This window comes from Hemitrygon akajei, chromosome 14, assembly GCF_048418815.1.
Source record: "Hemitrygon akajei chromosome 14, sHemAka1.3, whole genome shotgun sequence".
NCBI classification, from domain to species: domain Eukaryota; kingdom Metazoa; phylum Chordata; class Chondrichthyes; order Myliobatiformes; family Dasyatidae; genus Hemitrygon; species Hemitrygon akajei.
This window is the reverse complement of record NC_133137.1, coordinates 52,894,398-53,471,113: the sequence shown is the minus strand read 5'-3', so window position 1 is coordinate 53,471,113 and position 576,716 is coordinate 52,894,398. Positions and strand designations below refer to the sequence as shown.

At 42.1% G+C, this 576,716-nt stretch overlaps 1 protein-coding gene across 11 annotated transcripts; it reads right to left on the bottom strand.

The window, feature by feature from the left end:
* Positions 1-152,044: 152,044 nt before the first annotated feature.
* On the bottom strand, positions 152,045-540,237 carry sox5 (SRY-box transcription factor 5). 11 transcript variants are annotated; one of them, XM_073066071.1, is made up of 16 exons: positions 414,677-415,281; positions 414,040-414,098; positions 404,983-405,214; positions 384,659-384,869; positions 315,811-315,897; positions 310,544-310,716; positions 303,212-303,280; positions 271,635-271,764; positions 263,942-264,018; positions 241,653-241,799; positions 228,492-228,672; positions 220,500-220,672; positions 185,844-185,958; positions 177,153-177,326; positions 162,626-162,842; positions 152,045-154,798 (listed from the first exon to the last, which is right to left on the bottom strand). In XM_073066071.1, exons 2-16 carry the CDS (start codon positions 414,075-414,077, stop codon positions 154,492-154,494), a joined length of 2,331 nt encoding a protein of 776 aa, XP_072922172.1. In that variant the 5' UTR covers positions 414,078-414,098; positions 414,677-415,281; the 3' UTR covers positions 152,045-154,491. The 11 variants fall into 11 exon arrangements, with proteins under 11 accessions (XP_072922172.1, XP_072922178.1, XP_072922176.1 ...); XM_073066077.1 differs by lacking the exons at positions 414,040-414,098; positions 414,677-415,281 and adding an exon at positions 540,180-540,237; XM_073066075.1 differs by lacking the exons at positions 414,040-414,098; positions 414,677-415,281 and adding an exon at positions 539,326-539,422.
* Between the last annotated feature and the right edge of the window lie 36,479 nt (positions 540,238-576,716).

The window sequence follows — 576,716 nt, the reverse complement described above, 5'->3', positions numbered from 1 at the left end:
GGAAATATGACGCTATCAGGCAGGAACTTGGAAGCATAAATTGAAAACAGATGTTCTCAGGGAAACATATGGAAGAAATGTGGCAAATGTTCAGGGGATATTTGCGTGGGGTTCTGCATAGGTACGTTCCAATGAGACAGTGAAAGGATGGTAGGGTACAGGAACCATGGTGTACAAAGGCTGTTGTAAATCTAGTCAAGAAGAAAAGAAGAGCTTACGAAAGGTTCAAAAAGCTAGGTAATGATATAGATGCTGCCTGGCCTGCTGTGTTCCACCAGCATTTTGTGTGTGTTGTTTGAATTTCCAGCATCTGCAGATTTCCTCATGCTTAATGATATAGATCTAGAAGATTATAAGGCTAGCAGGAAGGAGTTTAAGAAGGAAATTAGGAGAGCCAAAGGGGCCATGAGAAGGCCTTGGTGGACAGGATCAAAGAAAATCCCAAGGCATTCTACAAGATTGTGAAGAGCAAGAGGATAAGATGTGAGAGAATAGGACCAATCAAGTGTGACAGTGGAAAAGTGTGTATGGAACCAGAGGAGATAACAGAGGTACTTAATGAATACTTTGCTTCAGTATTCACTGTGGAACAGAACCTTGGTGATTGTAGGGATGACTTACAGTGGACTGAAAAGCTTGAGCATGTAAATATGAAGGAAGAAGATGTGCTGGAGGTTTTGGAAGGCATCAAGTTGGATGTCACTGGGACCAGATGGGATGTACCCCAGGCTACTGTAGGGAGCAAGGGAGGAGATTGCTGAGCCTCTGACCATAATACTTCCATCATCAATGAGGATGGGTGAGGTTCCGGAGAATTGGAGGGTTGCAGATGTTGTTCCCTTCTTCAAGAAAGGGAGTAGAGATAGCCAGGGAAGTTATAGACCAGAGAGTCTTACTTCAGTGGTTGGTAAGTTGATGGAGAAGATCCTGAGGGGCAGGATTTATGAACATTTGGAGAGACATTATATGATTAGGAATAGTCAGCATGACTTTGTCAAAGGCAAGTCGTGTCTTACAAGCATGATTGAATTTTTTGAGGATGTGACTAAACACATTGATAAAGGTAGAGCCATAGATGTAGTGTATCTGGATTTTGGGAAGGTATTTGACAAGATACCCCATGCAAGACTTATTGAGAAAGTCAGGAGGCATTGGGATCCAAGGGGACATTGTTTTGTGGATCCAGAACTGGCTTGCCCACAGAAGGCAAAGAGTGGTTGTAGACGGGTCATATTCTGCATGGAGGTCAGTCACCAGTGGTGTGCCTCAGGGATCTGTTCTGGGACCCCTACTCTTTGTGATTTTCATAAATGACCTAGTTGAGGAAGTGGAGGGATGGGTTAGTAAATTTGCTGATGACACAAAGGTTGGGGGTGTTGTGGATAGTGTGGAGGGCTGTCAGAGATTACAACAGGACATTTGATAGGATGCAAAAACTAGGCTGAGAGTGGCAGATGGAGTTCAATCCAGATAAGTGTGAGGTGGTTCATTTTGGTACGTCAAATATGATGTCAGAATATAGTATTAGTGGTAAGACTCTTGGCAGTGTGGAGGATCAGAGGGATTTTGGGGTCTGAGTCCATAGGAACTCAAAGCTGCTACGCAGGTTGATTCTGTGGTTAAGAAAGCATACGGTGTCTTGGCCTTCATCAATCATGGGATTGAGTTTAAAAGCTGAGAGGTAATGTTGCAACTCTATAGAACCCTGGTCATACCCCACTTGGAGTACTGTGCTCAGTTCTGGTCACCTCATTACAGGAAGGATGTGGAAACCATAGAAAGGGTGCAGCGGAGATTTACGAAGATGTTGCCTGGATTGGGGAGCATGCCTTATGAGAATAGATTGAGTGGACTCAGCCTTTTCTCCTTGGAGTGACGGAGGATGAGAGGTGACCTGAGAGAGGTATAGAGGATAACAAGAGGCATTGATCATGTGGATAGTCAAAGGCTTTTTCCTAGGGCTGAAATGGCTAGCACGAGAGGTCATAGTTTTAAGACGCTTGGAAGCAGGTACAGAGTAGATGTCAGGGGTATGCAGAGAGTGGTGAGTGCGTGGAATGGGCTGCTGGCTGCAGTGGTGGAGGCAGAAATGATAGGGCCTGGATAGGTACTTGGAGCTTAGAAAAATAGAGGGCTATGGGTAAGCCTAGGTAGTTCTAAGGTATGGACGTTTTTGGCACTGTTTTGGGGGTCGAAGGGCCTGTATTGTGCTGTAGGTTTTCTATGTTCTATATTTCCTATAATGAGCCAACTAGAACTGAACACAATACTCCGTGTGGTCTAAGAATCTTATAGAGTTTTAAGAAGTGAAGAGTAAAGTTTTGCATAGAACAGTGCTGAATTATTATCCTTATAATTAAAATGGTAGGATTTACAAAAGATGGAAATCAAATTTGTCCTTCAAGTGAATTGTAATAAAATGCATCTTGGTTTTTATGTTCAGTTTGGTCTCTACCCACTAGGTAAAACAACTTGTTCCTTTTCAGAGCTGCCTCCATAATGTGCTGGAGGAACTCAGCAGGTCAAACAGCTTCTACAGAAGGAACTAAACTGTCTACATTTTGCACTGAGAACCTTCGTCAGGACTGAAAAGGAAAGGGGCAGAAGCCAGAAGAGAAAGGTGGGGGAGGAGGAGGAGCTTGAGCTGCCAGGTGACAGGTGAGTGGAGGGTGGGGGAGGGAGGGTGAAAGGGAATGGTGCTTCCAGGGATATCCCTGGTTCCCTTCTTGATTAATGGAGCAACATTAGCTACTTACCAGTCCGCTGGGACCACATCTGTGACTAGAGAGGGCACAAATATATTGGTCAAGGCCCCAGCAATCTCATCTCTTGTCTCTCTCAATATCCTGGGGCATATCCTATCAGACCCTGGGGACTTATCCACCTTAATGTTCTTTAAGAGACATACACTACCTCCTCCTTTACCTTGAAATCTCCTAGCATATCAATATGATCAGCAATGATCTCCTTATCCTCCACATCCTTCTCCTGTAACTGCTGTAAAATACTCATTAAGGACCTCACCCATATCCTCCGCATCCAAGCAAACATCTGCCTTTATCTTTGAGTGGTTCTACCTTCTCCCTAGTTAACCTCTTATTCTTTGTGTACAGTATGTATAGGATCCCTTAGGATTCCCTTTAATCCTACTTCCCAAGGACTTTACAGGGCCCCTCCTGTTTTCCTTATTCCCTTTTTGAGTTCTTTTCTGCCTTCTCTATAATCCTCAAGGGTATTTTTTGATTCCTGCCTCCTAAGCTTTACATACTTCTCCTTTTTCTTCGAGACTAAATTCATCACTTCCCTCAACATCCAAGGTTTTCTTACCTTGCCATCCTTCTCCTTCCTTCTGACTGGAACGTACCTGTCCTATACCCTGTGCAGTTGGTCTTTAAACGTCTTCCACATGTCAGATGTAGACTTGCCCAAAAACAACTGTTTCCAATTAACTCTCCTAAGTTTCTACCTAATAATCTTGTAATTTGTCCTGCTCTGATTTAATACTTTCCTGCAGGGTCTATACTTATACGTACTTATTTATAGCTAGGTATCTTAAAACCTAAAAGTTAAGGAGTTGTGGTCACTCTTCCCTAACTGCTCACTCACTGAAGGTCAGTCACCTGGCCAGGTTCATTACCCAACACCAGGTACAGTACAGCCCCTCCTCTTGTTGGGCTATCTACATATTGAGTTAAGATAGCCTCCTGGATGCACATAACAAATTCTGCTCCATTTAAACCTCTTGCAGTAAGGTGGTCCCAGTTGATATCAGTGAAGTTGAAGTACCCCCCATGACAACACTCGATTGTTTTTGCAGCTTTTCTTAAACTACCGGCATATCTGTTCCTCGGTGTCCAGGTGGCTACTGGGGGTCTGGAGTGCAATACCTTCAGTGTGATTTCACCTATCCTATTGTACAGAAACAGTGGACAAGCCCTCTATTATGTCTCCCCTGAGGGCAATTGTGATATTGTACCTGATTAGTAGGGCAACTCCCCACCTCTTTAACCTCCCTCTCTATCTTTTCTAAATTGTTGAAACCCTGGAACATTAAATACCGATTCCCATCACTCTCTCAAGCAAGTATCTGTAATGGCCACGATGTCATAGTTCCATGTACTGATCCATGCTCTAAGTTCATTATCTTTACCCATAATACTCATATCATTAAAATACACACACTTCAAACTAAACACACCATTGTATCTACTTATTTGTTCCTGCCTGTTGTTACTGGCCCTGACATCTACCTTCCTCTCCATACCTCTACTTTCTGATCTGGTGCAGGTGCACCACAAGGCTGTGTGCTTAGCCCCCTGCTCTACTTGCTTTATACTTATGACTATGAGTATTTTAAGTTTTTAAGTTTGCTGATGACACCACTGTCGTAGGCTGAGTCAAAGGTGGTGATGAATCAGCGTATAGGAGGAAGATTGAAAATCAGGTTGAGTGGGGCATCACAACAACCTCTTATTCAGTGTCAGCAAGATTAAGGAGCTGATTATTGACTTCAGGAGGAGTCAATCCTTATTGGGGGATCAGAGGTGGAGAGGGTCAGAAGCTATAAACTCCTCATTTCAGAGCTGAGTCCTGGGACCAGCACGTAAGTGCCATTATAAAGAAAGCACCACAACACTGCTGTTTTCTGAGAAATTTGCGAAGATTTCGCATGTCATCTAAAACTTTAACAAACTTCTATAGAGGTGTAGTGGAGCTTTATTGAAATGGATAAAGTAGTGTATATGGCCCAGTCCATCACGAGTGAAGCCCACCCCACCATTGAGCACATCCACATGGAGCGCTGTCAAGCAAAGCATCCATCTTCAAGGACTCCCACCCACCCAGGCCATGCTCTCCTCTTGCTGTTACCATCAGGAAGCCTCAGCACTCACTCCACCAGGTTCAAGAACAGTTATCACCCCTCAATCATCAGGCTCTTGAACCACAGGAGATGACTTCACTCACCCCATCACTGAAATGTTCCCACAATCTATGGACTCCCTTTCAAGGACTATTCATCTTCTATTCTTTATATTGATTGTTTACTTATTTATTATTTCTTTTTCTCTTTCTTTTTTTTATTTGCACATATTGTTTTGCACGTTGGTTGTTTGTCCACCTTGCTGGGGCAGTCTTTCATTGATCCTATTACGTTTCTTGTATTTACTGTTAATGCCCACAAGAAATTGAATCTCAGGGTTGTATGTGGTGATATATATGTGCTTTGATAATAAACGTATTATGAACTTTGGTGCTCTGGTTCCTATTACCCTGCCAAACTAATTTAAACCTTCCTGAGTAGCACAAGTAAATCTCTTGGCCAGGACATTGGCTCCCCTCCAGTTCAAGTGCAACCTGTCTCTTTTGTGCAGGTCACCCCTGCCACAGAAGTGGTTTAATGATCTAAGAACCTGAAATCCTGCCCCCTGCACCAGTTATGGAATAATCCTGAGAGTAGCCATCATGATGGGATCGCTCCTGGGAATCTCCATTTTAAAGATTTAACATTGTTATCTGGTGTAGCTCAGATATCAAAAGCAGTATTGCACAAATGTGCAGATGAGCAGAGATTATGATCCAAGAATACATCCAGCTTTTGGTCACCACTTATCCAGCAAATATTAAAGTTTGCTTTCCAAAAAGCAGCTCTTATCTGAAGGAAGAAGTTAGAGCATTGATTGTTCTTTGGAGGATTCTGTGGTTCATGTGTTTCTGGATTCTGGTCATTTTTTTTTGCTATTGTGCATGATTTGATCTGGGCAGAGTTCAGAGCAGACTAGCTCTGCAGGCTGCAGTCCATGAACAGCACAGTTCTAGACTGAACTGATCTGAACAATATTGAACACTTCCAGACTATTTTAAGAGCTCTGCGGTTTCATGTTTAGCATTATGTGTGTTATTCACTTGCGTTTTGCATTTGTGCAATTTGTTCTTTTTTCATGCATTAGGTGTTTGATTTTTTTGAATAGGTTCTATGTTTTGTGGCTGCCTGCAGGAGGATGTATCTCTGGGTTGTATACATACAGTATTTTGATAATGTACTGTACTTTGAATCTTTGAAAGTTTGGCACTATACATGTTCATAGTGCTGCAAGGAATGCACTAAAGCAATTTCGCAATTTTCAGAATTAAATATTTGACTAATGTATGTTCATCAAGATTATATGCGTTCATTGCAGTGAATAAAATGGTAATCAGTGGGGAAATTCGTTTTTGTGCAATCGGTCAGGATTTTGGGTGAGTTCCTATATGACACAGATGGAGTTAATGGCACACTGGTGGATTGCCTGCAATGTTCTGTATTCCTTCTGTCACTCGTGTCTGGCCTCCCCTTGATCCCAGCCTAGAGATATAAAATGCTCAGCACCTTCCTGGCTGATTCCTGGCAGTTTGTGCAGTCGTGGGTTAGTGAGGATTTCAAAGAGAATTTGGGAATGTCCTTAAAGTGTTTCCGTGGCCCCCTGAAGATCTCTTGTGAAGCTGGAGCTCAGACTGTTCATTTGCGGAGTCTGGTGTCAGGTAGATGGAAAATGTGACCTGCCCAGCGGATCATATTGAACATGAAACCAAGGACTCAGGCCTGAGAGAGGGCAGTGCATTGGCTGACTTCTTCAGCCAATCGCTTTGAAGGATTTTGCTGGTGGTGGCAGAGGTCCTTGCTGTCCATAGACCATCGCTTTATCTCATTTTAAGGTCTTGATCTTTGAATATTATTTTCTTTTGTCTGCCAAAGATCTAGAAATAGTGAAAATAATTGTGTTAATAGAATAAAGTAATGAATAAGCCACACCAAATGGTCTCATTAGTTCAATTCATAGAGGAATTTTGATTTCCTAATTGTTGGATCACTCAGACAGTTGAGAAGTTCAGGGGCAATGCACACTGATAGACGAGCAGAAGTAGGAAATTTGGCCTCCTCCACCATTCCATCATGGCTGATTTATTTTTCCTCTCTGCCCCATTCTCCTGCATTCTCCCCGTAACTTTTGGACACACTTAACAATCAAGAATCTATCAACCTCTGCTTTAAATATGCTCAATGACTAGGGCTCCACAGCTGTCTGTAGCAATAAATTCAATAGATTCACTACCCTTCGGCTAAAGAAGCCTCACCTCATCTCTGTTTTAAAGGCATGTCCTTCTATTTTGAGCTGTGCCCCTAATCCTAGACTCTCCCACTATTGGAAACATCCTCTCCACATTCACTCTATCTAGGCTTTCAATATTTTCCTGCATATCTGCCCTCACCCCATCCACCCGCCACCCCACTCGGGATAGGGTTCCCCTTGTCCTCACCTACCACCCCACCAGCCTCCAGGTCCAACGTATAATTCTCCGTAACTTCCGCCACCTCCAACGGGATCCCACTACCAAACACATTTTTCCCTCCCCCCCCCTTCTGCTTTTCACAGGGATCGCTCCCTATGCGACTCCCTTGTCCACTCGTCCCCCCCATCCCTTCCCATCGATCTCCCTCCTGGCACTTATCCTTGTAAATGGAACAAGTGCTACACCTGCCCTTACACTTCCTCCCTCACCATCATTCAGGGCTCCAGAAAGCCCTTCCAGGTGAGGTGACACTGCACCTGTGAGTCGGCTGTTGTGGTATACTGCGTCCGGTGCTCCCGGTGTGGCCTTTTATATATTGGTGAGACCCGACGCAGACTGGGAGACCATTTTGCTGAACACCTACGCTCGGTCCGCTAGAAAAAGCAGGATCTCCCAGTGGCCACACATTTTAATTCCACGTCCCATTCCCATTCTGATATGTCTATCCATGGCCTCCTCTACTGTCAAGATGAAGCCACACTCAGGCTGGAGGAACAACACCTTATATACTGGCTGGGTAGCATCCAACCTGATGGCATGAACATTGACTTCTCTAACTTCCGTTAATGCCCCTCCTCCCCTATTTACCCCATCCCTGACATACTTAGTTGTTTGCCTGTTCTCCATCTACCTCTGGTGCTCCCCCACCTCCTTTCTTTCTCCTGAGGCCTCCCATCCCATGATCCTTTCCCTTCTCCAGCTCTGTATCACTTTCGCCAATTACCTTTCCAGCTCTTAGCTTCATCCCACCCCCTCCGGTCTTCTCCTATCATTACGCATTTCCCCCTCCCCCCACTACTTTCAAATCTCTTACTATCTTTCCTTTTGGTTAATCCTGACGAAGGGTCTCGACCCGAAACGTTGACAGCGCTTCTCCCTATAGATGCTGCCTGGCCTGCTGTGTTCCACCAGCATTTTGTGTGTGTTGTTTTTCAATATTTGCTAGGTTTCCATGAGCTCCTCCCATACTCCTCTGAACTCCAGCAAGTACAGGTCCAGAGCCATCAAATGCTCCTTGTACATTTACTCCTTCACACACGGGATACGTCTTCTAAGCCTCTTCAGGACCCTCTGCAATCCTGGCACATCCTTTCCTAGGTATGTGGCCTAAAACTGCTCACAATATTCCACATGTGGTCAGACCAATGCTTTATAAAGCCTCAGTGTTATGTTCCTGCGTTTGTGTTCGGGTCCTCTGGACATGAGTGCTATAAGTGCATTTGCCTTCCTTACAAATGACTCAATCTGCAAGTTAACCATTGGGGAATTTTGCACTAGGGCTCCATGCCCCTTTACATCTTCACTTGTTAAATTTTCTCTGCGAAGAGCTGCTGCCTCACAGTTCTAGTGACCTGGGTTCAATTCCGACCTCTGGTGCTGCTTTGCACATCTTCCCTGTGACCTGCTCTGATTTCCTCCCACAATACTAAAAAACGTGCAGGTTAATAGGTTAATTTGGCCACTATAAATTGCCCCCATTGTGAATGGAGGACAGATATATTCCAAGGGGGGCTGATGGGAATGCAGGGAGAATAGCAGATAGAATGGAATTATTCTGTGAGTTGGCACGTGCTCTGTGGGCCATAGTGGCATCCTCTATAAGGAAGTAGAGAAACACTCAATAGGTCAGGCAGCATCTGTGGAGAGAGAAGCAGTCTTGCTTTGAAATATTAGTTGTTTCCTTTGATGAGTGCTTTCACTATTTGCTGCTTTTATTTCAGATTTCCATCATCTGCAGTTTTTGATATTGGAATCTCCAGCCTGTTCCTTTATTCCACCACGCACTGCACACCCCTCTCTTCAATGAATCTAATAACATTTTAATTCAATACATTTCAGCAGCAGCTTGGCAAGACAGAAGACATTCCTGAGAACTTAACAATTTGGCTCCAAGAAAACAATCACCAGGAGAGGATTCCAAGTGGCCCATGATGTTGTTCTGATGAGCTTAGATGGCCTAGGTGCCCAGGTGCCATGAAATGCCACCCCTTGTATTTGTTGCAGGTCACCAATCCCTGAGTGCCGATCGTCATTCCCTTGCCTATCCAGCTCCAATTCCAGCAACCATTCCCCAAGCACCACATAACCTCTTCCAGCTCATCACCTGTTCCATTGTCTAGTGTAGTGGTCGCCAACCCGTCGATTGCGATCGACTCGTCGATCTTTGAGACTTTCCCAGTTGATCCCAAAAAAAAATAGACAAATACTGTTGAGAGATTGTTTCCGGGTTGCGGGGTTTTAGTCCCGTTCTTTCTGTCCAGTGTGCATGCGTATAGCTCTCCCGCACTACACAGTGTAATTCACTGGTCCCCAACCACTGGGCTGCGAGGAAATGATATGAGTCAGCTGCACTTTTCCTCATTCCCTGTCACGCCCACTGTTGAACTTGAACCCACGCGAAGTCATCAGTCGCCGAAACGCAGTGATACCCTCGCGCCAGGGATCACCGGTTGGCCTCGGGCGGCCGGCGGGAAGTGCCGTTGCTACTGGCCTGGAGCACTGCCTCTGGACCTGTTTAGCACACCGAATGTTCGTGGGGAACCTGGTGCTAAAATATTCACAGACGACCTAATTCAGACTCAGTGTTTCGTAAGTATCAGAGCAGCTACCGTGCTACGATCTACTGAAACAAACATTTGTCGGCTGATAGATCCTACAAGGGGGGGGGGGGGGCGGACGGGCGCTCTGTCGCACTTCCCGCTCGGTCGGCCGCACTCTTCGGACTGCGACTGCTGCGGCCCTGGTACGGGGACCTCCGGCCCTGAACTTGTCTTCTCACCCCACCCATGAGCAGCCGCACCTGGCCAAGGCATCTGGCGGCGAGCGGGCAGGAAGCTGAGTTCGGGCCCGGAGGCTGTCTAATGAGGCAATGTCTCAAAACTGCTTCAGTACCCTGAGTCCAAGCACCCAGCACTTAAAGACGAACCTGCTAAGTTTTCTCAGCGGAAAAAAACATGAGCAAGCGGGACATAAGCCAAGAGCTGCGAAAACTAGAATAGACTGGATATAAGGAACCTGCTTCGAGTATCGCTGTATTCCGGTTGTGTACAACACCCCCCCCCCCCCGCGCCCCTGTCGGCCGGTCCACAAGAATATTATCAATATTAAACCAGTCCGTGGTGCAAAAAACGGGTGGGTACCCCCCCGGTGTTTATATATTATTTCTACTTCCGGGTTGCGTGGTTTTATTTCCAGTCTTTTCTGCCCTGGTGCGCATGCGTGAAACTAATTGATGTGGGGTTGATCTTGTCTTTTACTGAGGCCGAGGTAGGGGATTTTGGGCTTAAAAAGGTTGGTGACCACTAGTCTAGTGCACTCACACTCAACACATGCACATCATTTTACACACACCTACACATATATACAGTACACACACAGCATACATGCCCATGCAGAAAGACATCCACAAACTCATACACTAATACACACTAACACTAACACTAACACACACACACACACACACACACACACACACACACACACACACACACACACACACACACACACACACACACACACACACACACACACACACACGCACGCAGAGACTGTGGATCATGCATTACGTTTAACTTTTAAGGAGATTGTAATATTTGATGAAGGAGTCCTGATGAAGGTTCTTGGCCCAAATGTCAACTGTTTATTCCTCTCCATAGATGCTGCCTGACCTGCTGATTTCCTCCAGTATTTTGTGTGTTGCTCTGAATTTCCAGTATCTGTAAAAACTGTTGTGTTTATAACATTTGATGATGCTTGCCATTATTTATAAATCTGGTTCAATGTATATCAGTACAGATACAGGGCACTTATGTGTTTTGACTTGTTAAACAGCATTTAATAGTGTCTGTGAAAATATGTTTCCGCTACCTTCAAGCATTTAGCAAACAATGTCATTGAAATGTGAGAGAATGTGGGTTACACTGAACATCTGCAAAACAAACGTATCTACCACCCTGTCCAACTGCACAATACATACACACCACTTGATAATAATGCTCCACATTGACATCACTCCATATCTCAGGAGTCACCATTCAGTGAAGGTAGTCTTCAGCAAGGAAAATCTCAGCTGCTTGCAGTAGGCCACCTTAGCATTTAGCCTTCTGAAGATCAAGACCTTAAACCCAGCAGAAGCCCATTGTCTGCCAGGCAGTAGATATTGGAAGGAGGGGCTACCAACAGCAAGCTCCTCAAAGTGCTAGGGAGATATCTCCAACATTATCTCTGGAAAATCCTCCAAACCTACAAATAGGAAAAGCAAACTTACATTGCCATCCTCTCCCCAGCACTGAGGCTCCAGTTATACTCGTTAGGCTCCATCGGGTATCCATTGGCAAGTTCAACAACAGACTCCAAAACAGACACTTGGTGCTCTGTCACACCGAAGGAATTCCAGACAAAATTCCTCAGCAACTGCTGGCAAATCCAAATCCAGGGAAATTCATTGCCACAGATGTCTGTGGACGTCAAGTCATTGGGTATATTTAAAATAGGTTATTGGTTAGTAAGGGTGTCAGAGGCTACGGGGAGAAAGCAGGCAAATGGAATTGAAAGGGTTAATAAATCAGGCCAAATGGAATGGCAGGGCAGACTCGATGGGCTGAATAGCCTAATTCTGCTCCTATATCTTATGGTCTAATGGTCTTAAGATCATATCAAAGTAGATTGTGAAGGGAGAGGCAATTACAAAGATATTTGATCATGTGGAAAGTTAGAGACATAGCGTGCAACAGAGTAGTAATGGGACAAGAAAAGAGAGTAGGCAAAAAGAGCCAATAATGGGGATTGTGGTAATATTCTCAGTTGTTGCAGTGCTTTTAATCTGAAAGTGTAGCAAACAATAATTGAGCTCTGAATGCTGTGATGTGCCCAGGGAAAGATGAGATGCTGTTCCTTGGGTTTCCATTAAGTTTGATTTGAACAGTGCAGGACAAGGACAGAGAGGTCACAGTAGGAATGATGTGGCAAATTGAAGTGACAGGTAGCTGAAAGATCAGGGTTATGTATGTTGTCTGAGCATCTTGCAAAGCCGTCACCCAATCTGCTTTTGGTCTTGACAGTGTTGATGAGATTACATAGTGGGTAAACTAAACAGAGAGCATCACCATTAATCTCTGTCTCCTTTAGTTGGAAGAGCAGAGGGGTGGGATGAAAATAGCAGTTTAAGAGAAATCATAGGAATTTAAATTTAAAATTTTAATGTTTATATTTTTCCAAGTTTTAGTATATGGCATCACTGGAAATTCAAGTATCTATTGCCCATCATTAATTGCCCCTGGAGGGTGTTGGTAAGTTGCCTCCTAGAACTACAACCGGTCTACAGGTGAGGAGCTCCCACTCTGCTGTTGGAGAGGAAGTTCCAGGATTGTCGCAGAGGCAATGAAGGCAGGTGATATATTTCCAAACGGGGAAGCAGTGGTGACTTGATAGTGGTGTACAAGCTGACAAAAGGCATGGATCAAATGTGTTGTGTATTTAATATTTCAGTAATATTTGAATAATATTTTAAATATATTGTTTGATTAAGCATTCTTTGTTGGTTACATAATTCATTATGGGTTGTATGTAAAAGTATGTGAATGGCATATGTCATTATGCCACTATGTCCTAAGTGAGCACCTTATTAAAATAAAAACTAAGTACACAAGTATCCCTGGGCTCCCATGGTTTTCTTTTGATTCGTTTCTGAAGTTTCAAAAGAAAACAGTGGTGATGAGACAGCTTTAAAATGACCACGAGACAAATACCTACCAGTTGAAGAGCAGCATGTTCTTTGGAATGTGAGAGAGAGAGACAGTCAAGTTAAAAAAAAAGGTGCAATGCATGTTTCTTTGAAAGGGGAGAGAGATGGTAGAGTTAAAAGAAAAAGCAGAAAATGGTTGAGATTCACAGGTTCATAAAGTGAGTGCCAGATGGTAATAATAAATTAAAAAAAGCAGAAATAGTTTGCTGCATCAGAAAGATAGATGTGTTCAATTGCACAGCAGATAACTGGATGATGTATACTGGATGAATTGAGCAGTATTTTAAAGCAAATAGAATAATCGATGAGAAATGAGTATGAGTTTTGCTGAGTGCAATCAGTGAAAAAGCATACAGTTTGCTTCGAAGTTTGTCTAATCCAACCAAAGCTGCTGAAATAAGCTTTGCTGATATTTTGAACAGGTACATTTAGCAGTGAAAACATTGTTCACTGCAGAGCGCTTTAGGTTTCATAAGCGGAATCAAAAGGAAGGAGTGTCCAGTTCAGCTCAATGCAGTTTAAAGGTGAAATTTGCAGTAGGACATAAACAAAGAGCATGCCAGGCAGACAAAGACAAATGGACTACACAGAGAAGAGAAAAAGATAAAAAGTCAAGTTGCACTAATTTGCATGCTATTAATGAAAAACCTGATAATGATGAGAGTGATACAAGACTGAGTAGCCTTGAGATTAACAATGTGTAAACTGACAAGGGACAAACAATATGGCTTACATCAGAAGTGAATGACAAATTAATTAAAATAGAATTGGACACTGGCTTGGCTGTTTCAGTCATTCCACAAAATGAGTTTGAATGGCATTTCAAAGATACTGAGCTGAAGCCTGCAGATATCCAACTAAGAACTTATACTGGACAAAAAACATAGAACACAGAATATAGGACACAGAAATCTACATCACGTTTCAGGCCCTTCGGCCCACAATGTTGTGCCTACCAGGTAACCTACTCTAGAAACTTCCTGGAATTTCCCTACTGCATAGCCCTCTATTTTACTAAACTCCATGTACCTGAGAGTCTCTTAAAAGACCTGATTGTACCACTTCCACCACCATCGTTGGCAGTGCATTCTATGCACCCACCACTCTCTGTGTGAGAAACTTACCCCTGACATACCACCTGTACCTAGTTCCAAACACCTTAAAACTGTGCCCCCTCGTGTTAGCCATTTCAGCCCTGGGAAAAAGCATCTGGATATCCACACAAACAATGCCTCTCATCATCTTATACACCTCTATCAGGTCACCTCTCATCCTCCGTCACTCCAAGGAGAAAAGGCTGAGTTCACTCAACCTATTCTCATAAGGTACATCCTTGTAAATCTCCTCTGCACTCTGTCTGTAGTATCCACATCCTTCCTAGTGAGGTGACCAGAACTGAACACACTACTCCAAGTGGGGTGTGACCAAGATCTTCTATAGCTGTAACATTACCTCACAGTTCTTGAACTCAATCCCATGGTTAATGAATGCCAACAAACCATACGCCTTCTTAACAACACTGTCAACCTGCGCAGCAGTTTTGAGTGCCCTATGGACATGGACCCCAAGATCTCTCTGATCCTCCCCATTGCCAAGAGTCTTACCATTAATATTATATTCTGTCTTCAAATTTGACCTATCCAAATGAACCATTTCACATTTCTCTGGGTTGAACTCCATCTGCCACTTCTCAGCCTTTTTCTACATCCTATTGACGTCCTGCTGTAACCTTTGACAACCCTCCAGACTATCCACAATAACCCCAGCTTTTGTGTCATCAGAAAACTTACTCATCCAGGCCATTTATAAAAATCACAAAGAGGAGGGATCCCAGAACAGATCCCTGCAGAACACCACTTGTCACTGACCTCCAAGCAGAATATGAACCACCTACAACCACCCTTTGCCTTCTGTGGACAAGCCATTTCGGGATTCACAAAGCAAGGTCTCCTTGGATCCAATGTCTCCTTACTTACTGAATGAGCCTTGCATGGGGATCCTTATCAAATGCCTTACTGAAACCATATGAAATCCAAAAAATAATTCCTATGGGAATGGCATTCACAACAGTGAAATGCAGCATCCAAAAAACCACATTGTGCTTGTATGTGGTAAAAACAGAGGGGCCAACATTGGGGGGGTGGGGGGGGTGTGATTGACTGAGACAACTATAACTTGATTGGAGATCCACCTGCTATTTGCATGCCACATCTCCTGCAGTACGGTCAACTGAAAGCAAATTAAGAAAGATTCTGGTTGGTGCCTCAGCAGTGTTCAAGGATATTATTGGAAAACTCAAAGACATCAAGGGTGAAATTACATTGAATAAAAATACCACACCAAATTTTTACAAAGCCCACCTGGTTCCATATACCACCCATGATAAAGTATCCAGAGAGCTAGTTCACATGGAGACTGAAGAGAATTTTTTCCAAGGTTGAATGGAGCCCATGGGCAATTCCAGTGGCCCCAGTAACTAAGAAAGATTGGTCGGACAGGATCTGTGGTGACTTTAACGTCACCACCAACCCAGTACTGAAAGTAGATCAATGCCCTCTGCCCAGGATAGAAGATACCTTTGTAAACCTTTCTGAAGGAAACACTTCAGCAAAGTGGACTTAGCTGAGGCCTACCTCCAGACGGACATGTTTCTCAGTTTAAACACTCACAAAAGGCTTTATCACTATTTGGAGTAGCACCTGCACCTGCACTCTGGCAGAAAGCTATGGACCAGGTGCTGCAAGGCTGCCCGGGCACTCGGTTGTTACCAGTGAGAATGACAAGGAACATCTTCAAAACCTCAAGATAGGTTTAAAATCATTAGAAGATTATGCGTCCAGAGCATGATGCAACAAGTGTGATTTTTTTTTAAACTAAGCATCACTTAATGTAGTTACACTATTGATGCACAAGCTGACACAAGTGTGCTGAGAAAATTTAAGCATCGGTGACTGCCCCAAGGCCAAAGGAAGTGTCACAGTTGTGTTTTTTAGGATTTGTCAATCACTATAACAGGTTTCTGCCAAACCTCACCTCTGTGCTCCACCCCTTGAACTTGTTACTACATGGGGAGGAAATGACAATGGACAAAGCATTGTGAGGTGGCTTTCCAAAAGACAAAGGAAATGGTGACATCAGACACTATACTCAAATGTAATAATCCGCATCGTTCAGTGAAGCTTGCCTGTGTTGCTTTGTCACATGTCACATGTTGTGAGTGATGGAAGGGAACACCCCATAGCCTTTGCATCAAGTTCCCTTACCGCTGCAGAGAAACCTTACACACAGATTGTCAGAGAGGCCTTGAGCCTGGTTTGGGGTGTAAAGCACTTCAACCAGTACTTGTAATGGGAGAGAGTTTACCCCATCAACCACTAGTGTCCATTTTCGATCCACAGAAGGGTGTTCCACTAACAGCGGCAGCATGAATGCGGAGATGGGCTCTGTTTCTTGGAGGATACAGTTACAAAATTGAATTCAAGAGGATAGCTAATCATGGAAATTCTGATGGATTGTCCAACACATCCAGAAGATGCCAAGAGCAGTGCTTCTCCATCCTTGGGAATGACATACATTGCCCTTGCAGAGGATTCAAGTGGATTTTACTGGACCACTCATGGGCACAAATTAGTGGACGCAGCTACAAAGTGGCCAGAAGTGTTCCCAATAGCCTCCACTACAGATTCGCACACTGTTGATGTATTGAGAAGCCTTTTTGCAAGGACTTCTGTTCCAGAACACTTAGTCAGTGACAATGGACAACAGTTTGCTGCAGAACCGTTTCAGCCATTCCTGAAAATGAATAGAATAAGTCATTAAATCTGCACTGTACCAACCAGCTACAAATGGCTTGGTGGAAAGGTTTATCCAGAATTTAAAGAACACATTGTGAGCAATGACAGCAGAACACACAACACTAACATTGCATCAGAAGCTTTCTCTTTTTAGAGATGCTGTCTAACCTGCTGAACATTTCCCATTTTTTAAGTTTGTATTTTTGCTTGATATTATCCCCAAATATTGCAATGGAATTTTTCACTAAATTAATAGGATTACATAAATGCATTTTGTTTTTTCTACCTGCTTCATTATTGTGTATTTCCTCGTTGCCTGTCACGATAAAAATCCTATAATAAGTAATGATTGCAACATATGTTATCATTTGTATTTAGGTCATTCGGTGACTTCAATCAATTTCAAACTGGTTTATGGAATAAAAATCTACATGTAAATGGAATTAGTAAATGGAACTGAAGTCTATGAATTCAACTGTAAGATCTGGAATCTGAATTACACTTTAAGGGGGGAAATCTCACCGATTTGAAACTTCAACTGTGTCAGGTTTCTGATAAGCACAAAGTATATTTATTATCAAAGTATGTGTACACTATACGTATTGAGATTCCTCTCCTTACAGGCAGCCACAAAACAAAGAAACCCAATAGAACCCATAAATAAAAAGAAAATCATCAAAAACCCAATGTGCAGAAAAATAATCAAGTTGTGCAAACAATAAAAGTAAGCAAGTAGCATTCAGAACTGAAGTTCAGGAAAGTGAGTCCACAACCACAAAGCTAGTCATCACTGCAGCCGATCCAGGAGCCCAATAGTTGCAGGCCACAGCTTCAGATCAGCACAGAGATGAGTAAACCTCGTGGAGCAGTGTGCTGAAGTGGCCTGTCTTTCACCTCCAACCCCAACACCCTCACCTTTTCAAACTGGCCCAGCGCTTAAATTGTCCAAACCTCAGATTGTTTCTCACTCTTGGACCTGGGCCCTGTCACTTAGATATGCTCTCGTGTTCTGCCCCTGCCACCCCAATTCAGCCCATACCTGGACCTTTTCAATTTGGTCTGGCATTTAAATTGATTAGACCCAGGTCTTTCCAGATCAGCAGAGATCTGGAATGTCACCCAAAGCCTCTTACTGATTTCTACAGATGCACCCTGGAAGCATTCTAACTATTGCATCACCTCCTTGAATGCATGCTCCAATGCATTGGATTGAAAGAGGCTTTCGAGGATTGTAGGTTTAGCCAGCACCAACACTGGCAAAACACTCATCACTCATCTTCAAAAGGCAGTACCTAAGAAGGTGGTACTATCATTAAGGACCCTCACTTCTAGAACAGGCCTTTTTCTTATTACTGCACACATAGAAGAGGTACAGGAACCTCAAGAATCACTCTCAATGATTTAGAAACAGCTTTTCCTCCACCATCAGAATTCTAAATGGCCCATAACTTCTGAACATTCCTTTCCACTTTTTATATATCTATTTTTATTGCAACTTATCTCAACACCTCGCTCTGTAACTGGATCTTGGACTTCTTGACAGAAAGAGCACAGTCCGCCTGTGTTGGCGCCCCTTCGTGCTGAGCACTGGCGCCCTGCCCCCATGGTTGCATGCTCAGCACACTACTGTTCACGCTGCGGATTCTAGATGCAGTTCACACCAGTTCGTTGATGACACAACAATAGTGAGCCTCATCAACAACAATGACGAGGTGGCGTCCAGCGAGGAGCTAGAGTGGTTTGCAGAAGGCTGTGAGTGCAACAACTTGAGTCTCAATGCGGACAAGACTAAAGAGGTGATTATGGACTTTAGAAAGGTGCAGGATGATCACTTTGCACTGTACATAAATGGCTCTTACATGGAGAGAGTTAGGGGCACCAAGTTTCTTGGAAAGCATATCGTGGATGATATCATCTGGTCTGCCAATACCACCATGTTGGTCAAAAAAGCTCAAAGCATCTCCACTTCCTGAGGAGTCTGATGCAAGTGAGGTGCCCCTACACCATCTATTCATGACCAGATTGTCATGACTAGCTGCATCACTGTCTGGTACAGGAATCGCAAGGCATCTGACTGCGAGACCTTAGAAAGGGTTCTGAAGACTTCTGAGTGGATCATCAGGGTCTTTCTTCCACTCGTCTGAGATATTTATCAGGAGTGTTGCATATGTAGGGCCCTTAGTATTGTCAAGGATCACTCCCATCCATCCTGGAAGTTCTTTAAACCCCTACCATCATGCAGGAGGTAGCACAGCATTAGGATAAGGACTGTAAGGTTGGGAAACAGATTCTTCAGCCAGGCAATGAGACTACTGAACTCCCAGTTGCCACCCAGGCCTCGTCATGTGTGAAATGCCAGTAGCGTTACACTGATTACTTTTTAATTTGTGTCGTAAATGCACCTTTGCTAAATGTCAAACCTCTGAAATATATTTTATTAAATGTTGATTTATTTGTGGTAATACTACTTTATGTGTTGTGTGTGAGTTATGGGTACTGTGTTGTGCACTTTGGTCCAGAGGAATGTTGTTTTGTTTGGCAGTATACAGTACATATACAGTATATGCATTTGAATGACAATGAACTTCAACTTGAACTAGTAATTGTTTTAATATTTTGCATTGTACTGCTACCACTAAACAATTAATTTAATGGCATAAGTGTTTGATAATGAACCTCATTCTGATTCAGTTCAATGTTGAAAACCTCACTGCACATGAATCTTGCAGGTTGTGGTGCTGAAGGAGCTTTACAAAGTACAAAGTGAATTTATTATTGAAGTACCTTTATGTCATCATATACAGCTCTGAGATTCGTCTTATTGCAGGCATATGCAGTAATTCCAAGAAACGTAATAGAATCAATGGAAGACCACACCCAACAGGACGGACAACCAACCAATGTACAGAAGACAACAAACTGTGCAAATTCAAAAGAAAAAAGTAAGCAATAATTATTGAGAACATGAGATGAAGAGTTCTTGAAAGTGAGTGCATAAGTTGTGGGAACATTTAAATGATGGGCAAGTGAAGGTGAATGAAGTTATCCCCCTGGTTAAAGAGCCTGATAGTAATTTACATGCCAGAAGGAAAGAATGAGGGAGGATCTTACAAATGAAAGAGGAGGCACAATTCCTGGCAGGGCAAGGGCACCCAGTAATGCCCATATGGTTGCCTTACTCCCAGTTGGGCCAGCTTTCATTGGCATGGCTCTACTACTTTGGAGATGTCCAAATGATTTTCCAGTCCATCGACTCTCTGATCTTGATTTCATCATCTTGCAGGGTAGTGTTCCTAATGAAATCAGCATTTTCAGTAGGTTCTCCACAGTCTGAGGGAGAAGGAAAGAATATTCATAAACATTTGTCACGGCATTTTCCTGCAAAGTACCTAACTGGTTCTAAAACATTTTTGGATCATGATACAAGCTATACTTGATGGAAGTGTATAAAATTATGAGCGGGATAGACAGTGTAAACAGAGTCTCTTTTCCAAGGTGGAAATGTTAGCTGTGAGAGGAAGTTGCTTTAAGGTGAGGGATGGGGGAGTTTAAGGGAGCTTTATGGGGCAAGTTCTTTTTAGACAGGAGAGTAGTAGGTGACAAGTGGAGTTAATGGAAGCTGATATGACAGTAGCATTTAAGAGGCACTTAGTGAGTCACATGACAGGGAGTGAGCCACATAGAACACATGCAGGAAGAAGAGCATTTTGAATTAGCAGTATGATTGGGCCAGACAAGATGGGCTGAAGGGCCAATTACTGTTCCACGACTGTGTTCTGAACAGGATAAGGCAGAAGGAGATTCAGCCTGCACTGCTATTGGCCAAAGCTAACTTTGGCACAGGCTTAGGAGAGTGTTGTGTGCCCAACTTCATCACCTGTAGTAACATCTGCTACCAATAGATCAAACAGGCAATTGGATGGGACAAAAATGAAAGCATAGCAGAGCTGAAAATGTAAAATATGATGCACTAAAGTGTTTCTTTGAGGAATGGACGCTGCTGACACGCCCAGGTAGCATTTAGATGTATGAACATAACAAAATCCACATACAATGACAACCAGTTTGCAAACCCATGCAGGCATCTGCAGTGATTAATAGACAGAAGCTCCAGTTCTTATTTAAATAGTTATTTAACATTCCATTAATCAGCAAATAATCACAAGCATCTGTTCACACACTCAGTTCCAGCTAGGTTTCTGGAACCATTTGCTTCAAGCGATGTATGCTCTTCCATTCCGAGATAGACACCGTACATAATAAAGATCAAGAACATGATCATTTGCTGGTGAAGCTTTAGGCAGAATTTAGTTGAACCAAGTAAAGGGACGTGAATATTTACACTAGGTATGTAAGAGTGTAGATGATGTGAGTTCACCCTGTTTTTTGGACGCACAGACATGCTGTGCTAATGTAATAACGAGCGAGATAGATATTTGATTGTGTAATTAGCTACAAAACAGATGTTTACCTCAATCTGTTAAGTTTTATGTTTTGTATTACCCGGTGGAGTCAATTCGTCTTCCAAAGCAAAAAAAAATCTGTTGTATTATAATGAAAGCTTGCATGGTGAAGGAAGGGAATGTACTGGGAGTGGTGAGGAGAGGAAATACAGATTAAAGTTGCATTTATATATCTGCAGACCTCACCAGAATGCATCATCTGAATATTCCAAATAAAAGCAGCGTTTTGAATTTTGCACTGTCCTAATAAAAATACATAATTGTTCACACCTGCAGTTTATAAGTTTCCCAAACACTGTCACAATGAATCACTTCCACACCTGCAGTGGATTATCACAGCATTTCCATCACTTTACACTCGCAAATGTCATTTAAAAATGGAATCAGCACTCCAGTCATAATGATTTACTGGCAGGTTTAAGGTGAAACATCAGCTTCATTTCTTTGTCCATAATTCTTTAACCAAATCTATGATTAAAGCAAATCTGAATGGAGGTTGTCATCTCCTTTACCACACCTTGCCATGGTTGAATAGCTCGGCCTTTCCTATAGAAGATCTAATTGTGGAGAATTACACCATACTTTTACTCATGACAGCTGTTCTGCCCACCACCACCAGAAACTGCAGAGAGTTGTGTACACAGCCTAGTCTATCACAAAAACTACCCTCTCCTCCATGGACTCTGTCTAGACTTCTAGCTGCCTCAGGAAGACGGGGAGCATAATCAAGGACCCTTCGTACCCCACTCATTCTCTCTTCTCCACTCTCCAAACGGACAGAAGATACAGAGGCTTGAGAACATATACACCAGGTTCAAGGACAGCTTCTACCCAGCTGACATTGGACTCTTGAATGGCCTGTCATCTACTAAAAGATGAAATCTTGATCTCCTAATCTACCCCAGCATCGCCCTTGCACTTTGGTTGCCTACCTACTCTGCATTTCTCTGCAACTGCAACACTATATTCTGATTTCCGTTTACTACTCTGATGTAAGTATGGACAGCAGGCAAACAAAAGCTTTTCGCTGGATATCAGTACATGTGATATTAGTAAACCAATTCCAAAAAACAAACATATAGTGGTATTGTATTGGATGCCACAAGTGTATGGAGATATGAAGCAGGCAAAATCATGACTCAATGGGAAGGGTAAGGTACATCTTAAGGGAAGAGAGTGAGATGGTGAGGTTTGAGGAGGAATGCCTGGTCAGCAGAAGGTGCGATAGTCATTAGTGAGGTGATGGGATAAGATTAGAGGTCCCTCGATATCTCAGAGGGTTGTAATGTTGCAGGACACTGGCCTGGAGGACTCTGCTACAGCTGAGTCTAGGGCTAACTGCTAAGGCAAATGAGTGATTGAAGTATCACATGAGACCAAGGTCTGTTTCAAGCACCGAGCATTTATTATATAGTGTAAATATGTCTGACTATTGATAATCGATGGAGAGAGAGTCGTCGAAGACCTCAAACTACTAACATACAGAACAAAGGGGAGGATCCTTTACGCTTTTCCAGTTCTTCCCAGTTTTGTTTTACTGATCACTAATAATAACATTTGATTTCATCCATTTTATGCACACCCAACTCTTTCCTTCTCACTCTCTCTCCCTCCTTCCCTCATTTGACTCTCTCTCTTTCTCTCTCTCCTTTTCTACCTCCTTCTCACTCTCTGTATCCCTCCTTCTGTCCCTGCCTCATTACCTCTCCCTCTCTCCCTCATCCCCTCTCTCAGCACTCCTTGTGTAATTCAAAAATTGTATCCCAATGATAACTAGTAATCACAGCCTTCCCTTTCATCACACTGCCTTGCGAGTGTTTGGCGTTCAACTATTTAGCACAATAAATGTGCTTTGTTGGAGGAAATTTTACTTTGAGTTTCCCAACAATCTAAGACTTCTTAATGAACGTTTCCACTAACATTTACACCTGCAAATCTTGCAGTAACCTCATTATTTATGCAATGGCTTGTAACTTTGGTGACACCCTGTAGCTACATTGATGACATCGTCACATGAGTCCAGGTGAAGAGTTTGCTCTTTAAGTAAAGAAAGAACAGATTTCCTCTCCATCTCACAGTCTATTTGAAAAGTTCATGTCTGGCACGGGCTCCACAACAACATGGGTGGGAATTTCAGTCTGTTTATATCTTTTTTTTTGGTTCATTCTTGCTGACCACAGTGACCACTCATGGTTCTGATAATAAGTAGCTGTGTTTGTTTTCTATTTTGTCTGGAAACTTCAAAGATTAGCAAAGTAATAGAGGAACAATGTCATTACAAAATGATCACTCCAGTCAAGGGACTATCCAGAGTCAGTATTCAAGCATCATGGGAAGTGAGTCAATAGTGTGTAGTTACTGTGTGTATGGGTTGTTGACTCTTTAAATGCCAATACTTAATGTTAAACTATATGTTATTTTTCATACACAGCAATTTTACACCTGTATTTCATTTATAATAAATAATGCCAACCCATGTGAGAAGTATGAAATGATCGAAACTCTGGATAAGTGGAATTGTGTCTTAAAAGTAGGAAATGATAAGGGAAGTTTTATAGGATCCTTAAGGTTGTCATAGCCATGGGAAGTAATGGGGATAAGCTCCCACTATCTATTAAATGCTCCCAGCGGCAAATGCTTCAAATAGTCTCCAACAGCCAAGTCTAGCTCCTGGCCTTCATGGGTGACTTAGCTATTAAGCCCAGCAGAACCACTTCTACTGACAGGAGAAGGGGCAAAGGTGCTGATCGCTTTGGGAAGGTGGGGCTCGTCGGCTGTAGTTGACAGCTTATCTAGCAAACAGAAAACTCAGATCTCAAACTCCCGCTACCTTGCAGCTATACCCACTCATGGAGAAGGCTTCAAGAGTAAACCCTGGTACGCAACATTCATAGTCAACCCCGACCAACAGAGGACCACACGTGTATTCAGGGAAACTTCATCTTAGGGGCCAGGCAGCAGAAGCCATGACTGTCATTAGTGAAGCCTACAAAAGCATTATGGATAAATGCATTTTTGCATTTTCTTAATAAGGAACTTTGTATTTTGTTTGTGCAAGAAAATCCCAAATGGATAGAGGAACTCAGTGGGTAAAGCAACATTTAAAAGGAGAGAGGAATTCTCTTATCAGAATCAGATCAGAATCAGGTTTATTATCACTGACATATCTCATGAAATTTGGTGTTTTGTGGCAGAGGTACAGTGCAAGATATTAAAAATTACAGTAAGTCACAGTAATAAATAAATAAACAAACAAATGAACAAATAAACAGTATGAAGGAGGAATAGTGAGATAGCGTTCAAGGCTTCATGAATCATTCAGAAAGTTGTTGGCAGAGGAGAGGAAGCTTTTCCTAAAACATTGAACCTGTGTCCTCAGGCTCCTGTACCTCCTCCCCTATGATAGTAATGAGAAGAGTTGGTGAAGATTCTTAGTGTTGGATATCTCCTTCTTGTGGTACTGCAATTTAAAGATGTAGGGAAACCTGCGCCCCTGATGGAGTTGACTGTGTCTACAACTCTCTGCAACCTCTTTTGATTCTGTGCATTGGGGCCTCCATATTGGGCAGAGATGCAACCAGTCAGAATGTTCTCCATGGTACATCTGTAGAAATTTGCTGGAGTCTTTGATGACTCCTGATCTCCTCAGACTCCTAATCAAGTATAGCCCCTGGCATGCCTTCTTTGTGTTTGCATCGATATGTTGGGCCCAGGATAGCTCCTCTGAGATATTGATATCCAGGAACTAGAAGCTACTCATCCTTCCCAGTGCTGACCCCCCGATGAGGACTGGTGTGTGTTCTCTCGACTTCCTCTTCCTACCGTCCACAACCAATTCCTTGGTCCTGCTGACATTGTGTTTTTTGTCACAAAACCGTTCAACTGACCAATCTATCTTACTCCTTCCTTTATTCCCTGTTTGACCTGATAAGTTCATCTGCAGTCTCCTGTGTCTCATTTTGTTACTCCCTGCTCTGTTTTTGCTATTTGGCTTCTCCATTCGATCCAAACTACATGCCAAAGCCTCTAACATTCTTACAAAAACAATGCACCTTATTAACATTGTAGTCATTGCATCTTTCTATAGTTTTGTTCGTCTTGGAAACTGAATGAAATATTTACTTTTCACTGTGATGATCAATTGATAAATTTGCAGTAACCACAACTTTCTGAAAAAGCTCTTCTGTTTGGAGAATCAAATTATTGGTACTCAACACAGGCCTTGAATACATCTTTAAGAAACTACTGAGCCACAAAACTGATGGTAAATTTGTGATGTTTAAAGATTAGCTTTATTTGTCACACGTACATCCAAACATACAGCGAAATACTCAAAGTTCGAAGTTCAAAGTAAATTTATTATCAAACTACGTATATAGCACCATAAAGTACCCTGAAATTCCTTTTCTTACAGTAAAACAAAGAAATACGATAAAATCAATGAAAAACTTCATTGTTTTGCATCAAATTAAATCAGTGGGGATTATGCTGTGCAGCCTACAAGTATTGTCATGTTTTCAGTAACCACATAGCATACTCGCTGCTCACCAACCCTAGTAACCCTAGTCAACCAATCCATTTGGAATGAGGGTGGAAACTGGAACACCTGGAGGAACATAGAAATCTACAGCACATTACTGGCCCTTCAGCCCACAATGTTGTGCCAACCATGTAATCTACTCTAGAAACTGCCTAGAATTACCCTACCGCATAGCCCTCTATTTTTCTAAGCTCCATGTACGTATTTAAGAGTCTCTTAAAAGACTTAGGCTATGTCCACACTAGACTGGATAATTTTGAAAACGCTGGTTTCGCGTAAAAACGATAGGCGTCCACACCAGGCATATTTGAAAATACCTCCGTCCACATTAAAACAGGTATTTGGGTGAATCTGCTCCTACTGGACATGTGCAGGACACATCTACAGAAAACAAGTGACATGTTTGGTGTCTTCCTTAGTGAAGACAGATCTAAAGTACTTATTAAATTCTTCTGCTTCCCATAACAATTTCACCCAATTCATTCTTCAAGGGCCCAACATTGTTCTTAACTATCTTCTTTCTCTTCACATGCCTAAAAAAGCTTTTGCTATCCTCCTTTATATTCCTGGCTAGCTTGCGTTCGTACCTCATTTTTTCTCCCCATATTGCCTTTTTAGTTAACTTCTGTTGTTCCTTAAAAATTTCCCAATCATCTGTCCTTCCACTCACCTTAGCTCTGTCATACTTCCTTTTTTTTAATGCTATGCAATCTCTGACTTCTTTTGTCAACCACTGTGGCCCCTTTCCCCCCTTTGAATCCTTCCTTCTCCGGGGGATGAACTGATTTTGCACCTTGTGCATTATTCCCAAGAATACCTGCCATTGCTGTTTCACTGTCTTTTCTGCTAGGCTATCCGTCCAGTTAACTTTGGCCAGCTCCTCCCTCATGGCTCCATAGTTTCTCCTGTTTATCTGCAACACTGACACCTCCGAGCTGCCCTTATCCTTCTCAAATTGCAGATAAAAGCTTATCATATTGTGATCACTACCTCCTAATGGCTCCTTTACTGTGAGATCGCTTATCAAATCCTGTTCATTACATAACACTAAATCCAGATTAGTCTTGTCCCTGGTCGGCTCTCGTACAAGCTGTTCCAAGAATGCATCCCGTAGGCACTCTACAAACTCCCTATCCTGTGGTCCAGCACCAACCTGATTCTCCCAGTTCACCTGCATGTTGAAATCCCCCATAACTACTGCGACATTACCTTTGCCACATGCCAATGTTAACTCCCTATTCAACTTGCACCCAATATCCATGCTACTGTTTGGTGGCCTGTAGACAACACCCATTTGGGTCCTTTTGCCCTTACTGTTCCTCAGTTCTAACCACACAGACTCTACCTCTCCTGACCCTATGTCCCCCCTTGCAAAGGACTGAATCTCATTCCTCACCAACAGGGCCACCCCACCCCCTCTGCCCACATTTCTGTCCCTACGATAGCACGTATACCCTTGTACATTCATTTCCCAGGTCTGATCTCCCTGCAGCCATGTCTCCGTTATCCCAACAACATCATAGTTACCCATTCGCACCTGAGCTTCAAGCTCATCCGCCTTATTTCTGACACTTTGTGCATTCAGATATAGAATTTTTAGCCCATTTCTCCTATCTCTGTTTGAATTGCTGCCTATTGTGCTTAACCCAGCTCCCCGAACTCCCATCGGGCTATACGCCCCTAGAATTTTGTTGTCCTTCCTAAATTTACCTATTCTTTCTGCACATTTAACTCCATGTTCCATCAGACCATCCCTCTGTACATGTGTCCTCCTTATCACTTGTTCCGCCTCACCTTTCTCTACTACACACTTAATATTCTGGAACCGTGTAGTCCCCACCTGTCCTTTATTCATCCTCTCACTATCCTCTCTCTCATTCTGGATCCCCGCCCCCTGCAAATTTAGTTTAAACCCCTCCAAGAAGCACTAGCAAACTTCCCTGCAAGAATGTTAGTACCGTTCCAGTTCTGGTGTAAACCATCCCTTCAGAACAGATCCCACCTTCCCTGGAACAAAGCCCAGTTATCTATAAACCTGAAGCCCTCCCTCCTGCACCATCCTCTCAGCCATGTATTAATCTTTATAATCCTCCTGTTCCTTGCCTCACTCGCACGTGGCACAGGTAGCAATCCTGAGATTGTTACCCTGGAGGTCCTGCTCTTCAGCTTCGCACCTAACTCCCTGAACTCCCTATGCAGGACCCCCTCACTCATCCTACCCACATCGTTGGTCCCTACATGGACCACAACATCTGGATTCTTGCCCTCCCTCTCGAGAATAACCTGCACCCAATCTGAGATTTCTCGGACCCCGGCACCAGGGAAGCAACATACCATCCGAGACTCCCGATCTTCCCCACAAAATCTCCTATCCGCCCCACTGACTATAGAATCCCCTATCACTACCAGTCTCTTCTCTTCCCTCCTCCCCTTCCTAGTCGAGGGTCCAACCTCAGTGCCAGAGACAGGACCACTGCAGCTTGTTCCTGGTAGGTCATCCCCACCAACAGTATCCAAAACGGTATACTTATTGTTGATGGGAACGGCCACAGGGGTGCTCTGCTCTCTCTGTCCGCTCCCCCTGCCTCTCTTGACTGTCACCCATTTGCCTACCTCCTGACTTTTCGGTGTGATTACCTCCCGATAACTCTTATCTATCTCTGCCTCTGCCTCCCGAATGATCCGTAGTTCATCCAGCTCCTGCTCCAATTCCCTAACTCGGTCTGATAGGAGCTGCAGCTGGATGCACCTATTGCAGGTGTGGTCATCAGGGACAACTGTGTTGACCCTGACCTCCCACATACTGCATACGGAGCACACCACTGCTCTAAATGTCTCCCCCATTACCTGATCCCAGATTAGTCAGAATAAATGAAAAAAAACCTACTGACCTTACCTTTTTACCTCAGCAAGTACGTACTCAGGCTCACTGATTTCCTCTCACCGAAGTCCTCTTGTGCCGAAGCCCACTGAGCCAAAGCCCAGCACTCTGCTCCTGCGCACTCCGCTGCCCGCACAGACGCTGCCCACTCCTGAAAGTGGGCCTCTTTTTAAAGCCCGCATTTGCTGCTGACGTCATCCGCGCCTGCGCAGTTTTACCTTCCTCCTCAGGTACTCTCCAGGTAGGTCTGAGGGTCTTGGCCTACCTACAACAGCTGATCCTCCGATCCTCCGATCTCCAGTCGTCTGTCGATCACGAGCACTCCTTACTCCCGCTCCGCTGCCCTGACAGCTGTTGGGTCTTGCACAGGAGGACTTAAAACTAAGAAAAAACAAATACTGGAGCGTATGGAGGCAACCGACAGGGAGTTCACGGACTGTATGACCCGGCTGACGACGAACATTGAAAAACTAACTAACCCTGTTGCATTAATAATGCACCTTGTTAAATGTATAAAATATGTCTGCATCAGTGTTATCTTGTATTTCCATTCAATGTTACATTAGGCTGTTACACATCTATTGTCAGAGAGGTACTTGCATAAATAGGTAAACCACCTTCATACGAGCAAGGACAGAAAACAGGGCAAAGTGAGTATACTTATTTATTCAGTAAGTTATGGGTCAAAGTATTTGGTGAGTACATTTCTAACTCTTCTGGCTTCAGTCTCGTTGCTGTCTGTTCTGAAATTGTTAGGTTGTGTGGGGGTTGCGCTCAAGAAAACAATGAAATGCCACGCTGCCACCACAGTCTGTTCCGGCACATCATGACAGCGATTTTAGAAATCTCCGGTTACCCCGTCCACACTGATCTGCCCAATCGGTGTTTTCAAATTTACACACTCTGGAGGGCGTTTTAGAAAAGCTCCATTTTCAGGGGAGGAAAACGCCGTTTCAGTGCGGATGGAGGGTCAAAATGAAGAGAAAAAGCTTCGGTTACGGATTTATCCAGTCTGGTGTGGTCATAGCCATATATATCACCTCCACCCACCACTCTGTATGTGAAAAACTTACCCCTGACTTCCATCTGTACCTACTTCCAAATACCTTAAAACTATTCCCTCTTGTGTTAACCATTTCAGCCCTGGGGTAAAGCCTCTGACTATCCACACAATCAATGCCTTTCATCATCTTATACACCTCTATCAGATCACCTCTCATCCTCCATCACTCCAAGGAGAACAGGCCAAATTCACTCAACCTATTCTCATAAGGCATGCTCTCCAATCCAGGCAACATCCTTGTAAATCTCTTCTGCGCTCTCTCTATAGTATCCATATCCTTCCTGTAGTGAGGTGACCATAAATGAACACAGTACTCCGTGGGGTCTAACCAAGATTTTATATAGCTGTAATATTACCTCATGGCTCTTTAACTCATTTCCATGGTTGATGAATGCCAACACACCATACAACTTCTTAACAACACAGTCAACCTATGCAGCAGCTTTGAGTTTCCTATGGACATGGACCCCAAAATCTCTCCAATCCACCACACTGTCAAGTGCCTTACCATTAATACTATATTCTGTCTTCAAATTTGACCTACCGAAATGAACCACTTCACACTTATCTGGATTGAACGCCATCTGCCTCTTCTCAGTCCGGTTCTGCATTCTATCACTGTCCCACTGCAACTTCTGACAACCCTCCAGACTACCCACAACACCCCCATCCTTTGCATCATCAGAAAACTTACTAACCCACCCTTCTATGTCTTCATCCAGGTCATTTATAAAAATCACAAAGAGGAGGGGTCCCAGAATAGTGTTCCTCCATGCAGAATGGGAACCATCTACAATCACCCTTTGCTTTCAGTGGGCAAGCAATTTTGGATCCAAAAACCAAGGTATCCTTGGATCCCATGTCTCGTTACTTTCTGAATGAGCCTTGCATGGGGAACTTTATCAAATGCCTTACTGAAATCCATTGCACTACAACCACTGCTTTATCTTCATCATTGTGTTTCATTGCATCCTCAAAGAATTCAGTCAGGTTCGTAAGGCAAGACGTGCCTCTGACAAAGCCATGCTGACTATCTCAAATCAGATTATGTCTCTCCAAATGCTCATAAATCCTGCCTCTCAGGATCTTCTCCAACAACTTGCCCACCACTGAAGTAAGACTCACTGGTTTATAATTTCCTGCATTTTCTCTACTCCATTTCTTAAGCAATTTTAAGTAGGAATCCCACATGGTCACGGGAAGAACATACAAACTCCTGTCAAACAGCGGCAAGAACTGAGCCCCGATCTTATAGCTAGTGCTGTAATAGTGTTACACAAACTGCAACAGCACCATGGCATCAGCAAGGTTGTTGGTTCAAGGCATAGAAACATAGAGAATAGGTGCAGGAGTAGGCAATTCGGCCCTTTGAGCCTGCACTGCCATTCAGTATGATCATGGCTGATCATCCAACTCAGAACCCTGTACCTGCTTTCTCTCCATACCCCCTGATCCCTTTAGCCACAAGGGCCATATCTAACTTCCTCTTAAATATAGCCAATGAACCGGCCTCAACTGTTTCCTGTGGCAGAGGATTCCACAGATTCACCACTCTCTGTGTGAAGAAGTTTTTCCTCATCTCGGTCCTAAAAGGCTTCCCCTTTATCCTTAAACTGTGACCCCTCGTTCTGGACTCCCCCAACATCGGAAACAATCTTCCTGCATCTAGTCTGTCCAACCCCTTTAGAATTTTATACGTTTCAATAAGAGCCCCCCTCAATCTTCTAAATTCCAGCAAGTATAAGCCTAGTCGATCCAGTCTTTCTCCATATGAAAGTCCTGCCATCCCAGGAATCAATCTGGTGAACCTTCTTTGTACTCCCTCTATGACAAGAATGTCTTTCCTCAGAATAGGGGACCAAAACTGCACACAATATTCTAGGTCCGGTCTCACCAAGGCCTTGTACAACTGCAGTAGAATCTCCCTGCTCCTGTACTCAAATCCTTTTGCTATGAATGCCAACATACCATTTGCCTTTTTCACCGCCTGCTGTACCTGCATGCCCACTTTCAATGACTGGTGAACAATGACACCCAGGTCTTGTTGCATCTCCCCTTTTCCTAATCGGCCACCGTTCAGATAATAATCTGTTTTCCTGTTCTTGCAACCAAAGTGGATAACCTCACATTTATCCACATTAAATTGCATCTGCCATGAATTTGCCCACTCACCTAACCTATCCAAGTCACCCTGCATCCTCTTAGCATCCTCCTCACAGCTAACACTGCCGACCAGCTTTGTGTCATCCGCAAACTTGGAGATGCTGCATTTAATTCCCTCATCTGAATCATTAATATATATTGTAAACAACTGGGGTCCCAGCACTGAGCCTTGCAGTACCCCACTAGTCACCGCCTGCCAATCTGAAAAGGTCCCGTTTACTCCCACTCTTTGCTTCCTGTTTGCCAACCAATTCTCTATCCACATCAATACCATACCCCCAGTACCATGTGTATTAAGTTTGCACACTAATCTCCTGTGTGGGACCTTGTCAAAAGCCTTTTGAAAATCTAAATATACCACATCCACTGGTTCTCCCCTATCCACTCTACTAGTTACATCCTCAAAAAATTCTGTAAGATTTGTCAGACATGATTTTCCTTTCACAAATCCGTGCTGACTTTGTCCAATGATTTCACCTCTTTCCAAATGTGCTGTTATCACATCTTTGATAATCGACTCTAGCATTTTCCCCACCACCAATGTCAGGCTAACCGGTGTATAATTCCCCAGTTTCTCTCTCCCTCCTTTTTTAAAAAGTGGGGTTACATTAGCCACCCTCCAATCCTCAGGAACTAATCCAGAATCTAAAGAGTTTTGAAAAATTATCACTAATGTATCCACTATTTCTTGGGCTACTTCCTTAAGCACTCTGGGATGCAGACCATCTGGCCCTGGGGATTTATCTGCCTTTGATCCCTTCAATTTACCTAACACCACTTCCCTACTAACATGTATTTCCCTCAGTTCCTCCATCTCACTAGACCCTCGGTCCCCTACTATTTCCGGGAGATTAGTTATGTCCTCCTTAGTGAAGACAGAACCAAAGTAGTTTTGGTCTGCCATGTCCTTGTTCCCCATGATCAATTCACCTGTTCCTGCCTGTAAGGGACCTACATTTGTCTTAACCAATCTTTTTCTTTTCACATATCTATAAAAGCTTTTACAGTCAGTTTTTATGTTCCCTGCCAACTTTCTCTCATAATCTTTTTTCCCTTTCCTAATTAAGCCCTTTGTCCTCCTCTGCTGGACTCTGAATTTCTCCCAGTCCTCAGGTGTGCTGCTTTTTCTGGCTAATTTGTATGTTTCTTCCTTGGACTTGATACTATCCCTAATTTCCCTTGTCAGCCACGGGTGCACTACCTTCCCTGGTTTATTCTTTTGCCAAACTGGGATGAACACTTGTTGTAGTTCATCCATGCTTTAAATGCTTGCCATTGCATATCCACCGTCAACCTTTTAAGTATCATTTGCCAGTCTATCTTAGCTAATTCACGTCTCATACCTTCAAAGTTACCCTTCTTTAAGTTCAGAACCTTTGTTTCTGAATTAACTATGTCACTCTCCATCTTAATGAAGAATTCCACCATATTATGGTCACTCTTATCCAAGGGGCCTCGCACAACAAGATTGCTAACTAACCCTTCCTCATTGCTCAATACCCAATCTAGAATGGCCTGCTCTCTAGTTGGTTCCTCAACATGTTGGTTCAGAAAACCATCCCGTATGCATTCCAAGAAATCCTCTTCCTCAGCACCCTTACCAATTTGGTTCACCCAATCTATATGTAGATTGAAGTCACCCATTATAACTACTGTTCCTTTATTGCACTCATTCCTAATTTCCTGTTTAATGCCATCCCCAACCTCACTACTACTGTTAGGTGGCCTGTACACAACTCCCACCAGCGTTTTCTGCCCCTTAGTGTTATGCAGCTCTACCCAGATCAATTCCACATTCTCCAGGCTAATGTCCCTCCTTTCTATTGCATTAATCTCCTCTCTAACCAGCAACGCTACCCCACCTCCTTTTCTTTCCTGTCTATCCCTCCTGAATATTGAATATCCCTGGATGTTGAGCTCCCATCCTTGGTCACCCTGGAGCCATGTCTCTGTGATCCCAACTATATCATATTCATTAATAACTGTCTGCACATTCAGTTCATCCACCTTGTTACGAATGCTCCTCACATTGACACACAAAGCCTTCAGGCTTGTTTTTACAACACTCTTAGCCCTTATCCAATTATGTTGAAAAGTGGCCCTTTTTGATTTTTGCCCTGGATTTGCCTGCCTGCCACTTTTACTTTTCACCTTACTACTTTTTGCTTCTACCCTCATTTTACACCCCTCTGTCTCTCTGCGCTTGTTCCCATCCCCCTGCCACATTAGTTTAAATCCTCCTGACCAGCAGTAGCAAATGCTCCCCCTAGGACATTGGTTCCAGTCCAGCCCAGGTGCAGACCGTCCTGTTTGTACTGGTCCCACTGTGGTGAACTACATATACCTGTCTGGACACGCCCCTCTGCTGACTGCTCCTGTGGCTCCTCCCACAGACCCCTGTATAAAGGTGGTTGGAGGCACTGCTCCTCCCTCAGTCTCAAGGATGTTGTGTGGTGGTCTCTTGCTGCTGATAATGCTCTCTTCCAGCTAATAAAGCCTATCTCTCGCCTCACGTCTCCGAGAGTTATTGATGGTGCATCACCCACCTCTCCCAGAACTGGTTCCAATGCCCCCGGAATATGAATCGCTCCCCTTTGCACCATTTTTCAAGCCACGTATTCATCTGAAATATCCTCCTATTTCTACTCTGCCTAGCATGTGGCACTGGTAGTAATCCAGAGATTATTACCTTTGTGGTCCTACTTTTAGTTTATCTCCTAACTCCCTAAATTCACCTTGTAGGACCTCATCCCATTTTTTACCTATATCGTTGGTACCTATGTGCACCACGACCACTGGCTGTTCACCCTCCCACTCCAGAATGTCCTGCAGCCACTCAGAGACATCCTTGACCCTTGCACCAGGGAGGCAACATACCATCCTGGAGTCTCGTTTGCGGCCGCAAAAAACGCCTATCTATTCCCCTTACAATTGAATCCCCTATCACTATAGCTCTCCCACTCCTTTTCCTTCCCTCCTGTGCCGCAGAGCCACCCATGGTGCAATGAACTCGGCTGCTGCTGTCTTCTCCCCTGATGAGACATCTCCCCCAACAGTATATCTGTTTAGGAGGGAGATGACCTCAGGGGACTCCTGCACTACCTGCCTACTGCTACGCTGTCTAGTGGCTGTCCCTCGGTGTGGCCAACTCACTGAACGTGCTACTCATGACTTTCTCAGCATCGTGGATGCTCCAGTATGAATCCAATCGCAGCTCCAGACGCTCAATGCGGTCTGCCAGAAGATCCAGTTGGACACACTTCCTGCACACATCGTCGTCAGGGACACTGGAAGTATCCCTGATTTCCCATATGCTGCAGGATGAACAGACCACGGGGCCGATCTCAGCTGACATGACCTACCCAATATGTTGCCTCAACTTTTGAAACGTTCTCTTTTTAAAAGAACTTACCCAGCCTTACCTCACTTGGAGTGAAGCTCGTCCTCAGCCTCTGCTCGTCGAAGGCTCTCGAGACAAAGCCTTCCTACTCTGTCAACTACATAGTTGAGTCTCTGCATCAGTGCAGTGTGTGATCTGTCACAGGCACATAGCTTCATATAAACGGCATTCACAACATAAAACACAAACACAAGTCATACACAAATCTTACCTGGAAGAAAACAATTGGAGCAAAAAGAAACCCACATCCATATGAGGTGATAATGTGAACTGTTGCACTGATTAGGGTTGTGAAGATTGTTTAAGAACCAAATGGTTGAAAGGAACTAGCTGTCCTTGAACCTGGTGGTGTGGTATTTCAGGCTTCTGTATCTCCTGATGGTAGCTGCAAGAACATGGCTTGGACCAGATGGTGGGGATCTTTGATGATGGAGTTGCCTTCTTGAGTGGTTAGTGTAACATTATTACCGTGCCAGAGACTCGTGTTCAATTCTGCTTCTCTTTGTAAGGAGTTTGTGAGTTCTCCTTGTGACTCTGGGTTTCCCCCACATGCTCCGGTTTCCTCCCACGTTCCAAAGACATATGATTAGTAGGTTTATTGATCATACAGGTGTCATTGGGCTGGGAGTACCTGTGACTGTGCAGTATCTCTAAATAGAAATAAAAAGAAATAAATCGAGCTGAGGATAACGGAGAATGCGTGGGCATTAAAAGCATTGCAGTTTTGAGAGAACTGTGGTCGGTGTTTCTGCTGTTGTCTTTCCATTTTGCTACTTGTTTCATTACACTTGGTGCAGAGAATTGATCACCAGAAGGGAAGGATTGCACCTGTGTCCATGAGTCCCTGTGGATTCTTGACCTTTTGTTACAGTGGGAGAGGTGCAGGTAGCGGTGACCTGTAGCAGCACGAGTCTTTTATCTCTACCTATGGAGCATTTCAGTGCAAGTTTACAGAGCATGGAAAGAATCCCTGAGCCATAAGAATGTACAATGTACAAATAGGCCCTTTGGCCCATCATATTCATGCTAACCATTACCCATATACATTGATCATATTTACCAGCTCTTTAGCTTCTAAGCTTTAGCAATTTGTGCCCATCCAGATACATCTTAAATGTTGTGAATGTGCCTTTCTCCAACACTGTCTGGGGCAGTGTATTCCAGAGAGTACAGATGTGGGAATTTCAAGCAGCAAACAAAGTTCTGGAGGAACCCAATAGGTTAAGCAGCAACTGTGGAAGAAAACAGAGAGCTGATGTTTTAGGTCGAGCCCTTTCTTCTGGACTGAAAAACAGAGGGGAAATGGCCTGTATCAACGGGTGGAGGAAAGGAGGTGGAACAATTAATGGCATGATGTCGGGGGAGCAGGTGTTAGATTGTTAGAGGGAGGTGGGAGAGAAGTTAACACCAGAATCTGGAAGATGATAGGTGGAAATAATGAAGGGCTGAAGTTAGTGAAATTTGATAGAAAAGGAAGGTAGAACATGGAATCAAGGGAGGGAAGTGGGAAGGGAACCAGTAGGAAGAATGGGTGGGTGATGGGCTGATAAAGAGGGAGGGGAGGGGGAAAGAGACATGCCAATGGTCCCAGGTAGATTTAGATTTCAATCACAATCTGGCTGAAAACTATTTTCATCAGATTCTCTTTACTTCTCACCTTAAAACTATACTTTCTAATTTCAAGTAGTTCTGTTATCAAAGTCAAAGACAAAGTCAGAGTTTGTTATCCAAAGCACATAGCATTATATCAGCAGCATTCACAAGAAAAACATAAAGATAAATTATAACAATGTTTACAAGAAAAAAAGTGCAATTGTAACTAAAAAGTACACAAAGTCAGTTTTAGTTTTAAGAGGTTGAAGTGGTTTATAGTGTTACTGAACTGCAGTGATTAGACATGTGCTGATTGGTTGAAGAACTGACTGGTTAAAAGGAACCAGCTGTTTTTTTAACTTGGTTGTGTGGACTTCAGGCTTCTGTACCTCCTGCCTGGCTTCCATGTTGCTGACCACAGATTACATAATGCCAAGGGCCGACGTTAAGCAGGCACTTGAGATATTGAGTGCTACCATCAGTAAACAAGAAACAGTTTACTCTGATGCCCTTCAAATCATTGTCAGGGTATTCAATCATTCTTGTTTGAAGAAATTTCTGCCCAATTATCATCATCATATAACCTGCAGCACCAGGGGTCCCAACACACTCAACCATTGCTATGACTACGATTAGAAATGTCCACCATTCCATCCCTCGACCGCATTTCGGAAAATCTGATCACTTAGCTGTCCTCCTCCTACTTGTGTACAAGCAGAGGTTAAAGAGCAAGACTCCAGAGATAAGGACTACAAACAGGTGGTCTTGGGAAGCCCTGGATGAATCCACAATCTGCTAAGGGCCAGATCAATGGCATTCAGGTATGCAACCATCTCATATGCGAAGTGGTAATTCTGGACCAAACTTGATTCAGTGAAGGATGTTCGACAGCTGTGGCAGGGCTGGAATGCTATCACCTCTTTCAAAATGAAACCAAGCGACATAGGTGACTACAAGGCTTTGCTTCTTTGACCATCAAAACATGGAAGAACTTTCAAGTACTTCCTCATCCCCCTGTGCTTTCAGTTTCTGAGGCCAATATAACAGCATCCTTCAAGAGGACGGACCCATGGAAAGCATCCAACCTGGCCAAGTACTAAAGACCTGTTCTGATCAACTGGCTGGAGTGTTCACTGAGATCTTTAACCTCTTGCTTCAGCAGTCTGAGATATCCATCTGCTTCAAACAGGCTTCAGTTATATTAGTGCCTGAGAAGAATGTGGTAACCTACCTCAATAACTATCATCCTGTAGCACTTACTGTACATCCAATGTAATGAAATGCTTTAAAAGGCTTTTGTTGAAACATATCAACTCTTTCCTGAGAAGTGACTTGGATCCCCTTCCATTTGTCCACTGGTGCAACAGGTTCACAGCAAATGCCATCTCATTGGCTTTTCACTCAGCCCTAGAACATCTGGACACCAAAGATGCATACATCAGAATTCTTTTCCTCGACTAGAGCTCAGCATTCAATCCTTTCATTACCTCAAAACTAATCAATAAGCTCCAAGACTCTGGCCTCAATATTTCCTTGTGACACTAGATCCTCAATTTCCTTACTTGCAGATCCCAGGTAGTTTGGATTGGCAACACCATCTCCTCCAAGGCCTCCATCAACACAGGTACACTACAAGGCTGTGTACTTAGTCCCCTGCTCTACTCATTTTACATTTTTGACTGTGAGGCTAAGCACAGCTCCAATGTCATATTTAAGTTTGCTGATGACACCACTGTCGTTGGCCGAAACAAAGATGCTGATAAATCAGCATATAGGAGAGAGGTGGAAAATCTGTCTGAGTGGTATCATAACAACAACCTCTCTTAATGGCAGCAGAACCCATGGGCTGATTATTGACTTCAGGAATGGGAAACTTGAGGTCCATGAGCCAGTCCTGATGGAGGGGATCAGAGACGAAAAGCAGAGATGTAACTCTAAGTTCCTCGATGTTATCATTTCAGAGGATCTGGCCTGGATCCTGGATCTAGCACGTAAGTTGCATGAAAAAGAAAGCACAGCAGCGCCTCTACTTTCTTAGAAGTTTGCAAGGATTCAGTATGACATCTGGAACTTTGACAAACTTCTATAAATGTGTGGTGAAGAGCATATTGACTGGTTGCATCACAACCTGGTATGGAAGCACCAATGTCCTTGAATAGAAAATCCAACATGGTCTACTTTATCACAGATCAAACCCTCCCCACCATTGAGCACACTTACATTGACCGCTGTTGCAGGGAAGCAGTATTCATCAAGGACCCCCACCATCCTAGCCATGCTCTCTTCTCACAACTGCCATCAGGGGGAAGGTACAGGAGCTTCAGGACCCACGTCACCAGATTCAAGTATTGTTATTACACCTCAGCCATCAGGCTCTTGAACCAGAGGGAATAACTTCACTCAACTTCACTTGCCCCATCACTGAACTGTTCCCATGACCTATGGATTCACTTTCAAAGATTCCATCTCATGTTCTTGATATTTATTGCTCATTTATTTATTATTATTTATTTTATTTTGTATTTACAGAATTTGTTGTCTACTGCATATTGGTTGTTTGTCCCGTCTTTCATTATTTTTATTGTGTTTCTTGGATTCACTGTGTATGCCTGCAAGAAAATGAATCTCATGGTTGTATATGGTGGTATATATGTACTTTGATAATAAATTTACTTTGACCTTTGAACTTTGATGGTAGCTGCAAGGAGAGAGCATGGCCCTTTGATGCTGGATATTGCTGTCTCAAATATGCAGTGGTCCTGGCCATTAACATTCAGACTAGTTTGGGCAGAGTGACAGGGAAGATCCACTCCCTTTGGCTAGAGGTTCAATGAAGAAAGTCATTAAATTAAAAATGCAAATTCAAGAGCAGCACAACGTTAGCAGATAGGTGCATTATCCAGAGTGTTGGAGTTTCACATTGGGGAATGATGAGGGAGAGAGTACTGCTGCCCAAGGTGTAATCACTGCCTCTGGAATTGTGTTTTAAGACCATAAGATATAGGAGCAAAAGTAGGCCATTCGACCCACCGAGTCTGCTCCACCATTCTGTTCTTCCAGTCATCCCCACTTCCCTGCCTTGATCCATACCCTTTGAGGCCCTGGCTAATCAAGAGCCTATCTATCTCTGCCTTAAATGCACCTAATAACTTGACCTCCACAGTCTCTCATGGCAACAAGTTCCACAGAATATCACCCTCTGACTAAAGTAATTTCTCCACATCTCTGTTCTAAGTGGACGTCCTTCAATCCTGAAGTTGTGCCCTCTTGTCCTAGACTCCCCAACCATGGGAAATAACTTTGCCATATCTAATGTGTTTAGGCCTTTTAACATTTGGAGTGTTTCTATGAGATCCCCATCTCATTCTCCTGAACTCCAGGGAATACAGCCCAAGAGCTGCCAAATATTCCTCATATGGTAACCCTTTCATTCCTGGAATCATTCTCGTGAATCTTCTCTCAACCCTCTCCAATGTCAGTATATCCTTTCTAAAATAAGGAGCCCAAAACTGCACACAATACTCCAGGCGTGGTCTCACCAGTCCCTTATAGAGCCTCAACATCACATCCCTGCTCTTAAATTCTATACCTCTAGAAATGAATGCTAACATTGCATTTGCCTTTTTCACCACTGACTCAACCTGGAGATTAACCTTTAGGGTATCTTACACAAGGACTCCCAAGTCCCTTTGCATCTCTGCTTTTTGAATTCTCTCCCCATCTAAATAATCGTCTGCCCCTTTATTTCTTCCACCAAAGTGCATGACCATACACTTTCCAACATTGTATTTCATTTGCCACTTCTTTGCCCATTTGCCTAAACTATCCAAGTCTTTCTGCAGGCTTTCTGTTTCCTCAACACTACCTGCTCCTCCACCTGTCTTTGTATCATTGGCAAATTTAGCCACAAATCCATTACTCCCATAGTCCAAATAATTGACATACAGTACATCGTAAAAAGCAGCGGTCCCAACACCGACCCCTGTGGAACTCCACTGGTAACCAGCAGACAGCCAGAATAGGATCCCTTTATTGCCACTCTCAGTTTTCTGCCGATCAGCCAATGCTCCACCCATGCTAGTAACTCCCCTGTAATTCCACGGGCTCTTATCTTGCTAAGCAGCTTCATGTGCGGCACCTTGTCAAAGGCCTTCTGAAAATCCAAGTGCACCACATCTACTGCATCTCCTTTGTCTACTCTGCTTGTAATCAAAAAATTGCAGTAGGTTAGACAGCCAGGATTTTCCTTTCAGGAAACCATGCTGGCTTTGGCCTATCTTGTCATGATCCTCCAGGTACTCGGTAATCTCATCCCTAATAATCGATTCCAACAACTTCCCAACCACTGATATCAGGCTATCAGGTCTATAGTTTCCTTTCTGCTGCCTCCCAACCTCCTTAAATAGCGGACTAACATTTGCAATTTTCCAGTTAGTTTTAAGACCATAAGACATAGGGGCAGAATTAGGCCATTCAGCCCATTGAGCTTGTTCTGCCATTTGATTGTGGATGATTTATTTTTCCTCTCAATCCCATTCCCCTGGCTTCTCCCCATAACACTCAAGGTCCTTACTAATTAAGTACCTAACCACCTTCATTTTAAATTGTATAGCCAATGGCTTGTCTTCCACAGCCATTGGTGGCAATGAATTCCACAGCTTCACCACCTTCTGAAGAAAGAAATTCCTCCTCATCTCTGTTCTAAAGGGACAGAGCCACTGCTCAGAAGTTCACAAACATAAAACATTCAAGGAGATGTGCGTTGCTGAATTGGCCTCACGCCCTCCACTTCTGAAGAATGAGTGAAGAAAGTCCCATGTTCAGGGCTGCATGGTGCTTTCCCAGGGCAATATATGAGCAGAGCGATGGGCAATGAGGGAACTGTTGATCAGTTGATCATTGAAGGGCAGGGTGAGGGTGGGCTACGAGCCCAGTGGGTTTGGGATTGGTAGATGAGGGCTGTCCTTGGCAGTTGTTAGGTTGGGATGGGTGGATGGAGTGTGGGGGATGGTGGAGATTAAAGGGAGTGGCTGAGATAGAAACAGTAACCAGCTTTGGAATTCATAGCTGGAGAGTATGATTGTAGTCACTGAGTTACATAGCACAGAAACAGGTTTTTTGGCCCATCTTTCCAATGCCAGCTTTGGTTGCAGTCTAAGCTAGTCCCCTTTGCTTACCTTTGGTGCATATCCCTCTACTCCTTTCCCATTCATGTACCAGTCCAAATGTCATTAAAACGTTTGTAATTATACCCACCTCCATCACTTCACCTGGAAGTTTGTTCCATATACTCACCATCCTCTGTGTGAAAATTTACCCCTCAGATCTTTTATAAATCATTCTCCTCTTGCCCTAAAACTATGCCCTCTAATTTTTGACCTGCCCAATACTGGGAAAAAGGACTGTGACTACCTATCCTTTTATGAGGTCACTCTTCAGCCTCTTCCACTCCAGGAAAACATCCCAGCCTAACCGGTCTCTCTCCAGAACTCAGGCCCTTCAATTCAGCAACAATCCCATGAGTCTTTTCTGACCACCCACCCCACCTTTCCAGTTCAATCATATCCTTCTTACAGTGATTGATAGATATGTTTTAGTCAGGAAGAGTTTGATGGTCACAGGAATGGATTTGGGATTAGTTTGCAAAAGGTGTGACCAGCTTAGTGGGGTGAGATGTATCCCCAATAGGCCTGGTCACGAGATTCGTACTGCGGGACAGTTTGGACAATAGTCACACGATTAGCCTTCATTTTGAAGGAAAAGGTGATCTTTGGCATATGATCTTTCAAGGAGACCAACTCGTGCCTGATTCTCAAGCTGGTCTGAAACTTATTAGTAAATCTTGAGGAGTTGCCTCTGAAATCCTATCCCTGAGTGATGCACCATCAATAACTCTCGGAGACATGACGCGAGATATAGGCTTTTATTGGCTGGAAGAAAGAACAAGCAGCAAGTGACCACCACACTACATCCTGGAGACTGAGGCCGGGGCTGTGTCTCCAATCGCCTTTATACCGGGGTCCGTGGGAGGAGCCACAGGAGCAGCCAGCGGGGGGGCATGTCCAGACAGGTGTACATAGTTTACCACACTGAGGCTACTGTCTGATGGAGAATAATAGATGGGCAATTTAATAGTTCACAAATGACATCCAAAGTTTCACTGTTCTTTGTAAACAAAAGATATTCGGCAGATGCTGGAAATCCAGAGCAACATACACAAAATGCTGGAGCAATTCAGCATTTCAAGCAGTGCCTCTGGAGGGGAATAATCTTATGGTCCTTCAAACCACGCCACTCAGCAATCCCCTGATTTAATCCTAATCTAATCATGGGACAATTTGCAATGACCAATTAACCTATCAACCAATTTGCCTTTGGACTGTGGGAGGAAACTGGAGCACCCAGAGGAAACCGGAAGAATGTACAAACTCCTTAAAAGCAGCAGCGGGAATTGAACCCAGGTTGCCTGTACTGCAAAGAGTTGTGCTAACCACGAAGCAACCGTGCCGCCCTGTCGATGTTTCAGGCTGAGATCCTTCATCGGGACTGGAATAGAAGAGGGAAGAAGCCAGAATAAGAGAGTAGGGGGAGGGGAAGTACAAGCTGGCAAGCGACAAGTGAAACCTGTTGAGGGGGAAGGTGGGTAGGTGGGGAAGGAGGCATGAAATGAGAAGCTAGGTGGAGCAGACTCAAAAGGCTTAATGCCCTAACCTGCTTCTATATCTTATGGCCTTGCGGTTTTATATTCTGCAAATTCTGAAAATCCAGAGCAGCACACACAGAAGATGCTGGAGAGCAGGATGGGCAGCATCAATGGAGGCGAATAAACAGTCCAGGTATCTGGCCGAGGCTCTTCATCAGGACTGGAAAGGAAGGGGGAAGAAGCCAGAATAAGAAGATTTTGGGAGGGTAGGGACTACAAGCTGACAAAAGAGAAATACAAGAGGCTGCAGATGAAAGTGTACCTGAAACACGTAAGATAGCAAATGGCAAAGGAGATCATTGGAGAACGAAGGGGAAAAGGACAAGAGGAGAGAAGGAGAATGGAGCAGAAAGGAAGCGAAGGCCAGGTAGCAAAGTTCTATAAGATGAGAAGGGGGTGGGTTGGGAAAGTGAAGAAAAAAGAGGAAAGAGAAGGGAAGAAGAAATGAAGAACCTGGTATTGGGCACAAATGTGATGCATTTCTGAAATTTTCTTCAATTGAAATAGTTGGAACTGAATTGCAGACACGGAATCAAACATGTGTCCACAACCACAGAGGAAGAAGAGAGAAAAGAATTTCAGCAAACTGACTAGGACAATGGGAGAGAGCTGTTATTTTGTGAGTCACTTCACAGACTACAACAAGGACTGAGAGTCCTTTTATTCCCTTAGCATTGTTCGAATAGGCTGTGAGAAAATTTAACCCTAAACAAATAAAGACTCAAAGCTTCAAGAATTTTGCCTTAAGCAAGTGAGGTGTTGTAAATCACGGATTGGAATCACAACTACATTTTAAAAAGTGTAGCCAAAACATTAGCATCTGTTATGCTCAATCCTATTAATATTCAGATGAAACTAAAGCTGTGTTAATGCCTGCAGTTGACTACATGGTGTGGTATTTCTACATGCCATCCTTTCTAGTTTGGATTTTTCACTGTGTGCGCTTTGTTAATAGCCCCTAGGATAATCCCTTCCCAGTTTCCCTCTCAGAAACTCCAACAAAGCAACATAATCCTGCTTCAATTAAACTCATCCCCTTTCTTTACCTTACACGTGACTGTGCAACAGTTGTACCTAATTACAAGAAATAATTGCTCATGTTAACATCACAGAAGCCTGTATCTGGCGATAATCTTGCATTCACGTGTGCTGGTCCTTTTTGCCCTCTTTCCTTGTACACCTGCAATCACTGACCTCTGTGTAATATGTTGTTATAATCATTGTACTCTTCAGAGCGCAAACGTACAACATGCAAGAGCTGGATTCCGACCCACAACACCCTGCAATCTACAGAGCTTTCCATACATTGTAGGCATTTTATAAATGCCAAGTGAGCACCCAATCAATTCAACACCCCATTTTGCTTCAAAGGTAGAAAAGGTAGGTATGGTTTTAAATGTCACAGAAGTGTCTTACTTTTGGAAAAAATCCCCTAACATATAAAGGAAGATATGTGCTTCTGACACAGGAATGACACAGTAGAGAGCATCTAAAAGACTACAGAAAATGGTGGACACAGCCCTCTCCCTCACAGGCAAAGCCCTCCCCACCACTGAGCGCACCTACAAGGAGTGTTGCCACCAGAAAGCAGCAGTTATAGATAGATAGATAGATAGATAGATAGATAGATAGATAGATAGATAGATAGATAGATAGATAGATACTTTATTCATCCCCATGGGGAAATTCAACTTTTTTTCCAATGTCCCATACACTTGTTGTAGCAAAACTAATTACATACAATACTTAACAGTAAAAAATATGATATGCATCTAATCACTATCTCAAAAAGCATTAATAATAGCTTTTAAAAAGTTCTTAGGTCCTGGCGGTTGAATTGTAAAGCCTAATGGCATTGGGAGTATTGACCTCTTCATCCTGTCTGAGGAGCATTGCATTGATAGTAACCTGTCGCTGAAACTGCTTCTCTGTCTCTGGATGGTGCTATGTAGAGGATGTTCAGAGTTTTCCATAATTGACCGTAGCCTACTCAGCGCCCTTCGCTCAGCTACCGATGTTAAACTCTCCAGTACTTTGCCCACGACAGAGCCCGCCTTCCTTACCAGCTTATTAAGACGTGAGGCGTCCCTCTTCTTAATGCTTCCTCCCCATCACGCCACCACAAAGAAGAGGGCACTCTCCACAACTGACCTATAGAACATCTTCAGCATCTCACTACAGACATTGAATGACGCCAACCTTCTAAGGAAGTACAGTCGACTCTGTGCCTTCCTGCACAAGGCATCTGTGTTGGCAGTCCAGTCTAGCTTCTCGTCTAGTTATCATCAAGGACGGCCAGTATCCAGGCCACGCTCTTTCTCTTTCTATTACCATTAAGCTAGGAGGTACAGAGGAGCCTTAGGTGTCTCACCACCAGGTTCAGGAATAGTTATTACTCTACAACTATCAGGCTTCTGAAAAGGCAACCTCGCCGAACTCAGCTCTGAACTGATTGCACAACCTACAGACGTACTTTCAAGGACACTACAACTCATGTTCTCAGTAACTTTAATTTGCATAATTTGTCATCATTTGCACATCAGAATCAGGTTCATTGTTTCCGGCATGTGACATGAAATTTGTTAACTTAGCAGCAGCAGTTCAATACAATACATAATCTAGCAGAGAGAAAAAAATAATAAATAAAATAAAAACATTAATAATAATAAATAAACAAGTAAATCAATTACAGTATACGTATATTGAATAGATTTTTAAAACATGCAAAATCTGAAATCCTGTACATTAAAATAAAGTGAGGTAGTGTCCAAAGATTCAATGTCCATTTAGGAATCAGATAGCAGAGGGGAAGAAGCTGTTCCTGAATCACTGAGTGTGTGCCTTCAGGCTTCTGTACCTCCTACCTGATGATAACAGTGAGAAAAGGGCATGCCCTGGGTGCTGGAGGTCCTTAATAATGGACACTGCCTTTCTGAGACACCGCTCCCTGAAGATGTCCTGGGTACTTTGTAGGCTAGTACCCAAGATGGAGCTGACTAGACTTACAACCTTCTGCAGCTTCTTTCGGTCCTGTGCAGTAGCCCCTCCATACCAAACAGTGATGCAGCCTGTCAGAATGCTCTCCACGGTACAACTATAGAAGTTTTTGAGTATATTTGTTGACATGCCAAATCTCTTCAAACTCCTAAAGAAGTATAGCCACTGTTTTGTCTTCTCTATAACTGCATTGATAAGTTGGGACCAGGTTAGATCCTCAGACATCTTGATACCCGAGAACTTGAAACTGCTCACTCTCTCCACTTCTGATCCCCCTATGAGGATTGGTTTGTGTTCCTTCATCTTACCCTTCCTGAAGTCCACAATCAGCTCTTTTGCCTTACTGGCATTGAGTGCCAGGTTGTTGCTATGGCACCACTCTACTAGTTGGCATTCTCACTCCTGCACACCCTCTTGTCACCACCAGAGATTCTACCAACAATGGTTGTATCATCAGCAAATTTATAGATGATATTTGAGCTATGCATAGCCACACAGTCATAAGGATATAGAGAGTAGAGTAGTAGGCTAAAGACACACTCCTGAGGTGCGTCAATGTTGATCGTCAGTGAGGAGTGTATGTTAATACCAATCCGCACAGACTGTGGTCTTCCAGTTAGGAAGTTGAGGATCTAATTGTAGAGGGATGTACAGAGGCCCAGTTTCTGCAACTTCTAAATCCGGATTGTAGGAGTGATGGCAAACATTGGTTGTTTGCTGGTTTCTATTTATGTACAGTTTTTCATAAATTCTATTATAACTCTTTATTTTCATGTAAATGTCTGCAAAAAATGAATCTCAAGGTAGTATATAATAACACAAATATACTTCAATAATCAATTCACTTTTACTTTTTACTTTTAATTTTGTTGTGTCAGGAGGCTTGATAGTTTTGCTGCTTGAACAATTGAACAGTCAATAAAAGATTTTTTACTGAAGGCAGCACTCTTAAATAAAATGTAGTGTCTAGTGCTGTGTGTTTTATACTTCAGTAATAATTGAGTAAACTCGTGTGTGTATATATATATTTACACTCATATACATGTATATTGTTTGATTAAGCATTCTTGTTCATTTAAATCATTCAGTATGGTTTATATGTATAAATGTGTGAATTGCATACACCATCACTATGTATATGCCTCACTCATAGTAAACACAAAGTTAGAACACTTCAGACTCCTGTGTCTGCCTTTGAATTAGTTTAATGTTTTGAAGTTACAAAACTTACCTCCTCGTTGAACTGTGTATGAAAGCTATACCATATAGATAGGTTATGAAGAAGTATGGAGTGTTGGCCTTCATGATTGGGGGTGGGGAGGATTGAGTTCAAGAGCCACAAGACCATCAGACCACAAGATATAGGAGCAGTAGTAGGCCATTCAGCCCATCAATTCTTCTCCACCATTCAGTCATGGGCTGATCCAATTCTTCCAGTCATCCCCATTCCCCTGCCTTCTCCCCATAACCTTTGTTGCCCTGGCTATCCAAGAATCTATCTCTGCATTAAATGCACCCAATGACCTGGCTTCCTCAGACATGCATGGCAACAAATTCCACAGATTTACCACCCTCTAATTTAAGTAATTTCTCTTCACCTCTGTTCTAAATAGACATCCTTCCTGGTTGTCTGGTTCCTGGTTGTCCAGACATCCTGAAGTTGTGCCCACATGTCGTAGACTCCCCTATCATGGGAAATAACTTTGCCATATCTAATCTATTCAGGCATTTTAATATTCGGAATGTTTCTACGAGATCCCCCCTCATTCTCCTGAACTCCAGGGAATACAGCCCAAGAGCTGCCAGACGTTCCTCATATGGTAATCCTTTCATTCCTGGAATCATTCTCGTGAATCTTCTCTCAACCCTCTCCAATGTCAGTATATCCTTTCTAAAATAAGGAGCCCAAAACTGCACACAATACTCCTGGAGGTTAACCTTTAAGGTAACCTGTACAAGGACTCTCAAGTCCCTTTGCATCTCTGCATTTTGAATTCTCTCCCCATCTAAATAATAGTCTGCCCAGTTACTTCTTCCCCCAAAGTACATGACCATACACCTTCTAACATTGCATTTCATTTGCCACTTGTTTGCCCATTCCCTAATCTATCTAAATCTCTCTGCAGGCTCCCTGTGCCCTCAACATTATGCATTCCTCCACTTATCTTTGTATCATTGGCAAATTTAGCCACAGATCCTTTAATCCCATAGTCAAATCATTGACATACATCATAAAAAGCAGCGGTCCCAGCACCAACCCCTGTGGAACTCCACTGGTAACCAGCAGCCAGCCAGAATAGGATGCCTTTATTCCCACACTCTGTTTTCTGCCGATCAGCCAATGCTCCACCCATGCTAGTAACTCCCCTGTAATTCCACGGGCTCTTATCTTGCTAAGTAGCCTCATGTGTGACACCTTGTCAAAGGCCTTCTGAAAATCCAAGTACAGCACATCTACTGCATCCCCTCTGTCTACCCTGCTTGTAATTTCCTCAAAAAACTGCAGTAGGTTTGTCAGGCAGGATTTTCCTTTCAGGAAACCATGCTGGCTTTGGCCTATCTTGTCATGATCCTCCAGGTATTCTGTAATCTCATCCCTAGCAATTGATTCCAACGACTTCCCAACTACTGATGTCAGGCTGCCAGGTCTATAGTTTCCTTTCTGCTGCCTCCCATCCTTCTTAAATAGCAGAATAACATTTACAATTTTCCAGTCATCTGGTACAATGCCAGAGTCTATCGATTCTTAAAAGATCATCGGTAACGCCTCCACAATCTCTCCAGCTACTTCCTTCAGAACCCGAGGGTGCATTCCATCAGGTCCAGGAGATTTATCCACCCTCAGACCATTAAGTTTCCTGAGCACCTTCTCTGTCGTAATTTTCACTGCACGAACTTCACTTCCCTGACACTCTTGAGTGTCCGGTATACTGCAGATGTCTTCCACTGTGAAGACTGATGTAAAATATGCATTCAGTTCCTCTGCCATCTCTGTGTCTCTCATTACATTATATCCAGCATCATTTTGTATTGGCCTTATATGCACCCTCAACTCACTTTTACCCTTTATATACTTAAAAAAAAGGTTTTAATATCTTCTTTGATATTAGTCACCAGCTTCCTTTCATTATTCATCTTTTCTTTCCTAATAACTTTCTTAGTTTCCTTCTGCAAGTTTTAAAAGGCTTCCCAATCCTTTGACTTCCCACTAGCTTTGGCTTTCTTGTATGCCTTCTCTTTTGCTTTTACTTTGGCTCTGATTTCATTTGTCAGCCACAGAAGTGTCTTTCTTCCATTCAAAAATTTCTCCTTATTTGGAATATATCTGTCTTGCACTTCCTTCATTTTTCGCAGAAACTCCAGCCATTGCTGCTCTGCTGTCCTTCCTGCGAGTTTCCCTTTTCAGTCAACCTCAGCCAGTTCCCCTCTCGTGCCATTGTAATTCCCTTTATTCCACTGAAATACCAACACATTGGAATTCAGTTTCTCCTTCTCAAATTTCAAAGTGAATTCGATCATATTGTGATCAGTGATCCCCAAGTGTTCCTTAACCTTAAGCTCTCTTATCACCTCCAGATCATTACACAACACCCAGTCCATTACAGCCAATCCCCTAGCGGGCTCAACAACAAGCTGTTCTAAAATGCCATCCCTTAGACATTCTACAAATTCTCTCCCTTGAGGTCCATATTGGCCTAGTTTACCTAATCAACTTTCCTGTCAATCCCCAATGATTATCATGACATTGTCCTTCTGACACACCTTTTCTATCTCCTGCTGTAACTTGTAATCCACATCCTGGCTGCTGTTTGGAGGCCTGTATACAACTGTCATTAGGGTCCTTTTACATTTCCCATTTCTTAACTCAACCCATAGAGACTCTACACCTTCCAATCTTATGTCAACCCTTTCTAATGATTTAATATTATTTCTTATACACAGACCCACACAACCCCTTCTGCCTACTAACCTATCTTTCTGATATACAGTATATCCTTGGATGTTCAGCTTCCAATTGCAGCCATCCTTTAGCCAAGTTTCAGACATGGTCACAATGTCATTCTTGCCAATCTGTAGCTGAATTTCAAGATCGTCCATTTTATTTCTTATGCTGCGTGCATTCAAATACAACACTTTCAGTCCAGTATTTGTTGCTTTCTGTTTTAACTGCACCACGCCTCTATTGCCCTGTAACTCATGCCACTGGCTGTGATTATGCCTCATCTCCTGCCTGTCCTTTCTATCATCTCTGTTGCACGCTATCATTGATTTAATTCTGTTTACCCCTTCCTCAGCCCTAACACTCTGTTTCCCATCCCCCTGTCAAATTAGCTTAAACCCTCCCTAACAGCTCTATCAAACCTACCTGCTAGGATATTGGACCACTTTGGGTTCAGGTATAACCTGTCCATTTTGTACAGGTAGTACCTCCCCCAGAAGAGGCCCCAGTGATCCAAGAACCTGAAGACCCTACATCAGTCTGTCAGCCATGCATTAATATGCCTGATCATGCTATTCTTGCTCTCGTTAGCACGTGGCACAGGCAGCAATTCTGAGGTTACTACCCTGAAGGTCCTGCTTTTCAGCTTCCTACCCAACTCCCTGAATTCTCTCTTCAGGACCTTCTCCCTTTTTCTACCTATGTCATTGGTACTAACGTGTACCAAGAGGCTGTTCACCCTCTCCCTTCAGAATATTCTGCACCCAATCAGATACATCCCGTACTCTGGCACCTGGGAGGCACACACCATGCAGGTATCCCTATCAGGCTGACAGAACCTCCTGTCTGTTTCCCTCACTATAGAATCCCCTATGACTACCGCATTCCTCATCTTCTTCTCTCCCTTCTGCACCACGGAACCAGGCTCAGTTCCAGAGACCTGATTACTGTGGTTGTCCTCTGTCAGGTCACCCCCCCCCCCAACAGCATCCAAAACGAGATAACGATTACTGTGGATAGCCACAAGGGTGCTCTCTACTATCTGAGCTCTTCCCATCCTTTCTCTGACAGTCACCCACTTATCTAACTCCTGCAGCCTCAGGGTGACTGACTCCTTGTAGCTCCTATCTATCTCCTGCTCACTTTCCCTAATTCCGTAAACTGTAGGTCATCGAGCCGCAGCTCCAGATCCCTAACGCGGCGTCTCAGAAGTTGCATCTCGGTGCACCTAGTGCAAATGTGGCCATCTGGGAGACTGGAAGATTCCCAGGATTCCTGCATCTGTCACCCAGAGCAAAGTACTAACACTACCAACATGCTCAAAGTCACAAGATCATGTTGCAACTCTATAAAACTCTGGCTTAACAACACATGGAATATTGTGTTCAGTTCTGGTCGCCTCATTAGAGGAAGTATGTAAAGGATACAAAGGAGATTTACTATGATGCTATCTGGATTAGAGAGTATGTCTTTTGAGGATAAGTTGAGTGAGCGAGGGCTTTTCTCTTTGGAATGAAGGAGAATGAGAGATGACTTGATAGAGGTGTATACAATGATAAGAGTCATAGATAGAGTGGACATCCAGTGCCTTTTTCCCAGGGTGCAAATAGATAATATGAGGGGGCATAATTTTTAAGTAAATGGTAGAAATTATTGGGGGCAAATTGGAGACTGGATTTTTTCACAAAGAGTGGTGGGTGCATAGAACAAACTGCCAGGGATGGCGGGAGAGGCAAATATATGAGAAACATTTAAGAAACTCTTAGATTGGTACATGGGTAAAATAAAAATAGAGGGCTATGTGAGAGGGAAGCATTGGATTGATCTTAGAGTTGGTGAAAAGGTCAGCACGGCATTGTGGGCTGAAGGTACTATACTGGGCTGTAGACTCCTATGTTCTGCTCATGAGGAAGGATGTGTAGACATTGGGAAGGGTCCAGTAATGATTGATGCCACCATTTCCTTGAATTAAAAAAAGGCGGTGCGGTAGACTTTAACATTGCAACCAGCGAGTTGTTTTTGTTTTGCTGGTCTCCCCTCTCACTGTGTGACTCCTCTCTTCCCCTTGATTAGGGAGAGAGAGAGGCTGTGGCATGTCAAATGGTCGGGTAAACGATTAGCACTGCCGATCATCGTCTCTCTTTGGGGCTTTGCTACTGCTTGCTTGGTGGGTGGAGGGTGCTGAAGCTTTTTGCTGAAATAAGTGGGGGGAAGGCAGTGTTGATGCTTTGCTATTGCTGAGGGGAGAAGGTGTTCAAACATTTTTACTTACTCATTTTTTGGGATACTCTTCTGTTTTTTTGTGGATGTCTGCAAAGAGCAAGAATTTCAGGTTGTAAAATGTATACATTCTCTGATATTAAATGGAACCATTTGAGCGATTTGATTTGATTTGATTTGATAAGGGTCTATAGTTACAAGAATAGATTACAGAGTGTGGGACCGTCTGTGCTGGAGAATAATGTGATTATACAGGAGAGTGCAGAGGAAATTCATGACAGGCCTCAAAAGTGAAGCATTCTGGTAAATTACCTCTAATCCAGGCAGCATCCTGGTAAACCTCCTCTGCACCCTCACTGAAGATTCTACAAGTGCTGTCTAACCAGGCTTTTAAAGAGCAACATTACCTTGTGGCTCTTGAACACAATCCCCTGACTAATATAGGCCATAATGTCATGCAGGTATGCCTTCTGATCAACCCTATCAATTTTTGTGGCATGTTTAGATATCCATGGATGGGGCCTACAAGACCCCTCTGTTCTTCCACACTGCTAAGAATCCCACCATTAATCCCATATTGTGCCTTCGAATTTGACTGTTCAACATCACTTCTCAGCTTCTCAACTCAGCTCTGCATCAGGTTGGAAGTGGTGACTAGTGGAGATTTGTTGAGCTCAGTATTGAGACCACAATGTTGCTGTATACATAAATTTTCTGCAACAAGGAACTTTTGGCACTGTGGCCAAGTTTTCAGATAATACTAAGATAGGTGGAGGAACAGGTAGTATCACAGAGGCAGGGAGTCAGCAGAAGAACTCTGCCTACCAGATGGTTTTTGAGAGAGCTGGTGGTTGAGCTCACTAGAGGAAAGGCTATTCTGGATTGAGTGTTGTGTAATGAACTGGATTTGATTAGGGAGCTTAAGGTAAAGTACGGTTAGAAGACAGTAATCATTATATGATAGACTTCACTCTGCAATTTGAGAGGGAGAAGCCAAAGTCAAAATGTAACAGTTTAACAGTGGAATAAAGAGGATTAAAGAGGCAATGGAGAGGAGCTTGCCAAAGTTGTTTGGAAGCGGACACCAGCAGATTTGACAGCAGAACAGGAATGACTGGAGATTCTGGGAGAAGTTTAGAAGGTGCAGGATAGATACGTTCCAAAGAAGAAAATGTTCTAAAGGCAGGATGGCACAACTGTGGCTGACAAGGGAAGTCAAACACAACATAAAAGCTAAAGATAGCATATATGATAGAGCAAAAATTTGAGGGAAGTTAGAGAATTAGGAAGCTTTTTAAGACCAACAGAAGGCAATTGAGAGGACTAGAATATAAAAGCAAGGATGTAATGTTGAGGCTCCTAAGGCACTGGTGAGGTCTCACTTGGAGTATTGTGAACAGTTTTAAGCTCCCTATCTAAGAAAGGATGTGTTCACATTGGAGAAGGTTCAGAGGAGGGTCGCGAGAATGATTATGGGAATGAAAGGGTTACTGCATGAGCAGCATTTGACAGCTCTGTGCCTATTCTCTCTGGAATTTAGATGACTGAAGGGGGATCTCATTTAAAACTATTGAATGTTGAAAGGCCTAGATAGAGTGGATGGGGATAGGATATTTCCTATGGTGGGTAAGTCTGACCAGAGGACATAGACTCAGAATAGAGGGACGTCCATTTAGAATGGAGATGAGGAGGAATTTTTTTAGCCGGAAAATGGTGAATCTGTGGAATTCATTGCCGCAGGTGGCTGTGAAGGTCAGGTCTTTGGTTGCATTTAAGGTGAATGTTGATAGGTTCTTGATTATTCAAGGGAGAAAGGATGAAAAATGGGGTTGAAAGGGAAAATGGATTAGCCATGATAAAATGGCGGAGCAGGCTCAATGGGCAGAGTTCTGCTTTTGTCTCTTATGGCCTTATTGTCAATCAATTCACCTCTCATCCTCTTTGCCACTAAAGAGAAATGCCTGAGCTCACTCATCCTATCCTCATATGACATACTCTCTTATCCAGGCAGCATCCTGGTAAATCTCCCCTGCACCTTTTTGAAAGCTTCCACATCCTCCCTATAATGATGTGACCAGAAATGAACACAATACAAGGTAAGGAGAATGTTTTTCTTTTGGAGAGTAATGAATCTATGGAATTCATGGCCCCAGATTTCTGTAGGAGACAAGTCATTGGGTGTATCTATGGTAGAGTTTGATAGGTTCTTGATTGGTAAGTGGGGTGAAGATTTACAGGGTAAAGGCAGGAAAACAGGATGGGGATAAATAATCATGCATGGTTGAATAGTAGAATAGAACAGATGCGCCAAATGGTCTAATTCTACTCCTCTGTCTTCTTGTCCCTAAGCTCACCTGTGACAACCATTTCCTAGTAAGAGTCTTTTTACCAGCCACCAACAGTATATTCATTAAATATCTATCTCTTTTCAAACATTCTTGAGGTATATATCCAAAATACATTGTCTTACTCTCTAAGGATATTTCACATTTAAAGATGTCTTGTAGAGCATTGTGTATCCCCCTCCAATAGTTTTTGATAACAGGGCAGTCCCAAAAAATATGATAATGATTTCCATTTTGATTTCCACAATTTCTCCAGTAAACAGGGAGGTTACTATCATAATGGGATTTCTGAGAGGGTGGAATAAAATATCTTATCAAGTTTTTCCATCCAAACTCCCTCCATTTCTGTGAACTGGTACACTTCCATTGATACCTCCATATTATTGTCCATTCTTCCTCAGATATAATTATCCCTCTTTCCTTCTCCCATTTTGTTTTAATGTATGAAGTCAAATGTGTTTTAAGATTTGACAACCCTTATACATGCTCGAAATGATTCTACTACCATTATCTGAATTATATGCTTTTCTAAATAGCTCTATCAAGCATGTATTTGCCTTGGTTACATTTTTAAGTGTCTTATTAACATATTGTCGCATCTGTAAATACCGATAAAAATCTTGTTTTTCTAATAAGTGTTTCTCTTTAAGCATTTCAAAACTGAACAGTGTTCCTTCTTTCATTATGTTGCAAAGAACTGTTATTCCTTTAGCTGTCCAGTCCTTAAATCTAGCATCCAATTTATTTGGTGTAAAATCCGAGTCATATGCACACCATTTAAGAATTGCAATATCTCCCTCTAGATTATATTCTTTTATAGTAGTTTTCCATATTTTAAGAGTCAATTTCACCCATGGGTTATCAATAGTATTTATGTACCTTTGCAGGTTGTTATCAGCCAAAATTGCTTGTATGGGGATGGGAAGTACCCGCTCCTCAATGTTTTTCCATTGAGCATCATATGATGGGTCGCACCAACATATCACAGCTCTCAACTGTGCTGCAAAATAATAATCTCTAAGAGAAGGTAGGCCCCATTCCCCTTTTCCTTTGCTAATTGCAAAATTTTGAGACGAACTCTAGGCCTTTTACCCTGCCAAATATACCTTGATAGCATCTTGTTCCATTCATTGAATTGATTTTGATTAATCTCTATTGGTAGGGTCTGAAAGAGATATAACAGTCTGGGCTGTATATTCATTTTAATAGACTCAATCCTTGAACTGAGACTGAAAAAAGGAATCAGGTTCCATCTTGCCATATCTTCCTTAATTTTTTTTGTATAAAGGCTGATAATTACATTCTGATAATTTTGCCAAATCTTTTGGCATAATGATACCCAAATATTTGAAAGACTCTGTGTGCCATGCCCAGGGATATCTACTTTCAATTTCGCTTGGTGGGCTATAGTAATATGAAAGTAATTGGGTTTTATCTATGTTGATCTTGTATCCTGATAATTGACCATATTGTTCAAAGGATTGCATCAATTTAGGTAAAGAGTATGTTGGTTGCCCTGATATCTTCATTTTGTCTGAATTATTGAGCTAATGGTTCCAGATATAATGCAAAGAGTAGTGGTGACCATGCACAACCCTGTCTCGTGCACCTTTCTAGGGTAAGGCTATTTGATAAATATCCATTAATTTTAATCCTAGCAGTAGGATTTTCATATGGTGTCTGTATAGTTTTAATAAATGTGTCTTGAAAACCAAATCTATGTAAAACTCTGTAAAGAAAATTCCAATTAACCAAATCAAATGCTTTTTCAGCGTCCACGCTTATCACTATTGCTTCGATTTTATTTTTTTGTATATGATCGATTATGTGAAGTTGTCCTTCGTATATTGTCTTGTGTCTGGCATTGTTGTATAAAACCTGTCTGAGCATTACGTATCAGTATGGGTAGAAACTCCTCTAATCGTTTGGCCATGATGGAGGTAAATAACCTATAATCTACATTAAGAACGGACATTGGTCTAAATGATCCGCATTCCATTTTATCCTTGCCTTCTTTCGGTATAGCTGAGATTATCACTTCCTTCCAACTGGGTGGCATTTGTGCTTTTTTTAGAGCCCAGTTCAGTGTGGGGAGTAAAACAGGAATTAACTCATTTTTAAATTCTTTGTACCACTCTGCCGTATACCCATCTGATCCTGGTGACTTGCTTAATTTAAGCCTACTAATTGCAGCTTTTAATCCAACTTCAATTATGTCAGCAGTCATCGTTCTATTTTGTTCTTTGCTTAAAGTGGGTAACTCTAGAGAATTCAAGAAGGTGTCAATTTGGGTTATGCTTCCCCCTGGAACTTTGGAATATAGATTTTTGTAAAACACTTCAAAAGCTTCTTGAATTTCACTTAGCTTATTTTTTTATCATTTTCATTCTTGAGTCCCTAATTCTATGAATTGTATTTTCTGCTATCTTTTTTTTCAGTTTCCACGCCATTATTTTCATAGATTTCAATCCACTTTCATAATGTCTCTGTTTCAGAAACATTAAGTTTTTCCTGATTTCTTGCGTAGCCAAACTATTTATTTCATTCCTAATTCTTTTAATTTCTCCTAATGTATCCTGTGCCAAATTCAATTTGTGTTTTTTCTCTAGTTCCTTCAGCCTATTTTGTAATTCCTCTAATGTTTTATTCTTTATTTGTTTTCTTATATGAAGATATTGCTATAATTTTCCCTCTTAAGACCGTCTTCAGAGTATCCCATAAAATGGGAGGTGAAACCTCTCCATTATGATTAAATTCTAAGTAGAGACCAATTTCTTTTTTAATTTGTTCCTTAAAGTACGGATCATTGAGTAGACTTGAATTTAGTTTCCAAATAGTATTCTTTGGTTGTAGGTCAAAATCAACAGATAAATATATAGGTGTATGGTCACTTACATCTATCGTCCCAATTCCACAGGTGTTTATTTTGTCTTTGTCTTTTCCAAATGTTATGAAATAGTCTATTCTTGTATATACAGAATGGGGAGCAGAATAATGAGTGTAATCCCTTCCGTCAGGGAAAAAGTCCCTCCATATATCAATTAAACCAACATCCTCAAAAAGTGTATTAACTTTCTTATGTAAAGATTTTGTTTCATAGGTTTTTCTATTGGAAGAGTCTAAGTTTGGTTGTAATTGTAAATTTAAGTCTCCTCCACATATCAGGAGACCTTCTGTTTCTGTTACCATAATATCAGGAATTTTCTGAAAGAAACCAATATCACTTCCCGGGGGTGTGTATATATTCAATAGAGTAACTGAATTGCTGTCTATATTCCCCCTTACCAGAATATATCTGCCCTCTTTATCTCCCATTTCTAATACTTTTTCAAAATTTAGTTTACTTGAGATAAGAATAGCAACTCCTCTCCTATGTCCTGATTTATATGAGGAGAAAAAAATTAGTGAAGCCCATTCTCTTTAGTTTTTTATGCTCATTATCACTTAAATGAGTTTCCTGTAAATATACTACACGGCCTTGTTCTTTTTTCATTTTGGATAAAATTCTCTTACGTTTGTTTGGATTTAATAGCCCATTGACATTAAAAGAAATGAATTTTACCTTGTCCTTAGCCATCTGTATTTATCTGTCAATGTATCATTGAAATTAGAATAAAACTTAATCGATCTACTCCCTGAACAAATAAGAACCAAGAACCGCAAATAATAACAAAAATGGCAATGAGCATGTGATTCCAAGGCTGAGGTCTCTAGTAGATGACCCTGCATTGAGCTAGAGGAAATGTCTAGCTGTGGGAGATAACCCCTCCTACTTGTGAGTTGAGGGCCCCCATTGCAGTATTCATAAAAGTCAGTGAACAAATCCATTACACAGAAAAGATTTCCGTGTGTACTCCTCCAATATATACATATATATATATGCACACACACAAATATATATATATACACATGCACACACACACACACACACACACACACACACACACACACACATATATATACACACATATACATACATACAGATTCACACACATATATGCACACATATATATATTCTCATTTTGGTGGGGAAAAAGGAGTAAGTGAGCGAATAAAGAATAACAACTAAGTAATATAAAATCCACATTATAATAAGTATTTCTCAAGATAGGTATATCACCGTGTACTTTTGCTTCCGTTTAGCTTCTCAACATTTTTAAAGTTAGCCAAACCTTATGGCTCTTCTGAAGGGGGTGAGGACTGTCTTTGGGAAACTCTCGGTCTCCTCCTGATATATTTCTCTCGGCCTCTTCCCGTCTCCTGCCTTCTCGTTTCTCGCACTATTTCCCAAGCCGAGCGGGATAATTCCTCAGCCAGGCTTTCCCTCATTTTGGTCACGCTGACGGGCAACCCTCTGGCCTTCATGTCTGTAGTCACCTCTTCCACTGTCTGGTACAACCGCGTCCTGTTGTCATAAAACACTTGAAGTTTATCAGGGTACGGAGTTTGAAATCTAATCTTATTTTGCTTTAATACTCGCTTTACTTCAGAGTATTCTTTGCATATTTGGAGGACCGCGGGGGGTAATCTTGGTCAAAATATATTAATTTATCCTCTAAAAACACTCTCTTCTTACCCCAGGCCCTTCGTAGAATCTCCGCCTTGGTGCTGTACCGAAGGAATTTAATTATTCTTGAGCGTGGCTTTCTATCCCGGGTAGGTTTCGGGATGAGCGCGCGGTGGGCTCTTTCGATTTCCAGCTCCATAGTCGAGGGAAGCTCCAGCACATCCCGCAGTAACTTTCCGACAAACTCCTTTATAGATGAGCCCTCCGCTCCTTCGGGAACGTTGTAGATTCTGATATTTTTCCGCTGTGATCTTCCCTCCAGGTCAAGCAGTTTATCTTCGTGGTGATGTAATATTTTTATTGTCTTACTTAGTATCCGTTCCACATTTTGAACATGATCTTCCACCTTCTCAATTCGAGTCTCTGCCACCGCTATTTTTTGATTGACGCTGGCGAGCTCTGACTTAATATCACGGAGCTGCTGCTTTATTTCTTTCTGGAACTCCATTATCTCTCTCAGGATTTCGAAGATATTCGCCGCTTCGCCTGAACAAGGCCCAGCGTCCGCCTCGCTAGCACGCGGTCGGGTAGGAGAGCCGCTCGCTGCACTCCTCTCGGACGCAGGCTCCGTAGTGTCGCTTTTTTTATTTCCATTCTTTTTCCCCATTCTTGCCTCTCTTTTCAGTTCAAATATTTTTTGAGAAGTATTATATTTGATAGGTTAACGGGGCTTAATACGAGTTTTTCCGGAGGAGCTAGTGACTTAAGCTGCCATTCTTGATGATGACGTCACCGGAAAACCCCCACACATGTTTTATATATAATATTCTCTTCTATTATATACACTTCTTACTGTAATTTATAGTTTTTTATTATCGTGTATTGCAAAGTACTGTCACCACATATACAGTATGCCAGTGATTCAAATTCTGATTCAAATTCTGATTGAACATCCAAGTTGGACTAGTCTTTCATTGATTCTATTATGGTTATTTTTCTAATATGGATTCTTTGAGCATGTCCACAAGAAAATGAATCTCAGGGCTGTAACTACATTCAAACCTACTTTGAACTTTGGTTTGGATGGACCACTGCACAGCGTCGGAAAAAGCTGCAGAGGCTTGTAAATTCAGGCGGCTCTATTATGGGCACTGGCCTCCCCAACATCAAGGACATCTTCAAAAGGCGATGCCTCAAAGAGATGCATTCATCATTAAGGACCCCCACTAACCAGGATGTATAGATGTCCAGCAACAGGCAGCAAATATGAAGAACTGGACATCACCAGGGCCTGATGTGATCCCACACCCATTGGCTGAAGAAATTAACAATATTACATACACGGCTGGCAGCTCAAATGAACCAACTGCACCCACCCTGACTGGCTAACTCAAGGAAAGACAGTACTCATAAAGGAGTACAAAGGAGCAACTCCTTCAAACTACTGGTCTATAACCTGCCTATCAACAACATAGAAGCTCCCATCATAGCCACCAAGCTGAAGGAACATGTGTGTAAATTCCTGAGCCCAGCTCAGAGAGGGATCGGTAATAGAACCAGAGGCTTCAAGTACCAACTACAGGTAGACAAAACAGTCACACGAGACTCCAAGACCAGGCAAACGAACCTGAGCACAGCCTGGATTGACTACCGGAAAGCATACGACTCAAATGCCCCACACATAGATCCTGGAAAGCCTGTATTTGCACAAGGTCAACAAGACATTAACTACCTTCATCAAGAACTCAGTGGGCCATTGGAGGACAATGCTAGAAGTTCGCTCAAAGCCAATAGCAGAAGTGTCCATCAGATATGGAATATACCAGGGTGATGAACTATCCCCACTGCTATTCTGCATAGGCTTGATACCCCCCCCCCCCCCAGCCAGATCATCTCAAAGGGTGGATATGGGTACCGATTCAAGAGTGGAGAGACCATCAGCCATCTCCTGTTCACGGATGACATCAAGCTGTATGCCAGAAATGAGTCAGACATTGACTCACTAATGCACCTGTCAAGGGTGTAGAGCAGAGACATCCTGATGTCATTTGGACAGGAAGAGTGCAGCTGGATGGTAGTGAAAAGAGGCAGATTCATCAATAGATATAGATATAGATGCAAGCAGGATTTTTCCACTGAAGTTGCGTGAGATTAGAAGTAGAGGTGAAAGGTTTTAAGGAGGCATTGGGGGAAGTACTTCACTCAGAGGTGGTGAGAGGGTGGAGCAAGCTGCCAGTGGAAGTAGTGGATGCAGGTTTGATTTCAGAATTTAAGAGAAGCTTGGAAAAGTGTATAGAAGGGAGGGCTATTATCAGGTGCAGGTCAATGGGACTTGGCACGAACTAGATGGGCTGTTTCTGTGCTGCAGTTCTCAATGACTCTATGACTGACTCTATAACTCTTGCCTTATTTCTTTCAGGTAGCTGAGAATTGCAAAAAGAAATAATGCTGCAAACATATGCAGAGTGAAAACCAGAAGTTAATATCTTAGATCAGAGAACCTTTACTGGAACTGGGACAAAGAGAGAGAAAGTTATAGAGTGGGTGTGTGTGGCATGGATGGGATGGATAGGGCAAAGAGAACATCTCCAATAGATTGAGGCTGAGGAGAACAATAATAAAACACTTAGGGATCTGTTGCCATGATATCAAATAGGAGACAAACCACTGTAAATCAACATATAGAAATGTAGCAGGTGGATTCCGTTTTTCCTTTTAGATTTATGTTGAATAATGTATGTGTGTTTATACTGACACACACACGCATTCACACACACACTCACACACACTCACACTCACACACACACACTCACACACACACACACACACACACACACACACACACACACACACACACACACACACACACACACAGACACACACACACACACACACTCACACACACACACACACACACACACACACACACACACACACACACACTCACACACACACACTCACACACACACACACTCACACACACTCACACACACACTCACACACACACTCACACACACACACTCTCACACACACACTCACACACACACTCACACTCACACACACATACACTCACACACACTCACATACACACAATCTAGCATGTATACAAGCACACACACACACATTCACACACAATCACACACACACACGCACACACACAATCTAGCATGTATACATGCACACACACACACACATTCACACACACAATCACACACACACACACGCACACACACAATCTAGCATGCATATATGCACACACACACAATCACACACACACTTACACACACACATAGTCTAGGGTGTATACATGCACACACACACACAATCTAGCATGTATACATGCACACACACACACACACACACAATCTAGCATGTATACATGCACACACACACACACACACACACACGCACACGCACACATATCTCACACAGATAGGCACATAAAATGGTAAAGATTATACATGAATTGCTTTGTAAAGAATTAATATCATGGCTTTTTTTTCCTGTAAGTGCCTGCAAGAAAATGTATCTGGAAGCACACATACTTTGATAATAAATTTACTATATCTTTTTGACTTGGTATGAATGAACTCCCAGCTAAGACTGCATATTCCTCCTTTGACTTGATTCCAGTTGCTGTTATGATGACGTGCCTGGTTTTACAGTAGTCTGTACTCTGTGATATGGCCGATACTATAAGCCTTCCCTTTGGCTGTGTGTTCTGCACAGCGGGCTTTGTTGGAGTGGCGTGAACCCCCGACAGCACTGAAGACCCAGCAGCAATGATCACCGCAGCAGTTGTGACCTCCTTCATCACTGGCCCGAGGACAATAATTTAGCCACCCTGCATCTCCCTCCAGCACAACCACTTCATTTGTGAATGGCGCAGAGCTCAGGGATGTGCAAAGCATCCTGCACTCCAACCCCATGCCCTCTCTGCACCCACTGGCCCATGATTATTTGTATGCCAGCTCAGTTAAGCACTTCATTGAATGCCACATGTTCTTATATACTTGATGAGTGAAGGATTTGTGAGCTCTCCCAGGGACTAGGAAGGGGAGGAGGGAAGAGAAGAGAGCGGTATTGATAGGGGATTCTATAGTCAGGGGGGCGGATAGGAGATTTTGTGGGGAAGATCGGGAGTCTCGGATGGTATGTTGCTTCCCTGGTGCCGGGGTCCGAGACATCTCAGATCGGGTGCAGGCTATTCTCGAGAGGGAGGGCAAGAATCCAGATGTTGTGGTCCATGTAGGGACCAATGACATGGGTAGGATGAGTGAGGGGGTCCTGCGTAGGGAGTTCAGGGAGTTAGGTGCGAAGCTGAAGAGCAGGACCTCCAGGGTAACAATCTCAGGATTGCTATCTGTGCCACGTGCGAGTGAGGCAAGGAACAGGAGGATTATAAAGATTAATACGTGGCTGAGAGGATGGTGCAGGAGGGAGGGCTTCAGGTTTGTAGATAATTGGGCTTTGTTCCAGGGAAGGTGGGATCTGTTCCGAAGGGACGGTTTACACCTGAACTGGAGCGGTACTAACATTCTTGCAGGGAAGTTTGCTAGTGCTTCTTGGGGGGGTTTAAACTAAATTTACAGGGGGCGGGGATCCAGAATGTGAGAGAGGATAGCGAGAGGAAGAATAAAGGACAGGCGGGGACTACACGGTTCCGGAATATTAAGTATGTAGTAGAGGAAGGTGGGGCGGAATAAGTGATAAGGAGGACTCATGTACAGAGGGATGGTCTGACGGAACATGGAGTTAAATGTGTTGAAAGAATAAGTAAATTTAGGAAGGACAACAAAATTCTAGGGGCGTATAGCCCGATGGGAGTTCGGGGAGCTGAGTTAAGCACAATAGGCAGCGATTCAAATAGAGAGAGGAGAAATGGGTTAAAAATTCTATATCTGAATGCACAAAGTGTCAGAAATAAGGCGGATGAGCTTGAAGTCCAGGTGCGAATGGGTAACTATGATGTTGTTGGGATAACGGAGACATGGCTGCAGGGAGATCAGACCTGGGAAATGAATGTACAAGGGTATACGTGCTATCGTAGGGACAGAAATGTGGGCAGAGGGGGTGGGGTGGCCCTGTTGGTGAGGAATGAGATTCAGTCCTTTGCAAGGGGGGACATAGGGTCAGGAGAGGTAGAGTCTGTGTGGTTAGAACTGAGGAACAGTAAGGGCAAAAGGACCCAAATGGGTGTTGTCTACAGGCCACCAAACAGTAGCATGGATATTGGGTGCAAGTTGAATAGGGAGTTAACATTGGCATGTGGCAAAGGTAATGTCGCAGTAGTTATGGGGGATTTCAACATGCAGGTGAACTGGGAGAATCAGGTTGGTGCTGGACCACAGGATAGGGAGTTTGTAGAGTGCCTACGGGATGCATTCTTGGAACAGCTTGTACGAGAGCCGACCAGGGACAAGACTAATCTGGATTTAGTGTTATGTAATGAACAGGATTTGATAAGCGATCTCACAGTAAAGGAGTCATTAGGAGGTAGTGATCACAATATGATAAGCTTTTATCTGCAATTTGAGAAGGATAAGGGCAGCTCGGAGGTGTCAGTGTTGCAGATAAACAGGAGAAACTATGGAGCCATGAGGGAGGAGCTGGCCAAAGTTGACTGGACGGATAGCCTAGCAGAAAAGACAGTGAAACAGCAATGGCAGGTATTCTTGGGAATAATGCACAAGGTGCAAAATCAGTTCATCCCCCAGAGAAGGAAGGATTCAAAGGGGGGAAAGGGGCCTCAGTGGTTGACAAAGGAAGTCAGAGACTGCATAGCATTAAAAAAAAGGAAATATGACAGAGCTAAGGTGAGTGGGAGGACAGATGATTGGGAAGTTTTTAAGGAACAACAGAACTTAACTAAAAAGACAATACGGGGAGAAAAAATGAGGTATGAACGCAAGCTAGCCAGGAATATAAAGGAAGATAGCAAAAGCTTTTTTAGGTATGTGAAGAGAAAGAAGATAGTTAAGAACAATGTTGGGCCCTTGAAGAATGAATTGGGTGAAATTGTTATGGGAAACAGAGAAATGGCAGAAGAATTTAATGAGTACTTTAGATCTGTTTTCACTAAGGAAGACACAAGCAATCTCCCAGATGTATGGATGGGTCAAGGACATAGGGTAACAGAGGAAATGAAACAGATTGACATTCGGAAGGAAACGGTGATGAGAAGACTGATGAGACTGAAGGCTGACAAATCCCCAGGTCCAGATGGTCTGCACCCTAGGGTACTAAAGGAGGTGGCCCTGGAAATTGCGGATGCATTGGTAATCATTTTCCAATGTTCCTTAGATTCAGGATCAGTTCCTGAGGATTGGAGAATGGCTAATGTTATCCCACTTTTTAAGAAAGGAGGGAGGGAGAAAACAGAGAACTATCGACCTGTCAGCCTGACATCGGTGGTGGGAAAGATGCTAGAGTCCATTATTAAGGATGAAATAGTGGCATATCTAGATAGCAGTGATAGGATTGGGCCGAGCCAGCATGGATTTACCAAGGGTAAATCATGCTTGACTAATCTGTTGGAGTTTTTCAAGGATGTAACTAGGAAGTTAGACGGGGAAGATCCAGTGGATGTAGTGTACCTTGATTTTCAGAAGGCATTTGATAAGGTCCCACATAGAAGATTGGTGGGTAAAATCAAAGCTCAGGGCATCGGGGGGAAGGAATTGACATGGATAGAAAACTGGTTGGCAGATAGAAAGCAAAGGGTAGCGGTGAATGGGTGTTTCTCGGAATGGCAGGTGGTGACTAGTGGGGTGCCACAGGGCTCGGTATTGGGACCACAGCTGTTTACCATTAACGATTTGGATGAAGGCATAGAAAATAACATCAGCAAATTTGCTGATGATACTAAGCTGGGTGGCAGTGTGACATGTGATGAGGATGTTAGGAGAATTCAGGGTGACTTGGATAGGCTGGGTGAGTGGACAGATACTTGGCAGATGGCATTTAATGTGAATAAGTGTGAGGTTATCCACTTTGGGAGTAAGAACAGGAAGGCAGATTATTATCTGAACGGTGTAGAGTTGGGTAAGGGAGAAATACAAAGAGATCTCGGAGTTCTTGTTCATCAGTCACTGAAGGTGAATGAGCAAGTGCAGCAGGCAGTGAAGAAGGCTAATGGAATGTTGGCCTTTATTACAAAGGGAATTGAGTACAAGAGCAAGGAAATCCTCTTGCATTTGTACAGAGCCCTGGTGAGACCACACCAGGAGTATTGTGTACAGTTTTGGTCTCCAGGGTTAAGGAAGGACATCCTGGCTGAAGAGGAAGTGCAGCGTAGATTCACGAGGTTAATTCCTGGGATGTCTGGACTGTCTTACGCAGAGAGGTTAGAGAGACTGGGCTTGTACACGCTGGAATTAAGGAGATTGAGAGGGGATCTGATTGAAACATATAAGATTATTAAGGGATTGGACAAGATAGAGGCAGGAAATATGTTCCAGATGCTGGGAGAGTCCAGTACCAGAGGGCATGGTTTGAGAATAAGGGGTAGGTCATTTAGGACAGAGTTAAGGAAAAACTTCTTCTCCCAGAGAGTTGTGGGGGTCTGGAATGCACTGCCTCAGAAGGTAGTGGAGGCCAATTCTCTGGATGCTTTCAAGAAGGAGCTAGATAGGTATCTTATGGATCGGGGAATCAAGGGATATGGGGACAAGGCAGGATCCGGGTATTGATAGGAATTGATCAGCCATGATCTCAAAATGGCGGTGCAGGCTCGAGGGGCCGAATGGTCTACTTCTGCACCTATTGTCTATTGTCTATATCCACGTCGGGCCTCAGCTCTGCCAGTTGTCCTGCCTCCCCTCAATCCTCAGGGTGAAACCTGCTCGTTCAGACCACCCTGTGCATGCGCGAACGTAGTTTTCGTAAGATTTTCAAAACAGGCTCAAATCAGCAGCATGGAGATGCCAGTCGGCAGAATCAATTGAGGAAAGCGAAGGAGTCAGCCTCCACACGCAGCAGCAAAACTGATCAGGGTGGGGGCTGGGTATGGGAGCATTGAGAACGGCTGGGCTACATAAGGAGCAAATTAAATAAAGAAGCCCTCGCACAGCCAGTTCATCATAAAAGCAGGTTGACAAGGTGAAAAGTTAGATGTCATGAAAAATATAACGCAAGGAAATGGCACTTCAGGTGGTCTTACAGTCACCATGCTGACAGCAAGTCATCGAGAGCGATAGCCCCTAATCCAAACTTCGAGTAATTTGTGTCATGCTTTATGGTTAGAGAAAATGACCAGGACTTAAACAGCTTGTTGAAATTGTAAAAATGTTAGGACATGTGCCCCATCTCTGAGGGATTAATCAAATCAGTTAGGAGAAACTGAGAACCAGAAGTAACTGAGTAATGATTCACTTCAACTGTTTCATCCTCGCTTGCAGCTTCGCAAAGGCGGTCCGGCACGAAGATCACTTCACCTTGTATGTCCATGGTTACAGCTTTAATTGGAGCTGCAGCCTCATATCCAAGAAACTTTACATTCATTGTGAAGACCACAGGAGCTTCGTAGAGTGGCAGCTGTAAGTTCAGAGAGGATTTTACTCCTAATTTCTGCAGAGTTCAAAGTCAATTTATTATCAAAGTGCATACACATTACTATATACTACCTGAGGTTTGTTTTCTTGCAGGCATTTACAGAAAAATAAAGAAATACAATAGAAATTATGAAAAACTATCAAGAAGAAAGATGAACCAATGTGCAAAAGAAGACAAAAGTGTAAATAAAATATGCTGAAATATGTCCTGCGGAATGCTCTGCCTCAGAAGGCAGTGGAGGCCAATTCTCTGGATGCATTCAAGAAAGAGTTAGACAGAGCTCTTAAAGATAGCAGAGTCAAGGGATATGGGGAGAAGGCCGGAACGGGGTACTGATTGTGGATGATCAGCCATGATCACATTGAATGGTGGTGCTGGCTCAAAGGGCCAAATGGCCTACTCCTGCACCTATTGTCTATTGTCCTTGAAAGTGAGTCTGCAGGTTGTGGTCAATGAAGTTATCCGTGCTGGTTCAGGAGTCTGATGTTTGAAGGGTAATAGCTGTTCCTGAACCTGGTGGCATGGAATCTGTGCCTCCTCCCAAAGGTAGTAGCAAAAAGAGTGCATGGCCTGGATGATGGATGTTGCTTTTCTGTGGTAGCGCTGCGTGTAAATGTGCTCAATGGCCGGGAGGGTTTTGCCTGTGCTGGTCTGGGCTGGAATATCTAGGAAAATAAAGCCAGTGCTAAAGTAATGTAAGGTAAGCCTGGTAATTAGCCACTGCACCTGAAATATAGTATCTGATATACTCCTTCAGTAGGGAATTCTGGGTACAGAAAATAGGGGCAGGCATAGGTCATTCAGTCCTTTGACCCCATAACTCAATCATTGTGATCACTACTGATCATCCAAACTTAGCACTGTTCCAGCTTTCTGCCCATACTCCTCGATCTCTCCGGCCCTAAGAATGGTATTTAACTCCTTCTTGAGTATATCTATATTTTCAAATATGCCTCTCTCCATAAGCAATGTTTGCAAATTCTATGAGCTATTAGAATCCAAGTTAGACATGAAACAAGCAAATGAAACAGAAATGCCACCGTAATACACCTTCCATCCCTCATCTACCGGACATATTCACCTACGCATTCAATACACAATATATTTGGCATTAATGCATTTATTTGAAGCTTGCTTTCCCTTTTTCAGCTGATGTCAAGGCTGCTCCAGAGGTATCAAGTGCCACCATCTTTCTTTTTGGCCAATATAGAACCGAGATATGGGCAAAAGGGTTTGCAGCAAATGAGAAAATCAGCTCACACTTTCACTGAGCTTTCCACAACATCTGCACAGAGCTAAGATCGTAACAGCCAAGAACTTTTGACGTGTGATCATTGCTAGAAAACTGGAATCATCACAATCCTTCATTCCCTCAAATGGAAATAATTGTTCATTGAAAATGGTTTGATGCTGAATATTTGCAAATCTATTTAACAAATTGATGACAATTTTAAAATAACATACATTAGAACTGTAAGTTGATAACGATGTTAAAATAATTTACATAATTTTAGTGTAAACTAATGGCTGAGTGCAGGGGTAGAGTTATTAAGTGCACTTGAATATATTTCTGAAGGGTTTGTTATATAACTGTCTGCCCCCTACTCTGCGCATTTGAATATATTTCTGAAGGATTTGTTACGTAACTGTGCTTCTATACTCCCACCACTCTGATACCAACCTTTTTGCCCATCATTTATCCACATTAGTTCTGCTTCCTATATATTGCCTATTTAAGTGTCTGTCTAAATATCTCTTAAACATAGTGACTGTATCTCATTTCATCACGTTCTCTGGCAAGAGTTCCAGATATCAATCTCACTTGGTTTGAAAAATTTAATCCCTCAGGCACCCCCCCCCCACTTAAAATTCCTTCCTCTCAACTTTAACTTCTGCCCTCCTGTTTTTAATACCCCTACCATGGGAAAATGATTTTGATTGCCTGCATTATGTAGACCTCTCATAATCTTATGTACATCTTTCTGATACTACCCCCAACCCAGCCTCCTCCATACCAGGGAAAACAAGCACAGTCTTTGCCAATACACCCTATAGCTAAAATCCTCCAATCCAGATACCAGCATGCCCAGAACCTGGTTATTTGCATATCCATTAGGATGGTGAAGGGTGTAAAGTTCTTCACAAAGTAGAGTGGTCATCAATTTGGTGACATTACAGCCTGCAAGTTAAAATATTCTCAGCTTGCTCGTCCACAAAAACAATTCTTTCCTTATCAACCCTTTTTGTTATCTCCTTAAAGCACTTAATCACATTAATAGGAGAGTCCTTAATTAACCACGGATAGTTTATAGCTGCACTCAAAATTTTTCCCATTAACTTGCTCAGCTTTGAAGCTTGGCTAAATGGCCTGTAATACTGGATCTATCACTGCCCCCACTTTTTGTATGATGGTACCACAATAACCCGAAGACACAAGAGACTATAGATACTGGAATCCGGAGCAATAAAGTCTACCAAAGGAACCCGGTGGACCGCACAGCTTCTGTGGGAGGAAAGGAACTGTCAAAGTTTTGGAATTATTGAACTGCAAGCTTCCTCCTGCATCAGTTCCTCCAGCAGACTGATTGTTTCTCCACAATAACTATCTTGGCTTCTAGCTATATGTTATGTTAGGGTCATTAATATGATATGCAGTATTTGAGGAGAACATAGAACATAGAATACTACAGCACCATACAGGCCCTTCAGCCCACAATGTTGTACCGACCTTTTAACCTACTCTAAAATCAATCTAGCCCTTCAGCCCTACATTTTTATATCACCCATGTGTCTAACAAAGGATTTCTTATATGCCTCTAATACACCTGACTCTACAACACCACTAGCAGGGCATTCCACTCACTCACCATTCTCAATGTAAAATACTTACCTCTGCCATCCCCCAGATACTTTCCTCCAATCACCTTCAAATAATGACCCCTGTTATTAGCATTTTCCACCCTGAGAAAAAGGTGTCTGGCTATCCACTCAATCTATGGCTCTTATTATCTTGTACACCTCTTTCAAGGCACTTCTTATTCTCCTTTGCTCTAAAGAGAAAAGTTATAGTTTACTCAATCTATCCTCATCACACATGCTCTCCAATACTGTACAAAAAAGACGGGTTGAACTTAAATCCCAGGGGGACCAATATCCTGGCAGGGAGTTGGGAACCGAACTGAAATGACGGAGGAAAGGAAGGTTGGCTCACAAATAGAGAAAGCTTGGAGACAGTGTGATAGGGAGGATAGCCAGGTGATAGTGAAGAGACGCGCTCAGACCGATGGTTTGAAATGTGTTTATTTTAATGCGAGGAGTATTATGAACAAAGCAGATGAGCTTAGAGCATGGATCAGCACTTGGAGCTATGATGTTGTGGCCATTACAGAGACTTGGATGGTGCAGGGGCAGGAATGGCTACTTCAAGTGCCAGGCTTTAGATGTTTCAGACATGACAGGGAGGGAGGCAAAAGAGGTGGGGGCGTGACACTGTTGATTACAGAGAGTGTCAGGGCTGCAGAAAAGGAGAAAATCTTGGAGGGGTTGTCTGTGGAGTCTCTGTGGGTGGAAGTTAGGATTAGGAAGGGGTCAATAACTCTGGGTGTTTTTTATAGACCACCCAATAGCAACAGGGAAATCGAAGAGCAGATAGGGAGACAGATTCTGCAAAGGAGTAATAATAACAGGGTTGTTGTGGTGGGGAATTTTAATTTCACAAATATTGACTGGCATCTCCCTAGAGTGAGGGGTTTAGATAGGGTGAAGTTTATTAGGGGTGTTCAGGAAGGTTTCTTGACACAACATGTAGATAAGCCTACAAGAGGAGATGCTGTAATTGATTTAGTATTGAGAAATGATCCTGGTCAGGTGTCAGGTCTCTCAATGAGAGAGCATTTTGGAGATAGTGATCACAATTCTATCTCCTTTACCATAGCATTGGAGAGGGATAGGAACAGACAAGTTAGGGAAATGTTTAGTTGTCGTAAGGGGAAATATCAGGCTATCAGGCAGGAACTTGGAAGCATAAATTGGGAACAGATGTTCTCAGGGAAACATACGGAAGAAAAGTGGCAAATGTTCAGGGGATATTTGCGTGGGGTTCTGCATAGAGACAGGGAAAGGATGGTAGGGTACAGAAACCGTGGTGTACAAAGGCTGTTGTAAATCTGATCAAGAAGAAAAGAAGAGCTTACGAAAGGTTCAAAAAACTAGGTAATAATAGAGATCTAGAAGATTATAAGGCTAGCAGGAAGGAGCTTAAGAATGAAATTAGGAGAGCCAGAATGGGCCATGAGAAGGCCTTCGCGGACAGGATTAAGGAAAACCTCAAGGCATTCTACAAGTATGTGAAGAGCAAGAGGATAAAACGTGAGAGAATAGGACTAATCAAGTGTGACAGTGGAAAATTGTGTATGGAACCAGAGGAGAAAACAGAGGTACTTAATGAATACTTTGTTTCAGTATTCACTATGGAAAAGGATCTTGGCTATTGTGGGGATGCCTTGCAGCGGACTGAAAAGATTGAGCATGCAGATATTAAGGAAGAGGATGTGCTGGAGTTTTTGGAAAGCAACAAGTTGGATAAGTCACCGGGACTGGACGGGATGTACGCCAGGCTACTGTGGAAAGCAAGGGAGGAGATTGCTGAGCTTCTGGTGATGATCTTTGCATCATCAATTGGGACGGGAGAGGTTCCAGAGGATTGGAGGGTTGCAGATGTTCTTCCCTTATTCAAGAAAGGGAGTAGAGATAGCCCAGGAAATTATAGACCTGTGAGTCTTACTTTAGTGGTTGGTAAGTTGATGGAGAAGATCCTGAGAGGCAGGATTTATGAACATTTGGAGAGGCATAACATCATTAGGAATAGTCAGCATGACTTTGTCAATGTCAGGTCATGCCTTACGAGAATGATTGAATTTTTTGAGGATGTGACTAAACACATTGATGAAGGTAGAGTAGTAGATGTAGTGTATATGGATTTCAGCAAGGCATTTGATAAGGTACCCCATGCAAGGCTTACTGAGAAAGTAAGGAGGCATGGGATCCAAAAGGAAATTGCTCTGTGGATCCAGAACTGGCTTGCCCACAGAAGGCAAGGGGTGGTTGTAAATTGGTCATATTCTGCATGGAGGTTGGTGACCAGTGGAGTGCCCCAGGGATCTGTTCTGGGACCCTTACGGTTCGTGATTTTTATTAATGACCTGGATGAGGAAGTGGAGGGATGGGTTAGCAAATTTGCTGATGACACAAAGGTTGGGGGTGTTGTGGATAGTGTGGGGGACTGTCAGAGGTTACAGTGGGACATTGATAGGATGCAAAACTGGGCTGAGAAGTGGCAGATGGAGTTCAACCTAGATAAGTGTGAGGTGGTTCATTTTGTTAGGTCATATATGATGGCAGAATATAGCATTAATGGTAAGACTCTTGGCAGTGTGGAGGATCAGATGGATCTTGGGGTCCAAGTCCATAGGACACTCAAAACTGCTACGCAGTTTGAGTCTGTGGTTAAGAAGGCATAAAGTGCACTGGACTTCATCAACTGTGGAATTGAATTTAAAAGCCAAGAGGTAAAGTTGCAGCTATATAGGACCCTGGTCAGACCCCACTTGGAGTACTGTACTCAGTTCTGGTTGCTTCACTGCAAGAAGGATGTGGAAATCATAGAAAGGGTGCAGAGGAGATTTACAAGGAAGTTGCCTGGATTGGGGAGCTTGCCTTATGAGAACAGATTGAGTGAACTCAGCCTTTTCTACTTGGAGTGATGGAGGATGAAAGGTGCCCTGATAGAGGTGTACAAGATAATGAGAGGTATTGATCGTGTGGATAGTCAGAGGCTTTTTTCCAAGGGCTTAAATGGCTAGCACGAGAGGGCACTTTTTAAGGTAGGTACAGAGGAGATGTCAGGGGTAAGTTTTTTACTCAGAGAATGGTGAGTGCATGGAATGGGCTGCCGGTAGCGATAATGGAGGCAGAAACGATAGGGTCTTTTAAGGGCCTCCTGGATAGACACATGGAGCTTAGAAAAATAGGAGGGCTATGGGTAAGCCTAGGTAGTTCTGAGGTAAGGACATGTTTGGCACAGCTTTGTGGGCCAAAAGGCCTGCATTGTGCTGTAGGTTTTCTATGTTTCTATCCAGGCAGCATCCCAGTAAATCTCCTCTGCACCTTCTCTGAAGCTTCCAGATCCTTCCTATAATGAGACGACCAGAATTCAGTACAATACTCCATGTGGTCCAATCAGGGTTTGATAGAGATTGTTAACCACGTCGGTCTGAATCATAGCAGCTGATGTCCACTCCCAGGGAAACAGCTCATTTCCAATGCAGAATGTTTGAACCAGGTGCTATTTAAAGGGACAGTCAAGCACTGTAGAAGGCATCCTACTGGATGTATCACAGCTTGGTATGGTAACTACTCTGTCCAAGGCAGCGAGAAATTGCAGAGAGCAGACCAATCCAAATTTCTCTCCATTGACTCCATCTGTACTTCCTGCTGCCTCAGAAAAGCTTCCAGCATCATCAAGGATGCTTCCTATCCCAGTCATTCTCTTGTTCCCCTCTCCTGTCAGGTAGAAAGTACAAAATCTCAAAATTATATACCATTAGACCACTGGACCTCTTACATGCTAAAAGATGAACTTGTCATGATCCTTCCTCTTGATGTGTCTACCTGTACTCTCTGTCTCTGCCTGATTCCAACAGCACATTCCACATTCTGTTTTCTTTTCACTACCTTGCTGCAATTATGTATGGCATGATCTGTCTGGATGGCATGCAAATAAAAAAATCTTCACTGTCCTGCTGAAGGGTCTCAGCCCGAAACAGCGACTGTACTCTTTTCCATAGATGCTGCCTGTCCTGCTGAGTTCCTCCAGCATTTTGCATGTGTTGCTTGGATTTCCAGCATCTGCAGGCTTTCTTTTGTTTGTTCTCTGTATCTTGGTACATGCACTGATAATTAACCAGCACCACATTGCTGCACAACTCAGCCAAACTGGCCTCAAGCCAACTGACCTGGGCTGTGGTCCTGGTCACTGTACTGCATCTGCATTTAAAGCAAAGCGGCTGGATATGCCAGGAAAGAGCCATGGTTCCGTGTTCGTCAAACGAATAGAAAGCAAGGAAAGGGTTTCTGATCAAATAGACATGTGATCATCAAATAGACAGCAGATGCTGAACACACAAAGCATTGGAGGATCTCAACGGGTCAGGCGGCATCAATGGAGGCTCGGACTGAAACATCGACAGTCCATTTCCTCACAGATGCTGCCTGGCCTGCTGAGTTCCTCACGTATCTTGTGTAGCCTCTGACCAAAAAGCTTTTTGCTTATTGAGATATAAAAAGTGAAGAAACGTGAGCGGCTCTAAGTGCAAAAGTTGAAACTCTTGCACTTTGTCTATATATCTTGCCAGGAACTTATTCTCATGTTTATTCCTCTGAGTCAATTGTTCTGATGTCTGATGCCGGTTCCATATTCCTGGAATCCTTAATGCACTGCCAGAGAAAGGGGTGGAAGAGAGTCTCAGAGGGGTCCAGATGAGCAATTTATTACCCAGGCATTGAGGGCTACAAGCAAGGTGCTGGAATCTGGGATTAATATAGATGGGCAGTCAAAGGTCAGCATGAATAGAGTGGGCCGAATGTCTTTTTTGTATTTGGCGTGACTAAATCTGACTTTGAGTCTATCTACTGGCAATCTCTATAACCTTTACAGTGCTGTAATAGTATGCTTAGGCTCTTTAGTAATCAGTTTATTAAAGTCCCATGTACCAGGATACAGTGAATAATTTAGTTTTGCATGTCACCCATACAGATCATCCCAAAACGTAAGTACATTGTGATAGTACAAAGGGAAAAGCAATAACAAAATGTGGAATAAAGTGTTACATTTGCAGAAAAAAAAGTGGACTGTGGGCAGATAATAAGGTGCAAAGGCCACAATGAGGTAGACTGAAAGACCAAGAGTTCATCTTTACCATGAAAGAGATCCACTCAACAGTCATACCAGCCGCTGGTATGACTGAGCCTGGATGTAGATGCTTTCAAATGTTTGCATCTTCTGCCCAATGGAAGGGGATAGAATGGAGAAGGAACAGGGTGGGCAGGTCTTTGATTATGTTGGCTGCTTTCCTGAGGCAGTAGGAAGTGTGAGTCCATGGAGGGGATGTGATGATCAGGGCCTTGTCCACAACTCTATGCAATTTCTCACAGTCTGGGCAGAGCGGTTGCTATACCAAGCTGAGATGCATCCGGATAGGATGATTTCTCTGGTGCACCTGTAAAAATTGGTGAGAGTCACAAGGTACATGCCAAATTTCAGACAGTGATTATTTTCCCCCTATGTTTCTGAAGTTCCTAGTGCTCCTAGTGGTAGAGGTCCCATACTTGGGAGGTACTGGCGGAGCAGACTAGTTGGGTGACTGCAGAGACAATCTATCTAGCGACAGAAGGATTGGTTACCAGAGGGCACAGTTTGAAATTAATTGCCAAAGAACCAAAGGTGAGGTGAGAATAGTTTTATGAATAAAGCAGAAGCAGGTTCAGTAACAAGAAAATTGGATATTAAAATAGAAAAGAAAAATAGACAGGGATGTGTGGAGAGGCCCGGGAAGTGGGACTAATTAGCTAGCTTTCCAAGCAGCCGGAACAGGATCGAATGACCTCCTTCTGTGTTGCATTATTCCGTGATTCCATGCCAATAATTCATGCAAACTCCTGAACACATATATGGGTAATAACATAATATATTAATATCTTTAATAGTAGACAAACTGAATATGTGCATTGCTTTAATGTACAGAGTACCAAGTTATTAATAACATTTCTACATTCTGAATCTTCAAATTATAATAACCTGTCAAATCACACGCAATGTTTCCCATATTTTTGTTTTGTGCCTCATTGCTTGTCTCATGATTTAAAAAGATAATCCCCCTTCTCAGTAGGAGATAACTGAAGCATATGCTGCAGAATTCATGGAGGTGAAGACTGTGAGTCCTCCTGCTGATGGTAAGGGCTGCAATCAGAAACTGTATCCTGAACACCTTCTCTGGTTTAGCCCCTTTTCTAACTTGTGCATCTCTCCAGGAAGTGTGACTGTATCCAAAAATAATGTGATTTGAAATGCCAACTGCTGATTGTGACTTGCTGGGTTAAATGAGAAGAATTAATGGGCACACTCTGTAACTTGCATTGCCTTTAGACTGGGCTTACATGTCTTAGAGCTGAATGCATGTACGCTTATTTTGCAAGAAGTACATGCAGATTAAAGCCCTCCCCTTCAGCCCCCACTATTTTACAGGGGACTGCATTGAAGAAGTGCAATTGGTGAACTTGGGATTCAGTCAGTTCAGGTGAATTTCTGCTTGTCATCATTTAACACTATTAGGCTGGAGGTAACACTGAATGCTGAGTGCAGAAAGATCTGTGCCAGCTCCACGCTAAAACAAATTCACTCCGGCCCTCACTCTCAGCACCTTCCTCTCAAAGTTTACTTTGCCTGAAGGAGTCCTGATGATCAGCTTTCACATACTTTCAGCCAACGTGTGATTTCAGGGCGAGGATTTGAAAACAGAACAATTCCTGTTGTGTCTGTTTCTGGAGAAGAAGTGGACCAGGAACAGGAACACCAGTCATCCCCTGTATGTCTTATCTCAGCTGCATCGCCAGACCAGTGCTGTTCGGTGCCAAATCATGGGCTGTCTTATGCTGTGTGGAGTTGCATAAACTGGGAATTGAGCCGAGACTGTCCAAGACCATTTGCTCAGGACTCTTAACATCTGTCACAGAGAAGAGACTTTCATTCCATCTGCCTGAGCTGGAGGGAGTCGCAGGTACCTGCCGTGAGCCCAGTGCATTGTTTGCATTCAAACTGCAAAGGGAGGCACATCAGTGATCGGCATTGAGAAGCCAGGTTAAAAATACATTTGTATATCCCTTCAGATGCAAGCAAATTCTCATAGGTGTTCCCTATTCTTCTGCTTTACAAGGGAAATTAGGTTAAAAGCGAGGGACCTACCATCTGAATTCATCCATCCAGAGAAGTGTTAGGCGTGCCTCAAGGGCTAAAGATGGCAGCTATGGGATTTTGTGCCGGGGTGTAGGAAACCAGAAATAAATTGTGATGGTATTGGATTTGCTGACCACAAAGTTTTAAACTCAGATGGAGATTTAAAGCCCTATCGGCTATAAGTAGCCACGTGCTCTCACTAAAGCGATATTATACTATATCTACCCAATCTTCACAGACTAGTTCACTTCCCTGTTTATTCACTGCAGTGAGCTTAGCTGCCAATGCCCCCTATTCGAGTGGTGGGTTCCCTCTCCCTACCAGCAAAAGATACTTCCAGCTAACAAAGCAGCTCAAAACACAGTTCTTTTATTTACAGTGAAACACATTAAAATCCACATAACACTCTTAAAACACAGTTAAAACTCACAGACGATTTCTATCTTAAACATTTTGCAATTACCACCCATTTATAAAACACAAAGCATTTCCAAAGCACATAGCACAAAGATTCTAAAACAGAAAGGATTAAGGATTTCCAAAACACAGGAACAATTCTATAAGCTAAAAAGACATGCCAAAGATGCAGACAAACAAGTTGTCCATCAAGAAACCAAAACTGAAAGAATGGATTCTAGCTCTTCCATGCTTCTTAATGTTCCTTACCCCATTCCTAATAAGCCTGGACTGTTCTCTACATTTATACCTTTTCTAGCCACTTGCATGACTTCATAGCAAGTGACATGTCCTCAGATATCTTTTAACACAACTGGTCAAAAAGCATTTTTAGTGACTTGGATCTTAGCTAGCTACAATGAATGCTGTAAATCAAACTTATGAGTACATAAAACTCTTCCAATTATAAACATATTAGTTATTGATATGCTAAATTATATTATCCATCTCTTCTGCAAGTTTCCTTGAACTAAGCAACTTAAGAGTCAGCTTGTCTATTGGAAACAACCTAAATTAAACAACCCATTGTCTTATACCTTACTCTTGAGCAATCATAATGCAGGTGCAGTGACTCTTTTCAGACGGAACATCTTCAAAATACAGAGTCTATTTGCAAAGCTCTTCTACAAAGACTGCCTATTTATCTTCAAGCTGCTTTCCATTTACATTTTAAGAACTGAAAACTGACTTCTATTTGCAACCAAATGTTAGACAAAGCAATGTAGTTGAAAGTTTACTTACAACTGTTTGTGACCTTTCAAATGGCAGCTGCTATTTAGAAAACAAGCTTAGCAAACATGAGATAGAAGTGAATATCTATCATAAAATCAGGCTGAGGCAATGGCTATACACTGCTTAGAAAGAAAACAGAAAGGTGTGCGCAGCAGTTTGTGAGGAATATCACCTTCTAAACATGATTTACAAGACAAGTGTACACTTCCCACATCTTAATTTTGCGATAATATCAGTACCAGTGGTAAAGAACAAACAGATTGGTCACAGAGGATCTTGGCGTGAAATGTTGACTTTTTATTCCTCTCAATAGATGCTGCCTGACTTGCCAAGTTCCTCCAGCATTTCATGTATGTTACTACAGATTCCTTACCTTGGGATGTCCCAAAGCACTCGGTGGTCAGCTAAGCAATCAATGTGAAATTAGGTGCTGGTGGAAATTATCCCTGAAATTGCATCCCTGAATCACCCAGGCATAGGGATCCAAGTCCAAATATTGATAAATGTAATTAGTTTGGACAGCTACTTGATGGTCAGCCTGGGCATAATGAGCCAAAGGATCACTTTCTGTTTTATATGACTTTTATTACTCTAAAAGCCAAATGCCACCCATTTTTAGCTTGCTCTGTGTGTGGTCCAGGTCTCGCACTGTGTAATTTACATATAGATGAATTGTGGCTTTAAGAACAATGTCCCACCTTCTCAGGAATGGCCACCACATGAGTAGTCACCAACACTGTCTGAAGCTGAAAAGAGGAGCACCAATGGCACTGGATTCTGAGGCACCAAATCATGCCATCAGTGCCTCCCTTCCTCCTTTCATTCTACTTGTTCATTATAAGCAGAAACAAGAAGACATCCAATGATAAATGATAAGGGAAAGTCCTACTCACACAAACTGACTGTGGGTTAACAACCGGCTAAATTTGCTGAAAAATATGCAGTATTCAGTATGTCTAAATGCTTCTATCCCAATTGCACTGGTGGACATTCTGTGCAGGGAATATTCCCAGGAATGGAGCACTATATTGTTGTGGAGGTAAATGCATCAGCTTTGCCTCTAACTTCTACCTTGCCCTCAAACTTACTTGGTCCATCTCTGTTACTTCTCTCCTGTTCCTTAATTTCTTGTCTCCATCTCTGGAGACCAACTATTCACTGACATACTTTTCAAGCCCACTGATGTTCACAGTTATCTTGACTATATTTCTTCCCACCCTATCCCTTGTAGAACTGCTATTCCCTTCTCTCAGTTCCTTTGACTCCACTGGATATGTTCTCAGAATGAGGTTTTCCATTCTAGAACATCAGAAATGTCCTCTTTTTTCAGAGAACAGAGGTTCTCTTCCACCACCATCAGTGCTCCTCTCACCAGCATCTCCTCCATTTCTCATGATCTGCTTTCATTCCATCCTGCCACCATCAAAATAGGGATAGGATTCTCTTTTCCCTTACCTACCATCCTAAGAGCCTTCATATCCAGCACATCATTCTCTTAACTTCTACTATCTCCAAAGGGATCCTACTACTAAACATATCTTTCAATACCCCCCCCCCAAACTTTCCATAGGGATTACTCTCTTTGTGACTCCCTTGTCCACATGTCCCTCCTCAACAATCTTATCTCTGCAAGTGTGACAAGTGCTACACCTACCCATGCAACTCTTCCCTCACCAACATTGAGAGCCCCAAAAAGTCCTTCTAGGTGAGGAAACTCTTTACCTGTGAATCTATTGGAGTCATCTATTGTATCTGGTGCTCCTGGTGTGACATCCTCTACATTGGTCAGACCTAATTAGGGTTGGTGGACTGTTTCACCAAACTCTTAAGCTCTGTCCACTGCAAAAGACACGATCTTCTGGAGACTACCCTTTTCAATTCAACTTCCATTTCCATTCTGAGATGTCTGTCTACGACCTCCACTACTGCCACAAGGATGTCAGACTCAGGCTGGAAGAGCAGCATTTCATATTCCCACTAAATAGCCCCCAACCAGATGGCATGAATGCTGATTTCTCTAACTTCTGGTGAACTCTCCCCCTTTCTTCCTTCTTTTTCCAGTCCCCATTCTGGTTACCCTTTCATCCTTTCTTTTCTCCTCAACTGTTCATCACCTCCCTCTGGTTCCCCTCCTTCCCTTTTTCCATGATACACTGTCCTCTACTAATACATTCCTTCTTCTTCAGCCCTTTACCTCTTCTACATATCCCCTCCCAGCTTTTTACTTCATCCATCTCCTTTACCCATTGACCCCGCCTCCCCCACCTGGTCTCGCCTATCACCTGCCAGCTTGTTATCCTTCTCCTCCTCCACCTTATTTTGGCTTCTGCCCCAATCCTTCCCAGTCCTGAGGAAAGGCCTGAAACATCGATATTGTTCCCCTCTATAGATTTTGAGTTCCTCCAGCATTTTGTCTGTTACTCAAGATTTCCAGCTTCTGCAGAATCTCTTGTGTTTATGATAACATTCGTAAACTCTGCTTGCTCTTCATGGATTTGAAAAATCTTGACACTTGTCTTAAAAATCTGCCTTCCTTATATAGCAAAGGGATATGTAAGATTTCAATTTAAATAAGAAAACTTGGTAAAAATAAATGCTTACACATTGTGGGCTTGTATTCACTTTCACCTCTTCATTCACGGAGACAAGCCAAATAAAATAATCTGAAGGAATGCGGTGGTGCAATGCATTAGTTTAGTATTGACTCATTGACTGCACATTGTTAAGTACACTGAGATGGCAAGCACATAAAAAGTGAAGGAACAAAAGACAAATCATGCTATGGAGCTGTCAGTAATGATAGCAATTCTTGGTCAGAACATGGCACATTATAGTGTCCAACAACTGTCATCTTACTATCAAATTAAAAGTTGTAGCTTCTAAGCAGATGCAGTAATATTTCAGTTAAGTGACAACAGCACGCCTGAAATGCATGGTATCGATGAATAATCATTGCAAATATCACAGGAAGGAGGAATAGTTGTTTCAGGAGCATGCTTTCTTTCAGAGGAAATCAACTAAAGAGATAACGAAAATGTATTTCATTGTTTACCGGATGTTTAAAGCATTGAGTCATTGTGAATGAGCGAGGGTTGATATCAAACTAGCCTTGTAAAATTTGGATGTACATAATTATCAAGTCATTTAGCAAAGCGAGTCGGCAGCACACATGATGTGGCAGAGAGTTTCAGGATTCATAATGCAACCAGTCATAAGGTCAAACAAAATGCAACAGCTTAGAAAGTACCAGGAGTTAGAAGTTGCTTTTTATTTGAAAAAGGAATGTTTGAATCAATAAAGTATAAAGAGCTATAAAATAAATGCACTTGATATTTTACAAGCAGATAAAAAGATTAAGCAAATTATCTCTCAGTGCTGTTGTGTGTTACCAGTACTAATAAATCATCAATTCCACTACCTCGGTGTATAATGGATTTTTACAATGTAATATTTCAATGCATGATGCCTCAAAGAATTTAAGATCAAATTATTTTTTTAATAAAATAGCACTCATTGGAATCCAGGGTAGAATAAGTTATTGCAACAAGTTCACAATGACAATGTTATCTTGTTCAGTTCCTGATTGAGGAAATGTGTTCAGCTGCATGTTGTACAAAAATGTGTGTAGAGGGAGTAAAAGTTTTTAGAAGATGATGCAGAAATTAAACCTTGTCCTTTTCAAGAACAAGAAAGCTGAGGGTTACAGGAGAATGAGCCCTGTGTAGCTGCGGAGCAACTGAGCAGGCTAATGATGATGCATTTAAGAAGAGAGATTAAAGAAAAAGATGAGCTTTATTTGTCACAAGTACATCGAAATATGCAGAGCAATGCGTCAAATGATATCAGCTGGGCAGCCCCCAAGTGTCACCATGCTTCCAGCGCCTACATAGCATCCTCACAACTCACCAACCATAAATGTATGTCTTAGGAATGTGGGAGGAAACCTGAGCTCCCAGAGGAAACCAACATGATCATGGGGGCAGCACTGTAAAATGATTGGGCTAAGCTCTACACTACTGTGCCAGCACTGAAAATGAGACAGTGAATAGAAGCAAGAAGATAAGGGAATGAGAGGCTGTTTTATTCAGCCAAGATGAAGAGGGATGGGAGGATGTTAGTGTGGAGCTTAAGTAGCACCATAGAGTGGAAGAACCACCCGGCCATTTGCTGGACTTCGTTGCCCATTGAGTATTTTGTGACATTATTGGGATACACATTTCGTGTCACTCATTGCAATAAAATTATATTACCATATCACCCAAGGCACATGGTGCCATACTTATATAACCAGGTGGGTGTCAAGGTAACAAGGGGAAGGAGTTGCATTTATATCAAAACCTACAGGAAAAATGTAAATGGTTGAAAGAATGCAGAGAAAAGTTACAAGAATGTGTCATGGCTGGAGGATCTGAGTTAGAAGGAAAGACTGAATAGATTAGGATGTTATTACTTGGAACACAGGGGAGATTTGATAGATGTATACAAAATTATGAGGGGGGTATGGATAGGGTAAAAAGGGAAAAATGGCTTTTTCCATTGAGGTTAGGTGGGGTTACAACTAGAGGTCATGTATTAAGGGTGAAGGGTGAAAAGTTTAAGGGGATCATGAGGGGAAACTTATTCACTCAGAGGGTCATAAGAGTATGGAACAAGCTGCCAGTGCAAGAGCTCTAATTCAATGCTTAAGTGGAGTTTGGATAAGGACATGAATGGTCGGGGTATGGAAGCTATGGTCCCAGTGCAGGTTGATGGGAGTAGACAGTTTAAATGGTTTGGCACAGACAAGTTGGGCCAAAGGGCCTGTTTCTGTTCTATAGCTTTCTATGATTCTTTGACTCTCTGACTAAAATGTGATGGAGGAACTCAGCAGGTCAAGCAAGTACTTCTATATCCCATTCCCATTCTGACATTTCGGTCTATGGCTCCTCTCCTGCTACAATGAAGCTACACTCAGGTAGGAGGAGCAGCACGTCATATACGGGTAACTTCCTACCTGATGTCATGAACATCGACACAAAAGATTCTGCAGATGCTGGAAATCCAGAGCAACACACTCACAAAATGCTGGAGGAACTTAGCAAGTCAGGCAGCATCTATGGAAATAAATTAAACAGCTGACATTTGGGCCAAGACCCTTCTTCAGGACTGGAAAGGAAGGGCGAAGAAGCCAGAATAAGAAGGTGGGGAGAGGGGAAGGAGTACAAACTGGCAGGTGATAGGTGAAGCCAGGCGGGAGGGGGAGGAAGTAAGAAGCAGGAAGGTGAAAGTTGGAAAGGCAAAGGGCTGGAGAAGAAGGAATTTGATAGGAGAGGAGAGTGGACTATAGCAGAAAGGGAAGGAAGGGGGCACCAGGGGGAGTGAAAGGTGGGTCAGGAGAAGAGGAGAAATGAGAGGGGCACTAGAGTGGGGAATGGAAGAAGAGGGAATGGGAGGGGGACATGAACATTGATTTCTTTAACTTCAGATAATTTCTCCCCCTCCTCCTTTTTTTTATTCCTCTTTCTGACTCCCCTCTTACCCCTTCTCTTCTCGACACCTGCTCAGCAGCTCCTTCTGGTGCCCCTCCTCCTTTTCTTTCTACCATGATCCACTCTCCCTTCCTTTCAGATTTCTTCTACTTCAGTGCTTTATCTTTTCCACCTATCGCCTCCCAGTATCTCACTTCATGCCCCCCTCCCATAGCACCTGGCTTCACTATCACCTGAACTCCTTTTCCTTCCCACCACCTTCTTATTCTGGCTTTTCTGCCCTTTCCAGTCCTGACAAAGGGCATTCACTCTTTATTCCTCTCCATAGATGCTGCCCCAACTGCTGAGTTCCTCCTGCAGTTTATGTGTGTTGCTCTGGATTTCCAGCATCTGCAGAAACTCTTGTAGTTATATGAAAAGTTTTGAATCTCGCTGATATTATCAAGGATTCAATAGGAAATTACCCATTTTTGAACGTTCTTCAGTGTCTACCATCAACTCGTCACTCATAGTGGCTCAGCAAAATTCTGTCAGCAGTGAGGGAAATGACTGGATAATTAGCCAACAATACTGCTGGGCAACAGACCCAAGTAGATCATAAATGAACTACCCAGCAGGTGAATGATGCATCTGAATCCTGCTGTTACTAATCTACCCACAGAGGCAATTCCCTGGAGTTAACCGAGAGCTATGGAACGTGTAGCCAGATGTAACTTGGGAAGTTGGCTGGGAATTCTCAGTGAAACTGCTGTGCGCCTAATGGAGGCAAATGGATATCCAATATTATCAAGGGGATTGGATAATTATGTAGATGGTAGAACTGCTGTCTCTTGGCTCTGGTGACCTGCATTCAGTACTGACCTCATGTGCTGTCTGTGTGGAGTTCACATGGAATTCAGGAGAAATGGCTCACTGGAAGCACAATTGGCTTGATGCTGCATAGCAGGAAGTGAGGCTGAAAGGTTAATCAGACTGGAGACCCATGATAAGTGGTGTGCCTCAGCAATTAGAGCTGACCCATTTTTCTTCCATCTTCTCTATCAACAATTTGGATGAGAATGTACGAGGCATGGTTAACAAGTTTACAGATGAGACTAAAATAAGCGGTATAGTGGACAGTGAAGAAGTTTATCAAAAATTACAAGGGAAACTCGATCTGCTGAGTAAGTGGGCCGAGGAATGGCAAATGGAGTGTAATACATTTAAATGCAAGATTTAAATTTTAGAAAGTCAAATTGAGGTGGAAGTTTTACAGTGAATGGTAGGGTCTTAGGGACTGTAATAGAACAGAAGGATCTTGAAGTTCAGGTACCTGGTTCCCAGGTAGTCAAGATAGTGAAGAAGACTTCTTGTATCATTAGTTCATTAGTTCTTCATTAGTCTTCATTAGTTAGAGCACTGAGTACAGGAACCAGGAGGATATGGTGTGGTTGTTTAAGATGCTGGTGTTTTCTGTTCTATTTTTGCCACCCTGCTTTAGGAAAGATGTCAATAAATTGGAGACTGTGCAGATAAAAAATTACAAGAATGTTGCCAGGACTCAACAGACTGAGTTATAGAGAGAGATTGAACAGGCCAAGACTTGTTATACTTTGAGCGTAGGAGACTAAGAGGCGATCTTACAGAAGTATATAAAATCACGAGGGGCATAGATAAGGTGAAGATACAGAGACTTTTTCCCAGGGTTGGGGAATCAAGAGCTAGAAGAATATGTTTAAGGTGAGAAAGAAAAGATTAAAGAAGAACTTGAGTGGCAATTTCTTTTTAAAGTAGAATATATGAAATGAGCTACCAGAGGACGTGGTTAAGTTGTTACAATCACAATTTTTTTTAAAAGACAGTTGGATAGCTACATGGATAGGAAATGCCTAGAAGGTAATGGGCCAAATGAGGAAAAGTGGGATTAACTTAGATGGATATCTTGGTTGGCATGGACAAGTTGGGCCAAAGTGCCTGTTTCCATATTTTCTGCATCATTGTGTGGTCGCCCCAGGCACTCCAGTTTCTTTCCACATACCAAAGCCTTGTGAGTTAACAGGTTAATTAACCATTGCAAATTGACCACCTAACCCGGGTGTGAGGTTGTATCACTCCAACCGCCGAAGTGATTTGGTGAGATCGAGAACAGCTTCGGGCTGGTTGGCCCATTTGCAATGGTGCCTGGGTCCTAGCGTGAGGCATGACCACGTGCTTGGACAACTTGAATGCCGGTCCAGATATGTAAACTGGAAAGCCCGAATGTCAGGGCTGGAGAGGAAAGTTGGACTGATTTTTCTCACTCTCCCGCGATGTTTATTCATCTCTTGGCAGTGAACTGCTGTGCTACTGAGACCAAGGCTTGGGCCTACTCTGGCCGCTCTGGGGAGCAGATCTAAGGATTCAATCTGCTTCAGAACACTGTTGCTTGCTTCTATTGTTTGCATAACTGTGTTTCTTTTTTTCTTTTTCCTTCTCTGTGCAGTGGTTTTGGACTTCCTTTTTTAATTGGGTTCCTCAGGTTTCTTGCTTTGTGGCTGCCTGTAAGCAAACAGATCTCAAGATGTATAATTCGTACATTCTTTTGTAATAAATTGTACTTTGACTTTGTCCCAAGCTTGTAGGTGGGTGGTGGAATCTAGGGGAAGATGAGTGGATTGCGGGGAGAATAAAATGGGAATTGTCTAAATGGGTAGTCAGTATGAACTTGGTGGGCTGAAGGGCCTGATACCAAGCTGTACGATTCTGTGACTCTGAAATGATAACACTCGGAGGAAAAGGGCACAGATCCAGAGGAAAGCGCAATGGGAAACCACAAGTATTAAAGATGTTCAGTTACGACAATGAAGTGCAAGCATGTTTAAATTTACAGCCAGAAAGGTCAAATGCTGCCATTTAAAATCTACATTGTTAAGATTATTGTAGATATATTTCTGGAGTAAAAAATGAAAGTAATTGTTCTTCACTTACTTGTGTGGTCTAGAGACTTTACAGAGCAGCTGGTTAACAGCCTTGCTCCACAGACAGGGGGAACACAGTCTTCCTCTTGTTTAATTTATTTGATGCTACTGACATATTCTCATTGAACAACCACTTTTTAAAATAGTTTTGGATCATTAAGAATAACAGTGCACAGGTTTTATTAATAGCTGCTGGGTTACTGCCAGACATGTCCACATATCTTCTCAGCCATCAGAAGCTATTTTAATTTCACTGTGTACTTTATATATTAGGGAAGGCATTTCAGCTTTGAGGCCAAATGGCAAGAACGGGCTGAATTTCCCAAATATGGTGATCGTGTCACTCTAAAGACACGATTTAGTCTCATGGGAAAACAAAATAAAAACACGAGGCCACATATTTTGCTAATTTTGCTGCTTGGTTTAAAGAAGCTGCTGAGAATTGTTTTTATCCATTGTGAAGACAATGTGTAAGTGCCTTTATCATTATACCTCGCTGGACTGCCATGTCTCCGCTATAAATTCTGCCTAGATTTTGCATACACAATGTTCCAAGTACTTCTCCCTGTATGCACAAGGACAGTGAAAAAGAGATCACAGTAGATGAACACCATCACTGAAATCTTTAAAGTATTTAATTTTAGGGAAAACTCTTGAGTAAATGGATCTACATAGTCAAAGAGTTTCACAGAATGAAACAAAGACCTTTTGGCCCACCACACTCATGTTAACCTCTTTATTCATCTACACTAATCCTATTTTCTTGCATTACATCTATATCCTTCTATCCCACTTCGACTGGTAGGCTAAACAGCTGGCAAGCCTCATACCCTGGTGAAATAGGGGCGTGACCATCCTAACGTGCAAAGTCAACTCCAGCAACTAGGTAGATGAGATCAACAGTGAGATCCAATGGCCAGAAAGGTGGTTCTGCAATGCTTCATGGAGAGTGAAGGGCATGACAAGACTCAGCAGAAGCTATGGCCATCTACTGCAACCAAGACCCCAGTTCTGATAATACCCATAACACTGGACACAAACTTCTGAGCTCCAGATAGTCAAATTTCCTCAGTGCAATGGCTTCTCCACTTTAAAAACTCTCCTGCACAGGTTTCAAAGCTGTCATTATCAGATACAATGGACAACCAAACAATCAAGTGCCTCTTAAACATAGTGATTGCACTATTTGAAAACAATAAAAAAAGTTTTTTTAAAAAAACATAGTGATTGTACTTGATTCCAACACCTCCTCTGGCTGCGTGATCCAGATTTCAACCTCTCTCTCAATTAAAAACATTCCCCTCAAATTCCTTTTCAAGCTCCTTTTGCTCACCTTAAATCTATATCCTCCTGTTTTTGATGCTCCTGTCATGGGAAAAGTATTCCTGCTATCTACTGTATCCATGCCTCTTATAATTTTACATACTGTACCTCTATCAAGAAATTGCTCAGCCTCCTTCATTCCATCCTGATGAATGTCATCTGTACTTTCTCCAGTGCAACCGTGTCCTTTCTATAGTGTGGTGAACAGAATTATAGACAATACTCCAAGTGCAGTCTAACTAGTGTCTTGTAAAAGTAGCAATATAATGACCCAACTTTGGTATTCTGTACCCTGTCCTATGAAGGGAAGCATGGCATATACCTTTTCCTCCTTTGTTGCCACTTTCATGGAACTACAAGCTTGAACCCAGGGTCTCTCTATTCATTGACTTGACACCCTACCATTAAATGTGTATGTCCTACTCCCATTTGACTTCCTAAAATGCATCATGTCACACTTGTCATGATTGAATTTCATCTTCCAGCTCCCTACCCAACTTTCTTCTGATCTATACAAAATTATGAGAGATAAAATGCAAACTTAGACTGGGTGAGACTAGAGCTAGAGAACATAATTTAAGGGTGAAAAGAGAAATATTTAAGGCAAGCCTAAGAGGGAGCTTCTTCACTCAGAGGCTGGTGAGAGAGTGGAATGAGCGGCCAGTGGAAATGCTGGACATGGGTGCAATCTCAACATTTAAAGTAATTTGGATATGCACATGGATGGGAGGTACATGGAGGGCTATGGTCCAGGTGTGGGTTGATGAGACTAAGCAGAATAATAGTTCAGCAAAGACTAGATGGATCAAAAAGCCTGTTTCTGTGCTGTAGTACTCTATGACTCTATACCCTGATGTAGTTTTAGACAAACTTGCTTGTTACCCACAACACTACCAATTTTTGTGTCATCTACAAACCTGTTAATTGTACCTCCTGCATTCACATTCGAGTAGGTAATATTTGTCATAAGCATCACGAGACCCAGCAGTGATCCCTGTGCTATATTAATAGCTACAGCCATCCCATCAGAAAAAAAATTCCTTCCACCACTACCTGCTGTTTCCCAACCCCAATCTGATTTTGGTTGCAATTAGCCAGCTCACCTTTAGCCCCAAGTGCCTTGATTTTCTGGACTAGCCACCATGCAGAATCTTGTCAAATATCACACTAAGTCCATATAGACAAAGTCTACGACACTGCATGCACCAATTTTCTTGTCCTATCCTCAAAAAAACTCGATCAAATTCGTCAGATAGGAATTCCCCTGCATAAGGTCATGCTGACTGTCAGTAATCACCCTGTCTTTACAATTAGGTACAAATCCACCCATGGGGATTTTGTGCAATAACTGATACACAGCTTACTGGCCTATAATTATTCAGCTCACCATTGCTGTCTTTGTTAAATAAAGGAACAACATTAACTATCTTCTGACACATCACCTGTCACTAACAAAGATACAAAAATGTCTGTCAGGACTCCAGCCATCTTGTCTCTTGCCTCCCATAACAATCCTGGGATAGATCTTATCCAGACCCAGGGATTTAATCATCCTTATGTACCCCATAACTTCTAACTCTTCCTCCTTCTTGATTATCCCTGTGCCCCTCTCTGATCTTAATCCTTCTCCCTCAACACCAAGAGTCATTACCAAGAAAGCATGACATTGCCTTTACTTTCTTAGATGTTTGTGCAGATTTGGCATGTTATCTCATACCTTGACAAGCTTCAATGGAAAGTACCCTGACATGTTGCAAACGGCTTAGTATGGAAACACCAATGGCCATAAATGGCCAAGCCTACAAAAATGATAAATGCAGCCATTCCATCACAGAAACAAGGAACCAGAATCCATCATTAAGGACCCCCACCATCGAGGCCATGCTCTCTTCTTGCTACTACCATCAGACAGGAGGTACAGGAACATTAGGTCCCACACCACTAGGTTCAGGAACAGTTAGGACCATAAGATATAGGAGGAGAATTTGCCATTCAGCCTATTGAGTCCATTACTACCCATCAAACATCAGACTCCTAAACCAGCATGAATAGCCTTAACTCTGAACTGCTTTCACAACCTATGGGCTCACTTTCAACTAAGAATTTATTTATTTATTTGTTCTTGTATTTGCACAGTTTGTCTTCTTTTGTTTACTGGTTGTCCGTTAGTCTTGCTTGTGTGTAGTTTTTCATTGATTCTGATGCATTTCTTTGTTCTATAGTGAATGCCTGCAAGAAAATGAATCTCAAGGTAGTATATGGTGACATATATGTACTTTGATAATACATTTACTTTCAATTTTGATGAATAAGGAGAGTTCTTCCTTTAGGACCTAGTACACATTTCCTGGGTCCACACATACTACAGATTATCCCTTCCACCCCTAAGGGCAGTGGCGTATCTAAGGTATGAAGGGGGCGCCACTGAGCAGTTTCTATTAAAGTCAGACAAACCATCCTCGGATAGTGAAAAAAGAATTTTCTTCAGATGTATGAACTGTCTTTGGTTAAATTGGGTGAGAAGCACTAGGATGGCCTTATTTCAGAGCATTGTGTAAGAAGACCATGAAATGTTTCTTCACAAAGAAGAAGGAAAGTGGAGCTGAAGGACGGAAGAGACGAAAGCTGGAGGTGGAAGAAGCCAAGAAGTCGAGTGAGTTCTTCATGCCCTTCTTTGAAAAGCCCGGAACAAGTAGTTTGACACATTCCATGGAGTTGCCTGCACCTGCTACAAGTTTGTTAGAATCCGAAGGTGGATCAAGTACAAATGCTTCACAATCCGAGGAGGAAGTCAAGTCAGATAAATCCGAGTATGACGAGATTAAGAGTGAGGCTGCCACAGAGAACGTGGACGTGATAGGAGGAGAGGAAGATGGTGGTGGTGGTGATGTTGAGTTTATTGACGAGATTGAACCTGACGACACTGAACCGAGTGAACTGGATGGTGTCAAAGAGCCTCGAAATGTGATTGAACAGCATGATATTGGACTTCTGAAGTTTGACAAGGATACTAGAAAAGCAATTCTGCCTGACGCGTTGAGAACAGAAATAATAAAGCTGGGTTCGAAGTACTTCCAGAACAGTGAGGGGCCTTTCCTACCAACAAATAACCGCTCAATGAACAAAACTTGGTTCAAGAGGAAATTCGGAAATGGTCGTGGTGAGGAAGTGACTCGCTCATAGCTGGTCTATTCCCTTTCTAAAAAGTCTGCATTTTGTATCTGTTGTCTTCTCTATTCCCGGTCAGACCATCAATCCTCATTGGAGCAGGAAAGTGGATTCAACCAGTGGATAACACCTGAAAGGATTAGTGTTCTTGAAAATGCTAAAAATCATCGGGAATGCTTCACACAGTGGAAAGAAATTAAAAGAAATTTAGCTGGAAACAGAAGAGTTATTAACGCGGTATTTCAGTCACAGATTGAGAAGGAAAAGCAGATGTGGCGTGATATCTTGACGAGAATCCTTCACTGCATAAAATTCCTTGCGACTCAGAACCTGGCTTTGCGAGGACACAGGGAGTCACTTCAGCTAGACGATGACTCCAATGTGGGAAATTTCCTTGGCTTACTGAAACTACTGGCCATCTTTGACCCTGCAATAAAAGAACACCTCACTCATTTGGAAAGTCACCCTGGATTCACATCTTATCTTTCACCTGTTGTCCAGAACGAATTCATCCACATGATGGCATCCACTGTTCACCAGAGTTTACTGAGAAGCATTCATAAAGTCAAGTACTATGGTCTCATGTTCGACTCAACTCCTGATCAGGCATACAGTGAGCAGATGTCAGAAGTAGTGAGGTATGTGGAAGTTGATTTTGAGAAGAAAACAGTCCATGTTAGATAGTCTTGGTTTTATCTAGATAAGCCAGAAGGATGCTGAGAGCTTTGTTGAAGACATCTTGAAACAGCTTGAGAAGGATGAAATGGAGCTACAAGATTGTCAGTCACAGTGCTATGACAACACTGCTGTGATGGCTGGACACAGAAGTGGTGTTCATCAAAGAATAAGTGAGGAAAACAATCTGGCAGTGTTTGTGAATTGCAACAATCACTCACTCAACTTGGTGAGAGTACATGCAGCCAAGCAGGACACAATGATGGTCACGTTTCTGGAACCATTGAAGCTCTCTACATGTTTTTCTCTCGTTCAACACAGCACTGGGAAAAACTCAAAAACGTCGTGCCTGTGGTTGTTAAGTCGGAGTCCGAAACCAGGTGGAGTGCAAGGACAGGAACAGTGAAGCCCATCAACAAGTACCTTGAGAAGATACTTCAACTTCTCTAGGACATGACAGACAATGAAAACGAGACCAGTGAAACAAGAAGGCAGCTGTACAACCGCACGTTGAATTACAATTTTCTGATTTTGCTAGGATTTTGGAACAAAGTACTCATTCGCATTGATCGTATTCAGAAGAGGCTGCAGGATCCTAACATGAACTTTCACAATGCTGCCCTGGGTTTGAAAGCCCTCCAAGATCATTTTTATGATGAAAGAGAAGTGTTGGTCAGTGAGTCACTCAAAGAAGGAGTCAGTTTCTGTCAAGAATGGAATATTGAAGCTGAAAGACATCAGAGACGAAAGAAACGAATGGCTGATGAGAACTCGAGAGACGCTGGGTTAACAGCTAAGGAGGAAATGGAAAGAGTCATGAGGGGAAGACTTGACTGTCTTCACAGAGAAATGAACGAAAGGTTTGCTCATTTGCACGACACTGACACCAGATTTGTGTTCCTTCTGGATGTCGAGGGACTGTGTTACGATGGCGACAGTAATGACTTAGAGAAGAAATGTGAAAATTTGGGCAAATTGTACAGCTCTGATGTTGATGGACAGCAGCTATATGAAGAAATTTTGGATTGCAGAATGTTGCTATTAAGGTGGGTCAATGTGAAAATATCAAGACCCAAAGAGCTTCTTGAATTTATTGTTCAGTATAGAGATGAGAGCGTCTTCCCCAATCTTCGCATTGCTATTCAGATAATGCTAACCATCGCAGTTTTCATCGCCAGCTGTGAGAGATCATTCAGCAAGTTAAAACTAATACTTTTGTATTTGAGAGCCTCCATGGGTCAAGGCAGACTCTGTGATCTTGCTCTGTTGAGTGTAGAAAGAGAAGACACTGAAAAAACTGACTTTGATCACATCATAGACCAATTTGCATCAGTGAAAGCAAGGAAGGTGCAGTTATAATTTTCATGTAGTGCCATAATTTGTTAATTAAAAGATTAACGAGCTTGGCTTGTACTTTTGAGCTGATATTATGGTAAAGTTATCTAAAAGATGGGTGTCAGATGTTTGGACAGGGGTGCAATATCAGTGCTTGCCATATGTGCTACTTTCCGTAGATACTCCCCTGCCTAAGGGGACTCAATTTTTTGCTGGTTACCCTCTTGCCCCGGATATTCAATAGAATGTCTTGGGTTTCTTCTTAATCCTGTTTAGGTTATTTCATCACCCTTTTTGCCTTCATATTTGCTTTCTTAACTTCTCTGTTACACCCTCTCTATTTCTCAGGAGGTAATCTTGGCCAGGTAGCTGGGTATATTCAAAGCTGGGGTTGATGGGTTCCTGATTAGTAAAGGTTACAGGAAGATGGCAGAGAACAAGGTAAAAAATCAGCCATGATCAAATGGCAGAGCAAATTCGATAGGCTGAAATGCCTAATTGTGGTCTTATATCTTATAGTCTTATGGCCTTGAATCCAGTATTCATAAGCTTCTTATTTTTTTTCCTCATCAAAGTTTCAATGTCCTTTGTCATCCAAGGTTCCCCAATCTTGCCATCATTGTGTTTCACCCTTCTTCAAACATGCTGCCCCTATAGATTAATCAAATCTACTTTTAGATCGCTCAACTCTGGGTCAGTTTTCTCTTAAGAAACAAGATCAAGGATGTTCCCAGAGCCTCTTTGAAGGATGTTGCACCCTCATCAATTGCTGGATATCCTTCTCCCACAACTACTAAAAAGGAAGAGGGAGCAACTGCTGAAGTGTTGGGATCTGGAGTCTGTTCCACTGGGTCTGTGCACTCCCACAGTGATGTGACTTCATTCGTCCAGGGGCTCCACTGATGCTGTCCCGATGCCACTCTGGAAACCCCTCTGGTTACTGGAGCCTCTTCGTTAGCAGTGGTAGACAAGCAAACTTTAACTGTTTAATGACAGTGCTGATAGGTTGCCATTTTATAGAATGAGATCTCACGTGGGTAAGATTTGACATTCACTGGGATTGGGATCTGCACTATCACACATCCAACATGGGTAAAATAGCAGTAGTATGATTCACTGTTAGATTGGGGTGCAGAACTGTCATTTTTCTTGTTATTTTACTTTACTTCGCTTGCTTGTAATTTTATATAACAACCTATATACATGTAATTGTTCTGTGAATTTTCCTGTAATTATGTTTGCAGTTGATTCTGTATTTTTCAAGAAACGTAGTTTTCAGTAGCAGGTGTCACAGTGTTTACAGCCCTCAGAATTTCCTCTCTTGCAGACTCCAGTCAGTTCGGATTGGCAACAACATCTCCCCAGCACAGGTACACCACAAGGCCGTGTGCTCAGCCCCCTGCTCTACTTGCTTTATACTGTGAGGCTAAGCACAGCTCCAATGCCATACTTAAGGTTGTCTGTGGGTGAATCAAAGGTGGTGATGAATCAGCTATTGCGAGGGACATTGAAAATCTGGCTTAGTGCTGCCACAATGAAAATCTCTCACTCAGTGTCAACAAACCAAAAAGATGATTATTGATTACAGGAGGAGGAAGACAGAGGTCCATGAGGCAGTCCTCATCAGGAATCAGAGGTGGAGGGAGCCAGCAACTTTAAATTCCTTGGTGTTACTATTTCATGAGATTTGTCCTGGATCCAACACATAAGTGCTATTACAAAGAAGGCATGGTAGCAAGAATCTGCAAAGATTCGGCAAGTCATCTAAAACTTCGATAAACTTAAATAAGTGCACAGTGGAGACTGGTTGCATCATGGGCCGATATGGAAACATCAATGCCCTTGAATGGAAAATCCTCCATAATGTAATGGATATGGCCCAGTCCATCATGGGTCAAGGCCTTTCCACCATCGAGCACATCTACATGGAGTGCTGTTGCAGGAAAGCAGTACCCATCATCAAGGACACCCACTGTTCCAACAGTGCTCTCCTCTCACTGCTGCCATCAGGAAGGAGGTACAGGACCCTCAGGACTGACACCACCAGATTTAGAAACAGTTATTACCCCTCAACCATCAGGTTCTCGAACCAGAGGAGATAACTTCACTCAACTTCACTCACCTCAACACTGAATTGTTCCCACAACCCGTGGACTCACTTTCAAGGACTCTTCATCTCATGTTCTTGATATTTATTCCTTATTTATTTATTTTTTTTCTTTTTGTATTTACAGTTTGTTGTATTTTGCACATTGGCTATTGCACCATCTTGTGCATGTTTTTTTTTCATTGATTCTATTGTGTTTCTTTGTAATCTCAGAGTAGGACTAAATATGGTAACATATAATAAATTTACTTTGAACTTTAACTTTGAATGTGGCTATTTTGTAGGTAATCGTTGGCACTAGAAGTTTTGGTTATCTCCAATTTGAGTATGACATGACCACGACTATTTTTTCCTTTGTCTTTCTTTGTTCTTTGTTCATGTAACACTTAATAACATTGCTAATAATAAATTTTATCCCTTATTCTTGATTTCCGAAGATCCTCTGGATCACAAAAACATTAAGATCTAATACTACCATTAAACTATCTTGAAGACTGGGGTAATGGGAATGAGAGATTCCTTGCTGCACGTTAAGTCAGACCATCTTTTGATAAAAATTGACCAATTATTAGTATTACTTGGCATTTCTGGGATGAACTGTTACCTGGTGGCTGGTGTGTACTAATGAAAAAACCAGTTTCTGCCTGTACCGAGGTAAACAGGAGCTCAGTTCCCTACACCATACTTGTTGTGGAACAGTAACAGGAAGATCAGGACAGAATGGTAGCTTGCCCTTCTTCTCTCCATTGAAAGGAACTCCCTGGCATTGAGAGGTCTGATTGGGCAGCTTCAGAGCTTTTTGGCGACTGTGAAAACACCTCTAAAATTGACTGTGTGCACTCTGTCTGATAGGGAATGTGTTTCCAACATTTTATGGGCTTCTCCATAGAGTCACTGCTGGAGGTGTTATCTCAGTCCCTGCTTGGTCACACAGTAGTGGGTTGGGGATAGAGGGGAGGAGACACCTGCCAATGGCCCCTCACACACCGTGAGTGGCTGGTTGGCTGTGTAATGACTATTCTGGATGTGGCATCTCCAGATACCCTCTGTTCTCACTCTTTCTGATGAACAACACATTTACCATGTAAGCTTTTCCATATTGATCATCACAGGTGACCTCCCACAGGGAGACCTATGGCCTCACTCGCATTTCTGGGCTCTTCTCTCTAAGGTAACTGCCTCCTTATAGGATCATTCCAGGTGGCCACGGCGGACATCTGCCTTGTCTCGCTGCAGTATCGGTGAGCTCACCCTGGAAATGTACTTGGGCAGAAAGTACTTCCCTTTGAGTTTGATTTCACAGTGAAGCCAGTGATATTCTGCAAGTGTTGCCACACTTCCTGTGCCATCGTAGCATCCCCACAACTTACTAACCCTAACCATATGCTTTTCAAATGTGGGAGGGAACTGGAGCACCTGAAGAAAACCCATGAAGCCCATGGAGAGCATACAAACTCTGTTTACAGACAGCAATGGGAATCGAACCCTGATTTTATAGCTGTTGCTGTATTAGAATGGCGATAATCACGACACCACCTCTTCAGGGAGCAATCATCACTGCTCCAGCTTTAGCACAGACCACATTGCCCTGTTCTCTCGTGGTCCTTACTGCCCGGATAGATAGATAGATCCTGGGAAATGAGGGCTACCCCCTAACATCCAGCATTAGAATTAGAAATGGTTGGAAATAGTTATAATTGTCACATATATCAATGTTAAGTGAAATGCTTTATAATGTATTCACTTGTGAGCTGCCCCAGCATATCCCTAGGTTGTGCTGGTTGTTTACACAAAAGACACCTGTCACTGTATGTTTCAATATAAATCTGAATCCATATAGGTAATTTCATCACAACAGTGCAACCCGAGTTAGTCCCATTTGCCTGAGTTTGGCCCATATCTCAGCAGGTCGAGTAACATCTATGGAGGGAAATAAACAGTTGACATTTCAGGTGGAGACTCTTCATCTCAACTGAAAGATAGAAGGAGATAGTCAGATAGAGAGAAAGGATGGAGCAATCTCTCCTTCAGTCCAGATGAAGGGTTTTCACCTGAAACATCGGCTGTCCATTTGCCCAGATGCTGACTGACCCAATGAGCTTCTCCAGATTAATAAAAATTAGCTTTATTTGTCACATGTACATCAAAACATCGAAACATACAGTGAAATCTGCCATTTGCGCAGAATCAGATCAATGCAGATTGTGCTTGGGGCAGCCCGTGAGCATCAGCACAATTCAACTGACAACACAGCATACCTACAACTCACTAGCCCTAATCGTATGTCTTTAGAATGTGGGAGGAAACACAGATAGTCACAGGGAGAATGTGGAAACTTCTTACAGACAGCGATGGGAATTGAACCCTGAACTTACAGCTGATGGCTGTAAAGCATCTCGCTAACCGCTATGCTACAGTTCTGCCCGCATTGTATTGTATGCTTTGTGTGTTGCTCCTGATACCAGCATCCACAGCCTCTTGTGCTTGCAACTGTGATTGGACCTGCTCATGCAAAGATTGCCCCTTTACTAGGCAGTGAGTGGGAGAAGGTCATGTTTGTTATGTGAAGCACCAATCCCTGGAATGAGTCAGTTTCAGGAGAGCAAAAGGAAAAGAAAAACAAAAGCTGTGAGAAAAAAAGACTGGAATAACTTTTAACACATTGAGAAATAAAAGGAAACCTGCGGTGAAGGAATGGAAATAACTGAAAAAAACAGATTGCAGGGAGTGATTACTCTGCAGGAGAGATCAATGGCAGACATCAGCCAAACAAGCATCTATAGGGAAGGACAAGACAATTTATTCCATCTCCTTATCAGCAATTGGGCATTAACACATATGATAAATGAGAATTCATTCTTGTAATGGAGTCAACGAAAGGTCAACTTGTGCATATCATTTTAATTTTTTATATACTTCACTGGCACAATGTTTATTAGACAAAACTAAATTGAATAGGAGCACTTGCTGCTTTCTCTATAGTTCACGTACTGTGCACTTGTTCCATTCTGTGTACATGTGCAATCGCTTGCACTGTGTAACAGCAGAATGTGTTCTCTCAGACCGGACAGAGAGCCTTGTTTATGTTGTTGGAACCAAAGCATTTTTATTTTTTTCATATTGTAATTGATATAATATTCTGTTGTTGCTTTTTTTGCAGCCTTCTGATTTTAAAATCAGGTTTTTGGATCATTCCTTTAACTTGACTTGATTAGCTGTAACTCCTGATCAAAGATTTTGTTAGAGACAACAAAAAATTGGAGCTCCCTGTTTATCCAGTTACCTTCTGGTGCTTAGGTTTTGTGCTCCAGAGTAGAGAGACAGCAGTGCCTACATACGTAGTTCGTTTGATGGTTTACAATAAGAAATGTCAACATGCCCCAATGACCATCAGCAATTTTTATAGATGTTCTACAGAAAGATTCCTATCTGCATCCATCGCAGCTTGGTATGGCAACTGCTTGTCCCAAGACACCAAGAAGTTGCAGAAAGTTGTCAGCACAGTCGTCAATCTATCAGGAAAAGCAGCCTCACCCCCATTGATCCTGTCTACACTTCCTACTGTCTTAGGAAAGCAGCCACTGTAGTTAAGGACCCTTCCCACCCTGCTTAGTCTCTCTTCTCCCCTTTTCCATTGTGAAAAAGATACAAAAGCTGAAGAACACGTACCACCAGGCTACTATCCCAGTGTTAAAAGGCTCCTCATGTCTTATACAAAAAGATGAACCCTTGATCTCTCAATCTGCGTTGTCACCGCCCTTGCACTTTATTTGTCTACAGTTTCCCTGCAACTGTAAAATTATTCCACATTCTCTTATTGTTACCTTTTGTACTACTTTGATGTGCTTATACATGACATGGTCTGTCAAGGTGGCATGCAGACAATAGCTATTCTCAGCTTTTTACACAGCTGGACAAGTTTTTTTTAAATAATTCTTAAACGTTGCACATCTTTATATAATTCTTTAAAATCACAGAAAGCTGTTTTTTGTTGCACGTTGCACCCTGACCAACACACCACAGCAAATTCCTAATGCTTGTAAATGTTTATGGTAAATAAACATGATCTCTGATCCTTAATGCTTGCATGTCATTGATGATCCTGACATTGATTACCCATCATTAAGGTGCTGTAATCAGAAGGCAATTAAGAGTCAAGTACATTGGTACTGGGACAGCATGCAGGCTATGTACAAATGGTGGACACACTCAGCACCTATGGAAAGAGAAACAAAGTTAACACTTCCTAATGAAGGCCTTATGTCAGAGCTGGGAACTGGTAACTGATGACATCCTCCAGCAGAGTCTCAGACAGGAGCAGTATGTTAGATGAAATATATGGTAAGGGGATACTGTATACTGGACATAGTTCAAAGTAAGTCAATGCAAATTTATTATCATAGTACATATATGTCATCATATACTAGCTTTCATTGGCTTCAGATTCATTTTCTTGCAGACATTTATAGTACAATAAAGAAATGCAATACAATTTGTGAAGATTATATATAAATTATATATAGATAGATATATATGTATTATATATAGATTATATATAAAAATGATTAGCAAATAACCAATGTGCAAAATAAAATAAATTGTGAAAATTATATATGTGTATGTATATATATATATATATAAGTTGTGGAGTAAATTTAGCAATGAGGTGAGTGAAGTTATCCACTCTGTTGCAGGAGCCTACTGGTTGCAGGGTAATAACTGTACTTGAATATGTGAGCAAATGGAAAAGATATTGGAGTGCTTATTTTAATTAAGTATGTATTGACATAAGTGATTGCATACATTAATTCTATTGTTATAAAAAATACTTAAGACACCAGCATTTAATGAAAAACATTCCTTGTTTAGAGCCAAAGGCAGATTAGTTGTGCACCAATATGTCACCCAGGTGTGGCAGCTACTGTCATTATTGCATAAATCCATAAGACCATGTAACACAGCAGCTGAATTAGACTATTTGGCCCATTGTGTCTGCTTTCCTGTTGAATCATGGTTGAATTATTATCCCCCTCAACAACATTCCCCTGCAGTCTTCCTATAACCTTCGATGCCCTTACTAATCAAGAACTTATCAAGCTCCACTTTAAATATACCCAATGACTTGGCCTCCGTAGGTTCACGCCCAATTGGCTAAAGAAATTCTTCCTCATTTCTGTCTAAAGGGCCAACTTTATGCTCTGAGGCTGTTCCCCTTACTCCTAGACTCCCCCACAATTGTAAACATCCTCTGCATGTCCACTCTATGTTGCTATGACTCACCTAGAACTGTTGCTGAAATCACAGATGTAATGGAAGTATGCATGGGTCTGATTGTGTTTTCACACTGAATCATCCATCCCCCTTAAAAATCATAGCATAGTCTGAGTAGACAAAGTGAATGAATGCTAATGCAAGTTCTTCTATATTACTTTGGCAATAAGTATATATATTTGCCTTAGTACTGAAGTTCATTGCCACATAATGATTTTAACTCTGTTGATTTTGCATTATAGTAGATACCTGTGAGATGGGAGTTCTCACTAGAGACAAAGTAATTAGTGGCAAATGACACACTGAGCTGACACATACACTTTCCGTTGTCCCTGCTCTCTGAACACTCCTGTCCAGTTATGTGAGGGATTCAAAGGGGCAGAATCATGTGAAGTAACATTGGTGTAAAGTGAAGACTTGTGCAGAAGCACGTGACACTCAACAATCAAATCCAATGTGTGAGATGATGAGATTTGGGCCTTCTATAACAGTTCAGTCATTTATGGCTATTGTTAATAACAACCAGTTTTGTTTTAATTCCACAAATTGGTGGAGGAATGAAACAAGTCAGGCAGCATCTACAGAGAAGAAGAGTTTTTGGGCATGTTGTTTTGGAGCCGAAAGTGGGCGACACTTGTGAGTTGCCTCAGATTTGATCTGATGTACATGATTCATTTCACTGTACACGTGATAAATAAAGCTCATCTTTATTTTGCTTATAAACGTCCCACCATCAGCAGCTATACAAACAAGAAAAACATTACCCACTAAAAGCTGGAGGAAGTCAGCAGTTCAGCAGCATCTGGAGCAGGAGCTGAACAGTCATTGTTGAGGACCAACCTGACAAAGAGTCTCAGACGCAAACGTTGACAGGTGATTTCCCTTCATTGTTGCCTCCTGACCTGCTATGTTCTTCCAGTACTTTGTATGTGTTGCTCAAGATTTTCATCATCTGCTTGCATCTCCGTAAAGAGGAAGATATCAGATATGGCCTTCACTTAGGACATGATGCAACTTGGATCATTCATTGTTTTTGCTTTTGAGTTAAACGATTATTGTTGAAAATTAAGGGGTCACACATTCATAAGAGTTCAGATGATTTTTTTCCCCAGAGAGTTGTGAGCCTTTGGAACTCTTCCTCAAAAGGCAGTGCAGGCAGAGCCTTGGAATATTTTTGAAATAGGGTAGAGAGATTCTTGATAAGTAATGATGTGAAATGCTTTTGTGGTTGGACAGAAATGGGGAGTTACAATTGTATCAGCCATGATTTTATTGCATGATGGAGCAGTTATGAGAAACTGAAGGGCCTACTTGAGCTCCTAATTCATATTTTCCTTCACAGATGCTGCAAGACCCACTGAGTTCCTCCAGCTTTTAGTGTGTTGCTCCAGATTTGCAGCATCTGTCGTCTCTTCTGTCTGTTAATCCATATGTTTCTGTTTCCACCTGACCCAAATATTGATGGCTGGTCACATCTCCCTAGTTTCCATTGAAGGCTGGGGAATTTGTTTGAATGGAAATTTCTTTTTTTTAAACACCAGCAAGGATGTATTTCGTCTCCTGGGCAAACACAGTTGGAAACTGGATCATCCCATTTAAGACCCCTGTGTAAAAAACTCTTGATTGATAAATTACAACAATATTGCACACTGGCAGTTGATGTTAATCATAGTCTTTTCACCAGTACTCGATGCAATTTAACTTAAATTTGAATAAACAGAGTCCTCGGAAGCCAGGCTGTTGATTGTTTGGCCTTTTGATTAATTGAATGACATCTCTTCAAAGTGTTGGAGTTGCAGTACAAGCTGTAAATTCTACATTTATAAGGTTACATTTGCATTGCCAGACAAAACACATTAAAAAAAGATAAAGGGCAGTCCTATATTCTCACTTGATGCAGTTTAGCCATTTATTGGTTTGTGAAGAACGAGATTATCTTCAGGAATGCTCGTGGATGAGTAAGGATTAGACTTTCTGGGTCTAGCAATTTAGCAATGTACATAAAATATTATCCATTTGGAGGCATTATGGAAAGCTACATATCATGCAGAACAAACTTAAATTGCGTAAATGCTTTCAGACGTGTTTTTTATGTTTAATTATGTCAACTAATAGATGAGAAATGAGTGCTAAGATTAACGTGAAGAGGAGACAATTATTTGATGGTTTGAGAGACAAACTATAAAAATCTATATTTCAGCTTTTGGCTTCAGCAATCAAACACAGTTCATTTGCTCCTTTACTGCTTCCCGTAGTATGTATATAATCATTTTTATGGAGGCAATCAGATTGCAACAGTGTAATATTACTACCAGATAGTATTAGCAAAATTACACTAGCTTATCTAAATATAAGTTTAGATATTTATTCATTTTTTTATTTCTGGAACATCAGTTCTTTACTTTAAGGACATTAAGTGGCAAAACCCCAGGTGCAGTAAAGTCTTTACTTAAAGATAACTTGAATATCAGAATCAGATTCAGAGTCAGGTTCATCTTCACTGACATATGTCGTGAATTTGTTGTTTTTTGGCAATACATAAAATATACTATAAATTACAGTGAGAAATATATATTTAAAAAGTTAAGTAGTGTGAAAAGAGAGCAAAAATAATGAGGTAGTGTTCATTGGATCATTGTCGGAGGGAGGAAGGTGTTTCTAAAGCTTATATTGGGTGATAGGGGGTCCTTAATGATGGATGCTGCCTTCTTGAACCTAACTTAAATATAAGCTGGCATGAAATCAGGTTCATAGTAAAATCTGGGAAAGATGGTATTACTCATCAAGTCAGGTAGTATCTAAGGACAGAGGTGCAAAGTTAATGATTTATGTTGAAAACCTTCCAACGAACTGGAAAAGGTTAGTGGCAGGTCAGATCTTCAGCGCACACAGAAACAGATTATGGCAGGAGGGGAGAAGAGAATAGAGTGGAAGATCGGTATTAGGCTGGAATCCAGGAGAGGTTCAGCGTCAGAAAGGATAGCAGTGAGATGATAACAAAAAATGTTAGTGGGGCAAGCAAGGAACAAAATTTAGGTCAGGGACGTAATCTGTTCAATTGAGTAACTGGTAATTGGAACATTCAGGGGTGATCCAATGGTGTCACAGAGCCACAAAGTCATAGAGCACTACAGCACAGAAACAGGCCCTTTGGCCCATCTAGTTACTCAGCTTAGTCCCATCGACTCCACACCTGGATCATACTCCTCCCATTCAAGTTCTTACCCAAGAGTCAGAGGTAAGTTTTTTACACAGAGTGGTGGATGTGTGGAACGGCCTGCCAAGGATGGTGGTAAAGGAAGATGCATTAGGGCCATTTAAGAAAATCTTAGCAAGGCAGATGGATGACAGAAAAGTGGAGGGATATGTTAGAGGGAACAGTTTAAAGTAGGTTAAAAGGTTGGCACAACTTCGAGGACCGAAAGGCCTGTACGTGCTGCAATGTTCTACGTTCTAAATACTGTCATCAAACCCGCATCCACTGGCAACTTGTTCCACACTCTGGTGCCTCTTAAATATTTCACCTTTCACCCTTAACCTGTGACTTGTCTTTCTCATCTCACCCAATCTCATTGGAAAAAGCCTGCTTGCATTTACCCTATCTATATCCCTCATAATATTATATACCTCTATCAAATCCCGCCTCATTCTCCGATGCTCCAGGGAATAAGGTCCCAACATATTCTTCACTTAAATTTGAAGTTTATAGGGTACAGAGTTTGAAACTACTTACTCTACAGAGGAATGCTGAACCAGCAGATAGTTGATAAAACATAGCTAATGCAAAACTGTACCAAACGTATAGAGAGTCTTGAATTCTCTCCTGCAACAACCGTTTGAGGATGAGGTCAACTGGACATTGAAATCCACGACTGAACATATCTGAGCTGTGAGGATTTAACACAGACAGACTACGGTGGGTAAATGAGCTTCAGGTATTGACCTACCGAGAGCTAAATGGACAGTGGCTCAAGAGTCTTTAATAGTCTCCTCTCAGGCAGTGAAACTAAGCAACATCAGGGACTAAGTGAGATGCATGACAGTTGAGAGTGTCCACAATTATTACCTAATCTGCAACATCAGATCTTTAAATATTTGAGAAAATAACAAACAAAGAGACAGACTTGCCAACATAAACTAATTTATCAGGCAGGGAAGATCTGACATGGCTGGAAGTCAGGCTTGAGTGCACACTCCCTGAAGAGTATGGCAGGCCGCCAAGACAATGCAGCAATGCATCGCTGGAGCTGACCCAGGTGATGCAAACAGGCGTGTGTGAACAGAAAAACAAGCTGAAGTTCATGGAGCTATATTTGTTCTGTGCTTGGATATGGGTTTAAGCAAGGCAGAGCCAGTTATCTTCAAGTTGCAAGGCACATGTCCCTTCTTCTTCATTAAACTTCATGGTAGGTAAAATGCACACTGATGTCACATTATTAATAGCATGCATTTAATATTGTCCTAGATATGTTGGCTTTAAGTAATTACCTGGTTAAGAATAGATTACTCTGATTATGGCATTTTTTTTATCACCAAGCATGTCACAGTTTTCTGACTATTTGCCAGTAATTTTTAGTCTAAGAGGAGATCCAACTCACTTGACAATGCTATATGTTTGTCCAGCATAAACATCAATAAGAGACCAGGAGTTCATTTTTGATATATATTTCCATGTAGCCTAGCACACCACAAGGAGGGATCAACTTTATTCACCATATATATTTACATATATTAGCAATTTGCTGTGGTGTGACATGTAACAAAAATAACTTTCAACAATTATAAAGAATAAACAATTATATATAAGAAGCTAACAAAATTAGAGGTAAAAGGATGGATACAGAATAAAATCTGTATAAATAAATAAATGCCAGCATGTAAACAGCATTTAAGAAGTGACTTAAAGTGTCTACAGTGCAGTGCAGTAAAGGGGGCAATAGATAGAGCGGGGTGGGGGGGGGGGGGGGGGGGACTGACAAGACTGGCCTATCAGATTAACTGCCTAGAGGAAGAAAGTTTTAAAATAGTATGAATTTTTGTTCTAAAAGAATAATTGCTCAAAGCAGGAAACAATGGCCACAGTTTATCAATCAGTCCAAATGAATTCATGATTACTCTGTCCTTTCTATTATCACCCTGTCCTTTCCTTAATCTTCATAAATAGCTGCTCTACCACACGATTTAGATGTACATTTTCTCATGGCTGGTGCCCTTTATAGTTCTGGTGGGGGCTTCATCAACTATAATGATACAAATTCACATTCTGATATTGATTCTTTAATTGAATTTCTTGGGAAAGAGAAACAGAAACTGCTGGAAATATATAAGAGGTCAGACCGCAACTGTGGGAGGAGAAACCGGGCTAACATTTCAGGTCGAAGAAGCAATAGAACCTTGTTAAGCCACAGGAAGGTGGAGAAGGGGGATGTCTTTGAGAGAGGAAAACTGGGATCAAAACGGCTTCCCTTCCCATAGATAAGGCTTCATCTGATGAATATTTTCAGAATTTTCAGTTTTTATTTTTGATTTCTAGCATTTCAAAGTTGAAGTTGAGTTTATTGTTATATGTGCAAGTACACAAATGCACAGTAGTAATGAGAAACTTACTTCCAGCAATATCATAGGCATATAACATCAGATACGGAGCATCATAAGAAAAATATAAATTAAACATAAATTCTACACAATTTTTACAAGAAAGCACACAATTAGAACAAAAAAAGTCTATTTCAGTACAAAGAGATCGAAGTGGTCATAGTGTTGCTCAGCTGTAGTGATTTAGAGTTGTGCTGGTTTATTCAAGAACTGACCGGTTGAAGGGAAGTTGCAGTTTTTTTTTAAACTTTATTATCACTCAACCTATCCTCATAAGAAATGAAGCAGGCCGAATTTTTATTTTAAGTAAATCCAGTATTTACCAGGGTCCACGATTGTGCAGAACTTGGAAGGGAATGTAGTACCAACCATCGAGAAGCAGGATATGTCCATCATGAGACATGGATTAGTAGTGAATCATGATCTGCCTACCTGCAGAGTCTGGGTCATAAATTTAAACCAATTTAAATTTAAATGTAAATTTAAAATGAAACCAACATTTGCCAACTTCTTGTTCTGATCTCCTGTCTTTCCGTCTATTTTACCAGCAACAATTAAAAAAAAGAAATTACACTATGAGGAAGTAATTTCTTTACTAGTTGTAAAAGATCCAACACAGATAGTACTTGTGTGTGCTCTTGAATAATATTATTCCACATTCTGAATGCTTTAAAACAATGAGCTATAACATTAATGCAGGAGACCATAGTGATTGAAACTTTGTGATCTATCCAGTTTAAACTGAACTCTGCAAATCCAAGGAAAAGTAAGCATTTAACCAGTCAACTTAACTCATTGCCACCTCTCCAACCCATGATTTCAATGAACCATTACCTTAGCCCTGATGCAATGCACTGAGGAATCTTGTCTCATCATTTTCCTCCAGGCACTGGGCAAGTCTCTTGTATCAACTGTGCTCCCCAGGAAGACAATTTCCTGCTTCAGGTTAATCTTAATGATGGTTTTTGTGCTGTAGGCTTCTGTGATTTATGATCCAGACTCTGCAGATCATGATTCACCACTAATCCACGTCTCATGATGAACGCCCCGGTGGACATATCCTGCTTCTCAATGGTTAGTATGACACTCCCTTCCAAGTTCTGCAAAATCGTGGACCCTGGATTTATTTAAAATAAAAATTCAGCCTGCTTCATGTCTTATGAGGATAGGTTGAGTGAGCTGGTGACTGGATAGAGGTGTACAAGATGAATCGAGTGGACAGCCAGAGACTTTTTCCCAGTGCGGAAATGGTTCATATGAGGGGGCATAATTCTAAAGCGATTGGAGTATGGCAGAGGTAGATTCTTTGCATAGAGAGTGTGTAGAATACATTGCCAGGTGTGGTGGTGGAGCAATATACATTAGGCCATTTAAGAAACTCTAAGATAGGCACATAGATGATAGAAAAATGAAGGACTATGTAGGAGGGAAGGGTTTGCTTTATCTTGGAGTAGGTTAAGCAGTGAGCACAACGTTGTGGCCTGAAGGTCCTGTACTGCACTTCTCTATGTTCTGCAACTTTGCTCCTCTCACGTACAGAAAAGAACCCGTAGTGTTAACTTGTAAAGCTACATTCAGAATGTTTCCCATCTGTGGTGTGACAGTTATTATTCTCCAGCCAGGATAAAGGTGTCACCAGCATTCGTTGCCTGTCCTGTGAAGATGGACCATCTTGTCTGCTGCAGCCCTTTGGTTAAAGGTCTCTTTCCCCATTAGGGTCTTCCATTATTTAGATCCAGATGAATGACTGTCAAGAGAAATACAGAAGACTGCAAATGCTGGAACCTGGAGCAACAATCTTCTGAAGGAACCCAGAGGCTGAGCAGTGGGGCAGTGGTGGCTGAGAATCATTGATGTTTCATGTTAAAACCCGGCATCAGATTTGGAAGCTATAATGGTCATTGTAGTGCACCAAATAACATTCTGGCGGAATTGATGCAGGGTTTGCACGTATCATCCGTGATCACCAACATCTGGGTCATGTCATTTTCTCATTGCTCCTGTCAGGCAGTAGCTTGAAGCCTGAAGCCCCACACCATCAGGTACAAGGAACAACTATTTTCTTACAAACAACAGTTTCTTGAACCTACTTGCATAACCCTAAGCTGACCACAGTAACAAAACAGTACTGAGCACCTCCTGCACTGCTATGGACTTGTCTCTCATTGTGTTTTATTTGCACAAAGGTCCAGCTTCTAGCCATTTTTCTCTTCATTGCCTTGTATAATTTGGGTGCCATGGTAGTGTCGTGGTTAGCTTAATAGTAGCGACCTGGGTTTAACGTCCTTCACTGGCGTAAAGAGTTCGTATATTCTCTCCATGACCACTTGGGTTTCCTCCGAGTGTTCCAGTTTCCTCCCACATTACAAAGATATATGGGTTAGTAGGTTTAATTGGGACGCAAGCTTGTTGGACTAAGGGGCCTATTACTGTGCTGTATCTCTAAATAAACATTGTGGAAACTGTGTGGTGATTCCTTTTGAACTTATAGTCCTTTAACATCTTTGGACTATTTTTACTGTGCCCATAGTCTGTTTTTTTTTTATCAATTATGCTATTGTTTGCATTGTTGTAACTATGTGGTTTTGTGCAGGTCTTGTAGCTTTAGTTTTTGGTCTTGTTTGTCTGGTGGATTTGGAGCTCCTTTCCGGGGAATGCGCTAAGACGGTAGCGCGATATTAATACGCAGCAGCCTCTCCGGACTCTGGATTGGAGATTGCCAAACGTTATGTGGATTTTCTAGTGTAGTCTGTTTTGTCATATACTTTTGTGATATCATTCTGGAGGAACGTTGTCTCATTTTTTAACTGCATTGCATTTGTGGTTTCTAAATGACAATAAACTGAATCTGAATCTGAACTTATATTCTATGTGGTATCTGAATCTTTGCTTCTGTGACCCTGCCATAAGCAAGCTTTTCAATGTATCTGTACATCTGTAAACTTGTCACTGGCCAATGTGGGGGGAAATCCCAGAGTATTCTATTAGGCTAGGCTAATCTCAGCAAATATTATAGGTTCCCAAAGGTCATCTTCAGCAAAGTTTTCTGTTCCTGGCCTCGGATGGTGTCAGTCACAGTTCCAGTGAAGGGGTCAGACCATGAAATGTGAACCATTTCTCTTTCCACAGATGAGCTCTTAATCTCTCAGTGTAGCTCATCATGGCCCTTGCATTTTACTCATCTACCTGCACTGCACCTTCTCTGTAGCTGTAGCGTTATCATCTGCATTCTGTCATCGTTTCGTTCTGCATTACCTCGAAGAATGATCAGTCAAGATGGAATGCAGAAAAATACTTTTCACTGTATCTCTGTAACAATAATAAACCAATTTCCAATTACCAACATTGATTAGGAATCACGTACTGTACACAAAATGCTGCGGGAACTCAGCAGGCCAGGCAGTACCCATGGAAAAGGTTAAACAACCAACGTTTTGGGCCCAGTCCCTTCATCAGAACTCAAGGAGTACAAACTGGCAGGTGATAGATGAAGACATTTTGGGGGAAGGTCGTGTGTAAGGGACAGGGAATAAAGTGAAATGCTGGGAGGTGATAGATTGAAGATATAAAAGGCTGAAGATGAAGGAATCTAATGGGAAAGGAGAGCAGATTATGGGAGAAGGTGAAGGAAGAAGGGGGAGACCAGAGTAAAGTGATAGGCAAATGAGAAGTAAAGAGGTAAGAGGGAACCCAGAATGGACAATTGAAAAAAAGAAGGGGGAGGGGGATAAAACACAGGTTCATGTCATTTGGTTTGTAGCTACCCAAACAGGATATGGGATGTTGCTCTTCCAACCCAAGAGTGGCCTCATTGTGGGAGTAGAGGAGGAAATGGACCAACATGTCAGAATGGGATTGAGATGTAAAATTAAAATCAGTGGCCACCAGGAAAACCATCTAAGAATGAACTTGTAAATGCTTCTAAAGGCAGTAGTGTTAGATTTGAATGTTTCAGGCTTATAATTCTTTCAATCTATGGAAGTAACAGTTATAACAAAAAAAGAATAGGGCATAGGTGTATAAGATGCCCTTCACAACCTCAGGACTTGGCTAATAATGAAGCACTTTTGAAGTGTAGTGACCATCCAGCAAAGGACTAAACTGAGAACTGGAGCATCTCTTCTCTTTGATCATCCTAAGAATATAGTAAAATAAATTCACTCTGAAGTCACTCCATTCTGCTGAATAAATAACTCCTCCAGGATCTCAAATATATCATATGGCACAACATGTCCATGTATCTACTAGTAAATTCAACATGGCTGACTGTTAACCCACTGGGAAGGGCAGGCCCAGGATAGCTACCATGTAGTTCCATGAGCCTACTTAATATTTTGTAGCAAAAACAAGTCCTTTAAGGATGTCCTGGCCTATTAGGTCCTGCAGGAGATGACGGCCCACCAGTCTTAATATCAGCCTCAGTATTTTGAAAGAGTTTTGCAAGAATGAAGCTGGTGGATTTTGAAACTGGTTATGCAAGACAAACGGCCTAAACAGAAGAGATTCACAAGATGGTGGAAATCCAGAGTAAAACATGCAAAATACTGGAGGAACTCAGCACATTAGGCAGCATCTATGGAAAGAAATAAACAATTGACATTGTGGGCCTGATGAAGGATCTCAGCTAGAAAATCTTCAGCAAAGTTGCCAAACTTGCTCTGAGATTCAATGCTTCCGTACTGGAGGTACACTCAACATTTCAGGAACAGCTTCTTCCCTTCTGCCATCAGATTTGTGAATGGACAATGAACCCATGTACATATATATACTTCACTATACATATATTTTGTTCTTTTTTGCACTACATAATTAATTTGTTTTAATATATTCTTCTTATTGTAATTTATAGTTCTTTTTATTATGTACTACAATGTACTACTGCTACAAAACAATAGTTTTCATGACAAATGTCAGTGATATTAAACCTGATTCTGATTCTGAAGACTTGATAACATAGGCTGAAGACAGCATGGTTTCCTTAAGAGAATATCTTGCCTGACAAATCAATTCGAATTCTTTGAGGAAATAACCAGCCTAGACAAATGATAGTCAGCAGATGCTGTTACTTGGATTTTCAGAAGGCCTTTGACAAAGTGTTGCACATGAAGCTGCTAAACAAGAGTTTATGGTATTACAGGAAAGATACTGGCATGGATAGAAGATTGGTTGAGTGACAAGAGGCGAAGTGTGGTAATAAAGGAGCTTTTTCTGGTTGGCAAGTGGTGTTCTGCACAGGTGTTTGTTATATGTCAAAGAATTGATAGCTTTGTAGGCAAGTTCACAGATGATACGAAGATAGGTAGAGGGGAATGTAATTTTGAGGAAGCAGAGAGTTTGCAGGACTGAGACAGATTAGGAGAATGGGCAAAGAAGTAGCAGATGGAATACAGTGTAGGAAAGTGTATGGCCATGCACTTTGGTAGAAGGATTAAAGGTGCAAACTCTTTTCTCAGCGGAAGGTAAGTTCAGAAAACAGAGTTGCAAAGGGACTTGGGAGTGCTCATGCAAGTTCTAAAGGTTAACTTGCAGGTTGAGTCAATGGTAAGGAAGGCAAGTTCGGTGTTGGCATTCTTTTCGAGAGGACTAGACTAAACGCAAGGATGTAAGGTTGAGGCATTATAAGGCATTGGTCAGACCTCACTTGGGGTATTGTGAGCAGGTTTTGGGCACTGACCTAGGAAAGGATGTGTTGGCATTGGAGTGGATCCAGAGAAGATTCACAAGAATGATCCCAGAAATGACAGGGTTAACATATGAGGAGTTTAGAAGAACAAGGAGGGGTCTCCTTGAAGCATATTGAATATTGAAAGGGCTACAGTGGATGTGGAGTGAACGTTTCCTATAGTTGAGGAGTCCAGGACCAGAAGGAACAGCCGCAGAACATAAGGGCATTTCTTTAGAACAGAGATGAGGAGGAATTACTTTAGCCAGAGAGTGGGGAATTTGTGGAATTCATTATCACAGATGGCTGTGGAGGCCAAGTCAGTGAGTGTATTTAAAGCAGAGGTTGCTAGGTTTCTGATTAGTGAGGGCATCAAAGGCTATGGGGAGAAGGTAGGAGAATGGGGTTAAGAGGGATAATAAGTCAGCCATGAAGGAATGGCAGAGCAGATTCGTTGGACCAAATGGACTAATTCTGCTCCTATGCCCTATTGTCTTATGGTCTAAGCCGACCTTCCCTGGAGGGAGGTTGAAGCCAGGAGGTTGCTTCAGAAGTAGGCAGTAAGGTTATGGTCACAGAGTCATAAAGTCATGCTCTGACCATCAAACAGCTAGTCACTCTAATCCCTACATTCTAAAGGGCGAGGGAGAGCCAGTGGATGTAGTGTACCTGGACTTTCAGAAAGCCTTTGATAAGGTCTCACATAGGAGATTAGTGGGCAAAATTAGAGCACATGGTATTTGGGTAGCATACTGACATGGGTAGAAAATTGGTTGGCAGACAGGAAACAAAGAGTAGGGATTAATGGATCCCTTTCAGAATGGCAGGCAGTGAAGCTCTGCCTCAGAAGGCAGTGGAGGCCAAGTCTCTGGATGCTTTCAAGAGAGAGTTAGATAAAGCTCTTACAGATAGCGGAATCAAAGGATATGGAGAGAAGGCCGGAACAGGGTACTGATTGTGGATGATCAGCCATGATCATAGTGAATGGCGGTGCTGGCTCGAAGGGCCAAATGGCCCTGCACCTATTGTCTATTGTCTATTGCCTAGTATTTTCTGCACATACCTGCCAACTGCATACCATATCTAAACACTATGGTCAATTTACAATGACCTATTTACCCATCAAACCACACTCTTTTAGGATGTGGGATGAAACTAGAGCACTCAGTGGAAACCCACGTGGCCACAGGGAGAACATGCAAACTCCACACAGACTGCAACCAAGGTCAGAATTGAACCTGGGTGTCCGATGTTGTAAGGCAGCAACCCTACTAGCTGCACCACTATGCCGCCTGCAAGTAATTAGGTGGAGAATAGCTATACAATGAACTGTCTTAATTTAAGAGTTGGGATTTGTGTCTTTAATTGCCCATTGATTCCATTGTACAGGCAGAAGGAAGGCAACCCACTCCCTGGAACTATGTGGTGTCAGGACTCGCAGTGCAGATACACACTCCTTGGTGGATTTGTTGACCTACATATCATACTGACACAAAACAAAGGATGGAAAGGAGCACCTCCCCCCTTATCTGGTCTCACTTATCACCTGCCAGCTTGTACTCCTCACCCCATCTCCTTACTCAAGCTTCTGCCCCCTTGCTTTACCTTCCTGATGAAAGGTCTCAGCCCAAAACATCGACCGTTTCTGTCCCTCCACAGATGTTGCCTGACCTGCTGAGTTCTTCCAGCATTTTGTGTGTTGATCGAGATTTGCAGCATCTGCAGAATCCCTAGGGTCTATGGAAAAACTCCTGAGTGCTTACGAAAACTTGGAAACTTTGAAAAGGATTTAGTCTTATTATGGGAAAACATTTGAAAAAATGTAACGTCACTTTCAAAGAATAAAGTTAAAACAAGGGATGATGGAATAGTGCTTTGACAGGTTTTTCCAGCCCTCTCTTCAACATTCTAATATTTATATTTTGCAGATGGTTGCCATTGAACGATTGATGACCAGTTTTTCAGGATAGTAACTGCACTTTAGACCTGAGTTATTCAAAGGCATTTAGATTATTTGTGATCATTATGTTTGTAGAGGCGTCTCCCTGTCTGAGCAAAAACTCATAAACATGAAATAAATTTCTAATACTTACAGCGAATTCCTCTGAGTAAAGCAAGACATGCTAAATGTGGAGAGTGGGAAGATCATGCGAATGTTTTCATCTTTTCCCTCCTTATGTTTCCCCACATTCCATCACAAATTCCTATATTCCAATCAAGTGCCTGCCAATCATCCTCCACCTGTCAGCCATACTACACTTCATAGAACATGGAACAGTACAGTACAGACCCTTTGGCTCACAATATTATGCTGACCTTTTAACTACTTTAAGCTCAATCTAACCCCTCCGCCTACATTGCCCTCTACTTCTCTAAAATCCATGTGCCTATCGAAGAGTTGTATAAATGTCTCTAATGTATCAACCTCCACCTGCACAGGGTGTTCCACATATTTTGTGAAGTATATCCTGTACACAGTTCAGTTTCCCAGTCCTTAGTCTTCATGGTTGGAGAATAGTTGCATAGAACATGTGCCAAACTGATATAAAAAGAAACTGCCAGCTCTTGATCCAAAACATTCTATATGGTTCAGCCTTGCAAAGGTGCAAATGCTGTTTTAGCTCACATTTTCTCTTTTGCCTCTTGACAGTAGCTGGAACCGAGGTGATAACTGTATGTAGCTGTGAGAGGTTAGTGCCTCAGGCAGGCACTTCGCTGTGCTGCTCCGTGGAGATCTGGGTGTTTATTCAGGTCCGCGATTCCACAGACTTTGTGAGATTCCCATCCCAGCTCAGATGTTAAGGGAGGTGCTGAAGAGAGGTGTGATACTCTGCTATGAAGAGGCACGGCACCAATCTGCACCCTTCAATGCAATGTCTAACAGTTGTTAGTTGAGTGCCGTTTGTTGGGGCTCGCAGTGAATAGCCTCGCTGGCCTCTCATTTGGTTGAGGGCACCAACTGTGCAGAGGCTCCAATTGAATTTGAAAGGTTTAAGAACGGAATTAAACTGATGGTGCCTGGAGATATTTTAAACAAAGCAACAAAGAAATAAGTAAAACAGAGAATGCTGGAAACACTCAGAACGCCAGACAGCACCTGCAGAAGAGAAATGGTTATCATTTGCGGTATGACCTGCTTCATCGAAAGTGAGAAAGAGAGACTCAAGGTAGCCTAGAGAGCAAAGAAGCCAGGGACAGTAATGGGTAGAACAATGGAAATTCCTCTGCTAAGACGAAATACTGTGGCTCTTGAGAGGCAGCCAAGCTCCTTTGACTGTTTACTATGTTGCTAATGCTGTTAATTCTGGCTAATGTTGTATTGATGGCCTGTTCGGACATGCCAAGTAAGCCAGACTATATAGAACATGGAACATATCAGCACAGTACAGACCTTTCACTCCACGATGTTATGCTAACCTTTCAACCAACTCTAAGAGCAATCTAAACCTTCCCTCCTATATAGCCCTCCATGTTGCTATTGTCCCTATGTCTATCTATGATTTTCTTAAATATCCCTAATGTATCAACAACCATCCCTGGCAGTGCATTCCACTCACCCACCACTCGGTATAAAATTATAAACTATTTAAATCAAAGTAAAAGAGTGCAGGATAAAAACCAACTATTTCTATTATAAATGTGTGTGCGTGAAAATCACTCTTCTGTAGTCTTTGATAAAGCTGGGTTCACAGCACAGTATTTCAATGCATGCGTGTAGCTTCTAGGCCCTCCATTCTCTGCTCTGCTTTGCTGGGTAGCTAGTTTGCATAATTGGGTGTGTGTGTGTGTTGACTGCTCTGAAGAAATGGTATTCACCCTTCAATACAAGATATGAGATATTGAAGTAGGAATAGTCCTTTTGACTCCTCATGCTTGCTCTGATCTGTTGTTTTAGCACCATTTTCCTGCACTAGCTCGAAATCTATTGGTTCCTTTAATATCTAAGAATCTACAGATCTCTGTTTTGAATATATTTAGGAATTGAACCATCATGGCACTTTTTCAGCAGGTGTGGGTGGGGGTATGGTTAGTCTTTTGTGTGAGGGAGTGGGTGGGGTTTTGGGGTTTGTGAGTTTTGTTTCTTTTTTGTGTAGGTAGGGCGTGATGGCTTTTCTGTTCAACAACTCACATGGTTTCTCTGTATTTCCTGGCCATCTGGAGAAGACGAATATCAGAGTTGCATTGTGCATGCAGACTGACAATAAAATGAACCTTAGAACCTTTGAAAAATGAACTGTGACTCACTGATTGAAGAAAAGGTTTCCCAACACTTTGTTGAATGACTGACTCCTGATTTTTGAGTCTGTGATCCCCTGAAAGAATCAATTTGTCTTTGGCAGGACAGGGAAAATCTATACAAAAGATAAAAAATTCATTAAGTGCAAAATTCTGTATTTAAAGCAGGCAATAGTTGATGAGTTAGTCATGGTGCTCCTTGAACACAGGAGACATTCTCTTCTGTCAAGTCTTAGGAGGGAAATCAAGAGGACTACGAGAGGGTATAAGATGAATTTAGCAGGCAAGATTAAGTTCCAAAAGGTTCCATAGCCACCATTGAGCACATCGCTGCGGAGATGGCCCAGGAAAACAACATCCAACATCAAAAACCCCACCAACAGGCCTTGCCCTCTTTTCACTGCTGCTATGAGTAATGAGTTTTAGCAATGGTCACCAACCTTTTTTGCACTGCAGACCGGTTTAATATTGACAATATACTTGCGGCTAAGTCTATTCCGCAATTTAGTTTTCGAGGCTATCAGCACTTGCTTCTGTCCTGCTTGCTCATGTTTTTTCTGCTCAAAAAACTCAACGGGTTTGTCTTTAAGTGCAGGGTGCTTGGACTCAAGGTACCAATGCAGTTTTGACTCATTAGACAGCCTCCGGGCCCGAACTCCAGCCTTCCGCCCGTCCACCGCCAAACACCTTGGCCAGGTGTGGCTGGTCATGGGTGGGGTGAGAGGACAAGGTAAGGGCTGGAGGTCCCTGCGCCGAGGCCATGGCGGTTGCAGTCCGGAGAGAGAACCCGACCGAGCGAGGAGTGCAACAGGGCGCGCGCCCGCCCACCCTGTAGGTAGGTAGGATCTATCGGCCGACATAAGTTTGTCTGGAGGGATGACTTCCAGTAGATCGCAGCGAGGTAGCTGCTCTGCTACTTATGAAACCCTGAGCCCGAATTAGGTAGTCTGCGAGTATTTTAGCACCAGGTTCCCCACGAACATTTGGTGTGCTAAGCAGGTTTAGAGGTGGCGCCCATCTGTCCGCGCTCCAGGCCAGTAGCAACGGCACTTCTCGCTGGTTGTGCGAGGAGCCCGGTTACCCGAGACCAACCAGTGATCCCTGGCGCGAGGGTATCACTGCGTTCAGGCAACTGATGACCTTGCCTGCGTTCAAGTTCAACAGTGGGTGTGACAGGGAATGAGGAAAGGTGCAGCTGACTCATATCGTCTCATATCACCAAATCATATTGTTTCCTCGTGGCCCAGTAGCACGGCCCAGTGGCTGGGGACCACTGAGTTATAGGAGCCTTAGGTTCAGGAACAGATATTACCCCAGAACCATCAATCTCCGGAAGCAGTGTGGAAAACCTTACTCACTTCAACGTTGAACTGATTCTACACCTATAAACTCACTTTCAAGGATTCAACAACTCGTGATCTCAAGTTGATTTTTTGATTGCTTTATTCATTTCGTATTTGTACATTTTGTCTTCTTTTGCACATTGGATCTTTGCCAATCTTTGTGTGTAGTTTTTCATTGTTTCAATTGTAATTTTTGTTCTACAGTGAATACCTACAAAAAAATGGATCTCAGCATATTAAGGTGGATGAGACCCCAGGGCCTAACTGAGTGCATGCTCAGGTTTTGTAGGAGGGCAAAGAAGAAATTGTGGTGACATTCCCGAAGACCAGGAGGTGGTAAATATGCTTCCATTGTTTAAGAAGGGTAGCAAGGACAAGCCAGAGAATTACAGGCTGGTCATCCTGATGTCAGTAATAGAGAAGCTACTGGAGGGAATTCTGAGGGACAGGATCTACCAGCATTTGGATAGACAGAGTCTGCTTAGAGGTCAGCATTGCTTTGTGAGTCAAAGTTTTATGCTTGATGAAACTTATAGAGATATTTGAAGAATTAATCAAAAATAGAGATGGGATAGAATCGTGGATCTTGTCCATTTGGATTTCAGTAAGGCCTTTTACAAGGTCCCACATGGAGGGTGGAAGATTAGGTCCCAATGGAATCTAGTAGAGCTAGTTAGGTGGCTTCAAAATTGACTCGGAGGTAGGAAGCAAACAGTGGTGGTTGTAGGTTATTTCTTGGAGTAGAGGCCTGTGCTGCAGAGATCAGTGTTGGGACATTTGACTTTTTTTTATTAATGTAAATGATTTGGATGATAGGGTAGATGTGGAGAGGATGTTTCCTATAGAGAGGGAGTCTACCACCAGGGAGAACAACCTAGGAATAGAGGGACATCCTTTCAGAACATACATGAGGAGGAATTTCTTTAGCCAGAGAGTGGTGAACCTGTGGACTTCATTGCCACAAATGGCGGTGTGATTGGGTATATTTAAAGCAAGGTTTGTTAGATTCTTGATTAGTCAAAGGTTACAAGGAGCAGAGGTCTTTGATTAGGAAGGGTATTAAAGGTTTTGGGGAGAAGGCAGGAGATTGTTTCTAATATTGGTTATTGCACAGAAAGGCCACTTTAACAAGTGTTAGAGGGATGTTTGGGTTTTGCACATACTGTATAGCAAATAACTTCAGCCATTAATCTTCAAATCTGAATATAGATTGTAGATTAGTCTTAAAATGCAGCTCTGAACAATAGGTTCCAAAAAACCTTGAATCTCAGACCAGACAATGCTGATTAAAATTTCATTTAGATGTCTGTGCTGTGGGTGCAAATTGGGAGGTGTGACATTTATGTGTAGTTTTAAAGAGAGCATTGTGGATGCATTGTAAACATGGAATTGTCCTTTGATGTTTAGCACGTAATATTTCAGTAGCATAGGGCCAGGTAGACCATTTTCCAAATGAAAGGGTCTCCATATGATGCCTGCTATATCTTGTTTTGTTGACAAAGAGGCTGCTTCTTATCTACTAATACTTTTCTCCAGTGACTTCATTCACGCAACAGCATTTGGTGTCGGGAGTGGAATACGTTTGTGTGGCCAGTGATTTTAGCAGTCTAAGTGGGTGAATATTTTTTAAAGTGGCACTTACACTCGGACCTGTTTGGGTGGGTGGTACACGGGGCGCGAAGCGTCATGAACGTGGAGAGCTGAACAAGTAGATATAAAAGTGGTGTGTGTGCATGCATGTGTGCTTATGTAAGAGATAAAGCTTTGTACAGGTCCACAATTCCTTATCTGAAATCCTTGGGGCCAGTTGCATTTCGGAATTCAGAATTTTTCGGATTTCAGACCCATCCCCCCACCCCGGATACCAAAAAGCATGTATGCTCAAGTCTCTTATTTAACCTGTCTCAGTGCAGTGGACTGTAGCACCCAGTGGAGCTCCAAACCTACGCACATCCTCCTGTATACTTTAAATCAATTCTAGATTGCCTATAATACCTAATACAATGTAAGTGCTATGTAAATAGTTGCTATACTGTATTGTTTAGGGAATAATGACAAGAAAAAAAATTATTTCCAACAAAAACATTCAATAAAACATAAAAATATACAGCTTCAAACAAACCAAATCAAACACATGGTAAATGACTTACTGGAATAAATGTAGAACATCACTGTCACTATAAAACTTCCGTAACTTGTCTTTCTGTTTCCTTAAATCATATACAGTGGTAGTTCCGACACCATATTCTTCAGTAAGACGCCGCGTAGACACACCATTATCAAGCTTCTGCAATAACTCCACTTTCTGCGTTATTGATAATGATAGATGCTTCCTTCTCTTTTTCTCATTGTTACCCATAGGGGTATCTGCAGCTCTTTTTGACATTTTCACAGTGAAATTAAACACAAAGTCAACAGTGAACACAAAATATCAGCGAACAGCAAATGCACGTGTAACCAGTACGAGCGCTGAGCCACAACTGACGTCTGGCGGCCTCTGCTAGTGCCGCCACGTCACACCTGAGTGACGTCAGCTGTTGGCGAAAAAAACTTCGGTTTTCGGAGATTTTTGGATTTCAGAATTTCGGATAAAGGAATGTGCACCTGTATATCAACTTGGTGCAGGGTGGTTACTGAAGGTTCAAAATGTCAATGGGGACATGTATGAGCTGCATTTTAGTGTATGTGTTTTGCGAGCATGATGTAAAGGAATACAGCAGGCATCATGAGTTTAGATGCACATAAGTGGCAGATTTCAGAGTGACTTCAGATCTCAGCAGTTTTAAGTGTGTACAGCTTAACTTGTATTTGTTATTTACATTTGACATTGTGTGGGAATTGGTGTGGGAATATTTCAGGGAGAGCTTTTACCCAGATGTATTTGTCAGGATGGCACCTATTGAAGTCATACTATGTCAGTTTGAGAACGCTAATGATCTGAGCCAGTCCTTGACTCTGATTATGACCATTCATAAGCCCATTACCCCCAGGGAGAAACAGAGCATTTTCTCAGAGTTGTCCTCACTTAAAGTCGCATGTGGGAATTCAGAATTCTGTCGCAAGCTCAAGGAATTGGTTGAAATTCACCAGATGCACTCTAAAGGTATAGAAGTGTTGGTAAAAATGAAGTGATCAAAGAATATGCAGGACAATATGGTCCAGGGGTGCGGGATGGTACATGGGCAGCTACTAGGAATGCCTGCATTGAAGAAAGATATCGCTCTTTTAAAGGGGAAGTGGGGCAGTGACTGGGGAGAGTAACTTGGGAATGATATGGCACTGATTCAAAGAGCTGATGAGACAGCCATGGATTATGCTGAACATAAATATTGAGTGTATGAGGAGTATTCAGGGTTGGATAATCCAGGGAGCGATACCTAGTCTTCCTGAAAATGCTGAATGAAGGCTGAGCTTAGCCTACCAGGAAGTTTTAAATTTAGGGATAGAGGTGGGTTGGACCTACTCTGCAACAGTTTTATGGGCTAGAGAGGTAGGCCAAAGAAAGTGCAAGGGAAATTGTAAAGCGGCTTCAGTGGGTGTACCTGCTGTGACCCACAGAGGGTTTGCTATGTGTGCCAGCAACCAGGGTACCTAGCAAAGGACTGCTGGACCAGGCATAAAGCAGTAAACAAGTTGATATGCTACAGCTGTGGCCAATCGGGACATGGCTGGAAGCAATCTCCAAATAAGAAGAAAGAAAAAAAGAGGTGAAAGTCATGGGAGACACGTAATTTCTCACCCCATTAGTGCCCAGTCTGAGCAAACTGAATGTTGATCAGATCATGGAGCTGGTGAAGATGACTTCTAGGTCAGGAAAAGAGGTGGTGGTGGCCCCCACTGCCGGCACTGGTGGCCCGCGGGTGTACACAACAGCTTTGTTAGGGAACCAGCGATGCAATATGTTAGTTGTCACATCGGTATTGATAACTGACCATCCCTTACCAACAGGCTATTTATATCACAGGTGTAAGAGAAAAAACAGAGAAAGCAGAAAGGAGAGAATCACAGATACTCGAAATTGGTGGGGTATTCCAGTGTATTTGACCAAATAATGAGGGTGCTATCCTTGGACTAGACATCCAAAGGGAAGCAGGGCCGAAGGAGAGAGAGAAATAATAGGGAAAAGCCAGGAGCAGTGAACAGGGACAACCAACAGAGTGCACAGCATAGACAGCGTAGCTGCAGCAGTTCTAATGATCAGAGACTGGAGCCAGGTCATTGTCCATAGGTTACTTTGTCAGCAGATCCCAGTGGTGTGGACCAGACACAAGCAAGACTGTGGTCAAATAGAGATAAAACCCAAAAATGAGGGGGCCTGCATAAACCCCATAAGCAATACCCCGTAAAAACTGACACCCAGACAGGTGTTCACAAGACAGTAACGATAGTTACGGACACCGGAATGAATCCCGTGAGCACATTCCGAACAGAGGCGAGGGCATACGAGTGCCACATGGAAGTAGAGCAGGAAGAAGATGTCCTCTGGAAGGGGCAGCAGAGGAAGTTTTACAGATGGATCTCAGACATTCATAGACGGGAAGCCACGGACTGGGGGGGCCATGGTGAAGAATCAGCTTCAGAAGCACTGCTAGGGAATTGCTCAGCTCAGGTGGAGGAACCGGTGGCCCTGATAGAAACACTGTGCTACAGTGAAGGCAGGTGAGCAAATATATATACAGACAGCGGTATGCCCTTGGGGTGGTGCATGATTATCTGATCGCATCGACACGACGAGGATCTGTAACCTCAGCGGGTACAGGTATTTAGCATGGGCACCTAAGTCAAGAACTACTGGAAGCAGTGAATCTGCCAGCAGCGTTGGCAGTAATTAAACTAAAAGCTTACCAGAAAGGGGAGAGTAAGGAGCAGAAAGAAAATGGGTGGACAGACATCAGTGTGAGGAAAACAGCAGAGGAACAAGAGGGAATTGAAATTGCAAGCGTGCAGAAGTGACTAAAGCCAATCTAGTATAATTATGTGAAGAGGTGGAGGCAGAAGCGAAGGAGAAAGGGAGGAAAGGAAACCCTCCTAAGGTGGGGAAGCCGGATCAAGGAGCACATTTCACAGGAAATGTGTCGACGGTTAGGGATTCGACAATGGTTCCACATACCCTACCATCCTACGAATTCAGGAATGGTAGAAAGGATGAGCCAAACAATCAAGAACGCCTTTTCCAAAGCTATGACTAAGTTGGGGAAGACATGGATTGATGTATTACCAGGGATCCTGATGAGATTGCGGACAACCACACGCTGCACGCTGGGTCTCAGCCCCTACGAGTTATTGATGGGGGCGAGCAATACAACTACCTTGTGAGGTAATTACGGGTTGTGGTGAGCCTGGGATTTACAGGGACAGTATGTGAAAGACCTTTGTAGCCAACTTAAAGTGCTACGGGACTGAGCAAAGCAACAGCAGCACATTGCTGATCAGAGAGAGCCCGAGGGAAAGGAGATAGTCCTTCCACAGCCGGGTGACCACGTCTTGGTGAAGGTGCTGCCTGAAAGGGCAGGGGTTTCTCCCAGATGGATAGGACCACAGATGGTGCTTTTAACAAATGAACTTGCAGACTCAGCGAGGCAGCCGGTGGAAACACTGGACTCAGGTTAAACCGTACAACTCAGCTTCTTGTTGCTCCCACAGACATAATGGGATATCAAGTGTACCCAATGACCACGTAAGTGCAGAGAATCTAAGAGAGGAACACAAGCCGGCCACACCAGAACTGACCACAGTTGATGGAAACACACCCACAGCAAATGTGAATGCTAAAGTGTGATCGTGAAGGTACTCTGTAATGAAGACTGGTTGCTGAAGGTAGATGATTAGTTGAATAGCATAGAATAAAAAAGATATTGGGGAAAAAGATGGGGAGCAATTTAAGTTAAAGTAGAGGAATCAGGTTCCACAACTTCAACAGCATGGCAGACCGAGAAACCCTCAGCCTGAATGGGGAGTGAATACAAATGAGCTGGGCCCTTTCAGTGGTTGGGGCAAAGACCAACTGGACCATTCAGAAGTGTGGTGCCCGCAGGGAGAGGTCCTTGCAGTCATTCAAATAGAGACTAACCCAACCCTTTCCTGTACATTGATGAGAGGGCCTGTGAGCCTCATGCACTTACCTTGCTGGTGCCCCTGGAAAGAGAGCTTTAACGACCAGAGAATGAAGGGGTGAAGACAAAGAATGTGAGTAAGCTGCATTCGGCCAGCAGGGAAAGCGCCAACAGGAATACAAACTAAGATGCATTTCTAAAGACAATTATTCAAATTTCTAGACCTATCTCTCTGCTCATCATTTTGTATGCAGCAATTAGGAATGATAGGGCAGATGTAGGTGTAGAGGCACATAAAGTAATGGGGGGTGGGATTCTGAAGCAGGACATTTCTGCTGCCCAATTTGAGTAGATCCTCCTTAAGGTTGGCCTTTCCTGGTACAAATTTGTTTTTGTCCAGGAGGGACAAGAGGAGGGACTGTTAGATCAATTTTTGTGTTTAACACATATAGTAAATAACTTCAGCTACCAATCTTCAAATCTGAATATAGATTGTAGATTAAATTTAAAAAGCAGCTCTGAACAATAGGTTCCTAAAAACCCTGAATCACACATCAGATAATGCTAATTAAAATTCATTTAGGTGGCTGTAGTGAGGGTGCAAATTGGGAGGTGTGAAGTATGTTTATAGTTTCAAAGAAAGCATTGTGGATGCACTGTAAATATGGAATTGTCCTTTGATGTTTAGTCGGGTAGTGATGGGCCAGCCAGAAGTTTTTATAACCAAAAGGGACTCCATATGATGCCGTACCTTGTTTTGTTTAAAAAGAGGCTGTCTCATAGCTACCAGTACTTTTCATTCACACAAGAACAACAAAGTTCTGTTGTCTCAGTTCTGTAACAGTTCCTCAAATCCTAAAATCCTTACTGCAAATAAACAGCAGAATATCAGATATATTGTTTAAGTATCAGATGTATAAGTTGTATATCAAGCCTTACAATCATGCATTGTAATTTACAATTTTCACAAATAAAAGACTTCAGTTCTAATCATCCCAGCCAGGTGTGCAATCATCAGCCATATATAGATTCAACTTAGAGTCATATAGTTACCAAGCAATACAGATCCTTCAGCCCAACTAGTTGATGCTACCCACAACATCCTCACTGCCCATTCTAGTTGCCCACATTTGACTTTCCCAGCCCCACCCCTTCATATAGAAGGTGTTTCCACATATGACGGTTTTCAAAATGAGTGAGACAGCTGGTTCACTAATGTCCTTCCTGATTTACTCTGGCCTATATTTGACTCTTGACCCACTAAAATGATTGATTCCTAAATGCCCTCTGGAATGATCCAGGAGGCTACATAGTATTTCATGACTGTTATATTGAAACATAGTATGAGTAACACCAAATGTACTTCCAGCATTTCAGACCCAGTGGTCTTTTCCAACCTGGTTGTCCTTCCAAAGTCCACCATGCATGGTAGAGAGGTGCCGAGCACAACACTTCACACTACCGGTGATCTATATTCAATTTCTACCTGCTGCCTGTATGGAGTGTGTACATTCTTCCTGTGACCAAGCAGGTTTCCTTCTGGTGCTCCAGTTTCCTCCCAAACCAAAAGAAGTACTGATTTGTAGGTTAATTGGTCATTGTAAATTGTCCTGTGATTAGGCTAGGATTAAATCAGGGGGTTGCTGGGTGGCACAGCTTAAAGGGCTGGAAAGGACTGTTTTATGCTGTATATTACTAAGAGTAAAATGAAAATGCAAATATCTGGAAGCTATGTTGATAGAGAGGTGCCACCAACTCATCTAACAATGTTGTGTGCGTTGCTTTGGATTTCTAGCATCTGCAGACTTTCCCATGATTTAACATTATAGTACTGTCTAGGCACTAGGACAGATCCAGAGAGAAGAAAGAACAGGACTGGGATTTCTCAGCATTGACTCCACAGTCTATTTATTCCCAAGATTTTCATCCCTCAACACTCCTCCATGTTGAGTAACACTTGGAAGCAATACTGAAAGAGGTAAGGGCTAACAACATACTCTGGATGGAGAGACTTCTATGTCAATCATTGACAGTGGCTCTGTAACACCACCATGACAAACAAGCTGGATAACAGAGAACATTTCCTCCACTTTGTGAGCGGACCAACACAAGAGATAAACTTACTTGCCCTTGCCTTTGCTTTCAATATTCTGTGTGGCAGATGTGTCTGTCTATAATAATTTTGGTAGGTTATTTTTACACAGTTTTAAGGCCATAAGAGCATGAGATATAGGAAGAGAATCAGACCTTTTGGCACTTCTAGTCTGCTCCACCATTCCATGATGCTGATTTATTATCACCGTCAACACTGTCCTCCTGCCTTCTCCCCATAGCCTTTGATACCTTTGCTAATCAAGAACCTATCAGCCTCCACTTTAAATATACTCAATGACTTGACATCCAGAATTGTCTGTGGGAATGAAATCCACAGGTTCACCACCCTCTGGCTAAAGAGGTTCCTCCTGATCTTTGTTCTAAAGGAACGTCCTATTCTAACACTGTGCCCTCTGGTCCTAGACAACCACACAGTAGGAAACAATCTCTCCACATCCACTCTCTCTGGGCCTTTCGATATTCTGCCCTCATTCTTCTAAACTCCAGTGAATACAGACCCAGAGGTATGAAATGCTCCTCATATATTAACCCTTTCATTTCTGGGATAATTCTTATGACCCTCTTTTGGACTCTCTCAAATGCCAGAACAATGTTTCTTGGATCAGAGGCCCATAAACTGTCATGATGGCATCAGCACCACATGCATCTAATAACATGGTACCAGCCAGATGGAGTTGAAATACAAAACTTCATGTGTTCTCAACAACAAAAGTCGGCATACAATAGACATTGCCAACCACAACCAAATCAATAGATCAAACTCTGCAGAATCTCTAGAGATAAGTTGGGGGATTGAGTTCAAGAGCTACAAGGTAATGTTGCAGCTCTATAAAACCCAGATTAGACTACGTAGGAATATTATGTTTAGACTTGGTCATCTCATTATAGGAAGGACGTGGAAGCTTTAGAGAGGGTGTACAGGAGATTTATTAGGATGCTGCTTGGATTATAGAACATGTATTATGAGGAAAGGTTGAGTAAGCTAGAGATTTTCTCTTTGGACTGAAGGAGGATGAGAGACAACTTGAGAGATGTGTACAAAATGAAAAAAGGCACAGATTGAGTGGCTATCCAGAATCTTATTCCCAGAGCAGAAATTACCAATATGAGAGTCATAATGTTAAGGAGTTTGGAGGAGCGTACACAGGAGAATGTCAGAATTATTTTTTTTTACATTGAGAATGGTGAGTGTGTGGAAAACCCTCCCGGGGTGGTGGCAGAGGCAGACGCATTAGGGACATTTTAGAAACTCTTTCTAAAGATAGATGATAGAAAAGTGGAGGAATATGCAGGAAAGAAAGGAAAAGTTGATCTTAGAGTAGGGTATAAGGTCAGCAAACATCATGGCAAAAGGTCAGTATTGTGCTGTGATGTTCTATGTTCTAAATGATGATGGACAGTTAAGCAGCCAATGAGAGGAGATGGTTCCTTGGGCAGCATGTGAGTGCTAAGGATGAAGGTGAAGCATTCACAGTTGTATTTAGTCAGAAGAACCAATGAGATGAGTCATGTCAGCTTCCTCCTGAAATCCACACTCTTACCGGAGCTGGTCTGATTCACTCCACATGATATAAAGAAACTGTTGAGATCAATGAAAATAGTAAAGGACAGAGGACCAGTCAACATCCAAGATGTAATACTTTGCACAGCTAGCTGTGCCTCTAACCAAGTTGTTCCAGTAATTCTGCAACACTGCCATCAACCTGACAATGTAGAAGATGCCCAGGTATGCCCCATTCAACACTGCCATCAACCTGACAATGTAGAAGATGCCCAGGTGTGCCCCATTCAACACTGCCATCAACCTGACAATGTAGAAGATGCCCAGGTGTGCCCCATTCAACACTGCCATCAACCTGACAATGTAGAAGATGCCCAGGTGTGCCCCATTCAACACTGCCATCAACCTGACGATGTAGAAGATGCCCAGGTAAAGCCTATTCACAAAAAGCAAGGCTAATCAGCACTCATCAGTCACAATCATCAGCAAGTGATGGTACTGATCTAAGGGATCGAACCTGCTCACCGATGCCTAGCTTTGATTGTGTCATGTTCATGCTGATCCTGGAGGCATCCCAGCCTTGGTTGAACCATGGAGCAAAGGGCTGAATTGCAGAGGTGATGCAGAAGTGAGTGCCCTTTACATCAAGGCAGCATTTGACCAAGTCTGGCATCAGGAATCTGCAACATTCCTCAGGTTGGTGCCCCAGGCCCAGCCATTTTCTGTTCATAATTCTCCTTCCATCACTAAGTTAAAAAGTTGTGTCAGTTCTGATGAGAGATCAGTGACCTGAAATAGTAACTTTGTGTCTCCTGAACATTTCCTGGGCCTTCTCGTTTTAGTTCAGAAGTGGGGATATACAGTATGCTGATGTTTGCCTAATGTTCAAATCTGTTTGCATCTCTTCATCAAAAGAAATGGCAACAGAATCTAGGCAGCATACCAGCACGGGCTGATGTGGCACATTTTTCTCTCTGCCAGAGAAATACCTGATAATGAATCAGCAGTAAGAGAATATCTAAATAGGAACCTTAAAGCAGGCCAGTTGCCTCTTCAAGTATGTCTGACCTCAGAGCAATCTCATGTCCTTTCCCTGATTTATTTCCCTGTAACGTATTCTCTGTCCCATGTCTATTAACATGTTCCTGATTCTTCCTCCGGCGACCTGACCTAATAACTGCTGTAGTTTTTACCCTCCTTTTCCACAGGTTTATTCATTCATTACACCATCACATTGTTACAATACTATGATATTCCACTTGCAGATTCAAATTATAACACACTCATCTCTATTCAGATTGAATTCAAGCCCGTTTAGTGCACATCGATCCCAGAAAGTGCCCAGTTTACCCATGGACATCATGTGCTCCTTCTCCAGGGACATGTGGGCATGGACATAACCCTGGAAGAGAGATAGGCAATCAGCTTGGGCAGAACGCACGACTGCCACCTAGATACACGGATGGCCACCTTCCCCAGGCCCAGGAACAAACCAACCAGGAGATTCCTCAGCAGCCCACCACAACCCCACACTTCTGGGTGACAAAAGATTAGGAGAGGTGTGCTGAAGGGCAGCCAAATAATTGCTGCTGTTGACATTTAATGACACTCCAATGCCAAGTCCCTGGCCTTCCTGCCGTTATGCAGTAAGGTAGACATGCAAGATTATACAAAGAGTAGTGGAGCCTGGAGCAGGTAGGGGCAGTGGTGAATACAGATACAATCATGGCACTTATGATGCTGGTAGACATACACATGAATATGCAGGAGATGGAGGGTTAAGTACAGTACAGGCAGAAGAGCTTTAGCTTAATTTGAAATTACGTTCAGCACAGACATTGTGAGCCAAAGGTTCTGTTCCTGTGCTATATTATTCTATGTTCTAGGTGTCCCCTAAACCCTTGGCTTCTTTAGCTAAGGAGGAGAATTTCATGAAACACCACCATCTGCAGATTCCTTTTCAAATCACACCAGGTCTTCACTTGGAAATATATTGCTAGTCCTTTATTATCTCTGGGTCTAAATCCTGGAACCCCATTCCCAGTAACACTGTGAGAGCACCTATACCAGGACAACAGCTCATCCCAGTCTTCTCAGGGGCAATTATCCGCGCCCTTGCCAAAGATGTCAAAATCCTCAAAGGAACAAGAGGTCAATGTGTCACTAATAGATCCAATAAAGAAACAACTCACCTAGAGAATGTAGAACATAGAACATTATAGCACAGAACAGGCCCTTTGGCCCACAATGTTGTCCCAACATTTTAACCCACTCTAAGATAACCCTTCCCTCCCACATAGCCCTCCATTTTTCTATCATGTATGTGCTTATCTAAGAGTGTCTTAGATGTCCCTGATGTATCTCTGGCCATGCACCCACCGCTCTCTGTGTCAAAAACTTTTCTCTGATAACCTGCCTATACTTTTTGCCAATCACCTTAAATCTTTAGAATAGGGGGGGAAATTGCAAGCCTAGCTACCACAGCGACTGGTTGAAGTAATTAACTCAACTGTATTTGAAAGGGAAGTGAGATTAACTCTTGAGGGAAGGCTCTGTTGTTTAGTTAGATCAGGATGAGAGGGGGTTCATGTGGTGCCTTTGCACCATGTGGATAATTAGGTTGAATTTCTGCACTGCAAAATTCTGTGTAATGAGTTAAGAAAGTGATCTCTCAGCAGGTGTGCTGTATTAGTTCCCTCTCTGGATGGTTAGGAGCCGTATCTCTACAATGCAAAGACAGGTAGGAAGGAATGCCTCTGGTCTGATCAGGTAGTATCAGTAATGCTTGCACTCTTGGGGAAACAAAGTGGCTGCGCCAACATCACAGTGAAAGAGTTAATTAGAAACAACAGGAAGTAATATTTGGCTGTTGGACTACCACAGAGTCTGGGATAAATTAATTTGAGGAAAATTGCGTTAAAGAAGAACTGATGGATAAGCAGTCATGGGAAATCTGTCTACAGGGAGGACAAATGAGAATAACTTGACTTTCATGTGACCCTTAATCTATTTATAGGAGGAAGAATCAGGAAATGAAGTACCTATCAACAGCAGTTTAAGTCAACAACTAAAATTAATTGCCTTTACTTTCAAACTCTTTTCCAGGCCACTGCAGGCTTCACGTGAAGTTTCACACCCTATCTGTTTTACCCCATTCACCACCCACCTATCCCAACTGGATGCACATGTTTCTAATATAATAAGCAAAGGTTTCCAAACCAAACCGTTTGCCCTCTAATAGGCATATTAAGGAAGCAATTAACAAGGGGACCCACTGATACACAAAGAAGTTTGGAATTCCATGCAACAAACAACTAAATCCATCAGTTGTGAGATTTTAATGTAGCTCAATGTCTATAGACACCTGAGTGCAATGGATAAGAAGGCAATTGACAGAAGAAATGGGAGTGGTGGGATGATTTTCTCTAAATCCTGTTATTTTATATCACAGGGTGAATGAGCTTCAATAGAGGAACATCAGGTGACTACAGAACAGAGACTAGGGCTCACTGATATCACTAACTGTAGGCTGCACTTGAATGAGGAAAACATTGCCCACTGTATCATTATGTGGGGCCTGTATAATGCCTTAATTGTAGGCCTTTAAATGTGGATGGTGTCGGACTGGTTGTTTCCGAGGAGACTCGATGTACAAAATTGGCGTTCCTTTGGTCTCTTTTTAAGTGTCACATCATGTTCTGTGGTGTGTTATTTTGAAACAAAAACCTAAACCCTTCATTGCACCACATGTCTGTGACGGAGTCTAGTGCATTGTCTCATAGCCAGTTCTTACACTGCATTATGTTTTTAAAACACTGCGTTCAGTCTCAAGATTTGGGCTTAGTTGGAATTTATTATTGTTCTCGAGAAGTGGTGGTTGGTGATCTTGCTTGAGTATTATCAGGTTAACAATTCCAGGATTCTGACCCAGCCATAATGAACAAACTGACCAGTAGATGATACATCATCTTTAGTCATCTGAGATATGCACTTATTCGGGTTTCAGTCTATCCCAATGCTACAGCACTTGGATTCCAAAAAGTCTTTCAAGTGGGAACTGGGTAGGCTCTTAAATAGGGCCATGGGGAAAGATCGGGGAATGGGACTGGAGTATTGCTGCTCTAGGAGTTGACAAAGCCTGAATGGGCCATATTACCTATTGCTGCTATTTATGAGAACGTGCAAGAATTGGCAAATGGACATTCTACATTATAGCAGTGTGCTGCAGTAGCTGTAAAACATGTTGGAACATCCTAAAATCATTAGAAGTAGTATAGAAAAGTCAAAATCAAAGTCAAATCAAAGACAAATTTATTGTCATATGTACAAGTTCATGTATACATAGGTGCAATATACAGGTCTATGTATACATGATGAATGAAAAGCTTACCTGCAAAAGCATCACAGACACATAGCATCAGATGTACAAGGTTGACAAGAATATACATACATTATGCAAGAAAGAACAGAAAAGCCAAAGTCCGCTTCAGTGTCAAGTATCAAACTGGGCATAGCGTAGCTACTGAGGCGGTGACTAGAGCACAACAGCAGGCGCTTCAGCCCATCTAGTCCATGCAGAACTATTATTCTGCTTAACCCCGTCACCTTGCACATGCACCAAAGCTCTCCATACCCCTCCATTCCATGTATTTATCCAAACTTCCCTTAATTGTTGAAATCGAACCCACATCCACCATCTCCGCTGGCAGCTTGTTCCACACTCTCACCACCCTCTGAGTGAAGAACCTCCCCCACATGTTCCCCTTAAATATTTTGCCTTTTGTCCTTAATCTATAAGCACTAGTTCTAATCTTAGGGTTGTGCAGGTTGGCTCAAGAAAATCAGGAAGTCTGTTAAATTTTGAAATGAAGTAAATCCTGGCTGTGAGTCCAGAAACTGGAGGGATGGAGTTATATCACGTATTGGCCATGGTTGAATTGAATGGCACAGCAAGGGAAAGCAGTAGGGATCATGCGTCATTTCTGGGCCCTATGACAATGGAGAAAATGGGAGAAGTTAAAGTTATAGAGCCTTAATGGTTCTTACAGGGCAAAATTGCCTACTCACATTTTCATGTCCTGTGTTAGAAAAAGACCCTTTGATCTACCCAGCAATTCTCACATAATTTGTCATTCACAAGGAGAAAATATATATATATTAAGGAAATACTTCTCCAAACCTTTCGGGTAATTAAAACTAATTCAGGAGATCAATTTGAACTGGAGTTGGTTTGTAAGGGGTTGAGATTTGTTGCACGGATTTATCTCCACAAAACCCAATCACACCTTTTTTAATGGGGTTGATTTTCCTTAGACGTGCATCAGAATGGCAAGGATTCGGGTGAATCCAATTGAATTCAGCTTGATTCAAGATCACTTTGATCCCTTCCTTACAAAGAACAATAAACATCTGGTGTAAGGGCAAAGAAATAGATGGGCAATGAGAACAAATAAATCTGTAAATGATTAGAGACAATGTCTTATGAGGATAGCTTCAGTGAGCTGGGGCTTTTCTCTTTGGAGAGAAGGAAGAGGAGAAGTGATTTGATAGAGGTATACAAGATGATAAAAGGCATAGATCAAGTGGTCAGCCAGAGACTTTTTCCCAGGGCAGAAATGGCTAATATGAGGGGGCATCACTTTAAGATAATTGAAAGAAAGGATGAGGATAATACCAGAAGTAAGTTTTAACAGAGAGAGTAGTGAGTGTATGTAATGTCCTGCTGGGGGTGGTTTGTGGAGGCAAATACATTGGAGGCATTTAAGAGTCTCTTAAATAAGCTCACGGATGATAGAATTAATGGAGGACTATGTAGATGGTTAGTTTGATCTTAGAGTTGGTTGATGGGTTGGCACAACATTGTGAACCAAAGAGTCTGTAATGTTTTATGTTCTATTTTCTATGTAAGTGAAACAGTCAGACAGAATTAAAGGGACATCCTGAATCTCAGTAATGTCCATTTAAGACTCTGTACCTTTACTTTCTCCAGAGTACCCTATTGTTAGAGGTCTGGAGATGCTACATGTTGCGTACTCTCACAGTACTGGTTATAAGGCTAAGTATTAACCAACAACAGGATTTTTGTAACAGCAATAAGTTACTCTGACTAACAATCCACTTACTCTCCTTCCCAGTACTCATGGAATTCATTTTCCTTTCAAGCATTTATCTAATTATTGTTTGAAACCATGGCTAAGTTGGCTTTCACTAGCCTTTAAGTCATTGATGATGGCTACTCACTGAATGAAGAATTCTCTCCTTCTCAAATTTTGTGTTTGCAAGTTTGCAGGTGACACCAATACTGGGGGTTCAGTGGGCAGTGAAGACGCTATTATGGCTTGCAGTGGGATCAGGACCAGCTGGACTTTAATGCAGACATGTGTGAGGTGTGGCACTTCAATAGGACCAAGCAGAGCAGGTCTTCCACAATGAACGGTAGGGCACTGAGGAGTGTGGTAGAACAAAATGATCTGTGAATACAGGTCCATAATTCATTGAAAGTGGATTCGTTGGTAGATAGGGTTGTAAAGAAAGCTTTTAGCACATTGACCTTCATGAACAGAAGTACTGAGTACAGGAGATGGGAAGTTATGTTGAAGTTGTTTAAAATATCGCAGAGCTCTAATTTGGAGTATTGTGTGCAGTTTTGATCACCTACCTACAGGAAAGATGTAAATAGATTGAACAAATACAGAGAAAATTTACAAGAATGTTGCTGGGTCTGGAAGATCTGAGTTATAAGAAAAGATTGAATAGGTTAGGACTTTAATCCTTGGAACATAGGGATTAAGAGGAGATTTGATAGAGGTATACAAGATAATGAGGGGTGTAGTTAGGGTAAATGCAAGCAGGAATGAGGTTGCATGCGACTACAACCAGAGGCTGTGGAGTAAAGGTGAATGGTGAAAAGTTTATGAGGAATATGAGGAGAATCTTCTTCACCCAGAGGGTCATGTGAATGTGGAACAAGCTGTTAGCACAAGTGGTGCATGCAAGCTCCGTTTCAATGTTTAAGAGACACTTCAATAGGTACAATGATGGGATGGGTATGGAGAGCTATGGTCCCAGTGCAGGTCGATGGGAGTAGGCAGTTTAAATGGTTTCAGCATAGATGAGATGGGTTACAGGGCCTGTTACTGCGCTGTACTTTTCTAGGTCTCTATGACTTCCAATATTGGTTGGCATATACTATACTTGCAGGCATCTACAGGAAATAAAGAAATTGAATAAGATTTATGAACAAAAACCATATATAAACAAAGGGACAAACAACTAATATGCAAAAGTAGACAAAGTGTGTGAACAAAAAATAATTCTAAGAACATGAGATGTAATGGAGTCTTGAAAGTGAATATGTGGATTGTGAAATCATTTCAGAGTTGTGGCGAGTGAAGTTATCCACACCAGTTCAGGATCCTGATAGATATAGGGTAATAACCATTCCTGAACCTGATAATGTGGGACTGTACATCCTGCCCAATAGTAGCAGCCTGTGATGAATATCAGGGTTTATGCTGGCATAGATAATTGTGTTGGAGACAGGAAACAAAGAGAAATTAATCTGCTGACACTTTAAATCTCTGTTTTCTAGATCTGTTTTGTTTTGCCACTGAGAACAGATTCTCTTTATTCATTCTATCCAGGTCATTGGCTATCTAGAAAATTTCCGTCAAAACTCCTCTCAACCTTCCATAGTCTAAGGAATACAAGTCCATCTTCTCTAGTCTATTAATATGACTGATGTCCTACATCCCTGGGATCACTCCCTCAAATGTTTCCTGCACCCCCACTCTGGACTTCAGGTGCCATGTCGAGAGACAGACACTTTGCTTTAGATGCCACTGTGCCTCTGTTTTATAGGGGTTTGTTTTGTGGGATCACAGCATAGCTCACAAAGCCAGTGTAGACTGCCCATTCCACACCCTTCTTCTACGGAGTGGCATGCTAGTCTACCTCAAAGTTAACCACCTGGAGTGGGTCTGGAATTATTTACATGCCCCCCCATGTGAGGATGGCAAATTTCCTTCCCTACCAGGTGAATCTGATGAACAATTTGGTGGTGATTCTTATTTATAGCAATATTTCTTTCCTCTGAATTCCTGATCATTAATCTGAATCAAATTTTCACAGCGGCAGTGGGGAGATTTGAACTCAGGTCTCTTGATTGCTGGTACAGACCTCTTGTTCTGTAAATTACTTACTATAGCTCAGCTTTATGCTTCTTTCCTCTAAATATGAAGCCCAGGATTCCTAATACTTTCTCAAACAGTCCTGCAAAGAATTGTGCATATACACCTGGTGCTTCCACTCCTGCGCTCACTTCCGAAAAATGCACTTGACATTTCATCTCCTCGTTCTGCCTTAATAAAATTAATCACTTTGCACTTTTTGGCTTTAATTTCATCACATGTTTGCTCAGTTCACCAGTCTGTGTTCAATTATGAACTGTTTATTAACTTTCAACTAGCCAGACTCTCCAGAACTAGCTTCATTCATTCCAATACAGGTAGAGTAATGGCATTGCCCAACCATGTGGAAAATGGTTTCATACAGTCACACAGAACAGAAGCAAGCTCTTCAACCCACTATGTGCATGTTGACATCATACCTTTCTATGCTAATTGCATTTTCCAGTATTTGGGCGGGAGCCCATAGACTAGGCTCACTGCCTCAACAAAGCAGCCAACATAATCAAAAACCCCAGTCATCCTGGACACTCTCTCCTCTCCTCACTCCGTCAGCTAGAAAATGCAAAAGCCTGAAAGTATATACCACTAGCTTCAAGGACAGCTTTCTATCATGATGTTATAAGACTATTGAATGATGCCCTAGTATGATAAGATGGACTCTTAACCTTACAATCTTCCTCATTATTGTCGGGCCTGTCCAGTCTCCACCCAGCTAACAGGAATAATCACCACTCAATTCCAACTCATCACCTGCGGCCTATTTAAATCCAGCTATCATCCATGGTCCTTTATTCACCCATTGTACCAGCCAGCCTCAACCGGTTACTCTTAGTCAGTTACCTTCTTGCCTTGCCTCACTAAGTAACTGTTCTCTCTTGTTTTGTGGCCCCTCGTGGCTTGTTGTTTTACAATTTATTAGGGAGATAACATTTACTGATAATTCGTCTCCACTGCTCTGCTTTTAGGTTGAGCTTCCTCTATATTTCCTGACAATTATAGTCTTGCAGCTTAGTGCCTACCTTCACTGTACACTTTCTGTAAAATTTTATTCTGTTGTTGATTTTCCCTTGTACTACCTCAGTGCACTGATGTGATGAAATGATCTTTATGGGGTGGCATGTCAAACAAAGTTCTTTCATTGTAACTCAGTATTTGTGACAATAATAAACCAATTTACTATCTGGCCTTCACTCCCATGGTGATTCAAATACTTATTACACATCATGAGAGCCTTTGCCTCAACTGACTCCTCACGAGGTGTGTTTCTGGTTTGAATGAGAAACATCTTCTGGAGATCTTCTGTAACTCCTCCACCTTTCACCTTTGGATTTAGATAGCTCTGCTATGGGAAATATTTTCCTGCTATCTTTGCCCCTCATAACTTAGTGTACCTCTGTCAGGACTCCCTTAGCCTCTGTCACTGGGAAAAAAACTGAATCCAGCCTAAAAGATCTTTCCTCATAACTGGAAGCTCCATCCAAGGCAAAATCCTGATAGGTCTCTTCCGCACCATCTCCAGTGCAATCAAAACCTTCCTAGGGGAGAGGAAAACAAACTGCTGGAGGAATTCAGTGGGTTGAACGACATCAGTGGAAGCAAAGAGATGTTCAATGTTTTGAGTGGACACCCTGTTATCAGGACTGAATGGGAGGGGATGGTAAGCTATAGGTGGAAGTAGATGAGATGGGGGATGAGGGGCAGATGAAGCTGGGGGGGAGTGTGATGAGTGCAATTGGTAACCATCCTTCCAATGGTTTAGTGACCAGATCTGTGCAGAAGAATCCAGCGTGGACAAAGAAACACACACAAAATGCTAGAAGAACGCATCAGGTCAGGCAGCATCTATGGAGAAAAATAAATGTTGATGTTTTGGGCCAAGAACTTTCATCAGGACTGGTCAAAGCTTGTGGCCAAAGTAAAGTTTCATGCAATTCTAATAAAATCTCCCTTCTCTTGAAGACAAGTTTATTTATTGCATAAATACAACTATACACAGGTGCAATGAAAAACAGCATTACAGGCACATAAGCAGTGTTCACAAGATAACCCTAAAGGTTACTTAAACAGATTTTTACAAGATGGAGCACAATTAGAAATAAAGGGAAACAAGGTTCATTGCAGTGCAAGGTGGTTATCGTGCTGCTATACTAAGTTGGTGATATGGCTTGTGCAGATTGCTTCGAGAACTAAATAGTTGAAGGGAAATAGCTATTCTTGAATCAGGTAGAGTGGAACTTCAGTCTTCTGGATCTCATGCCTGACAGTAGCTGCAAGAAGGTGGCATGCCCTGGATTGAGGGATCGGTATCTTATGGTCTCGCCAATGCAGACAAGAATCTAGAAGACGTACTTAACCACCTTATCTAGTCTAGGGAATATGTTTACAAAATATCCAAGGATAAAGAAAGCAACTACACACCAATGGATTTAATCTTGGACTAGGTATTGAGAATGATAATGTGGAATTGAATATCAGTCACTTGGAGAATGTAGAACATAGAACATTACACCACAGTACAAGTCCTTTGTCCCATGAAGTTGTACCAAACTTTCAATTTATTCTAACATCTATCTAATCCTTACCTCTTTTATAGCCCTCTATTTTTCCATCATCCATGTGCCTATCAAAGAGTTTCTTAAATCTCCTACTGTATCTGCCTTTATCACCATCCCTGGCAGGATGTTCCAGTACTCACCACTCTCTGTGCAAAAAAGTCTACCTCTGACATCCCCCTATACTTTTCTCCAATCACTATACAATTATGCACCATTGTATTAGCCATTTCTGCCCTAGGAAAAAATCTCTGGCTATCCAATCGATCTATGCCTCTTAACATCTCGTACATCTCTATCAAGGTGACTTAAGTGTTGGTTAACAACCATGTCTGCTGAATGTAAATTGTTTTATAGCATAGGGGTACGTGACACTGCCTCTTCTAAGCTGATGTGAGAGTCTTTATGAAAGACCTGTAGGAAATAGGAAAGACTCAATCAAGCGGATGGATCCTGGGAGTTTATGAGTCTTGTACAGACTAATCTTCCCAGCTCTCCTTCCAGATAGAACCAAAAGATAAACATCAAGAGACACTTTGCTTCTTTAAACACAGGTTGCGTTAACAAGGTAGAAAATCTTCCTGCTGAGAAGTGGACCACAGTGATACATTCAAAGTAAATACACCTTATCGAGAGCAGACAAAACTGGACGATCTTGCTTTAATTTGATGATCTTTCCCTCTTCCTTTGATAATGGCAGTAACGATCTACAGTATGCTGGGGTTTCAGGGAAGAGGACTTCTGGGATTTTCCATTTTCTGTGCCAATATTATCACTACGTTTCTTGAACGGGAAGCCCAGCCAAGTTTCTGCTAAAAAGGTGTCAAGGGAAATGTGCAGACTGCTGGTTGTATCAATGCCAATTGCCACCAGACGGAATACTGTACCATGGTTATTAAAGGTACAATCAGCAAAGTTTAAACCATTCGCGTATGATCAATGAATATTGAAGAAAGTTCCAAGTTCACTGCTCATTGTGTCAATAGGGAGATTTGGTTCAAAAAGTGTGATGTACTGGTCCAAGAAGATTTCAGAGGAAGAATAGTGTTGTACTGTGTTTCACATCACAGAGGGAGTGAAAAAATGTCAAGATTCAAACAGCACTTCCATCCAAGCAGCTGTCACACAGAATATGTTATCAGTGATCCAGAGTATGTTCAGAACTACAAATGTTGTCATAGAGCTGAAGAGCCAGAAAAGGCCTTGGGTGGTGTCAGAGGGCAGGGGAGTTGTCAGAAACTACATGCAGAGTTTTCTCATGAACGGAGGTATTTGGTGTATTGTCTGAAAGCTGAAGGATTGGCAGAGATCTGGAAGGCTACTGGGAAAATGGCGTTGCTTTATTGCTCATATGTAGTACGTGGACACCCACAATGCAATAAAATAGAAGTTTATTGTCAATGCTCAAGACAATGAGATTGTGGTGCTACTCCATTCCTTGCAAAACAGATATTTACAATGCAGCTTAATTAAAAAGACCCATATTTACATGCAACAAGTGATGTTGATAATCCATAAGACTCAAAGGCCATCAGCAAGCCAGGGTGAAGCATTATTCACAAAGTACACTGCAGATGCTGTGGTCAAATCAAGACATACAAACAAGCTGGATGAACTCAGCAGGTCGGGCAGCATCCGTTGAAATGAGCAGTCAACGTTTCGGGTCGAAACCCTTCGTCAGGACCGAAGAAGGAAAGGGCAGGGGCCCTATAAAGAAGGTGGGGGGAGGGTGGAAGGTGCCAGGTGAAAAACCAATCAGAGGAAAGATCAAGGGGTGGGGGAGGGGAAGCAGGGAGGGGATATGCCGAAGAGGTGAAGCAGGAATGAAAGGGGAAAGCACTATGGGTAGTAGAAGGAGGCAGAATCATGAGAGAGGTGATAGGCAGCTAGAAGAGGAGGCAGAGTAAAAGTGGAATGGTGGAAGGGAGAGGGAGGGAATTACCGGAAGTTGGAGAATTCGATGTTCATACCAAGGGGCTGGAGACTACCCAGATGATATATGAGGTGTTGCTCCTCCAACCTGAGTTTGGCCTCATCATGGCAGTAGAGGAGGCCATGTATGGACATATCTGAATGGGAATGTGAAGCAGAGTTGAAGTGGGTGGCAACCGGGAGATCCTGTCTGTTGTGGCGGACGGAGCAGAGGTGCTCAATGAAGCGGTCCCCCAATCTGCGTCCGGTCTCACCGATGTAGAGGAGGCCGCACCGGGAGCACCGGATGCAATAGATGACCCCAACAGACTCACAAGTGAAGTGTTGCCTCACCTAGAAGGACTGTTTGGGGCCCTGAATGGTGGTAAGAGAGGAAGTGTAGGGACAGGTGTAGCACTTATGCTTGCAAGGATAAGTACCAGGTGGGAGATCTGTGGGGAGAGACGTGTGGACCAGGCAGTCGCGGAGGGAACGATCCCTGCGAAAAGCAGAGAGGGGTAGAGAGGGAAAGATGTGCTTAGTGGTGGGGTCCTGTTGAAGGTGGCGGAATTGTGGAGGATAATATGCTGGATCCGGAGGCTGGTGGGGTGGTAGGTGAGGATAAGGGGAACACGGTCCCTGTTGTGGTGATGGGAGGATGGGGTGAGGGCTGAAGTGCGGGAAATGGAGGAGATGCGGGTGAGGGCATCGTTGATGACGGCAGAAGGGAAAGCACGATTCTTAAAGAAAGAGGACATTTGAGATGTCCTGGAACGGAAAGCCTCATCCTGGGAGCAGATGCGGCGGAGACGGAGGAACTGGGAATAGGGAATAGCATTTTTACATTGGGCAGGGTGGGAAGAGGTATAATCGATGTAGTTATGGGAGTCAGTGGGTTTATAGAAGATGTCAGTGGACAGTCTGTCTCCAGAGATGGAGACCGGGAGATCAAGAAAGGGGAGAGAAGTGTCCGAGATGGACCAAGTGAATTTGAGGGCTGGGTGAAAGTTAGAGGCAAAGTCGATGAAATTGACTACCTCAGCTGCTCCCTGCACCCATGCTGAGTTCATCCAGCTTGTTTGTAGCATTATTCAGCTGCACAACAGCCACATGGAAACAAGCTGTTTTTTAGCCTTGGCTAAGCTGTTTCTGTATCTCCTACCAGAGGGCAAGAGATTGAACAGACAGTGTGACAGTGTCTGGGATGGGATGGGTCTTTAATGGTACCTTATTGAGGCCTCTCTTCATAGTACAACCCTTTAATCCAAGGAATTAATTTCTCTCCACTAACTCTAATGTTAGTACATCTTCTTTCTATAGGGAAACGGAAATGTATGCAGTACTCTTGATGTGGTTACAGTAAAGATGCATCAAAACTTCCCTACTTGTATACTCAAAATCACTTGTAATAGTGGCCAACATTTCATGAGTTTTTACCATATTTTTTGTTCTATGTGCTAACTCTTTGCTGGTCATGTACTAGAACCCTTAAATCCCTATGTACCACAGAATATTTCAATCCCAATCTATTTAAGTAATAAGTTGCTTTTTACTTTTGCCATCCAAGATGGATTATCTTGCATTTTCCACCCTATACACCATTTTTGTCAGTAACTTTAAATTCCTTGCATCGGAGGATCTGTCCTGGGACCAACACGTAAGAGCCTTCACATAGATGACAAGACAGCACCTCTTCTTTCTTAGAAGCTTGCATAGATTAGGCATGTTATTGAAAACGTTAACAAAATTTTACAGATGTACAGTGGAAAGTACACTGACTGGCTGCATCACAGTCTGCTATGGAAACGCCAATGCCCAGGAAAGGAAATTTTTACAGAAAGTGGTGGATACAGCCCAGTCCATCTCAGGCAAAACCTTCCCACCTTTGAGCACATTTACAAGAAGTGCTGCAGGAAAAAGCAGCGTCTATCATCAAAAAACCCCAACATCCAGGCCATGCTCTCTTCTCACTGCTACCATTGGGTATGAGGTACCGGAACCCTAGATCCCACACTACCAGGTTCAGCAACATTTCTTATTCTGCAACCAACAGCATTCTGAACCAGCATGAATAACTTCACTCACCTCAACTCTGAAATGATTCCACAATTTATAGACTCATTTTCAAGGACTCATGTTCTCAGTATTATTTTATATTATTCACCTTCTTTTGCATATTGACCATTTGTCAGTCTTAGTTTACGTATAGTCTTCATAAATTCTGTTGGTTTTTTTGTTTTTCCTGGTAATGCCTGCTAGAAAATGAATCTCAAGGTAGTAAATGGTGACATATATGTACTTTGATAATAAATTGACCTATTTTGACTTTGCCTTGATTTGCTAGCTTCTTGCATATTCACTTAACCCATCCACATCTTTTTGCTGGCTCTTTGGATAAGCCAGGCACAGATTGGGTGACTACTTTGCTAAAGTGTTTTATGGTTTTCTGTCCATTCAAGTGGAAGTGACCATTCCCTCCCTGACATCACTTACACTGTGCAATGAAGTTTAATGAAAGCTTAAGAAAGAGTACCTCTCCTTCCATTTGGACACACTGTAGTCCTGCGGTCTTCACACTGATTTCAGCTAGTCAGCCTTTCCCGTTTGTATCCGAATCGGCTTTTTAAAGATTTGCTTTATGTGTCACACGTACATTGAAACATTTTGTGAAATGCATCTTTTGCATAATCTTTGCAATGTTCTAGGGGTAGCCAACAAATGTTGTCATGCTTCCTTTGCCAAGATAGCATGTCCACTACTCAACCCTAACCGGACATCATTGGAAGGTGGGAGGAAACAGGAGCACTTGAAGGAAACCCACACGGTCATGAGGAGAACGTACAAACTTGTTACAGACAGGGAAAGGAAATAAACCTCAATCAGATGTGTTGTAAATTGATTGCACTAACCACTACGCTACTGTGCTGCTTGATCAGATGAAAAGGCATTTTTCCAAAGCTGTTGATGCTGCCTGGTCTGCTGGGCATTTAAGGTATTCTCATTTATTCCAGACTTCCTTTGAAAGCCAAAACCATATTGATTGCTATTTTACACTTTCAATGTTTCTGTTTACTCTCTCTCCTCTGTGTCATTCATCTCCTTCTGTTTACACCTCCATGAGACAGTTTAGCTGTGATTAACACACATCCAACACCCTCTGTCAGTCAGCATTCAAGTCTTTAATGGCCTCTTCCCTCTTGATTTCCATTATCCCCCCCTCCGCTTCTCCGCTATAGTCGTTTCTAATTTTACCCCTTTTCTGATGAATGCACCTGATCTAAAACCATATCTGGGTTTGTCTCTCCACAGATGTTGCCTGATCTGTTGAGAACTTCCAACAAAAGAAGGTCTAACCACTCATCCTTGTGAGTTATCATCACAAAATCCACTGCATAAACATCCTTGGAGTTGCTACTTATTTGGACATAAGCACTTTGACCTCAGAAAGGGGTTAGAGTTGGGTACCCTCTGTCAGATGACTCGTCACCTGACACCCAAGAATCTGCCCATCATCTCTAAGGCTTTTCAGAGTGGGATGGAGTACTCTGTACATACCTGGAAGAATGTAGCTCCAATAAAGTCAAAGTCAAGTTTATTGTCATGTGAACAAATACATGTTTGCAGAAGTGCAATGAAAACCTTGTCTGCAGCAGCATCACAGCACATATGCAGAATTCACTAGAAAAACATAAACATAACCTACACACAGTTTTTGCAAGAGAAACACAATTAGAATAAAAACAACAACACACACAAAATGCTGGTAGAACACAGCAGACTAGGCAGCATCTATAGGGAGAAGCGCTGTCGACGTTTCGGGCCGAGACCCTTCGTCAGGGCAGGCCGAAACGTCGACAGCGCTTCTCCCTATAGATGCTGCCTGGCCTGCTGTGTTCCACCAGCATTTTGTGTGTGTTGTTGTTTGAATTTCTAGCATCTGCAGATTTCCTCGTGTTTGCTATTAGAATAAAAAGAAGTCTTTGAGAGCAATGTGATGGAAATGGTCATAGTTTTGACTAGAGTGGTACCAATTGGTCCAAGAACTAAATGGTTGAAGGGAAGTAGCTGTTCTTGAGCTTGTTGGTGGCCAGAAGTCCTACACCACCAAATTAAAGAACAGCTACTTTCCTACAACTATTCATTTCTTGAACCCTATTCACTACCTTAGTATAGCAACTCTGACCATTTTGTAATACAGGGATTTACTTTCTAATTGTGCTCTTCATTGTTTAGTTTTTAAAAGTATGTCTTTTTGTGAATGTTATGCTTTTAAAGCCATGTGCCTGTGATGCTCCTGCAAGTAAGTTTATCATTGCACCTGTTCATACAGGTACTTGTGCATAAAACAATAAACAAGACTTTGATATAATTCATTGGTTAACTACAATGAGGAAGCCTTCCTCCTGGAGCATTGACTTGCCATTTTGCTAGAGAGGCAACCAAACACGCATGTCTACATTTCTCAATCCAAGCCTGTACCTGATAGAATCAAAGGTTGCTAGAATATCCACCATACTATTACCCAGCAGGCTCCTGAACTGGTGTGGATAACTTCACTCATCACAACTCCAAACTGATTCCACAACCTACAGACTCACTTTTAAGGACTACAAATTATGTTCTCAGTATTATTTATTTTTATTTGCACAATTTGTCTTCTTTTGTACATTGATTTCTGTCAGTCTTTATGTATAGTTTTTCATAAATGTTATTGTATTTCTTTATTTTTCTGTAAATGCCTGCAAGAAAATGAATCTCAGGATAGTATAGAATACTTTGACAATAAACTTATTTTGACTTCAGCTGACCAGCACCTAATCCACTCTGTTATCTCAATCAAACAGACCTATAACCATGGCGATTCTCTGCAAAGGAAAAAAGAAGATCAACATTGAAGGTCTGTGGAATCAGCAAGGATGACTCTTCTCAAACGCTCATCCTGAGCACCAACAGGAAAATTTCTGCGATCACATTGTCACCTCATCAGTCACCTCAGGACCAATAGAACCAGAAAGCAGCAGACATATCAAATTTATATTTAACAATAATATACACGATGTTACAATGATCCAAATAGGATTTGGGATGAAGAAGAAATCATGTACAGTCATAGAACTTCTGCTGAAAAACCACTATAGTTTTAATATGTCTGAAGATCTATCCCATGCCCAACATATTAATACAGTTACAAAGCAGACAAGCCAGCGGCTTCATTTCATTAGGAATTTGAGGAGATTTGGCACATCACCAAAATCCCTTTCAAATTCTACAAATGTACCATGGTGGCATCACTGTCGGGTATGGAGGTGCCACTACACAGGATTGGAAAAAAGTTACAGAAGGTTGTAAAGTCAGTCAGCAACCTCATGGGGACAGTTTTCCCCACTATCAAGGAAATCTTCAAAAGGCGATGACTCAACAAGGCAGCATTAATCATTAAGGACCCTTACCACCCAGGAACACCCTCTTCTCACTGCTACCATCAGGGAGGAGGTACTGGAACCATACACTCAAAGCTTCAGCTTCTTCTGCAGGAAATGTGGAGGACGCTTGACCCAAAAGCACAGCAGCAGAGACGATTTAGCAGTGAATGATATTTTATTAATAAACTGCAAAATTACAAGTTACGAGGGGCCACAAAACAGGAGCGAACAGATACCTAACACAACATGGTAACTGAAGGCTAGGAGCTACTGGTTGACACTGGCTGATTCAATGGATGAAAAAATAACCGTGGATGAGAGCTGGGTTTAAGTAGGCTGCAGACCCCATCTATGATGATGTGAGTCCATCATCCAGAGAATTGTGTACACTGGACCACTTTCAACCATCCTTGGTTCCAGAAGTGCAGGCTCAGATGGGTTGAATGATCCATGGACAATAGATTTAAGGCAGGATATGTGGAAGATAGACATGGATCACTGTGGCCTCATCAGAAGGTGGCAAACCCATGAGAAAATCATGTGTTGGACTACCAGTAGGGCCTGCAAGAGCCCAGAGGGCTGCTGGTTGGAGGAACTGGGCTATGCACATTGATGGTAGACAGTGACAAACTGACGTACATCTGCAGTCATGGCAGGCCACAGAACAAACGACACAGAAAATCCAGAGTCCATTGTGTGCCTTGATGGCTGGAGATGGGTGAAGAGTGGGTCCACTGGAGCGCCTCAGATTTCATAGCTGCTGGTACATACATATGGTTGTCAGGTGTGTCAGCTGGAGTAGACTCATGCTGTAGGGCCTGGCAGATCTGGTTCTCAAGATCCCAGATGATTGGGATGAGGATCTGTGAGGATGGAATGATGGGCTGAGGGTTGATCTCCCTTTCAGCTGAGTTGAACTGTTGTGGCAGGGTGTCCACCTTAAAGTTCTTGGGGCCGGGTTGGTAAGAGATGGTGAAGTTGAATTGCTTGAAGAGAGGGCTCAGTAAGCTTGATGTTGGTTGAGTTGGCAGGTCTGTTGTATGGATATGAGGTTCTGGTTGGCAGCCCGGGTCAGGAAAGGGTCAGTGTTTCCCATCAACCAAAGTCTCTATTCCTCCAAAACCCATTTATTGGTTCCATCTCCTACTCCATAATGACAATGTGTATGGTTGAACTTGTGCGAGAAGAAGGCACAAGGCTGTGTCCTCCCATTCTGGTCCTCAGGGGAGATATGCTCCCAGATCCCATGTCAGATGTGTCCACCTCAACCACAGAAGGTCTGGAGGGGCTTGGATGGCAGAGAATGGGAACGGTGGTGAAGCGTCTCCTGAGCTCCTTGAAAGTGTGGTCCATGGCAGCAGACAAAGTTATCCGTGAGTTAGGCGATTTGATGAGAGAGGTAAGAGGAGTGGTGATTTGGCTGTAGTTCCTGATGAACTGGCTGTAGTTTCTGAAGAAGCCCAAGAAGCACTGTAGCTGCGTGAGGGAGCTTGGTAGAAGGACGGAACCCAAGAAGAAAAGAGCTGGGGTGTGGAACTGGCATTTTTCTAAAATGCAGTGCAGCTGGTTTTCAAGGAGATGGTGAAGGACTGAACGGACATGACAGAAGTGGTCTTGGGGTTCTTGGAGAAGTTGAGGATGTCAGTCAGGTAAACATAACTGTGTAGCTTGTCTCGGCGGATTGCTTTGATGACGGTTGTACTGTTGGAAAGTCCAAAAGGCATCACCAAGTATTAGTAATGGCCAATAGGTGTTATAAACACAATCTTATATTCATCTGCCTGGCAATACAGATCAGCTTGTAAATGCTCCATAGATCCAGTTTGGTGAAGATCTGGGCCCTATGGAGTGATTTGAATACTCTATCCGTTAAAGAGGTCCACAGTGGTCAATGCCGGGGTGAAGATCCCCATCTTGCTTTTTGACAAAGGAGAATCCTTGACTGGCTGAGGACTGGGATGGTCAAATGAATCCATACTGTACTGCTTTGGTGATGTAGTCATTCAATGGCTTGGCTCTTGGTAGGAGAAATGGAAATCAGACAACCTCAGGGAGGAGTGATGCCTGCAGGAAGATGAATGCACAGTCATGTGGTCTTTGAAGCAGCAGTTTCTGGCTTCTCCTTTACAAAAGACGTGGGCTATGTCGTGGTATTTTTGTGGAAGTTTGGTGACGTTAAGGGTTTCCTCCGACTCCATGAATTTATGGGCTGAGATCAATTGAGGTAGTAGGTTTGTGGTCCGACATGTGGATCTGCAACTCAGTGGTGAACTGGATGACCAGGTGAAGTGAGGGTTGTGCATGGAGAGCCAGGGGTAACCTGAGATGAGAGGAGTGTTGGGTAAGTTGATTAGGAGGAATTGGATAAACTCACAGTGCTCTCCAATGCTCATATGCAGGCTCTGACCATCCCAGACTCCACGGGACATCCATCAGTGGCCGTGCTGTAGAAGGGATGAGACGTAGGCTCAGTGGGGAGTCCAAGATGCACACACAGAGTCTGGCCCAGAAAGTTGCCTGCTGTGCTAGAATCTACCAGAGCCTCCTGTGTGTGCGTAGTGCCATCTTGGTATGGAAGCTGACAGAGAGAGTGAGTCAGGCTATGGAGTTGTAATGAGAGGCCAGGGGGAGTTTACCAGATAGAAGACCCCTTGCCTCTACCTGGTGGTGCTATTTCCCAGACGTAATAGGTGCTTGATGCATTAATGATCTACAGCTCCACAGTAAGCGCACAAGTTGTTTCTGACACTCTCGCTCTTGGGCAGTTAAGGGAACTTTCTCTACTTACGTGAGTTGTGGAAGCATTGATGATGAAGATCCAGTAGCCAGAAATGGTTCTGGGAACAGAACTGGGTTTCTGGCTAATGATCTAGAGGGCCGTTCCATAAGACGCTTGTCAATTCCGAGGACCAGAATGATGAGGCCTTTGAGATCAGTGGGCATTTCCCAGGTAGACTGCTCATCATTCAAGTGCTCCAAGAGGTTGTGATTGTCCCATGGAATAAAGAGCTGGCTGGAGCTCGAAGTGTAAGATGCACTGGGAAAGGAAGATGTAGTATCGGGTTGGGGATGTATTGAAGCACTCAGGCACTGGAATCTGGGGTCCGAGAGAGGTGACTAGCACAGAGTTGCTGTATCGAGGTGGAGAGTTGGTTGAGAGTTGCAAGCAGATGGTCAACTGTTTCCTGCTGCTTCGGGATCATGTGCCCCTATTGATGGATGACTTCCTTGAGATGAGTATACTCTGCTGGGTCAATCATCCCATCAAGAACTGTAGAGGAGGCTTGACCTAAAAGCAGAGCAGTGGAGACATTTTAGCAGCAAATGATAGTTTACTAATAAACTGCAAAATAACAAGGCATGAGGGGCCACATAATGAGAGAGAGCAAATATTTAACATAGCATGGCAGCAAGGTAACTGAAGGCTGGAAGCAGCTGAGTGATGCTGGCCGATTTGATGGGTGAACAAAGGACTGTGGATGAGAGCTGGGTTTAAATAGGCTGCAGGTGATGAGTTGGATTTGAGTGGTTGGTGACTCCTGGTAGATGGGTGGAGAAGGGTGCCTACCTGTGCAGGCCTGACATCTTCCCTTCCACCACCAAATTTCTAAATGGTCCATGAACCCATGAACAATACCTCACTCTTTTTGTACCAGTTATTCTTCCATAGATTTCTTATTGTAACTTAAAGTAATTATTTTATGTATTACACTGCACTGCCGCACAAAACAAGAAATTTAATGACATATAAGCGATAATAAATCTGATTCTGATTCACAGTGCTGTCTGAAAGATTTGGACAAAGGGTCTCTCACCTGAAACATGATTCTCACTTCTCTTTCCATGGATGCTACCTGACCTGCACTTTCCAATATTTTATGTTCTTTCAGAATCTCTTTCTCTTCCTCTCTAGTTGCCCCTGTTAATTATCAAGGGGATTATCTGTTTATATATATATATATATTTCTTAATGTAAGTTATAGTCTATTTTATGTGTAGTGCTGCCAGAAAAATAAATTTCATGATATATATCAGTGATAATAAACATAATTCTCATTCTGACTTCACTGTTGGCCTATCTGACACCCCTGCACCCTTCTGTCCAAAAAAAAGGGAGAATAAAACAGGGATAATGTGGATTAGTGTAAATGGGTGATTGATGAGCAGAGTAGACCTGGTGGGACAAAAGGCCTGATTCCATACTGTACCTTTCGGTGGCCTCTAAGCTGATCAGGGCATGTACCTCATCGTTCTCCATTGCTCACCTTTACCAACACTGGAGGATTACATTGTTGAGGAAGATCCTGCTTTATTACCACATTACCTCTTGGGTTAATGACCACACTCAGCCAACTGTGAATAGGCAGTATAAGCTTCTGTAGAGTCCTTCAGCTCAACTTTACTATGTTGACCAAGATGTCTACCTGAGCTAGTCCCATTTGTCTAAATTTGACCCATATCCCTCTTTCCTATCCATATATCTGTTTAAATGTCTTTTAAACATCGCAGTTGTACCTGCCATTACAGCTCCCATTGAAGCCTCATTCCTTATACCAAATGGTTTCTGTGAGGAAAGTTGCCCCTTAAGTCTTTCCTCTCTCACCTTTGCCCCACCCTACCCTGCCAAAAATATTGTGACCATTGACCTTAACTATGCCCTCATAATTTTATAAATCTCTATAAAGTCCCCCTTATAAAGCCTCATATGCTCATGGGAAAGAAGACCCCTCCAATCTCTCCGTACAGCTCCAGCTCTAGTAACATCTTCATGATACTTTAGTAATCAATTTACTTTGAACTTTGAACCTTTTCTGCACTCTTTCCTTCGCATTGACATTCTTTCTACAGCTGGGTGACCGGAAATGTACACAATACTTCAAGTATGGTCTCATGATCGTCCCAACTCTTGTATTCAGTGTTTCGTCCAATGAAGGAAAGCGGATCAAATGTTTTCTTTCCCATAATGTCACCCTGTGTCTCAGGTAACTGGCTACTGGACCACTTCGTCTACCTGTTCTATAATCCTCTCCAGGGTCCTGCCATTTAAACATTGTAATTGTATCTGCCTCTACAGCTTCTTTTGATGGTTCATTCCACATACCCAACAGCTTTTGTGTGGAAAGTTTGTCCATCAGGTCCCTTTTAAATCTTTCCTCTCTCACACTGTAGAAAGAAGAAAGATTGCTCTCTCTATGCCCTACCCTACCCTGGTTGTTGCTCCATGCTTGAAGGCTAGTGATGTGGATGTGTGACAGAGGACATCCTGGATTAGATGTCCATGCAAGCAGAGGGACAAGGGCCAGTGAATCAGTGGGCTTAGGGTTCAGGATCCCACCATTGGCTAGTCTGGGGGACAATACAAAGGCTAGAGCCCAAAGGTCAACTGAAAATCTGATGGTTGAAGCCCGATGGTCGAAGACAGGAAACTAGAGGCCTGCAGTTGGACTGTCCATGTGTGTGGGAGGGAGGAAAGGAGTTTGTTTTGCAGTTATGTTGCTTGTTGTCTGCATTGTTCTGCTGAGCATTGTGGGCATGCTACGTTGGGGTAGAATGTGAGGCACACTTGCAGACTGCCCCCCAACACATTCTTGGGTGTGTTGGTTGTTCGCATTAATGCATCTTAATATATCTTTTGATGTTGATGTGATAATTAAATGAATGTGAATCTGAATTCACTATGTAAGTCCATCCTGGTTTAATTCACCAAAGTGTACAAGGTTTCTCTGTCTCAGAAACAACACAGAAGCAGATCCTGTTAACACTTGTCTGTTTTTTCAGAGTACGAGTACTCTTGCTTTTATTATGGCATGAATGATAACATAAACAAAAAAACATGAAAATATACAACTTATATTACACTATGTGTTATGAACAAAATATAAATCTATAATTCTATGTTATATTTACATATCTTTCTTTAAATTTCAAGTGAGATGGTAGATTCAGTTTACTTTGTTTTAAGCTCCACTCGATTTGATTGTCTTCCTGAACACAATCTGTGTCAAATACATTTTAGAGCCGTGATGGCCAATAAATACATTTTCTTTAAAAAAAACAGTACAGCATCATAAGAATTGAGTAGTCTGAGATTTGGAATTGCAGAATGCAAAAATGTCAGTGAAATGAGAACTCTGCGCAAAAAAAAGGAATAAAATCAGGAGCAAAAATAAAAGAAAAATCTCCGACACAGTTTCCGTTGTTGGCATATAAATCACAAATAGTTCACAGCCATGAAGTCATGGTGGAACCTTATTGGAGCTAAAACAAAGTACTCTTGTAGTCCAGAGTCACATAAATAAACAGGGAGCCAAAAAAAATGGTGAAAAAGGCCAGCCAATGTGAGGCTAAATGCCTCACAACAGTCAGAAATTTGTTCACACAGTCAAGGAAAAGAAAACAAAAAAACTGGTTTCACATTTTACATAAAGTGATATAAAACACTTGTTTTTTTCTGCATTTTTTCTTTTTCAGTTACAGAGTGCTTCAGCGAATCAGCTCTAAATGACCATGACAATTAAATAGAAATGAGATTATGAGAGAATGGTCTCATTTCTGTCCCAACAAACAGTCGAATTATTTTCACGCCTGCCGATTAAACATCATAACATGACATCACTAGGACTTAAAGAACATAAAAAGAAAAAACTGTTTATAGCTAAAATACCAGGCTTAAATATCTACAGCTACAGAATGCTGCATTGAGAATCAATTAGTTAGAATGGAGGAAATAAATTATACATAACTTACTAACTGGGGACTAGCTGACCATCATTGTACACTATTAAGAGGCAGTTAAAATTGAAAAATACAGTCAAAAAATACAAATTAAACACTGACATGCAGTATATGATCAGCTAATCCACCTATAACAACAAAGCCATTTTACTTTCACGTATCCGAAATTGTATTTTGTGGTGGGTAGGGTCATAAATTCAGACTCCCAAAGTCCATTGGAGGTACTGTAGCCATCTCACAAAACCAAGCAGAAGCCATCTTAGAGCCAACTCGCCCTCGAATGAGAGAAACTCTGTCAGAGGCAGGCTTTGCCCTGGATTTGTTTGTTTAGTCACGCTCCCCCTTAAGCGTATGTGGGTGTGGAATTTTTGTTTCCATAAGTGCTACAAATTTGGATCTTTTAAAAAATAAGGTGTGTGAAGGTAGGAGAAAGTGACTGCCTCGGTGAGGCTGCTGGGAAACGGGGAGGAAATGGCAGGCTTCATGGCAAAGGGAGTGGGAACGAGTATTGAGTACAGGGACTTTTTCATCCCCCACGCTACTTTGCTGTCACTACCTCTGACACCCTATAAAGTACCATAATACCCTCTCTTTATGTATCTCTCTCGCTCTCACTCACATACATGCACACACACAAATCACACACAAAGCACACACACACACACACACACACACACACACACCTACGCACAACCACACAAAATTCACGTAATAAAAAGTTTCTCATGTCTTCAGTTTTCTCCCCTTTCACCTGAGAACTGCCCCTATAGTTTCCCCACAGCTGCTGGTATGGAAAGGTGTCTGGGATTGTCTAAGACCCAACAATATCCCTAGCTTAAGACTGTAGGAAAACGCATGAACTAATTCCAACAATTACAAATTTTGGCACTTACTCGGAGTTGCATTTTGAAATGGTGTGCAACAACAACAAAAAAACACAAGTACTCGATGAGGGTGCAACAGTATCTTAATATTCAAGAAAATAGATTCCTTTGAAACAAAGGTAACTTGAAAGCAACAAAAAAACATTTTTTTTCCTTAGTCCATCCAAAAACAAGAACAAAACAAAAGAAGAAACACCTTTTATTGTGGCACAAAATAAACAAAACACATTCACAAGCCACTTGTTGGCACTTTGTACCTGAGTGAGAATTTTATAGAATCTTCTAGAACGACAGTCGCAAGTCTAGACAAAGCTCAGGAGGGTAAGTCTTCAGTGCTTGGGAATAGCAGCTGATTTTACTGGCATCGTTTTACCCATAGCTTATCATTTTTCCCATGCCTGTACCATAGGCCGAGAGGTCTAGTAGTCAGTAGAGTTCTGACTATTTCTTGTTTATTAAGACTAAATAGTTTTAAATAACAGTCAGTGTATCGGATAGTCAAAATGTGCTTGGCCCCTGGTAGGATGAATCAGTCTGGCTGACGTTAACTAGTTGGTGGAGACTCCTAGCCATTCCCCTCAGTCAGCATGAGCCACCACATGATTTTCCTCATCACTGCCATAATCTGCATCAGGATCATCCTCATCCTCATCCTCGTACTCGTCGAACACGCCTCCGTTCATGTCGCCGACCCGCAGGTCGTCCCTCGCTCGGCCCTCCTCGGATTTGAGGCTGTAAGTGCTCTGGATGACAGGCATGCTGGGCTCCGGGCTGCTGGACATGCTGGAGTGCTCGGAGGGGATTCGAGGCGATGGAATTCCTGCCATGGCAATGGCACCAGGGTACACCACTCCAGCTGTGGTAATGGGGATCTGGCCTTGCTGCCTGCCAACACCAAGACAAACACGTATTGATAATGGAAAGTGATCTGTTCCAACTCACTTTCTCTAGAAAACTTTATATTCTACATAGAACTTAGAATACTACAGTAAAGAACACCCCCTTTGGCTCACGACATTATGCCAACCTTACAACCTACTCTAAGATCGATTTAACCCTTCCCTCCGACATAGCCCTCCATTTTTCTATCATCCATGTGCCTATATAAGAGTTTCTTAAATGCCCCTAATGTATCTGCATCTACCTACCAAACAGCATACGGCATGCTTGCCTTTATTAGTTGAGACATCGAGTTCAATAATTGGGAAGTCACGGTGCGGCTTTATAAAGCTCTGGTCAGGCCACATGAGAGAAATAAATTCATTTTTAGGTCAGCCTCTCCTCCATATAAGAATGCTGTGGAGGTGTTGGAGAGGGTGAGGAAGCCATTTACTAGGATGCATGTTCTCAAAAGAGATATTAGATACACCAGTTCTGTCTTCTTTGCAGTAGCGGAGGCTGGGGAAGACCCATCAGAAAGCTTTGCATTATGAGAGGCATAGATAGAGCAGACATTTTGTGTCTTTTTCCCAGGAATAAAATGTCTGTTACTAGAGGACATGCATTTAACGTGAGAAGGGGAAAGCTTAAAGGAAGGTGTCTGGGTAGTTTTTTTTACACAAGTTAATAGGTGTCTTGAATGCACTTCCTGGGATAGTAGTGAGGAAAATATGATGAAGACATTGAAGAGATTCTTCGACAGGGAAGAATGGAGGGAACTGGGCATGAGTAAACAGAAGGGATTTTAGTTTTGCTGGGCTGGTTGAATTAGTTCAGCAGAGTTTTGTGTGCGGAAGGGCCTATTCTTGTGCAGTACTGTACTATGTTCTATTAGCATCATGGATATATCCACACCTCAAGGACTGAGGGATGGGAACTCAGTATTACATTCTCAACAGCATCTTGGGATGGACAATTAAATGCTGGCTAAGCCTGCAAAGCCCATATCCCTTGAATGAATATAAAAAAAACAAAATGCCTTTATAAGTGTTTTAATTGCACTGTTACATTACTGGTGACTTTAGGGCCATTGGTTCCCCTGGCATTCTAGGTTAGGCCCATCATGCTGGCTGGCTTCAGATACATCATTGCTATTAACTCCTTGTTAGACCAAACTTCTGGTTCTCTTTTTTTTTCCCAGCCACAGAAAGTTCTCTTTTCCAAGTGCATTTTCAATTCCCATTAGAAAGTTACGATTGAATCTGCTAATGGATTCCAGATCACAACCATATGCTATGATTCATAATTAAATTAGAAAATTAGAGAACCTCAATATGGTGCTGAAAATTTTGGGAAAAAATCCACTAGAGAATTCAGTACTGTTACCAGAATTGGCCCAAACTTTCCATTTGCTTCTCCCAGAAATATTGACAAAAACTCAACTATTTAAAAAAGCAAGCCAACATGTCCCCTCCATCTGTATTGGTACACCAGTGACTGGGATACGTGCTGAAGTACATATCTGTATTATGCATAAAGATTGGGTAAGGTCAGTGCTTGGTTGCTGTGTAATATTGTCAATAAACAGCCTGAAAGGCAGATGGGCCTCAGTTAATTGTGAATATTGGCAGCACATCATTTCCATCAGCCAACAGTGTCCTTACGATGAGTCACTCCAAGAACTGTCACAGCCTTCAGCTTTGTCGTTCAAAGCCATTTCCAAGAGGGATGGTTTCCACCACCTAGAAGGACAATGCAGGACAATACTTGGAGACACCATCATCTCTGAATTCCACTTGCCGCCTTGGGCTATCTCGGCCTTCCCTCCATGATTTCTGGGCCAAAATCATGGGACTCCCTACTTAACAGCACTGGGAGCAATAATTTCATTTTTCAGATTGTGGTTCCACGATTTAAGGACAGTTAAGGAATAATGGACTCACTCTTGAGAATAAAGAGAGAAAAACTTTCTGTTCTGCCCAGGATCAGTAAGATCTTAGACATATGCATGGGGTGTATAATATTAATTGACAATAGTAATAGTTGTTTTAAGGCTGTCATCCTTAGGGATTGTCCACTCTCTGCTAGGAAGTTCATGAAGAAACCACACATACATCTTGTTTGAGCTTCCAGTCCTTATCTTCTGTACTGAGATACATCAAAAACTGAGACATTACTGAGCATGTGTAGCTCACAACATGACTTTTGCATTTTCATTCTATGAAACATATTGTCATAACACCACCAGGTTCAGGAACAGCTATTTCCCTTTAACCATTCAGATCTTGAACTCATCCAACACAACTCTAAGTATTCCTCAGTATAACAACATAATGACCACTTTGCACTACAATGGGCTTTTGCATTTTTGTCCAACTTGCTTTCTTTCTTCTAAAATTTACTTAATTTATTTTTTCTTGGGAATGTTGTGTTTCTGACGGTCTGTTGCAAATAAGCTTTTCATTGCACCTGTGCACGCATGCATTTGTGTATATCACAATAAGCTCAGTTCTGAGCATTGCTAAAGTTGGTGAATGTAGAGGCGTAATGTATATTATATATGCATAAGCTTTTTTTGGTTATTGCTGTACTTCTGAAGTTTTAGAAAAGAGTTGGAAGCTATCCAACGGCACTGATGACCAAGGCTAAATTCAATATCTGGGCAATGATATATCTGGTAGAACTACTCCATGTTCATCAAAATGGCTCCAGTTTGAGGCTTTGGTGAGGGATGGTTCTCTTTATCCAACCTCAGTGAGCTGTCCTTGATTGCCACCGTGATACCTGTTCCTTCTTGGAATGGTAGCTCTTTCCCTAGAATCAGCTCCTGGTCTGTGGCACTCCAGCCCTAGAAATACTCCGCTAGACAGTTAAATCCTGGCCATGGGCTTGTTGGCTGTCCACCATTCAAAAGAACTTGAATGTCCCTAATTTAATCATCCAATATCAATTAAAATTGAACCAAGAAATAATCATCCTTATAGAAAATTTTAAAAACTTAAAATCGTAAAAATCAAAATGATTAAGTGTACTTAAAATTGTTTAAGCCATTAATTAATTCCATTTAACATAACTCAATTAATTAAAATGTAAATCAAAAAAACTACAGATGGTGGAAATTTGAAACTAAAACAGAAAATTCTGGAGACATTCAAAAGTTCTGGCAGAATCTGCGGAGAGAGAATCTGAGTTAATGCTTCAGGGAAGGTTGTGACGAAGAGCTTCCAACCTGAAACATTCTCCAGATGCTGCCTGACCTGCTGAGCGCTTCCAGCATGATAATTTCTGCAGTATCTGAAATAAATCTGTCTCTCTTGGAGTCGTTCCTCTCAATTGAAACAAGTGAACTGGTTTGATCTTGCATCAGGTTTAGGTTCAGTGGGCAGATTTTCCTGTACTCACTCTGATGGACAGTGAGATACAGGTAGGTCACTAAACCCGGCCGGAGAGAACCATGCCTCACTATGGAGGGCACCTGAGTTTCGAGCTGTAATCTTTTTGGCGAGCATGGCCATTTAGATAGAAAATTAACTTAGCCTTCATCATCAACACTGTGAACAGTGGCTTTCATGTTGAGTCATTGAGAACAACCTTCCAAAATTTCAAGAAGAAAAAAATACAATCTCCTCCGGTAGTTGAATCAAGCCAAGGAGAGAGAGGTGATCTGAAAATTGTTGCCAGGTAAGGGACACAGTTTATCTCAGAAAGGATGGGGGACTCTCCCAAATACCCATGGCTGCTAGGATAACTAAGAATCTTCAACCTGCCACCAGAGTAAAGGGTTCCCTGTAACTTTCATACATTATTCCAAAAAACTTAAACTGATCACTGAAGAATTCTTATCTTCTTATGTGACATCTGAAAATGAGCAGAAGAGAAATGAGGTACATTGAAATTTCTTCTGGAATATTTTGAATGGACAATGAACCCATGATCACCATCTCACTATTTTATTTTTTATTTTTCACTACTTATTTAACTTTTTTATATATACTATATACTTATTCTAATTTATAGTTTAATGATTATAATGTTTTGGACAGTACTGCTGCATCTAAACAACAAATTTCATGAGATATGCCGGTGATATTAGGTCTGATTCAAATTCTAAATATATATGGGTTTTTGAAAGATTGTGGAACTGAGAGCAACAGTGATTTGGAGCAGAGAAGGAGTTGAGGTCGGGGATAGTTTAACCATGATCTAATTTAATGGCAAAAGAGGCTAGAAGGACAATGTGGCTGAGCCCTGTTCTTATTTCATAGAAACATAGAAAACCTACAGCACAATACAGGCCCTTTGGCCCACAAAGCTGTGCTGAACATGTCCTTACCTGAGAACTACCTAGGCTTTACACATAGTCCTTTATTTTTCTAAGGTCCAAGTACCCATCCAGGTACATCCTTAAAAGACCCGATCGTTTCCGCCTCCACCACCACCACCACTGGCAGCCCATTCCACGTACTCACCACTCTCTGCGTAAAAAACATTACCACTAACCTGTCCTCTGTACCTACTTCCAAGCACCTTAAAATTGTGCCCTCTCGTGCTAGCCATTTCAGCCCTGGGGAAAAAGCCTCTATCTACATGATCAATGCCTCTCATCATTTTATACACTACTATCAGGTCACCTCTCATCCTCCGTCACTCCAAGGAGAAAAGGCCAAGTTCACTCAACCCATTCTAATAAGGCATGCTCCCCAATCCAGGCAACATCCTTGTAAATTTCCTCTGCACCTTTTCTATGGTTTCCACATCCTTCCTATAGTGAGGCGACCAGAACTGAGCACAGTACTCCAGGTGGGGTCTGACCAGGGTCCCATATAGCTGCAACATTACCTCTTGGCTCTTAAACTCAGTCCCACGATTGATGAAGGCCAATGAACCGTATGCTTTCTTAACCACAGAGTCAATCTGCGTAGCAGCTTTGAGTGTCCTATGGACTCGGACACCAAGATCCCTCTGATCCTCCACATTGCCAAAAGTCTTACCATTAATGCTATATTCTGCCGTCATATTTGACCTACCAAAATGAACCAGGTCACACTTATCTGGGTTGAACCCCATCTGTCACTTCTCAGCCCAGTTTTGCATCCTATCACTGTCCCATTGTAACCTCTGACAGCCCTCCACACTATCCACAACATCTCCAACCTTTGTGTCATCAGCAAATTTACTAACCCATCCCTCCACTTCCTCATCCAGGTCATTTATAAAAATCACAAAGAGTAGGGGTCCCAGAACAGATCCCTGAGGCACACCACTGGTGGTCACAGACCTCCATGCAGAATATGACCCATCTACAAGCACTCTTTGCCTTCTGTGGGCAAGCCAGTTCTGGATCCACAAAGCAATGCCCCCTTGGATCCCATGCCTCCTTACTTTCTCAATAAGCCTTGCATGGGGTACCTTATCAAATGCCTTGCTGAAATCCATATACACTACATCTACTGCTTTTCCTTCATCAAAGTATTTTGTCACATCCTCAAAAAATTCAATCAGGCTCCTAAGGCACGACCTGCTCTTGAAAAAGCTATGCTGACTAGTCCTAATCATATTATACCTCTCCAAATGTTCATAAATCCTACCTCTCAGGATCTCCCCCATCAACTAACCAACCACTGAAGTAAAACTCACTGGTCTATAATTTCCTGGGCTATCTCTACTCCCTTTCTTGAATAAGGGAACAACATATGCAACCCTCCAATCCTCTGGAACCTCTCCTGTCCCCATTGATGATGCAAAGATCATCGCCAGAGGCTCAGCAATCTCTTCCCTCGCCTCCCACAGTAGCCTGGGGTATATCTCATCCGGTCCTGGCGACTTATCCAACTTGATGCTTTCCAAAAGCTCTAGCACATCCTCTTTCTTAATATCTACATGCTCAATCTTTTCAATCTGCTGCAAGTCATCACTACAATAGCCAAGATCCTTTTCCATGGTGAATACTGAAGAAAAGTATTCATTATGTACCACTGCTATTTCCTCTGGTTCCATACACACTTTCCCACTGCCACACTTGATAGGTCTTATTCTTTCACGTCTTATCCTCTTGTTCTTCACATACTTGCAGAATGCCTTGGGGTTTTCCTTAATCCTGCCCACCAAGACCTTCTCATGGCCCCTTCTGGCTCCCCTAATTCCCTTCTTAAGCTCCTTGCTGTTAGCCTTATAATCTTCTAGATCTCTAACATTGCCTAGCTCTCTGAACCTTTCATAAGCTTTTCTTTTCTTCTTGACTAGATTTACTACAGCCTTTGTACACCACAGTTCCTGTACCCCACCATAACTTCCCTGTCTCATTGGAACATACCTATGCAGAACTCCACACAAATATCCCCAAACGTTTGCCACTTTTCTTCAGTACCTTTCCCTGAGAACATCTGTTCCCAATTTAAGCTTCCAAGTTCCTGCCTGATAGCCTCATAATTCCCCTTACTCCAATTAGATGCTTTTCTAAATTGTCTGTTCCTGTCTCTCTCCAATGCTATTGTAAAGGAGATAGAATTATGATCACTATCTCCAAAATGCTCTCCCACTGAGAGATCTGACACCTGACCAGGTTCATCTCCCAATACCAAATCAAGTACAGCCTCTCCTCTTGTAGGCTTGTTTACATATTGTGTCAAGAAACCTTCCTGAACACATCTAACAAACTCCACCCCATCTAAACCCCTTGCTTTAGGGAGATGTCAATTGATATTTGGGAAATGAATATCTCCCACCACGACAACTCTGTTATTATTACACCTTTCCAGGATCTGTTCTCTATCTGCTCCTCGATATCCCTGTTACTATTGGGCAGCCTGTAAAAAACACCCAGTAGAGTTATTGACCCCTTCCTGTTCCTAACCTCCACCCATACAGACTGCGTAGACAATCCCTCCATGATGTCCACCTTTTCTGCAGCCGTGACACTATCTGTGATCAACAGTGCCACGCCCCCACCTCTTTTGTCTCCCTCCCTGTCTGTTAGAAACATCTAAAACCTGGCACTTTAAGTTACTATTCCTGTCTCTGAGCCATCCAAGTCTCTGTAATGGCCACCACATCATATCTCCAAGAACTGATCCACGCTCTAAGCTCATCTGCTTTGTTCACAATACTCCTTGCGTTAAAATAAACATATCTCAAACCTTCAGTCTGAGTGTGTCCCTTCTCTATCACCTGCCCATCCTCCCTCACACACTGTCTCCTAGCTTTCTCTATTTGTGAACTAACCTCCTCTTCCCCATTTTCTTCAGTTCAGTTCCAACTGCCCAACAATTCTGGTTTAAACTCTCTCTACTTGCCTTAGCAAACCTCCCCGCCAGGATATTGGTCCCCCTGGGATTCAAGTGCAACCTGTCCTTTTTGTACTGGTCACACCTGCCCCAAAAGAGGTCCCAATGATCCAGAAATCTGAATCCCTGCCCCCTGCTCCATTCCCTCAGCCACGCATTTATCCTCCACCTCATTCTATTCCTGTACTCACTGTCATGTGGCACAGGCAGTAATCCCAAGATTATCACCTTTAGGGTACTGCTTCTCAACTTCCTTCCTAACTTCCTGTAGTCTGTTTTCAGTACCTCCTCCCTTTTCCTACCTATGTCATTGGTACCAATATGTACCACGACCTCTGGCTGTTCTCCCTCCCACTGCAGGATATCATGGACATGATCTGAAACATTTCCTTCTGTTCTTGTGATGAATTTTTATTGGAGTGCATTAAAGGATATTAAACAAATATAAAAATGTTAAGTTGAGGAACTGTTTGACCTTGATCCTATTAGGCAAAGTCTATAATGGAGGCTGTATGGCCACAAATGCAAATGGAACTGTGACATTTCTTACCCAACAGTGAAGAACTGCCGCATTTCTTGACGCCTGTTGCGCATCAAAGCTTTATATTCTCCAATCCTCAGCTTCTTGCCATCTACCACACAAGTACGCTTTGGTCGTGGCTTGTACTTGTAGTCTGGGTACCTCTCCAGGTGCTGCTTGCTGAGTCTTGCTTGTTCTTCGTAGTACGGCTGCTTCTCCAGGTTCGTCATGGCCTTCCAGCGGGAGCCTGTGGAAATAGAAGACTTTGGAATCGGTAGGTCATGGCAAAGACAGATTACCGTCGTGAACACCAGAAAAGCACTCGCTTGCACAGTTTGCTTTCCTTCATGGTCAAACTGCACTACCTGAACAGCAACAGCAAAGGAACACCGCTAGGCAACTTGGGAGTTGCCCTCCAAGCCACACAATACCCTGACATGCAAATACATCAGAGTCGGGATCATTTAAATACTGCATGTCATGAAAGCTGTGATCTTACACCAGGGGCACAGTGCAAAACAGAATTTTTAAAAATCACTCTAAGTTACAATAAGAAATACATTGAAATAAATAAATGTGAAAAGAGCAAAACTGTGAGGTAATGGGTCCATTGACCATTCTGAAATCTGATTGTGGAAGGGAAGAAGCTGTTCCTAAAACATTGAGTGTGGGTCTTCAGGCTCCTGTACCTCCTCAATGATGGCAGCAATGCGAAGAGAGTGTGTCCCGCATGGCGAGGGCTCTCAATGATAGGTACTGCCCTCTTGAGGCATTGCCTTTTGAAAATGTCCTCAATGATGGGAATGTACATCTCTGTTCCTTCAACATTGCTGGATCAAAGTCCTGGAATCCTCGCTAACAGCATAGGTATACCCCGCACCTCAGGGAATGCAGTGTTTCAAAATGACAGCTCAGCACCTTCTACTCAGAATCGCAATCAGAATCAGGTTTTATATCACTGTTGTAAAATTCATTGTTTTTTGTGGCAGCAGTACTGTATAATACTGTATAATAATAAAAAAATTAATTATAATAAGAAAAATATATATATTGAAATAAATAGGTAGTGCAAAAAAGCACAAAATGCAACTAGGGATGGGCAATTATATGCTGGCTTAGATTGCAAAGGCCACATCCCTTGAATAAATATTGAAAAATGACCAACAACCCAACAATGCAACACACACAAATTGCTGGAGGAACGCAGCATCTACAGAAATGAAAGAGGTTGAAGCCAGAATAAGAAGGTGAGGGGAGGAGAATGAGTATAAGCTAGAAGGTGATAGATGAAGCCAGGTGGCCATGAAATGAGACACTAGGAGGTGATTGGTGGAAAAGGTAAAGGGCTCCAGAAGAAGGAATCTGATAGGAGATGAGATTCGACCATGGGAGAAAGGGAAGGGGGAGGAGCACCACGGGAGATGATAGGCAGCTGAGAAGAGAAGAGGTTAAGAGGTGCCAGAATAGGCAATTGAAGAGAGGTGAGGGAAAATTAGCAGAATCTGAAGAAATTGATGTTCATGTTATCAGTTTGGAGGCTACCAATATGGAATATGAGGTATTGCTCCTCCAACCAGAGACTGGCTGTACCGTGGCACTAGAGGAAGCCATGGACTGATATGTTAGAATGGGACTGGGGACTGGAATTAAAATGGTTGGACATCGGGAAACCCTGCTTCTGCAGATGGAGCAAGGGCGCTCGACAAAGCAGTCCCCCGGTCTACGTCCATTCCACCAGGCTGCATTGGTAGCACTGGATACAGCAGATGACCTCAACTGATTCGAGGGGAAGTGTTGCCTTACCTTGGGCCCTGCATGTAGGTGAGGGAGGAGGTGAATGCCAGAGGTAGCACTCTTCCTGCTTGCAGGGGTAAGTGCCAGAAAGGAGATCAGTGGGGTGAAACAAATGGTAAGGGAATCACAGAGGGAGGGATCTTCATGGTGAGCAGTGGGGGGGGGGGGGGAGGGAGAGGTAAAGATGTGTAGGGTGGTGGGATCCTGTTGAAGATAGTGGAAGCTGGAGAGAATGATATGCCGGATGCAGAGGCTCATGGAGTGGTGGGTGAGGACAAGATAAAGTCCATCCCTGTTAAGGCAGCAGGAAGTTGGGGTGAGGGTGGATGTCCGGGAAATAGAGGAGATGTGGGTGAGGGCAGCATCTATGATGGAGAAAGGGAAACCCTGTTCTTTGAAGCAAGAGGACATTTCTAATATCCCAGAAAAGAAAGCCTTGTCCTGGGAGTGGATGTAAAAGGGACACAGGACCTGAGAAAAGTGAATGGCATTTTTGCAAGAGTAAGAGTGGGAAGAGCTATAGTTGAGATAGCCATTAGAGTCAACAGGTTTATAAAATATATCAGTAGACAGTTTTTCTTTGGCGACATAGAGATTGAGAAAAGGGAGAGAGGAGTCAGAAATGGACCAAGTGAATTTAAGGGTAGGGTGGAAGCTGGAGGCAAAATTAATGAAATTAACAAGGTCGGCGTGGATGCACGAAGCAGCACCAGTGCAGTTGTCAATGTAGCAGAGTTTAAGATGGGGAGCATCACAGGGAAGACTTGGATCATGGACTGTTCCATGTAGCCAACAAAAAGGCAGGCACAGCTGGGGCCCATGTGGGTGTCCATGGCCATTCTTTGGGTTTGGAGAAAGTAAGAGGAGCTGAAAAAGAAATGATTGAGTTTGAAGACCAGTTGGAGGAGGGAAACTGGTCTGTTACTGTCTCAACAATGCAAAGCAACTTACCACTTGGCTGGTTCTGAAGAAGATCTGGATTCAGGAGACTGCCTGCACCTTAAGTTGGAGCTTTGAGTAGTTTTTTACTCAAGGAAATACAGAGGCACAGGACACAGAAACAGACCTTTCAGACTATCATGTCCACACTAGCCACCCGCCTACACTATCTCCACTCGCCAACATTTAATCCGTATACCTTGGAAATTCAAGCTCTCACACAGAAAATGTGTGGCTACCCTTCTCACCCACCTTTTCAGGAAACACATTCCAAATTGTAACAGTCATCTGAATGAAAATTACTACACCTCACCTTAAATCTATGTACTCTGTCTTAGACATCTCTGACATGGGGAAGGGCTTCTATCCTCAATGGAGGGAAATAAACAGTCGAAGTTTTGGGCCGAGACCCTCCTGCAGTATTTTCTGTGTGTTTCTAAAGATTTGCAGCATCTGCAAAATCTAGTGTCTTTTTTTATTTGACTGAGATATACAGCATGAGCAACAGGCTCCTCTGTCCCAACAAGAACACGCCGCCCAATTACACCCATGTGACCAACTAACCTTCCAAATTGTACATCCTTGGAATGTGGGAGGAAACTGGAATGCCCACGGGAAACCCACACAGTCACAGGGAGAATGTACAAATTCCTTACAGACTGGTCTTTTAATCATCAATCTTGTCTTTGCCTTGCATTTTATTCCTGACTATCAGATTCCCCTCAGCCTCCTCTGCTCTCAGGAAAACACACCCTTCTTAGTTGTATCTAATAAATAAAGGGTGCACAAGTCACCAGGGGCAGGGATTTGCCCATGACCTCTCCCTCTCATACACTTCATGGCAACAACAAACAGGGTCCAAACAGCATGAGGTATCAGGAGCTGCTTCAAAGCTGTGCAAGGCTGCCTTTTAGCAGTCGCTTGGTGACATCCTTGCGTCACGACACACTATGTGGCTTGGCTGGGCTCTGTTAGCAGAGCAGCCTGCCGCTTGAGAAACTGTTGATTACACCAGGGTACCACCTGCTCCCACCTCCTTTCTGCAACTCCAGGGTGACACCTGCTAGACTTCCTTCCACTTCATTCTTGGCTGTCCCTGTGGTATTCTTGGGTCAGCTTCAAGTGGCTAAACCTCCGCAGCTCTGAGCCATGCTACCTCTTTCTCACAACACCCCACACTCTCTCCTTTAGCTTCCTTGTTTCTCTACCATTGCCCATTGGTTTTTCACCATTTGAAGCCTGCAACATAAGCTAAGATTTGCATGTTTATTTGCAGAAGATTTTCTCCTTGATGACCATTTCCACTCAATGTGGACTAGTGAGTCTCCTCCAGACTTCCCCGTCCATCATTTGTTCCTTTATCTTGATCTTACTGATGTTGAATGCAAGGTTGTTGTTGCTACTCAACCAGCCGATCTCTCTCACCTCTGTATGTCTCCCTGTCGCCGTCTGAGATTTTGCCAACATGGTGAATGTATAGATGGTGCTTGGTCTGTGCTTAGCCACACAGTCACGTGTGGAGAGTAGGGCAGTGGACAAAGCACACATTTTGATGTGCACTGTGTTGATTGTCAGTGAGGAGATGTTGTTATCTCTCTCATTGAGGAAACCAAGGATCCAGTTGTAGATAGAGGTACAGCAGACCAGGTTTTGAGGCTTGTGTTGTGGGGTGATGGTGTTGAATGCTGACTGTGATCAATAAATAGCAGCCTGACATAGGTCTTGCTGATATCCATGTTATTCAAGGCCGAGTGGAGAGCCAGTGAGGTTGCATCCTCTGTAGGCAAATGGCAGTGGGTTCAGGTCATTGCTCGGGCAGGAGTTAATTCTAGCCATGACCAACTCAGCCATTTGGTCTCAGTCCATAAGATATAGGAGCAGAATTAGGCTAGTTGGCCTATTGAATCTGCTCCACCATGGCTGATCCAATTTTTCTCTCAGCTTCAATTTCCAATCTTCTCCCTTTAGGGAATCTTGCACAAGGACTCCCAAGTCCCTTTGTGCCTCAGTTTTTTGTATTTTCTCTCCAGTTATAAAACAGTCAACACCTTAATTTCTTCTACCAAAGGGCACTTCCTGACACTGTATTTCATCTGTCATTTCTTTGCCCATTCTCCTAATCTGTTTAACTCCTTCTGTAGCATCTCTACTTCCTCAAAACTACCTGCCCCTCCACGTATCTTTCGCAATAAAGCCATCAATTCCACTATCCAAATCATTGACATATCACGTAAAAAGAATTGGTCCCAACACAGACCCCTGTGGAACACCAGTAGTCATCACAGTCAACCAGAAAAGGCTCCCTTATTCCCACTCTTCACTGCCTGCCAATCAGCCACTGCTTTATTATTGCTAGAATCTTTCCTGAAATACCGTGTGCTTCTAGCTTGTTAAACAGCCTCATGACTGGCACCTTGCCAAAGGCCGTCTGAAAATCCAAGTAGTCAACATCAACTGATTCTTCTTTGTCTATCCCGCATGTTATTTCTTCAAAGAATTCCGACAGATTTGTTAGGCAAGATTTTGCCTTGAGGAAACCATGCTGACTATGGCCTACTTTATCATGTGTCTCCAAATACTCTGAGACCTCATTCTTTTTTTTTAATAAACTTTTTTTTTATTGAGTTTTCAAATAATTGCAGAAATAAAAGAAAATATATGAAAAAATATATATACCCTTCCCCCTTCCCCTTAACCCCTCCCCCCAACATCCCTATAGAAAAAAGAAAGAAAGAAAGAAAAAAAAGAAAGAGTGCCTGGATATCGGAAGATCCCCACATGCTCCATGGAGTTCGTAATAACTTTAGTATATATATTTATTTCTTTCCCCAAATAACCAATTATTTCATCTTCGGAGCACCTATATATTTAATCCTGTCTTTTGTAAATAAGGGCGCCAAATTTTCAAAAATGTTTCATATTTATCTCTTAAATTATAAGTAATTTTTTCAAATGGAATACAGCTATAAATTTCCTTCTTCCAACGATCTATACTTAAATATGTATCCGATTTCCAAGTAACTGCAATAGTCTTTTTGGCTACTGCCAGTGCAATTTTTATAAATTCTTTCTGATATTTATTCAATTTGGGTTTCGGTTTTATCCCTTCAATATCACCTAGTAAAAATAATATTGGATTATGTGGAAGTTGTGTTCCAATAATTTGTTCCAATAAAATTCTTAAATTTGTCCAAAAAGGTTGAATTTTAGAACAAGACCAAGTAGAATGTAAAAAAGTACCGATTTCTTAGTTACATCGGAAACACTGATCGGATAAATTTGGGTTTAATTTATTTATTTTTTGTGATGTAATATATAATTGATGTAAAAAATTATATTGCACTAATCTTAACCGGACATTTATTGTATTTGTCATACTATCAAGACATAGTCTTGACCAATTTGTTTCTTCAGTTATAATATTCAAGTCACTTTCCCATTTTTGTCTTGACTAATGGACTCCTTGTTTAATTGCCTGTTTTTGAATCAAGTTATACATACAAGAAATAAATTTTTTAATCTTTCCTTTTTGAATTAAAGTTTCTATTTCATTAGATTTCGGCAATAACATTGTTTGACCTAATTTTTCTCTTAAATAAGCCCTTAGTTGAAAGTAACAAAAAAGAGTGTTGTTTGATACTTTATATTTATTCTTTAATTGATCAAATGACATTAATATACCTCCTTCAAAACAATCTCCTATATATCTAATCCCTTTCTGAAACCAATTATATAAAAGTTGATTATCCATTGTAAAAGGAATAAGTCTATTTTGAATTAAAGATCTCTTTGCTAATAAAGATTTCTTTGTCTCATCATCAACATTTATCTTATTCCATAAGTCAATCAAATGTTTTAATATAGGAGATTCTTTCTTTTCCCGTATCCATTTAGATTCCCATTTATATATAAAATCTTCTGGTGTATTTTCTCCTATTTTATCTAGTTCTATTCTAATCCATGCCGGTCTATCTTTCTCAAAAAAGAGACCTTATTCTTAATCATCAACTCCAACATCTTCCCAGCCACTGAGCTCAGACTAACTGGCCTGTAGTTTCCTTCCTTCTGCCTCTCTCCCTTCTTGAAGAGTGGAGTGACATTTGCAATTTTCCAGTCTTCCAGAACCATCCCAGAATCTAGTGAATCTTGAAAGAGGAATAGTGAAAATCTTGTCCTGCATTACCATCAATACAGATCATTTCACTACAACAGTGCATTGAGGTGGTATAAGGGAAAACAACAACAGAGTGTGGAATTAAGTGTTACGGAAACAGAGAGAATGCAATGCAGGTAGACAATAAGGTGCTGGTTGATTGTAAGGGCAAGAGTCCATCATACTGTACAAGCAGACAGTTGTACAACAGTGGGATAGAAGCTGCCCTTGAGCCTGGTGATACATGTTTTCTGGCTTTTGTATCTTCGCCCCAATGGGAGGGGAGAGAAGCACACATGTGCACACATTCACAGACCCACTCACATACACAGGGCTAATGCATGTGCAAATTCGATCCACTCAAACACACATCAAACACATCAACCCACATCCCTCCACACACACGACCTCCCACACAGTCAAACCCATTTTGCAGTGAAGGGCTAGCAGTGTAATGCCAGTCAGGTTCAATGCTAGTGTGGTTAAACGTCCTTTGTGGCCAGATCATGAATCCCTCTGTAAGTGATGACCCTTCTATATGCATTAACAGGTTTGAGTTTACATATCTCTCTGATGAGGGACAGCACTCATCCTCATTTGGGAGTTGCTTTAATATCTGTTGTTGGTGCTTTTAAAGTTGCAGATTGGTTAATTTTGGTGAATTCAATTGCTGTGGATACTTCCAGTAGTTATTGGTTATTGTGTGTTTTAGTACTCACACTAAAAGTAGGTGGTAAACCTACAGCCAGATAAGCAGATTACAACAAAAGTGCTGGATTCCTAAGGTGCTCTCAGTTACCTCAGGAGTGTGGTCAGAAATCAGAATGGTGCTCAACTAAACTGGGAGATACCAGATTTAGTCACCAAAAGTTTGGTCGGAGGGGAAGGTGTAATGGATGATTTAAAGGAAGAGAAAGACTGGAGGAAAGAATTCAAGAGATTAGGGCAATTGCAATTGAGAGACACACGGAACTACAGATGCTGGAGGAACTCAGAGGGTCAGGCAGCATCTTTGGAGGGAAATGGACAGTTGATATTTTGAGCTGAAACCCTTGTCAGGACTGGAGAGAATGAGGGGAGATTGCCAGTGTAAAAGGGAGGGAGGAAGGGAGTGGGATAGTTGTCAGGTGATAGGTGATGTGGAGGAGGTGAGAATGGGGATGACAATGCAGGCTGGGAGGTGACGGGTGGAAGTGTCAAAAGTCTTAAAATGATGGAATCTGATAGAGAAGAATTTGGAACATGAGGGATGGAAGAAGGGGTGGGGGGCAGATGGGAGTAGTGAGGGTGGGGACCCAGTGGGAAATGAGCAGATGAAAGAGAGGAAAAGAGAAAGGGGGATGGAGTCCAGGGAGATTGGGAGGAAAGGGGAAAGGTTTGGAGGAGAAACATTTTACAGGAAGTTGGAGAGTTCAGCGCCTCTGCTACTGGGTTGTAAACTACCCTGGAGGAAAAGGAAGTGCTGTTCTTCTAGTTCCTCTCCACTCCATGGGAGGGTAAAATGAGAGGGAGGCAGGAAAGTAGAAATAGCAACTAGACAGAAGTATCATTGCCAAATGCAGGACATGTCATCAACTTGGACAATGGGAGAATTGAACTATCTGGTTATTTGGATTGTCATTCAGCTTCTTCACACCCTTCTCCAGAGCTGACCAATTTCACAAGTGCCAAAAAAAAGGCATGGTTAGAAGGAATTTAAAAAATGACATTGGTTAAAAAAATTAACCACTGGTAATCCCTTATAATAAATCATTTTGGGGGCAATCAGTGATTAAAATTAGCTGGGGAAAAGGCTGGGAGTGATTATGCCACACTGCTTTAACACAAAAGATGTCAAATACACACTCTCCATATCCCTCACAATCTGGAAAATGAAAAGACAGCAGAACAGAATTATTTCTCAGCCACTCTACAATTTAAAATTGCAGCTCTCATGAACTGCAGCCAGTCTTTCTCTTTCAGGCTTTAGTGGATGCCTGCAAGCAGCACAACTAGGCCTCAATGAGATCACTGCCTCCAAAAATCTTGTTGACGAGGGGCCGCACTTGTAAACTCACAGCTGTCCGCGTCTTACTGTCCAAACTGCCAGTTACAACAGTTACCCTTTTGTTTCACCCTGCTCACTTCCTGTTTCATACCCACTAAATAAAGGAGGAAAGAACAAATGAACCCACACTGATTTGTGTTCCCCAAAATAAAAGTATTGATTGTGACTGTTGAATTCAAAAGATTTCTCCTATATAAACTTAGCCTTTGAGTTTAGTATTTGGAATAGCTCTTCCAGTTTTTCCGCATGATAGTTTTCCGAATTTCCAGTGAATAAAGATACAATTTTTTAAAAATCAAGTTTCATTTGAACTTGAGAGGTGAAAGTCAGTCAGTATTGGCTGATACAATGCACTGGTAAGAAAAAGGCTGACATAATCAGAATAGATAGGCTAAATTGGGCAACTTTGCTGATGTGGACTGTATCAACAAGTTTCTTTCACGACTATTTGAGTTGATACTGTTTCTTGTCATTGTTTATTTGTGGTAGCAGTTCTCTTCTCGTTTTGGAATATAACATCACATTGTTCTGTGTTGGGAAGTTACAGAGTTATAAAGCACAGAAACAAGCCATTTGGTTCAACAGGTCCACCTGTTTCCAGTAATCCTGCACTCACACCCATCGTTCACATTCAGATTTATCTACCACACGTATTATGGAAGCATACAGTGAAATGCATCATTCATGTTAACCACAAACACACCTGAAGACGTGTTGGGGGCAGCCTACAAGCATTGCCACACATTCTGGCGCCAACAGTGCATGTCCACAACGCTTGAAGAACTCAGAACACAACAAAACAGAATATAACAAACAACGACTGCAAAACAAATCCCTTTCCTCCCTCTCACCCACACACGCAGACAGCCCATTCACAAACAAGAGAAAATCTGCAGATGCTGGAAATTCAAGCAACACGCACAAAATGCTGGTGGAACACAGCAGGCCAGGCAGCATCTATAGAGAGAAGCACTGTCGACGTTTTGGGCCGAGACCCTTCGTCTGGACTAACTGAAAGGAAAGATAGTAAGAGATTTGAAAGTAGGAGGGGGAGGGGAAAATGCAAAATGATAGGAGAAGACCAGAGGGGGTGGGGTGAAGCTGAGAGCCAGAAAGATGATTGGCGAAAGGGATACAGAGCTAGAGAAGGGAAAGGATCATGGGATGGGAGGCCTAGGGAGAAAGAAAGGGGGAGGGGAGCACCAGAGGGAGATGGAGAACAGGCAGAGTGATGAGCAGAAAGAGAGAAAGAAAAAAGAGGGGGAAAAAAAGCTAAATATATCAGGGATGGGGTAAGAAGGGGCGGAGGGGCATAACAAAATTTAGAGAAGTCAATGTTGATGCTGGGAAGTTGATTGATGACAGAGATAAAGGGCTGGAATAGGGGGAATCTGATATGAGAGGACAGAAGGCCATGGAGGAAAGGGGGGGTACAACACCAGAGGGAGGTGATGGGCAAGTAGGAGATAAGGAGAGAGAGGGAAATGGGAATGGTGAAGGAGAAGAGGCGGGGGCAGTTACCGGAAGTTTGAGAAATCGATGTTCATGCCATCAGATTGGAGACTACCCAGACGGAATATAAGGTGATGCTCCTCCAATCTGAGTGTGGCCTCATTGCAGCAGTAGGGGAGATGATGGATTGATGTGTCAGAATGGGAATGGGAAGTGGAATTAAAATGGGTGGCCACTGGGAGATTCCACTTTTTCTGGCAGATGGAGCATAAGTGCAAGTGAAGCAGTCTCCCAATTTATGCCAAGTCTCACTGACTTACAGGAGGTTACACCAGGAGAACCAGATAGAGTAGATGACCCCAATAGACTCACAGGTCATGTGTCACCTCACTGGGAAGGACTGTTTGGGGCCCTGGATGATAGCGAGGGATGAGGTGTAGGGGCAGGTATAGCACTTGTTTCGCTTGCAAGGGTAAGTGCCAGGAGAGAGATCAATGGCATGGGATGAATGGACAAGTCCTCCAACTTCAGAAGAGACCTCCAGTCTTTAATGATCGGTGTTCAACTTCAGGACTTCCAATTGACCATCAGACTTTGATTTCAATCTCTCTGCATTCTCACCAATACCTCCCTCAAATTTTGCCACCCACACATGCACAGTAGGGGCAAATAACTGAAACCAATTAAGCTCATGGTCACATTTTTCAGATGTACAAGGAATCTGGAGCACTCAGTTGAAGCCCGTGTGGGCACAGGGAAAGCATGCAAACTTCACACAAACAGCATTGGAGAGCAGGACTGAACCCATCCAGAGCTGAGAGGCAGCAATTCTACTAGGTGCACCTCTAAGCTGCTACAAAACTAAAACTTTTTCTTATCAGAAGACCTTTAATAAAGCAAGAAGTCCTTTTGAATCAGTCTCCAAATGACATAGGGAGATATTTGAAAGATGACACAGCTTGGCCAAAGAAAAGCATCTGAAAGGAGAAGAAAGGAAGAGATTCCAGAACTGAGCATGAAGCCATAGTTCTCAATGTTGGGTAAAGGAATAGTCCAGAGCTAGAAGAATGATTGCTTGTAAACCTCAAGGAGATTTAAGAGTTTCTATTTGTGATCTTTATAGCCATTTTATAGGCTTACACAGTAACACAAACAAGTGTTGGAGATACTCAGCAGATCATGAAGCATCTATGGAGAGGAATAAACAGTCAACGTTTTTAGCCAAGATCCTTCATCAGTCTCAGCTGACTGATTTCCAGCATCTACAGAATCTCTTGTGTTTTTATGGGCTTATAGTAACTCTCAAGCACGGTCACTCCACATTATCAATCCAGCATTGAGTTTTAACTCAAGCACAGTGGCTTAAAGATCTGTAATCTTTGCCTACTGAAAGAAGTGTTGAAACATCAGATGTATTGTCTGGCCAAGAAGCATCACAGAGCAATGTGTGAAGCTGAGAGTTTGTTTGTGTACTAAGAGAGCCTTAGAAGCTCTCTAAAATGTCAGCTGAAACCTCGGGAGTCTGGTGAAATGTCAGACCGTGCATTCCACAATAAGCCAGCTTTCCTCTCAATTGTTCTTTTCGAGACGAGTTGCAGTTTGTTGTGTTCTAATGTTACCTTTGGAAAGTGCTTAGTTGTATCCTTGGGCCAATACAGCTATTTCGAAAATGGAACTACCTCTTCTTGATGTGGCACTTCCTTCACACATTACTCAAAGAGAATACTGAGCCCTCTAAATCAATGTATTGTGTAATTATCTGATCTCTACAAGAACAAGAGTTTCACTGAATCTCTGTACATGTGACAATAATAAATCAATTCCAATTCCAATTCCTAGAAGCAGTGCATTTGGTCCTCTAAACAGTTATTTAGTCAAATAGGTCCTGTCTTGCACAGATGATCAGCAGCACATGTTTTCTATGTGAGGAAATTATCCTCAAAATAGCAAAGCTTCTCATGGATTTGTTTGTTTGATTAGCTAAATCATTGAAAGGCTGCACCCTCTTTCCTGCTAATTGCCCAGGGGTCTTCACTAAGTGTGGAGGGTCAAATTGAGCACAGATGCTTGCCTTCGTTGAAAAGAACTCAAGGCAGCGGCTTGTAGAGAACTTCTGAACAAGTTTCCTGGACCACCCTGGGGTCCAACTGAAAAGAAAGCCCCTGCGTTTCAGTGTTGGGAGCTCACCATGGGGCATGGGCAGTGGAAACAGTAGCCCCATTGTTCATTGTTTCCTGCTGGATTCAGAAGTCAGTTGTAATGCACTAGTTTATTCAGACCAGCTGCATAATTACAATGGGGGGGAGGGTGGGGGTGGGGCATCAAAGACTGGATATCCTGTATTGAGTGATTCACTCAAAGCCAGCAGTGTGATAGGGCAACATGGAAAGTGCATTCATGGACGTCAGGCTGGCAAGCACCGTGGACTGAGACCAGAGGGAATGCAGGTCAGTGAGTCCCAGAGTCACATGTCCATGTGGGCTGCGTCTCTGGAGGGGAAGAAACAGTCGCGGCTTTGGGCCGAGACCCCTCATCAGGATGTCTCGGCTATGCTGCCATGCCACCCTTTTCTCCATCTCAATGCCATATTCCTTCTCTCTGCTGACTTTTGGCCTGGAAATGTTTCTTCTTCTCCAGGAGTCAGTAACTATACTCCACTGCCTTCTGAGGTGGAGAATCCCACAGGTTCGTTATCGACTGGTGAGTATGTTTCCCTTCAACTTTAGTCCTAAATCGCTCACCCTGTATCCTGAGACACTCACTTTAGACCCATACTGTCTAGCTAGTGGAAACAATCAGTGTGTTAAATACCATCAAAAACTGTAGACAAGATCATTCTCCTTCACTAAAGTGAACTGGTTCAGTTCTCAAATAGAAATAAAAGATTATGGCACCCTCAGTGCTAAGCCTCCAAATGCACCTGCAATAATGCAGCCATATTTGCACAGGAATATCAAGCCGTAGTAATATTTCCTGAGGAGGGTCATTGGAAGTAGGAAAAGGTGGGGTGGGCGGGGGGAGGTTAGAGAGAGAAGGGAGAAAGAGGGGAGGAGAGACAGAGATGGGGTAGTAGAGAGAGAGCGAAAGGGTTAGGGAGAGGGACTGAGAGAAGGAAAGGGATAGACGGAGATGGAGGGAGGGAGAGAAAATGAGAGAGAAACAGAAAGACAGAGAGAGGGGGATGAGAGAGGGAGGGATGGAGAAAGAAAGAGAGATTTGAGATCAGTCTGCACTCTCATAAGCTGCCATATGCCATGTTCTAGTCTCAGCTGTCCTGACTTGCTGGGTTCAGGCCAATCACTTTCCACACAGTGAAGGTGGCAAAACCAGAAGGGAGAGTCAACCAGACATCCTTCCTCGTGATTGCATAAAAATGGCAATGGCACAAGCCTGAGCCTGGTTCAGCTGCCCGGGCCCTCTGCACATCGAGCAGGCTGCCCAACAACGCAGGCACCTCACAAAGAGAGAGCACAGTGCTCAAAACTCTGCCAGCTATGGAGATCCATTGTAGTCTTCAGATTCTGAGCTGCTATACATTTGTAAATGTGTGCAAAAACGAGCACTGGAGCCCCCACCATTCCAACTAACTCCCCTCACTACCGACTACCTTCCCTCCCTTTACCTACATCACAATACGCCAGAAAATTTGAATTAAAACACCCGTTTGAAATATAAAAGGAAGTAATTAAAATGAACCTCACCTACCGCTCTGTGGCTGTGAGCATGTTTTCACTATTTTGACATTAAGGAGGCTATTTCTTACTGAAAAATTGTAATTCAATTTGGCAAAGTCAAAGAATAAGTAGCTCACAAAAAGAATTACATGGTTGTTATCTGTCAGGCTGTCAGGAAGAATTACACGGATATTATCATCTTAACGATTCAGACTGCCTTTTGTCTTCTGAAGAATGTTGTTTCTACCCTCACTTATTAATTAATCACATCTGCACACAGCTTCCATTCTCCCACCTGACAACTAAACTTCAGGCTCAGTGTTGTTAAGCATTGTATTTAATTACAAACTATTAAGCATAAATGGTCATGATCTTTGGGATGTTACTGGTGTCCTTGTTTGATCAAATGCTGGCAAGGATATAAACAATTGTGCTTTCTATTAAGAGGAATAATAAGATAATCACCCAAGATGGCAGCTATTATAGGTGAGCGCTTACCTAGAATTTTGCTGATGTTGGAGTTGTGCATGTCGGGAAAAGCCTGAAGGATCTTCCGCCTCTCGTCCTTGGCCCAGACCATGAAGGCGTTCATCGGCCGCTTTATGTGTGGTTCGTTACTGCTCCGACCTCGGGCTTCCCGATAAATTCTGGGCTCCGATACTCCAGCATTTCCTGCCGGTAACAACAGAGCACGGAACAGTTAGCAGATGATCTCGGAACTGCGATGAGATTGCATAAGGCCACTCAGCCCCTTGGGTAGAGCAATCCCATCAATTCCATTTCCCTGTTCTGTTCCTGAAACCTTGCAGATTATTCTCTCTCCTTGTAGCTTCCAAAAGCTTTAATTTTCCCAGTCCTACAAGCCAGGTGTTCCAAAGTCTGCATCATAATCTGCATTAAAATGTTTTTGTCCTCATAGCCCTCTTTGCTTTCTTTGTGCTGAGAATTTTAAATCTGTACAGCTGGCCCTTGAGCCATCTGCAATGAACTCAGTCATGGCCTATCCCTCTTCTGGCAATCCTCCTCTCAATCTTCTTTGATCTAAGAACAACCCCAAGCCTTCCAGTCTAAGTTCACAGCTGTAAAGCTCTGTCCTTGCCGTGTTTCTTCATTTTTCTCATTGCTCTAACTGAGGGGCGGCATGGTAGCGTAGTGATTAGCACAACACTTTACAGTACCAGTGTCCTGGGTTCAATTCCTGCCGCTGCCTGTATGTCCTTCCCATGTGGGTTTCCTCACACAGTCCGAAGGTTGGGAAGGTTAATTGGTCGTTGTAAATTGTGCTGTGATTAGTTTAGGGTTAAATGGGGGTTGCTGGACAGCGCCACTCGAAGGGCTGGAAAGCTCTACCCCACACTGTATCGCAATAAAATTAAAACTTGGTTCACACACACACACACACACACACACACGTTGGGGGAGCTCAGCAGGTCAAGCCACATGTACGGTGGGAAATACACAGTCGTTGTCTTGTGCCGAGATCCCTCCTCAGAACTGGAAAGGATGGGGACAAAAGCCAGAATAAAAGGGCGGGGGGGGAGGAGCAGGAGCTGACAGATGATAGGTGAATCCAGGTGAGGGGAGGGGATGATGTGAGAAGCTGAAAGGTGATTGGTGGAAGAGACAAAGGGCTGAAGAAGAAGGAAGAGGGTGAAGGTGATGGCCAGGTTGTGTGGGTGGCTAAGAGGAAAGAGAAGGGGGGATATGTCACAGTGAGAGATGCTCTCACAGAACTCTCAAAGAGAGGAGGAAAACTTCTTCAGGGAGGACGTACCTCGAAGAGACTTCGCAGTGGAGCAGCAAAACGGATACACCAGGGAGACTGCAGATGGTGTAACTTGGTTGCAGCATTTGCAATAACAACCATAATAACTCAAGTACACAGCACTGTTAACATTGGAACAATGTTCAAGGCATTTTGCACAAGTGTTGTTAGAAAATATCTGGCATAGAAGGAACTATTAGGAAGTCAAGGGAACAGGTTTTAAAGAGCAAAGGAAGGGAGGAGGCAAAACGAAATGATTGGGGAGGTTTAGGGAGGGGAAACACAGACTTGGGTCTCAGCCCAGCAGAAGGCAGACTAGTAATAGTGAAGGAAGTCCTACACAACAGCAACAATTAAACTTTGAAGGCTTATTTCATTGACTGTGGAGTGCTTTGTGATATTCCAAGAATGTACATGCTATGAAAGTAAGGCTCTAAATGAAACTGTCAACTGGCTTTCACGTGAATAATTCGATCTCTAATTATTTGTCCAATCTGGCAATACGGATAAATCTTTATTTATTTAGAGATACAGCATGGAACAGCCCCTTCTGGCCCAAAGAGCTGCACTGCCCAGCAACCCGCCTATTTATACTAGCCGAATCACAGGACAACGTATAATGACCATTTAACGTACTGAACAGTACATCTTTGGACTGTGGGAGAAAAGCCACGCAGACATGGGGCAAACTCCTTACAGGCAGTGGCAGAACTGAACTCTGAACTCTGAACCTAGCGAATTGTAATAGTGTTGCACTAAATGCTATACACTACCAGGGTGCCCCCATCTTGAGACTTAAGACAATGTTTTTGGACCCAAATGCACATAAAGTGAGATCTTTTCCATATTTCAAATGTATAGTAGTACCATTTGGGAGCTAAGTAAAGAGCATTATTTATATCAAGTCCTACTGGAATGTGAAAAATATCCTCAACATCTTATTCTCATAATTTGTCAAATATTAATGTATTTTCATCTTTCTGCATTAATGTGATTAAATGCTCCTGAGGCATTCCACTAATTTGTAAAGAGAGAAGGTAGAATGTGTAGAAGGAGTGACATGATGTAACTGAAGAGACAAGTCGCTAAGCGTATTGAGGAGGTGGGGAGAGAGGATGGGGCAGGGTTGGAGATACAGCAGCTTCCGGCTCGAACAATGAGGGACAGCTGCCAGTGGTAGGGAGGAGCAAGGACACTGTCGTTTGAGTGTCGGTGTTCACTGAACATACACACTGACGTCTCACAGGCTGGCAACTAATCCCTCTGAAGTTATGATTCATTATGAATAATAAGCAGCCTTGGCTGGGTCAGTGTTGTAGATCTCAACACTGCTGTGGGAGCACAGGAATGGCAGGGATTTAAGGAATAGACTTGTAACCACCCAGCGAAGGAAATTAATTTTATTTCTTACTCATGTCATCCGTGTCTCAAGGAGAAAGAATAATCCCATCAGTGCTGATTCTTACACAGGCACTGCGACTGCTCATCCTGGCTCAGTTATTTCAAAGTAGTAACATGGAAAACATTGCCTGGTTTACCCTGAGGTCAGGGAGAGAGCTGGGGACATGGTGTGAGAACATGAACTCCCCTTCTGCCCGCCCTGATCCACAGGCTCTGCCTAGCACCAGGTCCCAGGCACTTGGGGCCAGACTGGATTGGCATGTCTCTAGCTGCCACTAACTGCAGTTTGGAAGAAAGCCCTTTGACAAAATTGCCTCAGGAACGGTGGCTGTTAGATTTGTTGCATCATCATCTCTGCCCCAGCTTTTCTCCCAGCTTCACTCTTGTTAGTAACAGGCACACGTACGAGAACTTGAGGGATTTCCGGATTTGGCTGGTGCCACAAAGGCCAGTAGTTTTTTTGACGGTGGAGAGGAAAAAGTGAACATTCCCCTGACCTTGGTGAGTGGGAAATGAGATTAAAGTGTGATCAGCCATCCTTTTTGGAAAAAAAAAACCTCTAGCTGCTTTGTTTATGAAGGCTAAAGTGTTGCTTTTAGAGTTTAATCGTCAGGTTTCAGCACAGGGGAACTGAAAATTTCTGTATTGTGTTTCCTTTCTCTTATTAAACACAACACTGGCAACCTTACCTCAGACATAGATACACACACCCACGTGGTGTAGACACACATCCGCACAAAATAACTGATGGTTATGGACGGCTACAAACATGTGTTGCACTGTAAAGCAATACACTTGATTCTGTCCTGTTATTCAGAGATTGAAATAGAGATTCTGGGAAGACATTGTGCTTTGTCTGAATTTGGAAAACTGGCTTTTTGTGTTATTTGTGTGGTTGACTTGGACAATGGACACTTCAGACTTCTCGAAAAATCTAAACTCGGGTAGAGGATCATCCTGTATATTGGAGGAAATCTAAGGCACCATCTTTCCCAGACAATTCATCAGATACCAGTGATTACTCTGTAGTCAGCTTGTTCTATTCCCAGTTCCAGTGTTCAGGTAGTGCCTTTCAATCCTAATTCATGTGACCTGATAATTGAAGCAATGGTGTGTAAGGTTTACCCATCACACAAGAAAAACATAAGGCTGGTGATTCTAATGACTTGTGATAACTCAGGTCTGCGTGTTGTTCAGCAACCTTCCACTCAAAGAGCTGATTGTGGACTTCAGAAAGGGTAAGACTATGGAACACAAACCAACTCTCGTAGAGGGATCAGAAGTGGCGAGAGTAAGCTCCTGAATGTCCATATCTCCGAGGATCTAACCTGGTCCCAACATATCAATGCAGCTACTGTATAACAAAGGCAAGACAGCAGCTATTAGGAGTTTGAGGAGCTTTGGCTTGTCACCTAAAACACTTGAAAATTTCTACTGATGTACCGTGGAGAGCATTCTGACAGGCTGCATCATTGCCTGGTATGAGGGGGGGGGGGGGGGTAGGCGCTACTGCACAGGATCAAAGTAAGCTGCAGAGGGTTGTAAACTTAGTCAGCTCCATCATTGGCACAAGCCTCTGTAGTATCCAAAACATCTTAAAGGAGCGGTGCCTCAGAAATGTGACGTCCATCATTAAGGACTCCCACCACACAGGACATGCCCTCTTCTCACTGTTACCATCAGGAAGGAGGTACAGGAGCCGGAAGGCACACACTCAGCGACTCAGGAACAGCTTCTTCCCCATGAACACTACCACACTACCTTTTTTCAATTTCTGTTTTTGCACTACTTATTTAACTACTTAATATACATATATATACTTTCTGTAATTCAGTTTTTTCTATATATCTATCATGTATTGCATTGTATTGCTGCTGCAAAGTTAACAAATTTTGCAACATATGCCGGTGATAATAAACCCAATTCTGATTCTGTTTAAGTAACACAACCTAGTCCTAAAAAAGGTGGATTCTAAACACGTGACCCCTATTTCCAGAAGGACCAAGGGCTAGAGGGACATAGGATGACCAGTACAAGCACATTCCTTCTCTAATTTGTACACTGCCCTGACTTGGAAACGTATCATTGTCCTTTAGTTATCACAGGGTCTGAATAGTAGGATATTCTACCTATGACCAGGAATTTGAAGGAGTGGTTCACTATCACATTCTCGGGGACAATTTGGAGTAAATGCAGGCTCCCACACCCTGGAGAGCAATAAGTGAAAAAGACTGTCTACTGGGTGGCCAGTGAGACCTTGACAGAGGAAACGTTGGCAAGAAACAAGCAAACAAATGCTTGAATTGGACAATGGCATCAACAAACTACAAGTGAGAGAACAGCTGTACTACAGAAGTCAATTGAAGATCACAGCAGCACACCATTAGTATATTAGATGGTTCTGGGATGATTAAAAATAGTTCTCACTAAAGTCAACTCATGATGGAGGTAAGAGCACCCATCTAAAATATTCAGTTCAAATCACTGAAAGGTTTCCCATTCTTTTCCAAACTCTATATCATACAATTACATAGAATATACAATTCTGCAAACTATTTTTACCTCACACGAGCTTTTTCTCACCGTCCTCACCGTTAGTCACAGCACAGAAATAAGCCATTTGACCCATCCATTATACACTGTATACATTGTATTCCATTATACACTGGAATTTAGAAGGATGAGAGGGGATCTGATTGAAACATATAAGATTATTAAGGGATTCGACACGCTAGAGGCAGGAAACATGTTCCCAATGTTGGGGGAGTCCAGAACCAGAGGCCACAGTTTAAGAATAAGAGGTAGGCCATTTAGAACAGAGCTGAGGAAAAACTTTTTCACCCAGTGAGTTGTGGATCTATGGAATGCTCTGCCTCAGAAGGAAGTGGAGGCCAATTCTCTGGATGCTTTCAAGAGAGAGTTAGATAGAGCTCTTAAAGATAGTGGTGTCAAGGGATATGGGGAGAAAGCAGGAACGGGGTACTGATTGTGGATGATCACATTGAACGGCGGTGCTGGCTCGAAGGGCCGAATGGCCTACTCCTGCATCTATTGTCTATTATCTAGTCCATGCTGTACTGTTTTTCTCCCATTGATCTGCACCTGGACCACAACCCTCCATACCCCTCCCATCCATGTACTTAACCAAACTTCTTTTAAATTTGGAGATTGAACCTGCATGCATCATTTCCATTGGCAGCTCATTCCACACTCTCACCATTCTCTGTGAAGAAGATCCCCCTCAGACTCCCCTAAGATATTTCACCTTTCCTTCTCAACTTATGACCTCTGGTTGTAGTCCCATCCAACCTCAGTGGAAAAGGCCTGCTTACATTTACCCTAGCTATATCTTTCATAATTTTGTATACCTCCATCAAATCTCCCCTTATCCTCCTACACTCTTGGGAATAAAGTCCTAACCTATTCAACCTTTCCCTTCAACTCAAGTCAACAGCTTGGTCAGCATAACCCTTCCCTCGATCGTGCCCAGCTCATTTATTTTTCCAGCTTCCTTAAATGTTTGATCCCCTTTAACATACCATGCAAGAGTAAGCTACACATTTTTGTATTTTTCTAATAAATAATTTTGTTACGTCCCCTATCTGATCCAGGTTCTGATACCTTCCATTTTTACTACTTCCCATTCTCTGAAAGCATTTAATATTTGTATGGTTTCTGTTAGGTTATTCCTTGACCTATCTTTTCAAGAAAACATGCAACATCTGTTCTTCATCCATTTCCTGGTAGGAATAGCCTTTTTCTTTACCCACATTCTCATAAATAGTTTCCAAAGGAAGCTCACCTCCAGCTTCACACCCAGTGCAAATTTGCTAAATCCTGTTTAGTATCCACTTCTAAAGCTTGAACTTGACAAGACATGGTTGATATTCCATATTTGCTTTCTTCGTGTCTAAAGAACAAAAACAATTTCTACCCATCACCTGTCAACTCTTGCTCCAGCCCTTCACCCTGTCTTCTTACAGCAATATATCCCCTCTTGAACTCATTCCCCTCCCTCTCACCCACCTTCTTATTCTGGCTTCTTCTCTCTTACTTTCCAGTCCTGATAAAGAGTCTCAGTCCAAAATGTTGACTGTTTATTTATTCCCTTTCATAGCTGCTGAGTTCCTCCAGCACATAGTGTGTATATCATCCCTCTTCCCTTCCAGTCCAGATGGAGGGCCTCAATCTGAAACGTCGAGAGTCCATTTCCCTCCACGATGCTGCCTGGCCAGCTGAGTTCCACAGGTGCTTTAGGTGTTGTTCCTTCTCCTATTGCTACCTGTCGTGAGTCATGGAGCCTCTATTCTGGCAAAGAGTATGCTGCTAACTGATTGCATGAAACCTCAGAGAGGCCTGGTCAATTATCACGGACAAGGGGAAATCTGCAGATGCTGGAAACACAAGCAACACACACACACACACACGCAAAATGCTGGCCAGACAACATCAATGGAAAAGAGCAGAGTCGGCAGTTTGGGCCAAGACCCTTCAGCAGGACTGTAGACAAAAGAGGAGCAGTTGGGGGGGGGGGGGAGGGGAGGAAGAAACACAAGAGGGGGAGGGCTGAAGTTAAGAACTAGGAAGTTGATTGGTGAAAGAGATACATGGCTGGAGAAGGAGAAATCTAATAGGAGAGGACAGAAGGCCATAGTAGAAAGGAAAGGGGAAGAACACCAGAGAGAAGTGATGGGGAGGCTAGGAGATAATGTGAGAGAAGGAAAAGGGGATGGGGAATGGTGAAGATGGGGGGGCATTATTGGAAGTTTGAGAAATCGATATTCAAGTCATCAGGTTGGAGGCTACCCAGAAGGAATATAAGGTGTTGTTCCTCCAACCTCCTCATCACGACAGTAGAGGAGGCAATGGATAGACATATCGGAATGAGAATGAGATTACATGAGGCCACACCGGCAAAACTGGACACGGTACATGACCCCAACAGACTCACAAGTGAAGTGTCGCCTCACCTGGAAGGACTGTTTGGGGCCCTGAATGATAGTGTGAGAGGAGATGTAGGGGCAGGTGTAGCACCTATTCTGCTTGCAAGAATATCACTAAAAAGGGACGAATAGACAAGGGAGTCGCATGGGGAGTGAGGAAAAGATGAGCCTGGTGGTGGCATCCCATTGGAGATGCCCTGTATGTCTTTTCCCAGCTCTCTACTTCATCTTCCCCCTTCCTGGTTTCACCTATTACTTCCCCCCACCTTTTAAATCTACTCCTCATCTTTCTTCTCCAGTCCTGCTGAAGGGTCTCGGCCCGAAACGTTGACTGTACTCTTTTCCACAGATGCTGCTGGGTCTGCTGAATTCCTCTAGAATTTGTGTGTGTGTTACCTAGTCAATTATCACTTGCTTTTGATTCAAAAGACAAAGTGTGTTGTATATTTCTTTACTTTTCCAGGGCAGTTTCATATATCTGCCTATTTGTGGTAGCTTTCTGAATTAGTACTGAGTCATGAAGCTGTATAGATGGCCTTATGTTCTTGATATTTATTGTTTATTAATTTATTGTATTTTTTCTTTCTTTCTTTTTGTATTTGCACAGATTGTTATCTTTTACACACTGGTTGTATGCCCTGTCGTTGCGGTCTTACATCGATTCGATTATGGTTATTGAATTTATTGAGTATGCCCACAAGAAAATGAATTTCAGGGTTGTATGCAGTGACATATATGTACTTTGATAATAAATGTACTTCGAACTTTGAACTTTTTGAAGTACAGTACTTCATTATGGTTCAGATCACTTTTTTTCTCATCATTTGCCATTCTCCCCTCGTTTTCATATATACAGATGTATAATGAAGCTTAGAGCTTCCCTTAAAACAACTATTTTGTCATTTTGTCTAATTGGAGCAACCTCACCTCTTCATAAATTACTAAAATAAGCACATTTTCCATTTTGCAAGTCTCAACAAAATGATTGTAGCATAAAATCTGTATCTTCCAGGCAAAATTGAAACTGAAGTGGTAAGATCCCCAGTTAGAATAAGTTCACATACATTAAAAAGTACTAACCATCCGATTCTCCACCCATGTTAAAATCCACCATTGCATGTCCAAATTTCCCGTCTTCTGGTCGTTTCTCGGACAAATGTTGAGCCAAATTTTCCATTGAAGTTTTCTCGTGCACCTGTAAATCAGAAGCAACCACTTAAAACCAAAAGACACCTTCTCAAGATCACAGAGAAATTATTGAGACCCAAAACCCTTCTGTTGAGACTGAATTTTCTCTCCTCTTTGGTTTGCAGTAACTCACATCTTGAAAACTAAAACAGGACAGGTGACATGAGTAGCTTTACCAAGAACAACCCTATGCCCCATCTCCTGTTGCCCTGGAAATTGCATGGCTTGCTAAGAGTTAAGAGTCAAACTTTTTTAGGAGATAAAGATGGCAGATATTAGTGAACCAGACCCAAATGTACAACAACCCTGTAGCTTGCCTTTAATATAGTCCCAGCCTACAGAATACATATATGTCAAACCAAGAACACAGGCAAGTGGGATTAGCTCAGGTAGGCAACTTGACCAGCATGAATGAGTTGGGCTGAAGGGCTGGATTCCATGTTGTATAGGTCAATAACTCTAAAGAAATACTGTACAGTGCAAAAAAGTTTGAAATTCAAGGAGAATTCTAATTGCTCACAGTATTCATTTGGTTTTCAATGCTTTCAATTCAAACAAACAAACCAGCAAAATGCCTTTTAATTTTTTTGCTGTGTCTTACTTCTTAGCAAATGTTATCAATACAATCATCACAGCAAGTCCACAGAAATAACAAGCATGTGTTGAATTTCATTGCTCAAAGAGCTCTTTGATAACATTTAATCTTTACCTTGGTGCTTTAAACATCATGACTTCAAATGATTATCAAAGATTCTGGGGGGATTTTTGTCAAGACATCTCTCTCTTTTTTTCTCTATCTCGCTCTCTATCTCTCTCAACCTCTGCCTCTCTCTCCCCTTTTTCCCTGCTCTCTCTCTCCTTCCCTCTCCCCCCTCCCCTCAATGCAGTGCTATTAGATGAAAAAACTAGGCCTTGATGTTCATGATCACTAAAGCAGGCGAAAGCCAAAAAAGCAATATGCAGAAGCTCTGTTCACAATATTAGCAGACTCCTCCCTGAAACAAGCAGAAATACGAGTTCAGAAAAGCATTCCGTGGTGCTTCAGACTAGTTGACATTGAACCATGAATAAAGATATTTGGGCAAATGGCTAAGCTTGGAACCACCAAAGAAGGTGGGAAATAGAGGGGTTATGACCTTTACAGAGTAGTTTTCAGAGGTGAAGAGTTGAAAGTACAGTTAACCTCAAAGGAAAATTGAAAACTCAGAAAACAAAAGGAGCCAAGCTAAGGAGCACTTCAAGAGAGATTAGCTTTATTTGTCATTTGTGCATTGAAACATGCAGTGAAATGTATTGCTTCTGTCGAATCAGTGAGGATTGTGCTGAGGCAGCCCACAAATATCACCATGCCCCTGGTACCAACATACCACCAACCTTAATCATACGTCTTTGAAATGTGGGAGGAAACCGGAGCATCTGGAAGAAACAGTGTCACAGCGATAACTTACACGTATATTCCTTACATACAGTGGTGGGAATTGAACACTGGTTGCTCAGTGATCGCTGGCACTGTAAAGCGATTCCACGAACCGTTATGCTATCGAGCCACCCATTCATAAGCAGTGCTGTTTTTCATCTATTGTACGCAGTGTAAAACTTCTGGCACAAGGGTTTGACACCTGATTTAGTTTTCCATTAAAGTCAAAGAGGAATATTATAGGGCAGAGTTTAAATCCAGTTATGTTATCCAATAAAAATACAGCCAAAGCCCCTTCATCAGAACTTTGATCCTTGACCTCAAATGTTAACTCTTTCACTTCCACAGATGCTGCCTGACCTGCTGAGTTTTTTTTCTGGTATATGTATTTCATATTTCCAGCATCTGCAAGAATACTTTTTTTATTCCGTGCTATCAAGTTAACATTGACAGGGATCTCATGCTTAACACACTGTGTGAATCATGGTGGAATTTATCGGGGTCTGGTGAGGTAGTTCTGCAATGTGACCAATATTATGGTGAGGAGAACACAACAGGCAAGGTTCTGTAAACCACAATGTAATAATAATGACAGAATCTGGTTAGTGATATGGCCCAGAACACCTAGGATAGCCTTCCAGCTCTTCATTGAAGTAGCTCCATGGGATTATTATACATCCACCTTAAGGAGATTATGGCCTTGGTTTAAGGGCTCTGCCATAGGACAGCAGTTCCCAGCACAGCACTCCCTTGGGTCCTGCTCTGGAGGACCTGCTTAGGATTTTGTGCTTGTGTTGTTACTTCAATCCACTACTTTGAGAGAAAGTCCAAGCAATAGAGTCATAGCTGACATGGCTAACCAAATTCAAGGCAACAAAATGCCACTTTCACTTAAATCCTGCGACACTTAATCACCATTGGGTATTTACAGAAACAATCACAGACACTGGCTATGTGGCTGAAATTCAGATTCCAGCAGCGGCACTCTAATTCAACGGAATGAAGGGAAATTAACATTAATACCTGAGGAAAGAAAAATCCTGTTGCAGAATTGAAGCTTACACATGCTTTCAGATAACATGCTTTTAATGATCCCACCCTGCCAGATGGCAGGCAAATAAATGGAGAGACAAGAGCGATAAAAATAAATGTTTTCTTTTTTAATGGACAGTACAAAATGATCTGTGCATATTGCAAGGGGAAGTGACAAGTGCTGTCAGAACAGGGAAGATGATAAACATTTCATTAATATGCAGTTCATCGTGTTTTATTTATAAAGCCAGGTTATTTAAAAAAAAACATAGATCTTTATAAGCATTATGTAGTGATTCTCAGAGTCCTTCCAGCTACTAGTCAAATGGAATTATGTTCTATCTAACAAAAAAACTCACTCTTCTTTTACCAACTAGGGCCAGTATGGTAAATCTATTCTGTTGCAAAAGATATTCTTTTCTAAAATAATTTGCAATAAAAGGGTTAAAAAATTGACAGCAATTTATGGCTGCATCAATTATTCAAGGATGCCTTAATAATTTAAAATAACAGATACAGGTTGTCTTAAAATATTTATATGGGTCTACTTCTTTTAAAAAAAAAGAAATAAAGAAAATTTAGCCTTAAATTATCAAATGCATTCAGGCTATTAGCATTGTATTGATGTATAAATATCAAGGCAGGCAGGAACTCAGAGAGAGGGAATAATACAATATCTGATTTTATGTAGGCTGATTATATGCACAAATAGGGAACAGAGGAGCTTGCAAATTTGCAAAGTATCTTATCACAACTCTCAAGATACCTCAAAGTACTTACTGGCAATTAATTACCTCAAATGCAAACATGGCAATCAATTTGCAGTAAACAGCATCTTACAACTGGCAATGAGGTAGATAATCTGATAACCTGTATTTAGAAATACTGATTGATAAATGCTGGATAGAACACTGGGCAAGATCCCTCCTCCTTTCATCTTTTATCTTGGAAGGTTAAGGAAATTTGGCAAGCCTTCGAACACTAAGAGATTTCTACAGGTATACTGTTGAAAGTATCCTATCAGGTTGCATCATAGTCTGGTATATCAATTCAAAAGCGCAGGAATTTAAGAAACTGTAAAGAATAGTGGATACAATCCAGTACATCATGGGTACATCCCGCTTCACCATTGGTAGTATCTACAGGAGGCATTGCCTCAAAAAAGCAACATCTGTCATCAAAGATATCCACCATCTGGGCCATGTAATCTTCTCACAGCTAGCATTGGGTAGGAGGTACAGAAGCCTGAAGTCCCACACCACCAGGTTCAACAGCTAATTTCCATCAACCAACTTGTTCTTCAACCAACCAGTGCAAGCTTAATTACTACAATTTAGCACTATGACCATTTTGATCTTTTTGTAAGAAAATGTTTTTTTTTTGTTCTATTGGGTTCCATCTCATAAAGAAGTGCATAATTTATGTTTAATTTGTATTTTTCTTGTGAATGCTGCTTATCTAATGGCATGTGCCTGTGATGCAGCTACAGGTTTTTCATTGCACCTGTGCATACATGTACTTGCACACTGATTGTTTGTCAATCTTTGTGTAAGTTCATCACTGATTCTGTTGTCTTTCTTTGTTCTACAAATACGTACTTTGATAATAAATTTACTTTGAAATTTTCACTTTGAACTTTGTGCATATGACAACAAACTTGACTTTGAACTTTGGAATTTGAAAAGGAGTTTGAAAAAATATTTTGTTGGTGGTTATTTTAAAAGCTATTGTCCGGATGACTGTTGGATAGGAAAAGACATTGCCTGTCCTGCTTTGGCCAAGTAAATTTCATGGTGAGCTGTAAGGTGTACATCCCTTATTCATATATTAAACTGGCTCCACTGCATTTACACTTACTCATACAATAGTGAGCACCCACTTACACTAATCCCATTTTATTCTATCTTATTCTCCCCACATTTCCGTCAACTGCCCCTAAATTCTACCACACACGAATTCTCCAACACCAAGAGCAATTTGCAGTGGCCACTTAACCTACCAATTTAGTCTGCAGAGATCTGGGCTCGTATTTAGTTGCACACCAACAGTTGTCACCAGTACTTTAGCTTTCCCCATGTAATGGCCAGGTCAACAATAACTTCAGACCTCAGTAACAATTGAACAAAGTAGTACTCAGAATTAAAAATGTTTAAAAATTAATTTGAAAAGAATAATTAATGTTTAAATGGAACCATGATATTGCATGAACAGTTTAGAAGTGAGCAGAGAATATTTACTTACTGACATTTTTAGATTTGAGATTTTGTTTCTTTTTAACCTGAGTTTTTTTTCCGCCTTTTTTTTGAAAGGGTGACCCTCCTAAAACTTAATCTGTATATGTGAATGAACAAACTGAGTAAACATTAGGAGGGTCACCAGCTTAACAAAGAACATTAATTAATTTTCTGAAAATAAAACAAAATCCGCATTCTTTAAAAAAATCTATTGAAATATTTATAGCAGATGAGCTTGCACCATTAGCAATCGAAGAACATGGATTTGTGCCCTTCTTTCTGGAAGAAATCTAATATTACTGGATGTTGTGTCATAGCCCACCAGAAGATTCATTCACAACTTTGTTATCTACCATTGATCATCTGTATGCCAGTATTCCAAACACTTGTAGTCTACGCTTCCACTCAAGGTATTGATTTTGGTATGATGTGACGGGGACAACATGGTGCAAATATCTCAGCACCTTCTCTCTATCAGAGAGTTACCATGACCATAGACACTGAAACAGCTCACCAAGGGTTACCTGGAGGAAGGAATCCTTGGCCTTCACAGCCATCTGTAGCAATGAATTCCACAGATTCACCACCCTCTAGATAAAGATCCTCCTTATCTCTGTCCTATAGGGATGTTCTTGTATTCTGAGGCTGCACCTTCTGGTCCTAGACTACTCCACTATTGGAAACACCCACCCCACCCAACCTCCACTCTACCTAGGCCTTTCAATATTTGATAGGTTTCAGTGAGATCTCTCTCACTCTTCTAAACTCCAATGAGTACAGGCCCAGAGCCATCAAATCCTCATCATACATTAACCCTTTCATTTCTGGGATAAAGTCATGAACCTCCCCGGACCCTCTTCAATGCCAGCACATCCTTTCTTAGATAAAGGGTCCAAAATTGTTCACAATATTCTAAATGTGGTCTGACCAATGCGTTATAAAGCCTCAGCATTACATCCTTTGGGCACATTTACACAGATCACTGGAACTCTTTGCCTAATATTACTGAGAGGTAATCTTTACCTTATTTTCTGAAGCAGTTAAGAAATCACCATTTACTCTAAGTAATTTATGAAGGGAACTGAATATTGATCTAGGTAGCATTGCATCTTGGGGATGTATGAAAACACGCACACAATAATATTTGGCCTCATCATTCCTTCATCCAAATGAAACAAATGATTTCTATTAATGCTTATCACATATGTATAATTTGCACATCAGTAATTGAGAAGTCTACTAGCCTCATTATGGGTCACTTCCTTTACCATGCACACTACCTATACACACGTATGTGTCGCAAATTACGTATGTGAATTCTTCTATAATTAAGTATTTTAATTAAAATGCCAAGAGCCTTTCCCAACAATTTGCTAATTCCGGGTCAATCCCAACCCTATAATTTAACTTAGATGTGGCAGCTTTGTGTAAATGGGTTATCAAACTAACGAGAAGGCAATCAGGATGTCATAATGATAGACTTTCAATCAACAGTGTGTTCCATTGTTAGGAACCCCATGCACATCATAGCAGACCACAGAACAGATAAATGTAACTTTCATCTGTCCTGCATTAAGACTGAATTATACAGAAACCATTTTTGACAAGCTTTACAGGGGGTGCAGAGATTTACTGGGATGCTGCCTGGACTTAAGGGCATAATTTCTGAGGTTAGGTTGAGTGAGCTGGGGCTTTTCTCTCTGGAGCAAAGGAGGTGACCTGACAGAGGTGTGCAAGATGATATGAGGCATAGAGGGGGATGTCAGAGTTTTTTTTTATTAACACAGAGAGTGATGGGTGTGTGGAATGCCCTGCCAGGGATAGTGGAAGAGGCAAATACATTAGGGCCATTTAAGAAACTCTTAGATTGGCACATGGATGCAAAAAGAAAATGGAGGGCTATGTCAGAGGGAAGGGTTAGATTGATCTTGGAGTACTTTAAAAGATCGGCACAGCATCATGGACTGAAGGGCCTGTACTGCGTTGTAATGTTCTATGGTCTACAATATATTCTCGTTAAAGAATGCCCAAAGCTATTGCACACAAGTGAAACCTTACTAGCTTTTAATCCACCGAAAAGGAATCTATTCTTGCTACAATCAGCCCGAAAAGGAATCACTAATCCAGATATTGATGATGTATCGCTCTACCTAATCCATGCATAATGATGGCCTCCATCCTGCACCAGAGATCAGGAAGAAAATCCACCTCAGTTCATTGTGCTAAAATGAAGGATTTGAGCCAATCTTATACTTCAGTTCACTTTATAGTGTGGGCTGAGGGAGTGTTATGTTGTTGAAAGATGTATCCTTCCAATGGAGGTCCAGCTGGCCTGTGCAGTTAAATAATCTATGGTGCTATTTCACTGAGAATCACTGGACAGCACTTGCCTATGTCCCTGTCTTAAATGTCTCTGAGCCAATAACAATGAGAGGATGCATAACTAATATCTGGTACAGGTAGCACTTCTAAATTTTCAGGAAGCAAGGAAGTTGTTCAATAGTGAAAGATGCAAGGAGGTTGGAGCAATATGTTAGTGTGGGTAGAGATTTAATTAGAAAATACATATAACGAGAATACTCAGTGGGTCTCTTGCATCTGGGCAGAGTGAGAGGCCACAGAATCAGTATTGTCATCAACAATTTACATGAATACTTCGATGGAAAGACGAAATGTAATTCATCCAAGTTTGTTGATATTGCTAAGCTGTTTGGCAAAGTAAACTGTGAATAGAACATGGGGCAACCAAAGGATATAGACAGGTTATGCGGGTGGGCAACAAACAAGCTGTATCCAGTATGTGGGTGAGCAGTAGACTCAGGGATGAGTTGATGGGAATGTGAGAATAAAAAAATGGTATTAATGTAAGTGGGTGCCTGAAGGTTGGCATAAACTTGGTGGGTCAATTAGCTTTTTCAATGCTGTATGGCTCTGTGATTGTAAAATAAAGAAAAGGGTGGGCTAGGACTCCCAGACAGAAGGGAGGCCTGCTGAGTAAAACAATCTTGATTGTCTCTTTGATCTGGCTAATGCTAGACAGAATCTGGCTTCATGCATCATATTCTATAAAGAGACGAGGACTATTTGTCCTGTCCTTCTGAGGGCCTTGCATCTGATGGACTACCCTATTGCCTGAAACAACTGACTCAGAGAAAATATATCAGAGCTTGGCTGGCATTCAGACTGAATCCTCCGAGGGAGTCATGTTGAGTTTGTTAGTATCATGTATAGTCAGATTTACTTTTATGGTGCATGGATGTGCACTGACTTAAATTAACCCCAAGTCACTGAGGGAATGTTTATGCGTGCTTTTAATTACAATCTGCTTGGCAGATCACAGGTCAGGTAAACAGTGGGCCAAAAATCCCAACAGTCCTGTTGGAATACACTGATTATTCATGGAGTATGTCAGGATGTTTATTTTCTTTTGGTGGGGGAGGGGGAGTATGGGAGCTGATGGAGGAGGGGAAGGGGGAATCAATCTAGTTTTGCTCAGACCTGCCTCTAATATTAGGGAATTTGGACGAAGATGACACTAAAAGTGAAGACCAAATCAAACGGTTCAGGGCAGGTAGGAGAATAGGAAGTGACAATATTTATTACGTATTGTGAGTGAATTTCATCATCTAACCAGTATCCATTATCTTTAACAAAGAAAGGCTTACAATTCTACAAAGCATTCCAAACCTCAGACATTACAAAATTCCTTACAGCCAACAAAGTAGTATTGATGTGAAGTCATGGTCATAATGTCAGAAAGACAGCGCTCAACATTTAGGAACAGATTCTTCCCCTCCACCATCAGACTTCTGAATGAACAATGAATCCATGAACACTACTTCACTATTTTTGCTCTCTTTAAGAAATACTTATTTCTCTGTATACCATGTCTATCTATCTATAAATATATAGATATGGTATACAGTGGACTTTTACCGCTGTACCATTGAGAGCATACTCACCAACTGCATCTCAGTGTGGTATGGCAATTGTCCTGTATCGGACCACAAAGCACTCCAGCGTGTGGTGAAAACTGCCCAGCGGATTGTCGGCAGCCAATTGCCCACCATTAAGAACATCTACCATAAACACTGCTTGGGCAGGGTGAAAAGCATTATCAAGGATGCATCTGACCCTAACCATGGACTTTTTACTCTCCTCCCATCCGGTAGGTGCTACAGGAGCCTCCGCTCCCACACCAGCAGGCACAGGAAGAGCTTCTTCCCTGAGGCTGTGACACTGCTGAACCTCACATCACAGCACTAAGCAGTATTGCACCCATATTGTACTGTCTCAGTATGTTTATATTTGTGTGCTGTAACACTTTTTATTCGTAGTTTTTTTGTAAATAACACTATTCTTTGCATTTCTGGTTAGATGCTAACTGCATTTCATTGGCTTTGTATCTGTACTCGGCACAATAACAATAAAGTTGAATCTAATCTAATCTAATATCTATCATTTATTCTATCTATATCTCCATCTCAATCTCTCTTTCTCTCTCTCTCTCTATATATATATCTCTTTTAATTTATCTTTTTCTGACACTGATCAACAGAAAAAGACTTTCATCTCAAGGTGAAAACAGATCTCTACAAAGTGATCTAAATTAATTACAAATATAAAACACAAAATAATTGATTTCAACACACACAAAATGCTGGAGGAACTCAGCAGGTCAGGCAGCATCTATGGAAAAGAGTACAGTCAATGTTTCAGGCCGAGACCCTTCATCAATAATTGATCGCATAACTATTCACCCCCTTTAATATGACACACCAAATCATCACTGGTACAGCCAATTGATTTTAGAAGTTACATAATTAGTTAAATGGAGATCTGTGTGCAGTCAAGGTGTTTCAATTGATTGTAGTAAAAATACACCTGTATCTGGAAGGTCCAACAGCTGGTGAGTCAGTGTCCTGTCAAAAACTACACCATGCAGACAAAAGAACACTCTAAGCAACTCCACAAAAAGGTTATTGAAAAGCACAAGTCAGGAGATGGACAGAAGAAAATTTCCAATTCACTGAATATCCCTTGGAATACAGTTGTCAGTTATCAAGGCATGGAAAGAATATGGCACAGCTGTAAATCTGTCCAAGGCTGGCCATCCTCAAAAACTGAGAGACTGTGCAAGAAGGGGACTAGTGAGGGAGGCCACCAAGAGACCTATGAAGACTCTGGAGGAATTATAAGCTTCAGTGGCTGAGATGGGAGAGACTGTGCATACACCAACTGTTGCCCAGGTGCTCCACCAGTTATTGCTTTATGGGAGAGTGGCAAAGAGAAAGCCACTGTTGAGAAAACTCAGATGAAATCTCAGCTGAAGTTAGCCAGAAGGCATACAAGAGGCTCTGAAGTCAGCTGGAAGAAGGTTCTACGGTCTGATGAAACCAAAATTCAGCTTTTTGGCCATTAGATTAAGTGCTATGTTTGGCATAAGCCAAACACCACACACCATCAAAAACTCACCATCCCTTCCAGGAAGCATGGTAGTGGCTACACCATGCTGTGGGAATGTGTCACTGCAGCAGACTTGTGAAGGTTGAGGGCAAAATGCATGGAAATCCTGGGGGAAAACTTGATGCAGTCTGCAAGAGAACTCTGACTTAGGAGATTTGTTTTCCACCAAGTCAATGACCCCAAGCATAAAGGCAAAGCTACATAGCAATGGCTTAAAAACAGCTAATTTAATGTCCTGGAGTGGCCAAGTCAGAGTCCAGACCTCAATCCAATTGAGAATTTGTGGCTGGACTTGAAAAGCACTGTTCATTCACAGTCCCCATGCAATCTGACTGAGCTTGAGCAGTTTTGTAAAGAAGAATGGGGAAAAATTGCAGTCCAGATGTGCAAAGCTGATAGAGACCTATCCACACAGACTCAAGGCTGTAATTGCTGCCAAAAGTGCATTTACTAAATACTGACTTGAAGGGGGTGAATACTTATCCCATCAATTATTTTATGTTTTATATTTGTAGTTAATCTAGGTCACTTTGTAGAGATCTGTTTTCACTTTAAAAGAGTCTGTTTCTATTGATCAGGGACAAAGAAAACCAAATTAAATCCATTGTGATTCAATGTTGTAAAACAATAAAATGTGAAAACTTCCAAGGGATGAATTCTTTTTATAGGAAGTGTGTGTGTGTGTGTGTGTGTGTGTGTGTGTGTGTGTGTGTGTGTGTGTGTGTGTGTGTGTGTGTGTGTGTGTGTGTGTGTGTGTGTGTGTGTGTGTGTGTGTGTGTGTGTGTGTGTGTGTGTGTGTGTGTGTGTTACACATTTACACACACATGCACACACAGTATATTTCTTATTATAATTTATAGCATATTGCACTGCACTACTGTCTCAAAACCACAAATTTCATGGCATGCTGTATGTCAATGATAATAAAATTGAATCTAAATCTGATTGGGAATCTAACCTTTCTTTACTTTCTAAATATTGCATCCAAAAGACAACTCGTCTAACTGTCCAATGCCCTATTACTACAGCTTGACGATATGTTGTCTAATTCCATGCCATGGTAACTGAGTATCAACCTTATATGCATTGGTCAGTCCTAGCTGATACCTCAACAAAAGACTCCAATGTCAAAATTGGTGAGTCATTAATTTAGTTGGAGGTTCTTTGCTATGATGCATTCTATTATATAAAGCGGTCTTGTTGTGCTGCTCCTAGTTTTGACAAAGAAAATATTCTACCTGCTCCTTTTTTAACTTCAACCATCAAGCAGGAGGTATAGAAGTCTGAAATTTCACATCAACAGGTTCAGGATCTGCTTCTTTCATACCACCATCAAATTCTTGAAGCAACCTGCTAATCTCTAACCCTACCTCAGCAACAGAACACATGTGGACCACCACTTGCACTACCATGAACTTGTGGTTTTTCCCTACACTAAATGTCTTGATTTGCACAGTGTTTTTTTCTCCACTGTCCTGTATAATTTATGCATAACTTATGTGTTGTGTATTGCCGTCTGAATCTGTGTACCTGTGCTGCAAGCAAATTTTTCATTCTACTTGCAACTCACTTCGGCATGTGACAATGAATTCAAGGCGCTTTGTAAAGCATGGAGTGGTTTTGTGAAATAGGACACCTGTAGAAAGTGAGCCTTACAGAGTTGGAGAATCTAAGTGACTTTCACTTAAAATTCACTTAATCCATTCTGCTTGACTCAAGCTGACAAGATGCTATATTGATATCCAAGATGTTATTTAATATTCCATTATCAACGGTGACATTTTTCCGAATGCATGTAATTTAATAAAGCTTATTGTAAAGTTTGTGCGTTAAAGCTGTTACTTCAGCTTCAGTGCTGAAATGGGAACTAAACAATGGGTAAGGATTCTGTCTCTTTAAGCAAATGAGATTGCTTTAGGCTTGACTTTTCAAGACAAAATATTATTTAAGTCTTAGTTATGATACTGTAGGACTGACATCTCATCGGAAAGTGCAGCACTCTTTCAAATAGATGGCTCTTCTGTTGCCTGCTCTGGTAGCCCTGTCACTTTTGAGCTGGAGAGGTCATGGGTTCAAATTCCACACCAGTTCCTGAGCATTAAGCTAAACTGGTTCTGTAGGGCTATCAACAAAGTGCTGAACTGTTAAGATACTCTGTTAGAACAAGTCCTTGTATCATCACGGAGGTGAAGGTGACAGAATGTCATGTCACTAAACAAAATCCTGGGACAATCAGGCAGGAGAAGACTATTCAAATCCTTGAGGTCGTTTCACCTGTCAAGGTCATGGCTTAATCTATATCTAAAATTCATCTGTCCACATGTATGTTTACAACCAGTAAGTCCCTAGCTATCAAAAATCAACCAGGCTCAGATTTTAAATTTCATTTCACTGCTGGCTCCAACAGTCTGGGAATATTCCAAGGCGGAACCCTGGTGCAGCAGTTAGTGCTGCTGCCTGACAGCTTCGGTGTTTGCTCCTGACTTCTTGCCCTCTCTGTATTGAGTATGAATGCTCGCACTGTGACCACGTGATTTCCCCTGGGTACTCCAGTTTCCTCCACATCCCAAAGACGTGCTGGTAGGTAGGTTATTGTTGAACCATGTCAGATCAGTTGTGAGAATGTGACAAGAGCATACGCAGCTGACTAACTGTGCGATGAATCAATTGGGCCTCCTACACGCGGGAGGCCCTCTCTTTCAAGCGAGCATGCTTTTCATCTTGGTAGCCCCAGTTCCTCACTCACGTACTGTGAATTGCCCAGCGTATACACTGGCTGGCATGACTCAGTAGAGATGGTGAATCCTACTCCTCTGACGGCGTTCCTGTTTTGCGCATGCCTAGCAATTTTCCTTCTGTAAATTGTCCCTGGTGTGTAGGGGACCAGCAAAAGGATGAACGGGGAGTTGGTGGGTGTGTTAGAGAGAATAATTTGCAGGGTACAGGCAAATCAGCAGAGGGAAAATGGGACTGATGGGAGTGTTCTTCTTGGAGTTAGTATGGATGCATGGGCCATATGGCCTCCCTCTATCTCAATAAGTAATTAAAACTGGCTTTTGGAAAATAAATTTTCCTTTCATACATGGAGGAATACCAGCCAGAGTTAATTATCTCTCATACAAAAACAAATCAGAATCAGCTTTATCATCACTGATGTGAAATGTATTGCTCTGTGGCAGCTGCTTGGTGCAAAGATATAAAAATTAATATAAATAACAAAACTAAATAAATAATGCAATTTATCTGAATGCTGCCTGTGGAGCTTGCTGTGTGGATAGATATTCACCTTCACTGTCTGAACAAGAATCTGGTAGAATGGACCATTCACTAATCCACAGACTATCCATTGATCGGAATGGAATGGGGAACTGCCGGTTCTAGAAAGCGTATGCACATGTGCCACAAAGTAAAACTGGGCAGGTGAAGAGAAAGTATTTATCTGATGCATTAACTGCTTTGGAATAGCCTGTGATCTGGTTTACAAATTTATTCAGAGCACTAAATGAACTTCATCCATCAGGTCAATGGATTTGTGGAAATGGGCATGTGATCTTTTCATCTCTGCTTTCAACCATATTTCTACAGTCTAGCAACCTCTCTTAAAGAGGAAATATCAACAAGTCAGATACCTGTCAATATGTTCTGTTTTAATTTCAGAACTCCAGCAGCTACAGTCTTTTGCTTTCAGATAGCATTTCTTTCTTGCTTTACACTAATCCCTGAAGAACTTATGATGATTTAGTATGTCACAGTCTCCCAGTGCTCGTCAATGTTATGTTTACTACTATTATGCAATTACTGTTGCAATGCTGAGAACACAGGAGCCAAGCTGTACACATATGCTTCTGCAATGAAATAATAACCATATAATCTGTGTTAGTGATATTGACTAAGGGATACATGCTAGACAAGAGTCAATTCCCTTATTCAAAATAGTGCCATTTGAAATCCTTACATGCCAACTAAGAAACAGTACTTCCGATGATGCAGTACTGCATCAATAATGGAGTGCAGAGATTAAGAGCTCAAGTTCCTGGAGAAGGACGTTAGCACTCTGACTCAGGTGAGAGTACTTCTTCTGAACTCAGCCTAGGAAAATGAAGCCAACACAGAATCCACAAGTCAGAAAATACATGAGGAAAAATCACTTGATGTGGTAACCTAACCTCCATATTGATTGTAATGAATGGCTTCAAAACACATCACTGATCAGAAACAGCAATTACTGAAAGGAGAAAGAGAGATGGGGGAGAGTGAGAGAGAGAGAGAAAGGGAGAAAGAGGGAGGGAGAGAGTGAGTGAGAGGGAAAAGGAGAGAGAGAGAAGGAATGAGAGGGAACTAGAGGGAGTGGGAGGGAAAGGAAGGGATGGGAGGGAGATGGATAAGGAGAAAGAGGGAGTGAGAACATGAGAGAAAGATCACAAGTGAGAGGGAGGTAGGGAGAGGGAAAAAGGAGGAAAGAGAGGGAGACAGATGAAGAGAGAGGGAATGAGAGGGAACAAGAGGGAGTGAGAAGGCAGGGGAGGGTGAGGGATAAGAAGGATGGGGGAGACAATAGGTGCAGGAGTAGGCCATTCAGCCCTTCAGGCCAGCACCACCATTCAATGTGATCATGGCTGATCATCCACAATCAGTACCCCGTTCCTGCCTTCTCCCCAGATCCCTTGACTCTGCTATCTTTAAGAGCTCTATCTAACTCTTTCTTGAAAGCATCCAGAGAATTGGCCTCCACTGCCTTCTGAGGCAGAGCATTCCATAGATCCACAACTCTCTGGGTGAAAAAGTGAGAGCATGAGAGAAAGATCTAGAGAGAGAGAGAGGGAGGTAGGGAGGGAGTCATAGGAGGAGAGAGAGTGGGGAAAGAGAGAGAGAGGAAGGGAGGGAGAGAGAGGGTGAGGGAGAGACAGAGAGAGGGATAGGAAGAGAAAGGGAGAAGGGAAAGAATGGAAGAAAGAGATGGATGAAGAGAGGGTGGAAACTAGTTTTGTGGCAGGAATCAACATTATCCACATATGTGTGGGACTGAATTAAATAATATTATGGGAGCTTGTTCTATGTACAGGAGACCATAAATTGAGCATTTGTAACCTGAGAACAACTTGTAGATTAGTGACGTACTTCCTTGGCTGGTCACCTTGAGATTGTGAAAGGTAAAAAATTACTGTGCAGTCTTATTTACTAAGGAACAAATATTAGTGGCTTAGTAGAACTGTTGCATCCAGGCAAGATGATTTCTACTCTCCATTTCACCGCACAGATAGTGGGGATGGGAAGATGTTCAGCATATTGCATGTGCATAGATCTAGACCTTTGCAGTGGTAAATGTTGACAGAGATTCAGCAGCCAACTTTACATCTCTCCCTGATTTATTTCCACTGACGTTAATGGCAGAGCCATAAAGTGGGCTGCGGAAATGCTTTTGCTTGTCAGATAAAATCAAGACCAGCCTGGGTGTGATGACAGACTCAGAATTATACTGTTTTATAGAGTCAGATTGTTCCCTGCGTATTATAATATCTGACAGATTTGGATCTGACTTGTGTACGTTGACTGATTTTTCACAGTTTACGTAGTATCTTTTCAATGGGGACAAGTGAAAATCACAGCTTGTGAAATGCCTGTCAGTGACTTAAAAACTATCGGAGGCAGTTTGCTTTCAGTTCAATCCACGTTACTGTGCATTACAGCACCGTATCCGACATTCCTCTGTGAAAGTTCACCAGAAAGCTTGTTTAACAGCAAAGCTGATCTGAGGGATTGAAAGGCCTCTCCCTGATTTTCATTATCGTTATTTATGTCAAACACACTGGCACAACATAGATATAAAGATGAGATCTTAGAAACCACTCAGGTGGTGGAGCTCTTAGTGGAATTCAGCACACCTTCTGTTCACAAAGCAATTCTCCCAAGCCACTGAGTTTGGCAGCTTGTCTCATGCTATTGGTATACGCAAATACTATAGTTTATGATAGGTTCAACCAAGCTTAACGAGGACATCAGCAATAGTAACCTATCATCCGGGTTTGAGCATAGATGCTCACAGTTTCAGATGTCAGCTGCTCCCACTCCAGATGCTTGCCTCATTTCTAGCCACCTTGATTTTTATATCATCCCACTGCTCACTGACTCACTGACATTGTCTGCGCAATAATCATAAGTCATAGGAGCAGAATTAGGCTTTCGGCCCGTCAATCACGGCTGATTTATTAACCCTCTCAACCACGTACTCCTGCCTTCTCCCCATAATCTTTAATGCCTTTACTAATTGATACCCTTACTAATTAAGAACCTGTCTTGGTCTCCACAGCTGTTTGTGACCATGAATTCAATATATTCACCACTCTCTGGCTAAAGAAACTCCTCCTCATCTCTGTTTTAATAGGAATTTCTATTCCGAGGCTGAACCTCTGGTCCCAGACTCTTCCACTACAGGAAACATTCTCTCCACGTCCACTCTAGATAGGCCTTTTCATTGGTAGATTTCATTGAGATTCTTTTAAACTCCAGCGAGTTCAGGACCAGAACCATTGAATGCTCCTCATATACATATTAACCCTTTCATTCAGAGGATCATTCTCTTAAATCTTCTCTGCACTCTCTCCAATGCCAGCACATCCTTTCTTAGGCATGGAGCCCCAAAATAACCCTACTGAAACAATTAAAACTTCTATGAAACTTTTACTATCTTTTATGAAATATGTATTGAACCTCCTAGTTATCAAGGGTCTCGGCCCAAAATGTCAACTGTACTTCTTTCTATAGATGGTGCCTAGCCTGCTGCATTCCACCACCATTTTGTGTGTGTTGCTCGAATTTCCAGCATCTGCAGATTTCCTCGTGTTTGCATTGACTTGATTTATTATAAGTTAGAGCAGGACATTATTTAACTCTTTTAGCCTGTTCCTACATTCAATTAGATTCAATATCAGTCTAGTTACTTGCCTTAACACCCCAAAACAAATCTATGCAGACACAAAAGAGACCGCAGGTGCTGGAATCTAGAGCAACACACAAAGTGCTGGAGGAACTCAGTGGGTCAGACAGCATCTATGAAGTGAAATTGACAGGTGATATTTTGAGTCAAGAACCTTCATCTGAAGGGAAGATAGCCAGTATAAAATGGTGAAGGGAAATGGTGGAAGAAGAGCAGGCAGATGATAGGTGGATCCAAGTGAGAGAGCTGGCATGAAGATGGCCAAAGTGGAAGAGTGGGAATGATATCAGAAGCTGGGAGGTGATGTGGAAGTGAGAGATGGCTGAAGAATTTGGAATCTGATAGGAGAAGAAGGTGGAGCATAGGATAAGGGATGGCTGGTGGGGTGGGGAACCAGTGGGAGAGAGTAGAGGGTTGGCAAGATATAGGATGATGGGGACCAAGTGCAGCAGGAAGATAGAGAAAAAAAAAGGGAGCGGGGGAAGAGAGAGTGAGGAGCAGTTACCAGAAGTGTGGGAATTCAGTGTACATGGCATCAGGTTGGAGACAGCCCTGGTGGAATATGCGGTGCTGTTCCACCAAAAACAAGTCTATGAATCTTAGCATTAAAGGTTTCTGTTGACCTCCCTCATCTTCAGCCTTTGCACATGCTCACCTCGGGGCATTCCAAAGTTCAGAGTTCAATTCCGGCACCATCTGCATGATGGAACGGAGTTTCTACTTTCTCCCTGCGATCACGTGGGTTTCCTCCAGGTGCTCCGGTTTCCTCCTCAGGTCCAAAGACCTGACTGGGATTGTTCCCATGTGCTGTCTGCCCTTGTCCTTGGTTGAGATATCCAAGTAGCCTACGGAATCAAAACCTAAATCCATCAGCAAATGATGTCACCATTCAGGGCCTAAGGGTTTACAAGGCAAAATGATGCAAATTCTTCACGTGATTTAACCCTTGAAGCCCTGAATCTGTTGGACTAAGAGAACCAAACCAAAAATAGAAAATTGTTGAAAATGAATCACTTCCTGGCTCCCACCCAATTGTTCACCCTCACGCCTCTTTCTTCCCATCATCTTTTGCTCCTGATGTGTTCCTGCCAGATCTGATGGGCCCAGGATTTTATTATCATCCTAAATTCTACTCCAAGCCACAGAAGCACACTGCAGACATGTATAAATAAAGCAGAATTCAGGTTGGATATGGTGTAACCGGGTTTTTGGTGGCCAGTGTGGACTTGATGGGCCGAACTGCCTGCTTCCGTGCTGTATGATTAATGAGCCAGAAAGTTACTGTATTATCATAAAAACCCATCTGACTCAGTAATCTTCTTCAGCATGGGAAGTTGCCTGTCAGTGCAGGCCCATCCCATGAGGTTGGCTCTCTCAAACCTCACAAACCACTCGATTCGGGGACAAGTGGAGTGGGTAATAAATATAGACTGTGCCCGTGGCAATCAAATCCCGAAAAAATTGAAGAAGTAGAAAAGTGGACGCAGGTAGTTTAAGGCACCAGCCTGCAGTAATCATTACGTACCATCCAGGACGACAGTCTATAAACTGGAGGGTTAATCTCTGCCACCTCATCCGTCAATGAGCTACCAGTGCATCAAGCTGATGATGGATGTGAACTTATTACAGGGCTGTCACTGAGGTACTTACTGCCATTTGTAACTAGCTCTGGAACTGACATGCGTTTTATTAAACATCCACATTAAGTCAACTCTGGTCACTGTCAGACTGAATTCAGAATCCATGCTGAAGGAAGTACTCAGAAGAAGTATCATACCCAACACCGAAGTGAAACACCAAGGGGCCTTCAGTTACGATACTGGAATAAATATTGTTACAAATAAACCCTTTGTTAAACCACAAGATGCAAATTCCTGCACAGAGCTCTAGGGGTGAAAAAAGGAAGTGTCTGATTGATTTAACAGTTTGAATATATGAAGCCTGCAAACTGCTTATAGCCATTTTTTTTTGCAAGGGAAATACAGGCAAGTTTCACAGTTACTAAAAGGTGTGAATTTACAGCTTCCTAACCGACAGTGTCAAGCTAACCAGCTGCAGATAAAATAATTCTGATACCAGTCTAAATGAGCCACGTTCTTTTACTCTGTGTCGTTTGCCGCTTGCCTTCAAGTAAGTACACATTAGGAAAATAAGAAGTTCCGAATATCCGACTAAATCCCTGCAGACAGCAAGGTACAGAGCAACATTTTCTTTGAACCAAAGGCGGGGTGTGCCCTTGCAAACATTTGTCTATGTTAGGGAATGCTAAATTCGACTTTCTGACTCCAGGGCTTAAAGCTTCCATAAGAAAGTCCAATGAGCTTCTGAATCTTAATTTTGCTTTCCACCTTATATTTGTATCACAGTGTAACAAGGCCGCAAGTCAGTATCTATGCATTAAACTAGAACAAAAGCTTATTAATTGTAGACAAATACGTTTTATCACTGCGCATTTCTTACTACCACACCTCGTCCAATGCAACATCCAACCTTGGTACCAAGCACATTTCACAGACCCGTGATATCATGCTAATGAGGGAGTGGAATCAGTCCATCTCCCTCCCCCTCACCATCAACCCTCTTCGCCTGTTTCCCTTTCAGTGGAGATCCCCTTCAATTATTGCTAAAAACAGGAAACACTGTAAGAATAATGTCATCATCAAAATTAGCTGAACAGCTTGTATTTTTAGCAAATATGCAAAAAGGCCCATTTTCCCTCATTCATTGCACTGTCACATATGGGGCCAGCTTCCCATGAGCCACCTCACAACTCAAGTTCATTGTTTCAAAAGCACACCTAAAAACAGCATCAAATGTCAAACTTCACCAGTCTTTATACATTACAACATGATCCTGTCTTTCAAAAGAAAAACAAACAGCCATTACGACATTGGGAATTCCATGCATAATTCAACTGTCCGTGTACAATTTCTCTGCTACACTCTCATACAGCGTCCTTTCCATAGATGGGTGGAATTATTTGTCTGATTTTCTCTACCATTCAAACTCAGCTAAAACCTCTTAAAATTCTGGCTCATTTTTATCAGCATGCTTGAAATTTAACTTCTTATAAATGTAAATATGCACAACATTGGTATCAGGGGCAAGCATCTGCCAAATTAACATGGACTCCTTTTCCCAACTGCAATATGGCATACATTTAAAAGACATAATATAAGGCCACTCCTTCACTTTTCAAAAATCACAAATTATAAAAACATATCAGAAGCAATCAGCAGATCAGGCAACATCTGAGGAGAGAGAAATAGTTAATGGCTCAGGTTGAAGCGCCTTCAGGACTATCCCGATAAGAGACTTTGGCTGAAATGTTAGCTGGTCCCTTCCCACAGATGCTGCCTGATCTGCTGAGTGTTTGCAGCATTTTCTGTTTTATTTCAGATTTCCAGCATCTGAGGTTTTTTTTAAATATTTGCATCACAAGTTCGCCTATTGTAATTCACAAAAATGGTAACATGGGCAAAACTACAAGCTGAATTTTAAAGACTAATAGCTTAGCGGCAGTCTGACACAAAGGTTGGAATTATGTTTACCGATAGAATTAAAACAAAAGTCTGCTGAAGAAATTTACGCTCTGATCAGTGAGATAATTTTTTTACAATTGCAACACTAGCCGAGAAGAGATTAAAAAGAAAATCATTTAAATTAATTAAAATTCTGCATCAGTATTGAATTACAAGTGCATTTCACGTCAGCATCAGTGGACCTGATTTGATTCTAGTCCTTCACAAGCTGAAGGTGTGGTTTACGTGGGTGGGTAGAGAGTTCAATATTCAGTAAGTAATAGCATAACATAATCTCAGCTCATTAAATATACCAGTAATACATATGTTGTTTTCAGCTGCACAAAGCTGAGCAGAAAATTCATTACCAACCTGCTGAAATAATAAATATTCTTAAATTAAGTTAATATTAAATCTAGTGGTTGGTCGTGCTAGAGAACCAGTTAATTTTACAAAATAAGTCTAAAGCAAGGTAGAAAAATAAAAGTTCTGGCTCAGAAAGTACAATATGGAAACTTCTCTTAAACATACTTAAAGAAGCGAGTGAGAATCACACTTTAGTTTAAGAATAAACTACATTTGTTATATATAAATTGTCTGCCATGCTTTCTACATTACAACTGCCTACACAGCAAAGTCACTTAATTGGCTGTAAAAGCTCTTTGAAGAACACTGTGAATGATGTGCAGGGCATTATATAAATGTAAATCTGTGAGGTAGCTCACATGCCCAGCCACCATCAAATCTTCCACAGCATCCTCTGCCTGGGATGAGCAGTGCTGGGAGTTAGCAGGAAGCCCGTAGCACGTGCAGGATTTAAAATAGCCTGAACTCAAAAGAGTTGCACCATAAGCTGAAACAAAAAAAAATGCACATGAAATCTCTTTTTTTTGCAAATAGAAGCATAAAGTACAAAGAAATGGGGAAGTTAAGGTAAAATTACAAAAAAACAGTTGCTGGACATTTACTGGTACATTGTTTCCACATCTGAACACCCAACATTCTTAAAATGTAAAGTCTTGATGGGTTTCAGAAATGAAAAAAGGATGTGTAACTAATTGAATTGCTTATTCAATGAGCTAGTATGGGAAAGACAGGCTGATAATCCACATTAGTTTATGATTCCAGCTATGAAAATTTGAGCTTCAATTCCAACCTCACCCATCTCACTTCAAACAAAAGTAAAACTTCTGTATGTCCTATCCAATGGTGCATAAGATTCAAGATTCAAAGTACACTTATTATCAAAGAATGCATAAATTATACACTGGGATTTGCTTACAGGCAGACAGAAAGCAAGAAACACGAATAGCCCAATTTAAAGAAAAGAAAGACCACAACCACTGCGCCGAGAAAGGGGAAAACCACGTACAACATGCAAACAATAGGAGCAAATAACAGCACCATTCAAATCCTGATTGGGTTAAAGTCAGCGGGCTTGAAATTCTATAACACACAGCAATGTAAAAAAATGGAGTTCAATGGCAAATCTTATTGGATTTAGTGTTTGGATCCTTTGTGCATAGGATGTCCACAACTGAGGATTTGTCTATAATCCGCTGGGCAGGGACATTTCAATATCATGCATTGAAATACAGGTAAATGTACTGTATATGGTGAATAAAGTTGATCCTTGATGCTTAAGACATTAAAGTCCATTGTGGTGTAAAGTGATTATACTGTTTCTATACTAAAGCAGTGATTAGGGTTGGGCATGTTGGTTTCAGGAACCAATTGGTTGAAGGAAAGTAACTGTTCTTGAACATTGCGGTGTGGAACTTCAGGCTTTCGTACCTCCTGTTCAATAGTAACTACAAGAGGATGATACAGTCCCTGAAATGATGACATGACCCCTGAGATACTCACAGCATCATAGACCTCAAATTGATGGCTAAGTCTTGTTCTGGCGTTAGTTAAAAGGACCACGCTTACCTGGTTCCCTACTGCAGGGTCTGTGCTGTTAGTCACCTGGAGGTAGGACCTCTTTGGGTATTTTACTTCCTGTTCATGCCCATCCCTTGCTAGCTGCCAGCATTAGGGTAGCATCACGGCACAGCTAGGAGAGCCACTGTCTCGCAGTAAACCACGTTCAATCCTGACCTCAGCTGCTCTCTGTCTGGAGTCTGCAACCTTTGTAAAATTTAAAGGAAGATTGATATGCCACCAAACACTCTAACTAGCTTCTACAGATGTACTGTTGGAAGTGTCCTGACTGGTTGCATCGTGGTTTGGTACAGCAGTTTGAATGCGCAGGAATGCATAATGCTGCAGTGAGTAACAGTCTCATCACAGACACAACCCTCCCCACCAACAAAACTATCAACATGAGGCACTGCCTCAGAAAGGTAACATCTACCATCAAAGACCCCACCTTTCGGGCCATGTCATCTTCTTGCAACTACCATTGGACAGGAGGCACAGAAGCCTGAATTTCCACACCAACAAGTTCAAGAACAGCTACTTTCCTTCAACAATTTGTTTCCTGGAACCAACATGCACACCTGAATCACTACTTCAGTTCAGAAGCACTATGACCACTTTACACTATGACAGACTTCTGTTTCTTTTTGTTCTGTTTGTCTTCTATCTTGTATAATTTTGTGTAATTTATGTGTAATTTAGGTTTTTCTTATGAAAGTTGTGTTTCCATGTACCTGTGATGCTGCGGCAAGTAAGATTTTCATTGCACCTATGCGTACATGTACTTGTGATTAAACAATAAACGTGACCATGACTTTGACTGCTTGCATTTTCCCCAGATGCACTGGTTTCCACCACATTAAAGACTTGGGAGTTGGAAGATTGATCAGGCACCTTAAAGTACTCTTTGTGTGTAGTGAGAGGTAGAATCTGGGGAGGGAGGTTTGATGGAAATGTATTAGGAATAAAGTGGGATTACTACTAATGGTTGCAAAATGCCTGATATGTATGCTATACTGCTAGATGTGGGGTGATATGGTACAGCACCAACAATCACGGATCAGGATTCGATTTTGATCACTGCTGTACATTCTCCCAGTGACCACCTGGGTTTCCTCTCAGTACTCCGGTTTCCTCCCATATTCCAAAGGCGCCCAGTTAGAGTTCAGGTTAGTACATCGTGAACTTGCTACTTTTGATACTAAGGACATGGCAATAACTGTGGGCTACCCCCCAACACATTTGTTGCTGATTTGATTTGATGCAAACAACACATTTCACTGTATGTTTCCATGTGTCAATGTACATGTGACTAATAAAGCTAAACTTAGCTTAATATCCTGTTGCTCAATTATGTATCAAACCTATAACATTCCTTCCATAAATGCTCCTCCCTTAATGCCCCTTCCAACCTCTCACTAATGCCACTTCTAGCATGCCTTCAGGCCCAATCCTCCCAGACCACCTCATTCAATTTTCCCTCTCTGTCTCCCCTCCTCCCCACACCCCACCAACCAATTGCAAAACCTTCCAGATTCCTTCACTAAATCTAGAGTGGTGGACATAAGGAGGGGAAGATACTGGTGCAGGTTTTCTCAAGGCAGGCCCGAGTCTAGCATCCAACAGATCGAGCCTAGGATCTGAGGGCACAGCCTTGGAATAAAGGGACATCCCTTCAAAACTGAGGTGAGGAGGAATTTCTTCAGCCAGAGGGTGGCAAATCTGTAGAATCTGTTGCAAAGAAGGGCAGCCATTGGCAGGTTCTTGATTGGTAAGAGAGTTAAGCATTATGGAAGAAGCGAGAGACTGGGGTTGATTTTTAAAAATCATCCATGATTGAATGAGAGATTCGACTCGGTGGACTGACTGTCCTAATTCTGTTCCTATATCTTATTGTCTTCTGGTGCACTGGAGCTTATATACAGCAGAGCATTACCACTAGGACATCTGGTACAATACTGGTGCGTATACCCCTCCCCTGCACTGCATTAATGCAGCTTTCCCGGTACAGAAAATGTCTTTGTTACAGCCTCTGGATAATGGCAATGTTACTCTGCATGAGGAGAGTGATACTGTGGGGCAGCGGAGAGTGCTGCTGCTTTACTGCTCCACGGTTAATTTAGTTGATAAGCCCATCACCCCTAATGGGGCATTGGCACCTGACAGCAGCTTGCCAGAGTCCTCTGTCCTGGGCTGTTCACTCAAGTGTCTCCAGGTGTAGCCCATCTTTTTGGTGTCAGCTTCAAGGTCATGGTGCCAGGTATTATTTGGGCACTTTTCCTGGTGATTCCATGTTAGCATTTGCCTGGTGATATTGGCACAGCTCCGTAGTCATGGGTTCAATCAGGAGCTCGGGTGCCATTTCTGTGGAGTCTGTATGTTCATCCTGTGATGGTGCTGGTTTCTCTGGGGTACTCTGGTTACTTCCCACATCCCAAAAACAGGTTAATAGATTGTCACTGGTGTACATAAGTGACAAAAGAATTAAAGAGGAGTAAATGGGCATATGAGAGAAAATACATTTCTATACTACAGGAAATAAGGATGATGTCACAGGTAGACAGGGTTATAAAGAGAGCATTTGGCACACTGGCCTTATAAATCAAAGTATTGAGTACCAGAGATGGGATGTTAAGTTGAAGATGGAGTATTGTGTAGAGTTCTGGTCACCTACCTGCAGAAAAGATATCAATAAGATTGAATGAGACTAAAGAAAATTTACAAGGATGTTGCTGGGACTTGAAGACCTTGATTATAGGGAAAGGTTGAATAGGTTTGGACTTTATACCCGAGAGCATAGGAGAATGAGGGGAGATTTGATAGAAGTATACAAAATTGTAAGCAGTATAGATAGGGTAAATGCCAGCATATAGGGAAAGGTTGAATAGGTTTGGACTTTATACCCGAGAGCATAGGAGAATAAGGGGAGATTTGATAGAGGTATACAAAATTACAAGGGGTATTGATAGGGTAAATGCCAGCAGGCTTTTTCCACTGAGGTTGGGTGAGACTAGATCTAGAGGTCATGGGTTAAGAGTGAAAGGTGAAATGTTTAAAAAGATCATGAGGGAGAACTGCTTCACTCAGATGGTGGTGAGAGCTGCCAGTGGGAGTGGTAAATGTGAGTTTATTTCAACACTTAAGGAAAATTTGGACAAGTGCATGGATGGGAGGAGTTTGAAAGGCTATGGTTTGGGTATAGGTCAATGGGACTAGGAAGATTAGTAGTTTTGCCATGGTTGAGATTGGTCAAAAGACCTGTTTCTGTGTTGTAGTGCTCTATGATTCTACAAAGATAGGGGGAATGGGACTGATGGCATTGCTCTGCCAGGAGCCATCATTGACCAATGGACTGAATGGCCTTCGGTTATGTTACAAATCAGTAACTTCAATTCCCATCATCAATGACACCAAAGAAAGACGTATTAGCTGTAAATAACATAGAATATAATTGTGTTCTTTGTAGCTTGTTGGCATAGATACAGCAAATAGGATAGACACAGAAAACTTATCTGAATACCAAACATAGCTACAGTCCTGCTCATTAAGTACAATAGGAGGCACTGTTTCATTAACTGGCCATGAGCATTGGTGGTTGTGCAGGCAGACAGTCAGGTCACCACAATGCAAGAGCTAGCGATGCATTACCTACTGATTAAAAACAGAGGCAATTCAGCCCATCAGTCCCATTCCCCCTTTCTCTCCAACTAAGAATCACAGAACCATAGAAGTCATACAGTACAGAACCAGGCCCTTCAACCCAAATGGTCCATGCTGACCAAGGTTTCCATCTAAGCTCATTCCATTTGCCTATGTTTGGCTGATAACCCACTAAATTTCCTGTCCTTCTACATGTCAAGTACCTTTTAAATATTGTTAAAATACCTGCCTCAGCCATTTCCCCTAGCAACTCATTCCATTTACGGACCACGCTCTGGGTGAAAAAGTTTTCCCTCAGGTTCCTATTAAATCTTTCTCCTCTCCCTATAAACCTATGCCCCACATCCTTGATTCCCCATCCCTGAGAGAAAGGCTATGCACGTTGACTGTATACCCCTCGTGATTTTATACATCTCTTAAAGTGATCACCATTCATTGTCTTGTGCAACAATGGAAAAAAAATACCAACCTGCTCATCTTCTCTCCAATACTCATTCCGTCAAGTCCCACAAAAGATACACAAGCTTGAATCCACATACAACCAGGGCAGCTTCTATCCCACTGCTATAAGATTATTGAATGGTCCCCTAGTATGCTAAGATGGACTCCTGATCTCACAATCCATATCAGAAGAGCTTTCACCTGATTGACTGCCTGATCTTCAATTTCCCTGTTGTTCTGCACTCTCTTACTGTTTCCCCTCGTACTGTCTCCAATCACCATCGCAATGAATGAACAGCATGCAAAACGAAGATTTTCACTGTACCATGAAACATGCGACAATGACAATATAACACACCAATCTACCTCCTCACAAATCTCTTCTGCACGCTTTCCAGCTTAAAGGCATCTTTCCTATGGGTTAACAAAACTGAATGTAATATTCTAAATTTGGCCTCACCAACATTTTGTACAACTCCAATGTAACAGAGCAACTTTGATACTCAGTCTGATGAAGGCCAACTGGCCAAAAGCTTATCCTCTCTTACACGCCCATGAAATCTGCTTTGATTCTTCTGCCAGCAAACGACACCAGCCCGAGTACCGTGGGGAATCCACGGCAGGAGATGTGCCGACTGCGTGGGTTGAATGCGGGAATCCAAGGTTCCTGGAGCTGTGCAGCATTAGATAAGGGAAAGCCTTGGTTGATAACAATTCAATTGATCATCACACATGAATGCTATTTGTGCTTGTTCACAGCACTACAAAAGCTGGAATCCAACGTTCATATGAAGATACCCCCAATCCGAGTAGCTGGACCAGTTCAGAAAGTGATAAGCGATCAACAACTGTGGTGAGTCTGGAGCTACTAATCAGCAAGGGGGTTAACAAACTTCCTCCCTTGATATTGTGAACCAGATGGCTTTATGTCTCATAGTTGAACTGTACTGGATCGATTGCAAGAATGTGGCAAGAGCACATGTGGCTGATTGATTGCGCAGTGAATCAATTGGCCTACGAAAAGCTGAAGGCCCTTGGGCTTTCGAGCGCACATGTTTTTTGTCTTGGCAGGTCTGGTTCGTTGCTCCCACTTTGCAAGTTGTTCGGCGTGTACCGTGGTTAACATACGGTTAGTGCAACGCTATTACAGCTTGGGGCATCGGACTTCAGACTTTAGTCCTGCATCCTCTCGTCAGGAGTCTCTACCTTCCCCTCTGTGTGGCTTTTCTCCAGATGCTCTGGTTTTCTCCACAGTCCAACTCCGTACCAGTTAGTAGGCTCATTGGTCATTGCAAATTGTCCTTTGATGAGGTTCAGGTTAAATCTGAGGGGTTGTCAGGGTTTCTGGGTGGCATGTTTCAAAGGGGCTGATGGGCCCACGCTGCACTGAGCCTCTAAATAAATAAATAAAACATTTAATCCAGCTTCTTGCTCTGTGCATGCATAACAATGGCCACTAACACCAATACTATATTGAATACTAGGTTTAGTGCTGCTGCCTCGCAGCCCCAAGGTCGCGGGCTGAATCCTGACCTCTGGTGCTGTCTGTGTGGAGTTTGCACATCTTCCTGGTTGGCACTCCGGTTCCAGCCCACATCCCTAAGATGCACCAGGACGTTAATTGGACACTCTTAATTAGTGTGGATCACAGTGGAGTTGACAAGAAATGAGAATAGGTTACAGAGATAAATCAGCTTCCTTTGAAAGACTATAAGACATTGGAGTGGAATTAGGCCATTCAGCCCACAGAGTCTCTGGCTGATTTATAATCCCTCTCAAATCCATTCTCCTGCCTTCTCCCCTTAACCTTACTAATCAAGAACCTATCAATCTTTGCTCTAAACATAAACAATAACTTGGTATCCACAGCCACCTGCAGCAATAAATTCCGCAGACTCACCACCCTCTGGCTAAAGAAATTCTTCCTCATCTCTATTCTAAAGGGATATCCTTCTGAGGCTGTGTCTTCTGGTGCCAGACTCCACCACTATAGGAAACAGCTTCTCCACGTCCACTCTGTCTAGGCCTTTCAATATTCAATAGGTTTCAATGAGACCCCCCTCATTCTTTAAACTACAGTGTCATCAAACTTACTTCTACATTAGACCCAAACTATTGGCATTGTTGAACAGGAGAAGCATATTTTTAGCAATACTGCTTTCTGCTGCAGCTTTAGAATGTCAGCATTTTCTTCCTTTATTTTTACAGTTGCATTAACATGACTGGGGAACTCCCACATGTCTTGGCAGCACTGAACTTAACCAAACCAGATACTGTACCAATGGAGACATTTCAAATGCTCATTGGGGTGTCCCTGTGTGTCGATGCTTCCTGTTGCACTGGGATTTCTAGGCCTCCCACTTGTCCAACAGACATTGTAAATACAATGAGACACAGCAGCTCAAAATGCATTAACTTATCATACCCAAAACTAGCCTATCCCACTGCCTTGACATCCTCCACTTAATGAGCAGCCCATGCATTCACTGTTGGTAACACTGTGATACAGCACCATTCACCGTCTCAAGTCATCCAATGGCGTGAAGCCAGGGCTGTTATGTAGGCAATCGGACAGGTAATTTGTGCATCTGAGGTGATAACAACCAATCAATGTATTGTGTGTTCCTCATACAAACACACACAGAAAAGAAAAAATCATAGAACTCATGGATATTCACAAGTCACAGACACTCATCTAACCCATACTTATTTTTAAAGTGCATTTCGGTGGGAACAGTTGTTCAGTGCCCTCTCCTCATCTTTCTCTGAGGATTGCCATCTTGTCAAGGCGGAGAGGTTTCTGATTTTCTGGGATCCTGAGGGCAGGCGATGCTGTCTGGCGTTTAGTCAAAGAGGAGATACCAGACAAAGAATGATCCAACCAAGACCTGGCAGAGGCTGAAGATGCATCACAAGGGCAGGAGGAAGGGTCCCCAGTCATCTTGCGTTCCATGACACTGGACACTGATGCCAAGGACCACGTGGTTGCTGCCCATGCATTAGCCTCCCCATATTAAACAAAGTGACACACAACCATTCTCATTTTAGGGGATCCACCCCCTCTCTCCTCATCCCTATGCTTCCCCTTTCATGAGCTTATTTACTTCCCTTCAGAAAGCCTCGTTCCTACCAGTTTTCCCCTAGGTCCTTTTGCCATTCTCCTTAAACTGGGATCACCTGGTTCTAGACCCTGCTGACCAGGGTAACAGTTTATCTCAATGGTCGGGAATCTGTCAAACCATTCTCACTATCCACAGACCAATTAACCACAGAGCTGACAATACCTAACAGGTTAAGCAACTTCAGTGAAGATGAAAATACCTCTGAATAGAAAGAATCAGGTTTATTAGCAGTGACAAGAGATTCTGAAGATGTTGGAAATCTTGAGCAACACACATAAAATGCTGGAGGAACTCAGGAGGTCAGGCAGCATCTATGGAGGGGAATAAACGGATGACATTTCAAGACGAGACCCTTCATCAGGGCTCAGGTGCTGCCTGCTTTGCTGAGTTCCTCTGACATCCTGTGTGGGTGTGTCGTTCAGGTTTGTTATCACTGATATATGTAATGAAATTCTTGGGACAAGCGACCTGTGAGTTAACTCTTTCTCTCTCCATGGAGTCTCTCTGACCTGCTGACTACATCCGGAATATTTTGCTGAACTGGTGTGTGTGTGTGTGTGTGTGTGTGTGTGTGTGTGTGTGTGTGTGTGTGTGTGTGTGTGTGTGTGTGTGTGTGTGTGTGTGTGTGTGTGTGTGTGTGTGTGTGTGTGTGTGTGTGTGTGTGTGTGGTAGCCAATGTGTGAGGATGTGACACGGTGGACAGCCACATTTAATTAGGCTTGACTAGCCATATCAAAACTTTCAGGACAATCTTGGAAATAAGTGCAACAGAAACAGAGCGGCAGAGAAGTGATTGAATGAGAAAGATGTGAAGGCAGATGGTTGTACTTTTGTAACTTAATCAAAACACTGTGAATAGTCGCCTGGCTCTGCCTGAAGTCATGTGGGAGAGTAACAGCTGATCTGTATTAAAGAAGATTAACTTGCACTGCCAAGACTAAGGGGTTGGATTATTTTAATACAGTGCATTGCGATACAAGCAGTCAGGACAATTACTGCCATTAGTTTTGAATGACTGATCTGTAACTACAACCTACAACCTACAATGCATTCGTGCTGGCGACTTCATGAAGAGGAATCTCCATACCATCAAAGACATTTTCATGGGCTCCAAATCAAAACCGCAGAGTCTGGTTTGCGAGTACATAAAGCTATAAATGAAGGCTTTCTGTCCAAAAGTATTTTGTTGGTTGTCATTTGACAATTCCCAGCTGGTAGCACATGGGAATGCAGAATACATCCATGCCTCTTTTTTTTAGAAACCAAGTACAGATGCTTTCTCAACTTGCCAACTGCTGTATCTACAGCTGACTTGAATATACTTAACAAATAACTGCAATTTACTGGAGCTTCCAAGGAACATTTTAAGTCACTTTTTATTAGCGTCTCTTGCCATGTCTTATTCCCCCTCTCCTACCACAGCTGGTGCGGGAAGAGGTTAAGAACCTTTTTCTGATTACAAGTGCTCCCTACAACAATTATGCATGATGCTCACTAATAGAGGGTTAACACTCTGATTAAAGAGAAGATTTTCCTTCACGTAACATGATGGAAATCCAGATTCTTTAAGGAAATCTTCTAAAAATAAAATAGCCTTTACTTTGATATATTAAATATGTTCTCAGAATGACTGACTATTACTCTAAAGCTATTAATAGGAGATACAAAGATTAATGATAATTAATCCTGATGAAAGGTCTCAGTCTGAAACATGGACTGTTTTTTCCTCTTCATAGATGCTGCCTGAGTTCCCCCTGTATATTGTGTTAGTTGCTTGTTGCATCTACAGAATCTCTTGTGATTAATCATTATTATATTTTAACACTCTCCCAGATACTGTTAGATACTGTACGACACAGTTGAAATTCAGCTCTTGGAATCAGAAAGTGGTCCTCCTTAACGAAACAGCCAAGGCAGAATAAGATGCAGCAAGACACACAAATAAGGGGCAACTTAGTCCTGTCACAGAGGGTTACCCTGCAGGACTGGATTGCTTAAAATGCTCTGAGAAGGAAAGGTAGCAAGTTGCTGGATACGCCATACTAGGGCTGAGCCTATATTAGGCCACACTTGGAATACTGTGTGTAGTTCTGGTCAACATGCTATAGATAGGCCGCGACTGTGCTGGAGAGCATGCAGGATTTTGCCTGGAACAGCGGACTTTAGCTCAGGGGAGAGACCGAAGAGGCTAGGATGGTTTCCCCCTGCAGCAAAGGGGGCTGGGTGGTGACTTGGCATAAATGTGTAAGATTATGAGAAGGCAGACAGGCAGAATTTTTTCCTTGTGGTATAGGTATCAAAAACATGAGGTCAGGTGTAAAGGTGAGAGGTAAGAGAATTAAAGGGGATCCGAGGAGTACATTGATTTTTTTTTAAACACAGAGTTATGGATGTTATCTAGAATGTACTGCCAGCAAAGTTAGAGGAATCAGGGGCAATAAGTAGCATTTAGACATAACACACTTAAACTGGCAAGGCACAGAAGGATATGGTCCAAACGTGGGCAAATGGGATTTGTATAGATAGACAAAGAGAATGGAAAGGGTGTGATGGGCTGAATGGCCTGCTTCTGTGCTGTACAAACTTTTAACTTTGTGACATGGATAGCAACAGTTGTAGCAGCCAGCTTCTCACTCAGAGGTAGCTGGAGATGCACCAAGCATGCCAGTCTTGTCACTGGCTCCCAGGTCCAACAGTGTGCATTGCAGTACATTCAGCGTGCAGTGTGATCAGCCAGGTTTCCTTCCAACGATGGTTGCCTAGGGAGCTGTTTTCGAGTGTATATGTCTGTGGACATGTACCTCTACAGTCAAGGGTTGGCTGTGATGCTGTCAATGATCAAATATCTGGCCTTACAAGTGAAGAACAATACTGAGCCCAGAGCACACTGTGCCCCTTGAGATTCAGCATGGGGGAACAGCTGAGGGTAGCTGAGGAAAAATACAAAATTAAAATGCATGGATTTACTACAAGAAATGTTGAGCAAGAGATGTCAGCCTTTAAATTGGCAGGGTATTGCATTTTAAGGTAGAGATGTGCAGCAGGGAACGTTGCTGGGCACAGAAGCATGAGACAGGGGCTCTAGTGCCTTTGGCTGGGAAATCTCAGAAATGCTGTATGCCCGTTGGCAAATGGTTCCTCAACATCGCCAGCTGAAAATGGCAGACTCCTTGCTCAACAGCGCTGCCCATCCTAGATATTCCCATCCAACCCAGTCATCCAATGAGCAGATAACAGGATCTGATATTGCTCACTGACCAATCTCAGTGCTATATAATCTACAGAATGTATGTAGCTTCTGTATATGTTGGGAGTACATGAGCCTCCCCAGTTCCACAGACCCCAGAAGAGAAGAGCAAAGCGGCCCTTCAGCCCACTATGATGACATCTTCATTTTCATCTACACCTACATACTTCTCCCTCAGGTACTTATTGAGCATCGCCTTAAGCTTATCTATGCTAAATGTTGTAATTAGCTGATTTATTTCTCCACAGTATATCCAAAGACTCTAGCAAATTTCTACAGATGTACTGAGGACAGCATTCTAACTAGTTGCATCACTGTATGGAGGGGTCACTGGACAAGATTTTGAAAAAAAACTACAGAGGGTTGTAAACTCAGCCAGCTCCATCATGGGCTTTACTGCAAAATATAAGACCCAGTGGTTCACCAGCTTCCTTTGGGGAAGAAACTCTTTGATCTTTGGCCAGTTTGGTCATTATGTGTTTCCACTTTCCCGTCATAATTCACTTTTACCTACCCACAAAAGCCTCTCGGACCCCTAAAAAATGAATGTATTGTGGGGACACACTTGCCATAGGAAACTCCCCTCAGGTCGCACAGCTTTCATGGTTACTGCCCTTTGATTGCTGCAGCTGGGGAATGTGTCCCAGGACACCGTCCCCTTCCTGAAGAGGTTCATGGTGGCAGCAAGAACCAACACTTCAAGGAGAACTAAGGAGGGTCAATAACTTCCCTGCTGGTAATGTTCACGCCTTCAGAGTCCGTACTTAAAATACTTTGCAGAAGCACAAATGACAATCTGATTCCCTTTATTGTTACATCATTTGTTTCCAGCAATCTTCATTTCACTCTGACAGCTCATTACCTAAATGACATTTCCCGAATCTCACAGTCACATCCAGTAAGCTGCCATCTGTGTCCTTTTGCCCATTCTTTCACTTTCTTAAAACAAACAGCCAAAGCCTTATTGAAATCTCATTCACCAATAGGTCAAAAATTATATAAATACATTATTAGCATGTCACTTCTAGATTTTAAATGGGATCACGGTATAGAGGGCAGCTGTGGCAGTCACTGAGATTTCTATTTGTTTGTCTCTGCTTAAAAATACACATTACTTAAAAGAAAAGTCTCAGGATTGCAAAAATAGCAGCAACAATATGTTTTACAGGCTAATGCATGCTTTACAAAATCTCTTTCTGGGCTGTAAATAATAATGCTATTTGGTGCAAAGCATGAACAAATTTAATTAGTAAGTCCAAACTAAATTAGGCAATATCTTCTCTCAAATATGTAAACAAAGTTGATGCTAGCTCTTTTGAATTCCACTTATTTCTGAAGCCTTTGTACTAAAAATAGCACATCCCAGTCTGAATCAGATGTTAAATTTCATTAAGTGTGATCAAGTGGGGAGGAGTTGTGAACCTTGGGACTGTGCTTGGTTCTCTTCATAAAAAGAGGCATTGTTACAGCAAATACAACCAAGCAGCAATAAAATGAACAGGACTTCCGATGAAAATGAATCACACTCTATGATGCCCAGACATTCACACTGACCTTTTCCATTCTGCAGTTATTTAGGCCGAGGGTGTTAATGACTGCAACCTTCCCGTCAAGTGCCTGCTGCTCTCTACGAAGCTGTTCCTTCATTTGTCGTGCTTCTTGGATCGCTTTTGCCATGGCGTCATGGTCGTTCAAGTAACCCGAGGAGGTGATGGAGGAGAGGATGTCTGGAACGTGGTGGAAGAGAAAGACGGGATAGCTGACTTGGGTGAACAAGCAAGAGAACATGCCAAGCATCTGAAGTTTTAGAAAATTAATTTCAGGAGACACATTTAAAATAAAGACTCTCAGTCTTCCCTAATTCCATAAACAGAATTACCAACATTTTAGGACAAACAGCAAAAAAGACATAAGAGTAAAATCCATTCAAGCCTTTTAATTCACCCCATCACTGACTATAACCATGGCTGATCCTGTGTCTCTACATCATATTCTTGTTCTTTTGCCGTTCATCTTTTATGCCTTCTATAGAATCATACAGTGATAGATCCCTTCATTCTACCTTGTGCAAGCTGACCGAAGGTCCATCTAAGTCAATCCCGATTTGCCACATTTGGCTCCTATCCCTCTAAACCCCTCCTATCCGTGTACAGATACAAATACCTTTTGAATATCATTATTGTACCTGATTCAGCCACTTCCTCTGGCAGCTCATTCCGTATACACATGAAGAAGTTGCCTGCCAGCACTATTTTAAATCTTTCATGCTTCACTTCAAGTTTTTAGTGTCCCTTCCATGGATAAAACTCTGCGTATATTACCCTACCTATACCCTTCATACACATCCAAAGGGTCACCCCTCAATCTCCCATGCTCCAAGGAATTAAGTCAAGTTTCCCCAACTTCTTCCTATAACTCAAACCTGCAAGTTCTGGCAGTATCCTCCTAAATCTTTTCTTCACTTTTTCCATTTTAATAATGTCTTTTCAAACTTCAAAGTAAATTTTATTATTAAAGTACACTTATGTCACAATATACAACCCTGAGATTCATTTTCTTGCGGGCATACTCAGTAAATCCTTAGAATAATAAGCATAATAGAATCAATGAAAGACCACACCAACTTCAGCATTCAACCAGCGTGCAAAGGTCAACAAACTGCGCAAATACAAAAAGTAATAATAATAAATAAATAAGCAATAAATATCAAGAACGTGAGATGAAAAGTCCTTGAAAGTGAGTCCACTGGTTGTGGGAACGTTTCAATGATGGAGGAAGTGTAGATGAATGAAGTTATCTCCTGTGGTTCAAGAGTTTGATGGTTGAGGAGTAGTAACTGTTCCTGAACCTGGTGGTGTGAGTCCTAAGGTTAACAGGATAAACTAAACACAGTACTCCAAATGTGATCTCATCAATGTCTTGTACAATTGAAATGGAACAACATAACTCCTATACTGATGAAAGTCAGCGTGCCAAATACCTTCTTCCCTATCCAGCCTATCACCAACACCATATCCAGTAAATTATGGACTTGTACTCCTAAATCCTTCTGCTCAGCAACTGTTTTCTTTATACAGGCCATCTTCCCACTTCATACTCAGCCCTGATGCAGGGTTTTGACCCAAAACATTGATAATTTCTTTAGTCTGACAGATGCTGCTTGATCGGCTGAGTTCCTCTCGCAGATTATTTGTCATTCTGGTAAGAATGTTGTTAGTTTCAACTTGATTCTTTCTCGTTCTTCTAAACTTTAGTGAATACAAACTGTGAATAATCATTAGTGGAGCCTATCTTCTCCCAAAGGTTTGAAATTTCTGTGTTACCTAGTCCTCAGTCACTGTTTTCTCCTTGTCAAACTGCACAGCAGTTTCTATAACTGTACAATATCCAGGCCCATCTAACAATCTCCATCAAATGAAATCACTTCGCTGCAGAAAATGCTAGGTTTACTCAGTGGATTGAGAAAGAACTAACTCTTAAGTTCCAACGAAGGGTCAAAAACCTAAAACATTAACTCTTTCTCTTTCCACAGATGCTGCCTGACCCTCTGTGTACTTCCAACAAACTTGGCCTTTATTTCAGATTTCCAGCACCTGCGATTTTTTAGGGGTTTTTTTTGGTTTACTTATTAGGAGGTTCTGTTGGGCACAAAGCGGGTTACTGGCCTCCCCTTTGCTGCCTCAAAAGTGAAGTTCAGTCCCCAAGTGTAACTCAGTGCAAAACAGTAAATAAATTAGGGACGTAAAAAAAAAAACATCTTCATAAATGACCTTAAAAAGATCTTGGATTTCAGAAGTCTTCTATGGTGCAGACTCCTGATAATCCTTCAGAGCATTTTCCAAATTACATAGAAAAATTGGGAACCAGTTTTCCACACAGTAAATTCCTACAAACTGCAACAAGTCTCTCTGTTTTTCTGAGAGATAGCCATGGGTTCCATTGCTTCCTTTCCTTCGCCCTTTTGGCCACTTAATTGCATCTGGGGGGCTTCAGTTTATCAGCTAAGACATCAGACTATGAGGCACAATATGACTTTAATGCCAGCCAGCAAGTATTAGCCCGAGTTGCATGTGCAACTCTCTGCATTAGAACTTGAACCCACAGCCTACAGTTGAGCCAACAGTGTAGATTCCTGACATTTTCAAAATTCCAACAAAACCCAATGAACGAATAGACAAATCCCTCACCCTGTTATCGAAAGGAGCAATGTACAATTCTTCCAACTGCATGCTAATTATTAAATTTACAAATTGGCTAAAAGTGAGACATGATTTGAAAGAGAGTCTATACTCTATCCCAAACCTATTCTTCATTAGTTTTGGAAGATACTAAAATGCTCAGATGATTCTGATGCACTTTCTGGCATAAAAAAGAAGTCTTTTATTTTATTGGTCATAAGGTATTTTGAGCAAAATTCATTCATGGATCACTGGGTTGTTGTCACTATCCCACACCAGAATCCTGACCCCACTAATCAAAGTCATTCTAAATGCAGCATGCACCATAGGCATAGGTCTCTGGCTCAACCAACCTATATAGGCTTATGCTCCAAACACGAGGAAATCTCCACTCAACCCTCCTGCCCATCTTTCCTCATCAAAATCTCTCAGCTTTATCCCCTTCTTCATCACAGGCTTGCTCAGCCTCACCTTAACTACATCCATACCATTTGCCTTGGCCACTCTCCATGAAGACAATTTCTATACTAACACTTCTCACTGGCAAAGAAGTTTCACTAACTCTTATTGGATTTCTTGATGACCATCTAGAGCAATGACCTCTCTCTCACAGCCAGAAGCAACCTTTCTACATCCACTCTATCAAAAGCCTTCATCAAGTCTGCAATGCCTGTGACTTTGGAAAGTCGAATTTGAAAGCAGAATATAGGGATAATGACAGGATTCTTAGCAGTGTGGAGGAACAGAAGATATTAGGGTCCACGTCCACAGATCCCTCAGTTGCCATGCAAGTTGATAGGGTTGTTAACCCTACATTAGCCTACATTAGTCAGGAGATTCAGTTCAAGAGCCAGGAGGTAATTTTGCCGCTCTATAAAACCCTGGTTCAACCAAACTTGGAAAATTATCTTTGGTTCTGATAGCCTCATCCTAGGAAAGATGTGGAAGCTTTTAGAGAGCGCAGAGGAGATTTACTAGTATCCTGTCCGGATTAGAGAGCATGTCTTATGAGGATGGGTTAAGCAAGCTAGGGTTCCTCACTTTGGAGCAAAGGGGGATAAGAGGTGACTAGGTAGAGGCACACAAGATGATAAGAGGAAAGATTGAGTTGATAGCCAGAAACTTTTTCCCAGGTGGAAATGGCTAATGCGTGGGGTGGGGGGGGGGGGGGGCATAATTTTAACTTGACTGGAGGAAAGGGTAGGGTGAATGACAAAAGTATGTTTTTGACGGAGAATGTGTGTGCGTGGAACAAGCTGCCAGGGGTGTGGCAGAGATTCATTAGGGACATTTAACAGTCTCTTAGATAGTAAAATAAAGAGTGATGTGGGAGGGAAGGTTTAGATTGATCTTAGGTAGGATTAGAAAGTTGGCACCATATTGTGGGTTGAAGGGCCTGTATAGTGTTGTAGTGTTTTATTACTTTAAAGACCTCCACCTCAAGGTAAAAGAAACTCAGTCAGTTGTTGTCCTGGTACGTTCATCTTTGTGCCTTTTTTTAGTATCATTCTTGTAAACCTTCTCTCTTTGCAGAACTTCCACCATGGAGGGAGTATTGTGCTGACAGAGATGATAATTTTCAGTTGTGATGTTGAGCTAGTGTGTAAACTCTCACAGAAACCCCAACGACCCATGGTTCCATTTAATTATCCTCAGTTCCCCAGCTGATACTTAGCCCCAACCAACATCAATAAGAACATCACAGTTATTTGTTGCCCGTCCAGCACTGCCGAGTGGAGACCAACGTTGTATTGTTTTTCTCACTATGGGGTAAAACCCATTGGGAAGGAGTTTTACAAAGATATTGCTAGGATTTGGGATCATGAGTTCTGTGAGAAGCTGTGCAGTCTCGGACTTTTTTGCTTGAAACCTACAAGATTGAGTGTGATGTTATAGAGGTGTTCAAAAGCTTGAGAGGTTTACAGAGGGTGAAGTCACATAGTCCTTTTCCCAGGGAAAGGGCACTAAAAATTAGAAGACATCATTTTAAGGTGCAAGGTGAAAGATTTAGAAGGGAGCTAAGGGTGAATTTCTTCACTCACAGGGTTGTGTCTATATCATGTGCAGGCAGATACAATAATATTTTAAAAGATAGTTGGATAATACACAGATAGGAGGGGTTTAGAGGGATATGGGCCAAGTGCTGGCAAATAGGACTAGCTTGGTGGGCACCGTGGCCAGCATAGACAAGATGGGCTGAAGGGCCTATTTCACGCTGCATTACTCTATGATGCTTTGGTAATAATAACTACACATTACTAAGCAATCCCACAAAGGAAATTTTCCCTCTGCTTTTATACCAATGCCACTTCATTCTCTTTCACATCAACTCCTCTCTGATACTTTTGGATGTTACCTTCCACTATGAGGTAGTTTCCAAAGGTCATTGAACCAGTCAAAAAACCTTTAAGATAAGGGAGTAAACAGCGAGATGTCATAGAGGGAAGTGCAGACACCACACAGACAATACCAGGAGACAGGAACCGGGGTCACCGGAGACAGCAGACCATAAAACACAAGAGCAGAATTAGCCATTCAGCCCATTGAGTCTGATCAGCCATTCTATCAAGGCTGATTTATTATCCCCCTTAATCCATTCTCTTGCCTTTTCCCCTTAGTCTTTGACACCCTTAAAAATCAAAAGTCTATCAATCTCCACTTGTAATATACCCAATGATGGCCACTGCCATCTGTAGCAATGAGTTCCATGGATTCTCCACCCTCTGGCTAAAGAAATTCCTCTGCATCTCTGTTCTGAAAGGACATCCCTTTATTCTGACACTGTCCCCTCTGGTCCTAGACTCTCCAACTATAGGAAACATCTCCACGTCCACTCTATGTCTCAATATTTGACAGGTTTCAATGAGATGACCCCTTATTCTTCTAAAGGGGTAGCCTGGAGCTCTGAGCCATTAGCTCTATGCCTGTGCCATTTTGCTGCTCTATGTAAGTTCAAACTCTTAGCATTTCACTCTGTCTCACACAAAAGTATCAACAGCACCGTAACTGATAATAATATGTTCCTAATCTATGCTGTGACCTTTTAGTCTGAAAATGCTTCTACCCTGTAGAGCTGTGGGAAAAGTCATAAATGAGTTACAGTGAACAATAATCACCTACATTCCTTCACCTTTATTCTGCATGCCTGTCTGCAAGTTTTTACAAGTACAAGAAAAAGTGAACAAAACAAAAGTAAATAGCAGCTGCTGTAACATCACGGGAAAAGAATTGACCTGGATTTTCTCCCAACATGCTACTTCATGCCCCAACATCGTTAAAGTCAGGATTCATATCGTAAAATGCGACTCAATTGTGAGTGGAACCTCCTGCCCTTTCACTGCATTGTCAGGTTTACATAGAACATAGACAATCTACAGTACATTACAGGCCCTTCGGCCCACAATGTTGTGCCGACCGTATAACCTACTCCAGAAGCTGCCTAGAATTTCCCTACCACATAGCCCTCTGCTTTTCTAAGCTCCGTGTACCTACCTAAGAGTCTCTTAAAATACCCTATTGTATCCACCTCTACTACCTTCACTGGCAATGTATTCCACACACCTACCACTCTGTTTGAAAAACTTACTTCTGACATCCCCCTTGTACCTACTTCCAAACACCTTAAAACTATGCCCTCTCGTGTCAGCCATTTCAACCCTGCGGAAAAGCCTCTGGTTATCCACACGATCAATGCATCTCATCATCTTATACATCTCTACTTGACACGACCGCGGTTTGCTGCTAGCAGCTGAATCTGGCAGTGTGCAGCAGTGGAGAGGTCAAGGTGAAGGCTGATTCATTATCAAAGTACGTATACAGTGCGTCACCATATACTACCTAGAGATTCATTTTCTTGCAGGCATTCACAGGAAAATAAATAAATACAATAGAATTTGTGAAAATCTTGGCATGAATAAATACTGGCAAACAACCAATGTGGAAACAAGACAGATAATTTAAAAAAGATCAATAAGCAATACTGAGAACACTAGTTGAACGTGAGCCTGTAGGCTGTGGAATCAGTTCAGAGTTGAGGTGAGTGAAGTTATCCGTGTTGGTTCAGGAGCCTGATGATTGTAGGATAATAGCTGTGCTTGAATTGAATCTGGTGGTTTGGGACCTAAGGCTCCCTTACCTCCATCCTTAGGTGGGAGGGAAGAGTTGAGAAAGGGGTCCAGGCTATTTGGCCAATTAAGTTTACACTGACAATTAAGCACTCATTTACACCAATTCTATCTTACCACGCCTGCATCCCAATCAAACACTTCCTGCCTCCAACAGGATTTTATCACTAACTCACAGACCAGGGGCCATTTACTAAGACCAATTAACCTATCGACCAGAGTCACAAGGGACTGTAGACACTGGAATCGGGAGCAACAGTCTGCTGAAAGAACTCAGTGGGTTGAGCAGCATGTGTGAAGGTAAAGAAACGGTTGGCATTTCAGGTCAAAAATCTGTATCAGGTCCCAGTGCAGGGTTTTGACCCAAAACAGTGATAAATCCTTTCCTCCCACAGAGGCTGCTCAGCTCGCGAGACTCCCCTGTAGCTTGCTGTAGATTATTCACCAGCCTGTCTTTGGGATATGGGAGGAAATTGGAGCACCCAGGGGAAGCCCTGCCACCACACGAAGACAGCACCCCAGGTCACTATCAAACCCAGGAAGTTCGTAGGTGTGAGACAGCAGCTCTAATAGAGTGTAGCGATTCTGAGGAAGGCAGGGAAATAGTAAAGCATGAGACACAGTTGCCATGCAGACTGAATGATGCGATACGGTGGCGTGTGAGAAAGAGATAGGGTGCTGGGGCAGGGAGAGAGATCATGGTTCTTGGGTGAGTACCAGGAACTACCAGGGGTACATTCACTGACGGTGATTGTGATGTTGGGCAGAGCGAACCACTAAGGCGGAGGAAAGAACGGGATACAGGGGGTGGTTGTCAGTGACACAAAATAAGTGATTTTGTCTGATGTGCAGATCACTGGAAGCAATGCACAGCTGGGCCATCTTTGGAATGCAAAGCATCTGGCTTGTAAATCCATTCAGCACTCTGTGAGAAATAAACATATACAAACACACACACTTGCACAACACACACATACGTGCATGCATACACACACGCAACACGCACATACGTATACACCCATGCGCAAGCACATACACACACAAAACACACCCACGTACGTACACACAAACACAGATATACACATCCACACTACCACACAGATGCACACACAAAGACCACACACGCACTCATGTGCAAAAAGTGCACACAGAGACATATACATAATGCATGAACATACAACACCCACATAAACAGAGACATGCCCAAACACACAGTGCACGAACTAACCGGATGGATGACGTACCTATTGAAGTCATTCGACCAGGAGTGCCGCTTAATGTGGTGGAGATGGCGGGCTTGAGGTGGCCAGGACCTGTGCTGGCTTTCAGAGTGGGGATTGGTGGGGAGCTCGGTGACACTGGTGACTTGGTGGGATCAAAAGTTTTCGGCTTGGCTGAGAGGTTCAATGGCTGCGTCGCCTCATCCTAAAACAAACACAAAGTAAAATCCCATACAGTCAGTGTGGAAGGAACAGCCAGAGCTCATCACAAAGAATGCAAGTATTTATTAACTGATGTGGCTTATGGCTCAAAAAACCAATAAACAAGAAGATTTGGCAGCCTTCTTCATAAATACTAATTTTGCCACTATCAGTGTGCATAATGAGAATCAAAGAGGTACATTCAGTTGCAAAAACATGCTTTATAAATTAATCAGTCTGCTGATATCATTCTCTTGATGAAATAATTGCATCAAATTAAGATGTGGCTTTCACATGACGGAGCAACTGAATCAGATAAAGCTCCTCTGGCAGCTGTACCGAAACACTCCTGGACTGATTAATAAGATGGCAATTAGTTCATCGAGAGGGTGGGGGTGGAGTGCAACTAGAAGCAACGTGTTGTCCTGATGGCCCACTTGTTACCGTGTGGAATCAGCAAGGTTCTTGGAATGTAGGACAGTTGGTACCAGAAGAATGGAAAAGAGCAATTTATCCCATTGTCCAATCGTTCCATTAGATAATGGCTGATCTCTATCCTAAAATTACTCACCTCCATTTACCACAACCTTCAATGCTTCAGTGCCATTTCTGTTAGTTTTCGTTGTCCATCCCTCAAGATCTAATCACACAAGGGATCCAATTTTCCGAACAATGGCTTTCCATTGGAAATAATTAATACCTTTCTAATCTGCCTTTCACTTCACTTTCATGATACCCTGAATGGCTTCTTGTCTAATGACACACGTTTTTGCACTGCTGCCTCTTTAGTCACTTAAGAAATGCAGCAGCCACTTTGTGCACAGAAAGCTCCTGCAAACTGCATGTGATAATGATCAAGTCATTTGCTTTAGTAATGTTATTTGGGGATAAATACACAGCAGGATAATTCCTCCAGTCTTTTTTGAGATTACGCAATAGAATCATTTACAAGAACTGAATTTCATTAGGAGTTTGAGGTGATGCAGTAGATCACCAAAAACTCTACCAAGTTTCTACAGATGCACCATGGTGATCATTCTAAATGGTTGTGTCACCATCTGGTCCGGAAAGGGCACTGCACAAGATGGGAAAAAGCTGCAGAGGGTTGCAGACTCAGTCAGCTCCATCATGGGCACTAGCATCCCCCCGCACACCATCAAGGATATTGTCAAAAGGTTATACCTCAAAAAGGCGCATCATCATTAAGGACCCCCATCTCCTGGGACATGCCCTCTTCTTGTTACTATCATTGGAGAGGAAGTACAGGAGCCTGAAGACACACACTCATTGTTTAAGGATCAGCTTCTTCCCCTCCGGCATCAGATTTCTGAATCGATAATGAATCACCCATGATCATTAACTCACTAATTTTGCTTTTTACACTACTTTAACTACATTTTTAATATTTTATTGTAATTTATAGCATTTTGTTTGTATTGCACTGTACTGCTGCTGCAAAACACCAAATTTCACGACATACTGTACGTCAAGTGATATGAAACCCGATTCTGATTCCCAAGTGCTTGAAAGAGTGATCTGGCTCTTGGTTGGTGCCTCTTTGAAACATGGACTCCCCGAGAGGCAGCATGTCCTCAGCACAGCAGTGGAGCCATGGTCTGCGCTCTGGATCGGTGCTCTAAATTGGGAGCTGGAATCTGAACACAGCTGGTGGGGAGCTTCAACTTAAAGAATTAACTAATTCCTGAATGGAAAATAACAACAAAACTGCATAATGATAACTGCAAAATAACCATACTTGTTCATTAAGGACGAAAAAGGCTGTAGTTGACTTTCAGCTGTCTCCAAAGTTTAAAGGAAATCAGGGGTGAACAGTACATTTTGGCATCCGATGAACAAATAAATTTCTATAAAGTCTCACAAGTGTCATGCTGAACTTTTATGATCAAGTTCCTTAAACTTAACACACAATTTTTGACCCACAAAAACTCTGAGGATAGATTAGGACTTCAGATTTTCAGTTGAGAATAACTTGCTTTCTTTCAGCATCCAAGGCCTTTGCAAGTTCCTACAGCTGGGTTATTGGGCATTCATGTCAAATTGGTGTTTGTGTGGTGAAGGTCACAGATTTCCAAGGGGTCACTTGTCCCATGAATCGCTGAATAATTTCTAATCTTTCATCAGCATCTAAGGAAACAAGCATAGCAGCTGAATCTTATGTGCTTAAACGTTCAAGATGTTCTAATGGAATCCCAAACTTATCAATTTCAAGTAACATCATAATTGTTGAGTAAACCTACACTAACTCTTATTATTCTGTGCTATTTAGGTGATGCTATATTTGAAGGACAATCCAGTCTTTTTCTTATTGCATTCCATTTTTGCTCGATAGTCATCATGTCTCCTTGCCATTGAAATCCAGAAATCGTGTCCCAGTAACCATGTGGATTTTGGGAGAATTGGAGAGTCAAAACTGAACAGAAGAATGAAGAGTAGATAGGAGGAGAAGTCAGCCGTAATGTTCTTTAACTTCACTCTTTCATTCAAAAATTAATGGATGAGATCTTGGACTTTTATAGTGGACCTGGTAGGCCTGGTCTCTTCTGTTCCTTCAAGCTTAATATCCTTAAAATGGATTGGCTACTACAAGCCAATAACCCTTTGGGTCTTCCTTATAGAAATAGCCCAATAAGAAAGGTTAAATCATTGAAAGAGATCCAAAAAGTTAACATGTTCACACAAAGGAAATGGGTGAGACTGTCAAGCCTAAAGCTCCCAGTGACATGGTGCAGAGAGAACTGGTAAATTGTTTTATTACTATCCCATGTACTGAGGCACAGTAAAAAACATGTCTTGCATACCATTCATACAGATCAATTCATTACAACAGTGCATTGAGAGATAACAATGGAAAATAATAACATAATTCAGAATAAAGTGTTACAGAGGAAGGTACAAGCCAACAACAATGTGTAAGGTAGCTGTGAGGTCAGAAGTCCATCTTATCGTCCTAGGAAACCATTCAATAGTCTTATTAGAATGGAATACAAACTGTCCTTGAGCCTGGTGGTATATCTTTCTAGGCTTTTGTATCTTAGGAAGAGGAGTGGGAGAAGAGAAAATATCTAGGGTGGGTAGAAGCTTTGGTTATGTTGGCTGTTTTACCAAGGCAGCGAGAAGTATAGACCGAATTCACAGAGTGGAGGCAGGTTTCCATTGGTAAGAAAAATCTAAAGATTTTTCACAAATACATAAACAACAAGAGAATAAGAAAGGAAATGTTAGGAACAACAAAGAAGATGCTGGAGAAACTCAGTGGGTCAGGAAGAAACTATGGAGGGAAATGGAGTGTTGTCCTTTTTCCTCCACAGACCCTCCTTGAGTGGCTGAGCTCCTCCAGCAGATTGATGCTACATATTTCAGCATCTGCAGTCTCTTTGTTCTCCAAGGAAATACTAGAGCCTTCAAGGACCAGAAAGATAACTTGTGTATGGAAGCAAATGTGGGTAAGGTTCTGAATGAATACTTTGTGACTGTCTCCATAAAATAGGTTGATGCTTAATGTGAGATAACGGATGGGATAAACATCATAGAAGAGGTATTAAGTTTTAGCATCTTCGAAAGTGGATAGATCACCAAAGCCAGATTAAATATAACCCAGTCTATTTGAAGTAAAAGGGGAAACTGAAGAGACTGTAACCACCATTGTCAACCCTGTCTGTTTACAGGATTGGTGCCAAAGGCTCAGACAACCGTTTATAGCATTGTTTTTAAAAAGAGGGAGGGATGAACAGGGTTCTTACAGTCCAGTTAATCCATCTTCATAGGTGGGCAAATTATTGGGATCAATTCTGGGGGACAGCATGAACCATTTAGAAAAGCACAGATTAATCTGGATCAGGAAGCATGGATTTGATAAGGGAAGCCCATGTTTATCAAGTAACTATATCTCCTTGAGGAGGGCAGGGTGTTTGATATAGTCTGCATCTGCAGACTGGCCGAAAGGTAAAGTCATTGTGAGAGCCGAGAGTTGTAAATTGGGTCTAAATCACTGACAAGGGAGAGGAAGACTAACTGCAGGGCTAGGAACTTGGTCTCCTGCTTTTTAGTAATGACATAGATTTCAATGTAGGAAGCAGTTTGCAGATGATATAAAAATTGCTGAGTGGTTGACATAGGGAAAATGACCCATGGAATTTGAACTGGAGAAAAGTGAGGTGATGCATTTGGTGACATGTACAAGGCAAGGGAACCTGTTGAGTAGTGTGGGAGAATGTAGGGGCCTTCAGTTGTTATCTGCAGATCTTTAAAGGTACAAAGACAGTTCGATAAGGTCCTGTTTTATCTTATCAGCCCAGATGACAGCCTTATAAGAGCAAGGACACGAAAGGGGATTGGATGCAATACTAATTAGACAATGGTCTGAATACTCTGTCCAATTCTGGTTACTGTATTACCAGAAAGCCGGTATTGCACTGGAGTCATAGAGTCATGGAGAAGTACAGTACAGAAGCAGGCTCTTCGGCCCATCTAGACCATGCCAAAGCCATTTAGACTGCCTACTCCCATCGCCCTGCAGCAGGACCATAGCCCTCCATACCCCTACCATCCATGTACCTATCCAAACTTCACTTAAACACTGAAGTCAAGCTCACATGCACCACTTTTGGCCTTCTGAGTGAAGAAGTTTCCTTATGTCTTCCCCTTAAGTTTCTCTTCCTTTTACCCTTAACCCATGACTTCTGGTTGAAGTCCCTTCCAACCTCAGTGGAAAAGAACTGCTGGCATTTACCCTATTTATACCTCTCATAATTTTGTATACCTCTATCAAATCTCCTCTCAATCTTCTACGTCCTAACCTATTCAATCTTTCCTTACAACTCAGGTCCTCCAGACCCAGCAACAGTTCAGTTAATTTTCTCTGTACTGTTTGGGTGTTTGCGGAGGAAACAGGACTGGGTGTCAGGTTTATTATCACTGACATATGTCATGAAATTGGTTGTTCTGCAGCAGCAGTGCAATGCCATACATAATAACACATAGGATGTTGCCTGGCCCAGAAAATTATAACCATGAGGAACAATGGGAAAATGTTGGATAGTGTTATTTTGCAGAGAGAAGACTGAAAGGAGACTTAATTGAGGTGGCAACAAAAATAGAAAGGATCCATTTTGCTTAGCAACAATGTTAATAACCAAGGCGCAGAGATTTAAAGAAATTTGTAAAAGAATTTGAGAGCAAATGTGAAAAAAAAAGAATTCTTTTCACCCAGAAGACACGCTGGGATCGGGAACTTCAATCTGAAAAAGAAAGAATTCCTCACCACCTTTGATCAGTATCATGGAGGCACAAGAATCTTCAGATGCCGGGATCTGGAGTGGGAACAGACTGCTGGAGGTGGTCTTGGGTCCAGATAGAAGTTTCAACCTGAAATGTTGACTGCTTCTCCGATCACTGATGCCACCTAAATGACTTCCTCGAGCAGCACATTTAAACAGTATTTGGATATGCACTTGATGGAGCCTTGACCTGTAGACCAATGGAGGGTAGGAGTAGGCTGGATGACTCTTTTACTGACCGACTCCGACAGGATGGGCTGAATGGTCTCTGACCATGGCATATAAAAGCCACAATTCAGTGGCTTTACATCCTTTACATTTATCTCTGCCTTTGACTCCCTTTATCCATCGTTCTAGAACTGCTCTCATCTCTTGACCTCTCCTTTAAGATGTTCCCTGAAACCTCACCCATTGACCAAGTTTGGCCTTATACTTCTCTGAGTGACTTAGTACGGAAATATGGTTTCAGTTGCTGTTCTGAAATGCCTTGAAGCAGTTAGTTACATTAAAGATCCAATCAACATCATTGTTGGTCTTTATTACATCCACTGATCTGTTTCAAGAGTTTTTGTGACTATTTTATATACATTTCTTCTCTCCAGATGAAAATCAATAGAGCTCTGCATGGATCTCATCACCTATCAATCTTCAATTTATAATTTCTTCTTTGTTGAAGCAGCAAAATCGATGTTTGGCATCACAGCACACTCACGCTGACAAATCTTTAAGTGCTGTGAAAAGCTACAGAGCTAAGAGGGCTCCAGCTTCCTAAGTCACAAAGGGTATTCCTCAGTTATGGCTTTAATACAGTTTTACAACAAAGGAAAGCCTATTAGTGCAGCAATCCATCATAAATTAACATAATTATTAGGGAGAAAATAGCTACAATTGCGTGACTAATGTTGTGGTGGACAAGCCAATTCGACTTCATTGCAATTCCTGGCAAACCAGGCATGTGTTGGAATTTGCTGCCTTTAGAACAGCATCTCAAACAGACAGATATGTGGGCGAGCCAGAGGTCAGAATAGGGTTTAGGGACAGCGATATGGAGGAGTCAGAGTTCAGGCTTCCGCTTCACGCTCCGCGTTTGAAGTTCAGTGACTTCGCTGCTCCACTCTGTGCACGTAGGCCAATGATATGAACATAGGAGTGAAGGACAGCCCGAGCCTACACCTTCACTCTGCACTCAAAGATCAATGAGGTTTGGGTGGATGTCGGGTTGTCCCAGGTTCAGATATGTTCATAGGAGCAGGAGACACAAGGACCAGTTAGTTGGCGCATCTGGAGTTTGGGTCACACCAACAGCTAGTCTGGAGCTACTACTGAAGATCAGAGCTCAAAGGTCGATCAGAAGTCCAGAAGTTGAGGAGGCTGGAGGTCTTTGAATTAGAGGACTGTCAGTGTGTGTGTGGGTGGCTGGGAGAGAGGGAAGGGGTTTTTTTTTGTTTTTGTTGCTGGTTTTGTTGCATTCTGTGTTGTTAGACCAAGCACTGTGGGCATGCTATGTTGATGCCAGAATGTGTGACAACACTTGGTGGCTGCCCCCAGCACACCCCTATGTGAGCTGATTGTTAATGCAAACGATGCACTTCATTGGAATCTTAAAGTGAACATTGTTGCTGTGCCTTGAATCACAGACACCTTTTGCCAGTGAGGTAGTAGGAGTAAAACTCCAACAATCTGGCAAATGAAATCCTGATAGTCCAGCATCTGACTCTTGCCCTCGACAGTGCACAGGGTAAGTTGGGAATCCGGAGGGCAAGGAGGGTGTGCAGTCAGAGCTGCGGTGCTGAGTGTGATGGGGTCTGACTGTAGCAAGGGCTGGAGTGAGTGTCAGGAACACCAGAGATCAGTAACCTCGTATGGAGCCAGGATCTGGAATATATTTCTCACTCCTTTAAACACACCTGGCTGACATAAAAACTGATTGAACTCATGTACAACATGTGAAAAAAGTGAAACTAATGTGTGTGTTTGCATATTAAAGGCGTAACATCCTGGCAAATTGACTACTCCAGTCACAGGAATGCTGGATTGTGAGAGTTTTACTGATTTTGTCTAAGTGCAGTTTCAGTTTCCAGTTACATTGTCTGATGTGACCCATAGGCATTACAGTCTGCTGTTCAAATATACTTAGATTCCTCAGTGACCCCTAGTCAGTCCAAGGTCTAGTGATGGGTCTTCACTCCATCAAACTGCTCAGTATGAATACACACTAAAGGGCAGCGGGAAGATTTCAAAAAACGAGAAAGGAGTAATAGAAAACTTGTGCTGTTGAGGTACAATGGAGATTTAAACAACCAAATTGATCAACACCTGGAAAATGATTGAAAATTGATGCTATATTTTAACTCTGGGCAAAATATCCCAGATACCACAGTTTTAGTAAAGGGGATCTGTTGTATGAAAGTTTAGTGTAAATTTATTGTCAAAGTACATACATGTCACCATATATTACCCTGAGATTCACTTCCTTACAGACATTCACTGGAAAACAAAAAAATACAATAGAATGAATGAAAAATACGGATGGACAAAGTGCAATAGAATAAAAATTGCAAATAAAAATAAATATTATTGAAAACACGAGTTGTGGGGACCTTAAAAGTGAGTCGATAGTTAGTGGGAGCATTTCAGAGAAGTGGTACCACACAGCGATACAGCACGCTAGGATGCTCGCCACTGTAGAGTATTGTGAGTGAAGGTTATGGTAGGGTTAACACATTAACCTTATTTTCCTGTAAATGCCTGCAAGAAAATGGATCTGAGGGTAGTATATGGTGACATGCAGTATATGGTCACATGACCCTGGTGGAAATAGGCTTATGGCAAAATATATGTCCAGCAAGTTTTTATACAAACTGTACTAGGAATGGTGCGATAGTCTTTAAATACAATGGCTGGGTATTCTTCCCCCCTGCCATCCAATTCCTAAATAGATACTGAACCCATGAATACTACTCCAGGTAGACCCATTGTCTCAGCTTGCTCCTGCCCCACCGAACTCATTTCTGTATACCTTGACACTGTTTTATCCCCCCTTGTTCAATCTCTTCCCACCTATGTTCGTGACACTTCTCACACTTTGAATTTTTTCAATGATTTTAAGTTCCCTGGCCTCCACCGCCTTATTTTCACCATGGACGTCCAATCTCTATATACCTCCATCCCACACCGAGATGGTCTCGAAGCTCTTCGCTTCATTTTGGATTCCAGACCTAGCTAATTCCCCTCTACCATCACTCTCCTCCATCTAGCGGAATTAGTTCTTACTCTCAATAATTTCTCCTTTGGCTCCTCCCACTTCCTCCAAACCAAAGGTGTAGCCATGGGCACCCGTATGGGTCCCAGTTATGCCTGCCTTTTTGTTGGCTTTGTGGAACAGTCCATGTTCCAAGTCTATACAGGTATCCATCCCCCTCTTTTCCTTCGCTACATCGACAACTGCATTGGCGCTGCCTCCTGCACGCATGCTGAGCTCGTTGACTTCATTAACTTTGCCTCCAACTTTCACCCTGCCCTCAAATTTACCTGGTCTATTTCTGACACCTCCCTCCCCTTTCTTGATCTTTCTGTCTCCATCTCTGGAGACGGCCTATCTACTGATATCTACTATAAGCCTACAGACTCTCACAGCTACCTGGACTATTCCTTTTCCCACCCTGTCTCTTGCAAAAATGCTATCCCCTTCTCACAATTCCTCTGTCTCCGCCGCATTTGCTCTCAGGATGAGGCTTTTCATTCCAGGACGAAGGAGATGTCTTCCTTTTTTAAGCAAAGGGGCTTCCCTTCTTCCACCATCAACTCTGCTCTCAAACGCATCTCTCCCATTTCCCGCACATCTGCCCTCACCCCATCCGCCCGCCAACCCACTCGAGATAGGGTTCCCCTTGTCCTCACCTACCACCCCACCAGTCTCCTGATCCAACGTATAATTCTCCGTAACTTCCACCACCTCCAATGGGATCCCACTACCAAGCACATCTTCCCCTCCCCCACTCTTTCTGCATTCTGCAGGGATTGCTCCCTACGCGACTCCCCTGTCCATTCATCCCCCCCATCCCTTCCCACCGATCTCCCTCCTGGCACTTATCCTTGTAAATGGAACAAGTGCTACACCTGCCCTTACACTTCCTCCCTCACCACCATTCAGGGCCCTAGACAGTCCTTCCAGGTGAGGTGACACTTCACCAGTGAGTCGGCTGGTGTGGTATACTGCGTCCGGTGCTCCCGGTGTGGCCTTTTATATATGAAGACCATGGAGCGGCTGATAATACAGAATCTGAGGCCACAAACCAGGCACGCCCAGGATCCTCTTCAGTTTGCGTATAAGGAGAAGGTGGGAGTGGAGGATGCTATCACGTATTTGCTGCACAAATCACTCTCTCACCTAGAGGGGGTCAGTTGTGCTGTGAGGATTACATTCCTTGACTTCTCTAGTGCCTTTAACACCATCCAGCCCAAGATCTTAAGGCACAAACTAATGGAGATGGGAGTAGACTCTCACATGGTGGATTGGATAGTGGACTACTTGACAGATAGACCTCAGTATGTGCGGTTGGGAGACTGTAGGTCTGACACGGTGGTCAGCAGCACAGGGGCGCCGCAGGGAACCGTACTCTCTCCGGTCCTGTTCACCCTGTACACATCAGATTTCCAATATAACTCGGAGTCCTGCCATGTGCAGAAGTTCGCTGATGACACGGCCATAGTGGGGTGTGTCAGGAATGGACAGGAGGAGGAGGAAAGGAAACTGATACAGGACTTTGTGATATGGTGCAACTCAAACTACCTGCGTCTCAATATCACCAAGACCAAGGAGATGGTGGTGGACTTTAGGAGATCTAGGCCTCATATGGAGCCAGTGATCATTAATGGAGAATGTGTGGAGCAGGTTAAGACCTACAAGTATCTGGGAGTACAGTTAGACGAGAAGCTAGACTGGACTGCCAACACAGATGCCTTGTGCAGGAAGGCACAGAGTCGACTGTACTTCCTAAGAAGGTTGGCGTCATTCAATGTCTGTAGTGAGATGCTGAAGATGTTCTATAGGTCAGTTGTGGAGAGCGCCCTCTTCTTTGTGGTGGCGTGTTGGGGAGGAAGCATTAAGAAGAGGGACGCCTCACGTCTTAATAAGCTGGTAAGGAAGGCGGGCTCTGTCGTGGGCAAAGTACTGGAGAGTTTAACATCGGTAGCTGAGCGAAGGGCGCTGAGTAGGCTACGGTCAATTATGGATAACTCTGAACATCCTCTACATAGCACCATCCAGAGACAGAGAAGCAGTTTCAGCGACAGGTTACTATCGATGCAATGCTCCTCAGACAGGATGAAGAGGTCAATACTCCCCAATGCCATTAGGCTTTACAATTCTACCGCCAGGACAAGAACTTTTTAAAAGCTATTATTAATGCTTTTTGAGATAGTGATTTAGATGCATATCATATTTTTTACTGAGTTAAGTATTGTATGTAATTAGTTTTGCTACAACAAGTGTATGGGACATTGGAAAAAAAGTTGAATTTCCCCATGGGGATGAATAAAGTATCTATCTATCTATCATCTATCTATTGGTGAGACCCGACGCAGACCGGGGACCGTTTCGCTGAACACCTATGCTCTGTCCGCCAGAGAAAGCAGGATCTCCCAGTGGCCACACATTTTAATTCCATGTCCCATTCCCATTCTGATATGTCCATCCATGGCCTCCTCTACTGTCAAGATGAAGCCACACTCAGGCTGGAGGAACAAGACCTTATATACCGGCTGGGTAGCCTCCAACCTGATGGCATGAACATTGACTTCTCTAACTTCCGTTAATGCTTCTCCTCCCCTTCTTACCCCATCCCTGATATATTTAGTTTTTTTTCTCTCTCTCTGCCCATCACTCTGCCTGTTCTCCATCTCCCTCTGGTGCTCCCCTCCACCTTTCTTTCTCCCTAGGCCTCACGTCCCATGATCCTTTCTCTTCTCTAGCTCTGTGTCCCTTTTGCCAGTCACCTTTCCGGCTCTCAGCTTCACCCCCCCTCTCCGGTCTTCTCCTATCATTTTGCATTTTCCCCTCCCCCTCCTACTTTCAAATCTCTTACTATCTTTCCTTTCAGTTAGTCCTGACAAAGGGTCTCGGTCTGAAACGTCAACGGTGCTTCTCCTTATAGGTGCTGCCTAGCCTGCTGCATTTCACCAGCATTTTGTGTGTGTTGCTTGAATTTCCAGCATCTGCAGATTTCCTTGTGTTTGCCTTTCAAATACTACCCCAATACTTCTTTTATTTCTGTTGTTTGCACTACTTATTTTAATTTAACTATTTATATATAACTATTTATATATATAGTAATTCAGTGCTTTTCTATATCTATCATGTATTACATTGCACTGCTGCCGCAAAATTAACAAATTTCACAACATATGCCAGTGATATTAAATCCAAGTCTGATTCTGACAAGCAACCTATGTGGAAAAGGAGACAAATTTTGCAAATAACAAATAAATAGTGCTGAGATCATGAGTTGTAGAGTCCTTGAAGGTGCGTCTGTAGATTATGGAATCAGTTCAAACTTGAAGTGAGTGAAGTTATCATGCTGTTTCGGGAGCATAATAGTTGTAGACTTCTACCACAAACTTCAATCTAGAAGGGCTCTTTATTTTAACGTTTATATTGCAAACTGTGACTCCCACATCTATCTGTCCCCACCCCATCTACTTATTCCTGATCCTTTCTCTCTGGTTTATACCTTCATTCTTTCCAAGAGCCCGATCATCTCACAATCAGTTATTTGTAAAATTTCTATTACAAGGAGAAACAATGCTCCCAGATTAAACACAAGATGCTGTCAATGGAAAATGAGTTGTTTGCTGGTGTTGCATGGGGAATGAATGCTAGCAAGGGGAAATTCCCAGCTCCCCATTGAATAATGCAATGGGATCTCCTGAAGTTCCCAAACTGGTAAGGGATTCTCAGTTTTTCGAGGGTCTCTTCAGAAAATAAAACAGATGTAAAACAATTAATTGGCTTGGAGATTTATATTTATTCATCTTTCAGGATCAGGGCATCAATGGATTCCACCTTCTTCAGCCCTTTACCTTTTCCACATCACTTCACAGCCTCTTGCCTCACTCCCCCCCGCCCGCCACAGTCCCCTTCTCCTGGCTTCATGTATCAAGTGTCAGCTTGTATTCTTTTTCCTCCCTCCACCATCTTTTTCCGGCTTCTTCCCCGTTCCTTTCCAGTCCTGATGAAGGGTCACTGCCTGAAACATTGGCAGTTTATTCCCCACCATAGATGCTGCCTGACTTGCTGAGTTCCTCCAGAATCCTGTGTGTGTTGGTCTGTATCAGTGGAAGGGTCAGCATTCATTGCCCATCCTGAACTATCTGCAGCAGAGCCACAATTAAGGATCAATCACATTGGTGGACACATGCTGAACGTGGTAAGGACAGATTTCCTTCCTGAAGAACATTAAATCTTAATCCAGGACCAGTGTTTCTTTAATCCCAGATCAGTTAAATCCAGGTGTCTGGATCACTAATCTAACAATTTAACCAGTGTACCACCATGAAACTACTCCACTCCCCCTCCATTTTGGATAGACGCTTGTAAAGGATCAGACTGCAGGCAAAAGGACATCCCATTAACGGTGCTGAACAGTTAGTTGAAAGTTATTATGCTCTGAAAAAATTATCACAGTACCTTGCTTTTGGGTGGGGGGCTGTTCCTGCCTTTCTCTCCCTGGATGTTGTTGGGTGACAGTGTGTTGCTTAGACTGGACTGCGACATACTGTGTAACTTGGCTCCAGGAGACACCTGCATGGCTGCCAGTTGGGCTGCATACAACTGCTGTGAAGGGAGCAATGGACATCACTTAGACACACTCTCACAGTAAAGTAACTTCCATGCTTTTCATTATTGAGAATGACTTCACTGTGGGCCGGACACCACTCATGTCATGTTGCTTTACGCCAAGAACCACATTCTCGCAAACACGAAGTCAAGGGCAAGCTATTGACAAGTCATAAATTGACGTTGAACAGGGTATCCATAGCAATTTTCTTTTCTAAGTTAGATCCTGAATTACAGTAGCATTTATTAACTAGTTAAATTTCAATTCAATTCATTAGTGTCACATTCTTAACTGGATCACCCAATGGTAACCGTAACTGCAACAAGGTCCAAACATTTTCTGAATGGCAGTCGTCAACTAGATAACCCTGAGTGACTGAAGTACAATTGAATACAATCCAGAGATTGTGGGTAGAGCTTGCAAAAGCAGCATTAAGATCAAGGTTTGATCAACCATCATTGTAAACGGTCAAGCAGGGTCAAGTGGCAAGTGACCTATTCCTGCTCCCATTTCTCTGTTTCTGTTTTTGTTTGAATGTGTAAGGGGTGTGACAGCTGCACCTGAGAACAGTGAGAAATCTCACCCAAAAAGCAGTGGCTCCAGTGGATTCTCCTGGCATGCTATTGGACCTTTACTCTGGCTTGAGAGTCAGAACAGACCCACAATCTTGCAAAGCAGAGCCCAGAGAGCACACTTGGAATATTGTGAACAGTTTGAGGCCCCTTACCTAAGAAGAATTTTCTGGCATTGGAGGTGTTCCAGAGGAGATTCCCAAGAATGATCCCAAGGAATGAAACATATGAAGAGTATTTGATGGCTTTGGGCCTGTACTCACTGGAGTTTAGAAGAATGAGGGAGATTTCTCATTGAAGCATATTGAATATTGAAAGGCCTAGATAGCGTGGATGTGGGGAGGATGTTTCCTATAGTGGGGGGTTCCAGGACCAGAGCGCACAACCTCACAATACAAGGACATTCTACTAGAACAGAGGTGAGGAGGAATCTCCTTAGCCAGAAGACAGTGAATCTGTGGAATTCAATGCCACAGAAGGTTGTGGAGGCCTACTTGCTGGGTATCTTTAAAGTGGAAATGGATAGTTTCTTGAATAGTGAGGGTGTCAAAGGTTATGGGGAGAAGGCAGGAGAATAAGACCATAAGACATAGAAGCAGAATTAGGCCCTTTGTCCCCCAGTGAGGTTGCGAGGTATAATAAATCATCCATGATGGGAGAGTGGAGTAGACTCAATGGGCCGAATGGCTTAATTCTGCTCCTATATCTTAGGATGTTATGGTCTCATGGACCGGATGAGATTTAGAGAAGTGGGGAGTGGGGGAACCACCGCTGACGACTACCCACAGGATCCATATTCCTGATTGCTAACCAAAACAAGCATAGGCCCAGGTGATCCCACAACTCTGAGCTGCCAATGGAGTTAATGGCCACATTTTAACATGCAGCATACAAATGAGAGAACATGTTTCTTAACCTCACCCTTTAAACTGAGGAAGGAAATGTCAGCCACCTCGGCTGCTTATTCTTTTGCTGTGCAATACTTTCTATATTTAAACACGATTAAACAATGACCAGCACTGTTTTATTTTCTGCCTGGCTTTCTTTTTTTTGCTTCATCAGTGATATCAAGCAGCTGAGAACTTCTGTCTCCTCTGCTATAATTTCCCCACCCACTAATTCTTAATAGGAAGTCAGAGGGGGGAAATAGCCCACTCGAGGCACTTCCTTTCATGTTGCAACACACCGTGTCATTCTCCAAATAATGGCAAATATAATGCTCACCACGAAGGAAGTTTACTTGGAAATGGCAATGTGATTTTAGGTAATTTCAGTCCAATTACACCCAGTTTGTCCTTCTGATTGCTTCAGTGTGTGCACAAGAATAAACATGCTCCTCGGTGAGCTGGTGCATACTAAATTGCTGACATCTTGTTGTATCCAGTCCACTGATTCAAAGCTTATTTGCTGTTTGAATTGAGTTCCATTACAGAGGCCAATAACCATCATTCAGCACCATCAATGGAGGCAGCAATGGCCTGACAGCCACTTTACCAGCACACTAAACATTCGGAGGCAGCAAAACTCCACAGTGACTCGGGGGAGATGCAAGGCCATCACCGTGCGAAGATAAAGGATGTGACACATCCGCCCCCTAGGTCAGCCAAGGGGGGCACACGGCCACAAGAAACCAGAGGGGGCAAAGATAAGAAGGAAACTGCGAGAGCAGAAAAATAATAATCTGGGTCACGACGAAATGGAGGAATTGTTTAAACATGCATTTTCCCCAGAGTAAGGCTGGGAGCTGGGCGATGAGGACTTGCTTGTTAAATCAAACACAGATAAAGAACATTAATACCTAGTGACAGCACGATTTTTCCTTTACCATCCGCCTCTATGGTGCCACAGTAGTGTAGCAGTTAGTGCGACGTTATTATAGCTCAGGGTGCTGGCGCTTGGAGTTCAATTCTGATGTCAGGTGTACGTCCTCCCGATATTCCGGGTGCTCCGGTTTCCTCCCGCGGTCTAACGATGTACTGGTCCGTAGGCTAATTGGTCATTGTAAATTGTCCTGTGATCCGGCTAGGGTTAAATCGGGAGTTGCTGGATGGCATTGCTGGAAGGGCTGGAAGGGCCTATTCTGTGCTGTTCCTCAAAAAATAACAAAATCTACCAACACACACATACACATTTAAACAGACAGGAGCGCACACAACATATACCTGCACACACACACACACACATACATGCACAAACATATGCGAACATACATAAACAGGCACACAAGTACACACTCATAACTAGGTGTGCACATACCAGTATAGCCATACATTCAGACATACATACATGCACAGATGCACATGTATTACCACACATACACACAAGGACATACATATGCACATAAATACCCACACACACACACACCCCGAAACGTGTACACACATAAACATACATGCAAGCACACACTCATAAGCAGACGCACACACACTCACATGCACAGAGATATAGCATGCACACATACATATACACAGATATAAATACACTGACATACACACACAAGACAAATACTAGCATATACATACGCAGATATGTACAAACACTGACATACATTTACACACACACACACACACACACACACACACACACACACACACACACACACACACACACACACACACACACACACACACACACACACACACACACACACACACACACACAACTTCGTCAATTTGGTTTCGGATGATTCACTTCCAATCTAACTAAAACATCTGTAAAGCCATTCAAAGGAATGGCAGCTCCAATATAAATGAAGACAGCAAGCAAACACCGGCAACCTGCCATTACCCTGAGTGCTTTTGTCACTTTGAGTAAAGCAGAAGAGCTGAACTTGTCACCTGTAACAATGAAAGTAGCACAGCTGTTGAGTTTGTGGCAGCCTGGGCCAGACAGCTGCCTATTCTCCATTAACACACTCACATATTAAACCAAGCTGAATGAAGGCCCACTCAGCACCTCAATTGACAGCTGTGTGACGTGCACTTCAGTCTATTGTGGCTGTATTAAGAATGGCACATCATGAAAAGGGAATTTTTTAAAACCTGCAGGTGCTAGAAATCTGGAATAAAAGTGGAAATTGCTGGTCAGCAAGTCAGGCAGCACTCATGGGTAGAGATAAAACAGTTAACATTTTCAGGCTGAGAGCCTTCATCAGAACTGGGAAAGAGAAACAAATTAATCCAGGTAGCACGGAAGGTGAGGAAGGGGGAAGTCAGAAGGGATTCTACAGTTGTAGAAAATCTAGAATAACATACACAAAATGCTGGAGGAACTCAGCAGGACATGCATCATGAATGGAGGGGAATAAAGAGTCAACATTTCGGGACTCAGGAGCCCTGGTGAAAGGTCTCGGCCCAAAACGTCAACTCTCTATTCTGCTCCATAGATGTTGCCTGACCTGCTGAGTTCCTCTTGCAGTTTATGTGAAGTCAGACTTTCAAGACTGGCAATGGATCATAATTTCTAAAGAAGCAATCTGTGGTTCACCCTTGACCTTTATAGAAAAGTCAAAGCCCCACCTTACAGAGCTGAACACAAAATCCAGGCTGACATTTCCATTCAGCTCAGAGAATTCTGACCCTCAAAGGCGTTGATGCACAAAGCTCTAACTGTAAACGAAGTTCACCTGGTGCCCTGGCCAGCGTCTATCTGCTGATTCATTACTAAAGCAAACTGTCAAATTATCATCTTTCCATCTGTGGAATCGTGCTGTGTACACACTGATAGCATCTTTCTTAAATTACAACAGGAATCACACTTTACTGGCTGCGAAGCACTTTGACATGTTCCTAGGAATGGAATGGTACGTCATGAATGCAGGATTGATACATTGAAACCCATATTTCCACAGGTGACAAGCCACCATTTAATCACACACCCAACAGAAAATATTTCTGACAATCTAAAATCTATTTAAGCAAATAGTTATTTTGGCTGAATCTGTTCAACCCTTACAAGATTATAATGGATGTCAACTGACATCTTGAGAGATACAGATAATTATCTGATAAATCTATTCATTCATGTGCACCTTGGCACAGGAACATTAATAGAATAATTTAAGAATGTAAATGTGTAACCATCAGTGTATAATTTGCTTTCATTGTTGTACTTAAGAGATTGGGAACTCGCGGAGCTATCAAACTACCAGGGCTAATCAAAGCACAATGTCCAAGTATTCCACATTAACCCACAAACTCTATGATCTCGATGGGAGGCTCCCTTATGACTGTTCCATTCTGACATGCATTATCAAGTCATGGTTGCCAAACGAACAGTTTCAGCGATGTCATTAGTACAAACATGGACCGATAGCACATAACTTAGAGGCACAGAGAGATACAATACAGAAAAAGGCCCTTTGGTCCATCTAGACTGCACTGACCATTATCCATCCATTTGCACTAACCCATTTAACTCTCATCATGCACTCCTCAGAATGTGCCACTCAATGAGACACAAGGAGCAATTTTCAGAAGTCTTTTAACCAACCGACCTTTGGGATGTAGGAGGCAACCCGGAGGAAAACCATGCAGTCACAGGAGGAACATGCCAACTCCCCACGGACGGCACCTGAGGTCAGGATTGAACACAAGTGTCTGGCGCTGTGAGGTAGCAGCTCTACCAGCTGCGTTAATGTTCCACTCCTGCTTGCGGTGTTGGGGGCAATAGGGAGCACTGCACATTAGTGAGGAAGAATTCAGCCTAAACACTGACTGCGACTTTCTTGCAATTGGCAAGAAATGAGACAACAAGATTCACTAGGTGCAATAGGAATCGCTTCACGATGGCGAAGAGTCACTGGTCTTGCTCTGCAAAGTCTGCTTTCGATAGGGCTAATATGAGAGAGCATAATGTTAACATGATTGGAGGAAAGTATGGGGGGATGTCAGAGGTAAGTTCCTTTTTAGACATAGAGTGGCGAACAGCTTGGCAAGAGTGGTGGAACAGCTTGCTGGGAGTGGTGGTAGTAACAGATACATTAGGCAGATAGGCACATGTAAGATAGAAAACTGGAGAGTTATGCAGGAGAGAAGGATCAGATTGATCTTAGAGTAGGTTAAAACGTTGGCACAACATGTTCTATGTTCTGAAGTCAAAGGTAATTGATAACTATAAAGTAAAGGTGATCATACAATCATTTTGATTTTTGTTTGTGTTTGCTTATCACTTTTTAAAACCCAATAACAAGTTTTACAGGGCTAAGTACACTTGGTTGAAGGAAGTGCACATCAATTGTTGTCTCACGGGGAAGGGCTGCTTAGGCTCCTGGATGGTGCTGAAGCAGATGGTGTAAGGGCAAATCTGATATCTCCTGTGACTGCAGGGGATCCCGGTTCAGGGTTCCAGTGTTAAACATCGACAAGTCCTTTCTTCCCACAGATGCTGCTTGACTCGATGAGATCTTCCAGCAGATTGCTTGCTGCAACAATTAGTATGAGTAAACTCTCCAGGTTATGACAGGGTTCACAGAGTCACAGAGCACTATATCACAGAAACAGGCTCTTCAGCCCATCTAGTCAATGCCGAGCTATCATTCTACCTAGTCCCATTGACCTGCACCTGGACCATAGCTCTCCATACCCCTCCCATCCACATACTTATCCAAACTTCTCCCAAATGTTGCAATCCACCACCTCCACTGACAGCTTGTTCCACACTCGCACCACCTTCTGAGTGCAAGGTGAGACAGAAACATTCAAACAGAACCTCAGGAGGCAGCTTCTCCATGCAGACAGTGGTGTTTAGATTAAACGGGACACCAGAGAAGGTGGTTGAGGCTAGTGTAATAACAATATGTAAAAGACTGGCATCCTGGCTGGCTGTATCACTGCCTGGTGCAGGAATTGCACCAACCTTGACCGTTGGGCACTGCTGAGAGTGGTAAGGACAGTCCAGCACATCTGTGGATGTGAACTTCCCTCTATTGAGGACATTTACAGCAGGAGGTGTGTAAAGAAGGCTTGGAAGATCATCGGGAACGCCAGTCACTCCAACCATAAACTGTTCCAGCTGCTTCTGTCTGGCAAACACTTCCGCAGCATTAAAGCCAGGACCAACAGGCTACGGGACAGCTTCTTTCTATAAGCCATCACACTTATAAATTCAGATATCTGCACATTACAATGGAGTCATAACGGAAAGATTTTTACTTCCTCGTGTTGTGGGATGGATGTAAGATTTAAGTAAATTCATTCATTAAATTAACTTTAGTCAAGTACATGGGTAGAGTCATAGAACACCACAGCACAGAAATAGGCCCTTCGGCCCATCTAGTCCATGTTGTACTATTGTTCTTTCAAGTTCCATTAACCCATACCGGAACCATTGCCCTCCATACCCCACACATCCGTGTATTCCTTGTGAAATGACCGTGTTTGTAAGTCGGAAATGTGGCCAGAAACTGAAGTTCTATCAGTGCAGAAGATACCTGCAGCTCTGCAGCAACAAGAAAATCCACCCAACTGGTCTCCCAAAAGCTCATTCTTATGCACAGCTGTACGTAAGTCAAGCGTTCATAACCTGGGGAGGAGCAGAACCTACATTGTAGTAAGACTTTTCAGGATGCTTCACAGAAGAAGCTAAGGGACGGCCAAAGTCGAAAGTGGTGGGCTTTAAATGAACATGTTAGAGGTCGGGGGGGAGAGGGTGGATACCATAAGGTTTGGTGAGGGTATTCCAGAACTCAGTCTTCACACAGATTCTAATGGTCCAACATACCAGTTGGTTTTCACATAAACATCGCTCTCTCTCCTACTTCTGAACCTCAGCATCACAAATGTTTATCAAGGTGATAATCCAGAAGAAATAAAGAAAATCATATATTTATTTTAAGTGTTGCTTATATTGACTCTGGCAGATTGAGGGTCAGACATGACAAAAATGGGCCATGATGCAGAGTAATTTTCAGTAGTCCTGCTGTTATAATCAGAATGGCGATCTCCTTTAATTAATGCATCAAGTGTCCGCAGATGAATGCCTACTCAGATGAGGTGAGCAAGCTGTGTTATTACAGAAAATTTCAGCTTTGTCAGGCGCCTAAAATTGGAATTTGTCAGACGCCTTAAAATGTGATTGCCACTGGGTGGGCCAAAGCTTTACCACTCATTCTTCACACCTCTGAGGCCTTAGTACATCCAGACCAGGCCACTGGGTGGAATTCTTCCATCCCTGCTGTTTCCACTCATTGATGATGAGGTGAGAAAGTGAGGTCCAGCTCAAATGAGGCATTGAAAGTGAGAATAAACACTCAGAGACAACTTTATTAGGTGCACCTGTATACCCGCTCACTAATGCCACCAATTACATAGCAACACTCAATGCATAAAAGCATGCAGACATGGTCGAGTAGCTTAGTTGCTGTTCAGACCAAATATCAGAATGCTAAAGAAATGTGATCTAAGTGACTTTGACTGTGGATTGATTGTAGTTGCTAGATGGGGTGGTTTGAGTATCTCAGAATCTGCTGATCTCCTGGGATTTTCATGCACAACAGTTTCTGGAGTTTACAGAGAATAGTGTGACAAACAGAAACCATCCAGTGAGTGGCAGTTCAGTGGGCAAAAGCTCTTTGTTAATGGGAGAGGGAGGAGGGGAATGGCCAGACTGGCTCAAACTCATGGCAGCTGACAGTAACTCAGACCACCAAGTGTTACAACAGTGGTGTGCAGAAGACTATCTCTGAATGGAAAACAAGTTGAACCTTGAAGTGGATGTACTACAGCAGTAGAAGACCATGAACATGCATTGAATGACCACTTTATTAGGTACAGGAGTTACCTACTAAAATGGCCACTGAGTGTAGATATTTGTTGTGCTTGGCATCGGAGGAGGATGGTAGACAGAAGCCTAATGCAGTTGGTGGAACGTTTATGATGCATGATGGACTGCAATGACTTGGTGCAGAAAAGTGGTTCTTCATGAACAGGAATTGGAGAAAGGTAGCAATCTAGTTTTAGGGTTTAAAGAGGTTACAAAGTAGGGAGAGTGTCTTTTTCTGCTTCATATAACAACCTTAATGGCAATAACCATAATGCCGATTTAAGCTGCACATGGTCTACACCTCCCCACTCCATGCCTGTCCATGTGTCTGTCTAAATGCCTCTTAAACATTGTTATCAGATCTGCTTCCACTGCTTCCCCTAGCAGCTGTTTAAAGTTACTTTCCAGTGCTTCAGTTCCTCGCCTCCTCTTGTATCATTTTCCTATCTCAGAATCGATTAGGATGGCGTTAGTTTGGGAAGAGAGTGCAGAGTTGTAGTCACACGATTACATTGCTCAGAGACAGAAAGAAAATGTGTCATTATAATATCTCTGATTCTTCTTCAAAACCCTGAGCTCTACAACTTTGCAGCTGCTCTCTTTCACAAACAAGAGAAAATCTGTAGATGCAGGAAATCCAAGTAGCACACGCAAAATGCTGGAGGAATTCAGCAGGTCAGGCAGCTTCTATGGAAAAGAGTACAGCCAACATTCTGGGCCGAGACCCTTCATCAGCTCCTCTCTTTAATGTTTTCTATGTTTATTGTCACTCCTGTGCCTCATTGGTCAGACTGGGCAGTACTTGCACCAGAACTTCATGACTAACTTTGATTTCTAAGCTATTGTTTTGGCCTTATCTCAATTAAATAATCATTGCTTCATGCTGATTTGCCCATGAACTTATTGTCACTCATTGAAAGCCGTCGTTAATTATTTCATCCCCACTCTCTTCCATTAAATTACATCAAGCTCAAGCAGCACCCCAATCACATGTATGTGTTGTCCATTTGATTCTGTGATTTGTTAGTTGTGGCAAGCCAATCCACTTTTCCTGATTGGCCAGGCTGTATCAAGTTTCTGAACACAGAATACTGGTATCCCACCTGGAACTCTCAAGCCAGCATCACATTCCACCACCCCGGACATTCTCTCTTCCATTGGGCAGAAGGTACAAATGCCTGAAAGTACATACCACCAGACTCATGGACATCTGTTGTTATATGACTATCAAATGGTTCCCTTGTATATTAGGATGTCTTGACCTTATCATGCGGTTACACTTTATTATCTGCAGGCACTGCACTTTTCCTGTAACTAACACTTTACTCTGCTTTCTGTTACTGCTTTCCCTTATACTCCTTCAATGCACTGAAGTGATGAAATGTTCTGTACAGAGGGCACTACCCCTTGGTAGATGTGACAAGAATAAACCGATTTATCAGTTTAACAATCACCCCCATTCGTAAGTTGCCAGTCCCACCAGTAACCTGAAAATTAACTCTCATAAAAAACCAAAATGCTGGAGGAACACAGCGGGCCAGACAGCGTCTACGAAAGGAAGTGGACATTTGATGTTTTGAGTTAAAACCCCTTGTACTTTCAAGATAATTCCGCATTTTTTTTTTGTTTTTTTAATGTATCAAAATCATTTTCTGCTCAACTTTCAATGCCATTGCTTACTTAGAAACTCTTTGTTCCAAAAATAATGTACCAAATGCTCATGATAAGAAGCCCCTGTGTAAAATGAAACAGGAAGACTACAACTTGCAGTGTGCTGTACGACAACATAACCCAAGGAACAACATGCGGGCTGCAGTGAGTAGGTAATGCAGGCTCACTGGTCTGGTTAGTGGGATATTACAGGCTATCTTATGAAGGGTAATGGAAGAGAATGGGCCTGTCCCCTAGAGTTTAGAAAGATGAGAGGAAGACAATAGTGCTGAAACCTATTTGGAGGCCTTGATAGAGCAGATGCTGAGAGACTGTCTCCCCAGCTACAGTGAGTTGTATAAGGGTCAGCAGTTCAGGCCAGGCGGAGAACAAATTACTTCTTCACTCAGAAAAAAAAGAACATTTTTAGCAATATCCACTCTGAGGATTGCGAATCCAAGAATGAGACTGATAGATTTTTGGCTTCGAAGGAAACCAAGGGATTACATGGGAATAGAGTGAGAAAGTGCAGCTGATATATAAACTCAGTTGTCGTTGTGTCAAATGGCTCAAGGAGATGTAGAACCACCTCTTGCTCCTGGTTGGTGTGTTCCGTGGCTTTGGGAATGAGGTGTCGGGTTGTGACATCCAGTGAGTGACACCTAGGGTGCGACATTAAGCGTGAAAAGTCTGGAATGTGACATCTGGAGTGTAGAACTGAAGTGTAAGGCGTTTGCATCTGTCAACAAATCATTTGCAGCCTTGCTCTCAGTAAATAGAAGGAGCCCATTGTTTCATAATGACGGGAACATTACACCACACATTGTATTGACTCCAGTGACACCAATCACAGGGAGAAGGTCACTGAACTCCACTGCCACAGCCATTCGGAGGGAAGGCAAGAGTCGGGTGAGTTACTTCAGTTCTTCAAGGCCAAGCAGCAAAAGAACTGAGGACGAATGCAGGGAATGCAGAGGAATTAAAGTACTGATGGAAATTTTTAAAATGAACCAATAAAAAAATTGAACTTAACTTTTAACTATCTGTTAAAAGAAACACATCGAAACATAGAGAGAAATGGGCCGCTTGCTTCAAATCAAATCAGTGGGGATTGAGCTGGGGGGATGCCCGCAAGCATTGCCACACTTCAGGAGACAACATAGCAGGCCCACAACTCACTAACCCTAACCGTACATCTTTGGAATGTGGGAGGAAACCGCAGCACCAGGAAGAAAGCCGCAAGGTCACAGGGAGAACGTACAAACTCCTTACAGACAGCGGTGGGAGTCATGCTGGTGTACTGTAAACCATTGCACAAACAGCTACTCAACCGAACCACCCCAACTGTTAACCAACACGACCCGGCTGTTTCTCACGGCAGCTTACATCATCTTAGAAGAATTTATGGAGGGGTCTTTTTTTAACGTCAATTTAATCTTTTCTTTTTTGAAAAGAAAACTTCTGAAAAATAGCAGTGCAGTTGCTGTTTCACAGCTCCAGAGAGCCTGGGTGCATTCCTGAACTCCGTTGCTGTTTGTGAAGAGTTTGCACGTTCTCTGTTCAGATGTCCTCAGGGTGCTCCAATTTCCTTTCATGTCAGATAAGTGGGAGTAGGTAGGTCGGAGGGCCACTGCGTGTAGGTGATGTGTAGAATCCGGCAGGGGTGGGGGTGGGGGAGAGTTGATGGGAAAGTGGTGAAGAGTATAATAGAATTAATATAAAATTGCAGTAAGTGTGTGCTTAATGGTCAGCACTAATTCAATGGGCCAAAGGGCCTGTTTCTCTGCTGTATGTGTCTATGATACACATAAAAAGTCAGAGGAAGCCAGGCTGAAACAGAGGTGATCAAATCATGGGCTGAATGAAAATTTAACATCCCCTTTTCATTTGGCATTTTAAATGTAACACCTTTGTAATGCTTCAAAGGGCTGACCTTTGAACGTTGATGGTTAAGCTGCCTTCCTTTTGTTCCATTTGGCTTCACGTAGTGCCAGATGTGATTTATACAGTTCCTAATTGCCCAGGCAGAATGATGGATGATTTATAAAAAAGAACTACTGGCGGAAAAGGTATTTTAAAAAAAAAGCAGCTTGGAGCGTCCCCTCCAAAACAGCCAAAATTTCAAACATCGTACCCAAGTAACTGACTATTGTACAGAATTCAGGGGCTTGTACAGATTCAAAGCTCGATACAACAGTGCGACACTGAGAGCTTGCCAAAGCCTTCAGAGGTACCGTCATCCAGACAATAAACCAAGGACCATCTGCCCCTTCAGGCAGTTGTAAATGACTTTGAAGCTCTGATCCAGCAAGTGCAGAAGATATTCTCCCCAGGGCCCTGGCCAATATTTATCGCTCAAATATCATCAGAAGATAGATTATCTTGTCATAATCACATTGGTGTTTCTGAGACCTAGCTGCACTCAAATTAACTGTCGCAATTTCTATATTGTTACCATGCCCTTTTTAAGTACTTTTTTTAAGTACTATTTTTTTTGTTCATCAATCGCTTTGGGATACACTGAGCCTGGGTGAACTCTGTAGAATCACAGGCAGATTCTTCAAAAATAAGAATCAGGTAGTGAGTAATCTGTATCAGAACATCCCATAAATATTTTGGGCTCACTTACAAATAACATCTTCAATAATCCAGGTTTAAAGATCAGCTTTATTTGTCACATGTACTGTGCATCTAAACATACAATGAAACGCGTAGTTTGCATTGATTCAAGTCGGCGAGGATCCTGCTGTAGCCTGCCAGGCTTCCCGTGCCAACAAAGCATCACCGCAACTCACTAACTTAACCCTAACCCGTGCGTCTTTAGGTCGTGGGAGGAAACCGGAAGACCCGTAGGAAACCCAGACAGTAACAGGCGGAAACGTACGGGCTCCTTACAGACAGTGGTGGGAGTCAAACCCCAATCATACGGCTGGCATTGTAACAGCATTGCACTAAGGGCTACGCTGCAGATTTCTTTCATGAGCTGGAAGTGCAACTATGTTATTAAAGTTGATTATAAAATGCCACTTATTTCCTCAGGACAATGGCTAATGGAATCTCAGCACTGGGCTTCCGGTTTCATAAAGGGTTAAGGCTCTGTTTCAAAATACCAGCTAGGCATCCAGTTCCAGCTCCCCACCTTGCTTTTGCTCTGCCCATTCACTGCAGCGGAGGCCACATCACAGATCACGGCAACAAAAGCACGTCCAGATGCTGCTGTTGAGGTAAATTCATTACATTCCTCGACTCGAGTGAAAGTATTAAGCACCGGCTGATCAGCTCTTCACAAGCCAATCCACGCACAGAAGAGTAATCCATTACAATATGTTCCAACATCTGCCTCCCCATATGATGCATGACCTCTTCAATTGACCCTCTTTATACAGCGCCAGCATTTCTGTTCATTACAGAAGGAGGATGTACAGGGTGCTCGTCTCATCTTCAGGTCATCAGCCAGTAAATACATCTCCATTCAAAACCGGACTTGCACTGTCTGAATCTCTTTCAGTCTCAAGCATAATATTCTCATCATTTATTTTCCAATAGCCTTGCCATTAATTGGTTGGTTTCTCCCACTCTCCCTCCTCTTTCACATATATTTCTCTCCCTCTCTTTCTTCCTATTTTATGAGCTCAGTGGGTGAGGACCTGTCATTTACCACATCAGCCGGAGATGTACGGTACTTGTAAACACTGACCTGCTCTCCGCATGTGACAGGATTCTTAGGGCAGCTTCCTAAACAGTGGCCCCTGTGATAGTCAGCACTCCTGGCGAGGTGTATCTACAGCTAATTTATTATCAATAAGGCACCTGCCACAGTAAACACTTCTGGGCTTCTAGTAATCAAATCCTAGTATAATAGGGTAGGGCTTCTTCAGTCTACTGCTAGTTCAAAGATCTTTATGTTTGTAAAGAGAGGCCATAAACTTCAGGGCTTTTCTCTTAATAAAGAGATAACTTCAAAACTACATCTTTCAATATTGCCGTGCGTTTTCCAACATTTTGTTGAATAATGACTTGTGTTTTTACATTCTGTGTACCTCTCTACAAACACATGCAAATGGTCGACAATCCCACAGAAGCTGCAGAGAGTAGTGGACTCATTCCAATACATCATGGGCACATCCCTCCCCACTATTGGTCATATCTACAGGAGGCACTCCCTCCAGCAGACAGACAATAGACAATAGGTGCAGAGGTAGACCATTCGGCCCTTCGAGCCTGCACCGCCATTCTGAGATCATGGCTGATCATCTACTATCAATACCCGGTTCCTGCCTTGTCCCCATATCCCTTGATTCCCCGTATCCATAGGATACCTATCTAGCTCCTTCTTGACTGGCCAAGACACTTCATCAGGACTGCCCCCTCAACAGTCCTCTTGAAGGGTCTTGGCCCAAAATGTCAACTGTTTACTCTTTTCCATAGATGCTGCCTGGCCTGCTGAGTTCCTCCAGCATTTTGTGTGTGTCCCTTCAAACACTGGTTCTTAAACTGACCTGCACAATCCTAATCACTACCACAGTATATATTATGACTGCACTGCTATGAACTTTGGGTTCCATTTGTTGTGTTCTTTCTTGTAAAACTTGTTATAATTTACATTTGTGATTTTCTTGTGAATGTTGTTGTGCCTGTGACAGATCACACACTGCACTGATGCAGAGAATCAATTGAGCCTTTGAACCAACAACCTTGCTGGCATCTCAGGATAGCAACACTATGACCAGTTTACACTACAATGGACTTCTGTTCTAATTGACTTCTTTCTTGCACTTTTTGTACAATTTATATTTAATTAGTGTTTCTCTTGTAAATGCTGCTTATCTGATGTGATGCTGCTGCAAGTAAGTTTTTCACTTCAGCTGTGCAGACGACAACAGCCTTAACTTTGACTTTGCAGGCTGGGCAGCATCTACTGCACTGATGCTGATTCTCCCTGGTCCTATGTACTGGAATCAGCGAAGGCCAGTCTCTTCACCCAGCAGAAAACACATCCTCTAGTAGATGCAAAAGCAGCACACACTTCCCAGGATCGAATGAACAGGGCAGGTTTGTCCACTGATCTGGAAACTGCGCATTAAAAAAATGCTGACAGAAAATAAGCCTAAAACTCCTCACAAGGTTTGCTGTTGGTCATGTTTTTGGAAATTTTGTCACTATATTTCTGACTACTTCACCTGATCTTTCCGTTTTCATTGACTGAAGCCTTTCCACATCAATCAGAAACTAAATAGACTGCATTAAACAAATGGTCACAGGCGAGTTAGAATTACACTCCTCTAAGGTACCAAAGAAATTATTTTAAATGCCACAATTATTTTCTTTTGAATTCTTTACAGCAGGGTCCTAGACATTTATCTTTATACCTGGTGACCACAGGCAGATTGTCACAACTAGAAACTGGATGAGAAACTCAGAGTGGAGCAAGCAAGTTGCAGTCAGTTAAGGACCTGATTTAATTATTTTTAAAGAAATGCTCTATTTTGTCTCCTTTCTTGTTCTTAACTCCTGATTTGGTTTATTTTACTTTATATATTATTTATTTAGAAAGACAGTGTAAATCAGGCTCTCCCGGCCCAATGAGACACATCGCTAAGCATCCCACCAATTTAGTACTAGCCTAATCATGGGATAATTTTACAATGACAAATTAACCTACTAAATGGTACATCTTTGGAACGTGTGAGGGAACCATGACATGTGGAGGAAACCCATGTATTCACATTCAAACTCCTTACAGATGGAGTTGGAATCTATCTCCAAACTCCGACGCCCCGAGCTGTAATAACGTCATGCTAATTGCTACACTGCCATGGTGCTTGTTTAGTCTATTCTAGATCATTGGAAAAAAATTATTGCACATTTACAAACTATTAAGTGGTTCCCTGTACCATACAATGGACACTTGACATCACTATCTACCATAGCTTGATATGATCTTCTATCTGATTGTTTACCTGCACTACACTTTCTTTGTGGCTGTTACATTTTATTCTGCATTGTTATTGTTTTACCTTGTTCTACCTCAGTGCACTGTGTAATGATTTGATCTATATGGACACTTATGCAAGACAAGCTTTTCACTGTATCTTGTTACATATGACAATAATAAACCAATTCCAATTCCAATTATACCAGACTGAGACAAAATCAAAACCTTTCAGTTTTTTTGTTAGTCTGGTGATGGTTACGGCCCATTATAAAAGCAGATGCATCTCACAGTCACAGTATTACACTGAGCTTTGGGTATGGGGAATTAGAACGGGCAACATAGTGAAGAAAAGAAACACAGCGGATTCTGGTTCATTGGGATGCATCAGGGCCAATACATTTTGGCCCAACAAAGTAGCTACCCAAATTAGCCAAAGTTTCATGGAAATAGTTAAAAAGATATTAAAAAAACAAACTACCATTTGACTAAGTAACAAATTATGTATTTAAATGAAATATAGAACAAAATAGAACACTGCCAGTACTATAAAGTACTATAAAACTGTGTATTAGTTTGTGATAGTTATTGATGGGGGAATTCATCCAATGTATGCTGCCATGTTCTTTTGCTTGACTGTAAATGAAGAAATTCAGTGCCGACATCTAGTGCAGATAATGAACTGCCTTCAAACAATGCTTTCCATGACTGCATCCTCCAAATCTTCATTTTCATTGTAGCATTCAAGATGATAGTCGATAACTTTAAGCTCTTCGATGGTCCTAACATGAAGTCATGAAATCTTCACTTCAGGCCATTTCTGGCAGTTCTGAATTGTCTTACTGTGTATTTCTCGCTGACTATCAGTGACAAAAACCACTGCTCTTTGAACACGAACAATGCAACCGACCATATTTAAAAACTGTTCATTCTAAGCATGGTGTAGTGTCTAATGGCTGCACAAGAGCATGCAATTGACTCTAGTTACAAACTGTTCAGCAGCAGCTTTCTTTCCCAAGTGTCCCAAATAAATTAAGGGGATTGTGACTATTTTCTCTATTAGTTTTTTGTCTTTAAGAGTTGACCCAAATAAGTGGCTGTCCCAATTAACCAATGGCATAATTAACCAGAATCAGTTGTGCTAAAAAAAAAACCAAGATACACCGTTCCCAATAATTTCTGTGGTATAGATGGTTGAGTGAGCCATTTTTACTTTGGCTGATGTTGCAACCTTCTCTGCACATTTCCTGTCCATCCCTTTTATTGAAAAACAATTGCATTTCCATTCTCAGCCTTTCTTTTTGTTTCTATTAGAACTAGATATTGTGGCATATTAACTCTGTAGTCTGGCCAGTTGAGTCTCACTATTAACAGCACAATACACAGACAAAGAAGTAAAATGTACTGCTTCTTCTACAATAACTTCATCACATATTTGGTATCACCCTACCGGGCATATTCCTTAAGATCTACCCATTACTTTCTCTGCGGCTAAAATTTACCTCGTTTGTCTCTATCCCAGCTCTGGCAAAGAATCCCAGACCTGAAATCTAACTGTTTCTCTCTCCATTGATCGTGCCCGTGCTGCTGAGTGCTTCCAGTACATTTCTGCTCATTGTGCACTTCTGTGACACAGCTTGAGCTCTAGACATCTAAAATGAATTCTCCTGAAATTCACAAAGTACGTAGTAAAAAAAAACAGAGAATAGACAAAAGACGCAGATGCTGGTATCGAGCAACACACTAAAAAAGTGGAGCAGCTTGGCAGGTAAGTAAATAAATAAATGAATAATTATAAAAAAACAAAATCTACTGAACTATGGATTGTCTTTAAAATCTGCTAAATGGCTTCATAAACACAGATTATCAGGATATTCATCATAAAAGCCTATCAAAGGAAAAAGAGAGGGAGGAAATGCTTATGTAGGAAATTCCGGAGATAGGTGGACTTTAGAATACATTTAAAATATAGTCACCGTTAAGCATGAAACAAGCAAACTAAGTTGCATACTGTATCTACTCTACATGGAAAAATATAGGTTATGAATTTTCCTACCTTCTTTGAGAAATTCCTCCTCATCTTCATTCTAAAAGGACCACCCCTTTATTCTGAGGCTGTGTTCTCTGGTCGTAGACACTCACACCATAGGAAACCACTCGATCAAGGCTTTTCACCATACGATAGGTTTCAACTTGGTCACCCCTTATTCTTCTGAATTCTAGCGAATATAGGCCCAGAGCCATCAAATGATATTCATATGACAAGCTGTTTAATCCTGGAATCATTTCGTGACCCCCCTTTGAATCCTCTCCAGTTTCTGCACATCCTTTCTAAGATAAGGAACCCAAAACTGCTCACAATACTCCAAGTGAGGCTTCACCAGTACTTTATAATGTCTCAACATTACATCCTTGCTTTTATATTCTAGTCCTCTTGAAATGAATGCTAACATCACATTTGCCTTCCTCATGACAGACTCAACCTGCAAATTAACCTTTAGAAAATCCTGGACAAGGACTCCCAAGTCCCTTTGCACCTCAGTTGTTTGTATTTTCTCTCCATTTAGAAAATAGTCAACCCCTTCAGTTCCTGGCACTGTATTCCATCTGCCACGTCTTTGCCCTTTCTCCCAATCTGTCTAAGTACTTGTGTAGCCTCTCTATTTCCTCAAAACTACCTGCCCCTCCACCTATCTATGTATCATTTGCAAACTTTGCAATAAAGCCATCAATTCCATCATCCAAATTATTGACATATATTGTAAAAAGTATCGGTCCCAACACAGACCCCTGTGAACGCCATTAGTCACTGGCAGCCAACCAGAAAAGGCTCCCTTTTTTCCCCACACTTTGCCTCCTGTCAATCAGCCACCGCTTTATCTATGTTAGAATCTTTCCTGTAATACCACAAGCTCCTAACTTGTTAAGCAGCCTCATGTGTGGTACCTTGTTACAGTCGTTTTGAAAAGCCAAGTTCACAACATCCATCAATTCTCCTAGTTATTTCTTCAAAGAATTCCAACAGATTTGTCAGGCAAGGTTTTCCCTTGAGGAAACCATGCTGATTACAGCCTATTTTACCACGTGCCTCCAAATACCCCGAAACCACTTCCTTAACAATCAACTCCAACATCTTCCCAACCACTGAGATCAGACTAACTGCCCTGTAATTTCCTTTCTTCTGCCTCTCTCCCTTCTTGAATTTTCCAGTCTTCTGGAACTATTCCAGAATCTAGTGATTCTTGAAAGATCATTACTAATGCCTCCACAATCTCTTCAGCCACCTCTTTCAAAATTCAGGGGTGTATACCATCTGGTCCTGGTGACTTATCTACCTTCAGACCTTTCAGTTTACTAAGAACCTTCTCTCATACCATCCGGGTGTCTTTATTGGGCCCATAGAACCTCGGCTCTGTTCCTCTGACTAAAGAATCTCCTATCAACACTGCAGTCCTCTTGTCCTCTCTGCTCTTCTGAGCCAAAGTGCCAGAGACCCGGTCACTGTAGCTCCCTCCAGTAGGTCATCCCACCTCAACAGTATCTAAAGTTATATACTTATTATTGAAGGAACCAGCCACAGTTATACTCTGCATTGCTTGTGCATTTCCCCTCCTTCTCCTGACAGAGTCGACAGTTCATTCGATATTGTCCATCATCTTGCAGAGACAGTGCACATAGGTACTCCTCCATAGGACAATAAACTCAACTTTGAATTTCGACTTTAACTTCAGAGAGAGGAGGATGTCTCAAGGAAATTAAGCACTAAAATAAGAACTTAGAACTGAGTGTATTGGAAGTTGGGACACACAAATATAGTTCAACATCAAGTGTGGTAAAGGATGAGAAAGCAAGGCCAAACAGAATACACTTGGTAAATCTCTAGTTGCACTAAGGTGTATCAAAGATTGATCTGGGCCAGGAAACATTTGTAATAGTTAAGTGTTCAAAGCACAACCCTGGTTGAAACTCTCATTCAAAAGTAGGCTGAGGCAAGAGTACAGACAAGCAAATGAAGTGAGGTAAAATTACCTCTTAGTCACTCAAGGAGCCCCAGAAATACCTGTGCTCAGAATGTTAGTGAAAATGAAGACCGTGTCCATCCTGATCCAAATACAGCAATAAACTGGAATACAAGTCCCTCAATAATTAAATTTAGTACCAAAGCTTTCTAGATATGCATTGGAACTTCTCTAAACACTCAGTGTAAAGCCATGCCTCATGGTACCAGACATTGGGGTTCAATCCTGACCCCAGCTGCTGTCTGTGCGCAGATTGCACATGTTCCTTGTGACCAAGGGATCCTTCTGGGTGCTCCAGTTCCCTCCTACATCTCAAGGTCGTACAGGTTGGTAGGTTAATTGGCTGCTGTGGATTGCCACAGTGTGTAGATGAGTGGTAGAATCTGACTGGAGTTTAAGGGAATTTAAGAGAATATTGGGAGACTAAAACAATGGGATGAATGTAGGAATTAGTGTAAAATGTAAGGTCAGTGCAGACCTGATGGGCTGAAGGGCCTGTTCCCTTGCTGTATAAATGTTGAATTCTACCCTTACCATGACTATTAGCAAATATGTGATTCTGTACACGTCTTACTTTTGATTAATTTATCTTGCGTACTACATGTCAAATCCAGGAACACTTTACTGAACATGATCTGGAAAGAAAGAACTTGTATTTCTATCTCATATTTCATATCCTTAGGTCACTCCAAAATGGTTCACAGCCACTGAAGTATTTCTGATGTGCAGTTATTGCTTGATGAGTAAAGAAATATATCAGCAAAAGTAAAAACTGCACAGTACCGTAAGAGTTAGTACAGCACTTCACAACACAGCAGCTGTAAGAGCAGGGTTTGCCTCAAGTCACTATCCATTAGGAGATTGTACGTTCTCCCCATGACCACGTGTTTTTCCTCTATGTGCACCATTTTCAACGACATACTGTACGGATTAGTGTTAGTGAGTTGTGGGCATGCTATGTTGATGCCAGAAGAGTGGTGACACTTGTGGGTTTCCCAGCACAAACTTCATTGATCTGATCTGATACAAATCACGCATTTCACTCTATGTTTCGATGTACATGTGCCAAATAAAGCCCCACAGACAGACAAATGACAACACAGTCTGTTAGTTAATGCTGCTTGGTTGGAGATAAACCTCGATTGGCAGGAATCCTTTGCTGTTTTGCAAATGCTCTCAGGGGATTGCCTTTGTCCGACCAAGCAGGTTGAAAGAGCCACGTCCAAAAGTTACATCCACAAAGGTGTGAATCTAGTCCTTGTTCATGCAACCTTCTGAGTCAAAAGTGAGAGAGTATTGAAAATGTTACTGAAACCAAAAAACGCCTGATGAAATTATAAGCTAACTGTACAATGCTGTGTTTCGTACTGTCGGTATGGAAAGTTTGGATGGATTTGCTTGATTTTGCCATTCCCAGGGTTCCTATCCTCAGCATAGATACTCGTCTATCTGTGTACCTTCTCATAAACAGATGACTGGACTTTATTGATTTCAATGAGTTACCTGTCATGCATCTGTGCAACAGGTAGAAGATGCAAAGCCTGTAAGTACTAGGCTCAAGGACAGCTTCTCTCCCACTGCAATCAGACTATTGAATGTATGGTAAGATGGACTTCTGACTTCACAATCTACCTGGTTATGATCTTGCACTTTATCGTTTACCTGCACTGCACTTTCTCCGTACCTGTTACTCTTTATTCTGCGTTGTTATTGCTTTATCTGCTTCTGCATCAATGCGCTGTGTAATGACCTGATTTGTGTGAACAGTATGCAAGACAAGCTCTTCACTGTATCTCAGTGCATGTGACAATAATAAACCCATACTAATACACTGGGTTTGGAATGAAGAATTGTGCATGATTTTGCTGGATAAACAGTGGTATATAATACACATGAATGAATGAATTGGAAAGTAATGCTTTAAAGTGTGAATCTGGACAGCTTGCAAAATCAGTGGGAATTTTTTGGCAAGAATCTTCCATTTCTCTCACTTTTTCAACTCAGTCCTGAGAGAGTCCAAACTCAAAAAGCCATTCCTGTTGAGTTAGTTGCTTTTGGCTACTGCATGTTCAGATCTCTCAACCATCAGGATGCTTTTGTTAAGCATTTGTTTATCAAATGTCAAGTTTTCTATTAACCACTTTTTCCTAAGCATCTCCTTCAATGAACTGCCCCTGATCTTTACGTTCTTCAGCCTGTCTTACCTGCAACTGGAGTTGGCCAAGACCTGGTGTTGCTGCCGCCATCGTCGTGGGGATAAGCTGAAGCGGGTATGGCTCATCTGCAAAAGTGAACAATGCATGTTTTAGAACACCCCATGTACACTCCGCTGACCAATCCCCAATAGCAGCTGTAACCTCACCACCCCTTTCACAGTGCTTCCCAAGGTGATGTCGGCCTGGATAGGACGGTTGGCTTTGGCTTCCAGCTCTCAAAATGAAAAACTGGCAATAGATTTGACAAGGTACATCAAGAACTAAATGTAATGAACGGTCTTTGCCGTTATTTCATGTTGCCATACAAGCTGAATTTACAGTGGTTCAAAATTCATCATCCTCCGTAGGTAGTCGTCACTCCCCACTGAGTTCAGTACAATGGGACCATTCCAACATAACATGTGTTGAATATATTTACAAGCCCCTTGTCTCAGAGTGACGTGGCACCCAATAAATACCAGCCTAGACTGACACTTCCTCTGGACCTAATCCATATTATGCAGATCTTGTACGATTTAATCCTCTTGTAGCTGAATGTAATAGCAACATTTTAATATAAATTAATCTACAAATTATCCTGTGCCAAATAGTCATAAATCCTGAAATATGACAATTTTATGAGTCCAATGATTTTCCAGCTGATGATTTAAAATATCTACCCTGCCAACAGTCTGTGATTTTGTACACCTCTCTTTTGTACGTCTCTCTTAATTCTGTTCAGTGGTTGTTTCTTTATACAGTTCCTGTCACCTGGTTATCACTGCAGAACGAAGTTAAGATGTAACTCTACAGTTAAAAAATACAGCATTTGCACTTAGTTTATGCTGATAAAAGGAATAATTGTAATTTAAATGAACCAGTAACTCAACTCTTTTCATTTGCTTCAACATGAGTGAATGTATTCTAGTACTCAAAAAGGATGGTGTTGTCAGGAGGACCAACCTGTCATAACACACACAAAATGCTGGAGTAACTCAGCAGGTCAGGCAGCATCTCTGGGAAGGAATAAAAAGTCAGGGTTTTGGGACCTGATGAAGGGTCTCGGCCCGAAAAGTCGACTCTTTATTCAGCATCTGCAGAGTCACTTGTGTTCAACCTGTAATACCATAAACACGAGAAAGTCCACGGACGCTGGAAATCCAAGCAACACACACATCGATGGAAATGAATGAACAGTCGACATTTCGGGCTGAGACCCTTCTTCAAGAAATGTAATAATATACATTTTTAGCATTTTACTTTGAATATTCTTAACATAGGAGCAATGAACTGTGAGCTTGTCCCATACTGTAATTAGATTTCATTCAAGCCTTGACTATAATGAACGTCTCAGCACTCACACACACTTGGATAATGAATTCCATAAAGCTTACTGTCTACAGAGTGAAGAAATTTCTTCACATCTCAGTCCTAAATGATTAATTCCTTACATAATGATAGTGCGTCTTAGTTTTAAACTCCCCAGCCAGGGAAATACTCTCCAAATCTACCATCATTCCCTTAGAAGACACAAGAAACTACAAATAATGGAAAGTCTGTTAAAAAAAAAACACAACAAACTGCTGGAGGAGTTTGGCAGGTCAGGCAGCGTCTATGGAGGGAAATGGACAGTTAGCATTTCGGTTAGAGGTCCTTCATTAGGGTCTGAATGAAGGGTCTCAATTCAAAGTGTTGATTCTCCATTTCCCTCCTGGCCCATTGAGTTCATCCAACAGTTTTATCATCCTCTCTGATATGTTTCAGTCAGATTTTCCCTCTCCCTCTCCTTTCCGATGTATGGAGACTAAAACTGTACGCTGGGTGTGGAAACACCAAAACACTGTTTATCTGTTAACCACTTTTCCCTAAATATCTCCTTCAATCATCTATCCCTGATCTTTAAGGTGCTCAGTCAAAGTCAGTCCTACTGCAAATGGAGTAATTTGAGCAATATTTCCTCCCTAAAACCCAAATACCTTTGCACCAATGGCCAGTGTATACTTGAATTTATATTGATTACAATGACTGCATGCTAAGCTTTGCCATCATATGAACCAGCAAATATATCTTTGTGTGGCCATCAACATTTCATATTTACTCACCATTTCAAAACAAAATATTCTATTTCATTTCTTGTCAAAACCTTATGCCATAATGAGGCCATTCTTGGGTTAGAGGAGCATCACCTCATACCCTGCCTAGGTGGCCTGCAGCCTGATGATATGAACATCAATTTGTCATATCAAGTAAATTCTCAACCCTCCTCCTTCTCTCTTTTTCCATTCCCAATTCTGGCTCCCATCTTACCCCTTCTCTTTTCTTCACCTGCTCATCACTTCCCTCTGGTGCCCTTCTGCCTTCCCTTTCTCCCATGGTCCACTCTCCTCTCCTATCACATTTCTTCTTCACCCCTTTACCTCCGCCATCTATCACCTCCCAGATTCTCACTTCATAGTCCCTCACACACTCACCTAAATTCCTCCTCACCTGGTCTCACCTATCACCTGCTATCTTTACTCCTTCCCCTCCCCTCATCTTCTTACTCGGACTTCTTCTCCCTTCCTTTTTCAGTCCTGATCAGTTCCTCCAGAATTTTGTGTGCTTTGCTCCACATTTTCAGTGTCTGCAAGATCTCAAGTTCATGAAGAGCCTTGTATCTCTCTACAATATCCTTCATCTGCCATCTTGTCACCCACTTATTTAGTTTGTCAATATTCCTTTGCCTCTAACTCACAGGTAGTTTTCTCTCATAGCTTGAAACATATATCTGTCATTGATGTAGACTGCAGATAGCCGAGCCCTCACTTCGATTCTTTACTACACTTTGAGAATGACTAATCATCCCAAACTCTGTCTCTTGTCCCTTAACTAATCCTCAACCCAAATGTATATTGGCCACTAACAATGTGATCCCTTATAGTACACAACGCTTTTGGAGGCACTTTTTGAAAATCAATTAAATGATTTCCTACCCTTAAGAAAAGTAGATTTCTTAATCAATTTTTCACTTTCAAAATCCAAGTGTTGAAAGTTTTGCTTCCATCTTCATGTGATTGAAGCAACCCATAAAATGCTAGAGGAACTCAGCAAGCCAGGCAGCATCTATGGAGGAGAATAAACAGTCAACATTTCAGGCCCGAAACATTGACTATTTCATCCCCTCCATATATGCTGCCTGAACTGCTGAGTTCCTCCAGTAATTTGTGCGAGTTGACCTGGATTTTCAGCATCTGCAGGATCTCTTGTGTCCATTTAAATGAAGTTCAACATTTGGGTAAACATGCCCTCCAAAGCTTAACCTATCTTACTAAAATGTGCTATGCAGAATGGGAAGAAACATTGGAAGTGATTTATAATGTTGAGCATGACTTCCTTACCTTTGTTCTGTAACGTCCTAGTACACAGATGTATACAAAAAGAGCTTTGCGATTATCATGAGATACAGCGCCATTGGTCTTCAAGATACTCCCTTAAAATTTTGGTTCAATTAACGCACAGCTGGTCACAATGGAATTCTGCCTGTGCAAACTCGAGCATGCTTAAACACAACTTGCCTGTTCCAGGAACTAATGTCAACACAAAAGGCTTATCTAGACTCAATGCATGACAGGAATCTCAATGAATCAAATCCATTAACCATGCGTTAAATGGGGATCCTGGGGATGCAGCTTACAAGTGCCCCAGATCCAATAACAGAATTATACTAATCAGTAATATTTATTCAGCTGCAAATTAATTTACAATAACCATCAAACGTTCCAGATGAGCAGAATGATAAAGTTTAAATGGCTTAATCATTCCTCAAAAATCTAAAGTCCTCAAATCCCTGGATGTCTAACATATCGTGCAATACAGTTCGACCAGGTAGAAAGAACATTGTCACTTGGTGCACTCAGAAAATATCAATCACACTTTTTTTTATAAGGTATGTTGCTTTAGGTATGAATCTCAAGGTAGTATATGGTGACATACACATACCTTAATAATAAATTTACTTTGACTTGGATGGAAAGTAATGTTTCCCCTGAGTAAACATGCGCATTAGATGGAAAGAGATCATTCCTTGTGAAACATTCCTTTTAGAGATTGACCTTGTTATCCTGGGACTGCTTATTTTTAATACTTAGAAAACCTCCAAAAAAGCCAAGCCTATTTCCATGCTTTTTCCTGACAATTCAAAGATTAGTAGGTACGTCCAAATTCAAATGGTCCATGTGAATTTGAAAAGGTGAATGTTGGTAGCAAAAGTGATAAAATTAGTGAATTCTGCACAGCACCAATGCAGTGCTATTTCAATGTCCCCTTTGCTCCTTTAGATACATGTTAAACCACAAAATGAAGCATTGAATTTTCTTCATCACCTACAGCCACAGAAATGCATCAACATGACAAAGTATATCCAAGCACCTTGTGGGAGCAACATTGGATGTAATTCACTGCCAATCCATGTAAACAAATTAAAAACGGATTGATCAAAGGTGCTGGCTTTAAAAATCCAAAGGAGGGGAGCGAGTGGGAAGATTTATAGAAGAAATTTCACAGCTTTGGAAGCTGGTAGCTTAGGACACAGCAGCCAATGGAATTGAATATGGGATGCCAGGTTTAGCTGGGCAAAATAGAACATGAGTGGAGATAGTTCCAGGGATTGTCAGGGGGTAAGGGCACCGAGAGAATTGAACACTAGAACAGGAATTATATATCCGAGCCCTTGCTGGGGTATGAGCCAGAGTAGGCTGGTGAGTATCCAGCTATTGTCTCAACATTGCTCTGTACTACTGCAGCAAGACTGCCCTACTTATATACTCCATAGCCTTTGCAATAAAGGCCAATGTTCCTGATTACTTACTACATCTACATGTTCACTTCCTGCGTATCAAAGACATTGTAGGAAATTGAATTGCTCTGTGAGCTAGAAGGACTCAATGAGCTGAAGCAGCCTCCTGTTACCTTATAAGGAAACTTGGAAAGATATGGATGGATGCCTTGATCCCTCTTTACTGTGCATTCTATAGCTTCCCTCCAATTAAACCATTGTAATTCTATTCATCCTACCAACTGGAAAACTCATTTTTCCCAGTGAAGACAGATTTGTTCAAAGTCTGCTCTTTTCCCATTTCTTATTAGATATTCAATTACCATTCTTTAAGATACACTTGCAGAAATTTATACTGTTTTTTTTACTGTCATAATCTTTTTTCTCCCTCATCAATAGTCATTATGCTTTTTCAGTTTATAAACTATTTTTGTGCTATCACCAATATTTGAAACAATGCTTACATTTCTCTTAACTTGATACCAATCTTAACTAATTTAATAAAACATGCATAAATCAATTCTCTTCAATGGAATATATATTGAGAATCATGAAGTATCTCTTTAAATGTCTGACTCCACTTATCTACCTTTATATTTTTAATCTGTCTTCCCTGTTCAATTCAGCCAATACTGCCTCATACTTTTGTAATTATCTTTACTTAATTTTTAAAAACTTAGATTTCCAGGGCAAGTTTCTCTCTCTCTGATTTAATGTGCATTCTATGTAATGATCATTCTTTCCCAGAGGATCTCTATGAGATGATTAATCGCCATTTACATTTGTGAGGTCTAATTATAAATGGCCCCTCTGTTACACAACTGATCTGGCCAAACGTTATGAATCCCCAGGAAGTCGACTCCAATAGCTTTAAAGTAATATTATTGCCATTTTAGAACATACAACACCAGAGTGGACTCTTTGGCCCTGAATTTCATGCCAGACTAACTAAACCAGCAATTGAAAGCCTAACTAAACTAGCTCCTTCTTCCTACACAAATCTGAATTTCTCCATTCTCTGCATATTCATGTGCCCATCTAAGAGTCCTTTAAATGCCTCCATCATGTTTGCCTGCATGACCACCCCTCACAGTACACACCAGACACCTACCACCTCCTGAATGAAAATCATTCTTTAAAACTTACCCCCTCATCCTTAAATTCATGTCCTCTTTGAAAAACAATGCTGGCTATCTACTCCATCTAAGACCCTCATAACATAAAATTGTATCAGGTCTACCCCCAGCCTCTGACACCCCAGAGAAAACCTTAGCTTGTCCAACCGCTCCTTGTAGCATATGTCCTCTCATCCAGGCAGCATCCTGGTAGGCCTTTCTACACCATCTCCAAAGCCTCCACATCCTTCCTATAATGGGGCCACCAGAATTGAATGCACTGCTCCCGATGTGACCTAACTAGAGTTTTATAAAGCTGAATTTCATGACCTTTGAGCTCTTTGCTTCTATTAATACAGTAAAGTATGCCATAAGGTCTGTCTTCTTTACTACCCTATCAATCTGTGCAGCTACTTCCAGGGATCGATTGATGTGGAGAGTAAGATTCAACATCTTGACTCCATCAGTTCAAGAAAGTAAGCTAACTCAGACTTCTCGAGGACAAACTATATTAGCTGTCAAAACACCGAACTTACTACGAACATCTATATCCCAAGAATGAACACTAACAATTCTCCCTTGACTGGTTGGGGTGGTGTCTAGGACCAGCGAGCACAGCCTCTGAGTAGAAGGATGACCGTTTAGGACAGAGGTGAGGAGGAATTTCTTTAGCCAGAGGGCCATGGATTGTTGTGAAGGTGAACTCATTGTACATATTTAAAGTGCAGGTTGATAGGTTTTTGATTAGTAAGGGCTTCAAAGGTTATGAGTAGGAGAAGGCAGGAGATTTGGGGTTGGGCGGGACAATAAATCAGCCATGATCAAGTGGCAGAGCACTTGATGGGCTGAATGGCCTATTCCGCTCCTATGTTTTACGGTCTAAAATGGATACAACTGCTCTCTTTGAAAACAATGGAGTATAGACCTATGTAAATGACTCAAGACTTGCTCAAGTTTACAATGCGTATGGATTTAGGTCTTAAAAAGCAAGATAAAGAAAACTAAGGCAAAAGTCTGATGTTAAACTTTCGCAAATCATTTATTGGACCACAGTGAGAAATTATTTTCTGTTTAGTTTAAGAAGGGTACCAAAAATATGGGGAGGGTACAGCAATGATTTGATAATAACGACAAGACGGAGGATCTTTTAAAAAAGTGAAGTAAAGAAGTGAGCTGCTACAACAATGTTCAAAGTTATGAGAACATATGACAAAATAGGGCAAGGAAAATGGTTTCCACAAGTTGCTAAGTCAATAACTAGTTAGATCAGCTTTAACGTTATCAGCTATCTAATTAATACTTCATTAATTCCCCTTACAGTTTGCTATGTTTTTCGAACATAATCCATTACTGACTCATTAGTGATTGTTAAGGCTCAGAATCCATCAGAATATACAGAGGTACAGATTATTAATGTGCCACTTCTAATTGACTATTACATTAAATGTCAAATTACAAAGTGACACAAAGACAACAATAACTGGTTTTATGTTATCAGGAAAGACAAACCAAGCGCTTTACCCTGCATGATACACGTTGCCTGTCAAATATGTAGCTAAGGAATAAAAAGTAGCAGATTTGGCCCTCTGCAATAGCTTTACTCGGCAGCAGAATACAGCAGCTACGCTAGATTACTTCAACATCCTTGTCTTACTCATCCGAGGTCTTCCAGCCTATATGCTGACAGACTTTAATGACATGTGGCATTTGCCAGGATTGTTAAGCAATAACCCTGCTGCAACAGAGAGCTTGGCCAAGTCTCCCAAACACTTACTGCATCCTCCAGGTTTGTACGAGAATCCAGGAGGCAGGAGGAATCCTTGCTGAGCTGCCGCAGCTGCCAGGGTTCGCTGATCCGGTGGAAACACTGGGATCATCAACGGAGGCAACTGACCTTGAACCTGCTGAAGATTAAACACAAATCAACAAAATCGCAAGGCATCTTTGCTTAGGAGAGAGATGATCACTTTTAATGAAATTAGCATTAACCATTTGCAAAACTCAAAATTACAACACACAGAAAATGCTGGAGGAACGTAAAGGAATAAAGAGACAACATTTCAGATCAAGATACTTCATCAGAAGGGTCTCGGCCCGAAACAACACCTCTTTATTGCTTCCCATCGATGCTGCTTGACCTGCTGAGTTCCTCCAACATTTTGTGTGCATCATTCTGGATTTCCAGCATTTACAGAATCCCTTGCATTTACACATTTCCCAATTTTCTGGTGACATAATAAGCTAGTCTAGTGGTTACAGTAGTAAACCCAGGGGACAGGAGTTCAAATGTGATCATTAAACTTGGCAGAAAATATCAAGCCAGACAGTTGCATGAACACAAGTTGTTCACCCATAGTCTTTGATGGGGAGGGAAGGAGAGACGGAGCAAAAAACACCCACACAGGGCTCATGTCTCCAAAATCTTAACATGGTTAGATATCAGGACAATAGAATTGAGAAAATTATCATTTTATGCCTTTCATAATCTCCAGACTGAGTCCTAGAGTACTGCAGCACAGAATCTGGCCCTTCAGCCCATCTAGTCCATGCCAAAGAAACTTCACAAAGAACTCTACAGCCAACTAAATGCTTTTTGCAACAGGGAATAATCATAAATTAAAAAACACAGCAAGACCCTGCAGGCACCAACAAAGTAATTCCCTTTTCTACTGTGGTGAAGGGCAATATTGGCCAGACTACTGGAATAAGTTCTCCAATTTTGGCTCGACATCTTTTACGTCGACTTGAAGGAAGAGTCTTGCTTTACTTTATTATCCCACTTTACTTTGGTGGTGTCGAAACAGGCATGGCGATCTTCTTAACAACACTGTACATGCCTCTGCAAATATTTCTGAGACATGCACGCATCCAGGCAGGAAAGCTTGAATGTATGTATGCTAAGGGGACATGAGGCAAATAATTTGATTTAGCAGTTAAGCCCATTGAAAGGATGTTGTACTATGCAATTGGACTTCCCAGCCTGTATCTCTGAGACAACAACTGCATTCTGCAATAGCATATTAACGCCAGCCTAGTTTACACTCAAATCTATGAAGTGAGATATGACAGCTTGCCCTCCTGATTCACAGACAAGTGGAACCATACTGCAATATCAATCAAAGCACCAGAATACCTGTCATGAGAGCTGGATATTGAGGAGAACTGCTAACATGATATATAAAGTCACTTTGTAAATGATCAGTTACAGCTCAATTATCACAGAAAAATACTGAAAAGTGGTATGGCATCCAATAATAAATAGGCAGCCAAATAGATTTAAAAAAAAGCATTGTGACTAGGCTTGTGTTCAATCTTAGATATTTGTAAGTATTAAGTTCAGGATAGCTTGGAAATAATAATATGGTCTTTTTAACGGATGTGGGGGTAGGGTTTGGTTAATTTGGTTCTCACCAGTTAAGCCACCCACTTTTAGGGAAGAGAATATTTTCCACTTCATGCGCTCAATACAAAGATCAAACTGTGCAATTCATACAGAAAGAAGCTTTTTTTAGAGCCAAGGTAAAATACTGAAAAATTCTAAAAATCTTAAAATAAAATCAGAGGCTTCTGGAAACCCTCAGCAGGTCAAGTATCATCTGAGAAGCAAGAGGCAAGACACACAAAATGCTGGAGAAACTCAACAGCAGGTCAGGCAGCATCTATGTAAAGGAATAAACAATCAACATTTCAGGCCAAGACACTTCATGAGGGCTGTCAATGAATCAGGCTGAGACCCTTCATCGGGACTCTGGTGTTTCTATTTTGTCTCCAAACTGAATCTTCACCACCTGCTGAGCATTTCCAGTACTGTTTGGTTTTATTCATCCTGATCTGACTTGATAATATGTTGTAACCCCTAGTGCACCATATATAAGATTTTTGATATCCCTACATTGGCAATCTTTACTCATTTTCAGAATAATATATGCAGGGGAATTTTTATTTATGCAGAGAGTGGTGGGAGTGTGAAATGAGCTGCGAGGAAAGGTGGTGGAGATAGATATGATAGTCATTTCAGAGACTCTTAAATGAAATGCAGAGACTGGAGGGATGTGGACATGGTGCAGGCCTAAGGATTAGTTTAATTAGGCATTGTTAGCTGAATTAGTTCAGCACAACATCATGGGCCAAAGGGCCTGTCCTGTGATGTATTATTTTACATTCTACAACGGCAAATTTGTGGCTGTCAAATAAGTTGGGTGGGAGCACAAACTCATCTTACGTTGCACTTCTAAAGCACACAGAAATGGCCATTTCTCCCATTGGCACCAGTATCCAGAAAAGGGAAGTCTGCCTTCATCAATAATGCCTTTGTTATTATTAACAAAGTTGCACCTGGATAATAAAACATTTCCTTTGCTAATTTCTACATGGAGCTTAAAGCCAGAAGTTCATTATTTTTATTTTTGAGGGTTTCTGTTAAAGTCATGGCAAACGCCTTGGATAATTCTCACAGAAAATGTGTGTCATGGTAGAGTAGCAGTTAGCATAATGCTATTTCAGCTCGGTGTATCAGACTTCAGAGTTCAACCCCACAGCTTCCCTGTGGAACATGTGGGCTTTCTCTGGGTCCTCCAGTTTCCTCCCACAGTCCAAAGACGACCCAGATAGGTAAACTGGTGACTGTAAATTGTTCCATGATTAGGTTAGAGCTAAAACTGAGGCTGTCAGGGGTTGCTGGATGGTGCAGGTTGACGGGTCTATTTCACACCGTATCTCTAAATAAATGAAATAAGTAAATAGACCTTCCTCTGAGACTATGATTATTGCAAGCCAGAGATTCCTAAAAGGCTCCCCATGGTTCTCAAAGTTTCTGTCTCTTTCAATAAATGCCTGCCTTCTTCAGTCAATAATTCACTCAATAATTCAACTGATTATTCGCCTGTGTTGTTTTTCCCTTCTTGATTGAAACCAGTTTCTTTTTCACACACCACCACTTTTCAATAATAATATAAAATCGTAGTTAAATGTAATGTACATCTCAAATCCGCAAAAATATGCCTTCAGCATTATCACTGAAACAATTCCCCTATCCACAGACAATGTTCCTGATATACAATGCACCCTCATCAATCTTCCCTCCCTTAAAATACCTACTTATAGAGAGGGGAATGTTCAGAATGTAAATGACACATTAGTGTGGGAGAGCAGGAGACAATTATCCTTAGGTTGAGTTAAGCTATGTTATTCAGCATGTGTAGGTGGAGCCATGCTTGCCTTGTTAGATGATATCTAACCTCAGCATGTTCATTCAAAGCTAAATGAGAACTGGTTCTTATTCCCTGCACGGTCATCATTTACCAAGATCTGAAAGGGTGCTTTATGACCATAAAAGCGTTTGGTTGGGGCTTGGTTTCTATCTGTGAAGAAAACCCAAAAACAGGGATCATAAAAATGAAATGGTCACTAATAATCCAGCAGAGAAGTCCACTCTAAGTTCTTTATCCAAAGAGTGTTTGGAATATGGAGTTTGCCACCAGAAGGAAACTAATCGCTCATATGCATTTAAAGAGAAAATGGAGAAGAAATAAAAATTTGTGCTTTAAAATTATTATCGGATTAGGAGGAAGCTTAAGGGAAATGTAAACATTGGTGTGATCCAGATGTGACAAATGCCCCGTTTCAATGCTGCAAATTTCTACGCTTGCTGAAGGCTGACATACGAAGCTCTCCTATGACATACAAGTGGGGGTCACACAATAATACCTTGGTAAAGTCAGATTCAGTTATCAGATACAGGGCCTGACAATAAAAATATTCTTTCTACCCTTCATCTTCTGTTGCTTCTCAACAAAGCCCGACTGTGTTGTCTTTTCTGCAGAGGCGCACTGACTATATTTGGATTACCAATCGTCTCAAATAAAATAAAACAAACAGCTGTGCAGAATATTTTACACAGACGAGATCGGCAGGAAGCCCCAGAACTTCTAAAGGTTCTGGAGATAAAAGTGACTTTGCCAAACATGAAGATTCAGAACAACGCATTGAAAACAGAGTGACAGATGGTCCTACCAGGAACTACAGTGCCAAGAAAAAGAAGAAAAAAAAGTGATGTTATTGAAAATGACTAGAAAGTTCTCAGATGAATTCAACATTCCCAACCCTTTGCAAGTGCTAGTCTGCCTTAAGGGCTAATAAAGAAAAAAACATAACCTGTCAATACAGAGATTACAATGTAACACAAGTCAGCACTTGAACCTGACTGCACACTCAACAGGGAGTAGAGCATCTCACAGAAGCATTTGCTAACAAACCCACCAGGAAAATTCTCATTTCGACGAGACAAGTTGTCAGATGATACCACCCAAGGTCATTTGACTTTAGCTAATAAAATGTGTGAGTTAAGGAATGAACTTTGAACAAAATCTTGGCAGCTTGGAGATGCAGCTTTGGCATGGGTTGGGTGTGCATCTGATCTGCTACGTATCTTGGTTATCCCTCTCGATCAAATGTATGCCTGCACTGCACCAGTGATGAAGTGGAGAACTGGCTGCTGTAATCGGCTGGTTAATGGGGCATTATTAAAGGACAGCAGGGAAGGATGAATGGGCAGGGAATGGCTACGGCAGAGGTGTATGGGTAAACTTACTGTAATAAATCAATGCATTGTCTTTATGTACGGCAGAACAAAATAAGATTCATTTAATTCTCAGTTGGGATTGCTAAGCAGCTCAGTACATCCATCTTAATGGGTGAGTGCTGCATTTTTGTCCCACTGATAGTAGGCAATGTTCAGCACGGGTTGAACAACGTCACTGATTCACTTCTGTATTGGTCAACTCTCAGCACCTTACTCTCACCGGATGCCGCTCTCGTTTCCCTAGTGGGACGTGCTTGGTAAAGTATCGCTGGGGTGTAACAGTAAAACCGACAGTTACAGTCTAGCCTCTCCCCCCCCCCTCCCCACCAGACCTAACACATGATATGAACTTGGAGCTCACATCACGGTACACACCATAGCTTGCCCTCACCCACGGTGGAGTGAGCTGTCACTGAATGAGGCTCAGCATGGATTTTGTAAAGCCTCTCTTGGCCAGAATGGCCACCATTTCTAAGTTCAAAGCTCAAGTTAAATGTATTATCTAAGCATGTATAAATCACTACATACTGCCCTGATATTCATTTCCTTGCAGGCATTTACAGTAGAACAAAGAGATACAATAGAATCTATGAGAAACTTCACACAAAGACTGCATTATTCAAATCTCAAACAAGAGAAAATCTGCAGGTGCTGGAAATCCAAACAACACACACAAAATGCTGGAAGAACTCAGGCCAGGCAGTATCTACAGAAAAGAGTACAGTCGATGTTTTGGGCTGAGACCCTTCAGCAGGACTGGTCTTGCTGAAGGGTCTCGGCCCAAAATGTCAACTGTACTCTTTTCCATAGATGCTGCCTGGCCTGCTTATTCAAATCTCACTAGGTCTCCTCCCTATTACAGATCCCTTCCCCTTCTCTGCAAACTAAAACAATAGACTCATGGATGCAAGAAAGCAGAGGGTTATGGGCTATGGAGGACGGAAGAATTAGATTGCCTGGTGTAGGTTTATATAGGACATAATCATGGGTAGAAGAGTGCACTGCAATGTACTGGTCTATGTTCTACGTTCTAATCTGATTTTTCTATTCCCAATAAGAGATCATTGATCTGAAATACTAAGTCCGTATCACTCTCCATGGATATAGCCTAATCCACAGAACTTTTCCATTATAGTTATTTCTGTTGCTTTCCCCCTCAGGTATGATGCACGTACAAATCTCTGATTCAATCAATTAACTCAATAAACTCATGATCAACACAAACACAATAAAGACCCAGGCTACCTGGTGGAGAGCATTCTGACAGGCTGCATTACCGTCTGGTATGAGAGGGGTTACTGCATAGAATCAATAGAAGATACAGAAAACGTAAAACTAGTCAGCTCCATCATGGGTACTAGCCTCCATAGTACCCAAGACACCTTCAAGGAGTGGTGTTCAGAAAGGTGGTATCCATTATTAAGGACCCCCATCACCCAGGACATGCCCTCTTCTCATTGCTACCATCTAGAAGGAGGTACAGAAGACTGAAGATGCACACTCAGTGTTTCAAGAACAGCTTCTTCCCTTCTGCCATCCAACTTCTAGATGGACACTGAATCCATGAACACTACCTCCCTTTTTTCATTTCTGTTTTTGCATTATTTGTAACTATTTAACATACATATTACAGCAATTGATTTATTTTTTGTTCTATATTTGTCATGTATTACATTGCACTGCTGCCACTAGGTTAACAAATTTCATGACATATGCCAGTGATATTAACAACACACACAAAATGCTGTTGGAACACAGCAGGCCAGGCAGCATCTATAGGGAGAAGCGCAGTCGACGTTTCGGGCCGAGACCCTTCGCTGCTCCCCATCCATAATTCCTTTGGCCCTTCAACTTTTCGATCATATTTTGACCCAGACCCGCTATTACAGCCATAATAGCTGTTCCTTGGAATGTGTCTCCGCCGCCAACTGACTCCAGTTGGCTTCAGGATCCGTTTTCGAGCTTCTCAATTTGGACCTTCTGAGGATCCCAAAAAAGTCCTGACGAAGGGTCTCGGCCCGAAACGTCAACAGCGCTTCTCCCTATAGATGCTGCCTGGCCTGCTGTGTTCCACCAGCATTTTGTGTGTGTTGTTTGAATTTCCAGCATCTGCAGATTTCCTCGTGTTTGCCAGTGATTTTAAACCTGATTCTGATTCTGATTTGGAATAAATCTTTTCCCAACGGACACTCATTTGAGTTCTATTTCTCATCCCCATTCTGAGACGTTGAGTCCACTGTCAGATTGGAGGAGCAACACCTCATATTGCATCTGGGTGGCCTCCAACCTGACAAAATGAACATCGTTTTCTCAAACTTCCAGTAATGACTCCCCCTTCCCCCTTCTCTCTTTTTCAACTGTGTATTCTGGTTCCCTGGTTGGTGGGTGGAGATATGTCTCTACCAAAGGAGGTGCTTCTTCCCTCCGCTAGCCTGCAGGTCACCCTTGAGCAATGTGCAGCACCTGCTTAGCACCCGTCCACCCCCCCATCTTGTAAAGACACTGCCAAGAAGGCAGCCATTGCAAATTTGCCAAAAACAATCATTGTCATGGGACCATGATCGCCCACATCATATGACATGGCACATAATGATGATGATGATGACAACTCTGGCTCCTTTTTTACCCCTCACCTGCCCTTCACCTCCCTCTTATGTCCTTACCCTTTCGCTTTCTCCCATAGTCCACTCTTCTCTGCTATTCGATTCCTTCTTCTTCAATCCTTTACCTTGTCCACCTATCATCTCCCAGCTTGTCACTTCATCACCCCTCTCTCACCCACTCAGCTTTACCCTCACCAGGCTTCACCAATCACCTGCCAGCATGTATTCCATCCCCTCTGCCCCCACCTTCTTATTCTGGTTTCTTCCCCCTTCCTTTCCAGTCGAGATGTAGGGTCTCGCTCTGAAACATTGACTGTGTATTCCTCTCTACAGTCCGACCTGCCGAGTCTGTCCAGCATTTTGTGTGTGCTGCTCTGAAAAAAAACATTCTGACTTCAGTTTTAAGCTTGCATTTTCTTGGATTACTGGGATCCGATGGCCTCTTTTACTGCCAAAGCTAGAATGTTTTTTGGGCAACTGACCCTCAGCCTCATTCCTGACTGTGACCAATCAGGAAACAGTGGGAATGAAGCATTTGATTATTGTGCAAAGTACTGGAATGCTTATTTTCTAAAGTCGAGTCAAGATAAACATTAACATCTTAACTACTTGTTTCTTTTCATACTTTAAAAGTACACCAAGTTTAGGGCACAGCAACTTGCGTTTTGGAGTGTTTTTAATGGAAAAAAAGAAATTCCAAAGTGCACACCAGAAGCAACATCAAACAAAGATTTGTTGCTGAGCCACAAAGGAGTAACCAATATAACCGTGCTGTGTTAGAGCTGGAAGCGTGCGGGCACTTGCAGGCTGCCCAACACAACCCTCGCTGGTTCAATTTGATGAAAAATAATGCATTTCCCTGTATGTTTTGATGGACGTACATGTGACAAATAAGGCTATTCTTTAAAAGCTTGCTTAAAGTGGATCTCGCCAGGGAGTAACAGTGAGAGTGGGAGAGTGCACTGGGGAATTCTGAGTGAGAATGTGAGAGATTGAATGAGAGTATGAGAATGAGAGTCAAGTGAATGAGAGTAGAAATGAGGGTGAGATTGAGTGTGTGGGTGAATGATTGTGTGAGAGATTATGCGAGAGGGTGATTGGGAGGTAAGCGTGAGTGAGCAAGTGACGGTAAGAATAAGGAAGTGACAATGTGAGTGAGTGTGTGGGAACACAAATGGAAGTGTGAGAGGGGAGAGAGGGTTTCCCATTGTTTATTGATCTACAGTCAGAAGGTATAGAGTTAGGGAAAGGAGGCCAAGCAGAAGGGCAATGCAGAGCCGTGTTAAAGAAGTACAGAGACAATGATTGCTCAGAAGGATTTAAACACAGGTTGAAAACTTCAGGAGAAAGGCATAAGCTGATTTCTAGTCAGCACAGGTCACTCTGCACTACAGAGGTAATTTTATTTTACATTCAGGGAGACAGCTCAGAACAGGCCCACTTTGGCCCACAGAGTCAAAGTCCAGCAACCCACCTATCTAACCCTAACCTAAAGGCAGGACAATTTACAATGACCAATGAACCCACTAATGATACAATTCTGGACTGTGGGAGGAAACCTACACGCTCATGGAAGAACATACAAACTCCTTACAGACTGTGAGTGGTGAAGGCTCCACATAAGTGAGAGCTTCAGGTGAGATGAGTGTCTTAAAGGGTAGAAGACTGGAAACCAGCCAAGAAAACATTCAAGCCCACACAGGCGCAACAGCAATAGTTCAAATTACTCAGCTTTGCCTTTTTTTTGAAAAGAAGAAAAATCCTCCAGTGCACAAAATAATCAAAAGAAGCTGAAACATTTCCTGTAGGTTAGTCAAGAATTGATGTGAATTCTGGTTGAAAATCTATTGCAGTGGGGTTAAGTGGAGAAGTTGGGGAGTTATTATTTCAGCCTGTTTAAAAATAATAATAGAATTATTGCAATGCTGATTTTTTGCAAACTCCATTTGTATTAAAATGCAAACGGAGTTTAGTCTTTGATACAGAAGCCGGAGAAAAAAAAAGTGATATTAGCTTCCTGCATCACTATCTACTAATAAAACAGGTTAGAAATATGAGATAGCATTCCTTGAGTAAGCATTTGCATCCAAGCAAATTGACAGGCTTAACCTTTAGACCTGTGCAAATCTCAAAGTCCACTCGAGTTGTGTGCATAGGTGCCCAAGGGTTAGTATGTATTGTCCAATCTCAAAGGCGGACTCCCATCACTATAGTTATTGCTCATTCTGTAGCACCTGAGCCCGTATCAATTGCAATGTGTAATTTAAAATTAAGTAATTAGCCATTTCCCCCGCAGTGTTTTGTTTAAACGCTTTCTGCAAAAGAATAACTCAACCCAGTGGAACTGCTAAGGGATAAATGGTGCAATGCAGGAAGACTGGCTTCACAGTGCGAAGATATCATTTTTGTTTCAGTAGAAGAGACAGTTCTTTTTTTCTTTAGCTTCTTGCCACACTGAAGTATTTTGTTTAACAGTCTGTCTGTCCCGTTTAGTTTCTACTTATACCTTCAGAGGCGGACTGGGCCGACAGCCCGCTTGCAGCCACTTACCGCAGAACAACAGCAGGGGCAAGAAAGATAAAACAATAATAATGGCTTGATCTAAGCTCTTAATGGTTTGGTTGGGAAACGCTGAAACAGCTGCGTTCCCACAATACATATCACACGACATCTAAAGCTGGAGTCCATTTACACTTATCCAACACAGGACAATGTCAGTCCGCAGAATTTACTAAACAAGAGGATTTTTCAATCAATTCACGCTGATCATCCCTTTAAGTTTCAGCTCTGCCCTGGAATACTGTGCACAATAGTATTGGATCCATCTGTGCTCCACGTTAAACCATTCTAATCCCACATATAACAGCTGTGTACTCCAGCATACTTAACTTCCCCTTCCTTTACTCTGTGGTTGGGTTCAACCCGTGTTGGGAGCAAGCACGGCACAACTCAAGTTGCCCCCTCTCAATACTCAGATAACTTGACAATTAAAACATCTGTCAAACTTCGGAACAATTCCCAAAAGGCAACAAACAAACTCCTTTGTAAAACTGAGCCTTGAATTATTTTATATCATAACGTGGGCCTGATGAGAACTAATCTCCAAGTGTGTAAATGCGCTGGTTACAGGTAAAAAGCACCGAGACCAAACTCTATGTGGCTTCCGTGAACAAGATACAGCCACTAATAATTAAAATGAACACATCTGTTGGTCCCCGGAATATGCAGTCTGATAAAGCATTAACCCATTAGCGAATATCGACGTCAGGTAGCATTGCACATTTTTTGAGCCCAGCTTTAGAAAAGTTTTTTTTTGTTTGATTCCGAGTTGCTTGTGCATATTCTTGGCGTGTGCAGTCCATTATTAGCGACGCAATGTCCTGCCCGAAAATTCTGACCAGAAAGAGCTTTTTGTTCCTCCTTCCAGAGTTCCTTCACACTGTCAGCTGTCGTCTGATCACATGGCATCTGCTCGTCAGCGCGGCAGAACCGATCGCTGTCTGGACCTCCGCCCGCCAATGCTCAACTTTGAATCCTCTTCATTATTTCTGCAAAACCACTCCGCTAACATCCCGTGGACCTGTGGTTGGTTAAACTTCTCAGACAATTACAAATGCCCAAACCGCCTTTCCAGTGGTAAGTGTCGAGGGTTTGCCCAAGACTTCACAGTACAGTGTCAGACATGATGACGTTGGATTACCTTACTTCGGTCATATTTATCATTCAGGGGCATTGAGCCTTCTCTTATTGGTTTTTGATTCAAGAATGAGTAATCCTGGATTTTAGATGTACACAAACCAACTGCCTAAGTGTATAATGCATAAATACAGGGAAAGGATACTTAACCAGTTCAGTTCATTTGTGACCCGAGTCCCATACCTAATATTAGTTCTAGAGCCAGAGTAATACAGCACGGTTACAAACCCTTCCAACCCACCTTGACTGTTTAACCAAGATGTCCATATAATCTAGCCCAATTTGCCGGTGTTTTATTCATAGCCCTCTAAACCTTTCCATGTCCTTCAGGTTCAAATTTATTCATCATATGTATGTACATTGAAACATGGGGTGTCCAGGGAGGTTGTCACCTTGTCATGCTCCGCCCAGGGGCAGCTCGTCCACCTTTGGTCACCATTGCCACTCAGCTCTCCCCTGTGGCTCCAAGTAGCTGTTTGCAGGTGACAGAGGGCACACCCTGGTACACCGCTTTGACAGGCGGGCTAAACCAGGTGAGGGTAGCCGGGAACCTCCAACCCCGGAGAGACACGAAGCCAGTTCTGGTGGACTGGGCGGATGAGATCAGCCAGGAAGGCAGTGCTGCAACACTTTGTGGAGTGTGAAGGGCATGACAAGGCACAGAAGGTGTCATGGCTGTCCACTGCAATTGAGGAAGTCTCCAGTTGTGAGGATTTTTTTGTACCGTTAGACCAAGATTCTTGAGGCTAAGAGAATGGAACAGCCCCAGTGCAATGGCTTTTTTTTACTATAAAACTCCTCCCACATGTGTCATCATTGAAAAAAAATAGACAACAAACAGGTTGAAACATACAGTGAAACGTAGTGTTTGTGTTAACACCCAACCAACACACCCAGGGACGTGTTGGGGGCAGCCCGCAAGTGTTGCCAGATACTCCCATGCCAACATTGCATGCCTACAATGCTCGGCAGAACAACACTGACCACAACAAGCATCAAAGCAACAACAGTAAAAGAAGCCTTGCTCCTCCCTCCCACCCACCCGGCCACGCAGGGCAGACCTTCTTCAGCCTCCAGTGGACTCAAGACTCACAGCCAGTAGGCCTTGGACTTGCCCAGCAGACTCTCAGAGTTCTGAGGGTTTGGGGCTCCGGCATCAACTTCCAGACTTCTGATCGACGTTCGGGCTACGATCTTTGGTATCAACCCCAGGACTTGCCGTTGATGATGAATGAGGAACCTGAATATTTGTCCTCAAATTCTGGTCTTGATCTCTGTCCAGTGCTTTTTATATGTTGATATTACCACTGGTAACTCATTCCACATATGTATCAAACTCTATGAAAACATTGATCTTCAAATTCCTATTAAATCCTCCTCCTCTCACTTTAAACCTATACCGTCTAGTTCTTGATTCCCCAGCCTTGGGGAAAAGACTGTGTGCATTCACCCTATGCCCCTCATGATTTCTTACATCTCTATAAGATCTGTATCTGCATCCCAGAGTGCTTAAGGAAGTAGCCCAAGAAATAGTGGATGCATTAGTGATAATTTTTCAAAACTCCTTAGATTCTGGATTAGTTCCTGAGGATTGGAGGTTGGCTAATGTAACCCCACTTTTTAAAAAAGGAGGGAGAGAGAAACCGGGGAATTATAGACCAGTTAGTCTGACATCGGTGGTGGGGAAAATGCTAGAGTCGGTTATCAAAGATGTGATAACAGCACATTTGGAAAGAGATGAAATCATCGGACAAAGTCAGCATGGATTTGTGAAAGGAAAATCATGTCTGACGAATCTTATAGAATTTTTTGAAGATGTATCCTAGTAGAGTGGATAGGGGAGAGCCAGTGGATGCAGTATATTTAGATTTTCAAAAGGCTTTTGACAAGGTCCCACACAGGAGATTAGTGTGCAAACTTAAAGCACACGGTATTGGGGGTATGGTATTGATGTGGATAGAGAATTGGTTGGCAGACAGGAAGCAAAGAGTGGGAGTAAACGGGACCTTTTCAGAATGGCAGGCAGTGACTAGTGGGGTACCGCAAGGCTCAGTGCTGGGACCCCAGTTGTTTACAATATATATTAATGATTTAGGCGAGGGAATTAAATGCAGCATCTCCAAGTTTGCGGATGTCATGAAGCTGGGCGGCGGTGTTAGCTGTGAGGAGGATGCTAAGAGGATGCAGGGTGAATTGGATAGGTTAGGTGAGTGGGCAAATTCATGGCAGATGCAATTTAATGTGGATAAATGTGAGGTTATCCACTTTGGTTGCAAGAACATGAAAACAGATTATTATCTGAATGGTGGCCAATTAGGAAAAGGGGAGGTGCAACGTGACCTGGGTGTCATATGAAGAAAGACTGGATCGACTAGGCTTATACTCACTAGAATTTAGAAGATTGAGGGGGAATCTTATTGAAACGTATAAAATTCTAAAGGGATTGGACAGGCTAGATGCAGGAAGATTGTTTCCGATGTTGGGGAAGTACAGAACGAGGGGTCACAGTTTAAGGATAAAGGGGAAGCCTTTTAGGACCGAGATGAGGAAAAACTTCTTCACACAGAGAGTGGTGAATCTGTGGAATTCTCTGCCACAGGAAACATTTGAGGCCGGTTCATTGGCTATATTTAAGAGGAAGTTAGATATGGTCCTTGTGGCTAAAGGGATCGGGGGTATGGAGAGAAAGCAGGTACAGGGTTCTGAGTTGGATGATCAGCCATGATCATACTGAATGGCAGTGCAGGCTCGAAGGGCCGAAGGGCCTACTCCTGCACCTATTTTCTATGTTTCTATCAACCCTCAGTCTTCTACATTCCAAATAATAAATTCCCAGCTTGTCCAACCTCTCCTTATAAAGTTTACTTTCTTGTAAACTTTTCTGCAATCCTTTCATCTTAACGATGAATTTCTATCTTGAACAATCTATCCACTGCTTTCCACCACCACCTCTGGCAGTGCATTCCAGGTACCACCACCCTCTGTGTGTAAAAAAACATCTGGCCTAAACATTTGTGACCATATCCTTTCTCACCTTAATGCAAGCTCTCAAGTATTAGATATTTTGATCCTGGGACAAAGATACCAGCTGTCTACTCTGTCTATACCTCTCATTACATTATAAACCTCTGTCAGGACTGCCTTCAGCCTCTGCTGCTCCAGAGGATAAGACCCAACTTTATCCAACTTAGAGATAGATATTGAACAGAGTGCATCCCAGAAGCAAGAAATCTCACAGAGGAGAGATCACACAAGGTAAGGGGATTCAGGTCAGGATCTTGTAGGTTCATGATCGACTCCAAATCCTTGAGAGCTTAATCAATACTGTCATTTCAGTGCAGCATCAAGAGAAGGCCACATTGGCAGAGATCACGTATTAGTCCCGTGGATTAGTTGCATGTAAAGACATGCAACTGTCTGAAGGAGAATGAAATTATTTCCTCAGTGTATGCAACAGCATTTATCCCTAAAAGAGAGATTATCTGTTCACTGTCAAATCAGATAAAGCTGGAAAGACACTGCTGGTCAGGAGCAAGAAACATTGTTTGAGAACAAGACTTTTTGATTCTCTAGTTATTATCTCATTGTGGCCTATGTGGTCTTGATGTGTGGAGACTGGCTGTTGTATTTTCCACATAACAACAGGGATAAAAGAGTTTTCCAGTATGGAAAAAGGCCCTTCTGCCCAACTCACCCAAGTCATCTGTGTGAGTTAGTCCCACTTCCCTGCATTTGACCCATATCCCTCTGAACCTTTCCTGTCCCTATAGCTGCCTAAATATCGCTTAACCATTGTATTGGTACCTCTCAAAGTCCAACCCTACGTTCCTGTCTATGGACTACAAATTATGTCTTTTTCACCGTTCTTTCTTGGGTTTTTTGTGCAGGGGAGGGGCATTTGGGGACGTCGATGTTCTTGTGACGTGTTGTGCGGAGGAGGGGGTCCTGGGGTTCGATGTGCTTGTTGTGTTTTTTTTTGTTATTTCTCTGCGTAGGGGGAGGGGTATTTGGAGGCCGGTGTGCTTTTTGCAGTTCGTACAGAGGAGAGGGATTGGGGGCCAATGTTCTTGTTGTGTATTTGTTCGTTTTTTTGTGTGAGGAGAGGGGTATTTGGGGACCCTTGTTCCTGTTGTGTTTTGTGTGGGGGAGAGGTTTTGGGGTTAATGATCATGTTGCCATTCTTTTTGTTTCTTGGTTTCATGGATATGTGGAGAAGAAGAATCTCAGAATTGGGTACTTTGGTAATAAATGAATCACGAGAGATGCAAATGATTAAGGTTTGCCAACAGGGCTCTAGTAAAGCTGTACAGGCCACCCTCCTGTGCAGCGGATTACAGAGACATTGATGGAAACACTGTTGACTTATGCTCCATTGGGTGCTAAGGCCCCAGGAAGAAGAAGAACTACATATGTGTGTAGCAGTTTCTCCAGCAGCTATACTCAGTTGCATTTACCCACTGCCCTCTGTGTGAAAAACATGTCCCTTGGATCTCCTTGTAAATCTTCCCCCTCTTGCCTTGAACCTAGGCCTTCTATTTCTAGACTGCCCTTCCTTGAGAAAGAGCCGTTGACTATTCACCTTATCTACATCTTATATAATCTATAAGGTTACCCTCTCGGCATCCTACACTCCAGGGAAAACAGTCCCAGCCTATGCAGTCTCTTCTTATAGCTTGAGCTCTCCAGTCCTGGTAACATCCTCATGAATTTTTATTCTGCAGCTTTTTCCAGCTTAATGATATCCTTCCTACGACTAGGTGACCAGAAGGCATTTGATGAGATCTCTCATGATAGGCTGATCCAGAAGATTAAGATGTATGGGATCCATTGTGACCTGGTAATTTGGACTCAGAAGTAGCCTGCTCATAGAAGATGACAACGAGTGGTGGAGGGGCTTAAGGACCACAACCATTTCTGTGAACAGTGGGCCTCTCAAGGGCTCAACTGTGCTATAATATTCATAATTTAATTTTAAATTGTAAATAGTCATATATATGACTTGATTATATATAGTGTTTTTGTTAGAAGATAAATTTCTGTAAAACAAAAGAACTCTAACTAGTGCCATTCCACAGAAATCTGCTCTGGGTCCTCTGTTATTTGTGATTAATATTCATTTCTAAATTGATTGATTTTTAAGACTATTAAATAGTTCCCTACTCTGATAAGATGAACACTTGACTGTGCAGTCTACCTCATTATGATCTTGCATTTTATTGTTTATCTGTAGCTGTTACACTTTAGTCTGCACGACTAATGTTTTACCTTGTTCAATGCACTGTAATGAATTGATCTGGAAAAGCAGTATGCAACACAAGCTTTTCACTCTATCTTGGTACATCTGGCAATAATAAACCAAATCCAATCTCTGAAATTTTAAAGTTATGAAAGATACATTACATTGAAAGCCTGTCATTCTGTTATTTAAACTCAATGTTAAGTGGTATACCAGTTTGACTGTAACATCTGTTAAAAACGTCCTGGAATATATATATACAATTGAATATTTGTTGTAAAAACATATAGGTACTATTATCCCAGAGATACCATGATTGTTAATTTAAAAAATAATATACACTGAAGGAATATTCTATTGTGCTTTTCTCAACAAAGAGTTGACACATTACTGAGATGCTTTCATTAAGAGACTTGTACTGTGCTGAAACATTACAGCCAAGAATCTACGAAGAGCTAAAACAGGGCTGCCATTAGAATTTCTTCGCTGCCTTGCTAGTACAGGAGTGATTTCAGATTAATACTGATCCAAGTATTCTGAACTGCCCATCACATGAGCGTTTCCCTCTGGACAAGTTTAGAAAAGAAAAGGTTTGCATTCTTTCATGACACAAACTGCTTTACACCAAAGTGAAGTGTTTTTGAAGTGGAGACAATATTGTAATGGAGAACGCATGAGAATTTATATAAAAGGCTCCCACAAACCACAATGATACATTTGTAGGTTTTACTGACATTAGATGTAGGATTAATATTTGAGGGAAAGATAGAAAGTCAAAGAGAATCGAAGAAATTCTGACCTCTCAATGTGCCTAACTGGATCTCCTTCCCAGACAAAATATTATCACAATTAGCCTACACTGTTCTTATCCAAGTGAAGAAAAGGGCTTTAGAGTTGGGGAAAAAATAACAATGGAAATGTGTTAGAAACTGCAGCAAAATGCTAAGTGTTTTGATTAATTAAGCTTGGCACTATTTTCAAATGCGAGAATATTGGGAATGAACAAAAAATATCTTTACACCATCATCTCACATTCTCAAGATATCAAAAAAAGCAATGTCTAGAATAAACATAACTTGCTGTACAACAAGCTTCTCTCTCAACACCAAGTTTATGCTACAGGGTTTCTTTTAATCAGAAAATAAGACTGACTTCAAATTTGAAAGCTTCAAAAGCCTTTATGAGAGTCCCCATTAAATACAGGAATTCTCTCTCAGTAACCTCTAAATGTCTCATTCCACGACAATAACTCTATTTGTAATAGGCGTGAATAATTCCTGGGAAATTTCTGCTCGATAAAGACAAGGGAAAGCCCACCGATGATAATCCCTTCTCTCTTGCGGGGTATTTTACAAGACAATTGGGGCTTTGTCCAAATATTTTATTAGCAGCCACTATTGTAAGGGAGAAACATGTTGCATCCTTTTTTATTAGCAGTCTATTAGGCGGCAGATAAGTCTTTACGTCAAGACTACCTGTGGGTGGGCAGAGCTTTGTGGCCATATGTTGGTGTGTGAATATCCTGAAATAGCTGCTATTAAATGGGAAACATAAGTTGTTCCAGAGCTACTGCTTCCGTCTGTTGTTATGTGTGAGTGGGTTATGTAACCAGGCTTTAACTCGTCGAAAGCAGGTTCCTCATATGTCTGGGGAGAGTCGATGAATTAGCAGCTGGAACTGGATGGCTCATTGTATCTGACCCTGTGTAGGTGTGTTTCCTGCTGACATTTCACACGTCTTAAGCAGAGCCCAAATTAAATAAACTTGATATTGCGAGAAAGGGGATAATCACCAAAGCAAATGCTCTTTCTTCAAATATTCCACCCATCCCTATTCCAAATAAAATAGAAAGTATGAGAACATCTCTTGACGTTCTTCCTTGATCTCAGAAGTGTTCCGATACTTGAGATGGCATGATTCCCTAGTGTTATTTCCAGTTGACAGACAGTGAATCAGAACATTGCCGGTACCACTGCTCTGAACATTTTCAGCTCTTTGTTAATGAACATCGCATTGGAACGTTGAATTTTAAGTACACACACACACACACACACACACACAAAAATCAAAAATAGCTGTCCCAAATTATCTCTGATAGATTATTAGACCATTCATTACCATGGGCTGAACTGGTCAAAATATTTGAAAAGAACATTTGGAGTCCTAAGGTTTATTTAATGCTTATTTTCCCCATTTAGGATAGCACTTGACTTAGAACAGGTGCATACTTTTCTGTTGCTTATATGCTGGCCAAACTAAGAAGATTTCTCATATGGAAATTTAGAACTTAGCCGAGTAGAAAGTGATTTTTTTCCTTACTTTCCCAAAAAGATTATTAGCTTTCTGTACTACAACATCTTAAAATTCCTAAAATTGAATTGCTTTACTTGCACCTTGAAGGTCATGTGAGCAAATATGTGTTGTTTGATTCCCCAAAGACTTGATGTTTTCCCTCCCTAATTGCATTGTAGATGAAGACACTTATTAGTAGGAATCAGATATTAATCACATCAACATTACACAGCTGAAGGTTCAGAGATGACTGGAAGGATGTGTTTTTTTTCTCTCTTTTTTTTCTAATTTTATCCTCAATTGGACTGCCCAATCTTTCTTTTTCTTTCGTTTTTTTTCTCTTCCTCTTTTTTTTTGTTTTAGTTTAGTTAGTGGGGTTTTTTTTCCTTATCAATAAAATTTCCAATCTTTTTTTTAATGATTGCTATGAGGAGTTGTAGTTTTTTTTACCATTGTATATATAACAGCATAATATTTTACCTATTTGATTTTGACATTATACACTTTCTGTTCTTACTATTGCTGTTTATATGTCTTTTATATTATCTACTTATTAAACTCCTCTTCCAATTTGTATATTCTTTATTTGGAAATCAATAAAAAAGATTGAAATGAAAAAACATTACACAGCAACCAGAGAACAAAATTGTGGAAACATAAAGGCAAATTTTTAAAAATTTTCTTAGACAACCTTCATTTAAGAGTTAGGAATGTCAGATATAGTGAAAATAGACTATTTACTGGAAAAGCAGTAAGATAAAGAAGTTTGTTAGTTCCCCGTTTGGTGTGGTCAGGCAGGTGGTAGAGGTACAGGTAGAACAACAGGGCAGAGGAGAGTACAGGAAGGGGTTGTGCATGAAGTTTTATGTTCAATAATCCAGAAGGAGGGCAAACCTCTACCAGTCTACACCATTGGATTGGTGGTGGAAAGGGTCTCAGCTTTAAATTCCTGAGCACTTTCATATTACCTGTCCTGGATCTTGAACGTAGATGCAATCACAGGGAAGGCAAACCAGCGTCATTACTGTCTTGGAAGATTAAGGAGGTTCAGATTGTCACTGAACACTGACTAACTTCTACAGATTTCCTGTTGAAAGTATCCAGACTGTTTGCATTATGGCCAGGTACAACAATTCGAATGTGCAGGAATGCAAAAGGCTGCAGAGGGTAGTGGACCCAATCCAATATGTCACGGGCACTTCCCACCCTACCATGGGATGTATCTACACAAGGCCTCAAGAAGGCAATATCTAACATCAAAAATCCCCACCATCCGAGCCATGCCATCTTCTTGCATCTACCATTAGGCAGGAGATTCAAAAGCCTGAAGTCCCATAACACCAGGTTCAAAACCAGCTACTTCCCTTCAACTATTCAAAAAGGGCCGAAGTATATTTGCAAAGGCCATTTATTAAGAAGTGGTTATCAACAGCGTCTAACAGTATGGGGTGAACTCCCAAAGGGATTAATTAGAATTTTCATTCAAACTCTAACTTTTTAATTACAGTTCCTAACACTGATGAGGGGTTAGGAAATTATTAGTTATTCCCAACAAAACAGTGATTTATCAAATGGCTACCCATAATTACCAATTGGAATTAAGAATTAAATGGAGTTTATCTTAAGGAGAGATATGATCAGGCTGCATCCACAAGGTATGTTATTGGTAAGGGACATGGATGTAGATGTTTTGACATTGAAGCCAGATAAAATACTTTGTTCACCCCAAGTATGGCACTGGGCAAGAGTGGGGCAGATTCCCCACTTTCTATGAGGCACTCATAATCAGAGTCTGAAAATCTACCCTAAAATGATGCAGATTAAGAGAAAACCTGAATAAGTCATGAACATAGATAATCATTGGTGTGAGTGTAGCTGGAGAGTACAAAATTAAGAAATTAGAAGGGGCTTTACCTCACAAATCACCACAGTATCACAATGACGGTACAGCAACGCTTTAACATAGACCTCAGAATGGAACTGATAGTAATGACAACAAATATAGATAGGATTGAGTTAACTAAATATGGAACGTGATTGTGTGTAACATGTCATTCGAAGGAAACAAAGTGAAAAAGATAGAAAGTCTTGTTAGATACCTTGGAACTTATCAACAACTGTGGCAGTCATTCAGGACATCATATAATGTTGGCGAGCAAATGTGCTTCTCTGTTAAACCCTGTCCCTTTTTCTCAGTTGTTGATTTTATTTGATAGTGTTGCACTTCCAATATCCTTTCAGAGAGGCAGGGCTTTTGCCTGATTTACTGGCAAGACAATGAGGATTTCTACAAAACCTTGTCCAAAAGGTTTATGACCGACTTTGTGAATGAATGGATTATATTAGATATATAGAATGGTCAAGGTTGTCTCATCAGATGGTCTTACATTTCAGAGGCTCTAACAACACCAGACTCTCTGTTCAGTTAAGGTTCTTAAAAATATGTAGAATGACTACTTGCATTTTTATGGTTTCTCTAATGCAGTAGAGCACATCAAGATACTTCACAGAAAAAATATAGTGTTTTCAGATTAGGTGAGTTAATTGAAGGAGGCACTGTAAGTTTTATGAATTCTCTTGAAGGATGAGTGAGACAAAAATTTGAGTAAAATAAACCCAGAACTTTAGAGTGAGATATCATGGACATAGTTGTAAAGCTGCTGCTTTAGAGCTCCTCAAGCCAGATTCTGTTCCAATCTCTAATGCTGATATGTGTGGAGTTTACATCTTTTCCCCTTGACTACATGGATTTCCTTTAAACCCTCCTGATCCAAAGACGTACATGTTTGTCCACTCTAAAACTCTCCTATTGTGTAGGTCAATGGTGAAATCCAGGGGGCATTTGATGGGAAAGTAGGGTGAATGGGTAACATGGAAAATTAGTGGGGGTGTTGGGAATGCTCTACAAGCTGGCCTGGATTCAATGGGTTGAATGCCCTCCCTTGACATTGCAAGGAAGTATTTAAGACAATTAAATTTTGGTGCATATTATCTTTTAAGCATAAGACGGTGAAAATGAAGAGATTTAGTGAAAGAGATCTAAAATTTAGGATCAAGGCAAGTAACGAAATGCTGGATCAATGAAAACTCAAGATGCAAAACAAAATCAGCAAGCTCTTATATTAATTAAGCACCTCAGGTAAAACAAATCATATTCACTGGGCTATTATAAGGTACATATTTGACCCTGAACCACATATGGAGGTACTAGATAGGTTGGCAAAAAAGTTGGTGGTAGGGGTGGGCTTTTATGGAACGTCCAGCAGGATGAAGAAGAATGGGATGGCATGTCGTATAGTAGTTAGTGTATCGCTTTACAGCGCTAGCAACTGGGTTCAATTCCCGCCTCTGTCCATACGGAGTTTGCATTTTCTTCCCATGATCACATGGATTTCCTGTGGGTACTCACACATTCCAAAGACATACTGGTTAGTAGGTTAATTGGTCACATGGGTGTAATTTGGTATTGTAGATTCATTGGGTCAGATTGCCATTCTGTATCCCTAAATAAATAAAGGTAGGAGAGTTAATTCTTGAATCCAAAGCCTTGGATTTGGGGGCTTTACCACCAATTAAGGGGCAATTAAATTCAGAGGAGATGGTGGAACCTGGATTGAAAGAGCTAGAGATTGTGGAAAAAGGCAGGAGTTTGAAAAAAAAGTGGGAATTTTAAAAATTGAAACATTGCTTGTTCAAAAGGTTGAAAGAGGAGGGGCACAGAGATCTCAGAGGGGTTGTGTGGAGAGGGAGGGACAAAGATGAAACAGCCTTTGAAACAAAGCCAGAATTTCTCCAACTTCATTCTCATGAGGTGAACAATATTTAGAAGTGTTTCCTAGTGCTGTTAAATGACTTGAGTTAAAGCAGATTTTGTATAGTTGCTTCAGGGTTGCTAATATTTTTTGCTCAGCCTAGTATTTCCAAATCAGTGTAAAATTTACTTAATAAGAAGCACTGTTACAACACCCGGAAACTACTTCTGAGATGTGCAACACAGTCCAGTTCATATTTAAAATTCATGCAGCTCCTAAAATGCAGAAGTGAAATCATATTTCTGCAATAACTATCTCATAATATCTCACTGCCATCATCCTCCAGTTTCCCACCTAAAAATAGTTTCAAGAACAAATGAAGTGCAGGCCTTGAAATAAAGAGACTTCAGTTGAAATCAATGGTTGAAAGATCTCCAATGTCTGAAAATACATCCGGAAAAATGTGCCTGTGTCTCATGAACAACTAGTTGAAATGTAAGCTACATGACTCTAGTTATCCCAAGCATAAATCCACAATAAGGGATTTGGAGAGCAACTACATTTTTCAGTCCACTTGCTAATGGGAAATGTATTTGAGGAACTCTGAAACATTAAGAGGCTGAGGTTTTACCCCTGCTGAGGACAATATATTAGCTGATTATCCAAGTTCGAGTCCTACACCTCCTGTTTCCATAGCATATCAGGTGTTCCTTCAAAAATGTCAACTAAATAGAGTGGCAAGCATTGAAACTCTTGGATTGATGAAGGAAGGAAATAAATTGGATGCCGTTCAATGTGATAAATAAGTAATGCAGAAATTCCAAAGTGTAGTTCCACAATACACCATCAAGAAACAATTACCTCACTGATGTTTGTGGGAATTAGCTATCTCTTCTCCTATATTACTATAGAGGATATATCAAAAAGTACATCTTTGGTTGTAAAAAACACCATGGGATGCCCCAAAATTATAAAAAGCACCATAAATAAAACATTGCAGCAAAATATGGACTCTTTGGCCCATGATGTAATGCCGATGTTTAAACCTACTCTAAGATCAATCTAATGCTTCCTCCCTACACACCCCTCCATTTTACTACCATCCACGTGCCTATCTAATAGTTTCCTAAAGTATCTGCCTCTACCACCACCTTTGGCAAATTATTTCATGCACAAACCACACAATATAGAAAAACTTACATCTGCCATCCACACTATTCTTTCCTCCAATCACCTTACAACTATGCCCCCCAGATATTAGCCATTTCAGCCCTTAGAAAATGTCTCTGGCTATCCACTCGATCTATGCCTCTTATCATCTTGTACACCTTTATCAAGTCACCTCTCATCCTCCTTCACTCCAAAGAGAAAATCCCTCACTTGCTCAACCTATCCTCATAAGACATGCTCCCTAATCCAGGCAGCATCCTGTTAAATCTCCTCTGCACCATCCCTAAAGCTTCCACACCATTCCTACAATGGCAAGTTCCTATAATGTGCAAGTTATGCAACATTTTTGAGCATATGAACATTCAGGCAAACAACTTCCAGATATACACTCAGTGGCCACTTTATTAGGTACACCTGTACTTCTGCTCATTAATGCAAATATATAATCAGCCAATCATGTAGCAGCAACTTAATATATTAAAGTATGCAGACATCATCAAGAGGTTAAATTGCTGGTCCAACTAAACATTAGAATAGGGAAGAAATGTGATCTAAGTGACTTTGACCGTGAAATGATTGTTGGTGCCAGACAGGGTGGTTTGAGTATCTCAGCAACTGCTGATCTCCTGGGATTTTCACGCAGTCAAGTGTTTACAGACAATGGTGCGAGAAACAAAAAAAAATCCAGAGAGCAGCAGTTCTGTGGGTGAAAATGCCTTGTTAATGAGAGAGGCCAGAGGAGAATGACCAGATTGGTTCAAGCTGACAGGAAGGCAGCAATGACTCTAATAACAACAGTGTGTCAATGAACACACGAAATGTTAAACTTTGAAGTGGATGTGCTAGAGCAGTAGAAGACCATGAACATACACTCAGAGGCCGCCATTAGGTACAGAAGGCCTCTAATAAAGTGGCCACTGAGTACATTAAGTATTTTTAACAGATTCAAACACTGTAAAGTCCTTCATGATAGGTTATCTTTTAAAGGGTTTGATACCAAGTTGCTTAAGGTGATACTGGGGCAATATAACAAATTAGGGAAGGGACTTATAAAGCTGGAGAGGGTAACTTCCAAAGATAATGGTCTTGGTTGCTGAGCACTTTATAGAAGAATATCCAGAAGCAGAGGAATATGGCCATCTCAGGGCATCCCAAGGCTGGAGGTGACAGATTCTTAGGAATGTGACTATTGCATTAAGACAGAACTACCTCTAATGCAGATCAGGAAATCCAAGGCTTATGAGGAAGCAGAACTTCACAAGAGTCAGGATAAAGGTTAACAGATCATTGGTTAATAAAGGAATCCAGAGGTATGGGGATCCTGCAGGAAGTGCTGAGGTAAGAGTTCAGCTGGGCTGTTCTTTTATCTCAGCTATATCCAATTCTTTGCATATAGTTGGAGAAAGAAAAGAAGAACCCGATTAGACCACACGTGGAGTATTGTGTTCAGTTCTGGTTACCTCATTATTGGAAGGATGTGGCAACTTTTGAGAGGGTGCAGAGGAGACTTTCCAAATGCTGCTTAGATTAGAGAACATGTCTTATGATGAAAAGATGAGCAAGCTAGGGCTTTTCCCTTTGGAGCAGAGGAGGATGAGAGGTGACTTGACAGAGGTGTACAAGAGGCTTAGATTGAGTGGTCAGAGACATTTTCCCAGGGCAGAAGTGGCTAATACCAGGGAGCATAATTTTAATGTGATTGGGGGTAAGTATAGGGGGAGGGGATGTTAGTGGTAAATTCTTTTCACAGAGAATGGGGGACACGTGGAATGCCCGGCCAGGGGTGGTAGTCGAGGCATATATGTTAGGGACATTTAACATACTCTTAGATAGGCACATGGATGATACAAAAATAGAGGACTATGTTGGAGGGACAGTTTAGATTGATCTTAGAGTAGGTTAGCAGGTCAGCACAACATGGAGGGGCCAAAGGGCCTGTAATGTTCTATGTTCTATATTCTATGAACCAGATGAATACTGCTGAATATAATTGAATAGAGAGGTGTTTGTATAGACCATCCATGTGAATTATTTTGTCCCAGCAAAGGTGTTAGAACATTCAGAGGCATCTACCATTTTAGATATGTTAGTCAATGGAAGCATTGCCAGACTCAAAATATTGAAGTAAACAATGTAATTGAGGCGGTTGAAATTGTATTGAATCGCCTGGTGTTGCCATCGTTCTTAAGGGTATAAAAATGTGATGTGCTTAGAGTTTGAGAGACTCTACCGGGATGGTCTCAGGGAGAATGCCAGCTTGTTGTGATTAATCAAGACCAATATTCACTCTCATTTGTAATGACCAGTGTACACAAAAATCTTGAGCTGTGCAATTTTTTAACCAGTGACAACAACACGTGCACGCTGAATTTTTCTTCAATAAAAACAGTATAAATAAGCCTGTTCTAAAATCTGTAGACAAATCATCACAAGCTCCACATTGTCAATACCATTTGCATCAGAAACCGGAAAAGGAAATGTGATTATGTACGATCATGAAATATACTTAACATGCCAACAAGGTAGAGGGTGACAGCCTTTTGTGCGCATTTGAAATTCCTTTGTGTGCTAGTAGCAAACATGAGTGTGTGTGCACATGCACACACCGCAGAGGGAATATTGATAAAGACCATTTACATCACCAGCTTCAGGGTCTCTTGAGACTCTCCTGGCACCAGATTTGGATTAATTTACTTATCACATGTACATCAAAACATACAGTGAAATGTGTCACAGCCTAAGGATGTGCTGGGGCAGCCTGCAAGTCCTGCAGATGAAGCACAAGGAGTAAAGAGGGTCAAGCCTGGAGCGGCAGAAAGGGGGCGACGGTTAAGAACATGGTGGGTTGGGCTGGTAGATGGCAGGGATGAGGGCTTGTATTGAGGTCAGTAGAGAAGTGGGAGTTGATCTCCAGCCAGGTATAGTGGTGAGGGTAATAGGGGTGAAGACCAAAGATTAGCCTTACAGAAAGAGCTGGCTGCAAAATGATGGACGCCTTGAACTCTAAGGCAGGGGATTAGGCATGTCAATAAAGCAGGGTTTAACTCTTCAGTACAGAATTGCTAATGTGTGAGTTCCCACACTATTCAAGAATCTCTGCTGCAGAGAGGAATGTTGTGTAGGTAATGTTAATGTATATTTAAAGTAAGCTATTTGGCATCACTCTGTATGACATCACAGCATTTGGCTGCCATTTTAATTAATTTATTTAAAGATACAACATGGTAATAGACTCTAGCGGCTGATTAGTTCACACTGCCCAATTACACCCATGTGACCATTTAACCAACCTTAATCCGTTTATCTTTGGAATGTGGGAGGAAAGTGGAGCACCCAGAAGAAACTCATGCAGTCACAGAGAGCATGTACAAACTCCTTACAGATAGCAGCGGGCATTGAGCCTGGCATTATGCTAACCACTACACCACCATGCACCCACCCCCCAAAATTATACTGTTTGACATTAAACATTCCTTCTTTGATATCACTATTTGACAACAGATCCCATTGGGCACTCGTTACGTCACATTGTTGCACTTTGTGTGGAAGTGTGCCAAAACACTGAGGTCATAGGTCAAATTTGCATAAATGTACTATCGCACACAAAGACATTAATTGTACTTGGGCAGCAAGGTGACACAACTGGTAGAGTTGTTGCCGCTTAGCTGAAGAGGGCATGGTTCAATCCAGATCTCTGGCAGTATCTGGCGGCGAAGTCTGCATCTTCTCCCAGTGACCGTGTGGGTTTCTTCCAAATGCTTGTGTTTCTTCCCACATCCCACAGACATGCGAGCTGGCAGATTAATTGGCTGTTGCAAAGAGCCCCTGCGGGGAGTTGATGCAAGGAAGAATAGGTTGGAGGTTTAAAAAGTGGGGAGTGGGATTGGTCTGAGACAGATGGGCTGAAATGGTGTCCTTCTAAGTTATACGGAAATATGGAAATATAGTGATCCAGCACCCATTCCACATGCAAAAATGCCAGGTGAACCACGTTTGCAAGGCCTGAGTGTTTACTGAGGCTTGGAGAATGCTCAGTCTTCAGAGTCACACCCTAAACCTTCCTTAACCCACCCCAACTACCCTGGTTTGCTGTTTTTAAAGTGGCAGGTCCTGCTAATCTTTGAAACTTGAAGTAGAATTGTAGCACTCACTTGAGCTTCTCGTTCCCAGGGAATTATCTGCAGACCCTGGGTGGGGTCCCAGTGCAGTAAATGATAGGACATCAACTGCAATGGCTTCTGTGAGAAGCAATTGTTGTGCTGCAAGCCCGAAATCTCAGTTGTTTGCAAAAAAGGTTGCAAAGTCATGGGAAACACATGCTTGCTTTTTTTTTGAACTGGGCTGCTTCAGTGAATGTGAGTCAACATTTCAAATTTTATGGAAACAGCTGCTGTTGACATTCAATGATTTACCACAGGAACATCTCACAGCAGCAGGGCTGCTGCTGTCTCCATTTCAGTCCTCTGTACTGCTGCCCAGCCACACCAAACACCACGTGAATTCAAAGTCTCTTCAGCTGTATCACAAATAGCCTTAGCCTATCGATCACAGTTTAAATAGTGCACCCTGTGAATGGCAGATGCAGCCGACTCCACATATTTGCACAGGCAACTCTGTGCCAAAGGAGTGCTGTTTCACCGATGTGGTCTCAAACAGAGCACCTTACCTGACTTTGGCGTTGGAGATCTCCTGGTGTTACAGAGCCAGAGAATACTACAGCACGGAAACTGGCCTTTCTGCCCCATTTGTCCATGCCATCCAAGGCCGTTTCACTTGCCTGAACTTGGACTATAAATCTTTCCTAGTCATTATTTCAAAGGACAACAATAATCCATTATCTGACCATTGTCTTGATGCATTTTAATGGCATCCTGTTGTGCACATGCTGGCTGCTTTTCCCACAAGTCATGACTGCAGTATACCGCAGAAAGTACCTTGGGATGTTGTGACCAGAAATGTTTCTGGCCTTCCCCGATGCATAACGAGTACCTTGCAGCTTGACTCAGCCTTCCATTGCCATCCATGATCAGCTTGACTTTTGAGGTCAGTGGTTGAGACTGACCAGTTTACATAGTCATCTTGCCTGGTGTTTTTGCTGTCACTGTTGACTGTTTGGAGGAGCCATGATTTACTGAGAAATGCAGATGCTCACTGTTAGACTGACCACTTGACAATTGCCCCTTCACCATTCATGAAGCTCCTCCTCGCCTCCATTTTCCAGTTCATCCCTTGATTCCTTTAATGCACAGAAATACCCAGGAACTCTGACCTGAGCCTCCAGGGTACAGAATTCTAAAGATCTGCCACCCTCCAATGAAGAAAATTCTCCTAATTTCCATTCCAAATGGCCAAACTCTTATTCTGAAACTTTAGCCCTTGACTGAGAACATTTGCTCATAAGGAAGATTCTCGACATATTGACCCTTTGGTGCCTGCTAAAGCTTTTGTATGTTTGAATGAGATCACCTCATTCTTATAAACACTAGTGAATACAGGTGTTGTCTAATGAAGCTCTTCCCATGAAGTAAACCTACCTTCTCAGGAACTAGTCTGGTGCATCTTTCTTGCACTCGCTCTTAAAGTGACTTTTGGTTGAGATAAGGGGTCCCAAAGCTGTATACTGTACATTTCTCCAGATTTGGTCTCACCTAGGCCCTACATAATTGCTTTCCCTCTGGTCATGGATGAGTGACCAGTCTCAATGTGCTCAACTTTGAGTCAATTGCTGGTCAGAGCTGAGGAGACAGTGATGTTGGTGATATTGGAGCTCTAAACAAGAAGCATATACAAAATGGTCTTCAACACCTCACAAGCAGCAATGGAATATCTAATCTGGGTGAAATTCTAATGTAATCAACACAGCCATCATGGCAAAACAAGAAGACACCACAATCGGAAGTGGGTAACATAATTTATACATTTGTTTTAGGGTTAAATAAATGTGAAAACTCCAGGGAAGTTGCCCTCCTGTTCTTTAAAGAATAATACAGTTCCTTAAAGAATAATTTAGCCAAACTCATCCATGCCAGTTAAGGTGTCCACCTACAATAATCCCATTTGCTTGTCCCATCAGATAGTGTTATGACTGTTAGACAAGGGGACAGTCAGAACCACAGATTAAATGCGTGATCTGAAAGATTGCCCTTCCAGCAATGCAGTGCTTCCTCTGCACAGCATTGGAGTCACAGCCGAGGGAGTCTTTTCCTAGTTCTTGTAGGCAGGGGGTTGAGCTAGAAAAGAGTTAGCATTGCTGAGTGCAGAAGGGAAAAAAGGAAACCTGACCACAGTTTGAATGTAGAAGGAAGGAGCATCCCACAAAACCTCCTGCCATGGGAAGGGACAGTTCCTCAGGTCCAGTCTCCATATCAGGTAGCGGGCTACCGGCAGTGGGATACTGCGAGCTCCCCTGGTTAAAGAGTGGAGGAAACTAAGCACTTTATTGGAACAAATAGTTATGGGGATAATTCCTGCAGTCAAATATCCCTTCAGACCTGGCTGCCTAGACTTGCTGATGGATAGTGGTAAAATCTGAGTAAGGTTAAATACGTGCATATAGAAATTAGCATGAAGAGGAAAGGCATGAAGTATGAGAGGGTGTGGAGAAACCACTGCAGTCTTGAATGAGATCATCTCATTCTACCTTTTACAATTTATATAATCTTTTACATTTTTTACAACTGGTGCCAGAAGGTATAGCGATACCAGTACATCCTTGGGTATGTTGGTTGTTAAAACAAACAACAAGTTTCACTGTGTATTTCAATGTACATGAGATAAATAAATCTGAAACTGAATTAGAAACTAAACTCTAGAAAGTACTAGCTTTGTCCAATTAATCTCTCTCCCAGGAACCAGTCTAGAGAATCTTTACTGTACTCTCTCTAAGGCAAAGGCACTTTGTTTAAGGTAAGCAAATCCAAAGCAGGTATACATTTCTCTATGCAAACACAAGGAAATCTGCAGATGCTGGAAATTCAAGCAACACACACAAAATGCTGGTGGAACACAGCAGGCCAGGCAGCATCTATAGGAAGAAGCACTGTCGACGTTTCAGGCCGAGACCCTTCGTCAGTCCTGAAATGTCGACTGTACTTCTTCCTATAGATGCTGTCTGGCCTGCTGCGTTCCACCAGCATTTTGTGTGTGTTGCTTACATTTCTCTATGTGTGGTTTCACCCTGTCCAACATAATTGCTCTACCCTTGAGTGGCCAGTCTTGGTGTGCCAAGGTCCAGATCAAACCCTGATTAGAGCTGAAGAGAAAACAAGGGTCAGGATAATCAGGATGACGTGTACAAAAACTTGCTAAAGCAGTTGCAAACTCAGTACTATGCCTAGCACTGATACGTTGCATGTCCAGATGGATGTAATAAATGCCAAGAGAAGATCGCCATGGTTTCCAAAGACACAAGTATATTTTGGTTTCAAATGAGCTGACATCAAAACATAGAACAATGCACAGTACAGCATAATACAACCCCTTCGACCCACAATGTTGAACCAACTTTTAATCTACTCTTAGGTCAATTTAACCCTTCCATCCTATATAGCCCTCCATTTTTCTATCATGTTCTAGGAATTTCTTAAATACCCCTCATGCATCTGCCTCTACCACCACCCCGGCATGGGCATTCCACACACCCACCATTCTCTGTGTAAAAAAAACTTAGCTCTGATGTCCCCCCCCCCCCCCCAAACCTTCTTCCGATCACCTTAAAATGATGCCTCCTCATATTAGCCACTTCTGCCCCTGGGAAAAAGTCTCTGGCTGTCCACTCAGTCTATGTCTCTAATTACCTTGTACAGCTCTATCAAGTCACTTCTCATCTACCTTCACTTGAAGATAAAAAGCCCTATCTTCATAAAAGTTGTACAAGCTGGTCTTCCCCAAACCCAGCACCCAACACTGCCCCACAACCCTAACACACACAATCACTGAGTCATCTTCCAAAAAACATCTCTCTCCAAGCTGGAGGTGAGACAAAACATCGATAACAATACAAGCCTGAGGCTGGACTCTGACCTGGATCTGCTGCTGAAGGAGGTTGATCTTGTGTTGTTGCTGTAACAACTGCTGCTGTTGCCTTGCGATCTGTAAGGGAGGGAATGAAATGAGGCCGATTTAGCATCAATTAAAAGCTAATGCATCGTTACTCAGGATTATTCTCATTTTATTTCCCATTCCCATCTCCAATTGTCATCTACCTGCATACCTTTCCCATCAAAGAATTGTACTGCATTTCCTGCCCAGCTCCTCGGAGAAACAAGAGATTCTGGAAACCTGGGGCAACATAGACGCTATCTGTCCTCCAGTATTTTGTGTAAGTTGCCGACCATGATACTAATCTCTTTTGCTTGCATTAGATCCTTATCTCTTGTGCCTTTCCTATCCAAGTTCATGTCCAGATGCTTTTACGCATAAGTGGGTCTGCCTCCACCATCTCCTTGGGCATCTCATTTGCAGATATTCACTGCCCTCTTTGTGAAAAACACAGCCCTCAGATATCCTTTAAATTGATCCTCTCTTATTCATGCCCCCTCCCCTGTCCTTTTATACTCCCTGCCCTGGGAAAATGACTATCTATCACTGACTATCAATGTCCAACATAATTTAATAAAATTCTATAAGATCACTCCTCAGCCTCCTACTCCTACACTCTAATGAGAATAAAGTCAGCCTATCCAGCCTCTCTTGATAACCACAGCTCTCCATTCCAGGCAACCACTCCATGACCCTGCTTTTTGTTTTAACCTCTCGTCCATTCCCATGCCTTACCTCCCTCCAACACTTGTTCCTCTGGCTCTCTCTTTGATTAAAAACTGCTTGCCATTGAAACATTAACTTAGTTGGTCCTGCCCCCGATCCTGCCTGATCTGTTTCCTGAGTATCATAGAATTGTTATAGTACTAACAGAGCCCATCTAGCTCATTGAGTCTGCACTGGCACTTAGTAAAGTAATCGCATCATTCCCTTTTCCTTCTGCTTTCATTTTAACAGGGCCAGGATGTGTCGATGAGCTGAGCGGTCGACAGCCCACAGCTGCAAATATCCTAGATTGCTACCTGGTGCTTGAGATGCACTGTGAGCACACTGTATACAAAAGGCAAGTGGTGCAAGTTAGGACCCCTGCTGCAAGAGTTTAGAAATGTGTAGAAAGTTACTCAGAGATAACTTCTCTGCCTTCATCTGCAGGCTACTTGTTCACCTATTCTGGGTATTCTTGTTTTTGGGCTTAAATTGAGGGACCATTTTCTCTTTTCCAGGACAACCAGTGACCTCACAACAGACTCCAGCCTGGACACAAATAAGTCAACACAGATGTGACCTGATCTGCTCTTGTGTCTCTACCCAACAGGGAAAATCTCCTTCCTCCAATGAAAACACTTTTAATTAAAACATATGCACACTGTATTTTTGTTTTAATGTACCTGCAAAAATCACTTCTAAAACACCTCTTCTGCTGAAGTTATACAAGAAATGTTCTGTTTAGTGTGTCTAGGGGAGACACATGTTCAAAGGCATCACACAAATTAAACTGGAAATACAACTTAATTAGATTAACAATGAGCTAAGCAAGCCACATTGGAAGATTAGTTGCAGCACACAGTTCTGACTTGCCGACAGATTGCAATTCAGAAGTTGATTGCTAGTTCATCAAAAACAAAAGCTGGCAACCCAACCAAAGGATACAAAGTGAAGTGACACTATACTAATTAAATGAAGTGATTTTATTGTTTACCAGCACAGTTGTTACACTCTCTGCAATTCTGCTTTTTTTGCAGATTGCAACAGATTATTTCAAGGTAAGACTGGCTTTTAATTACAGCGCAATTAAAATAGAAAACAGGCAAATGAGCGAGCTCATATATTGTGCTCCTGCTAATAACAAACCTTTGACATTTGCATATGTACAATGAACGGCGATCTGTGATAGGGAACCAGCTCTTTATTATTAGGGCAAGGAATTTATTGTCTATCAGGACAATAGAGTATTCACACTTTGGACTTTGACCATTTTTAAACAAGTCACCTGCAGCATGTTTTATCACTTTAAAGGCAAATTGTTTATCCTTCAGCAGGATTAAGATAAATGCAGTTTAAATTTGTTCTTTTTTATTCAATCATGGTAGATTTGTCAACTCTAAACTGAAAGGTCAGAGTTTAAGTTCTGGCATAGAACATAAAACAGAACTGTACAGCATGGGATCAGACCCTATGGCCAACAGTGTTGTGCTGAAACTAATTAAATAAGTAATCGAATGATCAACTAACCAATCCCTTCAGCTTGCACAATGTCCATATCCTTGCATTCTGTGCCTATAATGTCTCTGCCTCTACATTAGGAGTTTTTATAAAATATTTATATAGGTACATGAATATGAGGGAAATGTAAGGATATAGACATTGTGCAGGCAGAAGACCATAAAATAACAAGACATGGGAGGAGAATTAGGCCATTCGGCCCATCAAGTCTGCTCCGCCATTCCATCATGGCTGATTTATTATCCCCTTCTACCAATTCTCCTGCCTTCTCCCTGTAACATGTGACACCCTGACGAATCAAGAACTTATTAACCTTCACTTGAAATACACTCAATGACTTGGCCTCCACAGCCATCTGTGGCAATGGGATTACTTTAATTGGCCATTTGATTACTAATTTAATTATTTTCAGCACAACAATGTGGGCTGAAGGGCCTGTTCCTGTGCTGTATTGTTCTATGTTCTACAACAGACCTCATGTTCACAATCCAGGAAAACATTCCCAATATGGCACTAGAGGAGTACCACACTGTCAGTAGGATTGTCTTTGGGGTAAGTAACTAAACCAAGGTCAGCTCTGCTCCTTGACTGGTAACAGAGTGGGCACCATCAGAGAAAGGTGACAAGAGTTTTCCTGCTATCCTAACTACCACAATTCAATAGCAGCTAACCTAGTTAATTTACACAAAATGCTGGTTTCAGCCCAGACTATCAGCTGTTTATTCCCCTCCATAGATGCTGCCTGACCTGCTGAGTCCCACTGGCTTTTTTGTGTGCTGTTCAAGATCTCAAGCATCGCTTGTGTTGTTAACTCAGCTTTTGTCGAGATCTTGCCATGCACCAACCAACCGGCCACATCTCCAACACATCAAGTGTAGTTGTGAGATACAAGAGACTGCAGATGCTGGGACCTTAGCACCACACAAGCGCAGGAGTAAGTCAGCAGATTGGGCAGCATCTGTGGCGGGAAAGGGATAGTCAATGTTTCGGGTACAGTCTCTTTATCAGGGCGGAGTGTAAAGTGGAGATAGCCAGTATAAAGAGGTGAAGGGGAAGGATGGGTAGAATCTGCAAGTGAAATACAGGTAAGGAGGGTTTAATGGACGGACAGAACCAGGTGGGGAAGGGTGGAGATTGTGACTTTAGTCAAGTGTATTTAATTAGCTTGACAATCTATTGCAATATCCTCAGGCTGTGAAGAACAGAATAGAAATACATGTTTTTGGTTTTATCTAATTGTTTGTCAAATTCTAGTTCACAGTTTATAAGTGCAAGTCAGTGGAAAATAATTGTGCCTTAAGCAGGGACTTGTTTTTATATGAAAAATTATCTCACGACCCATCAAACCAAGTGGGTCTTTAGGATGTTGACCAAACTCTGTGTCAATGAGACAGTGCTGACGACGGGTTGAAGGGAGCTTCAGGATAAAAAGACTGACGGTGGTTGAAATCACAGTTGCCAATGATATAGCAAAGGAGTTGAGACTGCATGAGAAACCAGAATTGGGGGAATGAAAAGTTTGAAGGCTTGGAGGAATGTGAAAAGGTGAGAAGGACTCAATCCACTGAGGATCTGAACACAAAGTTGAGGACTTTAAATTCAAGGTCACAGAGTCATACAGAATTGAAAGAGGCCTTTTGGACCATCTGGCCCATAATCAGCAAAATTCCCATTTGTCTGCGATTGGCTCATATCCTTTTAAACTTTTCTTAACCATGTACCTCCCCAACAGATTTTTAAATGTTGTTAACGTACCTACCTCAACCACTTCCTCTGTCTGACAGCGCATTCATATAATAAGGGTCATGCTCTGGATGAAAAAGTTGGCCCTCCATTTCCTATCAAATTTCTCCACTCTCACCCTAAACCCAAGTCTTCTAGTTCTTGATGCCTCAACCTGAGAAAAGTACTGAGGGAGTTCATTCTGTCTATGCATTTCCTGATTTTATATACTTCAATAAGATCACTCCTCATTCTCCTGCGCTCTAAAGAATAAAGCCCTAGCCTTCTCAACCTCTCTCCATAACTCAGTCCCTCAAGGCCCAGCAATATCTTGGTACATCTCATCTGGTGCCTTTCTTATAGCAGGGTGATCAAAAGTGAACAAATACGGCCTTAGCAATGTCTGAGTACAATGCAACTTCTATTCTCAATGCCTGACTGAAGATGGCCAGTTTGCCAAAAGCCATTTTCACCACTATGACCAATCGCCACTATTACCTATGACACCACTTTCATGGAACCATGTACTTGCAAGGTATTCTTGAACTAGAAAGCAAGGGAAGTCAGAGAGGATGGGAATTATGGCCAGGGTAAGGTTTGGGATGAGCTAAACATTGCGAACCAGGAAGGATAAGTGGCCTCTTCTCTAGTGATCTATCACTCTGATTATACTGCCTACCTGGGACTCTGTATGTCAAATAGCATTTTCTAACAGGAACCTGGCTTCACTTATCTCCTTCCCCACCTTCTTATTCTGGCTTCTTCCCCCTTCCTTTCCAATTCTGATGAAGGGTCTCAGTACAAAACGTCAACTGTTTTTCCTCTCCAAAGCGGCTATCTGACCTGCTCAATTCCTCCAGCATTTTGTGTATGTCGCCTCATTTTTTTAACCTTATTGCCTCTTTTTCGCACAGACCCCTTATCCCTTGATGCCTTGATATTAAATATGGTATTGTCTAAGTCTCTGATTTAATTAAAGGCAGGTTTAGAGTGACTGAGATGCTTAAGGAAAGCTTGTTTTATTAAATTTGGTTTCACAGCAAACTCGATGTGCACTCCAGCCAGTGAGAACCATTGCCAAGCAACCTGCTCCAGGCATCATTTTGCCTTGAGATACACTGCATTCTGACTCATGTTACAACTTCAGCATAAATTGAAATAAAGTGAAAGCTACCTGAATATATTCCACATCAGGCATCCGACTGAACCACCCTGAAGGTAGCAAGTGTCAGATTTAATCAACAATCCACGAGGTGTTAAGGTAGGCCAATTGGTTTTCACATTCCTGATACTTTTTATGCCATGACTGTTAACACTGAGATATGAGTTGTTACCTCAAACTTGATCAGTGCCACTTTTTATTTGCTTTGTCAGTGCAGGCAGCGTGGTTTCTTCTCAAAAAGGGCTATGTTCCACGCTCTTTACTGTCATGGACTTGCGGGTAGATTGCACATTGTCAGTCATGTTACCAAACCAAATGTACAGGCTTTTATTTTCCCTTGTTGGGACACTTGATGACTTTTTAAATTAAGAAAACAGTTTGCAAGTGGCAATCAGAAGGTGCTAGTTAGCTGCTGCTGGATTGGATAACTGACTGATGGCATTAAAAAATCTGCAGATGGTAGAAATCTGAAATAAAACCAAAAATGGTGGCTGCCTGGACTGCTGGGAGTTTCCAGAGTTGTTAAAATGGCTCCCCTCTTCCCTTCTGAAGCATGACTGAAATGGCTGAATTCAACAGATGGAATGTGGCATCAAATTATAAGATAGGTGTGGACTACGGCACAGCTCCTGATCACTCTCCAATAGTCCTCTCATTGATGAGATCTGGAAATGTTTGAGTTCAGCTGCTTGTGGTATGGATTTTCAGATAAGTGAAGACTACTGTAATATGACTCAGTCCCATTGTAATTAGAAAAGAAGGGTAGGGGCAGGAAGAGAGAACTGGGGGAAGGCAGAAAAACATTGTACAAAGAGATCCAACAAGCCAATATTGCTTGCCTTAAGGAATTAATAATGGAGAGATTACATAGAGGTATTTTGATGCAGTGATTTAGGAGAAATACCTTCTGTGGGGGAAATAATGGCCTATGTATATTCTTCAGTATCTGGGGTCCCCAATCTATTTTATGCCATGGACAAATACCATTAAGAAAGAGGTCCGTGGACGCCAGGTTGGAGACCCCTGTTCAGTTAATGGCAGGAACATTAACAGCACTGATTTACAGATGGATCTTGAGGTCCAAATCCATAAATCCCTGAAAGTGACAACACAAGTAGATAGAGTGGTAAAGAAAACATGTGGCATGCTTGCCTTCATTAGTTGGGCCATTGAATGTAAGAGTCACAAAGTCTTGTTGCATCGGTATAACTCTCTGCAGGCCACACCTGGAACACTGTCTGCAGCTCTGGTTGCCCCCATTACAGGAAGGGTGTGGGGACTTTGGAGAGGGTGCAAAAGAGGTTCACCGAGATACTGCCGGGCTGGAAAGGTTGGACAAGTTTAGATTTTTTTCTCTACAGTGCTGGAGATTGAAGACTGAAGTTTATAAAATTATGAGGCAAAGAGTCGGCGGTCAGAATCATTTCACCAGGATGGAAATGTCAAATACCAGAAGGCATCACTTGAGAGGGGAAAGTTTAAGGGAGATGTATTTTTTACATAGAGAGTGGTTGGTAGAAATCTAAAATGTACTGATGGTGGAAGCAGATATGACAGTGTTGCTTAAGAGGCTTTTAGATACGCAGGGAATGGAGGGATATGGATCATGTGCTGGCAGAAAGAATTAGTTGACTTTGGCATCATGTTTGAACTATCAAGAACTCAAGGGACAGGTCATTTGAAGTACTTTCTGTGCTTTAGGACTGAATGGATGATGATTCATTGGTAATTTTTAAAGGGCGTTTGATACAAACTTGCAAAATTTTTTTTAAAAACTGGTCCATGGGTAAAGAGTGGGATTTTTGATAGAGACAGTATCAGGTACAGGTACATTGCCTCCTCCATTTGTAATGGATAATTCTTCAATGCTCTGAATCAGTGACAATTTACACACTTATAGTTCGAGGCCACAGCATGGTTTGTGTGCACTTTAGACAAATTACTAACAATTTTATATTGCGTTTTAGTTCACTTCTACAGTCATAAAGATCCAGGCAATTAAGAATTAATGGCAAGAATATAAGTCACAGTGCAAAAAACCCTCTGATGCTCAGAGCAAGTGACACAAAATGATTCTTTTATAAAGCTATGGATGTTTTCTTGTAAATTTTTCCATCATGGTCTGTTAACTTGGTGGCTATAGCATGTTACTGCTGAACTTTCCCCGATTCCCCGTCAACTGGATTCATCCATTCAGTTGCACTCACTTGTTCCTGTTGCTGCTTTGCGAGTTCCATTTGCTGCCGTTGCTTCTCGATCTGCGAGGCTGCCAGCTTTTTCTGTTCATCATGAGCTGCCAGCAACTGCTCACGCAGACTTGTCAACTGGTTGATCATCGCCATGAGCTGCCGTTCCTTCTCCGCCAAGCTCTCAGGCGTCCCTGTCACCAGTGGAAGGGGTGGGATGGTTTGGGGTGTGGAGGGCAGAAAATAGAAAGAGGGAGAAAAGTTTAACTTCTCCTGAGTTTCATAGGTCATGGGAGTTCAGTAAGTGGGGGAGCGAGAAGCAGCGATCACAAGGAATTAGGAAGGAGAGTCAACCCCGGCCAATCAATTTATCTTTCCAAGACATCCAGCATAATACTTCTATGGTCACAGAGAGCTACAGTACAAAAATAGTCCCTTTAGTCCATCCAGTCCATGCCGAACTGTTACTCTGCCTAGTCCCATTGACCTGCTCCTGGACAATAGCCCTTCATACCCCTGCCATCCAAGTACTTACCCAAATTCTCTTAAGTGTGGCAATCAAACCTGTACCCACCACTTCCGCTGGAAGCTTGTTCCACACTCTCACCACCCTCTGCGTGAAGAAGATTTCTGCCTTAAATATTTCACTTTTCACCCTTAACCTATGACCTCTAATTCGAGTCCTTGGTGGAAAAAGCCTGCATTGAGGCAGCTTAATTGGATGCGTTAGGATCGGTTTACCTATCTTGGTTGTAATTTGGCAAAAGTGATTCTACAGGAAGGGCAGAGGACTCTTTGCTACAACTCATGCTAACATCAAATGGTGAAGTAAATGTCATTCTACTAAAGAGTAGAGTAATTTTTAGTAAAAAAATAAGAATAATATGCAATCAGTTTGTTGATCTTATTCTGATTGCCAATTTTCCAACCCAAGTACCTTGGACTCCTGCAACTTCCCCACATTTCAGAATACTAACAATTAGTCTGTTTAATCTACAGGGACCTAGGTTCCATCTGGTTACAGTATTCTGCTCCCGTTCCCTGCAACATTTGGTGCTGGTCGGTTAACGGGAGAGTGTAAATCACCTGACAGTTTGCATACTTGTAATGGATCGGGAAATTAGTGCTTACTTTTGTTTGTCAAAGAGAGGTGACTATTTTGAGGCAAAGATGGGCTAAGAGCACTCACACATTCCTGGAGAATCTCTAGAAATATTTTATATTTCTTTTTCTTTGGTCACGTCTCTACCCGTCACCAGTCCTGAGTGTACGTTTGTTTAGCTATCATTTCCGAACCAGTAAAGAGTTCCCTGGCTTATGATGGCAAGTGTATCAAATGGAGGCTCATTCTCTGGAGTTACAGAGATGCCATAGGCTACAAGAAATTATTTTGTGCTGTCTTCCAGGTCATTCCAGGGCAGCACAGTGACACTGCTTCACATCTACAGAGATCTGGGCTTTGATCGTGACCTTTGGTGCTGTCTGTGTGGAGTTTGCCCATTCACCTCTCGTGCTCTAGTTTCTCCCCACAATTGGTGGGGCTGGGCTAATTGGTGACTGCAAATTACCCCATAGTGTGCACAAATGGTAGACAGATCAAAGGAGAGGGGATAGGTTGGTGAGGGATAATAAAATGCAGGACTACAGGGAAAACAGGAAAAGGGAAAGTGAGATGGGTGGGTTGGCTTGGTCTAGGGCTGTCAAGGACCTGATGGATCAAATGGCCATCATTTATATGGGTTTTTCAAAGAGACTCAGGCACTTTTGTAGTCCAGTCACTAATGGAAAGTAGCAAACATAGCAACAAATTTGTATGCAGGTCCATTCAATGAAAACCAATGGAAAACATGAGCCAAATAATGATGGCTCTTCTGTTCATCCACTGTTTCTCTCTGGTTTTCCTCCACCAAAGCTGTGGGAGAGAAATCTCTGAGGAAGTTCACACCTCATCTGGTGTAGGAGTCAACAAAGGGATAAATGGCTGGCTTCAAGAAGATCTATGAATGGTGCTCAAAGACCATTTACAACTACATAAGGGCAGTGGCATAATAATGCATCTGAATAAGACAAGAGTAGCAGCCAAGCTTCAAGTCTTTGGGGTGTCAAAAGCAAGGGGACACCACCAGGTCAAGGTGACTACTTAATCAGTGGTGTAGCAGAACTGTTGGACTCAGAGAGCACTTTGACATACTGGCAATTATGTAGAACTACAGCATGGTAGCAAGCCCCTCGGCCCATCAAGCCTGCACCACCCAATTATACTCATGTGGCCAATTAACCTACCAACCTGGACATCTTTGGAATGTGGGAGTAAACAGGATCACCTGGAGGAAACCCCCGTGGGTCACAGGGAGAATGTACAAACTCCTTACAGACAGCAGCTTCATTATCGATGGTAACAATGATTGATTTTTCATAATTGTTATCTACAGAAACGAAAGAAACTCCACAGCTTATTGTGTGGGCAACTGAAGGCCTATTTAATATAAACTGAAAAATGTTAGAAAAATCAGGAGAAGGCCATTCATTTGTCCCCTTAAGCCTGCTCTGCCATTTGATGTGACTTACACCATTTAATTCTCTTGATTCCCTTAAAAATCTTTAGTGGAACTGCTAAGAGAACTGTGGTGCATAGGAGGCCAAAGTCTAGACAAAAGAGAGATGTTGAGAGTTAATAGGACCAAAGACTGAATGCATAAAATCTTAAAGACAGCATGGAACAGGGGATCAGCGCTAGTTAGTATGGTTGTTGGGCGCACTTACACTGCCGGAGAGTTGGCAAAAATAGGTTCAAAGTGCACCTCAAAGGTAGCCAAATCCCATTCTGGTCTTTGAACCCAGGAGGCCACTGAGTTCAGATGGGGTTCTGGGACGGTCATAACAGCACACCACTGACGAGGCCAAAATCACCTTGCAGCCTATTGCAATGTAGTAATCACTGCTCAGTGCATAAGATATAGGAGAAAAATTAGGCCATTGACTGCTCTGCCATTCGAGCATGGTTGACTTATTTTCCCTCTCAACGCCTTCCCCTATTTTCTTTGATGCCCTGACTAATCAAAATTTCACAACAATGCTTTAAATTTACCCAATTTCAACAATCAAAGGGCTGAAATGAAGGAAGGTAGATCTAAGATAGTAATAAAATACTTTGAGGTGAGAAAACATTTTATTGTCATAGAATCATAGAAAACAGAAATAGGCCCTTTGGCCCAACTGGTCCGTACCGACCAAGACACCCATCTTGTCCTATTTGACTGCGTTTGACCCAAATCTTTCAGAACCTTTCTGGGAAGGTTGGTCAAATCTCACCCTCAGTGGAGAAAAATTGTATATTCTGTTTGTCTTGTCGTTCCACGTTTTTTTTTAAAAAGCTCCAAAGTGAGAAGTAATTGTGCCTGTGCTCAATGTATTTTTGAAACTGATTTACATGCGTGTGCACAAACACATAACCACAAAGTCCCATCTTCCGAGTCAGAAATTCCAGACGACAATAGTTTTTTTGTGATCTCTTTACATTTCAGTTTACATTCCTGCTTTGCCTCAGCAGCCTATCAAACGATCTCTTGCTCTATTCTTCCCATGGCTCCAGCTTCATGAGGCACCATGCTGGACTCTTGGGCAGAAAGCAGTCGGCCCATTTGACCTCACAAGAAGGTGCGAGTGAGATTCATTTGGCCCCGGAGGGCAGCTTTCCCAACAATAGACAATAATTGCAACTGTCACGGCAGTCTGCAGGAGAAATAAACCGGTGGCTGTTTTAACAACTCACTGTGGAGCCTGGCCCTTTAGATGTGTGTTTGAAGGGACTGCAAAACAGAAAAGATCTTCTGTTAAAATGTCAAAGCAGAAAAGAAACCCTCCTTTCATGACAGGCTGGCAGGAATGTCGATTGTCTTCTTTCTCCAGACCATAGAAGTTAGTCCAGTGTTTTATGCTCAGTCCACACAAGAGCGATAGGTAATGATCGTCAGCGGCACATTATAAAGATGCAAGAGATCTGCTGCCACACTGTCTTTTCAAATTTACCATAAAAATTAAAGGCACAGATTTTACAGGCTGAACGATTAACTGAATAGGCGCCGTCAAATGGTCTTAATACATTTGACGGAAATGGTTCAAGAATGTTAAGCTTCAGGAGACTAATAAACTGCAGTAACCCACATTTATATGTATCTGTTCCATATTTTAAAACGACTCAGAACTACCTATGGTTCACTAGTGGCATTTGACATAAGTTGAAAACAGTACACAAGTTAAAATGCTAGCTCAACACTGCACTGATTCCACAAACTATGGACTCACTTTCAAGGACTTTACAGCCCAGTATGTTTTTTTGTGTATGTGTGTGTGTGTGTGTATATTTATTTATTATTGTTTGTTTTTTTGCATTTGCGCAGTTCGTCTTCTTTTGCTGTTTGTCAATCTTCGTGTGTAGTTTTTCATTGATTCTATTGTATGTCTTTGTTCTACTGTGAATGCCTGCAAGAAAATGAATCCCAGGGTGGTATATGATGACATATACGTACTTTGATAATAAAATTACTTTGAACGAAACACTTTGAGCTGTGGACAGCAGTCAATAGGAGTTTAACTTTAAATGAGAATTCTGGTATATTTAAGGAGCTGTTGTCTAGACTGGAATATCCTCATCTCTTTTTGTTCCACTGACATTATGTTGAGGTCAGACATGGCAGAATAAACAGGACATACAATCTCAAAGCTCTGCATTATTAAACATATTTATAAACAGTAACTGTGTCTTCTTTTAGAGACGATTACTGGAATTGCCACTTTGCATGCTGTAATGAACGTGGACAAGCAGAAACCATATCAGTCCTGGATTCCATATAAAACCCCTGACTTCTCATCAAAACTGCTGAACAAGACTAAATCTTTTCCCATACATGACATGAGGCAGCCTTGTTAAATTGCTAAAATAAATTAGAAGGCTTGACAAAAATATCTATTCAAAGTTATTTTCAGTAGGCTGCATCCTGTTAGTTTTGCAGTTAGTTGCCTTCTTTAAACACACACACACACACACACACACACACACACACACACACACACACACACACACACACACACACACACACACACACACACACACACACACACACACACACACACACACACACACACACACACACACACACACACACACACACACACACACACACACACACACACACACACACACACACCATTTTCAACCAACCACGAATGTAAAAAAGCAGAAGCAGGGAAAGTGTGCAAGGACAAATTGAATTGATCATTTACCCAACCTTTAATCTCCCCGATGTTTCCTGATCCCATGGCAAGAAGCTTGTCCTTCCAGTCTTTTGATAGCAGCTTCTCGATACTAGGAGTTTCTGAGGAAATGCAAAGAGAGAATTTGTTTTTAGAAAGCTTTAATCTCTCACTAAAGCCCTTGCAAAGTTCAACTGCAGACTAAGGCATCACTCCCCATCTTGCTGATTCATTTATATGTTTAATCGCAAAACAGATAAGAATTATTTAATCATCTGCTCTTTGAGAATCATTACCCTGACCTCAAACAATGAAATGACTGTTATGTGGCACAATTGTCTGGCTTTCTGGAGAGAGGGGAAAGGAGCCGATCAACAGTTCAACAATTCTGCAGGATAGCCGTCCGGTCAATGAAACAACAAAACAGCACAGAGTCAAAGTTGGATAAAAAGCCACCTTGGTTTAGTTTATTCCTGTTGATCAAAGGACTGAAAGACTACAAGTGGTTAAACTCTGTGAAACAGCAACTGTAATCAGGAACACTGAAAAGTAAGATAGACCCTGGGGTGTATCAAACACAGTCTTGATGGAAAGGGGAGTCACGTACTTGCCCTGTACTGGGGCTTCCACTGTTACAGGCCTCTGAGTGTTCACCTTCCCAGCCGTCACACAGCATACAATCCTCTCATGACTTCTCTCCTTGCTGCATATGGCTAGAATGAGGACTCTCATCATTTACTTGGGACCGCTGGTTAGAGGGGGTCTTAATGCAGCTGTAGTCCACTGACATGAGTGAACCAGTCACTGGAGGCTGTTCACAGCTGTCCCCTGCCAACCTGCCTCCATTCCAACAGATGCTATTCACACCGAACAATGGTTGAAGCTCTTAAGGCAAGTTCTGACATTTAAATTGAACAGCAAATGGCTGGGGACAACACATTCACCCCAATTTTGTGTCATGTGTGCACAGTATTAGGAATTACTTTTACTCATTAACAGGCTGTGCTGTTCAAATTATTTTTACTTTAAAAGATTCCACTCAAACTTGTGCTGTGCCATTTTACAAATAAAGCGGGTGCCCTCATCGATGGTCTGAGCAAAAGTATTTCTGGTTCTCTCTGAGTGTGATACCACCCCATTTTTGTGCCTAGACGAGGAATGAAAGTCAAGCAATGTTCTCTGATTACTGGGGAGCCCTGTTATTAGAAGTTAAAAGGTCAAAAATTAAAATTCCAGAACAAAGGTCTTTATTCGGCTACTTTTAGGAGGGAAATGTAAAACAGCTTAATCCTGATATATCAGGGGAGAGATTAAAGATCTGTCTGCCAGTGAATCAGCGTCACCTTGCCTTCAATTAAATGTCATATCAAAATCACTTTATATAATTATCAAAGCATACTTCAAAAGGTCCAACTATACACTGCCAAAGCCAGGCAGATCATGCAACTTCATGTCAGAAGATCGATTGGCCCAGTTTTGACCAGGTACCCTGTAACTCCTCTCAACACGGGCTCAGTTTGCAGAAATTTTGGAGAGCTAATGAACTATAAAGGTGATTGCAACATAAAGTGGTTTATACTTTCAGCTGGGGAGAAGAACGAATGCAAAATAAAATTAAAATAGATGCAATTGTTATCCAATCCAAAAACACGTAGGGTTAAATATTTTCCATTGACTGGTTAGGGTGTTATAACGATATAAACACGGTTTGCAATTCCACCAGTATAAAAGGTCAGCGGTATCGTGGAACATTCCCTTACCCCTCCAAGCCCCTTCTCCCCCAGCTATTATCTCATATTTGTGGAGCTGGTAGTAGGCATTTAGCAGATCAGAATAAGTCAGGCCCATGTAACAAAGGGCTACTGTCATGTAGCCAGTCTCAGACATGGTGAAAAGGAGCCCACAGGAAAAAGGCAGGCTCCAATTTTTTAAGTTTTTTTTCTGCTGAGCACAGTCACCACATTCACTTCACTTGGCAAGGTCAGCTCAGTGTTCCTGGCTTGAGCTGTGAACAGGGCTCGGGATTGAATAACCAATTATACAACCACTGGCTGAGTTTATCCAAGGTTTTGCAAATTGTAATAATAGTACAGTATTCCCAAAACGTTTCATCCACTTCCAGACATGGTGTCATATCCCATCACGCTTAATTTACATTTTACAACATAATATACGTTGAATATCTCACAGCAACATAATACAATCACTTATTTTTGCTGAACGAGTGTAAGTAACAGTGAGGTTTAGTCTTGGGTCCATTTAAGACCACATTAATTCAATATTATATTTCCTGTTCATTCCCTTGTTAGTTTAAACTGTAACCTGTGTTAACTGGAGGAAATGCATCACCAGCTCTAATTCTTACACTTCACCAGTGTCTCAAGGAATATAAATTGTTGCAAGAATCCTTTTACTTGTTCATGACATTTAATGTTTTATAATTTTTTTTATTTGAGGCATTAAAAATGTCACAAGTCCAAAAATAAAAAGGATTGTCATTGTAATGGATCTGAGGCTAAAGAGAAATTCTCTCACTCAGATCAGTAACTGTCAGCTGCGGTCTTTGAGAATCGTGGTTTCAGAACAAATGCTTCAGTTTTGTCACAGAAGGAAGACCTCTGCCATGTGCCAGTCTGACAGTGCACACAAGGTATCTTCAGCAGACTTGGAGCCATTGAATCTTGCAATAGCTGAAGGCCTGCTTGCCTCAGCCAGATCGCTAAAGGAGCTGTTCTGTTTAGTGCTAAATCTTAGCTTTCTCCCAAAACCTTCTAAATTAATTCCCTTAAAATACTTAGGTTCTGTAAAATCTGATCCAACACCCTTTAGGGAACATGTTTCATTTTAAAGCAGCACTCCATGGGGGAAAGGAGAGTCTGCAAAAAAAAAAACAGAAACTGTTGGAAATACTCAGAAAACCAGGTGACATCTGCGGAGGGAGAAACAGATTCAATGACCTTTCACAGAACTCTCTGTTCTCCTCAGTTGAACCCTGGCCCTTTTGCCAAGTGAGTTCATGACCTCTGTTCACTGGCCCACTCACCACAGGAAACAAGTTCTCCCTCTAATTATTCTGAGTGCCTCTGGTAGGTCTCTCCACATGCCAAGGATAGCAATCTGAACAGTCCTTTATCCCCTAGAATTAATTATTCTGGTACAACTTCTCTGTAGCCTCGCCAAAAACTAGACAAACTTGCTGAAGTGCAGTGCCCAAGACTGTTCCCAGTGCTCAAGCTAAGCTCAACAAGTAACTTGTCAATATTTGATATGTCTTCCTTTTGTTTCTATTCAGTCACCCTATTAACAAAACTGAGAATCTCACATGCTTCCTTAACTGCCTGTTCACTTACCACATTAACTTACTCTGACAGCTTCAAACCACTTGTGAATCTCTCACTTCCTTTGCCCTTTCACATCTTTCAAGGTATTATATTCCCTCTCTATGTTGTCCCTCTCAAAATGCAGCACTTCGCATTTATCTAGGTAAACTGCTAAGGATCTTGGGTTTCAATAACAAACATGCATTTTTCAGGTCAGGCAGCATCTATGGAGGGGAACAGACATTTTGGACTGGGATCCTTCATGAAGAGGCTTGGCCAAAAATGTTGACTGTTTATTGCCCTCCATAGATGCTGCCTGACCTGCTGAGTTCCTCCTGCATTGTGTGTGTGTTACTCTGCAATTCCAGTATCCGCAGAATCTCTGTGTTTAGACCTTCCGGACTGATCACCCCTTCAAATGCAACTCTCACCAAACGGGATAATAAAGCAACATAAAGATGGAGTTTATATTTGCATAGCTTCAATTATCTCCCAAAAATATCCTTAAGCACGTTACATAAAATTGGGTACATTCTGACATGAAGCCAGTGCTGCAATGGAGTGCAAGCAGTAAGCTGTCTGTGCACAGCAATGTCCATGGAGTCGCATTAAGCGGAATACTTCTGTAATGTTAGTTCAAGACCTCCAAGAGGACCACTGCCTTGTTGTGGTTTAGAGGCTTGCTGCCTCAATGACCTGGAGAGCTATGCTGGCTGGAGTCAGGGCTTCATACTTTCACTCTTGCTAGGGTCACCACTGCAAAGCGTAGAGGCCAGACTAAGAGTGGTCCATGAGTCCCCAGGTTTGGGGGTTTAGCTCAGGGCTAACAACCCTGAATGGTAAAACAAAATTGTTATGGAAACAGCAATGAAGAATCCTTCTACATCTGAGTGGTCAAGGACAAACAGATAAAAGTTCAGGTAAATAATTTCATCTAAGGTTCTGCAAGAACCTTTCTGCTCATGGGGAGACAAGGTACAGAAACAGCACCCTCAGCTCACCAAGTCCCTGCTGAAATAAATAGCACAAAAGAGAATACAAAGGCTGTGCTCATGGATTCATGGACCGTTGAGAAACCTGAAGATGGAGGGGAAGAAGCTGTTCCTAAAACATTGAATATGTATCTTTAGGCTCCGATACCTGCTCCCTGATGGTAGTAATGAAAAGAGGGTGTGTCCTGAGTGGTGAGGGTCCTTAATGGTGGATGGAGTCGTTTGAAAGTTTTCCTCAATGGTGTGGAGGCTAGCGCCCATCTTGGAGCTGACTAAGTGTGCAGGCCTCTGCAGCTTTTTCTGATCCTGTGTTTTAGCCCCTTCATTCCAGAGAGTGACGTAACCAGTTTGAATGCTCTCCTCGGTAATCTATACCACCCTCCCGCCACTCACCTACAAATATGTTGAAATTTAGCGACCAGTTAAACTGCCAAGCTCTCAATATCAAACCAAGTTTTTTTACATCCATCCCGGGAGGCAGCTGGCACTTCAGTTTAATGCCTCACTCAAAAGTTGTCAGCCCAGCTCTCGCTCAGTATGGAGCTGGAGTACTCAACTGGATGTTGCCCTTGAACATGTGACAAGAAACATGAGTGGGAAGGCAGCACAGCATGGACTTCACTCTGCAACTTTGTCCCTATAGGTCAGGAGATAAAACTGATAGAAGGGTAGGAGGTACTCCACAGCTCAGTCCCAGATCTGCCACAAGCAGGGAAGTTTATAGTCAGCAGAGGGGATTAAACTGCATGAAAGTAGTGGATGAAAGCAGACCTCGTTTCCTTCTTGAAAGCTAAAGAGATAAATCATTTGAAATCCAGAATTCTCTCTATTTAGCAGAATCTCTCACCATCCTGATTCCAGTGGGACCTCTCCCCTGACCCAAACATAGAAATACTTTCTTTTTCACTTTTCCACCTCTCACCTCCATGCTTCTCACTTCATCCTCGCATCCTCACCTACCACTTTCCAGCTTGTACTCCTTCACCTCCCCTACCCACTTCCTCATTCTGGTTTCTTTCCAGTCCTGATGAAGGGTCTCGGTCCTAAACATTGACACTTTAATTCTTTCCAATAGATACTGCCTGAGCTGCTTATGTTCTTCCAGCAGTTTGTGGGTGTTACTATAAAGATACAGTCCCCAGAAACTTTGCAGGTCATAGGGGCAAGTGTGGATGCAGAGCTAGACAGAAAGGGGTTGGAGGACAGTTTTGAGGTAGAGCAAGAGTAGGGTGAAGACCCAGAAGAGGCAATTCCAAAATACATAGACGAGGTTGTTGGTTGTGTAAGAGACCAGAGGCTAAGATCACGAAGAATGCTTCCATAACAAGCAAGCTGTTTGAGAGGGTCCCAAGCAGAGCAGCATGGCCGCCTAGCAGTTAGAATAACGCTTTACAGCACCGGTGGTAATTGGAGTTCAATTCCCACCACTGTCTGTAGCAGTTTGTATGTTCTCACTTGGGTTTCCTCCAGGTGCTCCAGTTTCCTCCCACATTCCAAAGACGTACGAGCTAGTGAGTTGTGAGCTTGCTATATTAGCGGCGGAAGCTGGCCGACACTTCTGAGCTGGTCAGCACAATCCTCACTGATTTGATTTAACATAAACAATATATTTCATTTTGTGCTTCAAAGTATATGGGACAGAGCTGGCAGGTGAGATATACCGAGACATCCAACACAAGTAGAGATAAAGTGAATTTTAGAACACATAGAATAGGAATCCTAGAAGATACTTGCTTTTGTGATATGAAACTACATACAACATCAAACTGAAGGGGGAATCACCTTTCCCCAAGCAGCAATCAAGCTTAGTATTTCTACTAAGAGGCTCCCCGATGATGGAGAAAAGAGGAACAGACCTGTTCTATGAAAACCAAGAAAGACTTGTGCAGTGAAATGCCCATGTATCACACTGTTTTAAATTGGCTTTGTATTGCTGCTGATTATGTGTTTCTCTTTTCCTGTTGCTTCTGTCAAGGAAATTTTGACAGAAAATTGTAGATATATTTAATCGGCATTCAGGCAGAAACTCAATGTACATCAACAGAACAGTTTAATGCAGAGCATCAAACATCTTTCTAAAAACATTGTTAAAATATTCTCAGTGGCCACTTTATTAGGTATCTCCTGTGCCTAATAAAGTGGTCATTTGAGTGTATGTATGTGGTCTTCTGCTGCTGTAGCCCATCCACTTCAAGATTTGACATGTTGTGCATTCAAAGATGCATTTCTGCACACCACTGTTATAACGCGTGTGGTTATTTGAGGTACTGTCGCCTTCCTGTCAGCTTGAATCTGCCTGTCTTGAACCTCCTTTAACCTCGCTCATAACAAGCTGTTTTCATCCACAGAACTGCCACTCACCGGATGATTTTCATTTCTCGTACCATTCTCCGTAAATTCTAGAGACTATTGTATATGAAAATTCTAGGAGATCAGCAATTTCTGACATACTCAAACCACCCCATCTGACACCAACAATCATTCCACCATCAGTCAATTAAATCACTTCCCCATCCTGATGTTTGGTCTGAACAACAGCTGAACCTCTTGACAATGTCTGCACACTTTTATGCTTTAAGTTGCTGCAACATGATTGGTTGATTAGATATTTGCATTAATGATCAGGTGTACATGTGTACCTTATAATTGACTGTATATGCAAATAATATAACAGAAGGAAATCAAAGGTGCAAGTTACCCCTGCCATATGCACTAAATGGCATGCTTGCTTCTAGATCCCAGAGATGTCAAGAGCTCTTTTTCATCCTAGTGGTTTAATTATCACAACAGATATGGCACCTGACCCTAACCAATGCTGACTGCAAGGACCTTTACAATTTTTGAGAGCGTACTGCCTTAAATATATTTTTATTACATGTTAGAGGCTATTTTACCCTGTAGGTCCCCAGTGAATTAAACAGGACAAACCTGCAAGCTTCCCTCTTGCTTCCACTCGCAGGAAAACAGAATGTAGCAGTGGATTGTAAAATACAACACTGGAGTTGATATCCATAAAGGACACATAAAATATAACTTGCATTATCTAGCATCTCTGTCATGCCATAACATTCCCAGGAGCATGCTCAGGAAACAAAAATGATACCGAGCCTTTTAGAGAGACACTAGGATAAGTAACCAGCTGAAGACATAACTGCCAAGCGTGGAGTGAAGGAAGTGGAGGATGTAAAGGCTGCCAGACTCTGAGGCACCCATTGGCACTAATTGAAGGTCACCAATGTATTATTTTGAACATAGTGCCTTTTCAGCCAAATGCATACTGAATAGTAATACTCTCTGTGTTGTGATCTACATGTAATGCTGTAATGTGCAGAGGTGTTCATCTGTGACCTATAGGTCATATGTAGTCAATGGGCCTTGGCTATCCAACTCATGAAGTTCAAGTCACTTTCTCCTCTTGTATTTATTTCTCTTGTACTCTTTTGAATTACTTTTGTCTGCAGATTTCTTTAATCACTATGTTCAAAATTTAAAGAAGGAACCTCCATAATACTGTCATAGAGAGGGTCCAGAGGACGTTCATGTGACTGATCCCAGGAATGAAAGGGTTAACGTATGAGGAGTGTTTGACTCTCTGGGCCTGTCCTCACTGGAGCTGAGAAGAATGAGGGAGAATCTCATTGAAACCTATTGCATATTGAAAGGCCTAGATATAGTGGATGTGGAGAGGATGTTTCTTATAGTGGGGAAGTCTGGGACCAAAGACTATAGCCTCAAAATTGAGGGACATCCATTTAGAATAGAGATGAGTAAAATGTTCTTTAGCCAGAGGGAGGCGAATCTGTGGAATTCATTTTCATAGACAGCTGCGCAGGCCACATGGAAGTTGTTTGGATGTCAAGGATTATGGGGAGACAGCAGGAGAATGGAGTTGAGAAGGATAATAAATCAGCCATGATGGAACGGCAGAACAGACTCATAAAACTATAAGATATAGGAGCAGAATTAGACCATTTGGCCCATCGAGTCTGTTCCAACATTTCATCATGGGTGATCCAATTTTTCTCTCAGTCCCAATCTCTGCCTTCTCCCTGTATCCCTTCATGCCTGAACCAATCAAGAATCTCTCAATATACATGAGACTTGGCCTCCACAGCTGCCTGTGGCAAAGGATTCCACAGATTCACCATCCTCTGGCTAAAGAAATTCCTCCTTATCTCCATTCTAAAAGGATGCCCCTCTATTCTGAGGTTGTATCCTCTGGTCTTAGACTCTCCCACCACAGGAAACATCTTCTTCATATCCACTCTGTCAATGCCTTTCACCATTCAATAGGTGAATGACTCAATGGGCTCAATGGTCTAATTCTGCTCCTACTGTATGTTTTATGGTCTTACAGTCTTAAATTCATTAAATATGTGGTGACAGTACATGGAAATTAATAAACAAATATTGATATCCATATATTCAATTTCATCTCCAAGTTACATGCCATGCTGATTTGATGAAACACATTCCCATTCCATAGTCTTCTGATTAGTGTGAGAGGAAGTACAGGATTGTAGGTAATGGACTAAGAGCAGGAGTGCAAAAAGGCAGAACAGTTCAAGGTCATAGAAGAGGTAGTGAAGCCTTAGGTAATGCATCCATTCAGTACTGGCAACCCCATTTTAAAGGAGTGCCCGATCAGAGTTAACAACTGTCTTAAAAGAACACTTAACAGAAGTTAGTAACTTCATCTTAAAGGAGCACCGAATCAGAGATGGCAACTCTGTCTTAGAGGAGCACCGAATCAGAGATGGCAACTCTGTCTTTGAGGAGCACCCAATCAGAGATGGCAACTCTGTCTTAACAACTTGATCTTAAAGGAAAGTAAATTTGAAATTAGATTAGGAAAAACAATGTTTCATTCAATCCGTGGTGAAATTATGGAACAAGATCTCTTTGGGCAAAGATGGGGAGGCTGGGTTGGTTCATTTAAAAACAAATTAGCCAACATCCTTCCAAAAAGTTTCCATTTTTTGGTTATAAGATGCGAGTAACTTGAGATGCAACATGTGATGAATGTTTTGGAGGAATGGATAACTTGGATTTACCTCATCTCATATCTGAATTTTTTGTAGAGAAGTTCATAAAGTTAGATTTATTTTTTATTTGTTTATGGGGATGTTGTCATTGATAGCAAACCCAACGTTTATCACCTAACCATGGCTGTCTTTTAGAGGTAAACTTACTACTTGGATTATTGGAATTCATAAGGTGAACATGCTTCCATTGAATTGTATTAGGCTGGGTATTCAGTTGACCCAGAGGGAATGAGGATATATTTCCAAGTCAGCATGTTGCACATCTTTGAAGAAGAACTTGTAAGTAGAGGTTTTCATTTACAACTGCGGCCCTTGTCTTTTGGAAAAATGAAACTTAATTAGTAAACTAAATTGGGTTAAGTTGCTGTCATGCTTTTTGTAGATGGTGTACTCTAAAGTTTAGTTATTTTCAGTTATTTTGGCTACTCCTAAGCTTTAAGCCAATGATTGGAAGTGGATTCCCAACATTTAAACAGGATATTCCATAGACTACCTTTCACAGGCTGTCCACCTTAAGCGACTTGAACAAGATGTACAGAACCTTGGATAAGTAACACTATAACCTTTAAGAAATATCTGGACAATCCCTTGAACTAGCAAAGTCCAGAAGGCTATGGATCAAATGCAGATAAATGGGACTTGTACGATTGTCAGTGCAGACACGGTGGGCCAAAGGGCTTGTTTCTATGCCATATGATGTAAAACCCATCCATAGTTCATCTTTGACTAAAGGATTGAATGTTTAGGATGGTGGATGGAGTGACAATTAAGAACTTCGTAAGTGATGTTGAAACTTCAGGTGGAGGGAATTCTATCACACTCCTGACTTGTACCTAGTAGGTAATAGAAAACTTGGGGAGTCAAAGAGTGGATCAGATCATTTGCTTCAGAATACTTCTTTGATTGTCATTTACATCCACTTCAATTTATGTGGTTTATTCACTTAATTTTCTGGTTGATGAGAAACCCCCAAGCTATTGATGATGGCATACTCAGCACCAGTTGTGGTTGCTTTGAAAGTTATGGTTACCCTCATTCTTAACTTGCACTCGCAGAGAACAATCGTTGCTAGTTCAGTGCTTAAGGGTGTGGACTGCTGCAAATGGAATTCAACATTGTTCAATGTTTATTGAACGTACCACTTCTGACCCAAGGATGATGATCCTTGATGGTCACTGATGAAGCAACCAAAGACGGTTGGTCCTAAGATACAGTTCTAAAGTATCCCTGCAGCAGTGCCCCAGGCAGAACTGATGGCCTCCAGCAATCAACACCACCCTCCTTAGAGCTAAGAACACTTCCAGCTGGTGGGGATTTTTTCTCCTTGTTCTCTTTTTCCAAGGTTTCTTTCATGTTACTGGTGCCTTGATATTTGTGTTCACCTCTGGAACTCTGGATGTCAATATGTCTTTGGATGAAGATTGCAATGATTCTTGGGATAGAGTGGTCTAATGACCATCTAAGATTCCATTACACTGCACATTGTGTTTACCTGGATTTTAGTAAAAGCTAACTAGATGATCCCATTTATTTTCAGTAGGTACTTCCTACAAAGTTTGGAATATCTTGGCTTTAGCTTCTTTTACACTCCCTTTTTTGACTGGTTTAGTTAAACCTTCTTGCACTAACAAACCATCTGAGATACAATCATGTTTACTTACCATATATATGAGGCCATTCAGTCCACCGAGTCAGCGCAGCTTTAGAGAAATCCTATTCTCCCATTTTTTCCCCGTAACCCTTTCTCCTACATCTCCCCCACTCCCCACCAATACTCATTACTCTTACTACTCTTCACGTTAAGAGTAATTGACAGCAGTCAATTAACCTACCAACCAGCAAATCTTTGCAGTGGGGAAGGAAACCAGAACATTTGGGGGGGGGGGGGAACCCACAGGGAGAACATGCTAACTCCACACTGAGGTCAGAATCGAACCGTGTTACTGAAGCTGTGGGGCAGGGGCACTAACTGCAGCATCAGTAAGTAGCAGTCTGCCTTTCTCTGACAAGAAGAAGGAAAATAAACCTCATAGGATGCTTGCTAAAGCATAAAGACAAAGCCTGTTATCCACTCTTGGATATTCCCATGAAATTAAATAAGAATAAAATGTGTCAGCTATGGTACAGTAATATAACTCCTACACTGTTCCAAGAGAATCCTTTCTCTCTTGGAGTTACACCACACCTACATCTGATTATCACACGTGTCATAGTTACACAAACATACAACTCAACAAGTTGGTGCCTGCACTCTTTCAAAGATTTTAAACACAAGAGAGTCTTTAGATGCTGGAAATCTTGAGCAATGCTCACAAAACGCTAGGGAAATTCAGCAAGTCAGGCAGCACATACCTGACGAAATCAGATGCTGTCTGACTTTCAAAAGCTTCAGTCATTTTCAGCTACTTTGGCTTCACCTCAGTTTTGAGCCAATGACTAAAAGCGGGTTCCCAACATTTAAGCAGGATTTTCCACAGAGTCTCTTTTACAGGCTGTACAAGATGTACAGAATCTCAGATCTAAGTAACTCCTATAAACTTTAAGAAATACCTGGACAAGCATTGAACTGGGAAAGCACAGAAGGCTAAAGATCAAGTACAGGTATATAGGTCAAGTACAATGATCAGTTTAGACATGGTGGGCTGAAGACTTGTTTCTATTCTGTATGACTCTATAACTCCATGACTCCATTGATAGGTCAACCTCATTTACCCAATCATCCCACCAGCTACAGGAGAACAAGTTTCAAATCTGCTTGACACTTTAGGTTCAAAATTCAAAGTAAATTCAATATCAAAGTACAAATATGACACCATATATTACGCTGAGATTCATTTTCTTGCAGTCATTCATGATAGAATGAAAAAAATACAATACAATCAATGAAAACCTACACACAAAGACTCACAAACAACCGATGTGTAAAAGAAGTCAAACTGTGTAAATGCAAAAAAAAACAAATAATAATAATAAATAAATAGATAAGTAATACAGAGTCCTTGAAAGTGTCCCAGAGTCCTTGTAGAGTCCTTGAAAGTGAATCAATAGGTTGTAGAATCAGTTCAGTGTTGAGTGAAGTTATCAATCCTGCTTCAGGAGCCTGACGGTTGAAAGGTAATAATTGTTCCTGAACCTGGTGCAGTAGGACCTAAAGCTCCTGTGCCTTCTTACTGATGGCAGAAGCAAGAAGAGAGCATGGTCTTGATGGTGGGGGACCCTGATGATGGATGCTGCTTTCTTGTGGCAGCGCAGGATGTCTTTGTCTCAGTCCTAAATGTTCCAGCTCTATGGCTATGTTCTGGCTTTCCTCATCAGAAGAAACAGTTGCTTCGACCCTACCAATTTCTTTTAATAAAATAACTTCCAAGTTAGCATCCCTTCTTAAAACACATTACTGTACTTACGCTTTGACCTCAAAGAGTCTTAACCAGCTCAGATGGGTTTATATCCCATCTAAATCCACAAAACTTTTGATTTCAAACTAATGAGCATCTATATTTGTTGTGTTTCAGTAACACCATTGGTAACCCCAAGATATCCAAAATGCTTTAAAGCCAATGAAGTGTTTGATGTGTTGAGATTGTTTCATTGTAAGAACACAAAGCAATTAAAATGTACCCAGCAAAGACTGCGATAAATAATCAAACAGCTTTTACCTTTTTTAGTGGTGCTAGTTTGGTGGTAAGTATTGGCAGAACTTAATTGCTATGTATACTTGCACGTACTTTAATAATAAATTTACTTTGAACTTTGCGTTTCTTTAAATAATTCTGCAGCGTTCTTTTACATCTTTCAGTTTAATGACCCATCCGATAGCTGGTGGACCCTCAGGAGTGCACTGAGATGCCATCCTAGAACCTGCCTCAGACCTCTGCCGCTAAGTTGAACCCATGACCCACTGACTCAGTGGCAAAACTTTGAGCATCGAGCCAAGAATGACAGCAGTCTCTGATTGACTTTCCTCCTATTGTGGAGCCAGACACTGTTATTGTACTTGGAGATTTACACCATGGCGCTAATTAAACTAAAGTTGGCAAAAAAAAGGATCGGCATATGGCACTTAAAATGGCATGCCTCAGGTTTAGTTCTATGTGTGATTATTTGACATCCTTATACCACCATGCTTGCTGCCAAAACAAAATGTCTCTGAATTTGATTGTCCAAGACGGATGATTGTTCAGTGTAGCTAGACTCTGACTAATAGCGGACTGATGCAATACTAGAGGGGGGAAAGAATTGACAATTACTACATGTCTTCATTCCTGACAATGAAATATTTATTCAAAACATGAAAAGCTGCATCTAAATCAAAGAATGCAGGTTCAGTGTATATTATCTATATTAAAACTATATATAAGGGCAACTTCCAGTGTTGTTTGACACTGAAGTCACCACAATGGCTGTCTAGAAAGACATGAGCTGTGGCAATGTATTAAAATATAAATAAATATTTTTAGACATTGTTTCGAAATATTCAGCTGTTCTTTGGAGGAATTCTGTCTGTCAGTAGGAAACAAGTACTTTTCATTTTAAAGAACAAGTTATTGACATGAATCTAATGGCTACCTTGGTGCTTCAACATCTTTCAACTACATTCTACTTTAATCACTTCTGTGTAACACATGCAACAATTGAGTTATGTTTTAATTGCTCATTATTTTTTCAAAACACTGTGTTGAAGTCTTGATTAATCCTAGATACATACAGCAGAAGGCAGTTATTAGTTGAGAAATTGAAATGGAAACTATGGGCCTCTCCACTGCAGTTGTTAGGAATATACAACTCTTTGAACAAGAATTCACCTTTTACAAACAGGGGAAAATCTGCAGTTGCTGGAAATTCAAGCCAACACACACAAAATGCTGGAGGAACTCAGCAGGCCAGGCAGCATCTATGGAAAAGAGTAAGCAGTCGATGTTTCAGGGTCTTGGTCTGAAACGTCGACTGTTTACTCTGTTCTGTAGATGCTGCCTGGCCTGCTGAGTTCCTTCACCTTATACAAATACTGTCCCTTCCCACCTTGAGGAAATAGCCCCTGCAAAAATATATGAAAAGGCTTGTGGCTTGGACTATATAACTTGCTAATTTGAATCACAGAATCAGACAGGACAGAAATGGACTCTTCAACCCATTATATCCATCCTAACTTTTTTGCCCATCTACACATTAGGTCCATATTCGTCTAAGCACCGGCTATTCAAGTGCTTGTCTAAATGCCCCTGAAATAAGATTGTATCCATCTTAGCACTTCCTCTGGCAGTGTGATCCAGCTATCAACCAAACTCTCTGTAAAAAAAAGATTCCCTTTAAAATTCATTCTTCCCTCTTTAAACCAATATCCTCTTTTTTGTGATACTTCTATCATGGGAAAAAGACTCCATCCTGCCTATATACTGCACGTGTCTTACAATTTTATATACCTTAGTCAGGCAGGGAGCTCCATCACAGCTGGCAGCTTGTATAGAAGACAGTGAGTTTAAAACATCTTATAAAGATTTAAGATCCACCACTATGTACTGAGATATTGTTAATGCAATGGAGCTACTGTAAAGAGTGTATGGGGCAAGGCTACAGTTCAAGGCCATCTTACACTGAGAATCAGTGTTAAAACCCTCTGAATGGTTTGCATGAGTTACAACATAGCATATGCCAGGTTAAAGTTGGATAATTGAAATAACATGATATGATCAATATTTTGACTTGAATGTTCCATATTATACACATGTGAAATTTTCATGAAAAGCTGTATATTTTGAAAATAAATATGTGAAAAAGTTTGTGGCAGTGTATGTGTTAGAATCCACACAATATGGCTTTCAGGAGAATAGTTAGTGTGAAAATACAGCAACTAAATTAAGTTTTCATTCTTACAACAAGGAGCAGAACCGACTCTAGCTCTGCAATCAATGCACAAATCAGTTTATGAATCACTTATCCTTATTTCTTCTAGGTTGCTCAAGTTTATAATAGCCTTTAGACTTAAGAAAGTTAACCTCCCCAAGGCCACTTTAATGTACTTGATCACATGGACCATCAAATTCAACATACTGTCAGTGAAGAGGCTGTGCATGAGAATGATCAGGTTTGTCTATAAGGTAGGGAAATTATTAATGTGGAGAAAAGGAAGGGTTCGTGTGGAATTAAGGAAACAAGAATTCCCTTTTGAACTCATGAACTTTGCACCAAATTAACTACTTATTGAAGTGTTGTAAAAAAAAGTCAGCCTATTAATGCACAGCAAGATCCAAAAAAGATGAAAGAAAGAGCAGACCTTTGGCTTTAGGAATAGGTGTAAATTGGATGAATCATCCTTCTCTCCTCTCTCATCAGGCACAAGATACAAAAGCACTTATCACCAGGCTCAAGAACAGTTTCTATCCAACTGCTATCAGATTCTTGAATGGACCTCTTGGGCGATAAGATGACATCCTGATACCACAACCTAACTCGTTATAATCTACATCGTTATTATAAAATGCTGATCCCAAACCTCCGCTGCCCTGCTGTTAAACCCACTCACGAGGCAGGCTTCGGGTGTAATCCCCAAGGAAAAATCTAGAGCTGTAGTCACTCAGGCAGCACTACTTTGAGTTCAGCTCTGACTGACAACTCCTGTGACACCACTGGATCAGGTTCTGCCGTTCTTTTCGATCATCAGCTGCGTGGGCATCAGCTTGCTCTCCATATCATACTGTCCAGGCTTGCGTATTGACTGAACGTAAACAGCTAGGATGCAACATCCAAGGTTGACCCAGACCAACAGAGGACCTCCTGACTATAAGACTATTTAATAGTTCCTTAGTACAATTAGTTGGGCACTTGACCTCATTATCATCTAATACTTTATTGTTTACCTGTACTGCACTTTCTCTGTAGCTTTAACACTTTATTCGGCATTGTTATTGTTTTACCTTGCTCTAATCAATGCACTGTGTAATTATTTGATCTCTATGAACAGTATACAAGACGAGCTTTTAATATGACAACAATAAACCAATACCAATATCTGCCCCATACATTTGGAGCAGAATTACCACCCGCCAAATTTTATTCAATGTCTTTTCCTGAAGTAGCACTTCTTTGGACATTGGGTGAGCTATGAGGACTGGTGCAGGCCCGGTTCATTGCTTCATTAACAATGCTTGAAGGGTTAAGGCCAGTCAAGATACTGCAATGGACTACCCACTCTTTGTAATCTTATCATGGGATGTTTTAAGTCAATAATTTAATGATGAATCCAAATGTGATTTGACAAGAGCACTTTCAAATGAATTTTGAGATTGGATGACATGAGTGCAGTTGACCAGTTGGTTAATTAAAAAGGTAGGCTTTAAAAGGAGAAGGGAATGCTGTAGAGACAAAAATTGGTGTTCTGGTCTTGTGCTGGGCTATGGAACTCTGAAGCCACTGCCTTTATGTCAAATGTGAGAATACAGTTGGTCTTCAATTTACGAAAGGGATGTGTTGCTGGAAAATGCTTTCTTAAAATAAAATCCCATAAATTGATGACCCTGAACAGATTTCATGGAAATTTTCCGACAATATGCATGGTGCTCACCCACTACATCTCCTCCAAAGTGTTAAAGCTGCACACAAATGCACAATCAGGTGCAGACACTCGCACATGTGTGAAGGAGGATGAAAGGAGATTTGATAGATGTGTAAAAGACGATAAGAGGTATAGGTCAAGTGGAGAGCCAGAGAGATTTTCCCAGGGCAGAAGTGACTAATACCAGTGTACACAATTTTAAGGTGATGGGAGGAAAGTATTGGAATTATGTCGGAGGTAGGGTTTTTTACACATAGAGTGGTGGGTACATAGAACTTGGTGTGGTGGTAGAGGCAGACACATCAGGGATATTCACGAAACTCTTACATAAGCACGTGGACAATAAAAAAACAGAGGGCTATGTAGGAGGCAAGGGTTAGATTTATCTTAGAGTAGATTAAAAGTCAACACAACATCGTGGGCCAAAAGATCTGTGTTGAGCTGTAGTGTTCTATGTCTATGTAGACATACAAAACTGTGCAAACAGTATACACACACACAGACACACACACACAAACTTCTATACGACTGTTAAGCTTTGAAGTTTGCAATCTGTAATTAGCAACAGTGCTGGGAGTATCTGAAAATGAAAAGGGATTTCTTTTGTCTGAAAAGAACTGTGTAACCACTGCTTCAATTCACTGCCTTTAATCCTGGCCTTTATGAACCATCAGAAACAAAATAAATGTCAATTTATTATTTTCACTAAGTAGCAACCTCTTTCATTATTGATAGCGAGGCAGACAGACCAGCAAAGCTTAGTTGTGTTGCACTGTGGGAAGGAAGGTCAGAAATAAAGAATGAAAGGCTGAAAGAACAACAAAACAAGCAAAAGCACAGCAAGATGATCAAAAGAACAAAAGAGCAAACCTGAATTTAGATAGCACCTTCACACGATTTCGGGACAAACAAAAGCGTTCTGCTCTCGAGTGGAGAAATTGTGTGATAAGATGCATAGCTTGAGTGGATACCCAGAGACAGTTACCCAGGGCAGAAATGGTGAGTATGAAGACGAATAAATTGAGGGTGATTGGAGGGAAGTGTAGGGACGGTGTCACAGGTTAAGTCTTTTACACAGAGTGATGGGTGTTTGGAACACGCTGCCAGGGGTGCTGGTAGAGGTAGGTACATTAGTGGCATTTAAGAAACTCTTAGATAGGAACATGGATGATAGGAAAATGGAGGGCAATGTAGGAGGGAAGGGTTAGTCTGAGTTTTGAGTACATTGGAAGGTTGGCACAACATAGTAGGCCAAAAGGCCGGTACTATTCTATGAACTCGATAAATACTGCCCTACACAGTTGAATAGAGAGGTTTTCGCTGAGGGTGGTGGGTCAACCATGTCAAATAATTCACAAGATCGAGGACCAGTGATTTATCATTATCAGATACCCAAAAGACTTTCGTCAGAAAGATTCAGCCTTCAGTCAGGTCAGAAATGGCTAATACCGGGGGGGGGGGGGAGGGGCATAATTTAAAACTGATTGGAGGAAAGTATAGGAAGGATGTCACAGATATTTTTTATTACACAGAGACTGATGGGTGTGTGGGATGTGGCGGTAGAGGCAGACACATTAGGGATATTCAAGAAACTCTTTGGTAAGTACCTGGCTGGTAAAAAACTGGAGGGAAGGGTTAGAATGATCTTAGTGTAGGCTAAAGGGTCAGCACAACACCATTGGCTGAAAGGCCTGTACTGTGCTTTAGTGTTCTATGTTCTCTGTTCCATGTGACTGCCATCTCGTTGCATGAAGGGCTTCCTCTGTCAGTCTCTCCTTGCCTTTGACAGAAGAGTTTTGTTCCTGGAATAAACTCTTGTTTTCTGCTTCCACTGATACTACCTCGTCTGCTGAGTGTTTCCAGCAGGTCTTGGTTGTAATTTTCCAGAGCCTCGTCTCCTCCAAGCTTCGGGAGTATTTCAATTCAGCTCATAGATGTTGCATAAATCAACAGAATACTCATTTACTGGTCCTGCTGTCATGTAACTGCTACAAGTCATGCTGCTTCTGTGCCTTTGGCTATAGTGTAATGTGTTAGGAATACTTAAGCCTCTCAGTTGCTGTCACTCTCCCCTGGCCGACAGTAGGAAGGCAGGGAAGACCATTAACGGCTCATTTTATTAATCAGATTATCAGGTATCTCTGAGCGCTGCCCTTTCTGTGATAAGACTAAAAGCATCTCACATGCTAATCTCCATATTAGTAGAGTACTGTTCCCAGATACAGGCACAATATGGACACTGAGAGCAATTAAAGGTAATGAGGCCAACCTCTTCCCAACTATGACACTGAGGACTTCACTCCATCACTTGGAAGTGTGGAGGAGCAGAGGGATCTGGGGGTACATGTCCATAGATCCCTGAAAGTTGCCTCACAGGTAGATAAGGTAGTTAAGAAATCTTATGAAGTGTTAGCTTTCATAAATCGAGGGATAGAGTTTAAGAGTCGCAGGATAATGATGCTGCTCTATAAAACTTTGGTTAGGCCACGTTTGGAGTACTGTGTCCAGTTCTGGTCGCCTCACTATAGGAAGGATGTGGAAGCATTGGAAAGGGTACAGAGGAGATTTACCAGGATGCTGCCTGGTTTAGAGAGTGTGTAGTATGATCAGAGATTAAGGGAGCTAGGACTTTACTCTCTGGAGAGAAGGAGGATGAGAGGAGACATGATAGAGGTATGCAAGATATTAAGAGGAATAGATAGAGTGGACAGCCAGTGCCTCTTCCCCAGGGCACCACTGCTCAATACAAGAGGACATGACTTTAAGGTAAGGGGTAGGAAGTTCAAGGGGGATATTAGAGGAAGGTTTTTTACTCAGAGAGTGGTTGGTGCGTGGAATGCACTGCCTGAGTCAGTGGTGGAGGCAGATACACTAGTGAAATTTAAGAGACTAGTAGACAGGTATAAGGAGGAATTTAAGGTGGAGGGTTATATGGGAGGCAGGGTTTAACGGTCGGCACAACATTGTGGGCCGAAGGGCCTGGACTGAGCTGTATTGTTCTATGTTTCTATTATATCACCACTCAGGCGGCCCTCTCACCTCCTCTCCTCCCGTCCCAATCTTTATGACCTGCCCATCACCTTCCTCTGGTTCCCCACCTACCTCCCCCCTCTCGCCTGACAGCTGGTACTACTCACCCTCCTCTAACTATTTATTCTGGCTTCAGTCCCCTTCCTTTCCATTTCTGATGAAGGGGCTTCCAGAAGCATCTACTATTTATTCCTCTCCATAGATGCTACCTGACCTGGTGAATTCCTCCAGCATTTTGTGTGTGTTGCTCTGGATTTCCAACATCTGCAGAATCTCTTGTGTCCTCTGTCCTAACTACTCCAATACTGTACAATACTGGCATCCATTAGCAATGTGAATGATTGCCAGGTTTGCCTCATCCACAAAAAGCTATACCAATCCATTCCAGATAATAACCAACTTGTCAGTCTTCTATCAATCATCAGCTAAGTGATGGAAGCTGCCTTTGGCCAGCAAGTGGCACTTACTCACCAATAACCTGTTCGCTGATGCTCGGTTTCATTGGAGGCCATTTGAATGCAGTCCTCATTACAGTACTGCCCTGGTGCAAGCATGAAATAAGCTGGGTCCTACAGACACGCTGAGGGTGGCAGCTCTTGGCATCAGGTAATGTTCGGAAAACTGAGGTCAATGACAATGCTCACTAATATTTATCAATGTGCCATTGAAAGCATACTATCTGGATCTACCCTGGCTTAGTGTGGCAATTGCTCTGAACATGACTGCAAGAAACAGGAAAGAATTGAGGACACAGCGCAGCGTGTCATAGAAACTTGCCTCCCCTCTGTAGCAACACACAAAATGCTGGAGAAACTCAGCAGGTCTAGCAGCATCTGTGGAAAAGAGTACGGTCGGCGTTTCAGGCTGAGACTCTTTGGCAGGACTGGAGAAAAAAAGCTGAGGAAGAGATTTAAAAGGGGGGGAGGGGAGGGAGAAACACAAGGTGAAATGGGGTAGGGAGGGATGGAGTAAAGAACTGGGAAGTTGATTGGTGAAGACAAGAGGAACCCCATTGTGGTATTGTGGCTGGAGGATGGGGTGACAGCAGACATGCATGAATTGGAAGAGATGCAGTTGAGGACAGCATTAATGGTGGAGGAAGGGAAGCCTCTTTCTTTGAAACAGGACGACATCTCCTCTGTTCTGGAATGAAAAGCCTCATCCTGAGAGCAGATGCGGTGGAGGTGGAGGAATTGAGAGAAGGGGGTGGCATTTTTACAAGTAACAGAGTGGGAGGAGGTATAGTCCAGGTAGCTGTGAGAGTCAGTGGGTTTATAATAGACATCATTGGATAAGCTGTCTCCAGAGATAGAGACAGAGAGATCAAGAAAGGGGAGGCAGGTGTCGGAAATGGACCAGGTAGATTTGAGGGCAGGGTGGAAGTTGGGGGCAAAGTGGATGAAGTGGACGAGTTCCAGATGGGATCAGAAAGCAGAACCAATGCAGTCGTCAAAGTAGTGTAGGAAAAGTGCAGGATGGCCACCAGTATAGGCTTGGAAAATAGACTGTTCCACACAGCTGACAAAAAGGCAGGCATAGCTGGGACCCATGCGAGTGCCCATGACTACACCGTTTGTTTGAAATTAGTAGGAGGAGCCAAAGGAGAAATTAATGAGAGTGAGGACAAGTTCTACTAGATGGAGGAGAGTGGTGGTGGAGGGGAACTGGTTGGGTCTGGTTTGAAACGGAGAGCTTTGAGGTCTTCCTGGTGGGGAATGGAGGTATATAGGAATTGGACATCCATAGTGAACATAGGATGATGGGGGCCAGGGAACATAAAATCATTAAAAAGATCCAGAGTGTGTGAAATGTCATGGAGGGAGGGAGGGACTGAATGTAGGAAGGGACTGAACTGGGGGGATAAAACTGAGTCAAAGAATGCAGATATGAGTTCAGTGGGGCAGGAACAAGCTGAAACAATGGGTCGACTTGGACAAGTCGGTTTGTGGATCTTGGATAGGAGGTAGAAACGGGAGGTGTGGGGCATGGGAACTATGAGGTTGTTGGCAGTGGATGGGAGATCCCCAGAATTAATAAGATTGGGATGCTGTGGGAGACAATGGCCCAGTGGTCCTTAGTGGGGTCCTGTTCTCCTCTTCTCTGGAGACTCTGTCTACACTGCTCCCTGCCTTGGTAAAGCAGCAAATGTAATCAAAGACACAACACACCCAGACATTCTCTCCTCTCCCCCACCCTCCCCACATTCGCATTGGACAGAAGATTACAAAACCTGAAAGTACCACGGTCGAGAACAGCATTCACCAAGCCATTATAAAGCTACTGAATAGACCCTAGCACAATGGCATGGTAAGGCAGAAGTTAGTAAAACACTATTACAGCCCCAGCAGCCCAGGTTCAATTCCAGCCGCTGTCTGTAAGAAGCTTATCTGCTCTCTCTGTGACCATGCGGGTTTCCTCCAGGTGGTCCGGTTTCCTCCTACGTTCCAAAGCCAAAACAGTTAGTAGGTTAATTGGTTACATGGGTACAATTGGGAGGTGCAGGCTTGTTAGGCCGGGAAGGCCTGTTACTGTGGTGTATCGCTAAATAAAAATAAATTCAGCAAGATGCACTCTTGATCTCACAGTCCATCTCTCTGTGACCTTGCACCATGTTATCTGCCTGCACTGCACTTTCTCAATAATTGTAACACCTTATTCTGCATTCTCTTAATGCACTACCTCGATGTACTTATGCAATGAAATTATCTGTGTTAATGGTATGCAAAAATAAAGTTTATCACGTGTATTTCAATACATGTGACAACAATGAACCATTTACTGACTTACAATTTCAACTGGCTGAAAATCACATGGACGGAAAAGGAGATGGTTATGATTACTGAAGGCCAGACATCACAGTCCTGGTGCAAAATTAGTTTGGGCCTTGTTCTAAGGTTTGACTATCTTGGTTTACTTCATCAATGTTCACTCCATCATAAGGTGCACACTTTTCATCTCCATTCAAGCCCTGGATGGTTTTCAGGTACTGGCTGATAATTGTGAGGTCATATTCAACCAAGCAATTAAACAAGAGAGGATTTAACCAACAACCTTGACATTCAATGGAGGACCGTTGCTGAGTCATCCACCATTATGCTTAACTGGCGGGAGAACATGAAAACCACTATGCTCATTCTTTGAAGCACACTTATCCTGTGCCTTCTCGTCAAGATGGTGCCATATTGATGCAATTACGAAAAGGCATGCCAGCAGCTATATTTCATTAGGAGTTAGTGATCTGGTATGTCAGCAAAGATTCTAACAAATTTCTATAGACCACTATTTCTACATATCAGTCTAAATACATCATTGTGCAACTTCCTAACGAATAGATCTCAGTCAGGATGCACAACCGTTCCTTCCTGCTCGTCATCTTCAACAAGGGTGTCCCCCAGGGCTGTGTGCTGAGCCCATTGCTGCACACTGTGCTCACACATGACTGTACAGCCAAACACCCGGGTGATCACGTTGTTAGGATTGCCGATGATACGACAGTGGTTGGGATCATCACCAATGAAGAGGTGGAAGAGCTCAATGTTAGTGCCAGGCAAATAACCTCTTCCTTAATGTCAACAAGACAAAGGAGATAGTTATTGGCTTCAGGCAACCTCACACCCTTCACACCCCTCTTTTTATTGAAGACACAGCAATGGAAACTGCAAGCCGTTTCAAATTCCTGGGAGTGCACAACCTCTCATGGTCCTATAACACATTTACCAGCACCTCTTCTTTCTGAGGAAGCTGACAAGAGTTGGACTTTGCACATGTATACTCACGTCATCCTACAGATGTGCAGTTGAGAGCATGCTAACAAGCTGCATCGCTGCTTGGTATGTATGGAATTTGCACTGCAGCAGACAGGAAGGCTCAACAACGGGTAATCAAAACTCCCCAATGCATCACTGGCACCAGCCTGCCCACCATCTAGGTGCTGGAAAAGAGCCAGTAGCGCCATGAAGGATCCCACAAACCTTGCTCATGGACTGTTTGTCCCACTCCCGTCAGGGAGGAGGCTATGCAACATCCACACCAGGACCACAGACTCATAAACAGCTACTTTCCCTAAGCAGTAACACTGATCAACACCTCCACCCACTAACACTACCACTACTTTATTATTTTCTGTTAGTCACTGCCTAGCATCACTTTAATGGACATATAATCAATCTGTGTACAGAAACTACAGGATATAATGTATTTGCATTTATTGTATTTCTATCATCATTGTGCTCTTTATCTTCTGTGTTTTTTTACGCTGCATCAGACCTGGAGTAATAATTATTTCATTCTCCTTGCACTTGTGTACAGGAAATGACATTAAGCGATTGTGAATCTTGAATCTTGACGTACCTTGTGGAGCATTCTGATTGATTGCATCATCGTTTGGTGTGGAGGCGTCAATGCACAGGATCGGCAAAAGCTCCAGAGGGTTGTAAACTCATCCATCATTAGCCTACCCACCAGTGAAGGTACCTTCAAGAGGTGGTGCCTTAAGAAGGCGGCATCCATCATTAAGGACCCTCACCATCCAGGACATGCCCTCTTTTTGCTACCATCAGGTAGGAAGTACAGGTGCCTGTAGCCAAACACTCAACATTTTAGGAACAGCTTCTTCCCCTCCGCCATCTAATTTCTGAATGGTCCATAAACTCTTCTTTTTTTGTTCTCTTTTTGCACTATTTATTTATTTTTAACTATTTCTTATTGCAATTTATATTTTTTTATGTATTGCACCACACTGCTGCTGCAAAACAACAAATTTCATGACATAAGTCATTGCTAATAAACCTGATCCGGATTATGATCTCCCATTTTGCAAATCTTATGATCCAAAATCAACGCGGAGGTATGTGTGGTCGAACGTTCGCCTGGCACTTCCAGGAATACTAAGTGTCAGATATCAGGTCTCAAATAAACCTAAAATATATCATCAAACCATTCTGAAAACAGGCAGGGCATTCTTACTGGTGGTGTAGCTGGTATTTATTCTCCAATGTAAATCAGGTTACTTGATGATTATTGATAATTGCCATGTATAAATTTTCACATTACTGTACAACAGTAACTACCCTTCAAAAAAACTTCGCTGACTGAAAAAATGTTCCGGGCGAGCATAAGTTCTAAGATGCACTATTGTAATGTATATTTTCATTTCCTTTACGAGAGGTTGAGTGAGGTTAATTTTCAAGATGAAAAAGCAGCAGAAGGAAGAGTGTTAGCAACGAGAGTTACATCCTTTCATATTCTGTACCGAACCGTCAACAATCTGCCATCAAACAACACAAAAACTCACACACAGCATGTGGAGTCATGTGCCTTAGGTTTCACCTTTCTTCAGTTTACTTGGCTACATTTATTAGAATGAATCATAGAATTTCACAGCACAAAAGGAGACTATTCAGCCCACAATTCTAGTGCTGTATCTTGAAAGAGCTACCCAATCAGTCCTACTTCTGAGCTCTTTCTGTGTATATTCCTGAATCCTTTTCCACCATGAGCCCAGATATTATATCCTGAAGTATCAAAGTGTTATAGAAGTGCAGTCTTGATTAGCAAATAGCCGAGATTGTATGCATTTATACGTTATATAATGGTGACACAGTGGTGCAGCTTGTGGAGTTGCTGCCTCATAGCAGCAGGGAGCTGGGATCAATCCTGACCTTGGGTGCTGTCTATAAAGAGTCTGCAGGTTCTCTTTGTGTTTACGTTGATTTTCCCAGCTGCTCTCGTTTCCTCTCACATCCCAAAGACATCCCGGTTGGAAGATTAATTTAAATTCAGTTTGGAGAACCAGCATGGTCATGGGTCCTTCCAGTCCAATAATTCCACACTGCCCAATTCTGCCCAAGTGATTAACTAAACTGCTCACCCACACGTCTTTGGAATCTGGGAGGAAACTAGAGCACCTGGAGGAAACCCACGTGGTAATGGAAGAATATTCAAATTGCTTACAAACGGTGGTGGGAATTGAATCCGGTTTGTTGGTGGCATTATAGCATTTTGCAAACTGCTGCCCTGCCAGTCCATCCCTTGGGACTGTAAATTGCTCCCCACTGTGAAGGTGAGTAGAGATGTGCTAAATGTAGGATTAGTGCACTGGGTGGTCAGTGTGGGTTGGATGGGCTGAAGAACTGGAAACTTGCTGTATCTCTTTAAGTCTCGAGCACTCTAAATTCACCAAGTGGATAATAAGCAAAAGATCTTCATTGCATTACATAGTTAAGTCCTTAGTTGAAGAAACACTGCTTTAAACTTAAAGCTGCACATTTCAGTTTACACAGATTGATCTCCAGAAAGATGGACAACTAACGGACCACCATTCACAATGGAAAAATAGATTGCAAATCTGTACCCCTGACAGAAAATGATCCATGATTCTGCTGTTAAAGGTACACACATTCATGAAAATGAATGGTACAATGTCAGCTTAAGAAAAAAAAAACACTAACAGGTGTACACTTCAATGGAATAAACTATATTAAGAAACAGGTGTAATTACTTAAATGAACTTGATTAAATAGGAGTAACTGCAGACGATTATGAAACAACATTAGTAGGTGTACGTGCTGTCTTATACAATAAACAGGGACAATGTAGCATATCATAACTCTCAGAGAGTAAATTCATACTGATAGACTCAATTGCACGTGGGGGCACTTCCTTAAGTAATAATGGACAAAACAGGTATAATAAATGAGCCATTTCTAATACACACACTGGAATTCTAAGATTTTTGTAATTGTCTTAATAGACAGAATAAAATAGCTTTGATACTAATACAAAGCCTTACATTTGCACAGTGCCCTTTGCAGTCTATGAAAATCTCAAAGCATTAAACCAATGACGTACAGTTGAAATGCAGCAGATAACTCCCATTCCAACAAACAGTGGTGTGTTGGTGAGCAGATTATCTGTATTTAATGGTGTTCTTTGAAGGATCTGTGTTAACTGACACACATTCCCTGCTCTCCCAGGGAGCAGTGCCATGGGACATTTCTCTGACAGGAGAGAGAATAGAGAAGGTTGTGGACTAACACCTCATCCAGAAATCAATGATTTGAAAATTGAACAGTGCATGGAAATGTATGTCTAACAGGTGATGCCTGGAAGCCAGCATATGCTTTGACAGTAGGCACTTTGCTGTAAAACTCTCTACCCCAGGAGCTTCCAAGTAACACAGAGAGTCACCACTGAGTCTTGCCCACTTTGGGTACTCTAAGGTCTTTCCTTTGCATCCTTTGCAAAGTAATTCCTAACTTTGGGAAGGGAGGAGAGGGTAGGGCAGAGAATTAAACCCTCCACATCAGGCCATGTCTGGTCAAGTCATCAATCATTTGGGGTAAAAGTTAGTGGGTTGAATGGGTAGGCTGGAAATCTGGGGAGTGGGAAGAGATTGGGAATTGGGGAGAAGTGATTCTTGAACCCAACAGATAACTCCTCAGTCAACCCTGTACTTTCGTTAAAGTTGTTCACAGTTCTTGTCTCCGTAACCCAACACATATTCAGATACCATAAACACTAGAGATTTTGCAGAATCTGGAAACCCAGAGTAACATGCACAAGGTGATGGAGAAACTCAGTTGGTCAGGCAGCCTACATGGAAGGGAATAAACAGTCGTCGTTTCGGGCCAAGATCCTTCTTTAAGACGTAATGTAGAAGTTTGCTGCAACTGAACCATCCACACACAGGGCACAATCATGGAATGGGCATCCAGATCTGCACTGTAATTCGCTGAATGGCAATACATACACCCATGCCTGCCCTGCACTGGGCACTACAGCAGACCAGAAAGGACCTAATGTAAATCACAGTGAGTCCCTGATTTCCCCTCATGTTGGGAGACCGAGTCACACAGCAAACGTAAGTACTGTCGAATGCAAGCCAAGTTGAAGGACAATGCATCCAGCAGTACATTGCTTTTGAGGATACCATCCTGAACTGTATGCTTAACCCCTGCAAACCAAAACCAGAGGCAAGAATATTTATTAATAAGCAACAACATCCCAACACAGTGGCACTGAAGATGTAATCATTATTGTAAGATAAGCAAGCACTGCAACCAAGCTGATCAGGTAAATGGTCAAAACAAAGGGGGGGCAAGATGAGAAAAAAGAGTTTTTTAAAAACCAGCAGTTTACAGGCTGTCTCCAAATTAAAAACAAGTTCTATCCTTAAATCAGGCAAAATAATTCAATGTGGTAACCATACAATGAATATTGTTGATGAAGGCCAATTAACATTAAGCAGAATGACAGAATTAGCAGAATCGATTGTCTTCCCCTGCCTAGATACAGCATAATGATACAGAATCACGATGCCCCACACTCAATGGCAGTTCTTGCATAGGCTTTAGGTATCAGTAGCTTATACAGTATCTAATGGAATATCATTACAGAGATCTCAGTGTAAGTGATTGTTGGTCAGTCTCCAGAGCAACTCTCATAAGTGACCTCCTGCCATGAAACTGGCAGCCTGTGCTTTTATGAGACCACACTGTCTAATTACTGTAGGGAGGCTGTGCAGGACTCCTTGATTGCTTCTCCTCTGAAGTTAAACTCCTTCATATGTATGGGATGCCCATAAGTTAGGCATTTGTAACCCAGGGAAGGCCTGTATTAAGATTTGGAACATGTTGTAGAAACATAGAAACATAGAAAACCTACAGCGTAATACAGGCCCTTCGGCCCACAATGCTATGCCGAACATGGACTTACTTTAGAAATTACCTAGGGTTACCCATAGCCCTCTATTATTCTAAGCTCCATGTACCTATCCAGGAGTCTCTTAAAAGACCTTATTGAATCCATCTCCACCACCGTTGCTGGCAGCCTATTCTATGCACTCACCACTCTCCGAATAAAAAACTTACCACTGACATCTCCTCTGTACCTTCTTCCAAGCACCTAAAATGTGTGCCCTCTCATGTTAGCCATTTCAGCCCTGGGAAAAAGCCTCTGACTATCCACACGATCAATGCCTCTCATCATCTTATACACCTCTATTAGGTCACCTCTCATCCTCCGTCACTCCAAAGAGAAAAGGCCGAGTTCACTCAAGCTATTCTCATAAGACATGTTCCCCAATCCAGGCAACATCCTTGTAAATCTCCTCTGCACCCTTTCTATAGTTTCCACATTCTTCCTGCAGTGAGGCAACCAGAACTAAGCACAGTACTCCAAGTGGGGTCTGACCAGGGCTTCTATATAGCTGAAACATTACCTCTTGGCTCTTAAATTCAACCCCACGGTTGATGAAGGCCAATGCACTGTATGCCTTCTTAACCACAGAATCAACCTGCATACCAGCTTTGAGTGTCCTATGGACTCAGACACCAAGATCCCTCTGACCCTCCACACTGCCAAGAGTCTAACCATTAATGCTATATTCTGCCATCATATTTGACCTACCAAAATGAACCACCTCATAGTTATCTGGGTTAAACTCCATCCGCCACTTCTCAGCCCAGTTTTGCATCCTATCGAAGTCCCACTGTAACCTCTGATGACCCTCCAAACTATCCACAACACCCCCAACCTTTGTGTCAACTGCAAATTTACTAGCCCATCCCTCCACTTCCTCATCCAGGTCATTTATAAAAATCTTGAAGAGAAGGGGTCCCAGAACAGATCCCCGAGGCACACCACTGGTCACCGACCTCCATGCAGAATATGACCCATCTACAACCAATCTTTGCCTTCTGTGGGCAAACCAGTTCTGGATCCACAAAGCAAGGTCCCCTTAGATCCCATACCTCCATACTTTCTCAATAAGCCTTGCATGGGGTACCTGATCAAATGTCTTGCTGAAATCCATATACACTACATCTACTGCTCTACCTTCATCAACGTGTTTAGTCACGTCCTCAAAGAATTCAATCAGGCTCATAAGGCATGACCTGCCTTTGACAAAGCCATGCTGACTATTCCTAATCATATTATACCTCTCCAAATGTTCATAAATCCCGCCTCTCAGGATCTTTTCCATCAATTTACCAACCACTGAAGTAAGAATCACTGTCTATAATTTCCTGGGCAATCTCTACTCCCTTTCTTGAATAAGCGAAAAATATCTGCAACCCTCCAATCCTCTGGGACCTCTCCTGTCCCCATTGATGATGCAAAGATCATCGCCAGAGGCTCAGCATTCTCCTCCCCCAGTAGCCTGGGGTACATCCCGTTCAGTTCCAGAGACTTATCCAGCTTGATGCTTTCCTAAAGCTCCAGCACATTCTCTTTCTTAATGTCTATATGCTCAAGCTTTTCAGTCCACTGGAAGTTATCTCTACAATCGCCAAGATCCTTTTCTGTAGTGAATACTGAAGCAAAGTATTCATTAAGTACTTCTGCTATTTCCTCCAGTTTCATACACACTTTTTCACTGTCACACTTGATTGTCTCATGTCTTATCCTCTTGCTCTTCACATACTTATAGAATGCCTTGGTGTTTTCTGTAAACCTGCTCACCAAGGCCTTCTCATCACCCCTTCTGGCTCTCCTAATTTCATCCTTAAGCTCCTTCCCGATAGCTTATAATCTTCTAGATCTCTACATTATCTAGTTTTTGAACCTTTTGTAAGTTTTTCTTTTCTTCTTGACTAGATTTTCAACAGCCTTTGTACACCATGGTTCCTGTACCCTACCATCTTTTCCCTGTCTCACTGGAACATACCTATGCAGAACGCCACACAAATATCCCCTGAGCATTTGCCACATTTCTGCCGTACATTTCCCTGAGAATATCTGTTCCCAGTTTATGCTTTCAAGTTCCTGCTTGATAGTTTCATAATTCCCCTTACTCCAATTAAATGCTTTCCTAACTTGTCCGTTCCTATCCCTCTCCTGGTAAAGGAGTTAGAATTGTGATCACTATCTCCAAAAGCTCTCCCACTGAGAGACCTGACACCTGACCAGATTTATTTCCCAATACCAGATCAAGAACAGCCTCTCCTCTTGTAGATTTATCTACATATTGTCTCAGGAACTCTTCCTGAACACACCTAACAAACTCCACCCCGTCTAAATCCCTTGCTCTAGGGAGATGCCAATCAATATTTGGGAAATTAAAATCTCCCACCACGACAACTCTTTTATTAATACACCTTTCCAGAATCTGTCTCCCTATCTGCTCCTCGATGTCCCTATTACTATTGGGTGGTCTATAAAAAACACCCAGTAGAGTTATTGACCCCTTCCTGTTTCTAACTTGCACCCACTGAGACTCAGTAGACTATCCCTCCATGTCTTCCTCCTTTTCTGAAGCCTTGACACTATCTCTGATATCAGCAGTTCCATGTCCCCACCTTCTTTATCTCCCTCCCTGTCCTTTCTGAAACATCTAAAGCTTGGCATTCGAAGTAACCATTCCTGCCCCTGAGCCAGCCAAGTCTCTGTAATGGCCACTCTATTGTCTATTGTCTATAACATCATAACTCCAAGTACTGATCCACGCTCTAAGCTCATCCGCTTTGTTCATGATGCTTCTTGCATTAAAATAGACACATCTCAAACCATCAGTCTAAGCATTTCCCTTCTCTATCACCTGCCTATCCTCTGTCTCGCACTGAGCTTTCTCTGTTTTTGAGCCAACCGCACCTTCCTCCATCTCTTCAGTTTGGTTCCCAACCCTCAGCAATTCTAGTTTAAACACTCCCCAATAGCCTAAGCAAACCACTCTGCCAGGATATTGGTCCCCCTCAGACTCAAGTACAATCCTTCCTTTTTGTACAGGTCACACCTGCCCCAAAAGAGGTCCCAATGATCCAGAAAGCTGAATCCCTGCCCCACTGCTCCAATCCCTCAGCCACGCATTTATCCTCCATCTCACTCTATTCCTATTCTCACTTTCGCGTGGCACAGGCAGTAAGCCCGAGATTACTACCTTTGAGGTCCTGCTTCTTAACTTCCTTCCTAACTCCCTGTAGTCTGTTTTCAGGACCTCCTCCCTTTTCCTACCAATATGTACCTATGACATTGGTTTCTTGGTTGAAACCAATTCAACAGTAACTTTCAAATTAAGTATTTGAAGGGGAAGTCTTCATGACTGTGAGGAAAGCAGGAGAAGGGAACAAACGTATTCTTCTAACAAAGAGCCAGCATAGTCATAATGGACTGATTGGCCTTCTTCAGTGCTGCTTCACTCATTGACTCTAATATGAAAGATCAGCTAATTAGTGATGTCAAAATCAAATTTATTTGCATATGCACAAGTACATTTCTGCACAGGTGCAATGAAAATCTTACTTGCACACAGCATCAGAGACTTGGTGTTCACAAGATTTTGTTAACAGAGGTTGAGACTCAAGGATCTGAGGTAACCTCTGTATATTTTATTTAACCGGGCCACCTACAAATTCAGATGGAGCCGATACTTGTTATCTCATTCAAAACATACCAGGACCGGTGGCAAACCCCAGCTTGAAACCCATGTTCAAAAGCCATGACTCTCCGAGAAGGACTGTCAGCACGGACTCATGTATCCTCACCGCACAGCAAAGGGAAACAAATGCTGAGAATTGAAACTTTCAAAAGATGGCAAATGCTAGAAATATGGAATTAAAGCAGATACTCAGCAGGTCATGCAGCATCTATGGAGAGAGAAACAGAGTTAATGTATGAGGATCATTTCAAGCATCTGTAGGCTTTTACCTTTCAGTGTTTGTGGGTTGAAGTTCTCGTCCAAAGGCTTGTAACATAATCTAGACAGGAGGTGACGGAACTGCGCTGACACCCTGAAGTGCCTTCTTTTGCCGTGACCTAGAATGTCAACCCTGTTACTGTATCTTTTCCAACAAATGTTACCTGACCTGCTATGTTCTTTAACAACTTCTGTTTATCGACCAAATGTGAATTAAAAAAATAAGCAAATTGGAATGCAAGTTCCCTTGTCAGTTACCAATGGCAAAACTGAGTTTTGGAAGAAATTGTGACGTATTTTGTTAAAAACAACATGCTTGGCAGTGGGCGAATAAAACACTTCCCACCTTGCAACCAAGAAAATGCTTTGGACACCCTCCAGATCACACCAGCTATCCAATGGGGTCTCTGTTAGAAGACTGTATACACTGTAGCTTGAGGAATCTATGGCCGGCAGTAGTTGGTTTGGGACCACCCACATATAGGTGGAATTCATACGGACCCTGGCAGAGAGAGAAGATTGTCATCAGTCTGGGCTGGAAATGTTCTGATCTTGGGGTTAAAGGCTTGTTGGGCAAGCATTTCTCCCTTGCAGTTCCCACTTTAAACATTCCAGCATCCAAAAATCCTCTAAATTATCAAAGAACTGCACTGAATTTAGATCCTACATTCTTTCAAACCACAATCACTGTTGCATCAGCTGGAGCAGTGGTTGACTAGGTGGAGGTATGGATAGCAATTTATTATCTTTGGTTTCAGGGTTCCCAGTCCAGGAAGGACAGTGAAAGCACAGTTAGCTTGGACTCCTTGTTTCTCCCTCCACAGCTGCTGCCTGACTTGCTGAGTGTTCCCAGCAGTGCCTTCATAAGGCAGCAGTGTAGTCTCTGATATGCTGCCTCTGCGCCATATCGACAGCATCAACTGATGCATTATGACTGGTTCCCTTTTGGACACATGAAGGTGGATAGTTGGTAAAAATCATTTAAAAAAATCTGAAACTATTCTTTGTTGACTCAGATTCTGGTGACGCCTCAAAACTTTATGAAAGCCATTCATTAATTCGAATACTTACAGACTTCCTCCATATCTTTTCTGCTCTAGAGGAGAGAAAAATAAGCTTCTCTGGTCTCTGCTCGTAAGTAATGCCTCTCACTCCATGAACATGGCATTTGAATGGCTCCTTTTAGCTGGACAGTGGAAGGAGGGAGGATACTATTATGCCCTTTGTTTTCCTGTCGCTCCCCTATAAACGTTTGACTGACACGCAATTAGCAAATCATCTGCCTCTCACTCCTTTCTAAAGCCTGTCTGTCCAAATGGTTCAAACGTCAGCAAGTGATTTGCCCAAAAGACTCGACAAATTGTTGTTACTTTATAATTACAAGCAGAAATGGATATTGCATAGAACACCAGCACTTTAACCGTGCACTAATAATTCTAGCTGACAGATTAATTTTCAGTTTCCCCTATGTTTATATTTTCTACAATTAAAGATGTAGTACAGCTCTTAATTGGCTTACTTAGACTAGATTTCATGGGTATGACAAACTGTAGAATGTTCCCATGTATGTCTCTCTCATATAGACACAGATATACCAGGAAAAAACACATCTGGTCAAAATGATAGGGTTTAAAAGGATGTTTAGCTCTATGCCTTCTTGGCTTTAATATACACCATGAATGTGCTTCATAAGATTTAGCTATTTAGCTTATCTTTGTTTACAGGTATTACATTCAGTTTAGTACAATTTCCTGATGAATTTTTATTTTGTCAGTGCATACGTAAGCTGTCTTTGAAAGACGATGGCTGACAATAATGCACAAATGAAAGATTTCTTTCAGTGCAATCCTGTCGCCTGTGGTTGGTCATCAGAAGTCGTTGCCACTGCCCACCCTACTCTAACCTTTAAAACATCTGAAGGAATTGGTAAATAACCAGACAGCCTGTTTCTGCCAATGGAAGAGCCTTGCACCAATATGTGACTTCAGTTGAGGAGATTTTAGATTTATTGAACTGTTTTCTTGTATCTCATATTACCTTATGAAAGACATTGAGGCCTTTCAGTCTATCAAGTCTATGCTATCTCTCATGCCAGTCTCAAAATGCCATTCCCTCTCTGATCTTCCTATAACCTGTTTTTTCACAGTGGGGAGAGCCCAGAACAGTTCTTATTGGGGGCTCAGTGGTGGAAAGGGTGAACAGCTTCAAGCTCTTGGGCCCAACACATTGATACAATCATGCCGGTGGCTATATTTCATTAGAATTTTGAGGAGACACGGTATGTCACCAAAGACTCCAGTAAATTTCTACAGATGTGTAATGGAAAGCATTCTGACTGGTTGCATCACTGCCTGGTATGGAGGCTGCAATGCACACAATCTTCACAGAGTGGTAGACCTAGCCAACTCCATCACGGGCAAAACCCTCCCCAAGAAGGCAGCATCCATCATTAAGGACTCTCCTCATCGGAGACATATCCTCTTCTCATTGTCACCATCAGGGAGTTGAAGACATCTTAATGATGTTTCTTCCCCTCAGCTATCAGATTTCAGAACAATTGATAAACCCATGAATACTTCCTCACTATTTTCTTTTTGCTCCAATATTTATTTATTTAATTTGTAACTTTTTGTAATTTTTAATGCCTTGCACTGCACCGCTGCCACAAAACAACAAAGTCCACAACAGTAGCAATTGGTCCAGTCAATTGAACAAAACAGCCTGACGGTTGAATCATTTAATCAGGAGAGGGTGCAGAAGAGGTTTGCCAGGGCGTATGTGCTATAAGGAGCGGTTGGACAAACCTGGGGTTGTTCTCTCTGGAGTGTCACAGGCTGAGGAGAGACCTGACGCAGGTTTAAAGTTATTAGATGTACCTGCTACTTTGAGACAGCAACACTAAATGGGCAAAAAGCATTGACGAGAGCCTGACAAGGGAGCGGGGAAGATTCTTTTACTGAATAAGCTGAGCCGTTATGATCGTCAGTGCACTCTCTGTGGAAGCAGCCCTAATCACAACCTCAGGACAGCAACATCAGGACCATTTTACACCATAATGGCCTTAGCAATGTTTTCATTCTGATTGTGTTCTTTCTTGTCTAATTTAGTTTAATTTTCTCGTGAACATTGTGTATCTGCCGCTCTGTGACTGGGATGCTGCTGCAGGTAGGGTTTTTCATTGCACCTGTGCATATGACAATAAACTCGACATTCACTTGGTCAAACTGTGTCCAGACTGGTCAAGCTAACTCTGCTTCCCAGCCCCTGTTCTGCAGGAAGCAAAGGCAACTTTAAAAAGGATATGGATTATATAGTTGAAGAAGAAAACCTTTGGAGAAAGGTTAGATGTGTAGGACTAGTCACTCCTGTGGGCATAAGCATGTCATCTCCTTGTGGCCTGTACAATAAGCCAATTCTTTTCTAGAGCTCCAGATTGCAAACCCTGGTCAAATCTATGCAGGAGGTGCAAACCACCCAAACCACTTTAATAGCAGAAAGAGATCATTTAAATTCATTTATTCATCACAGGATGTGGGTGTCACGGATAATGCCAGCATTTATTGTCTCCCCCCACCCTAATTGCCCATTGACTGTGGGCAAAGCTAAGAATCAGCCACAATGCTGGGGCTGCAGTCAAACATAGACTAGACCAGATAAAGAGGCAGATTATCTTCCCAAAGAGCATGAGTGAACCAGATGGGATTTTACCACAATCTAGTAATTTCATTGTTACTGCTACTATGTTTTATAACTTCCAGATTTATTTAATTACTTGAATTGAAATTCCCCAGTCGTCACAGTGGGATTCAAACTCACATCTCTGCAATAATGGCCCAGGCCTCTGGCTACTAATCCAGTAACTTAACCACTGCCTTATCGTACCCATATCTATCTGTCTGCAGAGAGATGCTAATGCATGCAGAAACTGAAAGATTGGACACATCCAGATCACATTCTCTAAGGAAACAAGTGCTAAATTAATTCTAATTTGAAGTAGAATTACATTTCACAAAATTAAACCCTCAGGTTGACCTATCTCGACTCCTGTACACGAGGGCTGATCATCTGTTGCCTCTTGTGGGAGAGATTGTATGTAAAATTTTTGCTTCTGTTTTATCAAAGTGACATCCATATCTTATAATGATACAGTAAGCCATTCATTGTCATTTACAAATTATACAGTCAATCCTTAAATTAAATCTGTACACTTTATTGCACTAGCTTAAATCTTGCAAGCCCAATTAAGTTTTCCTTCCCATGAATAATAAAGTTCTACAAAGCACTCTTGATTAGGAGATATGAGTGTGTTTAATGCTGGGATCACATGAAATAAAAAGCCTCCAGGCCAGTTCCAGTCCATAGAGTGTAATCAAGTCTCAGTCAAAGTATAATTGTTTCACAAACAACTTTAGGAAGCAGGGTCACAGGGTGAGGCAGGATTGTATTTTTTCATATTTATAAACAGAATTATTGCTTTTTAATGGCTCCAAATCTTCTGACAGGATTTCTAGTGCAAATTTCTTCCTTAAATTGAATTTTTATTAATCCTCCTGAACACAGGTTATTTAATTAATTGCATACTGTATAGTAGCAGGGCAGGAGCATACAAATTAATCTTTATTACTGTCCCATCAAGGAACTTGGCAAAGTTAATCTGAGCGGGAGAGAGGAATGTGGAACCCTAACTAGAATAACAGAGTAACCAGCATGGTATATATATAAAAAAACCAAAGGCCCATATAAAGAGACAAGTACCCCTTTCTCTGCCTTAACTAGGGCCATTATTCACTTCTGTCATTAAAACAAACACAACAACTTGTCTCATGGTTTTAGGTTAAAAATACACATTTAAAAGATGCTTTTCATTTTATTTCAACTCCTAATTTGAACAGGCAAAGAGGGTCACCAGCACTCTGCTGGTCCTTTATTCAGTTAAACATCTCCTCCAACTCAAACTATCACTCTGGTGCTGCAAAACTCTTTTCCTTTCCCATGCCCGTCCATATGTTTCTGCTCTGGGATAAATTCTGTTTTGACTTTGCTACAGAGATCACAGAACGACATTGGTGGGTTAATGTGGTACAGCTCAAAAGTTCCAAGACTGGATTAGGTTAGTCCCATTAACAACTGTTAGTGAGGGTACAAGTGTGACCTACTGGTAGTAGCTTGCGTTTCGTATTCAACTGCTAAGTCATGGAAATCATATCTCTCCAAATCACCGAAGTACAGATTTTCTTCATAAATCCTATTCTGCAGATTTTTTTTTTGGATGGATTGAACGACGAGATTGAAGGATAAAAGCCAGAATACCTCATAGATGACCAGATCAGTAGTTTATGTTCTCAATATTTCCTTGAGGAAGCTTAGAGGGAAATGGAACGAGATTCATTTATTAGGCCCTTCCTTTGTCCCACAACATCCAGAGCTTCCCAGACAGTCTAAGATTGGCCAGAGCAAAGCCAGCATGCTGAAGAGTGAAATGACACACTTTCCCATTCTCAGAGTAATTGACTTGAACAGTAATTTACACATCCTCTGCAGAGTGATATCCACCTGTTGCTCAGGTGTCCAGAGGGAGAGGGATCATCACTGCCATTGCTGGACAGGAGTCTGAAAGTCCAGAGATCAGATACGGCTCTAGTCATTCCTGGCAACTCAGTCAAGGCATTTGCAGCCGTCAGGATGTAAATCAAGCCAAGGGAAACTGACAAGAACATGCAAGTTTTCTGGCCCATCCTGACACAGTTATTGTGACCCTCGTTCAGTTCCACAAGAAATGAAGACATCTTACCAATCTGGAAAATAACTAACTTTCACCGTGAGACTGAGCCATCATTGTCCCGGTTTCTTTGAGCACTGAAAATGATTACAGATGAGCAAAATAAGCAGTTTTATTGACAGTCAAGATTAGTCCAGCTGAGTATGAAGAACCTGCCACCTCAGCTGGTGGGTTGAGTTTGGGAGGGGGAAAGGGGAGTGATTTCAGGCAGGAGTTGCTTGATAAGACCTCTAGCAACACACAAAAGCAGAGCTGGCAACCCGAGAGCTGGAGCAGAGCCATGCACTTCAGTCACCCTGTGCCTTGGCACAGTGGGTGGTAGGCGGGAGTTGGATGATGGAAGCCACCCCACAATGCTTTCGACCTGCTAGACATTGACAACACTGGGTACTGGAGGCAAGCAGCAGTCAAACACAGCTGCACCATGCCAACACAGAAATGACAAGATACTTGGGTCGAGGCCAGGAGCAGGAAGTGAGAATCTTACTGAACGTCAATGCTGATGGTTGCAGTGACTCTCACAGACATCAAGTTGGTTGCAAAACCTGTACATATGGGAATGGTTCTGTGCTGATGATCAGTGAAACCAAGGACAAAGGAGGCATGAGTAGGTGTCTTTAGCTTGTAGACAATTACACCAATCCTACATAACTAAACCATCATATGGCCTTCTGGGGCCAAGAATTTCAAAAATCCATAATCCTCTGAGTGAACACAATATAAAAGAGTAGGCCATTCAGTAATCTGTGTCCCAAATACATCCCCCACCTTAGCACCCCTTGTAAACAAAGCACCATCAGCTTTGGATCTAAATTTAACCAACTGGCATCAAGTAGTATTTGCAAATGAAAATGTTAATCTTGTACTGATCTCTGAATGTGGAAGTGCTGCTGGCATCATAAGTAAAATACCTGGCTATACTATTTTGTAATATAGCCTCCAGTCCAATTCTTGTAACCTGTAGAGGTATGGTCAGTAGAGAGAAGATATCAATTCTCCTTATTGTCTTGAATACTTTAATCCAGGTTTGTTGGAATGGTTTGGGGGATAGAGAGGGGAGTTAGGGGTTAGGTAGGGTTTAGAGATAGAGATATGGGGGAATTAGAGGACAGGCCAAATTCTAAGCACCTACTCCACGTTCAAAGGCCAGTGTCAAGGGTATGGTCAATACTGGACTGCCCCCAGCACATCCTTGGTTGTTAACACAAATGCCACATTTCACTATAAGTTTCAATGTATGCGTGATAAATAAGTTTAAATCTAGCTCTGAAATCTAAATCACTCTTTAATCTGCTAATGTTCCAATGAATTGAAACCTTTTGGTGTAATCTCTGCTCGTAATTTAACCACTTATCGTTCTGCCTATACTGTCCCACGCAGATGTCACTGTCCACCTTTTCCACCTTCAAGGTGTAGCTTGTATTGGGGATGGGGGGAGAAACAAGAAGAGGCATGACCTCCTAATCATCACAAGAACAAGAAGGCCTTTGAGACAAAAAGATGTGGGTGTATGTTTAATATGTGTGTCCCCCTCCAAAAGCAAATCTAAATTTCTCTTCTTGTGCTTGCTTTGTATATCTGCAAAATAACATCGACTTCCTTGCCTTCTACCCTGCGGATATAAATGCAAGCATTCCATTAGCTTTTTTGATTATTTTTTCATACCTTTCCACAACATTTTAATGGTCTATGTATGTAGATCATGAAAATATTGTTTCTGGTGTCTCTTCAAACCCATCAGGGTTTGTATTAAGTTTTATATTTTTGTATGTTTTATTTTGTACTTTACCTCTTTAGTTGATCGTTTTATTGTTGACTTCAAGATAAAAGCTAGTTCTGTATCACGTTAAATTCCTTGTGAACACCTTTCACTATTGTTTTAACCCTTCAATAGACTTCCCACTTCACAGTGAACAATCCTTGAATGTAAGTTGGCCTAAATCAAGGAGTTTATTGAACGCGACCATATTATGATTGCTATTAATGTTCATACATGGTTGGGCTCATTACTTACTAACAAATGTAACATGACCTATTTTATTTCACAAAACATTTTAAAAGCTAAACAAACATACTAATTCAGAGGAAGATAAAAGGGTTACAGATTAAATGGAGCCTTTTATATTGTGTTCAATGGACTGCTCTTAGAAAGGAAAATTGAAACAAATTAAATATTTTGTTAGCAATGGAGAGAGATTTTAATGTGAGCATCTTACCCACCAGGACAGCACTACAAAGTATAAAGAATTGTGAACACTTACAGGGTTTAATCAGACAAGAATTTGATGCCGAGGTAACTTGGTGAAAAAACAGTGCAGGATAGAACTGCAGACACAGCCATCAGTATTTTTTGTTTAGCTTTGCTTATGGACGGGAGGAGGCTACACAGCACCATTGTAGGACCACTAGACTCAAAAACAGTTACTGTCAAGTCAGGCTGATCATCACCCTCCACCCATTAACCCACCACATCACCTAGCAGCACTTTATGTACACACAATCAGTCCGGATATATATCAGTTACTTGTACATTGTGTTTTATAGGATTGTTTTATACTTATATTTTTTGTTTTTGTTGTGTTTTTATGCTGCATCGGATCTGGAGTAACAAACATTTTGTTCTACTTTACACTCACGTACTGAAGAATGATAATGAACAATCCTGAATCTTGAAGGGACTTAGCTTTGCAAGCTGAGCCAGCGTTTAAGTGCCTGCCCCTAAATGCCCCTGAGAACGTGGTGGAGAACTGCCTTCTTCAAGTGCTGCAGTCCCTGAGGTGTGGGTCTACCCACAATGACATTAAGGAGCGAGTTCCAGGCCCTGGCCCAGCAACATTGAAGGAGCAGTGAAATATTTTCAAGTCAGAAAAGAGTGAGGCTTGGGAGACAACTTTCAAGTAGTGATATTTGCATGTTTCTGCTGCCCTTGTAGAGGTCACTGGCTTGGAAGGTGTTGATTAAGGACTGAGGCGAAAAGAGTCAGATATGTTCAAGAACTTGAGAGTCCCATTCATCCCTGTGCACTGTGATTTAGACTGAGATTGGGGAGGACTGTAGTGCAGTGGGGGGGGGGGGGGAGAGCTTTGAAGATTTGTGGCAGTTTGACGCCAAGGAAGGATTTAAATGCACATGAGGAAGTTCAATTTCAAGGTATTGCTAAGCCAAGCTGCACAGGGATGAATGGGAACTTTGTGTGTGAATGGCAACAGAGTGTTTCATTGAGGTGTTCAACTTTGCAAAGAGAGGAAAACAGGAATGAAGATCTGCTAACTTAAGCTTATAAATAAATCTTCAGCAAATATGAATATTCTTGTCTGTGCTGACCTGGTTGTCGAAATGCCCTTTTGGATCACTATGCAGCAATTTCTAGACATATGTGTTGCATTGAACAGGAATAAAGAGAAAATGAAATAAGATCACATTAATAATATAGTCAAACCCTGCAGTACAAAATCCTACACTAGTCACTTCAGAAGCAAAGTATGTTTAGAAGCCAGCAACCTGTATAAGATCCAGTAGAAAATTGCGAACAGCTGGAGATGACAGTTGTTTTAACAGCTGAGCTGACAGGATTAATTTAAATGCACTGAAATCAAAAGTAGATAACACCTGTTTAGTCTTGAAGGGGCATCCTGCGAGGTACAGTCTGTGTATGTGTTGCAGAGACCGTGTGATTTCAAAGCCAGAATTACTGAGCACAAACCATCCCTTGGGTCTGAGGACCTGGTGCCTCCAGTAACAGATGTTGAATTTTAAGAGCTTGGTCACCTTCTATCTCTGAACATCTGGTTCACATATGAGCCACTTCTTTATAAAGCAGAGGTCCTAACACTACACAGTGATCAGAACATTTCAAAGCAACTTACATCCAATCCTCCTGGGCAGAATAATACATTCTCTTTGTGTTTCAGAGACGGGCGATCATTTCTCTTTATTTTCGTTCCTTACTATCTTGCCAAGACTTGCATTAAATAATGCGTGTGAGTGCAACCAACATTTTTGTAAAACAATTTCAACTGCTTTTCTTAAAGACCCATTACCTAGAGAGAGTGAAGGATTGGCAGATGAAATCCACAGGATCAGAATCAAATCGTAATCAGTAAAGGGTTTGTTATCGCTGGCATCCTGAAATATGTTGCTTTACAACAGCAGTACAATGAAATAAATAAAACATACAATAAATTATAATAAGAAATACACACATTAAAAAATTGGATAAGTAGTGCAAAAAGAGTGAAAAAATAGTGAAGTTGTGTTCAGGTTACATTGTCCGCTCAGAAGTCTACGGCAGAGGAACAGAAGTTGTAGAGCATGGGTCTTAAGGCTATTGTACCTCCTCTCTGATGGGAGCAATGAGAAGAGTTTATGTGCAGTTTTAGCATTCCAAGGCACTTCACTATCTAAATGTTAAAAGATATTGAAAATATCTCTTGAATGATAAGATGGTCCCTTGCCTTTACAAATTACCTCACTGCGACCTTGCACCCTATTATCTACCTGTGCTGCACTCTCTGTGTGACTGTAACACTTTATAATCCACTCTCAGATTACTTTTCCACAGTATAGCCTCAATGTACGGATGTGATGAATTGATCTGTATGGGTGGCATGCCAAACCAAAGTTTCTCGTCGTACCCCCGGTACGCACAACAATAAGAAACCGATTTATCAATTTAAAAAGATGAAGCGAATAATTGACAGGAAGCAGGAAACGGACAAAGGGACAGACGTACAAGCCCTATAAAAGCATGATGTATTGCTCCAGCGTCTAAAATATTTACTTTATATTTGTAATGGCCTCAGAGGAAAACAGCAATAGTTGAAGGGGATCAAGCAGTTATAAAGAATTTGCACTTTAAAATTCATGACAATAAAGGTTCTGGCTTGCTCTGATTTTCCCATCCATCTCTTTAAGACTTCTTGCATTTGTTCTCTCTCTCTCTCTCTCTCTCTCTCTCTCTCTCTCTCTCCCTCCCCCTCCCTCTCCCTCTCCTTTCTCACCCATTACACGAAGGGAACAACCACTGCAACCCACCACATCCACACCAACCTTGAAGCACGCATTTTCATCCTAACCCTACCCTAACCCATTTTATTCTCCCCTACATTCTCAGCAGCTCCATCACATTCTGCCACTGAATTGTACACTACATTTACAGCTGCTAGCTAATCCTACCAGCCCACCTGTCTTTGGGATACAGGATGAGAGAAACGTGGTCGTGAAGAGAATGTACAGACTCCACATGGACAGTAGACCATAAGACCATTAGACATATGAGCAGACTTAAGCCATTTAACCTACTGAGTCTGCACCATTATAAGGCTGACTTATTATCCTTCTCAACCCCATTCCCCTGACTTCTCCCTGTAACCTTTGATACCCTAACTAATCAAGAGCCCATCAACCTCTGCCTTAAAGATATCCAATGACTTGGCCTCCACAGCCATCTGTAGCGATGAATTCCACATTCATCACCCTCTAGCTAAAGAAATTCCTCCTCATCTCTGTTCTAAAAGGATGTTCTTTATGTTCAGGCTGTGCCCTCTGGTCCTAGACTCCCCAATTATTCGAATCATTCTCTCCATATCCTCTCTATCTAAGCCTTTCAATATTCTGCAGGTTTCAATGAGATTCCCCATTCTCATTCTTCTGTATTCCAGCGAGCACAGGACTAGAGCCATCAAACACCCCTCATACTTACAGTACCCAAGGCCAGGACTGAACCTGGATCCCTGGAAATACAGTACTACCACCTGTGCCACTGTGCAACTACTGTCCCTTGGAACAGAATTCAGAGCACATCCTCAGACCTAGAGTTTGGCAACAGAGGCTGGCTGAGTGAATTCCGGTGGAGGGAAGCACTGGATTTGATCAAAACCCAACAAGAAGGGTTCCATGCACAGAGGCAACATGAGGGACCTGTAGACTGCTTGATGGCACAGGGGATTTGGCCTGAGCTCTGAGGCAAAGTGCCGGCTATAAGTGGCCTGTGGAAGGCAGAATAAAATTTCTTAGAAAACTCCAGCAGCATGATTAATGAGTTAAAAAATTAACACCATCATTGGTTTTCACACTAACTGCGGGTGTTAACATCAATTAATTAACAACCCTAGCTTTTATTAGTGTTGAGGAATATGGGGTATATTTGATTAAGAAAAGCACCCAAGAGGTGCAACAACTCTACAAAGCACAAGGAAATCAAAATCATCCTGGGCAACCCACACATTGGGGAAGGGAAGGGGATCTGCCTTCTTAGAAAAAGATCTATTTTGTCGTTTTCCGTAATGTGGAGCCATATCATCTGAATGGCAGGAGCATCTTCATTCAATCAAGTCAAGAAGTATAAGTTGAAACTAAGACATGTTTATTCAATGGAGATACAAGAGAGTGCAGATGCTGGAATTGGGAACAACAGACAAAACAATTAACTGTGCTGCAAAAGAGAGCAAGAGGGGAAACATAGAGACATGGCCAGCCCCCAATCCTGAGTCCTGTTAATCTCTTCTGATCAACCGGACAATGAATAAGAGAGATAACAGGGAGAGGTCCCACTTCTAAAAAGCTAGCAGCATGGAATAGCCACTTTCTCAGAACTTATTTAGATCCAGCCTGATTGCGGAGTGAGGTATATCAGATAATGCAACCTGACATGAGATAATATACACACTGGAGGAACTCAATGGGTCAGGTGGCATATACGGAGGGAGGTGAATAGTCAACATTTCGATTCAACAACCTTTTATTTATTTGTTTTACTTTTTTTCCCACATAAATTATGTGAGAATAGATTTTATCTCAAATTTTGGTGCAGTGATTGGTGAATTTTTAAAAAGCAAATTTCTTGGATGAAAAAATGATGGGCTATATGGGAGGGAAGTGTTGGATTGATCTTGGAAGAGGTTAAAATGTCAGTTCAACACATGGGCTGAAGGGCCTGTACAATGCTATAATGTTCTATTTCAATCTAACCTTCATGGTCTGTGTTGCCCTGATGATGCTGAATGCTGTGAGTGCAGATGTTATTCTGTATCTCAAATCTTTGCATAGTGAGTCGTGAATTTGTTGAAAGAAAATTTCTTATACTTGAATAGCCATAACACAGGGGTCCTGTAATAATGATTACAGAAGAGATAAGGCTTGAACAGTATTAGTTCTGTAGCAAACTCTTCTCTGCCTTTATTGCAAGCACCTCGTGTCTTTTACCCGCAACCCCCCCCCCCCCCCACCTCAACCTGCCTGCAGTCTTCCACAAATAGATAGGTCCATGGTCCATATGAGCACTTTCAAAGCAACATGTAGCATTTTTAGGGCAAAATGGGTTACACTATAAGTTCTGAATAGCTGATGCTTATTGTCAGCTAGAAGCTCTATCAGTGTAAATGAAGTAATTTTTTGGGTGGACGTTTGGAGAAACATTTTTATTCTTTTGTTGGTTAATACAGAGAAGTTCAAGCACACAGTATCTAGGGGTGACACGCAGATGCTTTGGTGTGACTATCAGTGCTGCTGTTTCACAGCACCACTGACCAGGGTTCAATCTTGACCTCAAGTGGGGTTTGTAACTTCCGCTTGAGACTGTGCTGCCTTGCAGCTATATACACTCATGGGGGAGGCTTTGGGAGTAAAACCGAAGGATAAATCCAGAGCTGGAATCCCTAGGGAAGTCCTATGTTGCATTCAACGCTGACTGGCAACTCCTGTGGCATCTCTGGTGCCAAACTGTATTGGTCTCTGCTGTCCTTTTGAATTCATTGGCTGAATGAAGAAGGGGAGCCTGCTGCATAGGCAACAGCTTTCTCTCGATACCACACTGCCCTGACCTGAGTACTGGCTGGTTATCGCGTAGACAGCTAGGACGCAACATCCATGGTTGACCTCAACAACAGAGGGCCTCAGTGGTCAGCATATGGCTCTGACTCCATTAAAGGATTGTTAGACTGTGGTCCTTCTGCTATGGGGATCAAGCCGAAGAATAAAGACAACAGATTCTGCAGATGCTGGAAATACAGAGCATCACACATAAAATGCTGGAGGAACTCAGCAGGTCAGGCAGAAGTTCAGCCTTAAACGTCAATTGTTTATTCCTCTCCATAGATACTGCCTGACCTGCTGAATTTCTCCAGCATTTTACCTCAGGCAGAAAAATCGTATGTTCAGCTCTTGCTGAATGGAAGAGTAGGTTCAAAGGGACATGTCACTTGTTACCTGTGGCTCTTGGGAACAAAGCAATTGCACAGGCTCTTTGGCCTCCTAATTCTGTTCTTCTGCTCAGTTACACCATGACAATACCTATTTCAACTCAGTTCTTCTCAAATGTCCTTGATATCTTTACCCAACAATCATCAGTCAATCTGAATCTTTAGAAGGTAAAGTTTCTTACATTCTTTGTGCATAGTTTTGACTCTACCAGCACCAATAAATTATGCTGTGCTTAAGATCATTCCCCTTTTGTTTTTGACTTGCTTGTATAAATCCTTCTCTTTTTATCTACCTGAATCAAATATTTTAAACACCATGGAGAAATAAATATGAATAAATATTTGAACTGCACGAGCCAAGTCAATGCCTCTTGTCAATATTCGATAATGATGAAATCCTGCCATCCAAATCATATTTCTTGTGCTTAAGAGCAGGCACGTAGATCGCAAACACAGGATAAAAACTGCAACAGAAGGTAGGAGACAACAGCAGAAAGCACTCCAGGTGGGGGTCATCGGGATTCAATTTTGGCAGAAGGGTTTGCAAGGTGTGAGGTCTTCGGAGCTTGGAGGAGTTACAGAACTTGCAGTCTGCACCAGACTGTCCAGGTATTCTAGTCACACGGCATGTTCCACAAGCGTGTCTGCACGCAGTAAAAGATGCAGCGCAGAGAAGCAGTACAACGCCCGTAAAAATGAGTGTGCTTATTTACTCATAACGCGCCATCTGCTCTCTTAAAATACTGAAGGAGAAAGCTGCCTTGCTTCAACAGAGCCAAAGGAGCTATCATCAACTCTGCTACCACCATCAACACACAGATCTGTATGAGTTGGGAGTATCAGACTCCAAGGTTGTAGGGAGTATAACGCAGTTTTGGCTAACGAGGTAACAGCTAATGGAAGATGGGTGGGTGGCTGGGGGGGAAGGGAGGTGCAAAGGTGATTCTCTGCACAGATTGCCCATCTCAGTTTGCAGCACCTTGGAACAGCTAGGTGGCCTGGTTTGAATGGGAAGTCAATGCAACTGCAGATGCAGCGTGACTGGTTTTAGCTCCTGCTATACACAACTGTGCATAGAGTAGAGGAGACATGGACAAAGTCAGAGGACACAGCTTCCCTGCCAGTGAACTCTGGTCTTCCGTAGCAGGTTCAACAATACACTCAGTGGGCACTTAATTAAATACCATGTGTACCTAATAAAATGGCTATTAAGCGCGTATTTGTGGTCTTCTGTGGCTGTAGCCCATTCACTTCATGGTTCCGAGTAGGTGTGTTCAGAGGTGCACTTCTGCACTCCACTGTTGTAACAGTATGTGAGTTACTGTTGCCTTCCTGTCAGTTTGAACCAGTCGCTCTCATTGACGAGGTGTTTCACCCCCAGAACTGAATGGTTTTTTTTGTTTTTCCGCACCATTCTCTGTGAGATTACTATGCATGAAATTCCCAGGAGGGCAGTAGTTTCTGAGATATTCAAACCACGCAGATCACATTTCTTCCCCATCCTGATGTTTGGTCTGAACAACAACTGAACCTTTTGACCATGTCTGCATGCTTTTATGCATTGAGTTACTGCCACGTGATTGACTGATTAGATATCCGTATTAACGAACAGGAGTACAGGTGTATCTAATAAAGTGGCCACTGAGTGATCACAGTGGGACAAATTCTCCTTGCTTCCTATGTTGCTTTAATAGTATTTTCAAGGCTTGGAATTGTACCCAACAGAGAACTCTTGAAGCAAAGTCTACATACTCCTTGGCAAATTTGTCTTTTTGTCCAAGTGCTTTCCATAAAATGTACAAATTTCCATAAAATACAGTTTCCTTCTACCCTCTACTTACAGAACTATGGTCATTAGCTAAGCAACTATTTACATAAAGTACCTGCTGCAGTTCTAATGAGTGCTGATGGACTGCTACACTGTGTGAGGTTCTCTCCAATTGATTTTGAAGGTGTTTGACACACTGGCCTTCATCAGTCACGGCACTGGGTATAGGAGTTGGAAAGTTATGCTGCAGTTGGTGAAGCCTCATTTACCATGAGCACCCTACCACCCAGACAACATTATTTATGACAGCACCAGTAGGGTTATACTGCTGTATACACCTAAATGAAACAATGTTCCTCTGGGACCAAGGTGCAACACACACTACATATATCACAGACAGAATATAAAATAATATTCACACAATAATATCAACAGATAATAAAAAATGTTCTCCAGGTATACAAGTTGACATAATGTGCATATACAATGTAGAGTTTAATATGAGGGATGATTGTTAAGTTCGTGCCCTAAAGTAGAAGGAGTCAATTTTAGAAAACCTAGCATTTATTTTTCCTACATTTACACACTTAGTCCAGCGGTTGTGGAGCATACGGATCCCTTCTTTGTAGAATTCAGCATCTTGGACCTCCAGAAGTGGTCCACAGCTGGGGTGATTGATAAGTTTGTGGCCTAAGGTAGAAGGAGATGAGTTATTAACTTCAAACTTTCTGCATTTTCACTCAAAGAGTTGAACTGCATGTGCATGTAACCAGAGCTGTATAACTCATGTCCTTCTACCTTAGGCCAAGAACTTATCAATCACCCCTGCTGTGGACCACTTCTGGAGATCCAAGACGCCGACTTCTACAAAGAAGGGATCCGTATGCTCCACGACCACTGGACTAAGTGTGTAAATGTAGGAAAATTAAATGTGCTAGGTTTTCTAAAATTGACTCCTTCTACCTTAGGCCACAAACTTATGAATCACCCGTCGTATATAACAGTATAACCCTACAGGTGTACAGTTGAAAAAGAAAATAAATTTAGATATTCCATGCACCATTTTAGTCAACCTGTTGTAGGAAAGATATTGTTAACACTTATGTCCTCATAACCTAATCTCTCTCACATTCCTCTAACCCTGTCAAATATCTCTGAACCATCTATACTAGGGATAACTTACAGTGACCAGCTAACCTACCAACCAGCGCATCAACAGGTGTCAGAGCACCCCAAGGAAACCCACAATGTCACAGGGAGAACGTGCAAAGCCCATGCAGAGGACAGAGGACACCTGAGGCCAGGACTGCAGTAGCCTCATTGGAGTATTTTGACATCAGCACCACCCACTGTTACTTAGTTCTTCATGTAATATTGGTGAAGACTGATCACAGGACAAGCAAATCAACAGAAGTAACACAAAAAAAGGCAGCTTTGATTTTTAGAAAACCTATATGATTGGCTACCATTCAGCAACAGCTCCTGAAACTGGATACACCTTTGCTAAGTACAAGGTGTATGCTTTATGTCGTACTTAAACCAACATCAGGTATCCCAGTACGTTTCATATCTATTTACTGCCCCAGGAGCTTCTGGAGTAAATCAACTCTTAACTTTCCACTTCTGCAATTGGTCGTCTTCTGTTTTTTATGTGCTGAGTCTGCCAATTTTCAAGTGCTTTAAGGTAAAAAATAATCAAACGTGCTTTTTGTCTCTTCAAAAAGATTGTCTGATTCTTTTATTCCTTCAGAAGTATTTAGATTTGGGGAAAATAATTGCAAATAGTGCCTGAAGTATACTCTACTCTATGTTAATTTATTCAATAAACTAATTACGACCAAATGGTAAAAATCACATGTGGATGTCTCCCACGCTAACATTGGATCAACAAACCATCTGCTACCACATCAGGATTGTTGAAGTGACAATTGTTTCAGATTCTTCAGGTTATACAGCTTGGCAGTTAGATTTCCAACCTCAGAGTCTATGAGGTTATAAGGAACCCTGCTGTCCGTTACTCAGCTTCAGAAATTCACATGCATTACAAAAGTATATCTATTCTCATGGTTCAGCTTGCTTCAAATGGGCTGCAACAAATCGTACCTACCCAATAAAAGGCTTAATCATTGAGAGTGTGCGGAAAATTCAACAACACATTGCAACATGTTTACAACCTTAAAAGTTAATGCCTCTGGTAAACATCCTGCATGTACGACATATGTGTATATGTATGCAAGTATACAGTGTATGTGTCATAGGTGTATCTGTGCAAATATGTGTGTGCCTGTATCTGTATGTGCACGTGGATGTAACTGTAAGTGTGAATTTTGTGCACATGTGTTTGTCCATGTGTCTTTGTGTGTGCAAGTACATGCCTATCTGTGGGTGTGCGTACCATCAGTGGCCACTTTATTAGGTACCTCCCGTACCTAATAAACTGGCCACTGAGTGTATGATCATGGTCTTCTGTTGCTGTAGCCCATCGACTTCAATGTTTAATATTGTGCATTCAGGTATACTCTTCTGCACCACTGTTGTAACACATGGCGATTTGAGTGACTATTGCCTTCTTGTCACCCTGAACCAGTCTGGCCATTCTCCTCTGACCTCTCTCATTAACAAGGCATTTTCATTTACTGGATATATTTTTGTCTTTTGCAACATTCTCTGTAAACTCTAGTGGCTGTTGTGCATGAATATCCCAGGAGATTAGCAGTTTCTCAGATATTCAAACCACTTCATCTGCCACCAACAGGCATTCCACGGTCAAAGTCACTTAGATCATGTTTTCTCCATTCTGATGTTTGGTCTGAACAACAACTGAACCTCTTGACCATGTCTGCATGCTTTTATTCATTGAGTTGCTTCAACATGATTGGTTGATTGGATACATGCATTAACAAGCAGTTGTACAGGTGTACCTCACAAACTAGGCACTGAGTATAGATGTGTGTGTGTGTGTGTGTGTGTGTGTGTGTGTGTGTGTGTGTGTGTGTGTGTGTGTGTGTGTGTGTGTGTGTGTGTGTGTGTGTGTGTGTGTGGACATTTACACTTTGGTTCATTCAGAGCAGTTTATGCTCTGGGACTCCTGCGAGGTTTCATGGGATGGGAGGTAGAAAGTGACACTGACCCACAGAGCAACCTCAAGTCAAATGGTGGCAGTGTGCTAGAGATCCCCATCTTGGGCGAGGAAGGTCTGAGCTAGGTCGATATCTGTTTACCGTGCTACCCCCTGGTGGTCTGATGCCCATTCTGGGGTGTGACACAGCCGATTGGAGCACTGCTCCTAGTGGGTGGATGTCAATGGGAACCCAGCGTTTTATCAATCCGGCCTTTCTTCCTGTGCCATTCACCACAGTGACAGGGTGAGAATGGACTCCAACAGTGAGTGGATATAAACATCAGCAAACCAGATGCTCAATTTCTACGCTGTCTTTTCAGTTATTTGAAATGAAAAGCGAATACAAAGCAACATGCCAGTTCACCACACTTCTTTTAGATTTACAACCCTCCACACCCACAGACTACTCATCCAGGATGCCACCACAGTCAAACTGGGGCCTACTCGCAACTCAAAGCAAAGGTCAACAAACGTGCTCTTGGAGGAAGCTCGAGGTTCAGGCTGAGCAAGCTCCCCCCTTGCAGCCTGACCCACTGAATTCTTCCAGCAGCTCATTTATTTGATCCACATTCCAGCATAGGCAGACTTCTGTGTCTCAAAATGAATGTCAACAGGTAGTAGTGATCTAGAGCTAAGTTGCCTTTTGCACTCTCACCTGACTCCAATGGCTGAGCTGCACCTTCCTGCCACACTGCTCACTGAGAAACCAACAGCTACCTCACCACATCGTGCCTCGTTTCCAGCAGCACCAACAAACTCAGTTAACAGAGCGTTGGACACTACAGCACAGTGCAGGCCTTCGGCCCACAATGCTGTACCAACCTTTAAATTTACTCTAAGATTAATCTAACCCTTCCTCCTACATAGCTCTCCATTTTTCTATCAGTCATCGTCCTTCATATGAGTTCCTTAAACGTCCTCTACCACCACCTTCAGAAGGGTGTTCCACGTACCCAGCCTTTTCAGTGTAAGAAAACTTACTCTCTGACATACCCTCTAAATTTACGTCCAATCATCTTATTATTATGATCCCTTGTATTAACTATTTCAGCCCTGGAAAAAAACTTCTGTCTATTCACTCGATCTATGTCTCTGATAATCTTGTACACCTCTTCCCAAGTCACTTCTCATCCTCCTTTGTCCCAACTGAGCCCTAGCTCACTCAACCTATCCTCATAAGGCACCCCTCTCTAATCCAGACAACATCCTGGTATGCTCTCTAAATCCTTCCTATAACGAGGCAAACAGAACTAAGCTCAATATTCCACGTGTGGTCTAACCAGAGTTTTATGGAGCTGCAACATCACCTCACAGCTCTTGAACTCAATCCCCCAACTAATGAAAGCCAACACATCATACACCTCCTTAACAACCCTAATGGTAGATCATTAATGACAGCAATTCATATTTGGATTCAATTATCTGCAGTAAATCGCTTCTCCCTATAGATGCTGCCTAGCCTGCTGTGTTCTACCAGCATTTTGTGTGTGTTGTTGTCTTAATCTTTTCTATAAGCTTTGATTCAACCCACTTTGCACACTCAACCAAAGTATTTCTAAAGCTGTTACACAGATAAGCTGTTTACCATCAGAGCACCAAGCAGAATTTGGACTTGCAAAAAGAAAACTCATCAATTAGTTTTAACTTCAGTAAAACTCCCCTTGCCTTATGTTATTCCTTTTCCTCAGCAGGGCATCATAGAAAACAGAAACAAGCCCTTAGACCAAGTGACCAAGATACCCATCTAAGATGGTCCTATTTGACCATGTTTACCCCACATCCCTCTGAGTCTTTCCTATCTATGTACCTGTCCAAGTGTTTTTGAAACATTGTTAAGGCATCAGCCTCAACCAATTCCTCTGGCAAATCATTCTGTATACTGACCACACTCTGGGTGAAAAAGTTGTCACTCAGTTTCCTACTAAGTTACAACTAACCCACCCTTAAATCTATGTCCCCCTGTTCTTGAATCCCCAACCCTGGGAGAAAGACTATGCATGCTCACCCTATCTATGCCCCTCTATAGATCACTGCTCATTCTCCTATGCTCCAGTCCTGGCAACATCCTCATAAATCTCCGCTTTCCATCTTAGTGGCTTCCTTCCAGTAAGCTGCTATAATTTTAAATAACCTATATGATTTACAGAGGAGTTTTACAAGGATGTTGCCTGGATTGGAGGGCGTACCTTATGACAATAGGTTGAGTGAACTTGGCCTTTTCTCCTTGGACCGACGGAGGATGAGAGGTGACCTGATAGCGGTATGTAAGATGATGAGGGGCATTGATCGTGTGGATAGCCAGAGGCTTTTTCCCAGGGCTGAAATGGCTAACATGAGGGCATAATTTTAATGTGCTTGAAAACAGGCACTGAGGGGATGTCAGGGGTAAGTTTTTTAAGCAGAGAGTGGTGAGTGCATGGAATGGGCTGCCGGCAATGGTGGTGGACGCGGATACAATACAATAGGGTATTTTAAGAGACTCTTAGATAGGTACATGGAGCTTAGAAAAATAGAGGGCTATGTGCTAGGGAAATTCTATGCAGCTTCTCGAGTGGGTTACATGATCGGCACAACATTGTGGGCCGAAGGACCTGTAATGTGCTGTAGATTTCTATGTTCTGTGTTCTATGATTTGAAGCTGGAAGCTGTTTCAATAGCAACTTTCAGATCAGAACTGGTTAAATTGTGGACATGGAGAAAATTGCAATGCACCAAAAGTGATAAAGGAATAGCTTCACCGAAGAATAAGACAGGAATGAAAGGCTCAATGGTATGGTAGTGATTATATAAGAAAATAAATCACTTTCTAAGTGTTAAAAACACTCAAAGAATTCCAGGAATAAACAATGATACTGACCCCAGTTCTAGATGGTAAAAAACAAAACAGGGTATCACCTTTAGAATGCGTACATTTTAATCTATAAAATGCCACATTACTAATTCTGACACGAGGTGGAGGGGAGAGGTTGTGGAGGCAGAGGGAATGGAGAGCAGTGGGAAAGATTCAGCCAACTTCTGGTTGTGAGAGAGAAAGTGGAAAGTGGAAAAAAGAATTGACAGTGGTGTGCCTTAATGATTGCAATGGACAGGCTGAGAAAATGATAAGCACAAGAGATTTTGCAGATGCTGGAAATTTTGAGCAATGCAGACAAAATGCTGGAGGAACTTAGCAGGCCAGGCAACATTTATGGAGGAAAGTTAACCAGTTGGCATTTTAAATCCAGATTTAGATTTATTTATCACGTATACATCAAAACACACAGTGAAATGTGTCATTTGTGCCAACAACCAACACACCCAAGGATGTGCTGGGGGCAGTCCACAAGTGTTGCCACACATCTGGTACCAACATAGCCTGCCAGTATGGGTAAAACGGCCTGGCCCAAAACATTGGCTGTTTAATTTCCCTCCATAGACGCTGACTGGCCTGCTGAGGTCAGCATTTTGTGTGTGTTGCTTGAGAAAACAATGCACTTTCAGATCACCAACTGGAACTGGGGTCGGTGTCACTATTGGTTCCAGAATGGGTAGGAAAACAACAAGATTCCAATCCTTATTTGGAACATTGTGAGGACAAGTAATCAAGTCAAACAATCAGTCCAAATGAAATAAATTATGCTCCAAGTTTGGAGAGAAATGTTGAGGATGGAGCAATTGACACCGATAATAAATGGAAGCCACACTTGGCATGCACAAACAAAACCTATGTCCAAAAACAATAGCTGAGGAGCTTGCACTCCTTATTTTGTGAATAGGTCATTAGTCTTGATGTGTGACTTAACAGCAGGACCAGAACTTAGCAGAGGTTTCAGAATAAACAGCACCTTCAATTGTCTACTATTTCCAACTGCTGAGGTAGTCAGTAATTACACTGCATGATGCATTTTGCATAGACGATACATTAGTTTGTTGTGGTCTAAGCTGCCAAACAAATTAACATGAAGTTAAATATTTCATTGAACCCTCCAGACATGGTACATGGTGGGACACTGCAGATATTTTCTCCCTGCAAGGCACGAGATTCCAAAGATCTCAAATGTTTGTCTTTTAGCAATCTTTCCAAATTTAAGAATAATTCATTTCATCTTATTTTTCAACTAATTTCAGATCAGACAAAATATGTTCCTTTCTCTTCCAATGCTGTCTAATAATAAACTTAGAAAACCAAAACATTCAGCCCATCGTTCTTTTGCTAGCTCTTTGAAAGGACAACCCAGTGATTTTCACTTTGCTTTTCTCTACCAAAATACTTCTTTACGAGCATGTATTCAAATGTTTATTCAAAGTTATTAGTGTCTATTCCTCCACCATCCTTTCAGGCAGTGCGGTTTAGATCATAATTTGCTGCCTTAAGGCAGTTCTGAACACCTCCCTTGTTCATTTAGAAACACAAGAGACTGCAGATACTGGAATCAAACTGTTGGAGGAACTCAGTGGGCCAGGCAGCATCAGTGAAGGGAAATGTTTCCAGTTGAGACCCTTCATCTGGACTCAACAAACCATGGAGTCATTAAGGCATCAAGTACAGAAACACACCCTTCAACCTGCCCTGTCCATGCCAAGTTGGTTGTCCACCTACAATAATCCCATTTGCCCACACTAGGACAATATTTTCAACACACAAGTGATTCTGAAAATGCTGGAATTCCAGAGTAGCACACACAAAATGCTGGAGAAAGTCAGCATGTCAGGATATTTTGAACCAAGACCCTTCATCAGAATTTCCCTATCTTGCCTATTTAAGTGTCTACCTAAATGCCTCTTAATTGTACCTGATTCCACCAACTCCGCTGGAAGTACATTCCAGGTATCAACAGCTGTTTGCATGAAACTCTTACCCCTCAAATCTCTTTCTTTCCTACTCCTCATCATAAACCTATGCCCTCTTGTTTTTGATACCCAAGAATATCTGTGAGGGAAAGACAAAGTTGATGTTTCAGGTCAAAGACATTTTGCCTGAACATAAGCTATGTCCTACAGATTGCTAAAATGTCATAAGGCATGAGATAATTATCCAGAGGGCATCCTCCCCCACCACAAGGCCAGTTTTAATGTCCCAGCTCACAGCATCAGGAGCTAATTTCACTCTGGAGACTATGCCAAGTGACCCTGCTCCAGTCCTTTCCTATTGTACCTCTGGCTAGTTAGACAGCAATCAGAACTGAACCACTTTGTCTCCCAGCAGATTGAAGGGAATAAACCACTTGTAGTAATTCTCTCTGCCACTTTAGTTGAGATCAGCTAAGGCAGGGAAGACCAAAGGCCAGCTGCAGAAGCTGAATGGATAATTACATGTCATTCATTTGTTCTTGTGTCTTTTCAAGTTTTGTTCTTTTTTTTAAGCTTTTCTTCTAATCATGGTTTACAGATTCCTCACAAGACTCTCCTGTCTGAAAACTTGGCAGTCTAAAGTATTGGCAGACTATATAACACAACCCACATTTGCTCGGGTGGGCATTGCATTAGGAGAGAGGATTGGAGCTGGATTCTCTGCCAGTGTAGGTGGAAGGATAACAGACACCTGGACACAACACAGGAAAACAGACCGGGGGCTGTCTTCTTGCAAAGGTTCATCAAGAACTGAGCAAGATGCTAGTCATTCTCAGCTGATCCTGACTTCAAAGAAAATTCACTCAAAGCCTACTACCAACAAGATTAATGAGGAATGAATATCCTGGCTCTTTTCCCTTCTATACCCAGCATGTCAAGCAACACCTGTGACTCCAGTTTCAATGTCCCTCCAATTTTCTCACAGACTGATCAAGTTTGCGATGTTTCTGAATGGTATCACTAGTGAATACAACTCTCTCCTTGAAGTCAGAAAATCGTGAGTTCAAATCCTACACCTGGGAACTAAGTAAGCACTCACTGTCAATGCATGAGGCAGCATTTGAAAGAATGCCATGAAGTCAGAAAGTGCATTATAATGGCTTGTTGAGGCAGGAGAGGCAAATATAAAAATCAGAAGAAAATAAAATTAAAGATACAAGAGATTCTGCAGATGCAGGAAGTATTGAGCAACACACACAGAATGCTGGATGAACTCAGCATCGATGGATGGAGATAGTCAACGATTCCAGCCGAGATCCTTCATCAGGGCTATCCAGTCAGTTCTCTATTGACCTGACGAAGCGTCTCAGCTCAAAACGTTGACTGTTCATTTCTCTCCATAGGTGCTGCTTGGCATGCTGAGATACTCCAGCATTCTGTGCACGTTGCTCAAAGTAAAATTAAAGGCACTGGGGTCTGAACAGTCTGGTTTAAATTCCACGGTGTCTAAACCAACTTTTTTTCTTTTTTTTTGTTGTTTTGTTAATTGTCAGACTTACATATGTTAGTGTTTAGTCCTCATTCTAGTTGAAGTAAATTGCGGCCCGAAGCAGCTCAAACAACCATTGTACTCATCAATAACTCTATTCACTAAGTCTCCTGATCCTCGGAGCATCAGGTAAAGGCAACTAAATTACAGAAGCCGGTTTGTATTCAGAAGCTCTGAGCTTGACCCAGCTATGACTAGCATATCAATTGGGCTGCCACTATAAGTGAGTTTGTTTTTCCCCAGACCTCCTAGATTAAGGGTCTTATGCCAATGGAGTGGTTGATTGAGAGGGGGAAGGGTGTTGATTGGAGAACTCAGGCTAAGACACTTTAATACATAAGCGTATGTAGTATAGTATTCCATCCACACTGCTTCTTTCAATGGTTCAGGGTAATTAAAGTGGGGCCCTGTAAATCCATTTAAAGACATAGTCCAGGCTATCATTTTCCATATGAAAAATGAAACCTGTGGTAAGTCTGAGTGTGCCAATTACAATACCACCAACATTTATGATCTGAATTTGATTCAGGTCACCCACGTAAAAACATGCCTGGTCACGAGCTGATATCTTATTTGAGTGATCACATTTAATATGATTGTCCTTTAGTTTGGCTAACTTCATCTTAGTGTTAGTATGTTTCTGTTCACATGATTTTTATACAAGAAGGCAGATAGCCATTATAATCTTAATTGTTCTGTAAGCGTTAAGCTTTTTGCCTGGTTACATCACTACTGAACCATTAGTGTGCTGATCTGAAATTATCAAAGCCAAAGGCCTTTGGTATGGGCTGGAGTCAATGAGTTTAGTCTACTACCTGCTGGGCAGGTAATTTATTGCCCTTACCCTTGATGCTAGCTAGGTCAATCTCTTATCCTTTTACAAACCATCCAATAATCTATCTAATTGACAAACATGTCTACTCACTCAGATTAAAAATACTTTTAAGGTATTGAGACAGTTCATCTGAGATGAAACAAGATGTTGTAAGTTAGTCAGGTGTTTCTTTAAAACTCCTGTGATAACGTTACAACATTTAGCAAAACTGAAAAAACAGAAATGTTGTTACTTTTTTAATCTAGGTAGTTAAGCAGTAGAAGTCCAATATTAATAAGTTAGTTATCCAAAACTATTGGGGGTTGTTGAACCACGGCAGGTAATTGGAGTGAGGAGAGAGACCAACAATTACCTAATTAAATTGGGATCCTACAAATCCATTTAAAGGCATATTGAGGTTATAAAGGGTAGGATAGACTTAATGAGGTGAATGGCCTATTATGTGCTTGGCTTTACAAACAAATTTGACCTCATCACATCCACAAGGTAACTGGAAGAGTGTATGCAGTTTTAATGGGTATAGCTGGTATGTCTAAAAATGGCAGCCAATGTGTGAATAGTAAGACACTACCAAATGCAAGTGATAACTGGTCTGATTGTGGATCAGTACACTGGAAATGTCTAGTCCTCTTGCAGTGAAGCCATGGGATGTTCTATGCTTACTTGAGCAGACAAAAAGAACTTTGTTTTGTATCTCAGCTGAAAGGGTACATCTCCAATGATGTGGTATTTTCTTGATACAAAGCCAGTCTACATTATTAGCTCATGTTGAGGATGGGGCTTTAGACGTACAACCTTCATAATGCAAAGGTAAAAATGTCATCAGCTGAGCCAAGCTGAGAGAAGAGTGGGAAGAGAAACTGAGTACAAATGCATGACCTGCTTGTTACCAATAGTGCACAGTTTGATTTTAGCTTCATTGTTCATGTACACAGTCAGTGCTAAGCAGCATTCCAAATTGAAATGTGTTTGGTTCAGTGATAGTCTTCCATAATTAATACTGTATACTGAATGATATTGTTTTAAAAAGGGAAAATGCAGAATTAAATTGTGTTAAATGAAAGCAAGCTCCATAAGACAATACAGTGCATGCATTAGACAATAAAGTTACAAGATAGAAAAAGAACAATAAGTTAGAAGTATAGCTCCAAAAAAGGAAATGAATGGGGAATAGAACTCAGCATGAAAAAGGAAGCTGCTTTAAAAGACTTCTCTTAAGAGCAGTTACAAGCTAACAATCCAAAGACACACTGTTGTCATTGGCCAAACTAAAACATTTATACATAATGAAAATTTAAAAAATAAGCCCTTTTTTTTCTTTGCCATCTTTTGCACTACTATTATTATAGTGCCTCATGAATTTTCATACTGTAAGCCATTCAGTTTTGAGTGGGCCTTGATCGATAAAGTCTGCCTGGCCATCTTAATTAAACCTTAAGTCTCAGTTCACTTACTACCCAGCACCACTCAAGACCTGTTCTCCTTATTAAGCTCACAAACCCTCCCCTGAGTACTCAAATAAAAAGAGAGTTGGAAGCAACAGCAGCAGTGTCAGAGGTTTGAGTCCCACAGCCTCAGGTGGTAAAGATCTCTTAGAGAAAATTCTCCAAAAATACTCTTGTGTAAAGCGTGTCTGGTATGCTTGCTCTTGCTATTAAAAATAGCAATGAATGCCCACTCAGAGAAATCCCTCACACCACGCCCCTCCTCACCAAAATGGGGTCTCTTTTCATTTCAGTGAATGCTTGATACACAGCTTCTCCACATCAGCATGACAGGAACAAAGCAGAGATGAAGTGGTGGGCTTGTTGATTAAATTCAATATGCATAGTCATGACAAGCCTCTTGTACATGAAATTACTGAGCAGCCAATATTATCACTGATAAACACTTCAAATATTTAGATAGGTTGGCCATTTTGAGTGATCTTTGGTCTGAAGGACAGTGAAGACGGGGTGCTCAAACATCTGGAACACAGGCTCCAATAAGCAGCTGTTCCAAATCCACTCATCTGACCATTAATGCCCAGTGTCATTTCCTATGCCGTTCTAGATTTGAGTCAACAGTGTTGTTCAGTGATTCAGATCCTGAAGGAAAGTTTAAAAATCACAATTTCAAAAAAAAGGACGAGATCAACATGAAAACAGTAGCGATAGGAGCAACAAGTGCCGTTTATAAATGAAGAAAGCCAAAAAACAAATGAAAATAAGTAACTGGTAGACATGAAGAAGATGACATCCCCATATCACAACAAAATATCGTGTTGCTAAAATGGATTCAGGAATAGAAACCTGGCAAAATGAATATAAGCTGAGTAACTGTTGTAATGTAGAGAAGAAATGGTACTCAGGCAGAGTAAATCTTCTGAGAGCATGGACGATGTTGCCAGTCTGAGTTATGGGGCAAGTTTGGCCAGTATAGGACTTCATTCCTTGGAACATAGGAGAATGAAAGACAAAATTATAGAAATATTTAAAATTAGGACAGGCATAGATAAAATAAAAAGGTTGGTAATTTGCATACCAGGATGTTAAGCCGGTAATTTTACAAATGCCCAAACTAAAATTTACAAGTGTGACTGATTCATTTACTTAGATTGGAATTTGCCAGTCCATTGTTAAAGGGAAATGAATCAGGAAAGCACTGACTAATTAGACTAACCATGATTGTCAGAAAACTACCGCATTTTATAACCAAGGACAAACAGTTGATCGTGGAGAATCAAAGTTGATTTGTAAAAGGTAGGTTGTGTTTGATTATTACTTTTTAAAGAAATACCTAGTGGGCAAGGAAATGCCATTTACCTATTTATAGGCCATGGACAATGATCATGGCATAATCATCTAGATTTCATGCCTATTTATAACAAGAGCAATAATAACAGGTGGGTTCTTTATCATAATACTATTCAAATGAACTTTCAGCAGGCATTTGATAAAACTGAAACTTGTAGAATTGAAAATAATTCAAGATGTTTTATATACTACACCAAGGAACTGGAGACTGAGGATAGGGAGAAATGGTCAGGTTTCCTTTATGTTGGTGTTTCATTCAACTTATTTATAATGGGCTTAAATGATTGCATAGAAATCATGTCCAAGTTTGTCAATAATACAAAGGTAGATGGAAATGCATGTAAATCAAATGGAAGCACTAAATTACTACCATCAATAGATTGAATGTTACTGTAAAATTCTGACAAATAGTCTTCAAAGAAAGCAAGTGAGTGGTTGTACAATATAGCACAAGCAATATTACTGAGTAATTTCCAAATGATAAAAAGCTGCAAGGAGTAAAAGTCTAAAGAGACTTTGAGGTTTACTTATGAGTATTATTATAATATCATGGACAAAAGACAGAACGTAACTGAAGGAGTCAATGGATTATATCTAGACTGGAGCACAAAGAAGGAGAAATTATGCTGTAGTCAGATAAAGCTATGCTTACACCACACCTGAGTAAAACACTATAAGGAAGGAAACACTGCCCTCAACGTGAGCGCAGTGTAGATTTACCGGAATGGAACCTGGACTTAAATTAAAAGGGAAGGTTAAAGAAATAATAACTGTACTCTCTGAAAATGGAAGGACGGGAATAATTTGACAGGTTATTATGATTATCAGCTGGCAGAATAAATGGGAACTAGGTGACTTACTACTCAACACTCAGTGCAACTTGCTATTCACTTCTCTGCAAGTGGAGTCATTGGTAAGGTGAAGAAGGCCTTTGGCACGCCAGCCTTCACCAATCAGGACGATCAGTATAGAAGTTGGGAGGTTATTTTGCAGTTAAACTTTCTTCAGCTTTTGTCTTCTTTCTCTCAGAGAGATGCCAATACTCTGGAAAGAGTGCAGGAAGGATTTGCGAGAATGTTGCCAGGATTCAAAGGACTGAGTTCTAGGGAGAATTGGGTGACTAGGACTTTATTTCTTGGAGCATGGGAGACTGAAGGGTGATGTTACAGAGGCACAGAAATCACGTGGGGCATTCATAGGGCAAATGCACAGTTTCTTTCCTCCAGCCCCCCAGCTTAGCGGATCAAGAACTAGAGAGAGCAAAGGTTTAAGGTGACGGGAAAGATTTAATAGGAACTTGAGAGGCAGTTTTATTTTTTTACACAGAGGGTGGTATATATATGGTAATGAGCTGCCAAAATAAGTGATTGAGGTGGGTACATTAACAACATTTAAAAGGTACCTGGACAAATACACAGATAGGAATGGTTATAAGTTTTATTTGTCACATGTACATCAAAAACATGAAGCATATGGGGAAATCCACCATTTGTGTCAACAGCCAACACAATCTAAGAATGTGCTGGGGATAGCTCGCAAGTGTGGTCCTGCCTCTGGTGCTTTTAGAGATTGTGCTAACTGCTATGCTACCGTGCCAATGATATGGGTCAAATGTGGGCCCATGGGACCAGTTTAGATGGGCATCTTGTTTGGCATGACTGAGTTGGACTGGTTATCATGATAGAAAGTAGAGAGTCCAGGGCTGCTGAATGTAGTCCTTATTTGGATCCAGCACCCTTTTACCTAAGGGTAATTAATGATTTGGAGAAAGGGCAGGTACATGGAGAAAAGGTCACGCATAGTTATCTACTGATGAACTTTGCAGACTGTCCATGTTCCAATGTTCCTATCCTACAGAAATCTTTAAAGTATGAAGAATTGAAGCAACAGAGTGGTACTAAATAATATAAAGACAATAGTCCTTACAATATCATTTAACAGGCTGATTCCCCTCTTACAAGATACACGGCATAAAGTTGTCAAGAAAATCATGAATCTACAAATACATTACAATGTCCTGTTTACTTGCATAATTTAAATTCCGGTATCAAGAAATATGAATGAGACTCTTCATGATGTGGAGGTTTGTTCTGGTACACGGTAATCCTATGTTAAAACATCAACAAACCAAACATGCTCTGTTGATACCAAATATATATGGAACTTTAAAGGGTTTCTTGTTGGAGCGAATGAAAAGATGAGACAGACGTTATGCAAGTTTCAAAGATTGATCGTAACAGTACGCAGTCTTGAAGTACAGTATGTCTGTTTTATGACACACATGCGTCATTCTACAGAATCACTTCCTTTTCAGTAATCCAAAAGGAGAGACTTGACATAAATGAAGATGCATCACCCAGAAAACATGAGATTTGGGGTTATCCTTTAAACCCTCACTAATCTCTTTATTTCTCTAATTCTGAATGCTGTCACTCTACTATCGGAGGAGCAGTGGGGGAGGGAAAGGAGCACAAGGTGGCAGGTGACAGGTGAAGCCAGGTGAGGGGGGAAATGTGGGTGTGTGGGGTGAAGTGAGAAGCTGGGAGGTGATAGGTGGGAAAGGTGAAGGGCTGAGGAAGGAGGAATCTGATAGGAGAGGAGAGTGAACCACAAGAGAAAGGGAAGGAGGATGGGCACAAGATGGAGGTGATGGGCAAGTGAGGAGGGGGGAAGGGGAAAAAGGGGAGCAAGAATGGGGAATAGATAAAGAGAGAAGGAGGAGGGACAAAAATTATGGGAAGCTAGAGAGATCAATGCTCATGCCATCAGGTTGGAGGCTACCCAGACAGAATAAGAGGTGATGTATAAATAGAGGTCCCCACTGGTATTCAGTCTGCATGTCATCAGCCTGTTACTTGTAGGTCTTCTGTGTGCTGTTTTGACTATTGAGGAATGGTAGGACTTAACAGAAACACAGGTGGTGCATTCAAAAGGCGTTCAGTGACCTACCTCCATAATATTAACCACTCCTGTGCTAAATTCCCACTTTTGAAGAAATATCTATCATATTAGATCTACTTAAAAATAGCAATATAAGGATATAAGAAATAGAAGCAGAACTCTTTGCCCCTAGTTCCTGCCCCACTACGTAATAAGAACATGGCTGATCTTGTCTCTTAACAACTTTCCTTCACTGACTCAATGCTATTGAGCATAGAACACTATAGCACTGTACAAACCCTTCAGCCCACAATGTTGTGTCGACCTTATAAGATCAATCTAGCCCTTCCTTCCTACATAGCCCTCCATTTTTCTGTTTTTCTCTATTCTTCTATCATCCATGTGCTTGATTCCCTTAATACCTAAATATCTATCAATCAATATACTGGATGACAAGCCTCACCAGCTCCCTTGGACTGAGGTGGAAGCACACTCTGTGGATAAAGGAACTGTTTTTCTCCTCAGTGCTGAATAGCTGTTCTTTTATTTGGAGACCTTCTGGACAGTGGAAACACCATAACCACGTCTATCTAGTCAAGCCCTGCTGGTTGCAATGAGATCATCACTCATTCTTGTACATTTAGTGCAGCAAAAGCCTAGAATGCAAAGGACAAACCCATCATCCCAAGAATCAAGCCTTCAATTAGAGTACCCTACCTCACAACCTTTGTGGCCAATACAATAAATCAGTGAATGGAATAACCAAACCTCTGGGGTGATCCACAGTAAAACAGGACAGGGATGGAAGTGCATTTAGTAGATAGATGTTCCAGTCTGTTATTTCCTTAATATTTCTTGAGCTTGCAAATAGTAAAATCACTGAAAGGCAGCACTGCACACACTCTTCAGAAATACCTGCACAAGTTTTTAAAGTATGCCTTTCCACAGACTATCAAACATAGAATTTATTGTGGCCACATTGGTAACCATAATCCTTTAATAAGGATTTTATTCAAACTCTACTCTTCTTGATAAGCTCCTTTTATTCATTTATTGCTAATTAAGAAGGTTTGGTTGATGTTCTGCAGAATTCCAACTAATGTCCTGCAAACTGAACATTCCACTTTACATAATCACTTCAAAAATAACAACGAAATGTTTGCACATGCCTTAAAGATAATGGGAGCATCACACCCTTTAAAACTTCAGGGAAACTCCCCTCAGTTTGAAATGATAGAACATTTTCAATTCTTCCTATGCATTGCAAGTTTCCGGTAGTACAAGCATAGACTTGACACATCAAGAGAACTGGACTTCATGGCAATCCAGTGGGGAGTCTGGTGACGCTATTAGGAGGCACGAGATTTAAGGGCACACAGCGTCTACCCAGTTTCTTCAAGTCTGTGCATTAGCTTTCAACTTATTAATTCTTCTCAAAACGCATATGAAGGAAAAGAGCCAAAATGTACCACTTCACTGTGATTTAACTATGCCTTAATTAAATTTTCATCACAACCTGCCATTCTATTTAATAGCCTTACAGGAAATAAAAGAACAATGACTGTGGGGTATAAAAGATTTTCTGCTATGTACATCTCAGTAAGCTTTGCTCGCTCTCATTTAAGAAGCTTGGTGCTTTTTGTTTGTCCATTTAACAGCACCAATAATGTGTGGGCCTCTGTATCAATGTTAATATATATCTCCAGCCTTCACTAATGCAGTCTCAAGAGCTTGCCCGCTCCACACTACAGATACAATATTGTTCAGTGTTTGCATGTTCTTCTCAATGTGGAGTGACATGCTGAAAACATTAACAGTTATTTGTGTAATCATTTGTGGCAAACTTGCACAAAACAGAAATACACTGTGAAGGGCATTTAACTGAGGAGTGAGAGAGAAACAAAAAAAAGAGCAGGATAAAATCTCCAACCCTGTAATAACACAACAGAATGTGTAACAAATATGCAAAATACAAGGCCTGGAAAACATGAGATACAATGAAGCTAAGTAGTGATTTTATCAGTATTATGAGGTGGTAATTTCATCACAGAGTTGCTCAATCCATTAGTGAGACTCAAACCAACTGCTTCACTCAAAGCTGCTGAAAATATAAACTGCATTGATTGAAGCTCTTTTAAAGCACCACAGGGCCTTTTAAAATATTCCGTAAAGACCCATGCTAAGCTTCCTGGCACCTCCCCACCCTCCATTGCTTGCTTTAGTGTATCCCCCAACCCTTTGCTCCACCACTGGTGGCTAGGCCTATCTAAACACAGGAAACACTAGATAATCACAGCAGGTCAGACCATAAGACATAGAAGCAGAATTAGGCCATTCGGTCCATCAGGTCTGCCCCACCATTCCATCATGACTGATTTAATTTCCCTCTCAAACCCATTCTCCTGCCTTCTTCTCGTAACCTTTGATACCCTTACTAATCAATAACCTATCAACCTCCGCTTTAAATATACCTAATGACTTGGCCACATCTGTGGGAACTGAACCAGAGCGAATGTTCCTGGTTGAAGGCCCTTTGTCTGAACCAGATGAGTATTTCTAGCATTTTCTTTTTTTTATTTTAAATTTCCACCAGCTGTAGCTTTTTTAAAATTTACATCCACTTCAAAATGTGTAGATCAGTCCTCCTAAAAACTTTATCCCTTTTGCTCTTCTCCTTCAAAATCTTCCTTAAATCAACCTTCGCAACTAGGCTCCACGATCAAGACCATCACCTCAACTAGTTTGTCCTAACATCTACTTTAGGTTGTTACTAACTTTTGTCTGATTATGTGCTTTTGAAGTAACAGGAGACATTAATATGGGCCAAGTACATTTATTAGAACATAGACAGTACAGGCATTGTGGCCCACCTTGTTTTTGCCAACCACAAGTCCAATTTAAACAGCACATCTGGCTGCACATAGTCTATATCCCTCACTCCCTGCCTATTCATGTGTCTAGCTAAATGCCTCTTAACTGTTGTATCTGCGGCTAGCACCTCTCCTGACAGCGCAATCCCAGCAGCTGTGTAAAATAAGCTTGCCTTGTAAATCTCTTTTAATCTTTCCTCTCACTCACCTTAAAGATTTGGCTTCTAATATTTGATATTACCATCCTAGGAAAAGGACTATCTTCCCTATCTTCCATTAGGTATAGCTGATTTCTTGATCTTTGGATATTCCAAAACTGTTTGAGAACCAGTTCAATACTTTGTAGAAAAACGTTTTCCAATATTCTTTTCTCTCCCTCAAACTTTGGTGAACCTGCCGAAAGTGCTGACCACAGTGAGGAAAGGGGGAGAGTCAACAGTGCGAGTCAAAAGGGAGAAGAGTCTCCGGTCATGAGATGAGAGTGGAGCTGCATGGACTGCTCTTGTTACAACAGACATTAGGAGATTGAACTGAGATGCTCCAAACCAAAAGAAGCTTGGACAAAGTAGATAACGAGAATTTGTTTCCAATGAAAGGTCAGAGTACAGATCTAATATACATGAGCAAATGAACCAAAAGGAGGAGAAATTTTGTTGGGAGGGAGTTCCTCTGGGATTATAATGACCAAAGAGGCAAAGGACTCCAATTCAATTATAACTCTCAGAAGGAATTCCACCATCACAGGGAAAACATCACGCTCTGAATAACTCATTGTGCTATCAACTCTCTCAAGACAGGAGGGATAGAAAATGGTAAACTTGTCTTGGATTTGAATAAAGGAACCATAAGTTCTTCGAAACAGGAATCACCAGTATACGGAGTTTTAAAATAAGTTGAATGATGGCATTTTGTTGCTGTTTGATAGTCTCTTTAAAAACAGACATTTTGTTATATCAGGAAGAACTACAACCCACCATCTTGCCACCAACAACTTCCCCTTACCTCATCGACCCGCACACAAAGATAATTGGGCAAATCGATCTACAATACAACATGGGTCATTTTAGCCTAACCTGCCAATCAGAGACTGCCTGGGTCAGGTCAAAGGTCGGTTTCACACACGCTCAATTTTACTTCCCATTGATTGGGTTCGGCCAGGGTTTGACCTGATCCCATCAGTTTCTTGCCAAACAGGTTAGGTTAAAATGACCCTCCAAGGTAATAAATAAAGCAGGTCGGAGTGGGGACTATTAACCAGTTCAAATAGCCAGTTTTGAACCAATAATTACTTAACACAGTCCAGTTTCCATCGGTGCACTAAGAGCAATGAAAACAATGAGCCCTTCACCCCAATCCGTCAAAGGCAGATCATATAACCTACAACACATTTATCCTTTGCAACACACTTACTCATTGCAAACCTAAATGCAACTAAAGTAAGAGAACACTCTGTGAAGAAATCTGGGTATTAACACCTCCTTACACAGTACACTGTATCAAATACAGCTTCTGTTTGTCCGCTGAGCACAGTTTATTTGAACAGTTTTCAACTAGAGGCTAAAAGCACAAAGGTGATTCCAATTATTACTCTACCTGGTGAAGGATAGAAACCAGTGACGACCTACAATTACCACAGAACGCTCCTCAGTTTAGGTAAAGTTTTTAGGTAAACTTGCAAAGAAGCTGAAATTTATTAATAAACTGTTTTCCTCCCAACAGCCCAATGAAAGAAAAACCCTTCTCCCTACCTTCGGGTTCACTTTTGATCAGTTCCTCCATTTTCTTTTGCTTCAGTGTGTCCACCACATCAGCCAGGCTACCCTTGCGCCTCTCTGGGGTACCCAGTGCCGTCCCGGGTCCTGACTCACTGCTCAGTCGAGCCCCTTCTTCAGTCTTCAGAGGTGAGGTAGATGAGTTGTGTGTAGAGAACAGAGAGGCTGCTTTATTCTCATCGTGATCCTGATTAGGGCAGTGGGTTGGGGGTGTGCGGGGAAGGGAAAACAGAAATATTTTGGTTATTTTGGGAAACAAGTTTGAGTCAGTTGATAAATTGCCGGAGCTCAGGGTTAGTTTCGCTGGACCTAATTATAAAAACAGTGCTGGTACTTACAGAACAAGTCAATAATCCGCCTTTGTTAATCATTACTAATCCTGACCTAATCTATTGTCATTATCATTTCTTTGGCATTAGAAGGTGAATTGCTTTGAGGGCTCACCAATTCCCAGTAAATAAATTTGAGAGAAATAAAATAAAAAAAATTTCCAAAGTATCACAGTAAAAATTAAGGCAAAATCTTGCTTGATTGAGTGCAGCAACAAAAACATCAGCGATTCCAATACCAGCCAGCATTAACCAGTAGGTGTTACTGGGAGTCTTTCTGTCAGTTAAACCTTGATACTGCCACAGCTACACCACAGCCTCTGTTGTCAATTGTAGAGTTTACCAAGAACAGGTTCGGCACAGCTTTGTGGGCCAAAGGGCTTGTATTGTGCTGTAGGTTTTCTATGTTTCTATAGTTCTATTTCTTTAGTATTCACCTAGTACAAACCCAATGCTACAGATATTGTTTATTTCCATTTAAATCCCACATCCCAATTCACACTTTATCAGTGTCCCTTTATGATTACAAGATCAAAAGTGGTATTAATATTGGTTTACTAATATCACTTGTATATTAGGTAGTGTGAAAAGCTTTTGTTTTACATGCCATCCACACAGATCATACCATACACAAGTACCATAAATACATGACACAGGAGCAGAATTAAGCCATTCAGCCCATCGAGTCTGCTCTGTCATTCTATCATAGCTGATTTATTATCCCCCTCAACCCCATTCTGCTTTCTCCTCGTAATCTTTGACACTCTTGCTAATCAAGAATCTATCAACCTCTTCTTTAGATAGAGCCAATGACTTAGCCTCCACAGCAGTGCTTGGTAAAGTGTTGCACTGAGATAGTATAAAGGAAAGCAGAATACAGTATTGCAGTTACGGAGAAGGTGCAGAGCAAGCAGACAAATCAAGTAAGGGCTGAGAATAGACAAGATAGACTGAGAATTCAAGAGTTCACCTCTTAGTGTATTGGAATCTGATAACTGTAGGATCTCAGCTGTCCTGCAATCTGGTGGTACACATCCTCCAACTATTGTATCTTCTAGCAACAGGCGAAGGGAGAAGAGAGAATGACCAGACTGAAAGGAGGCCTTGATTATACTGGCTGCTTTCCCGAGACAGCAGGAAGTGCAAACAGAGTCAATAAAGGGGAAGCTGTTTTGTGTCATATCTCTACAGCTCCTCATTCAACAACCCAGCAAAAACTAGAAATGGGAAATCAGCGAATTAGGGAAAGAATGCTGCTCTTGCCAGCCATTCACTGATCCGAGGGGAACGTAAGAATAATATGAGTTATTTTATAGATTTAAGAAAAATGGAGGGTTATGGGCTCTGTAGGAGGAATTGACAGTGGAGTAGATTTATATTAGAACATAGAACACTACAGCACAGTACAGACCCTTCGGTCCATGATGTTGTGCCGACCTTTGAGCCTACTCTGCAATTGATCCAATGCTTCTCTCCTGCATAGCCCTTCTTTTCTCTTCCATCCATTTGCCTATCTAAGAGTTTCTCAGACGTCCCTAATGTATCTGCCTCTGCCCCCACCCTCTGGCAGGGTGCTCTGTAACCCCATGCACTCTCGGTGTGAAAACTTACTGCAGACACTGCCCCCTCATACTTTCCCCAAATCACTTTAAAATTATGTCCCCTGGTATTAGCTATTTCTGCCCTGGGAAAAAGTCTCTCACTGCCCACTCCCATCTATGCCTCCCATCATCTTGTACACTTCTTTCAATTTGCCTCTCATCCTCCTTCACTCCAGAGAGGAAAGCCCTCGCTTGCTCAACCTATCTTCAGAAGACATGTCTCTAGCCCAGGCAGCCTTCTGGTAAACCTCCTCTGTTGGTTTGGAAGAACTTATTCACAGATTGTATGTGTCCCCTTAAAAGAGAAATGGCATAAAAGGAATGGCTCTCCGCAAACATTCAACTTCACATCCAAGTAACTTGGAGACAATATTGGTCTGCTGATTTCTCTCCTTAATGCTCTTACCAATCAGATCAACCGCCAATCATAGAATGCCTTGGTGTTGCCAGCACTGTGACCACTATCCAAACCTAAAAGGAATGTGAAATGAGCTCTCACTAGTGACTGCGTGAACCCACACAACAAATGGAAGCTGGGTGAGCTGTCAAAAGAGACAAGCTGATGGTGTTCGGTGAAGGGAGTGGAGATGCATAACACTTACTTAAACTAGCTAGGCACAACAGCCTGGCCTTGTGCTGTGTCTCCTATATAACTCATGCAATCTGACATTTGTCTAGGTGGCTGGAGGGTCATTCTACCTCTGAGTTTTGTGATCTGAGCTCCTGGATTAATCCCACACCTGCCATCATAGAAACAGAGAAAATCTACAGCACAATACAGGCCCCGCAACCCACAAATTTGTGCCGAACATGTCCCTACCTTGGAAATTACTAGGCTTACCGAGAGCTCTCTATTTTACTAAGCTCCATGCACCTATCTAAAAGCCTCTTAAAAGACCCTATCATATCCACCTCCACCACCGTTGCCAGCAGCCCATTCCACTTACTCACCACTCTCTGAGTAAAAAACTTACCCCTGACATCTCCTCTGTACCTACTCCCCAGCACCTTAAACCTGTGTCCTCTTGTGGCAACCATTTCAACCCTGGGAAAAAGCCTCTGACTATCCACATGATCAATGCCTTTCATCATCTTATACACCTCTGTCAGGTCACCTCTCATCCTCCATCGCTCCAAGGAGAAAAGGCTGAGTTCACTCAACCTATTCTCATAAGGCATGCTCCCCAATCCAGGCAACATCCTTGTAAATCTCCTCTGCACCCTTTCTATGGCTTCCACATCCTTCCTGTAGTGAGGTGACCAGAACTGAGCACAGTACTCCAAGTGGGGTCTGACCAGGGCTTCTATATAGCTGCAACATTACCTCTCGGCTCCTGAATTCAATTCCACAATTTATCAATGAGAGTTGTGAATGTTGAAGGAGTTTTGTTCCTAATTGTGTAGTGACTACAGTGCAAATACAGTATATATATACTCAGTGATAATTGCCTTTAAGTTCACAATGTGGCTGAATGATTCATCAGCTGCAGGATCAGTGTTTGATGGCTCTGAGCATGTTCTTGTTGGAATTCAGAAAGACGAGGGCAGAACTCATTGAAATCTACAGAATATTGAAAGGAATAGATAAAGTGGCCTTGGAGAAGATGTTTCCAATAGTAGGAGAGTCTAAGACCGGGGGCACAGTCTCAGAATAGAAGGACACCTCTTTGGAATAGAGATGAGGAGGAATTTAGTTAGCCAGAGGGTGGAGAGTCTATGGAATTCATTGCTACAGACAGCTATTGAGGCCAAGTCATTGGGTATATTTAAAGTTGAAGTTGATTGGTTCTTAATGAGTAAGGGTGTCAAAGGATACAAGGAGAAGACAGGACAATGGGAATGAGAAGGAAAAAAATCTGCCATGATCAAATGGCAGGGCAGACTCAATGGGCTGAATGAACTAATTCTGCTCCTATGTCTAACGGTCTTACACTTGATCAAGTCTATACAACAAACAGCAGAGAGCTTCTGTTGTGCAAGTGTGATCTAAGCTGACAGAATGGTGACTACCAGGAACAAGTCAGTTTAGGTATCAAAACTTAGCTAAGTGCCTCCCTAGGACTTACTCAAGAGATACAGATTCTTCAGGAAACTCAGACTCAACTCTCCCACAAACACTGGTACCAGGACATTTTTCTGCTTGATGTGAATCCTGGCCCCACTTTCCCAGACATATTGGTGCATTTTGAGGATGCTGTGACTTTCTGCATCAGCTCCAGGTCTCATTGCAGAAGGGTGAATGCGCTGAAAGCTTCACACCGCCACTGGTCGACCCAAACGCATGCGACCGGCTGGGGGTGAGGCTGAGATGGGGAGAATCCAAGCCTGCCCACCCCTTGCAACAACAACACCAAATGATAAAAGAAAACACGCGGTCCCTTTAAAGTTGGGAATCGTTCAAATTCTAAAGCGCACTATAAATTATAAAAGGGAATATTTGCACAGCATTAATGTTTTATAGCCTACCCAATAAAAAAGGCAATTCCTAGCAAATCCTCAGGAACACAAAGAAAAAAAAAGCATAACTATCAAAACACATTATTTTTAATGGCCTACATAATAAAGCTGTTCCATTTAGTAATTAGGTGCCAAAAAGTGACTTGGAGGCTAAAGGGGGTTTAGGCCCTTTACTAATTTCATATTATGGCTATAAATGTGAATTGCCTTATTCCAGGTCTTTCAAGAATAACTTATTTGTCTGTATTTCTTTATAATTATACTAAATTTCCCATTCTGTTCCTATTTCTTCTGTGTTCCAATTAATTTCCACTTATTCGGTCCTGAATAGCCTTCTGCAACTACTCAAATGCAACAGACATCCCTGAATATATTTGCTTTTATCTTTTTTTGTTTAATGTATGAGTTTAATATGTAATGGAAATTGTTGCTTCTGTCTCCTGTGGTACATTTGTATGAAAGGAAGGATATGTATAGATCCTACAAGAGTTTTTTTCTGCAGCTTTTATCATAGATTTGAAATGAATGACCTCCAAACCTTATAGAGTGGGTCCTTTTTTTCCCAATTTAGGAGTGCCGGGTGTGGAGGTTGAAAGGCTGTCTCCTGTCTACAGCATTCGGTGGGAACTGACTGCACTGAACTGGCAAGCAGATTGAACTCCACAATTCACAGCAAGAAGCCTGGGCAGGTAGTTATAATGAAGATGAAAGAGAGTACTGTTCATATAGCTGGTGGCATTCAATGTTAATTTAATTAATGAAGAAAAGATCTGAAAGTAGTGTCAAATTGTTAAAATGATGGGCCTAATTTTCAGAAGTGCTTCAAGGGGAAAAAAAATCTTGCAGCAAGCTCATCTCCTGCTTTCAATGAGAACCTGGCCCTGAAAGATTGCAAGATTATTTCCTTCTTTCTTTTGCCAATGAAGCAACAAGCAAGCTGAAGGTGTGTTGGGGATGGGGTGGGGGCTATTTACTGGGGTTGGGATAGAGGTTGTGATTGTGGGGAGTGGCGGAGGAAGAGAGAGGGATCAAAATTAAGAAGCACTGATACTGAACCTTGTGGCAGGGTGACTACTGTACCCACTTCTCGTTTGTAATAACTGGTATGGAGGGGCCAATGCACAGGATCGGTTAAAAACTGCAGAGGGTTGTAAACTCAGCCAGCTCCATCATGGGTAAAAGCCGGCCAGCATCTTCAAAAGGCCATGCCTCAAAAATGCAGCATCCATCATTAAAGACCACCATCGCACAGGACATGCCCTCTTCTCAGTCATCAGAGAGGAGGTGCAGAAGCCTGAAGACACACACTCAACATTTTAGGAACAGCTTCTTCCCCTCTGACATCAGATTTCTGAACAGACAATGAATCCAATGAACAGCATTTACTATTTATATACCTATAAATATACAGTTATATACAGTGGATTCCGGTTTGGGACGAGTACATTTTGGTCCAGTGAAGTGGCTGCCCCAACTAGCCAAAGTTACATGGAAATAGTTAAACAGGTATAAAAAAGACACATTACTTTTTAAATGAGTAACAAATTATGTATTTAAATGAAATACAGAATAAATAAGAACACTACGAAAATTACTACAGCAATATAAAACTGTGTATTAGTTCCTGTTAGTAATCAATGGAGGAATTCACTCAATGTATACTGTTATGTTCTTTTGGTTGACTGTAAGTGAACAAAATCAGTGTAAACTGCAGTGTAGTGCAGATAACAGACTGGCTTCTAACAGTCTTTTCAATGGTTGCATCCTCCAAATCTTCCTTTTAATTGTAACATCCAAGATGATTGTCGATACCTTCAAATTCTTCGTAGTTCCTAACTTGTTGAAGTAGTGAAATTATTTCATTTTCATTCGTCGTTATTTCTTGCATCTCCAAGCCTGAATGCTTGAACAGTGAGCATAATAGTCTGAATTGCCTTACTTATTTACCAAGTATTAATGACAAAAGTCACTGCCTTTTGAACACAAACACGCAAGAAACTCTATTTAAAACTGTTCACTCTAAGCACATGACTTGACACCAGCAGGAAAGTATTTGGTGATAGTCTCCTGCCCCAATTAAGCAGCATAGTGTCCTAAATAAATGGAGGGAATTCCAGCTATTTTCTCAATTTGTTTTTTTCTCTTTAAGTATTGTCCCAATAAGCCGTTGCCTGATTATCTGATGGCCCAGTTAACTGGAATCCACTGTACACAGATATATATATATACATACATACATACATTATATATATAAGTGTGTGTGTGTGTGTGTGTGTATATATATATATATAAATGTATAGTGTATTTTATGTATTGTACTGTACTACTACCACAAAACAACAAATTACATGACATATGTCAGCGACAGTAAACCTAAGTCTGATTCTCTTTCTGATTCTGATAATATGGAAAGGGAAGACAGCACAGCAGCAGTTGTCATTTCCCAACATTATCTGTATGTAATCCAATGTTTCAGAGTTTTCCTTAACACCGTAGATAAATGCCTGTAAATCTCAAAGCAAAGATGCTATCGTAACCATTAGCTTAACACTATTACAGCACCAACGACCTGGGTTCAATTCCACCATTGTCTGTAAGGAGTTTGCACATTCTCTCTGTGACTGCTCCGTGTTTCCTCAGGGTGCTCCAATTTGCTCCCACATTCCAAAGATATACAGATTAGTAGGTTAGCTGGTCTTACGGGTGTAAATGGATGGGCTCATTGGGCTGAAAGGCCTGTTATTATGTTGTATCACAAAATAAAATAAAATAAATATAATCCTAAAAACACTGGTGGCTTTCATTGCATGTTCACGATTAGAACTAGGGTTGGATTTTGGTGTGGAGGTATTTCTAAGGTATGGCTTGAACAACCCACCCTCCCAGGAGATGCACCTTCTAATCTTCAGCATAAAACAGATTTGGAAATATATCATGTTAAAGATATTTGAACAGTGAAATGGAAGGGAAGAGTTTAGAGAGGTATGGACCAAATGCAGGCAAATGGAACCAACTCAATTAGCCATCCTGCTCAGCAAGGATAAGCTGGGACAAAGGGCCTATATAATTCTGTGATTCCATCTCAACCCTACTTTAGAACAATCAGAATTATCAGGACTCCAGTCCTGATGAAGTGACTTGGTCCAAAACTTTGACTATTTGTTCCCTTTCATAGACGCTACCTGACCTGCTGAGTTTCTCCAGCACTTTGTGTTGGGTGGCGCTCTACATAACTGAACATTACCCGGTCCCCTTTCTTCCAGCATAAACAAATCAGATGGGGACAAGAACAAATTCCATTCCATTGACCTAGCTACACACAATCAAGGCAAATCCAGGACATATATATATAAGAACAGAAATGGCAGTGTCAACAACAGCTAGGAAGGACACCAAGCCCAATGGTCATAAACCATAACCCAAAACATCAGTAAACATCATACAGTAGATGAAAACAACTGAATCACGGATAATCTCTCAAACACAATTCATGGAACACTAAAGTGGCTTTAAATGATTCTGACAAATGAGAATGCCTTGAGAAGTACCTCCAAAAACAAATTAGGAATGAAAGCATTGCCCAAATTTAAATCATATTTGAGAAAGTGTTTAACAAACATAGTATTCAATAAAGGCAGTGGTCCAACCAATTGTTTATTGAAATACGTATTTTCTTTCAACATCCATAATTTCCACACATGTTTAATATTTTAGTAGGCATTTTTTATTTCACACAAACATTCCTTAGAGACCCTCCCTTAAAGTGATTCCACATTAGTGGGCCAATTTACTTCTGCACTGACAATTGTCTTGCCACAAAAAGAACATACTCTTGTGTGTCAAGATTTAAATTGTTACCATTGTTTAAGTGATAATGCAAGACTGGAAATGATTAGGTAGTTGCTCTGTCAATCAAGTATACTTTCTGCGCCACTCTAAATGATTTTATGCACATAACTTTTACGTCATTATCCTCCACTCTCTGCATTTTTCTGCAAGGTGACCTTGCTTCATTTGGGAAAACTTACTGCAGTTCTTGTTTCCTTTGCTCGGTTTACGTAGGGCTTATTTTCTGAGTAAGTTCACATTTTTTTGCCTCACAATGGAATGTGTGAGATACATTACACAGCGCAGGCTCCCTTCGATTCATTAACTAATTTAGTGTTTTCAAGAAGTAAACTATTTTATATCTGAGGCATAGTACACATAGTACACACATAAATGGTTTGAATCAACTCTTGACAGCAACTTCTGCAAGCGAGGTCATGTTTGACAAAGCCATTGGTTTCTCTAAGTTGCAAGCAACAGAACAGAAAAGGCTGAGAGAGATGTGTTATGATATTTGGATTTTCAGAGGGTGTGCAAAAAAGTTATCACACTGGAAGTTATTAAACAAGAGTGCAGATTATGGAGATGATATTAGGGTATATTGAGTGTCCAAGAAAGGTAGCTTCTCTGAAGGGGCTTGTCATGTCCATTCTGGGGTAGCTCGCTCAACTTTGATCTCCAATTGACACTCAGCTCGCAACTGTGGCTCCAAGTAGCTGTTTGCATGTGAGAGCAGCCACACCCCGGTATACTGCTTTGACAGGCAGGCTAAACCAGGTGAGGGTAGCCGGCGGGCCTCATACCCCGGTGCAATAGGACATGGCTGTCCTAGCATGAGAAGTCAGCTCTGTTGGACTGGGTGGATGAGATCAACAGTGAGATCCAAAGGCTGGAAAGGCAGTTCAGCAGTGCTTCATGGAGAGTGAAGGGCCTGACGAGCACAGAAGGAGGAAGTCATGGTCCTCCACTGTAATCAAGGAAGATCCCAGATGTAATGACCTCTAGTACCACTGTACCCGGACCTTTAAGGTCAAGAGAGTGGAACTGCACCAGGGCGACGGCTTTTCCAGTTAAAAAACCCCTCCAACACAGGTTTCTGTCATTTTGGATACAACGGGCAACCATTCATCAATCATTCCAGTGTGAATTGCTTAATGGACAGAAAAGGTGAATAACTGGTTAATTTTCCTGTTGTGAAGTTGTGTCTAATATGCGTCACAGGGTCCGGTGCTGGGGCCTTAAATATTCACAATCCACAGCAATGATTTGGATGAGGGAATCAAGTGTAAGATATCTGCCGATGATACAAAGCCAGACAACAGCACATGGTGTGACAAAGCTACAAAGACATTTCTGGGGGATAGAGACAGGTTCGGTAATGAGCATGGAAATGACAGATGAATATAAAATAAAAAATGTGAGGTAGTTAAAACAGAAAGGTAGAGCAATCTGAGGGAATGAGATGTCTTTGTACATGAACCATTGAAGAGTTATCATGGAATTGAGGTAGAAAATGTGTTGCCTCTGTTGCAAGAGGGTTCAATACAGGAATTTAGAGAGCTTGCTTTAATAAAAGAAAAAGGCCCTGGTAAGCCTGCATCTGAAGTATGGTGCATAGGTGAGCCTCCTGAGGAGAGACATGTTTGAATAGGAGAGGGGGCAACTTCATTCCTGGGGTACGGGGATGAGGGTAGTTAAGTATTCCAGGCCTACACTCCCTTGGGTTAAGCGAAACAACAGGCAGTCTCACAAAAATGCACAAATTTCTACAGGCTTGACAGGATAGATGAGAAAATGCCCAATGCGTAGAATCAAGAGTCATGTTACTAAATTAAGAAGATAGCTTTGCAGGATCATGATAAGCAGATTCATCAGTCAGAAGTATGGGAATATTTGGAATTACTATCCAAGGGAACTGTGAAGGCACAGTAACTGGATATTTTATGGCAGGATTGGATAGATATTTGGATGTTAAGAGAATGAAGATATATAGTGTTTGCATACAAAAGTGTTAAGAGATGTAGAGACAGAATCTACAGCCATGGAAACAGGCCCTCTAACTCATCCATGCTGACCAATATGACTATCTAAGCCAGTCCCATTTGCCTGTGCTTGACTCATATTGACCTAGACCTCCAAAATGTCAGAGGTACTCAGCATATTACGTGGCATCTCCAGAAGGAAATGGAAGTCAATGTCCATTTCTGGCATCTACAACCTCAGGTGTCTCCCTCTAAAACTTTCCTTTCCTGTTGCTGAGGTAAAAGATCGGCCATATTATTGAGTAGCAATGCAGGCAAGACAAGCCAGATGACCTGCTCCTGCTCTGTTTCTTTTCAATTTTCAGCACTTAGCTACACACATATGTGCTCCCAGCTCTCTTCTCCTAACCCAATCAGCGTACTCATCTATTTTGTTCTCTCCTATATCTGGCTTACTCCTAAATGCACCTACATTAATTGTTTCAACTACTCCATGTTCAGAGTTTTCCAGAAAAAGCGGTTCTCTTGAAGCCCTGATTGATTTATTAGTAATTGCCTTATATTAATGTCCCCTAATTCTGCTCAAAGTGGGCTGATTAAACTCCATACGGATATACTGCCAGTGATTTTCTTCCATCTCTTCCCAAGCACACTGCTGCTTTGGAACTCAGAAACAACCTGCTGTTAAACAAAAAATTAAATACCATCACTGCCTCATCTTCTTGTTGCTGCGATTCTCAAAGATGAACAGGTCACCAGTGTTTAATGGTTTTCCAGTGCGCTAATTCAGTATGACAAGATAAAGCAGTAATCTGCGCTCTGAGAGGCTGTAAGCCCCTGCTCTATCTGGGGACACGCAAGTAGATTTACGCTGTTTATCACTTTATACATTTGCTGTGACAAAGCCCTTGAGTTCTCTTGATTCTCTAATGTAAATCTCTCTAAACTTCTCTGCCAGTCAGAATGGATTTGGTTGTAGGTAATCTATGCAAACTTAATATCTTACATATGTGAATGGGCACAATCCTCGGAGAGGATGTTTTAGATCTTAAATAATCCATTGATCCTGCCTCAACAACAGCAGTTTTTTCTCTCTCTATAGCCTCACATTAAACAAGCGGCTGGGTGGATGTCATTCTAACCAGAGCAAGCGATTAAGCCACAGTTTATGTTCAGAGATTTGCTTCTCCTTTAATGAAAGCTTATACAGTGTCTGATTGGTTGGGATTCAAAGATTATCCAGAAAGGATGATTTGACAGACATAGAAACAAAAAAAAGCAAATAGGAACTTCACTGCAGCTGTGAGTGTTATGCCAACACTCTCAACTTGGGAGATGTCTTTATATTAGTGTTATTTTAATTGGAATTCGTTGGCCGCTGTGATTCAGATTCTGACATTTAGACCGCTCAGTCCACCTCTTACCCGCGTTGCAGCTCCACTGATCTATAACGGATGGTATACATATGCCTAGTGCCGGGAAAAGGGAGCTGGACTTAACAGAGGAAACTGCTTCCTTCCAGAATCTGTTTATCCAGTGTTCCAGGAGTTTTCTCAGCTCTCCAAGGAAGGAGTATTAATTCTCACAGCTACCTGGACTAAACCTCGTACCACCCTGTCACTTGTAAAAATGCCAAACCCCCCCACCTTCTTAGTTCCTCCGTCTCTGCCGCATCTGCTCTCAGGATGAGGCTTTTTATTCCAGAGCTAATGAGATATCCTTCCTTCTTCAAAGAAAGGGGCTTTCCTACCTCCACCATCAATTCTGCCCTCCATTTTGCACATGCCCACCACATCTGGGATAGGGTTCCTCTTATCCTCACCTATCACCGCATCAGCCTTCGCATCCAACAAATAACTCTCCGTCACATCTGCCATTTCCAGTGGGATCCCACCACCAAGCACATCTTTCCCTGCCCCTCACTTACTGCTTTCCACAGGGATCGCTCCCAATGCGACTCCCTTGTCCATTCATCCTGCCCCACTGATCTCCCTCCTGGTACTCAACCTTGCAAGCGGAATAAGTGCTCTCACTACCACGCAGGACCCCAAACAGTCCTTCCAGGTGAGGTGACACTTCACTTGAGAGTCTGTTGGGGTCATGTACTATATCCAGCGCTTCTGGTGTGGCCTCCTGTATATCAGTGAGACCTGGCGTAGGTTTGGAGACTGCCAGAAAAAGGAGGATTATCAATTTCTCGAACTTCTGGTAACTGCCCTCCCCCCTAGTCCTTCACCTTTCCCCTGTTCCTGTTTCCATCTCTCACATTTTCTTCCCTTTCTCAGCTTATCTGCCTATCACCTCCCTCCAGCGCTCCTCTTCCATGGTCCCTGCCCTCTCCTATCAGATTCCCCCTTTTCGCACCCTTTATCTCTTTTGACAATCTACTTCCCAGCTCTTTACTCCACCCCTCCCCCTCTCCCACTTTCACCTATCAGCTACCACTTTATCCTTCTTCTTCCTTCCCTCCCTCCACCTTCTTGCTCTGACTTCTCATCTTCTTTTCCTGTCTGGATGAAGGGTCTCAGCCTAAAACGTCGACTGTTTATTCTTTCCCATTGATGCTGCCTGGCCTGCCGAGTTCCTCCAGCATTTTGCGTGTGGTGCCAGGATTAATCTGCTGAGCGCTGTAGCATGGAATTCTAGGTGCACCAAAAATAAATTATTTTTCTCTTGATATTTGGAAACTTCTTACTCACAGGTGCAAAAATATTGGGGGCAAGTGAAAGTTACTGATTGTCAAGAATTGTTTAAGCGAGGGTAATTGTGCTTGTTTCCCCTTAAATGGCCATGGTAAGTTGTGCATCACAGCCATTCCAGTGAGTGGTGGTAGAAGTTCAGGGAGCAGTGGTCATGTAATAAAAACCTCCAATTAAGGTCAACAGCTGTACACAAATCACTAAAAATGCTGGAAAGGCAGTGGCAGAGAGGATAGCGTACTTGGTGCTGAATATCTTATGGTCTCATCACCTTGGCTACAATGGGAAGAAAGGACAATTATAGTCACTTAAATTTAGGTACTGTACAAACTTTACCATTTTTCTCTTCCCTCCCATCTTCTTCTATACTTCACTCTGGCCTCTCACCTCTTCTTGCCTGCCTATCACCTCCCGCACCAAGGACCCACCCCTCCTTCTTCACTTTCTCCTATGGTCCACTCTCCACTGCTATTAGATTTCTTCCTCTCCAGCCCTTGGCCTTTCCCACCTGCCTGTTTCCACATATCACCTTCTAGCTATTCTTCTTCTCGTACCCCTCCTTTTTATTTTAGAGTCTTGCCCTTTCCTTCCCAATTCTTCCAGAAGGGTCTCGGCCCAAAACGTTGACTGTTTGTTCGGTTGCATGGATGCTGCCTGACCTGCTGATTTGCTCCAGCATTTTTTTGAGTGTTACTGTACAAACATAGCATTTTGCAGAAGGAACAGGCCACTCTGCCCCTCTAGCTTGCTCTGCCATCCAATGTGATCCTGGATAATCCCATTATAACCCCAACCACTTATTTCCATCTATCCCTGGCTACCTGATTCTGGAGGGGCAGAAAATGCCCTGAAAAGCCATGAGATGATCCACAACCTCACAACATATATATTTACTGCTTTCAATTATTATTTTGGGATGATTTCCTTCTCAACTAGTGCTTGCTCTTGTTCCTTTGACCTTTTTACATCCCTTGTCTCCAACCCAGGCACAGAGCTTGCCTCAGTCCTGAGACACACAGTAAAGATCTGCCAATTTTGACTGGATGAATTCCAGGCGACCTTAGCACCTGACCTCCTATTGGCTTGTACCCCACCTTCTTACCATTGGTTACTCAATGTGTCCATCTTTGCCAATGGCATCACACATCACCACATTATCCAACAGGCTGATGTCTGACCCTGTCAATCATCTGCCTTGTCCCAAATAGATGCCTACTGAAACCCTAGAACAGTTTGCTCACTGCAGCACCAATTATAACCAGATAATGTTCCTTTTAGAGAGTGGCTACGAGGTGGAATGTCATAGGGGACATTGGCACAGTGGCAGAGCAAGATGGAAGGATGTCTACCCTATCAATAATTCCCACTCTACTTGGCAAAGTGTTTGACAAACAGTGGAGTCTGCTCTCATTCTTATTTGGGTAAACACAAACTAGGTGAGAAATTTTTAAACAATCAAGTAACCCTCCTCTCTATGTGTGCTGTATTTATGATAATTACACTGTGATATTTATTCTAAGCTTGTAACCGTTACCTTCCAGGAGAATAGGCGACACTACAATAATTAACCAGGTGACAAGGTCCTATAACAAAGTTGGGAACATAAAAGGTAACTGGGAGTTGGACTTTGATATTAATACAATTCTTTCCAAAAACTGTTAGAAGCTGCTTTGACATGGTACAATAGAAATAAAAGCAGAAACTGCTGGAAACGTCCAGCAAGTCAGCAATATTTGCAGGGGAAAAAAATTCAGCTTGATGGAAAAATTAGAAAACTAGTGTGTTTGAAGTTACAGCAAAGGGTGGTAGAACAAAGGCAACTGATTTGGAAAAGGGAGGGGAAGAGTCAAGGATAGATTTATGAAAGTGATAAAAGGTGGAAACTGATATTAAAGGTGAGGCAACTTTCAAACTGTGGAAGGCAGGAGAAACTAATTTAGTCACCATTGTAATGGAGAAAGAGGTGAGGCAAAACCGCTGAGAGGTCTGATTAGGTACAGTATAGCTTGGAGCATGTGGTTTCCAATAGCTACTCAGATTTCTGACTTAGATTTATTTATCACATATGCATTGAGACATACAGTGAAATATGTCATTTGCATTACCAACCAACGCACCCAAGGATGTATTAGGGGTAGCCCATAAGTGTTGCCACATATTCTGCCGCCAACATAGCATATGCCCAAAATGCTTGCAGAACACAGCAAAGCAGAACATACCAAACAACAAATCGACAGTAGCAAAACAAGCTCTATTCCTCCCTCCCTCAAATACAGAGTCCTCTAACCCCAGGACAGGCCACCTTCATCAGCCTTCAGCCTCCAGTGGATTTGTGGCTTTGCGGACACTTGGCCCCAACTTCCCCAGTGTACTTTTTTCTTTTTTGGAGAGTGCATGGGTTCAACATAATATGTGCAGCCAGAAGAATGATGTTAGTGGTAAAGTGGCTGGTCACTGTCCAGGCCTGCTTTCAACAAGGAAGACAGGAGTCTTCCAACCATCTTAGTGCAGAGGGTTTCTTTCCCATTTACTTATTATAGAGTGAGACTGTTTGGCCCATCAGATGCAAACCAGCTTCCACACCCTTCTTTTCTCCCTGTCTCCTTGCCACTTATTCTCCCTCACATACCCATTAACTCCCATTTGTTTCTTTTGCCACTTAAGGGTTATTCATCACTGCCAATTAATCTATCTGCAGCACTCAGAAGAGACCTTCTCATCACGGGAGTATGGACCAACTTCCCCACAGACAGCAGCCGAGGTCAGGACAGAACCTGAGTTGCTCGAGACATGACACATCAGAACTATCCACTGCTGCGTCATACCATCATTGGGAATACAAGGAGAGGATGGAAGAGGTTGGGGCCAGGACACAGAAAATATCAATGTGGCAGAAGGCATCAGGTATAATTAGGTAGAGAATGGACAAAGATAAATGAAATGCATTCAGTCACTCTCTAGGAGACAGTGGTGACGTGATGTTCCAGAGGGAGGTATGAGGAGATGTCAGAGAGACTGGCATTTAGTCTCTGCAAGGTAGCTGTGTGGAAGCAACGTTGTTACTTGGCCCCATCACACAACAGGAAAATATGTTGCATTACTGTCTGAATAAGTTTCCGTAGCCTCTGCATAGCTCACCCACCTCAGCAGCTCAAGGTTAATAGCAATTGATTGATGGAACCAAAGCAGGTAATGATGGCATAAATGTAGGGCAGCAATGATCTTTTACAAATGGCAGCTCAACCTGGCCTGTTCCTCTATTTCAATGCACAGCTAGTGTTCTACTCTGCATATCTGGAGAGTAGGTTCAAAATGCAGCCATTGACTGAAACACCTGATACCTTGTCTCAACTGCACATCTAATTTGACATCTAATTCTATGTCCAGACTGTATATTGGGCCTGTAGAAACAACTAAATTGCTTCTGCTTTTAGATTGTTCATTCCTGTTGTAGTTCCTTGGGAATATGACATAGTGGAAATGTGTGTAGTACCGTCTTTCTCCCTCTCTTCTGTTTTTTAATCAACCTCATACCAAGGTAATGTAGCCCTCCAACCTGACGGTATGTATATCTATTTCTCTAACTTCCTATAATTTCTTTCACTTCCCCTTCCTCTCTTTTACCATTCCCTATTCTGGCTCCTCTCATCCCTTCTCTATGCCTGCCCATCACCTCTCTCTGATGTCCCTCCTCTTTCTATTTCTCCCATGGTCCACTCTCCTCTCCTATCAGCTCCATCCTCCTTCAGCCTTCAACTTTTTCACCAATTGCTTCCCAGCTTCTCATTTCATCCCTGCTCCGCCAGCCACCCATCTTCTCCCTCACCTGACTCTACCAATTACCTACCAGTTTGTACTCCCTCCTTACCCTCCTCCCCACACACACTTATTCCTATTTTGCCTTCTTTCTCATTCCTCGACAGTCCTAATGAAGGGCCCCAAATGTTGACTGTTTATTCCTCTCCATACATGCTGGTTTGCCAGGTAAGTTCCTCCTGCAATTTTTGTGTGTTACTCTGAGATGAAAGGATTCCCTTTCCAGTAACACTTGCAATTAAATGCATGGAGAATCCAAACACGCTTCCAAATAAATGTAAGGCAACAGTGTTTGCACACTAACATAAATTACCTCCTGATTTTTTGGTGTAACTCAGTGGCAGGCTACTGGAAATGGAATTGTCACTGTCTACATGGCAGGGATTATGTAGAGGTGTCTAGGGTCACAGTACATTGCTAAGGAACACCAAGGGCCTAGGGTGTAGTGGGGAAGCAGTGAATGAATCTCTGTATTTGGGGTTAGGATAGACAGTGAAAGGGAGCTACGAGCCTGTTAGAAGAGATTTTTGGGATTGATGAGGTTGAGTTTGCAAGAGGAGAGGAATCCAGGAATTTGCAGGGAGCAAAGAGAATCAAGACGGTAGGAGACAAGCAGATGAGTAGTGGAATATTGAAAGCTGTCAGCTTGTTGTTAGAGTGTCAGGGTCAAGACAGAAGGGGAGACATGAAACTGGGAGGACTGGAGAATGGCAGGGTCAGGGGTCTTATATCAGGGTTTCACAGGCAGTGGCCCATTGATTAGAGGATGGAGATTATTCTCTGTTGTACTTGTCCAACCTCCTGGTTCTGTAGGGAAAGCTACATATGTCAAGAATTCCTAACAACAGGTGCACCAGCACAATGCAGTTCAAATTCCGCTAAAATGCTACAAAGAAATTATGCGGCAATTGCAAGGATGATTGACAACAGGAAGTACCCTGTGGAATTTTTCTAGTAAAGCCAAATGACCAGGAAATAGTCAATATTGTGCTTCAGTCCAAAGAAAATCGATTCTCAGTCGTGTAATGCTGATAAAAACAGTGTTATGCAATTAAAGTTTCAGGAAAGGGAGTCTTACCCAACATTTAACCCATGCTCCACCTGCAGTAATATTAACAAACAGAAAGTACACCATCCTCAGATCAATGCACTCTATCCCAGTCACAGGTTTCAGAAGACATACCGGGATTAAGAAGCAGTTCCTTATTTAAACTCTTTCTAATAAAGATTAGTTTTATTTGTCACATGTACCTCAAAACATACAGTGAAATGCATTGTTTGCATCAAATCAAATCAGCAAGCATTGTGCTGGGCGGCCCGCAAGTGCCACCACACTTCCGGCGACAACACCGCACGCCCGAAACTCACCAGCTCAAACCTGTAAACCTTTGGAATGTGGGAGGAAACCAACACGGTCACAGGGAGAACGTACAAACTCCTTACAGACAGCGGTGGGAATTGAACCTCAATCGCTAGCGCTAAAATAGTTACACTAACCGCCACACTGTATTGCCCCAAGTAGTTTGTTACTTTAAATAGAATATTTGCATTGTTTATTGTAACAGCTGCTCTCCCTTTATTCATAGTTGATAGTTTATTCATATTTTATTTCTTTATAAAGCCCTTTTTTCCCCCCCTCTTACAGCGTGGCCATCTTTTACAGATGCTTATTAATCTAGTCCAAAACTATGTTGCCACAAAGCTACAAAGCTTGTTTCTTTTATTTTATTTCTTTTATCTTTCTCACACTCAATTTGGTTAAAATTAATTGGGAATACAGGTGACCATTATCATCAAAAGTGTCATTCCGAATTTAAACTGACCGTGGATATCATCCTCATTCAGCCACCTTTTGAACAAGCTAAATACTATTTATTATTTGCTTAAAATGGTTAAAATGTCCAACTTTGCTCCCTACATCTCAGATCTGGAGCCTACAGTTGCAGATCCTGCAGAAACAGCCTGGTGTATCCAAGAGTTACAGGTGATTCTTTTGCATGTCACTCTTAGCTGCTCCCCAGTGCAAATCATAAAGGCATTATAAAAACAGTCTGTGTTTTGTTTTTGCCATTTTCTTTCAGCGTTCATTCATTGTTGGTAAATTTGTTGAAGACAGGCATTTACTGTGTGGGACAACACACAGACAATGCTGGAGGAACTCAGCAGGTCAGGTAGCAGCAACGGAGGGGGGGAATAAGCAGTTAATGTTTCGGGCTGAGACCCTTTGTCATGACTGTAAAGGAAGAGGGAAGAAGCCAGAATAAGAAGGTGGGGGCAGGAGGTGTATGAGCTGCCAGGTGCTAGGTGAAGCCAAGTGAGGAGGTTAATGAAGTGAGAAGCTGAGGGGTGATAGGTGGAAGAGCTGAAGGTCTGAAGAAGAAGAAGAAGAAGAAGAAGAAGGAATCTGACAGGAGAGAAGAATGGAGAAAAAGATAGAGGAGAAGCACCAGAGGGTGGTGATAGGCAAGTGAGGAGAAGGGAAGGGGTAAGAGGGGAGTCAGAATGGGGAATGGAAAAAGAGAGAAGGGAGCATTTGGAATGAAATGTCCTTTGATGACGTCTTTGGAAACATATGAATATGTCCAATGAGTTTGCCATAAAGTGTCAAAAAATAGCAGGCTATAGGCTCCAAGTAAGGAGCAAGAGATTTGAAGGAGTTCTAAGAAAGCATTTATTCTTCCCAAGTGTGACTGGAATCTGGAAAACAATACCTGAGAAGGTATAGAGGCAGCTTCTCACAACCTTTAAGTATTTAGAAGAGCACTTGAATAAGCAAGACATTGAAGGCTACAGACTAGCTGCAGGGGAGTGGAATAAGCACAGCTGGGTACTTTAGGGCACACATGAATATGGTGGGCCGAAACATCTGTTCTGAGCTGTATGACTCTATATCTCTAAATGAGGGCAATTGTACCAGGATATGCTTGGAGCACAAATATTCTCAGTGGCCACTTTTTTAGGTTCACCTGTACACCTGCTCGTTAATGCAAATATCTAATCAGTCAATCATACCTCAATGAACAAAAGCATGCAGATATGGTCAAGAGGTTCAGTTGTTGTTCAGACCAAACATCAGAATGGAGAAAAACATGATCTAAGTGACTTTGACTGCGGAGCGATTGTTGATGCCAGATGGGGTTGTTTGAATATCTCGAAAACTGCTGATCTCCTGGAATTTTCACACATAACAGTCTCTGGAGTTTACAGAGAATGGTGTGAAAAAATATCCAGGGAACAGCAGTTCTGTGGGCGAAGATGACTTGTTAATGAGAGAGGTCAGAGGAGAATGGCCAGCCTGGTTCAAGCTGACAGGAAAGCAACATTAACTCAAATAATCATGCATTACAACAATGGCTTGCAGAAAAGCTTCTCTGAAAGCACAACACATCGGACCTTGAAGTAGATGGACTACAGCAGAAATCCATGTACACCAGAGGCCACTTCATTAGGTACAGCAGATGTTGAATGTACATCCTTTGTATTTAAGCATCATCAATGTCTTTCCCCAAAGCACCACCTTTATCATGCTGAGCCAACACGATGTGGCTTGCCTACTCAGTACAGACACAGTAATGAAGTTAAACATACCGGCGTGTCCTGCAGAGATGTCGGACTCTCACAACACGAAGTCTCTCTGGTCATTGTGGACGCAGTATGTTCTTCCTCTGTGTGTAGATTGTTTGAGAAGTTTGGGGGAAGAGTCAGGTGAAAAGCAGAGTGCCCATCACTTTCACCCTCTTCTATTTTCTGTCTGTTTGTCGCATTGGTTACCTCTCCATCTGTTTCTGCATACGGAGAGGCCGGTCTCTTGGAAGACATCCTTCAGAAAACAAGACAAAAAGAAGCAATGTAATACCGGCACGCAGCAGCTGTACCACTCAGCACGGCGAAGATTGTTCAATTTTCAACTATTGTCTGCATGGGTTCAAATATGGCATGGGAGTTGGAGAATATGAACTTAATTAAAAATTGGAAACTATAAATCAGTCAAACGAGTGACAAAAGAACTTCTGAATTATCGTAAATACTACAATGCTCATCACAGTTCTTTAAAATCATATACAGTAGTCCTTATCCAGACAAGAAGTAGTTAATAAATGTCCAACATTGACTCCAGAGGAGTGCTTTTGAAGTTCAGTGAGACTAACTCCTACATAGTTACAATACTCCACAGAAGTTCATCTTTGCCGGGTGGCAGCTGTTACTGGCAAGTTTGGCATATATTGTCTATCCCCTGCGAAGATGATGGTGGGCTTGATTCAAGAGCCAATACAAAGGATTTGATAGAAGTGATTGTAATGCAGGTCCAGTCACAAAAACCCTTTCAAATCACCACTGATGGTATCAGATTAGAACCATAATATGACCAAGCCAATTACAAACAATAAGGATCTTTTCCTAAAGAACATTTGTCAAGCTGTTGGAGTTTCTCTTTGTTATTCCAACAGCTTTATGATTGTTTTTCATTTAGAAAAACTAAAATCATTTTTTTTCAGTTAAGTCTATTTCAAAGTAGGTTCGCTACTACAATGCATTTGAACTCATGTTCCCCAGATTATTATGAGGTGATAGAACAAGAGGCCTGATGACATTGCTCCAGAAATTGATTATGCCATCTGATCTCATGAAGCAAATCAGAAGCTAGACTGGCTAATGGTCTGTACAGCATTCAGAATCAGAATCAGGTTTAATATCACTGTCATGTCATGAAATTTGTTGACTTAGCTGCAGCAGTACAATGCAATACATAATAATATTGATAAATAAGTAAATCAATTACAGTAAGGTAATCATAGCCAAAGGGTGGTAGTAGGGACAAGCTCCCACTGCTAAACAAATGCTCTTCATGGCGTGCGTCTCAAACAGCCTCTGACAACCAAGTCCAACTCCTGGCCTTCACGTGTGGCATGGTTCGGATGCCCGGCGGAGCTGTTCTCACTGACAGGAGAAGGGACAAAGGAGGGCCACTGGCACCATAAAACCAGTTGCTCCAGGCAGATGGGGCCCGTTAACCATGGATGGTAGCTCATCTAGGAGAGGGAAAACTCCAATTTCAAGCCTCCGCTGTCTTCCGGCTATACCCGCTCACGGGAAAGGCTTCAGGAGTAAACCCTGAGGAAAAATCCGGAGTCAGAGTCCTGAAAGCGGCTGACTGCTGTACCCAGCACCAGCACGGCAACTCCTGCGATGCTGCTGGCACCAAACTGTATCGACTTTCGTCGTTCCTTTGGACCTGTCATCAGCATGGGGGGGGGGGGGGGGTCCCACTGCATGGGCAACAGACAGATCTCCATATTAACTTTGCCCTGGCTTGCGCCCTGAAAGACTCTACAAGAGGCGCAGTACCCATGATCGACCGCGACCAACGGAGGCCACACACACATATGTATATTAAATTGTTAAATTAAAAATAGTGCAAAAACAGAAATAATATAAAAAGTTAGGTAGTATTCATGGGTTCAATGTCCATTTAGGAATCAGATGGCAGAGGGGCAGAAGTTATTCCTGAATTGCTAAGTGTGCAGTACCAATGAAAAGATGGCATGTCCTGGGTAACGGCATCCTTTGGACGATGACTTTCTGATGCCCCCCCTCATACCAGACAGTGATGCAGCGTGTCAGAATGCTCTCCACACTACATCTGTAAAAGTTTTCGAGTGTTTTAGGTGACAAAGCAAATCTCCTCAAACTCCTAATGAAATATATCCGCTGTCTTGCCTTTATAACTGCATCAATATGTTGGGACCAGAGATCCTTAGAGATCTTGACACTCGGGAACTGCACAAGAATGCGAGAAGCTGCAGGGAGTAATGGACTCAGCCCGATACATAATAGCATATCCCTCCCCACCATCTACAGGACGTGCTGCTTCAAGGTAACATCCACCATCAAAGATCCCCACCATCCAGCCCATGCCATTTTCTTGCAGATACCATCAGGCAGAAGCTACAGAAGTCTTTAATTGATGCTAATTTTATGTTTATCTTGTGAATACTGCTTACATGATACAACATGCCTGTGATTCATCTGTGAATAACTTTTTTTAAATTCACCTGTGTAATAATGCTCTTCTCCATATAAACTTGACTTTGACTTTACTTGGATGCAAAACAGTCAGAGTGTCAGTAGTTTTGACCCATAGGGTTATACAGCACAGAAGCACTCATAGAAACAGGCCCTTCAACCGAACTGGACCATTCTGACCAAGACACCCATCTAAGCTAGTCCTGCTTGCAAGCATTCAGCCCATAGCCCTCTAAACCTTTCCTCTCCATGTACCCAACAAAGTGCCTTCCCAATATTTTTGGTGGTACTATCATTAAACTGTAACATTAAGTTACTGCACATTTGCCCACTTATGTGTAATAATTTAACCAAAAGCAGCAAAGTTTTCCCATTGGTAAACATTTGCCCTCATCTAGCTCATCTGATCATCAATGCTCGCACTTTTTAAGAGGTTTTGCTGTGCAAAAATTAGGGTCGTCTATTTCCTAGCTTACAAAAGTAAATGACCTTGAGGCTTTTTGAGTTGTATTGTGGTCACTAACTTCACTGGATAACTGAAAACACTTACTTCACTTTCTCAAAGTGGTCACACATTTCAAAGAAAAGATTGAAAATTAACTTTACTTGTCACATGCACACTGAAATATAGTGAAATGAACATTTGTGTCATATCAAATCAGCAAGGATTCTGCAAGTGTCACCACACTAGCAGCATGCCCACAACTTACTAAACCCAACCGCAAGTCTTTAGAATGCGGAAGGAAACCAAAGCACATGGAGGAAGCTCAAGTGGTCACAGAGAGAACGTACAAACTCCTTACAGGCATGAATCAAAGTCTGATAGATGATTGCTGTAGAGTAATTGTGCTAACCACTATACTACCACGCTACTCCAGTATAATACGTTGTTTATTTTGTTGTTCATTTTCCACCAGTATATTATTCACATTGGTGCAAAGCAGGATGTATCAATGCAGAAAGAAAACAGAAAAATGCTGAAAACGCCTAGCAATTCAGGCAGCATCTTTAGAAAGATAACTTGGTGAGCATTTCCAGCATTATCTGTTTTTATTTCAGACTTCAGCATCTGTAAGTCTTATTTTTACATTTTATTCTGTCAATGCACGTTTCACACAGAATTAAATTTTGTTTTCCTCTGGAGCTAATCAAAAGTAGAATCACAAGAGATTTCCTGCAGGTAGAACAGGTTAAAATTGTCTGAAACACTTAGGATATTGCCAGTGTGGCTGGTAAACACCAAAAGGAGAAATACTATATACCTTTAATGTGTTAACACTGTAGCCTTTATTAACAAGACTAAAACTACATTGACATTCATGCCTAAGGGTATGAACCAGCGTTAGAGCACATTTTACTGGAACAAGACTCTGACCAACAGTAGGGGGGATAGTATTCCGGCACAAAATTAAAAATGTTGCTTATGCATGGCATGCTGACTGACCACTGAGCTTCAGATCTGCTGAGATATTCCTGCTCAGGAAAAATAACTCAATCACGTTATTGTTTAATTAGGGCTGGTGGTAATGATTGAGTTCCATATGTAGTCTGCATCTAAAACAGATGCAAACTCTACACCCATCCTGTGCTGTTTACTGGTCCTGCAGACAAATGCAATCTAAACTGACTGCTTTGATTCATATCATCGCTGGACTCCACTAACCCACAGCAGGAAGATAGGATGCCTCCTTGGCAATTGTCACGATTACCCTGAGACCGTTTTCGTGAGATGAAATGCACTGGGGGTGGGGTCTGCATGGCCACTACTGTAATAAAAAGACAAACACATCTAAAAGGAATGGGTTTATGATGTGGCTGTCCTTAATGACCTGATCAAAATTTTCCATACTCTCCATCATTCAGCAATTAATCTTCTACGATCATAGCAAGGATCTCAAAAACTTATCACTCTATCACATATGGATACACAATTTCATTAGTCCATTGTAAATAAGGAAGTTGCACTAAAGTACATAGTGGGGCAAGGAAATTCACCTACAAGAAGCGATGAAGGTGTTGCTCACATTGGAGAAAAAAGGACATGCTACTTAATAGCAGTTTTCAAAATTATGAGGATGTTTGCTTTAATAAATAGATCTATTTTCAGTACGTAGAAAGAGGCTGAAGACAGATTTGCAATAATTAGCAGGAGAACCAGAGGGAAAAAAGTTATTTTTTTTTTTACACAGTGAGTTGTTTTGACTTGGAAAGAGTTGCCTTAAAGAATTCCAATGATAAATTACAGAGTTATAGGGATAGTAGAACTAATTAATTCAGAGACCTTGCATAGGGCCGAATGACCTCTTCTGTGCTGTGATCCCTTAATTACAATCCATTTGCTCACACAAATAAACATCCCACTTTGTTTCATCTCTCCATTCTCCTATTCCTCCCCATATCACCACCACCAAGCTTCCCCTTAAGTGCATTAACATAATTTTTAAAAGGTTTTCATTTTTAAAAACTATTGACTTCTCAAATGCACATGACAAAAGGTCACTGTTGAATTGGCAATTCCTAATGGTAAAAAGTTATCCATTCCTGATGGTGAGATCAGTAAGGGTGCAGCATTTGGCTTAGAGATGGTAAAATCAGTCAACATTTCCACCCTTCATCACTCTTCACCCTTGATAGTGTTGCCTGTATGTGTGTGTATATGTATACCAGAGTGAGGAAGCACTTGGTTTGGGTGATTGTAATGCACTCCCCTAATGAATATTCCCTCATATAACCTCAGGGCATATTCTGCACAGGACATGCCCTCTTATTGATTGATTTATTGATTTATTTATTTATTGAGATACAACGCTGAATAGGCCCTTCCCGTCCTTCAATCTGCGCCGCCTAGCAACCCCTGATTTAACCCTAGCCTATCGTGGGACTATTCACAACAACCAATTAACCTACCAACCAGTACATCTTTGGTCTGTGGGAGGAAACCAGAGCACCCAGAGGAAACCCATGCAGTCACAGAGAGAATGTAGAAACTCCTGCCAGACAGAAGTGGGAATTGAACCCAGGTCACTGGTACTGTAGAACATTGTGCTAACCATACTGCCTCTTCTCATCACTGCCTTCACAGAGGAGGTACAGGAGCCTGAATGTGAACACACTCAACAGTTTAGGAACAGTTCTTCCCCTCCGCTATCAGATTTCTAAATGGACAGTGAAACAACCCATGCACACGACCTCACTATCTTTTGTCTCTCTTTTTGCATTGCTTATAATAATGTAACTTAGCGATTTTAATGTATTGCAAAAACAGCAAGTTTCACAACGTATGCCAGTGAATCAGTTCAATGTACCTGATTCAGATTCAGATTCTGAATTTGTTGGCATCATACATTTCACAAAAATAAAGGTTGTTTTGTGTATAATTGAGTGGGCAATCTGAAGTTGTGAAGCTAAAAGGAGACAACTACTTCTGAAGGGGGGGTGGGGTTAAAAGACAATTACAGTGAGAAAGGAGCCAAGAAAGCAGGAAGAGGGAAAAGTATGGGTAGGAGAATGGTTGGAAAAAGAAAGGAGTGTAGAAGAATGAGGGGAACATGCGCTAAAACTAGAGGAGGAAAAAAATTAAGGTGGGGTACATTTAAGAAACTGTAACAACTGAATCACAAGGCAAACGCTCCAGACACCAAGAGAGGATGGGGAAGAGGAGCTTTAATAACAGTTTATCGTTTAAACCGAATGCGTGTGAAAATCGGATGAATTTCTCTTTAGTGTGAGAGGTGGAGGAGGATGGGCTGGAGAGACGGAAGGGATGAATTTCAGATGTCATGTCCCCCCCAGTAGAATTTAATTCTGCTCTTGAATGGGGTAGTTGCCCGTTCTCGATTATGTCAATCACAAACAGGAGGAAATCTGCAGATGCTGGAAATCTAAGCAACACACACAAAATGCTGGAGGAACTCGGCCCGAAACGTCGACTGTACATTTTCCCATTGAAGCTGCCTGGCCTTTTGAGTTCCTCCAGCATTTTGTGTCGATTATGTCAACCTTTGTTAGAACAGCAGCACTGGAATAATTAACTTACAAAATACAAAATTAAAAGGAGCAACTTTAAAAAGATGCTTAAAGTTTGATCTTTTATCGTACCATTTGGCATGGATAAAGGCAATTTTGTAATTCAGTAATAAATATATCAAAAATATTTAGTAAGAAAAATCAATCGGAAATAATTGCAGAAAGTTGGGCATTGTTAAGTCTCTTTCCCAATATTATGTCCGGAGCCACCTGCTACTCCCCCCCACCACCACCACCACCACCACCTCCCAACCTCCTCAATATTGTCGCAATCCCTCTCTCCCCACCCTTCCACCGTGGTGGGCTGAGGAACCCAAGCCGAACCGGTGATGCTCTGTCTCTGTAGATGACTCGTACCAAAGCACGTTCGCGCGCACAATTTGCTTCGGGATCACCCTGCCTTTACGCTTTGCCTGTTACGAGACCGAAACATCCTGAACATTCATTGCGGAACCAGGAGAAAAAGTTTACGCACAAGCACCCGTCTACAGTCAAGCGGCCGCTGACAATACTTTCACACGACTTTATAGAATGTGTCAGCTCGATGCACCCCAGACTCAGCTTCACAGAGCCAACAAAAAAAAATTCCCTTTTGAACATTACAAGAATCTTGTCTGCCTTTGCATTCCCGCACTCAGATGTCGAGATTGTTTCCAGTAACTGTGGAAGGCGTTCCGCATACATCGGGTTAATATCCCATTGCCCCCCTGGGAGCTTAACTTTATTTTCATCCTCGGAGACAGTGTTAACGCTTGAATATGTATAACGTATACACACAGTATTGTATCTGACTGTCCTATACAAAAAAACTATCCCCAAGCTTAAGATCCCAAAAGATATTCAATACCTAGAGTTAAATAGCAGTCAATTACTCAAGTTTAATAATTTCGCAGTATTTTTGCAAATATTTGCTTTTAAAGCTCCTGCTTCGAGATGCACGTGCTGGAATTATATTATTATTAATCATTCTCTCCTTGCAATTGTCACTCTATCTATATCCCTGACACTAGTCCTATAGCTAACTGCTCTGAATACAACAGTGGAAATACTTCATTCTCCATTCAGTTGAGCGTACTTGAAAACAGTGGTAATTCTAAGCACCATTTGATCGCTCAAAGGGTAGACCGAAGATTTTGACACTCAGTAGTTCATTTCATCTTTGTTACAATCTGTATGAATTAAAATTCAGTGACAGTCCAGCTGAATAAACTGTTGTTCTCCAAACGCGCCGAGCGCATGCCAATAATTCTGTTACTGGGGGGATGCCTACAAGGAGATCTGCAAATCGCCATTCCAATTTGTTTATTTTACTTTAACATAATAGAAACGTTTGTTGCAGTCCCAGCCAATAAAAAAAATGAGAGTGTTTTTTGTAGGTGTAAAGAAAACTGTTGCTACTCTGTATTGTTAAGTTTTAGGTTTGCAATATCCGCATTCAACGAAAAGAAGATTTTAAACACAATTTTGCCCATTCTACTCGGTGCATCTACATCAGTTTTGGGAAGCAGTTTGCTTGTGGAGGGGAGGATCGATGCATCTCTAAATTTACAAATCGTGACACGCGATCAGTTCGGATTTAGTTGTTTTTTTTTAAATCACAGAAGTCTTGGTGAACTACTTCTCGTCGTTTCAGCCGAAGCTTCAAAGTGAGATGAAATGAAGCAAATTGTTTCTCAAAAGCCCGCTCTTGTCAAAAGGAGCCACGGGCAACTTGGGGGGGAAACACTGCAGATGTATGTGTAATTATATTAGGTTAAACAAGGGCCTGACGGGAGAAAATAAAATCCTTCTTTATCATAACATAACCCATCACCCATCCTGCGCCGTTCTCCCTGAGACAAACCAAAGCAATCTTTGTGCTCCCTTTGCCTCAGAGCGGAGGCTGCCAGAACGGCTTCCTGTCCACAAGAAGACAAGAACAAAGTCCTTAATGTCATACTGCCATCAATTATCAATAGTACATTAGGAAACACACAGGAAGATGAAGAACTTTCTTTGGGCTTTGAGGCATTCTGACCAACATTAACTCCTCAAATACGGTGTGGCAACATTGGCCCAATCTCAAGTCACGTGACAGCACCGAGGGGGTCTCACGGGCAATCGAGTTCTTGGACGCCTGGTTCTATTTTCTTGTAAAACGGGACATGGTCATTCACCGCCGACCCTTCACTATCAACATAGTGGCAAGTTTAAGTGCGTTGAGGCGCTCCCTTTCCCATCGGAGCTGAAATCGCTAAAGCAACCACCAATAACACTGAAAATAAAGTCTGCCGTGAACTAATCTTAAAACAAATGCGGGAAAGCAGGCAAATGACACAGGAGAACTGGCTAGTTCCTTCAAAGCGCTGGCACGCCCTCAATGGGCCGACTGGACTCATTTTGTATTGCAATGCTTACAAGTCAATGATTACAAAAACAAAACAGCAAAATACATACATCTCAAAATCCGGCAGCTTGGAATAAAGAAATTCAACACGTCGTTAACTTTCGTTTCTGCTTCCATTACATATTTAAAATACTCGAAATTAGCGAGAGAAAAAGGAGAGAGGTCATCCCTTCAGAAAAGTTACTTCGCTTCTCTCGAGCTTAACTCACCTTTTGAATTCCTGAGGCAATCCGGGACCGCTGAGCATGCTGAATGCGGGAACTTGCCTCTGTCAAAACAAGTACCAACAATTGTTTCAAACTAAATCTATCAATCTTTGCATACCGCTGATGCAACTGATCCTGCGACTGAAATCCCTGTTAACAAACAACAAAAAAGGCAAGGAAACACAACAAACAACAGAAAAAAAAATTAAGAGTCGCCGGAATGTCTTAAAGAAAAAGCCGTCTCGTGGACTTTAACTGCCGCGGGTCCCGACATGATCAGACTGCCGCTCGATTCAGCCACTTTCCCTGCTCGCCACTGCCACCGTGACAGACGAGCTCGCTGGATGGCTGCCTCTTCATTGTCCAAAAATGCTTATTTGCCAAGCAACAGAGGAGCTTTGTGGCATCAAAAAAAGCTCGCAATTGATGGTAAGTTATGGCTTCTTTGTGAGCGCTTTGCAAAGAAAAACAAGAGATAGGAATTTGGCAGCAAAAATATAGCACCGCATTCTCTTGCGTTTGGAACCTATATTCTCCGCAAAAACAATCGAGCATTGTTAGAGGGAAGAAAGGGCAACTTTGACATATGAAATACAGCAGAGGCCCCGTCTAGGAAACCTGTAAACAACATGTCACTCACCCGATCGGTCTCTCTGTTATTTCTTGGGAGGACTAGGTTCACCAGAATGGTGCAAATTTACTGGTAAGATTTTTTTAAGTCATCAGATCAAGTTTAAACCCGACCTCCATGGAAACGTGAGGAGTCCCTGAGCCAAGATTTAACAGTTAACTGTGCGGCGAAGGCGAGAGGGAACATAGAACTACAGCGAGCCCCCAATCCTGAGTCTCTTTAATCTCTTCTGACCAACTGGGCTGCAAGTAAGAGAAAGATAACAAGGGAGAAGTCCCACTTTTTAAAAAGCTAACAGCGTGGAATAGCCATAATACCGGAATTTATCTAGATCCAGTCTGATTGGGGACTGAGGTAATCAGGTAATGGGACCTGACATAGATGATATACACACTGAGACTAAGCTAGCCAATGCACTTCAGCATCTGGTTAAAAGTCTATACAAAGCTGTACACATAACACACAACACACAGACCCAACTATCCACTCCTACTGGGAGGGTTCACGCCGCACAAAAGGCTACAGTATATAGCCCGCCCAAAATAAAAGGCCTTTTATTGTTGGATTCTGCAGGTCAGTTGATTAGATTTTCTGCAGAGAATTCCGTGAGGAAATTCCCTTTAAAGCCAAAATGATTAACTGGTCTATTCTGGGAAGTGAAGTAGACAATGCTTAAACAGTCTCTATAACCCATGTCCATGCTGGCACAGTGCGCACTAAAAATAAAACCCAGACTTTTTGCCTTGCAGCTGGGTAACATTAAGGGTCTTGAGACCACAGGCCAAAACCGCAGTCAATTGCCCCAGCCCAGTTGTGGCAGCAGTCAGACAAGACTTCCAGTTTGCATCTTGATGATCAGCAGTCATCCCTTGTATACCTTCTGCCGCATGTTTATCAGGAAAATATTTATTAAAACATTCCTTCCTTTTTCGTTTGTGCTCCATTAGTCGAACCAGCCATTACAAAGTGCATAAGTGGAATCTTTTCCAATTACAGGGAAGGATTCGACAAATATTGACCATTCTTGGTCAGTGGGGCTACGGTTACCATTGCCAACACAGATAAAAGCTTTCATTGTGCTTTGACGGCATTCTCCAGGGTAACTCAAATACCAAAAAGTAAATAAATCTACACAAGCGCGCGCACATACACACTCGCACACATATATACAAGCTCACTCAACGTATATACACGTGCATGCACTTATATTATCGAGCTTACACACTCTGTATGTTAAGACTAAATACATTTAACATTTCCCCACTAAATCTACAACAGTGGAGACAATCAGACGTTTAAACCGTTCCTGGGACCTTTAACTCTGCTACATATAGAACACAGATTTTATTTGTTTTACAACTCAGAGATTATTCAGGTTAGTATTGCACTCTGGAAAATCTCTTTCTCTACCGCAGGTAAAACTAAATGTTAATATGCCTATTACTGGCTCTAACGATTCTATACATTCGCGGGGACCGGTGATTGACGAATTTAACAGACCAAAGCGACTCAAATCTTAAATTCAGCGGTGGAAAGACTACGCACACTGACTTATTGTATTTAAATTCGATCGCGAGAAAAAATAACAGGAACTCGGCCGAATACCAAGATAAACTCTTTCCTCTGCATTTAGGCGGCACTGTGGGGGGGGGGGGGGTGCACCTCTCCCAGTGCAGGTAGGAGGAAGGGCAGACAATGGCTTCATTGAGTTTCCCCAGCTGTGCATGTGCGATGCCCAGTTGTGACTGCAAGTGTAAAGGTATTAATGGAAAGTAAATTTGTACTTTTTTTTGGATGCAGTTCTTAAAACAAAATACGAATGGAAACGAATCCATCCTTATTTCACTGACAATGCAATTAGGTTGATCCCTTCGATTAAACCCGTTATGCACAGCACAACAATCTAATCGAAAGATCCCGTGCCATCTGGCGTTGTGACTTCTCCGCATGTCTCCCACATGTTCTAGGGTGGATTGCAGTCTGGAAACGAGATGGTTAAGGCCACCTAGACAGCCTGTCAAGGAATATTTGTTGGGCTTCAGATGGCGAGAGAAACGGCGAAGCAAGGATAAAAAGTTGGTTAAAAAAAACTAAAAGCGAACCATGAAAAGTTACTTTCAACGCAAGTCAGTCAGTGGACTGGCAAATGCTGGAGATTCAGACACTGAATGAAGCGTGTCTTTAGTTTAAAATGAAAGTTAGTCGTCATATTTAAAATAATCCTACTGTAAAGGTTTCAACCTTAATGAGGCACATCAAAATATAGGACTCTTGCTTTTAATAAAGACTACAAGGTGTCCAAATCCACAGTATATTATTTCATTAAGAGCTTTTCTTTCAGAAGGGATTTGGGAGTAAAAAAAACTGCTAGCTTTGTGCAGCAAGGTCACGACCTTTGACAGCGCTCAGGGTATTTTCTTTCATCTTCCCATTCCCTCCAGAGCCTAACTTGCAGTGAAATTGCACCCGGTAAACCCGGCAGACAGAATTCAGCATTGTTGTAGAGGCCACGTTTTTTTCTAAACAAAACAGATTTGAACTGAGCCAAGGAAACAAAAATGTATTGTTCTTCACAGATGGAAGCGAGGGTTGCCAAGGTAACCAGATTAATCTCCTTTTTCTACTCCTTCCTCTCTTGTAGTGTGGTAATCTGTGTGTTCCTTTCAAAAAAGCAGGCTCAAAGCCCGTGCTCTAACTAGGTTCCTAATTAGCTGCAATTTACAATGAAGACAACATGATGAGATAATAGAAATTTGCAAAATAATGACATACCTCAGCAAAATATTCCTCCTCCCAAGATTCATTTTTGTACAAAAAACAATAAAGAGGGCCCTTCTAAAGCAGAGCTTGCAAATGGTGGTCTATTATGTGGCACAGAAGTTTATTGTTCTCTTCTCGTCCCTCCAATCAACAGCCTATTGTTTGACATCTTAAATAAAAATTACTCAAATACAGGACCACATAATGATCTCAGTTCTACTTATGTATACAGAGTAGTCAAAAATGTATCAGCACCGAATCCTGTACCCTGACTCCTGATAGAGTAGTGGACCTGAAAGGTAATTTACAATACAATGAACGTGGAAAGTAGCATTATTTCTGGCCTAATCACGCGTCTTCCACAGATTGAGGCTTGGAAGTACTTAGTAATGAAGGACAGCTAAGCAGGGCTGCTAATGAAATATGATGTAGTGCATTTGTTTTCATCTGGTTAACGCAAATTAACCAGCCTTTAGAGTGTTAGACAACATTTTTCTCTTTTATCACATCAAACAGCACCACTGGGGGATGGTAAAATAAAGAGGTAGCGTGATGGGGGGGGGGGGAGGAGGGAGAGGGTTTTTTTTAATAAACGACTGAGGCCTCGAAATGCACTGACCTCCAAAGCCATTAGAGGATGTTACTGAACTACAGTGACTGCGCTCGCTGCTCGATCTGCCACAGCCTGGAATTAGCATGTTCACTCACAGCCTTTATTTAAAAGGAAGCAGAAAACAATTAAGTGGAACCTTGGACTAATCTCATCCTGCCCATTTAGCCTTTCCCTCTGTGATGAGCAAAGAAGCCAACATCAGCATGCTATCATTCTGCCTTAATTAAAAAAGACACAAACAGTAGGGCTGTGAATTAGAAATGTAACAACGCATCACCCTGATTAATTCGAAGCTCATGTTGGATTAATAACTGCAACAAAGAACAAAAGGAAATTGTTATGCGAATTGCAACCTCTCAGGCCAGGCAAAGGTCAAATCGAAGGATTTGAATTTCATCCGGACTCACTTAATCAATTCCTTAGAAGGAAGGCCATATGTAGGTTTTGAAAGCTGCCCATTGTAACTTGGTGATCAAACCTGGAAGATTGCACAGTGTTAATTTCTAACAGATTTTTTTTAACCTAACTTCATGTAGAAACTTAATTAGCGCAGATGACGAATGGATAATGGAAGATATTCCCTGCAGACTTTCAACCAAAAATAATGTTTTTAAATAATGAGCTTCTCCGTCCAGGAATGCTTGGGAGCCTTTGATTCTGAAATCGATGATTGGGGGGGGGGGGGAATGGTGGTTGAGGGGTTGCTGATGGTGGCGAAAAGGACCGGTTGAAAAGCAAGTAGGAAAGAAAGTTTGTCTCTGTTAATTGTGAGAAAGTGCAAGTCGGAAAAGCGGGGAGGAGTTTCCCAGGTAATATCAGAGCTGCGAAGTTTGGTTTGCGATAGCTGACAGGAGCAGGCATTTCACCTGAATATTGAGCCACTTCCCGTGAAGGTAGTCAATTAAATTTACTGCTACTAAGTGCAGTGCCCACATTCCCAGTGAAACCCACCCATCCCGTTTCGAACGCTCCACTCGGAAGAAGCGCAAGTTGATGAATCCTTATTTCATATTGTCGAAGATTGAATCACATTTTAATTGTTAATTTGATCTGTTTCCCGGTCTCGTGGGATGACATAATTACAATTTAAAATGTAGATTAATTAACATTATCCATCTTCTTCCCTGGCTTTAATTGATCTGCGCTGCTCGTTTTTATTTTAGTTTTGTTCCCGTTCGGAAAATTCAAAAGAATCGTCGCTGTTTTCCAGGGTTGGAAGACGGAGGCATCCTCGAAGGCTACGACCAGTCGATCTTCAGAACAACGTCAGAAAACAAAGGAAGATTATTACTTAAGATCTGCCCAGTCCCTTTTCCGTGGATGCATCTGGCGTCCACGTGTGCGAAGCGCTAATGAAGAGTTTCCTGAGTGAACTGGGTTCCGACTGATGTTCCAGCTCTCCCATGTAGTTTCGGAAAACAAATGCTTCCTTTTATTTTGCGAAACAATTCCAGCATTCCCACCAGCCCGGGGAAACGCAGCCCCGTCGCGGGAGTTGGGGCGTGAGGCGGGTGGGGACAGAGATTCTTTATGTACTAAAATTCCCCGACAGATAGAGATCGGAGACGTGACAAGTGCTAACAAGGGAAACAGTTAGCATTTTTGCCTCTTAGCATGACAATAAGTGTCGCCACAAAGTTAATACGATTGGAAGGCCTAACACTTGATAAACTTGCTCAGGAGGTAGGTAACTCAGAGCAAATCAACTCAGACCAGCATCGGTTGCTCTTCTAGCGGGATTACAGAAAGGTTATAGCGCGAAAGGAGGCCATACGGCCCGTCTCCACTGGAGAAATACAGCGTTCCCAATCCCGCCCCCATAGCTTTTTTGGGAGTATATCCAGTTCCCCTATGAGTCCTATAACTGGGATAACTTCGATTACTCCTGCACTCAACCTGCATTCCAGATGCTAACCATCCACTGCATATATAAAAAAATCCTCGTGTTGCTTTTGCTTCTTTGACCAATCATATCCATTCCTTCTCTAGTTTTCGTACCCTCCACCAATGAGAACGGTCTCTATGCATCCGCTCTCTGCACGCCAAGAAGATCTGGCCATTGCGAGATACCAGCGAATGTTACACATAATGAAGCAAGTAATTATGGAGTGAGTAATAACGCTCCCGACTAAAGGAAGAAGTCGGATTAATTCGACCTCATTGGTAGGTACAAGGGTTTGCGAAATCCAGAGCACCAAAACTCACTGGTTCCAGCAGCATCTGTGAAATGAAATAAATCGTCGACGTTTCAGGTGGATCAGGACTGAGACGCAGAGGTTCGACTCGAATCGTCGACAATTCTTTTAGAAACATAGAAAACCTACAGCATAATACAGGCCCTTTGGCCCACAAAGTTGCGCCGAACATGTCCTTACCTTAGAAATGACTAGGCTTACCCATAGCCCTCTATTTTTCTAGGCTCCATGTACCTATCCAGAAGTCTCTTAAAAGACCCGATCGTATCCGCAGACCCTATCGTTTTCTCCTCACGGATGCTGCTCGACCTGCTGGTAGATTGTTGCAAACTTTTATGGAACTGGTTTCAAATGTATCTTGCAGTTGCAAATCAAGAGTGATTTAGTTTGAAAGTTCGAGGAATCACTCACAATTTCTCACATTAAAGCTATTTAATTCTGCCACGGGACAGTTAAACAGGATGGCCAACGTTGTAAGCATGAAGTGCCATCAGCTGCCAACCTTCCCATTGTTCCTTCGGCAGCATGTTGAGCAATGATGTGGGCTTGAACCTCAAGATTTAAAAATCATTACCGTGACAACGGGCAAAGCAGAGCAGAGTGCTTCGCAATTTACGACTTGTCAGAATTAAAAAAGCAACGTGTGAATAGCATTTCAAATTGATTGCAAAGGGATTGACTGAACTCTCAAAGTCAATTGCATGGGCCCTACTCTTTACAAGATGCTGGAGTCACTTAAGAGTAACTACAACTTCTTAGCCCACCAATCATCAGCTCGCTGGTTTGTGGCTTCAGCTAACTTTGATCCTCAGACAGCGATAACAAGCAAACAGTCATGAGAACTACGATTTGCCTTACAATTGAGCTGGCGTGAATGACACCCGATGGAACAAGATTCTGATGCGGTTATGGTATCAAGGAAAACAAAGATTTTCTTTGATAGAACACCATTAGATCCCGTTTTAACGCCGACTGCGGGATGGGGGACATTTTCCGTGCAGTATCTCTGTCTCTCGGCCAATGAAATGTCACCCCCGTTGAAAAATAGGGAATGCAGTAACCAATTGTGAAGAGCAAGATGGAGGCACAAGAGCCTGCAGATTCCCGAATCTGGAGCAACACGGACGGTGCTGGGGAAACTTAGCTGGATGGGCAGCAGTTGAGACTTTTCATTTCGATTGACAGACCGCAAGACATGGGAACAGAATTAGGCCATTTGGCCCGTCGAGTCTGCTCCGCCATTCCTGCCTTCTCCCGTAACCTCTGGCACCTTTACTAATCAAGAACCTATCAACATTTGTGACAAATATACCCAATGACTCCGCCTCCACAGCCGTCTGTGCTATAGGTTCAGCAACTCTTCATCTGTCCTAAAGGGATGAGGTAAATAACCTGAGGAAAAAGGTGAAAGGAAGAGCTGGAGCAAAAGCTAGTAGGCCATAGGTGTGGAGGGATGATAGGCAGATGTGCGAGGAAAGAGTAGAAGGTTCCACTTCTTCCCTTACTGGCTATCTTCCCTCTATCATTCAGTCCAAATGAAGGGTCTCCACCTGAACTATGGGGTGTTTATTTTGCATTGTTTCTTTCTTGTATATACAATTATGGATAAAGGTTATTTATGAAATATAAAATAAATCTACTTGACTGGCTGAATTTCCCAGCAGCTAGTGTTGCTGTGGATGGCAAGATGCCACACAGTACAATGGTCTAATGGTGTGTCCTGATAACATTGAGTAAACATTAAAACAGCATTGACATACAAGATGTGTTTTTTTAGGCCTTAGTGTTGTCAATGATCCCTCCCATCCACCCAACAATCTTGTTGACTGCTACCATCAGGCAGGAGGTACCAGAGCATTAGGACAAGAACTGTTAGGATGGGGAACAGGTTCTTCTTCCAGGCCATGAGACTACTGAATTTCCTGTCACCACCAAGGTTTCACGGCATATGAAACGCCAGTAGCATTGTACTGTTTACTTTTCTCTTTGTGTTGTAAATAAATGCACCTTATTAATTTATTTGTAGTAATATTACTTTATGTGTTGTGTGTGAGTACAAGTATATGTACTGTGTTGTGCACCTTGGTCCAGAGGAACATTGTTTCATTTGGCAGTATACATGAAAATGGTTGAAATAACAATAAACTTGGACTTTTTCGTATATGTTGGGAAGATGTCAGTGCTAATCATTCCAGAAACTTGAGTGTAAAACAGTCAGGACTTGAGTGCAGGACTGAGGAATTTTGCCAGAGGTGTCCCTATCACATGATAGGCAAGTAATTTTTTACACAGGGGGCAGAATGCACCTGGAATATGCTGCCTTGCGTGCTGGTGGACACATACCATTGGGGCATTCAAAAACCTCTTAGATATGCGCATGTATATGCAGGAACTGGAAGGATATAGACATTATGTAGGCTGAAGGGATTGGTTTGATTGGGCACTTGATTCCTAATTTAACTGGTTTGACACAGCATTGTGGGCCAAAGGGCCTCTTCTCTGTTAGGAGTACCTTGAGATGTTAAACCTAGGTTGTCACAGGTGGATGTGAAAGATCCCATTGCAACATTTTAATAAAGTGTTCTCCTGGTTGAAAAATGTCAGACTGATTCAGCTCAGCTGCTCTGCTTTAGACTGACCGAGCCCCTTTGATTTGGTTCAGTGTTCTCAGTTGCTCCAATTTGGAATTGATTCAGCTCATTAGATCTGATTCCAACTGATCGTAAAATCATTACAACAGGAGACCATTCTACCTATGGTGTCTGATCCATCTCCAATCTAGCCTGCTCTCCACAGCCCTACCAGCTCTTTCCTTTCAGACGCCTATCTAGCTCCATTTCCAGTGCTATCCAGAAACCGACTACTTTCTGTATATATAAAAAAGTTATTCATTATGTAATTTTGGTCATTTGCCTTCATTTTATGACCCCAGTTCTTTAACCACCCAACTTCTGAATACTGGCTGCAACCTCTCTCTTGCTATTTTATGATTTTAAATTCCTTTATCAGATCTCCTTGCACCCTCTTCTGATTCAAGAATTACACCTCCAGTCTGCCCCTAGAGGTGAAGTCCCTCATCTATGTAATTATAATTGTAAATACCTTCTGCACCCTCCCCAGATCCTTTACATACATCCTGAACTGTGGCACCCAGAACTGCATTCAGTACCTCAGAGTTTGGAGTTTTGGCTATATTGATCCCATGTGCTTGTTTAATCATTTTCCCAACCTCTCCTCCCAATGTTAATGCGATTTTGCCCATATATATTCCCAGATCGTTCTGGTCTGGTTCTCCTTTTAGAATTGTGCACTCTAACTAATATTGCCTCTTCTCATTCTTCCCATCATTACTCTTCCTATATCTTGACATTAAAAATTCATTTGTACCTGTCTCTCAATATCTCTTGACAGTCTATTAATGTTTCCCTTAAATGTTGCAGTATTACAAAATTTAGTGTGGCCTACAAATTTGGAAATTGTGCCCTGTATACCGTCAGAATTATACGCTCTTTAGATTACCCCTTCTCCTGCCCTGTATCTCTTTTACGTCAACTTCCCAGCTCTTTACCTCAGCTCTACCCGCTGTTTCACCTATCGCCTTGTGTTTCTTCCTCCCCTCCTCCACCTTCTAACTCTGACATCTCATCTTTTTTCTCCAGTCCTGCTGAAGGGTCTCAGCCCAAAATGTCGACTGTACTCTTTTCCCTAGATGTTGCCTGGCCTGCTGAGTTCCTCCAGCATTTTGTGTGTGTTGCTCAGTTCCTTAAGGTTGTTATAGCTGGGGGTGGTAATGGGGAACAAACTCCCACTACCTATTAAATGCTCCCTTTATGGCATGCACCTCAAATAGCCTCTGACAACCAAGTTCAGCTCCTGGCCTTCACATGTGGCTTAGCTAATAAGCCTGGCAGACCACTGTCAAGAGAAGGTGCAAAGGTGGGTTAGTGGTGCTTTAAAACCAGTCACTTCAGGCAAATGGGTACCATTAGATGAGGTTGACAGCTCATCTAGGAGATGGAAAATTCTGATCTCAAACCTCCGGGGCCTGCGGCTATTCCCACTCATGGGAAACACTTTGGGAGTAAACCAAGGGAAAAATCCGGAGCTGGAGTCCCTGAGGCAGTCCTACATTGAGTTCAATGCTGACTGCCAAGTTCCGCGAAGCTGCTGGTACCAAACTGTATTGGTCTCTGTTGTTCCTATGGGTTCATCAGATACACGGAGAGGGGGAGCTTGCTACATGGGCACCAGCTTGCTCTCCATATCGTACTGCCCAGGCTTGTGTACCTAGACAGCTAGGATGCAATATTCATGATTAACTCTGACCAATGGTAGCCCTCACTCACCTCACACTCAGTAGTCATTTTGTTATGGATCTAACAGAGTGGCCACTGGGTGTAAATTCATGGTCTTCTGCTGCTGTAGCCTATCCACTTCAAGGTTCGACGTGTTGTGCATTCAGAGATGCAATTCTGTACAACTCTGTTGTAATGAATGGTTATTCGAGTTGCTGCCACCTTCCTTTCACTTTGAACCAGTCTGGTTCAAATTGGTCAGAGTCTCCTCCGACCAATCTGATTAAAAAAGCATTTTTTTCCGGTAGAACTACTGTTCACTGGATGTTTTCTGTTTTTGACACTATTCTCTTTAAACTCCGGAGACTGTTTTACATGAAAATTCCAGAACAATTTTTAAGAAACTCAAACCACCCCCGTCTGGCACCGTTAATCATTCCACTGTCAATGTCACTTAGATCACATTTCTTCCCCATTCTGATGTCTGGTCTGAACAACAGCTGAACCTCTTGACCATGTCTGCATGCTTCTATGCATTCAGTTGCAGCCACTCGATTGGATTTGCAGTAACGAGGTGTACAGATATACCTAATAAACTGGCCACTGTGTTATATAGACAGACACTCCACTTCATACTTCTTTGCTCTGAATGAACTCAGTTGGATCTAATTTGTATGGACATACCTCTCCTAGTTGCAGTAAACATTGTATCTGATGCCATCCACTGATAGGGGAAAAAATGCCAAATGAACAAAATTGTGGATCAGGCAATTTGCAACTAGTCAGAGTTAAATATGGATTTTCAGCAATTGCTTGGAATCACAGAACACTTCCCCAAGAAGTTCAGGAATACAGCAGGAGATTGAGGATGTGCGCTAGGCAGGCTAAGTCAGAGCAAAATAACTTTTCCAGCTTTTATTGATACATTGGTAAAATATTTTTTCTAATGATTTCAGGTCTTTGTACTCTGGCGTTGATCAGCCAAGATAAACACCAGCAAGGACATCTTCAAAAGGCGATATCTCAAAACGCAGCATCCATTGTTAAGGAGCGTCATCATTGAGGACATGCCCTCATCTTGTCCCAGCCATCAGTGAAGAGGTACTGAAGCCCAAAGGCACACACTCAATATTTTAAAAACAGCTTCTTCCCCTCCACCACCACACCATCAGATTTTTGAATGGTCAATGAACCCATGAACACTACCTCAATTTTTGCTCTCTTTTTGAACTACCCAATATATATACACACACACATTCTATATATCTTGTAAGTTATAGTTACTTTATGTATTGCACTGTACTAATGTGGTAAAACAATGAAATTCACTATGTATGTCAATAATAATAAACCTGATTCTGATCCTGAAAGAGAAGCTCAATATCTTGCAGCAAGGGGTTCTGAACTATGATCTAATCTCAGTTAGGTGCCAGCTTTAAAACTTGTACACATTTGGGGAAAGTTTTTTAAGAGCTTAATAACAAGCAAGCTAGTAAACTCTCACCATTTTGAGGTTGCATGTTTAATGTTCGGCAGCTGAGAAATCAGACCAAGCCAGAACGCACAGCTGCAGTGTGAATGGGGCTTTAGAGAGAGTTCACGTCAGTCAGGATCTCACATCCAAACAGTAACTCCACTGGAAATGTTTTCAATGGATTTTAATGAAAAGTGCGTTTCAGTTAACTCCAGACCACATTTGTTTTAGGAAAGAAGGAAGATTACACAGGCCGGCACCTTGGATTTGAAAGGGGCTACAGTATGTGCTTGAATTAAATGCAGTCACCGACAAAGCAGGCTGAGATGCTTATATATCTGCAAAGTACAATTGATATTTATATTCATCAATGTATGTAAAGAATGCAAAGACTGGTCAGACAAGATTTTAAATGGGATGTAGTAAAAGACTAAACAAACAGCTTGAAGCCCCAAATCTGCTTTCCTTTGTCCCAGTCAAGTAACACCTTCTAATCCTGTCATACAAACTTGCTCGCGGTATCCAAATGAATTAATCCACATGGTCATACAATTTCTTTAGATTTTATATAATGCCCATAAGCTACTTCTACTCTCAGATTTACCTGCTCGAGGAATTCAAACACAATGATTTTTAGTCAAAGTAGTAAACTGGACCACACTGCTCTGATTTAGTTGAACCAATTGCATAAATATTGGATTATGCAAATCCTGTACGCTTTGGTCAATTGGTGGATACTTTAAAGTAAAGGCAAGAAAGGACTTGACTTTGCACTCAAATTCAAAGGCTACACAATAAGAATAATAAGACAAACTTGGTTTACAACCATACTGCACAATGCATTCTGTTTACACATGTATGGGTGAATTTAAATATAATCATTCTTTTTGTATTTGTATTTTCATTGTTTAATTGGACATTCATGAAAGGAGTTATTACTAAGATGTCCATTATGTCTGGCACTCCATCTGTTACTAGTTTCAAATGCTTTAAGTAAACAATTTGCTTGAAAGCTTACCTTATGAAAGCTGACTCAATGCACAATGGTGCTATTGATTTGGAGAGTGCTCAGTTAATTTCTAACAATTACAATTAAGTTTTACGTCAAACAACAGCGTGCAGTGTATCAATAGCTGTTGGACAGCTAATAGCTGTGGGACACATCTGGCTGTGACTGCAGTTGGAAGGTATAGACATGAAGAGGAGAATGATAGGAGGAAAAATACAACAAATTAAGGGAGATAAATCATAGAAGTCGACCAGAGGATCAAACAAGAAAGCAGGAAAGGATATTTAGAGTGGCAAATATCCAGTGTGACGATTAAGAGAAAAACTCTGTTCCTGGTGTTCGTTGAACTAGCAATGAAATGCACTAATGTCATAAAGTGCAAATGGCAATACACACATAGTCATAGAATAATCCAGCACAGATACAGGGCCCTCAGCCAAACCAGTCCATGCTGTCCTGTGTGTCTACCCAGCTAGTCCCAATTTTTGGTTTAACCTGTCGTTTTGGTTCAGACAAAGCTTTATCAGAATGTTTGTTCCCAGGGGCTTGTACTTATGCACGGTGAGAATGAGGAAAACAACATGGAGACCTCGGGTAAACTGGCAGAATTCCTTGGCTTAGACATGAATATCAGTTCAACTATAATAGGTCATGCAAGTTGACAGATAGTTGGTCAACCTGTTAAGGATTGGGACTGGTGAGTTCAATAGTATGTGCATAGTTAAATTCAGTGATGCTCCAACCTATGCTGCAACAGCAGTTACTCTGGTGACAGAAGACATACAGGAATTAGTTGAGTGGTATCACAACAACAACGTCAGTAAGACCAAGGAATTTATTGTGGGACTTGAAGAAGGGGACGTCGAGGGAACATATGCCAGTCCTCATTGAGAGATCAGCAGTGGAAAGGGTAGGCAGTTTCATGTTCCTGGGTGTCAACATTTCTGAAGATCTATCCTGGGCCCAGCATATTGATGCAATTACAAAGAAGGCACGACCATGGCTGTATTTCAATAGGAGTTTGAGGAGACTTGGTATGTCACCAAAGACTCTTGCAAGTTTCTACAGATGTACCATGGAAAGCATTCTAACTGGAAGGGCCACTGTACAGGATTGAAAAAAAGCTGCTTAATGTTTCAAACTGAGCCAAGTCCATTATGGGCTTTAGCTTCCTGTACCAAGAACATCTTCAAAAGGCGATACCTGAAAGAGATGGCATTCATAATTAAGGACCCCAACCACCCAGGACATGTCCTCTTCTCATTGCTACCATCAAGGCAGAGGTACAGGAGCCTGAAGACACTCACTCAATCTTTTAGGAACAGCTTCTTCCCCTCCACCATCAGATTTTTTAATGAACATTGAAGAAACTACCACACTATCTCACCGGATTTTTTTCTCTGCACTAATTGATTATTTATATTATATATATTTCTTACTGTAATATATATTTCAACATTATGTATTACATTGACCTGTTGCAACAAAACAACATATTTCATGACACATGCCAGTGATGTTAAACCTGATTCTGATTATTTCGAACTGTTCCTTCCCAAGGCACCAGCACATCGTGGGGGAATGATACTCCCCTGTATATTACCCAAGTGTTCAATAACACATGAAATTCAGATTCATTAAGACTTGTATCATATCCATCTAGATTTGATTACAAACAACCTCACAAGACAACATCAATCCCGTTCTTGGCTGATATGCAAATATGTAGAACTAGCAGTGTTCATTTTAGAGTAATCAAGAATCCGGTTTGTTATCACTGGCAAAGTGAAATTTGTTAGTTGCGGCAGCTGTACAGTGCAAGACTTTAAAAAATGCTGTAAGTTACAATATGGAATATGTAAAAAATAAGTAGTGCAATAGAGAGCCAATAATGAGGTAATATTCATGGGTTCATAGATTGATGATGGAGGGAAGAAACTCTTCCTAAAACATTGCATGTGTGTCTTCAGGCTCCTGTACATCCTCTCTGAAGGTAGCAATGAGAAGGGGCATATCCTGGGTGGTGAGGGATGTTGGATGCCTTTCTGATGCTTCAGCCTTTCAAGGTTTCCTTCGTGGTGGGAGGGCGGGAGCTAGTGCCCATGATGGAGCTGGCCAAGTCTACATCTCTCTGCTGCTTTTGCTGATCCTGTGAAAGGCACCTCCATAGCAAACAGTGATACAATGAGTTAGAATGCTCTCCACAGTACATCTGTAACAATATGCTAGTCTTCAGTGACATCCAAATCTCCTCTAACACCTCATGAAATATAGCCTCTAGTGTGCCTTCTTTGTAATTGCATCAGTATATTGGGACAAGGATAAATCTTCAGAGACACTGACTCCCAGAAACATGAAAATGTTCACCTTTTCCATTGCTGACTCTTCAATTAGGACTGCTGTGTGTTCCTTCGATTTTCCCCTTCCTGAAGTCCATAATCAATTCCTTGGTCTTCCTGACATGGAGTCCAAGGTGGTTGTTGTGACACCACTCAACAGCTGATCTATCTCACTTCTGTACACCTCCTCATCACCATCTGTGATTCTGCTGAAAACAGTTGTATCATTGACGAATTTATAGATAGTGTTTGAACTGAGCATAGCCACATAGTCATCGGTGTAGAGAGAGTAGAGTAATCAAGAATTGGAACCCCGGACGGCTTTCGTTGCCCTGGCTCAGTGACCCAGTTGCAACTTCCCAATATTCCTTGGTTCACCAAAACAGCAAGAACCCCTGTAGTTTACCTTCCTCAATGTTGAATCATCCAGAGATACACATGGTATGACAGTCTTTAAATACAATGATTGGGTTTTGGAATCAGCAGTGAAAAAATGGGGCTTGTTGCAAAGTTAAAGTAAAATTTATTATCAAAGTATATATTGATAATATATTATCAATTACATTATATATATATATATATAGTGCTTTACTGTATATTTCCTTAAAATTCACTTTCTTGCATGTATGACAGGAAAATAAAGAAATACAATAGGAAACGTTGTACATAAACAGAAACTGACAAACAACCACTTTGCAAAAACGACAAACTGCAAATAAAAAATAAATAATACCAAGATCATGAGCTGTAGAGTCCTTGAAAATGAGTCAGTAGGTTGTTGAATCAGTTCAGCATTGAGGTGAGTGAAATTATCCGCGGCAGTTCAGGAGCCTGATTGGTGCAGGGTAATAATACATCCTGAAAACAGTGGAGTGGGTGCTAAGGCTCCTGTACTGTTAGTATTGAGAAGAGTGCAACATGTCGTGTTGCTCAGAGATTTTAATGTTTTGTGGCTATTAGGGAGTCAAAACATCCCTGTGTTACTACAAAGGATGTGGATCCTAAGGAGGGAAAGCAGTAGCTAATTTCATTAATTAAGCAGACCAGGACAAGACCACAAGACTTAGGGGCAGAATCAGGCCATTTGGCGCTTTGAGTCTGCTCTGCCATCCCATCATGTCTAATTTATTATTCCTCTCAACTCCATTCTTGTGCCTTTTCCTCGTGATGCCTTATTAAAATCAAGTCAAGTCAACTTTTATTGTCAATTCAACCATAACTGCTGGTACAGTGCATAGTAAAAATGAGATGTTTTTCAGGACCATGGTGTTACATGACACAGTACAAAAAACTAGACTGAACTACGTAATTAAAAAAAACACAGAGAAAGCTACACTAGACTACAGACCTACACTGGACTGCATAAAGTGCACAAAAACAGTGCAGGCATTACAGTAAATAATAAACAGGACAGTAGGGCAAGGTGTCAGTCCAGGCTTCGGGTATTGAGGAGTCTGATAGCTTGGGGGAAGAAACTGTTACATAGTCTGGTCGTGAGAGCCCGAATGCTTTGGAGCCTTTTCCCAGACGGCAGGAGGGAGAAGAGATTGTATGAGGGGTGCATGGGGTCCTTCATAATGCTGTTTCCTTTGCGGATGCAACGTGTAGTGTAAATGTCTGTGATGGCAGGAAGAGAGACCCCGATGATCTTCTCAGCTGACCTCACTATCCACTGCAGAGTCTTGCGATCTGAGATGGTGCAATTTCCAAACCAGGCAGTGATGCAGTTGCTCAGGATGCTCTCAATACAACCCCTGTAGAATGTGATGAGGATGAGGGGTGGGAGATGGACTTTCCTCAACCTTCACAAAAAGTAGAGGTGTTGCTGGGCTTTCTTTGCTATGGAGTTGGTGTTGAGGAACCAGGTGAGATTCTTTGTCAGGTGAACACCAAGAAATTTGGTGCTGTTTACGATCTCTACCAAGGAGCCGTCGATGTTCAGCGGGGAGTGGTCGCTCTGTGCCCTCCTGAAGTCAACAACCATCTCTTTTGTTTTGTTCACATTAAGAGACAGGTTGTGGGCTCTGCACCAGTTCGTTAGCCGCTGCACCTCCTCTCTGTAAGCTGACTCATCGTTCTTGCTGATGAGACCCACCATGGTCGTGTCATTGGCGAACTTGGTGATATGGCTCGAGCTGTGTGTTGCAGCACAGTCATGGGTCAGCAGAGTGAATAGCAGTGGACTGAGCACACAGCCCTGGGGGCTCCCGTGTTCAGTGTGATGGTGTTGGAGATGCTGCCTCTGATCCGGACTGACTGAGGTCTCCCAGTCAGGAAGTCTAGGATCCAGTTGCAGAGGGAGGTGTTCAGGCCCAGTAGGCTCAGCTTTCCAATCAGTTTCTGAGGGATAATTGTGTTAAATGCTGAACTGAAGTCTATGAACAGCATCCGAACATATGTGTCTTTTTTGTCCAGGTGGGTTAGGGCCAGGTGGAGGGTGGTGGGAATGGCGTCATCTGTCGAGCGGTTGGGATGGTACGCAAACTGCAGGGGGTCCAGTGAGGGGGGCACTTAAGAACGTAACAACCACCACTTTAAGTATACCCATTTCAAGTAAAAGTCAGCTTGGGAACAAAGGAAGGCTAATGTGAGATGGTAATAAAATATTTAGAGGTGAGAAACAGTTTTGTATGTAGTATCATAGAGTCATAGTCAACAGAAACAGGCCCTTTGGCCCAACTGGTCCATGATGACAAGACACCCATCTAAATTAGTCTCATTTGATCGTGTTTACTTAACTGCCCCGAGTCTTTTCTATCGATGTACCGTACCTGTCCTTATGTCTTTTAAATAACATCCAGAAATAGAGAGGACTACATTAAATTCAAATATTTAATTCAATCCCAAATGATGTACCAAAAACAAAATTAAAAAGATATTACCAGAGAGATAAACGTGATTTTTAAAAATTTTTTGATATAACGCCAACAATCATGAAGGTCTAAAATAATTAGACTCACTCTAATAAAAAACGTGCCAGAGCAACTAAGATTTAACATGTCACCATGATTTAATATGTTTGAATGGAAAAATGTTAACTTTTTCTGAGCTATTCACAGATTATTTGAGGGCTAGGACTTTGCCCCTGCCATATGCTGAGCACTTAGTTCAGTTCCGTTGCTTCAGAATCAGAGCAACTTTGAAACAATTTCCAAGAGATTTTTAATTGTGCAGTTAGCATCCTGGAATGATTACAACCCAACTTATTTCTTAATCATAGTGAGCATGGACAGCTGACCATTATCCTTACTACAAAATTAGGGCTCCTGACAGTATTCCTTCAGATGGTTTTCCAGATTACTAACTCCTTTGATTTAAGAGCAACAGAGTGGTGCTGCAGTTAGTGGCACTGCCTCACTGCTCCAGTACCAGGGCTCGATACCATGCAATCTGTGTGGAGTTTGCGCACTCCCCTGTGACCATTTGGTCTTTCTCCAGGTATCCAGTTTCCTCCCAGGTCCCAAATACATGGGGGGAGGTTAATCAGTGATTGTAAGTTATCCCAAAGATAGGTACAGTAAATGGCAGGTGATTTAGATTGAAGCTAATGGGCATGCGGGAGAGAATTGGCTATCAGAAAATACGTGGGTGGGGGTTGGGATTGCTCTGACTGCCAGCAAAGACTTGATGAGCCAAATGGCCGCCTCTTATTTATAATAAAAAGAGGAAAATAAAAGCCTTTCCATTTTCATTCTCCTCGTGATTTCAAAGCTCTACTCTTTACTTTGTTTCCTTCAGTTCCCATTGAATGAGAACACACGTAAGTTGAGACCCATAATTATCCACAAACCGTTCCAGTGCTGCCACGGCTGTACACATTCACTTAGATCTTTCCTTCAAACCATTTGGGACCATTCTTCATCCTTACCTCACAGGTGTGAAGAGGGGTCTCTGAACTGAGTGTCTTATCATTGTGCATTAAAATACAGATTCAGGGTCGGCCACTGTCAGCTCAGCTGACTGATATAAATGTAATGATTTATAAAACAACGTTATTGAACTCTGCTGAAAATAATAGGTCTCCACTACTATTAAATAAAACATTGGAAAATGCCTCAGCCATTCAAGACAAAGTAAATTTATTTATTACCAAATATGTATCTGTCACTGTTTACCACCTTGAGATTCATTTCCTTGCAGGCATTTACAGGAAGATAAAGAAATATAATAGAACGTATGAACAACTATTCACAAAGATTAACAACAACTAATGTGCAAAAGAAATTGTGAAAATGAAAAAAATAATACTGAGAACGTGTGCTGGAAAGTCCTTGAAAGTGAGTCTGTAGATTGTGTTTCAATTCAGAGCTGAGGCAAGTGAAATCACCCACGCCGGTTCAGGAGCCTGATGGCTTTAGGGTAATAACTGTTCTTCAACCTAGTGATGGGTCCTAATGCTCCTATACATCCTTTGTGATGGCAGAGTGAGAAGAGAGCAAGGCCTGGATTGTGGGGATCCTTGATGATGGATGCTGCTTTCTTGTGGCATGTTGCTTGTAAGTATCCTTGATGGGTCTTCAAGTTCACTCTGCTATTCAATTAATTCAGTTGTGGATGATCTCCACACCAGTTCCATTTCTCACCATTGCTTATCATCCTGCGAGACCCTTATCTCATAAGAATCAGTCAATTGCAGTGTTCAAAGCCCTAGTTGCCGAGCATTCATAAATACATTAATAAATGATCTCAGAACACACCTCCTGTTCCATTTAGGGCATTGGCAACAGGAGCATATATTCCTCTGTGAGTCTGGTTGTTCCACTTATCCTTGGTGATTTTACTATCAGAATTAAACACACGTTCATCTTATTGTCTAATGCCAACAAACTATTGAGAGCAGAGGGAAAAGTACTAAAGTGCCTAATCAGATAGCTAAATGAAAAGAGTTTGAGAAGATTTGGTATGTCACAAATTTCAATCGGTGTACATCGAGAGCGTTCTGACCAGTTCCATCACAACCTGATACGGAATCTCCAACGCACAGGATCACAAGAAAGTTGTAGATGTGGCCAGCTCCATCATGTTGAGGAATGCTTCAAGGGGTGGTGCCTCAAGAAAGCAGCATCCTTCACGTAGGAGCCTCGACCAATCAGGGAGAGGTATAAGAGCCCTAAGAGCCATGCTCGACAATTCAGAAACAGCTTCCACTCCACCATCAGACTTTTGTGTAATCCATGAAGCCATGGACACTACCTCATTGTTCCTTTTTAACTCGATTTATTTACAAATTGCATTTGATTGTCAGTGATAATGGACCTGATTATGATTCTGTACAGTAATATGCTTTTGCTGTAAGATTGAGCAGGAGGAGAAGATCAGAGTTCCATGAGCCAGTCCTCTTTAGGGGATCAGAGATGGAGAGAGTCAGTAACATCAGAGGATCTGCCCTGGAGCCAACATGGAAGTGCCATTACAAAGAAGGCACTTTGTTAGAAGTTTGCACAGATTCAGCATACTCGGTAGATTGCGTCACGGCCTGGTCTGAATACTCCAATGCCCTGGAATGGAAAAGCCTACAGAAAGTGGGGGACACAGCCTAGTCCATCTCAAGCAAAACCCTCTCCATTACTGAGCATGTTTACGAGGAGCATTGCCACAAGAAAGCAGCATTCATCATCCAGAACCCCCACCATCCAGGCCGTGCTCTTTTCGCACTACCATTGGCAGGAGGTACAGGAGCCTTAGGTTCCAGGCCATCAGGTTCAGGAGTAGTTGTTACCCTTTATGCTTCTGAACCGGCATGGATAACTTCACTCGCCACAACTCTGAACTGATTCAACAATGTACTGACTCACTTTCAAGGACTCTACAATTCATGTGCTCAATATCACTGAGTGTTGATTTGCACAATGTGTCTTCTTCTGTGCAGAGGATGTTTGTTGGTCTTTGCTTCTATATAGTTTTTCATAAACTCGATTGTATTTCCTTATTTTCCTGCAAATCCCTGCAGGAAAATGAATCCCAAGGTGTGATATAGTAACATACTGTATATGTAGTTTGATAATAAACTTACTTTGACTTTAACTTTCCAAGCAGGCTTTATTTCTTATATAAAGAATGCATTGAGAAGTTTGCCATGATTGTGAGGGGCAATGTTTTGTTTAAAGACAACCTGTCCTGTGGTTGGAGGCTTGTGTGTGTGAGGGTGGGAAAGGAGTTTTTTTTGCTTTTGTTGTTTTGTTCTCTTAAACACTTCTATCATACCCGCCTGCATCACCACATCAGATGCTCATTCCACACACCTATCACTCACAGTAAAAAAACTTGCCCCACATCTCATTTAAACTTATTTCTTTCACCTTACATGCATGACTTCTCTTATTAGACATTTCAGCCCTGGGAAAAGGCTAAAAACTGTCTGCTTTATCAATGCCTTCCTTTATTTTATATACATCAGACAGTTCTCCCCTTGACTTCCACTGCTCCATAGAAAGCAAGTTTATCCAACCTCTCCTTTTTAGAACATGCCCTCTAATCTGGGCAACATCCATGTAAACCTGATCTGCACCCTCCCCAAAGCCTCCACACCCTTTCAGAAATGAATATGATACTCTAGATGTGGCCTAACCCTCTTTTATAATGACACAGAAAGAGACCATTCAGCCCATCAATGCCATACCAGTTTCCAGGGAAGCAATTCAGCTTTCCATTTTATGTTGCCCTGTATATCTGCCACTTATTACACTTGTCTCCTTTTTGTTTTTTTCCACTTACCTACAGTAAGAGGTCACTTCCAATGGCCAATTAACCTAGCACATCTCATTGTTGGATGTGTGAGGAAATTGGAGCATCCAGAGGAAATGTGGCTGGTCATGGAGAAGGCACACACTTCACACAGGCAACGCCAGAGGTTGGACTCGAACCTAGATCCCCGAAGCTGTTAGGCAGTAACACTACCCGCTGCAGCGCCCACCAGAAGAAGAAGAACTAAGCTGTGGTAGTTTCCTTACAAAGTGCTTCAGAATACATCAGCATTTTACCACTGACCATTTTACTCAGTTGTTGGAATCCGGGCAAGGCCAGCATTCATTGCCCATCCATGATGGCCCTTGAATGGCTGTGAGCTACCTTCTTGAACTGCTGCAGTCCTGGTGAAGGTGTCACTGGGGAGGGAGTTCCAGGATTTAGACGATGAAGGAAGGACAAAATATTTTTTGTCTGGAGGTGGTGATGCTCCCAAGTGCTGAAGCCTTAGTCTTCTCCAGTGGTAGATGTGGCAGGATTGGTAGTTGCTACTGGGGTGGCAATGCACTGTCATTGTACCAGAGGGTTTAAATGAAACTTGGGAGGGTAAATTCTAGTTCAACCCAAAAGAAACAGACATTTCGCCAACACTGCACTGCAGAAGGGAGTGGAGGAGCAAGACTTTGTCATCTTCAAATCAAGTGTCTCAAAATACCCTTTCAAGTAAAATATTCCATAGTATTAATTAAAGAAGGTTTACACAATCTTCTGTTGTACTGACCAACATGAATCCCTAAAACCACGAAACAGAAAGAGATTACCTATTTATATATCTTTTCATGTTTGGTGGAGTCTTGCTGAGCTCAGATTGGCCTACATGTCCTCCATTCTAGCAATGACAATGATTATGTGGAATGTGCTGTGACTTTCCAAGGCTGTGGAAAAACTGTCCTCTTTCTTTTCTCGATTTCCTCCTCATCAGGTCTGCAGGCTGGTAAAGTGAGGTCTGCACATTAATCGCCAGGGCACTGATGCCTACTGGCAGTTCCATGATAAAGGCTGTTCAAGTGTTTATAGACAGTGTCAGAGTGGGAGCAGCCCCACAAAAGTATGTATGCTAATTATCATACTGAGCTGTCATTCCCGACTGTATTGTTTCCTTACAAAGTGCTTCAGAATACACCAGCATTTTATCACTGACTCACGTCTAATCCGCTCCGATAATAATTGGTGTTTTTGAGGAAGTGCGCCTTCCCCTTTCAACCGCCTGAAGTTAAAGCAGTCAGAAACAGTACAGAAAGAGAGATGATTGACAGTCCTGTCACCTGGCACGCCCCCCACCACCCAGTCTAAGCTCGATTTCAAAAACTTTCTGGATGACATTTGTTACATCGCAAACCAACTGTTTGTTATTTTCCTGTTAAGGTAAAGCAATGCTTGACACCATTGTAATGATGAAGTGGGAATCACAGAATGGCCATTTGCATACAGTATAATCAACAGTGAATAAGTGCATTGTAACATAAATGCATCCTTGCCAACCTTTTCATTATAGAAACAGGTAGGAGTACTTAATGCCATTCTAAAACGTCCAGTTACATAGTACATGACATCTCTGTATCCAGAGAGTTATTTCTAGAGGTATTAAAGAGGCGACAGTATGCTAAGTAAGAATTGGCATTTATGCAGCAGCTTTCCGCAATATCGGAATATATCAGAAGTGCTTTAGAGTCAATAAAGTTATATTGCTGATTTGCTTCAGAATTATGCAGTCAAAGTTGTTCCCAGGTTTCAAACACCCGATTTGCAGACACCCCGCACAAGTGTGTATGAGATGGGTGGGACGGATTTTCCAGCTCCTGCGGGGCTGTAGGCACACTCTGAATCAGAACCAGGGTTATTATCACTGACATATGTTGCAAAATGTGTTGCTTTGCAGCAGCAGTACAGTGCAATACATAAATATACCAAAAGTTACAAAAAGAAATATGTTAAATCATTTAAAAGTCGTTCTAAAAGGGAGCAAAATACCGAGGAAGTTTGCCTGGGTTCATTATCTGTTCAGAAATCGGATGACGGGGGGAAGAGGCTGTTTGTAAAATGTTGAGTGTGTGTCTTCAGGCTCCAGTACCTCCTTCCTGATGGTAGTATTGAGAAGGGGGCATGTCCTGAATGGTGGGCGCCCTAAATGATGGATGCTGCCTTTTTGAGGCATTGCATTTTGAAGAGTCAGCGTCTGCCTGCTGAGGCTGGGGCTGTTGCGCGAGCCTTCTCCTCTCATCCCAGCCTTCTCTTCTCATCCCAGCCTTCCCTTCTCATCCCAGCCTTCTCCTCTCATCCCAACCTTCTCTTCTCATCCCAGCCTTCCCTTCTCATCCCAGCCTTCTCCTCTCATCCCAACCTTCTCTTCTCATCCCAGCCTTCTCTTCTCATCCCAGCCTTCCCTTCTCATCCCAGCCTTCTCCTCTCATCCCAGCCTTCTCTTCTCATCCCAGCCTTCTCCTCTCATCCCAGCCTTCTCTTCTCATCCCAGCCTTCTCCTCTCATCCCAACCTTCCCTTCTCATCCCAGCCTTCTCCTCTCATCCCAACCTTCTCTTCTCATCCCAGCCTTCTCCTCTCATCCCAGCCTTCTCTTCTCATCCCAGCCTTCTCTTCTCATCCCAGCCTTCTCTTCTCATCCCAGCCTTCCCTTCTCATCCCAGCCTTCCCTTCTCATCCCAGCCTTCTCCTCTCATCCCAACCTTCTCTTCTCATCCCAGCCTTCTCCTCTCATCCCAGCCTTCTCTTCTCATCCCAGCCTTCCCTTCTCATCCCAGCCTTCTCTTCTTATCCCAGCCTTCCCTTCTCATCCCAGCCTTCCCTTCTCATCCCAGCCTTCTCCTCTCATCCCAACCTTCTCTTCTCATCCCAGCCTTCTCTTCTCATCCCAGCCTTCTCTTCTCATCCCAGCCTTCCCTTCTCATCCCAGCCTTCTCCTCTCATCCCAGCCTTCTCTTCTCATCCCAGCCTTCCCTTCTCATCCCAGCCTTCTCTTCTCATCCCAGCCTTCCCTTCTCATCCCAGCCTTCCCAGGCTGCAGCAATCGCGTTGAGCGGGCAGGGCTGGGAACTCTGGGCAGACCCAGTCACTCACTCGCTAGAAGCCAGTATTCTCACGCTTGCTTGCTCTCCTTACTCCTATACGCGTGTTTGTTTCCAAGTTGCAAATTGTTCAGGTTACAAGCCTCAGGAATTACCCTACGGTAACCTGGGCATTGCCTGTACTAGGATTTACTTTCCTGCTAATCTTCAATTCATACCATGGATCTTTCCTGTAAAGAGCCTATTTAGCAACAATCTTTTAAAAAATATTTTATCCATACCATTTTTAACTTCCAAATTCAACTTCCTCAACATGCTAAAGATATTTGACATGTGCCCTTTGGCCCCTATCATGGTTTAGTATGGCAGCTGTCCTGCCCTTGTCCACAATAAGTTGCAGAGAGTTGTAGACACAACTCAGCAAATCATGGACTCTGTAAGCAGCCAACATAATCAAGCATCCCACACACTCTGGACATTCTTTCTTCTCCACCGCCTACCACTGAGTAGGGGATCTCTCCATATTTCTCACTGCGTCGGTAAGCGGCCAGCCTAACAAAGACTGGATACTCTCTCCCCTCCTCGCTCCCATTGGGCAAACAATGAAAAAGCATGAAAGCACATACCCCCAGGCTCAAGCACAGCTTCCATCTCGCTGTTATATGAATCATTCCTGAACAAGATGATGGACCTGTGGACTTGCACTGTATTTGTCTGTCTGTTCTGCACTTTCTCTGCAATTGTAACACTTTATTCTGCATTATTGTTTTCCCTCGTACTACCTCAATACACTGTTGTAATTAAATTATCTGTCTGGATCACATGCAAAACAAAGTTTCTCACTGTACCTCAGTATATGAGACAATAACAAACCAAGTTACCCATTTACATAAGTAGTGTAGTGGTTAGCAAATTGTTTTACAGTAGCAGTGACCGGGCTCAATTCTCAACACTGCCTGTAAGCAGTTTGTACATTCTCCCCGTGACCATATGGGTTTCCTCCGAGTGCTCGAGGGCAGGAAGGGCCTACTCCATACTCTGTGTCAATAAATAAATAAATGATGAAACCAGTATTAATTTAAAATCTTTAACCTTGCTTTCATTGACTTCTCAAAAGACAGTATCAGAACATCAGATTCATTGCATTAGTTCATTGGATTGTCCAGTTGCCCCCCACATTACAATAGTAACAACTTCCATGCATGTAATATTTTTAATGAATGAAATGACCCACCGCAATTAATGAGAACAAAGCCAGACAAAAACTGACAGAAAGCTAAAGACACAAACATCAGACTGTGACTAATACCTTGACAGCACACTCCATTTTCAAGAGTGTCTCAGAGAAGGGCAGTGGTTCAGCAGAGAATGCCATAGATCAGGACACTTACAGTGAATGTGCTGCTGATAATTGTGCACTAAGTCAGGGTTGCACAGAAAGTTAGAAATTTCAAACTTTCAAAGTAAATTTTATTCTCAAAGAACGTATCAATTATACAACATTGAGATCTGTTTGCATACAGGCAGTCACAAAGCAAGAAACCCGAAAGAGCCCAATTAAAAAATTAAATAAAGACTAACACCTGATTGGCACAGAAAGGGGATAAAAACAAATCATGCAAACAATAGAAGTGAGTAACGACTTTCCGAACCAAAATGAGTCCTAGATCTGAACCCTGGATCAACTCGGAGTAGGCCAAAGACTTGGTCTCAGTTCATCATATTTGCGGACACAGAGCACAGTAACTGCCGCATTCTTAGTAGTCTCAGCGCCATGGAGAGAGGAGTGAACATCACAGGAGAGTGAGCGATGTCTTTCCAGTGTATCTGGGCCAGTGTTTGAATTGTCCAAACAGTGTATGGTATATCATTTTAGGATCTCGGCCCAGCGCAGAAAAATGCAGCGGGCCTAGACCATGCCACCCAGCAACTTGCTCCAGGCCCAGATTTCGCTGTCCAGCCTGAAGCTGCTCTCGATTTTTCCAGATCAGCTTGGTGGCCAGAGCGGTCTAATCTCTCACCCGGTCAGGTTGTATGGGCATCAGAACTCCTCCGCCTCAACTTCTCCTCTCCAAATGGATCACTCCGTCTGCGCTGATTCTGAAATGTACCATCCCTTGAATTCACTTTGCCTTCACTCACCTCTTCATTGTTGGCGGTAATAGTTTAGCACAATTTACTTCAGAAAAGGTGTCATTACTAATGTTTTTAGTCAAATTTCTTGCCTTTTGGACAACCAGTGAGGTGTCACATGTGTTCAGTAACGCCAGTTTAAACCTTAAGTTTTATTTGGGGAATTGGGGAAAAGCAGTTTTCAGAGAATTGTAGAGCTGGAAAATATTTTGACATCCAATGTGTGGTCTCAGAGGAAAGTTACATCATTAAAACGTGATTAATCAAGTTCATAGAAACTAGTACCCGATCCATTACCTGAGTAGTCATCTTCTACGTTACACACTCTTTATCCACCTTATGATATGATGCACGCAAAACTCTTTCAGGTTCTTTTACTCTATTCAAGGAAATGATGAACTTCTACAGGTGTGCTTGTTAACAGTCTTCACGCATTTAAGTCTAACAAGATGCCTTCAAAAAAAGAATTTCTAAGTCGTATATGGAGACAAATGCGTATTTTGATAATAAAGTTACTTTGAATTTTTGAACTTTGATTAACTGCTGATACGTTCCATTGCAATGAGGAACATCTCTACACTGGACAGCAACCAGAACTACATTCCAAAGTACAGGTTTCTGGCCTGTCATGTTCTTGTAAAGCACAAGTTCTTCTCTTCAATCATTATCCATTAAGCTGAGATGTCATTCTCTGCCTGAAGTACTGGGCATTAATTTTATTACGACGGCCGGTGGTGTAGTGGTATCTGAATCGGACTTCAAGGTGAGTGGTTCTGGGTTCGAATTCGGCCAGCTCCGCGTGCGTGCTTTCCATCCGTACCAGGTTGAGCATCAAGCCAGCAAATCGGCCTCATAAAAAGCAGACAGATGCTAAAGAAACAGCAAGGTTGCTGTCCAGTGCACCAGAAGGCACAGAAAGGAACAACCACAATTAACGTTATCCAATGGTTTTGGGTGGAGTGGGGTAGACAGCTGCTGGAGAACAATACACGCCTACTAGCCCAAAGCACGAGCCTTTAACGTGCACCTAACTAAGCTGTACAAGAAAGGAGCCAAGGAACATTGCATTGTTAAACCAAGTGGTTGATGAGAAGCGATTTTCTGATAAGTCTTCTGGGAGAGCTAGGGGACATCCGTTCCCTGAACAACACAACAAATTTTTTGAGCGTTGTACTTTGCGTGTTAAAATACAATTGGCCCCACTGGTTACATAATCAGGCCTCTGTTCGCATGAATTCATGAGGCTCCTATACGTTTCCACACAACCATGGAAATACAGGTCACAGTTAAAATAAGGACTAGAATGAGGGCAGTGCTCACAGCCAACACAGGGGAGTTGGATGGGGGGTGTGTGGGGGGGGGGAAGGTTTTGTGGGGTGGAAGAAGGATGCATACTGAGAGGTGGAGAGCTGACTAGCTCTGTTCTGTAGTTAACTGACATTAACGATTCTGTGAATCTTGATTTCTCTCTTCCAGTTTACTCTTGCACTTGCAAGCTTCTCAAACATAACAGATTAGTCATCTTGACTGCAATTCAATGAATTTAAGTCACTTGCCTGTGAAGGCTTGTACATTCCATTTCCTCTCATCCCCAAGCCACAGGAACGATTAAGACTACGTGAAATCTTGACACAGTTACAACCAAGTGATCAGCATAGAATATAGGACATAGAACACTACAGCACAATATAGGACCTTTGGTCCATGATGTTGTGTCAACATTTTAACCTACTCTGAGATCAGTCTAACCCTTCCCATTGCTCTCAATTTTTCTATCGGTGTTTCTTACACGCCCTATTTTATCTGCCTCCATCACCACCATCCATAGCACATTCCACACACTCACCACTCTGTGAAAAGTTTACCTCTAATGTCCCCCATATTTTCTTCCAAACACTTTAAAATGACGTCCCCTTCTATCAGCCATTTCCACCCCTGGAAAAGTTCTTTGGCTGTGCAGGCAATCTATCCTCAATCAAGTGACAGAGCAGCATAGTTAGTAGGGCCACTGCTTCACCACATCAGAAACCCAGGTTGAATCCTGACCTCTGGTGCCTTCTTTATGGAGTTTGCACAGTTCTTCTGTGACAATGTGGGTTTCCTCAAGTCCATGTTCAAAGTGAGTTGTCATTCAACTATATTCATGAATACAGCCTAACAAATTTGTGTAGACATTGGGTAGTCCTGATCAGAATCAGATGCAAAGTCTTAGTTTGAAACATCAACTGTTTATTTCCCTCCATAGATGCTGCCTGACCTGCTGAATTCCTCCAGCATTGTGGGTATTTTGCAGTGGATTTCATCTATCAGTGTTGGCTCATTAAGAAGCTCTCTTTGGCGCTCTTGCTTCTGAGTTTGAATGTGTGACATATCAATGCACATTCTAAGGTTTAAGCGCGATAATGATCAGCTGTGGCTGCAGAGGCAGCACTGAGCGCGTGCTCTGCTACTGGAGGTAATGGCTTTTCATGGAGGCACAAACTGAAGTTCAGATCACCTGCTCTGGCAAATGGTGCAAGTTCCCCAGCATTTTTGGAACCTTTTAAAAAATTCTATTTAATTTTTTATTTAGACTTTATTTTATCTAAATTTTTATTTAGAGATATAGCACAGTAACAGGCCCTTCTAGCCCAACGAGCCTGCAGCACCTGTTGACTTTGGAATGTGGGAGGAAACTAGATTACCCAGAGGAACCCCACACGATCATGGGGAGAATGTACCAACTCCTTACAGACATCAGGGTCATTGAACCTGGGCTGCTGGTGCTGTAACCGCTATGCAACCATGCCGACCATACAAAAGGCTCAATGGCCCACTAGGTTATACGATCATCAGGAATTCTACATTATTTCCCATTGATTCTCCCCACACTCCCATTGACTCCAGCCCAGTTTCTACCATTCACTCACAGACTAGTTGCAGTTTAGGAAAAACTTCTTCCCCTTTGCCATTGGATTTCTCAATAGAATATGAACCAACCCATGATCACCACTTCACTATTTTTGCTCCCTTTTTACACCACTTATTCAATTTTACATATATCTTATTGTAATTTATAGCTTTTTAATGTATTGTATTGTACAGCTGCCACAAAAATTTCACAGCATATGTTCAATGATATTAAACCTGATTCTGATTTACAGAGATCAATTAAACTACCAACCCTATGTGAGGGGAAGCCCAAGCACCAAGAGGGGGAACCCACACATTAACAGGGACGACATACAAACCCTAGACACAGCCAGCACCGGAGGTCAGGTTCAAACCCAGGACTCTGGTACTGTAAGGCTGCAGATCTGTGAACTATGCCACTGCACTGCCCCTAATGACATAGGCAGGGATATGAGGGATTGATGGTGAGAGATGAGATCTGGAGGATGGGGGAGGGGGGGACGACTGGTGGTGAACAGAGGTCCCAGAGAATGGGTCAGCAAAGGCAATGGAAGGTCTCATCATGAAGAATCGACATTTTGAAACTTGCTGCAATTTAGAGTTCATCTATCAATCAGACGGTGCCGACACGGGGCTCCCACATTAACCAGACACATGAGGCTTTGCTGTCACACAGTCCTTACAGTACACATTGTTCAGTACTAACTTACTGCTGCATTTTAAACAGCAAAAAATAGAATCATCATAAACAAAATGTCAAATACAGAAAAACATTTCCCCGCATTTTTAATTCAGTGTCTAAACCCCTACACCTGCTGCTATAATTACACAAGACAAATCCTGAAAAAACTGCACCACAAAGCATGCATATAATTTCACCCACCGGTCTAGCTTGCAGAAGTCTGCTGTTTTGTGTTTAAACCAGACACAATTCCAACACCAGCATCATTTTAATACCTGTCGTTTATGGCTTATTAACTTGTTCGCTACCAGCTACCAATGTGATGTAACTTCCCTTAGCTCCCCGGCACGTTAAGATGCCATCTGGTATCCCTTGTGAATAGGAATTTTACTTAGCTAGAGATTTACACTCTTTAGGTATGAATAATCTGGACATTTTTGTTTCAAGGAGTAAGATCAGAGTATAACTTAAGTATGGCTTAGAGGAGTTCACTTTGTAGTGAAAATATTATCATCATTTCCATCACTGCTCCTAAAGACCTTGTACTTACCTGTTAAGTCTGTGGTCTCCTTACTCCAAGTGGAGGTTGTATTACATTAAAAATTCAAAGGGCACAGGTAGCCGGATCAGCACCTTCTCTCATGCACTTCTTCAACATCAAATTCTCCATGCAAAGGCAGAAAAGAGACTCACTTTCCATACTAAGGCTCAATCCCTTTTTGATATCCAAATCCCAGAGATATGGTCTGCTTATTATCACATTCCAAATGCTGGAGGAACTTAGCAGTTCAGGCAGCATCTATGGAGAGGAATAAACAGTTGAAGTTTTGGGCTCAGACCCTTCATCAGGCCTGCAGCATCGAGTGTTCATTCCTCTCCATAGATGCTGCCTGACCTGCTGAGTTCCTCCAGCATTTTGTATGTATTACTCTGGATTTCTAACAGCTGCAGAATCTCTTCTGGATATGGTCTGCGAGGAAGGGATGTTTAATTTGTAATATATACCTGCAGTACAGCAACCTTATTGGGAGTTGACATTTGCACAAGTCTATAACTATATTCTTTATTCTCTAAAACATAAACTCGACCCTGTTGAATAAGAAAAATAACTCTTTATGACATTATTTATGGGAGTGTTGCAGCAACCTTGCTTATTTTTATTCTTTCTATTTCTCTTCTAATATTTATACCTGCGCACTTGTATCTACTGTGACACTGTAACTTCCTTTGGGATCAATAACGCATCTATCCATCTATCTATCAATATCTTACAGGCCTTCACTTTGTTGCCTAAGGATAGAGCTAACAGTTGTCCAGGCCTCGCACTCTCCCTTCCTGCATCAACCTTCTCTCACACGTAACACTCTTGTGTTAGTCTATTGGCTGTAGGTTCAAACGCCACTTCAGTGTCTCGAACAAATGTTTCTGCCTCACAATCCTACGCAGTGCTGTGGAAATACAATTGAAGGTGCTTTCTATGGTATGAAGCATTAAATCAAGGCCTGACCTGCCCTATCAATGGAAGGTGAAAGCTCAAGGAAAAGCAGAAGATATCCTCACCAACATTTATATCTCAACCATTATAATTGGAAACACATTATCTGGTCATTATCACATTGCTGTTTATAGGTCTCTTGTGTGAATATTGTCTGCACTACTTACATTGCAACCTTTAGTACACTTAACATTGTGAAAAAAATATGTAATTTATCTCACTATTCCCTTTCACTTTCTGCTGATGCTTTAGCCTGGACTCTTGTATCCAATATTCAGTTCAGATCAGATCTTGCAGTCTAGCATTGAATGCAGTAGGATAAAAACCTACACCCATTATACTTAAAGGCTTTTACAGTTCGGGCCACCTGATCTGCATTCAATGTGCTCAACAGCATCAGGCAGGCAAATGAAATAAAGATGTGCACTGGAACTAACTAAGTAATCAGATTTTGGATATGTTAACCTGGTTAATATATTATGGGAATTAACTTTATATTTCAGATTTTGTTGTTGAATCTGTGAAACTGCCAGCACTGACCTCATTAAGGCAGACATCCATGAACATTGAAAACAAAATCTCTTTTTCAATAAATTATGACCACATTATGCAGGAAATCTCACTGGAAATGTGTTAATTTTCAATTGTTTTATTAAGGAAGCTGCACAAAAAAGTTAGAATATGCTAATAGAGCTGTTCTGACTTTGTTAATTGATTTTCATGCCAGTTTTCTTTCAGCCCTTACTTAGGGTACAGAACTCTCGAGGCTTATCCGGAGGTTTCCAGGAATCGATGAGTAATGCCTGAATGGTGCAGCAAGCAACCTCGGTTTACTTGCTCTCAGAGTGTCAGTGCCTCTTGCAAGACTTGCATATATTGCTCATCAACACTTGCCCAGTAAGCTGCCAGTGGTTCTGAAGGGCTTGCAAATACAGTTATCTTCAGGGCCGGAACTTCAATTAAATCACACAACAGGTGTCATTCACCAAAGTGACATATGGGATTTTTTGACAGTCCACAAGCAATGTGGTCATTTTTACTGATAACAAGTTCATATTTTCCCAGATTATTTTTCCTCAGTATTAATTTTATCAGGAACCTAAAACTCTCAGGGGATTTAAAGTCATTTTCTGGAATGTTCTAAATTATAACAGTGCAATAGAACTGTAAAGCCATTTGTGAAGCTATCCTTCTGACAAAGCTTTCAATTATCTTTCCTTCATATTTCCATCCTGAATTCATACCCATAACCTCACTCCTACTTCCACAAACCTCGCCATATTGCTTTAATGCACACTGGGATTATTTTTATTAAAAGCGCTCCAAAATGAAAATTTTAATGACGCTTGAAGGACCTGAATTAATGATGAAACGTGACTTCACCATTCTGATTGAATGCAAGCTTATATTTGAAATCTAGATAAACGTCTTTGAGTGCATAATCTCCAGAAGGGTCTAACCTGAAAGACTGAGATTTTTCTAGTTGTTTTCATTGCAAGCACAGACAGTGTAATTGGAAAGGTCTATACAGTACAAAATGGGATCAATACTAGACAATGGACAACATCCTTGTCCATTCAAGCTATCCACACAACTCTATCAAATGTCTCGTTCTCTTTTTCTTTCATGATCAAGCTCGTCAGACAATAGCCAGAGACTTAAGACTGATTTACGTCCACCGTATTTGCACATGACAAACTATTCTTTTATCCAGCTGAACTGGGGGTAGAGGCTGGGTTAGGAGGAGAATCGAAAAGGGGGCCGCCCACGAAGAAAACATTGAATGGGGATTTTCAGATCATTAAGGCTCCAGGTTTAATTCTGAGAGACAAATACAAGTGAAACACCCGTTACAATTCAGAAATGAGGGTAATTGGAAGAAGAGAGAAGTGGGAAATGTTCAAGTTGTGAAAGTAGAATTAAAGGAAGAAGTTAATTTCACTCACTTGCCCACTTTAGAAGAAGTTTACTGTCAACACAACTGGGAAATCTTTTAAATTTACGGCTCCAAGTCTGACATTTGCAACACGTGATGCCTTTTTTACATTTTATACAGATAGTTGAACTTTATTTATCTTAGATGACAGCCAGCAATAGCCAAAGTGTATGGTATGTGTGTGGGTGGGATGGTGGGTGGGGTGACTTGGACAGGGGTGTTAGCTGGTTAAAGAAACTGTATACAGGCAGTTTTGCTGGTTTAATTAGCATGGAATATGGGCCCTTTCATGTGTAATTCAGAACATGAACACCTGGTGTGTGGCACATCAAAGCACAGGAAAAAACATGGAACAATACAACAGAGGGAGAGAACAACGGAATGAGATAAAACAAAGTATTTACATCTGACCTCCAAATCTGTACAAATAAACCTGTAGGCTGAATCATCCAATCAATATGGAGGGTTGGGCAAGCAATCTTCTTAAAGTAGACTTTTAGCTTCAAGTTAATTGCTTTTAAAAAAACCTTAATGTAGAAGAGGGGCATTTAAAAATATAGAAGGTGAAGTGTAACTTTCTCTGTGGTGACAGGAGTTTGCAGCCCCATTCAGATTGCTCATCGTTAATTTGCAGTGGGGAATGTGTCACACATTATAAACCCACCAATATACAAACATCTCCTTCCCCCCCCCACCAACCCATCTCACAGAAACCAGTACCAGACAACAGCCTCACAAACTGCTCAGCTGCAACTGTTCCAAGTCGAATAATTACAACTTGTCAAAAAGAATTAATTTTCCCATTTCTCATAAAGATGTGTAAAAATTACCATGTTATTATACACTGACACTCTCCGGAGGCGAGTACAGAATTTAATTTTGAATTCTTTCCGCACATTAAATTAAATCCATAAATAAGAGTTTAGGCATTCAGTTGGAAGCATATGTTCGTTAGGAGAACGACATCAGACACACGCTGTAATGGTTGTTGTAATGTTTTAATAGCTCCGTTCTTCTAAGCACCAATAAATTTACATGATCATAACAATCCAAGGCATAAGGGAAACCCATTACTGTCTGAGCAAAAGCAACAATGTTAACAGGAGGAAAAAAGTGAAATGCTTTTAAATAAAATTAGACAAGCATATGCATCTCAGCTACTGCTGCTTGGCTGAATAGATGCAAGTTCTTAATAGAAGCTATCATTTGATCAAAACCGGAAATATCTTTTTTAGAAAATAGTTGTCCATTGTTTTGAGTGTGGGGTGACCAAAGCCTGTGAGAGCGAAAGGAAAATAAGACTATTTGGCAGCATTCATTTATTATAGGAAAAAAGTTGCCAAGTAGCCTTTTACATTAAACAAAGTAGTTTCTACCTGTTTATTTGAGGCACAATTGGAGAAGTATTCCATTGTTAAAAATCCTAACCAACTTTATTCTTTCTCTGCACAATTGATTTCTCTTGGGAAACATTGTTCAATAAAACCTACAGCACAATACAGGCCCTTCGGCCCACAAAGCTGTGCCAAACATGTCCCTACCTTAGAAACTACCTAGGGTTACCCATAGCTCTCTATTTTCTAAGCCCTCTAGTTTGTCGTATTCAGTTGGTGTGTATTGGTGTGTGTGTGTGTGTACACACAGATACATGTGTAGTATAGTGCATATGGACCCTTTATCTAAGAAAGGGTGAAAGGATGTGTTGGCATTGGTGAGAGTCTGGAGGAGGTTCACGAGAATGGCCCTGGGAATGGAAGGGTTAACATTTGTGGAGCGTTTGATATCTCTGGGGCTGTAATTACTGTAATTTAGAAGAACGAGGGTGGATCCCAATGAATCCTATTGCATATTTAAAGGCCTATATGGAGTGGACATGGATAGGAGTCGAAGGCCAGAGGGCATAGCCTCAGAATACAAGGATGTCCCTTTAGATTACAAACTGGAGAGGGCGGTAAATCTGTGTAATTCATTACTACAAATGGCCCTGGAGGCCAAGTCATTGGGTACTTTTAAAATGGAATTTGATAGGTTCTTAACTAGTAAGGATGTCAAATGTTATGGGGGAAAGGCAGGAACCATGGTAGAATGGTGGAGCAGACTTGATAGGCCAAATGGCCTAATTCTGTTTGTATGTCTTATGGTCTTATTCACACCTAGGTCTCAGATACAGCATGAAGCCAAACTGGCAAGGAGCACCTGTTCTAAACAGATGTCCAGACTACGGATAGGGTGATGCTGCTGACTGCCACTGTGGGCTCCCATTGTTGATGCTGCAGCCTCCTGTGTTGGTGAAGTAACAGCAGAGACAAGGGGAGGCACACATTAAAAATTGCAAAACTAGTACTGTGGCTGCTGATTTTACTCAAACTCTGTTGTTGAAAGTATAAGTAACTCACTCCCGGTAAAGCCAGCTTCTGTGCTACTTGTTGCTGCAGTATTTGGACAAAAACAAAGGACATTGTCTGTAGGCTTTGCTGGGGTTGACTAAACCTTCAATAGTGCTCCCCACCATCATTCCCATGGGTGACGCTGTACTCACCCTCACCCTGGTGTGGCCAGAGCATCCACCCATGATGATTTCCTCTTACACCATCTTCAATGCTAAGGATTCCTGTACATACTCTGCCCCTTGACAGTGCCACACCAAAACACAGTTAACATCCACATTTTAACTAGTGACAACTGGCTTCACCTCACCTCCAACTCCCTTGACCCTTCAATACTTCCAGGTTCTCACACTGCTTGTCTGCCTTACACCACAGGAGAATCAGAAATGTTCTTACATAACACATACAAAATGCTGGAGAAACTCAGCAGGTTAGACAGCATCTATGGAAATGAATAAACAGTCGATGTTTCAGGCTGGCCAAGGGCCTTTTACAGGACGCTTTCACTATATCAAAGGTGCTATATAAAGATCTGTCTTCGTTGTTGCTATATTAACATTATAACAGCTTAATGAGATGGCCACCTTGTTGTAGGAAAGATGTGGAAGCTTTAGAGTGGGTGCAGAGGAGATTTACCAGGATGCTGCCTGGATTAGACAACATATCTAGGGTGAGCAAGCTAGGACTTTTCTCTTTGGAGTGAAGAAAGATGCAATGTTACTTGATAGAGATGTACAAGATGATCAGAGGCATAGATTGAGTGGATAGTCTGAGACTTTTCTCCAGAGCAGGAATGGCTAGCACGAGTGGACAAAATTTTAAGGTGACTGGAAAATATAGGGGATATCAGAGGTAAGTTTTTTTATACAAAGAGACCCTTAATGAAGAGTATGTAGAGCACTCTGCCCAGGGTGATAGTAGAGGCAGATACATTGGGGACATTTAAGAAACTTGTTAAGAAACACTGACAATAGAAAAATGGAGGAGGAATGGGCTAGATTCATCTTAAAGTTGATTAAAATGTTGGCACAGCATCGTGGGCTGTGCTGAAATGGTCTACTTAATGGAAAGATTAAAAAGATTTCACATTGCTGCATAAATTGAGAGAATTTGTTCCCAGGGCAGATGTGTCAATAAGCAAAGTACAATATACAGAGCAGTACAACATGGAGAGCAGGCTGATGCCCAATGCAGCATGCAGCTCCACGCAGCTGATGAATCCAAAGGAACGACAGAGTCTGATACAGTTTGGCATCAGTGACATCAAGGAGTTGCCAGACAGCATTGAACTCAACACTTGATTGTCTTAGGGACTCCAGCTCCAGATTTTTCCTTGGAGTTTACTCCCAAACCTTCCCCATGAGGGGTATAGCCACAAGGCAGTGGGGTTTTAGGTTTGAGATCAGAGTATTCCTTCTCCTGGATGAGCTGCCAACCACAGCCGACGAGCCCCATCTACCCGAAGTGACTTGTTTTAAAGTTGGTTTATCTGGTAACATTGATAATAAATTTATTCTGACTTTGAGTTGACTTTGAATTTAACATCCCATTTTAAACTGTCTTCCCAGTGTCATGGGCCATTTGCATTTGCTTGATTCTGTGATGACTGGTTCAAGTTTATTTCACTTCCACAGTAAATACAGTGAAATACTTTCACCCACATTAGTTGTGAACTATTACTGGCGATTAGAGACTCTGTACTTCAAATGAGTTTAGGCCACAGTGCCTGATCTCTTACAAGGTGAGGAAGCTTGAGATAGTGCTGTCAAGACTAAGAGGAAAGACACACCAGCTTTTGCCCTGGTTTTTGGCAAGGAACACCCTGAAGCAGTAATCACATCCCTTTGTATTCCCCCACATTCCCCTTCTACCCCTTAGATTCTCCCACTCACCCACAACTGAGTGGAATATTGAAAATATCACATGGTAAGGGCATAGGGAAAGTGCTTCCATTTGGGAGAATACACATAAATAATGCAATAAGGAATTTGTGAAGAAGGTCTTCGCTGAGAAAATGGTTGGAATATGGACAAAATACCTGATGCTGAGATGAATAACTTAGAGCATTTGAGGGGAAACGTGGAAAAAAAGGATTCGAAGGATGTGAAGAAAAGATTATTTGAAACCAATGTAAGTTTAATGGCACAGAGGATCCTAGACATGCAGGGGCACAGTTAGCAGTAAGTGGTGTCACAAGAAGAGAGGGTAGTTAAGAGGGAATTTAGGGTATTTAGACAGGGTGATGAGGAGGGCATTTAGCATGCTACCCTTCATCAGTCAAGTCACTGTATAAGAGGTGGGAAGTTAAGTCTTATAAGATGTTAGGGAGGCTGCACTTGGCACACAGTGTACAGTTTGCTCACCCTGTTATAGGAAGGATGTTATTAAACTAAATAGAGTGCAAAAAAAGATTTACCAGGATGTTGGCTGGACTTGGAAACCGAAGTTACAAGGAGAGGTTGTGTAAACTTAGGTCTTTATTCCCTGGAACATAAGAGATTGAGGGGGGAACCAGTAGTGATATACAAGATTATGAGGGGCATAGGGCGAAAGCACATCAGCTTTTTCCCAGGGATGGGGTGCTGAAAACAAGAGGGAATAGGTTTACGGTCAGTGATGAAAGATGTAAAACGGACATCAGGAGCAGCTTCTTCATGCAAAGGGTGGTGTGTATTTGGAATGAGCTGACAGAAATAGTAGTTGAGGTGGGCACATTAGCATCACTTAAAGCCATCCCAATAACTACATTGGATAGGAGAGGTTTAGAGGGCTATGGGCCAAACACAGGCAGTTGGGACTACCTCGCTGGTCAACACTGTCAGCATGGATATGTTGAGCTGAAGGACCGGTTTCTGTGTTGTTTGACTCAATAACTCAGGAGAGGCCCAGTAGAGTTTCAGTGCAGCACATGTTGTCAAGTGCTCAGCCAGCCATAGTCCCAGCAACACAGAGCTGCAGCCTTGTGACATTCACATCACACCTCGAGAGCTAGAACTGTGACTCACTGGAGCTTGTAGATTAAGGGCCGCCCGTTCAGTGTAAGCATATGAAGTCTCTGGGAACTCAAGCCCTAAAACTGGGTGCTCAATCTGCACGTTGCTTACTGCGAGTGGGCATGCTGGTTTTAATTACCTGTCAGACGAATCTCTAAACTGACAATGGCATAAGGTCACCTAAAGTAACACTATGTCAAATTCAATTCATGGAAGCAAGACATTAAAAGAAAAGATAATGGGCTGGCTGAGGACTGGAGAATTTTAGCACTCAGTGGAATGCAGAAGTATTTCACTGCAGTATCTGCTGAATGACCATTTATATCACTTCAATTTAGTACAATGGATGATAATATTAACATGACTTTACTTATGCACTGAATTTAAATGATAAGATATTGTACACGAGTCATAAAGAGTGTCCTTCTACCCATCCATGGCAACCATCAACACAAACTAACCCATTTTACGAATAAATTCTTCTCAGGCTTCCAGCTGGGTGCAGGCATTGATTTTAACCAACGTTTCGATAATAAACTCTGCCATCTTCATCAGGGATGACAGCTGGACGTGTCTAGTCTGGTGGTATTTATAGCCCCATCACCCATCGCTTCTGGTTGGTTATTACTCATCCAATCAGGTTTCTGCTGTCCCACCTTGTTTACAATAGAATTCCAGTTCTTACTTGGAGCGAGATCTTCGTCTTTGCTAAAGTTATTTTCCTCTATTTTATTTCAATGGCTTCCTTCAATTGGTGTGACAAAATAGTTTTGTGCTGTTTAAGTCAATCCTATAGCCATTGCAAATGCAACCTTTTGCTACCGCCAATTGTGCTAGGTAACCCAAACAAAGATGAAGGTCTCAATCTAACCCTCAGCCAGTCCATTATCTTTTCTTTGAATGACTTGAATACCACAGGACTAGGCATGCCCAGGCATCATCCCTGATGAAGATGGCAACGTTTGTCATCGAAATGTCAGTTAAAATTGATACCAGTACCTGGCTGGAAGCCCAAGAAAAGTTTATTCATTATGTACACCAGGAAAGCACTGGATCCTTTTTTAACCCATTTTATTCCTCCCCTTCCCCCCCCCCCCCACATTTCCATTAATTTCATGTTCTTGGGTATCAACATCTCAGGCCTATCCTGAGAGCAACATATTGATGCAATTACAAAGAAGGCAAGCCAGTGGTTCTATTTCATTAGGAGTTTGAGGGGAGTATGTCATCAAAGACTAGAACATTTCAATAGAGCTTTCTAATTGTTGCATTACCATTTGGTATGGACAGGCCACTGCACAGGATTACAAAAAGCTGCAGAGGGCTGTAAACTCAACCAATTCTGTCAGGGCACCAGCCTCTCCACCATCGTGGACACCTTCAAAAGATGATCCCTCGAAAAGGTAGCATCCATCATTAAGGGAAGCCACCACCCAGGACATGCGCTCTTCTCACTATTACCAACACAGAAGAGGGCAGGAGTCTGAAGACACACACTCAGCGTTTTAGGAACAGCATCTTCCCCTCCACTATTAGATTTCTGAATGTACAATGAGCCCATGAAATCTACCTTAATTTTTTTTTGGCTCACATTTTGCAATACTTATTTAAAATGTTATATATTTCATTACTATTTATTATATATTTCATGTATTGCACTGTACTGCCACTGCAAAACAACAAATTTCACAACAGATGTCAGTGATAAAACTGGTTCTGATTCCACCCAGAAGCTATCCCTCACCTACATACTAGTGCAATTACCCTACCAACCTGCATATCTTTGTGATTTGTCACAGGGAGAACATGCTGACTTCACACAGAGGTCTGGATGAAACCCTGGACAATGGAGATATGAGCTGATGGCTCTATTGACTTTGATATTGCATGGCTTTCCATGTCTGTTCCCATATCTCACACTATCAACTCACCACCATTGCCAGTAACCACCTCTCAAGGCGTACAAAGTCATCACTAACACTTTCCGGAACAAAGCTGGTACTTACATAGTGGCCTTCTTTGCTCAAGACATGCCAAAGGACTTTTATAACCAGTGAACCAATGTAAGTGTTGTCACTGATCCAGCCCAACAACTACTGAATGGATGGCATTGTCTCGACTGTTTCTATTTTTGTACAAGTGGGATATCTTACCCAGCGATATTTCCTTGCACATCAAATGGGGTTGTGAAACATGATGTCTCCCCACAAGTCTTTCTGGTTTTAAGCAGTACACTCGTCCCTCCTGCTGTTTCTGCCTTCATAGCTGGGTGCACTTGGCTCCCGTTCATCCCATACCGCTTGCTGGGTGGTGGGCTCCACCCCGTGAATACTTGCAAGCCCAGCTGCCGAAGGCAATGCTGCTGCCCATGGCCACCGTGGTCAGTAGGAATAGCAGCCCAATGCCAATAGGGGAAAGATAAACAGTGAGACTTCTGCACTTTTAGGTTTAAAGTTGTGCTGGAGTACAGCTGTGATTCCATATGGTTCATTAGGGTGATTATAAACCAAGCTCAGAATGATTATTAGTTTTGTGCTGTTCCTGATGTTTCGTTCATTTTTGATGCATTGCACAGCATCATAAATTAAATTCAGCCATAGTGCATTAGGTAGCAGGTAAGAGGGGTTCCCAGCTCAGCATGACACTGTATTCTTCTGTAACGCTTTCCTGTCCAATTCTTTCAATTGGCAGATGTAGGAAAAATTCTTCCAAACTGCCTGCCAGTGGCGAGTGCATGAAGCAAACATTGGTTACGTGAGCCAGTACATAGTCTCCAGAGCCCGACCTGCACAGGGCTAGCATTGCTGTCCATGGGAACTCAAGTCTTGACACTGATGCATAATCACACCTCACTATCTACTAGTGCAGTGATACAGAAGCAGACTTTATCAAAAACACACTAATCACTGAAGAAAGCGTATCAGCACAGATAAGATATTGGATGCAGGGGTAAGGCCATTTGGCCCCTCAAATCTGCTTCCCCACTCAACAAATTTTTCTACTTTAGCAACCCACAAGGTGCCGGAGAAACTCCAAGGGTCAGGCAGCATCTACAGAAGGAAATGGACAGTTGACATTTCAGGTTGAGACCCATTGTAGGACAGAGGTTGGGAGGTGATAGGTGGAGGTGACAATGTATTGCCGATGATGGAATCTGATGGGAAATGGAATGGAACATTGAACCAAATAAAGGAGGTGGGAAGAATAGATGTAAACAAGTAGGACAGAGGGGACTCAGGGGGAAGAGTGCATGAGTGATGGACAAGAGGAAGTGGGTGGAGTCGGTGATGGGGGCTGGAGTGGATGTAGGAGGTACTGGGTAACCTGAAGAGAGCAAAGGGACAGTGGGGGGATTGTTTTCCTGAAAATGGAGGATTCAATGTATGTATCATCAGCTTGTCATCTACCTACACAGAACATGAGGTGTTGCAATCTACTGTGCCTTTATCTCCCTGCCTCAGTACCCTGATTGAGCTCATATCCAGACATTAATCTCACTCTCATATAAAGAACCCAATAACAGTCTCCATTTCCTGCTTGGAGAATTCCAAAGATCCAAGTGAAAATAATTTATCTTCATTTTAGACCTTTTAGTTTGAGATTGTGACTCCCACCCCCCCCCCCCCATTACTGCTTAGCAAAGGGAAACATCCACTTTGTTCAGCATTCTGAGCATTTCCACCTGAAGAATAAAGTCCTAGCCAACATAATCTCTCATTTTATGACTAGGTGGAACCAACCTGACGAATTTCGCACTCTCTATAGCAGGTATATTTTTTTCAGGATCAAAGCTACACAGGCCTGGTCTCAGTTAGATGTCTTCTGTCTAAAAGCAAAGCTAAGTCAGTATAAAAGAAAATCCGAAAGAAAACAGAAAATTCCGGAAACACTCAGGAGGTCAGGCAGCATCTATGGAGGTAATCAAGCGTTTGTGTTTCAGGTAATTGATTATCCCAATGAAAGGCCATTAACTTGAAACTTTTATACCTGTTTTTCCGCAGGTACTACTGACTTGTTAAGTACCATCAGCATTTTCTGATTCTCTCTTTATTCTTACACTGAAATCACTTTTCAATCAACAGTTTTCATCTGACCAATTATACAGGAACTGAATACATTGGATTTGGAATTAGAATTGGTATGTACCAAATAACAGTGAAAAGCTTGCGTACTGTTCATACAGATCAATTCATTACAACACTGCATTGACGTAGTACAAGAGAAAAATAATACAATGCAGAATAAACTGGAACAGCTACGGAGAAATTGCAGTGTAGGTAAGCAGTGAAGTATCAAGTTATAATAAGGTCGGTTATGAGATTTTGTATTATTTTGTATTTTGCACTTTTTAATTAAATTAATTATTTTGGTGGCATCCCATTTCCCAACCGCCATTAAAGTACTGTTACTGCCCTGTCTCAGTATTTACCTGACTTCCTAAGAGAATATCAACCATGAACCTCAGTGCAACACGTACTGATTTGTTTAAAAATAATATAACCTTTAACACTTGTATGATTATTCGCTGAAGTTTGGCTAGTCGATATAAAGGTAAACGAACAACTAGCGGACAGGCATCGGGGTTTAAAGTTCATTCAACTCGCAGTCTTTCGCCTTCTAATCCTTTGACATCTATTCCCCCCCCCCACCCCACCCCTCCCACAGGCCCACATCTCTCAAATATAAATCTCGACCGAATAGGCAAGGCTGACAGCCTAATAACTTGAAGAGGTATCCACCAACAAGATGGTTTCAACCACGTTCACTGACCCCGAACAAATCGGGTCCCGTTTTCTTTGCAGTGAAGCCTTTCTCGTTCAATCATTTAGCCATTTAGATCGAAGGTGACACCGCGCTGTTAAAAGACACCGACTTCCCCCACAACCTTAGCCCAACACCTCCTAAGACTAAAGCAAGGGTAATCCAAGCCTTTGGTCCAGTGTCTCCCGGCCAGACCCTTTGGGGTGGGGTTACTCTGTATGTTTATTAAAACACTGAGTTAAAGCAGGATCTTGACAACACGCGGTTCAACTCTAAAAAAAAATCACCTAAACAGAGGCAAGGCATTATTTTAAGAAAGGACTTCCATTGGTAAGACCTCCTGGAGATTACATCACAGCCCAAAAAGCTTCACAGCTTCAAGAAGTATTTTTGATGCTAGTAATATCTGTAATTGAGGGGTAAATGGGGTGTCCAGGGAGGGGTAGCACCTCTGGTTAAAGGACTTGTCGTCTCCACTCTGGGGCAGTTCTCTCACCTTTGGGCCGCACCGGACTCAGCTCTCACCGGTGGCTTCAAGACGCTGTTTGCTTACGACAGCGGCCACACCCCGGTACAGTCGGAGAAAAGCCACAGTCGGGCTAAGTCTGGTAAGGGTAGCTGGTTGGCCTCATACCCCAGTGAGATGGGGACATGTCGGTCCTAGCATGTGAAGTCAGGTCCGGGAAGGCAGTCCTGCAATGCTTCATGGAGAGGGAAGGGCATGACCAGGGACAGAAAGAGTCGCGGCCATCCACTGCAACCAAGCGAGACTCCAGTTGTACCACTGGACCCGGACATCCGAGGTCGAGAAATGGAACTGCGCCAGTATAACGGCTTTTCGCTTTAAAAACTCCCCGTACGGGTCTCCTGTCATTGGTGGGTACAACGGACAACCAACAACTTTTGTAACACAAGGACTTCGGCGACCTGTCTGTCTACACGGCCAAGTACCCTCAGCAGCAAAAGGACACTTACACTCAGTCTGTTCTGAGGAAAAAAAGTATTGACCAGGGGGTCAGAGGTAACTAACTCTCAATTTCTCGGTTAGAACGCGCCACTTCACAGTGCAACGCTTTGTCAGTGTTGTACCTGAAAGTGGACGCCGGGTTCTCGTCCGAGTCCGAGGAACCCACCACTGTCTCCGAGCCGAGGATGTTCTGACTGAGGCAGCGCCACCGAGCCTGCTTGCGTGGTCCAGCAGCGGTCCACATTACAGCAGGCGCCGTGCATCAGCTTTCAGCAGATCGTCAGTCCGCTGCACAAAAAGCAGTTGACAGCAGTTAGATGTGAATGACAGAGGTGTTAGCGTCGGAGAGAGGAGAAATGCCGTTTGAATCGCCGGGCAATTACAGCATCACTGGCGCGGTGGGAAGATAGAGCAGCGATGGCGCCGGTGTAAGAAGGGGACAGGACGGCGTTAAATCGTCCGGCTTCCAGTCAGCCTGGATTAGTTCCAAAGGACCACTTGGCAACTGGAAACGCTGCGTATCATTTTATTTTAGTTCTCGATGAGCACCAGAACCTAAGTAACAGGGGTCCCTACAAAAAACACCGGATTAGTTGTCAGGTTTCAAAGTTTTACACTTTAAACGAGCCCTTCACTCGAAAGCCTTCATAGGCGAATAGCTTTCACTTTCCGTAATTCTCTTTCAGGAAGTCGGACGGAATCCTGTCACTCGAATCCTGATTTACAATCCAACTGACCGACTTGGAAATACTAATTAAAATCTAAAATAGTCGATCGCTAAGCAGAATTGTTTTAAAAAGTTTTCTCCATTCAAAGGATTAAATATTTCTTTAAATCATGGTAATGAAGTAAGTTAAAACACACTCGCCTTAAAGTGGTTGAAGTTAAAAGTTGTTTCAGAGCTGACTTTGATGCTAGATTTTTTTTGGTGACTAAATATTTTGTCGTTATGTATTAGTTACCTGCAAATAGTGCTAAACATTTAATCGATACCAAAAGCAGATACAATATACTTAGCAAAATGAACAAAATGGGTAAGATAGGTCGAAGTCTATAAAAAGGTATTGCAGTTCGTCAATCAACTAGTACCCAGATGAACTTCTAAATCTCTCTCTGATTTATTTCATAGCCGTAATTCCCATAAGATACCGAACTGTTTTGGTTTCATTTTCTCTTCGTGGAGTATCAGGCAGATAATTTTAAACGTCTCCAATCACTGTGCTGTTAACTGGGGTAAGTGGGCGGCTTTCTATTTCTTTCAAAAAGTGACTGCCAAACTTCAGAGGCGGGTTAGTTCTTTAAACTGTTTGCAGCAATCTGAAAAGGAAACGCCAAATTACTTTCACTCGAAAGTAAGATCCATCTGGGAGTTTTAGACACGCGTGCCGCGGGGTTTCCACGGGCAAGCCTCTCCCAGCACTGAGCAAAGTTAAACCCCCACGAACGCTTTGCGTCGGATAGCTGGCTAACTGTTCGAATACGCAGCGTCCCGTCACTTGGAAGGACAATAAGGAAAGTTATCGCGACGCGCAGAACAAACGGTTGACCTTAGCGGGTCAGGCAGCGGGAGAATTAACGTTCCGGGTGCATCAGTCCCCTGAGGTCATCTCCCTCCTAAACAGATATACTGTTGGGGGAGATGTCTCATTAGGGGAGAAGGCAGCAGCAGCCGAGTTCATTGCACCATGGGTGGCTCTGCGGCACAGGAGGGAAGGAAAAGGAGTGGGAGAGCTATAGTGATAGGGGATTCGATTGTAAGGGGAATAGATAGGTGTTTCTGCGGCTGCAAACGAGACTCCAGGATGGTATGTTGCCTCCCTGGTGCAAGGGTCAAGGATGTCTCTGAGCGGCTGCAGGACATTCTGGAATGGGAGGGTGAACAGCCATAGGTACCAACGATATAGGTAAAAAACGGGATGAGGTCCTACAAGGTGAATTTAGGGAGTTAGGAGATAAACTAAAAAGTAGGACCACAAAGGTAATCATCTCTGGATTACTACCAGTGCCACGTGCTAGTCAGAGTAGAAATAGGAGGATATTTCAGATGAATACATGGCTTGAAAAATGGTGCAAGGGGGAGCGATTCAAATTTCTGGGGCATTGGAACCAGTTCTGGGGGAGGTGGGACCGGTATAAACAGGACGGTCTGCATGCACCTGGGCTGGACTGGAACCAATGTCCTAGGGGGAGCGTTTGCTACTGCTGTTCAGGAGGATTTAAACTAATGTGGCAGGGGGATGGGAACAAGTGCAGAGAGACAGAGGGGTGTAAAATGAGGGTAGAAGCAAAAAGTAGTAAGGTGAAAAGTAAAAGTGGCAGACAGGCAAATCCAGGGCAAAAAGCAAAAAGAGCCACTTTTCAACATAATTGTATAAGGGCTAAGAGTGTTGTAAAAACAAGCCTGAAGGCTTTGTGTGTCAATGCGAGGAGCATTCGTAACAAGGTGGATGAATTGAATGTGCAGATAGTTATTAATGAATATGATATAGTTGGGATCACAGTGACATGGCTCTAGGGTGACCAAGGATGGGAGCTCAACATCCAGGGATATTCAATATTCAGGAGGGATAGACAGGAAAGAAAAGGAGGTGGGGTAGCATTGCTGGTTAGAGAGGAGATTAATGCAATAGAAAGGAAGGACATTAGCCTGGAGGATGTGGAATCAATATGGGTAGAGCTGCATAACACTAAAGGGCAGAAAACGCTGGTGGGAGTTATGTACAGGCCACCTAACAGTAGTAGTGAGGTTGGGGATGGCATTAAACAGGAAATTAGAAATGCGTGCAGTAAAGGAACAGTAGTTATAATGGGTGACTTCAATCTACATATAGATTGGGTGAACCAAATTCGTAAGGGTGCTGAGGAAGAGGATTTCTTGGAATGTATGCGGGATGGTTTTCTGAACCAACATGTTGAGGAACCAACTAGAGAGCAGGCCATTCTAGATTGGGTATTGAGCAATGAGGAAGGGTTAGTTAGCAATCTTGTCATGCGAGGCCCCTTGGGTAAGAGTGACCATAATATGGTGGAATTCTTCATTAAGATGGAGAGTGACATAGTTAATTCAGAAACAAAGGTTCTGAACTTAAAGAAGGGTAACTTTAAAGGTATGAGATGTGAATTAGCTAAGATAGACTGGCAAATGATACTTAAAGGGTTGACGGTGGATATGCAATGGCAAGCATTTAAAAATTGCATGGATGAACTACAACAATTGTTCATCCCAGTTTGGCAAAAGAATAAACCAGGGAAGGTAGTGCACCCGTGGCTGACAAGGGAAATTAGGGATAGTATCAAGTCCAAAGAAGAAACATACAAATTAGCAAAAAAAAGCGGCACACCTGAGGACTGGGAGAAATTCAGAGACCAGCAGAGGAGGACAAAGGGCTTAATTAGGTAAGGGAAAAAAGATTATGAGAGAAAGCTGGCAGGGAACATAAAAACTGACTGTAAAAGCTTTTATAGATACGTGAAAAAGATTGGTCAAGACAAATATACATCCTTTACAGTCAGAAACAGGTGAATTGATCATAGGGAACAAAGACATGACAGACCAACTGAATAATTACTTTGGTTCTGTCTTCACTAAGGAGGACATAAATAATCTTCTGGAAATAGTAAGGGACCGAGGGTCTAGTGAGATGGAGGAACTGAGGGAAATACATGTTAGTAGGGAAGTGGTGTTAGGTAAATTGAAGGGATTAAAGGCAGATAAATCCCCAGGGCCAGACGGTCTGCATCCCAGAGTGCTTAAGGAAATAGCCCAAGAAATAGTGGATACATTAGTGATAATTTTTCAAAACTCCTTAGATTCTGGATTAGTTCCTGAGGATTGGAGGGTGGCTAATGTAACCCCACTTTTTAAAAAAGGAGGGAGCGAGAAACCGGGGAATTATAGACCGGTTAGTCTGACATCGGTGGTGGGGAAAATGCTAGAGTCAGTTATCAAAGATGTGATAACTGCACATTTGGAAAGAGGTGAAATCATCGGACAAAGTCAGCATTGATTTGTGAAACAAAAATCATGTCTGACGAATCTTATAACTAGTAGAGTGGATAGGGGAGAGCCAGTGGATGCAGTAGATTTAGATTTTCAAAAGGCTTTTGACAAGGTCCCACACAGGAGATTAGTGTGCAAACTTAAAGCACACGGTATTGGGGGTATGGTATTGATGTGGATAGAGAATTGGTTGGCAGACAGGAAGCAAAGAGTGGGAGTAAATGGGACCTTTTCAGAATGGCAGGCAGTGACTAGTGGGGTATCGCAAGGCTCAGTGCTGGGACCCCAGTTGTTTACAATATATATTAATGATTTAGACAAGGGAATTAAATGCAGCATCTCCAAGTTTGCGGATGACACGAAACTGGGTGGCGGTGTTAGCTGTGAGGAGGATGCAGGGTGACTTGGATAGGTTAGGTGAGTGGGCAAATTCATGGCAGATGCAATTTAATGTGGATAAATGTGAGGTTATCCACTTTGGTTGCAAGAACAGGAAAACAGATTATTATCTGAACAGTGGCCGATTAGGAAAAGGGGAGATGCAACGAGACCTGGGTGTCGTTGTACACCAGTCATTGAAAGTGGACATGCAGGTACAGCAGGTGGTGAAAAAGGCAAATGGTATGTTGGCATTCATAGCAAAAGGATTTGAGTACAGGAGCAGGGAGGTTCTACTGCAGTTATACAAGGCCTTGGTGAGACCGCACCTAGAATATTGTGTGCAGTTTTGGTCCCCTAATCTGAGGAAAGACATTCTTGCCATAGAGGGAGTACAGAGAAGGTTCACCAGATTGATTCCTGGGATGGCAGGACTTTCATATGAAGAAAAACTGGATCGACTAGGCTTATACTGGAATTTAGAAGATTGAGAGGGAATCTTATTGAAACGTATAAAATTCTAAAGGGATTGGACAGGCTAGATGCAGGAAGATTGTTTCCGATGTTGGAGAAGTCCAGAACAAGGGGTCACCGTTTAAGGATAAAGGGGAAGCCTTTTAGGACCGAGATGAGGAAAAACTTCTTCACACAGAGAGTGGTGAATCTGTGGAATTCTCTGCCACAGGAAACAGTTGAGGCCGGTTCATTGGCTATATTTAAGAGGAAGGTAGATATGGCCCTTGTGGCTAAAGGGATCGGGGGTATGGAGAGAAAGCAGGTACAGGGTTCTGAGTTGGATGATCAGCCATGATCATAATGAATGGCGGTGCAGGCTCAAAGGGCCAAATGGCCTACTGCTGCACCTATTTTCTATGTTTCTATCCCTGCGTCTCCACAAATGCAGGTCGACCCGCTGAGTTCCTCCAGCAGCTTGTCGTTTTGCTGCAGACTCGAGTGTTTGCAATTAATACTGACTGCAAGTTCTGACCATTTCAGAATCGTTTGTGTTACTGGGTCATTGTGGGATCTTGATGTGCAGAAGTCGACCCTTACCGTTCTACAACTTCATCCCAAATGTAAAAGTAGAGTCCTCTTGGACACCCGTGTCCACAGAGGTGGTTTGTAAAACTAAGCGATCGTCTTTTTTTAATACATGGAAAAGGATGAATTACCATCAGCCATGATTAATTAAATGGGGAAGTAAGAGACTGACCGGCCTGTTACTGTTTCTTGTACTCTTAAAACGAGTAGCCATAATACCTGGACATCTGCCCTGGAAGTAAAGGACACCCTCCGCCTGTAAGCATTTATCAGTGGGGATGGCCTGAATTATTACCTTCGGGCTTCCAGTACACTTTCAAACGAGTGCAAGTAACTGGAGGATCTGTTAATTAACTGCAGCAATAATCTCACTGTAGGGATCAAACAGTAGATGCGTCCAGGAACTCCTGTTGAGAAGATGAAATACAGGGCAAACTTTAAAGACTTCCTGTCATTAGCTGAAACCTCGGCATGCTCCTAGCCCAGACCCCCTCTGTTAAACAGAACAATGAGAGACAATGATGGGCAGGAGTAAAATCACACTAAGTGGCACAAAAGAATGAGCAATTTACCAGTAAAACAATCTGCTTTCCACTATGGATCACTTCAACTTTTAATTAATTTATGACTAAGTGACTGAGTCTCACAGATACCATATGTGCGGAGTGTGCTTTTAAAACCAGCTCATTTTCTTTATCCACTTTAACTGAGAACTGTGTTGGAGAAATAAATAGCATTCCAACAAATTCACCATAACTGCATTATTAATATTCGACCTACAATGAACACAATTAATTGAGGCCGGATATAAAACAAACAGAAATATAATTCATTTATGTACTCAGTGGCCACTTTATTAGGTACAGGAGGTTTTTTTTCTGCTGCTGTAGCCCATCCACCTCAAGATTCGACATGTTGTGCATTCAGAGATGCTCTTCTGCACACCACTGTTGTAATGTTTGCTTATTTGAATGGCTGTAGTCTTTCTGTCAACGTGACCCAGTCTAAGCATTCTCCTCTGGCCTCTCTCATTAAAAAGGTCTTTTTGCCCACAGAACTGGTACTCACTGGATGCTTTTTTTTCTTGCACCAATTTCTGTAAACTCTAGAGACTGTTGTGTGTGAAAATTCCAGGAGATTAGCAGTTTTTAAGATACTCCAACCAAACTGTCTGGTACCAACAATCATTCCATGGTTAAAGTACTTAGATTACACTTCTTCCCCATTCTGAACAACTGAACCTCTTGATCATGTCTGCTGCCACATGCTTGTCTGACTAAGTACTTGCATTAACGGGCAGGTGTACAGGGTTACCTGATAAAGTTGCCTCTGAGTGTACTTTGTCTTCACAACCTCAAATGTATCACCAAAAAGCTCCACATAAATAGCTACCTAACATGGCAAAACTGTCCCAAGGGGAATAACAAAGAGCATTATCGAACAAATGTATACCTCAGAACCTGTGTAGGCCACTCAGCCCTTTAAGCACATGCTATCATTAAATGGCAAATCTGACTGTAACTACAACTCTGTATTCCTGTCCAATCACAGTATGGCTAATATGAGGGAACATAATTTTAAGCTGATTGAAAGAATGTATAGGAGGATGCCAATGGTGCTAGAGGCAGATACATTAGAGACATTTAAGAAACTGTTAGATGAGGGCATGAATGATAGAAAACTGGAGGGCTATGTAGGAGGGAATGGTTAGATTGATTTTAGAGTAGGTTAAAAGGTTGGCACAATATCGTGGGCTGTGCTGTTAAGTTTTATGCTCTATGTTCACAGTAATCTTTCAGCCCCCAGATTATTAAGAACCTATCTACATCTGCCTCAGTAATATTCAAATACTCTGCATTCACTGCAAAATGAGGAATGGAGTTCTAAAGATTCATGATTAATAGAGAAAAAATAATTTGTGTCAACCCTGTGTTAAAAGAGTCATCTTTCCAGGCCTTGTTCTAGATTCTCTCACAACTGGAAGCACCCTCTCCACATCTACCTTGTCAAGACCCTCTTATGTTCCCTCTCTCTCTTGTAAAATGGAGCATATACAAATCCAGCCTGTCCAACATTTCCTTGTTGGATAATCCATCTCTTCCAGATAAACCTCCTCTGAACTGCATCCACTACATTAACCCCCTTCCTTAAATAAGGAGACCAGCACTGCACGTGGCACTCTAGATGTGACACACAAAGCCCTATATAGCTGAAACCTAACCTCCCTGTTCTAGTATTCAATGTTCTGTTATATAAAAGATATCATTTCATTTGTTAGCTTTCCTAATTACTTACAGCAGTTGCGAAGCTCTTCATGTACCATACACTAGGAGACACAGATCGTCCCCAATCTCGAGTGAAGAAGAAAGCCCTTAACTCCGAGTGGAGTCATCGGGCTTCCGTCATGACTGTGTTTTTTTTTAGCAGGCTTTCTTATTTTTAGGAGGCCGAGTTGCTAGCTCGACGCGCAACCCAGATGGAAAGCGTGCAAGGGAGCCGCCTGGATTTGAACTTGGGAGCCTTTGCTCCAAAGTCCAGCGCTGATGCCACTACGCCACCAGCCACCAATCTCATATATTTACTGCCAAAAATAAATCAGACCATATAAGGAAAAATAACAAGAAATTTCACAAAACAAAATCCCACAAACAGCTAAGAGATGGCAAATTTTTTTCCAGAGGCACCATGGAATACTTGATGTCCACTCAGACGGACTAACAAGAAGGCTTCAGTTTAACATTTTGCCCTCTGACAGAATGGCATTCGTTCATTTGCACGCCAGAGTCTGATACTAATGAATTTGTACTAGTTCCCTGAGCCCACAACCTTTGAATCAGTTACTCTACACATGTAAGCTGCAATATTGCAATATTATAAAGGTACATTACCTTTCTTGGCAATGATATGTCCACAATGCACCTCACAGTGAATCTAATACTTGCATTAAAGCAAATGTTTAATCTTTTGCTTAAGACCAACTCCATGTAACCTTTCTTTTTGCAATCAGCAATTTGAGGTTCTGAAATTTACTATTAATTTTACTTTACCAGACATTGAACTCTGGGCAGGTTTCCTATTGTTAGGTATGAGTCCTTATGTATCAGCCCACAGTTTCAGCATGGGTTAGATGGGCCAAACAGCCTCTTTCTGTGCTTTTACTTCTCTATGATTCTCTAACCCAAGTACTTCAGACATCCACTATTGCTTCCTGTTTCTCTGCAGTAGGTTGATGCAGTAGCCTATTGGAATAGATATAATTTCTTTATCATTATAGAGAATATAAAGTTAGACCAAGATTAAGTTAGCTGGTTCTGCATATTAACTACAAAGTCCTTTGCCTCCCAGCATTATCCACACACACACACACACACACACACACACACACACACACACACACACACACACACACACACACACACACACACACACACACACACACACACACACACACACACACACACACACACACACACACACACACACACACACATCCATCCCTGGTACATACTACGTGCATGCACCAAGGTTTACACCTGCATATAATACACCAACAGCCCAAAATACATGCAGACCAAACAAATCTCAAATAACATACATACACACAGACACAAACATACAAGATATTAAGTGGAGTTTGATAGATAAATATGGAGAAATTAAGCTGTTGTTCAGTAGGGAACCTAGGTTAAAAATCACTTTCAGGGCTTACAGAGGCATGAAGCAGTTAGACAATCGGAACGATAAGTGGTTAGAACTCACTTCTGCAGTTGACGATTAATACTAGGGTAAATGTTAATTTTAAATCTGAGATTGATGGTTTTTTTGTTAACCAGAAGCATCAAGGGATATGTAACAGAGGCGGGTCACTGGAGTTCAGTCACAGGTCAACCAGGGCCTCACTAACTGACTGACAAATGGGCCAGTGGGGCTAACTGCCGTCTCTTTCTTTGGAGCTGGGACTATGCCTTCTGTGAGAGATGAGCACCAATGGATACAGTTCCTAATTCATTCATTATCTTTCATTCAGTTTGAAACATTTTGTACTCCTTTACAGTCGTGTAGCCTGTTGAACAATGCAACAGATTTGTTTCATTCAGCTGTTTAGAAAAATTGGTTTGAATAAATTAGTGTCTAAATCCAAACCCTGGGATTACAGAGAAGCCGATCGTAGAAAGTTTGCCTGGAGACAAAAGTATTGTCATGTCAGTAAAGATAGGCTGCAACACCATCACCATATTCTGCAATGATTCTGACATTTCAGGAAGGATAGGTAGCAACACCACCGCCATATTAATTCACACACTGGTGACCAACAACACTGTGTCCTCACCTTCTTACCCTACTCCCTGTACACTCACTACTGCATGGGGCCAGACTCTGCTCTAGTTTTATCTACTAGTGTGCCGATGACATCACCTCCCTACATCACTATTTTACTCTCTTGTTGTACTGTTTATTTCCTTTTTATATATTTCTTATCATAACAGAATTTTTTTTAATGTATTGCCGTTGCAAAACAACTAATTTTTTGATACATGTTTGTTATAATAAACCTGATTCTGATTTTGATCAAAATGTCATTTGAACTCATGTTTAACTGTAGGCAATTGCCCTGACAATATAATCACAACCCATTTGCATCACTTTGTTAGTATTTATTCACTCCATAGTTACTGCTTAGATAGAAAATAAATGTACAATAGAATCTGAGTCAATTGTGGCATTTCTAAATCAATCCAGATTAGAAGAGGTGATAATCCCACAAGGTAAGGCTGTACTTTGGCATGAGTGATTCTGAAGAAGAGGGATAATGGAAGGTGATTGGAATTTCCTCACCAAGTGGAAAGGACAAATAAGCGGCTGAAGGAAGTGAAAACTCTCAAAGTGTACTGCTGCCAACATCCACAACTAAAGGACTTAAAAACTCAAAGTAGAAGCTAGGAAAAGATGCAAAACATTGTGGGACTGTGGGAGTTGAGGGACAACCAAAGCCACTGTATATTATGGAGCTGGAGCAATCTCTTTGAGGCTCTAATTCCATTCTTTGTGACTGTAGTTAGAATTAACACACAACTTCATAGAATTGTAGAATTTCACAGCACTAGAGCTTATTCATCTTGCTTGTACCAATACCAATTCTTCTCCAGAACCCTGCAAAGTTCCCTTCATCTATATGTCCAGATTCCTCAGAGGCGGAAGCGACTGTGGAATGAGCTGTCCAAGGAAGTAGTGGATGCGAGTTCAATTTCAACATTTAAGAAAAGATTGGATAAGTACACGGACGTGAGGGACAAGGAAGACAATGGTCCATGTGTGGTCAATGGGACCACGCTGAATAATAATTTGGCATGGGCTAGATGGGCTGAAGGGCCTGTTATATGCTGTAGTATTCTATAGCTCTATGACCTTCCTTTCAAACTCAATAATACATTTCAAACATTCAAATTCTTCATCGATTGTCAAAGGAGACAACTTTGAAATTCTTCTTCTCCAGGTAGCTAAGAAGGCAATGCATTCTCATTATCACTTTCTCTCCCTCAGTTCATTCACCAGGTGGTACATTAAGTGATGGGGTGTGAGGCAGGGACTAGGATACAGAAATGACTATTCGTTCTTAGGGATATGAGCATTACTGGAAAGAATGCAAATGTTGCCCTGTACAATGAAAAGTTGACTTGCAGCAGTATCACAGGCACTTGGCATTGAATAAGCAGCATTCACAAGAAAATCATACATAAAACTTACATTATAAATATTTTTTACAAGAAAGATCACAATTGGAACAGAAAATCAATTTTCATGTGAAGTGATCAAAGTGATCTTAGAGCTGTTGCACATAATGGTTAGGGTTGTGCAGGATGTTCAAGAACTGAATGGTTGAAGGGAAGTAGCTGCTCTTGAACTTGGTGATGTGGGACTTCAGGCTCAGTACCTCCTGCTCTATGGTGGCTGCAAAAAGATGAGATGGTGGGGATCCTTGATGATAGGTTAAAAGGTTGGTACAATATCATGGGCTACAGGGCCTGGACTGTGCCGTAGTTGTATGTTCTATGATTCATGTTGCCTTATTGAAGCAGTTCCTTCTGCAGATATTACCACTGTTTGGGGAGAAATGTGCCCATGATGTATCATGGCTGAGTCCACTACTGTCTGTAGCTTCACACGTTTGTCTTCATTCATTTTGCCATACCAGATCATGATGTAACCAGTCAGGATGCTTTCAACCACTGATCTGTAGAAATGGGTAACGCACCAAAACTCCCTAGTGTTTTAAGAAAGTAAAGACGCTGGCTCACCTTCCTTGTGATTGTATCTGTGTGATGGGTCATCCAACAAGTTTGCAGACAATATGAAGATTGGTGGAGGGGCAGGTAATGTTGAGGAAGCAGGGAGTCTGCAGAAGGAACTAGACAGATTAGAGAACGGGCAAAGAAGTGTTAGATGGAATACAGTGTTGGGAAGTATACGGTCATGCACTTTGGAAGAAGGAACAAAAGCATAGACTATTTTCTAAATGAGCTGAAAATCCAAACTATCTGAGGTGCAAAGTGACTTGCAGGTTGAGTCAGTAGTGAGGAAGGCAAATGTAATGTTAGCATTCATTTCGGCAGGTTTAGAATATAAAAGTAAGGATGTAATGCTGATGCTTTATAGGGCACTCGTGAGGCCTCAATTGGAATATTATGAGCAGTTCAGGACAGCTTATCTAAGAATGGATGTGCTGAAAATGGAAAGGGTTCAGAACAGGTTTAGGAGAATGTTTCGGGGATAGAGTGGATATGGAGAGGATATTTCCTATGGTGAGGGAATGTAAGATCGGAGGGCACAGCCTCAGAATAGAGGGAGATTCATTTAGAATGGAAATGAGGAGGAATTTTTTTAGCCAGATTGTGGTGAATCTGTGAAATTTGTTGCCACAGGTGGCTGTGAAGTTCAGGTAATTGGTTCTATTTAAGGTGGAGGATGATGATAGGTTCTTGATTATTCAAGGTGTGAAAGGTTACGGGGAGATGGCAGCAGAATGGGATTGAGAGGGAAAATGAATCAGCCATGATGAAATGGTGCAGCAGATTAGATGAGCCAAATGGACTAATTCTGCTCCTATGTTTTATGGTCTTAATGATATAAAAGGTGGATGGGATTAAGAATGACGTATCTCTATGGTTGGTAAGACCATTGAGCATTTACAACAATCAGGCAGCATCATTGTCCTTTGACAGATACCACTTTTGCCATTTCTGTCCTTTGAAAATGGATTGTATTTTGCAAACTGCTTTAATGAGATTTGAACCATGGATTAATAATCCAGATGTAAAAGCAAGAAAAACAAAATAATTTGGCTTTGGCTTCTCAATGTGCATGTACTTCCATTTAACTAATTTTTTTGAAATGTTGTAACATAGCCAATTTGCAAGCTTTCATCAAAGGGTGTTGTTAAAATAACCAGTTAAGCTTTCCCTTTAGTTTTGGTTAAGGCTTAAGTGTTGGCTAGGATATTGGGATAAGCTGCCCGTCTGGGGCATTTTTTGTCCACAGGCTCTTGGCTTAACATGTCATCTGAGGGACAGCATTCCCTCACTAGAGACTCTGGGATTACTTTACTGCATAGCCAATGGATCCGTAACTGAAACCTCCAGTTTGTCTCTGCATTGGTCCAATCACACAGACGAGGAAGATCATGAGGTTCACAAACAGTTATTTCCCTTCAGCCATCCAGGTCTTGAACCAACTTCCTAACCACTGCAGTTTAGAAACCACTTTAATAATTTTGCAATAAAATATGTTTATATCGTTTTGTTCTAATCGCATTTTCTTGTAAAAAATAAATGGGGGATAATTTATGTTTATGCTTTTCTTGTGAATGATACCTATATGATGCTGTATGCCTATGATGCTCTGCAATGTTTTCATTGTGTCTGTACGTACATGTACTTGTACATATGACAATAAACTCAATTTTGACTTTAATCATCTTGGACGGCATTACCTGTTTGGAGTCTGGGTCAGCAGACACTCTACGCCTCGTCACCGGGTTATCAGGCAATCTATAAGTTGTTAGTGCAGCTTGCAAATCTTGAAGCAGGGCAGCTGCTTCCATTGAGGAGTACTGACCAGCGCAGGAGCTGGAGAATCCATACTGGAGTGAAGCACATCAAGCATTCAGTGTCTTAACAAGTGGTGGAGGAAATCAAGGGCCAAGTGCTCCCAAGGGAGAAGAAGTGTTGGAAAACCCAAATGACTGAACCAGAGTTGACTGGAATTAGCCTCTGTTATGAACTTCCTTCCTAAAGATTCTATCATATCTTTCTTTGCTTACTAACTTATGTTTTCCCCTTGTCCAATAATACCTGTACCTGAAACTCCTCTTGCCTGCTTCCAAATGCTTCACTGGGCTTTCCCCTCCCGATGTCTGAAATCTCATTTTTCTCATCTCTGCTCTCTTCTGAGACTTCCAACCCGTGCCTCACTGCTTTTAAATATTCTATCAGCTGCCTCAGCTCAGAGCTCTGGAATCTATTCTTAAGCCGCTGCCCCCTTTCATCCTCTGAAATGTTCTTTAAACGATAAACACAAGAGATTCTGCGGATGCTGGAAATCTAGAGTGACGCACACTAAAGTGCTGGAGGAACTCAGCAGGTCAGGCAGCATCCATGAGGAGGAATAAAGAGTCGACGGTTCAGGCCAGGACATTTCATCAGGACTCAATCCAAAATATTGACTCTTTATTCCTTTCCATGGATGCTGCCTGACCTTGTGCATTCTTCCAGCGTTTTGTGTGGTGCTTAAAAGTTTTCTTTGAATATTTGCCTTGTCTCGGTGTCAGATTTCTTTCTAATAACTGCACCTCTCTATTGTCTAGGACTGTGTCACCACATTAAGAGCACTATATAAATGCAAATTGTTGTTGTAAAAGCAACACTGCATCATACGCCACCCTCCCCCAACACAGCCCTCACCAACCATCTCAACATAATAATTCCAGCACCCCCTCATGAGTTTATCACTGACAGTCTGGACAAGTGAGACAGCCTGCTGAGATGTCAATTCATTTGTTGTAAGTGATTTGAATTAATCAGTCTTTTTTTTCCACCCAGTCCCGATTTAGATCTCGTACTGGAGAAACAACAGCTGTGTTGCTGAGGTAAATGATAAATCATATGTTTAATATCAATCAGGTGAACAATCTTACTCATTCTTTATCTATCAAATCTTTAGACTGCTACGATGAATTGAAATCGCAAAGATTCAAGAAGTAAAACACAGGGGTGGGGGTTGTATCTGCCTCAAATTTTGAGCTGATGAACTCTCAAACTTTTTCTCAGTCTATGTTTTCTAAATTATTTGAGCAAATGTACAAAGAAGTAAAGATATGTAAAATATAGTTGAGTAATGTATTGTACAACACTGACTGCACAAAGTAATTGTTGCAAATCCATAGCCTTCCAGATGAGGTTCTCTTCAACAAAGCAGGTTTTATTATTGTTCACTAATGAGGACATATGCATATACTTTGCAGAGATTATTGGTGGCCCCCTAATGTGGTCACTGCCACTGTTTCTGGTACAAGACTAAATTTTAGTTTGGTTTCTAATGACACGTTGAGTTCTGACTGCCATGACTGCCAAGCTTACTTGTCAATCATCATCGTCACTAAGTGCCAGACACCCCACACGATCTGCACATTATCAGAAGTTATAAAAAGGCTGGCTCCCTCCAATGTAGCACAAACATCACACTGTTGGGTGAAAGCTTGAACCTGGTTTCCCTTCGCTAGTTGGGTAAAGCAACGTCCTGGCAATAATCTGAAGAATGGGGAGATCTCTGTACTAACCTGTCTGATTCTTTTCTCTCAACCATTAACAAATACTATTAACTGGTCATTTATCTTGTTGCTTGTGAGGCTTTGCTATACACAAACAGGTTGTGACAGTGAATAAATGTCTAAAGTATTCCTCTGTCTGTAATCATTCCAAACCATCTTTCATAGAGAAGCAAGGGATGTGTCTGATGTTGAGTAGGGCAACTCCAAAGTAACTGATATCATTTGTCCTATTGAAAGTACATCGATTGACTTCTGCTCATCCAGAGAGCCCAGAGAATGTGCACGCGAATGATCCCAGAAGTGAAAGAGTTAACCTATGAAGAGTGTTGGCTCTGGATCTGTACTCACTGGAGCTTAGAAGAATGAGGGTGGGATCTCATTGAAAGCTTTTGAATATTGAAATGCCTAGACAGAGTGGATGTGGAGAGGTTGCTTCCTGTAGTGTGTGAGTCTTGGACCAGAGGGCACAACCTCAGAATACAAGGGTGTCCCTTTTGGAACAGAGATTAGGAGGAATTTCTTTAGCCAAAGGGTGGCAAATCTGAAAAATTCATTGCCAAAGACAGCTGTGGATTGGATGTATTTAAAGTGGAGGTTGACAGATTCCCAATTAGTTAAGGCATCAAAGATTTTGGAGAGAAGGCAGGAGAATGGGGGTTGAGAGGAATAATAAATCAGCCATGATCAAATGGTGGAGCAGGCTCGATGGGCCGAATAGCCCAATTATGCTCCTATTTATATGGTCTATCCAGAAAATTGTTGAACAGAGGCTAAAGGCGTAAGGTGAAGTATCATAGGTTTGGAGGGAATCTAAGAAAAAAATATTTCACCTAGAAGGTGGTTGGAATCTGGACAGCCTGAGAGGCAGCTGGATGAAGTTGCTCTCAGATCATTTAAACAGTATCTGGACTGGCACTTAAAACACTTGAGGAAACAGAAAACTACAGAGCAAATGCTCGTAGATGAGATTAATTTAGATAGGGACCATTGAGGATATCTTCCAGAGTGGGCCTCATGAAAGCGGCATCCATCACTAAGGGTGCTGACTATCCGGGACATGCCCTCGTCTCATTAATCTCACTCCCTGGAGATAATAAAGCTGTCCTGCCACTTTCCTACCTAATGGTTTAAATTATAATTGTACCCCAAATCTATTAGGACCAGATATTAAAGAGTGGGTACAGAAATAGAACAGTGAATACTATCTAAAGGGCTTATAGGAAAATATAAATATGGTTTTTGAAAGTCAAATGGAAAGGCAGGCAGTCTCTGGTGTTTTAGGATAGGTTTGTGAGGGAGGACATCGCAGTGTTATTGGTGCTAGCGCCTTTGGATTCTGATGGTTCAGTACAGAAGGTAATTGCTATTAATGGAATGAGTTTATGTAGGGCTTGTTGCAGTGGCGGGAAGAGTAATCTCTCATGCCTGCATGGGAGATGTTGAGTCTGCACTATTAAAAGTTTGGAGAGAATGAGTAAGTCAAATGGCCAGTCAGATAATTGTATAGCAGTAAAATGATGGCTCCAGATCTTTACCTGCAGGTATTTAGAAGAATGAGCGGGGATCTCATGAAACCTATCAAATATTGAAAGGCCTAGATAGTGTGGACATGGAGAGTATGTGGGGGAGTCTAGGACCAAAGGCCACAGCCTCAGAATACAAGAACATCCTTTTAAAACAGAGATGAGGAGGAATTTCTTCAGAAGTGGCGAATCTGCGAAATTCATTGCCACAGACTGCGGTGGAAGCCATCTCATTGGAATACTGAAAGTGGAGGTCAGAGGTTCTTCACTAGTGAGGATGTCAACGTTACTGGGAGAAAGCAGGATAATGGGTTTGAGAAAGAAAATAAATCAACCTTGATGGAATGGTGGAGCAGACTTGACGGGCTGAATGGCCTAATTCTGCTCCTATGCCTTTTGGCAGGAGTTCCCAACTTTTTTTATGCCATGGAACCTTACCATTAACCAAGGGGTCCGTGGACCCCAGGTTGGGGTTGTTATTAATGAATCAATAATACCTAACACATGTAGTCAGTGTCTACCTTTTTGCATGTAACATGGGTGTAAAGGTAGAGGATTGGCAGTGAGTGGGGTAGGTATATTTTTCAGCTGGCTAATAATGACCCTATTGTGGACTCCTTGAGGCTATAGACAGCGAGATCAATGACTGTAGCATAAGCACTTGTCCCAAGTTGAGGTTTGCTTTGATTTATAAGTGTACACCAGTCTGATCAAAGAGGCATTAATATCACATCTGCTCTGATGTGTCAAAAATCTTTACTGATAGTTAATTAATTTTGAAGTGAGGAAAATCTTGTAGTGTAGGAAACAGAACAGATACTTTTCACATTGCAAGGTCTCACAAAAAAACAATGAAATATTACACCAGATTAAAAAAAAACATAAGACAGTTCTGGGCTTCATAATTAGTGACATACATATAACACAAGAACAAGAAAGACATAATGACCATTATAAATTACATCTGGAGTGTTGGGCCCAACTCTGAGCAATACACTTTACAAAGGATGCAATACTTTGAAGAGTTACTGATGTGATTCCAGGAACAAACAACCTTAGTTATATGGATAGACAGGAGTCCATATAAGCTGTGGTTGTCCTTCTACACAGGAGGGTGCAGAGAGATGTGATAGAATTATTTAAAATCAGAAGAGCATTTATGGAAGGGATTCTTCCTATTGGTGGAAAGGTATATAACAGGGTTTTAGGAAGGGAATTTGCAGGTCAGACAGTCTGGATTGTTCTTTATAAGACATTGGTCAGATCACATTTGGAATATTGTGAACAATTTTTAAGGTCTGTATCTAAATAAAGGTGTACTGGCTGTGGAGAGGGTCAAGATGATTGCAGGAGTGAAAAACTATGAGAAGCTTCTGAGGAAGGTCTCATTGAAACCCAGTGGATACAGAAGGGCCCAGATGCAGTAGACATGGAGAAGATGTTTCCATGAGTAGGAGAGTCCAGGATCCAAATGCACAGCCTCAGAATAAAGGGTGTCCCTTTAAACTAAAGTGAGGAATTTCTTCAAGGTAGAGGGTGGTAAAGGCCAAGTCATTCTGTGTACTTAAGGCAGAGATTGATAGGGTCTGCATAGGTAAGGGGTAATGGGAAGAAGGCTGGAGAACTGGGTTTAAACAAAAACTCATCCATGATTAAGTGACAGAGCAGACTCGGTGGGCTGAATGGCCTAATTCTGCACATATGTCTTATGGTTGCTTGTGCTGATCCACGTAGACCTGTTGGGCCAAAATGCCTCTTTCCATGTTGTAACATTTTTCTGACTTCAATTAACAGTACTTGCATTTACTGTATTTAATGCTTTCTGTGATCTCTGAAGACCTCAAAGTATCTTAAAGCCAATGACTTTTATTTTTGAAATGTGACTTTGGGAAGTGTGTCGATAATTTGCACATAATGTTTCAGAAAGGCAGTTGAGGTAAGTCATAAGAATCAGAGAATAGACAGCAGTACAGCATAGGAACAGGCTTCTCGGCTCATGATATCTGTTTGGACCATAATGCTGAATTAAACTAATTTTCTTAGGTTACACAAAGAAAACTAAGTTCATTTTAGTGCAAAGTGATCATAGAGGTTACTGCGTCACAGTCTAGTAGTGCAGGTCGGTTCAAGAACTGAACAGCTTAATGGAAATAGCTGTTCTTGACGTTGGTGGTGTGGGACTTCAAGCTTCTTTACCTCTTTCCCGATGGTAGCTGCAAGAAGATGGCATGGCCTATATGGTGGACGTCTTTCATATTGGTTGTGGCCTTCTTGAGGCAGTGCCTCCTGCAGGTACTATCGATGGTGGGGAGGACTGTGCCCATAATGTATTGGCATGAGCAGCACACACAAAATGCTGGAGGAACTCAGCAGGCCAGGCAGCATCTATGAAAAAGGGTAGAGTCGTCAGTTCGGGCTGAAAACGTCGACTGTACTCTTTTCCAGAGATGCTGCCTGGCCTGCTGAGTTCCTCCAGCATTTTGTGTGTGTGTTGCTCAGATTTCCAGTATCTGCAGATTTTCTCTTGGTTACGTATTGGCCTAAGTATACTACAGTCTGCAACTTTTATGTTCCTGCACTCTCATATTGCTGTACCAGACCATGATGCACCCAATCTGGATATTCTCAGCAGTACAAAGTTTGTTGAACCTACTTAAGCTTCTAAGGAAGTAAAGGCATTAGTGCAACTTCCTTGTGATTCTATATGCTGGGCCCAGAACAAGTGATCTGCTATGTTAACAGACAGTTTAAAGCTGCTGACCCTCTCCATCATCCAATCACCAATATAGACCGGAGTATTCTCACTCTCCTTCCCCTACCTGCAGTGCTACACAGGATTATAGAGCCAAGAATTTAGATTCAGCTCTCCATGTTGTGGACTAGTTTCTTATTCCCGTATAGCTGCCCCATATTAATCAAACTATGAGTAAAATGGGAATTGAAACTAAAAGCCTCTGGGTTGTTAATCAGACCCACAGACAATTAAAACAATTGTTAGATTATATTTCTTCAGTAAATGGGATGTAAATATCACCATGAATTGTTTTAGTAAGTCTCTATCTTATTCAGTAATTTCATCATCTTTTTAAAGTTATGAAGAAGCCAGTGACAAAAAAGAAAATTGAGTGAACTTTCAGGTTTGACCAAGAGAAGGTCTGGTTGAGAAATCAATGATTCAGGACTGAGGTGAGAAAAAAAAATCCTCAGTAAGTTCAGAATCTTTGGAATTCTCTCTGTCGGAGAGTTGAATGCACTGAAAATAAATGATCTGAACAGAGAACGGAGACTCTTCTCTAGTCTTTGTGTTAAATTGGCATCGAGTGGGAGGGAAGGGGTGGGAGTGGAGGGTACTGTAGTGAGGATGCCACTGCTGACCTAAGCAGCTTTATCTGGAGGAAAAGAGAAACAAACCATTATTCACTGTTATATTTAAAGATCCACCGTAAATATAGGTGTCAGCTTAAAATAGAATCAGCCTCAGATGTGCTCCAAAATGTGTCTGTTGTGGAATATCTTGCAGTAGAAGCAAGGTGCAGCTAGTCGAGCTGCTGCCTGATGGTTTCACTCAGCCTGGTTCAATCCCAATCTCTGACGTTGTCTGTGTGTAGCTTGCATGTTCTCCGAAAGACATATGGATTTCCTCCTGCTCCTTTGGATAGCCAGGGCAGAAATGGCTAATATGAGGGGGTATAATTTTAAAAAGATCAGTGGAATGTTGGAGGTAGTTTTTTTTTACACAGAGAGTGCTGGGGGTGAGAAACACCCTCCTAGTAGTGCTGGTAGAGGCAGATGCATTATGGGCCATTTGAGAGTTAGATTGATCTAGGTTAAAAGCTCAGCATAACATCGTGGGCCGAATGGCCTGTACTATGCGATAATGTTCTATGTTCCTCTAGTTTGCTTCAATTTCCCAAAGGTGGTGGGTTGCAAGGTTAATTGGCTCCGAGTATGTGGAGGAGTGGCAGAATCAGGGGCTAACTGTGAATGTCGCTAAATTAAAATGGGATTACGGTAAATGGGTGGTCAGAATTGATTCAGTGGCCTGAAGGGCCTGTTTCCAAGCTGTGTTTCGCTATGATTAATGTGACAGATGCACATAACTTGTTCAACACTGGAAAGAAAAAAGTGGTTGTGTTTATGTGAGAGGGGTAAAAATGGAAAGAATTGATGAAAGCCAAAATTGTAAGTTCCTGTTGAAATGGGATTCAAACATTTACTAAAACTCACATGGCAATGCCTTGTCTGTTGTTACAGCACACATTGCCTGATGCGAGGTCAGTTTGACCAGCTGAGGTGGGAGTCAGGGCAGATTAGTGTAAAGTGCCAGTTAGGGTTTGATCTAGGGATTTGTCAGGAAGGAGAGCAAACCAGTTATTTGTGATTGCTTACATAGCTCTTTAACTTAGCCTTTGATCATGTCTTAGTATTTTCCTCTTTGGCTCAATGCCAATTTCTTCCACTCTAGTTGACACTCCTGCAAAACATTTTGGGACACTTAACCATGTTAAGATAATAAAGCGGAGATCGAGTGGACAGCCAAAGACATTTTCCCAATACAGAAATAGCTAATATAAGGGAGCAAAAGGAAAGTATAGGGGTGGGTGATGTCAGAGGTTAAGTTTTTTTTTAAACAAAAAGAGTGGTGAGTGCACCACCAGGGGTGGTGGTAGAGGCAGGTACTTTAGCAACATTAAGGAAACTAGTGGAACTTGGACGATAGAATAATGGAGTGCTATGTAGGAGGGAAGGGTTAGATTGGTCTTAGAGGAGGTTATAAGATCAGCACAACACTATCGCAGAAGAGCCTGTACTGTGTTCTAGTGTTTTATGCTGGCAACCTCAGATTTTTCACCCAAGATCTATCCAGGATCCTATTTATTCAATTTCTCACCAGTTGAAGTAGTCAGTATTAAGGAAGTTCCTAATACAGAAGTGATATTGTGTCGAGTAGCTGAGTGGATCTAACGGTTCAGGTGAACTTTGACACAGATTTCATTATTAGCTGAATAGTACCATCTTCATGTGCTAGCTAAAGATTATTAAGGGTCAAAACTAGAGAGTTCAGACAAGCTCACATCAGGTAGAAAACATCACTGCCTCTGATTCTAGATTTTTGTGCAGATGTCTTTATTTGAAGCACCTCTGAAAGCATCTTGATTACTCTCAAGCACAGCAGTGAGGTGTATGAACCCATCGATTTTGTGGTGAAGTTGAGGACAGAACACAAGTGAAGTGCACGGCCATAGCTGAGTACTGGCTGAGATGTCTCAGTTCCCCGATAACATCAACTTCTTTCTATCATGCTGTGACCTTCCCTAATCTACATCCTCTTTAATGTCAAAGTCAACATCAAAGTAACCTTTTTATCAAACTACCTTGAGATTCATTAACATGCAGGCATTTACAGGGAAATAAAAAATACAATGGAAGTTATCAAAAAACTCTACATAAAGACTGACAAACAAACAATGTGCAAAGCAAGACAAATTGTGCAAGTAATACAGAATATACTGAGAACATGAGTTGTAGAGTCCTTGAAATTAAGTTTGTAGATCGTGAAAACAGTTCAGAGTTGAGGTAAGTGAAGTTATCAGGAGCCCAATGCTGATAGGGTAATAACTGTTCCTGAACCTGGTGGTGTGGGACCTAAGGTTCCTGTACCATCTGCCTGAAGGTAGTAGCGAGACGAGATTTTGATGATATGGGTCCTTGATGATGGATGCTGCTTTCCTGTGGCAGCGCTCCATGTAAATGTACACAGCAGTGGGGAGGGCTTTGCCTGTAATACATTGGGCTGTATCCACACAGTCTATATGCTTTTCCATTCCTGGGCATTGGTGTTTCCATACCACGCCGGGGAACCAGTTCGGATACTCTCCACTGTGCATCTATAAAAGTTTGTCAAGGTTATAGATGATATAAGACCATAAGACAAAGGAGCAAAATTAGGCTGAATCTATGCAAACTTCTAAGAAAGTAGAGGCGCTGTTATGCCTTCATTGTAATGGCACTTATGTGCTGGTCTCAGAATAGGTGTCAGTAGTTAGTATCAGTAATGGCAATTGTGAGACTATGGTAACAACACATCTGGTTCTTTGAGTGACTCTGGACTCACCAAGTCATTGACTCTAAACCAACTTCTCACATTAGGGACAACTAAGGATGAGGAGTAAGTGCTGGCATTGTCAGTGACAGCCATATCCTGGCACTATTGAATAATAAATTTTTTTCTTGAAAACAATTAATTTTTTTTAAACCTGCAGTATCAAAGTGGTAATGTCAGAAGCAGTTTGAGTGTGTGTGTGTGTGTAACAGAGAGAAGAGTTTATTATCTATTAAAGAATACAAGCTTGTTCTTCGCCCCCATTGAAACTGCAGCTGCAATCGCTTGAGCAGGTGTAACATGAATAGAAAAATATCTTCTCTGCAGCTTCTTGACCCATGACAATGTGAAAAGTTGTCTTTTTTTGACTGCCCTTCTGCTGCAAATGACTAATGGAAATCTCACTTTGCTGCCAAAGGGGTCACCTGCTCAGGGGATGCCAGAGCACACAGAACACAAAGAATTCAGGTAAAGCAGTCACCGTATCGCAGGTCCATCGAGTGATTCTAAACTCATCCTGAATTTGAACATTATTTCATTTTGTTAATGTCACATAAACACTTAGCTCTTTATTACAAGGTACTGTTCTTGCTGAACTGACTGAAGACAGACTGATCTGGTGCATTTTTGACATAACAATCCAAATGACCTTTGACAAAACTATTCCAATTAAGGAAATACATAGAAGTGTTTTAACCAAGGTCTGGATCTTTTCCTTGGAAACTAAATGCCCCCAGAAACTTATGTTTAAGTGGGAGAAAGGTCACATAGAACACCATCAAAAACAGCATTCCAGCACCAAATTTAGTTAATATCATGGCATAAAAATGAGGAGGCAACCTTTTCCTTCAGCTTTTCCAGTGAAGATTGATTTAATGTTATCTTTATGGGGAAATGTTTACATTGCTAATTACTGGCATATTAAAAATGGGACAGATTTTGACTGCACAGTAATATAAAATATTGGTAATGATGGGATGGTAGCCCGTTATTTATTTAGTGGCCACAATACCTGATAAAGTGGCCAATAAGTGTATGTTCAATATTTTCTACTGCTGTAGCCCAGCCACTTCAAAGTTCAACATATTGTGCATTCGCGGATGCTCTTCTGCAAACCACTGTTGTAACGTGTGGTTATTTGAGTTACTGTCACCTTCCTGTCAGCTTGAACCAGTCTGGCCATTCTCCTCTGACCTCTCTCATTATCAGCAATTTTACCCATAGAAGTGCTGCTCACTGGATGTTTTTTGTTTTTCACACCATTCTCTGTAAACTCTATATAGACTGTTGGTCATAAAATTCCAGGAGATCTGCAGTTTCTGAGAAACTCAAACCACCCCACCTGGAAACAACAATCATTCCACAGTCAAAGTCACTTAGATAACATTTCTTTCCCATTCTGATGTTTGCACTGAACAACAACTGAACCTCCTGACCAGGTATGTATGCTTTTATGCATTGACTTGCTGCCACATGATTGGCTGATTAGATAGTTGCATCAATGAGCAGGTGTGCACATGTACCTAATAAAGTGGCCACTGAGTGTACCACCCCTCTCTATTTTTATTTTCATTAAAGTTGGTGGTAGATATGTAAAGCAGTTGTTACACATTATCACTCATTTTACATTATTGCACACACGTGTGTGTATATATGTGTGCCTGCGTGTGTGTGTGTGCGCGCGTGCACATTTGAGAGACTGTAAGTAATGGGATCTACCTTACCTGAAGTTAAAGCTCGAAATGTGTAAGCCACAGTGGCACTCCAGATGTAGAGATCTGGAGTGATTTCATGTGCAACATCTGGGGCAAGAACTTATCTTCGATATATTTATCTTTTAAACTCCCTGAACTAGTGCTAACCTTACATAGAAGGGAATACAAATATATTTTATTGGAAATCAGGACAAACATTTTATTAAATAGATTCTAAAGCTAAAGAGATTAGATACATGTATAGATCTTGAACAGAAGGTTCTTCACTTATTTCCCTCTGTGTCTCCTCAAAAGGCGTGGGTGCCATATAGCCATCTTTACCTGTAGTCTCCAGCAGCTATATTTCATTAGAAGTTTGAGCAGATTTGCTATGTCACCAAACTCTCACACAAGTTTCTACAGGTGTACCATGGACAGTATTCCCACTGGTTGTATCACTGCCAATGTACAGGATTGGAAAGAGCTGCAGAGGACTGGAAACTCAGCCAGCTCTATCATGGGCACTAGCCTCCCCACCATTGAGGACATTTTCAAAAAGCAGTGCATCAAGAAGACGGCATCCATTATTGAGGACACTTACCATCCAGGACATGCTCTGTTCTCATTGCTACCATCAGGATGGTGCTACAGGAACCTGAAAACACACACTCAACATTCTGGGAACATCTTCTTCCCCTCTGTCACAGGACATGAACACCATCTCACTTTTTGCTCTCTTTAAGCACTATTTTAATATATTTTTTATTCTGATTTATAGTAATTTTACGTATTGCACTGTACTGCTGCTACAAATTTCACAACATATGTCAGTGATAATAAATCTAATTCTGTTTGTGATTTTGATGCTGGCCATGCTGAATTTGACACCCATTCATTGCAAGCTTCGGGCAGTAGCATACTTTATCCTGGAAGGACAACATGATTGCTTTAAAATTAGATTTATTTTTGATCTAGAAAAGGACACACATTCCACAGAGGGAGGGTAATGACAATTCACCTGTTAGTTCCAAGGATGATGGGTGTGCTGTATAAGGAAAGATTGACTAGGTCTATATGGCTTAGCATTTAGGAAAATGAGAGGTGATCTCATTGAAGCTTACAAAACTTGCATTCTCAAAGGCTAGATGCAGGGAGGATATTTCTCTTGGTGAGAAATCTAGAAATGAGTTTCACAGTCACAAGAGTAAGAGGCAAGTCATTTAGGACTTATGAAGAGGGAGGAAAATCAAGAGACTCTCTGCTCCGAAGTCACGGAGGATGAGTTATTGAATCCATCTCAGTGGAATGAAGGGACATCAAGATATGGCATGACACTGGAGCTCAGGTATTCTTGAAGAACAGTGAATTAGGCTCAAAGTGACCTACTTCTGCTCTAAATCCTTATGCTCCTCCAAGGACATTGAGGGCCCATCAAATCAACCAGGAGCCAAATGAGGTGATGGTAGGAGTCTCTCATCAATGGATTAGAATGATAGGCATATGAGAACCACTATCAGACTTTATGGTCACTTTCTTTGCTTGAATTCCATTGTTAAATTTGGCCTGGGGTGATTAAATTCAGGATGATTATTAATTGACTGCCTTAGCCATTGCTACAATCTTGTGAGCCAAATTATTAAAAAATTTATTTTAAGAAAGGTGGAATTTACTGCCAATCCTAACTGGGTTGTCTGGGTGGTTTATTGTCTTGGCTAATATCCATTTTTTTATTGCCAGATTTTAAAACTGAATTCATATATTCTAACTGGCAAGAGTTGAACTCAAGTATACTGAATTATTAGCAGGTTGGGACTTCTTTCATTGGAGCATAGGAGAATGAGGGGTAATCTTACAGAGGTATCTAAAATCACAAGGGGCATAGACAGGGTAAATGCACACGGTCTTTTTGCCAGAGGTAGGGAATCAAGAACTAGAGGGCATAGGTTTAAGGTGAGAGGGGAAAGATTTAATAGAAACTGAGGGTTAACATTCTCACCCAGAAGACAGTAGGCATGTGGGATGAACTGAGTGTAAAATCAAGTGAATATGGACAAGTGTGTACGCTTAACCAGGACCTCATGCTCAGTGCTGGGATTAATAGTGAATGCTTTGATGTTCCATTCTCTAACAGGCAGGTACCTCTCTACCAGAAATTTAGAGGCCATTTACAACAGCTATCACATCATCCAGATTACAGACATTGGAATGGAGTGGGGGTGAGGGGGGTAGTGGCCTGTAAGAGTCAGGGTGCTCAGAAAAGTGTGTTTTGCAGAATGGGAGCATAGTGATTAGTGTAATGCTATTACAGCGTCTACTTTAGAAAGTTGTGGGCATGCTATGTTGATGTCAGCAGTGTGGTGATACTTGCACAGTCACAATCCTTCCCCAGCACAATCCTTAATGATTTGATACAAACAATGCATTTCACTGTATGTTTCAATGTACTGTATATGTGACTATTAAAGCTAACCTTTACCCTTGGATATTTCTTTCCTAAGAGTTATTGTGGTGTATTTGTAACAGTTAGTTTGATCTCTCCTTTAGCTCATTTCAGGTTCGTGACTTCACAAGAGCTGAGATAATCAGTCATGTAGGGGCCTGATGTTGGAGAAAGGACTGTGGTAGTCTCCGGGAAGTCATAGTGCCGTGTATCCCAAAAATGACAACATTAAAGGCTGCAGATTCTTTAAAATAAAATGTACCCTCGCTCCGGGCTAACGACCTTTGGCTTATGCTGTCCCTTTAGTTTATGAATGATTGATCAAATTCCTAAAGATGGGACTCTAGCTCATGGAAAGGAATACAGCACTGGATAATCAGAATAATTATGGAAATAAAACTACACAGCTGTGGAGTACAGCCTGTTTCCCCTGTTCTGTTGAGGGCAAACAATTGAGATTATGTTATGTGTTTTAAACACAATATTAATGATAGAGATTAGCTTTATTTGCCCCATGTACATCGGAACATCAAAACACGCAGTGAAGTACACTGTTTGTATCGAAGACCAACACAGTCCGAGGATGTACAAGTGTTGCCATGTATCCAACACTAACACAGCATTCCCACAACTTACTAGCTCTTACTAACCTGTTTGTCTTTGTAATATGGGAGGAATCGGAAGGAAACCCACGGGGTCCTGCGGAAAACGTACAAACTCCTTGCACAGAGCAGTGGAATTGAACCCAGGTTTCTGTTGCTATAATAGTGTTATGTTAACCATCACACTATCATGCTGCTTTGGTGCATGATATATTTTCTTACAGTTTTGGCCCATCTATGCAATGACATTTATGGAGCAATCTCATTCCTTCATGTATTTCTCTGTAACCTATTCTGCCCACATTCCCTTTGCCTCCAAAGAAACTGCTCGGCCCGTTGAACTCCTTCAGCAGTTTGCTTCCTTCTCCAGTTTCCATCATCAGCAGAATTTTGTGTCTTCATTCTCATCCGCTCCTCCCCAGACCCTCCCATTCACCTCCTCACTAGGAGCAAATTACAGTTGTCAATTAATGTCCTAACCCAGTCATCTTTAGATATGGGAGGGAGCCAGAGCAGCTGGGGAAGACCCAGGTGATCACAGTGAGAGAACGTGCAAATACCACGCATACAGCACCCGAGGTCGGGGTTGAACGTGGGACTCCCGAGTTGTGAGGCGGCAGCTCTATTAGCTGCACCAATGTCCCACTGAGAGATAGATGCTCACAATCAGCATGCCTGTAACAGTAGCTTATGAACAATTCGTTCCTTTACTTTAGTGCATTAAGAATTCACAGAAATATCTGGGTAAAGTAAGTTCCGAGTCAGAATCAAATTTATTATCACTGACATATATCAAGAGTTTGTTGTATTAAGGCATCAGCACAGAGCAATACATAAAAAATACTATCAAAAATACTATAAGAAATTTTGAAATCTATATATATAGATTTCAAAATATATAAATTAAATTAAATTAATTAATAAAAGAGAAAGAGAAAGAAAAATTGTGAGGTAGTGTTCATGGATTCATTCTCTGTTCAGAAATCTGATGGTGTGGGGAAAAATCTGTTCCCAAACAGTATTCCTAAACACTTAAACAGTGCTTAGTATTATAGACAAACAACCCAAACAATCGGAGACAATAGTGGTAATTTAAGAATGGCAATTGTAGTTTAGGTCTCAGTGAAACTGATCCAAAAAAAAATGCTGGGTTGTCATTCACTCTGTCCATGGAACAGAAAGAGGGAGGTTGTTGCTTCCTCAGCAAACATATGACACACGTAATTTCCACATCTCATTAATTTCCTATGCAGGTAAACTGGAAAAACTCCAAAAGGAAAAGAAGCTTGGAGCTTCCGTATTCAGATCCCATGCTGTGAAAATGTTAATAGTCTTTTAATTCAGTCTAGGATTGTGGATGCCATCCAAGGCAAGGGTAAGATTAAGAAGCTGGACTGATGTTTCAGAATGCAATAAAAAGTGGTTAAGGGTCAATTCATAGCAATAGAACATTACAGCAAGAACAGGCCCTTCAGCCCACAATGTTGTGCCAACACTTTAACCTACTCTAAGATAAATCTAACCCTTCCCTCCTACATAATCCTCGATTTTTTCAATCATCCATGCACCCATCTAAGAGTTTCTTAAATGTCCCTAATGTCTCTCACCTCCACTGGCCTCAGGATTCATGCATCCTCCATTCTCTTTGTAAAACATACCCCTGACATCCCCTTCAATCACCTTAAGTGGTTAATGCTTCTCATATTACCATTTCTTCCCTGGGAAAAGTCTCTGACTATCCACTCAATCTATGCCTTTTATCATCTTATATACCTCTATCATGTGTCCTCTCATCCTCCTTCACCACAAAGAGAACAGCCCTATCTCACTCAGCCTATCCTCATAAGACATACTCTCTGATCTAGGCAGTATTTTAGTAAATGTCTTCTGTACCCTCTCTAAAGCTTCTACATTCTTCCTATAATGAGGTGACCAGAACTGTAAATGATCTTCCAAGTGTGGTTTAACCAGTGTGTTTTATAGAGTTCCAACATTGTCTCATGTCTCTTGAACTTGTAATAGTACTATAATCCAGACTGAGTTGACTTTATCAAAGAACATTGGTGAAGCAGCTTGGACCCATGATTGTTCTTATTAGTACCTGGGCCTCTGTACTTCCCTCTGCAAATGGATCCTTAACTTTCTTATCAGAACACCACAATCAGTGCCAATCGGAAACAGCATCTCCTCCTCGTTGACAATCAACATCGTTGCAAAAGCATTTATATTTCATTAGGAGTTTGAGGAGATTTGGTGTGGTATGCCACCAAGGACATTAGCAAAGGCCTACAGATGCACCATGGAAAGCATTCTGACTGGTTACATCATCATCTGGTATGGAGGAGCCACTGCATAGGATCTGAAAAAGCTGCAGAATGTAGTAAACTCAGCCAGCTCCACCACGGCACTAGCTTCCACTACCACCGAGGACACCTTCAAGCGGCAATGCTTCAAAAATGCGGCCTCCATCAAATTCAAGTTCAAGCTTATTGTCATCCGACTGTACATACAATATGGACAGCCAATCGAAACAACGATCCTCCAGACCAAGGTGCACCCACTAAACATACAACACACAGCACATAAACCAAAACGTTACCATAAATAAGTAAAATAGATATCATTTAGGACCCCCACCACCCAGGAATGCCATCTTGATATTATTACCATCAGAGAGGAGGTACAGGAGCTTGAAGACACACACTGAAGAACCAACACTCGATGTTTTAGCAACAGCTTATTCCCCTTTGCCATTAGATTCCTGAATGGCAATGAACTCAGGAACACTATCTCACTATTTTTTGCTCTCCCTTTGCAATACTTACTTATATTTTACATATTTCTTATTGTAATTTGTAGTATATTTTATGTATTGCATTGTACTGCTGCCACCAAAACAACAAATTTCATAACATACATCAGTGATAATAAACCTGTTTCTGATTCTGACAATACGCTTAAGAGCGTTGTTTAAACCAAATTCAAACTACAAAGAGGAATTTTGACACATTCACCATGTTCTCCTCCCCCTCCCCCCATTCACTTGTTTTGATACAAGATCTCAACCCAAAATGTCGACCTCCACAGATGCTACCTGACCCGCTGTGTTCTTCCAGCACCTTGTCCTTTGGTCGGGATTACATCATCTGCAGCCTCTTGAGCACTATTCATTTTAAGTGCTGCCCAGAAAAGGCGATAACATTGTCAGTCACTGTCGGTATGTTCATTTCTATCCTTGTAGATGTATGAGATACAAGTTCAATTAGCTACCTTCATGTGAGGTCTGAAATTCCGAGTGCTGGAAATGCAAGCAATGAAATTCTTCTTCAGGGCCAATTTTAACACTACTGAACTCGTGGGTACAGGATGGCAGGTTGTGAAATTAGCAACCTGATTACCGCTGCATTCTTAATGCCCTCTTGCTGACATCTTCTTGGTAGAAGGAGGCAGCTGTCTCACGAACGCATTAAAATTATTGTGACTCCCCCACTATTCTAACTAAAAGTTGACTAGGAGTTGCAGGAACACACTCAATGTCAAGGAACACAAGCACTTAAGTGCAATCTCATTTTGTTTTCAGGCACGAATATCCAGACCTCACATGGAAGCATTGAATCTATGATATCCTCCACCTACTACAAGAGGTCTTTCCTCAGGCTCCCTTGAGTGGTCTGCTGCTGCTGTGGTATGTTGATCTATTACCTTGCTTGGCCAGCACTAACTATTGCATTCAGGTGGATGTTAAACACCTCTGGAGTTTCTTGCTGACAAACTGCTTCCCCTCTTTCTCAGACTCCCAAATATTTTTAAAGAGCTTAGCTTTATTTATCACGTGTACATCAAAACATCCAGAAAAGTGTGCCATTTAGAGTCAAATCAAATTGGCAAGGACGTTGATGGACAACACACAAGTGTTGCCATCCTTCATGCTCCAACATTGCGTGCCCACAACTCACTAAACTTAAACTGTACTTCTTTGGAAATTGGAAGAAATGAGAGCACTCTGAGGAAACCCACACAGTCACATGGAGCATGTATAAGCTCCTTATAGGTAGCAACGGGAATCGAACCCCGACCTTATGGCTTGTACGGTAAATTGCTATGTGAATTGCCATGCTACCATCCTGCCCTCGGCTCCACTTTAGAATTAAATCCAGGTTTTAGAGTCATCATCTATCTTCCCTCCTTCAGGTGTCTGAAAGTCGCCGTGGCAGCAAACATTTTATTTTAAGCAAAGAACGTGCATGTATATTCTGTATTTTTCCACATCCAAAGTCTTTTGCAACAGTGAGTGATGGGACAGGAATGCACTGCCTGAGATGCTGGAAGAGGCATATATCATCAGAGCATTTAACAGACAGGCACATGAAGATGCAAGAAGGAAGGGTTATGGTCAATGCTGCACTGCCCACACCATTCTATAGGAGTTGATACCAAAGATCAAAGTTGAAGTCTGATGGTCAAAGTCTGCAGATTGGAGGGTAGAGACCAGAGACTCGAGGCCAGTCCTGGAGTTGGAGGACTGCCCATTGTGTACGGAGGGAGTAAAGGGGCTTGTTTTGTTGTTTGTTGTGTTCTGTTTTCTTGTTCAAAATTCAAAGAAAGTTTATTACCGAAATACATATATATGTCACCATATACAACCCTGAGATTCTCTTGTTCTGGGGAGAATTGTTGGACATGCCATGTTGATGGCAGAATGTGTGGCAATGCTTATGGGCTGCTCCCAGTACATCCTTGGGTATATTGGTTGTTAACGTAAACTATGGATTTTGATTATGTTTCCATGTACATGTGAGAAGCAAATACACCTGAATCAGAATCTGAAAATCTGATTGGTGCTGGATCCTAAGAGAAGGAATTTGTAGAATGCCTATGAGGTGCTTTTCAGAGTAACTTGTAGTTAAGCCCACTGGGGTAATGGCAGTTCTGGACTGGATGTTATGTAATGATGCAGATTTGATTAGAGACCTTAAGTTAAAGGTGCCCTTAGGAGGTAATGATCAGAATATGATAAAATTCACACTGCAGTTTGAGAAAGAGAAGTTAAAGTCAAATGTATCAGTATTTCAGAGGAGTACAGGGAATTAAAGAGGTATGAGATAGGAGCTGGCCAAAGTTGATTGGAAGGGGACACTAGCAGGGATGACAGCAGAAGAGCAATGGTTGGAATTTCTGGGGGCAATTCAGAAGCTGCAAGAACGATGCACCCCAAAGATTAAGAAATATTCTAAATGGAGGATGACACAACTATAACTGACAAGGGAAGTCAAAGACAGCATAAAAGCAAAAGAGACGGCATATAATATAGCAAAAAATAGTGGGATGGTTGAGAATTGAGAAGCTTTTAAGAGCTTACAGAGGGCGCTAAAAAGCCATAAGGAGAGAAAAGATGAAATATGAAGGTAAGAAAGCCAATAATATCAAATAGCTGGTAGTTTTTTTTCAGCTATGTAATGATTTAAAGAGAGATGGTATCGGACTGCTGGAAGATGATGCTGGGGAGTTAGTAATGGGGAAGAAGGAAATGCTGGACAAAATTGTTAAGTATTTTGTGTCAGTCTACACTGTGGAAGACACTAGCAGTATGCCGGAAATGTAGAAGTGTCAGGAGGCAGAAGTGAGTGTCATTGCTAAGTCCAAGGAATAGATGCTTGTGAAGCTGAAAAGTCTGAAGGGAGATAAGTCACCTGGACCAAATGTACCATGGTTTGGAAAGAGGTAGCTGAAGAGATTATAGAGGCATCAGTAGAGAACTTTCAAGAATCATTGGTTCCAGAGTTCTGGAAAATTGCAAATGTCTCTCCATTCTTTAAGAAAGGAAGGAGGCAAAAGAAGGGAAATTATAGGCCAGTTATCCTGACTTCAGTGGTTGGAAAGATGTTGGAATCAATTGTTATGGTTGAGATTTCAGGGTACTTTGGAGGCACAAGGTAAAGTTAGCATTATTTTCTATAGGTGTTGATATTGGGACCACTTCTTCTCACATTATATGTCAATGATTTGGATGAAGGAATTGATGGTTTTGTGGCCAAGTTTGTGGACAATACGAAGATAGGGGGAGGGGTAAGTGGTTTTGAGGAAGCAGCATGTCTGCAGAAAGACTTACACAGTTTGAGGGAATGGGCAAAGGAGTAGCAGATGGAATATAGTGTAGGAAAGTGTGTGGTCATGCTCTTTGGCAGAAGGAGTAAAGGAGTGGACTATTTTCTACATGGGAAGAAAATTCAAAAATCTGAGGGTTAAAGTGATTTGGGAGTCCTCATGCAGGATTCCCTAAAGGTGAACTTACAGATTGAGTTGATTGTAAGAAAGGCAAAAGCAATGTTAGCATTAATTTCAAGAGGAATAGAGTAGAAAAGCAAGGATGTTATGATGAGACTTTATAAGGCTTCGACTGACAGCACTTGGAGTATTGTGAAAAGATGGGCTGGCATTGGAGAGGGTCCAGAGGAGGTTCACGATAATGATCCCAGGAATGGAAGGTTTAACATATGAGGAGCTTTTCTTGGCTCTGTGCCCGTACATGCTGGAGTTTAGGTGAATGAAGGTTGTACTCATTGAAACCTATCGAATATTGAAAGAGTGGGTAGATAGGGTGGATGTGAAGAGGATGTTTCCTATAGTGGGGGAGTCTAGGACCAGAGGGCACAGCCTCAGAATTGAGCGACGTCCATTTAAAACAGATATGAGGAGGATTTTCTTTAGCCAAGTGGTAGTGAATATGTGGAATTCATTGCTACAGACAGCTGTGCAGGCCAAGTCATTGGATGTATTTAAGATGGAGGTTGATAGGTACTTGATTAATCATGGCAACAAAGGATCTGTGGAGAAGGCAGGAAAATGGGGTTGAGAGAGGTTCCATCAGCCACAATGGAATGGCGGAACAGACTCAATGGGCCGAGTGGTCTAATTCTGCTCCTACGTCTTATGGTCTTAATGTACACCTGATCTGTGGTGCTATCATAATCTGGAAATCTACTGACCAATTTATACACAGTGAATTCTCGTTAAATTAACAGATAAACTGTTGGATTTTTTGGTGGTTTTAATATTGGCCAGGTATTTGAGGAATGTTTCTTCTGTTCAAAGTCATGCTCAGTTACTTTTATGTCAGTCTGAGAAGATAGATGAACCTTAATTTAACATTTCTCTGAAAGTCAGTTTCAATAACAGTGTAGTATTGCTTCTATACTCCACGTAGACATCATTCTGGATTGTGTGTGTTATTCTCCATAGTAGGCCTTGAACTCATAACTTCCTGATAGGAAACTTCTTGAGTCATTGCTTTTAAGAAAAGCAGACAATAAAAGGCCAAGGGGGTGCAACAAGATGGTAGGGTCAGCCCTCTGATAGAATTGACTTTCTAATGCAGTGTTTAGTCCATAACTCATTGGCAGCTGGATGATGTAATCCTTTACCCTTTTCAAAGCATTTTCATGACAAATTAATCATATAATCATCCACCTTAAACATCAGCACAGGAGTGGGGTAGTCACTTCTTCAAGATTGTCCTCTCATGGCTATTCTCCTACCCCATCACCATTTTTCTACCGTCCAACTCCTCCTTGTTTCTGCATATCTCCAGAAATCCATTGCTCCAATGAAATTCAATCAATGTTGGAACCATCCCTGCCCCTTGTGATAAAGATTTCCAAAGAATTTGCACACACTGAAGAGAAATTTCCCCTGACTTTAAATCTAAGCTACCTGCTTGGTGGTCACCACTTGTTTGAGACGCAAAGCCAATGGGAAGCATTCTCCCCCATCTCCCCTATTGAATACTCTAAAACTTCTTACATGTTTCAATAGGGGTATCTCTCATTCTTCTGAGCTCTAAATTCACTAGTGGATGGCATGGTAGCGTAGTGTTTAGCAGATTTGTTTTAAAGTGCAAGAGATCAGTGATCGGGGTTCAATTCCAGCCACTGCCTCTAAGGAGTGTGTACATTCTCCCCATGACTGCATGGGTTTCCTCCAGAAGCTTCAGTTTCCTCCCACATTCTGAAGATTTATATGCTAGGCTAAAGCAGCACAGTCCTACTAAGCTCCTGCATGACAGTGATTATATTTCCCTATCCTTGTACTGAGATTCTCCAGCAACAAAAGGCAGCACCCCTTTTGTCTTTTTAATTGTCCACTGACCCTGCATATTAGTTTTCAGTTATTGATGTACAAGCTAATTTTCATTGCACTTAGACCCTAGTTTGTATACATATATATATATATACACCCATGACAATAAACTGAAACCTGAACTTGAAGGACACCTAGTTCCCTCTAAATACCACATTTCTCAAACCAACATCATGTAAAAAAAAGTATTTTTTCTCTCCAAGTGGATAACATCTCATTTTCCAATATGGTACTTCATCTACCATTTTGTAGTTGCTCATTCACCTGTCTTGTCATGAAGCCTCTTTTTCTCCTTCGTGGCATCTTATTTTCCCATTTAATTTTGTGTCATCTGCTGACATAGAGATACTACATTGTAACCCCTCAATAAATTGTGAAAAAGCATAGATTCTTAAGCCACCTTCTGTTTAAAACCTGCCCTCCTATATTTATAGTCTTTGATTTATGTTAGCCTACTCTCAATCCATATAGTACAAGATCCTAAACTTATGTGCTTTAAACTGTTCACCAAACTTCCACATGTGATCTTATCTGAAATGAGGGGCCACTGGGTCCTGATGCTCTCGGAGATGTTATCGAAATTCTGAGGTTATGGATTGGACCGAAGTTCAAACTAACCATAGTTCATATTGGCCTTTTTCAGTTCTATGTTTTTTTTATGTTCTTGCCCATTCTTTCTTGTTGCAGATTGGCAGGCTGGGGCTTTGGGTGATCTGGTAGTTTTTGTGCGAGGGAGGGCTTGGGGAAATTGGGGTTTGCAAGCTTTCGTTTCTTTTTCTTTTCATGCAGGGCAGGGATTGATATCTTTTTCAACTAGTTCTATGGCTTTCTGTATTCCATGGCAATCTGGAGAAGACAAATCTCAGAGTTGTATTCTGCAAACGTATTTTGAATATAAAATGAACCTTTGAAAGATGCTGCATCCACTGGATTCCCCTCCCTCCATCATTTACACTACTGCATGCCCCAGTAGATGAGTAAGGAATATGAATTTTCTTTCATGAATAAATGCTGACTCTACTCAATAATTCTCTGAATGTCTTGGTATCACACCCTTTGAGGTGGACCCCAGCATAATATGATGTCAGGCTAAAACAAGATCAAGCTGTAGTACAAGGTTTCACTTCAACAGTATTTAGCAAGCTCCATCAATTCATATGCAAAGGTTAACCATGAATAACATCAGTTATTTTTGGATTAAATCTCTCATGCAAATTTACTTCATCATGCATATTATTGAAAATATATACACTTGTACTGAAAATAAGTTTAAAGAGCATAATTGCTGTTGTATAATACAGACACTAGAATGGAAGTACATAGGGACTGGATGCCCATGATAACGATGAGGTAGTGGGGGCCAGGGAAGTAGAAGTTGTTAACATAATGGAGAACATGCAAAGTGTCCCAGATATATGTGGGAAGGGACTGGACAAAGGGATAAAAGATATAGTTCAATAAGTTCAGATAAAGGGACTTGATGTGAAATGTCAACTATTGCACTCCACAGATGCTGCCTGAACCAAAGTTCCTCCATCAGCTCTGTATTGCTGTTGTATAGTTACCCCACCCCACCACCACCTTTAAAAAAAATCTTGCTTTGTACTCTCCTCCTGGTTTTATTGAAATTACCACCAGAGGTGTTTCAGTAGTTGACATGGGAATCATTCTTCCCATTTTCAGGCCCAGATGGTGTACATGGAAGGGCACTGAAAATCTATGCCAATCAACTGGCAGGAGTGTTCAAGAACAATTTCAAACTCTCACTTCTGTAGATTGTTCCCACCTGCTTCAGAAAAGCAGCAATCATACTGGTACCCAACGAGAACAGGGTGAGTAATTGCAATGACTATGGACAGATAGTATAGTTCATCTACTGTGAAGAAGTGCTTTGAGTCATTGGCCATGGCTAAGAAAGAAGCTGGACCAGCTTCAATTTGCCTAGAGTCACAGCAGGTCAACAGTGGGTTGTTCTCACTGGCTCTTCAGTTGGCTGTGGAGCATATAGACAACTGCTGTTTATCCCAGCGTTCAACACCACCAAACCCTCACTATTAATCAAGAAGCTTCAAAACCTGGCTCTCTGCACCTCGCTCTACAGCTGGATCCTTGACTTCCTCATCTGGAGACCATAGTCAGTGCAGATTGGTAATAGCACCTCTTCCTCACTGGCACAACTCAAGGATGTGTGCTTAGCTGACTGCTCTACTCTCTCTACAACGATGACTGAGTGGCTAGGCACAGCTCAAACAACTTCTTGAAACTCACTGATAACACCACTGCTGTTGGCAGAATCTCAGCTAGTGACTAGGAGGCAAACAGGGGTGAGATAGATCAGCTGGTTGAGTGGCGTCCTAAGAACAACCTCGCACTGAACATCACTTAGTCCAAGGAATTTATTGTGTACTTCACGAAGGGGAAGTCGGGAGAACATACGCGAGTCCTCATTCAGGGGTTAGGGAGGAAAGGGTAAGCAATGGCAAGTTCTTGGGCATCAACATCTTAGAAAATCTACCTTGAGCCCAACACATTGATAAAATCATGAAGGCAGCACACAGCTATATTTAATTAGGAGTTTGAGGAGAGTTGCTCCGTCGCCAAGACTTTTACAAATTTCTATAGCGGAGAGCATGTGCCCGGTTGCATCACCACCTGGTATGCAGCCTCCAAATGCACAGGATGAAAAGAGGCTACAGAGTTGATCCAGTCAACTCCATCTCGGCTATGACCCTCCTTACCATCGGGGTAAGGTGATGCCTCAAGAAGGCAGCATGCATCATGAAGGGCCGTCACCATCCACGCCATGTCCTCCACGTTACTACCATTGCGGAGGAGGTACAGGAGCCTGAGGACATACACACTCAACGATTCAGGGACAGCTTCTTCCCATTTACCTTCACATTTCTGAACGGTGCACCAACACTACCTTCTTATTCGTCTTTTACACGATTTATTTATTTTTATGTTTTGCGCTGCGCTACTACTGCTGCAAAACAACTAATGTCACGACACTTATCAGCGATAATAAACTTGATTCTGATTCCTGCACACCAATCTTTACAATCATCTTTACTATAAAGAACAAATAAAACGCCTTTTAAAAAAAGGCATTGACTTAAAATATGCAGTGGATTCGATTTATTCCACAGCAGTTTAACTGTTGCAATCAGATGTATGGATAGAGAAGGGAAGGTGGATGTAGGGTGTAAGGTTCAAACATATTGAAGGATCATACCATTGACCGCATGTTAATTTAAACCCGAAGGGAACAAGCACCCACCCACGCATTCAAAGCTCAGGCGCTTCTAAACTAAAAGAGCGGCGCTCATCCGAGATTATTCATAAGCGTTCGAGAATCCGGCAAATAACGCTTCAGTAAAGTTTAGCGAGTATAACTTGCAGAAGAATAATAGTAGGGTACGGTTAGCAACAGATACAAGTATATTTTAGACATGGATGACAGACGGTTCGAAAGATGCGGAGGATATTTTGGAGCAGGGTTTCAGATTATGACAGTTTAAAATCGCTCAATTTGCTACAACAGCTAGTCAGACCCAGCAAGACCCGTGCTGCTCAAAAGTCTGATATAGTACACGATGTAATCACTCCGCTAAACCTTGTTACAAGGCTTTATGCGGCTGCAATCTTTATGTTACAAGGAAATGCACCGGAGAGGTTTCTTGTCCTATGAAATAAATGTCAATCTGATTGTTGTCTAGTGTTACAGCAAGTAATTTTTCTAAACTGATAAATCGATTTCTGACAGCACACCGTGGGCGAGGAGTGTTACATTTTAATATTTATGCAGGCAAGCTGAAGTTCAAATTTTAAATATAAAAATTAAGCACTTGAACTTTGCTTTTTATATATAAAAAAAGACCTTGTGTATTTAAGTCAAAAGCTGACCACTTTCTAAACACGCCGTGTAACTGTGAATTGTCTAACACCGCCTTTCATAGACACACACACATACAAGCAGACCAGAGAGATCAAATCTGGGCAGTTTAATTACCATTCAGGCCCCAAACCCTGCCTTTGATATGGAAATACCACATCAGCTCGCCGCAACCTTTCACTTTGAGTTCCCCTCCTACAATCTAAAACATGAATGTTAAATAGACGCGCCAACACCTGACTGTGAAAGGTAACGAGGATACCTGAACAGGCAGCGCGGAGGTAGCCACGGTTGCACCGAGTGGTCATGTAACAGGGGCTTTGTTTCACGCTCTCATGTGTGCACGCCAGAGAGCCCACTTCGGATTGAAACGGATGAAAGCTGTCATGTACAGTTACCCCAGCTATTGTCATCTGCTTATTGCACTGACTCCCAGCTCTGCTTTAATTATTAATTGCACTTGTCAACTATCATTAATCCCTCTTTAGCTCCTCTGTCTCGAAGTAATTAGACAGGATGGCCCCGTTGCACTCAATTGTTTCGAGAGCTCCTAATATAGATTCTGTTGAGGGGGAGAAAAAGATAAATTAACACTTTATTATGGGGCTGAAACTATTCTCTCCCCCACCAACCTACCCCAATTTTACCCGCGACATCCGACTCATCTGGCAAAATAAAACTACCCCCTCCTGAAATCTGTTCAGTAAGCACTAAAGGCTTATTTCTGTTTATTGAACTAAAAAGGTCACCGTTCTCTCTAGATATACAGCCTGTGGTGCTGATAATTTTATGCATAAACAAATGGCAAATTTGTGCCGCATAAATATGTATTAGCAATTATTCTCGTCGGCTGATGCTAGCCGCATGCAAATCCACCGTTCGCAGGCACCGGTCCCGCTTTTGTTTTCACTAAAGCAGGAAACAAAGAGCACAATACAACAGTTTAAAGATCAGCTATCAATAGGTGATGCAAATGTACGAGAGATCGTTTGTTAAAAGAAACCTGCTGGCAAATGGATTGTACTCTGGGTGGGGGGAAAACTGGCTTCTTTTTTACCTCTGAGGTTTGAAGTACTCTTGACAAGCTAACAACTAGCCTGGTGCTAAAGCTCACTGCCAAATGGAAAGTTACGGTTACACAGGTTGTGTAAACATGAAGGAAGAATAGTTACCCCCAAAGTGTTTCTGTCCCGAAGGCTTATAAGGATTCACAGGGTCACCTGCTTCATCCCTTTCAACACATCCAGTTTGCTTTGTTGATCACCTTCAGAGGCCCAGAGAGAGTAAACTGTCTAGCGTGGCCTCTTTATATTGTGAAGTTTGCACGGGCACTTTTTTTTTGAAGGGCTATCAACGGAATGATAAAAGCGACTCGTGGGATTCAGCTAATTCTGACTGTTTTTTATACCGTCGCTACACCTCTCGGATTTGAATCCCAAACTGAAGCAATAATATACTTTGTTCAAGCAACTTGCGCATTTCTTATAACTGATGTCACATCAGTGAAACTGGATTAACACCAAAGACACATTTCTGCCCAATCTTACAAAATCCTAAACATTTTCCTCGAAAAAAATATTAACTATGTTTTGTCCCACAAGTCGCCCAATAGGCTAAAAAGAAACTCAAAAGATCCCTTAAAAATCAAGGGATTGGAATGTGAAGCTCTTTGAATTAATCGTCTTCTCTTTTAAGTAAACATTTTAACCCAAATTTTGGCTCTTGGTGATGCACGTAGCTCTTCCAGTATCCGAGTGAGTGGGTTAAAATCAGCTCGAATCTTCAAGTCAGAATCGAATCTCAGTCAGGCTAGATACAGCACGGAGAGACTTTTAGTGTTTATTTGATCCAGGTTTGATTCTTTCCCTCAGCAGAATTAATCTTCAATTCGCGATTCTCACAAACGGTAGTTTATTATTGTATTATTATTTCGAACTTAAGCATCAAGAAAAAACATCTCCCGCGCTCACTGCTTCAGAGATGCAGACAAACTTTGAGAAGGGTTGATGTGCGAAACTGTTGGTTGGTGAGGTGGGGGCAATTCATTGGTAACACAAGGATTGGGACAGAATCGGTGCGATAACTTACAATGAAGACGTTCAACCAGTGCTGGCATCTGTAACTACCGTCCGTGCAAAGGATCATTTTTGGGAAGTATATTTTAAACAGGAATAGTGCGTAAATACACAGAAATGAGGTGTAAGACACAAGTGGAAACGAATAGAAATTGTTTCAGAGCAGGATACAAATATTTTATGATCAGTTTAAATAGCTCCTTGTGCTGTGGAGTTCCTATACTTCTGAATGTTCTATTCTCTCTCCTCCCATATCTACGCACATATCTAATTTAATAAACCGCGTAATTTCAGTTCCTTTCAAATTAAGTGGCTACCACAATAGCCCCTCTCTTCAAAGTCTTTTCCCGGGCCTCCCTCCTTACATTCATGCCTGGCTGTCTCGGCGGCCATTAGCTTACTCTTGACAGCTTGACAGGCTAGAATAAGGAAATAACACACGTAAACATTGTTTCCTGATGTATGCATTCATCTCTGCTGACAAACACGGATATTGAGGAGATATTTCACTCCCACTTTCAGCTCTGTAAATTATACCCTGCCCACAGAAGGATGCAACTTTCATGTCTTCAAATAGCCTCAATCATTTCAACTTCCCTTTAACAGCACATCACACCCGTCATCCCGCTACCTCCTTACATTCGCCTTCAATATCACCCTCCCCCACTTCCACAGCATAGAAAGCTTTTAGGCATTTTTTGTTGCCGCGAAATACACACACGCACACGGTGTTTCACTAACATAATGATTCGATGTAATGACATTCATATGTATTGTTACTGATTGATTCAATCTCGGCTTTTAAAGAGGATTTCTTCTCCGTTTGATAATTGTTTTGCAGATTCATCAGCAGAGCGATAATTCTCAACTCTACCCATTCCAAATATTTTAAACATCCGGACTTTCTGTAACTCGGAAAACTATATTTAAGATTGCTCCTGTTTATTTTGATAAATTCGTTAAAAATGACAGGTCGCTTCTCAGTTGCAGCCTGCTTGAGTTGAGTGCTCATGTTTCTTGAAAGTATTAATAGCCAACATGTCACTCTCACTGTCTAGTTTGAAAAGCAAAATCGTTTGCTCCTAATTATTTCTGGGAATTGAAACAAGTTAATCTGGTGTTTGAGCACTGTTGAGTTAGATTGATAGAGTTACCTTTGTTGGGATTCATGCCGAACTTCTTTTAAATGCAGTGAAGATCCACGTGCTAGTACCTGAAGCGCTTCAAGACCACAAGAATCTCTATGTCTCATTTTAATTGGCTCCAAACTTTTCAGCCTCGGTTTCATACACTGACCACTTCCTTCACAGTTTCCATGCAATCCTTTCTTCAAAGCTACCCACCTCTCCTGCACTTGGAACAAGCCATTCTTCACCAGTGGCTGACAGAGCAGAGGGTAATCCCGATACTCAAGAGAGCCTTTCAGCTTTGTTGGACACCCATGCTGGTCAGAGCAGCTATTCAACAAAACTCATTGTTTGAAAGACGTACGCAGATATTAATTTCACTTACAACAAATGGAAGGACTAGGCTGTTTGAACATAGTACATAGGACATAGAACACTACAGGCCCTTCGGCCCATGCTGTTGTGCCGATCTTTTAGCCTACTCAGGATCAATCCCTCCCACATAACCCTTCATTTTTCTATCATCCATCTGCCTATCTAAGAGTTTCTTAAATATCCCCAATGTATCTGCCTCTACCAGCAGGGCATTCCACACACACACCACTCTGTGTAAAATATTTACCTCTGACCTTAAAGTTATGCTCCCTCATATTAGCTATTCCTTCCTGGGGGAAAAAATTCTCTCACTCAATGTATGCCACTTATTATTTGGCCCCATTGTGCCTGCACTCTGTCGATCAGTAAGGTAATAGAGTCAAGCAGCCTGTTGGCCCACTGCAGTTAATAATTGTGACCATGACCATGAATGATCTTTTACTTCAACCCCATTTTCCAACCTCTTAACTGCCTTCATATCCCAAAGTGTATTGGTCTGTCTTGGATATATCAGTGACTGAGCCTCTATTAGAGTGATTTTTGGGTTTAACACATTTACATTTAGCTAATGACTTTGGCCACCAGTCGTCACATTCAAATATGTATTGAGGATTTAGTTTGGAGTGCAGCTCTGCACAATGGGTTCCTAAAAGCTGCAAATCCAAGATTAGACAATGTCGATTAAAATTTATTTCTATGTCTGTGGTGTGGGTGTGAATTGGGAGCTGTGAAGTTTCAAAGAAGGCATTGTCCATACATTGAGAATATGGAATTGTCCTTTGATGTTTAGTACTTAAAATATAGAGCCCCACGTTGGCCAGTTAGACCTTTCATGATTCCATATGATGCTTTGTATTGTCGAATAAAAAAGCTGCTTCGTACCTACCAGTATTTTTCTCCAGTGATTTTGTTCACACAACAACATTTATGAATAGCAAAATCCAGAGATTCAGATTTTCAAAGAGATTCCTTCTAATCTCAGCCTTCCCTTTCGTATTGAGGATGTGACTCTTGGCTGCAGGATGTCTGGCCATGGAAGCATCAATCCTGCATTTAATGTCTTAAAGGCCTTTACTATTTTGTGTGTTTGAATAAGATCACCTCATTTATAATGGACTTGAAAGTCACCAAAAGGAGTCTTATATAAAGGCCACCTCTGGCCATTCCCCAGTGTTAATCTCTATTCACATATCACTCCCTGCTCATATCACACAACCTGCTCATTTGAAACAACTCTCTAAATTCAGTAATGAAGCACAGAAGCAATCCCTTAGCTCTCTGAGTCTGCCTATTAATCACCTACTTACACTAATCATAGGAGCATAAAACAGGAACAGAATTAGGCCGTTCAGTACATTGAGTCTGCTCTGCCATTCAGTCATTTATTATCCCTTTAACCCCATTCTCCTGCCTCCTCCCTGTAACCTTTGACATTGTTACTAATCAATAACCTATCAACCTCTGCTCTAAATGTACTCAATAACTTAGCCTCCACAGGCATCTGTGATAATGAGGTCCACTGATTCTCTGCATTATAGCTAAAGAAATTCCTCCTCATCTCTGTTTTAAAAGAATGTGCTTGTATTCTGAGGCTGTGCCTACTCTGCCACTGTAGGAACCATCCTCTCCATGTCCACTCTGTTGAGGATAATCCTATGCTAATCTAATTTTATTGTCCCTCCATTCCTCTCAAATCTCCCAGATACTGCCACTCACCTACACAGTAGGGGTGATTTACAATGGACATTGGCCCTACCAACCTGTCTGTCTTTGGGATGTGGAAGGAAATTGGAACACACAGTCAGTCCCAGGGAAAACATGCAAACGTCAAACAGACAGCACCAGAGGCCAGGAATGAACCAATGTCCCTGTGCTTGTAGGATTATAGCTCTCCGAGCTGTGCCATTTTGCCACCCACTTACAACTGCATACCAAAGTGCAGTTCACAGAGGTGGCTGTGGATGGACTGAATGTCATCTGCCAAAATTAACACACATTTCCTCTGAGTATTCCTGGGTCAATAACAGTGATTGAAGTTCGAAGGTCAATCGGAGGTCCAGATTGAAGCTCGAAAGTGGATTGGAGCACAGAAGTCGAGGCCCGGTGGCCAGAGTCCTAACTCCGTGAACTCAGCTGGGGTAGTCAGGTGCCCCATGTTTGCGAATCCACATATCTGCTGGAGGCTAGAGGTCAAAGGCAGCCTGCCTTGAGGTTGAAGGACTGTGTATGTGTATGGGTGGCTGGGTGGGAGGGAAGGAAGAACGGGGCTTGGTCCTCTACTGTTGTTTTGTTGCTTGTTGTGTTCTGCTGAGCATTGTGGACATACTATGTTGGTACTGGAATATGTGGCAGCACTTACAGGCTGACCCCAGCACATTCTTGGGTGTGTTGGTTGTTAATGCAAAAACATATTTCTCTTTATGCTTCAAAGTACATGTGATAAATAATAATAATAATAATAATAAGCACACATATGAAATAGAATAATAAATAAATCTAAATCTAGATACAAGATTATCTGATGCTATCTTCTTCTACCCCAGTAATGGTCTGAAAACACATGAAATTCTGCAGATGCTGGAAATTCAGAGCAACACACGCAAAATGCTGGAGGAATTCAACAGGTCACGCTGTCTGACCTGCTGAGTTCCTCCAGCATTTTGTTTGTGTTATTGGTCTGAAAATACCCGATGCCTTGTGTTATATTTATCCACACCATCCCTATTTCCATCTCTGTAACATCATCTAACTTCAGCTTTATCTCAACTCAATCACTAAATCCTTTCTCCATTTATTCATTGCTTTCAGACTTAACCGAGATGCGGGACATAGATGAAGTGGATAGCTATATGATTATGTTAAAGCTTTAAGACTATAAGGCCATAAGGTATGGGAACAGAATTAAGCCATTCAGCCCATTGAGGCAGCACCACCATTCAATAATAGCAGATTCATTATTTCCTCTCAACCCCATTCCCCTGTAATCTTTGACACCCTTACTAATCAAGTAACTAAGTTGAAAAGTTTGAAGTAAATCTATTATCAAAGTATATTTATATGGCACCTTGTACAACCCTGAGATTTGTTTTCTTGCAAACATACTCAGTAAATCCAAGAAATGAAATAAAATGAATGAAAGACTGCACTCAACAAGATGGTCAAATAATCAATGTGCAAAAGACAACAAACAGGGCAAATACAAAAAAGAAGAGAAAACAGAAATAATAATAATAATAATAATAATAACAACAACAATAAATAAATAAATAAATAAATAAATGAATAGATAAAATAAGCTCTCTCTCTCTATATATATATATATATATATAGAGAGAGAGAGAGAGAGAGAGAGAGAGAGCGAGAGAGAGAGAGAGAGAACATGAGATAAAGAATTCTTGAACGTGAGTCCATAGGTTGTAAGAGAAGTTCAAACTGAATTTAAAATTTACCCAATGACTTGGACTCCACAGCCATCTGGGAAAGTAAATTCCATAGATTTGCCACCCTCTGGCTAAAATCTCTGTTTTAAAGAGATATTTTTTTATTATGGGGTTAACATTTCATTTGTTTTCCTTATTACTGACTCAATCTATAAGTTAACCTTCAGGGAATTCTACACTAGATCCCTTTGCACTCCCAGTATCTGAATTACATTCCTATTTAGAAAATAGTCTTCGCATTTATTCCTTCTACCAAAGTACATGACCATACACTTTTCTACACTGGATACCATTCTCTTATTCTCCCAGCCTATCCAATTCCTTCTCCCTCAACATTATCTGCTTCTTTGTATCATTGCCACAAAGCCATCAATTCCATCAACCAGATTATTAATATATGGCATGAAAAGTAGTGGACCTAACACCAATCCTGATCCCTGGGGAATGCCACTAGTCACTGGCAGACAGTCAGAAAAGACCTACTTTATTCATACTCTTTGCCTCTGCCAGTCATCCATTCTCCTACCCTATTGTAGAACAAACTATTTCTGCAGAAAGTCATCAATCCTTGGCACTTTCCTTTCCATTGCTGGGCATGCCACACAAACCATTTCACACCTTTCTTATCCCTTTGTTTGTATTCTCATTCTCATATTGCTGCCATTAACCTATTGGCCTCCTCAACTTTCCCCACGGCAACGCTGGTCCCACCCTATCACTGAAATTCCCTTGACCTACTCATCCCTCCTCCACTTTCCCTTAAGATAAAACCAAAGTTTTCTCTCTTTCCCAGTACCAGTATTTTCAGTGTGATTGTTGGTTCCCAGATAAGCAAGGCCTTGGCTTTTGGAATTAATCTTCTTTCATATAAATTCCTTTTTGCTTATCCCTTTTATGTAATCTGCTATGGCTATTTAACCTCACAAATTATCGGCACTCTTCTAGATTACTCCCTTATTAGCATCTCTGAATTTAATCTCTCCATTATTGGTGGCCTTACCTTCTGGGATTTCCAACTCTCCCTCTCTGCCTCTCTTTTCTCTCCAATATATTACACCAGACCCATCTCTGCAATCAATGGTCTTCTGTCCCACATCTCCTGTATGGTCCAACATTAATTTTATTATTTGCCTACACTCCTGTGGAGAACATTTTGGCATTTTTTTTCATTGCTTCAATACTGGTGCTTTATAAATGGAATTGGTTGGTAATGTTAGTTGACAAATAAATATTGGCCATAACAACAAATAGAGGACTCCCCTTCTAATCATTTTCAAAATAGTGCCATGGTTCCTTTTGTATCTATCTGGGGGGGGGGGGGGGGGCTGGACACCTCACTCCTCACTCAACATCTCCAAATGTGAAGCTCTCTCAGGGAAGTTATTCTGTCACTCCAGCCAATATTTATCCCTCATCATTTCTGTAAAAGCAGATTATCTGGTTATTTTTTGCTTTGCTGTCTTTAGGAACCTGTTGAGTGTAGATTGGCTGCCATTCCTCTAATATCACCAGAGTGAACAGCCAATACAAATGAACTATTTTTGGACCTTCTGAAATGGACGTGAAAAGTGCTACCTAACTACAGATCTCTCTGCTTTCTCCACAGTATATTGAACTTTCGGCCTGAACTAGATGATTGTGTCTCAGACTCAGGATCCGAACCCCCTCCCCCCTTCTTCTCACTCTGAGACAAGACACTGAGGCACAGACTGACTGTTGTTGCTTTCACTTTGACTGCCAGCCAGGGAGCGCCAGGAGTACTTACAACTACCTAGATGTAGCCTGACCTCAAGATTGCATCAGCATAATTTCAGTTAAACAAATATAATAATATGAGCTAAAATTCTTTTGGCCATGTTTATGACTGACAAATGTAAGTGATCCTTCTGAATAAACTTTGGTTTTGTTAGGATTATTCTAATTTAATTAGATTGTATTCTTCCCAGTTTTCATGGCCATGCATTTAGTTAGGCACTTTACCAATGTATCATATGACTCCTTCCCTTGAACCACTTCCACTCTTTGCTCCTTTATCTCTCACCATAAATTCACAGACAAGAAATATGGTCCTATGCTGCTATCATTTAATCCACCATGCAATAGAGTTTTTCAAAAAAAAAAATCTGAAACCTGACTGCTAATTGTGACTGGGTACTTTGCGTACACATAATGTGTTCTATAAATGATAACGCAGTATTCAGTGCATGTGATGTCCATTGGTCTTGTACAGAGATATCAATTGAGATATCTATACTATTGGCATCACATATTCTTAAATGCACGTAAGCAGTGCGGAGGTACTCATGCACGTCGAAGATACACTCAGTGGCCACTTGATTATGACCATTTCTCACACTCTTACTCCCTCCAATCATTTCCTCAGATCACTCTTTTTTAACTTGGAAGTCCTTCCCCACAATTTCCACTTAGAGCATCTTAAAAGGTCTGTCCTGGGCACGCCAATGAGGAGTGGGGAGCAGAGTGATGGAATACTCCCCTGGGAGGCAATATACTGTAGACTGGATGTGTACTACTCCAGAGACCGGTAATCTAGGCAGATACTAGTCAGAAGCGGCATCGGTATATAACTCATTGGACTTCGATCCTCTTGGGTATACTGTATATAAAAATATCCTGTGCACTACTCTGCAGAAGAACCAAGGAATTATCCTCAGTGTCCTGGTCTATTTATTCCCAACATCACTGCCTGATAATTTATCTCACTGCCGTGCATGAATTGCCACGTTTCCTACTTCACTTTTGGACATCGGTCAGTCCTGAAAGTAGGCATATAAATGTCTGTTGTTACTTTCTTAGTCTCTATGCCTTCATTATTCGTTATGCTCTAAGCCCCATGGTTTGTTAGTTCTGTGTTGGCTTCATCTCAATGCAAATGAATCAAAACCAATCTGCAGTGATCATACACAAGTATGCTGCAAGGAGCTGCATTAAAACTTTCCACTTTGGAACCTCAGTGACAAAGAATCTATTGTCACCCCAGTCTGTTCTATAATAAGCAAAGTCCAGTTCCGGAGAAAAGGACAATGTGTTAAGCCATGCTCCATCAAGTCTTGACTTGGACCGCCAAATTAATTTTAATATTTTTTCATCTATGTTTACTTAAAATTGTTTAGGTGAAAACAGAATTAAAGTTTATTGTTTGAAATGTAGGTCATGTGCCTGAAGAAGGTTAATATTACATCTAAAAACTGGGACGGCATTGCACTCAATAGATACACGTGGAGGGAATCTGTTCAAGGGGGAACTGTGCTAAATGTGGTGCAGAGAACAAGTGGCAGCTGTTAAAGGAGAAAATAAACAACCAAAAGACCCAATCACTAACCGCAACCACCAGAATATATAGATCCCGGATTGGCCTCTACAGCCACCTGAAGACCCACCAATGGACAACCCCATTGGAGGACATCATCCTCGACGAGCGATTGCATTACTACTAGGTCTACTAGGTGCGTACTGCACGCATGATAGGTGGACAGTAGTGTAGACAGGTTTACAATCAGACCAAGATTTGACTAAATGGAGCACAGGGAGGATTTTAGAGATTGAGGCCTTCAGGTGTTGGGGCTTGAAACTGCTTCATGATACCAACAGATAAATACCTAACATTTTTGCACGAAGTACTGCTATCTACTACTTCAACAAGTTTAAAATTGTTAGACCATAGGTCCATGAGACATAGGAGCAGAACTAGGCCGTTCTTTCAAGCCTGATTTATTTTCCCCTTCAACCCTATTATGCTGCCCTCCTCCTGTAACCTTTGACACCTTTTCAAATCAAAAACCTATCAACCTCTGCTTTAAATAATTTCAATGACTTGCTTCCACAGCTGTATGTTGCAATGAATTCCACAGATTCACCTCCCTCTGGCTAAAATAATTCCCTGTCATCTCTGTTCTAGTCCTCTCTGTTCTTGCTATTAACAGAGAGGACTAGAACATAAAAGCAAAGATGTATTGCTGAGACTTTATAAGGCAATGGTCAGACTGCATTTGAAATATTGTGAGCAATTTTGGACCCTGCATTTAAAGGAAGGTGTGCTGGGCCTGAGGATGGTGCAGTAGAGACTCACAGCAATAATCTCAAGGGAGAAAATTTAACCTATGAGGAGTGTTTGATGTCTCTGCAGCTGTAATCGATGGAATTCAGAACCTTGAGGGGCTATCTCATTGAAACCTACTCAGTACTGAAAGGCCTGGATTGAGTGGGTATGGAGAGATGTTTACATTGGTAGGATCTGAGGAAACAGGCTCAGCAGAAAGGGATGAATTTGAAAGCTGATATGAGGAGGAATTTCTTCAAACAGGATGGTGAATCTTGGGAATTAATTTCCATAGTGAAGGTCATGATACAGGGCTTATTAAAGACAAAGGCTGATAGGTCTTGATTGATAAAGCAGTTATGGATTATGGGAGAAGACTGAAGAAAGTGGTTGAACGGAAAAAAACCCAACTGCGATAGAATGGCGGAGTAGACTAAATGGGTTGAATGGCCTAATTCTGCTCTTATATCTATGGGTTTATGGAGACAACAATGCTACTTACAGTATTTCATATAATTCTTTTCAATGACACTTGCAGTCCCATAGGCCAAAGATTTTGGGATTTAGATATCCTGTTTTAGTTTAGAGGTTGCAAACATTTCTGGAAGAGATATTAAACCAAGGCCTCGTCTGCACTCTCGTGTGGACATAAAATATCCCATGGTGCTCTTTCAAAGAAGAGCAAAAGAGTTTTCCCTGGTGCCTTGGCAAACATTTATCCTTTAATCAGCATCACTAAAACAGATTATCTGGTCATTAATCGTCTAACTGTTTGTGGAACCTTGCTGGGTGTAAATGGGCAATCATGTCTCCTAACAACATAACAATGAACACACTTAAAGTCTTTCATTGGATGGAAATTCTGAGGCCAGGGAAAGATGCTAAATAAATGCAAGTCTTCCTCTATCTGTCTGGAATGCTTTAAATCTGCAAATTGATGGCTCAAGACAGAAATGAAAGTGGGTCCACAACACAGCACATTCTCTGCCATTTCACCATCTTCTAGGCATAAACAAAGACCAGCTGTGTTTCTCTTACTCAGTTCGACATCATCTATTTCTTTTGACTAATGGTATAAGTGTATCCATGGTCACTAACAACTGGCAGTGAGTGTGCGACTATACACTGGCATGATGGCTACAACACGGAGAATTACTGTTTGCAAAGGGTCAGGTCCCTGGGCAGATCATTAAAACATACAGCCTCGTAAGTTTATCAACATCACTAAATTGTTAAACATGACAGTTTTAATGGCCTCAAACAAATGGTTAAATTAAATTATATGAATATTTAATTTGCCGGCTCAATTGCCTTCTTCAATTAACAATGCAAGAAATTAGACATTATGTGAGCTGACAACATTGTAGATTCTACTAAACGTCACTTCATTTACCTCAAGTACTCTGTACCTGGATGCTTTCAGTTTTGTGAACTTTGCACAATGGGCTTCAGGTACAGTGGGAAAAATGTGTAATGCAATACGAGCAACTAATACAGAAGTATTTGGAAAAATACTCATTGATAATTATTCCATTCAGATTTGCTAAAACCTCGCACACAACTTAAGAGTGTACGTGAACAGGTGGCAAAGTTTACTGCTCACTGATTCACTTGCTGCCTTTTGAATATGCATTAGACTCATCACCATATTGACAGATACATTTTCCTCCATAATGAGAAACATAGAGGGGCTGCGCAGTTATACAACATCTTTCATAACCTCGGAGTTGTGAACGCAGCTCGGCCCATCCGCCCTTCCACTGACTCTATCAACACTTGCCGCTGCCTTGGGAAAACAGCCAAATTAATCAAGTTAACCAAATTAATCCCACCCTGTGCATTCGCTCTTCTTCCCATTCCATAGGGCAAAAAATACAAAAACTGGGAGCACATACAATCAGACCCAAGGACAGCTTCTATCCCACTGCAATCACATTTTTGAAAGGATTTCTTAAATGCCAGAGGCTGAACATTGGAGCAGAATTAGGCCACTCAGCCCATCAAGTCATCTAAGCCATTTCATCTTGGTGATTTATCCCCATCATTCTGTCTTCGCACCGTAACCTTTGACATCCTTATCAATCAAGGATCTAACAACCTCCGCTTTAAATATACCCGGTGACTTGACCTCCACTGATGCCTGTGACCTCCACAGATTCACCACCCTCTGCCTCTCATAGTCCCATAAGCTTCTATCAGATACCCCTCAGCTTCTGGCACTCCAGTGAAAAATATCCCAAGTTTGTCCAACCTCTCGTGCCCTCACATGCCCTCTAAACCAAGCAGCATTCTGGTAAACAACACACACAAAATGCTGGAGGAACTCAGAAGGACAGGCAGCATCTATGAAAAGAGTAAACAGTCGATGTTTCGGGCCAAATCCCTTCATCGGGTCTGGATAAAAAAAGAGAATTGAGAGCAAGAAGGTGGAGGAGGAAGTGCAAGGTGGTAGGTGAGAGGTGAAACTGGGAGAAGGGGAGGGGTGAAGTAAAGGGTTGGAAAGCTGATAGGTGAAACAGATAAAAGCTGGAGAAAGGGGAGTCTGATAGGAGTGGGTAGAAGACCATGGAGGAAAGGGAAGGGGGAAGAGCACCAGAAGGAGGTAACGGAAAGGTAAGGAGATGAGGTGAGAGAGGGGAATAGGAATGGAAATGGTGAAGGGGGAGGCAATTACCAGAAGTTCATGAAATTGATGTTCATGCCATTAGACTGGAGGGTGCCCTGGTAAACCTCTTCTGCACCCTCTCCAAAGCCTCAACATCCTTTCTACAGTGGGGTGACCAGAACTGTACACAATACTCCAAATGTGGCCCAACCAGAGTTTTATAAAGTTGCAACATAACCTCCTGACTCTTGAACTCAGTGCCTCAACTAATAAAAGTAAGCATCCCATAAGCCTTCTTAACCACCTTATCAACTTTCAAGGAGCTCTGAACTTTCTGCTCAGATCTCTCTGCTCAGCAACACTGTTAACAGTGTACTGTCTCTTTGCATTGTCCTACCAAAGTACAACACCTCGTTGTGATTGTGATGGCATCCGTTAGTCTCGCGAGACCATGGATCTGCGCCTGGAAAGTCTCAGTGTCCTCTCCAGGGTGCAGGCCTGGGCAGGGTTGTGTGGAAGACCGGCAGTTGCCCAAGCAGCAAGTCTCCCCTCTCCACGTCACCCATGTTGTCCAAGGGAAGGGGAAGGGCCGATACAGTTTGGCACCGGTGATGTCACAGGAGTTGCCAGAGCGAGGTTGAAGGCAACGTTGGACTGTCTTAGGGACTCCAGCTCCGGATTTGTCCTCAGGGTTTACTCCCGAAGCCTTTCCCATGAGTGGGTACGGCCGCAAGGCAGCAGAGGTTTGAAATCAGAGTTTTCCCTCTCTTAAATGGAACACCTCATAATTATTTAGTTTAACCTCATCAGCCATTTCTCTGCCCACATCTGCAACTGATCCATATTGTGCTGTATTCTTTGCCAGTCTGCTACACTATCCACAACTCCACCAAGCTTGGTATCATCCACAAACTTCTTAACCCACCCACTTACATTTTCATCCAGGACATTCATATACATCACAAACTGCAGAGGTCCTGGCACAGATTCCTGTGGAACACCACTACTTACAGACCTCCAGCTCAAATAAATCCCTTCAATAACTACCCTCTGTCTTCTATGCGCAAGCGAGTTCTGAATCCATCGCCATGGACCCTCTACGTCTAAATCTTCTGGATTAGCCTCCCATGAGGAACTTCCTCAAACACCTCACTAAAATCCATGTAGACAACATCCACTCCCCCCACCCTCAACAACCTCTCTTGTCACCTCAACAAAAATCAAGTTGGTAAGACACGACTTGCCCTGCACAAAGGTGTGTGTGTGTGTGTGTGTGTGTGTGTGTGTGTGTGTGTGTGTGTGTGTGTGTGTGTGTGTGTGTGTGTGTGCCCTTAACTCCTGGTGGAGTCGTCGGGGCACCGTCATGATGAGTTTTTTGCATTGTACAGCGTGTCTTGGGCATCTGAAACCTGGTGAAACCATCCCTCTCCAGGTTTTTTTTCGACACTCAACCCAGGCACGGATGGAGAGCGTGCAAGGGAGCTGGTCAGATTCGAACTCGGGACCTCTCAACCCGAAGTCCAGCGCTGATGCCACTGCGCCACCAGCGGTTAGGAAGCCATGCTGGTTCTTCCTAATTAGGTCATGGGTTTCCAAATGCTCATATATCCCATCCCTAATAATTTTCTGCAGCTATTTCCCTGCAACTGACATTAGACTCACTGGATATAGTTCCCAGGATTTTCCCTTGTTCCTTCTTAACTAGAGGTATAAGCTTAACCACATGCCAGTCCTCCGGGACCTTGCTTGTGGCTAGAGAGGACGTAAAGATAACTAGTCAAGTGCCCAACAATCTTATCTCTTGCCTCCTTCAGTAACCTGGGGTAAATCTCATCAGGCCCTAGGGATTTATCCACCTTAATCCACTGAGGTAGTAATGGGGGAACGAAGAAATGGCAGATGAACTTAATGGGTACTTTGCATCTGTCTTCACTGTGGAAGACACCAGCTGTGTGCCAGAGGTCTGTGAGTGTCAAGGAGCAGGAGCGAGTGTCATTGCTATTACAAAGGAAAAGGTACAAGGCAAACTAAAGGTTTTAAAGTGGATAAGTCACCTGGACCAGATGGACTATATGCCAGAGTTCTGAGAGAGGTTGCTGAAGAGATGCATTGGTTATGATCTTTCAAGAATCATTTCATTCTGGCACGGTCCTGGAGGAGTGGATGATTGCAAATGTCACTCCACACTTTAAGAAGGGAGGGAGGCAAAAGGAACTTATAGCCTAACCTCAGTGGTTGGGAAAGTGTTGGACTCTATTATTAAGGATGAGTTTTTGAGGTACTTGGAGACTAATGATAAAATAAGTCGAAGTTAGCATGGTTTCTGCAAAGGGAAATCTTGCCTGACAAATCTGTTAGAGCTCTTCGAGGAAGTAACAAGCACAGTGGACAAAGGAGAGGCAGTGGATGTCATTTTCTTGGATTTTCAGAAGGCGTTTGATAAGATGCCACACACTAGGCTGCTTACAAGATAAAATCCTATTGCATTACAGGAAAAAATACAGGCATGTATGGAGGAATGGCTGATAGGCAGGAAGCAGTGAGTGGGAAGAAAGGGGTCCTTTCTTAGGGAAGGACTAGTGCCAGTGACTGTCAGTGGCACTGCCACTGACTGTGACTAGTTGCCACTAGTCTGCCAGTGACTAGTTGTGTTCCTTAGGGGTCAGTATTGGGACCTCTACTTTTCATATTGTTTGTCAAAAATTTAAATAATGGAATTGATGACTTTGTGGCAAAGTTTGCCGATAATACGAAGATAGTTGGAGGGTAGGTAGTGCTGAGGAAGCAATGCGATTGCAGCAAGACTTGGACAAATTGGAAATATGGGCAAAAATGTGGCAGATGGAATACAGAGCTGGGAAATGTATGATAATGTATTTTGGTAAAAGGAACAATAGTATGGACTATTATCTAAATGAGGAGAAGATTCAGACATCAGAGGTCAACATTGTCACTTATTTCAAGGGGAATAGAATATAAAAGCAAGGGGATAAGGCTGAGCCTTTATATGACATTAGTCAAGACACACTTGGAGTATTGTCATCAGTTTTGGGTCAAAGAATGTGTTGTCAATGGCGAGAGTCCAGAGGAGGTTCATGTGGATGATGCTGGGAATGAAGGGGTTAACAAATGAGGAGCGTTTGGCAGCTTTGGGCCTGTACTCACTGGAATTTAGGGGGATGCAGGGGGATCTCATTAAAACTACTGAATGTTGAAAGGGCTAGATAGGGTGGATGTGAAGAGGATGTTTCCTATGGCGGGGGTATCCAGAAACAGAGGGAACAGCCTCCAAATTGAGGGGCGACCCTTTAGAACAGAGGTAAGGAGGACTTTTTTAGGTTGAGAATAGCAAACCTGTGGAATGCTCTGCTACAGACTGCAGTGGAGGCCAAGTCCGTGGGTTTATTTAAGGCAGAAGTTGATAGTTTTCTGATTGGTCAGAGCATCAAAAGATATGGTGAGAAGGCAGGTGTATGGGGTTGGGTGGGATCCAGGATCAGCCATGATGGAATGGCGGAGCAGACTCGATAGGCTGAATGGCCTACTTCAGATCCTATGTTATGGTCTTAATACATATTAGGAGGGCCGACCTTCCTCCTCCTTGACCTTTCAATGTCCCAATGCATTTATACACTCAACACTGACCTCATGGTCCTCCATACACTATTCCCTGGTAAATACTGAAACAACGTACTCTTTAGGTACCTCGCTCACATTTTACACATCCAACGCCTTTATTGTTCAGTGGTTCCACCCTCTCCCTACTTATCCTCTTGATCTTAATGGATTTGCCAAGTACTTTTCATGGCCCTCCTTGGCTTTCCTAATTCCCTTCTAACTTTCAAATCTTTACATACTTTTCCATTTTCTCCTCAACTAAATTCATCACCTCTCTGGACATCCAAGGTTCTCTTATCTTTCCATTCCTGTCTTTCCTTCTAACAGGAGCACACCTTTCCTGTACTCTGTGCAATGGATCTTTAAACACCTTCCGCATGTCTGATGTGAACTTGCCAGAGAAAAAGTGTTCCCAATTAACTATTCTTAATTCCTGCCTAATGCCCTCATAATTTGACTTCTCCAATTTAAAGCTCTCGCACAAGGACCCATACCTATCCTTTGTATAGCTAAATAAGATGCCCAGAACTGCTCACGATAATCCAAGTGCAGTCTGGCAAATGCCTCAATAGTACATCCTTTTCTAAATCTACCTCATTGTAACCCTGGTCATTGGGTGCATTTAAAGTGCAGTTTGATAGGTTCTTAATTAGGAAGAGAGTCAAAGGTTTTGGGGAGGAGGCTGGAGAATGCGGCTGAGAGAGAAAATAAATCAGCCATGATTGAATTACGGAACAGGCACAGAGGGCTGAATGGCCTAATTCTGCTCTCATGCCTTGTGGTCATGATTTCATCTTTTCAAGCTTTGTCTGACAAAACTTCAGCTGAGCACAGTTTTCCATATTAACAGGAACCAGTTAAGAAGCACATATTATCTGGAGACCCGGCTATATGCAACCTACTATTGTAAGTGAATCAAGTGTCATTCATTCCTGGAAACTATAATGCTAAATCGAAGTTTTGCGGTGTTTGTCTCAGATCAAGTCATCCAGCTGAAGACATTGCAATCGATAAAGGATGCTGAAGAAACTTGGGAAGAGTACAAGAAGCTAGAGCTGATTGAACATAGAAACTTTGGGGGCTGTAGGGCTGGAAGCAGTAGAACAAATAACCAACATTTGAAGACATATTCCAGCCACAGGGAACTAACAACTACACTGCCTACAGGTTGAAGGAAGAAACTGCCTCAGCATTCACAGTGTTACCTGCAGCACAGAAGAGAGCTGCTGAGCCTGGAGGCTTTAGTAATGAGAGTGTACAGAAATGTATTACTGAACTCATATAATCCACACCAGATTTCTTCAGGAATAAAAGCTTGAGTACATCTGGCATCTTTTGATCTTCCTAGTTCATCACTACCAGAAGCTATGTTTCTCTGGGAGTTAGTTAACTTAGATTTCAATGTGACTTAAACTGTGTTGCACAATCTGTTTTGAGTAGGCAAGTATCACTGTTTAATCCAATCTGGCTGTACTGGAAGCACATTGAACCAGAAAGTGGTGGGTCTAAGCCCCACCTACCCATAAATTCTAGGCTGATATAGACTAGGCAGTATAGATGGAGCACTTTATTCTTGGAGATTTTGCCTTTTTAATGGTATTGGCCTTGTTCCTATTCTGAAATATAGGACAACAGTTCATAAGCACTACCTAGAGAAATGTAGGGGGGCTTTCCCAAGTTTCCAGGAGACAAATCATCCTTCATCACACTTAGTAGAGGTTTTCTGAGTATTATCACGGTAATGTGCTTACTAGGAAACTGCTGGAGGAACTCAGCAGGTCAGGCAGCATCTGTGGAGAGAAATGGACAAGTCAATGTTTTGGGTTGAGGAATCGTCATTTTCACCCCCCCAATAAAATAAATGCTGCTTGACTTTCTGAGTGCCTCCGTGGTTTGTTTTCTGCTCCCAATTCCGGCATCAGCAGTCTCTTTTGTCTCCATTTCTCCACCATTTATGTATAATGATAAAAATATTTTATCTTTATATAAGATAAAAATTTCCTTTAATTGTCACATATACATTGAAACGTGCAGTGAAACGTGTCATTTGTGCTAAATCAAATCAGCAAGGATTATGCTGGAGGCAGCCTGTGGGTGCTGCCATGCTCCTGGTGCCAACATTGCATGCCCAAAACTCACTAACCTTAATGATATATGTTTGGAATGTGGGAGAAAGCCAGAGAATGTGGAAGAAATCCATGCAGTCACAAAGAGAATGTATAAACTCCTTCCAAACAGCGGCAGGAATTCCACCCTGATTGGTGATTGCTGGCACTGTAGTAGCATTACACTAACTGCCATGTTACTGTGCTGCCCCTGTGAACTCGCTGTGTGTAAATGTCACATCAATAACTTCACTTTAAAACTACTTCATTGACTGTAAAATGTTTTGAGGTACTCTGAGATGGAAAGGTGCAATATACTCATATCAGTCCTTCCTATATTTGTACCTTTATTTTCAATATAAATTCAAGCCTTTTTTATAGCTATGACTTTAACATCATGATTTATTTTCACACAAGCTCCCATACAGGTCCTAAATAAATACAGATGAACACTCTTAGCTTATTACTTATGACACCTTCCATTCACTTCAATTATAACACTGGTTGAGAACTTGCACCGGAGTGTAGTGCAGAGATACAACAGCAGCAAGCATTACTCCTTCGACCTGATTCAATCTTCCTTTGTGTGAATGGACAATGGCCAGATTTGTATTCAGCTATTCTGCACTGGTTTATTTTGAACCAGGAAAGAGGAACTCATTTCACTTGGACAGAGTGAACACTGAACAATTCCTCCCACCCACAGACTGAAATTCATCTGTTGCAAAGCTAGTCTTGTTTTTCACCTCTGGCACCGGATTACATGTTGGTATCATGAAGTGAGGGCAATATGACTAAATGGGAGCGGCCAAATTGTCTTCTCCAGACTAGTTACATTTTAATTTTTCTTCCTGAGTGTTTGCCCTTCCATCTTTTCAGGCCTCCCCCAGTCTGGATTCTAACCCAGGCTCCAACCAGCTGCTCGGGGAGTCAGTTTGCTCTCTCTCCCGTAGTGTGAGCAGCATCTTCTCTGCAGCTCTTCCCGGTGAGGGAACGATCACTCCATTGCGAAAGGCCAGTGAAAATACAGGAACTGACGCTGTTTGGCACAGTAAGTTGGTATGGCATTGTGCCACACTTCGCTGATTTGATTTGATGCAAAAACAACGCATTTCACTCTATGTTTCGATATACATATGAACTAAAGCTAATCTTTATCTTTATTATTCTCATGAGTGTTTACAAAAACATTTCAAATGAGTTTCTGGAAAATCTGTGTCAGGACTTTATACTGCATGAGAGGAGGTTAATGCATTTGGTGTAATTTTTATGGTCATTTCCTTCCTTTGTTAACACTTAAAGCACATACAAAACACAAATGCCCATACAGATTGAGGCCACAACCCATCAATTAATTCAGCAGATACTTCACAAAGGAGTTTAAATATGGGTGAGATATCAGTTAGAGGCCAAAAAAATGCTTCTGACTGTGGGACAGCCAGAACTAGGGATTGTCATTGTCAGAAGAACAATCGCAAGCTTTCAGAAATAAATCGGTTAACAGAGTGGAAGATCAGTTCAGTTAGCTGTGGCCATCCTGGACAGTTTAATTCAATTACAAAGAATGGAGAGAAATCAAATGTTCATCCTGTCCTCTACCTGCATTTAGACACCTTCTACCCTACTTCATTAGATTAGATTATTTTATTCTCATATACTCCAGGGTGCAATAAAATTCTTTGTTCACATGAAGCCCACAGAGTAAACAGTAATCATGATAATGAATACAATAAATACAGCAATGGGTGACAAACATCAGAATGGCAGAAAGCTCGGTAGTGCAAACTAAGGCAGTGTAAAGAGAAATGTTAAACTGACAATAATGGAATAACAGAGAGAGGTAGCATTGAGTCTGAGAACTTTGTAGCACCACCAGGAAAGGGATATGAAAGAGTTTGGTTGGTTCGGGGGTCTGATAGCACCGGGGAGTAAGCTTTTGAAAGGCAGGGTATGATTTCATTTCAAACCATCAGCAAGTCCAATTCCATTTGACCTCATGTGCTTCCTCAGCCTTACGTTCATCGCCGTGTGAGATCCACATTCTCACAGTCTGTACATAGAGAGGATCCAGACTAGAATTGTTTTTGTGGCTATGCTAAGTAATAGAGCTCCCTAACAGGCTGTATTCTAATCCAGTGCTGCCGGAGGTCAACCGATAGAATCAAAGTTCAAAATAAATTTATTATCAAATACATCTACTACCTTGAGATTCATTTTCTTGCTGGCATTCAGAGGAAAATGGGAAGAAATACAACAAAATTTATAAACATTAACAAGAAGACAAATGGTAAAAATTAAAAATAAATAAGTGATGCTGAGATCATGAGTTGTAGAGTCTTTGAAAGTGAGTTTGTAAATTGTGGAATTGATTCAGTATCCACACCAGTTCAGAAGCCTGATGATTGAGGGGTAATAACTATTCCTGAAACTGTTGATGTGGGACCTAAGGCTCCTGCACCTCCTGTCCAATGGTAGTAGTGAGAAGAGAGCTTGGCCTGGATGGGGATCCTTGATGAAGGATGCTGCTTTCTTGTGGCAGCACGCCTTGCAAATGGTGTCAATGGTGGGGAGTGCTTTACGCCTGATGGACTGGGCTGTATCCAGCACGTTTAGTAGATTTTCCCATTCCTGGACATTGATGTTTCCACCATAGGTTATTCAGCCCATCAAGTCTGCTCCTCCATTCCATCATGGTTGCTTTATTATCCCTGTCAACCCCATTCTCCTGCCTTCTCCCCATAATCTTTGATACCCTTACTAATCATGATAATATCCACAAAGTGCTGGTGGAACGCAGCAGGCCAGGCAGCATCTATAGGGAGAAGCACTGTCGACATTTCGGGCCAAGACCCTTCGTCAGGGCTAACTGAAATGCCTTGGCCCGAAATGTCGACAGCGCTTCTCCCTATAGATGCTGCCTGGCCTGCTGCGTTCCACCAGCATTTTGTGTGTGTTGCTTGAATTTCCAGCACCTGCAGATTTCCTCGTGTTTGCCATGATCACATCAACATCTGTTTTAAATATACCCAATGACTTGGCCTCCACAGCAACCTGTGGCAATGAATTCCAGACTTACTACCCTCTGGCTAAAGAAATTCCTCCTCATCTCCTTTCTAAATGGTCGTCCCTCTATTTCTGAGGCTGTGCCCTCTGGTCCTAGCTCACTCCCCTCCACTACATCCTCTCCATGTCCGCCTTATCTAGGCCTTGTAATATTTGATAGGTTTCAATGAGATCTGCCCTCATTCTTTTAAACACCGGCAAGTAGGGGCAAAGAGCCATCAAACGCCCCTCACATGTTAACTCTTTCATTCTCTGAATAATTCTCGTGAACCTCCCCTGGACCCTCTCCAATGCAAGCTCAACTTTTCTTAGATAAGGGGCCCAAAATGGCTCACAATACTCCACGTACAGTCTGACCAGTGCCTTATAAAGCCTCAGCATTACATCCTTGCTTTTATATTTCAGTCCTCACAAGATGAATACTAACATTGCAATTGCTTTTCTTACCACCAACTTAACCTATAAGCTAACTTTTAGGGAATCCTACACGAGGACTCCAAAATCCCTTTGCACCTCTGATTTCTGAATTTTCTCCCTGTTTAGAAAATATTCTACACATTTATTTCTTCCACCATGCACTTCCCTATACTATATTTCTTCTGTCCATTCTCCCAATTTAAGTCCTTCTGCATACTCCCTGCTTCTTCACCTATATCTGCCCCTCCACCTATCTTAGTATCGTCCACAAACTTGGCCATAAAGCCATCACTTTCATCCTTCAAATCAGTGACATATAACATGAAAAGAACTGGTCCCAACACCGAACCCTCCCGGAACAATACTAGTCACTGGCAGCCAACCAGAAAAAACCCTCTTTTTTCTCACTCTTTGCCCCCTGCCAGTCAGCCAGCCTTCTATACCCGGCTCTCATGCAACCACTGTGCATCTATGGAAGCTTGATCGCATGCTGAATTTAGGCAAACTTTTACTAAAGTGAAAGCACTGTGGTGCCCTCTTTATGATGGTGCATACGTGTTGGCCATAATTATAGAGAGATACAGTCCCTTCAGCCAAACAGTCTGTACCACCCATTCACACTAGTGCTGTACTAATCCCATCCTTTTATTTTCCCTGCATACACTTCAGATCTCTCTAGAATAAACAACTCACCCGCACATTTTGAGTGGTTTACAGTGGCCATTTCACCTACCTACATCTGCATGCTTGGGATGTGGGTGAAAACTGAAGCAACCATGTGAAGCCCATGGAGTCACAGGGAGAACGTGCAAACCCCACACAGACAGCACCAGGGGTCAAGACCAATCTCAGTATCCTGGCCTTGTGCAGCTGCACCACATTGCTGCTCATAGATTTGAAGCAACCAGAAGCCATCTCAGAGAGAAAAAAATCTAAAGTGAGAGGTGAAAGATTGAAAAGGGACCCGATGGTTAATTTCATCACCCAAAGGGTGGTGACATATGGAACAAGCTGTCAGAGGAAGGAAGCATAAGAGATTCTGCAGATGCTGGAAATTTGGAGTAACACATACAAAATGCTGAAGGAACTCAGCAGGTCAGGCAGTATCAATGGAGGGGAGCAAATAGGCAACTGTCTATTGCTTTCCATAGATGCTGCTTGACATGCTGAGTTCCTCCAGTATTTTGTGCAAGTCAGAGGAAGTGATATGATCGGAAAAAAAACACTTGGAAAGGTATAGATAGCTATAGCCCAAATGCAGGCAAATAGGACTAGCTTAGATGTATATCTTGTTTAGCATAGATGAGATGGGCCAAAGGGCCTGTTTCCACATATGACTCTATGATTATTTAGCAAATATTATATCCTAGTTCTGGATGGCTCACATGCTGAGACATTTCTCTTTTGCCTCCTATGGGGATGCTGGAAGTACTCAGCAGGCCGGGCAGCGTCTATGGAGGGAAGTAAGCAGTTGACATTTCAGGTGAGATCTTTCATCAGGATTGGAAAGGGTCAAGAAGGTTGGGGGTAAGAAAAGGACTCAGGCTGCCAGGTGAGGTCAGCTGAGGGAGAAGGGGTAAGAAATGAGAAGCTGGGAAGTGATAAGTGGAAAAGGTAAAAGGTTTAAGAAAAAAAATGAATAAAAAATCTGAACAATGCAGATGAAGACATTAATATTTTTTGGGCAAAAGGTAAGGCCAAAAGGAACCAAGTATACAGGGCCTTGTTCTGTGTTCCAGGGATGTTTAAAGCATACCTAACTGCACATATTCAGGGCACCTCTGTTATGTGTGTGTTACAAGTAGGATTTCTATATGCTGGAACACCTTTCTATCCTAAAGAACTCTCCTAAATTGTTGCTTGCTGTTTCAACTGTGGTGAATAGATCTAGCTAGCAAGCCACCACTGGTAAACTAAGTGATTTAATAGAATGGGAGTAAGTACCCTGCCATAATGACAGCACTACCATAGGTCTGTTCTTCTCTTGCTCTGCTTTTCGCTTGTCCCCCACCCTCATGACTCCATGGCTGTCCTCTTTTCTTCATCCAAGGGTAGTGCCAACAAGAAAACAGGCCTGAAACCAATCCTTTCAAAATGGACAGACACAAGTAAGGTCGGACACCCAACCTAAAAGTGAGCCCCAGGTCTTCTGGCTCACATTACATACATACATCCATATATTTTGTCTCATATACGTTAATTAGGTGCCTGAGAACAGGTCGTAAACACACTCTGCTCCCTTTGCTTTAAAGTCACAGATTTAATTGGTGAAGAGTTCTGCTTCTAAACCTGCTTCAGGGTAGACCTAATGCTTCACAACACGAATATGATTCAGCCCTCACTATGTCTGCCACATATGCAAAAACACTCATCTATTCAACAGTGGCATGATGTGCACATGTACCAGGATTAATCCTCTCAGTAACAATGTTTTGCTGTAGTAAAATATATTACAGATGTTGCTTCACTAGGTTGTGTGGAGACTCTGCTAAATAAAGTGCATAAGGTTGTAGAGTTTGTTTTACTCTTTTATAAACTATTCATAGTTATCATATGCAACACCCACAGCGGGTCAGAAATGAAAAAGCAGGCTATGTTTTGGACCGAGACTCTTCGACAGAACTCATAGTTATCATACATTTTCCAAAAGTATAGGTGCTGTCATTGATCTTTTATAACACTGAATTTCAGAAGTTGTAGCATCATTCTAGACCTGAACAACACAGAACAAGGCCATTCAACCTTTTCTGTTCATGCAAATTCTCAGAAAGACCAATCCAATGAGTTACACTATTGCTCACTTCTTTTCCCATAGCCCTGCAGTATAGTCTTTGTTAAACATACATCCAGTTCTTTTTAAAAAGTTACTATTGAATCTTCTTTCACCGTCCTTTCAGGCAGCACGTTCTGGATCATAATAACCCACGGCAAAAAAAATTCTACTCATTCCCCCACTCGAGTTGTTTTGTGTCGTCTGTTGCTGTGTTGAATGTATAAGCAAAGTATAAATTGGCCTGTCATCAGCATTATAGTGAAAAGTGTAAAAGCCCGTCTGAAGAAGAGTATTAATGTGTCAAATAACAAAGAATCATGAAAGTCAACTTTGTTACTGGAGGCTAGAGAGAGCTTCATCTATCACAGACAGGCTGCCATCTGCAACACACAATATTGATTCCATAAGACATAAAAGAGGGTCTTAAAAGCCAATACTCTGTGTTATTTACGACTTGGAAAGTGTTTGATGTAAACATGAAACTGCAGTCCGACATAAATTATTTACTGATGCATACATTTCAGACCGATGTTAATTGATGAGCAAGTCAGGACAGGGTTTGACTGAGAGAACTTGTTACTTGGCCAGTTTCCTCAGGTAATGACACAGAAAAGGCTTGGAGTGGGCCCAGTCTTTTCACTAGAGAGGTTGATGAGGTTCACCAAGGGGATTAACCACAAATCTTGGATGCTTGATGAAACGGTGTACACCTTCTAGTACACCTTCTGTCACCACTGACATTTACGTTCAGTGGCCCTTTTATTAGGTACAAGAGTGGGACCCAGTGTGGTCTTCTGCTGCTGTAACCCATCCACTTCAAAGTTCGATGGATTGGGCATTCAGAGATGCTCTTCTCTGCACTACTGTTGTAATGTGCGATTATTTGAATTACTGTCGTCTTCCTGTCAGCTTGATCCAGACTGGCCATTCTCCTTTGATCTCTCTCATTAACAAGGCATTTTTGTCCACAGAACTACTGCTCACTGGATGTTTTTTGTTTTTCGCACCATTCTCCGTAAACTTAGAGACTGCTGTGTGTGAAAATCCCAGGAGATCCACAGTTTCTGAGATACTCAAAGCACCCCATCTGGAAACAACAATGATTCCATGGGCAAAGTCACTCAGATCACATTTCTTCCCCATTCTGATGTTTGGTCTGAACAACATCTGAACCTCTTAAAAAAAAGTCTGCCTGCTTTTATGCTTTGAGTTGCTGACACATAATTGGCTGATTAAATATTTGCATTAACAAGCAGGTTTACAGGTGTGCCTAATAAAGTGGCCACTCCGTAGGCAGATAGGTCAGCAGATGAATTTGCTCTGTTGACAACAGATGGATACTTTTGCTGCATAATGGATATATGGTGGATGTGTAAATGTGCTTGAACAAGGGGCATAGGTCATTACCACAACTATCTAGTATACTCAGCCGCAGTGGATGCAATGAAATGGTTGAATACCAGGGATAGTAGGGACCAAAGCAGGTGTCCAAGATACGTCATTCCATCATTCCCTTGCTAAATTCAACCTTGCATTTTGCACAGTGTGCCAGATTCAGCTATCCTTGTTATTAAGACCTCTTTCCACCATTATTGCCTCATTGTCCAGAGCCATTCCTCTCCATCAGATTTCTGAAAGGACAATGAATTATTTTTGTTCTCTTTCTGCATTACTATATATCTTATTGTACCTTATAGTATATTTTACGTATTTCTCTACATTGCTGCTGCAAATCAATGAATTTCATGACGTGCGTACGTCAGTGATTTTAAACCTGATTCTGATTCAGATAAAGTGGGACAGCTCTGCGACGTTTCCACTCGATCTGGAATTGCAGCAAAGCCAAGATTCACAAGCTGGAGAGAACGCTCCTCTTCAAGCCAGTTGGTCATAGCCTTGAGGGAATGGAGGTGTGAGGGACTTGTCAGGAACTGCTATTTGGAGGACCTATACATCTCTGAGGCTTCAGAAGGCCCATAGCATCTCATAGAGTCATAGCATGATACAGCACTGAAACGACTTCTTGTCCAGGCCAAACGAGGGGCCTACCTTGAGCTAGTCCTATACGCCTGCTTTTAGATCTTGAAACATTTCTTATACATGTTGTTACTGTACCTGCATCTACCACTTCCTCTGGCAGCTGGTTCCACATACCCACCACCATCTGTGTTGAAAAGCTGACCATCAGGTCCCCTTTAGATGGTTCCCTTCTCACCTCAAATCTGTATCCTCTAATCTTAGTCTCCACAATCCTGGGTAAAAGACTGTGACCATTCACCTTATCAACATCCCTTATACCCCATAAAGTCTCTTCACGGCCTTCTAAGCTTCAATAGAAACAGTCCTGGCCACTCCAGACTCTCACGATCCCCAGTTTTAACTAACTAGATTCGCTCTTAATTTATCTCACCTTCAGAACAGATTAAAGGATGTTCTAGTGATACATTCAAGATTGTGAGGGATTTGAAGGAGATTAGAAAAAATGTCTTTAATATGAAAGGTCTCTAAAGAAATTAGTTTCAGGCTAGATAAAGTGGAACCAGTAGATATAATGTATTTGGATTTCTAAAAGACAGAAGCCACGTAAAAGGCTGCTGCAGAAGATAAGGGCTCAAGGAGGAGGAGTTACTATATTAATCTGGATAGCGGTTTGGTGAGCAAAGAGGAAACAATCAGGCAAACAACCCATTTTCAAGTTGGCAAGCTCTAACTGGTTATGTACCTCAGGGTTAGACATAGAACCTCAGGGGTTATTACTGGGGCACCAGGATTAGAATGGTATTATCAGAGTTAGCACGCAGGATTACAACAGGGCTTCAGGATTAGAGCTGGGGTCAGAGTTGTAACAATGACCCTAAGGTAAGAATTGTGGACTCAGAATTAGTACTGGGGACTGAGGGTTAGAACAGTGGTCTCAGGGTAAACACAGGGGACTTGAGGTTAGAACTGGGGGGTCAGGGTGATAACAGGGTCCTCAGGGGTCTGTTGTACCACTCCTCATTTTAGGACAGGAACCTGAGGGTTGGTACTGGGAGATTCAATGTTGGCATCTCTAATGGTGACTAAGATGAAAGGAGTAAGTGCAGCCCTTCCAAGTTTGCTAATGATTAAAGAGAGATCATGGAAAAGTTATTTCAAAAAGGGAGGCTATTCAGCCCATTGAAACAACACACACAAAATGCTGGAAGAACTCAGCAGGTCAGGCAGCATCTACAGAAAAAAGTACAGTTGACATTTCGGACCGAGACCCTTCGGCAGGACTGGAGGAAAATAAAGATGAGGAGTAGATTGAAAAGGTGGGGGAGGGGAGAGAAATGTGGAGGGGAATCCAGGATGAGGAGGGATGAAATAAAGAGCTGGGAAGTTGATTGGTGAAAGAGATACAGGGCTGGAGAAAGGGGAATCTAATAGGAAAAGGCAAAATGCCATGGAAGAAAGAAAGGGAGAGGAGCACCAGAGGGAGGCAATGGGGAGGCAAGGAGATAAGGTGAGAGAGGGAAAAGGGGATGGGGAATGGTGAAGGAGGGATTGAGGGGGTGGTCATTACCAGAAGTTCGAGAAATTGATGTTCATGCCATCGGGTTGGAAGCTACCCAGACAAAACATGAGGTGTTGTTCCTTTAACCTGAGTGTGGCCTCATCAAGACAGTAGAAGAGACCATGGATTGACATATTGGAATGAGAATGGGAAGTGGAATTAAAATGGGTGGCCACTGGGAGATCCCACTTCTTCTGGTGGATGGAGCATAGGTGCTCAGCAAAATGGTCTCCCAATCTACGTCGGGTCTCAGGAGGCTACACCAGGAGCACGGGGCACAGTATATAACTCCAACTGACTCACTGTCTCACAGGTGAATTGTCACATCACCTGGAAGGACTGTTTGGGGCCCTAAATGGTAATGAAGGAGGAGGTGTAGGGGCAGGAGCAGCACTTGTTCTGTTTGCAAGGATAAGTTCCAGGAGGGAAATCAGTAGGAAGGGATGGGGGGACGAATGGACAAGGGAGTCGCGTGGGGAGCGAACACTGCGGAAAGCAGAAAGTGGGTGGAGGGAAAGATGTGCTTGGTGATGGATCCCATTGGAGGTGGCGGAAGTTTCGGAGAATTATGTGCTGGACACGGAAGCTGGTGGGGTGGTAGGTGAGGACAAGAGGAACCCTATCCCTGATAGAGTGGCGGAAGGATGGGGTAAGAGCAGACATGCGTGAAATGGAAGAGATGCAGTAGAGGGCAGTGTTGATGGTGGAGAAAGGGAAGCCCCTTTCTTTGAAAACGGAGGACATCTTCTTCGTTACAGAAAGGAAAGCTTCATCCTGGTAGCAGATGCAGTGGAGATGGAGGAATTGAGAGAAGGGGGTGGCATTCTTACAAGTAACAGGGTGGGAAGAGGTATAGTCCAGGTAGCTGTGGGTTTATAATAGACATCAGTGGATAAGCTGTCTCCAGAGATAGAGACAGTGAGATCGAGAAAGGGGAGGGAGGTGTCGGAAATGGACCAGGTGAATTTGATGTCAGGGAGTGAAAGCTGGCAAACTTGTGCCAGCTCTCTGGCCTTATCCCACTTTACATTACTGAGAACATTACCTTGCAGATTATCTATCCTCAAGTACAAATCCATCTACACCTCCAATGTGTTGGGTGTTTCTGGCTCAACCAACCCTTCAGGCCACCACTACCCTCCAACTGAAAGGAGGGTGGGGGGTTGAAACTTCCTCCAGAGTTTCCTAAGCATCAAGAACCAGTCTACAAAAGTCCCAGTTTCCCTACATTGCCAGGAGACCCAACAGAGGACCCACTGGTGGAGAAGCAGTACCAACAGGGAGAGACCTCATACCTCTTAATACTGAAAAACTGAGAAACAATAACTCCATTGGCACCTTGGTTGGCATGGATGAGATGGGCCGAAGGGCCAGTTTCCATGCCTTTGGACTCGAGGTGTCTACCAACAACTACATATCAAGGTATTAAAACAACTGAGCCTTGTCACAAATCACCTGAGGTTTGTTACAATGATCTGAAAGTACCAAACAAGTTTACCTGTAGGCTTCTAATCTCTTGAAACAATGCTTCAACACTTGTTCTAACTCTTAAGTGCTTTAGGTACCATGGTTACTCTGTCATGTGCAAGGCCAAAGCTCCATCATTTTCAAATTAAGTTATCCAATGGCAGGACAGTAGATAGACTTAAGTGCTATATCCATTTGATCAAAACAAGAAACCTAACTTATTTTTGTTACAATAACTCTAATTTGAAAGCTTCTTGATGACAACAGCAGCATTTTTCAAGAAACATATGGTTTACTTCACAGACAAAACACTCCCCAGTCCATCTCTTTAACATTTTTTACAATCCTGATGGCAGCAATGAAGCTTAATCAATGCCATTTAACTGACACTTGGGTGTAAATCAAGTTAAATTGAGGCAAGTGTAAATCTAAAGGGAAGGAAGCTGCTGAGTTAAGTGCTGGACGTTCTCGTGACCCTGGAGATCTCAGTGACTGATGTGCACAGTGAACTTTGCAAAAAAACATTCTTTTAAATTCATCCTCAACTATGATTTCATTTCAACTGGGTAGTGGTGTACTACCATCAGAAAGGAGGTGCAGGAGGCTTGGGTCCCATACCACCAGGTTCAGCAACAGTTATTACCCTTCAACCATCAGACTCGGGAACCAGTGAGGATAACTTCACTCAGCACAACTGATCACTAAACACAACCTACAGACTCACTTTCTCTACAACTCATGTTCTCAGCATTTATTTATTTATGTTTGGTATTCGCACAGTCTGTCTCCTTTTGCATATTGGTTGCTTGTCAGTCTTTAATCTTTGTGTGTAGTTTTTCATTGACTCTGTCATTTTTTTATTTCTACTGTGAATGTATGTAAGAAAATGATTCTCAGGATACTGTGAACTTTGAATAGGCAATCCTTGGATACTCTAGTTCATCGTTTTGTGTCTGAGTGGCAGATAGTTAGTATGGGCTTGGAATCACACACAGACCAGACCTGATGAGGACTGAAGGCTTCCTTCTCTACATTACTGAACCGTTTTCTTTACAGTAATGTGACAGCCTATAGTCACTTTTACCAGCATTTTCCAGCTGGCCTATATCCAGACCAATGGATAACATATCCAGTACCATAATCACTGCAAAACCATATCACAAACTAGGGATTTTAAGTTGTATGTAATGTACACACATTAACTTAAAGTCAAATTATCCAGTCACTCAAATTGGATAATTTTAATAAAACAGCTCAGCAGGTGGTTTTTTTTGTACAATTTCAATTCAAATTAAGAGATAATTCAAGTTAAAAAATTTTGCATTAAGGAAAGTAGATTGTGCAGAGAGCTGATTTAATATTTCACAGAAATATTGGAAGTTTGAAATTATACTGTACATCAGTGAAAATAGTCATGAATGGAACATAACAGTCTTGGTTGAGTGGGACAGATATTCTGGCGTCCAGGTCAAAAGGTCACAGCATCTGTCCTGACTCAAGTGCATACTCTACAACATGGCCATTTTGGTGGGGGGGGGGGGGTATCACCAAAGACATGCTACTCTCTTGGAGAAGCTGTTTTCTGTCATATGCCTTATTTACCTTTTCTGGTGGACATATCTTCATCACTGAAGAGCAGACCATCTCCTCCAGCATTTAACATTTGTGGCTCAAGAAAGCCCACTAAAAAAAAGTCATCAGCTTATTAACTGGTGGCTGTTTGTTGCATCTCACTAGCCTTGAATTGGCTGCTAGATTTTCCCCCTTCAAAACACTGATGACTCTGAAAGATACTGAATTACCTGTAAAGCCCTTGGCTGTCCTGAGGTAGCAAAAAGGGCTATATGATTACAAGTTGATAAATTCACAGAGTCATAGAGCACTACGGAACAGAAACTGGCCTTTCAGCCCATCTAGTCCATGCCAAATTGTTATTCTGCCATCGACCCATTCATGGACCATAGACCTCCGTACCCTTCTCATCCATGTACCTATCCAAATTTCTCTTAAATGTTGAAATCAAACCTGCATCCAGCACGTCCACTGGCAGTTCATTCCACATTATCACCACCCTCTGAGTGAAGATGTTTCCCCTCAGGTTCCCCTTAAGTATTTTGCCTTTTACTCTACACCTATGACCTTTAGTTCCAGTCTTACCCAACCTCAGTGGAAAGTCTGTTTGCATGTACCCTATCTATACCCCTCATAATTTTGTAAACCTCTATCAAATCTCCCCACATTCTTTTGTGCTCCAGAGAATAAAGTCCTAGCCTATTCACCCTTTCTCTCCAACTCAGATTCTCAAAACCTGGCTCCAACCTTGTAAATTTTCTCAGTACTCTTTCAATCTTATTGATATGGTTCCTGTCCATTCCTTTTCCTCTACAGTGGTTTCAAGCCTGTAAGTACAGTACCTCAGGGCATGACTGGAACACTCTTGACCTTCAAGATGCTTTTTCAGACCAAACTCATTGACTCAAGCTTTCTGGACCACTAAATAATTTATTCTTCCTTGGCTCAATGTCTGGTTATACTTCTGCAAAGCACCGGGAATTTTTTCTCTCTATGTTACTTCATAAATGCAAGAAGTTGCTGTTAGTATTGATCATCTGAGTGCAAACAGGGCAACTTAAAAAAATCATATATTTCATGCCCACACTTTAACAAGCCTCCAATCTCATAGATGTTTCACTCTTGATGGTATAACTGAGACAGATGGGAGCCATTTCAAGAATCAATGTGTGTAAGGTATAATCCCATTTCAATTTACACCAGGGCAGTGGAAAACATAAAGGTAAAGTGTATGAAAACAAACTCCAAATATGTAATGTTTTTGCACCTTCCAAGTTGCACAGTCATTTTCTAACGTAGAGCATCTGTTGAAATAATTGACTAAAAATTTCTAGCATTGACTCATAGGAAACAGAGATAGAGAAGTCAGGACATATACGATGGTTTATGTCTTAAAGAGGGAGAGGCAACATGCATATTACTCACTGTTTACAGCATACTTTCAGAAAGAATGCAATGTCACTACACATAACAATCAGAGGAAACTTTATCCCAGGATTGCTTTTGATACATTTTTAATGGAGTCATCTGTTATTTTAGTGGGGAGTTATATCAAATATGGGTAAATGGAGTTGAAATACTGATCATCCATGAGCAAGTTGAATGATGAAATAAGCTCAAAGGGTTACATGGCCTAGTCCTGTTCTTACGAGAAAATGCGTGATAGATAAGGGGAACTGAAATCAAGGATCTGAACAGATGATCTAACTTTAGAATGGAGTCAAACTGGAGTTAAAAGTGATAGCAGCATTTTGTAAATGTCACAGTATATATAACAGCATTGTATCTGCTGTTATATAAACAGCATTATATGTTGAATTGAAAAGAATTTCTTAACTGAAGCAGTATAGTGTTGCTAATACTGTATACACACTGTACCCTGGCAGGTCATGAAGAAGAGCTATCATTAACATCAGAGATGGAACAGATAGCTGTGATTCTGCTACGGCAACAGTACAAAAGAAACATCCACCGGAACACCATCACCTAAAAGTCCAAAGTTCAAAGTAAATTTATAATCGATACATGCCACAATATACTATGCTGAGATTCATTTTCTTGCAGGCATTCACAATAGAACAAAGAAATACAATAGAATCAATCTAAGGTTACAAAGAAAGATGGACAAACAACCAATGTGCAAAAGAAGACAAATCGCGAAAACACTAAATAAATAAATAATACTGAGAATGTGAGTTGTAGTGGAATTTGCTCAGAGTTGTGGTGAGTGAAGTTATCCACACCAGTTCAGGAGCCTGATGGGTAATAAGTGTTCCTGAACTTGGTGGTGTGGGACCTAAGACTCCTGTACCTCCTTCTCCTTCCTGATGGCAGCAGCAAGAAGTGACCATGGCAAGCAAACAGCGACAGGTTTGATACCCTGCGTTGAATATTATTTTGCTACAATGTTTGGGATCCATATCCGGAGTTCATCATGTCCGGAGCATCTCAGGAATGGTTATGGGTGAAGGCCGGAAAGTGCAAAGAAGTTGAAATTTGACTGCCCTTGAAGGGGCATGCTGAGAACAGAGGTGTATATGCAGACCACATGTTGTTACTGTGCCTAATGACAAACAGACATGCCAGTATGTCTTTGAACTCGCCCCCCAACATGAAAGGTCATAGTCACTCTCAATGTGGCTAATTGGCAGCACCCCCACATCCAAGGCAGAAATCAATACCCGTGGTTCGTTCCCCTTCAGAGCCAGACTGCAATAGTGCAGGAGCACAGTGGCAAGGGTGTCCTCTTATCAAGTGAAGGCCCCTCCAGTTAGACATAGGAATCTAATGGCACCATTCAGGGAAGGTCAGAGATCTTGGTATTTTTGACATATTCATGCTTTAAATGCTAGCATATTTTCATCTTTCCTTACAACATAGAAGGACACCATTTAAAGCCAAATTACAAACAAATCTACTCCCTACAAAGTTTTCCTGTGACCTATTGTCTCCTCATCGCCCTTCCCCTAGTTGACTGGCCTTTTAACCAGAGATGTTAAAGTGGACAGTTAACCTATGGCCTCTTTGGTTCATGCAAGGAAAACAGAGCATCTCCGCTGTAACAAGGAGAATATGTCAACTCCACACCAGCAGTGTGAACCAGTTCTCTGGAGCTGTGAGACTGCAGCCCTTGCAGCTGCATCACCGTGCCATCCAAGTGCCCATCGGAGCAGAAACAGGTCACTTAGCTTTTTGATCTCATCGTATCAGGTCCCGGTAGATTTCTATCTTAACTCCATCTTAGTCTAAGCCCTGGGTCTGTATGCTGAGCCTATTGCTGTGCACTTTGCTCACTCATAACTGAATGGCCAAACAACCGAGCAATCACGTCATCCAGTTTATCGATGACACAACAGATGGGGCTCATTACCAACAATGATGAGATGGCCTACAGACAAAAGGCGGACGAGCTTGAGGCCTGGTGCCAAGCAAACGTGTAGGCCTCCGTTAGTCTCGATAGACCAGGGATTTGTGCCTTGGAAAGTTTCCAGGGCGCAAGCCTGGGCAAGGTTTTTTTATGGAAGACCGGCAGTTCCCCTCACCACGCCACCAATGTTGTCCAAGGGAAGGGCATTAGGACCCATATGGCTGGCACCGGGGTGTCGTCGCAGAACAATGTGTGGTTAGGTGCCTTGTTCAAGGACACACAAGCGGCCTCAGCCAAGGCTTGAACTAGCAACCTTCAGATCACCAGATGAACGCCTTAACCACTTGGCCACGTGCCAACACTGACCTCTTCCTTAATGTCAACAAGACAAAGGAGAAGATGTTCAGGAGAACTCGAACCCCACTTTACATCAGCGACACAGCAGTGGAAACCGCAAGTAGGGCGTGCAGATCACAAACAAACACTCATGTTCCAGAACATACCCTACACAGTCAAGAAAGGTCATCAATGCCTCCACTTTCTGAGGAGGCCGAAGAGAGCTGGACTTTGCGTGTTCATACCCAGGTCATCCTACAAATGTGCATTAGGGAGTGTGTGCTAACAAGCTGCATCAGTGCTTGGGGTGGAAACTGCACTGTGGCAGGCAGGAAGGCTCTACAACAGGTAGTCAAAACTGCCCAACACATTACTGGCACCAGCCTACTCACTGGTAGAAGGGTCAGAAACATCACGCAGGGTCCCATCTACCCTGCTTATTGTCCCACTCCCATCAAGGGCGAGGCTACATAGCATCCACGCCAGGACCACCGGATTCAAAAACAGTTGATCAAAAAGTTGATCAACACCTCCACCATTGGTTTATTATTTCCCGTCACAGCCTAGTGCCACATTATGGACATACAATCAATCGACGTGTATAATCTAACTTACGCGTTTATATTAATTGTATTTTTTTACCTTCTGTTGTGTTCTTTATCTTTTATGTTTTTTTGTGCTGCATCAGATCTAGTGTAATAATTATTTTGTCCTCCTTTACACTTGTGTACAGGAAATGACATTACACAATCTTGAATCTTGAATCCTGATACCCTTGCCTGACAAAACTGTATCTACCATCTGGTCATTTATTTTGTTAGTATGAGTGGGAGTGTGCTCTGAGCATATTTACAGCCATGTTTCCCACAGAACAATATTGACCAGGCTTCATCGGAAGTATCTCAACATTAAAGTGTGAAATAGGCACTGTACGAGTGACCTTCTTCTTCCTTCACTTTGGAGGTCAGTGGAAATTGCATTCACCCGCCCCCGTTGTGATCACACAGTATTCATGTTTCCGAAATTTTCTCCTGGTATTCTCATGTGGCATTTAGGATGAAATAGTAAATTGAATTCAACATTGGCTTTGTGGGAGAAGCTAGAGAGTGGTAGTAGATGGTTGCCTTTCTGACTGGAGGCCTGTGACTAATGGAGTGCCACAGGGATCGGTGTGCTGGGGTCTGTCCGTGTTTGGTATCTACATTAATGATCTGGATGATAATGTGGTAAACTAGATCAGCAATTTTGCAAATGACATTAAGGCAGTGAGGAAGGTTATCAAAGTCTGCAACACAGCTAGACCAGGTAGAAAATGGGCTGAAAATAGTAGGTGGATTTTAATACTCACAAGTGTGAGGTGTTGCACTTTGGGAGGGCAAAGTGAGTAGTAGGGCACTGAGGAGAGCAGTAGAACAAAGGGATCTGGGAATACAGAAGCCAATTCTGATGAAAGGTCTGATTATACAGTATGTCTTAGGCACATGACATATTCTGGTAAGAAAGGCAGACAACAGGAGTGCACTTCAGGCCATTGGTTTCTATCTGATAGAATGGAGTTAGGTTAAACTTTCCTTAAGGGTTAAGGTTCCCTTTTAGTACGGCCATTACCAGTCTGACTTATGTAATATAGACAGAGTACTGAAAGGCTCTCACGTATGCAGGAGTTTTGAGCCATTTTCACGGGCAGCACAGAAACAGGCTATTCAGCCCATCACGTCCATGCTGACCTTTTTTTGCAGCTGTACACAATCCCATTTTCCCGCATCATAAACATATCCTTCTATGCCTTGTCTATTTAAGTGTCTGTCAAAATGTCTTATACATTAAAGGTATTGATTGTATTTGATTCCACCATGACGTCCTACTTAACAACCTGTGGGTACAGAAACTCATCCTTAAAAACTCCTTCTTTTCGCCTTAAACCTCCACAGTACTCCCCCCATTTGGGGGGGGGGGGGGAGTGTCGAAAATATCTACATTATCGTTGCGTCTTTCATGTGCACATGACAATAAACTCGGGTTGACTGGACGAGAGAGAGAGAGAGAGAGAGAGAGAGAGAGCGAGAGAGAGAGAGAGAGAGAGAGAGGAAGAAAGAGAGGGGGGTTCAGAGACAGAAAGAGAGATATATACAGCGAGAGAGAGAGAGAGAGAGAGAGAGAGAGAGAGAGAGAGAGAGAGAGAGAGAGAGAGAGAGAGAGAGAGAGAGAGAGAGAGAGAGAGGAAGAAAGAGAGGGGGGTTCAGAGACAGAAAGAGAGAGATATACAGCCAGACACTGAGAGGGAGAGAGAGAGAGAGAGAGAGAGAGAGAGAGAGAGAGAGAGAGAGAGAGAGAGAGAGGAAGAAAGAGAGGGGGGTTCAGAGACAGAAAGAGAGAGATATACAGCCAGACACTGAGAGACAGACAGAGAGAGAGGGGGGGGGGGGGGGTGGGGGAGAGAGCTTCTGAAATCAGTAATGGTAGAGGGGGCGGAAGAAAGAAAGACAAGGATCTAACCCTGAAAACTTTAGTAATAAAAAGCACAGCTTGTTTCTCTAACGAGCGAGCCGGTTGCAAACGCAATTGGCATCAAATTACAATAAGCGCCGTGTAAAGTCGATACAAAGCCATCAGCACAGGACTACAAGGGGGGGGGGGGTTTGATCACGCTAATTAACAGACATTTTGTTTTAAACAAACAGATACAACTCTAATTGCCTTTTTTACATAATAAAGGCAAGATCTTAAAAGTGAAAGCATGCGGAGAAAGATCAGACAGATAGATGCCTATCAGGCAGAGGCTGACTGTTGGAAATGTCCAAAGCAAAAGCCACCAACATTCCTCGCAGTCTGCAGAAAGGTGAGATCGCGGAGAGTTAAACGGCACGGCAATTAACGCACCAGTTAACTTCTTAATCAGAGACAGAGAAAAAAATCCCATCTGTGCATCAAATGCATCTCCATCTTCTGATCAAAGGGACAGCTCAAACGTTGGCGCTACCAGTAAAGTTTCGAGTCGCAAGACATCGCACAGAGTGGCGTTTGCTATTTTAAACGGCTTGTTTCAGTGAGCAAGAGTTTAAACATTCACGCCAAGAGAGATAAGGAGGAACCTCCCCTCTATCACTTTCCTCTCTGCCTTTTGACGTTTTTGTACCACAAAGCGAAAGTCTCACCTAAGCAAGTAGCTACACGGCAGGAATTCTGACCGCACTTTCCGCGTTTATCTAAAAGAGAGCGCCCGTTCCCATCTCTACGTCGTTTACGTTTTCAGTTTACACTACAAGCGGAAGAAAGACTTTTTTAAACCGCGCGTAAAGTCTTTTTAAAGTCTCGAAGAGAGGAAAGATTAAAGAATGAGACAAAAGACTTCACAGGGAACATTAAAAGTCTGAAGAGTTGGGAGAGTGAGAGAATAAATGAAACAGCTCTAGCATAATAAACTCTTGTGTGAAACTAGACTATGACCTTTCATTACGTTCTCGACACTATATGATAATTCTCTTTCTAAATACTTCATTTCTCTGCTGCTTTGTGTCCATTTCAGCTCCATTGTTACTCCTGAATTCATTCATTGCGGCCCTATTATATCCACAAACAAAAGCAGCAATGAAGCAAATAGTTTTTTTGTGTGAAGCTTTTTTCAAGCAACTTTTAAAACACACACACACACCTTTACAAATAAGTGCTCCAACAAGCGGGATCAAGCGTATTAAAATGCCCGCTCGAAAATCCTTACAAACTATTTCCATTATTATTAGCGATTTCAAAGATGTCCACGCGCGGAACTACTCAAACACCTCACAAACACTGAGCGCAGAAATCCACGTGAAATTGTAAACCCGCATTCTGCAATACCCTTAAAAACACATTTTAATTCTTTTTTAAAAAGAGAAGACATGGGCCAAACAATCCGCAAGAATACTACACAAGCAGAGTGCTAACCTCTGTGGTGCTTCCGGTTAAAGCTGAAATTACCAGGCGGAAAACGGCGATTTAGCTCCCCGACCGGCGATTGCTCAGAATCCGAGATCGCGGGCACTCTGAGATCCACTCTCTGGGAGGGGAGGAGATGAGATGAGGTGGAGGAGGGGAGTGTTAGGGAACGAGACAGGAAGATCGAGTCTAGCAACAGCAACAAAAATAATAAAAACAGATTTCTAAAAACACTAATGTGTAACCAGAGAGGGAGAGAGGGGGAGAGATAAAGGCAGACAGAATGGGTGTTCCGTACCGGCTACTTGTCAGCATAGGAGATTCCTCGCGAATTGTGCGTGCGTGTGTTTCCCAGTGATTGGGTTAAGGGAGAGAAGAGGGAGGTGTATAGAGAAACAAACAGGATAAATATATTGGAGGCTAAGAGTTTTTTTTAGGGAAGGAAAAGTCTAACGCAGTTTGGAAACACCTACCTGCTTTTGCTTACGATCCGTTCTCCGACGTGGCGTGTATAGAGAAAGAGAGAGGGAGAGAGAGAGAGAGAGAGAGATTTGTTGGCAGCTGCTGTCAAGGGCGATGCGAGATCCCTGGGCTGGTCAGAAGGCGGCTGGAGACAATAACAAAAGACAACAATAGGGCGAGGACAATGCGCTGTGTGTGTGTGTGGGGGGGGGGGGGAGGTGGAAGAAAGTCTGACATACTCCCGGCTCACCTCAACAACCCACAGCCCAACACACACACACACACACACACACACACACACACACACACACACACACACACACACACACACACACACACACACACACACACACACACACACACACACACACACTCCCGGAGACACTTTAAGAGCTCTCGGACTTTCCCTGTGCAGCTCTGCATCCATATACTCTTGCCGCCCCCCGCCTCCCCCAGTCCCAGGTAAGCGGAACTTGTGGAGATTTGGGGGCAAGCGGTAGGAGAAGCAGGGGAGGCGAGGAAGAGCCGGTCCCGGGACCCCGTCCCGGAGCCCGATGGCTCCCACTCCTTTCCGCTGTCATTCCCAAGCCATCACTTGACAGCGGCCATGTCGCAGGCGTTTAGCCCATTTCCCAGCGTGCAACATCAGCAGCAGAAGATCAATGGACAGAACAGCAGCTGTGTGTGTGTGTGTGTGTGTGTGTGTGTGTGTGTGTGTGTGTGTGTGTGTGTGTGTGTGTGTGTGTGTGTGTGTGTGTACGTATCCGCTTCTGCCCCAACTGACAGTATGTGTATTTCACTGTTTATAACCATCTGTGCGCCAGTGTAACTCTGGGCTGTCTGTGAGAGGGACTGTGGCACTCACTGTGTCTGATGAGATGGGCGAAGTTGGCACTGTTTCCATGCCTCGGTGTATTTGAGTGGGCCACGCCGTCGCCGCGCGTTTCCCTGCGCGAGTGCGTGAGACTTTGTACCATAATGTGTATGTGAGACTGCGTGTGACACCCTGTCCACGCGTGCCAGTCTACAACCTGTGTTGTTTGAGCAAGATTGTGATTGTGGAAGACAGTAATTCTCTGTGTGTGGGGGACCCTGTTACCCTGTTTATAGGAGTGCGTGTACGCAAGAGATCATAACACCTTTATTATGTGTCCCTGAGACTATGACTGCCACTCTATTTCTATCTGCTGAACTAGGCATATAAGCGTGTGTGCCCGAGACTGCGTAGCCTTCCGTACTTGTGTTTGAGAAACTCATTCTGATCACATGCGTGTAACTTTTGTCTCTGTGTGTGAGAGAGGGAGAAATGTATATGCGTCCACGAGACTGAATGCTGCTGTGCTTATTTGTATAGGAGAGTGTTTTCGTCTGTGACTATGTGTGAGAGAATGAGACTGCGTTAACTTGCCAGTTTCCTAACTCACTGAGAAAGTACGAGTCTGAAGACAGTTAATGCTGCCATGTCCATGTCTGCTGGAGACTGTCACCCTGCTTGTATTTGTGTGATCAGGACAAGAGTGTGTTACCTCTGTTAGCGTGTGTGAGAGAAAGAGAATACGTCGTCTTGCTCGCGTCTATGTTGAACGTATGTGTGTGAAAGACAGTTAACGCTGCTGGGTGCATGTGCATAAAAGATTTTCACCTTGTTATGTATGTGAAAGTAAGTGTGTGTGTGTGTGTGTGTGTGTGTGTGTGTGTGTGTGTGTGTGTGTGTGTGTGTGTGTGTGTGTGTGTGTGAGTGTGTGTGTGTGTGTGTGTGTGTGTGTGTGAGTGTATGTGTGTGTGTGTGTGTGTGTGTGTGTGTGTGTGTGTGTGTGTGTGTGTGTGTGTGTGTGTGTGTGTGTGTGGACTCTCACAGTTGTGTATCTGTGTATAAAAAACACAGTTAATGTTGCTGTGCACATGTGTGTCACATGAAAGCGGCGGACGGGCAATAGACCGCCAGTTTCGCTTGCCGGAGCCGACCAAACGCGGTGCGCCTCACGCTTCTCACCAGTTCGGCGCGCAGCCTAGTCCCGGGTGCCGCTCCCTGCCTCGGCAACTCAGCAGTACCGACAGATTCAAATGAAGAAACACTGCACTTTCCTCCGAGGGTTGTTACAGGAGGGAGTGTGTTATGGGGGGGGGGGGAGAGTAAACTTTTTTGATTTCTAATGGCCCCCGGATCTCCCAGTAACGCAGACAGGGAAGCGGAGTGTGTGTGTGTGTGTGTGTGTGTGTGTGTGTGTGTGTGTGTGTGTGTGTGTGTGTGTGTGTGTGTGTGTGTGTGTGTGTGTGTGTGTGTGTGTGTGTGTGTGTGTGTGTGTGGCGGGGGTGGGGGGGGGGGGGGAACTCCCTGCAAAAAGATAACAACAGTGTAAGAACACATTTATTGTACATGGTGACATCGATCTTTCTGCCTCGCGGCTTGTGCATTCCAGTTAAACGGATTGTATTTATGTCCCTCTGAACTGCGCTTCCTCAATCAACCCAATGTTGTTGTTACACTTCCATGTAAATATGTATCGTTCCGGTTGCTTGGACGTAGTTTGCTTAACGAAATCAGCACTCTGTGTGTATGGCATTTCTCTCTGCCTCGCTTTCTCCGTGATTTCTCTATCTTTTCCTGTCTCTGGCCAGATCGCTACTCGCGTCTCTCTCGTTCAGTCCTCCACCCTGTATATGTTTTAATTCTCTCCCTCGTTCCCACCGAACCCTCCTCCCCTCCCTCCCCCCCTCTCTCTCTCTCTCTCTCTCTCTCTCTCTCTCTCTCTCTCTCTCTCTCTCTCTCTCTCTCTCTATCTATCTATCTATCTATCTATCTATCTATCTATCTATCTATCTATCTATCTTTCCATCACCCCCAACCCTTCTCTAATTGAAATCGCTGCGTTTTCCCTCAGCTACTTCACGCCATGGACTACGGCTGATTCAGAACAAGCTTGAGTTTCGGGACACAGGAGCACTCAAAACTGTTTTGTTTGAGTGAAACAGTAACAAGATTTTAATCGCGCCGCGGACTCGCGGCACAATTAATCTTTAACTTCACTAATCCTCTTTTACAAACTATTGGTGAATACAGAGAAGTAAATCTTCTTTTCTACGCTCGGAAAATTCAAACTTTTTTTTCTTCTTTTTTAAACAAATTTAACTGATGAAGAGATTGCTGTGGAAGCTCCAACGAGTTTCTGAATTATTCGCCAACTTTAATGCATTTCCTACATTTTCCATTTGTGACAGACCCTTGGAGCAGGTCTTTTGCGAACTCGGACGATTAATTTAGTCGAGCATGTTGCAGACCAGACGAAGGTAGTGAGGATTCCAAGGGACAGCAACCGAGTGCTGATGTCTTTTCGGTGGCTGGAGCGAATGAACTTGTTATCCTATGTATAGTGTCTCCAAAAGTTGTAGCCTGCAGACAGTAAACCTGTATCTCCGGAGTCCCACTGAACGAAGAATAACCCGGTTACCAAATTATTTATCACTAACAAGGTTTATTCGTAAATACAGGAAATAAAACACCCTTCAGACAGCGAGCCAAGAAAAATAAAACACCCCATTTATTACCAGCGAGTATGAATTGCGACGATGTTTATATTTGCTGACATTTGCACCGTTTAGCTTTTCAACACATGTAAAACTGAACGACGTTAGACCAGTGTTTATTTTGCTTTTATTGACTAGATTGTGAGAGGAACTGAGAGTCTTTGGAAAGCCCGGTTCTGATGTAGCCCCTTAGAACTCGCAAAATCATTTACAAAATGCAAAGCGTATGCGAGTGATTGGATGCAAGTGATGGAGTTGTTTATAGTAAGTTGTATTATATCAGTCATCCAATTTCACTTTGAATGTCACAACTTTCTACGCGGGTTTCGCAGACTATCTCTCCGTTCTCACGGCTCCAACGCCTTGGACCGGTCCTGTCGTGAACCGGGGCAAAGAATTTCACATCAGGCGGCGCCAGCATGTAACATCCCGAAAACTCTCCCGAAGCCCAGTTCGGAATCATTTGGTTTACTACGGAGTAGGCAACTGTAAAGTGTAGTAGCGTACCACAGGGATCGATACTGTGGTCTCAACTTTACACAATAAACATAAAAGACTCGAATGAAAGTTAAATTTGCAGATACACTCGATGATAAAACGTTGAATTGTACAGCACAGGAACAAGCCCTTCAACCCGCGATGCCTGCGCCTAACGCCCTTCTGCCTGCATGTGATCTATACCCCTCCACTTCCTGCAGGTTGTGTCACTATAACTCTCTTTCAAACACCGTTGTGGTGTCTACTTCCTCCACTACCCCCTGACAGCCGTTCACGGCATCTGTCATTCTCTGTAAAAATCTTGGGATACATCTTTTGAAGCTTTCGCCCTCTCACCATTAATACATGTCCTCTAGTATTTGAGATTTCTACCCTTGGAAAAAGATTCTGACTGTCTGCTTTATCTACCCCTCTCATCATTTTATAAACTACTGTCAGAATGCTCCAGAGAGAAAATCAAGTTTCTCCAAACTTTCCTTTTAGCTGATACCCTTTAATTCACGCAACACCTTGGCAAACTTCTTCTACACCCTCTTCAAAGCCTCTGCATCCTCCTTGTAATGGGATGACCAGAACGGCACACAATACTCCAAGTGGGCTTAATCGAAGGTTTATATAGCTGCACCACAATCTTCTTGCTCTTATACTGGAAGAGGCAATGGAAGAAGGCAAATCTGTTGTGTACTTTCCTTGCCAGCCTAGACTACTTGATAGGTTAAGGGAATGGTAAATGGAACAGTATGCGAGAAAACAAGGAAAAAATAAATGCATATTATATAAATGCCAAGAAATCATAGAACTCTAAGATACCAAGGATTACTAGTATCCAAAGACTACAAGTGCAGTGAAAGGAATACTTCGGAAGTCTGACAGATGTTCTTGGTTAATGCTAGGGGAACTGAATACTTAAGCAAGAAGGTTATATTTCAATCATGTAGAATATTGGCAAGACCACATCAGGAGTACTGTGCACAATATGGACATCCTTGTTTAAGGATAGATGTAAATGCATTGAAAGACATTCAGAAAAGGTTTACAAGACTGTTGCGTGGAATGGGCATGTTAACTTGGTGAGAAGTTTGAATGGGTTAGGCTTGTATCCTTTGGAATTTACAAGAGTGAGAAGAGACTTGATAACTACTGAAAAGATTCAACAGGGAGGAAGTTTCCTATTGTGGGAGAATCTGGAACAAGGGCCCATTGTTTCAAATACGAAATTGTCTATTTTGTGACATGTGATTTTTTTCTCTCTCAGAGTGTGCTGAGTCTTTTGCATTCTTCCTCAAAAAGCACAGGAAGAACATTTTTGAATATTTTAAAGGCAGAGGTAGATTAATAGTTCAAAAGCAAAGGAATGAAAGTTTACCACTGGTAGGAAAGTGCAGTTGCAATTACAGTAACATCAAGCATGATCTTATTAAATAGCAGAGAAGGATTGATAACTCCAGCTCCTAAATTCTTTGGTTTATGCTAGATAGTATTACTGAATAACATACGCACATTATGGACCTGATAATAGACATTCTGATGGACTGATTGCTGAAAACAGGGGCGTGAATGGCTATGGTCCAGGTGCAGGTTGATAGGAGTGTGCAGAATAATATTTCGACATGGAATAGATAGACTGAAAGGTCTATTTCTGTGCTGTACCACTTTATGACTCCATGACTGCAGTGTTTATTAACTGCAGCCTTTGATATATTTCACTGGTGCTGAGGGTTTGTTCTATTCTGTCCTACAATGTTAAATTAAGTGTGTGTTTAGGAAATCTTAGATTTCTTTAGCAGTGTCACTGATTTCCAAATCCATCCTGTATTATGGACCTTGTTCCATTGATCTGAAATGCATTGAAGCCTAGGGAAGTGAGCAGTAGGTACATTGACTGGAATTTCTCCAGTGCCACCTGATTCAAAAAGAATCATGGACAATATGACTACTCTTCTAGTCAAGCTTGCTTGAGTCAAATATAATGGGTTTAATTGCAATCTCAGTGACTTCAGCACAGAATCAAAGTTTATCATCTAGAATAGTGCTGTAAGTCAAAGTCAGTTAGGTTTGTAATCATATACTCAGTTGCAATGAAAAAGCTTGCAGCATCATCATGAGCATGTAGCATCATATCAGCATAATTCACAAGAAAAACATAAATGATAAATAATTTTACAAGAAAGAACACCAACCAAAAATGAAGCAAAGTCCATTATAGTCAAAGTGTTCATAGTGTTGCTTTACTGAGGTAGGGTTTATGGCTGTGCCCTTTTCCAGAACTAAGTGGATGAAGGGAAGTAACTGTTCTTGAACCTGGTGATATGGGACTTCTGGCTTCTGTACCTCCTGCCCAAAAGTAGCTGCAAGAAGATCGCATGGCGGGATGATGGGCATCTTTGATGATGTATGTTGCCTTTTTGAGCCATTGTCTCATTTAGATTCTACTGAGAGTGGGAAGGTTGTATCTGTGATGTACCTAGTATGCATCTGTGATGTATCTAGTATGTATCTGTGATGTATCTAGTATGTATCTGTGATGTATCTAGTATGTATCTGTGATGTACCTAGTATGTATCTGTGATGTACCTAGTATGTATCTGTGATGTATCTAGTATGTATCTGTGATGTATCTAGTATGTATCTGTGATGTACCTAGTATGTATCTGTGATGTATCTAGTATGTATCTGTGATGTACCTAGTATGTATCTGTGATGTATCTAGAATGTATCTGTGATATACCTAGTATCTATCTGTGATGTACCTAGTATGTATCTGTGATGTATCTAGTATGTATCTGTGATGTATCTAGTATGTATCCGTGATGTATCTAGTATGTATCTGTGATGTATCTAGTATGTATCTGTGATGTATCTGTGATGTATTGGTCTGATTTGGCTTCTTCCTGTGGCTTGTTATGTTTCTGCACTTTAAACAAAGTTCCAATCTTTTGTGAATTGTGGGATGTGGATGTTATTTGAATGTCCCCATTTATTGTTCATCCCTTGGTACTCCTAAATTGAAGAGATAGTTAAGAGACCATGATTTCCACAACCACAACTGAGGTGAGCAATATTTTAAGGAGGGGAAAATTGTTCTCCCTGTTTTGGCCAACATTTATTCTGAGCAACATAAAATAATAGGTTGCATATTCATAAACTTGTTGTTGTTTGTGGGACCTTGGCAAGTACGAATTGGCTGGTAAATTTCCTATAATGTACTAGTGGTGATTCTTGAAAAGAGCTTCATAGAACATAGACAACTACAGTACAATACAGTCCTTTTGATGTTGTACCAGCCTTTTAACGTTCTCTAAGATCAACCTAATACTTTCCCCCTGCATAGCAGTCCATTTTGTTTATCACCCATATGCTTATCTAAGAGTTGTTTTAAAAACATGTCTCTGATGTATCTCCCTCTAACACCATCCTTGGCGTTCCACACACCCATCACTCCATGTGTGAAAATTTGACCTCTGATATGCCTCCTTCAATCACTTTAAAATTATACCCACTCATATTAGCTATTGTCACCCTGGGAAAAGTCTCTGGCTATCCATGTGATCTATGCTTCTTACCATTTTGTCCACCTAAATGTAAACTTTGTGCCTTGGGATGTCTGAGGTTGTGAAAGGTGGTGTATAAATGCATGTCTTTCAACTTGCAGCATCTAATGCTGATTAATGTCTGCGTCTGCTGAATCTTGCTGGCCAAGTTTTCCTTTCTGTCACATTATAGAGCATAGAAGAGTACAGCGCAGGCTTCAGCCCACAATATCTGTGCCATCCATAGTGTCCATGTCCTTCCATTTTCTGCCTGTTAATGTGTACTCCTAAATGCTTTTTAAACATTGCTACTGTATTTTCTTCTGCTAACCCCCAATCAGTATGTTGCAGGAACCTACCCCTCTCTGTAGAAAATAACTTGCTTTGCACTTCTCCTTTCAACTTAGCCGCTTACCTTAAAGGTAAGGATTCTGACAATCTACTTATCTATGCCTATCAAATTTTATAAAATTTTATCAAAAGTCAAAAATCAAAGTCAAAGTAATTTGTTATCAAAGTATATATATGTCACTACATAATACCTTGAGATTCATTTTCTTGCAGGTATTTTTCAGGAAAATAAAGAAGTACAACAAAATTTATGGAAAACTATATATAACAAAGACTGACAAACAATGTACAAAAGAAGACAAATTGTGCAAATAATTAATAAAACTCTGCAGAGTTTTATCATCCTTCCTGTAACATGGTGACCAGACTGCACATAACACTCCAATTGTGGCCTAATTAACGTTTTACACAGCTGCAGCATGGCTTTCCAATGTACATACTCAAAGCCCTGACAGATAGAGCATGTGATACGCTTTTTTAAATCATCCTATCCACTTGTGTTGTCACTTTCAGGAAGCCTATGGATCCCTCTGTACATCACTCCTCTCCCAGGTTCTCCCATTTACTGTATACTTTCCTCTTGCATTAGAGCTCCCAAAATTCAGCTCCTCACATGTATCCAGATTAAAGTCCATATGCCATCTCTCTGTCCAAATATCCTTCTGTATCCTCTGTCTAACTTCCTCACTATCCACAACTCCAGCAAATTTTTCTGTCAGCTACAGGCTTCCTAATCAGTCATATTGACACAGCAGGATATAGATTTTGGCCACAACACCCAGCCCACATCAAGACTCTCAGCAGGATAACCCCTGACCCACAGAAACACAACAGGCAAGGCTTCATTAACAGCCTGTAACCCTTCTGGGACGTGACTGCAAGAAGCAGCAGGGGAGCAGAGGTGCAAACTGTAGAACAGAAGGCTCTAATACAATCCTAGATTTCTATAACATAAATCACCAAGAAACATAAGCAGCAAACAAAATTCTTCTAATGCACCAAGTGTAAACTCACTGCCGTCAGAACAGCATGGAACCCTACAGCTAGAGCCTCATCTCATAACAGCAACAAGCTGCTTTGCTTATGGGCTGCAACTGCTTGCAAGGATTTACTTTTCATCTCAATTGTAACCTAGTTATATACAATGGTGGTCGCTATCAACAAGCATGGGTGGGCAGTAGTGCTCTCACAGCCATGATGTGAAACTATTATCTAGAACTGATGGAATTTAGGTGGAGGTACAGTGTTTTTGAGCACCATGTAGTCAGAATGTATAGTTCTCAAATCCAACGGGCAAATAATTCAATGAACGATGCCATAAACTGAAAGAGCCCGGCAATCCTTCTTCTAATATGGACATGTAAATATGCATGCAAATGACGTTATTTTAAAGGTGGCACTGAACTTGGGGTGTGCACAAGGTTGAAGTCAATTTTCCCAGCTGGATGTGGGCCATGAATCGGGATTTCTAAATATTCCTCTTCACGTCTTGTGGAACATCAGGTGGCAATCTTGTCGTTTTTTAGCATTTGCTAGTTTTTTTTTAAGGAGGCTGAGTTGATAGCTCAACGCTTAACCATGGATGGAAAGCATGCAAGGATCAGGCCAGATTCAAACCTCAGCCCACTCGTCTCAAAGTCCAGAGCTGATGCCACTACACCACTGGCAGATCCATTTCTAAATATCTTGTCCTTGTAATGCCCCTGCTAATGGTTGTTCACACAGATCCTCACAGTAAACTGGTTTCCCTAGATAGATTAGAACATGCAGACTGCACTGATGATTCTTGACTCTCAGTCAAACAGCCTTTTCCCTATATTTTTATTTCTAATAAACAACATTCCTTTCAGAAAGTTTAAACCAAAGCATTCCATTGCTTTTTAATGAACCATTGCTTTTCTCCCTGGGTTAATATTTCACCCCGGAGATTCCAGGATAATCCTGAAAGTTTGGCAAACCTTGGGTTCCCAGTTCAGTTAAGGGAGTTCTCATCAACTGCTCACCAGGAGTAATTTCTCCAGATCAGCTTCAAGCACAGAGAAATTCCAATGGAATGGTATGTTGCAGAGTGTGAATACAACTATAACGACTTCACTATGAATCCCTCCACTGTCTCCTAATTGGCTAAAATCTAGTAATCTGAAAGTCAAATATTTCATCTAAAAACATGTTACTGCCAAGGCCAAAAAAAAGTAAGCAACTCTTAGCCACATTAAAATCTGCATAACATCATTGTGATGACCACTGCGAACCGATTTTGCTTAGTGCTTTCCTTTGGTCGTTCCACTGGTTTAGTAAGGTGTAGTTAGGAAGGATGACTGGTGTTGAGTCTAGATGATTTGTGTTTAATGAGCAGGATACTGGAGTTCATGGAGGCAATGTGCAAGTTTAGAAAACAGGATTAGCAGGAGAGACTACATCACACTATTTTATAAGTTCTGAGAATGTTAAATGCCACACTTTAATCAGAGTGATACAGCAATGCATGTGGAAGTATGAGTTCATGGATTGCTCGAAGATGGACAGGAGTTGTAGATAGCATTTACCTGAAATGAGATATCAATGCTTCTGTGAAATAAGATGAAAAATGGTGGATGGAATTGTATCTGGACAAGTATGAAGGCACACTAATGAGGCTAGGAAATACACCATAATTGTAGAGTCTAAGCAAGTACTAAGGAACAGAGGGACCTTGTCCACAGAGCCTGAGAGGTAGCAACACAATTAGACCATGCGCTTAGGAAGGCAGAAGGGATACTAGCTTTCATTAGTTGGGCCACTGAGTACAGAAGGAGTTCATACTCCAACTTAATGAAGTTTTGTTCAGACCTCATCGGGAGTACTGCATGCAGTTTTGGTCGCCAAGTTAAAGAAAGGACGTGGTAGCTCTGATGAGGGTGCAGAGTAGATTCACCATTATCTGATATTTTATTTATTTATATATTGAGATACAGCACAGAAAACTCCCAGCAATCCCCAATTTAATCCTAGCCTAATCACGGGACAATTTACAATGTCGAATTAACTTACCGAACGGTAAGATTTTGGACTGTGGGAGGAAACTGGAGCACCCGGAGGAAATCCACCTGGTCACGAGGAATGGAGTAGTTCAGTTATGAGGAGAGACTAGAGAAGATGGGTCTATTCTCTCTGGAGCAGAGGCGGTTGAGAGGGGATATAGCTGAAGTATATAAATTCATACGTTGTATATGTTCGTAGATCATGTAGTTTTCACGAAACCTTTTCCCAAAGCAGAAATATATTTAACTAGAGAACAGAGCTTTAGGATATGGGGAGGAGATACAAAGGAGATATGTGGAAAGCCATAGAGTTATGAAGGAATGAGAAACTGGAGGTCTGAAGGAATGAGTATTTCTCACTTACTCAAGGACAAAACTCATCTTATAGAGTCATAGAGCAATACAGCATGGAAACAGGGCCTTCCCTACATTTACCCAAGTCATCTGTTTTCAATTTATCTTTAGGCACCTGCTGCTCACATCCGCAATTCTCTGCAGAGAATAATAAACTTGAACGGTCCACGTCTTGTCTTCCTCATCCTCCAAACTCGTACCTGTGCTGCGGTCCTATGTGATTCGCCAATTGTGCTCAGTGGGAGCAGTGAAGCAGCCTGCAGGGCAGCAAACAACACAGCGCTAAGGCAAGGAATTGAGGTTTTCTGTCTTTCACTGGGTCCTAGGCACTGCAGCATAGCTGGTAGAACCTCTGTTTTGCAATGCCAGTGGCCATTGGTGCAGTCATGACCTCCGGAACCACATGCATGGAGTTTACATGGGTTTACTCTCACATTCCAAAGCCATTCAAGTTGGTAGATCAATTGTCCACTGGAGATTGCCCCTGGTATTGAGCTGAATGGTGGAATCTGGGGGTCTTGATGGGAATGCGGGTAGAAAAGAAAAATGATTAATATAAATATGCCAGCACAGACTTAGTGGGCTGAAGGGCCTGTTTTTGTTCTTCTTGACTCTCACTCCACGAACATCTAGAAAGCAATGAAAATCCTGGATTAACTGACTGACTTAAATTTCATGCCCTTTTCATGAGGTTTCCTATTTAGATTTTGTGACAAGTATATCCTTAGCTGCACTGTTTATACAGAAGATCTTACACAATTCCAGGCTGAAGCATTTGTAGGCAGGTTCAGCCAGAATCATTGAGAGGATGATCCAGTTCTGCTTCCCCCTGGATCCACAGATTCTCAAGCCAGTCCTTGGACAATACATAAGGCCATAAGATGTAGGAGCAGAATTTGGCCAAGTCTGCTCCACCATTCAATCATGGCTGATTTTTACAAAATGTCCATGCAAGCAGGAGGCACAATCACTGGCCATTAGCACTCACACCCAGAGCTCATGCCTGGAGTTCAGCATCCCATCATTAGGTGGAGTGGGAGAGGGGTCGATACCGAAGACTGGAGTTTGGAAGTTGAAGTCCGATGGTTGAAACCTGGAGACTAGACGCCTGTCCTGGCAATGGAGGACTATCTGTCTGTGTGGGTGGGAGGGAGGGAAGGATATCCTTATGTGTGTTGGTTGTTAACAAAAATGATGTACTTCACTGTATGTTTCGATATACGTATGATAAATAAATCTGAATGCAAATCCTACTCTTTACCACATTCCCCCATCTTTTCTCTGTAATCCTAAACCCCTTTACCTAACATTATCTGCCTTAAATACACTCAGCTTCCACTGCCTTATGGGGCCACAGGTTCCACAGAATTACCACCGTCTGCCATTGGGAAGGAGGAATAAGGAGCCTTTGGTACCATATCACCAGGTCCAGAAACAATCAGGTCTCAATATTATCTATCTAATATCTATCTGTCTATCTATATATCTATTTATTTATTTGTTTGTTTGTTTGCTTGTTTGTTTGTTTATTATTCGTTTTTCTATTTGTATTTGCAGTTTGTCACCTCTTGCATGTTACTTGCTTGTCTGTGTGTAGTTCTTCATTGATTCTATCATGTTTCTTTTTTATCGACTGCGAATAATCACAGGAAAATTAATCTCAGGGTAATATATGGTGACGTGTAGGTACTTTGATAACAAATTTACTTTAAACTTTGAACTTTACTCTACTCTGCATAAACCAGGAAGGTTGTTATTCTAAGGTGGCAATTAGTCCAGCCTTAGGATATCATTCAGAATTAGAATCAGAATCAGATTTAATATCACTGGCACATATCATGAAATTTGTTTTTTGTGGCAGTGTCCTGGCTACAAACATTTTCAGCCACTTCCATCACCAGATGTTTGCTAATTGTCATACAACGTTCAGTTCATTGCAACTTCTCAGAAGGACCTAGACAACTTACAGGCAGTTGCTGGTAAGTAGCAAGTAATATTAAAATGATGCAAGGGCCAGACAATGCCAAACGGTCAAGTTGGTGCTGAGCTGCAGTCTCCGTCTAGATTGTGGCTCAGGCTAAGTTGATTTTTAAGTTTGTAGGAATGGTTTTGGGGACAGAGAGGGGAGTTAGGGTCAGGTTAGGGTTTAGGGACAAGGATGCAGAGCAGCCTCAATGGGCCAAATGGCCTAATTCTGCTCCTATGTCTTATAGTCTTATGGCTTTATGTGGAGGAATTAAAGGTCAGGCCTCTATTCCATGCTTTGCATTCAAAGTCCAGCAACTTGGACATGTGATAAAAGATATGTGGAGACCAGATCTCCACTCTGTGCTTAAGGGAGTGACGTGGACCTGTGATGCAGGACACCTGTGGATGTCAGTTTGTCCCAGGTTGGAGGCCCAGAGGTCCAGGTGTTGGAGGACCGTTTATGTGTTTGGAAAGGGACCTGTTTTGTGCTTTGTTTTGTTATGTTCTGTGTTGTTCTGCTGAACATTGTGGGCATGCTATATTGGCGCATATGTTGGCATCACTTCCTTCGGTTGTGTTGGTTATTAATGCAAGCGACACATTTGACTGTATGTTTCCATGTTCATGTGATGAATAAATCTGAATTTAAATCTCCAACAATTCAATCCCTGACGTTCAATGGCTTAATAACTGTCAAGTCCACCTTTCTCAATATACAGAGGGGAATGTCCACCAACCAGAAATTTCACTTGGGCACACATATAAAAAAGATTAGGCAGTGAGTTAGTTCTTTCTTAATACCTCAAAGCCTTTCACCCTCCTGAAGATGCAGGTCAGACGTGTGATGGGTTGTTCTCTCATCTGGACGAGTTCAACTCCAGCAGTATTGCAGAAACTTGACACCATCCAGGATAAACCAGACATTCTTTCTTTCCATCTCAGCCACGTCATGGCTGCATAGTGCTATCTATAAAATAAATCAGGGACACTGCCACCTGCAAATTTCCCTTCAAATAGCATGCAGATCCCAAATGGAAATCCTTCCTTACTTGTTCATCACACTTGGTCCAACTCCTGGAAGAGCCAACCTAACAGCATTAGGGGAATGCTTCCACCAGAACGATGGCAAGTGGTGAACCTCTGCCTTCATTAGGGCAGTTAGCGGTCAGTGATATTTCTGGTCATTCTCACATCCTGAACATGAAATGTCAAGTGGTAGAAATGATGGCATTATATTCTCAAGGTCTGTTAGATGTTTGTCTTCAGTCTGATTTTTCACTTCCTGTTATTTGCCTCTTGTGACGCTCCTTGCCCACAGTGTGAGAATGTAGTCAGAAGCTCAAATCCGGTCATGCATGCGACCAGCCGAACAAACAGTGTGGTTCAAGCTCAGACAGTTACCAGAGAGAGGGATAGAGTCAGTGGCTGGGGAGCCGAGGTTGCTGTGAGAGCCCAAACCAGAGATGCTGCCTGGATTAGAGGGCATAAGCTAGAAGGAGAGGTTGGGCAGGCTGGGGTTGTTTTCTCTGGAGCATCAGAGGCCGAGTGGAGATCTGATAAAAGTTTATAAAATTAAGAAAGCCATAGATAGACAGTCAGCATCTTTTCCTGAGGGTAGAAATGTCAAATACCATAGGGCATACATTTAAGGTGAGAGGGGGAAAGTTCAAAGGAGATGTACTGGGAACATTTTTACGCAGAGTAGTAGATGCCTGGAGCCGGCAGCTGGGGAAGTGCTGGAAGCAGGCGAGATAGCAGTGTTTAAGAGGCTTTTAGATAGACACATGAAAATGCAGGAATCTGCATCATGTACAGACTGAAGAGAATTAGTTTAATTTGGCACAGACATTGTGAGCTGAAGGACTTGTCCATGTACTGTACAGTTCTGTCTTCTGTATTCTACGTTCAGAGACTTTAACTGGATTATGTATGAACTATCTGACAGGTATGCATCTGCAGCATTATGGAACTCTGGGTTCCCTGAAGGTTAATTTTCAGCTTGAGTCTGTGGTGAGGAAGGCAAATGCAATGTTAGCATTCATTTCAAGAGGACTAGAATATAAAAGCAAGGATGTAATGTTGAGACTTTATAAAGCACTGCTACAGCCTCACTTAGAGCATTGTGAGCAGGTTTGGGCCTCTCATCTTAGAAAGGACGTGCTGAAGCTGGAGAGGGTTCAAAGCAATGGCTTGTCATATGAAGAGTGTCTGATGGCTCTGGGCCTGTATTCACTAGAGTTCAAAAGAATGAGGGGTGACTTCATTGAAACCTATCAGATGGTGAAAGGCCTCGACAGAGTGGATGAGGAGAGGATGTTTCCTGAGGTGGGAGAGTCTAAGACCAGAGGACACAGCCTCAGAATAGAGGGGCATCTTCTTAGAATGGGGATGAGGAATTTCTTTAGCCAGAGAGTGGTGAATCTGTGGAATTCTTTGCCACAGGCAGCTGTGGAGACCAAGTCTTCATGAATATTTAAGTCAGAGATTCATGATTGGTCAGAGCATGAAGGAACACAGGGAGAAGGCAGGAGATTGGGGCTGAGAGGAAAATTGGATCAGCCATGATGAAATGGCGGAGCAGGTGTGATAGGCTGAATGGCCTAATTCCGCTCCTATATCTTATGGTTTTATAGAACTCTAGTTAGGTGCATCTGGTATATTGCGTACAGTTCAGGTCACTCCATTATAGGAAAGGTCAAGGCTTTGGAGAGGGGGCAGGAGGTGTATTAGGGTGCTGTCTGGATTAGAGGGCATGTTCTATAACAAGGCGTTGGACAAACTTGAGTTGCTTTCCAAGTTTTTGGAGTAGCAAAGGCCGAGGGAAGATCTGAGAGGTTTATAAGATTCTGAAAGGCATAGAAAGAGGGGATGGATAGCATCATGGTAAGCTGAAGAGCCTGCTTCTGAGCTCTACTGTTCTATAATATAATGATAGTAGAGTGTCCAGAGGACCATGCATGGGTATTTCACATTTGTTATTTTAAGTTACTGTCAATTAGATTTCTTTCTTTGAAATGATACTGAAAACCTCTCTCTTTGATGTCATATCACCTTATATTGCACAATGTTATGTTGTTTCATAATACTGTCATGAATCACTTTGGAATGTTTTACTATGCCAAGCAGACTATGTAAATGCAGCTTATTGTTTTGTGGGTGATTATGGTGTTTCTCATTATTCATTCATCAAACCATAAAATAAATATCTAAAAATATTCGTGAGTATAGATATGTTGTAGAAAGTTACAGTAAATAGTCTTAATGAAGGCAAACAACCAAAGTGCTAGAGAAAATCAGTGGGTGAGCCAGCATCTGTGGAAAGAAAGAGTCGCCCGGCGTTTACACAGGCTTGACGGAACAAGTGGGTTTGTTCCATGCCGGCACTTCAAAAGCAAAGCTATAGCTTTTGTAGAAAAATAAAGAGAAAGAAGAAATTAACTTTTTTTCCTTCAAAACATCGAAACACCCAGTGAAATGTGTTGTTTGCGTCAAATCAAATCAACAAGGATTGTGAGCGAGGCGGGCTCCAAGTGTCACCACTCTTCCGGTGCCAACAAAACATGCCCACAACTCACTAAATCTGAACTGTATACGTCTTTGGAATGCGGGAGGAAATTGGAGTACCCGCACTGTCATGGAGAGAAAGTATAAACACATTATAGATGGTGGCGGGAATCGAACCCTGATCGGTGATCACTAGTGCTGTAGAATGATCGCGCTAACCTTTACACCCCTAGAAAAAGCTGAGAAATAACTTAGAGAAACATCAGTCCAAATCGAGTGACTTAAAATAAAATGAAAGTGTAGCAGCCAAAGCTATTGATAAATGTCAAGGATCGAGTCGAAAATGACTGCTTACAGTCCCAGTGTGACACTACAGTTGTAGAGAGCAGTTACATTGCTCATGGGTATTTGTGTTGCTATTTGTAAGTGTTAAGGACTGAGTTGGAGAATCAGATCCTGTTCAATCACACTGAAACTTTAAATATGTACCCTGTAAACGTGCACTTCTCAAAAAGTGGCGTGAAAGGGGGGTTTCCATGGATACCATTTTGCCAGAGCGCTGTCTACAGAAGCTTATTTTGACAAGAATTGTTGGATTTTGCCATAAATTTATTTTGTGAACTTTCAAATCTGTCTGTTTTTGTGGAGAAAAACTCACAATATCATGGAATTGGGCTACAATTTCAGTCAATGCTTCCTTGTCAGAATAAAGATTGTAATCAATAAATCAGAAACGAAGAAGTCGGCATTAATATGTGATATAAAATCTACCAGCATAATCAAATTAAAATTTGGCAGAAATTTTACAGGTGTCATGATCTTCCTTGCTGTGATTTTTTTCAACCTGTCACCATAGAAACAGACAAATACACCAGGTGGCAGTCATTGGCATAGCTTTGTCACTTTAAAATACTGTACACATCTTTTAAAGTAAGACACATATTTATCAGAGAGCTTGTGAACTTGGTCTTAACCATTCCTCTTTTTACAGTGCTTCATGTCTATATGATATGTGCAGGATGCATGCTGCAGGTGAGATGGACAGAACCAGACAAGAATATGATTTATTGACCAATAAAAGTTGAGAGGTGATTCATTGTTCTAGGACCCCCAGAGGTGAGTAGTGAATTAGGGAGTGCAACTTGGGAGCCTGTAAACAGCCAGCAATAGGTGCACCATATATTTATTTATTTTTTTAAAATTTTATTTCGAGATACAGAGTGGAATAGACTCTTTCAGACCTTCAAGCCCTGCCGCCAGCAACCCCTGATTTAACCCTAGCTTAATCATGGGGCAATTTACAATGACCAATTAACCTACTAATTTGTCTGTCGTTGGACTGTGGGAGGAAACCCCAGAGCTCCCAGAGAAACCCCACCCATTCCACGGGGACGATATATAAACTCCTTACGGAGGACGCCAGGATTGAATGCTGAGGGCCAACACTGTGAGCTGTAACAGCTAATTGCTGCACTACTGTGCACCCTAAGGTACATCTCCTGAGGTGTTCTCTGCACAAAAAGATCCCATAATCACAGCCATCAATCACTTGTGCAGTGCCTTCACTAGTTGCTGACCTGCACTGGAAAAATTTAGTGGACAGATTGCACAAGACGGGCTTGTTTTCCTTGGAGAGAAGGAAGCTGAACCTGATGGAGGTACAATTATGAAAGGAGTAGATAAGGATATGCCAAAAGTCATTTTCTATGGTAGGAGGATCAAAGACAGGAGAGCATAGGTTTAAGTTGAGAGGAAGGAGTTTTAAAGGGGATTTGAGGGGAATGTTTCTTTACACAGAGTATTTGATATCTGGAACTCATAGATGGTGGTGGAATTGGATACAATTACTACATTTAAGAGGCATTAGTCATTTAATTAAATTGTTAAAGTATAGAAGGATACTGATTATAATGTAGGCAAATGGGATTAGTATTGAAGGGCAAAGGGTCAGCATGGACAGGGTGGGCCGAAGGGCCTCTTTCTGTCTTGTACAACTCTGACTTTGGCTTTAATATTCTGTCCATATCCCTCCATGAGCTTGTTCTGCAATCTCCTGAGACGTAATCTTTGTTTCTTCAATTCTGGGTTGCTTTTCGTTGGCCTCAATCTCCAGAATTCCCTCTTTAAACCTTCCTGTTTACTCTACCATCTTCAAATCTCCCTTTCTTTAAACGTACCTCTTTGTGACCAAGCTCTGGTCAATTGCACTATGTGCTCCCTCTTTTACTCCATGTGAATTCTAGTGTGATTTTCCTTGGGATGTTTTTATGTATGAAAATTGCCAAACAGATTGAAGTCATTAGTGTGAGGGAATTTGAAGGCTATGAAAAAAAATCTTAACACATTGGCCCCTAATACAAAATTTGATTTCAGTAAATGAGCAATTGTCAAGTAATTTGACAGACAAAAGAACTGCTCTGTACTGGATCAATTAGATTAACACAATAGAATGGAGGCTACTTTTTGTAGTTTCTAGTTGTCAAAAAACAAGGTGGAAAATTATAAATCTGATTGATCAAAAGAGCAATTTGTGGTGGATTAAAAATTCCAGATTTCCAGGCTTTGAATTCAACCAAGGAGTGAATAAAATCTATTTAAATAGTTCTTTTGGTCAAAAACAGCCTTGCCATGATGGTAATAAGCTTCCCTGTATGTTAGATGTTCATTGGTACAAAAGTAATTCTAGATTTTACAAATCTTCCCCAGGTTATCAACACCCCAGTTATGTACAGGCCAAACACAAGTGTCTGCCAGACTGGTGGGACAGATTTCAGAATCACAGTCAGAACCAGGTTTATTGTGCCCTCTTGGCAGGACAAGCTGAATAATCAAGAAATAGAAACACACCTACCTACCTCGCTGATAAAGAAATTCGACCAAATTAAATAAAGTTTCTATGCCTTAACAACTCCTCATATTAGGGGCATTGAGAGGAAACAATGGCCACTAGAAAATGTGGGGAAAAATTATGATAATATTCCAATCAAAAGACATGCCAAAAGGAACCATAGTAACAGAGAGCCAGAGCGAGAGAAACCCCAAGAGAACTAGTAAAAGAGTACTGAGGCTATTTATGTCCTGTTGCTGATGTGAGACTTTGACTTTTTGAAAGCTCTACCATCTCTGAAACTGAAAGTGAAATGTTTGAGTCACGTCATGACAGCCCTGTCTCATGGAGACTAAATCCAGAGGGAAGACTTGGAATATTGTGAGCAGTTTTGGGACTCTTATCTAAGAAAGGATGTGCTGGCAAAGGAGACAGTCCAGAGGAGGTTCATGAGAATGATCCTTGAAATGAAAGGATTAACAGATGAAGAGTGTTTGATGGCTCTAGCTGTACATGGTGGAATTTAGAAGAGAGAGGGAAGATCTCACTGAAGACATCAAATATTGAAAGGCCTAGTTAGAATGGACGCAGAGAGGATGTGTCTTACAGTGGGGGAATCTCGGACCAGAGGACACAGTCTCAGAATAAAGTTCAAAGTAAATCTGTTATCAAAGTACATATATGTCACCACATACATCACTGAGATTCATTTTTCTTGTGGGCATTCAGAATAAATACAAGAAACACAATAGAATCAATAAAAAGACCACACCCAACAGGACAAACAACCATGTGCAAAAGACAACAAACTGCACAAATACAAAAACAAAAAAAACCCAATAAATCTATAGAACATGAGATGAAGTCCTCGAAAGTCAGTTCATGGGTTATTGGAACAGTTCAGTGATGGGGCAACTGAAGTTGAGTGTAGTTATCTGCTCTGGTTCAAGAGACTGATAGTTGGGGAGTAATAACTGTTCTTGAACCTGATGGGGTGAGCCCTGAGGCTCCTGTCCCTTTTCCCTGATGGCCTGGATGGTGGGGTCCTTGACAACAGGTGACAGCTCTCTGTGTAGCTCAATGTGACACCAGTGCTGAGGACCATGATCAGTGGCATTCAGGTCTGATGACCAAGTAAAATACAAGAGAGCCAGGTACTGTTGTAACTTTAACCAAGTCACCTGAGAGACACTGAAGCTTGTGAATACAGAAGTGTTTTGTTCAACAAAAATGAGCAACAGGAAACATATTGAGACACTCTTGGAGGAAGAGGCATGTTTGACCCAATATTACATGACATTTTATATGGTAAAGATCAAAGGCGCAACAGAACAATTCTATAGCCACAGTGAATCTACAATGCTTCCTTTGAATTACATATAATTTTCACACATCTCCTTCTTTGCACCCACACTCCAGACACCCAAAATTCAGGTTTCACTCCCAGATGAACTCAATTCCTTCTATGATTGATTTGACCATCAAAACATAGAGGCAACTTTATGGACTCCCAAGCACAAGATGACCTTGTGATTGAAGTCTTTGAGGCTGAGGTGAGAGTAGAGAGGGCTAACTCAAGGAAAGTATCTGGCCCGCACAGTGTACCTGGCCAAGAACTGAAGACCTGTGCTGATCAGCTGGCTGGAGTGAATAGATCAGGATGCTCTTCATTGATTATAGTTTGGGATTCAATACCATCATTCCCTCAAAACTAATCAATAAGCTTCAAGATCAGAGGGGATAACATCACTCAGCTTCACTCGCTCCCATCAATGAACTGTTCCCACAATCTATAGACATACTTTCAAAGACTCTTCATCTCATGTTCTTCATATTTATTACTTATTTATTCAATATTCTCTTTCTTTCCTTTTGCACTTGCAGTTTGTTGTCATTTACACATTGAATGTTTGTCTGTCCTGCTGTGCATGGTCTTTCCTTGATTCAATTGGATTTCTTGCACTTACAGTGAATACCCAGAAGAAAATGTACAGTATATACTTTGAACTTTGAACTTTGATGTTGCAGTATCTCAATGCACAAAAGCATGCAGACATGGTCAGATCACACATCAGAATGGGGAAGAAATCTGGTCTAAATGACTTGACCATGAGATGATTGTTGGTGCCAGACAGGGTGGTTTGAGTATCTGTTGATACTGCTGATCTCCCGGGATTTTCCCACACAACCGCCTTCAGAATTTATAGAATGGTGCAAAAAAAAACATTAAGTGAGTGGCAGTTCTCTGGGTAAAAATGTCTTGTTCATGAGAGAGGTCAGAGGAGAATGGCCAGACTGGTTCAAGCTGACAGGAAGGCATCAGTAATTCAAATAACCACATGTTACAACAGTGGTGTGTAGAAGAGCATCTCTGAACGCACAGATATAAATAATGAAGTGGTCACTGAGTGTATATTATTTAAACTTGGAAAACATCAGATTTTACACTATATTAGTACCTAATTTAGGGCAAGTCATAATGGATGGATGAAAGTTTAGAAAAGCCTGAGGCTCCCAAGTGTTACAACACAGGAAAGGTGGTCAGCAATATTTCAAGAGCAGGACAGTGAGTTTACATCTTGATGGAAAGGAAAGGGTAAGTTCCCATGAAGGTAAGATCTTTGTAACAAATAGATACTCTTTAAAAGGGGCTGCCAAGTAAATTGAAAAGGAAATGGCACAATAATTAGTAAGGCAACAAGGCAGTACAGTCAATGACATTTGCAATGTTACCTGCTCTCAATATTGCCGGAAATACATGTCTGTATCAAACTTTTAAAGCCTATCGATTTATACAGTCATTTTAATATCAAAACCAAGGAGAAGTAGGCCAAAAGACTGAATTTACTGAATTTTATTAACACTCGAGGTTTGGAGTTTCTGTGTGTCCCATCAAAGTAGCAGAAAGTTACTGAAAGCAATAAGGATAACTCGTCTCTCCCCTTCTCCTCTGTAGGCATTGCCACAAAATCCTTTTTGATAACGTAAAGCACGAGCAATTGTTGTCTTAATCGGATTCTCAGGGAAAACTGTGATTTGGCAGACAGCTGAGAACAAACCCATTAAAATTGCTGGAAAACTGTGCCTTTAGTGACTAAATTTAATCAGGTTCAGATAAGAAAACAGCAAAGGAGAATTTCTAAAATGTGTAAGACTATAATTTCAGGTGTTGAATGAGAAGCTTCTTCAATGTGGGTGAAAGTGATAGAACGACACTTTGGGAGTAAGTAACCAGTAGGCTCAGCATCTCAATTGCACGTTACCAAATCTGTTTTAAAGGAAATCAACATCAGCATTTCTCCAGAGTTACAGGAAATGAGATAGCGAAAGGCCTAGAACCAGGAGTTCTTAGGGGAGTTGTGCTGAGCAGCCACAAATTAATTGCCAGAGCCGGAAAGATGTCTTAAGAGACCTCTTCTGAATGTAAAGGATCTCAGACAAAGACCATAAGACATGGGAACTGAATCAGGCCATTTAGCGCAATGAGTCTGCTCTGCCATTCCATCATGGCAGATTTATTATTCCTCAGAACCCCATTCTCCTGCCCCATTTCTTTTAAACAAAATACTTTAACAAGAGACAATATAAAACTTAAGAACAGTGGAGTTATCAACAACACCAATGAAAAATGTGGACCCCTTATTTAAGAAATATGAGCTGGAATTGAATAGAGTCCAGAGGAGGTTCATGAGAATGATCCCAGGAATGAAAGGGTTAACTTCTGAGGAGCATTTTGTGGCTCTGGACCTGTACTCGCTGGAGTTTAGAAGAATGAAGAGGGAATATAATTGAAACCTACTGAATATTGACAATCCTAGATAGAATGACATCAGGAGGATGTCTCCAGTCGTGGGGGAGTCTAGGACCAGAGGGCACAGTTTCAGAATTGAAAGACATCCCTTCAGAACAGAGATGAGGAGGAATTTCTTTAGGCTTTTGGTGCCAAATCCATGGAATTCATTTCCACAGATGCCAATGGAGGCCAAGTCACTGGGTATATTTAAAGCGGAGGGTGATAGGTTATTGATTAGTAAGGGTATTAAAGGTTACGGGACAAAGGCAGGAGAATGGGGTTGTGTTAGATAATAAATCAGCCGTGATGGAATGGCAGACCCAATTCCAAGGGCTGAATGCCTCTTTATGCTCCTGTGTTATGGTCTTATTGTCTAAAATGATGGCAGAATTTGCAGAATGGCTTCCACCAATGAAAGCTCCAAGCTCGCCATCCTCCACCTTCTGTTCATCACTTCAGAGTTCTACCATTTGCAGTTTCAGGGATCCAATTCTACATTATGTTGTGTGTGGGGATTCCCAGCTGAACGCCAGCTGGGAGGATCCCATTCAGTTTGAAGCAGAGTTTTATCTCTGAGAAAAACAATGCCACCAGGAATTATACCTACAGGATGGATGAGGAGTTACAGCCAAAACATTGACTGTTTATTCCCCTCCATAAATGCTGCCTGACCTGCTGAGTTCCTCCAGCATTTTAGAATCAGACACTGCCAGACTGTAAGTTGTGATTCTGTTGTTCTGTGGCAGCAGTACAGTGCAGGCATTACAAATTACTATAAGTTACAATAATAAAAAAATCAATTAAGGAGTCATGCAAAAGAGGAATAGAGAGGTTCATGACTTAATTGACCGTTCAGAATTTCAATGGCAGGAAGCAAATTTTTCCTGAAACATTGGGTACATATCTTTAAGCTCCTGAATCACCTGATGGTAGTAATGAGAAGAGGGCATGTCTCGGGTGGTGAAGGTGATCAGTGATGGATGCTATCTTCTTAAGGCACCACCTTTTGAACATGTCTTCAACAGTGTGGATGCTTATGCCCATGATGGAAGTGGCTGAGCCTCGTATGATTTTGAGCATTGGCACCTCCCTACCAGACAGTAATGCAACCAGTCATCTTGTACCAGGAATTAATTGATAACACAGCCAAGGAGAAAAGTAGAGAATCATTTATTGTCAGCTCACAGAAACTGACTCTAATTTTCACTTCTAGGCTTCCTCAAGGCTTCCCCAGGACTGATGTAACTGGGTTGCTCTGTCACTGACAGACTGGCAGGAGTTGCTAATGGGATCCTTGACGTGGAGCCTGGGTTTATGCGCTAGATTTAACCTGTCACATCTTTGTCACACTCTTCTTAATGTCTCCTAGGTTAGAGAAGAAAGCAAGTGTCATTGGGCTCTTAGATTGGTATTGTTTTATTCTAAGGAGATATGAGACATGACAAGGTAGACGTTCGTCAAATGTTTCCACCAGAGGAGAAGTTTTGGTTGAAGGGATATTGTTACAAGATTAAGGGGTTGTAATTTAAAATCAAGTTGCAAAGTAATTTTTTTTGTCATAGGGTCTAGATCATTGGGAGTTTTGAAAGAGGGTGTGGATAAATTTTAGATAGACTGGGGATCTCGAACTGTAAGAGCAGAATCTAAGGCCTGAAGCAAATCAGACATAGCCATATTGAATGGAGGTGCAGGCTTTAGGGCCCAGGCAAACAGTTCCTGCCTTCTTGACGAATAACCTGGGTCTGGTTAGTATAAACCAAACCTCAGTTTGTTTAGTACATAGATGTCAGCTCCCTCGGATCTACTGAGTCACCAAGAATGCTATGGCTTGTGTTACCATGTCAATCATGCTTGGTGACTACACTGCAGTGGGTGACTGTAACAGTTTTGGTGTGTGCTACTGGTACGTAAGTATACCCACATACTGCGGTAAATTAAAATCACATATACCTGCAGGTGCTGGAAATCTGAAGCATAGGCAGAAATTGTTGCAAACGCCCAGCAGCTCAGGCAGTTCTGTGGAACAGGAAAGAGGAAACATTTTAACATTGCAAGCTGAAGAGCCTTCATTGGTGGGATCTTTGCTGAAGTGCTTTTGATCTGAACTGTTTTCTGTTTCCTGCTTTGCTGACTATTTCCAGAATGTTCTGCTTCAGATTCAGATTTATTTCTCCTATGTACATGGAAGCATACCATGAAATGCATCTTTTGCATTAACAACCAACGCAACCAAGGGTGTGATGGAGGCAGCCCGCAAGTTCTGTCACACATTCCAACGCCAACATAGCATGCTCGCAATGCTCAGTGGGGCAACAACAAGCAATAAAGCAACAATAGGAAAATAAGTCCCTTTCCTTTCTTCTGCCCACATACAGGGACAGTCCTCATACTTCGGGACAGCAATCCAGCCTCCAGTCTCTAGGCTTCGACTTCCGGACTTCTGACTGACCTTTAGACTCCGATCTTTGGTAATGAACCCCACCCCCATTGGTGACGGGACCTCAAACTTCGGCTTGAACTTCAGCCTTGACGACTGAACTTGTGCCTCATTGTGCCTCCTGCTCCCATGTACATTCGACCCTGAGACACACTGACATCTATGGACGCCCCTCGCTGGCCCTTTGTCCTATATCCACGTCACTGGTCATCGAGCACGGAGCAGAGGTCTAGAATCTGGATGCTCTTTGTCCCATATCCACGTCACTGGTCATCGAGCACGGAGCAGAGGTCTAGAATCTGGATGCTCTTTGTCCCATATCCACATCACTGACCATTGAGCACGGAAAGGAGGCCTGGATTCCAGTTATCCTTCATCGCCTGTCAGCAACAGCGGCCTTTGAGTGTGGAGCAGAGACATGGACTTTGGATGTTTCTCTTCTCATCTCCAAATTATTGGCCATTGAGTACAGAGAGGAGGCCTGAACTTCGATATCCTTCATCAGCCATCCACATCTGTGGCCATAGAGCACAAAGCGGAGACCTGGACTCCAATGTCCTTCATCACCTTTTGCTCCACATATTTCTTTTTTTCTCTGATTAAATCACTTCAGTTTTGAGTTTGATAGCTTCCTGCCTCCACTCCTTAAACCAACTGACTTTGGAGTCTATTTGTCTCAGGGATTATGCTGTGAGATAGCTGTCACTAAAAAGTCTTCAAATGCTCACAACCATATTCTATGCTGTTGTGAAGGCTGTAAAGTGGCTGGTGGGCTTGGGGAAGAGATCCGGACTCGGGATCACAAATGACAGAGGGCTAAGAGTTGAAGGTTGGGTGGTTGGTAGTGGTCTGAACCGTGGGGCAGCTAGTCAGGGTTCAGGAGTCATGATCATGACCCAGTAGTGTATTGGGTTGTGGGTCTGTCAGTTGAGGGCCCTGTGGAGGTGAGGAATGGGACCATTTAGAAACTAAAGATGACCTACACAGGTCAGGTACCCAATGTTAGGTTGTGATCCTTTAGATTGTACTGCTGTTCAGGAGAGACATAATTAAATCCTCACTGTCCTGAAAGAGGCCGATGACAATGGAATAAAGTGGGTTCAATTTCTTTGGCTACATGCTAAAGATTTACTGAATAAGTTCAGTATAGCTAACAGTACATCACTGCCATTCATGTGGGCCCCTGTGATGATAAACTCTTCCATTGTCTGAGGGGCTCCCCCCCGTGGGGTAGCAGAAGGAACCTAGATATCCCCACAGAGCCATAGTGTTGGCTGCACCAAGATCAGAGTGTTCCTCAGCAAGTGCTCTGCGGCCTGAGTGGCATTCCCTTACGGACATTGGGAAAACCAATGAGTTTCGGGCAGACCAGAGGGTGTTTTTCACAAAGTGGATGATCTTCCAGCAGCCGGATGTCCACCTCTGTGTCTGACCAGGCAATGGCACATAAATTCGAGAGTCCTCTGATACATGGCCTCTCAGGAGGAACCCTTGCTTTCTTCTCTGCATGCTCTTAGCAAATCTAAAGTCTGCAAAGAGGTGGGTGGTGTGCATTAGGAGTGATATTCCAGCTGTACAGGAAGGATCTGCTAAAGAAGGACCCTCTTGTTACCAGCCAAACAATTTCTTGGTACTTGTTGGTGAGGCGTTCAGAAAATGATTGATGGAGAAATGGCAACAGGCATGTACGTGCAACGAGTGACATTGAACGCCCAGCTGGATTTCCAGAGTGATGCAATACAGCCCTGAAAGGGTCACAATCATGTTCCACACTGCTAACGGCAGATTTTCATTTGCGTAGCAGTGTTAAAAACAGCACGATGCTACTGAATTTTTTTGGACCATGTTGTTTTCTGAGTAAATTGTCTTTGTTTGATGTACAATAGACTGTTTGCTGTGAGACACACACCCCATCCCCATTTCCAGCCCATTGGTCGATGCAATTTTGTCAATATATGCTCTGTAAAAATAAATAAATCTGTCATTTTCATGCAGTACTGGAAGATTACTGCATTGTCAAATACTTTATTTGCAATCTTAAGCCAAAGCCACGTCTACATTTTCAGTGAATGCTGGGGGAGCTCACCCAGGATGCTCGGCAACATTCCTGAAACAAAGAATGAGATTCCGAAAATTCCCAATAATTGGCAGATTTGGGACTTTTATTGTGCCAGTCTGCCATATTATCTGGACAATTGGATCCTAAATTAACCAATATACTTTTCTTTCAATCTTTTTGTATGCTACACAGTGGTATAATAAATTTTCCAGGGAATCTGGTAAGTTTAAGAGGTGTTTAAGAGCTGCATGAATGTACAGAGAATGGGGGCTTAGGGGCAGGTGCAGACAGAAGGGAAATGTGTCATTAGATTTATTAGTTTGACCCAACATTGTGGGCCAAAGGGCCTGGTACTGGGCTGTACAGTTCTGTGTCCTACGCACTTGAAGAAAGAAGGATTTGTAGGAGTGCTCCAGACCTCGACTCTAACCACACACCTACACACACCCCTGATCCCTGCCTCAGCTCTGGTCACACACCTGGGGCTTAGTCTGGTTCCCAGTCCCAGCCTCAAACGCCACACACTCAGTATCTCTGCCTCACGTTCCAGACTAGTCAATGTGCTAGATACCATACGGACAGAATTTCTGAAAAATCCAATACTGGGGTATTGGAGTTTTACCGTCGAAGTTCTTCATAAAATATGATAATTGTGTTACTTTGCTACACAGCATTGTCCATGAGATAGCCTGGGCTGACAAAAATGAAGGGATAGATATAAATTCTTGAGTACCTGCTTCAGGGAAGGAGCCAGGATAATTTTAAATGAACGGAGTTATATATGGGTACGAAATCTGCCCTGTTTTACTCTTCCATAGTCTGAGAAAATTAAAGAAGTTTTAACGTAACCAAATACTAGTTAATGATAAATAGAATGACAATGATAGGAACCAAACAACAGGACTTTGAAATTGCTAATAAATGCTAAAAAAGAAATTAGGAACATCTTTTGAGCACAAGAGATTCTGCAGAAGAGATCGTCAAGTTATTCCGGTAAGATGGCAATGCAATTGGACGCTGTGGCCCCTGTGGCGCCAGAAGTTTTTCCAGACCCAGGCAACTTCTTCCAGTTTGTCCACAAAACAGCTTGTTCTTTTTTACTTATGTCTTTCTTTTCTTTTCAAGGGGCTGGGGTCCTGTCAGAATCTGTGATTTACAGCTTCAGCTCAAACTACGGTTCCTCATGAACAGTGGAATTTCACACCGGCTGTGCGGCCTGGCATTTCGATATCTCCAGGCGCATCATTGAAGACTTGCACCTTCAGGGTGTGGCCCCATAGATGACCCAGTTCCTCGAAAATGTCACTAACTGGAAGCATCGTGGGAGACTGAAACATCGAGTCAGCAGGTGGTGTGTCCTGCTTTTGGAAGAAGGCCCCTGTACTCAAGTGATCCTCTCTCTCTCTCCCTTTGGATGATGAGTGAGAGCCTGTCAGTCCTCAAGTCAAGGGGCAATGTGGAAGATTGTAACATCAGAACAGCAAATGTTTGGTCTCGTGCTCCTGTGATTGCAGGAGCGATCTCTCTCTCCCTCACCAGAGACAGAGAGAGCCTGTTTGAGGTACTGAAGTGTTAATGAACTCCAGATTAAGGTTTTTTTGGGAGCCTTTGCCTGTGTTTGCAAGGTGGGGTTTGGTTTTGCTGGAGTATGTGGGGGGAGGGGATGGTGGAGGGTCAATGCATCTCTGCTGCATGGACAGCAGTGGGTGAGGGGGGTTAGGGTTCTGATGGGGGGTTAGGGGTGAGGGGGTTAGGGTTCTGATGAGGGTGGGTTAGGGGTGAGGGGGGTTAGGGTTCTGAAGAGGGTGGGTTGGGGTGAGGGGGATTAGGGTTCTGATGAGGGTGGGTTAGGGGTGAGCGGGGTTAGGGTTCTGATGGGGGTTAGGGGTGAGGGGGGTTAGGGTTCTGATGAGGTTGGGTTAGGGGTAAGGGGGAGTTAGGGTTCTGATGAGGGGGTTAGGGGTGAGGGGGGTTAGGGTTCTGATGAGGGTGGGTTAGGAGTGACGGTGGTTAGGGTTCTGATGAGGGGGGTTAGGGGTGGGGGGTTAGGGTTCTGATGAAGGGGGTTAGGGGTGAGGGGGGTTAGGGTTCTGATGAGGGTGGGTTAGGGGTGAGGGGGGTTAGGGTTCTGATGAAGGGTGTTAGGGTGTGGGGGTAAGGGTTCTGATGAGGGGGGTTAGGAGTGAGTGGGGTTACGGTTCTGATGAGGGTGGGTTATGGGTGAGGGGGTTAGGGTTCTGATGAGGGTGGGTTAGGGGTGAGGGGGGTTAGGGTTCTGATGAGGGTGGGTTAGGGGTGAGGGGGTAAGGGTTCTGATGAGGGTGGGTTAGGGGTGAGGGGGGTTAGGGTTCTGATGAGGGGTGTTAGGGGTGAGGGGGTAAGGGTTCTGATGAGGGGGGTTAGGAGTGAGTGTGGTTAGGGTTCTGATGAGGGGGTTAGGGTGAGGGGGGTTAGGGTTCTGATGAGGGTGGGTTAGGGGTGAGGAGGGTTAGGGTTCTGATGAGGGTGGGTTGGGCTGAGGGGGGTTAAGGATCTGATGAGGGTGGGTTAGGGGTGAGGGGTGTTAGGGTTCTGATGAGGGGGGTTAGGGGTGGGGGGTTAGGGTTCTGATGAAGGGGGTTAGGGGTGAGGGGGGTTAGGGTTCTGATGAGGGTGGGTTAGGGGTGAGGGGGGTTAGGGTTCTGATGAAGGGTGTTAGGGTGTGGGGGTAAGGGTTCTGATGAGGGGGGTTAGGGGTGAGTGGGTTTACGGTTCTGATGAGGGGGTTAGGGTTCTGATGAGGGTGGGTTAGGGGTGAGGGGGTTAGGGTTCTGATGAGGGTGGGTTAGGGGTGAGGGGGGTTAGGGTTCTGTTGAAGGTGGGTTAGGGGTGAAGGGGGTTTGGGTTCTGATGAGGGTGTGTTAGGGGTGAGGGGGGTTAGGGTTCTGATGAGGGGGATTAGGGGTGACGGGGGTTAGGGTTCTGATGAGGGTGGGTTAGGGGTGTGGGGGGTTAGGGTTCTGATGAAGGGTGTTAGGGGTGAGGGGGTAAGGGTTCTGATGAGGGGGGTTAGGAGTGAGTGGGGTTACGGTTCTGATGAGGGGGTTAGGGTTCTGATGAGGGTGGGTTAGGGGTGAGGGGGTTAGGGTTCTAATGAGGGTGGGTTAGGGGTGAGTGGGGTTACGGTTCTGATGAGGGGGTTAGGTTTCTGATGAGGGTGGGTTAGGGGTGAGGGGGTTAGGGTTCTGATGAGGGTGGTTTAGGGGTGAGGGGGGTTAGGGTTCTGATGAGGGGGGTTTGGGGTGGGGGATAGGTTTCTGATGAGGGGGGTTAGGGGTGAAGGGGGTTTGGGTTCTGATGAGGGTGTGTTAGGGGTGAGGGGGAGTTAGGGTTTTGATGAGGGGGGTTAGGGGGGTTAGGTTTCTGATGAGTGGGATTAGGGCTGGGGGGTTAGGGTTCTGATGAGCGTGGGTTAGGGGTGAGTTGGGTTAGGGTTCAGATCAGGGTGGGTTAGGGGTGAGGTGGGTTAGAGGTGAGTTGGGTTAGGGTTCAGATCAGGGTGGGTTAGGGGTGAGGTGGGTTAGAGGTGAGTTGGGTTAGGGTTCAGATCAGGGTGGGTTAGGGGTGAGGTGGGTTAGGGGTGAGGGTGTAAGGGTTCTGATGAGGGGGGTTAAGGGTGGGGGGTTAGGTTTCTGATGAGGGGGTTAGGGGTGGGGAAGTTAGGGTTCTGATGAACGGGTTAGGAGTGAGTGGGGTTAGGGTTCTGATGAGTGGGGTTAGGGGTGAGGGGGTAAGGGTTCTGATGAGGGGGTTAGGGGTGGGGGGTTAGGGTTCTGATGGGGGGGTTAGGGCTGGGGGGTTTTAGGGTTCTGCTGGGGGGTTAGTGGTGAGGGGTTTAGGGTTCTGATGAGGGTGTTAGGTGTGGGGGGTTTGGGTTCTGATGGGGTGGGTTAGGGGTGAGGGGGTTAGGTTTCTGATGATGGGGGTTAGTGGTGAGGGGGTTAGGGTTCTGATGAGGGGGGTTAAGGGTGAGGGTATTAGGGTTCTGATGATGGGGGCTAGGGGTGGGGGGGGTTAGGTTTCTGATGAGGGAGGTTAGGGGTGGGGGGTTAGGTTTCTGATGAGGGGGTTAGGGGTGGGGAAGTTAGGGTTCTGATGAGGGGGTTAGGAGTGAGTGGGGTTAGGGTTCTGATGAGCGGGGTTAGGGGTGAGGGGGTAAGGGTTCTGATGAGGGGGGTTAGGGGTGGGGGGTTAGGGTTCTGATGGGGGGGTTAGGGGTGGGGGTTTTGGGTTCTGATGGGGGGTTAATGGTGAGGCGGGTTAGGATTCTGATGAGGGTGTTAGGGGTGGGGGGTTTGGTTTCTGATGGGGTGGGTTAGGGGTGAGGGGGGTTAGGGTTCTGATGATAGGGGTTAGGGGTGAGGGGGGTTAGGGTTCTGATGAGGGGGGTTAGGGGTGAGGGGGTTAGGGTTCTGATGAGGGTGGTTAAGGGTGGGGGTTATTGTTCTGATGAGGGGGGTTAGGGGTGAGGGGGGTTTAGGGTTCTGATGATGGGGGTTAGGGTTCTGATGAGAGGGGTTGGGGTGAGGTGGGGTTAGGGTTCTGATGATGGGGGTTAGGTTTCTGATGAGTGAGGTTAGGGGTGGGGGGGTTAGGGTTCTGATGATGGGGGTTAGGGGTGAGGGGGGTTAGGGTTCTGATGATGGGATGTTAGGGGTGAGGGGCATTAGAGTTCTGATGATGGGGGTTAGGGGTGAAGGGGGGTTAGGGTTCTGATGTTTCGGTTATTCATACTTTGGGTTTTTTGTTTCATGGATGTCTGCAAAGCGTAAGAATTTCTCGTTGTATACTGTATACATTCTCTGATATAGAATTGAAACATTTGAAGAAAAAGGTATAATTGTTTATCCATTTTGTCTTCTTTACAATCGCAAGACACTGCTGGATATTAAGAACATCAGGTAAGGAAGGGCTACCCGCTACTGAGTTGCTTGATAGCAATGATGCTGGATGTGTGGCACGCCATGTTGCATCCTGCTTCAGCGAGCCAGCCGGTACCCGATCTAATACACCGTGGAAATGACTGGCTTTGATATTTTTCTTATGATCGCAAGACTCTGTTGGACTCTGGTAATGTGGAACAAGTAGTTTGATTCACTCTTTCATTGGCAAGACCAAAGATGGGGGAGCTGCGTTGCCTTATTTGTTACTCAGACAAGGCTTTGGATTTGCCTGTGGTGGTTGTCACTTCCACCTATCAGTTCCCAGCTTCTGACATAATTTCAATTCTCCCCTTGCTCATCTGCTTCTCATCCCCTTCACCTTGATCCCTCCTGCCATGCTTTTAGAACCAGAATCAGAATCACAGTTATTATCACTGACATACGTTGTGAAATTGTTGTTTCGTGGCAGCAGTACACTGCAGTATATAAAGTTACAGTAAGAAATATATATAAAAATAAATAGTGCAAAAAGGGATGAAAATAGTGAGGTCATATTCATGGGTTCGTGGGCCATTCCAAAATCTGATTGTGGAAGGGAAGAATCTGTTCATATGCAGAGTGTGAATTCTGGATCCTGTACTTCCTCCCTGATGATGGCAGTGAGAAGAATCAGAATCAGGTTTACTATCGCCGGATTGTGACGTGCAATTTGTTAACCTAGCAGCAGCAGTTCAATGCAATACATAATCAACAGGGAGAGAAACAAATAATTCAATAAAATAAAACATAATAAATAAACAAGTAAATCAATTACTTATATTGAATAGATTTTTTAAATGTGCAAAAACAGAAATACTGTATATTAAAAACAGTGAGGTAGTGTCCAAAGATTCAATGTCCATTTAGGAATCGGATGGCAGAGGGGAAGAAGCTGTTCCTGAATCACTGAGTGTGTGCCTTCAGGCTTCTGTACCTCCTACCTGATGGTAACAGTGAGAAAAGGACATGCCCTGAGTGCTGGAAACCCTTAATAATGGATGCTGCCTTTCTGAGACACCACTCCCTAAAGATATCCTGAATACTTACTAGGTTAGTGCCCAAGATGGAGCTGACTAGATTTACAACTTACTGCAGCTTCTTTCGGTCCTGTGCAGTAGCCCCTCCATACCAGACAGTGATGCAGCCAGTCAGAATGCTCTCCATTGTACAACTATAGAAGTTCTTGAGTGTATTTGTTGACATGCCAAATCTCTTCAAACTCCTAATAAAGTACAGCCACTGTCTTGCCTTATTTATGACTACATCAATATGTTGGGACCAGGTTAGATCCTCAGAAATTTTGTTGCCCAGGAACTTAAAGCTGCTCACTCTCTCCATTTCTGATCCCTCTATGAGGATTACTATGTGTTCCTTCATCATACCCTTCCTGAAGTCCACAATCAGCTCTTTCGTCTTACTGATGTTGAGTGCCAGGTTGTTGCTGCAACACCATTCCACTAGTTGGCATATCTCACTCCTGTACGCCTCTCGTCACCACCTGAGATTCTACCAACAATGGTTGTATTATCAGCAGATTTATAGATGGTATTTGAGCAATGCCTAGCCACACAGTTATGGTTATAGAGAGAGTAGAGAAAATGGCTAAGCACACACCCTTGAGGTGCACCAGTGCTGATTGACAGCAAGGAGGAAATGTTATCACCAATAGATTGTAGTCTTCCGGTTAGGAAGTCAAGGATCCATTTGCAGAGGGAGGTACAGAGGCCCAGGTTCTGCAACTTCTCAATCAGGATTGTAGGAATGATGGTATTAAATGCTGAGTTATAGTCTAACAGCATACTGATGCAGGTGTTTGTGTTGACCAGGTGGTCTAAAGTCACGTGGAGAGCCATTGAGATTACATCTGCCGTTGACCTATTGTGGTGATAGGCAAATTGCAATGGGTCCAGGTCCTTGCTGAGGCAGGAGTTCAGTCTAGTCATAACTAACCTTTCAAAGCATTTCATCACTGTCGATGTGAGTGCAACCGGGCAATAGTCATTAAGGCAGCTCACATTATGCTTCTTTGGCACTGGAATAATTGTTGTCTTTTTGAAACAAGTGGGAACTTCTACCCATAGCAATGAGAGGTTGAAAATGTCCTTGAATCCTTCAGCTAGTTGGTTGGCACAGGTTTTCAGAGCCTTACCAGGTACTCCATCGGGACCTTCTGCCTTACAAGGGTTTACTCTCTTTAAAGACAGTCTAACATTGGTCTTTGAGATGGAGATCACAGGGACATCAGGTGCAGCAGGAATGTTCACAGCTGTGCTTGTGTTTTCCCTTTCAAAGTGTGCACGGAAAGTGTTGAGTTAATCTGGTAGTGAAGCATCACTGCCATTCATACTATTGTGTTTTGCTTTGTAGGAAGTAATGTCTTGCAGTCCCTGCCAGAGTTGCTGTGCATCTGATATCACCTCCAAGCTCGTTCAAAATTGTCTCTTCGCCCTTGAAATAGCCCTCCACAAATCATATCTGGTTTTCCGGTACAGGCCTGGGTTGCCAGACTTGAATGCCACAGATCTAGCCTTCAGCAGAGAACATGTCCTGGATGGTGGTTTTGAAGATGTCCTTGATGGTGGGGAGGCTAAGCACACATCCTTGAGGTGCATCTGTGTTGGTTGTCAGCAAAGAGGAGATGCTATTGCCAATCCAGATTGACTGTGATCCCTCACCAGCTCTCACTCTACCCCCTTCCCTCCATCTCGTTATATCGACTATCTCCCCCTCTTTCTCTCTATTCCTGCTGAAATGTCATCTGCCCATTTTCCTCCATAGATGCTGCCTGAATCACTGAGTTCCTCCAGCGCTTAATATACATTTCACATACAAAGACATTTGTGAGGCTCGTTTAGGGAGAAATTTTGGTTAGGACACAAGGAAGAAAACAATTTTTGTGCCCTGAAATCTGGATCTATTGTACCCCCGGAAAAAGAAAAGTTTCAAAGTTAAGCCATTTTTTGGTTCTTCACTGGAGTCACAAAATGTATTGGAGACTGACACGTACAGAACGGACACAACTTCTCACTGAATCCTGAATAAATGGGACATCCATGGCTGTCCAGTCACCACTTCAAGCACCGGATAGCATGTAAAGTTCACAGTAAATTTATTATCAAAGTATGTATTTGTTTCCATATGCTACCCCGAGATTCATTTTCTTGTGGGTATTCTCAGAAGATACAAGGAAATACAATGGAATCATTGAAGAAGTCCACACAAACTAAGGCCAAGCAACCAATGAGCAAAAGAAGACAAACTACGCAATGAGAAAAAATCAAGTAATAAGTAAGCAATAAATAATATTGACAGCGTGAATTATAGGATGCTTGACAGTGAGTCCGTAGGTTCAATATTAAGGTGAGGTGAGTTCAGGAGCCTGATGGTTGAAGTGTAATAACTCTCTCTGAATTTGGTGGTGTGGGACCTAAGGCTCCTGTAATCCTGTACTTTGGCAACAGTGAGAAGAGAGCACACCGTACAGAGTACTTCATTAGAAGCTTGAGGAGATTTGGTATGTCACCAAAAACATTCACAGATTTCTACAGATGTACTGTAGAGAGCATTGTTACTGGTTGCATCACCAACTAGGGGGTCACTGCACAGGATTGGAAAAAGTTGAATAAATGTTGTAAACTCAGCCAGCTCCATCCTGGGCACAAGCCTCCCCACCCTCAAGGGCTCCTTCAAAAGGCGATGCCTCAAAAAGACAGCATCCATCATAAACAATTCCCCATTGCCCAGTTCATGCCCTCTTCTTATTGCTACCATCAAGGAGGAGGTACAGGAAGCAGAGGATGTACACTCAACACTTTAGGAACTGCTTCTTCCCTCCACCATCAGATTTCTTAATGGACAACAAACCCGTGAACACTACTCTTTACTTTTTACCCTCTCTTTTTGCACTACTTATTTAATTATATATATATATACTTCTTATTGTAATTTATAGTTTTTATTATTTTGTATTGCAATGTGTTGTGGCTGCAAAACAACAAAATTCACGACACGTGCAAGTGATATTAAAGCTGATTCTGATTCTGCTGGAAGGTGGGAGTCGCTGATGACGAATGCTGGCTTGTTGTGGCAGTGCCCTTTGTAGATGTGCTCAATGGTGGGACGAGCTTTTCCTGTGGAGAACTGAGCTGCATCCACTACTTAGTGTTGACTTTTCTATTGCTGGGCATGGTGCATCCATAGCAGGCCGAGATGCAAGCAGGCAGGATACTCTCCACTCTGCATCTATAGAAGTTCGTCAAAACAACATAAGGCTGGATTTAAGAAACTGTGTGATGCATCCTCACACTAAGCCAGAACAGGATGAAAGGAAACAGTTTGCTTCCACATTGCATGGGCTTTGATTCATGTTCTGGTTTTAGAGTTGATGTGAGTGCGGGCATGGTATTTAGGAACATTTGGAGCGTGTTTCGATGTGGTGGCATAAATGAGACCCACATGCATATACATCCACTGTGAAATGTAATTATGGCATCTGTGTCGTAGGAAGTGGAAGGCTACAGATGGGACCGTTGTGGAGTGACAGGTGAGATATTCAGAATGAGGTTGGCTGCTTTC

Excerpts from the sequence above, each read along its gene's own strand:
- sox5 (XM_073066071.1), bottom strand. The coding sequence starts at position 414,077 with ATGCTCAGCGGTCCCGGATTGCCTCAGGAATTCAAAAG. Across the intron at positions 315,898-384,658 it reads GATCAAAAGTGAACCCGAAG|AAACTCCTAGTATCGAGAAG; the intron begins GTAGGGAGAAGG and ends GCATTTCCTCAG. Across the intron at positions 303,281-310,543 it reads CAAAGCAGCAACAGGAACAA|ATCGCAAGGCAACAGCAGCA; the intron begins GTGAGTGCAACT and ends CCTCCCTTACAG.